At 40.9% G+C, this 556,699-nt stretch overlaps 14 protein-coding genes and 1 long non-coding RNA gene across 54 annotated transcripts; 10 read left to right on the forward strand and 5 right to left on the reverse strand.

Moving 5' to 3' along the window:
* Window positions 1–22,060: 22,060 nt before the first annotated feature.
* Window positions 22,061–25,175, forward strand: LOC135501825 (uncharacterized). Its single transcript, XR_010449647.1, has 3 exons — window positions 22,061–22,660; window positions 23,190–23,267; window positions 24,492–25,175. It is a non-coding gene; the product is annotated as an uncharacterized LOC135501825 (long non-coding RNA).
* An 8,922-nt stretch (window positions 25,176–34,097) lies between these two features.
* On the reverse strand, window positions 34,098–43,169 carry LOC135501544 (serine--tRNA ligase-like). Its single transcript, XM_064793691.1, has 11 exons — window positions 43,103–43,169; window positions 42,098–42,531; window positions 41,763–41,867; window positions 40,736–40,813; window positions 39,968–40,042; window positions 39,271–39,531; window positions 38,420–38,701; window positions 37,534–37,640; window positions 37,237–37,330; window positions 35,794–35,958; window positions 34,098–35,448 (listed from the first exon to the last, which is right to left on the reverse strand). The coding sequence occupies exons 2-11, from the start codon at window positions 42,437–42,439 to the stop codon at window positions 35,362–35,364; spliced, it is 1,596 nt and encodes a 531-aa protein (XP_064649761.1). The 5' UTR covers window positions 42,440–42,531; window positions 43,103–43,169; the 3' UTR covers window positions 34,098–35,361.
* Window positions 43,170–43,443: 274 nt separating this feature from the next.
* LOC135501778 (sec1 family domain-containing protein 2-like) lies at window positions 43,444–55,974 on the forward strand. Its single transcript, XM_064794082.1, has 11 exons — window positions 43,444–43,714; window positions 45,464–45,697; window positions 46,053–46,205; window positions 46,844–46,921; window positions 47,583–47,887; window positions 48,420–48,650; window positions 49,026–49,241; window positions 50,804–50,961; window positions 51,858–51,960; window positions 53,747–53,902; window positions 54,596–55,974. Exons 1-11 carry the CDS (start codon window positions 43,538–43,540, stop codon window positions 54,816–54,818), a joined length of 2,034 nt encoding a protein of 677 aa, XP_064650152.1. The 5' UTR covers window positions 43,444–43,537; the 3' UTR covers window positions 54,819–55,974.
* A 15,648-nt stretch (window positions 55,975–71,622) lies between these two features.
* Window positions 71,623–72,594, forward strand: LOC135500992 (uncharacterized). The gene has a single exon (XM_064792711.1). It carries the CDS (start codon window positions 71,623–71,625, stop codon window positions 72,592–72,594), a length of 972 nt encoding a protein of 323 aa, XP_064648781.1.
* A 2,288-nt stretch (window positions 72,595–74,882) lies between these two features.
* Window positions 74,883–423,509, forward strand: LOC135501822 (voltage-dependent calcium channel type A subunit alpha-1-like). Of its 32 annotated transcripts, none has more exons than XM_064794169.1 (49): window positions 74,883–74,911; window positions 206,921–207,191; window positions 262,397–262,588; window positions 281,452–281,557; window positions 282,162–282,301; window positions 287,441–287,538; window positions 291,517–291,669; window positions 292,932–293,152; window positions 297,355–297,458; window positions 297,973–298,088; window positions 302,941–303,000; window positions 303,874–303,978; window positions 311,883–311,958; window positions 312,319–312,446; window positions 312,978–313,090; window positions 313,652–313,761; window positions 313,972–314,176; window positions 314,309–314,429; window positions 314,755–314,855; window positions 321,104–321,175; window positions 323,616–323,737; window positions 327,995–328,104; window positions 329,427–329,547; window positions 330,138–330,327; window positions 330,446–330,552; window positions 336,778–336,792; window positions 339,074–339,188; window positions 341,938–342,098; window positions 345,970–346,110; window positions 347,495–347,696; window positions 348,052–348,216; window positions 354,704–354,829; window positions 360,854–360,937; window positions 371,708–371,827; window positions 372,079–372,144; window positions 372,553–372,798; window positions 373,254–373,381; window positions 373,730–373,826; window positions 374,233–374,443; window positions 374,983–375,092; window positions 387,426–387,497; window positions 390,048–390,074; window positions 393,765–393,883; window positions 399,863–399,926; window positions 400,563–400,601; window positions 401,503–401,556; window positions 403,664–403,786; window positions 409,326–409,599; window positions 414,411–423,509. In XM_064794169.1, the coding sequence occupies exons 2-49, from the start codon at window positions 206,956–206,958 to the stop codon at window positions 415,337–415,339; spliced, it is 6,795 nt and encodes a 2,264-aa protein (XP_064650239.1). In that variant the 5' UTR covers window positions 74,883–74,911; window positions 206,921–206,955; the 3' UTR covers window positions 415,340–423,509. The 32 variants fall into 32 exon arrangements, with proteins under 32 accessions (XP_064650239.1, XP_064650225.1, XP_064650255.1 ...); XM_064794155.1 differs by lacking the exons at window positions 74,883–74,911; window positions 287,441–287,538 and adding exons at window positions 167,368–167,944; window positions 286,184–286,281; XM_064794185.1 differs by lacking the exons at window positions 74,883–74,911; window positions 287,441–287,538; window positions 297,973–298,088 and adding exons at window positions 167,368–167,944; window positions 286,184–286,281; window positions 298,145–298,260.
* On the forward strand, window positions 100,017–105,391 carry LOC135500993 (histone H1, orphon-like). The gene is made up of 3 exons (XM_064792712.1): window positions 100,017–100,550; window positions 101,994–102,015; window positions 104,848–105,391. The coding sequence occupies exons 1-3, from the start codon at window positions 100,039–100,041 to the stop codon at window positions 105,385–105,387; spliced, it is 1,074 nt and encodes a 357-aa protein (XP_064648782.1). The 5' UTR covers window positions 100,017–100,038; the 3' UTR covers window positions 105,388–105,391.
* On the forward strand, window positions 109,356–109,866 carry LOC135500994 (histone H1-delta-like). Its single transcript, XM_064792713.1, has one exon. It carries the CDS (start codon window positions 109,356–109,358, stop codon window positions 109,854–109,856), a length of 501 nt encoding a protein of 166 aa, XP_064648783.1. The 3' UTR covers window positions 109,857–109,866.
* LOC135501633 (zinc metalloproteinase-disintegrin-like crotastatin) lies at window positions 200,963–203,221 on the forward strand. Its single transcript, XM_064793851.1, has one exon. It carries the CDS (start codon window positions 200,963–200,965, stop codon window positions 203,219–203,221), a length of 2,259 nt encoding a protein of 752 aa, XP_064649921.1.
* Window positions 423,510–425,444: 1,935 nt separating the features above from the next.
* LOC135501238 (histone-lysine N-methyltransferase EHMT2-like) lies at window positions 425,445–449,661 on the forward strand. 2 transcript variants are annotated; one of them, XM_064793233.1, is made up of 23 exons: window positions 425,445–425,480; window positions 426,960–427,051; window positions 427,364–428,584; window positions 428,839–428,884; window positions 429,099–429,877; window positions 431,930–432,055; window positions 432,903–433,046; window positions 433,460–433,659; window positions 434,350–434,465; window positions 434,732–434,884; window positions 435,932–436,038; window positions 436,424–436,546; window positions 437,095–437,301; window positions 437,650–437,765; window positions 438,253–438,291; window positions 439,330–439,393; window positions 440,348–440,454; window positions 442,396–442,540; window positions 442,968–443,161; window positions 444,045–444,131; window positions 444,857–444,935; window positions 445,138–445,313; window positions 445,502–449,661. In XM_064793233.1, the coding sequence occupies exons 2-23, from the start codon at window positions 427,046–427,048 to the stop codon at window positions 445,671–445,673; spliced, it is 4,407 nt and encodes a 1,468-aa protein (XP_064649303.1). In that variant the 5' UTR covers window positions 425,445–425,480; window positions 426,960–427,045; the 3' UTR covers window positions 445,674–449,661. The 2 variants fall into 2 exon arrangements, with proteins under 2 accessions (XP_064649303.1, XP_064649304.1); XM_064793234.1 differs by lacking the exon at window positions 425,445–425,480 and adding an exon at window positions 425,495–425,582.
* Window positions 449,662–465,932: 16,271 nt separating this feature from the next.
* LOC135501242 (kinesin-associated protein 3-like) lies at window positions 465,933–482,530 on the reverse strand. 2 transcript variants are annotated; one of them, XM_064793245.1, is made up of 18 exons: window positions 482,400–482,530; window positions 481,087–481,218; window positions 480,389–480,537; window positions 479,992–480,195; window positions 479,293–479,517; window positions 478,690–478,788; window positions 477,214–477,392; window positions 476,618–476,780; window positions 476,001–476,101; window positions 475,180–475,401; window positions 474,598–474,763; window positions 473,870–473,995; window positions 472,937–473,035; window positions 471,994–472,079; window positions 471,498–471,690; window positions 468,988–469,135; window positions 468,702–468,716; window positions 465,933–467,321 (listed from the first exon to the last, which is right to left on the reverse strand). In XM_064793245.1, the coding sequence occupies exons 1-18, from the start codon at window positions 482,432–482,434 to the stop codon at window positions 467,117–467,119; spliced, it is 2,547 nt and encodes an 848-aa protein (XP_064649315.1). In that variant the 5' UTR covers window positions 482,435–482,530; the 3' UTR covers window positions 465,933–467,116. The 2 variants fall into 2 exon arrangements, with proteins under 2 accessions (XP_064649315.1, XP_064649316.1); XM_064793246.1 differs by lacking the exon at window positions 468,702–468,716.
* Window positions 482,531–483,837: 1,307 nt separating this feature from the next.
* LOC135501211 (cubilin-like) lies at window positions 483,838–497,400 on the reverse strand. The gene is made up of 20 exons (XM_064793143.1): window positions 497,256–497,400; window positions 496,694–496,780; window positions 495,738–495,962; window positions 495,200–495,310; window positions 494,220–494,441; window positions 493,790–493,915; window positions 493,368–493,595; window positions 492,900–492,998; window positions 492,478–492,590; window positions 492,014–492,111; window positions 491,569–491,681; window positions 491,028–491,135; window positions 490,691–490,856; window positions 490,388–490,485; window positions 489,663–489,820; window positions 489,222–489,390; window positions 488,511–488,703; window positions 488,050–488,234; window positions 487,486–487,617; window positions 483,838–487,132 (listed from the first exon to the last, which is right to left on the reverse strand). The coding sequence occupies exons 1-20, from the start codon at window positions 497,275–497,277 to the stop codon at window positions 486,987–486,989; spliced, it is 2,799 nt and encodes a 932-aa protein (XP_064649213.1). The 5' UTR covers window positions 497,278–497,400; the 3' UTR covers window positions 483,838–486,986.
* Window positions 497,401–499,012: 1,612 nt separating this feature from the next.
* LOC135500952 (complement factor B-like) lies at window positions 499,013–516,278 on the reverse strand. Its single transcript, XM_064792668.1, has 17 exons — window positions 516,144–516,278; window positions 515,207–515,277; window positions 514,638–514,862; window positions 513,932–514,108; window positions 513,277–513,573; window positions 512,772–512,963; window positions 512,323–512,511; window positions 511,011–511,190; window positions 509,537–509,769; window positions 508,544–508,721; window positions 507,812–507,922; window positions 506,548–506,811; window positions 503,654–503,796; window positions 502,980–503,094; window positions 502,259–502,474; window positions 501,381–501,662; window positions 499,013–500,889 (listed from the first exon to the last, which is right to left on the reverse strand). The coding sequence occupies exons 2-17, from the start codon at window positions 515,265–515,267 to the stop codon at window positions 500,753–500,755; spliced, it is 3,000 nt and encodes a 999-aa protein (XP_064648738.1). The 5' UTR covers window positions 515,268–515,277; window positions 516,144–516,278; the 3' UTR covers window positions 499,013–500,752.
* Window positions 516,279–518,251: 1,973 nt separating this feature from the next.
* Window positions 518,252–526,154, reverse strand: LOC135501486 (ankyrin repeat domain-containing protein 45-like). Of its 3 annotated transcripts, none has more exons than XM_064793626.1 (6): window positions 525,754–526,154; window positions 525,327–525,494; window positions 524,928–525,022; window positions 524,035–524,173; window positions 523,002–523,041; window positions 518,252–519,333 (listed from the first exon to the last, which is right to left on the reverse strand). In XM_064793626.1, the coding sequence occupies exons 1-5, from the start codon at window positions 526,055–526,057 to the stop codon at window positions 523,010–523,012; spliced, it is 738 nt and encodes a 245-aa protein (XP_064649696.1). In that variant the 5' UTR covers window positions 526,058–526,154; the 3' UTR covers window positions 518,252–519,333; window positions 523,002–523,009. The 3 variants fall into 3 exon arrangements, with proteins under 3 accessions (XP_064649696.1, XP_064649699.1, XP_064649698.1); XM_064793628.1 differs by lacking the exon at window positions 518,252–519,333 and adding an exon at window positions 519,343–522,002; XM_064793629.1 differs by lacking the exon at window positions 523,002–523,041.
* Window positions 526,155–526,472: 318 nt separating this feature from the next.
* Window positions 526,473–538,017, forward strand: LOC135501189 (kelch-like protein diablo). Of its 3 annotated transcripts, none has more exons than XM_064793103.1 (9): window positions 526,473–526,550; window positions 529,323–529,973; window positions 530,545–530,703; window positions 531,057–531,267; window positions 532,466–532,649; window positions 533,035–533,178; window positions 533,607–533,740; window positions 534,899–535,107; window positions 535,704–538,017. In XM_064793103.1, the coding sequence occupies exons 2-9, from the start codon at window positions 529,404–529,406 to the stop codon at window positions 535,893–535,895; spliced, it is 1,803 nt and encodes a 600-aa protein (XP_064649173.1). In that variant the 5' UTR covers window positions 526,473–526,550; window positions 529,323–529,403; the 3' UTR covers window positions 535,896–538,017. The 3 variants fall into 3 exon arrangements, with proteins under 3 accessions (XP_064649173.1, XP_064649175.1, XP_064649174.1); XM_064793105.1 differs by lacking the exon at window positions 526,473–526,550 and adding an exon at window positions 528,999–529,111; XM_064793104.1 differs by lacking the exon at window positions 526,473–526,550 and adding an exon at window positions 529,078–529,196.
* Window positions 538,018–542,649: 4,632 nt separating this feature from the next.
* On the forward strand, window positions 542,650–556,443 carry LOC135500948 (endosomal/lysosomal proton channel TMEM175-like). Of its 3 annotated transcripts, none has more exons than XM_064792662.1 (19): window positions 542,650–542,825; window positions 543,215–543,253; window positions 543,592–543,686; window positions 544,410–544,461; window positions 544,872–544,907; window positions 545,519–545,602; window positions 546,819–546,983; window positions 547,816–547,894; window positions 548,189–548,296; window positions 548,999–549,053; window positions 549,697–549,844; window positions 550,129–550,173; window positions 550,730–550,792; window positions 550,952–551,055; window positions 553,007–553,093; window positions 553,552–553,612; window positions 554,127–554,186; window positions 554,427–554,547; window positions 555,319–556,443. In XM_064792662.1, the coding sequence occupies exons 1-19, from the start codon at window positions 542,718–542,720 to the stop codon at window positions 555,330–555,332; spliced, it is 1,524 nt and encodes a 507-aa protein (XP_064648732.1). In that variant the 5' UTR covers window positions 542,650–542,717; the 3' UTR covers window positions 555,333–556,443. The 3 variants fall into 3 exon arrangements, with proteins under 3 accessions (XP_064648732.1, XP_064648733.1, XP_064648735.1); XM_064792663.1 differs by having other exon boundaries at window positions 554,427–554,589; window positions 555,319–555,441; XM_064792665.1 differs by lacking the exon at window positions 554,427–554,547.
* Window positions 556,444–556,699: the final 256 nt, after the last annotated feature.

Raw genomic sequence — 556,699 nt, forward strand, 5'->3', positions numbered from 1 at the left:
TTCTTAACGTTTTTATTAGCCATATCACACCCATTTATGGTGATTTTTTTGATGAGTTATTTCTGATGGAAATGAACTTCCACTACGAGTATGTGAAATGCACATGCGACCTTAATGTTAATTGAATGGCTTACATTCTAGTTTTCCTTTTCCTGCAATGACGACATGTTACAGGAAAAAAAAATATAGGCAATTTGAGAACTTTTAATACCTACTTTTGGGCCTTTGAATCAATTGGGAACTCGGCAAAGAGTCGCAACATAATGTTCTGACTTCACATCTGGTTATGCATGCGCATTGATAAGTACAGTAGAACCATCTCCATTAAGGACACTATTTTTGGTCCCAAATGTCTGTTTTATTCATTCAATTTGATCTCTCTAATCAGGACGACTCTTTATCAAAGAATATGACAGTCCCAGGGAAGACCGTAGCCAAGGAATACATAATCATACGCATGCGTAACAAAATGCAAAATCTGAAATTTCATCAAAAACGACCGCAGTGCTGGGTCAATGTCCTCAATAGTGTATTCTTGCACCGTATGACAAAACGTATCAAGCAAAATCATCGCTACCTCGCTTATCAATAGTCAACTGAAGTTCCTAAAACTAACAGTGATACTGTTAAGACCAACACATGTAAATATTATGCAATAATTATTAATGCTTCGGATCACTGGGTACTTCTAGCGTGCGACCTCAAGTCCGTTTAGGGACCTAATCTTCCGTCAGTTGTTGCCTGCTGACTTCACAACTTTCTTCGGGTGATTAAGATGAACTCTGTTTTGTTGATCACAGGAGCACGTAGGTAATCCCTTGCGGCGTATCCCTCTACTGGCTAGTTGATTTCATTAGCGATTTCCAGCAACCTATAACGGATGACGACAGTTTTTAAAACACGCCATCAATCTCGTCATAGAGATATTGGAATCACCATTTTGTGCCGGCAGCTTGCCCGTCCTCTAAGCAACGACTGTCTTGATCCGAAGTAACTACTGTATGTAGGCGTACTCTCTAATGTTAAAGAAGCATACACTCTTTAAAACAAGGATTTGAGCTTTTCAAAAACCTTAGCGTTCAAATGGTTTTAAAGACAAAATTGCTCGATCTAACAGTGTTCAAGGACAACCAACGCTGCACGTTTCAGACCGAGGAAACGGGACTGTTCTGTTTTTTAGACTGTCATATATATTTACTGTTGTTGGTGAAGGTAACAATGAAATAGATCAATTTTGTAAGCTATTTTAGACGCACAGATTATTGGCCTGTGTTGTGCGCGTAGATTTCTAGGTTATAACATGACAGCAAACACTGTCAATATCTTCCGAGCCAATTTCTCTGCGCTTGGAATAGACGATTATTTGAGTTGATGAATGAACATTCCAGAAGACCGGCCTCCATCTTGTATATAATCAATTGGCCAATTACAGCTAACCTTATATAGGCCCCATGCTTTGGGTATAGCCAATCCTAGCTGTCGACGGCATCCTTCGTGTAGAGCGCTCATGGATACGCCTACGTCACCGCCCGAAGTACCAAGGCGGAGAGAAAAACCGTCTGCTCCTTACTTTAGAATGGACTTTGTGTGGATTTAATCAAAAAGAAGAAGAAATATAGATGAAAGGCCTAGCAGCTCAAGAGACTACTTCGTCTAGAAATGGGGAAATGGAACCTGACTAAACCGTATTAGGTCTACTTTAGACGTACCACTGTCCTGTATTCCAAACATATCTCATGATGTCCATATTCCCGACGCCATACATGTACCTCCATATTGATAATGAAAAAATCTTTTAAAAGGCTTCCAAATGTCTTTTATACGGCACACTCTCGTGACTATATTTCGCATCGATAGTGAAAGTAGTTACTGATATGAAACCGATTATTTTCAGTTTCAGTACTAGATCTGTACGAGTCATGTCGGGAATCCCCTCAATAAACTTTGTGGAAAAGTGCATGAAGGCACAGATGGAGTCCCATGGGAGCACATTCTCAGCACGTTCCAAGTATTTCAGTTGGTGCTACAGATTGCTGAAATGGAGCATATCCACGTACACCAACCACCAAGTCATATGGCACATCTGGAGCATATGGTTCGGCAGCTCTGAAACATATGCTCCAAAATGTGCTCTGGAGCGGTATCAGGACAATTGCCCCCTGACAATTGCCCCCTGACAATTAATACCCCCCTAGAAAATTGCCCACGTCTGTAAAATTGCTCCAAAGCCAAATCCTCCACCCCCCAAAAAAATCCCCCCCCGTAAAATCGACCCTCAGCAATATTGCCCTTAGAAAAATTTCATGAGATCGTCCTTGAATTAGAAAATTAGTTTCACTCGCTGTACACTTTTAGGAAATAACATAATTTGATGAACTGGATATAAATAGTACAAGTTCACCTTTTGTGGTATTACCAAAATAAATATCATGTCGTTGACCAAGAAACAACATGAGATTACAATCTTATTTTGGAGTGTTTCGCAGACCCCCGCCCCGTACCCATAATATACCGTTTAAAATAGGCTCACGTAAAGCTTTGTCGTCCAACACAATCCTGATATCAGATTTACAAGCATTTCAAAACTTGATTGAAGCCTAACCAGTAATGATGAGTGTGGAGGGCTATGATAATAATTGATCGATTTCGTATTATCGATTTGAAGTTCATTTGAATTTTTTTCTCCAATCGATTAATACTCAACCCGCTGCTATTCTGCACTACTAAGATGAATTTCGATTCAATAGAGAGACCATTTTGTACAAACTTGCGACATCTGATTGCACACTCATGCTAGGAGATATTGAGATGATTCATTTCGCAAGCTCTAACTGATACCTTTACAATAGCTGTATCAATAATCCCAGAGTTATGCATGCATTACAAGGAAGTACCTAATGCCAATTGATTGGGGGAATTGTCCGGGGGGATTTGTCTTAGAACCGTCTGGAGCTAATTTGAGAAGCCTGGTTCTGGCCTTTCACTTAGTTCCGTCCTTTGCATGTACATGTAGGTATGATAGTACCCCCGGATTTTTTAAAAATTTCTTTTGATTAGCGCTTTTTGCCTCAAATCCCTGTGATTCATACGAAATAAATGGAAAATGAAAATATTGATTTGAGACACATCTTAGTGGCTTCACGGCTACCATCTCCATCTCCAAAAGAAAAAAATTAGAAATTCTATCAACCAGTTAATGAGGTGTTAGACATTAAAAGATTTAACCAGTTCTAGTACTAATATGTAGATAGACTGTACATGATTGTGTTACATGTATTATACTGTGGCTTACTCGAATGATGTAGTTATTTCTGTCGGTTCAGATCCATGGCTAATCCAAATCAACAGCAGCAGCAGGTACGGCAGCAAGCTGAGGACCTCACTGAAGCGGTTCAGCCTGTGGATGACCTTATTTATCAGGTACAAGACACCTCGCTTTTTGGACTGATCCCACAAACGAGTAACAATCACCATATCCGCCAAAAGCGAGTCTGTTGTGAGCTCAATTAGCTCATAATAATAACGGGCTAATGCCAAATATGGCATGACTGTTGGATTGAAACAATGACGATTAAAATATTAGGACTTATATAGCGGAGCTATTTTTTATCCGACTTTCGTTGCATTTTTCTTGTCTTTCTTAACGTTTTTATTAGCCATATCACACTCATTTATGGTAATTTTTTTAATGAGTTATTTCTGATGGAAATGAACTTCCACTATGAGTATGTTTATTTAGGAAATGCGACCTCAATGTTAATTGAATGGCTTACATTCTAGTTTTCCTTTTCCTGCGATGACGACATGCTATAGGGAAATTAAGAAATATAGGCAATTTGAGAACTTTCATTACTTCTTTTGGGCCTTTGAATCAATTGGGAACTCGGCAAAGAGTCGCAACAAAATGTTCTGACTTCACATCTGGTTATGCATGCGCATTGATAAGTACAGTAGAACCATCTTCATTAAGGACACTATTTTTGGTCCCAAATGTCTGTTTTATTCATTCCATTTGATCTCTCTAATCAGGACGACTCTTTATTAAAGAATATGACAGTCCCAGGGAAGACCGTAGCCAAGGAATACATAATCATACGCATGCGTAACAAAATACAAAATCTGAAATTTCATCAAAAACGACCGCAGTGCTGGGTCAATGTCCTCAATAGTGTATTCTTGCACCGTATGACAAAACGTATCAAGCAAAATCATCGCTAACTCGCTTATCAATAGTCAACTGAAGTTCCTAAAACTAACAGTGATACCGTTAAGACCAACACATGTAAATATTATGCAATAATTGTTAATGCTTCGGATCACTGGGTACTTCTAGCATGCGACCTCAAGTCCGTTTAGGGACCAAATCTTCCGTCAGTTGTTGCCTGCTGCCTTTACAACCTTCTTCGGTTGATTAAGATGAAATCTGTTTTGTTGATCACAGGAGCACGTAGGTAATCCCTTGCGGTGTATCCCTCTACTGGCTAGTTGATTTCATTAGCGATTTCCAACAACCTATAACGGATGACGACAGTTTTTAAAACACGCCATCAATCTCGTCATAGAGATATTGGAATCACCATTTTGTGCCGGCTGCTTGCCCGTCCTCTAAGCAATGACTGTCTTGATACGAAGTAACTATGTAGGCGTACTCTCTAATGTTAAAGAAGCATACACTCTTTAAAACAAGGGTTTTTGAGCTTTTCAAAAACCTTAGGGTTTTTAGCCAACACAAATATGCACTCCGGTAGAGAGATTTCAGGAAAATTGCAGCTTCCAATTTTGATAAACTGCATTGTATAGAACTTGGGTAAACAGAAAAAATCATATGAAAAATCTTTACAGAAGCCATGACAAATCTACATAGAAATGCCTTTCAATTTTCCGTCAAAAAATCTTTCTATAGAAAATTTCCAATAGAGATTATTAACGAAAATCTTTCCCTCCTGTACTCTTTGATAAATTTTAACAAGCAAAAGCATTAACTGGTAAAACCCTTCGGAACATGTGACCTAAATTTCAGCGTTTTCATACCATTCATAGCTAGAGAGACCATGTATTCTCAATAGCGGGTAAAAGACAATAACGTGTCAAGCTATCTGCCAGCTGAGAGTATTCTTAAATAATGATGAACACCTAACACGGAAGACGCTACAGGAAGGTAATCAAAACATTATTCTATTCATTTTCTCATTGATGTAAAACTTTACGAAAAGTCGTCATACATGTAGTGGTCCATCAAATACATCGAGCACCCAAGTTCTGTCAAAATATTGTACACTGCTTGCGTGTGACGAAAACGAAAGACAAAAAATTTGACTAGAAATTCCAGTTTGTCAAATAGAGGAGATCTTTGTAAATCGAACAGCTATTTTTTTAATAACTTTCGTTTTCATGAATAATAATATTCGATGTCGCAAACTGAAATGAATTGCACCACTTGTTGATATATCCGCCATCTTAAGTTCCGCGATTTTAATATAAAACCAGAACTAGGAATAACAATCGACTGGGTTTCTTAAACGTTTTTATCAAGTTGACTGCTCGCATCATCCTGTATGGTGGTTCAGATTTATACAATTAAGGTAACTTTTCCTAGCTAATGCTTTTGACCGCTTTATGTCTAGGATTTTCGTACATCGGAAAGACACGGGACATTTTCTGCCAAAATACTTGTGGCATATGAAAGGTTTGTAAAATCCGAGGTAGTTTTTTTTCTGTAAGAAAACTCACTGATCCACATATTACTTTGCCCTGCGTTGGTTGGTCTTTCCCCTGGATGACACCAATTGTTACTGATATCAGAAATTCTACCTATCTACCGCAATAGCAAATAGCTCTGAACAAGAAGAAAACCCCAAAATCCAGGGGAACTTTGTGAGTATTTTGCTCGAATTGTGATTCACTTACAGTTAAAAGGAATTTATCACAGAATGAAGGCCATCCACCTGGAAGCTGCAACATGAGATTTTAAAATCAATACTCTTATGGCAAACCGTGTGTCAAATAATAAGGAAAACTTAGTTTTATTGAAGAAAACCTGGTTTCTTCTTTCAAAACTTAGTTTTGTGGAAGAAAACCACGTTTTATTCAGTGAAACTAGGTGTTTATGGAAAAAGCATAGGTTTATTATAAAAGCCACGTTTTCTTGATCAAAAACCAAAGTTTTTTTTCAAGAAAACTATGTTTTTAAAAATTAAACCTATGCTTCTTCAATAGCAGTATAATAGTAAAAAAGACTAGGTTATTACAGTAAAACCTGTTTTTTTTTCTTTCGGAACTTAGTTTCATGGAAGAAAATCATGTTTTTATCAATGAAACTAGGTTTTTTCTAAGTTTTGAAAGAAAACAATAAAACTAGGTTTTCTTAATTATTGGACACACGGCTTGCCATATACTCTCACCTTTTTGATGTTATATTATTATATTGGGAATGTTTTATATGAGTATGTTTGTTTCCGTCACGCCTTCATAAGGCGGTTTAGTGAATACATAATTTTTATTATTATCACCATTATTATTATTATCATCATTAAGAAACTGCATATACATGTATACAGAAGTGAGGCAGAAGCAGAGGTGTATTGTTCTCGGCGGCATCAATGGATACACCCTATACCGGTATACTGGTATGCCATCTTACTAATGTAATCCTTAAAGGGGGACTATAGGCAGGAGCTGGGGGTCAAATTGGTGGCCTCACCGAGAGGTCATGTGTCTCATATGCACAAGTTTTCATTTAGTTAAAAGCGTATCAGTAAAAAGCGTGAACAGTTTAGATATACAAATGTACTGTGAGATAGGAAAACCCGTAGCGGCGATATTGTGCAACTTAATTTTGCCTATCTGGCTGCTGCCTATAGACTCCCCTTAAAGAGGACAATAACACCCATTAAATGGGGAACGATTTGATAAATACCTATCACCACCAGTCTATCAAGCAAATGCAATGGATATAGGGTTCAATATAACCAACCCCTCCCCCCAACCCCAATTAAAAATAGTTCACCAAAGTTGTTGTGGGCAGTGAAATTTTAGCAAACTACATGTACGTTGAGCTTAGCTGAGCACAATGATCATGTTTTAAGAGTAAGACATTTCCTGTTTTAATGGAAAGACAAATCTGGGTTGTATCAAGCCAGGAGATTCTATTTTAACTAAAACAAAATTTTCTTGGTTGTAATAACAACTACCTGAAAGATTAGTCTTCTGAGGACAAAGAAACAACCAGTCGGGGATCTATTGGGGTCTGCCATCTCCAATCCCTGCACCTTTCTTCATAATCCCAAACTATAGTTCCATTAACGTAGAAGGCAATCCTGAGGAAATCAGGGATTCGTCAGACAGCAGCTTGGTTGGCAAGATAAAGTTATATACACGAAGTCGCAATGGGTCTCTCTCATCCCACAGTAGTCATTCTTGAAAGAGGAATATATTTTGTGCTGAATCTAACACCCAATACCCTTACAGTGCATTAGTCACCTGAAAATGGCCAATTTAATCCCCCCCCCACCCCCCCCCCCCCCCCCCCGCTCCTGCCTTCCACAATCCACCTTTACTGTTTACACAGTTTCAGCCATCCTGAACCTAATGGCATTAGACTCCCTTTAAACCCAGCCCGGGGTTTAAATCTTGATATAAGATGCAAAAACCTTGGTGGTCAAGATGTACAGGTCCAGAGAAGCAATAAACAATCAAAGATATTTGTGAAGGACTCTATTATTTGAGGTGTAATCTTTCACTTTACACAACCCATGCCCTATGAATACAATTTGCAGCTAATGTACGCCGCGGTCATCCCCATCTATTATTAGACTTCAGTGACGTTTTTACGACAAATCTCAAAACGAGACTGTACCACAGAATCGGGAGACCAATGATCAGCCAACAAGCGAATGCAACTCGTTCAAATGGTTCTAAAGACAAAATTGCTCGATATAACAGTGTTCAAGGACAACCAACACTGCACGTTTCAGACCGAGGAAACGGGACTGTTCTGTTTTTTAGACTGTCATATATATTTAATCAAAAAGAAGAAGAAATATAGATGAAAGGCCCAGCAGCTCAAGAGACAACTTCGTCTAGAAATGGGGAAATGGAACCTGACTAAACCGTATTAGGTCTACTTTAGACGTACCACTGTCCTGTATTCCAAACATATCTCATGATGTCCACATTCCCGACGCCATACATGTACCTCCATATTGATAATGAAAAAATCTTTTAAAAGGCAGGCTTCCAAATGTCTTTTATACTTGGCGTGACTATATTTCGCATCGATATTGAAAGTAGTTACTGATATGAAACCGATTATTATCAGTTTCAGTACTAGATCTGTACGAGTCATGTCGGGAATCCCCTAAATAAGCTTTGAGGAAAAGTGCATGAAAGCACAGATGGATGTTTGGTAAAACAGAATACTCATATTCAGGAAGGACTATAAATCATTGTAGATGTTTGGTTAAAAATTGCATGGTCTTCTGAATATAAGTAAAACAATTACTCAGAATTCAGGAATGACTCCAACATATTAGATGAAAAGTGCAGGACCACCTGAATATGAGTAAATCAGAATTACTCATATTCAGGAATGACTCCAACTTATTGGTTGAAGTCATGGAAGTAAAGGGCCTCCTGAATATGAGCAAAACAGAAAAAACACGTTTCTTTAAAGTGATGGATGTTTGGTAAAACAGAATACTCATATTCAGGAAGGACTATAAATCATTGTAGATGTTTGGTTAAAAAGTGCATGGCCTCCTGAATATGAATAAAACATAATTACTCATCTTCAGGAACGATTCCAACTTACTGGACAAACAGTGCAGGGCCTTCTGAATATGAGTAAACAAATTCTCATAATTCAGAAATTACTCCAACTTATTGGTTGAAAAGTAAAGGACCACCTGAATATGAGTAAAACAGAATCACTCATTTTCAGGACAATGAGGTCAAGATTATTGGTAAAAAAATGTCTGGCCTCCTGAAATAATAATGTGGTTTAGCTGAGAACCTTTACTTGGGATTTCGTAAATGATTATTGAAAATCATTGGACATTTTTTTATACTACGAAAATTGTGAATTTTGTACGTGATTGTTACAATTATATACGTGTACTCAGATTTGATGAATAAAATTATCATAGTGTTGATATAAAAAAATTTTTTTCCTTCAGTACAACTGCGATTTGCAGCCCTTGAACAGTTAACTTTGCAACTTTTGAAAAAAGAATACCTAATTCATTTTCATTCTTCGACCTTTCACCAGATGAGCTTTTATACACAGAGTATCGTGTCAAGAGCGTTAAATGATAATTGTGCATTAAAAGTGCATAATGTTCATCTGGTATTTCAGCATAATTTTTAGGATAAATGAATGCTTCGACTTTTACAGAATTATTTGATGAAATTTCTGTGAAAAAAAGCCAATAAAATCAAAGGAAAAAAAGATGTTTGGTTTATAGGACTTTAAAATATGATCGGTTTATATTAATCGGCTATAATAGATCCAAAAGATTATGTAAAAAAACAAGCATGCTGTTAGCAATGAAGAAAAACTGGTTAAAAATATGGTCAGAAAAGAAGAAGATACCTGAGCCAATTTTTTCCAAATAATGGCGAATCTTGTATTGCAGAGTTATTTTTTATCTGAGTTTCGTTGCATTTTTCTTATTTTTCTTAACGTTTTTATTAGCCATATCACACTCATTTATGGTGATTTTTTTTATGAGTTATTTCTGATGGAAATGAACTTCCACTACGAGTATGTTTAGGAAAAGCGACCTTAATGTTAATTGAATGGCTTACATTCTAGTTTTCCTTTTCCTGCGATGACGACATGCTACAGGGAAATAAAGAAATATAGGCAGTTTGAGAACTTTCAATACCTACCGTTGGGCCTTTGAATCGATTGGGAACTCGGCAAAGAGTCGCAACATTATGTTCTGACTTCACATCTGGTTATGCATGCGCATTGATAAGTACAGTAGAACCATCTCCATTAAGGACACTATTTTTGGTCCCAAATGTCTGTTTTATTCATTCAATTTGATCTCTCTAATAGGACGACTCTCTATTAAAGAATATGACAGTCCCAGGGAAGACCGTAGCCAAGAAATACATAATCATTAGCATGCGTAACGAAATGCAAAATCTGGAATTTCATCAAAAACGACCGCAGTGCTGGTTCAATATCCTAAAAAGTGTATTTTTGCACCGTATGACAAAACGTATCAAGCAAAATCATCGCTACCTTGCTTATTAATAGTCAACTGAAGTTCCTAAAACGAACAGTGATACCGTTAAGACCAACACATGTAAATATTATGCAATAATTGTTAATGCTTCGTATCACTGGGTACTTCTAGCGTGCGACCTCAAGTCCGTTTAGGGACCAAATCTTCCGTCAGTTGTTGCCTGCTGCCTTCACAACTTACTTCGAGTGATTAAGATGAACTCTGTTTTGTTGATCACACGAGCACGTAGGTAATCCCTTGCGGTGTATCCCTCTACTGACAAGTTGATTTCATTAGCGATTTCCAGTAACCTATAACGGATGACGACAGTTTTTAAAACACGCCATCAATCTCGTCATAGAGATATTGGAATCACCATTTTGTGCCGACTGCTTGCCGTCCTCTAAGGAACGACTGTCTTGATCCGAAGTAACTATGTAGGCGTACTCTCTAATGTTAAAGAAGCATACACTCTTTAAAACAAGGGTTTTTGAGCTTTTCAAAAACCTCAGGGTTTTTAGCCAACACGAATATGCACTCCGGTAGAGAGTTTTCAGGAAAATTGCAGCTTCCAATTTTGATAAACTACATTGTATAGAACTTGGGTGCACAGAAAAAATCATATGAAAAATCTTTACAGAAGCCATGACAAATCTACATAGAAATGCCTTTCAATTTTCCGTTAAAAAATCTTTCTATAGTAAATTTCCAATAGAGATTATTAACGAAAATCGTTCCCTCCTGTACTCTTTGATAAATTTTAACAAGCAAAAGCATTAACTGGTAAAACCCTTCGGAACATGTGACCTAAATTTCAGCGTTTTATATACCATTCAGAGCTAGAGAGACCATGTATTCTCAATAGCGGGTAAAAGAAAATAACGTGTCAAGCTATCGATCTGCCAGCTGAGAGTATTCTTAAATAATGAGGAAAACCAAACGCGGAAGCACCCAAAGACGCTACAGGAAGGTAATTAAAACATTATTCTATTCATTTTCTAATTAATGTAAAATTTCACCAAAAGTCGTCATACATGTAGTGGTCCATCAAATAAATGTCATCGAGCACCCAAGTTCTGTCAAAATATTGTACACTGCTTGCGTGTGACGAAAACGAAAGACAAAAATTTTGACTAGAAATTCCAGTTTGTCAAGTAGAGGAGATCTTTGTAAATCGAACAGCTATTTTTTTAATAACTTTCGTTTTCATGAATAATAATATTCGATGTCGTAAACTGAAATAAATTTCACCAGCTGTTGGTACATGTATATCCGCCATCTTAAGTCCGCCATTTTAATATAAAACCAGAAGTAGGAATAACAATCGACTGGGTTTCTTAAACGTTTTTATCAAGTAGCTGCTCGCATCATCCTGTATGGTGGTTCAGATTTATACAATTAAGGTAACTTTTCCTAGCTAATGCTTTTGACCGCTTTATGTCTAGGATTTTCGTACATCGGAAAGAAACGGGACATTTTCTGCCAAAAGACTTGTGGCATATGAAAGGTTTGTAAAATCCGAGGTAGTTTTTTTTCTGTAAGAAAACTTACTGATCCACATATTACTTTGCCCTGCGTTGGTTGGTCTTTCCCCTGGATGACACCAATTGTTACTGATATCAGAAATTCTACCTAACTACCGCAATAGCAAATAGCTCTGAACAAGAAGAAAACCCCAAAATCTAGGGGAACTTTGTGAGTATTTTGCTCTAATTGTGGAATCACTTGCAGTTAAAAGGAATTTATCACAGAATGAAGGCCATCCATCTGGAAGCTGCAACATAAGATTTTAAAATCAATACTCTTATGGCAAACCGTGTGTCAAATAATAAGGAAAACTTAGTTTTATTGAAGAAAACCTGGTTTCTTCTTTCAAAACTTAGTTTCATGGAAGAAAACCAAGTTTTATTCAGTGAAACTAGGTGTTTATGGAAAAAGCATAGGTTTATTATAAAAGCCACGTTTTCTTGATCAAAAACCAAAGTTTTTTTTCAAGAAAACTATGCTTTAAAAAATTAAACCTATGCTTCTTCAATAGCAGTATAATAGTAAAAAGACTAGGTTATTACAGTAAAACCTTTTTTTTTTCTTTCGGAACTTAGTTTCATGGAAGAAAACCATGTTTTTATCAATGAAACTAGGCTTTTTCTAAGTTTTGAAAGAAAACAATAAAACTAGGTTTCTTATTTATTGGACACACGGCTTGCCATATACTCTCCCCTTTTTGATATTATATTATTATATTGGGAATGTTTTATATGAGTATGTTTGTTTCCGTCACGCCTTCATAAGGCGGTTTAGTGAATACATAATTATTATTATTATCATCTTTATTATTATTATCATCATTAAGAAACTGCATATATACATAAGTGAGGCAGAAGCAGAGGTGTATTGTTCTCGGCGGCATCAATGGATACACCCTATACCGGTATACTGGTAGAGACAAGACCACTAATGAATATTCATAGGTTGGAGGGCCGAGGCCTATCAATTAGACGAGTGCATGTTTATAACTCTCAAGTACATATTTGGAGAGGTATTGAAAAAATATTTGCTGTGGCAAGTCTACAGATATAAAGAAATTATTTGATGAAAAAATTAACTTCGAATTTTGCTAATTGGGTAATAGGGGGCGTGTTTTGAGTTTTGTTCTGCCAGTTAGCTGAAAAGAGTGGAAATATCAAAGTCTGTCTAATTTGTCGATTATCAAAAAAATTCCGTGGTCAATCACCAGTTTATTTTTCATCATTTACTTGCCCGACTGTCCGAAATAACATAATCTAAATTTCAGATTCACAACCCCACGCATTATTTGATGCGTCGCGGTCAAACATTGACAATTTAACTGCTAAAAGGCTTAAAAAATCAATTGTGGTCTTGCCTCGGTATACCATCTTACTTATATAATCCTTAAAGGGGGACAAAAGGCAGGAGCTGGGGGGTCAAATTGGTGGCCTCACCGAGAGGTCATGTGTCTCATATGCAAAAGTTTTCATTTAGTTAAAAACATATCCAGTAAAAAGCGTGAACAGTTTAGATATACTGTGAGATAGGAAAACCCGTAGCGGCGATATTGTGCAACTTAATTTTGCCTATCTGGCTGCTGCCTATAGACTCCCCTTAAAGAGGACAATAACACCCATTAAATGGGGAACGATTTGATAAATACCTATCACCACCAGTCTATCAAGCAAATGACAATGGATATAGGGTTCAATATAACCCCCCCCCCCCCCCCCCCCAACCCCAATTAAAAATAGTTCACCAAAGTTGTTGTGGGCAGTGAAATTTTAGCAAACTACTTTGAGTGGTAATTCTTTTTAGAGGAATATATTTTGTGCTGAATCTAATAAAGACTTTGTGAGCTATAAATAGTAACTTCGCGGAATGCTATTGGTTTATGCAGGTTGTTTTTGGTTTTCCCGTTGGTCTTTCTGATTTGGTGTGGTCTTCAAGCCGTAGAAGGTGTCCCAGCAATCTCCGGGGTCTTGTCTTGATTAGATGGCTCCAGGGTCTCGTGTGGGTTCGCTCATATAGATCTTCATTTGTGATTTTGTCTAGCTTGGTTACTTTTAGGATTCTTCTGAGAAGGGTTCGTTGGACATCAATGAGAAACTGGACATTTTCTGCCAAAAGACTTGCGGCATATGAAAGGTTTGTGAAATCCGAACTGTAAGCTCGCCCCAGAAGAGAAGACAAGGTGAAAAGACTCGGTTATTACCGTAAAACCTGTTTTTTTTCCTTTCGGAACTTAGTTTCATGGAAGAAAACCATGTTTGTTTTCAAGCAAATGACAATGGATATAGGGTTCAATATAACCCACCTCCCAACCCATATTAAAAATAGTTCACCAAAGTTGTTGTGGGCAGTGAAATCTTAGCAAACTACTTTCAGCCTAGCTGAGCACAATGATCATGTTTTAAGAGTATGACATTTCCTGTTTTAATGGAAAGACAATTCTGGGTTGCATCAAGCCAGGAGATTCTATTTTAACTAAAACAAAATTACAATAAATTGGCCAATTACAGCTTACCTTAAATAGGCCACCTACCATGCTTTGGGTATAGCCAATCCTAGCTGTCGACGGCCTTCTTTGTGTAGAGCGCTACGCCTACGTCACCGCCCGAAGTACCAAGGCGGAGAGAAAAACCGTCTGCTCCTTACTTTAGAATGGACTTTGTGTGGATTTAATCAAAAAGAAGAAGAAATATAGATGAAAGGCCTAGCAGCTCAAGAGACAACTTCGTCTAGAAATGGGGAAATAGAACCTGACTAAACCGTATTAGGTCTACTTTAGACGTACCACTGTCCTGTATTCCAAACATATCTCATGATGTCCACATTCCCAACGCCATACATGTACCTCCATATTGATGATCAAAACCAACAAAATATATCAAAAAAAGAGGCGAACAAACTCCGAGCAAATATAAAGCTATCTTTTAAAAGGTAGGCTTCAAAATGTCTTTGATACGGCACGCTCGCGTGACTATATTTCGCATCGATAGTGAAAGTAGTTACTGATATGAAACCGATTATTTTCAGTTTCAGTACTAGATCTGTACGAGTCATGTCGGGAATCCCCTCCCATTAAATATGTACGCCTACAAAAGTCTGGAGCATATGGTTCGGCAGCTCTGAAACATATGCTCCAAAATGTGCTCTGGAGCGGTATCAGGACAATTGCCCCCTGACAATAAATACCCCCCTAGAAAATTGCCCCGCCTGTAAAATTGTCCCAAAGCCAAATCCCCCTCCCCCAAAAAAAATCCCCCCCGTAAAATCGACCTTCAGCAATATTCCCCTTAGAAAAATTTCATGAGATCGTCCTTGAATTAGAGAAAGGTCAGTTTCGCAACAATCATTTAAGGAATCTTTGAGTTTCCCTGAATCCATCATAAATTGTTTCTAGGTCCCTCGTAGTCATATGACTGGTCGAAAGCTCCTCTTAGATGGGTTTGCATAGGACTTGGCAGGAGGGGGAGTCTTGGGTGTGCAAACTGAGGAGAAAACACATTTGTAAAGAAAATGTGGGAAATTTCACTGGGGGGGGGGGGGGCAATTTGACAGGGGGCAATTGTAGGGGAGGAATTTATTTTCTGAGGAGGGGCAATTGATTGGGGGAAATTGTCAGGGGGGGGGATTTGTCTTAGAGCCGTCTGGAGCTAATTTGAGCAGCCTGATTCTGGCCTTTCACTTAGTTCCGTCCCTTGCTTGTAGTACCACTGGATTTCTTTTAATTTCTTTTGAGTAGCACTTTTTGCCTTAAATCCCTGCGATTCATACGAAATAAATGGAAAATGAAAATATTGATTGGAGACACATCTTAATGGCTTCACGGCTAACATTTACATCTCCGAAAGAAAAAATTTAGAAATTCTATCAACCAGTTAATGAGGTGTTAGACATTAAGAGATTTTAACCAGTTCTAGTATTTTGTAGATAGACTGTACATGAGTGTGTAACATGTATCATACTGTGGTTTACTAGAATAATGTAGTAATTCCTGTCGTTTCAGATCCATGGCTAATCCAAATCAACAGCAGCAGCAGCAGGTACCGCAGTATCTACTGCCTGTACAAGCTGAGGACCTCACTGAAGCGGTTCAGCCTGTGGATGACCTTATTTATCAGGTACAAGGCACCTCGCTCTTTGGACTGATCCCACCGACCCACATCAGTTTATCTGTCAGCCTCAAAGTTCTTGCGAAGAGCCTGAAAGTTAATAGTTCATTGAACGCAACGCCGGTTCATTCGGAAGTATCATTTTTGATTATCTCTTCATCCCCTATACCCAGCGCATTGTTACAAAATATTCCAATTCAATCGTATTTTAGCAAGTAGACTTTTGTTGCCTAATTAATCGCATAAATCTAACAGTAATTAACTTCGGTGTCGTTTCAGAGGGCTGTTGATCCTAACCCGCGACAGCAGCAAGTACATGTTCAGGGCAATCCATCTCAACCACAGTTGCCACAGCAGGTCAGCACTGAATCAGAGTCAGCAACATCAAACACCACAGCAGGTCGAGGACCTATATGAACTGGTTCAGGTTGTGCATGGATACGAGTAACAATCATCATATCCGCCAAAAGCGAGTCTGTTGTGAGCTCAATAGCATGCCGCGAAGTTACTATTTATAGCTCACAAGATCATTTGCATAAGATATTGATGACTTTTAGTCACGTGACAGGCGGACATCGACACTTATTTCTACGCATTTGAGCTTATTCCAAAGTAAATTATCTTTGACCCTGCATTGTTTTTAGCATGAATGATACCATTGAGTCAGAGAGAGAAATATTCAGAACAATTACGTAGTATTTCCAACACTCGGACATGTGCCAGATGAATCTAACTGCCCAAGTTAGAAAGCCTGAATCCATTACGAAACCGCATTTTGTCCGACATTGCCTGTAATTCAGCGATGGGGAAATAGAGGGCAGCAGCTGCAGTGACGTCATCTTCGCGGAATGTTATCAGCTCAAAATAAGAACGGGCCAAATATGGCATGACTGCTGGATTGAAACAGTGACGATTAAAATATCCAGGAATTGTGGAACTTCGAACGACCATGGACAGCTTTCTAAACTGTTATGTGGATTAGAGTTTTTCTTTTATTTGAAAGACGTTGGGTGGATACTGCGTCACTAACGTTTAAGTCCTCAGTTATTCTAATTAATGAAGTATAAGTCAAGTCAGGTTATCCTGCCACTGGTACCGTGTAAACCAGTTAAATCTGTCACAGGGTCGCACCATCGGCGACTAAACCGATACCCACTCCAGCTCGCCTTAAAGGATAGGTTGGTGGCTTGACACCCGGTTGAAACTAAAAACAACAGTCAGCAAAGGACGGATGAGCTGCCATCTAGCACACTACATTTTGGAGAGGAGTCCGGGGTGACTAGAATGCCTATAAGTGCGACGAGATGAATAGCATTCCGCGAAGTTACTATTTATAGCTCACAAGGTCATTTGCATAAGATATTGATAAAGTTTTAGTCACTTGACAGTCGGACATTGACACTTATTTCTACGCATTTGAGCTTATTTCAAAGTCAATTATCTTTGACCCTGCATTGTTTTTAGCATGAATGATACCATAGAGTCAGAGAGAGAAATATTCAGAACAATTATGTAGTATTTCCAACACTCGGACATGTGCCAGATTGAATCTAACTGCCCTAGTTAGAAAGCCTGAATCCATTACGAAACCGCATGTTTGTCACATTGCCTGTAATTCAGCGATGGGGAAATAGAGGGCAGCAGCTGCAGTGACGTCATCTTCGCGGAATGCTATTACCAATGAGCAGGAACTGTGGCAGAAGCAATAGACGTAAAGAATTTGCATGCAGCCAGAAACTCACCATCGACAACACAGTCAGTATTATTGTATATATGGTAAAATAGAACGCATGACCGGCGATAGGTTCCAGCCTAGGACACTTCAAACATGAGTCATGATGCTTCTAAGTCAGTTCTGAAAAAAAACGTAGTTTAAAGTGGCAAATTTGCAATAATTGTGATATTTGATATGAATTTTACATTTGGTGCTAACTTCGAAGTGGCCAAAGTACACATTCTATAATTTACATGCAATAATCGTGTTTGACATATATTTGATGATGCTTGCCTTAATGAACTCTCCTCATGCGATCCGTCCCTCGATTTCAGAACATCCCGTAATGTATGTTGCTCTGCTGTGATCGTGAGATCATTTGGTATATCTGTACGACCGTATTCCGTGGGAAATTGGATTTCCGATAAAAATTAGACCCGCCAGATCTTTTGTGACTTGTTAATTTGAGAGATGTTAGGAGGCTATTTTTCATTTCAAAATTATGTGGAGAAAAGATTCTGCAGTGTGTCACATGGCCCATAACCAAGATAACAGGCTTATTCATACGACAGGACACCATTTTTGTATTTTAAGAAGTATTACTGGGCAAATTTCCGTTTGTTATCAGAAATTTTTGTACGTGTAATTCATTAACATTTATTTAGATATACCAGGCACTATAGAGTGAGTTTAAGTCTTGGCAAGGTAACTTTGAGTAACACTGATGGTTGTGTTTACATACATGTATCAACTTTGACACAAGTATATACATTGCATGTACATTTATTACGAAGTTAAACTATGATCAGATATCGTAGTTGATTTATAGGAAAAGAGTTGTCTCCTAATTGTATTTGGTCAACATGTTAACTGGGTTAACATGTTAAGAGTTCCTACCATTACTGGTGTTCGCAATTTTTTATGTATTTCAAATATTATTAAGATTTACGATGGACATAATACTAGTGTCTGACCCGATTGGAAGGACTATTGTGCGGTTATATATAGAGGCCATGACTGTCGATAGCTCAAAATGGAATCACTAGGTTCCGGACATTTTTACCCAAGAGGTTCTCAAACTTCTACATCTGGTGCCAATTAAAACGGTGCATTTTTCATTAATTATTAGATTGAGAGATGTGCCACTGTTGTTGTTCTGTAGTCGCTGTTATTTTTTAATTCGTAACCGGAACGTACATAAACATAATAGCAATTATGGATTAACGACTGTTTAACTCGCCATTGGTTAGAAAGACTAGCACTTAATTATAATTTTGGATGTAGGGGCTTTTTGTAATAAACTCACTCTAATTCATCAACCATTGAACTTATCTGATTGCTTCTCCCTGAATTATGTTTTCAAAACAACCCCATACTGAATATTCCCGCAAACAAAATGTGCAATTGGGCTGATAAAAAATGTAGTATTTTAAAAATCAAAAAAGGACGTGCGCCCCAGGGAGGCCCAGAATCATTTTCCCTCACACAAAGGATACACAATAGAATTATGTTGTTCAAGGGAAAATAGTTCTGGTCCTCCCTGCATAGGTGATCAATTAAGAAAATAGGGAAAACATAAATTGCATAGTTTTTCCCTTTTACATCAATCAAAGTAGCTCAATTTAAAAAAACACACACTTATGGAGTTATTTTGAGTTGTTCATTGTTCATTGTTCTCTAATCTATGATTGATGAAAGGAATCATTCTGATTTCAACAGCTTTAAAAGTTAACAGCGATATTTTGTGACTTGTTTGTTGATGAGCAGAGATCTTTCAAGGAATTACCGGGTATGCATATCGCACATGTAACATATTAACATATTATTATATTATTATTTAACATGTAACATATTATTTGTCACGAATTGTGAATAATAATATACACTACATGTATTTGCAAAAAGAATGTAGTAAGATTTCTTTTCTTGATAAATCATCACTTTGTAAGGAAAAGGTATTTTGTTCTGTTTTGAGAAGATGCTTCAGACATGAAATCTGCCGGATGTGAATTAAATATGCAGCTCTCGAAAATACCTTGCTCATGGACGCAGGCGCCAAGGCGATAACATAGCACAATTAATTGCGATTCGTAAAAAAGCAGCACTGGTGTTTTAAAGTTTCAATTCAAATAGGCTTGATTATATCCAGAAAGAGATAGGGTTGGGCTTATTATCGTCTCCCCACACTCTATGCCTGAATTTGCTTGCAAAAAAAGACTAGCAAAATTGTTTGCCTAAACATGGCTTGCATTGGTCAAAACTCAGCGAGACGATCGCAATTCACAAATAGGAGACCTCATAATGAGTGATTGTAGAGTATTTGGTAACAATCCCTAGTTTAAGAAAGGGAATCTGAGAGGTATCACGAAGCAAAATATTCTATCAAGTCTCGTAACTGTGAATACAGAATTCTAGACTTGGCGTTACGAAATTCCTACTTACAAATTTAACTTTTTTAAATGGAAGAATTTGCGTCATGCCATAAAGGGACAGTCTGTGCCGTTTCACCCGGATATGCATGTACACCAGTATACGGACAGATACTCTCCTGATGGTGGTCAGCGGATTTTTCTATGTTTGTCATTGGAAAGATGTTTCAGCTTAATAGTTAAAGCGTCCTCAATGTTATCGTAACTATTCTTGACTTGATTGAAGAAGATGACATCGTGTCAAGTTAGCGTCATGATCCAACGCATGACTTCGAGATGACAATCGCGTACGATCGTGAAATGGCATATTTCATTGCACACATTTTTTCATTTGTGGGAGAAAAATGGCGACATATTTTATAACAAGAACGATGCGAAAATAAGCCACCTCTGCAAGGTGATGTCGGCATTGGCTTCCATAAGTTATCAGTTAAATGCTAGTGGCAGAAACAGTGACAAACTTGGTCATTTCAGGAAAATTACACCATACTTCTGTCATATTGTTTTTCTTCTTGATGATCCGTACCAAATCATGCATTCTGACTTTTGTTCAACATAAAAAAATTAGCACGGACAAGTGGATGATCCAGTGAGTTTCACTCGCTGTACACTTTTAGGAAATAAACATAATTTGATGAGCTGGATATAAATAGTACAAGTTCACCTTTTGTGGTATTACCAAAATAAATATCATGTCGTTGACCAAGAAACAACATGAGATTACAAACTTATTTTGGAGTGTTTCGCAGACCCCGCCCCGTACCCATAATAAACCGTTTAAAATAGGCTCACGTAAAGCTTTGTCGTCCAACACAATCCTGATATCAGATTTATAAGCATTTCAAAACTTGATTGAAGCCTAACCAGTAATGATGAGTGTGGAGGGCAATGATAATAATTGATCGATTTCGTATTATCGATTTGAAGTTCATTTGAATTTTTTTCTCCAATCGATTAATACTCAACCCACTGCTATTCTGCACTACTAAGATGAATTTCGATTCAATAGAGAGACCATTTTGTACAAACTTGCGACATCTGATTGCACACTCATGCTAGGAGATATTAAGGTAAAACATTTCGCAGGCTCTAATAGATACCTTTACAATAGCTGTATCAATAATCCCAGAGTAATGCATGCATGATGCCAATGCACGATGTTAACGCGCCTGCTAGAATAGACAGGTTTTGCAACCCCAAACGGTCGATGAAGTACGAACCACAAACTAAGGTAGGTCATGGCATTAAAGGAAACCTATCACGAAACGCTTATAAAAATGGGGAGTTTTGAACGGCCCGGCGAATACCTAAGGCGGGAACAAGCTTACATTGGTAAATCTTAGCAGTTTCGAGTTCCCATCAGGTAGTTGATTATGTAAGCTGGGCATCTGGGTAACATTGCATAACATTTACTAACCCCACTCAATGAACTGCATAAGAGGTAATCACCAATTGAGTTATTTTTACTACGTTCAGCTAGTCGAAATGAAGATTTTGTGCCACGACTGGATCTTTTTAAGTGCTGAACTCAGGAATTAACAAACACTCGTAAATCATGTAAATGTTTGTCTACTTAGTTGTATAAGGAATCGGAGACATTTTCAAAACACGATGCCGATAAAGTAAATGTCCATACTTCGTACTTCGTCATGTTGGTAGCTCTTCGTAAAGGTGGCGACACCTGATTCTATTTTGGCGTGAACGATAACCAATGGATCCCAACGTAAACTCTATGTGAGTTAGGTAGATGATTCGATTCGACATATCATACATACTGATTGAATAATATCAGCGACTGTGCCCGACCACAATCGAAGCACTGAGAACTGCACACACAATGACGCCTTAAAATGGAGTTACATAAGACAACTTTTTAGTATTTAATTTCTTATCAAGGTGGACACTGTTCTCTTCTGAGTGAGCTACTATAAAACACCACGGATTCATCACTGGGGAGTGAAGTTACTACCCATCAAATAATGAACTGGACTATTCAAATCGTATTTATAACGGGCCGCATATAACAGTCCACAGAAATAAACAAGCTTTGGACTCAGATTTGGATCCGACTTTTAGTCCGGAAGATGATTTTGTTGATTTGATAGAGTTTTTGTAAATTACTCATGTCAGGGGAGGGGGAGGTCACGCGCTATAATCAGTCCACGGAAAAATCTCATAAAAAGGCGTTTTGGCCTCGAGGAACGAAAATAAATCGTGGTTAACTTGACATCCCTTTGCAAACAAACGCATAGCAAGGCGATTATTATCCTCCGAATTGACTGAACGAAATAGCGGTTTCCCGTCGCGATCGCAGTGATACAGCAATGTTTCAAGTGTGGATTTAGCTGCGAACGAACGACTTCAACACTGTCTGCATTATATGACAGTATAAATTCGTCTCGAAAAAATAAAATTCGCGCAATTTCCCGTCGTTTAACCCGTCTATTTGCCTACGCCCCGAAACTGTTTCGATTGAGTCAGAAAGGGTAATATCACGAAGACGCGCACGGCGATGGTGTTGCAATCCTGCCTCTGGGATTCACTACTGAAAATGCCGCCAACAATATACCAAATTGGACCAGTTCGACCTTTCAGAGGTAAAAACATGCATCAAATGAGCCCCAAGACGACCAAAATTTAACTACATAAAATTTACAGGTGAGTAAGATCGTCATTCAAATTTGCCAAATCGTGCTAATTTAGCGCCGAACCCGGAAGTTGTGATCAGCAACAACGGAAAGTGTAAATTTTCTGTGGACGTGTCTTTTTGGCGGCTCAACCCTTTATAATAATAATTGAGGATTTTGATTGGTTAATCATCAGAAATTGACCGTCAGGTCTTGTTTTGACGATGCGTCCCAATTAGTACAACTATGCCACAAGCTGTTGAAAGATAGTGAAATATAGAAATAAATTCTATGGAGGAGCGTTGGGCAAATTGACACAAAGTCACTGAGACGGCAAATTTTGACACCGATGGACGACGGAGCTTGTCCGTTCAATTTATTGGTAAGGTCACATATACTATTACAATTAGGAGCGTTTGAGTCCTTACATCTTCGAATTTTCGTCTCTGTACCACAAGACGTCATTGTCATTGAGTGGCTTATTTCCGATATGTGCGGCGGCGCCGTCTGAGACGTCGACATGATCTGAGATTTTTCCCTCTTGATTTTTTTATATCCAGCCAATGATCGGAACGTTCTTGTGGGTTCGACGTCTACATGAGGAGACCTAACCATTATCTAGAGACATCGCCCCGATAGTATGCATTCATTTTCGTACACAAATTTCCAGTTTCGTAAATATGTTCAGAATATGAATTTTAGCATTGCCGTTGAGACATACATGTATGTACAAATACTATTTGTTCGAAGTTTCAGCAAATTCGTATGCATAATAACTGCACTACGACATTGTGTATAAACTTCAATTCTATTTTTGAATTACGAATGGCGTACCCCTTTCAATGAGGAAACACAGGACCAGATGATTGGGCGAAGATTCAGTTTGAAAGCTGCATTCGACCGGCCAAGAGACGTCTCTGTACATTTGGCCTAATTTACATTATGTTAAGTGGGAGATACATCTCTGTCGGCCTTCTTAAGCACGCACCTTCAGTATGATTAATGCATCATTATGCATCATGGTCTTTATCGCATTTCCTCCAAGCCCTGATCGAATATCCGGATACGAGTGTTAAACAATTATTGATTACTACATGTGTATCTTATTGAGTTTCGTGTAATGTAAATGTAAATGTGCAATCATTGCACGATTCTTAATTTAGTTCTGGACATAGAATCTGGGAAGAATTCTGTAACGAATGTACAGCACGTACATTTACACATCGGGATTTTTTATCACTAGTAGCAGGCTTTTTCCGACTTCTTAACGGTTTCTCTAACTTTTCCCTGATTTATCCGACAAAAGTCCGACATTGTCTGACTTTTTTCCTGAAAGGTCGGATTTCTAGAAACCTGTTAAAAAACTAGAGCTTCCCAAAATATGGCATTAAAGATCAAAGGCATATGCCGAATGAGGTTAATGAGGTGACCGACTAAGGGTCAATCTGAGGCTCACACCTCCTTAACCCCACTCAGCATAGGCCTTTGGTAGTTACTGTCCTATTTTGGGAAGCCCTGGCATTTTTCACAAGTTTTTTTAGAAATCCGATCTTTCAGGGAAATGTCGGACTTCTGTCGGGTAAATCAGGAAAAAAGTAAGAGAAACCGTTCTGAAGTCGGAAAAAGCCCCCTACTTGCGTATCTGGCTGGGAACTATTTTAACGACCTTTCGAACACCTGACAGCCAAATTACATGTATTGAACGTTTATGTATAGACTCGGGAACACTTGGTGAACTTAAGTGTATTATTCGGTGCCTACTTTAAATGAAATAATATCCTAGTGGTCTCCTAGCGAAAATGAACTAGTTCTATACGACTTGCAAATCTTTTGAAGTTGTTATTTTTTTATCTTGCTCAAAGGGAATTTTGAGAATGCTTATTATCCCAGTCTCGATAGAAGATCGATCTGGCGTTCAGGGAGCTGCTATAAAGCGCTCATTTGAACCCGACAATTAGAGTAACTAAGTAGGCACTCGACCGAGATTGGAACTCCCAACCGCTTAATCATTTTGCTGGTACTATACAATCATCATGGCTACCGTGGTTGCCTTTGAGTATTTCAAGAAGTTTGCAACTGACTGGGCAATTTTAGAACAAGACTTGGCCAATCAAAATGTCGTTTCACAACTGGCGTGTGCCATATTGTGCGTGCGACTGAAATGCTTAACGTTTGTAGACCTACGTGATGATGAATTACGTGTGTGTCAGCTGAGTAAAAAGAAGGGTTCGTGTATGGAAAAGGAGGAGGCCTTCAGAGAAGTAGGATCCAGGATGTATCAGAAGAAGGTAATTGTATGGCAGTGACTTCGCACTTATGCTATCATCAGGATAGCAACACCGGTCCAGTTTGGGTAAGATGAGACTATGTCACCATGGTGACGCAAAATAAACATATATTTTTGAATCGCCAATGGTTTGACGTTCGTTTCTCTCAAATACGTACTTATTCCTTTTTCCAAAAGGTATTTCTGAAACTCTCTTGCTTATTTCTTGTTTAAAACATGGATTACCTTTCACTCGATTTATGTCTATCGATTTGTGATATCATGCATACATATTATCACACTGTACATCCACAATGTATATCTTTTCTGAAATTGAATTCCAATCGTTCAAAATTATTGAAAAATTACCGTTTAAATATCCATCACTGCAAATGTCGGGATCTTACAATATTTTCAAATGCAGATTCGGACCCTCGCTTGCTCTTATTTCTCCTAATAAGACTGTGTCCTTGGTTACAGGCCGCTAGTCCGAAGGCCCGCTAGTCAATGCTAGTCCGAAAATGGAAAAAAGGAAGACCGCTTGTCCGACAGAGAACAGTTCCCCCGGTAATATAATTATTCCGAATGTTACATTACGGTCAGCCAGCTTTCTCACCATGAAATAATCATCAGTCATTAGTCTAAGAATAAAAAAATTCGATGTGCGTGATTTTTTAGGGCCAACCTAAAGCAGCAACTCTATTTCACAATTATTTGGCAACATTATAGGTATTTAGGAGTTTAACAAATATGAAGGGACATTTTCTTAATAACGGCGCTTTGTCAGTCTTGCGAAATATGTTATAGGTCACCCTGTAAGTTCATGACCGTTTTGGACAAGCGGGTCTACTTTACCATTTTGGATGAGCGGGTCTTTTCCCTGATTTCAGACTAGCCTATCAATTTATTCATCTAGACTAGCGGGTCTTTTCTCGGATTTCGGACTAGCGGGATTTTTTTTCAAAATGAATTTTATAGTGTACTTTTCGGCCCGGGGAGTCATCGGACTAGTGGGCCTTCGGACTAGGGGACAGTCACTGTGTCCTTTCGTACAACATGTTGGTGCTTCACAAGTCCCATTGAGCTTTCAAATACGGTGCACGCATCGGTTGGCCTTAGCAGCACCAACCAGATTTGTCGGGTGACGAGGCCCAAGCTTTTCAATAGTTCCATAACTGTGTTCTAGCAGTTGTGGACGAGACAACCATCACCCGCGCAAGTTTGGTATCAATTCCCAGAAAAAAAAGGTCATTAACTACAGCCACAGCCCTGTGCGCATGTTTTGATGACGTTGCAGTGTGGCTTCACATCGTAATGCGTTCAGTGCTTTCGCTGGGATGTGGCATGACGTCACGAATAAAGGAATACGAAATGATCATCTTTGTCACAAAGTTTGGGATGAAGTGTAATATAATCAAGAAGTAAAGAACATCGAAAAAAAAGTCAGTCGGCATGAGCAAGATCAAGAAAACCTACTTCTTATCTTCGTGGTCACAAGTCTCCGTGATTGAAGAAGTGTTCATATCATGTGTGTTTGACTGTTGTAGGCCTCTCGAAGAATGTCGCCCAGTGAACCTAATCGGGGAATCCTTTAGATCGGAACTTGTTGTGTATTTTCTGAATGGCAAAACGAGTGAGTACGCCCTGATATAATGGATTTGACAATTTCGATAAATGCTGTTGATAAATTAGTAACCCTAGTTGTTATTATTCCATCAGTCATGTCAGTACCTTTTGTCTCCAAAAGGATAGACAGATGCGATATAGAATTAACGAGAGAACACGTTTTCGGGAACCATTTATTGCACATAAAAAGGACCTTTACTATTTTGACATGCCAACAGCCAGAATTACGTTAATTAAATTGCCAATTGAGATCCCATTTTATCGCATAACAGTGCACCAATATAATGGTAGAGATTTCAATCTGGTGTATAAATCAAAGTTTGGAATTTCTAAGAGAATATATGGCTTCGCCACATGCTACTACAGGCAGTTTATCATTGCTTACACCAAAATCAAAAGACTTCGCTTGTATTTACTCTACGATATCACAAAGGGTACCTTCCCAGGAAAAATAGTCTTTCCGAGATCTGATCGGTGTTGCCATACAGCTAGGGCTAACCAAAACCTTCGTGTAGGATATCAAGAAAAAATTGTCGTATATTGTAAACTTCACGGCCGTTTTAGGGCGAACATTTACGACTCGGTCGAAGTAACCAAGACGGACAGGTTTAACTTAATTCTTTGCAAAGGAGTGCAAGTTCCTTTGCTGGTGTCACCTGAATTCATCAGCAGAGGGTGTGTCTACTTATTTGCTTCAGATAAATCTGATGATATTTCCGTTTACGGAAGTGAAAATCACTATCAACCAAAGAAACTAGTCATGAGGCATCGTGCTTATTTTGCCCCTGAGCAGAAACGTGGGTTAAGGTATAACCAAAAGGCTGATACGCTGTGCTTGATTGCTGGGCCCGGCCCTGTTGCAATTGGGCTGGAACGATTCTACAGTCCGAAGAATGGTCTTGTCAAGAAAGGTTCGGGTAAATTCGAATTCCGTGAATTTATTCCATCATTCCGTCCCTTTAACGATCAGGATGACATGCATTTCTTGTTCTATTCGGATGGATCACTGTTGAATCTGATACCAGCGCGAAAGAAAGCGGGTATAAGTCAACACATTATATCCGTTGTAAAATATAATACAGTGAACTTGTAGCAGTCTCGCTTCTGCACGAAGAATGCACAGCATAGTGTAAGGCACTCGATCCATTCCTGTTTGTTTGTCAAGCGTTTTTGTCAGTGGTCTGAGCATTTTCGAACCTACGTATCGGTTAAAATTGCTCTGGTCCTGCGTAGTCGCTGCGTAGTCTTCAGCCGCTGAAAAGCAAGCTAATGAACGTCTTCGAATCGTTGTTGTAGGTGAACTCCATTTTAAACTACCGAAAAAATCAGAGACTTGTTTTTATACCACCTATTGATGTCAATAAAAAGTATTTTAGGATAGAATTCCATCCTTCCCGTCCTCTGATATGGATCCAGTATACGGAAGAACCGGAGCCTGTGAACAGAATGCTGTTTTATACCTACAACGCAAAAGAAAATAACAAGACATGCCGGATTCTGTATAACTGTTCCTACTTTTATTCGGGTGGTTACGGAATGTCTCTTTTTATACAACCAACCTCAAGTTTTTTTATCTTCGTCCATGTGCATTTGATATTAAACAAAAGGATAAGAGACGTTAGGAAGGGTGTTATCAGTAAAACAAGGCTATATGACATATCGTCTGGAAATTATGTAGGACGCATAGTGCTTCCAAAACACGAGAAATGTGCTGATATATACTATAAATCGAGAAACCACGAGAAATTCGGCATTATTCCAAGATCTCCTATTAAAACTACTAATATGGACTTGTTTTCGTTCACTTGTAACACAGCAAGCTCAACAATGTCTTTGACGTTGTACAATTCCGTTAAGCAGAATTTAAGTGGATTATTGATATATACACTTGTGCACAACGGAACGATAACATTTGATGCAAATCGTTTCACCCATTACTACTTTGACTTCTACCGTGAATCTGATGCCTGTTACACATTTCAAGCCACTGGTGTGAATACTCTGATGTTGAATATCATACGCAATATACATCAATCGCTGTCAACAAGTCAACGCTATGAATTATCAGGCACACGTGATCCAAACGTAACATGTTTTCTTGTTGCCAACCTTAGATTAGGAATATGCCTCTCAAGGTGCAATCCATGTAAATATGGACATTTTGGGGGTTTCGAAATGAACTGTTTTGTAAAAAATACAATAGGTTTACTAGCTACAAACCCGGTGCAGGAAATACACGTTGGACTGAATACAGCTGACGATATTCAGTTTAAACATGGTAATTGTGCAATGGACAATAAAAAAAACTTGTTGCTAATACACGATCAAACATTTGGTCAGCCTGGTAAACATGTACATGTATATGACGTTCTAAATATATACAGTGAAATATAATGAGTGATCTCACGCATGTACACCCCAGGTTGTAGAAAGGGCCCCCTGGCGAGGAAATAATTCATTATACGGAAACAATTTACGGTTGCGTAAGAAAATTTTTAAAAACTCTGAAATAACTCATGCACTAGAGATGTCACAGACTGAGAAAAGTACCAAACTTCAACCGGAGTTTGAACCCGAAGCCATGATTATAAGTCAAGCAATCTACTGTCTGATCATAAAAGCTAAAAAGAGATTTCGTCTAGCCTGGACACTAGCTCAAAGGGCTCTCGGGATTGAACAGGTACTTCACTGGTGTAAGTAGGTCACGGCGAGTCATATCTCAAGGACCATTCACTGTGTGATTTTCGAATGTATGTCATCTGATCAAGCTTTCCATAGTGGTTGAGACATTTTTACATTTTGATCTTGACCTTAAATTCCAAGGTCACTGAGATCAACGCTTTAATATTGGTAACCATCTTCCTTTCATTGACTACTGGTGAGCACGTGGCCCGTGGCCATTTGATCTTGAAATTGTAGAGATGTCCGTGAACTATTGGTTCAGATCGGTCAATGTATTGATAAATCACTTACTTGGTATGTCGCTTAGCATGATCTTCAAATGATGCGATATGGTCTTGACATACTTGGGATTTCTATGGCTCGGAATGTTGGAGAACCACCGTAGAAGACATGGGGAAGATAGCACCCTTCCATAACGGATGCCAACGCAAGATCTGCAGGATATTCTGGCAAAGAAAGATCACCAACAAGGCTTTGAAACGAGAAGAGGCGGAGGAGATTCCGATGGCTAGGTCATTTGCTGAGAATGCAACCAGATTGCATATGTACCGAAGGTGGCTCTCAGATGGACCCCGCAAGGAAGATGGAAACGTGGACGGCCAAAGAGCACCTGGGACGCACGATGCCTGTCTTGGAACACAGCAATACGAGTGGCCAAGGACAAGGGAAGATGGCGAGAAATGGTGAAGGCCTTATGCCCCAGCACCAGGGACGAAGAGGACTAGGTAACTAAGTACATATCGAACATCAATTTAAATATGCTGATGTGGCAGAACATTCGGTCAGATCATCTAAGTACCATTGTGAGTGCTTTGATATCGATCGCAGAAAGCCCATACTTTTGATAGTTTGCTAAAGAACCTGAGTCAGTTACTTTGAGACTGTTCTTCATTGATTTCGATCATTATTCTTAAGTAATTTTCTAAGAAAAAAAATCGTTTGTTGAAGAATCTTCCTCCGATTTCCAACACTTTGGAGACGCAATAATTACAAGCTGTCAGAGTTTATGTATATATCCAGCTATACAGCATGCGTGTTTTCTGTGGGTTTTGTGGGGACTGATCTGGTATCTTCAAGCACATGTGATATACACCAGAGAAATCGATTCAGTCATCTGTGCTGGCGATCACGTAACGATGTAGTTACGACACTGCGCTGGAGTCCTTTTCCACAACTATGGGGAAGCAATAACCAGCTCCCCCTATCTCGCAATTAAATGAATTAAGGCCGAGCTCATACCAGTACACGGTCTATTGTCTTTCAACACAGTCCGATCGCGCCAAGACCCGAATAGCACGCTACGGGGACGTAGCTAGCGCTTTGATCTGGGGAGCACGCATCACATCTGCCCCACCCACTAGCTTCGCCCCTGCATTCCCATTGTTCTACTGTCTTATCAAGGGGTTACCTTAACAAATCTTGATAACGTCGACACCACGATGCAGCAACAACTTGACTTTCTAGTTTCACGGTTAGAACCCCCGCAGATGTTGCTTTCATGAGTTATTAATAGCGGGACTATAGGCAGGAGAAGAGGAGCTAATTTGGCCATCTTCAGGTGACTCATATACACAGTGAGGGCCCTGGGTCATATCAGATTCAGCACTAAATAATGTTCCTCGTACAATCAGTGAATCATTTCGACCCACTGGGTAGATGTCTCACGTACTGTGAGATGTGAGAGACACCTATTGGTGAATTTGTGGGACTTTATCTTGCCAGTCCAGCTGCTACCTATATTTGATAAACTCCTCATCCTCCTCGGAAATTTCCACGTGGAGCTGGCATTCTATGGAGCGATTGGGACATTTATCAACGAAAGTGGTGCTGAATACCTGCTAACAGAATCAGGAATACTGGCGGAAGGATCACTCATGGGGTTTATCCGTGGCAAGTTCTACAACCGATGTGTCCGTATCCATGACATTCTTGCTCTTGTCATGGAGAGGAAACTGTATGAGAGTTTCTTGTCGACCATCACCCCAGACAGGCGGGATGTCGTGAATCATCTACTTGCTGAAGTCCCTAACGATCTCAAAGTCCAGGAGCAGTTTTTTTGCTGCACACCCAGTCTTCAGTGAACACATGCAGCAGTATGAGCAGTTCTTCCAAAAGGTGATGAGTGGAGACCTTGGCCCAACGGCCCAGTACTGGAGCATGTACGTCTGCATGATAAACCGAGTGCATAGGAATCTGATGTGTGGAGTATAGGACAAATGATGTCGATATCTACATTGACACTCTGCCCGCCGTGATTGACATATTCTTTGCTCTTAATCGTCCGAACTACGCTCGTTGGGGGGGGGGGGGGGGGGGGGGGTTGTTCCTCAACAAGCTGGAGAAGGCAGCGCCACAGATTCGTATGGTACTTCAAGCAGGAGCGCTTTCCATCAGACGAACAGACAAGCACTTTTCAAGGTCAGCTGTTGACTTAACCCTCGAACAAACCGTGATTAGAGATGCGGCCTCCCCAATGCGAGGCATTGTTGGCTTTCACCAGTCCCGTAATGCAATCAGGAGATGGTGTATTACATCAACACAACGTGGGATGTCCGTGACAGAGTTGCGGAATATGACAGGACTGGAGACAGAGGAGCAGCCTGCAATGCAGCTAAGAGCTAGCCGGATTCAGAAAGACAGTCAGCACAGAGATGTCCTTTCGAAAGCAGTGACACCAGCATCTACATCAGCTTGCTTGTTGAACATTGCCGCAGGGAAGGCGGCATCTGAGAAAACACAGACATATCTCCTAGGTAGTCTTGATGCTGGTAATGAGCGACACATGAAGTTTCGAGAGGACAGTGCTGCAGACAAGGACAGGTTCCTGAGGCCAATCAAGAGAAGAAAGGTGGAGAATTTCGCACAGGAGAACTCAAAGAAGCAGCGAAAAGCTAAGGGAAAACCTGCTGCAGTTGAGAGCCAAAGAGATGCGTTTATCCGTATGCTCGTTGCAGTTTCAGAAAAGACGGAATTCAGCCTCAGGCATGTCATGACTTTTCCCATCACGAAATACCCACTGGCGATAGCACATTCCGATTGATCAGGGCTGAAGACGGAGAAGAGCAAGCTGCTGAATAAGCTCGAAGAACTTCAGGATGGCTTTGTTACAACGCCTTTACCAACAATCAGTGCAACCCTGATTGATGGTGGACTATTGATCCACTCCTTTCTGTCTGCCATTGGACGCATTGCATCCTATGCAACCCTGGCAGGTCACTTCTGGCATACGTCTGTGCAAATCGAGGGAATGAGATCCATGTTCTGTTTGATACTTACGTCACCCAGTCCCAAAAGGCAAGTGAGAGAAACCTACGTGGAGCTGATGATCGGCAAATCGTGATCAGCGGGCCAGAGCAATTACCCAGACAGAATTTTCAGAAACTTCTGCAAAATGGTATCTTCAAAGATGAGTTAGCAAAGTTCCTCCTCAAAGAGTGGCAAGAAGACAAGTATGGTCCAATTCTCCTCAAGAAGGCTCTAATTGTATCCTATGGCGGAAATTGTGTGCGGATCACCTTCAGTGAGGACGATCTGTTCAAAGATGATCATTGAACACCCAGCCAATCTCCAAGGAACCCATGAGGAAGCAGACACCCTCGTTGCATATCATGCATTCAGTATTCCTGGAAATGTTGTAGTCAGGGCATCTGACACAGATATCTTGGTGAGTCTCCTGGTAATGCTTGGAAGGTCCAAAACAAGTTCCAGACCAGTATCATGCGATCAAATAATCATGGACTGTGGTTCAGGGAATGCCCGTCGACACATCGATGCCCACGCACCATTGCTACAGCCTTGGAGACAAAGCAGAAGGGACTAGATATTTGAAGTTGCTTGGCAGCAAATTCGATAGCCCCCACGGGCCCACACAGTACACGTATGGAGGAGTGAAGTCTATTCCGTTTCGCGGATGATCTATTTCCGGACAAACACGCTCGCGCTTTCTCAAAATCACACGCTCAATAACATTTAAACAGCACCCTAACCTTTTCAGATGCGCAGGATGGATCATCGATAAGCATTTAAGGCTATTCCTTTATTTTATTCCTACATTCAACCGTCGTTCTTTGCTCAAAATACTCGACAGCTCGCCACTTCGGCAAAGAGATACCGCCACCATGATGCCAGAGGATATGACGTCACCATTACGGGGCGGAGCTTATGCTAATGTACGTGTGATTGACAGAATCGTGCCGGAGATTTTAAAGCAAATCTGAATATCGGCGCATAAAAACGCTTCAAAGTCATCAAAATGAATTTCGAAAAAATATTTGCCAGGTGCACTGGATCGAGTTTAGTTTGATGGGACAGGGGTGACAGTTTTTCAGTTGAAATAGCAGTTTTGCTGGACTACCTCCATAACTAAACCTGGGAAGAATGCAGAAGCCCAGTACCTTCTCCTGGTAATCTCAATATAGACCCCACATTTGTTGTATGTGGGGTCTATAATTAGCAGCTGCCCTCCCAGGTCTTCATGCTTTTACACGCAGTGATTTCACTGCTGCCTTCTACCGAACTCAAACTCTTGAAAATTCGGGAGAAAGATACCAACGGGAAATTCGTGAAGTTCTTCAACAGATTGTCATCGAAAGAGGCCCCAGACCAGACCATAGCCGAAGAATTCGTCTGTGCCTTGTACGGCCTGAAGGTCCTGAAGTTTGAATTTGCAGCACTTGCAGATGAATTTCGATCAGGCTGCATCCAACAGCGTGACCTACACAATTAAAATATCCACAATTGTTGTACTGATCTTGGCCACTTCAATGGTACTCAAACCAGTAAGTGTTTTGAAGAGATATCACTGCGAATTTGTAAATATACCATTATGGTGCTTCAATATCCACTTGGATGTGGTTGTTGGTCCTAAGCAAGAAAGAAAACCTTCCAACGGATTGTCTCTGTGCTCTCCATGCATCCTGTATATCTGTTTGATGACTCTGATATTTACCCGTTTCAGGAAAATCCGATGGCCAAGGTTAAGAAAGTCGATTGTGCACTACTGCCGCCGTGTGCCAAGACTGTTCGAAACAAACTGAGAAGAGCACATTTTATTGGAATCCTGTGGGGAAATGCTGATTCAGCAGAACCAGTAGATGGAGTGGATCCACTTAACTATGGTTGGAAGGACCATGATGGGAACTTTGTTCCTGACTGGTTCCCTGGATCTGCTGTGCCTGATGGACTGTTTGAGATTGACAGAGAATCACCTGATGAGGAGAATGTTGAGGATGATGTCGATGCTGCTGCCGAGTTCGATGATACAGATGGCTCTGGTTCTGAGTTTGAATGGAGTGACGACTCAGAGAGTGAAACGGACATATAAGCTTTGTTACATTGTAGATGTGTTATAATGAATAATGACTGGATGATTAATACTGACATACCTACGAGGACATATATATGCACTTTGCGTGATGTGCTAGGCACTAGTTTTTGATGAATGAGCAGCTTATTCATCAACATTTAAATTCATGTGGTACTGACTAGTAATTGATCAATTCCAATCCTACCAACACATTAACCGCAGGGGCCGAAGTTTGGGAGTGTCTGGCGGGCCCTTTGCAGCGGATGAATTGTCTGGCAAGGCCGATTCTAAACTCAGTTGCATGAACTTGTTCGAGTAAAATTTGTTTTGGGTGGTACCCCCAATGTTTGATCCAGCCAAATTTGGGGGGGGGGGCATTTTGGGGGTCTGGCGGGCTTTAGGCAGCAGATATTTTTTCTTGCGTTTGCCATTTTGTACTCTGTAGGATGTGCTCATTCAATAAAAATTAGTTTCGTATGGTACTTTCGATGTTTGACCTGGTCCAATTCTTCCACACCCACCGCAGGGGCCAAAGTTTGGGAGTGTCTGGTGGGCCCTTTGCAGCGGATAAATTGTCTGGCAGGGCTGATTCTGAACTCAGTGGGATGTACTTGTTCAAGTAAAAATTTGTTTTGGATGGTACCTCCAATGTTTGATCCAGCCAAATTTGGGGGGGCCTTTTCGGGGGTCTGGCGGGCCTAAAGCAGCAGAAGATTTGTCTGGCACAGTCAACATTGTGTTCCATGGGATGCCCCCATTAATCTGAGATATCATTATCGTGGTACCAAGCAATGTTTGAACCAGCCATTTTTTTGGGCATCTTCTGGGGTCCCCAGGTTCCACTGTACTGGTATCAAGAGTCAGCAAACGTAAATGTTCCGTGTGGTAAGGGTCCGATCCAATGTGACCTGAGAACATCTGGTATCACAACTTGTTCATTCTGAAACATAAAAACAAGAGTTATGATTATGGTTTGACTAGTTTGCGTCGAATTCACTGGTGGAGTGCCCAGTAGAACAGGGTTGACCAGAGGGATAGGATTGTCCGTAAGAAGTTCAATATTCAGTTTATGGTAAACCTGGAAATTTTCGCAGCTGTAGTTCATGGCCATGTGAATTTGCATTTTACAGTATTGACTCTGTATGCCACTGGTGCTTCTAATGGTTTTCCATTAGCCAGTCATGTACCCAAAGAAATTTTCCTTTTTAAATCTCATTCTACCCATTGACTCCCAATAAGGGAAAACCTCAATGAGGCCTTCACAATAACAAGACAGAATACTTGCTCGAGACGGTAAATTCTCCAGCAAAGCGGTGATGAACCGCGGCATGACGAGGGCACTTCCGTGAACAATGTGCTGATATTTGTGAGGGCTGCTGGTCATGTTCCGACTACACTGCATCATCAACCTTCGGCTAAAATAGTCATCACAACTCGAAATGCTCGCCAACTGAAACACAAAATCAATAAGTCTATTGACTCTTTCACTTCCTCACCCGGTAAAGACCGGGTTCGTACACTGTAAAACAAACGACTGGCCCGGAGTAATCCGTACTGCCAAATTTCCCCCAAATCATGAGAAAACCAGCCCTGTAAAAATTATCTCCTAACCATCCCCCACCAACTAATGGAAAATGCCTTAGATGCCGGGGGATGGATATTTGATGAGGGGAGAGTTTCTGAGGAATAGTTTACTGACTTTAGCTCTCAGCTTATCTGAGCCAGGTAACCCCCTGCTGAGTTGCCGGACCAAAAGCTGAGGTCAACATATGTTGTTACATAACCGACCTTGCTATCACATCCTGGTTGCCTTGAAGTCGACCAAATTACTTCTAATTTTGCCTCATCACAGTAATTAGTCATGATCACATGATGATGAACCTGGCCCGAGTATCACTGGTTACGCTGGCCATTAGGTAGATAAGGTAAATATGCCGATCATCACTGTGTGTTTTATCAGCGGGGTGCTTGAAGTTGGAGGGCGACTAAATATTTTACAGGGCTGGTTTCCTCATGTTCCGAAGTTAACACCGGTCCCTATAAGTTTTTGATTGGTTACACCTGAAAAGAACGATATTACAGCACTGCACTCAATTCAATGCAGACCTCGTCCCTAAGGCCCGTTAGCTATTTTACAATGAAACTTTTCCAAAGTCAAGTTGGGATTCAGGCTTCTCAGTCTATGCCGGGTGCAAGCCAGGGGTAGGGTACACTGCCAAAACCGTACCCCGACATATTTACAAGAATTCATATGGCTCGCTTATAGTCTATTTTTAGTATTATGTAAAGGGCGGTGTCACAATTACAGTGGAACCTCCCTTAGCAGACACCTCTCTATTAAGCACAACCTCTCTGTTAAGGACAATAGTTTTGGTTCCAAATTGGTTGTTGCCATTCAATTTCACCTCTCCAATCAGGACACCTCATAATGTGTAGGCCCTATTGGGGCCTGTGATACCGCATAGTGTCTTCTTGTGTTCCAGCCATAGCAAGGTGACAGCGACACAGGTCAGTGTCAGTGACAGCCACTGTCAATGACAGATTATTGTCATCTGACATCTAGGCCTATCTAACGTTGCACGGCATTATATCGTCACGTCAAGATGATTGTGCATAATACCGTCACTTTTCAATAGTAGTTCAGCGTCATGACATAACTGGCGATACAACACTGACGAGGCGAAACATTGTGCAACATTAGTCTGTTCAAAGAGAGGTTCTACTGTACCTTGATGAAGCTTTCTACACTCGGAACCCAGCACTCCACATCAATTCTTCTCGACTCGGAACCGTGAAGATTTTTAGCACCAACATTTAAGAATCTGAAAGATGAGTCAACTAGTACACAAAGCCATAATTATATAGGCCTTACAGCTTATGAAAATATGCATGTCCACATGATCATACAGTAGAAAGACACAAGTCAAGTCAAACTATCTACAGCTTGGCTTTCATAGTGCAAACTGCTGGAAGTGACTTGAATATCCCCGCTAAAAGTTTTTAATTTGTATTTCCTTAGATTTACCTCATATTCAAATTAAAGGGTCGATACATCTTCAACAACACATCTTGGTATAACGCAAACATTTCCTCCGCTTGACTTTTACTCTTGCAACTTGTAAACAGATGAAACTGAAGGTAAACATAACAAATTGTTTTCTTGAAAACATCTTAAAAATTGACAGGTGGGCGGACAGTTAACCGGGCCTTCAGCACTGGGAATGTTTTCCTGTTTGAGTATTTTTCACCCAAATTTACCAGGGTGAGGTTGAGTGGAAAGTTCTCCTACACTGTAAATGCTGTGATCACTAAATTAAGACTGTGAGTAGCCATGACAATAAACGCCAACCTCGCACCAGGTACGATGGTCTCTGATGTGAGGTTGTTGGGCAGATAAAGTATACATGTGAGTATACTCAGGAACCGATTTGACACATTTGAATGTGGGACATTAGCAGTCCATGCTGGTGAACTTTTAAACTTGGGAAAGTGACAATGGGGCTCAATTGAATTCAAAATTTCCAATTGCATAGGTGCAGACTGAATATAAATTTCAACATGGCACTTGTTTAGACAGCTATGCAAATATCATATACAGTGGAACCTCCCTTAGTGGACACCTCTCTATTAAGGACAACCTCTCTGTTAAGGAAACTAGTTCTGGTCCCAAATTGGCTGTTTTCATTCAATTCGACCTCTCTAATCAGGGCACCCCTCTATCAAGAAGAGCACTTGTCAGTCCCGAGGGTGTCCTTAATAGAGAGGTTCTACTGTACATCAAGTTTCAACAAAGTTGCATGCATAATAACTGCACTACGGCATTGTGTATAACTGCATTTCTATTTTCCTGGACCACCAGTAAACACGAGCAGGGTTCCCCTTTACTAATATTTTCCTCGTCACGTACGTACCTCAGTTGCCTGTGAGACGGCCAGTAGATTCTCGTCATCTCCATCCTCCTTCACCGGGCTGTAACTACGGCCTAGCGTGTAACATTTAATCGGGAGCGAAATCTCATTGACCATCATACGAACGAGGGATGCAACCATGCCATAATGTGATGAACCAGTCAGGAAGAGTGTGTTGCCCGACTTGTTACCGGAGGCCGGATCTGAACTGCGGTCCGTTTCCTCCTCCCTGGACTGAAGGCGGAACACTTTGTCTGGGTTAGTAACATCAACACCACAACCTTCCTGGAATAAGACCATTTTGTTGGTAAATATCATATCATATGCAGTGGAACCTAACTTGTTTGTGGCCAAATAAAACGTGGAATCAGGAATGTCCATGGGGTTGGAAAGAAAAAAGCATAAAATCGACCACTGCCAAAAATATATATATCAGGAGGTCTATCTGGTAATATTGAATAGCATGTAAATCATACTGATATAACACAAATAAAATAGCACGCTAAGATTGCATTGCTATTAGGTACCAATTTACAGTAACTCATTTCACAATCAACTTTTGAATGATTTCGCCATTTTCCTGGCTACTATAGATTCATGCACTTGATTGGGAACAACGTTTACGAAGACGTCGCGTCACGTCACATTACAGTAATGTGAAACCGTGAAAGAGTGACAATGCATCGTGACGTGACGACGGCCAACACTATGTAAACGTTGTTCCCAATCAAGTGAATGAATCTATAGTGTAGTGTCACCAAAACTCCCTGACATCACAAAAAAAAATTTTCTCCATTTTTGACTTACAAGATCAATGGAGTGTGTGCCTAGAAAATTGAGGACATCATACTCACCACGACGAATGCCTTGACGATGTCTGGACACACGACCCCCGAGATGCCTTCGCTCTCAAGACATCCTTGTGTATAGCGCGAGATGGCCTGCTCCAGAATAGCCAAGTCGCCCTTCATGTAATAAGCTGTCGGACCAATGGGGCTGAATTCTAACAAATCGCGTTCTTGTAGTCGTTTCAGAATTGAACCCTTTCTCGGCAATGGTACTGTAGGTTTGGGGGCTATTCTCGGATCGTCAAGAACCATATCTTCCGATAGTGGCTGCAAAAAATAATACCGGTACAATCTGAACTGCCGCTGCATTTACAGGGTAGTCCACAAAAACGTGAGCAATTATATGACTTGCCAAATTTTCTATTATGAGTATTGTAATTCTGCCAGGGGTGGGATAGCGATATACATTTCGACTGCAAAAAAGCATTTTCAAACTTTTTTTCCTCATATATTTATAACACAAGTACACGTTAAAGACATGACTGTTTGAAAAGTGTCATGTCGAGTGCATGTGAGCAGTAACTCTCTTGGCACTGCAGTAGAAGCTCTCTATTAAGGACAATCTCAGGACTGACAAGTGCTGTCCTTAATAGAGAGGTGTCCACTAAGGGAGGTTCTACCGTACAATCATGAGGCTTTGTACAAGACTAATTTATTCTAAACAAATTTCAAGGGCAAATTTCATGGTATCAGCCATACTCACAACAGCAGGATGGAGCTTGTTAGGTAGACTGAGACCTTTGAGAATGACTTCCTCCTCTATCTCCCAAAAGGGTTTCTGCAAAACATGAAATTTTTCACGTTAAGTTTCAAATTAACAAACAATTCTTCAAGAACATTCTGAAGATTTATTTGCTTCTAATAAGAGTAAGACACGCTTTCAAAGAATTGTAAATCTAAAAATGTAATGTACATGTGTAGCGATAGTTACTAACGCCATTGCCATTGGCATGCTATCCTAATTTCTAAAAGCAGATTTTAAAACAACTCGATGAAAGGACAAACTTATTTCAGGGCGGGCAACTTCCTTGACTAATGAGGTTGCCCTGCTGGCAACCAAATACATGTGTACTTCATAATTTTCCAAAAAGTACATTGGCAGGAGGGTAGCTCGCTTTTTTGTCTTGGGAGGGGGGGGCAGCAAAAGGTTCTTGGAGGGAGACAAAACGACACTGTCAGTAATTTTGGGGCAAAAATCATGGTCAAAAACATATTCTGGTCATTCCAAGAGGGAGGGGGGATTGGGCATTTGCCCCCTTCCCCCGCTAGCTACGCCCCCCCTTGGATTGGAGGAGTACCGCTTTGTGAAGAATGGCGACATGTTCCACGTTGCTGGCTGCCGAAAACTAGAGGCACTTGACCTGAAACCTTAAAATCAACTACTGCCATTGACTGCTGGCACTACCAGGGGTTTATATCCACGGAATAATCAGATGTACGCCGGTTAGTCAGGATTCGCAAGACCACTTACAGTTAATTGTCTCAGTTCCAGTTTCAGCTCTTTTCCTCTTTTTATAAGTCTTCCTTTCTCTTCGCTGAGTGATGAGCTCTGAAGGAAAAGATGGTACATGCAGACGAGAAATCATCACTGAACTTTGTGTTTTGTAGGTACAGTAGATAAGAACCTCTCTATTAAGGACACCCTCGGGACTGACAAGTGCTGTACTTAATAGAGACGCGTCTTATTTAGAGAGGTCGAATTGAATGGAAACGACCAATTTGGGACCAAAACTAGTGTCCTTAATAGAGAGGTTGTCCTTTATAGAGAGGTGTCCGTTAAGGGAGGTTCCACTGTATATGTAGAAGAGAGCTACACACCTCTAGGTGCAGAACAAATGCTGAAGGAGAAGAAAATGAGGTCCAGTATACATGCTTCCCGAAATTGGTGGCTTGCATTGGAACTAACTTTTTCCCCCTTGTCCGTCATCAAAGGCATTCAAGTGTGTTGGTCAACCATGACTATCTCCTTTGTCCCAACACCATAAGGCCTAGTTTCCCCTTATGACATCACTATTTCGGACACTAAGCGCCCCATTTCTGGAAAGGTGTATACTATAACATGCTGAGTGAGCTAATTTGATGTCGTCCAAGGTATTTTTAAATTGAAATAATCAAATCAGATGGTGGAGCAGATTGCCCAAATTCTTTGTTAATTATGTTCAAGAAGAAATGTCTCAGACAATAGGGAGGTTCAGATTTGGCTCGATTCCCACTCCGACACCGACTGACACTCAAGTCGGAGTCTGATTTCTGCTGCAAGATAAGGTGGCTGGGATATTTCGCGTCCAGGAGGTCTGTTCCCCTCTGCAATGACAAATGATACACTTTTTATTTAAATTTTCTCAACAGCTTGGTTGTGTCACGACTCGAAAATATGATTTTGAGTGTCAGTCGGAGTCGGAGTGGGAGTCGGGCCAAATCTGAACCTCCTTATTAGGTACTGTCAAACCCAGTAATCCAGAACTACGTGTAGTTATCAAGGCGTTAAGTTAGCTTACTTTTTGTCGGACGATGTCCCCCATCTGTCGTGAAACCTGTTTTCTCTCTTCCTGGACAGCTTCCACTTCTTTCTTTAATCTCTTGTAATGTTTATAATCCATTACCTGTTGTAAAACATCATAAAGTATCAATAAAAACAATGGAGCACAAAAAAACAAGAATAAAAGTTAAAACATAAAGAGAGTGAAGTAACGGTTGGCTAAGAAAACACATTTGAAAGAATCCTTGACTTTAACTTCCTGGGTGAAGACAGAGAAGCCTGTGAAAAGGGCCTTCTCAAAATGGCTGAAATGTATTTTCGCAGGTTGTCTATCATCACAGTAAAGACACTCACCCATTCATCAAGATTGAAGCGCACCATTCCTCGCCGCAACAAGTTATCCTGAAGCATATCAAGATTCTCCAGCCGACTGTCCAAGTCCAGGTCGAGCTCAACCATGGAGGTGTTGTGCTCATCAGCCGGACTGATGAACAATGCTGATAGTTCTCTGGATGAACTATAATGTCTATGAGACACATTTCGTGGGAAACATTCGAGGTTCCTTTCCTGAAGACGAGTCAATACATGACCGACTCCAATTTTGTTTTTTTTATATGAGCATCGTCTGATATTTCGTAACGTCTGATAAATGTTTCGACTCATTCGACAAAGGAGAGGATTCGTTGTGAAACACATGACCAAGTATTACAAAGATTCTTGGTGAAGCTCTTTGAAGATGTAGTTTCTTTTTGTAGACAATATCTTAAACGACATAGAGAGAAAGAATTCTGCAAGGTATCAAAAATAGAAGGTGCGTGTTAGAGCCAATAGAGGTCATGTCAGTTGAATAGTCACTGTTACACCCGGCGGAAGAAGTCACTGCTCGCCCAAAAAAACCCACCTAAATATAGGCAAACAAACAAAAGAGCATGTGGTGTGCAACCATGCGGTCTTTTGTATTCCTCCGACTGGTGTGACTGTAAGGGCCTTTATGCACAAACCGTAGGCCTATCAATCATCATTGACATTGTCATGTCATCCATCCAGGTCAGGACCGAAGATCCGAAGTGTCGTACATGGTCGTTATCAGGGCTTCTTCTCCAGCATTTGGTTAAATGGATGTGATATTCTTCAGGGAGTGAAAAGTGTACTAACAGCACGGCGATGACAATTGTCCGAAAATAGAACATACATGATACAACTGACATATCGGAACCGACACGTACTCATTTCAATTGTCGGACGCACGTTATCCAGCTGTTTTATTCAAATATTAACGTGAAGTGTGCACTAGAATGTACTAAAAGATCTGCACAACACCAATATAACAATATCAAGGGACACTGCATTAGCACTTACCACATTTTATCAAATAAAACCTGTTTTGTCGGGGTTAAAAAACATTTTTTGTTCGCCGGCTGCGAACTACGTCATCAATTTCGTGGTACTATATGAATTGAAATGTGTGGTCTTTGACGGAACGAAACATAACGCAACTTCCCAAAATGATAAAAATGACCTTTAAATCATACAAATGAACATAATTCTGAAACAACCTCTTTTTCCTTTTCATGTTGTCCTTTTCCATGTACTTTTTTGGCTTTTTTAACATCTCTTATCTCTGGTTACAGAGAGGAGTAGAGCGCGGCCTGAATGGAATTCATCAAACCCTGGTTTACATTTCGCGACAATAAAACATGGTGGACAACCTGGCAAAACATATTTTTTCACTCATAATTTTCTATTTTATACCTATTTTCTACTGAAAATAAGTTCAGATATTTTTCACACACAATGGCAGGGCAGATGAAGTCCATATGTGTGGATCCATGGCAGCTGATAGCCTCAAAAGTCACCCGTGCAGTGGTATTCATAGATAATGCAAGTGCTGAATGCTTACATTGGTCAGGTGGTGTGACCAGATTCTTCGAACAGGGTGCACTTGACATCAAGGAACTCTCATCTTTTGAAGTGAGTGATATCATGATTCCTAGATAGGCCAAACTTCCCTGAGTCAGTCATGGGGTCAGCATCTGTACGACTGTTTGTAGGAGGGGGCAGGGCCTACCATCATGACCGTGGCACGCCGTAGACACCGCCATTGTTCACTGTTGACTCTGACAGTCATGACTGATGGCAGTGACGGGATGTCAAAAATATCGTGGCTCGGTCCTTCTAATTAGTAAATACTGACACTAACTGACTTTCCCCAACATTTCCCAGTGATCAGTTTGTGTCTGCCAACAGCTGCTATTAAACCTTACTTTTCAGATCACCAATAATAATAGACCGTATGCGAAAATAAATTTCGGCCGATTTGAAAAGGCCCTTTTCACAGGCAGCGTAAGTTTACCATGACATAAAAGTCATGTTTTAAATCAAATCATCACATCAAGCATTCAAAATATCATGAACATTGAAAGGCATCGACAACTTCTAGTAAATTACTTGAATAAGCTTATATATTTTTACTTTTATGCCATGGTAAACAAATGTTGCCTGTGAAAAGGGTTTTAAAATGGCCGAAATTTATTTTCGGAGGGTGCCCATTCTTATGTATTTTCATGATCTTTATCAGTATGAAGTTTGATGTGATGCTAATTTCATCACGTTTGAATGATGTTCATGGTCCTACTTTTAGCTTTACAAAATTCTTACTTTCAAAATTACTTTAAAATTCAAATGTTATGAATTTTGCAGCAAACAATAACATCTTTAAAAAAAGAAAAGAAAATATTTATCTTCTGTTTGGTCATATAACATTTTATGTTTTTAGTTAAAATGGTTTGTCTGTTATGGTGGGTAATCAGCTGGTGATTAGGAATTTGTAAAATATATGACAATCGGTTATCAGGATACTCCTTTGATTGAATATCTAATTAAGATGACCAAAACACTCCTAAAATAACCCTTGCAAATAAAGGTAGGCGTTGGAATTAGATGTATAACTAAAGTAGAATTCGAGATATAGGTGAAAAAGTGTCTTTTTTGGCAGCCATTTTAAAATCAAAGATGGCTGCCGTTATAGGGTCACAAAAATTAGACAACATAGTTTTTTAACTTCAAAGGTCATTTCTGACAACTCCTGAAATTTTCAATCACTGTACCCGAAAGACACACTTAGAAGCGCCAAATTTCATTATCTTAGCAGCAATGCAGTGTCTATTTTTGCCCCAAAAATATGACATAACTTGGATATTTTGGATGAGAGCTGTCAGCTAGTGCAGTTTTAGAAGTTTTGGGAGTTGGTTGGTGTTGTATTTTCCTTTTTTAATTTGGCTGGTGGCCATCTTGGAAATCATATTTTGCCATTTTAAAACCTTTGGCTGTTGCTAGAGTGACAAAATGGTTGGTGTATCTGATAAGTCTTCATTTTATATCACCCCGGTTTTTCGATTTGACCATATCTTCACAGTCATAGGGCTCAAGCTCTTAAAATCAAATTTCACTAATAAGTAGCATGTCGTGTCATTACTTGTCCAAGAGTCTTTTTTCAATGGTAAATATGCGTGATATAGGCATATCAATATGTTAATAAAATTAAGGTTGAAAGAGACCTACGAGGACGAGGTGCTTTCCATGTTATGTACATTGTACCCATGTATTTCAGCTGAGCGCCAGACTCTTGGGCCTCTTGTTAATTTTATATGAGAGCCCGCCACTCCCTTCCCCCCTAAAATATTGTACATGTATCACTGTCATTGTGTCATCTTTTTTCAGTCGGGCGATCCAGCCCATAAAAAAGCTGTCTTCATCACAAGCTCACTTCTGTTTGACACAACAGCCAGCATCATTGAAGACGTCATAGGAGCCAGCGATTTCCAATATGTTATTGTCATCACCAACCAGAGCTCGCACCAACATCTCTACGCCAGAACGGGGTCCGTGGATGGTGATGATAAAGAGGTGTTCTTTCAGTTTGAGGAAAAGGTCCTTGAGTGGATGGGTAATATGGTAAGTTGACTTGTACCCTGTTTTTCCGCCTTAAAGGCCTACGCCGTTCGTTGAAATATTTGAATTTGTAATTGAATTTGAAAATGTCCAATTGCGAAAATACATACTAAATATAAATGTCAACATTGCCGTTGTGTAGCCCGATATACAAATACTATGAATACCAAGTTTAAACAAATTTGTATTCACAATAACTGCACTACAGCATTGTGTATTAGTGGATTTCTATTTAACCGGACAACAAGTAATTATGAACAGTGTACCCTTTAGCCAATAAAATGTGGTACTATGGCTAGAAAAGAACATTGTAACATTCATTTACTACTATGATAATACGATTTGTCTCCTGTTGCAGAATTTCACCAGCGAAGTACATCATGTACCATTCAGTGCAGCATGTGTCACACCAGACCTGTTTGTGCTGCCATCTTTCGGTCACGTGTTCCCATTCTTGCCAGGCGATAACAAGAGAATTGAATTTCAACTCAATAAGGGAAAGATTGCAAGTGTAAGAGGACATATCTTTCTTTTTTTTTCTTTTTTTTGGTGTTTTGGTGTCCGGACTGACTGTTTAAAACGTGGTGAACGAAAGAAGAAAAAAAGAAGAAGAAGAAAAGAGGACATATCTTGAAACAATTTCTCCAAAATAAAAAAATTTTCATTCCCTTCCCAATACTTCAAAGCCAATTTCGTACGGGCCATTCAATTCCCGTACCACGCCACAGTCGGTGTCAAAGTAGTTGATACATCATCAAGTCATACGTAAGTTCCTGAATGGAATCCCACTGCAGACCCTCTTGTCCATTTGTTTACCTCACCAACTGATCTGCTTCAGACTTTCCAAAGGAAAGGAAATGTGAAGGTACCTTACAGTATATTTCGCTTGCAGTAGTGACGGCCACGACTTCCCGTTGTTAAAGGGAACTTCGCACGGCCAAAGCTTTAGCCTACTTTTTAAATAGAAGGGCTAACGTTCCCCCATTTTGGGACATTTTGACTCTTGTAACTGTGTGAGGGACGTTTTTGCGAGGGACCATCAAAAGCAATTTTCTGATTTGATGAAAAATTTACTCCTTGATTTTTTCTTTCGAGACTGAGAGCTCTTTCAGACAGTCGGAGAACTATATGAATACGTCTCTTCTTCAGGGTGAAAGAAAGAAATTGGAAAGCTTGGCAGATGTCGAATTCAATCAGTTACCGGAGGCTGTACGAGTGCAATACATGGTGAGTTCAGTTTCGGTTTGCATTGGAGGAACACTGCGAACCTCGCCAAGCCGCACGTTTATCATAACACACATCATCCCTCCTGACTGCACCACAGCATCTGTTACTGCACTATCACTTGTAAATACTCAACCAAGCATCACCTACACAAAATTGATGACCCCATGCGCCGCTAAGCAAATTCTATAAGGCAAAGGTCCAATTTTCGACCATGTTGCCTTCGTTGATGATGATGATATGAACCGAGTCGCTTTCAAGGTTCATTCTTGTTCATTTCATCTTTTGTGATGAGAGAGTTGGGTATCATCCTAAGATTCACGCTGTCGTGTGGAGAGCACCAGTTAGTAGATCACACTCAAGATGTAAATTGCGGCCTCCGTGGACTAGTGCAGTTATTATTGTTTGTGTGGTGGCCAGCCAAACGTAAATGGGCCTAAAGTGTATACTGAGTCATCACAAGGTCGTCGTCACCGTGAAGGTCGTCGTCATCCGTTTGGACTCGTGTTCCATTAAGGTAATGCACTTCTAGCATGCTGCGCAAAGTGTATATATCCGACAAGGAAAGATCTGAGATATTTTCAAGTGTTCTTTGTAATAGCCATCAACGTGTTTCCCGATTTCTTGATTTCTGATTTTTCTAAATTTCCTTGTGCCTGACTAGGGAATCGTGAGCGCCTTGAATGACCTAATGAACCAGTTGAAAGTTTGCGACGACTGCTATGCTGTCGGACACACTAGTCGAATGCTGGCGACTGAGTTGGCGAACTATGCACCGGCCAGGGGGAGAAGGAAGGCCGCTACTGATAAGGCATCGATCTTATTCGTGGATAGAACTTTAGACTTGGCAGGACCGTGTAGTCATCTCGGCGAAAATGTTGTCGATAAAATACGTCATTTGCTGCCCGAACTTCCACACCATAAAAACGACGTGTGCGTGAATATGGTTAATCTGTGCTCAGTAATTAGGTGAGTGTATACCATCATTCTATTTTTAGCGCTGCTGACAAATCTAAAAATCTCTCTTAAAGGCCTACGCTGTTCGTTAAAAATTTTGATTTGTAATTGAATTTGAATACTGTCAATTGTGTAAATACATTCTAAATATAAATTTCAACATTGCCGTTGTGTGGACTGATATACAAATACTATGAATACCAAGTTTAAACAAATTTGTATTCATAATAACTGCACTACGACATTGTGTATTAGTGGATTTCTATTCAACTAGACCACAAGTAATTACGAACGGTGTACCCTTTTAAGTACCATGTGACCTATTTTCAGGTGAACATTTCATTGACCAATGTCTTTCAGCTGAGTGCAGGGCCTTTGGGCCTCTTGTTTATTTGCATACCTTAAATCACCTCTGTTCATGATTTCAGAGGAGTTAGCACTAACTTTTTGTCGTGAAATTTGGTGGGTTTCATAGCAAGTTCAGGCAGATCAGTGCACGTAGCATGTTTGAGGTATACGATAATTTTGCCTCCCGCTATTTCAGTGATGACAGTCAGCATGATGTCATAGTACCGGGTTGCCTGGCTCAAGTCGAAGCCAGCAAGTCTGCTGATCTCCTCAATCAGCTGGTCCATTGCAAGCAAAAGGAAGCTCTGATGGAAGTCAACAAACGGCTCGTTGAAGCCGCCATGAAGGAGAACCTCCCGCTGAAGATGTCCGGCAAACCAGGGCGGATCACTGCTGATCAGCTCGAGTCCCATGTAAAGCTTTTCAAGTAAGATTAGATTTGATATGTACTCGTAATGTCATCAAGAACATATAAATGTGACATGCTCCTCCCACCACAGAGAGCCTTTTTGCCCCCTAAGACCAAAAAGGTAGCTCGTTTTTTTAGGTATAACCAACCAAAATTTGACAGGCACTGTGGCGAATTATAGAACTTTGGCTTAATTTGGCAGTGGATTATTGCAGTCCAATAATATGCAGTGTATGACTCGGTAAATGCCGGGTACGACTGTCATAGTGCCAAACAGCATTTTTCAGAGGGAATGTTGATTTTTGAACCAACTCAGAGTTTCACCGGTACATCAACGTTGTTGCCTTATAATGATCTGTTTATGTTGCATGTACAATATGAGGCTCTTCACAGGGGAAACAGTACTGCCATCCAGAAACATAGCGGTTTGCTGCAGATTTCGAATTCCATCATCCAAATGCTTCGTCACAGCCAGTTCGCCCGTCACGATGCCATGATGAGTATCGAGAAGCTGCTTCTGCAGAACATTTGGGATGAGGACTGCCCGAGTGCAGCAAGTCAGATCAGCTTATTACTAGATAGGGAGTTGAAGAAGCCCAAACATGAAAGGTAAACACTTCTGTAATCTCCAGTGCAGCGAGTCAGATCAGCTTATTATTAGATAGGGAGTTGAAGAAGCCCAAACATGAAAGGTAAACACTTCTGTAATCGCCAGTGTGGTAAGTCAGATCAGCTTATTACTAGATAGGGAGTTAAAGAAGCCCAAACATGAAAGGTAAACACTTCTGTAATCTGCAGTGCAGTGAGTCAGATCAGCTTATTACTAGATAGGGAGTTAAAGAAACCAAAATATGAAAGGTAAACACTTCTGTAATCTCCAGTGCAGCGAGTCAGATCAGCTTATTACTAGTTAGGGAGTTAAAGAAACCAAAATATGAAAGGTAAACACTTCTGTAATCTCCAGTGCAGCGAGTCAGATCAGCTTATTACTAGATAGGGAGTTGAAGAAACCAAAATATGAAAGGTAAACACTTCTGTAATCTCCAGTGCAGCGAGTCAGATCAGCTTATTACTAGATAGGGAGTTAAAGAAACCAAAATATGAAAGGTAAACACTTCTGTAATCTCCAGTGCAGCGAGTCAGATCAGCTTATTACTAGATAGGGAGTTGAAGAAACCAAAATATGAAAGGTAAACACTTCTGTAATCTCCAGTGCAGCGAGTCAGATCAGCTTATTACTAGATAGGGAGTTGAAGAAACCAAAATATGAAAGGTAAACACTTCTGTAATCTCCAGTGCAGCGAGTCTGATCAGTTTATTACTGGATAGGAAGTTGAAGAAGCCCAAACATGAAAGGTAAACACTTCTGTAATCGCCAGTGTGGTAAGTCAGATCAGCTTATTACTAGATAGGGAGTTAAAGAAGCCCAAACATGAAAGGTAAACACTTCTGTAATCCCAGTGCAGCGAGTCAGATCAGCTTATTACTAGAAAGGGAGTTAAAGACACAAAAATATGAAAGGTAAACACTTCTGTAATCCCAGTGCAGCGAGTCAGATCAGCTTATTACTAGAAAGGGAGTTAAAGACACAAAAATATGAAAGGTAAACACTTCTGTAATCTCCAGTGCAGCGAGTCAGATCAGCTTATTACTAGAAAGGGAGTTAAAGAAGCCAAAATATGAAAGGTAAACACTTCTGTAATCTCAGTGCAGTGAGTCAGATCAGCTTATTACTAGAAAGGGAGTTAAAGAAGCCAAAATATGAAAGGTAAACACTTCTGTAATCTCGAGTTTGGTGAGTCAGATTAGCTTATCTTCAACTCTATATATCTAGATATGGAGATTTTAAATGGGTATGCTCTTCATTGTAAAGAAGTTCTAATTGCTTTTCAAGTTCTAATTGAAATTCTAGTACCTATGGGCTAACCTAAAAGGGGCTCTACACGCCGCTAGGTAGGCAAGATAAAGTTACACAAAGTCGCCAATAGGGGTCTCTCACAGTACGTCGAAACTCTTCAGGCTTAAACAAGGAATACATTTAGTGCTGAATCTTACCTGACCCAGTGCCCTTACTGTCTATAGTAGTCACCTGAAGATGGCCAATGTAACCCCCTCCCCCTCCTGCCTACATAGTCACCCTTTAGATATTATCTACTGACTCTTTAATTCAGAGAGGTGAGCATTGAGGAGGTGCTTCACCTGTTGGTGTTCTCGTATGGACTGGTGGAGGACGCGACTTACTCCACGAAGGAGGAGGACGAATTGAAGGAACTCCTGACCAACGCCGTCACTGCTGAGGAGGTGCTGCCAGATACACTTGAGACAATTTGTAAGTCTGTATTCTAGCCTTTCTTCTTCTGCTTCTTTGGCGTTCCCTCGGCACTTGGAGGTGATTTTCTCCAGGGAGTATTCCTCCCCCAAGGCAGGATGAGCGTACTTACATGAGCCAATTGGGTTTATTGGCCTAGTGAATCCAGATTCGGCGAGAAGTTGAGTCCACGCATGCTACTCCTGTTTCTCACTTGGTGGTGTCTTTAACAGTAACACCTTCAGCGCCGAACCACGTAGATCTACGTGGCCCAAATCACGTAGATCTACGTGGCCCAAAATACGTAGATCTACGTGGCCCAAATCCCCCCTCTTTGAGCCAGGAATTTTTCACCTTGAAATACCACGCCGGTTCATCCAGAAATACAATCCTGGGTTGTCCCCAGGATCGAACCCAGGCGCTGTTGCGTGGTAGTCGTTCAGTGTTATGTGTTACATGTGTTACATGTGTTAACAGTGTTACATCTAGGCTATGAAGCTCCCTCTAGCTTTTAAATTATTATTACGATAATCACATTTTTCGATCTAACCAAATCAATTCATCAGCTTGGTTTGATATAGTCCAAAGGCTCATTTTCAGAAATTAGCAAAGTTTGAAAATAAATGTTCTTCAAATTTTCATCTGTCAACTACAAGACTTCATCATGATGTGACTTGACTATTGCCGATTGTTTTAAAATGTTGCAGACAACGTTCAAAACAACGTTATGTTTAACTGAAATGTTAAGTCTTAACGTGAAAATTATAATGGGATTAACTGAAAGAGAATGAATTAACTGAAAGGATTAACTAATGCAGAAACAACAATATGACCGTTATGGATAATGTGACTTTTGTGCTTTTGAACAACCGGGCACTGGACTTTATTGGCTAAACAACTGTATTGTTCTGTTTCAGTTGCCGACCCAGGAAATCGAGACAATGTCATGGCAACTTGGGGCACCATCTTCTCAAGACTGCGGGCTCTTAGTCAAGTCAGGAAAGACCTCAAGAAATTCAGGTAGGCCTGGGTCTAGCTCGCCTCGGTTGTGGTAAGATTACACTACGAAAGTTAAAGTTAAAGTTTGGGTTTATGGTTTATGGACACCACACAAAAAATAAACCTTTGTTTGGCTTATTAGGCGTTTCCATTGGTCGTATCAGGGAACATGTCGACATTTATGAGGAGGCTTTTTCTGACCAGTTTCTCAAACTTTTTTCTGATTTATCTGAAACGAGGTGTAAGCCGAATACTCGGAGAGGCCCTAAGTGTGAATACTAATTAGCTCGCTCAATTAGGTCCACGCATTAACCCCACTCAACATAGGCCTTTGATCTTTAATGCCCTATTTCACGAAGCCCTAGTATTTTTCACAGGTTTTCTAGAAATCCGACCTTTGAGGAAAAACTCTGACTTCTGTCGGATAAATCAGAAAAAGTTTCAGAAACTGTTAAGAAGGCGAAAAAAGCCTCCTATTAGTGATGGAGACAATGAACACATATCTGCTGTTGAATTTATATCTTCATTCGAAGACGTCTCGACTATTACCAGGTTGAAGGCCATTGGAGACAACTCTACTAGCTCACAAGGCAACAGTCTATGTATTACTAGCTCACAAGGCAACAGTCTATGGATCACTAGCTCACAAGGCAACAGTCTATGTATTACTAGCTCACAAGGCACCAATATATGGATAACTAGCTCACAAGGCAACAGTCTATGGATTACTAGCTCACAAGGCAACAGTCTAATAAATTCACAGTCTATGGCTTACTAGCTCACAAGGCAACATTCTATAGACTAGCATATACCCATGGAGCGGGCAAAGTTGAAATGTAATATACATTAGTTAAATGGGCACGATGATTGAGCTACATTAAATTTCTAATGTTACTGAAGTTTTATTGAAGGTTAAACACGAAATTAACTGCATTTAGGGACTTATTGCTGCTATCTACATGCAACCCCCAATAGATTGATTGGAGTACGCTATTTTGCACAATGCATTGAGACCAGTGACAGCAGGTCCTGTTCCAAATAAGGCCCTCACATATTAGGCATATCACCTACCCACTCCCGTACCCAATGCCACTGTCGGACCAAAGCCAGGTGCATGGAGAGATGCAGAACGCAATTCAAACTGACAACATCAGTCAGTAAAGAATAAAACAAAGAGCAAGCGCTGGCCACTGTACATATTTTGTCCATCCTGGCATAACTGTTTATTGATACCCTGACTGCATGTTCCGGTAGGCCACTCTCCAGAATTTGCCTTATCACTCAGGTCAGTGTTTCTCGAATAGAACTAAAATAGAACAGGCTAATCATTAATCTCCCTGCTAATACCCTGCACCATGGACCAGGTTGTATAGCACTACATACGTGCTGAAAGCTAATACTGATGTGGCAGGGAGAATATGCATGAAGTTTGTGTATGCTTTTGAGACTGAGCGGAGCTCTCCAGTCGACGTGCTCTCTGAAAGTTGTTATTTATTCTAAAACCACGAAGATATTCGACGTATGACACCCTCAGTGACACTCTTACATATGATCCAGACCTACGAAGCCAAAGGTTGCAAGAATTCGACGCATTTCCAAAGCCCAATTTTGAAACAAAAATCGCCTCCTAAATAGCGGCCACAACGCGCATTATAGTATAGATTACTAGCTCACAAGGGAACAGTCTATTGATACACTGTCTGATGTAGATTCATTGTGGAAGTGTAGCCTTTCAACAGTAATAAATAAGGAAAAAGGAATTCATTCAAACAGGCTTCAACTGTGGCATGTCATCTGTTTTTTCCAGGCAAATTTACGACGCCGGAGGCGTGACGTCCCCGGCGTGTTACCGGCCCTTGTTACAACAGATAGTGGAGGAGATCTTTAACTCGAGCAAACCGGAGTTGGTGGATGTGGAGTACAAGTCGGGAAAACTGAAGGACTTACTCAAAACAGGCTTCGGGTGAGGACACTTTTTGACTCAATCTCTGTGTTTTTGATTTCAAGGGTGAGAGGCTGTTCTCTGGTAAGCAAAGAACCGACTGCCACCCTTGAAATGGCCATTCACTTCGTTTTGAAAGAGTTCGAATTTGTTTTAGAATTTCAAGTGCTAGGCAAAAGGGTGTGCCTATGGTCGACCATGGCTTTTGAACAGGGAGTAGACAGCAGGTTGGAGTAAGGCTCGGATCACACTCCATGCGTGCATTGAACAGCGATCTGACGAATAGGAGAAGTCTTGGACCGCGCTCCTTGCATGCATGGAGAGTGTCTTGAAAAATACAAGAAGGATTAGGACATGTGCCTAGTTTTTAGAGCACTTTCCTTAGCTTGTGACTGTATTGCATTTGATTTAGTAAAAGTAGCTCTTGCTGCTGTTTTCGGACTTGCCTATTTAGTTCCCATTTAAAAGGTTAATTTAGATTATACTCTTGAACAAAATGCGGAAGTTGTTAGTTTATCTTTGATTACACCTTGTGAAATTAGAACCACAGTACAACCTCCCTTGATCGACACCTCTCTATTAAGGACAACCTCTATTAAGGACACTTGTTCTGGTCCCAAGTGGGTTGTTTCCATTCAATTCGACCTCTCTAATCCGGACAAGAGGTTCTACTGTACTTCTGACCATTCAATTTGTCATCAATCTTTTTTTCAGTTACTTTATGAGCGTCAGCAAGCCGCGGCCAAACGACCACCCGCTTCTCATCGTCTTCATCGTTGGCGGAGTGACAAGTAACGAGGTCAAGCAGATACAAGAGACACTCGCGAAATATCAGTCAAACACCAAGATCGTGGTCGGGAGCACTTGTTTAGTCAAACCCAAGGACTTAGTAGATACGATATTCACAAGGGATCCACTTGAACCCGGACTAGTGTGAAAACTGAAAAATTAATGGCTTTGTTGGTTGTTACTATGTGATATTTAAAAGGTGAAGGGCAACATCATCATCATCATCATCATCATCATCATCATCATCATCATCATCATCATCATCATCATCATCATCATATAAGGTCGAAGGCCATGTACATGTAGGCAATGTAATGTTTGCCAAATCCCTTATTTTGAATTTAACCAGATTACATTTGTACAGACATGATGTAGTATGGAGTTGTCATTGTACAGATTTGCTTGTCCTCCAAATTCTGAAGCAATCAGGCCAACTTAAAAAAGTTCTGTCATCGATTATGTCTGATTCCGATAAATGACAATGAAGGATATAGCGTGTTGTGCGATGAAAACTGTGTCTGGATACACCCTGTTTCAGTGAATTGTTTACTGCAGTTCAAAGAGTTTTCAGAGTAATCGTGTTTGCAGAAGTCGCGGTTCTTCTGGAAGCCATTTTTGTACAATTAATGGCACAGTACCTCCAAACCCTCTTCATCTTTGAATGTGTTGGAAGGCAATATTTGACATAGCTTGCGAATTCCAGGCAGGCCTAAGGATACATCCTGTTTCAGTGAATTGTTTACTGCAGTTCAAAGAGTTTTCAGAGTAATCGGGTTTGGAGAAGTTGCGAAGTTGAGAAGTCAGTCTTCTGGAGGCCGTTTTTGTGCTATTAAATCAGTATCTCCAAACCCTCTTCATCTTTGAATGCATTGACCATTCGTGGGACCAGGGTTAACGGGTTGTATCTAGCATTTTGGTGGTTCTGAGAAAAACACCTTTGAAGATTCAAGACTCAATGGAAAGGCAGTTGTTTTGAGGAGTGTTTTTGTGTAGGTACACATCAACGGGTACAGCTACAAGTACGATTTAAACTTGTAATTAAAGGTAATTAAATGTGCATTAATTTAAGATAATAATATCAATTTTGACAAAAATGCAGATATACAACAAGTTAACCCTGAGCCCACGAATTGTCCCAAGGTCAAATGTACACATATCGAAATTATTACTGTCGTATTAGGAAGAAAGTATTGAGCTTTTTAGCAACTTTAGACCGGATGTCGAATAAGGCCAGTTTTCTTTGAGAATACCCTGTGACTATTAAGTTATTGTCAAATAAATACGTGTAACTGTTTAAATATCAATGATATTGTTTGACTGAAATATTGTCCAATGACGTCATTATTTTCATCTTGTTGTATATGACTGCGCAGGGCTTTGGTGAACACTGCTAAATATGGACAGTCCTCTGAAATCATGGATGCAATTTAGCGGGTACCTCGCCCCTCTGCGAATGTGGATGTCACCAATCGAAAACCTGCAGTTGGTCAAGCATTGACGTCATCTACAATGATGACTAGATGTAACCTCATAATGCCGCTATGGGGTAGCAACTACCCTATCTGATCGGTAGGGAATGGCCGAGTTTCAACCGACCAATAAGCTAGTGGTTAATCGCATCCACCTAGGGGCGTGGTAACATGCAAAATATTCCAGGTAGGAATGAGGATTTTCCCTGAAACCACCTAAGTCCGTGAGCCACAAGAAAATACATTGAACACCTTCAGCATAGGCCACTATAGTTTATGACGGGGTTGGGGTAACATGGATGTGACAAGTGTTCAGAAGGTGTGGAGGTAGGACTGACGGTAAGAACCGTCAGGACATGGGGTAACATGGATGTGACAAGTGTCCAGAAGGTGTGGAGGTAGGACTGACGGTTAGAACCGTCAGGACATGGGGGTAACATGGATGTGACAAGTGTTCAGAAGGGGCGGAGGTAGGACTGACGGTAAGAACCGTCAGGACATGGGGGTAACATGGATGTGACAAGTGTCCAGAAGGTGTGGAGGTAGGACTGACGGTTAGAACCGTCAGGACATGGGGTAACATGGATGTGACAAGTGTCCAGAAGGTGTGGAGGTAGGACTGACGGTTAGAACCGTCAGGACATGGGGTAACATGGATGTGACAAGTGTCCAGAAGGTGTGGAGGTAGGACTGACGGTTAGAACCGTCAGGACATGGGGTAACATGGATGTGACAAGTGTCCAGAAGGTGTGGAGGTAGGACTGACGGTAAGAACCGTCAGGACATGGGGGTAACATGGATGTGACAAGTGTTCAGAAGGTGTGGAGGTAGGACTGACGGTAAGAACTGTCAGGACATGGGGGTAACATGGATGTGACAAGTGTTCAGAAGGGGTGGAGGTAGGACTGACGGTAAGAACTGTCAGGACATGGGGGTAACATGGATGTGACAAGTGTTCAGAAGGGGTGGAGGTAGGACTGACGGTAAGAACTGTCAGGACATGGGGGTAACATGGATGTGACAAGCGTCCAGAAGGTGTGGAGGTAGGACTGACGGTAAGAACCGTCAGGACATGGGGGTAACATGGATGTGACAAGTGTTCAGAAGGTGTGGAGGTAGGACTGACGGTAAGAACCGTCAGGACATGGGGGTAACATGGATGTGACAAGTGTTCAGAAAGGTGTGGAGGTAGGACTGACAGAAAGAACCGTCAGGACATGGGGGTAACATGATTGTGACAAGTGTTCAGAAGGTGTGGATGTAGGACTGACGGTATTAAGAATGGTTGGGACATGGGGGTAACATGGATGTGACAAGTGTTCAGATGGGGTGGAGGTAGGACTGACGGTAAGAACCGTCAGGACATGGGGGTAACATCGATGTGACAAGCGTCCAGAAGGTGCATCCTGACTATATCGGACCATGTCACTCGATACATACTCTCTCAATGCGTAAGGAGGAGTTGTGTTGTAGGCCCTGTTTGCAAGAGGATGATCGGATTGATGCATTCTGAAAAGAACTTTGCAAAGTAACCAGTCCGTACATTCCGGATGCAGTGGACCGGCCTCGTTCCTCACCCCCATGAGGAGACCAAATAAGGATGACGTGATGGGCTGCTCAGGGAGTCTATCAGGGACAGTCAGAGGGGATGATGGAGGTTCAAACGTTGATATATCACGAAAATATTAAACTGACTGCATCAAAAATTGTATTTATATAGTGGATGAAGATTCCACTTGATACTTTTCATGTAAATGATACTTAAGAAGAGCTTTAGCTGCAAGAAGATCATTGCAAGATTGTAATGCAAACCACATGAGAGCTTCACTTAAATTTCTTGAAAGAGTAAGAAAGGTTCCTGAGTGCGACGTCTTCCATCTCGGTTTCTCGGCCTATTGGCTAAGATTCAGTTTGGACATTAAATATTATTATGGATATTAAATATATTATTAAATATTAAAGATGCATTTAGGGATTTAAATCCCACGGTAGATAGTTTCACTTTTTATAGAGGCCAAACTAGGTCCAGAATTGACCGTATTTATACGAATTTAAAGGTAGGTAAGGTAGATCATGTCCCACTGGTTTTTACAGACCATTACGGTGTGTTGGGTGCGGTAGAAAGTACAGGGAAGAAGAAAATGGGAAAGGGATTTTGGAAAATTAATAATAGCCTATTAGGGGAAGAGGGGACAGTAAGGGAGGTAACACAGTTTTGGAAGGGTTGGCAAAAAAGGAAGGGAAATTTTGGGTGTCCAATAGAGTGGTGGGAGAAGGGGAAACAAAAGTTACAGGGGATCTTCAAAAGGAATGGTAAGAGGGTGAACAGGGAGAGAGGGGAAGGTATTTTAGCTTTGGAGAGGGAGTTGGACTTTTTGGGGAAGGAGAGGGACAGAGGGGTGGACATTACAAGGCGGTGGGGGGAAGTAAGAGGGGAATTGAGCAAATTGGAAATGGCAGATTTGGAGGGGGCAAAAGTGAGGGCGGGGGCAAAATTCATAGAGGAGAGGGAAGCACCGACCACTGATTTTTTCAAGGTAGAAGTGAGGACAAAGACAGTTATTGATCAGTTAAAGGATGAAAATGGAAAGGTTTTAGAAGAACAAGATGAAATTTTAAAAGAGGTACAAAGGTTTTACGAGAATTTATATAGGAAAGGTGATACGGTAAAGGTGGCTAGGGACAGGTTCGCATCAAAAATCCATAAGAAACTAACTGGGGAACAACAAAATAAATTGGAGGGTTTGTTATCTACAGGGGAGGTTTTGAGGGAATTAAAAAATATGAAGGCGGGAAAATCACCGGGGATTGATGGGTTAGGAAAAGAGTTTTATTTGTATTACTGGGAGCTATTGGGGGACGATTTGGTAGAGACTATAAATAATGTATTTTTACGGGAAAAACTGGGGGGAACGATGAAAACGGCAGTGATATCTATTTTGTTCAAAAAAGGGGATCCGAGGGATATTAAAAATTATAGACCTGTAAGTTTGCTAACGGTAGATTATAAGATTATCACCAAAGTTTTAAAGTCGAGACTGTCGGGGGTCATGGGCGACCTAGTGCACCCTGATCAGGCATGCGGAGTCCCCAAAAGATCAATCAATGATCAACTGTTCAATATTCAAACCGTCATCGAACATGCGGCGGACTCCGGGGGTGCACTGGTGGCCGTTGACCTCCGAAAAGCCTTCGATTTAGTATCTCATGAATGGCTATTTCAATGTTTAGAGACCATGAGGTTTGGCCGAAATTTTATGAGATGGATGAGGGTGCTGTATGATGCGCCGGAGAGTAGGGTGCTGGTGAATGGATTCCTGTCAGGGACATTCAGGGTGGGCAGATCAGTTAGACAGGGCTGCAGTCTGTCCCCGCTGCTGTTTGTACTCTGCCAGGAGCCGCTCGCCTGCGCCGTGCGCTCCGACGAACGGGTGCGGGGCATTAAGCTGCCTAACGTAAAACAAGAGGTTAAAAACATTGCCTTTGCGGATGATGCCACGCACCCGATTGCAGCACCCTGTATACGAGCTCTATTCTCCATATACAATGATTTCGGCCAAGCCTCGGGGTCTGATATAAATATATCAAAGACAGAAATATTATTGTTAGGCGGTTTTTCGCACCAAAACATCCCAATAGAGTACAGGAAATATATAGTGAAAATTTCAAACATTTTGGGGATACCCTGGAACAAGGCAGGGCCTTGTGGGAAGACATATTGGAAGAAAATCATGGAAAAAGTGGGGAAAACAATAAAGTTATGGGAAAATAGACACCTGTCCTTTATAGGGAAAGTTTTGGTGATAAAAACCGTCCTCGTTTCTAAATTATGGTACGGAGCGAGAATTATGAAATTGCCAATGAAATATTGTACCGGGTTTGTGAAATTATTGTTTAAATTTTTATGGTCAAACAAAATGGAATTGATTAAAAGAAGCACTATGGTGCAGGCAATTGAAGATGGAGGGGTAGGGATGCCGCATGTAGCCAGTAAATGTCGGGCCCTGTTCATGGAAAGGTTAAAAAGACTATACCGCGTACAAGACGAGGGGGTCACACAGCCATGGATAGGGTACGGCATTTACAAAGCGGGCATAACACTGCGGCATCACTGCCCCGAAATTGCCAAAAATACTTATATGCACAGAGTTATTGGTAGACACGGTGTGTGGGAAGAGGTTTTATACCAGTGTAAAGCGGCAAAGTTGGGTATGGGTAGGTCACAATGGGTTAAAATCACAGCTGCTGCTTTATATGAGAAAATTATGAAAAATGGGGTTCAAATCCCACATACCGTGTGTACCAAAATGTATAATATCAACTGGAAAAAGATATGGAAAAACATATGGCACAACAAAATTTTATATAATAATGAGAAAGAACTATTTTATAAATTTGTACACAGAGCATTACCTGTAAAATCCTTGTTTAAATATTTGCCAAATATCCAGAAGAACTGTGCGAGGTGTAAAATGCAGACGGAATCCATGAAACATGCTTTTTATGATTGCGCTACGATACAGCCTGTTTTGAACTCGTTGTCAAATTTGTCAAGAATACAAGGATGGCCAGCGCCAACCTGGGAAAATATCACATGTCCGGTTTTTGCAAATAGCAAAGGGGTAGATAAAATAGTGGGGGTTTTGGGGATTTATATTCACACGATTTGGACAGGGAGAGCCAGTCTTTGGCAGGGGAAAAATCGAAATGAGCAAAACGAATTCGACAACAGAGTTCAAAACAGACTGTAAGGGGATTCCCCACAATGTGGGAATGGTATACGATTTTAAAAATTCACGTCGTTAGCGTATCGGCTTGCTAGCCTGTCGGGAACGTGCATGATTCGGACGCGGGAGGTCCCGGGTTCGAACCTGCCATATTCCACTGTTCAATTTCCTTCAAAAATATATTTTTTTCCCTCTTGTTTTCTTTTTCCTTCATTCTTTTTGCATTTTACATCTTGCATAGTTAGTTTTACATATATTGTAAATATATGTATATAGGGTATTAATTGAACGCACGCACAGAAATGTGAATTTTAAAACATAGTATAAAATTTTTTGGCGACTTAGATTAGCCCAGTTCCCAAGCAGGGGTCAGAATGAGACCAGATGGATGGTCTCGACCCCTTGCACTGGGCGCACATATGTATATACTTGCCATTGAGCACTATAGGCACATTGTTTTAAACATGAGTTATGAATTATGTTATTAATTTATGTTTTAAACCTTTATGTTTTATGTTATTATGTTATTATTTTATGTTAGTATGCCTTCAATTTACACTGGCACGTTTTATCCACATTGATTTAATCAGATAATTAAATGTTCCGTTTCTATTGGTGCTACAACAAAAATAATAAAATGTTAAATATCAAAATGCAATAAGTGGTGCCAATAGTTTTGAATATTCCGTACACGTATATACTTGGTGCTCACATGTTAATTAATTCTTCCATTGGTGCTAAAACAAAAAAAAGTAAACAGTTAAGATTATAAAGTGAAAATTAGTTTCAATGGACATTATTTGGAAGGCGTATATGTATGTATGTTTTGTAAATACTAAGTCTGGGTTCACAGAGAGCGTAAGGGGAGTGCTGTGAGGACGGCAACGGGCCGTTTCGGGGCCGGGGTCGGCGACACAAAGTATGACGTCGGTCTGGGCATCGGGACGGTTCGGGGGCGGCTTCGCAGTAGTCCCCCAATTCCATATGGAGTACTGTGGGATCGACGGGGCCGTCGCGACGCCGAGTGCTGTCTCGCCAATAGGGCTTTCAGCACGGGCGTCGGGACGGCACCGGACGGGCTCACAGTAAAATAATGAAAAATTTTAAACAAATAGATACATCTTTTGTAAAACCCCTGTATACAGTAATTGTAAATGAATAATTGTATATGCCCGTTTGGATACGTGAAATAAAAGATACCCACTGCGGGTTTATGCTGCAAAAAAAAAAAAAAAAAAAAAAGATTCATTTTGGACGAGATGGATGAGGGTGCTGTATGATGCGCCGGAGAGTAGGGTGCTGGTGAATGGATTCCTGTCAGGGACATTCAGGGTGGGCAGATCAGTTAGACAGGGCTGCAGTCTGTCCCCGCTGCTGTTTGTACTCTGCCAGGAGCCGCTCGCCTGCGCCGTGCGCTCCGACGAACGGGTGCGGGGCATTAAGCTGCCTAACGTAAAACAAGAGGTTAAAAACATTGCCTTTGCGGATGATGCCACGCACCCGATTGCAGCACCCTGTATACGAGCTCTATTCTCCATATACAATGATTTCGGCCAAGCCTCGGGGTCTGATATAAATATATCAAAGACAGAAATATTATTGTTAGGCGGTTTTTCGCACCAAAACATCCCTATAGAGTACAGGAAATATATAGTGAAAATTTCAAACATTTTGGGGATACCCTGGAACAAGGCAGGGCCTTGTGGGAAGACATATTGGAAGAAAATCATGGAAAAAGTGGGGAAAACAATAAAGTTATGGGAAAATAGACACCTGTCCTTTATAGGGAAAGTTTTGGTGATAAAAACCGTCCTCGTTTCTAAATTATGGTACGGAGCGAGAATTATGAAATTGCCAATGAAATATTGTACCGGGTTTGTGAAATTATTGTTTAAATTTTTATGGTCAAACAAAATGGAATTGATTAAAAGAAGCACTATGGTGCAGGCAATTGAAGATGGAGGGGTAGGGATGCCGCATGTAGCCAGTAAATGTCGGGCCCTGTTCATGGAAAGGTTAAAAAGACTCTACCACGTACAAGACGAGGGGGTCACACAGCCATGGATAGGGTACGGCATTTACAAAGCGGGCATAACACTGCGGCATCACTGCCCCGAAATTGCCAAAAATACTTATATGCACAGAGTTATTGGTAGACACGGTGTGTGGGAAGAGGTTTTATACCAGTGTAAAGCGGCAAAGTTGGGTATGGGTAGGTCACAATGGGTTAAAATCACAGCTGCTGCTTTATATGAGAAAATTATGAAAAATGGGGTTCAAATCCCACATACCGTGTGTACCAAAATGTATAATATCAACTGGAAAAAGATATGGAAAAACATATGGCACAACAAAATTTTATATAATAATGAGAAAGAACTATTTTATAAATTTGTACACAGAGCATTACCTGTAAAATCCTTGTTTAAATATTTGCCAAATATCCAGAAGAACTGTGCGAGGTGTAAAATGCAGACGGAATCCATGAAACATGCTTTTTATGATTGCGCTACGATACAGCCTGTTTTGAACTCGTTGTCAAATTTGTCAAGAATACAAGGATGGCCAGCGCCAACCTGGGAAAATATCACATGTCCGGTTTTTGCAAATAGCAAAGGGGTAGATAAAATAGTGGGGGTTTTGGGGATTTATATTCACACGATTTGGACAGGGAGAGCCAGTCTTTGGCAGGGGAAAAATCGAAATGAGCAAAACGAATTCGACAACAGAGTTCAAAACAGACTGTAAGGGGATTCCCCACAATGTGGGAATGGTATACGATTTTAAAAATTCACGTCGTTAGCGTATCGGCTTGCTAGCCTGTCGGGAACGTGCATGATTCGGACGCGGGAGGTCCCGGGTTCGAACCTGCCATATTCCACTGTTCAATTTCCTTCAAAAATATATTTTTTTCCCTCTTGTTTTCTTTTTCCTTCATTCTTTTTGCATTTTACATCTGGCATAGTTAGTTGTAAATATTGTAAATATATGTATATAGGGTATTAATTGAACGCACGCACAGAAATGTGAATTTTAAAACATAGTATAAAATTTTTTGGCGACTTAGATTAGCCCAGTTCCCAAGCAGGGGTCAGAATGAGACCAGATGGATGGTCTCGACCCCTTGCACTGGGCGCACATATGTATATACTTGCCATTGAGCACTATAGGCACATTGTTTTAAACATGAGTTATGAATTATGTTATTAATTTATGTTTTAAACCTTTATGTTTTATGTTATTATGTTATTATTTTATGTTAGTATGCCTTCAATTTAAACTGGCACGTTTTATCCACATTGATTTAATCAGATAATTAAATGTTCCGTTTCTATTGGTGCTACAACAAAAATAATAAAATGTTAAATATCAAAATGCAATAAGTGGTGCCAATAGTTTTGAATATTCCGTACACGTATATACTTGGTGCTCACATGTTAATTAATTCTTCCATTGGTGCTAAAACAAAAAAAGTAAACAGTTAAGATTATAAAGTGAAAATTAGTTTCAATGGACATTATTTGGAAGGCGTATATGTATGTATGTTTTGTAAATACTAAGTCTGGGTTCACAGAGAGCGTAAGGGGAGTACTGTGAGGACGGCAACGGGCCGTTTCGGTGCCGGGGTCGGCGACACAAAGTATGACGTCGGTCTGGGCATCGGGACGGTTCGGGGGCGGCTTCGCAGTAGTCCCCCAATTCCATATGGAGTACTGTGGGATCGACGGGGCCGTCGCGACGCCGAGTGCTGTCTCGCCAATAGGGCTTTCAGCACGGGCGTCGGGACGGCACCGGACGGGCTCACAGTAAAATAATGAAAAATTTTAAACAAATAGATACATCTTTTGTTAAACCCCTGTATACAGTAATTGTAAATGAATAATTGTATATGCCCGTTTGGATACGTGAAATAAAAGATACCCACTGCGGGTTTATGCTGCAAAAAAAAGATTCATTTTGGACATGTCTTGTCATCTCCGCTGTATTCTCGGCCTATTGGCTAAGACTCAGTCGGGGTGGATTTTTCAGAAGGCACCCAGGCCTGTCGATTATTGAAACATGTTCATAACAGTTGCTGTTATGTGAGGATGAAGACTGCAATTTTTTTTGTGGAAATGGCAAGGTATGAGGAACGTTTAATTTCAATACAGAATGGATCTTGACAGGTTAAGTCTAGTAAAGGCGCACCTCTTGGCGAGCCCATACTGCAGAATTTAATGAGTGTATCACGAGAATCACATCAACTAATTTGATATATCACCAATCGAGATCCGACTGCATGAGAATGTGTACCTTGATCTAGCGCAGCATCTCCACTATATGGATCCTCTGTATCTGATCTATTCAAGGAGATGAAGCTGCTATAAGATGATGGAAAACTGAGAATCTAACCCGAGGGGATAATGAAAGTCTGAAAGTATTTTCAAAAGTTTTTTCCGGTGGGTAAGGGTAAGGGTGGGGTGTCAGCTACTAACGTTCTAAAACGCCTCTGAAATGCTACCAAAAAGGATAATTTTTGGGGTTTTTTGATGATTTTTATAGAATAATAGACTAAGTATAGTATAATTTTGTTAAAAAGGAGTCTTTTTTGTGGATGTTAAAAAGAGTGTCGTGGATTCGCCTTGAAACTATGCCAAGATATCTTATCAGACCGCCCGGGGAAACACACCCACAAAAGACAAAAAGCAAAAGCTCTGTCTTCTGTACAGATCTGAAAAAGTATACCTCGGCCTTCTCGGCTGTCATAACCGATCAACCTAACACACGGCGCCTCGCTAACTTATTTATGTGGTCTTGTGTCCTTCTCGTGGTTTAGTTTCTCATCGAGTTTGTTTCTTTTAGCATCTTCATCTTCTTTGATATGTTACATAATGAAGTTTCATTCTATGAAAACATCTTCTATTACATCCAAAAATATAGTAGTGCATTTATCTTTATAAATAATTGATATATTCAATTTTATAGGAGTTTCAGTGCATGTATCATAAAGTTCTAGTGCATGCATTTCAATAAAAGTATTGATATTCGCTTTTATAGGAGTCTTTGATTAAATTTCCTGGTAGAGAGGAAAAGACTATCAAAATACCTCTTTCCAGCCTAGAATGCCTAAGTAACCGAGGGTATTCCGAAAGCACATCAGAAACAGGGCCAAAGCACACTTTGGCATTGATGAGAGGCAGAGAATATTCTGTGTTGATCCTTACGTTCTTCCTTCTTCAATCGGTTTTCAAAGCAGCTTCCTCGTGATCTGTCTGAAGCTTCATCCACTAAGAAACGGCTTATCATCAAAAGCTGATACGAGAAAAAATCACCAACAACACTGAAGATAATTTTTATGTTCTTTGATTTATTGTCGATAGCTTTTCTATCAACTCTTTTTGTATAATTAATTAACCAGTTATAACAAATGTTTAAAATATGTATACTGGAACCGTTACAAATGACATCAAAGACATTTCTTATGTAGCCCGGCCAAATCAATATTTCATTACACGGATTTTCTTTTACAGGCAATTAGTTGACACCCAAATGAAGGGCTACCTAAGCGTGTAGGTCGTCGCAAGTGTCCAGCCAAGTACCCACAAAGTTTGGTGAAACCAGACGGGATGTTTCCTTTGTGGCAGCAGAATTGTCTTACTTTGATGATGTACCCTCGTCCTCTGTACCAACGGGATCCAATGCTGCCTTATTTATAATAGCAGACAAAGAAACCAGTTGGCACAAACAGCTGGGTGATTTCAAGGAAGATGATTGGCAGTAGGAATAGAACTTCCAGTTGCAGTTTTGAGCTACCCCGGGCAGTGGAAGTAAATTTCTAAGTTTATCCCACAAGTATACTTCATTGGCAATTGACAATGCAATGCGTTACTAATCGAGTTACTGAGGTAGAGAATATTCTGTGTTGATCCTTACGATCTTCCTTCTTCAATTGGTTTTCAAAGCAGCTTCCTCGTGATCTGTCTGAAGCTTCATCCACTAAGAAACGGCTTATCATCAAAAGCTGATACGAGAAAAAATCACCAACAACACTAAAGATAATTTTCATGTTCTTTGATTTATTGTTGATAGTTTTTCTATCAACTCTTTTTGTATCATTAATTAACCAGTTATAACCAATGTTTAAAATATGTATACTGGAACCGTTACAAAGGACATCAAAGACATTTCTTATGTAGCCCGGCCAAATCAATATTTCATTACACGGATTTTCTTTTACAGGCAATTAGTTGACACCCAAATGAAGGGCTACCTAAGCATGTAGGTCGTCTCAAGTGTCCAGCCAAGTACCCACAAGTGGATGAAGTTTGGTGAAACCAGTCGGGATGTTTCCTTTGTGGCAGCAGAATTGTCTTACTTTGATGATGTACCCTCGTCCTCTGTACCAACGGGATCCAATGCTGATGTACCCTCGTCCTCTGTACCAACGGGATCCAATGCTGCCTTATTTATAATAGCAGACAAAGAAACCAGTTGGCACAAACAGCTGGGTGATCTCAAGGAAGATGATTGGCAGTAGGAATAGAACTTCCAGTTGCAGTTTTGAACTACCCCGGGCAGTGGAAGTAAATTTCTAAGTTTATCCCACAAGTATACTTCATTGGCAATTGACAATGCGTCACAAATCGAGTTAACTGTTGGTTCGGCATGATAGCGTCCAAAGGCAAACAATCAAAGTATTTGAAAATTCCCAAAGGCAGACAGTAAAAGTATATGAAAGTGTCCGAAGCAATACACAAAGAATTTAAAGTCGTTCGTAAGCAGCAACGTCCATGGCTTATCTTTATCAGGTTCCATCGGAATGTTTCGAAGTTACTCTCCAGGCATTGGTTTTTCAAAGTCGTTTATTCACGATACGATCGGATGCGAATTTCCAAGTGCGACATCGAGGATGGTCTCGGCCTGAAAAATGGAATGTTTGTTTCATATAAGCAGAGTTTCAGTTGGTTGAGATGTAAAAGCCTTCTCAGGCTCCCCACACTTTTATTTAAAAGAAAGATTTTTTTCTTCAGGATGGCAAAATTCATTACCAATGAGTCAATATTGATACTACTGTGGAACCTCCCTTTGCGGACACCTCTCTCTCTCTCTATTAAGAACACCTCTCTATTAAGGACAACCTCTCTATTAAGGACAACCTCTCTATCAAGGACACTAGATTTAGTCTCAAAGTGGCAGTTTCCATTCAACTTCACCTCTAATCAGGCCACCTCTCTATTAAGGACAGCACTTGTCAGTCCCGAGTGTGTCGGATCTTCTTGTTCCTGGAATGAAACAAACAGGGCGCCCTGTAAGCAAGATACATTATGTCCACATGCATGTACATGAAGCTTATCGTACATGACTCGATAGCTTCAATATTCAATGATTCAAAAACCTGCTTCAAATAAAATTTGCTTTGCTTTCTTCTTTTTCTTCTTCTTCTTCGGTGTTTAACCTGCCCAAAACTACAACTTCAGTCCTGTGGCTTGTTTTTTCAAGGTCATGCTGTGTTCCCGACAGTTTGCCTTGACACGTGCTTATTGCGAATCCGTTGACTTTAACTTGAATGACACAGATGACACACATGATATATATATTCTTTTACCGGCCGTCCACTTCCTCAGCAAAATAACGAACACGTATGGCACCAAATCTGCCACAAACTTAGGGATATCGAACTTTGTTGAGGCATCTATAATACAACAAGATGTCCCCTCTGGTTTCTGATATTAGGTCGGTTGAGATTGGTGACTTATCGAGGATCCCGATACGTATACGGATTGAAATGTACGCTAAATTCGTCCTCTTTCTCCAGAAATCTATTCGTTTACGTGATAAGTTGCTGGTCTCCACCTCCCTAGCCAAGGCCTATAAAGTGGCTATGGCACACTTATTGGCCTAAGATTATTTAACTAAGTACTGACAGGATCTGTCTTTCGTGATGGACCTATTTTACCACTTCGCTACATCGATCCGTCGTCAAAGCTGTTCGAAAAAAAGGTTTAAACTGCATCCATGTGTTTGCCCAATGTTGTTCAGCACACCAGGCATTTGATTTTAATCGACTACTGTTATTTGGGTGACGATTTGCCGTTGCAGTCACCCTGCTTCGACTCATCCTTTCTCAACAAATCAAGAATCCCGGCATCTCTGTGGAAGCAGGTCTACCAAGAGGGCGTTGCGCCACATTGAGTTCGACCGGCCTTGTGTTGTGACCCTCTTCGATTAAACCATGAAGCCCTGATATCTTGAGGAAGCAGGTCTACCGAGGGCGTTGCGCCGAGCCCACAGCCTTCAATGTCACATTGAGTTCGACCGGCCTAGCGTTGTGACTTTCGTCGATTGAACAATGATCGGAAGACCGACGCGTCCCATCATCAGCAGTTTAAGCCAGGCATTCGACGGGCTGCAAGATACGGCCTTGAAGTTGATCATCTGATTACCTGAAGGAAAACGGATAACATTTTACTTCGTGTGGACTGCCATTCCGTCACTGTAAATCTTTTCAATCAAAAAATAATCTAAAAAACAAAACCTACAATATATATCAGGTGCCCCCAAAAAATGGTGATTGTGATTATGTCCTCAGAAGACCAAAGTATACCCAAGGTGATTGTGACTTTGTCTTCAGAAGAGCGGTCAGCAAATCAACATTGGCAGCCATCTTTGACCTTCCCTCCAAAGTATCAAGGTCAATGTGATTTCTTTAATGGTAGACGACTGCAGACACAGTGTGTTCGATTAACATTCCAAGGAGATGTTTAGTTTAAATGTCCGCACTTTCAATACTTGGTAACATCTGTCTCCAACATTATATTTGTGGCCTACTGACTGTAGTCTGAAACCGCATTAAGAACAGAGTTCCTCGAAATCCATGTGTGGGATATTTTGCGAACATTTGATAGGCACATCAGATGCACATGCATATACCAACAAATCATTTTTGCAGCGAGGCTATTGAGTCACTGTATGTACCCCTTCGGCAGAAGGTGTAACGACTTCATGTCGCATGTTTCATTCCTGTGCAACAATAGCCGCAGGCGGCGGAGCGACCCATTTCAGATTCGGAAACACTGCATCGAAATTTAAATTCACATCTCGGGACAACCTGCGAAAGAGATGGAATGACAGTTGTTTTCCGTTACATGCTGACGGCCCACGGAATAGTTGTTACAAGTAGTGGTTGGACGGAGCAGCGGGGAAGGATTGCGTTGATACGTTGGATATAAGGAGTTGGTTTTCATGATCGTGTACCGCTGGTAAGTGCGCCTCCTTAATTTTCCACGATGACGACTGGGTCTGGTTTTAAGTTCTTGAACAGAGCTGGAAACAACGCCCCCTTATTATTCAAAGTGTCTGCACTCTGCAATGCATAGTAAATACTGCATTCATGGTCCCATACATGAAAGGGAGACACCACCATTTGAATATATGATGAGGTTATAGGGAACCAGCTATCAATTAGAGGAAGCATCGTCTGAGGTTTGATGGTACTAGCTCTCAAATAGGGGAAGCATCTTTTGAGGTTATAGGGAACCAGCTATCAATTAGAGGAAGCATCGTTTAAGGTTTGATGGAACTAGTCTCAATTAGAGGAAGCATCTTTTGAGGTTAAGGGGAACCTGCTATCAAATAGGGTAGCCATAGTTTGAGGTTTGATGGAACTAGCTCTCAATTAGGGGAAGCAACTTTTGAGGCTGGAGTAAACCAGCTATCGATGAGGGGAAGCATAGTTTTAGCTTTGGGTATTTTGTTTGGAATTGTATTGTGGAGCCTTTCTGAAGTAGACTGGAGACGATATGTCAGAAATCATGGAGAAAAGCATCATGCACCTATACCATGGAGAATTTTCAGGCGCAGCTCAATTTTGGGCGTGCAAGGTGACGACCACTTCAGGTCAACCCTTCAGGCCACTACTTACCATAGCCCGATGTTCAGGCGTTAACATCCACCCACCGAATAACTTAGACGTGATTTGACATTTGGGGTTCAACAAGTCCAGAGCATGAACATGGACAATTTTGTTTTCTTTAGCATAGGCTATTTTCCTATCATTTATAGGTACTATTTGCCCTTTTTTTCTTCTAATTGATCTGAGAACGATAACAAGTTACGCTGAGAGTTTCCCATCTTTGAAAAATATCCCCGTACGGCCACCTAGTATAGTGTTGTTATGTTTCATTTGAAGTGTCAACGCGCAGGAGTATAAGTTCATCAAGCTAACCAATCAGGCTGCAAGGAGTCCCATTTTGCTTGTTGTCGCCGAATCGGGCGACTTGGCTCGCGAAACTCCCCTATTTGACTACATATGCCATGGAGATACCGCATTGCGTAAAGATCGGGGAGTTTCCGGATATTCACTTGATCTAGCTGCGCCGACACGTGGCGGCACGTACAGCATTTGACACCTGAGGGAGGTTCTGCGTTGTTGAGGCCTGCATATACTTCTCAGGCGATAATACTCAGGTCATGTACAAGCCTACATGTGATAGTTCTTGAACATTTTGGTGCAATGAAGTAAATTCTGCTTTATATCTATTTCAGAATTTGTGGCCGAAGTCGGACGATGAAGATGCGAATGAGTGTACGGTATGCCAACTACCACTGTCCGAGACCGGCAACAGAACGCTCCGGAGACTTGAGAACATGTCTGCAATGCCTGGTGAGACATGTCCGCGCGGCCCTGGTGGGGTTCAGGCAAACCCCGCACAGCGACCTGCGCAGGCTTCAGCGGTTCGGCTTCATGGTTGTCAGCCTGACCCTCACATTTTTTTTCATGTTGCTGGTGTTACGCGCAGCGGAATGCCCCCGGGAGTTCCCTACGCTCAACGACACGGATGCCTCGGGCGGCTTCAACGCCATACCCTTTCGGATCCACCAGATGTACCGGGATGTGAACATCCCGAGTGTGTATCGGCCATTCGTGAAATCTTGGATGAAGAACCATCCAAAGTGGGAGTACTGGTTTTGGACGGATGAGAGTATCCGCGACCTTCTTCAAGATCATTATCCCCAGTTTCTCGACATGTATGATGGCTACTCAAACAACCTGTTGCGTTCGGACGCGGCGCGGTATTTTATCCTATATCACTTCGGGGGCGTGTACGCCGACATGGACATGGAAAGCTTTCGGCCCGTGGAGCCAATTCTGACCAAGCATAGCTGTTTTTTCAGCCGGGAGCCGACAGTCCAGAGCACCCTTCTTTACGACATGACAAGCGTCACCATGAACGCGTGGATGGCTTGTTCGAAGCGGCACAAATTCATGAAATACGTCATAAACAGTTTACCACAATATGACAAACACATCAAAACTATTTTCGAAACCATCTACATCACAGGTCCGCAAATGTTGCACAAGACCCTACTCAGCTACAACACAACTCAGAACTGTACCAAGGAAGAATCGAACTGCGCGGTCTACGTAGCACCGTATGAAATGTTTATGCCCGCCTGGGACGACGGACAAAAAGGACACTTCCACGAAATGTGTTCCATTAACCTTCAAAATCTTTCCCTTCAGCAACTATTAGCCTGTGTCTGGTTACGAAAGACTAACTTCTCTAACACTATACCTACGAATATTCCGTACATTTACGCAAACCATAAATTCCTTCATATAGGGTATGAAAATGGCCACTACAAAAACAAGAAAAAGCCCGTTCACATCAGCAAGCTGGTGTCTAATGCCATACGTTATGTCCGAAGACCAGCCAACTCTACCGAAGAGTACAGGATTTACTGGTGACATTAGCTATTCCAAATACGTTATCCCGGAATCGCATGGAACATTTAAAATTCTGCTGATGCTTAATTTTTAATGTGAGGAGAGCAAATTTTTGAATCCATGAGGATATCTAACCAGGTTAAGCAAATGGTAACGGATGCCAATCGACACTCGTCAATGCAAATGTGTTTTTTTTGGCTTTTTGCAACTATGAAGTGGCAGTTTGGAAAGGTAAAGCAGCCATTCGTGAAGTGGAACACAGGTGCATGAAGATACCTACATCATAGCGATCGACACACACTATACAGTCATCGTCAAGCGCCTGTGCCACATTCGGGACCGCATGATGTAATGGAAATATGTGATGGCAGAGAGAGAATTTCATTTGATCTGCTCATAGAGAATGACAGATGAGCTAGAAAGAATGCTTAAAGGCCAATCCGCCTCCCCCCTCCCAACTGCCCGAATGAAAAATGATTGTCAGTAAACTTTGGCTGAATACTTAAAAAGATCCAATTGGAATATGAATGTATGAAATTTTATATCTAAAAATGACAAACCAGCTGATATTCGTGATAAGAGTGGTTAATCCTTTATAAGAGATCGTAAACTTTGGCGTTCCAAAACCAACCTGGGCCACTGTAAAGGGGTCAAACTGGCTAGCACAGGTTTGCTTCTGAACTGAGAAAACATTGAATTGAAGGTGATTTTGTACAGCGGGGGAAGATATACCATTCTCTGCTGAAAACCGCATTCAATTATCTTATTCTATCTCTGTGATATTAAAAAAACCTGTGGACATTTCCTTTCTGGTAGGACTGTACACGTAAGTCTAATGCATTAGTAAGGTAACTCTGCTTAAAAATCATTTGCATTGGTACATTTTGAATACAATCATGAAATATCGAAAAGTGATGCATGTCATTTCTGGTTCGTTTTAAATGACATAAAAACACCCGGAACTGTCGAAATGCAAGTCTTGTCTTTGACTTAAAGGTGACCTGAAATGCTTTTATTAAAATTCTAACTTGGGGTATAAAACTATAGGGCATAACATAAGAAACACAAGTGTGAAAACCGCATAAAAATCAAACTACTCATCTTAAAGTTATAGCAGTTTGTAATTCAAACATTCTAGGTGGTGCAGGAAGAACAAATTAATGATGTACATTGTGCTGTACTGAAATAAAGTTTTGATAGTTTCATGCTTATATTTTAATTACCTTGTCACAGGTATGAGCTTTTAGGAACAGGTAAATGTGCAATTTTAAAATATAGGCATGAAACTCTAAAAAACTTTATTTCAGTACAGCACAATCTACATCATCAGTTTGTCCTTCCTGCACCACCTTTGAATTTTCTACCTGCCATAACCTGAAGATGGGTAGTTTGCTTTTCATGCGGTTTTCACCACTGTGCTTGTTATCTTATGCCCTATCATTTTTTCCCTAAGGTAAAGAGTGTTGCAGGTGACCTTTAATTGGCAAGATTTGTTCAGTAATGAAATAAATTGCTTTAAAACAAAACGTCAACTGCGTAATCTTATTATTTGCTTATCATAACAATGCCGATCAACGTAGACCTACGTTTAGGGATAACATCCCTCATTTCTAAGTTGATTGTTGAAAGCTCTGACTGTTTGAGATACACCAAGATTGTTGAAAGCCACAACTGCAGAATATAAGATTGTTGAAAGCGACGGCTATTAAAGATACAGCAGGATTATTGAAAGCCACGGCTGTTAAAGATATACCAAGGGTGTTGAAAGCAACGACTGTTAGAGACACACCAAGACAGTTGAAAGCCACGACTGTTAAAGACACACCAAGACTGTTGAAGGCCACGACTGCTAAAGATACACCAAGATTGTTGAAAGCAACGACTGCTAAAGACACACCAAGATTGTTGAAAGCAACGACTGCTAAAGACACACCAAGATTGTTGAAAGCAACGACTGTCCAGGATCAAGGATACTAAGTCTTATGAGAACCACCTCCGTTCGCGTCACGAAGCCTCTCCGCCTGCCTCCACCCATTGCCAGCGATCGCGCGCCACAAACGATACCAATGTGACGGACATAAAGGATAAATCACATAGGAACCGTGGATCATCTTTGTGATGAGTGGCACCACACGATGTCGGATCAAAACGAGGATCTAAGCGCATTTCAAGAGTTGGATTAGAAAACGATGCGGCGCTTCGAACAGGTTTATAACTTTTGGAGTACATTTTCAATTTTGTTTACTTTTTGTGACGGATATATTACGAAGGAGTATTCGATTTTTTGTGAGTTGGCGGCGAAGGGGGCTGGACGGAATTACTTTACAGATTGTTTAAGGTAGGATGTTATATTCTTTTTCAAAAAGATATCTTTGAAAAATGTCTCTCTTTTCGCCAATTGACAATAGCAAAATGCACAATCACGTCCACCAGAACTACTTCAACCTTGAGTTACTTCCACCTCGTTCCCTACTTTTCCTGAGCAGGAGATGCCTCCTAAATAAGGACCCCATTGGTGACATTGCCATCTCAATATCTATTGGTTTGACCAGAGTCTTTCAATAAATTTATTGAAAGACTCTGGTTTGCCTTTAATTTCACATAAAATAAGAAAGGTTTTGCTCTCTACTGTGAAGTTGCCGTTGCGGGAATGCGGTCGCCGATGCCATGGCTCCATTGCAGGTCGCAGCGACTTAAATCGCTCGTTTGCGCTGCGCTTAAATTGGCTCTCTTAGATGAAAGCGCTTCCAAATCTGCAACCTTTAAAGCACTGTCTACCCCTAGAACTAATGCCAGGCGCACACGCTGCAATTTTTATTACAATTAAAGCTCCTGCGACAAAAGTTGCCTAACAAAACTGCAGCCGGTGCGGTGCATCGCAGGTGCAATTCGATGCGCAACAACAATTGCAGGTCTCAAGCCTAGTCCGATATCTGCAACAAAAATTGCAGCCAACGAGATGTCAATTTATCTCATGCGACTAAAAGTGCAGCTGCCCGCGCACGCTGCCACTTTTGTTGCATATAGCTGCTACAAAAATAGCAAATATTTTGCAACAAAAATTGCAGCGTGTGTGCCACGTGGCCAGGCCTAAGAGAGAGGTAGACCCTGATCACGTCATTCAAACATTAGTTAGTTGCGTGGTAAAAGAAGCAGAAACAGACCGTGGGGGAGGTGATAAAAAACAGAAACAGCAAAATTGCTTTTTGTAACTCGTGGGATGATTGAACTTGTGATTCGCTAAAACCGTTATAAATATTCATCGATAGATGCAGCAGCGTCTGTGAGTAGCATCAACATCAGATACGCTGTCAGGCTTTAGGCATCGTGAGTGACCTTTAAAGTCGTAGTAGGCGTAGACGCTATCGTTTGTATCATTTCATTGAAACAGACGCCGTGCCTGAATTCATAACAAAAAAAATATTTCCCACACTATGATAATTGGAATAAAAAGCCAGCACATCCTTGGCGTGGTTGAGAACGTACACACACTTCCTTGGTGTGAAACGATAGATTTTATATAAAGCAGAGCGGGTAGCGAATTTATAATTCCCAAACTGAACTGACACTTAGAATAATTCTCGGCGTTTGATTGGCTGATCATGGTCACGTGGTGTAGCTTTAACTGCGCACACTTCTTCAGCAATCTGGAAGCATCCTTTGGCGTGGGTTCGAATCCGCCATTGGGATATTTTTTTCTTTTTCTTTTTTGCTTTCAGGGCATCTGCGAGCGGGTATCTGTTCTGGGGCTATATTGAAAGTAACCCAATTTGTCATTTCTGAGCAAAAAGTACTTCACTGACCTCTTCGGTTGCGCGAGACTAATCACTTTGTGATGCCACCTATATGTGACACTATAAAACTGAAAATTTGCAAATTAGGCCTACTAGTAGTCGTACAGGCGTAAAAAAAAACCCCACAAATAGGAACTCTCTCAAATACCAAGGAAACTGAGGGCACAGTGCTAGTTTTTACTTTCATGAATTTCCCGGTAGTTAGGTTAACGCAAAGGACTGATTGCGGCTGCGGGAGGAAATTTGACTATCGTAGCTGCAACACACAGTTTATCACTGTGTAATTTTTAATTTTTAATTTTTAATTTATTTGGCCAACATAATAATTAAAGTACATGTATGAGATTTTTAACAGTGGAAATAACGGCCAGGGACACAGCCAAGATCAACAATTAGATCGCTTACGGCTGTGCCCCTCCTGTGATTATTAGCATTAGCGAAAAATGAACAACTCAAAACAACCCCATATATATATGTGTGTTTTTTAAATCGCATGGTGCTCAGTTGCAATTGAACCACAGCCATTTGCAAGGGTTGCCATTAAAGGCACGGCGAATACGAACAAAATGATACCTCTCTCATCGTTATACGTGCAATAATAACTGAGCTACTGCGATTTTTGCGAAAGGACAAGACATTATGCAAATTTACATATTCTCTATAAATCACGTAGACGGCGGTGTTGACGGGCCCTCGGCCTTCTTTGATTTTTCAACAAATATTTGATTTTTTATCAACCTGATTAACATATTTTGTTTGCGGGGAATATTTAGTACGGATTTGTAATAAAATAATTCAGGCAGCAGCAATATAATAAAATAAGTTCGACGGTTAATGAATTAGAACTTGTTCAATTACAAAAAAATATATAAATATTCAATATTAGAACTAAGTGCTACTCTATAGCAAATAGCTAGTTAAACATTTTCTTCTTGCTATTGCTATTAGGATAAAGCAAATGTGAAGCAAAACTTTGAATAAGGCCAACAAGCTCACATAGAATCGGCTGCGTTTGGTAATTACCTTAACCTCAGGTTAAAAGGACGGGAATTAAAAGGCACGCCTTGGTTTCTCGAACGAACAACCCAAATATCGTTTCCAGATCTGGCCAATTTGCGCAGGAAGAACCTAATTATGGATTTGTCATGCACGTACCCCATTGAGGGGCACTGTATCTCACGAGCGTATGTCCACTGATTGCATTGTGTGATACGGATTGGGCAGAAACATTGTTCAGGGCAAAATATATTGCATGTTTTGCATGTTTAATATCCGATAGAATTGTTCCGGTATGGCTTTCGTCACGCGCACACGACGACGGACAAATTGGCGCGAAACTAATGTTTTCGTCATTTTTTCCGTCGTCTGCGCGTAGCTTTATCAAAATAACAGATCAATCTGTCTAGTGGGTTTTTTTTAAATCTCTCATTTGCGGGGCGCTTTATACACTGTGATGGATTTTATTAGATAATGTCGGTCGATCTTCAATCAATTTGTAACCACGTGCTCTCTGATATTAATATGACCTTTAGCGCGGTCTTGACAAAGAGAGTAAGAGGCGTCATATTGACTAGTAAACCTCAAAGGACCACTGACAATTATCACGTAAAGTTCTCTAATTAGCACATCGGTAATTAGGCAATCTGTTTCTATGGTACCCTAGCATGTGGCGGGGACTTTCGACTCAATTTCTACTAGCTACATGTATTAGCTACGAATTATGGCGTCGATATGTCAATAGATCCTCGAAAGATCAGGATGCAAAACTAGTTTCGTAGACACATGCACTTCAATTCATGTCAAGCGAATGGTTGGCAAACATGGAAATTATCCAATTTGCAGTATTATGTCGTGCGCGTTATCTTGTACTTGCACTTAGCCGCAGACATAGATGTACCTTGCACTTAAATATACTGGTAACGCGCAATTTTGAGATAACCAAATTTAACTTATTACTGCTTTCCTTGGGCGAGCGCTTACGATCGGTCAACCAGCAATAGTGAGCAAGCGCCCCGCGCTCCTCCATGCAATGATGCCCAGTCAATACGTCCGCAGCCCGAAACGTCACCGGGATAGCAAGAGTCAAGCGTCTCCGCTTCTGAATTAAAAAAAGATCGCTTCCGAGGTTCTACTCAGAGGGTTTCATCAGAGGCTTTCATTGAAAGACTCTGGTTTCATCAATAAAAAAAAGATGTTTCGGTCAAGACTGACGGAGATATCAGGTTCTATTGGGTTGAAATATTGATGTCTGTTGTATTTTACCATGTACTACCCTTCAATAACAACTATACCAGTCACAGTTTTCAAAGATTTCAGATTCATCACATTATTTTTATATCAGGTGGAATTTTAAATCAATTTATTTTGAAACTCCTCCATACTGTCAGAGCAAACTATATGTATATGACTGGAGTTGAAACTCCGTTTGCGAAAGGACGCCCAGGTTTATGTACATGTACATGTAAGACTAAAATTGTCGCCGTACCGTATGTATGTCAATCGAACAAAATCAATCACTATCACGAACCCTATTCCAATCAGAACCTTGGCAGTTTATTAGTTACCTGACGAGTAACCACAATGGACCAATTTTCGTCCTCCTGTATGGCCCTGATCCAATTGTACGTGTCAGGTGGTCGTTCCCATTCCAATAGACAAATTTCGCAACCATTACGAAGAGCTACACGTACGAACGACGAAATACGATCTATGTTCCATAAAGTTAACATGGTTAATGCACTTTTATTTATTTCCCAAATTCCTTGTTCCGAAATTCGAAACTGTATCAATACAGATTTACGAGTGACGCGTAAAATAATGCAGCACACGAGTTGATGACACGACAGACCTTCGGAGTTCCCGCGGAACCTGTCTATTGGTATAGTTACATGAACGCAAGCGACGAAACCTTTATTCATTCGTTCTTTGGTAATTCGCACCGACGATCCACCGCAGACGGGTGGCGAAATAGTCATTATAAAACCGTGATTATCATCTATTCCGGTCTTTCATCTCCGATCTTTGTTTGTTAAAATGTGATTTGGTTCGTTCGAAAGCTTCGTAGCAGCTTTCTTCCCTTCTTAAACATCAAATTCCCGTCAAAAGACTCCTACCTTTTTTGAGAAAGTTTCTCATCGCAAAGATACATGAAGCATTAACAGTCTGTGATAACTAAGATTCGAATCAATATAGAAAATCAATATCGAAATCATTATCACTGTAAAAATATCTTGACTTCAAAAGCACTGGGGAAATCAGGACTGTCATCATGTCTGTCTGCGTTTATACTCTTTGTGGTAAACGATTTGTGCTCATCCAGCGAAGGGGTAATGGTTCAATTCATCTTGGCACCAGTGGGTTTCAATATGCTCCGCCTCTCGATATTTTAAAAGATATTATCTCGATATTTTGTTATTGGCGTAAGAGTATCAAAAACCTGAATTTCAGGATGGGTTCAACTCGTCATCGCCCTCTGGCCCCATTGGCAGATTTCGCAACCCTTACGAAAAGCTACGACGGACGATGTACGAGGTAAATGAAATGTACTTTATTGACGACCCTTGTTTGAAAATTTCCCCGATTTCTAGGACCGTACGACGAAACATAGAAAATGATTTACGATTGTCGCGGAGATGGATCGGTGTATTCCTGTTTCGCCTATTCCTGTTCCGCCTATTCCTGTTTCGCCTATTCCTGTTTCGCCTAATTCCTGCTTCGCCTATTCAAATGTATTGCTAACCTCCCCACAGACGTAGGAATATGAACCGTCCCTTACTGACCGACCAAACCCGAGGAGAGCCACATATGTACGCATTGAAACAATACGTCAATGGAGAGAGGGACATAATGAGTTACGTTGATGCCATCAGTTACCTTGTCTGACATAATATCATGATATGTATTTTCCACCTTGTTTGACTTTATATGTGCTGGACCTACATGTATATTATGACATGGGTTTTACAGCTGATTTTGATCAAATAATTATGAGAATGTACAATATTATGTATTTTTATCAAAAACTCATGAATTCAGTTTTCATAAAATAAACGACTGCTTTACTCTACTTAATTTATTAGTTTTTACTGTGTGTCAGTATGGTCCTATGGTCCTATGGTCAAATAAGTCCCGGACTGTCCCCGCTTTCAAGGTGACTCTTTCAAAACGGTCATGGCATAACAAAGTTGATGGCATTTGATTAGTCAAATTGTCATCACATCGTTAACATCATCCAATTGTCCCCTCACATTTTCCCCATAAAATGGACATGAGGTTCCCCGTGGGAGAGTCGATTTATTGTAGGGGTACTGGAAAGTAGGCGAAACAGGAATAGGCGAAACAGGAATAGGCGAAACAGGAATTTTGTAGGCGAAACAGGAATAGGCGAAACAGGAATAGGCGAAACAGGCATAAACCGATGGATCAGCACAGGACTTAATTGGTGACACCATGGACTTTCGTACTTCACACCGCGTTGTTCGCACGGGTTGTGAAACTTGCCTAATTTAGATGTGGCGAAGATTTCTAAAGGAGGAGTCGTTTTGCACACTGGAGAGCCTTTTTCAAAACTGGAGGAGTTACGGTTTTTCTCCGAGCTGATTCATTCTAAGGTCATTCTGTGAATGCATGCGAATGATGGCGTATATCCATCTCTGTCATTCTATGCATGCGAACTAAGGACGTGTCGGTTCTGACCCGACCACATGTGGCCATGCAACAGTGGTCGTAACTGTGAGGTCGGCCCTGTCCCCGCCACTCCCCGGGCGGGGTCATGCAACAATGGCGTCTCTTTCTCGGCCACTGCTTGCGCTAATGCGCAAGTAGTTAGTGATACTGTGAATTCGGCTCTTTCTCAGCCACAACCTGCGGTCATGCAACAACAGAAGGCCTACTGTAAAGTCGGCTCTGTCCCGACCACATGTGTCCATGCACCAGTTGTGGTAAAACTGTGCAATCGGCTCTGTCCCAACTGACCACATGTGGCTATGCAACAGTCGGCACTGCCCCGGCCACTACCTGCACTCATGCACCAGTAGTCGTTATACTGTGAAGTAGGCTCTGTGCCGTCCCTCAAGTGACCAGAAATAATATTGAGTTAGGTCTTCACACACTGTTGCTATAAGACTTCGTTGTTGCAGATGTTCTGTGGAGGGGGATAATCGTCACCACTAGGTCATACAGGGTGCGAAGAAAAAGTTGGAAGATAGAGGAAATTTCGAATAAAATGTTACCTATGTGTTCAAAAGAAAAATGGAGACCATTAACGAAAAGTAGAAGCTTTCCAGTAGGCAATCTGGTTGGTAGCGTTTTTGCAAGCAATTCAGTATTGTAACAGGCATTCCGCATTCTGCCCATGAAAAGAAGTAATTACTGATCCAAGTCATTTTTGAGCTAATCCAGGACATGACTGGACTGGATCAACTGTAATTGTTATTCTGTTAGGAGGCTGGACGGGGTAGTGGGCGTTCAGAAATTATATTGGAGTTCCATTAGATTGTGATTTGTAAACAGACAAATACCATACAATTACATCATTCAGCAACTTATAAGCATTTTTAAATACATTACAAATGTACTTGTAGTCATGTTTATTTTTGACTTAAAATGTCGGGATTTTTTTACAAATATGGTGCAGTGAGTTATGTACAAAACACCCTTCTATCCTGCGCTGAGGGCCACTCCGATAAATTGGCGAAATTTTGCGTCGCTTTCGGAAATTTCCGAACATTTCCGTGAATCCGGAAATTTCCGAACATTTCCGTAAAGACCTGAACAGTCATCAAGTGCACCGTGTGCGCAGGATCTTTGTGAAGAGGTCAAAACGCTGGAAGTGCGTGAAGATGATTGTTATGGGTAAAAATCTGGTCCGCGATTGGATTGGCGGACACCTGCTCGGTAATGTAGAGAAGGGCGTATTGCCAACAAAAAGAGTAAACACCATATTTGCCACTGTCCTCTTTCTTGCTAAATACCATTTCCTCACCAAACCTTTTCTCTTCCGCAGACTGCTGCGTTTCTAGCGTAAATAACGCTTAATTGGCAAAGCGTCGTGTGTCATAACGGGGAGTAGCTTTGACCGATCCGATTACAGCGAGGTTACCAACCTGATTAATGTCGGGGGGGGGGGGGGGTTATGGAGGCAAGATATTTATTGTCTTCTCGCATGGAAATGACAATCAAAACAACACACGTCATCGCCAGGTTTCGGTTACCTCGAAACGATGCTGCCTCATTAATTTAACGGCATCAAATTAGTTCTGTTAAAATGATGAACGATGCCTGGTGCATCGAAAGAGTGCAAGGTGCAATGGACTTTCTCGTTACCGTACAACACCGTCGTTTCTGTTGTAACAATGAGGTAAAGGGTGCGAGACTAGAGCGGCTGTATTAAAGTAACCCGTTCGTTTAAAATTTGAAATTTGTAACTGAATTTGAAAAATTCCAATTGTGTAAGTACGGACTGAAAAAAAATTCAGCACTGCCAAGTTTCAGCAAATTCGTATGCATGATTACTGCACTGTGGCATTGTGTATAACTGCATTTCTATTTTCCTGGACCACCAGTAAATACGGACGGCGTAACCATTTAAAACAGCGACGGTCTGTTGCCCAAGTGGCTCGTTTTGCATTGGTGATGCTGTCGTTAAAACAGCAAGATAAACAAAATCTGGGGCGAAGCATAACGGGACGAAACCTTATGAAAATATGATAGGTACATTCTCTTATTTAAATGTGCTTTCCCGGCGCTGTAACCAAGGCAAACCCCGGTAGACCGCCAGCTTCGAACGACCTTTAATTCAGTAATTGGCTTTCTCGTCAAAATGTTCCACCTTCTAACATTGTTATGGCAGCTTATCACTGCACGCGCTGTCACCGTGATCAGTAATTGGCACGAGGTCACAGAATTAGGACAAGGAACGGTCTGCCGGCACGGCAGCTGGTGCGTGCAGTTGAAGATAGTAAAACTTTGTTTTACTATCTGATGTTCAGCGTAGGTTACCAGAACATTGTTTTCAAAAGTATCTGATCGCATCATCTTGGCCGGCTTCACCACCTCTTATGTCTGATGCCTAGAACTGACTCCCACCGTTGAAATTGGCGTCCACTACGTTTTGAAAGAGTTCTAATGGCTTTAGGAATTGGAAGTTCTAGCCAAAATGGTGCCTATGGTCAACCCTTCAAAACTACAATGCCATTGTCGACCTCCCTTGCAATAATAGAAACGGGACTCCCAGGTTCTTGATGGTGATTTCATGATATCAAACAAGTGCCGGGACAGAGACAATCTCGCCTCAACCCGAATAAGTAATTAGGGCAAGCAACAAGGGGATTCTTGGTCAATATTCAATTACTTGTCGGTCACTGGAGAACCATGAGTCAAGTGATTGACAATTGATTTCGTATTTTTACAGCCAATTATTAGAGAGAATATGCTGATGGTCCTGCGAGTGGTCTCGATATGTTCCTCAGGTCATTTATCTCGGGCAAGCTATTTTCAAAATCGCTTCAAATTTAATCCGTTTGAGCGTTAAGGATTTAACACGACTTGGCATTCCACGATAAAGGAATTACATTTCTGAAATAAGTCCGACTTTATATACTGTAATCCTTTCGCCTTGGAAGAGATTTCATGTTAAGTGATAAATAAAAAGGTCCTACAGGCTTGCGCACCGTCGTTTAAAGCTTTATATTGACTTAGCATACTGAGCTCAAACCAGCGACTGTACTGTCTAATTTCGTGGTTGGTGTTCTTAGCAAACTCGCAAAGATAGTGTGGTATCGTGCAACAGATTTGTGCTGGCAAACACCTACCAACTGACATCACACGTAAAATAATGGTTACGTGCGTCCCATGATACCACTAAAGAGTTAATAGTGATCTCAGCCCTACATGTCGGTATGCCTAACGGTCGGATTTCAAATTTGGCCGTTACAGGCAGCCATCTTGGAATGATCCAAGATAAGTTCATTCTTAAACGGCTTAAGCTTGACTGTAAGTTCGGGACTTTAAGAAATAAAGATCTTCCAGCTGTTGAAAATGATTTAATGGTTTTTCGGCCTACTCAAATACGCACCCCGTAGAGGTTTTTTAGCATAGTGAAAACCAGTTGAGGTTTTTCACAATCTCCAAAACCAATTGGGGGTTTTCATTCTACCAAAAAACCTCTACGCGGCGCCGAAAAACCTTTAATGTTTTTTTCAGAAGCTCAGAAAACGCCTGTATTTCTAAGTGTTGAAGATATAATAATATGTTACTCTTTATAAGTACATGTATCCCCACTTGGTACTATCATGGTATACCGCACACCACAGGAAACCATCACGAGATGTTTTTGTTTTCTGGCTCCCCACTCACGAAGTACTTGTCAACTCCGTAAGTAGACTTCAAACCCGAGTTGATATGGCTAGCTGAACCCAGAGGGGCTGGTGTATGCATATTGGAACGGGTGCGAGAGGATATCGACTGGGGAGTACTCGAGGCTCGCCCCGGGACTTCTTGGAATACAGAAGAGGTCACAGAATTAGGACAAGGAACGGTCTGCCGGCTCGGCAGCTGGTGCGGGCAGTTGAAGATAGCGAAACAAATAACCCGACACCCACTCCAACACTCGATTATTTGTACCTAGTTCAGTTACCCCGAAGGCCCTGGGCTGCCGGTCTTTGAGTATTTTGGAAGTGTCTATCACTAGAAAGGTTGAGATAACCAACGTTTTTCTAGACGTTTACCTTACTCTAGAGCGTTACGGAAACAGTGTCTATAGAACGTTTTCAACAGCCTAATTTTTGTCCGATGTTTGGGGTAACTCGCATGTGCAATTTTGCTGGGTGGAAGATTCAATAATGCTTCCACCTGGCGGAGTGAGCTACCGGGCATCCTTGTACGTGCGCGAGATATCCAAGCGACGACCGTCTCGTTGGAAAGATATGCACACAATGCACACATTATTTTTTCAGTGGATATTGACGAAGACCGAATGGCCTGGACACGGAGCACTAACTTGTTGGGGTTAGAGAAAGGGGAGTTCACCAAACGGATCGCAGACACATGTGGCGAATATCAACCGATCTGTGCTTTAGGTACCAGATGGTATGTTCTTTCTTAAAGGAAGTGTCGAGTGGCTCTCCAAGGAAATAAAATATAGGATGTGAGAGTGGGTTAGGGACACGGGGATGCGAGTTATATAAAGCAGCGGAATGGGTGGAGCTAAGTACCTCACTCTGTCTAACTTAAAGGGGTGCATCGTTCGTCCATGTATCTATTTACTGTTGGTTCAAATACATCTATTTCCTATTTCTAACGCCAGGCGACGCCAATGGTCAATCATAATGCTTGCACACATGCTCGCGCGTTATCAGGACAAGTGGTGTATGTATTAATTTTCCCGAGCCCTGCGAAGGGTATTTTTGCACCGGACTTGTCATTTTAGAATACTTCAAGGTTTCCATCATCGTAATTCTTCCCAGAACGGCAAGCTTTCTGTGGTGCTGGCACGGCAGTGGTGTTTGTCATTTTCATGGAAACGACCACCGAAGTAAACAAAGGGGGATAACCAGAATGCTGCACTTCTCAAGAATGATGCATTTTCCCGCAAACACGCTGTGAACTAACTATCTATATTTCCAATTTATATAAATGTATAAGTAATAGAAATGCACAGTAAACTCTGAATACAAACCGACAGCCAATACATTTCCTTTTATTCGCTTATTCCAATCGTTGCTATATTTACATCTATCACGACTAGTGTTTCGTGGGCGCCGTAAATGTCAGACGCGTCATGGAGGCTTTTTCCCGTGAACTCCTTTGTCGCGCACCTACACTACAACCGGTATTATGGCACCAGGAAAAGGCCATATGGATTTTCAGAAATCTGGAAAACAAGAATTTCTCAGGGACCACACGGAACTGACTCCGAAATGCAAGAAAATGACAAAGTGACAAATCAAATCCACCCCTGTCCTACTTGTGTGCATTCCCAATTGTTCACACCCTTCTGTGTTGCATACTTTTTACTATTCCGTCATCTTTTTCCTATCATGGCGTGTAGATTATGGTATCGATTTCAAAATCGCAACCATGCAAAAAAATGTTCTGTCAAGTTGGTGAGATCACGGTCACAGTGGTAGCACTAAAGTGGAAAAAAAAGAATGAACTGCAGACCAGAACTGTGGCATTCCTTGGGATTCCTAATTCCTTAAAATCTGTATATGGCATCATGAACAATCATACCTTTCCCCGAGGCCGCGGTGCCTTTTATCACGGTGCTTAATGTCATGGCAATTACGGTACGTAGGCCTGAGATGATAGTTATTGCGAGGTTTTTGTTCTACCAAGAAACTGGTGGAGAAATGCAATCTGAATATTGGTGTGTGGTTGCTATGTTGTCTTACCACAAATTCGGCTTATTCGACTTTAAAGAATGTAACTTGAATTTCTTTAAACATTTTTTCCCCATGTTGTTTCCTTTTTTGGTAAAGAACCGTAAGCATTATCGCCAGAATATTGCGTTATCATGTGGAATCAGATGACATTCACCACAAGAACAAACATGCACAGCATCTTCGCGTACAATATCACATTGGCTTTATTGTAACATTTACGCGGGGGGGGGGGGGGGGGGGGGCGTGGGCGGGCGCAACCAGCGTCTTAAAAAATCGTCATGTTGGTACATATTTACGTACACTGTATCACTTACATGTTATAACTTTCCTAATAGTACTATCAGCAATGCGTGCCAATTGAATGTGATCAAGTAATTGGTTGCGAGCTTATGATATCTACCCAACATGTCGAAAGGCCCTGGCGATTTAGCAGAAGTTGCGAAAACTGCGGATTCAGAGGAAACCGCGGATATTTGTCAAGCACTGGGAGAACAAATGGTCTATATCGGACCATTTCCACTTCGGCCGGTGTGGGGAGGAGACAAAATGTGGCTAATATTACAAATGTATAGTGTATTTAATAAATACACAGATATTCTATATCGGTATTCAACTGCTTTTGGGCTGTTTCCGCCCAGTTTCCATAGATTCCACAGTTTCCACAGATTCCGCTAAATCGCCTTTAATACAATAGCCATGTCAGAACATGTTGAACTTGTAGCGGATGTTCTCTGGGAGATAAACAAGCTCATACGTACATGTAATTGCGACCCGAGGAGTATAATACATTCTTTACTTTTACGTTTTTTTAGTTAAATTCGTGACATCAAAGGTAGATAACCGATATAATGTATACTCGGCGACATCTAGAGCTTCCTATGTAATTTCCTACACTCGCCCCAGGCTTACATTTTCTAAGTAAATACATGTATCTTCTTGTTATTCGTTTAACTGCGACGTCAGCAGCAATGAGGCTAGTCTGCCGCGTGACTCACAAATTGCATTTTGTGAGTCTGCCTCGGAATTGGCTCCAGGGGCGGTCCATTGCGTCATCCGAACTGGATCTCCTTATGGCGACAGGCCGAGGCCGGTCCAATGCGTCCGGAGTGTACACACTGGCCACCTATCGGAAGCTTACATGTAATGTTCAATTGTGTAAGTACATAATAACAATAAAATCGTTATGAATAAAATAGGCCACTGTTATGAAAAACTGACAGTTATCAATTTTGTCTCGTCGAATCCACAGCACTGAAAGCATTTGATTCCGAAGAAAGATCGTCCTACGACAAAATTCTGTCGTAGATGTCAATGGCCAATTTAGCGCCACCCCGTGGGACCTATTGGTATTAGGCTACGGTGAGGCTGCATTTTGGGCTTTGATTGGCATCATCAACACTTTTGAGACACCCTGTATTATACTCCAAAAGATAAACGCTCCCGCCTGGTTAAAATGTCGTTTTCATTGTCAATGCTATAAAATTGTGTTATCGCTGAATCTTTAGGTAGATTTAAAGTAGAAACGCTAATTTAAATCGATGTCTAAATTTACTCCAGGGATTCGAATAATATGCTCAAAATGCTAACGATAACAATATCAACCGATTACGACCACCGTTCTATAACATTGCTATGTTAACGCACTGGTTGCTGTCGGCGTTTGTTGTTCAGCCATTATCATAATGTTCAAGAAATCGTCCCGATAACGCTGAAGCTAACAGTAATTTATTTTAGTATTCTCTATAAAAAGTTTTTTATCATTGGCATAAGCGCGGGTCAGTGATCCACCGGCTTTCGGATGAGAGACTAGCGGAACCTTATTCGTTCGTGGTACTTCTGAGATGCGCAGTCGACCGGAAATCTCCAAAATTTTTGCTTTCGAAAATACCTGAACCAACCTCCAAGCCTCACCTTTGGTAACGGTTGCTTAGTGATAAGACTGACACCGTTTACTGAGCAAATGTTGCTCTACGGAGCAAATGTAGCTGGCCCATTCATTGGGAGACTGCACCTGAATGTCCAAAAAAGTTATAATTTCTCAAGTTCGCAAGTTTCTAAAGTTCAGGAGTTTTAATTCACTGGTGTGTCTACTATGGCCGACCGAGTACACCCTAGAGAATAAATTCGCCTGATGATTGCCGAGAATCTCATCAACTTCCAACCTACCGAGCAGCCTGCCCTGGATAATAGTGCGATAGGAGCCCTGGGAATATGGCTGCCTCACAAGAAAACCAGCGAAAATCCGCGCTCGTTGGTAAATTTTCTAAATTAGACTGCATCTTTTTCATTATATTTTATGCAAATCATGCTTGATTGTCTAGGGTGGAGTTACTGTACCGGGAGTGAAAACTACAGCGTTATGTAAACAGTAATGATATAAGCGTATAATCGCCCATATTTGGAGGAAAATTACTCAATTATCGAATCAAACAAGACACACTTCGACGCCGATTTAAACAACCTGAAAAACTGAGATGAAATACGCCACAGAATTTGTTGCCGAGTCTACCACAATTAATTATAAGAACAAACCAACTTTTCTGCCATAGTTTATCAAGAGATCATATGCACAAAGCTGGATGCCCGCTAATGCCAGGCTATCAAGACAGGCCGGGGTGTCGCACATAACTACTGATAACACCATGGAGCTGTCGCTTGTGCCTGGCTGATGTTGGCCTCTTTGAATTTTGGTTGGCTCGACCCCGGCGCCATTTTGGCCCGGTTTCGTCTCGCCTTTTTTTAACCATGAAAAACGCCACATTCAGTATATACAGAGTGGCCCAGAATTATTTTCCCATGCGCAATAGAATAATATTGTGTATCCATTGTCCGAGGGAAAATGATTATGGGCCACTCTGTAGATTAGAAAAAGAGGACCGCCGGCTACGAAAGTAGTGTGATGTACAATGTACATGCATGATGTCATGGAACATAGCAAAAACATAATTTTTGGACAAAGGCTATAAGGTAAGTAAAGGGCACAACAAATCCGGTGCAAGAGATAATACCGGGAGAATAATAAATCAAAACTTCCACCCAGAATACAGCAAAATCGTACACTGAACGGCAGGTGTCAAATTGCATTTTTAGATACACCCTAAAACAGTTAGAATTTGCGGACAAGCCGTGGACAGGGGCGTGTGTTGCAGGGGCGTTTCTGACAAATAATGCCGCTTCACGCCGGTTCCCTGCGCTTGTCTTGAGCATGTGTTCTCAACGGGCGTCTGTCAGATAACTTTTGAACTACTTACGGTTAACCGAGGAGGTAACATCGAACGTGTTGGACATGTCAGCATGCGCAGTCAAGCGGCGAAGGCCGGATGTGTTCCCGTGTACGTGTCGACAGTACCTTCCTCTGTTTGTAGCCTATTCTCAGAGATCTCTGACAGGATGAATTGAAAACAGATCTAGCCATAAAAATGGATATGCCTGAACATTATGGATGTTGTGGAACCAGTTAACAACAGTTTCGGTATTGCTATTGAGTTAAACTGGACCCGACTTTGATGTGAAAAGTTTAAACAAACTGCGACGAAACTTCCGATTGGAGACAAAATACGCCACGAAATTTGCAGCCGAATCCACGACAATAAGCAACAAACCAACTTTTCTGCCATAGTTGAAGAAGAGATCATCTTCGGGTAGTTGGACGCCAGCTATCCCTGCAAGCCGGTCAAGGCAGGCGGGGGTCTCGCAGAGTGTAAACAAAATGGCCACCGAAAGAACCATAGCGGTTGCTTGTATTTGGCTGCCCTCTGCCTCCTTGGATTTTTGTACGGCCGCCATCTTAGTTCTGGTACGACTCGCCTTTTTCAGCGCGAAGATTAGGGCGATATTCAACATGTAGATGAGGCAAAGAGGCCCAACAGCCACAAACAGGGTGTAATGAATGGTGTCATATGTTCTGTCCCACGGTGCAATTTGTAGGAAAGGTTCGACCAAATTCGTGCAAGGGCTGATGCCCGAGGAAAGGTAAAACGACCAGAACCGAGGAACGGAACAGGTCACTGAAGTGACAAAGATGACGATGACTACTTTACCTATATTTCTTTTGGTGCAATGAGCCCTTGCCCACAGTGGGAAGAGGACGTTCAAGAATCTTTCACACGCAATGAGGACGACCAGCCAATTTCTCGTCTGTAGAGCAACGAAGTAAAATGGCAGTGATACATAAAATATCATTGGGCCGATATCAAAATCCCAGACGCCGAATATCACTTCAGGCGTTATCAAATAAACAACGATGTGCCGGACGAAGAAATAAACAACACAATCGACGAGAAAGAAAATGTCATTTCCGGCGATTATGCGCAGTACGAATACAGCTGTAGAGGAACTGCGCAAGTCACGCATGCGTAGTACAATCAGGTTAAGGCTGTTGAGGGCGATACCGATGAAGGCAACGGGAGTTATTGCATACATGTACATGAAAAAGACATCAGCGTAAACTGCTTTGTACGCACAATCTCCTGTCGATCCGAGGGTAGTCTCGTTCTCGTTTTCATTTGCTTTGTTTTCGTTCTTGACTGCTATTGCCATTGTTGCCATTTCCATGTCGAATGAAGTCATCGAAACAGTAAATGAAACCGTGATGTCGGGTCGCGAAGTATTCACTGAAAAAAAATTTCTTGGGTCCGACAAGATGAGCGGAGAATCCTCCCGGAGAATATGTCGTCTCGGATCCGTCAATAAGCGGAGAAACAACCAGTATATACTCACGTTTGACGAGAACTCTTGGTCAGGAAAACAAAACCCATCACGCGCATCATGTTCGGATCATTGTAGCTAGACATATGTATCCAGTTGCAGATAATTTGGACGTATGATGACTAACATTAAAGGTTTTTCTACCGATGCGATCATCATTTTGAGAGCATAACCAATTTGCCTTAGGCATGCGTCGTGCTTGTATCACAGAGTAAGACACGGCACATGCATATCTCTGCATTGTAGTGCAGATCCGAATGGTGAACATATTGTTGTTTACGGCAGTACCGTCTTTAGAACGCCTGTACCAACCAGTAAAAAACAACATGCCCCTTTGTTATGCCAGTGTTGATTGATTGTCAGCGCAGCACTTTACATAACAGCTGCCATCAAAACTGTGGAACCAAGGTGTTTTAGGATACTGAGTTAAACTGGGCCTGACTTTGTCTTTGACTTGAAAAACATAAACAAACTGTGGCGAAACCTCCGATTCGAGACAAAATACGCCACAAAATTTGCAGCCGAATCCACGACGATAAGCAGCAAACCAACTTTTCTGCCATAGTTGAGAAAGAGATCATCTTCGGGCAGCTTGACGCCCGCTATCCCTGCAAGTCTGTCGAGGCAGGCGGGGGTCTCGCAGATTGTAAACAAAATGGCTACCGAGAACACCATTGTTGTTGCTTGCAATTGGCTACTCTCCGCTTGCCTATATTTTGATTCGCTGGTTCCTGCCGCCATTTTGGCTCGGTTTCGACTCGCCCTTTTCATTGCGACGATTAAAGCGATATTTAATACATAGATGGAAACTAAAGGCCCAACCGATACGAAGATTATGTAATGAATCGTGTCAAATGTTCTGTCCCATGGCGCAATGTGAATGAAGAGCTCAACCAATCCCGAGCAGGGGTTAATTGCTTCGGCAAAGTAAAATGACCAGAAGCGACTAACGTAACATACTATCGAAGTTCCGACAATACCCACGATAACTTTGCCAATATTTCTGTTTGTGCAACGAGCCCTTGCCCATAGTGGAAACGAAATATTCAAAAATCTTTCAAACGCAATTAGCGCGACCAACCAGTTTCTAGTCTGAAGAGTAATGAAGTAAAATGGTAGCGTTGCGTAGAACATTATAGGACCGATGTGCAAGTCTCGAAGAGCGAAGATTTCTTCAGGTTTTGTTAGATAAATCACCATGTGCCGGATGAAAAAATAAACAACACAAACTACGAGAAAGAAAACGTCATTTACAGCGATGATGCGCAGTACGAATACAGCTGTAGACGAACTGCGCATGTCACGCATGCTCAGTACAATCAGGTTGAGGCAGTTTAGAACAATACCGATGAAGGCTACGGGAGTTATGCCGAACATGTACAAATAAAACACATCGGCGTAAACAGCTTTGTACAAACATTTTCCCTCGGCTACTACCGGGGTAGTCTCGTTCACGTACTCTTTTGCCTCCATTTGATTTTCGCCATCGGCCATTATTGCTAGTGTTTGACCCTTTCGATTCCAAAGAAGGCATCAAGTTTATATGGAATCTTGAATTCCACGATTAGAATACATGTATTTCCGATCTGAAGAAGGGTGAATAAAATACAAATTGATAGTAGCCAAAACAATCATGACATGACGATAGTGTACCAGTCCTGTACAACTCAACTACGTTTATTACATAGTGTATCATCATTATGCAAAGATCCCCGTTTCGCGAGTTGTTGCCAATCCGGGAAGTTTCGCTCATCACACCCGCAGAATCGATTGGAGACAAGACCACCAATGAATATTCATAGGTTGGAGGGTCCAGGCCTATCAATTAGACGAGTGCATATTTTTAACTCTCAAGTGCATATTTGGAGAGGTATTGACAAAATATTTGCTGTGGCAAGTCTACAGATATAAAGAAATTATTTGATGAAAAAATTAATTTCGAATTTTGTTAATTTGGTAATAGGGGGCGTATTTTGAGATTTTTCTGCCAGTTGGCTGAAATGAGTGGAAATATCAATGTCTGTCCAATTTGTCGATTATCAAAAAATTTCCGTGGTCAACTACCAGTTTACTTTTCACCATTTACTTGCCCGACTGTCCGGAATATCATATCAAAATTTCAGATTTGATGCGTCGCGGTCAAACATTGACAATTGAACTGCTAAAAGGCTTAAAAAATCAATGGTGGTCTTGCCTCATTGTGCCCATCATGCATAAGCCATGTCAGCCATTGCTAGATTTACGAGCTACTATATGTAAATGTAGCAGTGTGTTTTCTAAAAAAAAGTTGGCGCAAAAAAGCGCATACCTGCTCATGTCCTTGTTCATGATTTCATCGACGAAGTCCCAACGTTCGCTAATCGATAAGATTTAGTGACACACCGAACTCATTTTATACCGTGTAAATTGCTGTACATGCTGTCACGCGTCGGCACAGCTAAATCTAGTGTACATTATTGCCGTAAAACTATCCAATCTATAGCAATGCGGATTCGTCATGGCATAGTCGAATCGTGGAGTTTCAAGGCCCTGTAATTAAGTCGCCAGAATTGGCGACAACTCCCCGAATTGGCCACGACGACTCGCAAAATGGGAATCATTGCCCGACTGGTCATATGTTGATTGCAAATGCAGTGATTTGACATTTGAAAATGAGTCGGGAAGTCTGCCATTGTTTACGCAACAGGTTCCTTTCCGAGGTTGGAAGCGGGTTAGTTTACACTGCCCGAAAAAAACCATGTCGTACGGTGCGATATTACACAGCAGTATGTATTATCCAGGTCTATTGAATTACATTCGCCCAGGTTTTTTGCTTTTTACGCCTTGAGTGGTTGCTTTTTTGCCAGTTTCATTTGTACATTTCAACACAAACTCGTGATATGAAAGAGTAAGCAGTACATATCATATTTCTTTCGTGTTGCTTTGTCATGTCGACTTATCACACTGCCGTAAAGTGTCATGTGCATTTTCGACATACGTTAACTTTCTAACTGAAGTTAAAACTTCGAGTTCAACTGAAGTTTGATGTTAATTTCAAAAAGTGTAAAAGAGGGAAGTACGTCAATTTGGCCACCCTAATATTGACTCTTTAAAAATTTGGAAACTTGGAGCCAACATGGTACACTTTTGCGGGAACTTTAACTTCATGTGAAATAAGCACCAGCATATCATGATAAGAGTATGTTTACCCTCCTCAAAGAGGTAAGCGGTCCCTTTTTGAATCAGTATAAGCGAATATATCAGTCAAGATGGAATAGACTTTCCGTTTTAAGGCGTCATTTCTTTGTATGTATGGTAAGTGCATTGATTAGATTGACATTCCCACTGCCCCCCCCCCTCTTTTCATTGTCAAGTCACGTCTCTCAAAGCCGATTGCCACCATGAATGGCAATTTCCACGGCTGTTGGAAGGTTTCGTACCAGATGATGACACCCGGCGATGATACACACATGAGATAAACCATGCGCCAATGTCAGCAAAGCAATCGCGCGATAATCTGGAATCGTACTTGCGCTTGGCGAAAACCTGCTTTGCAGGGAAGTTTCCTTCGTGAGATAGGATCATTTTTGACCCCGTCGATGAAAGAGTCGCCAGGGTATCCAGGACAATCGGGGATCTGTGTTGCTAACCAGTAAAATGAGAACCTGAACCCAGGCAGATCACACTACTGATAGTTGTGCCGCTGCATACGAATGCCTCACAACTTGGGCGTGATATTTGTTGGTTTTCATACTAAAATGGCTTTCAGCACGACCGTGGCAACTCAAAACCGGATAATTAAAAAACATCAACTCATGAAATGTTATAAACAAGGCACTAAAACGGGATGTAACCGTCGGCCTGCCAAAAATTCATAAGTCATGTCCAAAACTGCCTCGCACAAAATATACTACCGCATATCATTTTAGTGTGATACTACACGGCGGCTCATGGTGGAAAGTAGGCGTATCATCCTCCCCGCCAGGTGAATCCTACGCCCAAGTTTTCCCTTTAAGAAGAGAGGATAGATCTAGAGAGGATAGAGAGTATGATATTGACTCTTAACTTAAGTGGCATTCGAGTTAACTGTAGAGAAACATTTGTCGAACTTGGAGAGGGTGAGGGGGTTTGCTTGACTCCTAATTAAATACGTCATAAGTTTATTGTAGAAAAATATTGACATGTGGCTTCAGCTAAAAATAACAAAATTCCGCCATGATTGCCCAGTTCGCAGTGCCGCGATTTACACTGCCACAGATTCACAAGTCCTCCAGCATTTCGAACATTACCGGAGAGAATTTGTTTGATCCTCTTGCCAGTTGATAAATATTATGTATTTTCTGCGGGTACCTATCAATGATGATAACATTTCTATCACCCTGTATCGATCTATCGATCTTAGATGCTAGCTTACAGTTTACATATATCATTTACGTGGTTTGTTGCTCGTCAGCCTCGGGGAGGTAGACAAGGTCGTGACATACAGGGTGTCGAAGAAAAATTTAAACACTTGTGGGTTTTGATACTGCAGCAAGAAGATAGCTGTCGTACAGTTGACATAAAAATGTCAAGTTGCAGGTGTGAGTGAGTCAGTGCAAAGAAGATGTTATATGAGATAACGTATTGATAGTAATATCAAGAATTAACCTTTTGGACTGCTCGCCCCGCTATCACGGACCTGGCAGTAAACGAAAATAATGGTTTCGTCAGTGCGCACTTTGGGCACGGAAAGTTGGAAGACTCTGAATAGGCCTAGCAGGTGAGATGTTTGCATAATCAATCAGTATAATTAGACACCGTGTTCTCTTAATTACATGTATTTGGCAGAGCAGTGTGAACTTATGTCCGCAGTTCTCACAATTAAAGCCACGACGTTTGTTTACTGGCATCAATTAGTCATGCCAATTAGCTAATTAGTATTGAGCTGTTGTTCCCTTGTGAGCTTATTAAAAAAGAACAAAGCTGGTAATTATCGTTACGTGCTTATAAGCAACATGTGATAGCAAATTTGGCATATATTAAATAGCATCCAGTTTTATGATGACAATAAGGTCTTATAAGGTCTTATATAAAGCAATCTCGGATGTGCATTATGAAAAAGCACAGGAATTGATGACAAGACAGACCTTTTGCAGTTCGTACTTCGGCCTTTCGTAGGGTTACAAAACCTGCCTAATAAATGTATGCATGCGCACATCTACATCTACATGCATCAATCTTTTTGCATGCTTTAACCACATTGTCGATACATCCAAATGGCTTCGACCATTTTATCATTGCCATAAAAGCATCCGAGATTGGATTGGAGCTAGTGGTGAAAAACGATACGTAACGCATCTGATATTTTACATAAATGTCCGTTTAACTACATTTGCCTAGAGTGCACATCACCTCGCAGTCTATATTTCATACCTTCTCGTGCATACGATGATTTGAAGCCAGATGGATTTTGCCCATTAAACATGATTTTATTATGTTTTCACACTCTAATACAAAATTATAACAATGTTCGTTTCGGCCTCATCACTGTTTTGCATCGTTTGTGGTAATCAATGTCAAAACACGATTCGCCTGGCCGCCATTAAGATGACGTCACGAGGTGGACCGCTCTCTCGGCTCACTCTACCAAACTGGGTTACATTGCAGCAAACTAAACGATGTTTAGGAAATCGCCACTATAACGTCATTTTGTTCGAGCATTCCTGCTACGTACATTTGAGTATATCATACAGCCAATGCACGTACGTGCAAGGGACGCCAATACTGGCAGAGCTATGCTATGTCTGCCTTGGAGAATGGTCAGATTGAGAGAATCAACGGATTATAGTGGTAACTCGTGTGAAACCTGTCCATAAGCATCAAAAGCAAAAATACGTATTTATCTTTACTCTTGCTAAACGTATTTCATCCAGTATTCATATTTGGGAAAAACTTGTCGTATAGTGTGCATCCTATGAAATTATAGAACCACGCTTCATGGGCACATTGCGTTCGGTCACGTTGATACAGGGAAGGACTGGGGCTCGGTCTGCAGCCCACATCGGCCACATCATAATAAATATGGCGAATCGGCGATCACCTCTCACCTCCTTCTCAGGGCAGTAATATTTAAATACTACTACCCTGATATGTCTGTGTTACAAAATCCGCGCTGGGTGCAAAATACGCACTCATTTGGGTGTTCTAATTGGATAATGCATGTACAATGAAAAAAAAAATGCAAGTATGTACAATGACTTTTTTTTTAAATGCATGCGCACGTCACGTGATTTTATCCCCTTTCCTTTCTTTCCTGTTTCAATGTGGCCATTCTTTCTTAATAATGCAGGACAGAATATTTTCTATGATTGCCGCTGGCACCCTTGGCAAATCTGTACTCCGGGTATAAGGTCACCACGGTCAGAAGGCAGCCTGGGATGTCAATCAATAATGCTGGGGTATCGGATACGCTGCGTCTACCCTCGACCAAATCCAATTTCGCACTCCTTATCTCATATGCAATGCAAATGGGTTAATGCTAGGCTCCCGGACCATGTACTGACACTGACCGAGTCGAGAAGATCTTCATAAACAACTGGCTTGATATGCCACATTCAGGGGCGGATCCAGCGCAGCTGCGGTCGAAGCCCGAAAATGGTGAGGGCGAAGGCCGAACACGTGAGCGCCGCAGGCGCACACCCAAGGCGCGCGGTCGGGGGCCTCCCCCAGGAAAATGTTTAAACTCAGATGCTCTCAGACGCGTTTCCCAAGTGTCTGAGAGACGTTGTTACCCGTTAATTCACTGAAAAAAAAGTAACTCTTGTTTGGGCTTATAACGGCTTTCCCTTAAGTTATTTTTTCAGCGGTCCGCGAAAAAAGGGGGGGGGCGGGTCTGTTGGGCCCCCCTTGATCCGCCCCTGACAATAAAGGCCTACACTCTTCGCTTTCATCGAATTTTTTTGTGGTCCTAGTATCAAAGAAATAAACAGTGTCGTAGTGCAGTTATTATGCAGGAAAATTCGATGAAAATGGGTATTTACAAAATGGGTGCTTTACGATACTGGACAGTTTTCAAGAGTGGACATCACGAAAATATGGCCAACACCCATCCTGAGGAAATCAATTATCGCTTTTCCAGCATTGCACGCAAACATTAACCCCCGTTTTCTCAGGATGTCACCGTCAAGCATTTGAATTAATTGCCGATTTTGAAGACATGTAACATTTTCAAAAAATAATACATAGACACTATTGATATTGTTCGAAGGGAGATTGTGCTTACGTTCTAGGAGGTTCTCAGTTTAAAAAAAAATCTATATCGTTCTGTGCGACACAAAAGCTGCTGACAGTTGCATATTTGAGGAGGATATGGGAAGACCCTGGTGTCTGCTGTTACTGATTTGAATGCGGAAATATCGGTGGTAGGTGGAGAGTATTCACAGAGATTATAATTGTTAGAAATTTCAAGGTTGACTTTATTGTAAAACTTATCAGATATTCGAGACTTTGAAGGGCAAATTCACCCCCCCCCCCCACCATCCCCATTTCGGAATGACCTACATATATTTATTATTATTGTCAATATGGGAAGACCTAGGAAGCCAAGACGGACAGAGAAAATCAGTATGTCCCGCACTAGGCCAACAGGCAATGTGAACTCGAACATAGAACCATATTATGTTTGAAGAGAACAACACGCTCTTAACATTTATTGGTAAAACAATCTTGGACCAACTGTGAATTTGGAAAACAGAGAAGTAAAACCAACAATCACCCAGTTCTTGTTTAAAAAAAGAGGAAAACAAGAAATTTTATTTTGATGGTAAAAACAACTAAAATTTCGCTGTGAAACCATTGCAGAGTGGTAAACAACTTTCTATAAAATCGTTACTTTTACATGCAGGCCCAGGCGGCACAATGGGAAAAATTATCCAGCCAACCTCTCCACAGAACCATCTTGATTGTGTTGCTTTTTGACCTAGAGGCTTTCGGGATTAGTTGGGCCCTTTTTGACCCCCCCCCCCCTAAGTACCTTCTCCAATGACACTACAAAATGGTCCTGCCACCCGTTGAACCCACAGTCAGCCGGTTTGTTTATTGCCCAACAAAACGGTTCAAACATCTTTGAAAACGGTTTTCGTCTAAATAAAAAGTAACCAACACTAAATGTAAGAAATCTACTACAAGAATACATCAAGAAGTTCAGAAAAACATATCTACATTTGGCACAAAAAAGTGTTTTAGATGCGTGGTTCAGCGAAAGTTTTGTCATATTTCGCTGATTAGGTTAACTTTTAATTGAAATATTTTATTCTAGAGCACTTAAGTAGACTTTTTTTTTCATATTGTGGTAGTGGGTATATCCGGGAAAGCGTCGGTAAAAAAGTGTTGTATTTTAAGTGATAGGCTTCGAGTAAAAAAGGATTTTCTAAAGCTAGTATAGCACAAAATGGTAATCAAATGGCTGCGAGTTAAATGTTAACCCATATGGAACGATTACATAAGTACCTGTTTACTTTTACGTCGGCACTTGCGGCATAAGAATTGGCAATCGGCCTAACTTAATCATTCAACATTCAACATTTATACTGACTACGTAGCGACCTACAAATTCTTCCATCATCATGTCTGCACTAGTGAAGAAAGCTGCCACGTCAAAGAAGCCAGCCGAACATCCCAAGTACAGCGATATGATCGCCGCCGCCATCGACGCACTGAAGGAACGGAACGGATCATCAAGGCAAGCCATCGTAAAGTACATCGCAGCTAATTTCAAAGTTGGGGACTCCGCTGATGTCCATGTCAAGCTTGCCCTGAAAAGGGGCGTCGTAGCCGAACAGCTCGTCCAAGTAAAAGGCACCGGAGCCAGTGGAAGCTTCAAGTTGGCCAAGAAGCCGGAGGCGCCCAAGAAAACAGTTGCTAAGAAACCAGCCGCGAAGCCTGCCGCCAAGAAGCCAGTGAAGAAAACTCCCACCAAAGCCACGAAAAAGCCTGCTGCGAAGAAGGCGGCAACGAAGAAACCAGCTGCCAAGAAACCAGTTGCCAAGAAACCTGCCGCCAAGAAGACGCCGACCAAGAAACCGGCTGCCAAGAAACCGGCTGCCAAGAAACCAGCTGCAAAGAAAGTCGCGAAGAAGTAGGAAGATTTAGTGCGACTGCAATTAGGATCTGAAACCAACGGCCCTTAAAAGGGCCACCCCAAATATTTTAAAAGAGACCATTCGTCACAATTGCAAAGCTTGTTGAACTGCACTCGATGCGTCAAGTACCTACATGGGCCCGCATTCCCCCAAGACCCCTAATTAGGCCTAATGGCCTCCGAAGAGGGGTAAAAAAGTTTATGCCATAGAATCAATGCCAACATGAAAGTCATCCAAATGGCTTCGACCATTTTATCATTGCCACAAAAGCATCCGAGATTGGATTGGAGCTAGTGGTGAAAAACGATACGTAACGCATCTGATATTTTACATAAATGTCCGTTTTATAACTACATTTGCCTAGAGTGCACATCACCTCGAAGTCTATATTTCATACCTTCTCGTGCATACGATGATTTGAAGCGAGATGGGTTTTGCCCATTAAACATGATTTTATTTTGTTTTCACACTCTATTATAACAATGTTCGTTTCGGCCTCGTCACTGTTTTGCATCGTTTGTGGTAATCACTACCAAAACACGATTCGAGACAAGACCACTAATGAATATTCATAGGTTGGGGGGTCGAGGCCTATCAATTAGACGAGTGCATGTTTTTAACTCTCAAGTACATATTTGGAGAGGTATTGAAAAAATATTTGTTGTGGCAAGTCTGAAATTTAGATTATGTTATTCCGGACAGTCGGGCAAGTAAATGGTGAAAAATAAACTGGTGATTGACCACAGACATTTTTTGATAATCGACAAATTAGACAGACTTTGATATTTCCACTCTTTTCAGCCAACTGGCAAAAAAATCTCAAAACACGTCCCCTTTTACCCAATTAGCAAAATTCGAAATTAATTTTTTCATCAAATAATTTCTTTATATCTGTAGGATTCACAACACCACGCGTTGCGGTCAAACATTGACAATTTAACTGCTAAAAGGCTTAAAAAATCAATGGTGGTCTTGTCTCATTCGCCTGGTCGCCATTAAGATGACGTCACGAGGTGGACCGCTCTCTCGGCTCACTCTACCAAACTTGGTTACATTGCAGCAGGCTGGACGATGTTTAGGAAATCGCCACAATAACGTCATTTTGTTCGAGCATTCCTGCTACATACATTTGAGTATACCATACAGCCAATGCACGTACGTGCAAGGGACGTCAATACTGGTAGAGCTATGCTAGGATAGTATGTCTGCCTTTGAGAATGGTCGGATTGAGAGAATCAAAGGATTATGGCCGGGTCTATTTGGCAAGCCGCTCGCCGAACAGGCATCTTTTTTTGTCCTGTTTGGAGAGCCGCTTGCCAAACAGCACTAAAAAGCCACCCTGTTCGGCCAGCCGGGCTTGCCAAACAGGTAAAAAATCTACCCTGTTTTGCGAGCTGGAGACTTTACTTTAATATTAATGAGTTCGGCTCTCTATTCAGGACAAGAAAAAGTCGCTGTTTGGTAAGCCGGGCTTGCCAAGTAGTCACTTCCACGGATTATAGTGGCAACTCGTGTGAAACCTGTCCATAAGCATCAAAAGCAAAAATACGTATTTATCTATACTCTTGCTAAACGTATTTCATCCAGTATTCCTATTTGGGAAAAAACTTGTCGTATAGTGTGCATCCTATGAAATTATAGAACCACGCTTTCATGGGCACATTGCGTTCGGTCACGTCGAGACAGGGAAGGACTGGGGCTCCGTCTGCAGCCCACATCGGCCACATCATAATAAATATGGCGAATCGGCGATCACCTCTCACCTCCTTCTCAGGGCAGTAATATCTAAATACTACTACCCTGATACGTCTGTGTTACAAATCCGCGCTGGGTGCAAAAAACGCACTCATTTGGGTGTTCTAATTGGATAATGTATGTACAATGAAAAAAATAAAAAAATGCAAGTACAATGACATTTTTTTTAAATGCATGCGCACGTCACGTGATTTTAACCCTTTCCTTTCTTTCCTGTTTCAATGTGGCCATGCTTTCTTAATAATGCAGGACAAAATATTTTCCATGATTGCCGCTGGCACCCTTGGCAAATCTGTACTCCGGGTATAAGGTCACCACGGTCAGAAGGCAGCCTGGGATGTCAATCAATAATGTTGGGGTATCGGATACGCTGCGTCTACCCTCGACCAAATCCAATTTCGCACTCCTTATCTCATATGCAATGTAAATGGGTTAATGCGAGGCTCCCGGACCATGTACTGACACTGACCGAGTCGAGAAGATCTTCATAAATAACTGGCTTGATATGCCACATTAAAGGCCTACTTCTCTACACATTCATCAAATTTCTTTGTGGCTAAAGTATCAAAGAAATAAACAGTGTCGTAGTGCAGTTATTATGCAGGAAAATTCGATGAAAATGGGTATTTACAAAATAGGTGCTTTACGATACTGGACAGTTTTCAAGAGTGGACATCACGAAAATATGGCCAACACCCATCCTGAGGAAATCAATTATCGCTTTTCCAGCATTGCACGCAAACATTAACCCCCGTTTTCTCAGGATGTCACCGTCAAGCATTTGAATTAATTGCCGATTTTGAAGACATGTAACATTTTCAAAAAATAATACATAGACACTATTGATATTGTTCGAAGGGAGATTGTGCTTACGTTCTAGGAGGTTCTCAGTTTTAAAAAAAATCTATATCGTTCTGTGCGACACAAAAGCTGCTGACAGTTGCATATTTGAGGAGGATATGGGAAGACCCTGGTGTCTGCTGTTACTGATTTGAATTCGGAAATATCGGTGGTAGGTGGAGAGTATTCACAGAGATTATAATTGTTAGAAATTTCAAGGTTGACTTTATTGTAAAACTTATCAGATATTCGAGACTTTGAAGGGCAAATTCACCCCCCCCCCCCCCCCCCACCATCCCCATTTCAGAATGTCCTACATATATTTATTATTATTGTCAATATGGGAAGACCTAGGAAGCCAAGACGGACAGAGAAAATCAGTATGTCCCGCACTAGGCCAACAGGCAATGTGAACTCGAACATAGAACCATATTATGTTTGAAGAGAACAACACGCTCTTAACATTTATTGGTAAAACAAAAAAAAAGTAGAGCCCCATAGCCTAGTGGTTAACACTGCTGGCTACCACGCAATAGGGCCCGGGTTCGATCCCGGGGAGAACCCAGGATTGTATTTCTGGATGAACCGGCGTGGCTTTCAAGGAACTAAAATTCCTGGCTCTTCACAATACGTACATTAACGTATGAAATACTCGAGGGTCTGGGAAGGGTGAGACTAAAAGCCGTGGTCCCTTGTACCTGAGTGTCTATGCCAGGGCAAGTAAAAGATCCTACATAGGTGGACAGTAGCCTATAGTGGACTCCATACCTCCGGCAAAAATCCAATAGGGTTACGACGCCGGTAATGATATGATAAAACAATCTTGGACCAACTGTGAAATTGGAAAACAGAGAAGTAAAACCAACAATCACCCAGTTCTTGTTTAAAAAAAGAGGAAAACAAGAAATTTTATTTTGATGGTAAAAACAACTAAAATTTCGCTGTGAAACCATTGCAGAGTGGTAAACAACTTTCTATAAAATCGTTACTTTTACATGCAGGCCCAGGCGGCACAATGGGAAAAATTATCCAGCCAACCTCTCCACAGAACCATCTTGATTGTGTTGCTTTTTGACCTAGAGGCTTTCGGGATTAGTTGGGCCCTTTTTGACCCCCCCCCCCTAAGTACCTTCTCCAATGACACTACAAAATGGTCCTGCCACCCGTTGAACCCACAGTCAGCCGGTTTGTTTATTGCCCAACAAAACGGTTCAAACATCTTTGAAAACGGTTTTCGTCTAAATAAAAAGTAACCAACACTAAATGTAAGAAATCTACTACAAGAATACATGAAGAAGTTCAGAAAAACATATCTACATTTGGCACAAAAAAGTGCTTTAGATGCGTGGTTCAGCGAAAGTTTTGTCATATTTCGCTGATTAGGTTAACTTTTAATTGAAATATTTTATTCTAGAGCACTTAAGTAGACTTTCTTTTTTCATATTGTGGTAGTGGGTATATCCGGGAAAGCGTCGGTAAAAAAGTGTTGTATTTTAAGTGATAGGCTTCGAGTAAAAAAGGATTTTCTAAAGCTAGTATAGCACAAAATGGTAATCAAATGGCTGCGAGTTAAATGTTAACCCATATGGAACGATTACATAAGTACCTGTTTACTTTTACGTCGGCACTTGCGGCATAAGAATTGGCAATCGGCCTAATTTAATCATTCAACATTCAACATTTATACTGACTACGTAGCGACCTACAAATTCTTCCATCATCATGTCTGCACTAGTGAAGAAAGCTGCCACGTCAAAGAAGCCAGCCGAACATCCCAAGTACAGCGATATGATCGCCGCCGCCATCGACGCACTGAAGGAACGGAACGGATCATCAAGGCAAGCCATCGTAAAGTACATCGCAGCTAATTTCAAAGTTGGGGACTCCGCTGATGTCCATGTCAAGCTTGCCCTGAAAAGGGGCGTCGTAGCCGAACAGCTCGTCCAAGTAAAAGGCACCGGAGCCAGTGGAAGCTTCAAGTTGGCCAAGAAGCCGGAGGCGCCCAAGAAAACAGTTGCTAAGAAACCAGCCGCGAAGCCTGCCGCCAAGAAGCCAGTGAAGAAAACTCCCACCAAAGCCACGAAAAAGCCTGCTGCGAAGAAGGCGGCAACGAAGAAACCAGCTGCCAAGAAACCAGTTGCCAAGAAACCTGCCGCCAAGAAGACGCCGACCAAGAAACCGGCTGCCAAGAAACCGGCTGCCAAGAAACCAGCTGCAAAGAAAGTCGCGAAGAAGTAGGAAGATTTAGTGCGACTGCAATTAGGATCTGAAACCAACGGCCCTTAAAAGGGCCACCCCAAATATTTTAAAAGAGACCATTCGTCACAATTGCAAAGCTTGTTGAACTGCACTCGATGCGTCAAGTACCTACATGGGCCCGCATTCCCCCAAGACCCCTAATTAGGCCTAATGGCCTCCGAAGAGGGGTAAAAAAGTTTATGCCATAGAATCAATGCCAACATGAAGGTCATCCAAATGGCTTCGACCATTTTATCATTGCCACAAAAGCATCCGAGATTGGATTGGAGCTAGTGGTGAAAAACGATACGTAACGCATCTGATATTTTACATAAATGTCCGTTTAACTACATTTGCCTAGAGTGCACATCACCTCGAAGTCTATATTTCATACCTTCTCGTGCATACGATGATTTGAAGCGAGATGGGTTTTGCCCATTAAACATGATTTTATTATGTTTTCACACTCTAATACAAAATTATAACAATGTTCGTTTCGGCCTCGTCACTGTTTTGCATCGTTTGTGGTAATCACTACCAAAACACGATTCGAGACAAGACCACTAATGAATATTCATAGGTTGGGGGGTCGAGGCCTATCAATTAGACGAGTGCATGTTTTTAACTCTCAAGTACATATTTGGAGAGGTATTGAAAAAATATTTGTTGTGGCAAGTCTACAGATATAAAGAAATTATTTGATGAAAAAATTAATTTCGAATTTTGCTAATTGGGTAATAGGGGGCGTGTTTTGAGATTTTTCTGCCAGTTGGCTGAAAAGAGTGGAAATATCAAAGTCTGTCCAATTTGTCGATTATCAAAAAATGTCTGTGGTCAATCACCAGTTTATTTTTCAATATTTACTTGCCCGACTGTCCGGAATAACATAATCTAAATTTCAGATTCACAACACCACGCGTTGCGGTCAAACATTGACAATTTAACTGCTAAAAGGCTTAAAAAATCAATGGTGGTCTTGTCTCATTCGCCTGGTCGCCATTAAGATGACGTCACGAGGTGGACCGCTCTCTCGGCTCACTCTACCAAACTTGGTTACATTGCAGCAGGCTGGACGATGTTTAGGAAATCACCACAATAACGTCATTTTGTTCGAGCATTCCTGCTACATACATTTGAGTATACCATACAGCCAATGCACGTACGTGCAAGGGACGTCAATACTGGTAGAGCTATGCTAGGATAGTATGTCTGCCTTTGAGAATGGTCGGATTGAGAGAATCAACGGATTATGGCCGGGTCTATTTGGCAAGCCGCTCGCCGAACAGGGATCTTTTTTTGTCCTGTTTGGAGAGCCGCTTGCCAAACAGCACTAAAAAGCCACCCTGTTCGGCCAGCCGGGCTTGCCAAACAGGTAAAAAATCTACCCTGTTTTGCGAGCTGGAGACTTTACTTTAATATTAATGAGTTCGGCTCTCTATTCAGGACAAGAAAAAGTCGCTGTTTGGTAAGCCTGGCTTGCCAAGTAGTCACTTCCACGGATTATAGTGGCAACTCGTGTGAAACCTGTCCATAAGCATCAAAAGCAAAAATACGTATTTATCTATACTCTTGCTAAACGTATTTCATCCAGTATTCCTATTTGGGAAAAAACTTGTCGTATAGTGTGCATCCTATGAAATTATAGAACCACGCTTTCATGGGCACATTGCGTTCGGTCACGTCGAGACAGGGAAGGACTGGGGCTCGGTCTGCAGCCCACATCGGCCACATCATAATAAATATGGCGAATCGGCGATCACCTCTCACCTCCTTCTCAGGGCAGTAATATCTAAATACTACTACCCTGATACGTCTGTGTTACAAATCCGCGCTGGGTGCAAAAAACGCACTCATTTGGGTGTTCTAATTGGATAATGTATGTACAATGAAAAAAATAAAAAAATGCAAGTACAATGACATTTTTTTAAAATGCATACGCACGTCACGTGATTTTAACCCTTTCCTTTCTTTCCTGTTTCAATGTGGCCATACTTTCTTAATAATGCAGGACAAAATATTTTCCATGATTGCCGCTGGCACCCTTGGCAAATCTGTACTCCGGGTATAAGGTCACCACGGTCAGAAGGCAGCCTGGGATGTCAATCAATAATGTTGGGGTATCGGATACGCTGCGTCTACCCTCGACCAAATCCAATTTCGCACTCCTTATCTCATATGCAATGCAAATGGGTTAATGCGAGGCTCCCGGACCATGTACTGACACTGACCGAGTCGAGAAGATCTTCATAAATAACTGGCTTGATATGCCACATTAAAGGCCTACTTCTCTACACATTCATCAAATTTCTTTGTGGCTAAAGTATCAAAGAAATAAACAGTGTCGTAGTGCAGTTATTATGCAGGAAAATTCGATGAAAATGGGTATTTACAAAATGGGTGCTTTACGATACTGGGCAGTTTTCAAGAGTGGACATCACGAAATATGGCCTACAACCATCCTGAGGAAATCAGGGGTTAAATTATCGCCTTTCCAGCATTGCACACAAACATTAACCCCCGTTTCCTCAGGATGCCACCGTCAAGCATTTGAATTAATTGCCGATTTTGAAGACATGTAACATTTTCCAAAAATAATACATAGACACTATTCTTGATATTGTTCGAAGGGAGATTGTGCTTACGTTCTAGGAGGTTCTCAGTTAAAAACAAAATCTATATCGTACTGTCCGACACAAAAGCTACTGACGGTTGCAGATTTGAGGAGGATATGAGAGGGCCCTGGTGTCTGCTGTTACTGATTTGAATGCGGAAATATCGGTGGTAGGTGGAGAGTATTCACAGAGATTATGATTGTTTGAAACTTCAAGGTTGAACTAATTGTAAAACTTATCAGATATTCGAGACTTTGAAGGGCAAATTCACCCCCCCCCCCTCACCATCCCCATGTCAGAATGTCCTATTTATTATTATTGTCAATATGGGAAGACCTAGGAAGCCCAGACGGACAGAGAAAATCAGTATGTCCCGCACTAGGCCAACAGGCAATGTGAACTCGAACATAGAACCATATTATGTTTGAAGAGAACAACACGCTCTCAACATTTATTAGTAAAACAATCTTGGACCAACTGTGAAATTGGAAAACAGAGAAGTAAAACCAACAATCACCCAGTTCTTGTTTAAAAAAAGAGGAAAACAAGAAATGTTATTTTAATGGTAAAAACAACTAAAATTTCGCTGTGAAACCGTGGTAAACAACTTTCTATAAAATCGTTACTTTTACATGCAGGCCCAGGCGGCACAATGGGAAAAATTATCCAGCCAACCTCTCCACAGAACCATCTTGATTGTTTTCCTTTTTGACCGAGAGGCTTTCGGGATTAGTTTGGCCCTTTTTGACCCCCCCCTAAGTACCCTCTCCAATGACACTACAAAATGGTCCTGCCACCCGTTGAACCCACAGTCAGCCGGTTTGTTTATTGCCCAACAAAACGGTTCAAACATCTTTGAAAACAGTTTTCGTCTAAATAAAAAGTAACCAACACTAAATGTAAGAAATCTACTACAAGAATACATGAAGAAGTTCAGAAAAAAATATCTACATTTGGCACAAAAAAGTGCTTTAGATGCGTGGTTCAGCGAAAGTTTTGTCATATTTCGCTGATTAGGTTAACTTTTAATTGAAATATTTTATTCTAGAGCACTTAAGTAGACTTTCTTTTTTCATATTGTGGTAGTGGGTATATCCGGGAAAGCGTCGGTAAAAAAGTGTTGTATTTTAAGTGATAGGCTTCGAGTAAAAAAGGATTTTCTAAAGCTAGTATAGCACAAAATGGTAATCAAATGGCTGCGAGTTAAATGTTAACACATATGGAACGATTACATAAGTACCTGTTTACTTTTACGTCGGCACTTGCGGCATAAGAATTGGCAATCGGCCTAACTTAATCATTCAACATTCAACATTTATACTGACTACGTAGCGACCTACAAATTCTTCCATCATCATGTCTGCTCCAGTGAAGAAAGCTGCCACGTCAAAGAAGCCAGCCGAACATCCCAAGTACAGCGATATGATCGCCGCCGCCATCGACGCACTGAAGGAACGGAACGGATCATCAAGGCAAGCAATCGTTAAGTACATCGCAGCTAATTTCAGTGTTGGGGACTCCGCTGATGTCCATGTCAAGCTTGCCCTGAAAAGGGGCGTCGTAGCCGAACAGCTCGTCCAAGTAAAAGGCACCGGAGCCAGTGGAAGCTTCAAGTTGGCCAAGAAGCCGGAGGCGTCCAAGAAAACAGTTGCTAAGAAACCAGCCGCGAAGCCTGCCGCCAAGAAGCCAGTGAAGAAAACTCCCACCAAAGCCACGAAAAAGCCTGCTGCGAAGAAGGCGGCAACAAAGAAACCAGCTGCCAAGAAACCAGTTGCCAAGAAACCTGCCGCCAAGAAGACGCCGACCAAGAAACCGACTGCCAAGAAACCAGCTGCCAAGAAAGTCGCGAAGAAGTAGGAAGATTTAGTGCGACTACAATTAGGATCTGAAACCAACGGCCCTTAAAAGGGCCACCCCAAATATTTTAAAAGAGACCATTCGTCACAATTGCAAAGCTTGTTGAACTGCACTCTATGCAGGTCGAGTGGGGATCGGAAAAATTGCATCAAGTACCTACATGGGCCCGCATTCCCCCCGAGACCCCTAATTAGACCTAATGGCCTCCGAAGAGGGGTCAAAAAGTTTATGCCATAGAATCAATGCCAACATGAAGGTCAATGAGAGTACATGTCATAGTTTTCGGCCGCCGTGACCCCGCCCCGCCCCAGTGATTAATGATAAGGCCACACTTTTTTGATAAGTTGGACTACGAAACTTCAGATCCAAAGACCAAGATAGATATTTTCTTCAATCTCAGAACCGTGTGGGGCGGGAATAAAAATAAATAAATCATCAGCCTCTCCGGAAAATAACCCCCTGCAGATTCGTTATCCAACAAATGTGGCATATAGATATTTTCTATCTAAGCGCTACTCTTTGATGAAGATTAAACCACTGTATCTCTTTTATTGTATCTTTACGAACCGAATACTCTAATTTCGAGATCGATAATATCTTATTCTTGAGGGCGAATAGTTCTCTCAAAACAACCTTGAAGAATAGAATCGAATCAGCAAACAAAGATTCACCTCAAATGAAATCGATAATAAATTAATGGCACAGTTGGTGTCAGACGTAAGCCCTTCTCATAAATAAGTCAAGGTAGCCAAGATACACCTGTACAGGGTGTACCAAAACAAAGCCAACAAAATCGATACAGGTAGTTTATAAATAAATAAACCTCACAGTAGGGCACGAAAGTAAGTCATTCTCATACATAAGTGAAATGAGGCGAATGTAAAAGTCAAGCTGGCCAAGAGACACTTATACAGGTCGTACTAAACCCAAGCTAACATAATTGATTGTTTATAAATAAACGGCAATGTTGGGGACGGAAGTAATCCCTTCTAAGCACGCAAGAAACACTTATACGGGGTGTACCAAAACAAAGCTATCAAAATTGATCAAAATTAGTTGAATAGGTGAACTGCAAAGTTGGGGACATAAGTAATCCATTTGCGTATATAAGACAAGGTACACAATATACACTTATACAGAGTGTACCGAAACAAAGTTATCAAAATTGATAAATGAACGGTACAGTTGGAGAAAGAAGTAATCCATTCTCATCAGTCAAAATCGCCACGAGACACTTAAACAGGGCGTACTAAAACAAATGCATCATCATCAATAGTTTATAAGCTTACATGAAGGCTTAGTCAGGGGCGAGGATGTATCACAACAAGGCTACCAGAACCATTAGTTCATGCACACATCGTAGTTGGGGATATAAGTAATCTATTCCCATTTGTAACTCAAGGCAGCCACGATACACTTATACAGGGTGTTCGCGGAAACAAACCTATCAGAAACACTAATTTTCTCATGAACTGCTCAGTTGGAGACAAAAGTCATCGATTTTCATATGACACTTAGTCGAGGTAGCCAAGATACATCTATTCAAGCTACAACAAAACAACAAAGCTAATATATCACAATCAATAATTTGTACACAAACTGCACTGCATTCATTCTCAAACATAAGTCAACGTCGCCAAGAGTCGTGCTTCTCCTTACAGGGCAGGGCGTTCCAATACAAAGTTACACGAATCAATAATTCACACACGAACCGTGCTCAGCCGGGGATAGGGACTTATTTGGGGTGTACCGAGTTCTGCGCTGGCGCCGTAAAATCGACTTTGAGAATGTATCAACAACTTCATCAATAATGAACACATAAAAGACCGACAAAATTAACCTGTCAGGTCGGTTCCCGAAGTGACTTCTTTGCCAAACATCGATGATTTTCATATTCGACAGCGTGCACCCTTGTTTAATTACGACTTGCTCTTTCATGACACCGCTAAGACGGCCGGTTTTGACCCCCGAGGCCCGGCCCACATTGGGAATGAGCAGGCAGGACTACCGCGGGATAACAAACTCCGTCCGGCCTGATTTAAACGACAAAAAGATAGAAAAAAAGTTAACACTGTAAGTACATAATGTTATTCAACAAAAGTAACACCGGCCGATGATGAAGCTATTAGCGCGAATCGCAAATCAATAGTCACAAGTAATGGTACATGGGTGGTTACTGATAATGTTGGTGTACGTCGCCGCGGGCAAGGCATTCGCGTATTTACAACACCTCTGCCATTGTTATCAGTTTTCGATAGACAAATCCCGTTGCATGATATATCATGCAGAAGATATGAAAATCAAAACTCACCGATAACCGACGCCCAAGTCACTAGGCATGTTTCGCGACGGAGAACCAAGTAAAAAGTTGTGGCGGAATCAAGTCCTACGCGTAGTCGTTTACCCGGAAATCGACCGGCTTTTATCCGCCATTGACTTGCTATTTCAATATAAGTGTTGGGGAAAATCTGGTATAAAATTTAGATTTTTGATTTAATGATCACAAGTGAAGCAATAATCAAAGACAAATCAGATGTTATTCAGCGTTATTTAAACTTTCAGACAAACACAACATTGCGTTCTAATGTAATAAGTAGCGGGTTTGGCCCTTTTTATCATGAAAGATTGCACCTTCTGATTGCTCATTTAAACCCCTGATTGATTCATTCTGTGGAGATCGGGGTAATAACATGGTATCCCAAAAGTGCTTTGAACAGGGAAACAAATGGAAAGCGCTATAAAAAGAACTACATATCATTATCATTATTACTATAAAGCGTAGGACTGCTGTCGTCTGCCGATACCCGGCACACCTTATTGCACCTTATCGTTTTCCGCTGATCCGGTAAATCGAAAAAGTAATCCAATCGTCGTTTCGTGTTCAATTATTGTTCAACACTTATGCGCCAAGAAATGATTTTCATCAGCTGGTGGCCTGGGACAATCGAAGCCTTTAACCAATAGAATGTTACTCCTAATGCAGTACTCTGCGAGACATTATTATTTTCATCGCTGTTACCGGTAACGATGACAAGCACGTGATTCTGAAAGGAACGTAGTGAAGCGATTAATGGAAACGTGCCTACAGTGTTGGCTTGGTACACGAACAGGAACTCGCCATGGGAGATGACTGATGTTAGGACGGGCCGTGTACTTCGAAGTCGATAACCCTGAGCGACACCCTAATGTTTTAAAACAGTGCCGGTGTAGAGGTTTGGAATGTCCTAGGATAGACTGTCCGCGGAACAGCTGATTCTATTATAGTAGAGTCAATTTATGAAAAATAAGGCCTAACCTCAAAAAAATTGCAAGCAAACGTTTTATGGTTGTTTATTGTAGTATTGGGTCTTGTAAACAACATATCAAAAGTTTACAAAAATTTATGTCCGGGAAAGGGTCAAAAAATGACGTCAAAAACAAGATGGCCGCCAAATCATAAAAGTGGCTATATCTCACTTCATATTTGACATAGAGTGAAAATATTGGTGCCTAGGTATAGGTTTTAGGGGTCAAGGAATCCATTAAGCCTATTTATGAGGTTGTAGGAGAATTGCATAATGGGAAATCCAAGATGGCCGCCACGACGGCCCCAGATTATGTCTTTGGCCACAACTCAGTTCATACTAAACGAAACTGACAGTTGTGTGGTGTCTTTTCATAGGGTTTAGGGGTCAAGGAATCCATTAAGACTATTTATGAAGTTGTAGAAGAAGTGCATCATTGCAAATCGATGCTGACCGCAATACACCCAAGACTTAAAAATAGCTCAGTTTATGTTATTGGTCATCAAGCAACAAAACATGCATTTTCTCCACGTTGGAGTACGTATGCAACCTAGCCGCTAAGCAAAACATCCCACCAATCGTTACATTCGACCAGCCGCTCTTCTGGAAGGCATCGGAGATCGTAAATGAAGTACCAGACAATAGTCCGATTAGAAATGTTGTGTTGTTACTAGGCAGATTCCATACCTTCATGAATCTTCTGTGGGCAATAGGAACATTAATGGATGGGAGTGGGCTGAGACAGATCCTAGAAACAGTCTATGGAGAAAACGCGGTTGTGCATATCATGAGTGGTAAATCTGTACAACGTGCATTTCGTGGACATCTTCTTGTGGATCAATGCCCTACGCATCAGATAGTGGCTAAAATCATCAAGGACGAGCCTGGTTTTGAAAACGTCTTGAAAGAGCTTGAAACGCTCTACGCTCTTACGGAAACTGGTGAACGAGAGATGGAGTCGTTGCCGAAGTCGGATTGCATCGCAACAATCGCTGATCAGCTCAAATCGAAAGAATGTGAACTATCCAATGATTCAAAGACAAGTAAACTGTGGATAAACTATCAGAAAATGTTGGGAGTTGCACGCGAGCTCATTGAGGCTGATCGCACTGGGTCATGGGAGATGCACCTCCATGCCATCGCAGATTGTTTGCCAATATTTGCAGCAGCTGGACACCCTAACTATCTCAAGTCGGGTTAACTGTATCTACAGAAGATGAACAGCTTAGAAGCTGAAAACCCTACTGTTCATCAGAAGTTTATGAATGGCTTCCATGTCATACGCCGCAGCAACCAATACTGGGCTGGCCTAAGCTCTGATCTTGTTATAGAGCAGACGCTCATGCGTTCTCTTAAAAGCACAGGCGGGCTAACAAGAGGAAGTGGCTTCAGTGAACACCAAAGAACACTTTGGACCATGTCTCGCCCTGTAACCTCAGCCTACAACTATGCCATGCAAGAGTTCAGCTAGATGGTATACACAACAAGTGAACAGCACAAAGAGGCTACGCCTTCAAGGATGAACAGAGATAAAGCAGACGGAGAAAAGCTAATAGAAAAACTTGCAGACTTTTCTCCCTTTACAGGGGATGCCACCTTGCGCAACATTATAACAGGGATAAATGCTAATGAAGATGTGAACGTGCATGATCTTTTCACGGTTGGCAAAAGCGTAGTAAAAGCAATGGAAGGACAGTCTATATTTTCGTATTCGCACAAGAGAAATACTAGAGTGAAGACATTAGCTACTGCCCGGGCCATCAAAATAACTGGCGATCGAACCATCGACCCAGCTCTGTTGTTTCAGAGGTTCTTGGTTGTGTCACAGTCAGGAGAAGATCTTAGTCTAAGTGAGGTGATGGACTATGAACTCAGCCCTCATCCTCCATCGTTATTTGAAGCAAAGCACTGCTTGCGCTAACCAGACAAGGCACAACTGATGGAAGCTATAAGAAACCATGTCACTCCTAAATCCGAGGATGCCGTGCTCGATACAATCCCAGTCACTGATCACTACGTTTTAGACGGGGGCTCACTTTTGCATAGAACGAAATGGACCGAAGGGTCCACATACAGCTCGATCGCCGAGGCATATGCAAAGCTCACTGGTGATTTATACGGACATGCCACAGTTGTCTTTGATGGGTACAGCGGAGGGCCAGGAATTAAGGATAATACTCATCAGCGACGAGGTGCTAACAAGACTGCAAACAAGGTCGATATATCAGATGCTACCAAGTTCGTTGGAAAAAAGGAAGACCCCTCTCAAATGTGGAAAACAAACAGGCTATGATTGATCTAATCGCAAACTGTTTGCGACAGAAAGGCTGCAATGTCATTCAAGCTGAGGGAGATGCAGACGTGGACATTGTAAAAGCTGCAGTTTCGATGTCTAGGTACAAATCTACAACGCTCATTGGTGAAGATACCGACCTGTTGATTCTCCTCTTGTATCATGCGACAGTTGAGGACAGCCATGAGCTGTACTTCCCGTTCAGACAAAAGTGGTGATAAAACAAAACATGTGTACAACATCAGTGTTCTGAAACATATATTAGGTGATGACATATGCACTGATCTGCTGTTTTTGCACGCATTCACGGGTTGTGATACGACTTCAAGAATCTTTGGCATTGGAAAGAAATCCGTGTTCGAAAAGATTCTGAAGGGAGACACCGTGTAACGCTCATGTTCAAAGGTGTTTTGTTCCCCTGACAGAGACAAAAAAACTATCGAAGGTGCTGGCTCTAAAGCAATGATTTCATTGTTTAATGGGAATCAAAGCGAATCTCTAGCAGCCCTTAGGTACAGTTTGCTCTGTAAGAAAGTTTCAAGAGCCAAGGCATTTGTGACACCTGAACGACTTCCACCAACTGCTTCTGCCACCAGATTTCACTCACTTAGGGTGCATTACCAAGTGCTTGTCTGGATGGGCATGAGTGAGGACATGGTTCCAACTGACTGGGGATTCAAAGTCCAAGGGGATACACTCATTCCGATCATGATGGATAATGACCTTGCTCCCGAGGCTCTCCTCAAAATGATCCACTGCAACTGCTCCGCTACATGTAACACACTAAGGTGTACCTGCAAAAAGCATGGGCTTGAGTGCACGAATGCATGCGGATCTTGTCAGGAGGAGAACTGTGATAACATGACTCTGGACCCAATACAAGACGAAGAAGACGTTGATGAAGAACAATGAGATATAGAGGCTATTTCCACAGTGACTAAAAATAAAATATTACTATGTACATATAGTCGTTGCTAAATATAGTTCTTTAATATTCCCAACTTACGCACCATATCTGGTGGCCATCTTGGATTCCCTATTATGCACTTCTTCTACAACCTCATAAATAGTCTTAATGGATTCCTTGACCCCTAAAACCTATGAAAAGACACCACACAACTGTCAGTTTCGTTTAGTATGAATTGAGTTGTGGCCAAAGACATAATCTGGGGCCGTCGTGGCGGCCATCTTGGATTTCCCATTATGCAATTCTCCTACAACCTCATAAATAGGCTTAATGGATTCCTTGACCCCTAAAACCTATACCTAGACACCAATATTTTCACTCTATGTCAAATATGAAGTGAGATATAGCCACTTTTATGATTTGGCGGCCATCTTGTTTTTGACGTCACTTTTTGACCCTTTCCCGGACTTAAATTTTTGTAAACTTTTGATATGTTGTTCACAAGACCCAATACTACAATAAACAACCATAAAACGTTTGCTTGCAATTTTTTTGGGGTCAGGTGCTATATTGACTCTACTATTACGCGCTTTAACCTCGTATCTTTTGGTGGTCATGGCATCTATAGAACCAAATAAAATACTATAATCCGTCAGCATACAATAGCGCCGGACACCGTTTCCAGGCGGATATTTTCTACTTCTACACTTGTACGAGAAGTTTCGATGGTGGGTGGCTGATGTTAACACGGGCCGTGAATCATATACAAACATAGCATTATGACCATGAGAAAACCCGTGTAACGTTAAGGTAAAGTCACTGGAACACTTGTAGTCCGGGCACAATGATAGCCTACGTGTACATTATTGTGTACCGACAGCTTGTTTCTACACCGTGGAGGCTATAACTGTACCGGGGCTATCATCGTACCGCTCCACCTTAATTATCGAAAGGGCTAGCCGGCGTGGCCATTGATCAGTGCTAACATCCCCTCACGCCACTGGCGAGTCAACCGGTTACACTTAGTTACGCTAATTATTCCATTGGAGCACGACAGGGGCGGAGTGTTTGTATTTGTCCACGGTGTTATACTATAGACAGAAGCCCAGATCAATGGAATCTGAGATGGGGTCAGTTTGGCTTTGCCTAATCTGTTGATGCTCACAAAACAATCAATCGGTGGCATCTTTGATTTTTCCCGATATCGGTTTGGCCGCGGCGAAACGGACAACGAGATTGTCATCTGTTTGTACCAGTGGTGACCTCGCGGCCTTTGTGGCGAGATTTGGCTCAGGTCTTTGTCCGAAGTATCCTTAAAAACAGGATTAGGACGCCATCTTGGACGCCATCTTGAATAGAAGAACAAGCTTGTTTTTTTGTTACTGCGCAGCTTTCAATCTGAGCTGGTCGAATTTAATTTTGACAATTCTTCTCAGCGCGCGATCTTTGATTCGTAAGGAGACACAAAGGGAGAAGAAAAGTGTAAAATATGTTGGTTTTACATGGCAAACGGCTTCTAGCAGCGCTGTGACTTCTCTAAACAGTAAAAATAAGAAATCCTTATACGGCAATACGAGAAAACAGTGCATTGACGGAGTACACCCGTAGATCTAATGACGTTTGCCCGCTATGTCCTAATTTAAGTATAGTGTACCATCCAAATACTATTAAAATCATTATTTTATAATATCAGAGATCAGCAGAGGGTAACGGCGCATGTATATCGGCGCCTGTGGCAATCAGGGCCGAGTCGTCAGCCTGAACGTAAAACTCTTAATGAGATTAACTGAACAAATGACGTCTTAAAGGAACGTGCTTTTGAACAACTGGGCTTGGAGTATTTACCTACAACCGCATTAAACCCATACATACCCAAGTTGTTCCTTTCATATTCTTAACAGATGGTCCCAGAGACTGTAAAAAAAGACAACGAAACATCAGAGATTTTCATTAGCAGATCGATAATGCGATGGCCGAGTTTCACAGATTTAAAGTTCACCTAAATCGTGGAAACCATGCTGCAAATACTTCCACCAGGCACAGTAAATAGAGCATATGTAGCCAAATGCTGAACACGAAAATCGAAAAAAATCAAACTCTCGAAACTCACTGACAAATGTGGAAGGGTTTCTCGTTACTAATTTGAACGCTCTAAAATAAGTTATTTTCTTTTGTGATCCTTTTTACGGCTGTTTTTGAGATGAGTCTCAAGTTTTGATATTCTTTCGAAATAACATCAAGTTCCAGAATGATGTACTGCGTGGAGTATTTAACACAAAATGACGTGTTTGGATATTGGCTTCATTACTATTCAAAACACATGACTTTCAAGCTTTAGACGACTGAGCAATCATAGTTCGCCGCTCAACCTGTCCATCACGGTATCCACTGATGAGAATTGCACGAATCGACTAAGCACGACGCGAGAACGGAACCTGAGCCTTTGCCTAAGGTACTGTCGTCTTGGGATAATATTTCCCACCTTGTTTTATGGGACTGACAAATCTAGGTTCAATGAGACTATAAGGAAGAGATTGCCCAATTTTAGACTTAGACTGCCGAATTTAAGTTTCAGGTTGTTTTCAATGTTCAGGTGGTATAAAATTTACGGAATGAATGACTTTGACAAGTTGAAAACACACATCTAAAAAATATCAATTTCTGGCGAAAGCCTGCAAAGACAATGTATCATGAGAATGTACATCATTTTTGGAACACAATGTCTAAAAAAGAGAACGAATTTGGAAAAAACGAAGGTAAATAGTCACTGGTTATGCCCAATCTGTTTTACTACATAGGCTATCACATTCATATTCTTTTTAATGTTTCGCAAAATATTGTCAAAGTTTCCATAAAGTGCTTTTCCCCATCAAAACCCAACATTTCTTTAAAAGTCAAACAAATACTGGATTGAGAACGAAACTTACAGAACATTTCGAATAGCATCCGCCATTCCTCGTCAGCTGATCTACTGCTGTTGATGTTGTTGTTGTTGTTGTCGTTGTTCGTTGTTACAGAAGATAGTAACTGCATGAATTTAAATGCGTCATGGAGGTGGATTTTTAAAAACATATTTTTCGGAATAAATGAACCTTTTTATTGTTTATCAAATGAGTTAAAAACACCTCATTTACCGAGTGGTGTAATAACATAGCCAACCAAGTGGGCCTTACAACTCATGCTAAAGCCGAGATTTGCCTGCTACCTGGCGCCCCATTCATCCACCGGTAACATGATAATAGCTCTTTGTCAAGTCGCCAGGACGAAATGCAAATAACCACGAGGAATTCGATGATTACTCCTCGCCGCTTCGTTATCATAACAAAACGACATCAACTTCGACTTAGGAGACGGCCATTTTGAATTGGAGCGAAATTGGCTCCTTTCAATTTCGTTCATAGCGACCGGAAGTAGCGAAAATTGCACGAAGAATACTGCAGTGTTATTCCAAAGAGCAAGCAATTAGGCGCCAGTCAGTCTAAAAATGATAAAACATCAGTCGCCGCATGCACTCAGTCGTTCTTATACAAGGGAGTGACTACAAAATTGCCACATGATGTTGCAGACAAAAGAAACATTACCTGCATCCTCCGGATCAAAGAATCGACTTGATGGTGGCCCAACTGAGTCGGTCTATGGCACAAACAAAGCAGGCAAATTCAGTTGCATCGATATTTTTAATTGGCTGGAGCAAGGGAGACGCACCCGTCTTCGTGTTTTACTATCTTTCGCCTTAACCACCATGCGCCCGTATGCGTCATTTACCAAGTTCATCTCCCAATAACCGCCGACTTGGAATATCGTCAAAAGACGGCCTGGTAGCCAGTTTCCTACGGTTGACAATCAAAATCCTGGTCTGTAAGTGGTTCGGCTGTCAAGGCCGTAAGACGCCTCCACTGCGTTGGGTTTTGCGTTTTTCCCACTGTCCATATCGGGCAGTGCAACAGAAAACAACAACGGGAAAAAACGCGAAAGGAACCGCAAATCGGACAAGTCTGGGGAGGCCTTAAAGTTTCCATTCGGAAAATCTGCACAGAAAGCTTTGTTCCCATTTCTTGAGAGAATTCGGAAAATCTGCACAGAAAGCTTTGTTCCCATTTCTTGAGAGAATTTTGTGGTCGAAATATTCAGACCGTTAAAAAACAAACTTCGAAGAAATCCGCCGAAAAGTTTGCGCTCCAGAGCTCATGAAATCGCTAAGGACATAGCTAAAAGACTGGCCAAACCCGACTTGGCAGTAAAACAAAAAATATCAGCACCGGATCCCGCACCGGATCTACACCAACAGGTTTGTCTCTAATTACTGCACACAACTGCTAACATAATCTCCCTTTCTTTCGTTACAGGTAAGACGAACGAGATTCAGAAAAATTAGCAGAGTAATGGCCCCGGTAAGTTTTTCTTCGGGCACACGATGTGTTTAACTTCTTTGATTATGAGGGACGCTATCTTTGGAGATAATGATAGAGATTAGTCGCGTTGGTCAGGGATCGTATATTTTTCGTATGCCGTGATTTGTTTCAGTTGCATGATAGCTAGCTGTTTGTGCTAACAGAGTGCTGGTAACGCTATTTCAATGTTGAGATATATACATGTATTCGAATCAGCTGTATTTGTTAGTAACCGTTAAGCTACGCACACACGACGGACACTGAAAATGACAAAACATATTTTGAAAATATTAATCAAATCAAAAAAGTATCATGTGGAAGCGATAATATGAATGGAAAACAGTAATTTTGGCTAAATAGATCTCTCAGAATTTCAGAAAAATAAAACAGTTTAGAAATATCATTCGCTGCCCAATAAAACAACGGATAAGACGAAAGAGTTGAATCAATTCGCCTCCTATAAGTAACGCCGAGCGCGTCTCCTCGTTCATCATCAGCTGCCGGGGAGAGCCAATCCGTCCAATCTGCGGGGAACGTCCGGTTCCTGACGACCAGATATCCTCTCCTTCCCCCCGATTGCCACTCACGAGGCAAACACGTTTGGTGCCAGTCACAGGCGACAGCTGATTAGCAGATAAGCTGATATTTTGGCTGATTGTACTGCTGACAGCAGCGCAGGCCAGCCGTTTGTTGCGGCTTATATTTTCATGAGGGACTGCCTTTGGAAGGGATCTTGGACATTACTTAGTTTAATGCAAATTTTTATCTTTAACGTGTAAGCTCCCCGCAAGGGATCGACACATTTTCATTTTGATGTCCATCCATCCAAGTGTATAAAGTTTATGTTGTAAGTTATTTATCCTAATTTGTTACATGTATTTCAACAGATTCGGATAAGTAAGTTACAGCATCAAAATCAACAAAAGATCTGTGCTAGAATAATTTTGTTGGTTTTTACCATTGACCGTGACCTTGATAATAAAGTTGGCGTCGAGTGTTACTAACTTTTCTGATACATGCAGTTTGGTCAACTTATCTTTACACACCCATATTTAGACTTACCTGTGCCACCGACCAAGCCAATCGAGGTGTGTACCGGTTTAAAGAGACCGGCGAATCCTGGTCGTCATGGCGGGGTGGTCGCGTTACTGAGGTGGTCGTCGACCAGGGTTCCACTGCACTTGCACATCTCAGGATGCCGCACCATGCTAACTGCCTCTAGATTGCTCCAGACTCCATTTCAGTTCGCTATCACCGCTGCATCATTTAACAATGGATCAGCCGCAAATTAAGGCCCCCCAGGTGCGACACTTAGATATACGCAATATCTATAAAACATAGCCATATATGAATATTTATTTCCATTAATCTGCGCGAATGGCGTGAGCCTCGATCTTCTGTTGATTTGCTGGTAATCAGATTGGTGGAGGAGTAGACAGGTGACATTTGTTATCCTTTCCTCCGCTATGAAAAATGTTGCCCAGCATTAACGATCGCTGGTATGCCAAAGAACAGCATCATTAAGGGCATAATAACCAAGTTGTCGGCTGCACAGTCACTTTCACTCTATAGTAGGAGTTTCTACAATCAAATGGTACATAAAATGGAAAAATTCAAAGAAGGAAAGTTTCCCGCACGAAGATTTGTGCGACCTAAAATAAGGAATAACGCGTTTTTTTGCCCTATATACAATGTATTGTACAGAGAGAGTTGAAACAAAATTTCTTAAAAGTCCAACACCTTCAGAAAATAGTTTACTGATAAACAGAAAGACCAAGTTAACAAAGGTTGTCCATCCCTTCCGCGGCTTAGACCAGCCTACGCCCTCTTTCACACTCACAGCGGTTCGACTTTTATTATTTATTCTTGGCTACATGTACCTGTTTATTTCCGTTCGGGAGGTAAGTGTAATGTCGCCAAGTTTGGCACGATCGCCCGTAGCAATGACTGTTATATAGAAATATTATGCTTGTAGTAAGGATCACCAGAAAAATCTATGTTGTATAAACATGTAGCGACGATGCGCAAAAACGTGCAATTCGTTGCTATTGAGTAATACGCACGCCTGGAGGCCCGAATCACATTCTTGATTATCATGATTGTTTCTTGACAAGGTTCCACAAGGGAATATTACAGTGCTGTAGTGATTATCGCGGACGAAAAAAATACAATGGGGAGATGCGTTACAGGAAGTGTATTTCTGATGGTACAAATGTATAACATGGCGGAAAAATATATTCAGACTTGTAACAAAGTACTAAAGGTACTACTTAGGTACCTGGTTTAGAACTTGCCACCGATGAGTTAAGCATTTTCTGTTCCAAGATACTCGTAGTTGTCCCGACGCACGATCGCCACCTGCCTTGTCGCCCAACGGTCGTACTTATCTCCTGTGTTCCTTTATTAGTTAAGGTACTTCTACTTCTAAAATTTTTGAGGCAAAAACAAAAATGTTAGAAGCTAGGCAGATGATACTGTAGTTCTTTTCCCGTTACGTTAAAACGATTAGTCTCTAGTAATCGACTTTTAATGTTATAATTTTGCATATTTCATGTCCTAAATCGTTAGGTTAACACTCTTCCTTTGCAGGGTAAAAGCATAATGGAAAAAACATAAAGGCCTCACGAAGAATTACGTAGTTGAGGCATCGAATATTCGCTATAAAGATATTGATTTCTCCTCACGAATTGCGTAATTCTTCGTGAGACCTTCAGGTTAATTTCTTTATGGTAAATGTACATGTACATTGTTTTGTGTGTAACAAAAGGGTGTTGAACATACTAGGCGGGTTTCGCAAGTCTTACGCGTAGTTGCGCACGAGGACGTACGAAGTATTTTATCGACATTTTCTACTGAAGATTTTTACCGACTCCGCCTACCACTTAGTATTTAATAAAACATGATTTACGAGTGAGGCGTGAACGAAATAGCACATGCCTTGGTGACACCACAGACCTCTGTACTTTGTCGTTTGAAAGGTTGCGAAACCTGCCTATTGTCATTTAAGCGGGGAGAGAAGCGCGGATTTCTCGATGACTAGTATTCAGAAATGTTCTCAGATCGGTCGAACTAGAGTGTATATGAACTTCCTCCTGTGCTGGACAAAACAGCCAACTCACTTTACTTAATAAGTGGTGAGGGTCGAATGCCCCAGTTTATCGGAAATGTGTCAAAAATCCAATCATAATAGTACCTTCATTTCGAGGGATTTGTTAAAACGCCTGTTTTAGCAAACGAAAAACGACTGTCAATGCGGCTGTTGCCGATCACATCGCATAGGCACTCAGCCTCAGGTGTGGTGCTAGCTAATCCATTAGTACCCCGGGCATTCCTGGAAACAGTCTGGATTATGTGGCCTTGTAGTCTTCAATTTCAATTTAGAGGGAATACTTTGGATGTGAAATTAGATGCAGTAATGAACCAGGTGTTCTCGGCTGTGGTTATATTTTTGATTTCGCTTTTACCGTCATTTTAGCCATACCTTGAGTTTCGTTTTTCCTGGTTACAAATTCGAAGGACCATGTATCAAAAATAATTTAGAAAAACCCACCTGAGGCTGAAATAAAGTTTCATGCATTTGCGCTTGCCACATTCAGTAACCTTCGCGTGGGTCCTGATTTATGCTCGGAAGTGGTCGGGACAACTACACGGTTTGACGGAGGTTGCCGACATGTTGCAGGCGGATGGGTGTTTGCCAAAATCATTGATTGGCGGAAACGCACCACGTGATGTGATGCGATCCCAGCGGTTTGTTTACTGCTTCACTTAAAAGCACTCAATGTGAACATAAAACGTATCCCAAATTTTTCCAAGGTGTGATTTATGATATTATGATTTTATGGTATTTCAGATACACGTGTTCATGTACATATGTTTGAAAACAAGCTTGTGATAAGATGACATAATCTGTAAAATATCGGCACTATTTTGGTATCACAGAAATAGTTATGATCGTCGCACATGTCGAAGTGTTTACATTCGAAAGAGCCAATCAGTTTGCGGGTTATGGACAGATTTAAATGCAAAGTATGTCTTCTTCATACAACATAGATTGGGTGCTTTGATATATCCCTGTCAGAGTGGCATACCAGCGACATTAACTGCTTTCCACCGAAATAGTTTGAGATGTTGGGTGGCCCAAAAGAAATTGCCTTTTGGACGGACATAAATTTGATGTTAAATGGACACATTTCATGTATTTGCCAGCGAGAGTCAATGTATCCCATCCATATATTTGAGATGGCCCCTAGATCAGAGTGAAATGAACTACCTGAGCCACTTAACAGTGGTTGCTTAGCACAAGGTGCATGATACCAAGCGGGCTGCCTCATCACATCGCAATATGATTACTCCAATTTTCCCCGATCACTTCTCGCAGCTGTGCTTGCTCTAAATCCACGTCTCCCCCGACTGAAGCGGCTGAGAGTACGAGTCAGGATGGCGTTCGGATTAATCGGGTTATGTTTACATTACTATGAACAATAAAGGTCGACTACATCGAAAGTGAGGAAAGAGAGGAAAGAAGGGAAAGGGCTAAAATCATGGGATTTTTGGAACACATGATTTTTTCGCCTCTTAAAAGCATACGTGTATATGCAAGGGTATAGCATTATTCAGATGACTCTTGTTAAGAGGGTTGCTTGTTCGAGGATTTCCCATGTTCATTATGATGTCACATAATATATCAGCTGCAGACCGAGCCCCAGTCCTCTATATCGACGTGGCACCTAAGGACTTCGACTCGAGTATACTTTAGGGGCGCAAATCACGTAGCAGGAACAAGGCGCTCGCTAATTCGACTGGGGCCTTTCATGCCCAAATCGAGTTATAGGAACCAGACTCGTTTTCGGGGAACACGTATGTGGCGGAACTATTCTGAGAATATTGTTGTCGTATGCCAGCCTTATTGATAAAATCAGGTTAGAGAAAGAGGCGCGTTCATAGCTTTATGGTCTGGAGAAGGCTAAGCGCCTTGGATAATTATGTCTCCCCGGCTGATGATCTTACCAGTGAGAGGACCTTTTGTCAAGAAACGTACTGAGGTCTCCGTTGCGAACAAGTCGCAAAAAGCAGGTAATCGATACCGTGAAATACTAGTAATTACTTTACTTGTGCGGTAAAGTTATAAATTGGTGGCAATAAAAATAAATGATCTTAATAGTAACACTTTTGTTACTCTTATATCTAAATAAATTTTGTTGAAAAATATTTGTTGAGAAAAAAATGACAGCGACAAAAAAATAACACGAATAAAAAAAAGACCAATTCATTAATTAAAATAATGTCAGAATTTGAATGAGAAATCGCAGTTAACAACAAGGCGTTTCTGTAGCAAGCGCAATTTCGAGCACTATCGATCAAGAATGCTGCATGAGTGGCTGTTCCGAGTCATCCGAGATCGCACGAGAAGATGTTCTCATGTCTGAAAGCTCGAGACCGCAGGTGACTGTTTGCAATTGCAACAGCGCATGCGGACGCTTTACAACTTTAAAAAAAATTTACACCCCCTTTATACACCGACGCCCAAATACCTCCAACAAGGGACTCGGTTTTGCAAGTACGCATTCCTTGTGCGATTGAAGCAACATCGCGTTCAGTGGAAACCTAATAGCAAGAGACATTGACCGGAGGTATTCCGGTTACGCGCGGATAGTTGCTACAGTCGACATTCCAGGCTCCTTAGTTAATAATTCAGGCGTTTGCTCGATTCTCGACCTTATTGGCCTCGGTGACGAGAATACTAGGTGAGGTCACGTTTTCTTGTTCGCAATAACATCGGGGGCGTACTATAGGAATGACTTAAAGTCCGACCTTGGCGAGCACTTGGAAAGCGCGAACTGAAAAAAATTGGAAGCATGTCAAACACTTTTAAAAAAAAGTTCACTACATGAAACTAAACAGGAAAACGAGTATGATATCTCTTAAACAATAAAAAATGAGTTGTCCTTTAAACTCCAGAAAGTGGCCGGGGTAATTCAGATCCAAAAAGCGCTTTCAGATTCATACTTTGATTACTATATTATACAGTCTTGTACCTTTACGTGACCTTATCTATAATTGAGTACTTTGAAGGCACTACCGTCCTGATATGTTAGAGGCCATTAAACCAGGATGAGTCTTACCTCTTTGACATCAAATTGACTTGATTATTCACGCGGCGGCAGGAAAGACGATATCTTCCAAGACGACTGCGTGATTTTCCTTGCGGCCCTTCCGCATTTCACGAACAAATAAAATTATAATTGCCGCTTCGGGCTGAGGAACTCAATCATACTAATCAAGGTATTAATGAATCCTCTGTCATTGTCTTTCATCTGTTCAGTTAACCCTTGCCATCTCCTTCCCGTCCGTTGATCAACCATGCAGAGCCCATCGCCGGCTTCTGTTTAATTAAATGGGGGGTAATTTGCCCGCCCTGGTAACGTCACGAGGCCAGGTACAGAGAACCTTCGTGCAACGTCCTAGCCGAAGGACGAAACCATGTACACTGATGTAGAGTATGCGAAAGAGCTGTGATTCTTCCGAGAATTGAACCCACAGCCTCCCAATTCTGAGCCATTTACTCTAACTACTATGCCATACACAACCTCCCATATTCAGTTTCTATTTTTCAATTCTAAAACTCCATTGATGGATTATCTTATTTAGATAAGAAGCATTTACGTTTTTCATTTTTCAATACAAATCTGGATTCTGTTTTGGAACTCAACTGTTCGTGATTGACATACGGTTTCCCTCTACGACGATGATTGTGTCTAAAATAGTTTAACTAATCAAACGGAAAATGACTGTGATGAGAAGGGAAGCTGAGATTTCTGTTAAGGGCCCTCCGCCGTGACTAGAGTGGGGAATGAAGAGGCCTTGCCCGCGCCACACAGAAGTCGGCCAATTAGCCGAGTCGGGCATCTAGTAGGGGAAATGTAACGTACTCACATCAAAGCGATTGCTAAGTCAGGCGTAGTTTCAGTGCAATCTACACAATATAAGCACCACGAGACAGCTTGATTTCTGGTAGCCATGGTGATGGTGTATACAAGATGGCGACTGACGTGGGTTTATGCCTTTGATTTTTTGGTAGGTCGTGTGACAGGATGATTTCTCCGGCGGCCATTTTGTTGTGCATGCGTGTCAGGCAGCGATTGGGGTGTCAGGGTAACGTAAATGAAATGATGGATATATGATTGATGTTGCAAAATCATCGGCGCTTATCACCTCGGTGGCGGTTGATTGAGACCCATTTGTTCCCCTTCCTTTGATGACGGCGTCACACATTATGATTGGCTCAACTCTATCGCACAGGGTATACAAAGTTGAGCGTTCCGATTAGACAGAACGACCGGAAGTACCCTCACACACCCACTGCAACTAAAGCAACAAGGCCGTTTGTGCCATTTTTTCTAACTATTTGGCGGCTAACCAACCAGCTGTATCAGAAATACCATTCCACGGGGACCGAACCTTCAAACCTCCGTTCACGAGACGGACGCCTATGAATATTTAAGAAACATGAACATTCTGACAATGATTGACGAATGTCAGCCTCTTTCCCCAGGCAAGCAGTATTGCACACTTAATTCGTCACCTCTCGTGTTGTAAAATCTGTCAATCCCATTCCGTGCTATTGGGGACTGATGGCAAAAAACACTCGCGAGTCTCTAGCGCACGGGCTACAATCTAAAAGGACACATGTACATTATAATACACCGCTCTCCAAATCGTAATAGACAGGATTTGTAAGATCACTGTCTTCGACAAGGCTTTTTGAATGCCTATGGTAAAAAATGGTGACAGTTTGAGGTGGGAAAAAAACGATATGTTAGGAATATGTTATCCGAAATGAGAAACATTTCTGCAATTCTTTCTTTAAAGAAAGATATTTAGGCCACGTTTATTGTTCACGTGCATACCTCTGGAAATTTGAAATTAAAAAAACTGCAGCAGCGTGTGCGTGTGGCTGCAATTTTTGACGCATGAAGTACCCTGACGTTTACTTGGCCTCAATTTTCTGATCGGGCTTGATACCTGCAATTTTTGTTGCGCAACAAAAATTGAAGCCGCGGTACAACGCACACGCTGCAATTTCTGCAACCAAAATTGCAGTGTGGACATCAGGCAAAGTTGCCTTACTGGACCTTATACAAGCAAAGTGACTGTAGGAGGTGGACCGTTTTAGCAATATCACGGCGTATTGGGTTTTGGTTAGCAGTGCTCTGAGCTGTCACTTTGATAACAGACACCGAGATGGCCAGATTAACAAGGTTACAGCCTGACACTTGCTAGTAGATTATTGGGAGCCGAGGCGTGAAACACGCGAGTGTTTTACTTATAATATCAATCACTTCATATTGGGTTACGGTTGATAGTTTTTTTACGAGACGAGAGATGAAGAAGTGGACGTGTTTCCGCCTGGGAGAATAAACTGGCATATTTGCCAGTCAGTCACAGAGCCTTTTGCTTCTGCGTTTAATCCGTCGCAAACTTTCCCAGAACTTGTAACTAATTTTTATCAACTCATTGAAAAGATATCACCAAGACTTGCACAATGATTCCTTATTTTAGCTCTAAATGTATAGAGATATACAGACTATTTTGTCGAAAAGAAAAAATGCATTATTTCAATTCCCGTGCTATGGCGTGATAGTGATAATTCTTTGTCTTAGAGAGGTTTTCGAATTTCCTGAAAAAACTTATAATGGTTGAATTTTATCCGCCAGCTAGCGCGCGCGCATCAATGATTTCGTAGTTTATATGCAAAATTGACACTCAACAATTTCCTTCATTTGTGCAAACTTACTTATATCCACCACACCTCTCTCAATTTTCAATTAGATAGAAAATGTTGTTTATGTTGACGTTGATGAACTATTTTAACGATTTGAAATTAGAAATGGTTTTCATCTTCAACCTTTGATATTTGTGAATATTTATGGATCTTGATCCTATTGTTGGGCGAAAGGTTACTCAGTCGGTGTCTTGGTTACGTGGCGTGTCGATGAGGTAGGTTTTGCAAACCCTCTACGAACATCGAAATACGAACTACGAAGGCCTGCGTTGTCATCAAGGCGTGCGCTAATTTGTTAACGCGACATTCGTGAATCGTTTTCTATACTTACATTTAGTTGTCCGAGAAATCCATGAAATATTCAAACATGGTCGACGATGAAGCACACTTCGTAATTCGAAATTCGTAGCTATTCGTAATGTTTGCGAAAGCTGCCTATAGCCTCACTCGACAAAGACCCGACTCGCGCAACGCAACTTACGCAATAAATTTAATCCTATCCGATCGCGTATGGCCTTCTTATTGTTTGAAAAATAAAAGCTGAAGCTATTGAAATTTGCGAAATGTCAAATTAAAGCTCTCATTAGATTAATTCACAACAAACAGATAAAGTGAACTTTACCTTTCGCCAATTAGAATACCAACCAAGTTGTCGTCAATTTTGATAAGATCGCATTAAAAGGAATTTGGAATTCTCTTAGCTATAATTCGACCTGCGGCATTCTAATAGGAAATGAATTTCATCTTCAACCATAATCCCATTGCCTGGCAAAATGTCCTCTGTCTCCTGGATTATCCGTCGTGTCAGCTTTGCCACAGCCGACAAAGACCCGCCTCGCGCAAGTTACCCTATCTTCCTGTAACTTTCATCCCTTCATCTCGCGTCTGACCTTTCTAATAAGACGCTATTAAGAGCATGTAACAAGTACATGTCCTCTGAATCGATTAGAGTGACATCAAAGGCATAGAGGCTTTATGGCCTCTAGGTTACACTGGATGTGAATGAATGACTTCATTATGGTATTATATGTACAGTCTTGGCCTCGGGACATATGGGAGTGAGTTGAGCTTGAATCCGGGAAAGATAGCTTGGGTAATATCGGGGCATTTGCACGGGACTAAACCCAACCAGAACTAACTAGACCTGACAAGATCACAAGTGGCGTACTAAGTCTAAAAAATATGGGCGTGTACACGATGCAAAAAGTGGTCCAAAATTAGAGGGGTGCCACTTTTTAGCCAACATCGAACAAGACTAGACAAGACACGATCACATTTGCGCGCGTTTACACGAAATACTCATCTAGAGCGATCTGGATTGATTTAGATCGGGTTGGTTCCGTGTAAACAACCCGATATGTGTGATACGTTTTGTGTAGAAACCGCATCGGATTCATCATCGATACATTTGATAATAATCAAGTGATGAATACATTACAACTACGGAATTGAAATAGGCTGTCTCCCCCAAACACCAGTGGAGTAATATGTTGACCAAAATATCAAAATCAATGCAAGAATGTAATGATTGTAGTTTGACGAAGACTCTAATCAGTGAATACCTTTTCGGAGCCAAGACTATTTCGGCTACAGAACGCTGCCATATCGGGAGTACCTTTCATGATTGTACATGCAGTACAAAGGTAAAACGTTATTCGTAGGCGACAATATATATCAACGCCAGCTTCAGGACGCTGTCATGTCGGAAGTAATTTTTATAATTTACCAAGAATGAACATGATGACGGTGTTCGCCGTTCTTCTTTGGTGACACAGCTGGTGACACTGTGCATCAAGGCCAGCTTCAGGGCAGTGCCATGTCGAGAAGTAATCTTAATGATTTTATGACCCAGAATGTACATGCAGTAAGTAAGCTAAGATGTTATTCGTAGGCGACACTTTACATCAAGGCAAGTTTCAGGGTGATGACACGGTGGAAAAGTTGTGGTGGCCGTGCCATTCAGCCGGGATTCAAATAGTATTTTAAAGATTCGACCTTGTAATACGTGTTGTGCATCAATACAGGAACATGTGGTTCGCTCTGCAGTGAAAAAGGCGCCACGTTTGACAATTTGTATGAATGCCATCGCCGTTCCAACTCAGGTCACTCCAGGCCAAAGAGCCTATTTTGCAAAAGGTACGATACGAGCTGTACAAAGAAGAACCCCACCCACAAAGGTCGGCAAACTAAGATTTTCAGGGGCATGTCCAATGTATGGACCCTAACACATATGCACATCAGACGGCAATTGACTTTGCCGTTGCTGGCCTTTACGGGCTGGCATGCCGACAAGCCCAGGCAAGAACGGCACGCCGCAAACAACTTTCTTCGTGCAAAACATACCGGAGACAAAGCAGGCTGGACTTTGGCTCCTCCGTACGGTCCATTGCCTGCCCATGCCACAACGAGACAAGACAAAGTCTGGTGGCCGAGGATTAAAGCGGAGGCATGATTGCGACTGACGGATGTCACCTGAATACCAACGTCTCCAGCTGTACCGTCTAATCATCATATTGACGTTTCAATAAGCAGGAAGGCGATAGAGGAATTGTGCTGTTACAGGCTACAGATCAGAAACGATAATATTCATAATCAGTGTTTTTTTCTCAACCTAACTGGTCATCCAAGATATAAACATGGGTCTTAATTAACACTGTTATACAGTTCCGAAGCACCCCATCAGTATGCTCCTAAATATCTGCGAAGCACGGGTCGGCGTAAAAGTAGCAAAAAATCCCCCCTGGAAAAGTGTCCAGCCCTACAGTATTCTGTCGAATTATCTGTCATGAGTAGATGCGTGGTGAAGACTTAACGACTCCGTTAAGCAGCCAAAGTTTATCCATGGATTCATTAATGCGGTTGAAGTCTATTCTTGCAATTCGGTTTTACGCAAAGGTTTCAGGATGGTAATTAGCTCAAGAAGAACATGCGAGCGATTATTAATTAGTGTCATCAAAGGAATGATTATGTGAAATCCTTTTTTTCTCCGAAGATCTAATTAAACAGGGAGAACAAAATTTGTCGATTTATCGGTTGAATGTAAGTCCGATTTAAAATGACGAACGAAGACACGTGCTACTACATCAATCGAGTGGATCGAAGGAGCTCGCCTTTTCGTTTAGCCAAATTTCTAATTTGTCGGTGGGTGTGGAAACGCCGACAAGTAGAATCATATAACAGTTTTGTATAATGAAAAAAATTAATTGTTACTTATGAGGAATCTCTTATTTTAAAGGTCTTGATAATTAAAGAAAAAAAACTATCCATCATCTTCTTCTTCATCATCGTTCGGTCTGCACTTGGAGGTGATTTTCTCCAGGGGGTATTCCTCCTCAAAAGTGAGCTGAGCGTTTATGCGTGCCACTGCAGTTATGCTCCAATTGGGTTTATAGGCCCAGTGAAGGAACCTCGGTTTTATGTCTCATTCCAAGGACTGTGAAGAGCCAGGAATGTTAGGTTCTTGAAGGCCACGCCGGTTCATCCAGAAATACAATCCTGGTGTCTCCCCGGGATCGAACCGGGGCCCCTTGTGTGCGGTAGCAGGCAGTCTTAACCAACCAATATTGGGGAGTTTCATTATACACTGGTGTATATCTCGAAGGGCGAAATACAAACAAGTATAACTTCATGGAAAAAGGGAATGAAGTCGTGAACACAACTAAAGCGAGACCATATTCAGCCCCCCCCCCTTCGTCATCATGACATGCTTGTCATAACGCAAGAGACGCGCGCTCTATTATTCAGACCGATTAGTGAAGATGCGCAGATATTGATATTGATCTGAAAAACTATCCATGTAATAGCTACATGTAATCGATGATGCTTAGATAAATTACAGATGAGATGCGGGCGTCTTCCCCACCGATGCCTCTACTAAGCAACAATGACAAGTCGATTGAAATTGTTTCAATCATTAGATTGCGAGCATTATCTATAGTGCGGGATGGGAAAAAAAAGAAGTTTTTGTCGTCCTCAGATGTCACAATCTCACTCTGCCTCCCCGGGGTTTTCGCGCAAAAGAAGCATTTAGAACAATTTAAGTGGTCAGCCGAAAGTTTTCCTAAGTGAAAAGTGAAATAAATCTACTTTCCTGTGAGAAAAAAGCTCTATCTCAGGAAGAAATGGTTGCAGTTACAAGCGAAATTTTCACCATTGACTTTAAAGGAGACTTTTTTTTCTTTTCGAGCCGTAGGATGTATAGTTTCTGATAAACCGGCGTTTAAAGTTATATGACATAATCTACGTGATCAAATAAATATATTTAGAGGACCAACAGAGTTATCATTTTATCAGCATAACCAAGTTGTCGGCTGCCCAGTCACTTTCCACTCTACAATTAATAGTTTCTGTCAACAAATTGCACATAAAACGGAAAAATTCAAAATCTGGCCGAAATATCAAGGAATTCTGATTTTCATTCCGACTGGCCCATATACAGATCGGCCTACCTAGACGATTACTTGACGCAAGAACCCTCTCAGCGGAAAACGAGGGCAACTCAAGTGCCTCTCCATCGAGGACACTCTTGGGACTGGCAAGTGTTGTCATTAATACAGAGGTGTCCTGATTGGCGAGGTCACAATAATTCAATAACTGTATACATGTAGGATAGTCATTGAAACATTTGAAAATAATAGCCCCGCCACGAAAAGAAAATGATGCAAAACCATTTTGAAAAAGACAGCACTACCTCCTACGGATTACCAAAATCTGGTCCACTGCCCGCCGCGCGATATGTTAACAGTCCACGAGGGAGGCTGCTCAATATCACGGGGAGCAAAGTGGGCGAAAACTCATCCTGGATCAATCAGACAGGCTATTGATTCTCTTGTTATCAGTCGTGTCAGTTCAACTGTGGTGATAAGCATTGATCGCACTCAAGTGATGCTAAAAGATACATACTCACATGTTATGAAGTGGCCAATTTGGAGGATATATACAGCTGTGCAGTAAAGCGTTCGTGGGTTTGTATACTTGGGGAAATGATTGGGTTGGAAGCGACATTCGGGGATGAAATGGATTCAAGCAATATTGCTCGAAGAAAGAAATTTTACTGAAGGTTTTTGATGCTTTTCCATACTCTCAAATTGTTTTCGGAAGTGGCTTATTTTGAGGCATATCACTGTTCAGCAAAGCTTCAATGGATTGCATTCCCAGAGAGTGACATGTCCAGGCGTAAAGGTTCTCACCAGTATACTATCCCAAAATTTGATTGCCATTGATAACAGCGTTCGTTGTGCACTTGGAGGTGTTTTTGTCCTATGAGTATTCCTCCTCTGAGGCAGGATGAGCGTTTTGACGTGCCTTTACGGTTACATGTTGGCACCATGTGGGTTTATAAGCCTAGTCACTCCGTCTTGGCCAGAGGTATATGGTCTGCGCATGCATACATAAAGTAGAAATCCGACCTTTTGGGGTTTTTTTACAAGCTCAAAACCCCTTCGGGGTGCATATTTTTTGCTGGCTGATGACAACTCTAGGTTTTCAAAACCTCAAAAACGTGTAGAAAAAACCCACATAATAATGCGAATCATTCTTTCATGCGAATCACGTTTTTACTGGTAAAATGTTTTGAGGGCAAAATGCAACATGATTTAATTACAAATCCAGCAGACAGGCTCTTGTAACCTACTTATATTTTCCAAATAAATTTTTCTCGTCTTAATCACGGAAAAACCTGCATCTACTCGTGAGTGCTCTCCCACTACAAATTTATCTTTTTCTCGTCCTAGATTCAGGGCATTTCCTTATTGTTTCTGAACCGTTTTTGAATGTTGGCGTGCATACATTCATGTACATCAACTCGGACTGAGAGTAGTGATGCTGCTAACCGGTTGAACTGAACACTCGAGCGCGGTTCCTAGAAGGTCACGACCTCGTACTCGGAGTCGGAGACGGCGGCTGCCAATCCTGTCTGATACTAGGGATGCTGCGGTTGTCATCATTTCTCTCTCCGAGACGACCAAAATTCTGCTTAGATTCACAAAACGGAGCAAATTCCTCTCGTCTCCAAATTCAAACGCGCGCCCCCTGGCAGTAGAGTTCACGAAAGTTTCCTCCAATGGAACGAATAGGATCATTTCTTGGTTCATTTGGCACTGTGCAACACACCATTAAGAACAGATTCAACAAATTTACATCAGGAAATGTAGTTTATTAAGATTAGTTTATTTGCCGAGGGTGTACCAGGTCGAAGCAGTGGTGTCTGTTAGATCTAAAATTGAGGCAACAGTTTGATGAGCTAGAAGAAGTTTTGTTCTCAGCACTGTCAAGAACCATGCACGCTTACTGCTATCGCCAAAAACGTTGGGGTGATCTGTAATATGAAGACACTGCAAAATTCTTCATCTTCTTTTGATTAAAACAAATCATCTAGATTAGACGTGGAATTTTGATTTTTTTCTTCAGAATTCCAGACGCGAAACTGAACGCAATAACGTAGTAATCGTACAGTCTGTCACGAGCTGTGGATGACTCAAACATTATCAAGCGCTATATAAGAACATAATAACTTTCAATTTTTTTTCATTCTAACAGTCACTGGTCAGTGTGAAGTAAATATCCACGCGTCTGAATTGGGATGCAGAGTGTAGGTACACAATGTTTGTCCTTACTAGATTTAATCCGGATTATTTGTCGAGCTAGCATGGATTCTCATCGCATCAAGAGGCTTTTAACTCTAAGCTGACACGTGTAAAGAGCTGTTGGTTTGCAACAGCCATCAGTTTAATTGGATGCCGTTTGGTCGGAGGGGAATAAAATCAGGATCTTCATTGAAAGCCTCTCAGTCTAGGGCCGTAGCCTATGTAGGGGTGGTGTGGGGGTGGTGTGGGGGTGGTGTGGGGGTGGGGAGCAACTGCCAGACGTCTCAGACGAATGTGTTTTCCATGCAGATTTTGCCCTTTTTAATTAAAAAAAGTTTTTTTTAATGTTTACAATATGCAGTTCAGCCCTGAGCTCCTGCTCGGGATGTTAGCTCAACTGATATAAGTATAGACCCGGTGATATACTTCGACTTTAAGTGCTACATTAATGAGTTCATTTTCTAGTGCCTATATATACGGTATACTAAAAAAAAAATTCTTTTGCAACGAGCAGTTGAAGCACCCAATAAAAATAACACCAGACTTTCAGGGTTACAACTAGCAGCTGAGCTGAAGCAGAGTCTTGACTCTGGCTAAAGCAAATTTTTGAGCTCGACCAGTTAGGGAGGACCAACTGGTGACTGAGGCTGGAGTCAGACCCGCGACTTTATTTTTCGATCATAATGTTGACGCTCGATCTACAATTATGCTATTTCTGCCCTCATTCAATTAACACCGCCAATATGAATAAGGCTGAGGGCCACTTTGCAACCAAAGAACACATTATCGAATCCAGGTTGGTTAAATCCGATTCTCGTGGTCACTGTGTACACACCTTAGCCACTTGCGGCCAATCGTGCTACACTTATCGACCAGTTTAGCCGTCATGAATGATTACTGGCTTCTCCTGTCATCCTGATGAGTTGGTTAAGCTAAGAAGCGCTCGACCGTACGCCAGCTTTCAAATAACGCCGCTCGTAACAAACTGTCATGAGCAGATTACCATGAAGGATATTACGCAGGTTCCGCAACCCGAAGGAAGAGCTGCAAACGACAAAGAACGATATACTTTTTATCGGCGATTAAAAAAAATCAGCGATTTCTCCAGCTGTGTCTCGAAAATAATCAACGAGTGTCGTTTGAATGAATTAGCAAACGACTTGATGACACGACCGAGCTTCGTAGTTAGTACCTTGTTGCAAAACCTGCCTCTTGCCGGAAACTGCCTATTGTCGGTTCAGAGGAGGTGAGATGGGCTCGTGTTATTTCGTGACTATTTACCATATTATTAGAATCGGCCTCGTCTGGAGAGTTTCATAATCACAGCGAAGTTCTCATTTTCGAAACATCTTTCCTTGCCCATCAGACGGATTCAATGGTTCAATCGAAAAAGGATTGATGGTGATCATCATCATTATCATTATTGTTAGAGTCTAGACGCTGATGATTAAGCAAAGCAATTATTGTATCGCCGTCTAAGTAATATGAATTGTGTCACTACGTTATTTTGCTCCCTAATACCTCGCAGTAATTCAGACCTCGCCCAATACACGATATGTTTGTTTTAAACATCGCCCGCTCGCACCTAGGCCTAAATTCCCATTGTTCTAAGGGTCATCACGACAAATTTCCATAACACCGACCCCCACGAAACACATTTCATGGTAGTCAACAGGCCTAAACTGGCAAAGGCAAATAAAACGTAACGATACACATTTTGTTCCAGAAAGAATGTGATATTTGAACTTGGGTCATGTCTTATTTTCAAGATTGTATGATCAAAACATCGGTCCAAAATGAATGAAATGTTCAATATATGGTTCAAAATGCATTGACGGGAAATGAAACTACATTTAAAACGTGAAATTTTGGAGCGCATTACCATTGGAAAACCTAGTATAGAGCTGAATTTCATAAGCCCAATGTGGTTCCATAATCTTGAAAGCATTATTATATTGAACACCTAGTATAAAGCATAACTTTATAACAAACCCATTGTGGTTCCATAATCTTGAAAGCATTATTATATTGAACACCTAGTATAGAGCAGAACTTTATAACAAAGCCCAAATGTGGTTCCATAATCTTGAAAGCATTATCATATTGAACACATAGTATAGAGCAGAACTTTATAACCAACCCAATGTGATTCCATAATCTTGAAAGCATTATTATATTGAACACCTAGTATAGAGCAGAACTATACAACAAAGCCCAAATGTGGTTCCATCATCTTGAAAGCAATGTAGACACGTCAGATCCTGTAGAGAAACAGACGACATTGTTCCATTCTTATGACAAACCTATAACAAATATTTCCCTATATCTATAATTAAATACTATTGATTGTATTCCTCAGGGCACGATTCGTCAGCTACCTTGAACCACCGAGTGGAAAATGGTAAACCAAGGTATATAATGATAAAGCTGGGCCACTGAACGCAAGATGGATTTCTGACAAGTGTTATTGGTTGGCCTGTTCCACCCTATAATAGAAATGCACGATAGATACAATAGCCAGGTTTAGAACCATGAACGTGAACGACAGACGTCAATAGGACAGACGTCGGAGTGGTATGAAAATGGTGGATCAAGGTGTGCAATGATAGATTCATATTGAACCTCATGGTCTTACTCCCTTAAGTGTTGCCGACGTATATCTTGATAAGATGCAAAAACCTTTGAGGCCAAGACATGATATATTAGGCGCATAAAGTTGCAGTAGGCAGATGGCTTGTACTTTATTCGTTCAGCAGTAATTAGATTGTTCTTTTAGAACGCATGCACATTTGTTAACATTTGAACTAAAAATTTATTTCAAGATCGTAAATCGAAGGCATGCAACATGTCGGTTCCGAATCAAGCCAAATTAATAGACAATGCTACCGGAATAATCTGGTCACGAACACCCTCCCCACAGCGCCACACGCTCTGGACTACGCTCGGCCCCTCGCGCGAGCAAATTTACAACGTAGCGAATACTTCTCGAGGTTCAGAATGAGCGGGGGGATAATTTCCATGCAATAACTACAGCCAACTTAATTTCAATCATAAGCTGTCTCATTAACGATTCGTGCCTTTAACCCAAATCTAATGAAGTTGCAGGCAACGAAAAGGTAGTTTATTATGATTGGTTTAAAGCAAACCCTGGTCTTAATAATACTCTCTGTCAGCGGAATTAAGAGGTTAGTTTCCCATTAATAAATTCCGGCAATCTCATGACAGGTATGAATTCATGGGTAAGCAGTCTGACTCCCAATAGCTACGGCTCGTAAACCTTCCCTATCGAATTCAAATTATGATGCCCTACGTGTACACAGTGGAATAAGGTCGGAATTCATGAATGCAAAACTGACTATTCAGTCCACTGATCGTAAGATGGGGTCATTTTTTGGCCCAAAGTGGGGATGAATCAAATAACTGAGATTTTGGGAGTGGTCAACTTTAACAGCTGCTGCCGTACCAATGAAATCTGGGTTCGACCAAAAACGCATTATTAGTTTTTGATTCGAGTCGTCTTTTACGATGGTTATAGGCTTGCCAGGGCAGAATATCCCTTGGCAGATCGGAGTAATCCCCCCCCCGCCAACTTCGATTTTTCTTTTTTCTTCTCCACAAGTGTAGGAGAGACTGCGTGTTTGACAGTTCGACTGACTGATGTTCACGACACGTCCACACGTTTCTGACGCTGTCAACACTGCGGACGAAAAATCACTTCGCCTGATTAGAAGGACTTGTCAAGAAGAAGGAAAAATCTCTTACTACACTGTAGTCACTGCTCCTAATTGCCTGAATATCTCTGTTTTGTCCCCAGATATCTCAGTTTCGACCAGCGATTTAAGGCTTGGATTTCACAGCAAGGCTACACGTCCCCCTGAGTGGTAACTTTAGAAATTAGCCTAACAATGTGCCCAGCTATATCGACTTCAGCCAGCGATTTGTGGTTTTTATTCCAACCATGACAGTACCATGTAGGTTGCACACACCCTGTTTGGCATCTTTCCAAATTTTGCTAACAATCGGGTGAAAGGATACCAGCATAAAGCAATCACGTTTGCGGTTTAGATAGAGGTCCATGATTCGAATCCCGCACTTGGCATGAGACTCGAACTAGGCGTGTTTCTTTGTCTAACTCGCCTTCCACCACCGGAGAGCCGTAGATATAGGGTACTGCTGTAAAAAATATCGAGTGCTTCCGTTACTGGGTGCTCCTCTTATAATGTTGGTGCGCTGAAGGACAGATTGACACGTTATTCTCGGTTGAAATGTTTTTAACGTTTTTCAAAAGCTCAGAAAGCTTTCCTTCTTCGAGTGTACTGTCCATCTGAGCAAAATGGTAGGCCTACCGTAAGACTGCATATGGTGTATCACCTTAATTCGCCCTTGCCGGTTTATGCATATCAACTCCATGAAAGCCGTTTCGTGGGGATCGATGTTATCAAGAACGCCCTGGTAACAAATTGATAAAGCAATTGAACTGAGGGAATTTAGACCAATGCGCGAGCGGGCTTTGTTCAAAGACAATAGACCGCGTATTTGACCTAATTTCTTTCAATGTGAGGTAAGGGACCAAAGAACAGTATGTGCCAATAATGGTGTCCTTTAAATGTATCCTTACTGCTATCGTAAAACACTTTAACCTGATGTGGAATATTCCTGTAGCCTTGCTTTTCACGTGACGCTAAATGCCCTATCAACCGCGCGCACCAACACCACCGTCTTGTCATACACAATATTTCTTCCCGTTTATTGACAGAGCCTCTCGTTTTTTTCCTTGACTCAATAAATACCTGTAATTCGTCGGAACTAAATTAGGATAGCGCTATGGGTTTTTAGCCTGCGTTAATGCATCAAATTGATTTGCTAAGAGATGCATTCGATGCCGTAGTCGCTGAACGATCGAGCAACATTATCCGATGGTAGTATTGCATTTGACAGACGCTATGAGGATTGATCTTTTAACACTTTAGCCTATACAGGAACGACAGGGGGTTTAAAGGCCATGGGGTGTTGGATCAGCAGTTTATATTGAGTCATCGCGAAAATGTACAGGCCATGGTGATTTTCACCTGTGCACACAATGGTTATATAGGGCCCGGTTGTTTAAAACAAGTTCTCTCATAGACGCCCAGCGCTGACTTAACTCGGCGTTAAGTCTTAAGGGCTTACCAGAAGGAGACAACGCCAAGATGAGTAAATGAGAGTGTTATTAAATATTTCAACAGTTAAATATGTTGAACCCGCATGCGCGTTATGTGGTGGACGGGAAATATCATTCTGTCTTTTCGGAGACCATTGAAAAAAAAGTGCCTTCTTTGATAGTCATGATCATTTCGCTAAATACAGGTAGATATCGTCAGATTGGCTGTGTAACATGTCTTTCTAGAAGCCCGGTAAAGTGGCTTACCACGCAACTGTACTACGGCAAAAAATGCAAACTCCCCTCAGACGCAATGAAAGAAATTAGCGTGACACGAAATCGTCAACTTATTTTTTCTCCAATGCGACATGATGCGAACGGCATCAGCGATATGATGCGAGCCGCATCACGCTCGTTTCACAGAAATCTTATCCTAAACCATTTGATTATTTATGACACGCGACTTTTTTTCCGGCCGTACCGTCATTTGATTTTCCTTAACGGTTGCGGAAATGCGGGAAGAATATACCGGGCGGATTTATTTGCATGAGGTATGTTGATTTTTGTAATGAATCGTGAAAAAATTATCAAAGGTAATACTTCTATGCAGAAAGCCTCTGACGTAGGGTATTCTGTAATACGGCTTATATTTGAGACACTTGTAAACAAAGCGACCTGCCCAGGTTCACAAACAAGTTAGTACCTAGAGGGTTTTGAATGTTTGGATCGAGGGCTCGACACATTGGCAAGAATACCAATAACACTAAGCTTCATATTCCGACCTTTAGAAGTATAGATTTTGTATTTAACCGCGAGGCAACCGGTGAGTGACGGGAATGGAGCCCTAAGATTGCGTTGCTAGGGGTATACACCGCCCGTATTATCATGGCTGGTTACCCTCAAAAGGACCTTCCTGACTCTTTGCCTTGTGTGTAGGCTGATTTTCAGCTAGATTTCAACCCATTCTCAACGACTGCATATCAACTAGACTCTGTTGCTCAGTTTTTACCGCCCACGATCGAAGTGGTCAGATACAAAAATGGTACCCATGATACTGGTTTAACGAGTACGACACTATAACCACTCGAATACAGCATGGCAGATTTTGTTGCTAAGGTGTATTTACCGCCCGCCAGGTAACGTGACGCGCCGCCTCCCAAGAATCCTTGCTAATGCCCACGTGATTATTTTTGTCACGCGAGAAAAAGATGTTTGTCCGCAGAAATCACCAAAAAGAATTACAGCTACGTGGTTTGATTGAGGTCAGAACAATAGTGAGTACGGCCTTCACTCGGCAGTGTCTTCAGTACAATCATGTCAACAAACGATATCTCAGTTACGCACTGAGCACACAAAGAGCGTTTTCGCTATCCCGTTGTGTGGGACGTCATCATTGGTGTGCATTTGCAATCAACAAACTGATTTCGTGAATCAACCTCGAAAGCAATTACGCTAAATGCACAATTTTACGCTTTACGCAATAAATTGGTTAGAAACAATGCAAAGTGGATCGGCAAGCCGAGAGGGCAAGATGACAACGCGAAAAGCGGATTTCAAAACATGAAAACCCGGCTGTCACTACTGGATCCTCGCCGTGAATGCAAAACCTTTTTGTATCGTTCTGATAATGGGATTGGGAACGAGAAGCATTCTCCGTGGAGTGGTTCTCGGACGGGATAGCGTAAACTCACAAATTTCTGCGGCATCATGTCATAGAAGTTCTTAAAATCCTTTTTTTAAACCAAGCGTTCTGTTTTATGGCATTACTTAGACACAAAAAACGCATTGCTGTTGACGCCAACTAAAACAGGTTTGTTTTCACAGGGCTACCCAGTACAGAGTACCCCAAGAATTACATTCATATTATCGATATCTATCTATCTTTAAATATTAGGGAAACGTAACCTTATTAGTGGCGGCCACTTATAGACAAAGCAGTCGTCACACTAACCAGGCTGTTAACAAAATGTGCCCTGCACTTTTAATATTAAATAGTAAAAATAACTATCTTATAGATATTTTTACTACTCTGGTAGTTGCTATTGTACCGACTGTGAAATTGTTGTCTTAACTATATCAAAATAGTAATTCTTAACCATCTCAATGAAAGTATTTACTACCTTTTTAGTTAAAACAACTAATTAATAGTTAGTTTTTTACTAATTTCAAAGTTGGTGCATGAAAAGCAACTTCCAATTTAAGTTGTTTTTACTAATACATTTTAAAGTGTGGTGTGGTGTTTTCGGCTGCAGTGGCTGCAATTGACACGAGCACCACTGGAAATGGACAATTCATCCATTGTATGATACCTACTGCCATACACCTCAGCGGTTTCACTGGTTAGTATAATGATTCCTGCGTGTGCAGGAGTATCAACTGCATAAGGTTTTCTTTCTCACTAAGATCTTGGTCAGTACGGTTCACACGCCATTTACAAACAAGCATAAGAAAGTATCATGGCGTGACATAGGATTCCCGTAATTGATAATTCCTGGCAAAAAATCACGTCCAACAATTACCTCATCGTTTTTTTATAGTTTACTTCTCGTAGCCATGACAACATAAATGGTAAAGAAACCAAGTTATTATCACGGCGCAGCAATTCTCTGCCGAGTATCTGGAATGGCCAGATTGTTGAAACATCGGCTCAACACACAAAAAAAGGTAAATCAATCTGTAACCTAAATAAACTAGGGTCCAATTCTTGCTGGTGCGTTACAAACTTTTTTATACCTAAGATAAGGTTCCCCAATTATAGCCTAGTTGTTGATTGATAAGTACTGCCAGCTGTTATCTTGCCACTGCAGGGGCTACATGTATACTTGTTGTTGTACTGGATCTGTAATTGTATCGCTTTACCTTATAGACTTTATATCGGTATATGAACCCTTATCGTCTTTAATATCTGGACATGCTGGTATGGTCTTTACTCAAACCTGCACATTTTCAGAAATGGAGGAAAGGTGATACGACCAAAGGAATTAAGAAACGTCGTTCCGATCTAATCTGATTCGTGGCATGGCCACCAGGAGACCAAAATTGATAAACATGAGATATTAGCCTGAACTCGGTCGACTCATCACCAAAACATCATCATAGAGTACTCGTTTTTTGATTGGACATATTTTGACAGTGACCTACTTTTCAAAGTCACATGCGTCAAACTTTAAAATTGTCTTTAAAGATGGCTTGGATCATTGCGGAACCTGCTGACCATCTTAAGAATGTTGTTGACAAAGTTCTGGGTGAACATGACCTACTTTTCAGTTATACGTTGACCTTGTGCAGGTCATATCTCTGTGGTCACTTTAGAATTGTCAAATATAATTTATCTGAATAGACTGAAACTTTACTTAAACCACACTGACCTACTTTTCGAGCACTACGGAATTAAAAGCAGTTTACACATATGATTCATGTAGTATTAAAATTCTTTTCATCACAAATATCTGAGTTTATCTGCATCAACCTAACTATCTTTTTAGGTGATCAAAATATGTCGTTTCTTATTTCCCTTGAAATGACCCCCCATGTGACTCATATGGTGCATTGGGTCATTTTCTTTGATATAATGGACAGAGGGTCTGGTCCAGATCTTGGGAAAAAAATTCTGTCACATTGCACTTTGTGTGTGTTCCAAGTTTCGAGGTAGCGAAAATAAATGCAGCCTAGGGATAGAAACTAGTTACATGACCGCCTTTATGCACCAGAGTCTACGTTCTTCCGGCGTACCACATCTAGTTTTGTGGTGGTCATAAAAAAGGCTGCATATTGAGATTGAGTAATGAAATTTGCCCGATTCATAATTCGGTCAACAAATGTGTGCTTTACCGATGCTTTTAGCAATGTTGACAATACCGTTTGTCAATGTCTCAAACACGATACTTTGCCAAGTCACCATATACCAATGTGTATAACAGAATAGTCATCATCTACCAATGTCTTCAAGACAATACCTCGCTAAGTCACCGTTAGCAAATGTCTTCAGTCCAGTTCTTTGCTAAGACATCATCTACCAGCAATGTCTTCAACACAATACTTTTGCTTAGTTACCATTTATCAATATCCTCAAACAATTCTTTGTTAAGTCGCCATCTACCAATGTCTTCAACACAACACCATGCTCAGTCACCATCTATATACCAATGTCTACAACATAATATTTTGCTAAGTAAATATTTTTGCCAAGTGACCATTTTCCAAAGCCGTCATCACAATACTTTGCTAAGTCCTCATCTTTCAATGTCCCCAGCACAGATCACCTAAATATTGGCAGTCGAGCCCTCGGCCATCGCGAAATTGCTGCTATAGAATATTCTTCTTGATCTTGCCACCTAATTTGGTCACCGCGCCAGAATCTTTAATTCTGCCTTGCCCGGGGCAGGCCGAGATGAGCCGCTTCATTAGCTGTTATTGTCTCGCGTACGATCTTCTTACTGGTGGAGAGGAGGGACATGACGGCTGACTGGCATGGCTGAGGGTTTTCGCGTGACCGAGAGACGCGCGGAAAAGCTCTTTGGTTCGAATTATCAAAGTAGAAAATCAAGCTGCTAAATTTCGCCGAGCGTTAGGGTAGGGGTTGCCGGGAAGTGGGGACGAGAAACCCACGTGGTTGTGGGATGGCACGTATCATTTTAAAAACACCTTCAGCGAGGAAGGGTTCCTCACGACAGCAGGCGCCATCTGCTGCTTGAAGTCAAATCCTTTCCTGGACCCTGAGCATTTGGAAACCTGTGGAGTGCGAAGATTCAACAGGAAATACGCAGTATTTTTAGCAAGTTGAATATATCATTATTTGTCCGGTCGTGATACGTAGGAGCCCTATCTAAATACAGCAATGTCATCGTACTTAAGAAATTAGGCGATCAGGGTATGACTTCGAATGGAATCGCATGTTTATTGACAATCAACCAACGTTGTTTGTGTTTGACAAATCCGTTCCAGTTGGTGTAAGATTTGACTCAAAGTGCAGAAATATCCAACCGAAGTATCAGATAAAAGAGACATGAACTAATTGTACTTTAGATTTAATACTTCCGCAGACTACTTTTAATAGCGGGAGGAACTGGAGGCTGATCACTGACGGATATGCGATCTTTCTTAATAGTCTACGGTATTTTTATCACGTCATTCCAAAACAGAAAAGAAATGCAAAAAGGTATTACGAGCCAAAAATGGTAAAGAGGGCAAAAATAGCGTGGTTACCATGGCAGCGCGCCTAAAGAAGGAAGCGTGTTCTTTAAGATACAAGTTGGATTTCCGGCAAGTGGGCTCCTGGCGTAGTCACGATTAAAACAACAGGTAAATCGCCATTTACAAGAATACTATTTATCACGCTCATGATTTACTGATCGGGTGTACGACAATCTGGAAAAGGCGGGACCACAACTTGATATGATTTAACCTTCTGTCCACGCAAGCCTCATTTGCATGCTGACCATAACCCTTGCGCTGTTCTACATGCTCTACACATCCAGCCTCATTTGCATACTGACCACAGGTCTTGCCTCGTTCTACATGCTTTACACATCGAGCCTCATTTGCATACTGCCCACAAATCTTGCCTTGCTCTACATGCTTTACACATACATGTATATAGCATCATTTGCATACTGACCACATGTCTTGCCTCGTTCTACATGCTTAACACATCCAGCCTCATTTGCATACTGCCCACAAATCTTGCCTTGCTCTACATGCTTTACACATATATAGCATCATTTGTATGCTGACCACAGATCTTGCCTTGCTCTAAAAGCTTTCCACATACATTGCACAATGTCATTTTGCATGCTGACCAAAAATTGTCTCTCATACTACCTGCTATACACATCCAGCCTCATTTGCATGTTGACCACAGATCTTGCCTTGCTCTACATGCTTTACAACACATACCATCATTTGCATGCTGACATCTAAGCTTGCCTTCCTACATGCTTTACACACACAGCATCATTAGGTGCAGCTGGTTAACTTGGAAATTTGCAAATTTGCAAATAGCCTGATACGCAGCGTGAAACGCCGTTGTGGAAATATCCCTCAAGAGCACACCCTTGACTTCCTATACAAATGACGACTGGTCGCCGCATAATTGTTCAAATAGCACTGACGTACTACTTGCCCACCGTGAAGATGAATTCCTCGACAATTACAGATTTCGCTGATTGTTTGTCAAGAGAGTGTACAATGCCGGGAGCATCCCACAAATATCCTATTTGTTCCCGGTGACTTCGTTATTGCCATAATTTCTAAACATGATGAGACGCTGCCGCCTCAGATTGAAAAATAATCACATCCCTCGCTGTTCATTTGGCGATCAAAATGCCTGACGGGCGAGTCGTATTAAACCCGGTGGACACCGGGTTTGTAAACGAGTCTTCATTCATGAGCGATTGCCGTACTTGGCTGTTGAATATTCAGAAGAGGCCTCCTTGAGGATGAAGCTTACTTTGTTCTCTTAAAGCTACCCTCGAACTCCGGCCGAGCGCCGATTCCCACCATCCTACGGGGTGCCCCGCCTCGATCTCCTGGAATCAGTATGTACTTTAGTCTGTATTGTTCGAGTCAAGCAGTATGACAATCAATCTCGCCCCCAAGACGATCATCTAAGGTTGAGATCGGCGCAATTAAACACTTATTTCACTCAGGAACGAGGTCACTGGCAAGATCTTGCCACAACTGTAAAAGACCGAGACAGGGCGATCTCCCGGTGACCTCTGAACCAGGGATCGGCCAGCATCGGGCTGGGCTATCTTTGAGCTCGCGGTCATTACACTTCTTGTTCCGAGTCACTAATTGACCAATCAGCGGCGAGCTGACCGGGGAAGTACCAAAGATTACGCTAATGCGCAGTTTGCAGTAGCCTGCAGAAGGTGGCCGACGCTTCCCTTACATGCATTTGGAACACGATTGACTGACAGCCTTTATTTCACTACCCTGCACATGTTCCTTCATTTCGCTGCCCCACATCCCACGCAACCGGTCCGTTCACCCACCCACCTATAAAGAGACTTGGAAAGTGTTTCTTTATTTCACCATAGCCACCCATCTAAAAGGGTCCATTCATTACTCTGCACAGCAGGGTATAGCCTCCGATCTAAAGGTGTGCCTTCATTACACTACCCTGCTCGACTCATCTAGAAGTGTTCCGAAATTTCGCTCCCCTGCACAGCAGGTCCAGACCACTCATATCATCTAAAACTGTACCTCCACCTCAAACACAAGCGATTACTGAACACCGCATGCGCGCCCTTGGCGAGACAAAATGAATTAGAAATGATAAGGATAACACGATAAGCCCACGGCGAGTATTAAGATAGACGGCGTTCTTAAGGAACCGTGACATCAACGATTGATGAAGTGTCCATTGATAGGTTTATCACGGCCTGGGTGACGGAGCCGGACGGACTATTGATATTTGCAGATTTGGGCTTAGATGATAAAACCAGAGTCTTTCAAAAAATACTTATTTGAAAGACTCTGATAAAACCAAAGAAACCTCCGTCATGACTGATATTTCTAACACCATCCTGATGACAGCGATGAATATTGATCATTGACTGCTCCATGCTTAGTTGCTGTTGCCGAAGGTCAGGTAACGCCATTTCAAGTAAAACCAATCAATTCCGTCCCAGTTTTTCGTTTGATGCTGTTAGCGTGAATCACAGAGGATTGACAGTCGGGCATCAATGTTATGCCCGCGAATTAAAAAAGGGCCCTCTGAACCAGGGATCGGCCATACATACTTGTTATTTTAATTGTTAACAATGTTAATTAATTTCAATTTGTGGACATTTTAATTCTCAGGGGGCTGATGCAACATTGTCAAATGTTCGCTCTCTTAATAATTTCTGGTGCTCATATTTTACACTTTTAGAAATGCTGTATAAGATTTTGAACTTATAAAGAACTTTTGAAGATGTTCTTGGAAGTTTTTTAGGCCAACTCAAATATGCACCCTGAAGAGGTTTTTCAGCCGGACGAAAAAGCGTAAGAGATTTTTTAGAATCACAAAAATCATCAGCGGTTTTTCATTTCACTGAAAGAAAATCTATACGGGATGTATAATTACATACTTGTGTTGCCGAACAACCTTGAAAAATCATTTTTATTAGTGTATAGTGCAAGTCTTTATATCCATATCGATCCAATGACCACGACAGTTGTCAAGCAGATATATAGAAATGAGCATAATATATCCTTTTTGGATAACTCTTTTGAGCACGTCCTTTCAAAGACGTGGTTGGCTGCGTCCACCAATATGGAAAAGTACTTATTGAAGGAATTAATTATCTTTCCAATGCTGATGTCTCCCTGGTCGCAGCTGTCTCGAGAAGGACATCAAATATTGCAATATAAACAGAAACAAGATCGAGAACTCGATACTTTTATGAGATTAGGTCATTAACACTTAACGCAGCGATGTACAGGGTGCGCCAATAAAGACGCTCTCTCCGTGCAAACGAGAAATTATAATAATGAAATGGTTTTGTCTTTTCATTACCAACAGGGGTAAGAGTGGGTTCGTATGGACGACCTGTTATTGAAGGAACACGAAGCGGCTTTGCAGCATATAAAAATGTTTGTTTGATGAACAGTTGCAAATTAATCCATCTTTTTCCCGTGACCTCCAAGCTAAAAGAATTTGGACCTTGCCCAATTCACGGTTTATTGTCTTTAAACAAAGCCCACTTGCACTTAGGCCTAAATATCCATTGTTCTACAGTCTTATCAAAGGAACAAGAAGAGGCTTATTTTACCGACCCCAAGGAAACAGCTGCAAGGGTTGTCGATAAGCCTAAACCGACAAGCGCAAATCAATGTATAATCAGAGGCTACATCATTATACAATGTTCAGAAACTGTGCATTTCACCACGCAGGGATACATACCTCAATGATCTTCAATACTTGTAGCAGACAATAAACTATTTACCAGTCACTATCTTGAATGAACATTGGCGCTCCCACGCTCTCTTCGGTCCGTCGCCATGGGAACAGACGCAGAATACCCCCCTTTCGAATTATCGAGTTATAAATAACAAGCATTCAGGCCTAGCATTTTATAAATGTGCCGGAGATATCGACTCCCAAAGTCCCTTTAAATATTAATATATTGGAAAAACTAAGTGTATTTATTTCATACACCGAGTTCAGCAGACGATTGATACACAAACAAAGTGGTTGTTTAACAAGAATGAGAAATTCATCAAGGCCTACTTAGTACTGCGTGTGTTCGTCTTTCCACTCAATTGCCATAGCCCTAGAACTCGACCCCTTAAACAATATTCCAAAAATGATATCATGCTATACATATAAAACATGGCAAATATTACGATTACTGCAATATTTGCCACGCTTTGTCTTCTCCCAACCACGGCCTATGTGGAAATGGTCCGAGAAAAAAAGTGCAGACCATTTTTTATGCATGTTGGGGCTTTTCCTTAATGCTTGATAAATACCGGGGCTTAAGCAACACACATAAAGCTTGTTTAAGGTTAACTTTATAGTATTTTTAATGTCTACACAATGGCAGTGCTGAAATTACTACTCAGGACGCATTCACACAATGCGGAGATTTTCTAAGTCCAGTTCAATTTTCAAATTTTAAACAAGAACTGTACGGCTTTTACACCCGTTACTTGCTTCTCTCTCTTCAGGTAAGATGCGATATGTGAGTGATGGTTGACACGATGTCCGTTCCGTAGAGCAGGTATACGTATCAACTATCCTGGTCACTAAGCGGAGTGTTAAAGTTTATTTACTCTCATTGGTAGACAAAGTACATGATAAGTAGTTTTGGGGTGCTATCTCTCGAGGTGGCACGTTAGGGTTTCCCGTGGTCAATCCTTTAGAGAATAGAACTGATGTTGTTTCGACTGGCCGTATGTAGAAGTACCAGGGAATCCATAGGCAACACAACTTTCTTTAGAACTTGAATCTCCTTCAAAATGAGATAGTCAACCATAATATTTGTATATACACTTGTACTTGCAACATGAAACTATGTATAATCTAGTTCGCAGGCATGCAAATCGCTACTAATGATATATACTTTGACTGGTTTTAAATACTTTGACTGAAATTGTTATGTCTGTTCGTGCACAGTAAAAGCTTTGCAGTAGATTGAAATTGAAACACAAGCCAACCCGTGGTTGCTTTGATCTTGACGAGATATTGAAAGGGCATGCTATGTTCATCACCAGCCCGAACTGTTCGCGGACCGAATACTGTAAAAACCAACAAACTTAGCGCCTTTTTATATTTGCAATTCGCGAATATTTTAGAGATTTTTCTTTTCACGATTATTTTTTTGAAATTTCTTTCGATTTTCCCAATCAAAAACAGCTTTTTCAATTTTCTTATTCTCGCAAATCGAGGTTTTTCAGAATATCGGCGAAAGTAAAACGCCCCGCGAATGTTCAGCGGTTTACTTGGAGTCCCTCCCTTCCTACAGTGCGGCACCAAAGCAATCTGCATGATTGAAATGGGAGCTGTCCTCATCAAACACCGTCCCTGGCGACAAGCATTGTCTTCATTTCTAATTCATTGACTCAGGCGCGCGATTCAAGTTACACAATCTATAGCAAAGTTGTTTGATCAGAAAATTAATTCTGAGATTTAGTGTGCGTTCACGCGTTTTCGATTTTTCGCGGGAAAATGATCGCTATATGATTAGCATTGGTTTCAATTGCGGTTTGAATCGGATTATTTTTGTGATTGTTTATCCATGGGCGTTTGCTGTTATTTTTTCTTCCCGACAACTGGTGCATCGAAACCTCGTGCTCAAACCAGACGAATTGACAGTCCATCACTTTGATATGCACAGTCTGCATGAGGATTGTCGGAGTGGCGCAGTGAGAAACATCAGCGTCTGTCACCTCGGAGGGCCGCTTCGATTCCCGGGCGTTACCGGCGCACTCATGCGGCGACTTAGGCTCTCTTCGACAGCGCAGATTTCCTCCGGGTTCTCCGAAATCCCCCTACTTTCGTTACAACCGTCCAATATTGTTTATTGGGCTAATAGTCCTAGTTGGCGCTCTGCTCTCAACTCATTATTGCTTTTAAATGTACTTCATTTACAGGCAATTGTGCCGCAAATAACTTTTATCACGTACCGTGAGATGTCCGCACGTGATTGGGATCAGCCTTTACGGTAGAGAAAGAGATTGATCAGGCCACTTTCCCTCATTACATTTTAATAGATTTTTACAAGCATTCTTTCACTGTGAAGCATGTAATGTACATTCAGTATTATTCCCTACTTTATTTGTTGAAATCGTTCCTGACATCGATACAATAGCGTCTCCCCCCCCCCAAACGATTTTTACGAAAGTAAGTGAAAAGAGCGCACGGCATCCAAGTGCCAAGGTCAGTAAAAAAAGCGCTGTGGCATCATGATGATTCGCGAAATTAAAGAACTTCTCGATTCTTATTTTGAAATTTCTTTCGTTTTTTTTCCAGCTTAAGAATATTTCCTCTGTTTTGATCTTCACTAGCTGTATATCATGGAAAGACTGATACGTGGGGAACAATAAAAAAACGTGAAACCATGGGTTCTATAGGCGAGTTTATTTACAAAGCTTTCAAAGCGAATTTTACACTTGAAATTGAACATGAAGTGAGTCAACTATATTGTAGCACGATAAAAGCCCGCCTTCTTTCTGGAACACTCTGTATAATTAATCAAGTCTCGACCATAGCGCGCAGCACAATGAAAAAGGCCGAGTTGCCTCCGATTATTGCAAATAATTTAGATTGCATCGAGGCGCTCATATATGGCTTTGTGATGGTGGTCTGGCCCGCCCCTGGACGATGAGAAACCTGCAAACGGCTAGCAAACATGGGCTCAGGGGGGCTTCCAATTGGTTTGTGATGAGATAATGCCGCGGCTATCCGCCTCACGAAATAACCAAAATGGCTCTCTTGGGCAAAATTGCATGACAAATGGTCGCGATCAAAACACTACGCAGCAAAAAAGCCTTAAAACTCTTGATTCAAAATTAATAGTAATATGGCTCAATTCAGTGAGTGAAGTGATTTTTTTCTTTTAAATGGCCTTTAATGTCATGCTGCACTTGCGTTAATCTTACTCTCTCTCTCCTATTATTTTTTTTCTTCATTTTTTTTTCAGAAATTGCACATCTTCTCGATTAAATGTTAAATTGATGCAATTGATTTTCTGTCTCAAGTTTCCTGCTGACATTTGACTTTCGTTTTGCCCGCTTCCTTTATCTGTGACGCGGGAAGAAATTGCCTGTCATAGTGTCAAAAGAACTGAGAAAATTCAAAAGAAAAAAATATTCCCAGTTGATTAGCCTCGATCTTCATGCGCCGATTCGAACCATCCTACGGAGTGGCGGCTCGAGCGCTTGGAATCGCCCTTCAGTTTGTATTGTTGGCGTTCAGGTAGCCCATTAAAATAGGCTTCTAACCGCTACGCTGTCTTACGAGCCCATGAGCGGCCTCGAAAAAGCCCACGAATTCTATCTAGCCGTACGCAATTAAGCCTACTGCGCAGCTCCTTCAAAGACGGAGGCCCCGCGGATCCGTTTTATATTTACAAAAATTGAATACTAAAGTATAGGTGAAGCAATGCAACGTGATCGGTGATTCGAGCTGAGTATTTCTAAGTTTAAAAGTTTCCCAAGTGGTATTAAGTGCTTTGCGAAATAATTTACTGACAATCGGTCATGACCCGAAAAGGGGTAATGGTAAATAAGGTGTATCTGTATGCGATTTTGTCTTTCTCTTAGAGGGGTTTTAGAACCTCACTTAGTATTAATATATACGCTTTTCTTATCAGCCTAGCTAATTATTACTACTAAACTATCGTGCATGTATCTTGTGACAAAAATATATATCAGTCGGCGGCATGTATTGACAAGATTTCGATACATCTTTGATTTTCGTTAAAAGAACACGTCCACTTAGATTGGAGCTAATTTCTTTCTCTCGTAAAATATTCATCCGAATTTCGTGAAGTGCCTCCCGATCGTTCGCCATTAGGCAGAGAGCTTAATGGTTGGCTGACCCCGCTGATGATTCAAAGGGGCTGCGCGAGCGCATCCTATCATCATTAAGTTCTTTATAGTTTTAAAACATTTTTGAACTAGTGGTTTCAAACGTGTTATAGTTTTGGTACATTTAATTGGACACTGGATTGTATTAATTTGATTAATATTATAGCTCTCCTTCCCCTGACCTAGAAACTTCGATCCGCGGGTTTATACCGGCAGAGACCCGTTTGTAGCCTCTTAAAGGTAGAACAGACTATTGCTGAGACACTTGTCGATCAACCGCTATATAAATCAGTCGAAACAGTAAATTTCTCTATTTAAATGTAACATAGAAAATGGCCGGAATATAAACAGTAAATTTCTCTATTTCAATGTAACATAGAAAATGGCCGGAATATAAAACCGAATAGACGTTTAATTAATTGCGAAGAGCCAATCATGAATTGTTGTTTTTCTAGACAATCTAAAAATATTATCAAAAAACAAAATAAACTTTCACTGTAGTGTATCAATAAACGAATTTACGAACATTGGACCGTTGGATGATGAGTTCTTAAAATAGCATTAAAAATGAGTATAAAAGTACATTAGCTACCAGAGACCTATAACCTACTGTTGAAACAATGAACTAGATTTAATCGGCCGTTGTGGTGCCCTGAGGCGGGGGTTATAAAGAGAACACCGAGAATAGATAGATACCGAGTAAGTGCATGGGACAATAGTGAGGTTTCGCAACCACCCGGTTAGGCCCTTCGACGACGTTTATCTGTTGTTCAGGTAAACTCACACAATAGATAAACGTCGTCGTAGGGCCTAAACGGATGGTTGCGAAACCTCACTAATATCGGGTCGACCTACGCCTACAACTCATTCAACAGGCAACAGACGGATGTAGGCATTGATTGACCTCATGGTCTCGATACTTTCCATTTTTTCTCCACGTCATTCATAGTAATCTATGTTATTGGTCTTATATCCATGTCAGAGTAGTGGGTAATATTGACCCGATACTGTCTACTGTGGTTATTTATGGCCTATAGACATGATAGTGCTGTTTAGGCACGTATTGCTGAGATGTTTTCAAGTATACACTGCATCCATCGGTCACCAGGCACTATGTTAAGGGTTGACCATAGGCAAAACAAATTTGGCTAGTATTTAAAATCCTATAGCAATAAGAACGCCTAAAAAATCAAACGAATGCCAATTTCAAGGTAGGGAGTCAGTTCTATTGAAAACAAAGAACTGATTCCTATCCCTGAAATTTGCATTCACTTTGTTTATTCTAATTGGAAGTTCTAGCGAAAATGGTGGTGCTGATGGTCAGCCCTCAAACTTGTCTGATAGATATTGTCACGTCTTGTCCCCGTCGGTTTTCACTGAGTCACCCAGAGATGTCGGCGCTGAGTGGCCCGACATTACCCAGGCATAAATAGACATCCGACGCTTGTCACTGACCCCAAGAGTGAGGCGAAACCGATGTCGACTTCCTAAAAAGGGGACTAGTATACGCATAATTGGTAAATCTCAACCACTCTGAAAGAAAATTCCTAACCAGAGACGAAAACTGGAGGTACAACATAATGTTATCAAGAAACCGTCTGTTTCGCCGTTAATCACGTACAGTGGAACCCCGGTTGGCGACCACCCCGGTAACGCGACCACCCCGCTAACGCGACCACGATTCTCCGGTCCCGAATGGTTTCCTCTCTAATTACCATTAAGAGACCCCCGCTAAGACGACCACCCCGGTACCCCGACCGCGACCACTGGCTTGGCCGGTCCCAAACTGAAAATCAACCCCGCTAACCCGACCACCAGGCCTAATTGCCGTAATCGGTCGCGACCGCGGCATAGTAATTAGCACCTCGCTGCCAAGCTTTGTTGAGACGGGGACAATGGCCATGGGAATACATATGAAAACAAAAAATACAATGTGATTTTGCAGGTATGATCAATTGTTTAAGTGTAAATGAATAAATAAACTTTCCTTTTCTGACGTTTTCATGGTTTGTTTTCATCACTGGGCCAGTTCAGTACCAGACATGCGCACTCAGCAGCAGCAAAATCATGTGATTTGCGTGATTTGCATATGAACTTATAATAAACGGCGGGTAGTTTGAAGACCACACTTATGACAATAACAAGCTTGCGAGACGTTTGAATGTTTTATGATATGGAGAACTTGGTTGATTTACTACAGTATCATTTTATATTTCTTTAAATATTTTGACTGAAAATAGATTTGATTAAAACTGTAGCATTACTCAACTCATCATTCACGTGGAATCATACGACAAGTTTACTTCAATCGTCACAAACAGTCGAGTACATGGAGGATGATTCACCAAATTGCCCGCAAATGCGTCACGTCGTCATGCGTCATGTATTTCGTCTGGGGATTCCCAACCCCGCTAACACGACCACCCCGGTAACACGACCACTCCGACCACGGTCCCATGAGTGGTCGTGTTACCGGGGTTCCACTGTATAGTAGATGTGGCACTATAAATACTTCGATAATATTAATTGAGTGGAGCCGCCATATCAGTAGAGCGCTAGCATTACAATTTATCATTCACCTGACCCACATAAGCCTCGCCATAAGTCTAACAAATCCTCCCTTTAACAGTATTTTGCAGAAGTACATGACCGCATAGGTCTTTTGGCTGCATTTGTCAGAACCTGCTTCAGGTTGGAATTTTTTCAACGTCATGATTTTCAGTTTCAAGGGAATCAGACATCATAGCATTTACTAGAATAACTAACGACGATGTTGATATCTCTTCATCTCACCTAATCGCAAACGAATCAAGAACAAGAGGGACAAAGACATTCCTTTCGAACGAGATCCAACCACATTGAAGAGGGGCAGTCCCATTTACGTTAATTTGCTCTTGCCAGTTTAAGTCTATCTACCGCATGCAAGCTGTTTCGTGGGGGTCGATGTTCTCCAGATTTGGCCTAATAACACTTTGATAAGACGGTAGAACAATGAGAATTAATGCCTTGGTGCGAGCGGGCTTTGTTTGAAGGCAACAGACTATTCATTTGGCTAAGCCTGAATTCTTTCTTTTAGCAACGTAACGTAACGGGCGTTTCTCCACCGTACGATCCCTACGTGGAACCGGCTACCAGAAGATGTGCGAAAGCTAGAGAACACGGAGGCCTTCAAATCCAAGCTTGCCTCCCACACCAGCCTCTGGCGATGTCTATACACTCAAGAATAAAGGTTGTTGAGGTTCGGAAGGTTCTGAAAAATCTCTTAGGGTTTTTCAGCCAACAGAACTATGCACCCTCAAGGCTCTTCGGAGAATTCACAAACCCCTAAAAGTCTTCATGCTTGTGTAAAGCCTCAACGGGTTTTCGTTCCCCTGAAAAACTTCCATGGGGTTGATATTTGTGTTGCCTAAAACACTTTTAAAACGCTTTTTAAAAGCAAAAAAAACCAAGAGTGTAGTTTTTATTTCGCACCCAGACAACATTATTATCGTCTCGCACGCACACAACACCGTGTGATGAAGTACGCCCCAATAGGATCACAATCACTGTGAGGGAAGAAGAAGACGAAGGAGAAGAAGAAGAGGAAGCTAATCGAATTCCTTCGAGCCCAATGACCATGGCAGGGGAGAGGGTCAACTTTGAATATAACTTGGCACATTTGGATGTGCTTATATTATGAAACAAACAGAACCTGAAGTCAAGGTTACCGTTGTCAAAAACAGTACATAGCCATACATGACTTCGTCAAAAACAACAAGCAAAAATGAACACAAAAATGTACATGAAACGAAGTCTTACACTCGAACGATTCATATTTCTTTCCTATCTTTAAATCGTATACATCGCGTCCATAATGATACTGAGACGAGCAATTTCTTACCAATACTGAAAACGATGTAGATATGTACTTCTGAGTCCAACTGTACTAATAAATCAATCAAATAAAAATCAATCAGAGTCGGGGACACGTGACTCATAATTACCTGATTGAATGAGAATGCTGCGTGATTGATGGGCGAATTGAATGCTGGTTTCAGGAGCTAGTCTGCTTTTTATAATGAATGGATTTAAGGCTAATGTGAAGGAATTATTACGGCTTATCGCAGATACCTTCTCAATCTCTGCTTACATTTCAGCTGGGTGCAGACGCTAGCCTAAGTGTTTCTGGCAACGTGCTTTATTCGACGATTTAGGACAAAAAATCCTCGATTCCTTAAAGGCTTACAACCAAGTATAGAAGATGATTTAAGAATATCACGTCAATTAATCAAGCGCTTCGTAGTTCGTAGTTCGTACTTCGTCGTTCGTGGGGTTTGCGAAACCTGCCAATACAAAATCACGGTAATTTTCGCGATCGAACACTGTTCCACGCCCTCTGCGTACAAACCGCTGAACTATCCGTATCTCTGTTTGCATCTCGCTTCATCGCTCATCCGTGATCGGGTGAATGTATAACATGACCCGACTGAAGGTTCTACGTCATAGTCTTAACCTGTTAAGCGTGACAGATTGTATTTTAACGGTCCCAGTTTTTTAACGGTCCTTAAACCTTTAAGGCAACGATGCATTTTGACCGTCCTTAACTCTTTATACGGCATGGCAGCATTTCGACAGCTTCTGACCCTTTAAGGTGTGGTTGCATTTAGACGGATTTTAGCTCATACATTTAGACAGTCCTTAACCTTTTAAAACGCGTTTTCATTTTTACAGTACTTAACCCTTTAAAACCATGCTGCATTATAACTCCTTAACACTTTCAGGTCAAGTTGCATTTTGACTGTAATTAACCCTTTAAGGTCAAGTTGCATATCGACATTCCTTCACCCTTTAAGGTATGGCTGCACTGAAACAGTTCATAACCATTTAACCATGCTTACACTTCGAAAGTCTTAAATCCTCTAAGTCAGTGTTGCATTTAGACAGGTTTAACCCTTTGTGGTCTTATTGTATTTTAACATTTCTATACTCTTTAAGCTACTGTTGCGTTCAGACAATTCTTAACACTTTATGGTCCAACGTATTTAGAAAGTTCTTAACCGTTTTAAGACACTGTTGCATTCAGATAGTCCTTGACCCTCTGAGGCGAGGCTGCATGGAAACAGTTCGAAACATTTTACCGCATGGCTACACTTAGACAATCCTTAACCCTCCAAAGCCAAGTTGCATTTTAAGAGCCCTAACCCCTTTAAGGCATTGTCACAATTAGACAGTTCTTAATCCTTTAAAATTCTTAATCCGTTAATGCATGGTAAGTAAAAAAATTCTAACGTTAAAAGGATAAGTGGCATTATTAACAAACTATTGGCTGCCCAGTCACTTTCCACTCTACACTGGTAACTCCCACGAGTGTCACGTGTGTACTTTCTTAAATCAAGAACTGAAACAACATTTTTATTTAAGTCACTTTCAGAAGAAAAAAATTCTAGGCGAAGAAAAAAAAATTCATTGAGGGAATAATACATTAATTTCTTAAGACCAGGGCGAAACTGGCCATCAATCCTTAAGAGGAAAGGTAATGAAAGTGACTGATCTTATTTAAATGACATATCATATTTAAATGACCTATTTTATTTAAATGACCGATCTTAGTTATTATTCAAATGACGGCCTATTTTATTTATTTTTATTTATTTATTTATTTAATCGTACATAATAGTACATTCAACAGAGTGCAGTGCTGTATTGTGCAGTGAGAAAAATAAATAGATGGAAGAACATTTTAAAAACAAGTTAGAAACAGGCAGCAAATGCCACAACTAATTACCAGTGATACTCAATTGAACTTGTTTATACAGATATTATATTGGCCATCAACAAATTATTCAGTCTCAGGTGTCTGTAAAATTTAGTTTACACATAAAACATTTAATATATAGTATTAATCTCATCAAGATTGAAGAAATTGCGGTCTCTATTGTCTCTCGAACTTATCATATCTCTGATGACATTTGCCTTGTCTCTTAGAATGACTGTTGCATCATTTAAAAAAACAGTTTTATTTATAGAAATCTGTGTAACATCATATTTTGTGACACCCGCTTTTGCACACACGGTATTGATGTTGTTAGCGACCTGTTAATTACTACCCTTAAGGGCCAACTGACCGGCAATTCTTAGCAATGGGTTAGTGCTTATTGCTATCCCACCAATGAATTTTAAGAAGCGCGTATGGAGTTGCAGTTCTGGGGGTAGGTCTTCACAGATGAGTGGGAGCAGATTAGATTGTGTCAAATAGGACACAGTATATAATTTAAATTTTTATTTAAATGACCTATTTTATTAAAAAGGCCGATCTTATTTAAATGACCTATTTTATTTAAATGGGCGATCTTCTTTGAATGACCAATTTCATTTAAATGACCGAGCTTATTCAAATGTCCGATCTAAATATCCGCAATTGAGGTGCTCATCCGCAGTCTGGCCGCTTAAAGTTACATCCAGCGGCAAGACATGTTTAATGGTTGGTCTGCGCAGCCGGGCCCTCTGACCGGCAAGCCAGACCCAGTGAGCCGTGTCTGCCGCCCGAGATCTCGTTAATTGAAATAGAAAACGGGTGGGATGCCTGCAAAGCGTTCTGGTTTATTTCCAATCTCGGATCGATTGGACTCTGCATGCAAATCAATCAAATAAACTGCCCATGAATCGATAAACTTAATTGGCTGAAAAGCTGCCGTGGTTTTCTTTTGGCGCCTCGCTGTTCGCTTTGATAAGGCACTGTAAAACCGTCAAATATTCGCGAGCGCTTAATTAATTTCGCAGATTTTAAATTGGAGAGCAAAATGAAAAGGGTGACAATTTTAGTTCTGTCAGAATTTTTCACAAATCTTAGGAGGATCAACGCGAATTACTTCTGGGTTTGTGTGAAAGTAATTTAAAAGACTAGGCGGATTACTAGTATTCCTTCAATGTGCTTGTTCTTTTCCTATATTTCTAGTATTTCTCTTTGAAAGTGTTTGACCTTTTTCCTTTTTTATGAGATTTATCATTTTTAATTCCACACGTAATTACACGATCGAAACTGCAACTGTAAAAAAAAGATGACTGGTGCCCACAGCTTCGTAATAATGCCTTTGATAGCTCCGTTGGTCCTTTAAGAGTCTTCCAAAACGGCTGCATTAAAGTAACTCGCTGTGTAAACAATGGACACATGATTTGCAGGAGTTCAAACTGCCGGTTAAACACCTAGTGTAAATATGGCAAGAGGTTTTGTCACCAGAGGGAAATTAACGGGAAGAAGCCCATTCATCTCAGGTCTGGTCAGTCTTACAACATTATTTGATCAATTCATTTCAACAGATTCGTCTTGGTAGGCCACATTAAAGGAAGTCTCCAGCGAAACGCTTATAACAATGTGGAGTTTTGAACGGCCCCCAAAAAAACCTAAGGGGGGAATAACTTCGCATTCATATGATATATTTGAGCAGTTTGCTAGATTCTGCCTATAGGATGAACATGTGGACAATATGGCACACGCATAATAGGGTTCCGTTCGTATGACGCGTATGACTTGATGATGCTTTGCGACTGGCATAGTCTAAGGAAAGGCACTGGACATGTGATAAATTGCTCGGACGTAATTTGCCTTTAAAGAAAAGGGCTTCTACGTACGTTCATTATGCAAAATCTGCTGCAATCTTCATATATTACGAAGACATCAAATAAATCTGCGTAGTATGTTTTCGCGAAAATCTGCATGGGTATCTCTAACTTGTATTTTTGGATTCTACGATTCGCATAACAGATGAACTATTGCATTACGATATCTGTACGACCAAGAGTGAGTAAAGACTACTTTTATCCATTCTTCATCCTTTATGGAATAAATTTGGCGCGAGCGTACACTCGATACAGTAACACATTGGGCGAAGGAGCAGAGGGGAATTGTAATATTGACAGGCATTTAATCAATACCTTAATAAATCCTCGCGATGATATGATCAATCTCGTTTAATCAATAGTGAAGTTACTGGCTTTGCTTTTATCATCATGTCAATTCTACCTCATCCCTTATCTGAGGGTTTATGGTGCATTAAAGTGAGACGGTGCTTTAGCCGCTGCGCTGTGATAAATGGAGTGGGCTGTCGGAGTGGCGAAGTGGCGAAGTGAAAACATCACCTTTGAGGTCCCAGGTTCGATTCCCGGACGGTCCAGCTACAATCATGGGATAGAGAGGACAACTCTCTTCGACAGCGTAGGCTTCCTCCTGGGTCTCCGGTTTCCTCCTTCTTACATTACAATTACCTGATATTGTTTATAGAGCTAATAATGTCCTTGTTGTCGTTCAGTTCTCAACTCAATAATCTAAAACTAGGCGGCTGTTTTTTTTCGGGAAATATCAGAATATTATGACAACGCGATTGACCCACAACCTTTGGTAAATCCTGTTGCAAGAAGTCAAGGTCGACTGACCTATATGCGCCCGCACGAACTTATGATTGGCCATATTATACATGTATAATTAAGGGCTAAAACGCAGCAGGGACGAGCAATTTTTGTTGCTGCGACTTACAATAATATGACATTGAAAAAACACGATAACAACATCGAGACCTCAATGCTTTGCCCAGGTTTTGAACATCAGAGGCTTTGACTTGAAAGCAGACGATCAATCCTGACAGAAGAGATGAGATTTCACCTGTCACACTGTGCGGCGGTCTCCCCGCCAGACATGTCACACTTGACGGATATAAGCCGCCAGATTGAAGACTCTGCCTCCCTGCTGTCCCGAGAGCATTGCTACCGATTGAACAAAATAAAATATTGACGCTATTGTAGAGTTTGTTGATATTGCGGCGAATCGGAGAAAGCTACCGTCTGCGCCTTCATGTTTGGCACGTGACTTGACTCAGCAATCGACAATGGCGGACTTTGACAGGCAGGTCGAACATGCTCAACTCCTAACTTATGCTTGTCTGAGTGGCCATTTTTTATTCATGGACATGAACAAATGTCTGATTATGCGAATGAGTTGTAATAGGGAGGTTCCGCAAACGCTACCAATTATACTACGCATGACGAGCGACGGAACGCGGGTTACGCGAGTTTTCAGTCAAACGAATGGGCGTTACGCAATGCCATTTGGTAGGAGGGCGGCTCATATTCGGGTCGTTTACACGAGACCAAACCAATCTAGATCGATCCAGATCGGTCGAGATATGTCTGTCGTGTAAACACGCACGAATGTTATCTTTTCTGGTTCATTATGCACTCATACGACCTTATGAGACCTTACGTCAATCATGAAGAAAACAGAATATTGTGCCGCGCGAGGATCCGGATTTGCCACCGATTCATCACGTGGTGAGGGACGATGCTGTACAAAAGGCTACTGAGTCACCCTGAGTTGTTGCATTCCGGTCAAAACCCGGACGTTTCGCCAATAGCCAAAAGTCATGACAATAGTCAGATGTAGAAACAAATGTCTCTGACTCAATTTCAGTACCTATGATTCACCTTTGTCTGTACTTCTGCAGCTAAGGCATCACGATGATATGGAACTCAATTGATTTCTTCAACCCCAAACCGTTATTTGTAATTATCATTAGATTAAGAAAACAGAATGTTTTAATCTTTTACGCTACCCCCAAAATCCATTCATCCCTGGAATCGTATATCATGCTTTCTGCCACATCTCGTAGGTGATCACAACACCATAACCGTCGCCAATGGCAATAATGTCCGCCGTCAGCCTGTTGACGCACTGATGCCGCGGCAGTGGAAACGTCTCCTTCGTCCTTCTGATCGAAGCCATCTTCATTCATTACCCAATGACAGTGACCGCAGTCTTCACTCAACACGAACATGATACCAACGTTCCATTGATTTTTACGTTATGGGAGAAAATTGAAATTCTTCCCCGGCTAGGCCGCGTTTTGATTAATTTCGTCAACACCGAGCTGGTACTTAATTAGATTGAAGGGGAAGCACTTCATGGTATTTCCGATAGGGTTGTTGCGTTCTCATCATATCGTATAGCTCATGACTCAAGAATTTGCGGTAGCCGCGGCTCGGCTGCTCGGAGACCGAGCTGCAGTATGACCGAATTTTCCCCAAGAGTAGATTTACTGCGTCGCTTATGATATTCCGCGTTTCACCAGCGACACCTATAGCTAGGGCTAGATTTACCTGAAATAATGCGTCGCTTATGATATTCTGCGTTTCACCAGCGACACCTACACCTGGATCTAAATATACCTGATACAAATGTGTCGTTTATGAATAGTCCGCGATGTAAATCAGTAAATGATCTTTTCTATAATGTCTCTCATAATGAAACTCTTCATATATTTTACAATAACATGTCGAACACCGCCTAGAAGGTGATCTCCGATTTAAATTGTCATCAATCCTGGCACCATCTGCGGGCAAAATGGCATTATCTGTAGCCGGTGATGGAGCAAGAAGATGCCATCTGCCGCAGTGATGGCGCAAACTCCGTATCCTGGTTATGACCAGATGGCTTCTCCGTGATACATTGCTGATTAATTGGCTCAAAGTACCCACCGATTCGGATAAGAGACAGCCATCATTTCTGTCGTGGTGCTGGGGGACTGTTGTAAATTTACACATATAGCGGAAAGATTGCCTCGGTCTGCCAAACATTCGGGAAGAAATATTGAAAAATATGTTGAGTGATAATAGCCGACATTTGATTGGGTTTAAACAATGCAAGGAACCAGATCGCGCAATCTCATGAGCTATCATAGCCCGTGGACCAAATCCAAAAAACGGACTTAGTTTTTTTAATTCGTGACAATATTTTGGGGGCAGATCAAAAATGCTCTTATCGTGATAGGTAGGGTGCCTACCTCACAGAAAGCGATAGTTCTTGCAAAAACAGTTGCTCCTTTACCAGATATATTGACACTAGTAACAAAAAAAACACCTCTTCGGTGCTCTTAACTGTTAGAAACAACTTAGTTGTTCACTTGTCTCAAAGGTGGCAGGACTGAATAAAAAGATTTTGGCCACCAAGGTGGGAAGAGGTGAACTAAAACAACTGCCATTAGGCTTGGAAATTCTTTTCACAAGATAAACTGACTTTAATAATATCGAAGTCAGTATAGCTGGTTTACGTGCAAGTCTATTGTAGTTTTGTTGGAACTTGATAAAATGTGATGTTTTTTATTACCTAATTCATCATGATAATTAAAGAGAATTTTTATTTTGCCCCGAAAATGTTGTCAGGAAGGACGAATTTTGGATCAGACCCATTGAGTTCAAACAATGCGCCCCGCTCGCCAAGAAAAAAAACGAATTTTCAAATGCGAAGCTGGCCTCTTATAAGTCTACGGAGAGAATACTTGATCGAAAGCCAATTCGCCAATGTTGAATGACCCAACACGACCTAACATTCTATCTATCTATCTCTCAGCCACATTTATATAGCCCCCATATCAGTTCTATTGGGCCGCTCAAAGACGCTTCACAATGATTCAATGTTAATAATGCTCATGGAAGGGGTGGGCCTTAAGTAGTGTCTTAAATGCTATGATGGGGTTCGCATTTTGAATGTTACCAGGGAGGCCATTCCAGAGCGCTGTTGCGGCACTTAAGAGTGTACGCTTCCTGACGTCTGGCGTCTAAGATTACTCTATTGTCAAGCAAACACTTCTTAAAACACAGACGATCGCCTTGGCCCTTGGCGAAAGAATCAATAGCAATTATTAAAACAAATAAAACATCGCCATGGAATCTTATTTAGTTTTGCTATTAATGGTAATCTAAATGGGAAAATGCCTGGCTTTTCACATGAATTCAACTTTCCCCCAAGAGGCATGTTTTATTTCCAAGCAGTGGATACAGTATTTTGTGGTTGAACTTTGATGTAGACAAGTTCTCGCTGTGGATATACGGGGGATTTCTGACGGAATACCGCTAAACAGTTGGTATCTCAGACCCCAGCTTCTCTTATTATTACCGTGGCTTATACATGGCTGACGCCAATCTTTAGTCGGTCAACCGTTAGTGGTTCCAGTCCATGGAAATTGACAGTTGACAATGGTTTGTTCATTCAAGTCGGGATTTTTGCCGTGAAGTGAACAAGCTAAAGGTAAGAATGCTTTTCATTATGCTAAAATGAAATTAAAACGTTTAAACTCAATAACATTTTAAATCACGAACGGTTTAACATAACTTCGACACTACGACGACACTGGCAATGACTTTCGCGTCGTACTATCGGGGTGACGTAATGTCCGACCTCGGGTGCACTGTGGGCGGCGCGAAAGGTTTCGCTTCAGTGCTAAAAAATAACGAATATCGCGGTTTTCTGCTATCTCAGATTTAAAACAAAACTGGAAAAATGTCACACACTTTTTAGGAAAATTAGTTAACTAATGAACGAGGCGAAAACCGAATTCATTCCGATAATAATCCTTTTATTTCTTGTTAAAAAAAGGCCGGGTCTATTTGGCAAGCCGCTCGCCGAACAGGCATCTTTTTTTGTCCTGTTTGGAGAGCCGCTTGCCAAACAGCACTAAAAAGCCACCCTGTTCGGCCAGCCGGGCTTGCCAAACAGGTAAAAAATCTACCCTGTTTGGTAAGCCGGGCTTGCCAAATAGTCACTTCCTTAAAAAAATTCGATTATCATGATTATTGGCTTAATTAGTTAGTGTCGCGTAATTTCCTCCAGGAGGCCTAATTAATTGCCTTGAAACTAGTCACCCATTTACTTTTCTATTGCCTCTTTACACCCTGTCTTCCTGCCAGTAATCTGTACCAACACTCCCAATACTCAGCCGCACAAGCCGCGAGAAAAATCAACATTATAACAATCAAGACATTCCGTATATCGACAATGTCGACACGCGAGCGCCTAGTACATGATTAAGCCTAGACGGGCATTGTATTATACATTGTCATAAAGAAATCAATGCCAGTACAGCCATCTGATCAGCCGATATCATTTTATGGAGCGAGATGAAACCAACAGTTTATAGAACGGCACATAAACTGTCCTTGTGCGCTGCAAGGCTGTGCCTATTGATTTTATTGCGCAAACCAATCCATTGTTCGGACCGGATTCTGTTTTCTTCCCTCCATGGCAGGAGAGGAAGTCTGGAATATCGCGAGATTCTTACAAACACGCGACGTGAAACACAGCAAACGTGGACATTTAATCATTTCAAAATAGACATGATTGGCTGAACAAATTACTGGGTTCGACCGCCGTAACTTGGGTAACGCGCGACTTGCATTGTGGGGGTATGTGCGTCACTGAACATGGCTGCGAACTGGCTCCGCCGCCAACAACTTCGTCAATTGTGTTTGATGCGAACGGCGATGTCTCGGCAGCTGCGCGTTGATCGTCGGGGATTTCGCGATAATTTATAGTGGCGTTCTGTGCGTGTCATTGAGATAAGGTTATAGTCACTCCAATTTAATGGTTCCCTTCTTCAAAGTGGATTAGTAAAATATGAATATGTTGTTTGTGATGAGATTTATGATCAACACCGAATGAAATAGTTACTCTCTGGCTAAATATGTCACGCAGTAGGACTAGCCTCGATTTGTCGTGTCGGAAGATGGCAAACGATTTCTAAAATGGATTCGAAATTAGGATTTGGATTACTTAACAATATTCTGGATACTCATATTTCTTGGGAGAACTCGCAGTAAACGACAGGAGATATGTTGCCACCGGCTTATAGCTACGCGCCTGATAGAGGCGACTTCCACTCCCCCAGTAAGTCAACATTTAACGCTTCTTTTTAATTTTGTAATTTCACCTACATCTGACCTTTTGAAACAGAGAATACTTTTGTCTTTCTGTATATCATTCAGTATGTTGGCATCAACTTGCTAACGCCCTTGCGTAAGAAGTCGTAGTTCCATATTGTCTTTCATCTTTCCATATGTTCCCTCACTTTTTTTGACAACATGTGAAAAAGTCAGCGTTGCACAAAAGGTAATTCCTTTTCTCTAGCTTAGCCTAGTAATCCGTGCTCTCATTTCATAACAATTTGTTTTGGAACTGATACTCTTTCATACACCATATGTACTCCATGCAGTCTTGAAAAGAAATATAAGATAACTAAGCTTGATAAGCGTCAAGTAAAAACAATACATGTAGACGAAATATTAAACTGTAAAAATCCTACATGTAGAATAATGGACTCGATTTAACGAAATAGGAATACGGCCATGCAAACAGCTCTGTCTCCGTAGCTTGCAATCGAAAACCCATCTCGAAGATCCCGATCAGATTCTTATACATCTACACGTACATTCTCTTTAAGATTGTAAGATTCTTAGTTAAGATCTTAACTAACAATCTCACAAGAATCTTGTGAACATTGTACACGTACATGTACACGAAACAGGAGATTTTAACCAGAAATCTTTGGGATTTTCGACCAGGGAACGCATCAAGACATCCTACTGAAACAAGAAATGGCGATGCGAAAAACGAATGATACCAAAAGCCGCCATATTCTCGAAAATAATCGAACCTCCCAAAAAGCCGAACATGCCCAAAAAGGGCATGGTGTTACGAGTGTAATGGAACACTACAGTTTGAGAATGTGGCTTAAACACGTCAGTTTTCCTTTTTCTTTTCGTAATGGTTTGGGTCAACACTCTAGCTTTTGAAGAGAGACGGATTCAAGTTGAATTGATTAACACTTTAGTTTACATAAGAGTGTATTTAGACGGTAAAGGAGTAAACATTTCAGTGTCTAAAAGGTAACGGATTTCAGCACTTCAGTATAGAATGTAATGGATTCAACACTTCAGTATCTCGAGTGTAAATGAGTCAACACTTCCATATTTGGAAGGTAATGCATTCAACACGTCAGTCATTATAGTGTAAATGAGTCAACAATTCCGTATTAATGAATTAACGGATTCAACACTTCAGTGGGTCATGTCAACTCTTGGGGTTAAGAAAGTATACGGTGTTGGTGTAACACCACCACAAAGGTAACACCAACATTTGACCACCCTGCTTGGTGCTGGGTGACACCAGTGTTCAAAACCGAAATTCAGTGGCAGAGGTCACCTGACATGGGAGGTCCTTTGTGCAAAGTTTCCAGTTCATAGCCCTGGCGGTTAAGAAACGTGCCACTGTTTTTGAAACAGGATACAGACGACGAGGGACGACGACGACGCCGGACGCCGGACACTGCGGTGTTCTTTAGACACCGATCCCCTACGGTGAGCCAAAAACTGTGAACTGAGAAACGAGCCATGCCATGATTCGAACCATTGACACAAGATTATCGAAGATGTCATTCACTGCTGCTAGTTTTTATCACCAGTCTTATCCAATCTGCCGCTCAGTCGACAGGGTGTTTTTTTTTCTTTTGTAATCATGAGAAAACAAATTTCCATTAACCATCTTAATGAGATTGACTTTATCAAATTAACGATCATATTAGAAAGTATTTTTAGGAGCAGCAGACGTCGTTTTAGATAATGCGTCAGTGTTGATTGATTCGAGTTGAGCTTAGCCGATGTAGTTTATGTGGTCTTATGGCGATCAACAGATACTGTACACTGCCAATTTTACGCGATTCTTTATGTTTGCGCTTCGCGAAAATTTCGTTACAACTTTCCAATCTATATTTTGACGGATTACTTTAATGCACTCGTTTTTTCCGACTAAAAATATTGTAGCAAAATTGCAAGATGTCAAGTTGTTGAATATGATCTTATTTATTGAGAATATCATTTGGATTTTCGACCCGGGTAGATATAGGTGCACGACGTTTGAACCTAAATGACATAACGAGTCGTTTACCACCTCAACTCTAGTACATACATGTACTTTCGTCACATACGATATTGCGATATATCAGTTTTGGCTACCTTGACATTGACTTTCGTAGCTAGCAAAACTATAAATGAGCAAATATCACCCTATCATGTACCGCAGGCTATATCCCCCAAGAATAGATGTATGTCGGGGGAGTAAAATACAAAATGAAATAATCGTTATCAGCCTTCATTTGTTCTTTAAAACCAATTCGGAATAGCGCTGCGGCTTTCTTGTTTTGAAGATGACCTTTGTTATTGATGCTGCCATTTCGATTATTCTATATCTCTGAAATTGGTCGATTCCAGGCGTAAGGTTTCAAAGTGTGATAACAATGCCTAGAGTGTCAGGCAACGCTAAGCATGTATACACCAAGTTCGTATCGGGCGATTCCCTAAACAACACGGCTTTGAAGTTTGTAAGTTCACGATAACAGTCACTGTGTTGCTATTGTACAGCCACAGTTTCTAAAATTATCAAATTACAAGCATAGTTAGAACTTTTTTTAAACTCGACAGGAATCATCTAGTTTTCATATTTGATTTTTTAACAACACTTGTGAAAACAGACGCAGCCGGCTCTGATGGTCATTAATTTCTCACTGGCAGCTGCAGCAATCAGATTGAAACCCGTGCCGGCAATCCCCGCCAAGGAGGATGAAAGCCTAAACATTCCGGAACCAGAGTCTGTAGCTCACGTCCCCACCATTACCAACGCAACGTCACGCGGGCTACATCGGCAGTGAGCCGCAGGATGTTGTAACAAGACACTGATTTTCCCCGAGGGGTTTGGCCGCCATGAATTCAATCACTAGGAAAAATCATATTGTCGCTCCAGCTGAGCAGATTTAATCACTCTCGGGCTTCAAGCCTGATCGGCATGAGAAGTGACCAAGGAATTCACCAGTCATGGTAGCAGAAGATGAGCCGCGAAATGTCGTTGAAGACGAAGGGGATTCTGTGTGGAAGATTTCCCAATTCGCTCTAGAATTAGGACCGTGTAAACCGCATTAAAATGGCTGAGATTTACCAAGATGTTGACCGCTACTAAGTCATAGCGGTCAATAGAAGAGCCAGGATACTTTCATCTGAGGAAATGACTTGATGACTTCATCATGAAACGTCAAGGTAAAATGTTTCGGGAAAACGTCCTGAAGAGGCCATTGGTGGGCAATGGCATAACTGTAGACAATCGCCCGTAAATTTGTGAACGAATTGGAATTCCTAGTGTTACGCATCCCTCGTAGCAATTCCCGCGTTGTTTTTCAAGTGAAAATTTCGCTTTTCGGTCACAAAAAATTGAACTTTCGCATTATTTTACTCTAATATCACCCGTCACATGAATCACTGCATTTAATTGTTCTGTCCAATGAAGATATCAAAAAGAAATTCGCAGTTAATTGTGTTGATAAAAAGGGTGGCTCCAGTCTCCGAGCGAATAGATAGGTAGTAAGCTGGATTTCCTCGGTTTTTTACGCATGATAGTCCGCTAGATAATTTCGAATTAAGTGACTCCAAATTTAAAACTACCAATTCAAAATAAGTTCGAATTAGTGACATAATGATTCAACTTTAAAACTACTGATCCAAAATAATTTCGAATTAGTGGCCTCATGATTCAACTTTAAAACTACTGATGCAAAATAATTTCGAATTAGTGGCCTCATGATTCAACTTTAAAACTACTGATGCAAAATAATTTCGAATTAGTGGCCTCCCATGATTCAACTTTAAAACTAGCTACCAAATGCAAAATAAATTCGAATTACATGTAGTGATCTTTATGATGCAACTTCAAAGCTAACAATACTATTTTTATACCGTGTAAAAAAATTATATATAATTATTGATGTTGGATGAAATGTATCAATTTCAACACGACATCGGTCTTAAACTAGTAATAACCACAATGCGATTTCATGTAGTACACTGTGAGATAAACCTATTAAAGCGTCAGCTTTGATTTCCCCGCGATATGTTCAATAACACGCGGCTTTCAATTGTGCCATGTAACACGCCGTGTTTCTATATCAAACAGCGGCACGTAAAGGGTTTCTTCAGCAGGCAACTGAGGCGAGAATGTTGACTCCCTGGGTAAAATAATACACGGAGCGCCAGGCATGCCAGGCTCGATATGTAACGTCTTTGAAAGTCGTTTAACGGCATAAAGCAGGCCGTCTCCAAGGCGATGGCTTTGTCGCTGGGCAACGTAGGCCCAGGTTGTCAGGTGAACGGCTCAGCGCAAAGAGCTGCGAGCAGTTTGGTTTCCGCTGAATATGGGATTCATGTTTATAAGAAACATTGGTGAGATTAATACGGAGCTGTTCTTGTTAATGTACTAAGTACGCGGTGCATTGTACATGCTTTGGTTAACAGACACGTTTTACCAGCAGTTAATCAGCGGCAGGATTCATCTGGTACATACCTGCAGATATGCTGTTTGCAGCACTGTCTACCTTATCAGACATTCTATTCTTATAATCCCAACTCGGTTGACCACAGTGCACTACACAGTGCTTAAATTATCGATGAATGCCCGGTTTTTCAAAACAAATTTTGTCACTAACTTTGGCGTTAACTTAACATAGCGTTGTCTCCTTCCGTTGAGCCCTTAGACTTAACGCCAAGTTAAATTAACACTAGCGTTAGTGACAAAACTTGTTTTTAACAACCAGGCCCAGGCTCTATTTTTATATCCAACCTGGGGAAAACCAGGTGAATCTATGCAATACTATCCTTTTAAGCTCGGTGCTCAAAAGGATTACGGGGATAGGCCAGAAGAATACTGGCTCTATAACACTGCTGGTTATACCAACAAGGATGCGTTAAGTCGATTAGAGAGATTGCACGAATCATCATGACATCGCAAGAACACGTCCGCGACACATCAGCAGGACTAAGTGTTTTCACCAATGTTAAAAACACCAATTCTTACTGAGATAATACGGTAACACATCGTTTTTGTGTCAGTGTGTTTCGTCAAAAATGATGACCCTATGCAATCTCTATATTTCTTTATTGCGACCACGGACCTATACACAGATTTCCCCAATTCAAGTCCTCATCATGAAAATAGTCAGATATCAACTACGATATAGGCTATCATCCGACCCTACACTGTCCCGTCTGTCCCGGTCTGTCCTGAAAGTAGACCACAGATGAGCTGCTCAACCAGCGCTGCAGTCTGAGCATTTCTGACCAGTACACCTGGGTGCAGAGAGGTAAGTAAGGAAAAGAGACCTGCCTACAGTCTCTCGCCGACAGTGGGAATCAAACCAGGGATCTCTTGACCGCTAATCGAGAGTCCCAGCCACTACACCACAGAGGCTTCTAATCATGACCCATATATAACCCCTTGTTGGAAAAAAATCGCATTGCAATTTTGAATTACATACGTATTTTCAAATACATCAAGTGGTGAATATAAGCTAAAACACCTTGTCAGGTTTTAGTATTAAGTAATCAACGCATGTAAGCTAAAAGGCAATAATCTATTGCCAGACAGCAAATTAGTTTAAGGTTTAATAAGTAGATTATAGACAAACATGTAAAGCCGCCAGCTCCATGCTCTATTTTCTAATCCGGATGCGGCAGCCTCCAGGAAAAAGCAAATACATGATGTTACAGGCTCTCTTATAAGTTAGAGTAGCTACAGTGGCTACAGAGGTAGCTACAATGATTTACAGACTGAGGACAATGCAGTTTGGACACCCGTGAGGGAACTACTGCACCATATAGTCCGGTTCATGATATCGCAGTTTTAGTCCGCCGAGAACGGCGAAATCTCACTTTTCACTTTTTACGTCATCGGCTGCCGTGGTCAAAAAAGTGTTGAATTCTAGCCCTTATCCACTTTACCCTACATTTAGCTACTGCGCAAACGGATGACCCGGCTCTGCAAAGTAGTTGATTAATGGACAATAGACGCTGTTTGGTTAAGTAAGCACTGCTTATCGGTGCACTGCGATCAACTGAGGGGGCTTTATAAAAAGAAACGCTGCTAAAAGTGGTACAGCAGGTAAAGGCCGGGTAAAAAACTGCTTCTTACGAACTACCGTGTTAGGGCATATCCGCGTATCCCGCCAACCAGCCAACCACCCATGCACAGCGATTCGCTGACTCGGCGTATGCAGCAAAGAACATGTACAATGGCCCGCTTTTTTATGCTGTTTTCTTAACCTCTGCGCCATAAATCACGGGCACCTTGTCAAAGTGGATAAATCCATTCTACAGCATTACATTGCATATTCAGTATCGAGCCATTAATCATAGAAAATAGAGTGAATGACATCCCGCCTACATAATTGATTTCAGTGGATATCGCATGCACGTAGTATATCGCATCTCAGCTATATCACGTCGCGCCTTATATCGGCTCTTTTCTCAAAGTCACATCCATCTTGTAGGCCTATTTACAGGAGGGAAAATACATAGTTTAGTTTCGTTCACTGACATGACTTCGAGCTAATGATACGAGAATTGTAGCGGTTTCAGTTTTTTTACCATTTTGTTACTGAGCACTTAGTTCTTATCAGCAAGATTGCGCTGAAATGGTCCAGGATTTAATTTGCGCGAAGATTTATGGGATGAGGGGAGGGGGATATAGTCTGATGCAAAGGGAAGTGCATATGTGAGATCTATAGGCCTTACGATACGTAATGGGGCAGCCTATAGGCAAGTTTAGCAAGCCTTACGAAGAGCTAGCAACGATAATGTACCAAATAGGTAAATGCATTTCATGGAAGATTTCTTTTACGATTTTCCTAAATTCCTACTACAACTAACTTTACACAGGATGACTTAGGAGTGTCGAGTAAATGAATTAGCACATGACTTGATGACACCACGGGCCATCGTCGTTGGTAAGGATAGCGAAACCTGCCTCGTTTTGATTTGGCGGAACTCGCTACCAAAAGTCTCAGATGCCAGTGTGTACTACTTTCTTCAAAGAGTGTACCGCCACCGCGTTCAATCACGACACCCTATCACATGTCGTCTAGGGTTTCTCATCAATCAGGTATGCAAATCGCTGACAGACAATCAATCCGAGTAAAGGTTTTTGTGAAATATGTTCTCTGGTGCGACATGAATTCAAAATTCTTGATTAATTCGAAATTCATTATGTTGATTCGGAGTTGTAATCATTATGAGGGGGAGCTCATGTTGAAACGAAGCGCTAATCTGATGTTGAAGTTGGGAACGAATTCGATGTAGCTTTCTCATGTTCTATCGGGCCAGGTTTATTGCAGTTCATTCGTGAAAAGCACCGTCCGCAAACCAATCCTGCAACACCTTGATCATTAACACACTGACTAGGAAAATTATAGCAGCAGCGTTTAGATGTGAATGGCGATCTTTGAACACAAATTTTGTTGAGTTTAGACGCCGGAAAATATGTGACAGTACATGTATTTGAACCTAGATTTTGTAATATTATTCCTGTACTGTTTAAGGGCTCAACCAGGAGGACAACACTGAACACTAGGCAATTGTCCTCGGTCACCTTGATTGTCCCATCCATACTCTTACTGTGGGTTTGCTCAATTGATGTTTTAATAGGCCTCCCCCTCCTGGCACTAATTCAGCTTTATGTGGGCCGATATTTCTCACAGCTTGCGATTTTGAATCGTATCTTTCACAAAATATTTGAATGACGCCATATATCATATAAATGGTAATTTTGTGTTCAGTAGTCATGCAGTGCTCAGTGGCTGAAATAAATCATATACTCAAAGTACAAACTCCAGACATATAATGAAATTACCTTTAACTTTGGTAGGTGATAGCTTATAATATCACCTGGGCAGCACACCGATCCTGACCCTCGTGTTCTTATACTCTCTTAAGATCTAGCATATAAGTATAAAAGAATACTGAAAAGATCCAAAATTCAGACATATATATACGCATACATGTAATGATTTTCTACTCACCATTGAAAAGTAGTTTTCCACCAGGCATCAAATGTCCGCGCAGAGAAGCCTCCTTGACAGTTCAGCATAAGAAGATGAATTCAGCCCCTCTTTGAATTTGCTGCTGCTGCCTAAACTGTTCCCGAGATCGAAAATTGTCTTAAAGTAGAAAGTATATTTTTGGCACAACAAATTAATCACTTGTTTCGACACAACATACACCAGAACGGTTCCTTACGAATTTCTATGAAACGTATTGATACCCGTGCGCGAATTATACATTATCACCGGATTCGAGATAGAAATTAAGCCCTCGGCTTCACCATGCTCAGTATAAGATAAAACCATCTCGTGAACTAAAACCATAACGCTGGTCAAGGTATCGGTGCGGTACCTACTGCGCCAAGTTACGAAACAACAAATACATACATATAAGGACATTGACACTGTTCTTCTCATTGTTATTGGCGAGCGGTCGCCCCGGTTCAATTCTAGTGATTATGTCATAACTGCTGAACCGTATTACTGAGGCGTTCCCGCACCGATATATCTTCTTCTTTTCAGTACTAACCCCCTCGGTTTCCTTGAGCTAGACACCTCATCCAACATCGCTTCTCTGAACTATGGACATATCCCCTGCCATTTTAGGCTTTTTATGTCTTCGTGCAGTGCCGTCTTTTTGCGAATTGGACTTTGTTAGTTAAGCTATAAAGTTAACTTAAGCCGGAGTGGTGTTTCTAAATGTCTTTTTTGTAGCTGTCTCTCAGTCTATTGTTCCCCATCGTTATTTGGGGAAATACTGGAATAAGGATTGAGAGTTTCTGTGTGTGCCTGCAATCACTAAAGTCGTGTTTCGTATTTCATCACTCCATAACGGGAAACACAAGCACACGGGTGACATTAAAATCTGCATGGTACAAAGCTCCGTCAGTGTCCAACAGACTTTTACCTCTAACCGGAACACGCGGTGGCGCAGTGGTAGAGAGTCGGACTCATGATCCGGAGGTCGTGGGTTCGATTCCCGGCTTAATCGTCACTTTGTTTCTCTTACTGGTCGAGTTCAAGAATGAGCGCTTTGTAGCTGCTCCTTGAAACCCCAGATTGACTTCTGTGGAGACCGGGATGATGATAGTCCCAAAGCGCTTGAGAATACCCAGCTATTGAGTAATTTGAGCGCTATATAAGCGCCGACTATTATTATTATATATATTATAACACAATGGCCATGACACTATACTGAACCGAGTTTGTTTCAATTTTGATTTAAGGGCTCAGAACACACATTTCGGTATGTAAACAGTACTGGGGGCTATGTATTGTAATGATGGAGGAAACCAGAGGCCCCGGATGACACGCGTAGATTTTGTACTTCAGAATGAACAGAAGTGAAACCACGATAGTTTAAATCGGTACTTAATCAGACGGACGCGTGTTGAGCGATACGGGCGAGTTATGATAAGCGGATGACACACGTTAATGGGTTTTTCACGAAACCACTCCATAATAATATACATCTAATAGTTCATATCGAGCATAATTCAGTGGGAGATTGGTAATCTTGGAATCATGCGAAGGGCGTGTGTACCGCGCCTGTTCGGATATCAGTACACAGCTACGGCAACTCTCCCAGATAGATGGTGCCCAATAGGATATTTCATCTTATGCTATTTGAAGAACATTATCAAACTATAGAAAGCGAAAGTCTGATGGTTGAATTACTTTATTATTTGTTTGCATGTCAATAGAGCGCTTGAAAAATGTTGAAGAAATATGCACAGTTACGTTTTACCATGGCTAACTTTAGTAGAATGTGCAAGATATTTAAAAAAAGTTATCAAAAATGGAAAGGGGCGGGGGCGCAGCCGAACCAGGAAAGCCCCGATGGTGATGGTGATGGTGAAAACCGTTTGGATGACTGAAGGTATAACAAGCTTGTTAGAGATCAGTTGTTAGCACCTTAACATAGGTCCTACGCCTGTTCACATGGAAACTCGGCTGAAATGCAGCGAATATCGTGACCTAACACACACGCCACTACATCAGGACAGGGAAGAGGCGATATTTCCTTCCTGAAATCGCCTCCGTCAAACGAAGCCATGTACCTTTCGCGACAATCACCGCTTTGCAGATATTGTCCAATGACCTTGCCCTTTTCCGCTATTTGATGACGTCATATTCAATTACCAATAAAATTGGATTATCTCTAGTAACCATGCAGGTAAAGGGATCGATTTTCGCTAAATCTATTAATTTCAGTAATGGGGAAAGTAATCTTGTCTCAGTATGGCAAATTAGCCGGGATGCTGCATACCCAAGCCTAAACCACTCCATCAATAACGACTTCGAGTGGTGCAATCGGCGATACGCCGCCCACCATAAAAACAGCAAGCCTGTTGCCAGTGCTCAAGGCTGGATTAGATGGCACGATTATGTGCCCTTTGAACGTATTGTTAAAAACATGCTTACTCCAACTGGCGGCAATGAGGTCTTGTTTTCTCTGTAAAATGCATTGCGTCTCGTTTTGGCCGCAGTTGTTTTGATGTATATATTAACCATTATTATTTCCAATGCATCCAAAATCATGGGGTTCACGTCGAACGATCCTAAAGATGCTTGGGCAAATAAATATGCAATAAATCGAACAAATAATTGAAAAATTATAGATATTCGCCAAGGGTGCGTTTTTTATCAAGATTATGCGATAAATCAATGAACGTATCTATTTCACATAATAACGTATTTCAACGTGCATTAAAGGGACAACAACTTGGGCATGAGATATGTTCGGTTTTTCATACAAAAATGGCTTCCAGCAGGACCGTCGCTTCTCCAAACTGGATTATTGATTATTGTTTAATCATCGAACTGCAATAAACAACGCATTAGAAGATTTTAGAACGAGGTATAGCCATAGGCCTGTCGAAAATCACAAGCCGTGACTCATAACAATGGCAAAAATCATTATTATTAGAGATCAGCATCTGTGCGATACCAAAAGTGGTAAATGTCGTGATATCGTGTCACAGATGCATAGAAAATCGAACGTGCTGCTTTTTGGCCTCAGAGGCATTGTACCGTCTAAGTCTTTTACGACACAAAGCCACGAAACAAAACGATTTTCTATAAGACCAATGCATACTTGATAAGACGTAAGTTTAAGGGCCGTTCACAAGCGCAGATCGATGTGGTCTGATCTGGTCGGGCGGGGGTTTGGTCCCGTGTATACGACGTTGTATATTGCGAAGGATTATAGTGACCACTGCGACGTGATTGCGGACACCTCTCTATTAAGGACCCATTAAGTTTTGGACCCAAAGTGTTTGTTTCCATTCAGTATGACCTCTCTAATCAGGGTACCTCCCTATCAAGGATAGCACTTGTCAGTCCCGAGGGTGTCCTTAAAAGAGAGATTCTACTGTACCTCTCACTGACATTTTGGGCAGCACGAGTTTTTGAGATGATCCCTAAGAAAGTTTCGGCTCATTTAAGCCTCCAAGCCACTCTAATTAATACGCGGCATAAGGTAGTTAGCAGCAGATTAGAAACTTCAGTTAGATTGAAAGGAGTGTCGATTTGTGATATTTTACGGCCTGCCAGTGCAGAGGGGAGCAATTTCGGATTGCGAATGCGCAGTTAATGCAAATCTGCTCTCTCCCTGCTCCACGGCTAATTAAGGGCAACCATTTCTTCGCTAATTGATTTTTGTTCAGAACCTGATCGGGAAATTATAGCGACGACGCGAAGTGGTTTGTTCACGAGTGAGAGTTGCTTCGCTGTCGTCAGCTTTTATTCCTGTTTGCGAGACCTTTCCAAGAGACCAAACCCAGTCACTGTGTTTGAATTTTTATTGAGAAGAATTGGCCTTAAAGGGAAGCAATAGGCAACGGCCAAGTGGGTCAGATTAAGTTACACGAGGACGCCAATAGGTGCTCTACTGTCTTACAGACTGTACATCTGAACTACATGTATTCATTTTCACAACTAAATATTGTATTCACGTTCATTCTACATGTAAGATTCAATGTTGCACAGCCACCCAGGCAAATTGGACCAACCAGCCCCTGCCTATAGCCGCCATTCTAGGCCTGCAATTCTAATTCATGTATAGCACTGTTTACATAGACCCTCCTTTAGGGGTGTCCATGTCACTTCAATTCCTTTCCTGAACATTTTGTTCGAGGGTTCGTTTCCCATATTGGCATCTTACGCGGCATACTGCAAACCGGCGAATGCACTTCTGAACTAAACGTCAACGCAATCGCAAGCTTGAAATTATCCCTTCCCCACATAAAACTTGCTTTATCAATTGGAAATATCCGACCCTTTCTGCATTTTGCCTGAAGAAACTGCTTGCTCGGCGTACGCGAACCATTATAATGCTTCATCATATTGACGGAGTGCACGGAATAGGGTGGAACGTAAGTAAATCATGCGTAATGATCGCCATCAGAGTTGTTGTTTAGAGGGTTCGAAGCTCCAGCAAGCATTCATCATGCGAACAAGAATTGTATATAACAACAATTTGTGTCAAATTACGGATGTACATCTCTGGTGCCATCTCAACAGAAACCATTTCATTAACTTTATTCTGTTTCAACAAAGTCCGTTCGTTCTATTCCGTTCCATTAATTCGATGAGGCCCCATTTTAATGGCTTCTGGAATGCCCCGACCCGGCGATGTGATCTAAACATGCAGAGATTTCGTCCCGCGAGAGGCTTTAATCAGTTTTAAAGAGACAGTGAGAATTAGCGCTGAACATTCTTAAAAAGTCAATGGGGAAATGATGGTGATGCGGGAACGTCTTGAGAAGTTTTCGCAAAATAGTCGCGGGCGTTTTTGAGTAGGGGTTGAACTGAGGAGCACGCAAGACTAGTTGGTTGCTCGGTAGTTATTTACCAATCAGTTTGAGGTTACACTAGTTTAAATTTAGAAACACATGTCATGCCGATATATCGGGGTACACAAAAAACACGCGTATTGCAGATGATGACATGGACACTGCGACCTGTGGATTAGTAAATGTGGGTTTTGACAGATTTCGTAGGGGCACTTAAAACTGCGACGAGCGTGCTGGGGTTTTACATGTACCTTTGACTATGTCTTTCTTCATTAATTATTTCCAAAATGATACACTTTTGTCGGTTGTGCATTTGAGGTCTATGATACTTTTTCCTGTTTTTCTTTAGTTCACACTGTGTGTAATCCTTTTTGCTGTGTGAAGTAGTAGTTTTCATCGTGGTGTTTTTCCTAAATTCATTCATGATAGGTTTTTATATTTTGCATGGGAGCTTGTACATTGCTTATCTCGTGTCTGTTTGTTTCGTTTCAATTTCAAGTTATAGAGCAAATATAGTGATTCTGTTGGGCATTTTCAGTGATTTTCTATCATCTTCAAATACCACGATTGGTCCAATTAATGGACACTATTTCTCTTTCTTCGATTTTCGTTTTGTTCATTGGTTGCTAAGTGCAGCCATATACACGTCCAGTACTCCCCGCAGTCGACATGTGCTATCCTGGTCATATACATTTCATTCATAAATCTCCATCTCTTAGCGAAGTGTCACGCAACGGATATGCGAGCAGTAGCACGCATATAAACAATCTCTCAATAGTAATTGAAGGGACATGCGCGCATGACTATCTGATTTACATAAGGTGAACCTATCCATGTCATTCTGAAACCGAGGCTTTTTATTACATTTGTGATTGGCAAGGATTCATGCGGTGTTGATGGTATCATGTTAAGAATTTTTAGATAACTTGCGACACCTCATCAGCCTGACAAAGGTCAGGCCAATTGTTTCCATCAAAAACGTAATTTGGATGGTGGCACATTTCTGACGCGACTAAGAGAGAGTGCCTCTCAGAGTAGCGTACAACAAATTTTACTTCCAATGCCAAGAGGTCATCACTATGTGTCGCGGTGTAGTAGTCTTATGAATGCTCCCATTAAGGTATGGTACCATAGAGACCCTTACATTTTTATGTTGTAAAGAAAGTTTGGGCTTCGGGCAATATTAGACTTTGAGTTCGGCTGTCCGAAAATATTCAAATTAAATATTCATTAAAAAATGGTTCTATCCTATTTGAGAATGTTCCATTGAGTTCCTAAAAATGAAAATTATGAAAAAATACGCTTGATAGGAAAGACCGAAAGACTGAATTTCGTAATAAGCCCAAAATAGAAATCGTGAGTGACAATTTTGTTTAAAATTTTCGCGAATTGCAGGCTTGTCAATTTCAAAAGAAATATATGTATCCACTTACTCACACCCTATTCACGAGAAATGTGGTTACGTTTGCGTATACGTTATACCCTAGAGTAGGTCATCTATACGTATACGTTCCAGCATCTCAACCTCTTTATTTCTATTGAACAAATTATACATACCTGTATACACCACGTCAATTCAAAAGACGAGATACGCTGATGTATGCTGTATTGGCGACATATTTATGTAGTCTTTGATGTCTTCATGAAACGCGCGGATAATGAGACGCAAAGCTTCCCTTTGCGATGGTCTTTACAAAGATGTTTTTATTTAGCTGTACAATATGAGAGACATTTGATCAGACGGAGGAATCAGCACGATTATTGGTTACTCACCGCATACGGGGTACAACAGATGAGCGTGGCCACGGTGGGTCTTCATATGATTTTATCTGTCATGCTATTCCGAAAATAAATAGAGACTTTAGAAAATTGTACCTTCAGAGAGCCAAACACTTTTCTTAATGGCCAGCCCAAATTTTCCTCAGGACCAAGTTTTCCAGATAGTTAGTTCTTTATTTTAATAAATATCATCAATTTTTCTTTATTTAAATAAAGTAACAACTACATGTATCTGGAAAACTGGGTCATGAGGACCTCTGGTCAGTTGGCGAAATTCAGCCTTTTGATCCATCTTACCAAAAACATTTTTTCATAATTTTCATTTTCAGGAAATAAAATTCGGTGCACAGGCAAAATTAAGTCGAACAAATGATACTTGATATTTATTTACATGTAGCTCTGAACTCTCGAACATAAATGACATTAGTGCAAATCTGTCTGTTTCACATGCTGCGCTAGTACGTATGTGAACTCATTAACACACCATTTCCTTGTTAGCTTGATAAGCATGTTAAACTTTTTACTCCCAGACCTAAGGGAGATTACGTAAGATTACAACAGCAGACTTCCACAGCAATCAAGGTAATCAGGATTATAAGCAAAACTCAGACATGAACGGCATCGGAGACGAAATTGTTGCTGAAATAATGGGTCAGGTAAAAAATTTCAAGGATCTTTCAGCCGATATGGGATAATGCCTACACTTCACTATATCATGCCTACGCCAACTGACCATGGGTATTTTTGAACTCGAATAGCCATTTTCTGTCCGTTATTAATGGCACCACATAAAAAACCTGTACCCCGATATTGTCAGGTGTTCTGTTACTTGTGTTTTATTAATGATTCACTTACGATGTTCTGGCCATCACTGGATCGACAATGAAACCCGAGTCAATCTCCGATGGGACCCGGATTAATCTAACAATTACTCGAACGATACCATCTTAGCGCTAGTTAATGTCATTTCCTGAAACAAGTGCCTTGTCAATACTAGTCGGGTGTATTATTCGATCGTCAGGCTATACAGTACCAGATACATACAAATGTAGCTGCATCCAGTCCTACTCCCGTGTGTGGATGGAAGTCTCTCAAACTAAGATAGTCTCAAATTATTCGGATTTACCCGCGCTTGTACAGTATGCGCATTTCTCTTTCCCGGTGTAACATTTTCGGTTCTTTCCGACTCAGGGACTTCATCGTTTGGGAACGCTGAATGACAGTATCTCTCTTTGCCCTTGTTTGGAAAGTCATGGTCTCCCTCCAGCTGTCTATTGCACTGAAACACAAAAGCATCGGAACAACCAGAAACGTTACACCGGCCTCTAACGCAGGATGCGAAGGAGATTTCGTTAACGTTGGAGTTTTCTTTGGGAAGCACGGCATATTATTTTGGCTTCATGGTAGAGAATCTTTCTTTTAAAAAAAAAACGGGTGTCTCACCAGGAAATTGAAAAATGACAAATATTTGGTACCTTTGCTGAAATCTGCTTTAAAACAACGTACTTTTCGTTTTCATATCCAACAAAATATCATTGCTTGATATGGGTAATGTAAAAAAGTCGGTAAATCAATATGATTATCGTTAGGTTGAAATGAAACGGCTGCAAGTGGCATCATAAAAGACGATTTAAAAACGACATGATTACTGGTTTTCCATTTCGCCCGAAGACGCAAAAAAACCCAACAATACTCCTGCATTCAGTGCATGTGGATATACGCGTGCATTGCCGTGCTTGGGCAGTGGAGTAACGACCCAATGTCGTCGCGCCATGGCGTCGATGATAAGCGACACGCTATAATCAAATAGATCCTTTATCAGGTGACGATTTGTTCACACGTGATACGATGGAAGTCTTCCCTAGCAACTGAGGGATGGCTGTAAGGACTGATTCCGTGTCGTCATGTTTCAAATGCACTAGCTATAGAATGAGCGAGCACATAAGGAATACTATAGATACCATGCGTTACGAAATGCCTTGCCATTCTAAGAACGATTCTCTCTGACTAATGTATTCAAAAAACGGTGAGCGAGGTGACGAATTCATCACAATGGCATTTTTAGTTTATCAGTTGGTACTCTTCGTTCCTTAAGGACTCATGAGGGCTCCGGTCAGTAGCCTTCAACCTCTCCGGCAGAAAGTCAGTGAGAAGATGTTTCCTCTTGTCAGACCAAAATGCGTCATCTCCTTTTCTATAGTACCGTTTTGTCGTTTCGCTTATTTTCTAAATGCAAATGCTTGACGGCCACATTCATAACACTAAAAAGCAAACAGCAATAATATATTGACCCAACCCAAACCAATTTCTGTTATCAAGACAGACATGATTCTTTGTCATTGGAGGAGTGCGTTTACACTCACGTTATACACGTCCTAGACGTTCAGACACATGTTGGAGCTCTCAAGGTCTCTTATATGCCACCAATAGGAGGTTTCTTTACGGCAATTGCCATATCGATATTTGTAAACCACTCACAGACGCATTGTAGCTGCTATTCCTGACCATCATTTGCGTTATTGGGCGGTGCCTGCTTGAAACTGCAATCAAGGGGAACACGATGAGGCAAACACTAGGAGGCTGTATACTCAGGGTGTATGAGAGCCGGGGTTGGCCTCGGGCGGAATGGCTTAATGAAATCACCTTCTCCGTCTCCCTGCAATCTCTAGCAAATCGCCTCGTGGAGTTTCACCCGGTAAGATCGTTCGATGATAGCTGCGATGGAGGGGGAGGGGGGGGGGCTGGTGGGTTTACCGCTAACTAAAAACAGTGAGGGTCTTCCAGTACCGTGGCGTGTGTGATCTGTATGTAATTTCACTCTCTAAACACTTTTGGCGAGTTGTGCTGTAGAAGGAACACAGGACCCTAGACAAAACCTACGCCGACGTAGATAGCTGCCCGGCCTCTTGATCATCACACGACTCTTCCGTGACTGACCGGAATCGAACCCGGTGTAAGAAACTAAACTTAAGTCCTCAGAGGCGACGGACTGAGATGTTTCCAACCCGCCATCCCGACGTAATATCTTGTCTACTGCATGGCGACAGTTTCTCATCAAGTGCAAAAACCCTACGCTCCTGCGCATTTCAGACAGCGATACAAAATTGATAAACAAGTGAACAAAATAGCTGAGATTAGTCTTGTTTTGCTATGATTAGTACATCCCCAGACAATGATATGTCTGTTTGTGACGGGTTGAATGATTTAACGGAAAAAGGCTCAAAACAAGATTTTCGCCAGAAATGCGCTTGTTGGAACACATTCTTGGCATTTTATCTCATTGGAAGATATTGCTTTCAGGAAACAAGCACCCCCATTAAACGATAAAAATAGGGTCCTGTTTTGATGAAGATTAAAGGAATTTTTTCATCCGGTGACGCCAAAACTGATAGACACAATTTAAAAAATGACACGCCACCATTCGGTGCCAATTCCCGTCACACTTGTTGTGTGTGGGGCGGGCCATCGCCGGTCTACACGGAGTTGAACTTGAACCGGTTGCTGTGGTAACAAATGTCAAGACGCACTTGAACGATTTGCATAGGGCGAAAAAGTGCGCTAGGTCACGCACCTGAAATAAACAATTGAGCCGTTTTCCAGTGAAATCATTAGTCTACACGTCAACACTTTTTTCGGGACAAGCCCAGGCAGGAACGTTTTCACAGTTAGACAGACGTATCGTAGCTTGTTATACCAAATTTTCGCTGTACGTTGTGTAAGACAATTTCAGGGTTTGGAGGGTAAATGTAGGGGGTATATTTTTTGACAGCTTTTGATATGCGAATCGTCTTTTAGCCGGTGCGGTTGGGGGAATCTGACCCCCGAAATCACATTAAGTAAACCTATAGGGCTGAATTTTCATCATTTTTTTCATCAAACACTGCTCAATTTACAATTCAAGAAGAACTAGACTTTGAATGTAAAACTATATACAGGTATCAGCGAAACTACACATTGATTTCAAACTGAACCACTTACTATTTGATACAGGTGCGTGACGCTATACCTGATACAAAGCAGTGGCATTATTACACGTAACCGCAGACCGAGAGAAATTTTCAAAATATTCTGCAATTTTTTTTAAAGAGTTCCGGTTTTCTATAGTCGACAAAATGGAGTTAGTCTAACCCTGAGCACAGTATCAATCTGACAGCGTAGACTTTTCTGTGTCTCCTGGTAGTAATACCAAGTGGGTCCTCACTATATCAATGTTTGCACTTACACCACCGACAACACTTGTCGAGGAGCGTGTTCCAATAAAGAGGTGATGTGGTATTAAATATTAGCATCGGCGACTGCGCTCGACTGGGAGAGTGACGGCGTTGCTCTGGAGATGCCATAGTCATCCCCCGTAGCTCAAGCCGACCGTAAGCCTAAGACGCTTCCGACCATCTTGTGTCTTCTGACAAAGACGGCTTAAGCGCTGTGCAGGCGACATGTCGTGTATGTCGTTGTGATAACGTATACGCCACACTCTATATATTGTTGTTGATCTCTCTTGCAGATTAAAGGCAGCATCACTCCTTAGACTTTTCAACTTGAATCAAGATGGCGGACACATTTTTCCTCTCATATCAACCGGTCAGCGATGACATCATCTGTAGAACAATGCCATGAAATAGTAACAACTATCGCATGGCACGTGACCGTAAACAGCGCGACGTGATTGGTCCACATACTAATGAAGTATGATAATAATTATTATTGGTCAATTGAACCTCATGTTGAGGATAGCTGAGATGGTTGGTCGGGTATCAGAGATTGGCATTGCGGTGGTGACTGTCAACTAAAATGGCTAGTTTTGTCCTACATCTGTGACGTACTTATGGTGAACCAGAGACTTGCCTGACGATTTAGACATGTTTTTCTTGACCCGTAGTATATTCTGGAGCGTAGTTCTACCACCACCACCACCACCACCAAAAAATTAGGTGTATGCCATAAGCTTTGTAGTCTGCTAATTAACCGTTTAGAAAAATCTTTATTCCTTCTGTTTTTCCCGCGATGACATTCACGATCAGGACATGATAAGGAGAATTCATTGAGAGACCAGCGTTTACTGTAGCTTTACGACTTTTTTCAGCGTAACAGTCGTGATTCACGTGACAGATTACGTATTGTGAGTTATTCCGTTTGGTTCTGGTTCAGCGTAACACGAATGAATCGAGTCATGATACATGTATTACTATAGATTTGATGTCTAAAGCCTCTATGCAGCCAATGTTTACATGACCACATTTCCTTCTCAGAAACAAAAATGGAACCTACAGAACGAATTACAATGCGTAGTCTGTCATTCAAATCACCACTGACACTGATTTGTCGTACAACAAAATGCGGCAAGATTCCTCTGGAGACGAGCTCTTGCTACAATGCGAAGATTAGGATGGACAACGGTAATAAAGCCACGAGTTAGTCCTAAATGGCCAAGTCAATTGCCGTCATTATACAAGTATCACAAATATCAATAAACCACCATGAAGAGTCGACCGAGCAGCAAGTAACGTCAATGTTTTGCCGACAACACCGCAATATTTGTCACTAGTGGCTACGACGATAATTGAATCCTAGCCAGGCAAATTAGTAATTCTTTTGTGAACACAGCTACTGTAAACAGGAGCCCGCCGGAAAGCTCGTTAAGCCGATTTGTCGGTTGGACCAATTACCACAATCAATGACGTTGTTTCTCAAGTGTCTGGCGGTTGACTATTAAAGGACGGCATCGGCGAGTTCGTGACGCAATTTGCTGTACGTTACAGGCTGCCCAGCAAAGGTTACGATATGCGAGCTGTTGATTTTGACAATTTCAATAACTCATTTCCAGCACGCATCTCTTCAAAACTGGTCGTTTTCGAGAGGACAGATTTCCACAGAGATTCTATGACGGCCCATGGTATATTCTACGACGGGATTCCGTCATAGATAGCATATATTCTATACTGTGAGTTTCATCACAGTGCGTATTAAATCAACGAGAGTGACCGACCTCACTAATTCTGAAAAATGAAATTGTAGATTAGAATCTGGAAATCTGGAAATTGTAATAACAGATGAGTGATAATGATACAACATTACACTAAAAGCAGTTTTTGATAAAGTTTTTAGGAGACCCGTCATCAATTTTGTAACGGATTCTTTCCAAAAATATTTAATTAACTCATGGTAGAAACGACCGTGTCGCTCCAAAATAAATTATATGGTAAAACGATATATATATCCGTATATGGGCTATATCCACATGGGAAAGCCACGTCCGGCACATATCCGTATTGGTACAGTCGCCAACATACGAGGTAAGCCTGTCAAAATAATGAACAGCCTTCTTAGATTTAATCTGAACATCCTCCCCAAAGTGCTACAATCGATTGCTTTTGAATCCAGCAGGCGAATCAATCCGAGTAAAAAGCTTATGAAATGTTATCAAAATTGACGACTACTTTTGCCTTTTGTTGCCAATGTTCGCCCAGCAGTCTCGTCAAATGCCCCCAAAGGAAAACATGTGTCTGCCTGGCGATGATCGTCGAGATAGGCCATACTGGATTTAGTTTGTGTAGAGTGATTTTACAGTGGAAAATAGAGACGTTCAGACAATTAAATATGATTTAAACGTGCACTTTTTCGCCACTCATCATTTGCCACCAAAAGCAATAACGTGTCCAACGACTTTTACACGAAATAGAAGGAAATAGAGGATGTCGAAAGACTTTCCTTATACCTTTAATAATTTAAACCCGAGGACGACCTTTAAATGAAATATCAAACATTTGTAATGACATGAATTGGATGAAGACTTTTACTCGAACGATTGAAGTTTAATGACCTGAACCTGTAGCGACATTTACACAAACGATTATACCTAATATGACAAAATCTGAGGACGACTTTTACATGAAAGCTGAACCAAATGACCTAGATCTGACGACGACTGCAAAAGATACCACTTACTCTACAGTCTGAATAGTGTACTTCTCATCGAGCCACCATCCCACAGCAGCTGCGGTAATGCTTGGACAGCGCTGAAATTAATAATCCTGTGTTTGATGGGCGCACAATCAATCCACAACCCGACAGCTGTCAGGCTTAACAAATAAAGCTTTGTCCTCGCATGGACCTCATCGGCGAGGAATGGCTATTTCAATTTGTCTTATCTCCCATGTTATAATTTATGATGGATCGATTTCAAGTATATACCGTATATCATGAAACCGGCTGCATAGGATGTTGTGGAATAAGATTAAAAGTAGAGAGGTTCCGATTTTTATCCAAGGCGGGTTTTTTTCTCTGGTTGGTGTCACCAAGTCAATCTCGTTGTTCAGTATTATTGTTTGAAGGCGAGTTTTGTAGGTCAACGTATTAAAATCCTATGTTGGGTCATACTTCGAGAAACCTTCACTGTGTGATCTTGAAATGTTAGTACATGTGTATGTCATCGATTACTCTTAACAGCCAAACATTGTGCCCGAAGCGTTTTGACCTTGACCTGATTTTCAACTCTAAAATCTCACTGATATTGGCACGATGTTTTGAAATAATTTGGCCTAGACTCTTCAAATTTGATATGTTGACACCTTGTAGACATTTCTATATTTTGACCAATAGTGAGGTCAACGTGACCTACTTTCTGGTGTAGATTGGTCAAGGTCATTAAAGCACATAAGGGTCATATCTCAAGAAGGATTCACTGCGCGTTCTTTGAATGTATTCCATCGCTTAATTTGATCAAAGTTTGATCAAAGTTTGATGTTGTGGTTGAAACATTTCGACCTTGACCTAAATTCCAAGGTCAGAGATATCAAATTCTCGGCTGGCCACTTCATTTTGGTGTTCTGAAGGTAGTGCATCATTTGATACCTTAGCTTTTTGTCATGGATCAACTAAGATCGCCATGATATACCACTTAATACATAACTTCAAATATCAACCATACATACAATACACGTGCAATGGACGCCGATACTGGCAGCGAATATGATTGAATATCATGTCTACTTTGGGGGATGGGTTAACCCAGATAAAACATTAGTGTAATCCGCTGGAGTAGTTGACTGTACCACTGGGCGTGCGTTCATTTATGCGCCATTCCCGCTAATTCGTCTTAGCTTCTCCGCGTCCCGATAATAATTGCTGAAATAGTTGGAGCAGGAGATAACGACAAATTGCTCATTGTTGACATAAATCATGCTATCGAATGGATTTCGATTGCAGACCAATTTGCTCCGAGTACTGATCGGTAAGAGCCTGGTATTCACTTTAGCATGTGCGCTTACACGTGTTAGCGCCCCGTTCGGTAACCCATGAAGCTACACCTTCATGGTTTACCCACGTGACGTCGCAACTATGGCATGTTAGTAGCGCCTGTAAAAGCCACGGTGGTGATTCAAACATAAAGTGTTCGGGCGTTCCTAAACAACCACTGAGAAACGGAAACACTCAAAAAGGTTACAACGGTACTTGTTCATTCTCCCGAGTTTAGAGAAATAACTACAGGGTTAAGTGTCCTGCCCAGGGACACTGAATCAGTCCGCGGTGTCACCCGGGTAGAACTCACGACTTTCGGGTTATGATCCTGATGTCAAGGTTTAGAATATCCTAGGATAGAATGCGCGGCGAACAAAGGATTCTTTTTTTCAATATCCGAGGCATAGATGGTCGTGGCCTTGACAACACCATACATCATAAGCCGACAGAATACAATATGGCCGGCCGGACACTTTTTCCAAAGGGGCATTTTTGACTGCAACACCAGCACCCTAACCACAACTCAAACAGTTCTGATGCCATCAGAATAATACAATCATGACGTCCACCTATGACATCATTATGTATAGTCAGAACGACATCATTACATCAAGATGTCATTCTGACATCATCGGATTTCCTTCCGAATTGTCTTTCCACCTGATTACATGGTGCTTTGACCCAACAGTAAAGGCCGTGGCTAAGGCTAAGCGTAAGTGCACGGCTGTATAGTTATTAAGCCAGCTCTCGGGTTATTATTGAACTGTCGATGGGATCGATGCGAGGTGATCTACATAGAGTGGTATTGGTATCGCCAGGGTGATTGATTGAATATTAGTGTTCAAACGGAGTCACTATGGGCTCCGAGCAATTTCATTACGGTTCGATTACGAGCTGTTAGGCCGGCCTCCCTCTTGTCTCTGGCTAACAGGGTGGGTTCGATGTGTCTTGGTGGAGTATTGGCTGAAGAGCTTACTCTACCTTTTCCTGCGCGTACGCCATTACGTTTTTTTGCACTTGCCTGTTTTGGCCTACCGACACCCGTGAAATCTGTTTCAAGGGGGCCGAAGTTATCATGATTTGCTCTAATAACCCTTTGATAAGGCAGTAAAACAATGGGAATTTGGGCCTTTGTTCAAGCGGGGTTTTGTTTGACACAATTGGCCTTATATTTGGTTAGGCCAAATTCTTTTAAGCGCGAGGCAAGGGGGAAAAGGTATTGGATGCTTTTATGCAATTTTATCATCTTCAGAAAGTAAAATTAGTCGCTTGTCTGGCATATGCGTTCCGTACACTTGATCCTTTGCGAAGTATGGCCACTAATATTTCTTTTCTTGTGTATTTAATCTTCAAGCAAAAACCCAATGTTCTAACCCAGATCATATAAGAAACTAAAACGCCTTACAGTATATAGCGCTCAAACCTCCTCTTACATGTCTTATTCTCCAAGATAACCCAGGTTCGTACTATTTCATTACTCTGGCCATCGTTCGATCAACTGGCGGCCAATTTAGCCGGGGCCATCGGATATCGGTGATCAGCTCGCTCATCGCCGCGCCATTGAGAGTGCAGTCCGCTTTAGCCGAGATAAGTATACCATTGTATACCGTGATCAGTTCCTAAGATTCACCAACACAAGAAATAAAACCGGGTGCAAATTCCGTTTTTTGGGGCTTTCAAACTCTTTATCAGCAGTGTATACACAGCTGCATTTACGTAATTTTTTTCAGGAATGATGGCGTTGACTGTTGCCAAAAGTTAGACAGAGATGTTTTCCCAGTTTTGGAACTGGTAGGAGCAATATCACGTAATGATAGCAATACTGGTGATACTGATAGAGCTGCCTTTTTATCAGCCGCGAGCGCAAAAAACCGCGTCGTTTTCAAAACCATTGAATAGATTTTGATGTCAAGCATTAGTTCGTCAGCTGTAACGAACCACCAGAGGACTCTGGAACGACAAAGGCCTGTCAAAACGGAAAATCTGCGACGGTAAATTACGTTTTCATTAGTAGAGTCAGGCCATTTTATATATAGCGCTTAATCTGGCAACGGATTGCAAAATGAATTAAAAATGGAAATCATTTGATAAGAAGGCTGGTTTTCTTCCTGTTGCCTGTTCAATCATAACCAAGGATTATCGCCCGCGACACTAACCACACTCGGCCAATCATTTATATAATCGTCGTTATGTCCCTGGTGGAGAGTACTAGTAACCCGAGCCACGAAGCACCGCCCGCGGCCGCTGGACCCAAGTACTGACCAAACTGAGTTATCTGGCGGACGAGGCTTGGGGGCTTAGGGCCAGCCACGTTTGATTCACGTGGCGGTCACTACGGAAACACTGCCAATCATTCCTCATCAGCCGTCATTAGACAGATTGGTCCCTTCCGGCAAAATTCGGCCTATTCACACGCTGGAAGATCAGCCTCGTACCCAGTCATTGTGTGCCTCCGCCAATTCCTGACGCAAGATTGGAATGTAGCTTCGTTTTCAAGCGGCATGATGACCAGCCACCCAAATATCACGAGATCTCGCAAGGATGCGTGTTTTTTTACAAGGCTGATGCTGGATGGGCGAGTTGCGCACCGCTCCCATACGACTTCATAAATTCCGGCTGATGCGCACTCAACTTTCACTAAAAAAACAAAAATGTAAAAGCGGCTCAGCGATTTGAACTGAAAGCGTTCTTCCTTTCCATCATCAAAGGTATCAGAGACAGACGGCAATGCGTTGTCGTAGTTAAATCAGAGTGGGAGTCGTAATCCCAGCCTCTGAGCCAAAAACCTTTCACATTTAGTCGTTATCTGATCTCATTGAAACTGTGCAAAAAAAATTCATTTAATTAAAAATTCATACTAATTAGCCTGGCGTTAGTCGTTTGTCTTACCTGTAAAGCAGTTCTTACTGAGATCTCAACAGGGTTAGGTAATTGCACCGGTGAGTGTATTTTTAGAATCTTCTTAGGGACGAGATTGATGGACGTAGTCCTCTGAACCCAAACTGTACAAACTGGAGTACATACTGATTCCAGGCGTTCGAATCGGCGCATAGAGTTCTAGGCGCAACACTCAAGAGAATGGTTCGAATCGGCGCATAGAGTTTGAGGCACGTCACTCGAGAGAATGGTTCGAATCGGCGCCTAGAGTTTGAGGCGCGACACCCCAGAAAATAGTTCGAATTGGCGCATGGAGTTCCGAGGTTACATTCAGGACATTCCTATCTTCCGCAACTCGTTATGTTAAGTTAATTTAGTCTCCGATTGAATAATAGCGCTTTTACGTCATCTAAACGACATTGGCCAAACATTGCCGAAAGATATTGGGCAATTATTATTTTTTCCTCCGATCCAAACTGCGCGTTATCTCCTGCGGACGAGCGACAAGAACATCGCTTGCTTTTATTCAAATGCAAAACGACGCTGAAGATTCATTCCGTGTTGCTGGAGGTAGAGCAACGTAAACATTATGTCATCTCGGAAGACTTTAGAATACTTTTCAGTGTGGTGGACAGGTCACTTTGACCATCAGGGTGTAGCATTGCTCAACCGTAATTGTTGATGCCTATTATTTCCACATATGTTAAGTGAAGGGACAGAGTCGTTAGCGGTCTAACTGTTGATCTTGGCTGTGTCCCTGGCCGTTACTTACAGAACTGTTACCTTAACCTAAACCTACAGATTTATGGACCACCCGTCTATAAAAACATCACAAGCATCATACATTATCCCAGAGGTGGCCTAACTGTTCCTTGCGGCTCACCTGTGAACTTTCATTTCGTTTCGCCGTCGTTCCGGTTGTTATCCCCACCCTCCTGTGTAATGCCTTACTTCCGCTTTGATATATCTGGTAACCTAGCAGCCAGTTGCGTAGGATATGAAGGCAGAGATTGGAAAAGGGCAACGCATCACTCAAAGTTAACAGAGGATCTGTAATCATCATGTTGATCATTTCATCGCGTCAGAGAAATACTGAGCGAATATCATAAATAAAGATGCATCGTTCCAGTAATATTGGGCCTACGTATTTTTATCTATCGTGATGGGGTCTATCGCGCACTTGCATTCTCATCAGTACACTTAGAATTCATTTCGTCAGTGTAGAGATTGCTTAACATTATGTTTTGACCTTTTAAAGGCCTACGCCGTTCGTTAAAAATTTCTATTTGCAGTTGAGTTGGAAACTTTTCAATTGCATGAATACGTACTAAATATAAGTTTCAGCATTGCTATTGTGTAGACAGATGTTCAAATATTATGGATGCCAAGTTTGAGCAAATTCGTATGCAAAATAACTGCACTATGGCATAGTGTATACTAACTGCGCACATTTCTACATGTACTACTACCACTACTGCATGTAATGCCACATTACAAGGCAAATATCGTGTTTATTTCAAGTATAATTCCTCCAAGTTTCAAAGCAGATCAAGATTAAGATAAACAAAAGAAGGCCTACAATCTTTCAAACGGATTTCGAAGATGATGAGTTCATCATGCTTTCAATGATGATGAGTTCTTCATGCTGGTACAGCTGCTACCCATGTCGCGCGAGCAGCCTCCGCTCAATAGTTCCACTGGTTAGCATCAACTGACGTCGTTATCAATTGGATGAGCACGGCGTCCATTTGAGAACTCCCATCGGCAAGTTTTAAGATAATTGGCACTGAGTTGGAGCTGTAGTTAGCTGTATGGCTTCGTTGAGGTGTAGCCTGTTAAATTTCTCGTAAAAATGTGAAGGGGAATAATGCAAATGAAATATCTAGCACTCAGGGAAATGACCCTGCTGAGAAAATGAGGTGACGCCACTGTGACAGTGAGCACATCATAATTCCCTTGGCTTTGATCATAAATAATTATTTTCAGTTTTCAGAAAAAGGTGAAGAGAAGTGACACTGAAATTGGGAAGTAAGATCAAAGCTCATTGTTTCGTTATCAGTGTTTGCAAGTATTGTTCAAAACGGAGAACACGTCACGTAATACAAGATAGCCCAAAAAACCGAAAAAAACTACAGGCCTTCTTCAATACCCGCAGGCCAAAAGTCCCTTCCCTAGAAGATGGAGATTTTTTCTTACAGAAAAATGAGACCAGGATAATTCGAGGCGGTTCAGTAGCTCCAGTTTCACTTTTGAGAATCAAAGCAGAGGAATTCGAGCCGAAAGAACAACGGAATTATTTATACATGAATCCCAACTTTGCATTACAATCACATCACATTTTGTATTGTGTTTTGTACAAAAAGAGGCCCAGTTATATTTTCAACTGTATGTCAATCGCAGCTGTACCAATCAAAGCAATTTCGATCCAGCCAATGTGGAAACCAATTATCGGATGAAGCATTGGTTATACGGGGAGCATATCAAATCACGTCCGGGGAAACGTGGCTTGAAACCTCTGATGCCGCTCTGCTGTATTGGCAGTCGTCGTCTGAAGTAAACAGTTATCATTTACGTTATTTCGCAGTAACAGAATTCAGGCCTCCCCAATACACTATTGCCTTTTAACAAAACCCGTTCGCACCGAGACCTTAATTTCCATTGTTCTACTGTCTTATGAAAGGGTCATCAGGGCAGCTTTTGATAACATTGCCCTCCACGAAACCGCTTTCATGGGAGTCGCAATAAGCTTAAATCGGCAAGGGCAAGTAAATATGATGATGTCTATTTTGGCACGTACTTGAAAATTATCAAACAGCTTTATTTAGCGAGATGGTCTTCTTGAAATCAATTTTGAGGCCCAGCATTCTCTAGTTCGATCGATCGAACACCACTTCGGTGATTCGGGGCATGGCCGCACGAAGACCAAGGGCATGACGTCATGACCACAGGACAAATTGGTGTTTCCCACATGTTGTCATTCTCAATTTTCATGTTGAATGGCATTAAACGACCATATGATCTAGTCCTGCTCGGCTGGATCTCAGATCCGCGAAATATCTTCGCAAATGTTTTCGGCATGATTTTATCAGGTTCCGTCATCCCCACCCGTTCATTCCGTTCCATTCCGTACACTGGATGCGGCCGGGGCGAACTAGGGAAAGTTGTTACATCAGCCTATCTCATGCACGGGATATGACATCTTTGGCGAATTTGTTATACTCGCCAATGTACTCTTATTTCAACTAATCACATGACAACCTAGCAACCTTAACTAGCAACAGAATTGAAAAATAGATGCCGAAGTGTTTATTTCAATTATATAGATACGACCCATCACTTACACACGACAATTATGAAAAGGTTACGTAATGTCAAGTATTTATCATATATTGTACATAGCAATAACCAATCAGTTGGCATGTGGTCAAAGACATTGGTCTCACTAGTAATAACACATCCGTGATGCTAGATGTGACTTGTATCACTACCAGTTTGAGGAGCTATCTTGCTTTGTTGGAAACGTGATGGGTGAAGGAAGTAATCACAGTGGGTAATTAGAAGGTACGTCATTTAACACTTCCGGTATCGTGTCAACCTAGTGGAAACAGTTACCTATTTCGACGAATTTTTTCATCGTTAATAACTTCGTAACGTCGTGTGCGTCGCGACGAAATCGGCCGTTTTGACAGTATTTACTAGGGCCAATTTTTTTAAAAAGAACACACTTCTCGAACATCCTAAAGGCCTAGACCCTTCGTTAGAAATTTGAAATTTGTACAAGTTTATATCGAATTTGAAAATTTTAAATTGCGTAAATACGCCTGACCACGCAGACTTCAAACTCCACCCAGCCAGATACATACAGCGTACTTGGGAGCGCACACGCGGATCGCACTTCCATCAACACAACGACTCCTTCGGCTAAATCATTCAGACATCGAGTCCATCACTAAAGATAACAAATTGTTGTAGTAAGTGCGATATGTACGAGTTTTAAATCGATAGCGGTCTAGTTATCAGTGTGTATGGATGATCAATACAGATGTTGGCTTGTCGATGTGACCAAGGAAGTCATATCAACATTGAGGCTGATTTTCACGGCGGGGAGAGCGGGGGAAACAGCGCTGTCTGGTGTTTGGAGGACGAGCTATATGAGAGAGATTTTAATATGGTGTGTATCAGGAATTTCAGGAACTGTACATCAAGGACCGTGCCTTTTTGTCAGCAAATCGGGGAAATATATATATTGAATATGATATTCATTGATTAAACCTGAAGCGAATGCTCTTTGTTGAGAAAACTTTGTGGGTAGCATACGTTTACAAGGCCTTACCCAATACATGGTTTATTGTCTTTAAACAAAGCCGGCTCGCAAAATAAACCTTCATTCCCATTATTCTAGTCTCATCAAAAGGTCATCAGGACAAATTTCGATGACATCGACCCCCACGAAACCATTTCAGGGTGTTGATAATAGCCCCAAACCGGCAAGGGCAAATAAACGTAATAGGAGCTCAAATCAGGACAAAACCCAAGCCAGGGGCGAGGCTTGTGACGAAATTTTATCGACACCCGAGCAATATTTGATTAGACAAAACACTTCAAACTATACATTGAAATGCGACTTTGTGTGCCTTCCGGCTGCTTCTATACTTTGCACCAATCGAAGCGGTTATGACTGCCTAACCTTAACCGCTAAACCGTCAAAACGAGGCACACTGGGCGCACAGCGCATCATGCACTGTCATCCGTGTTTCATTGCAATTAATGTGTTTTACAATTAGCGTTATAGAGACGCCGTGTGCATGGCAACGGGCTTCATGAGATAGAAGCCACACCTTAATCATGAGACTGGAGTTCCTATACGTTATTATCAGCTTATGGTGCGCTCTTCTTCCCCACCTGTTCTCAGAAAGCGCAACACCCTTACCAACCCTTGGGAAACGGTTGCCATGGTTACGAATACACCGCTGCTACAAACATTATCCCTGTTTGTGACATTTTGCATCATATACATGTAGTATGAATTCTACATTAAAATCGTCCCTATCACCCTGATAAGATACCACGAGGCTAACATGATTTTTCAGCCAACCTAATGGTATCATTGAATGCATAGAATATCTCCTGCATTAGGTTTATTGCTGTTGTTAGTTTGGGCTGTTGAACCCCTTTAAAAAAACTGTTTTGAGGGGATCGATGTTATTAAGACTCGCCCTGATAACCGTTGATTAGACTGTAGAACAATGGGAACTTAGGCCGAGGTGCGAGTGGGCTTTGTTTAAAGAAAATAGACCGTGTAGCGGGCGAGGCTGTTGCCCCAAAAAAGTGTACAGTGCAATTTTTTGGATTCTCGTAAGGTCAAAAACTGCCGTGACGTAGAAGACCGTCACTATTCACGAGGGGGGGGGGGGGGTAGATAGATATTGTGTTGTTTTCCTACTCAGGTAAGAGACCATGTCATGCCTTATGTGGATATATTGTCCTCACTCAGTTATACTAAAAGTATGACTTGTGCAGTTTTAGTACTAAGCGCTATAGTTGCGGTTGTAAAAGCTGGGCTGCTGTTGAAACGCGTGAGACAGAGCTACAAGGGAAGTCGTCGAGATAATTGCAGTTGATAGAGCTTCTTCGTAGCATTTGACCTTTCTACTGCGGAACCTTTTAATGAATTTAATGCTGCGTGGGAGGCAGGCAAGTTATCAATGTCATCTTGGAGCTTCAGTCGATACGAGGGTACTCGAGCGCCTACCGTTATTGGCAAAGGAATTATACGAGGCCTATCACCTGGCCGGGTAGCTGAAAGGCTGAGTCGAGCGTCAAGGGATTTGATAGTACTGAGGATGTGTGCCGTCTCCGCTTTGCTCATTTACAGCGTAGTTTAAATCTGACGCCTATATCAGATGCAGTTTAAAAAATAATGTGAAGAGTTTCTTACGAAAAAAGTGTTTGCCCATATGTGAAGGCCTACACTTAAAGCGAAATATCCAGAGCTTATGATGGATATACAGTACTGTGCATTCTAAAATATCATGGTATCCCCAATCTTTATTTAAAAGCTTAAGTGCATAAGCCTATTTCTGAGTGCAGAGGGTTATTGAAACTTGACCAAAACCCTCCTGGGTTATGACAAATATCACTTACTGATTAGGAGGCATTTAAAAAACCAAAACCTTAGATTGACAAGCCCATCCTTCCGCTAAGGGTACAGCGGATCTGAGCCTATTTCAATTGGCTATTAAAACCTCAGCATCGGGTCGAAAGCCCTCTCGGGTCGAGCTTAAATTTCGTCAAAACACTCGCCACTGAAATTCTGTAGCTGACCGACAGCGAGAGCGGTCAAACCTTAAACAACTCCACCAGCGCCGAAGAGCCAAAACGACCGGACATTTACTTCTGAAGCCGACTGTAGATAAATCCTAGCCGCGGGTTGATATGATCTTGGCTTGTTGGCAAGGAGACCAACTCTTTCAATACAAACCATATCACTGCAAACTATCCATCCAAAGGCTTTCATGTTTGCCTTAATTTCCTGTGATTTTGCTTGGCGGCCTTTGTTGTATACAGGAGCATGACGGAAGGGAGTAGGGTGGGTATGTGGTACAGCTCAATCACTATGTACGTAATTGACGCAAAAACGCATACTGCAAATTACAAAACTTTTGCGGGGTTTTTAATTTCGCGAATTATATTGCACCTTTCATATCGCAAAAAAACATCATTGAATAGAGAACCTAGAATGAACTTCGTAGTAGACATAGAGGCCGTGAAAAATTATCTTCTCATGCATGTTATACATTGGGGCGAATCGCTAAAAGATAACTGAATGCGAATAGAAGTAGGTATAAGGTAACTTTGTAAGTTCAGTCACTTGGGCTGTGTAGTGCATGGGTTCAGGTAAAAGCGTCCCTATCTTTCCGGCCGTGACCCGATGTGGCGGAGTTGGTCATGACGCCCGTCTTTGCCCTATGTAGCTACCGGTGTTGCTCATTACTTCATTGGGAGATGCTTTTTTATAGTTGATAAGCAAATTCTGGTCTGGCTGTGTGGTCTGGTGCGAGGCCAAAGTCTATCTGGTCAGTCTAGACGTCACATCACGTTCCAGAGACGTCGCGTCAACAGTAGAGACCTGGACGTCGTCGAATCGAAGGCGACGTTTTGGAAGTTGAGACAGCTTCACGCTGAGAGGTGACACGATGAACTGACACACGCACAACATATTTCATCAGAGGTCATCGAAGATTACGGGTTGTACTGATTTTGACTGGTCTGCGGAGAACCGCTTGCGAACCAACAAACGCCAGGATGCTGATGTCAGATTTCTGTGCCGTAGTTTTGGCCCTTATCGTCCTCGCCGCAGCCAAGACTCAGAGTCAGACTGTCCGCAAGAATATTGCCGGCCATCCTGACTTGCAGTTTCTTCGGGACTTCAAGGTGGTTATACCAAAACGGATAGTCTCTACTGATGGCTACACCAGCATCCTTTCTACGAAGTCACGTGAAAGAACGCTGGAACACCATAGCAACCCCTCCTTCTCCATAGTTTACAACAGCAGAAATTTCGTCCTTGATTTACAACTTCATCGGACCCTTATATCCGGGAACTACATAGAGATTTACACGAGTGACAACGGTACTCTGAAGCAAGAAAAAATTCGTCCTGAAGCTTGCCACTATCATGGTTCCATCCGTGGATCACCGGACTCCGTGGTGGTGATGTCAACATGTGATGGTCTACGGGGCCACTTCTCAGATGAAGCGAGCATGTTTCACATTCAACCCCATCCAGAATTCGATACTGTTGAAACGTTCTACTACCCCCTTCATGTTGTCTATGAGGACCGCGATATCAAGAAAAAGGGGCCAAGACGATGTGGACATAACGCGACCATTCTCAGTCACCCCGACTCTTTTATGCAAGATTTCGCCGACTTCAAAATTAAGGTAAATAATCGATTAAGGCGGAACACAGGGACTATTCCTGAATACAACACAAATACCGCCACAAAGTACATAGAACTTTTTCTCGTTTTTGACCACAACACTTGGCAGGCGAACACAAACAGGGACGCGATCCGTGCCCGGGCCATTTCTATGGTCAACACAGTTGACTCCATTTACAAGCCAGCTAATGTCCGGGTCATTTTGACTGGAGTCCAAATCTGGGACACTGGTAACCCGGTCAACATAAGCGCAGAAGTCGAGCCAAGCCTTTTTAATTTCTGTTCGTGGAGAAAGGCAAACCTTATTGGCACAGTTCCTCACGATATAGCTCATTTAATTGTCGGGCTTGACTTCACTGGCAACACTGCCGGACTCGGAATCGTTGGCACAACATGTACCAACTCGGCCTGTGGGATCAACCAGGATTTTGGCGCTCCGACTCCCGCCGATGTGGCTTTCATTATTGCCCACGAGATGGGGCATAATCTGGGCATGCTACATGACGACGGACGTCAATGCGGAGCGTGCGACTGGGCTGGTGGATGCGTTATGGCGAGTGTTAAGCCATCAGACCCCCGTGCCTGGACACAGTGTAGCATTGATGACATGAACGAGCACTCCCATGTCTGTCTGTCCGACTACCCGACTACATTCTATGCGGACGCAATCTGCGGGAATGGTTACGTCGAGGCTGGGGAAGAGTGTGACTGCGGATCGGCGGCGGAATGTCCAACTGTTGATCCGTGTTGCCAAACAACCGGTTGTAAACTGAAGTCGAGTTCAGAATGTGGTGCGGGTGAGTGCTGTGAGAACTGTAAGTTCAAAACAAAAGGTACCTTGTGCAGGAATGCACACAATGAATGCGATATCAAGGACCTGTGCACTGGCAGCTCAAACGTGTGTCCCGCCGACGATTACCACATAGATGGGACAGAGTGCAACAGCAATCAATCTTACTGCCTGACGGGAGAGTGTGTCACTGGTGACGACCAATGCAAGTACTGGTTCGGCCCACTGGCCTCGGAGGGCGACCCGGGTTGTTTCAGCCTGGTGAATTCCTTCACAAACCAATATGGTCACTGTGGCGAGACCAGCTCTGGAGTCTACAAGAAATGCGCCCCCGAAGATTACAAATGTGGCAAATTGCAATGTAGTCACCCGTCACCTGATCCCGTTCTCCCTATCATCGGAACAAAAAAGGTTGGCACGTCGGTCCAATACGGCTCACTCAGCTGTAAGGCCGCCTCGGCCGAGTTTGGCGATGACGTCCGTGATGCTGGACTTGTTCGTGACGGCACCAAGTGCGGCGATGGTAAAATGTGCTACGCAGCCAAATGTAAGACTTTGGTATCACTCGCCTTCAACAAAACTTCGGCAAGCGGATCCACAAATGACTCTCCGACGACAACCAGATTTGTCGGAATTTCCACGGACTCAAATGGACTCACAACTGTAGGAATTTCCGGCGACACAACCTTCGGCGGTTCAAACCCTGACACAACAACAACGCCGATAAAGAACGCAGTCGCGGCAGCTAGTGCGTCTGCAACGGATCTCATGACTGTGGGCGTATCAGCAGCTATCGCCACTCAAATATCGATCTGGTCATTCTTCGTTTAGTCCTTCCTTCATTTGGTCGATTCGTATACCTATTGCTTTCTACCTGATCATACAACTTTCACTCGGAAAATTGCTAGCACTTCCTTGTTAGAGTGTTTACTGCAGCTACTACTAGTGATAAATGCAGTACCTCAAGTTCAGTATCAATTCATTAAGAAAAAGGAAAGCTCACCAGTTCAACCCTGATCGATGGCCTATTTCTTTTAGCAGCTGTGACATGTCGAAAATACTTTGGGTCATCCTTCGTTAAGTCTATCCTTCATTTGGTCGATCCGTACCTAGGTACTCATCTTATTCCGACATGTCCAACGGACCTTTCGGAACAGCTGAACTTGCAAGGAACTACTGTCGTCGTTCGTAGCTGTTGCGAAACCTGTTTAATTTTCGAGTACACAAACGAACTTGATACTCCGGGACACCCAGTCATCTACTAATGATTCTTGTAAGGCCTCGCCCGCTTTGAGACAACATTCCTAATCCAAATCACGACTTCAACGGGGATAAACCAAGCTGTTTTTCTCCAAGCCGGCGGCGACATCAAAGACTATTGTTTCAAAGGATTTTTTGTTTACCGTTGCTAAGGTCGGGATGCTTTCATGTTCAGTGCGCATTATCTGTTCTGATTGTTACTCCTTTGCTATCATCGTTTTCGTGGTTACAGGCGTCATATTGTATTCGCAGATCAAGGCATTAGCGGGCTTTCTTTTCCAGTTGACGTTGATCCTAACACGGACAAAATAATGTAGCATCGTAGCACATAGTGGGGCAGGCCAGCATGTGCACAATATTTGTCCATAGATAGGCCAGACGAGGGGCAGTTCTAGCCGACGAGGCACAATAGCGTTAGAGCCCACTTTATCCCTCGTCTCAGGGACCGGCTTTCATTTTGAAGCCCTAGTGCATGATGTGGTGAGAAAATGAAATGCTTGGCTGGTGACTGCACTCATTAGCATGCTTGGGGGAACAAATGATTGTATTATGCACTTTTAAATTTGAAGTATTGACAGTCATGGCCTCTATAGAACCATATACAGTGGAACCCCGGTAACACGACCTCCCAAGGGACTAAGCCGAAGTGGTCGTGTTACCGGGGTGGTCGCGTTAGTGAATTTAAGAATCATAAGTAGGTTTTCCCGCCAAAACATCGTCCTAGCAGATATGCTGTGTGTACATTGACATGCATTAATGACTACGCCACCGGGTGATTCGATAATTTGTGTGTATATCACGAATAAAAAATCATTTTCTTGAGTGTTTTGCGTTTAATTTACAACTTATGTAAATGAGTAAATAAACTGACGAGAGCTAATTAGACCAAACATTACATTAAAACTTGAGCATGCTAATTAGAGCAAGCATGTCATTCACACCATCGGCAGCTGCCCTTCTTGATGTCAAGCTTATATTCCCGCTAACATTGAGAGAGGTGATGTGAGAAGATGTTGAGAATTATTCCTGATGTCTTCCTGCTTTAACTTCAGCCAATTTGAACTGGTACTGATTAAATCATCTTTTTAAAAACGTATTTTATCAATATTACGACGTAGTAAGCATTCTTTACTTTGAGTATCGGTACTCTTACTAATCAACATAATTTATTTGTCCTAAAAACTACGTGTGCATGCCTCTTGACATCATTTAATACTAAATGATGAAAAACAAACCGTGAGTCGAAAAGAAAGTTTATTCTTCCTTTTTTTTTGCGCTTACATTTGATCAAACTCACTTACACATCATTTATTTTCATATGGATTCCCATGGTCATTGTGTTCGAGGTGCTAACTATCAACACGGATTTGCGAGAAGGTGCCAATTGATACGATGCGGTCATGGTTGATTACGGCAATTAGGCCTCATGGTCGCGTTAGCGGGGTTAATTTGCAGTTTGGGACCGACCAAGCTGGTGGTCGCGGTCTGGGTACCGGGGTGGTCGTGTTAGCGAGGGCCAGTTAATGAGAATTAGAGAGAAAACCATTCGGGACCGGAGAATTTTGGTCGTGTTCGCGGGGTGGTCGCGTTACTGAGGTGGTCGCCGACCGGGGTTCCACTGTATCATAATCCGTCAGGGTACAATCCGTCAGGGTACAGAACACCTTTCCAGGGGGAAATTTTCTACTTTTTCACCGGTCCATACAATTAGAGATTTTGCGGGTTGATCTATATATCGCTGGTGCCTCGTCTCATAACACTGATAGGCCTGCCCCTGGTCTCAGCGTTCAGTGTGGGGAAGTTCCTTTGTACCGACCAGCAATAAGTTACGTTCCTTTATCAGAATTGTGTATATACAACTACATGTATAACATGTATAATTCATTGATATCCTAAATACTTCGTGGAAAACGAATGGATTTATTTCGTTTCGTCGCGTTGCGTTGCGTTGATTTCATTTCGACATTCATTGGCAACAACTGGAGTGGATAGAGTTGTGGGTAAAGATAGTAATTAGAGATATTCTGTTTGTCAAAACAAACTTCTTTTTAAAATGATCAGTTGACTGAAGACATGATGTCAGAATGATAACAGTTAAATGATGTTGTCATTCTGACATCGGGTACTTGCGGCTTTATGGCATTGTCAGGCTTGAGATTGATGTCAGATGGACATCATCAGTTAACCCTGTATAAGGTTGAGCCTTTGCCAACCCTCCCCCCCCCCCCCCCCCCCCTGCACGTTTGTCGAGAACAAGAATGGGAACTCTTTCTGCGCACCCAGTTGCTTATGCTAGACACAGTCCAGCAAAAATTAGTTGATTGAAACGCCACAAACCACCTACACGGAGTAGATTAGTGGTGCCGCCTGGTGTCTAATGGCGTAAACTCTTAATCGTGGCTTGTGTTTCTTACACGTCACGTGACGCCTTAACCTTCTCAGTAGTCATCACTTGTCTCATTCTACAATACGCCATGATTACCGCGGCATTTCCCACCCACGTTGGTCACGTGATTCATGAGGGTAGAAAGAATAGACCCCAGTATTATCTACCTGTTGTAGGGAGTCTGCGCTTGGTTGCCTAGCAACCACACTACAATATGATACCAGTATTTAGTACATGGTGGTGAGAAATCCAAGGGCATCTTTAAACGTGTACACAATATTCATAATGAGGAGTCCTCCTCAAGTGTTGATCTTCATCATTCTACATCAGCCTTAGATATAAACATTATTTTGATAGGTATCGAACATTATCCCAAGAAAGACTATGTACCTAGCATTAACCCAAGGAGGGCTAGTATCTGGCATGAACCCAAACAGGGCTAAGTACCCAACATTCACCCAAGGAGGGCTTTTTATCGAGTATTATAGCCCATAGAGGACCAGGCATCCAGCAACAGCGCAGTTAAAGAGGGCCAGGGATCGAGCATTGACCCAAAGAGGATAATGTATCCAGTATTAGCCTAATGAGGTATCTTGCACGCGTATTAACCCATAGAGGACCTGGTATCCATCACTGACCCAAAGAGAAACAGGGATAAAGCACAAACCCAAAATAGGCTAAATATATAGCAATTTTACCCATAGAGAGCTGGGTATCCCGCCTTGACATCAAGAGGGCGAGGTATCCAATACTTTACACAAACGGGCCAGAGTTCCAGCATCAACCCAAAGTGGGGTGAGGACACCGAAGATCTTCGTACACCTTGTCGTAAAATGCTTTCAGTTTCATTTCGTGCTTACAGATGGGTCTTTTTATCTTTGCAGCGAGTGACCGCTTCAAATACGATCACGACCCGGCCATGATCGGGGCCGCAGGAAGTCGCCACCTTTCCACGAGGAGGCGCTCAAGCCTGGCCAGCTTACCCACAGTTCCCGTCTCCCTCTTCAGTAGCAAACATGGCCTCGGGGATATCAATGAGAGCGAAGAGGAGTCGAAGCCGCCGCCCATCCCGCGGCGGCGAGCGGTGGATATCTCGGATTACCGCACTTGCGCCCTCCTCCAGACAAGCCTCAAGACCGTCAAAACCTACCCCGAGTAAGTACTTTTACTTAATCCGGCCAGTTTGGTGTTACGGGAATCACTGTCCCTCGGAATTTCTGTCATAACATATTGTGACTCAAGGAATTTGTCACACCAGTTGTTCGATAACCTATTAAGATGCATGTCTTTTGAAGCGAATGGAACACGATTATAAAAATCATATCAAATCTAATGTTTTGTACCTGATCAGACACATTGTCCCGAGTACGACATTTCCTTTTGCGCCGTCTCTTGGTCTACAGTGTGCTTGCAGTGTAACCATACAACATATCCTGGGCCTCCTGCAAAAAACAGTGGCTCCCCGTTTTGTCTGGTTTTGTAGACGTCAGATAAATCTCGGTGTGCTCTCAGCCAAGAAGCTGGTACGGTGCCAATAAGGTGGTCACGCGACAACGATACGACCTAATTAAATGTTTGATGTTTTGCTGTATTTACACCATAGTTTACTTGGAAGAAGTATTGTTTTCTCTCGTTATCATTCTCTATACACGCGAATTATTGAACTTTTGGATGAAATCGATAAACCTTGTGAGAATTTTTTTTGTGCGCAGGACATAGATATGCAAATCTATTGACCTAGGATCAAGGACAGTGTAGTTCGTTTTTCAACATGGCCGCCACCTAGTGATCCGCCATCGTTTCGTAGTCTTGGAATCGCATACTTTGACAGGGATATATTTCCGGATTTTTTTATCAAAGAAGGTTTATATAGCCGTGTGACAGGGTGGGAGCCTCTTCGTGCATCACCGAAAAAGGTCGGAGATAAAAAGTGAACATTTTAGATGGCTTTGATTGGTAGATGCGGAGATTTTTAATTATCGGGCAATTAGCACGAATTTTGGTATGGTTCTATCGAGGCGATGACTGTCAATACATGTACCTTAGAGATTAAAAACGCTAAATAGAACCCCTCTTTCCCGGACATTCTATCCTTGGATAGACACATTTCAAACTTCACACCGGCCACGTCCCTCCCGTTAAAACTAAGACTAAGAAGGACTAAGTTTCGGGTAACAAATTAACTACCTTGGTAGCCTACATTTTATTGTCGATCGCCAGCAGCAGGACGTTAACCCCCCCCCCCCCCCCCCCCATCCCCTCCCGAAATCCCTTACCCCTTCCCCAAAAAAAGTGTCATTTACAGGTTAAAATCTTCTCGTAGTGGCTATTTACATGTTTTGTGTTGTACTGTGTACATGTGTATGCTCCCTTCTTCCATAGGGTAACCATAGCATGTTTTGACTGGTTACTCTATATAAGTTCTTCTTTTCAGATGCATTACAAGTCTAACCATCATCATTGACAAGAACTGTCATTGATTTACTAGCGCCAATTCCTTAGAGTTATCATAGATGGCGAACCAGTATACTAGGCTAGCGATGACTAGCAGCTACATGTAGCATAACTTTAGCGAATAACTAACCACTGCATAATAATTTATCCTTCGTTACCACAACGGCTTCTCGGGGATTCTGTATGAGTAACACACTAAGCTGAGCCATGGTTTCAATTACACTTTCCCACACGATTGACGCGGTGCTCACCAACACTTCCATCATGGCATATATCTTAAGTTAATTTTTCAGATGAAGAAGGGGTATCCAATACGTGTTTTTCTGTCCCTTAAGAATTCAGGCCTAGCGCAATACACGGTCTACCGTCTTTAAACACAGCCTGCTCGCACCCAGGCTTTAATTCGCATTATTTTACAGTCTTATCGAAGGGTTATCAGGGCAAATTATGATAACGTCGACCCCCACAAAACAGTTTCCATGGGGTTGATAGCATAAAACCGGCAAGAGCCGATAAATGTAATGTCAGCATCCCAATATAGGACAACGTCATGTACGTCGTTATTAAAACTTGATCGTGACGTGTTTGTCGGCACCCATGGTAATTTGCTACTAACAATCAAGATAGTTGAATTTAAAGATAGCTGGATACATAATTAGCCAGACTCTGGACATACTACATGGGTCATTAATCACCAATTTTTCATGCAACTAACGTTGCCTATATAAGAAAACGTCAGTTTATTTCAGAGGTCACATTTATCTGTCTAAATCAAGCGTAAATGATAATATGATAAGTATAAAGTGCATGGGTGAACCCGTCCGAGAGGCCAGCACGGATAAAGAAGATGTATTTTACAAGTGAAAAAAGAAGAAAAAAATTTTACCACCTATACAAGAGCGGGAAATTCAAACCAAGTTAAAACTAGGTCAACGCAGATTTTTGCTCAGTGTCGCCAACTGGTAGTATCAATCAAAACTATTCAAATTTTATATCAAACCGACTTCCTCAACTTTATTTTCAAATGGCGTCAGGGGCAATTCCTTGGCTGTTCTCTCTCATGACCCTCATGATGGAGGGACAGACGCCATTCTGAATAGCTTTTTTACCAGCTCTGCTGACTTTCGTAAGCTGAACTAAAAATCATTCCTCTCCATCTGAGCGCAACAGGGCCTCACCTGAACTGAATTCATCCTCGTCGGTTGAAATTAGACGAATTACGATGATGTTTGATTATGATTTTCATTACATCAGCGCGGCTAACATTTGCATTATATAGAAATATCCAATAGACGTTTAGCAGCGATGGTAATTACCTGATGAGAAAGGTTACTTGGGGTAGAAAAGTTGTTGGTTGAAGTCCTGTCTGATCGAGTGATAGCTATGTCGGCAATTTAAGGATGTCATAATTCTGAGGAAGGACACTGGTTCCGTCAGGATATTCTTAACAATAGGATCAATGAAATGGTTCAATTGCATTTTGAATGTTTTGGTGTGATATGCAGATAATTAGGATCAATGATATTCCGAGATGTCTTAATTTCGATAGTGCTGTTATTTGCTGTTTTTTTAGTGTCACGTTTTTTAACTTCGAGTTGCAATCCTCCAGTCATGCAGGAACTATCAGGCGTGGGACTCTGATCAGGTTTACTGACAGCTCTCTTCATATTATTACTTGAAAGAAACGATACGGGGTATCCCCAAGTTTAAGATCTGCAATATTTTAAGATGTGGTGATTTCGATTACTTATATATGCCGTGTATGGTTCGTTGGTGCTTGTGTTTTATTCTACTTCGCAACAAAACCTTGTAATTTTGACATTGTCAAAATCCTGTAGGACAACGTAGGAATTTCACTTACCTACACCCTGCTACTTCAAGTTGAGCTAACGTCGCCAACAAGATCCCTCCGCTTCCTCCTGGTCGGAACTTGTATCAGCAATCTCAGAGTTAGCAGGTTTGATCTGGTCTCAGTGTCCAGTTTCTCGGCCATTTTCATGTCATTAGCTGAAAGAAAGGATATTCCTCAATTCAGGATCTGTTTTATTTTGATATGCGCGGATTTTGATGATCATGTGCCGCTCTGGTGTGTTTTTCATTGCTCATGTCGAAATGAATCGAGTTCACGATAATCAGGGAAATATCGTTTGTGAAAACTTGATTTTTTAGGCCATTTTTAAAGCCAATGTTTGTAACTCAAGTGACGAAGTATTTGTGGTGGGTGTATCGATTTTGACAGTACATCTTATATATATCACCACTGGACGTTTTTTTTATTTGACCTACTTTTCAATGTCACAAAGGTCAAACTCAATGATTCCACTAAAAGTCCCACGTACATCGAGGTATCTTCACCATTTGATATTTGACTCGTCAATGTCAGTGTGACCTATTTTCAGGTGTAAGTAGGTCAAGGTCATTAAGATCCTAGGTAGGCCAAATATCAAGAAACTTTCAATCCGTGATCTTCAAATGTATTGCTTCGATTGTGCTAGATGTTTTTTTACTTTCACCTTATTTCCAAAGTCAAACTCTAAGATTTCTCAGAGAGGACCAAGGTTTGTTATCATTTTTCCAAGAATGTAGGCCTCATATCTTATAAATTCTGGCTAACTTACAATTTTCGCGATATGTGGAGGAAAATGGCGAATGGGCATTAACATCGTACAATGCAATAGGTTGAACTGACACGTATTTTGGCAAGAAAAGTACCATTTGATAAATTCAGGTACGAAATCGTTAAATAATTGTTTCCATCCGAACAGTTGCAATGTAATTATGCAATACTCCCGCAAAGATATCTTCACCATTTAACATCTACTGTACATACATGTTTGTTTCTTCTTCGTTAGTTAGCCAACACAGTATTTTGTAATTTCTCCCGCTAAGTTCTATCGTTGTCAGCTCAGCGTTATTTGTTTTCCCTGCAGGGTGATTCGGGTAATACCTACCAGGAATCCCCTGCCATGCCAGGTTTGCCTAGGGTACATCTGTCTGCCGGTATTTTGGGGGAGTGGTCAGCAAGTAGGCCCACTGCAAGTTCGTTGCCCGCGGCTCTTTGCTCATCTGCAAACCTAGGCATTCTAGATATGCCATTCCAACACATGGTGGAATGAATTTAGCAGCTCCATTAGATTCTGGCTTCGCAGTGTCAGAGCAGTCGGCCCGAGCGTAGGCACCGCCCATTATGGCACGGCAAACAACTATGTGATAGTAGATACCATATTCTATCAACACGTACAAAATCATCCGGAAAGTGACAACAAAGAAGTCATTCTCAACCAATCTGCGAATAAAAGTGGTTCGGGCCGCGAAACCAGCCTAATGGTAGATTCCTCCGAAAACATTAGCAAAGCGACGCGGATATACATTCTTTCCTTCGGGACTCAGCCAGCCCGATGCTAAAGTAGCGCAGTTTATCTCCGTTGACCTCGGGGGGTTTTTTATTAGATCGAATTTGACGCAATCAGGTGAAGCTTCAATGATTTCTAAACAGCCAAATACATTTCTGCTCGGTGCTATTGAACAGGGCTACACAGTGTTGCGCGACTGACCCCGCCACACGTCATGTGTAAGAGTGTCCACACACATTAATATTTAAGAACATTTAGATACTTAACAATTATATCGCTCAATCGACATATTTGCACAAGCTTGGCAGCAAATCAATACGGGATCAATGGCCTGAGTAACTACGGAAAAACTTCCGTAAGTTTCCCAACGTCCTCGCCCGTACCCACTACCGCCCTGCATCATCAAATATTAAAACTGCACCAATGGTTTTCGCAGTTTAGTCAACAATGATCAAGTATTTGTAAGCACCTACATCTATGGAGCCATGATGCATGCCTTGATCAGAATCTGGACATGGTTCAGGCCAAGTGAGCAAGTTGTAGTTCTCCCCACCGCGATAGATCCTTAATGAACGTGGCCCGATTGTGTGCGTATCGCGAAGACGATCACATTCAGAGCTCCACAACTTACCGCCTGCGCCATGTTGTGTTTTGCTGTTGTTTCTAACATTTTATTCTAAGATTTTATTCTTCAAATAGGCGTGCGGATTTTATCTTCTCGAAAGTGACTGATTTTGTTCCCTGTTCAAATAACTAATCGGATTTCTAATAGACAGTCTACTGTTCCCAAGTTCGTTTTTCTTCTCTATCTCCTATAATGACAGTGAGTGAAGGAACGGTTATATGTTGAGTTTGTTGGAATATTGTCTTTTTGTGTCATCAGTGGATTTTTAGATGATTGGCCCCGCCCTGCGGATATATCGTAGCATTGCTGTTGTATTCAAGTTGTTTTTGCTTTATTGAGGAACTTGCACCAACGCCGTTATAGAGTGATTTGAAGAGAGTTATGTGAACCCCTTTATATGTGTGGAATAAAATATCTAAGTACCTGTTGAAACGCGATCGCTTCATTTAGTGGATGTCTGGATTGCCAGTCGGCCAACTGACGACTTGCGCTTTGAAGCGACTACGCATTGTCTCAAAATTGGAATTATACGTCAAGTGTTCACGATGAAAACTTGTATCAGTGTGTAAATCCGGTGTGGTTGTTTTTGTGAGTAGAGCTATAGAAAACCTGTTTGGATAATATCGCTTTGAGGATTGATAGAAGGGAAAATGTCTGGATTAAAGCGACCAGGCTCGGGGCAGGAGCCCAAGATGGACTTCGCCAAGTTGGTCGAGATGATCAGGGCAAAGTAAGTATCAGAGGATTGAGGCAAACACTTTTTTGTCTATCTATTGGCGACGCTTTCCAGATTTAATTGGAATTTGGAATTTTCGTTTTTTATTTCGCCGGCGACAACACTTTTAAACACAACTTTCGTAGTAGTACCGTCAACTCATACGTGCTACGTTTTCGGATTTTAAAAGAAATCTGATTTGACGAAAGAGTACAACTCAGATAATTTTGAACTGTTCTTCTTCCTTTGTCGTGATGTAACAAAAATTGATATCTAATAACAGAAAAATATTTTGCAAAATCTTCAAATATAGGCCTGTTATCCCTTTAGGTATGTTGGGGAGAATTGTATGAGGTAATCAGGAACTGTGGCAGTTTTCACTAATTAAGTACTGCAAGGGTATAGCAGTAAACATGCAGAGAAAATCGCGATGAATATGTACAGCCGAGTACACAGGCAAAAATTTCCGTTAAAAATTCTATATACATGTAACTTTTGATAGATTCTGTATAGATATTTCATAGAAATGTTTGCCTGTGTGGAATCTCTTTATTAATGACACCCTTGAGGCTGAGAAATAATTTCTCTAATCGAGCTAACCTGATTACTGATGTTTGTTCCAACAGAATTAGTAATTTTGGACCAAAGGCAGAATCCTTGATAGAGAGAATGTCCTTAATAGAGAGGTGTCCACTAAGGGGGTTCCACTGTATATGAATATGCGAAATATTCTACGACTGCAACCGGCAAGTATGATTAGATATTGCTGCAGCTTCGATTAGGCGTTATCAGGGCCAAAGGTAGGCCTTTGATAATCTGGCTCCCGAGGTCTGGCCAGGCTTCGGGCTGTGCTAGGCACATTCAATGCTAACCCTCCTCGGATCAACCTTTACCTTTGCTATGCCACAAGCATAGATACAGAACGGACAACATGCAGGAAATTCAATATCTCAAATAACCCAATTTAGCTTTAGCTTTATACCGTAAGATATGGTGACATTGGCCTAAAGTCGGGTAAAATTGTCCCATACATGTGTTCTACCCTTCAGCTTGAATCCAACAGCAGTAAATATTTTATTTCAACCGAATCGTTGTACTAAAATATCTTAAAAGATACCCAGTAAGCTTAAGTAATAATTGTCTGGCATAAATAAAATTCTGGGAGGTGGGGACAACTTGAGAGTGCGCTGCAACTTGGTATTCACAAATGTACAGTACTTGTATATCAGTCTAAACAACGGGAATGTTGAAATTTATAATCAGTACGTATTTATGAAATTGGAAACTTTCAAATTCAATTATTGATTCAAAATATTTAACGAACAATTTCGGCCTTTAAAACTGATTTTAGAATTTTTCGCAATAAACTAGTTCCTTTGGAAGAGTAAGTTCTCGAGGCATGCTCATCCAGTCAACGTGCACGTTTGTGCGGCCAGAGAGCGATCTAACATATTATTCATTAAATACACCCTTTAAGCACACGACATAGCCAAAGCTTACTCAGAACAAAATGGCTCACTCATTGTTACAATATATTCGATAATACACCAATATTGATACTCATCAATATTTACTGCACCTATTACGTAATGCTGTCAATGTATTGATTGGTTGAGAGCTGACACGTGGTCATTACGTAAAACCGGATATGAACCTTTGCTTTGGACACAAGGTCAACAGTTTACACTCAACAGAATGGAAAATGTCTGATTAGAGTTGCCATCTTTCATTCTGTGGCATCTACCGTAGATTTATGGAACTTTAACCAATCTCAATTATCAGAACACTTTCAGTTGAGGTGCGCGTTCGACGCTGTGGTGTATTCTGCGACGCTCATGTTGCAGGGACTCGCTCACCGCAACCCAAAAATCCACCGACCATGCCCATACTGTTTATTGACGAAAAGCTTATTTGATATAAAAGGTAATCAGTAAAAACAACTGCTGGTAAACATGATGAATGAATTATTAATCAGCGTCTGCATTAAATCTGTGAAAACCCAACATGTAGGATATTACAAGGTGGAAATGTACAGAAAGTTCAGATGGCATGGCGGAACTTTCTCGCCTGGGTTCGCGCGGCCATGTTTTTTTTGTTTGAGTTTTTTTTCAATACGGGTTTTTAAAACCTAGGTCGTAATCAGATACCAGCTGCCGTATTGTGCAGGGTGTTGAAAGGCATTGCTAGTTTTAAAGTAGAATGACGACTTCATGAATCGTGTTTGGGTTTTTTTTAAATGAAATCTAGAAGCGCCATGATTTGTTGAAAAAAATGGATGCTTTTTACGCTTGATGACATGACTGAGTTATTTTCGAGGGCGATTTCGCCAAACTTCTACCGCTACCACATGTAATAGTTTCCACAGACTGCAAGAAACTGCATCCAAAAATTTTACTTTCTGATCGAAAACATCATTTCGAACTCGCAAGACTATGGTGTATACTTACCTCGTGCAGGTGGTCATTAACCAAGAGATAGACATCTCTGATGAGATCGCGTGCACTATGGTGACAATCATCAGGATATCCTCAAATGAGGCCGATGATCGTCAATACACGATGACAGGACTTAACACTTCCGCACCATCCGGCCATTAATCAGAGGCGATCATTTTAGTACCACCCACATAGGGTGTATCAGCCTGGCGAACTGGTCCTTTTTGGTGGCTCTTTGGTAGAGTGGTTCATATCATTAGTAACATAATGCAAATACAAATATTACGTATGACAGGCACTTGAGCGTGATTAGCTTCGTATATCAAATAGAAGATGTATGATTAGGGCCATTTAAATCTATTCCAATTCACCTATGACTTTGTTACAATGTTTTTAATCTTTTAATTAAGAATCGTTTAACCACAGAGGTTTTGATGAGACAACCATAACCATTCAAGTCAGTGTAAAATGTGTTGAATGCAGATTCTTCTTAGTTTATTCCTTAAATAGATCAAGTTTGAGGTGATTTAGGATTGATATCAATACCTCAATGTAGGTATTGGTTGTCTCATCAATTACCGCTCTGGTAGCGTAGTCAATTTTGGCCGAGCTGCACATGAACGTTATATGGATCACTTACTGAAGACATCTTCTGACTATCTTTATCACACGTATTAAAGGCTACAAATGATCCAACCTGAAGAAATCAGGGATTAATGTTCTCTTCTCCGGCCCTGCACACAAACCCTCGAGACATTCGCCCCCATTTGGTGAAATAGCCAGCGCAGAAGTAAGTGCGCCCATTCAGAGCGTCGCTTACATTTGAGTCTAGGAATTTCAAAAACGATATCCAAACTCGCATCTATTCTCCGACGCAGTGGATAGTAGCGATAGTAGTCCTACACTATGCTAGAATATTATCGTTGCTTTGGAGAATGACTCGTATTTGATCATGCCGACAACTATGAGCAGTGTCTCATTCGAGGTGCGCACTGCAACCTGGATTCTAAGAGTTCTCAGTGAAGTTTTCATTCAAACAATTCATAGAAGTATGCTACTAGAACCGAGGTTGATAGTTTAATCTCGGCGCTGACTTAAAGGTGGTGTATGTCTGTACTTCACCAAATGAGGGCGAATGTCTCAGGGGTTTGCGTGCAGGGTCGGAGAAGAGAACGCTGATTTCCTAAGGGTTGCAAATGATCCGAAATATGACCACATAATATGTGCAATGTAGGCCAAGCTGTATGCAAGCCACAGTGGTATGTACTACTTCGCAAATTCCTATTGTATCATGAGAAAACATCAAAACATCCCATTGGTTGTTTGTTCTTCATAACACCAGTAGCTTTCCACAGAATCCTATCCATACATATGATAAAGCATACTAAAGTTATCTAATATTTCCATGCCCTTAAATTTGCCCCAGGCTCTGATGTAGGGCCCCGTGGTGAGAGTTGCTGGCAAGGCCGGATTTGCCCATAGGCTCAAAAGCCTGATTTTACAAAAGTTTGCCCCGCGCCCACTCGGGTCAGGTCTACTATTGGCTGCGTTTATACTGTATCATACGGGATGCATCGAGACACTGATTAGTGTTAAGCTGTAGTGAATAACAATGGATATGTACGATGTGTATGTTGTGTATGATGCATACCAGGAAAAGAGGTATGTACTACTATGCACAGGCAATGGCAAATTTCAAACTCTCCACTCCTCTAAACGCTCGAGAATAACCAAAATAATATAAATAATAAAATTGTTTCCATGATATCTGTTATAACATTTCAAGCAAATATTCTTGCTATTACATTTGGTATCAGATCATTTTATTTGTAAAATATCAGCACTATTAATCACTAGTGGGAGGCTTTTTACGACTTATTAAGGGTTTCTCTAACTTTTTTCCTGATTAACCGACATTTCTCCGACATTGTTCGACTTTTCCCCGACTTTGTCCAAAAGGTCGGATTTCCATAAAACCTGTGAAAAAAACTAGGTCTTCCCAAGGTAGGTCATTAATGATCAAATGCCTCAATTGAATGGGGTTAATGGGGTGGGATGCAAATACCCAGAGTAACCCTAAGTGTGCATACTAATTAGCTCCTCTCCTTGGACCATTTGCATGTCACACATGCGTACATCTGGGTTGGGCCACTCCATGTTATAAGCAGAAATCATAAATGTATAAATTGCAAAAATAAGCCATTTCTGTATTTCATCTAGTATTACATACAAAGTCTCCCCTCCTTAAACATGCAGTGGCCCAAGCCAGATGCACTCATGTGTGGCATGAAAATGGTCCGAAGGGGAGGAACTAATTAGTATTCACACCTAGGATCACTCTGGGTGTTTGCATCACACCTCATTTACTCCATTTAACAAAGGCCTTTGATCTTTAATGGCCTACTTTGGGACGACCTAGTTTTTTTCACAGGTTTTATGGAAATCCGACCTTTTGGACGAAGTCGGGGAAAAGTCGGACAATGACGGATAAATCAGGAAAAAGTTAGAGAAACCGTAAATAAGTCGGAAAAAGCCTCCCACTGGTGTATGGCATCAGAGGCCGTACTGTTTAATGTCTACAAGTATTTTTCCGATTTTTAGGACCCCCCTCCTTGCGTACGCGAAAAAATCGTGAAGATGTACAAGAAAATGTACAGCGCACGCAAAGACCTTCCGAATTCTTGACCATGCGTTTGTAATATAGGATGACCCCTTGCTGAAAAGTACTGGATCTCACAAATGTTGCAATGTTATCGCTTGAGATTAACGATCCATTTAGATTGGTCAAATTAACATGGGTCGCGCGGTTAGATAAATGCAAACTATGTCTTCTTAAGCCTTCGTGCGAGAAGTGGGAATTTTCTCAAAGACGGACAATAAAGTTTTGTAGCAAATGGTACTTCCGTGAAGTCTGTATCGACACACGAAATAGTTCATGTTGTAAACATTCTACCACACTTCCATTGCAGCCAAAGAAAAGAAGGCAGAGCCGCCGAGTAAGCAGAGTGAATCACGCGTGGCATGCAACTTTTTGATTATATTTTCGAGTTAGTTTGTTTTGTTTGCAGACAGGGGTGGCACCTGTTACGCACAGCGGGCAGTTACTTGCTCCTTGTGCGTGTTTTGCATCTACTTACAATCCTCCAGTGATACGTCTGATACACCTGTTTGGGCAGTTGCACCTCTGCACCCCGCTTAATACGGTCCTATTAAGCGAGATGCAAGGGAGCAACTGCCCCATCAGACGTATCAAAAAACATATATTCCTGTAGATTTGGCCCCTTTTGGGAGAACAGGTGGTGATCTGCCGCCCACGGCCCGAGCACAACACCTACTGAAATTTGTCGGGAGATGAACTGGGATATCGTTGATGAACCTACCGGACGATTAACCTGGCAAGAGGCCTTTGCGATCACTTGAAATGTGACCATTCGGGAATTCGTACGTACCTCACTGAAAATAAGAATTTGAAATTAAGACTTTTAGTAATGACACTGTTACATCTACATATAGTGTATGGATGTGCTAGAAAACAACAGTCGTGGTTGCAAGTTTGGCATGGAGTGCACTTTTCTACAAATTACATTATTTCACATACTGCATGGTGTTTAGTTTGCTCTGGTTCTGGTTTGTTTGAGTTGCATTGAATGACATGCCACTAACACGTGTACGCAGTGTTTGTGTACTGCACACATGAGAGTTTTGCATGATAACATCACTTTATTCTTCACAATGACTTTGTTAACTAACAATAACTTTATGTGCGCAATCCCCCTCTTCAGAGCGGGAAATAATGGCCAAGTATTACCTTCGTCGGTTTTTCCAAGATTATTTTAATAACAGCTAGAGCTGGAATATCAGCTCATTACATTTATTTTGGAGAGGACAGACACAAACGGTTTTGCAAAGTCAATGTACACAAATATTTGGAGATCTATTTGCAGCCATTAGAAATCACCCCGCTCTCCCCTGCACACAGTACTTTCCAAGCTATAACGGACAGTTCCAAGATATATAACCATTCGCGTCCGTTATGATATTGCCCCATTCTCCCCATACACAAGATTTTTACGTTCCTTTACTGTATCAGAGATGGAGCGGCGGTACGTAGAATCCATCCAGCTTGATCGATTTCTTCCTGAGCCTTGAGTAAAGAGCCATTATTTCATGATGTGTTTGCCATTAGTATTGCTGTTAACAAGGCCCTTGGATTTCATAGGCGTCGGCGTTGGATTTTAGAAGAGATAAGTGGTTTGGGCAGAGGGAGGGGCGTTATCATACGCTTCCCGCGGTCATTACATTATTTTGCCCTTACCTCGCAACGGTATATTTTCTTAACAAAGCCCGCTCGCAACTCGGCCGAAATTACCTCGCAACGGTTTATTTTCTTAACAAAGCCTGCTCGTAACTCGGCCTAAATTACCTCGCAACGGTACATTTTCTTGACAAAGCCCGCTCGCAACCCGGCCGAAATTACCTCGCAACGGTACATTTTCTTAACAAAGCCCGCTCGCAACCCGGCCGAAATTACCTCACAACGGTACATTTTCTTAACAAAGCCCGCTCGCAACTCTGCCGAAATTCGCAATGTTCTACTGTCATCTATGTGCTGGCTTATCAGGGCGAATCTTGATAACATCGACCCCCCCCCCCCCCCACGAAACAGCTTTTATGAGATCGATAGGCCTAATAAAGTTAATGAAAATGTTTGTGACACTGGGGATTTTCACTCTCGAAAGGGATTCTCCCAATCATATAACGTTGCGTAAATTAAGTTGGCTGCTCCGTGAACCCCCCCCCCCCCCTCCTTCTTCTTCAGCGTTCCCTCTACAGCTGGATGTGTTATTCTTCTGGGAGTATTTCTCCTCCAAAGCGGGATGAGCGTTTTACGTGCCACTTCGTTAGGGTATTAATTGGTTTATTGACCTATAACTCCGTCTTCGGCCAAAAATTTCCCTTCAAATGATGAAAGCTTGATCAGAGACCCCCCTGTGCTAACAAGCCGAGAGACAACAATTTGACAGTCAATGTAAAGAAACCAATCAGATTCGTAGATTCACACTACTTAAGTTACGGTATTGCGAGATGGTACATACATCATGTGTACATTATATTACATGTGCGAGCTTTGTCATTGTACCACAAACGCCAGGTGAGACGTTTTTTGTTTAGGAAATTTTGTGAAATACATTATTACATTATATTATCAAATGTCATGGTAATTGTTGTTTCAATACTGTTATTCGTGAAAAGATAAACATCTCTCAATTCAAAAATTCTGCGAAAATGCCTGACGTGAAATGGAACTTTTGTGGATCGATGTGGTATTCCTGTTCTATGACGTCAACTCTGACGTCACAGGTTGACAGGAGGCGTTCAAGAGGAATGTCACATGATCTCAACCGATCGACTTGAATGGTGAATTCATACTTTTCTATTGGGCCTATCATCATTTCATTTTAACGACTGACTAATACGAAAATAGCTTAATATAATATCGTGGTGTTCTTATCTCAAAATCAGTTCAGCTGATAGCTGTTGTTGGCCATTGCTTTAGATGTTGACTTTTAGGTGTATAACAATAGAGACTAATCACTAAATAGAGACTAAAATAATATCAAGTTTATTGCCCGGACATGTACAGCCTCCAAGATTACTGTAGTGTTCCCTCAGTTAAGGCCCAGCTTTAGACAACATCGTGACAGAGCGATACTCGTTACATCAGCATTGTTGAGGGCGACCCTAACATTATACCGATAGTGTTGTGCAACATCACTATCTTTGGGTATATGTGATCTGGTCCATTCCAGAGTTCAACTCAATACCATCAGCCAGAACGATATGAAAAACACTACACATGTTCTGCAGAAAACTGCTTCAATATGTAATCAAGCCATGGAAACACCAATAGGAGACAGCGCTGAAACTCTCAGTTCTCGAGGCTCTTGAGCTCGGCCACAGGTGATCAAGAGTCGGCATAGAGTGGCCCCGAAAAGTCAGGGAACGGCAACCTATAATTGTTGACGACATAGCTATTCTCTGAACGAGATCGATATGTATTACTATCCAACTCGCCATCTATCAGCTTTGGAAATTATTTCGATATGTTGCCTGATTTTGTACATTTTATTGTGTCGCGACTACATAATGGAGAATCTGTCTTTAGTTTATCAACGACCGTCACTCTGATGGCTCATAATCGAATTCGTGTCGCAATAATTCTCAAAAGTTCATTTTACACCGGCTGTAGATCTACCTCGGTTTCAGCGTTGTTAGGTTACTGACTCGCCAATTATATGTACCAGTGGTGGAAGATAACACCGACCGAAAAGCACTTTTGAATCTCTCTGTTCAGGAAAGTTTGAGCACTGTTAAGTGGTGTCCAATAATTTAAAAAATTATTCACACTGCCCACGGCCTTATGAACAGCTGACAGCATTGCTCGTTCAGATTTCCAAACTACTCGGTTAAGTCCAAATGAAGTTACAGCTTGGCTGGGTTTTAAGTTATACTTATCCCCCGACCAAATAGTTAGTTAGGGCTGCCGGAGTGGCGCAGTAGTGGACTCACCAGCGCAGGTTTTATGGGACAGCCTGTAAGACGTGGCTGTCTCACCATCCCTCACCATATCCTGTATGTGCATTCTATATTAACAAACTTACGATCAATCTCCTTCAGTCGAAACGCACAGAAACAAGCAATGCATCAAGCCGGAATGTATATCGTGGCTGCCGAAATATTTCAATAAATGTTCCACATGTTTTATGACGGCTTGCATACCCCGCTTGTGTTTTCCGATAAAAGCTCGCTGTCACTCTTGAAGCACCTTGCTAGGATCGTCTGTTAGACTAAATGTTTTTTCATCGACAATTTTTTATAGGGGAGAATTTTCCGTGGAAAGATGGAATAACGGATTTAGTCCAACTTAATGTTGACCACGAAAATAATATAACTAAATAATTTTACCAAGACGTGTCTTTCCTTCAAAACAATGAAACAAGTCCAAAGGATAGCTTAGGTGATCAGCGGCATAGTGAGAGCAACGTGCTTATAACAAATAGGTCGTAGGTTCGACTCTGGACTAGCTGTTTCATCTTTGGACAAGGCACTAAACCCTATTTGCTTAGTAAATGGCTACCTCACTGGCATAAATGGTCTATCATAGATCGTGAGCGCCGATACGGGCAGCGGGCCGGAATACTTTCCATCGAGCTGCGCTGGTACCAGAATGTTCATGACATGGATAGGGTAATATTGTCAAAGCGGCCCTGAGCAGGAAAATGCTCTATAGTATCAAGTTATCATTGTCATCAGCAATATATTCAAAAACAAATCACTTTTTTTCAATCGTTCAATAAAGAATGAAACCCATGAAAGAAATTGTCCAAAGTTTTCGGGTCTATCACTGAAAATGATAACCACGAGGTGTGCGGATGAGACATACCGGTGACTTTAAATCTGAGAAGTACATGTAATCAGAATTGCTGCTTCGTCAAGAAAACAATTTTATTCAAGAGACACAAGTGTGCTGCTGTTATCATCGTTCGTGTGCAACAGTCCAAGCCGCGCCCATAAAGCATCTGTACAGAAGAGTCTTATTGACTTCATGATAAACCAACTCGACTAATTAATAAATTCCCAAAGGCGCCTGAATACGTATGTGCTACCCACTGGCTTATTGATCTTGGCCTACGGGGCCTCTTCTAGACTCCCGAGTGCCTCTCCCAAACAGTCAACTAGACATAATGCCAATACTTCTCCGTGTATTTACTCGTTATGAACAGTATGCATTCTGAATAGGTTTCAAATCTGCAACGGCTTCGTCGAGCAGGCTGCAGTTTAACATCACCCACGCCCATCTTTGAGGTATGAGTCTCTATAGGTTGCGCAACCCTCAAGGAGGAGTGTTTGAGCATGGGTCCGGCGAGCACTCGGGACGAGCAGTGTGTTCTTGTTTTCTCATCTCGGCCAGCAAGGTACCATTTACCCCTGGGTCAGTGGAGCAAAGCAAGTACACAGTAAAGTGCCTTGCTAAATACCCAAAGATGAAACAGGGGTGATCTCTCCGAGAGTCGAACTCACGACATCCTGATTTTAAGCCACGCGCTCAAACCACTAACCCACTAACTCCCCCACTTTGAACGCAGTCGACGCCCATTCCTAGCCCATTAAAATCTACTTGACCAATGGAAGTAAACATTAACTCACCTTTATAGGCCTTTTGATGAAATGAATGACTTCAGGGCGTAGACATCTTTCTGCGCGGCTCATTAGGACGCACGGCGTCAGTCAGGAACGGGACCGGAAATATTCAAATAAGAAGTAGTCGGTTATTCCAAGGCTATTGTGTATTTAAAGCGCAAAACCATAACTTCATAAATAAATTTCTAAAAGATGGAAGTCTTGGTCATCAGAAATCAAAAATATGATACATTTTGAAATACTGCGGATTTTGCGAATAACTAAGACCGGCTTGTGAACGATTATCCCGAAAAATATTTCCTTGTAAGACCAAAGGCCTGGCGGCCTGAATAGCTGGCGGCATTGAATGGCAAGTAATGAGATGAATGACAAGAGAATGGAACAAGTAGTATATGCATGTGTCAGAATGTAGGTTTATGGTAGATAGGGAGATGCGGACAGACTAGATGGAATCAAGCTTAGACAAACAGGGCCAAATTCATAAAGGCTGTTTAGCTTAAAACAGCGTTTAACTACTGAATAGACAGATTCAGGTCCTTCATGTAAATCTTCACAGAATATGAATAGGCCCTTAAACTAATTAGGTAGAAGTTACACACATCTAACCCATAAACGCCCTTTTTGGCCTCTTTCAATACCTTTAGTTTGATACCATCAACGCGACTGCCTTCCTCTAACGATGTTTAAATTGTTTAGTACGTCATAAAAGTAGATCAGGGCAAACCTACTCTTCAACACTTTTAGTTTGATATCAACCAGCGTAGCTAAAAAGCCGTAAGAAGCTTCGTAATCCGGTAAAACACTAAAAATTGTGGAAATTATTAAGGGTTTTTTATCGATAATTTTCCGGCTTCCTCTTACTTTACATTAAACATCGCCCGATATTTTCTCGAGCTGATTGTGTCCCTAGTTGACGCCCTGCTCTCATCTCAAGATTATGAAAAGAAAAAAAATTACATACACAGGAAGTAGAAAGGGACAAATGACAGTATTTTTCTGATGCAAAGAGTATATACAGGTCGTCCTCGTGAATACCGGTATCGGGTGCCATTTTGAAGAGGCCTCTTGGGGTGCAATATATTGCATGTATTATAATTGGCTAGTTATACTCCATGAACAATGTTATGCACAGATCGTCACAATCATTGGCTAAAGATATGTAAGCCACACCAGCGGGTATTTCGAATGTTTTGTTAGTCAATGTTCCAGGGCGATATGAGAAGCGGCGCTTTGCAGATTGTGCATGACAAGTCACAATAAAGGCGGGACCAGGGCCTACTTAGTACAACTGGTTCCCTTCGGTCATCCTCCGAAATGTATGGTCCTACTTTTATAGTACAGAAAGGATAGGCTACCGGTATTCACGAGGACATCCCGAACCTATTAAAATTCATGCGCCCTACTTTCGAGACGGCCGATGCTTTCCATCATCTGGCACTTTCCCTTGGCTACATCTGAAGTAATGTTGTTCATCTTGGCTAATTCAAACCGACACAAGTATCACTTATGATTTAATGATCTGTAGGATTTCATCAAGTTGTTAGATCGATGTACAGTGAAGGCAAGTTAGATCATACATGTACATGTTCTGCAACACTTTCTTGATAACGTCATAACGTGTAACGAAATGAAGTATTTTGAGTTAACAGATTGAGATCTTTTTTATGTATGGCCTACAGCCTTGGTCTAGTTTGATCAACGCCCGCCCGATACGTTTCATCTCCGAATTTATTTTGCCAGAGGCGGATAACAGTCATGTCGAGTGATTCATATAGTATAATTTTATTGCGTAGAGGAGAACCGGCTAATGAGTTTCGTTTTTAAATACCAAAAGCCATGTGTTTTTTTGTACAGAACTTGCGATTTGAAATTGAAAGTCCAATAACATAAACAGGCAATCAAGAATAGATGAAAATAATCTACTTACATGCAGCATTCTTAAGGTGCTGAAAATAATAGCAGTGTTTGTAAGTACATGAAGAGTGATATAAGAAACTGATACATACATAGTTTCATCGAACTAGCGTTGGTATTTACTATACTACGGCCATTTTATTTTTCTAGCTGGCCATATGCAAAATAATGTAGAAAACAAACAAACTTCCCCTTTAATTCCGGTACTCACAGAAAAAGACTTAGTTTTAATCAATGCTATTTCTTTTTTTTCATGAAATATAATTATAATGCATACACTGTATTTCGTTTTTCCTTATAATTGTCCTTATCATAAACCCTACCTGGGCAATTTTGCGCTTATAAAACCATAATTCTGGCAGCTTATCTGATACAGATGTCTTAAAAACACCGCACAACCAACTCACGTCCGGGCGTATGAATACCGAGTACGTGATACTTTTCCTCTCAGTGCCACAACATCCTGCAGTATTCTGACCTTACGTTTTCCTTTGTCCGCCGATGGATTATATGATTAAGTCTCTTATTCTAACCCCAATAAGTCCAATCTTCACATTATAGTATCAAGCAGAGTTTTTTTATGGTAGTTTGTTATCTCGGGGCCTCGTGTGTCAAGTTGATTTTCCTCGATTTTTACACTTATACACTTGTACTTTCTGACAGGAAAGTGAGGCATGTGATAAAAATAGGTTGAGATTATAATTGTCCTGCCGCACAGGTTTTTGTATTTCTGTCGACAGGAGATCCGAAATAGTGTGGGTATAATCCCATATTTTCGCCACATCTGTCGACTAACTGCATTGTCTCCCCGAGGTGACCTTTTAGTGGCCGAGATTGGCATTCACTTGCCGCATCTCACTAATATACGACAAGACGATAGATAAGGTCGCTTTTATCCGTAACGAAGAATCGAGACATGGCACTTCCACAAGCATTTTTAGGTTTGAGACAAGACCACAATTGATTTTTTAAGCCTTTTAGCAGTTAAATTGTCAATGTTTGACCGCGACGCATCAAATACTGCGTGGGGTTGTGAATCTGAAATTTTGATACGATATTCCGGACAGTCGGGCAAGTAAATGTTGAAAAGTAAACTGGTAGTTGACCACGGAAATTTTTTGATAATCGACAAATTAGACAGACATTGATATTTCCACTCTTTTCAGCCAACTGGCAGAAAAATCTCAAAACACGCCCCCTGTTACCAAATTAGCAAAATTCGAAATTAATTTTTTCATCAAATAATTTCTTTATATCTGTAGACTTGCCACAACAAATATTTTTTCAATACCTCTCCAAATATGTACTTGAGAGTTAAAAATATGCACTCGTCTAATTGATAGGCCTCGACCCTCCAACCTATGAATATTCATTAGTGGTCTTGTCTCGTTTGTCCTCGTTTACCACGCTTACCATACCGTACTTGTAAGCACTTGAAGCTGAAAAGGGAGAGAAAAAGAGACGAATCAGACACAAATCTACCAGAACGTCTTCTTTCGGTGACTGATATACATGTACATGTACATGTGAGTCCTAAATAAAGATCAATTTTAATTGAATTGATGTGCACATCAATTTTGTCAAGGAACTCTCGTGTAAATGTACATATAACTTAAAGAAAACGCAAGAGAAATGCCTATGAAGCAGTTCATCATTTTACTCTCAATCGTTCTTCATAATACCTATAATAATTAGCTACCATTACAATGTGCAACTTTTCCCTATCATAATAAAAAACATCTTAATTTGGCATCGAGATACCTGTTTCACAACAGAATAAGATCGATATGATCTATTCACTGGGTCCCAACGGGTCGAAGTTGTATGTTAGGGAGTTTTCGCAAAGCCCCCGAAACGTCCACGTAAACGCCTATCTCATTGTTCGTCTTCGTTATCAGGAGGTCAAACAATGATATGGGCGTTTACGTTGGCGTTTTATGAGCATTTGCGGAAAATCTCTATCAGGGAGTTTTCGTGCAGCCCCCAAAACGCCAAAGAAACGATAAAATCAGCAACAAACATTATTCGTAAAATTTAAGAAATCGGTACGTAGGCAGTCCTTGGCCCATCAACACAAACAAAACTCTTGATCGACGTAACCTACATTTGGCTGACTATGCCCCCTCCCTTAACAAAAGGGACGGGAACTGCACTGACCGTTTTTTCACCCGCAACCTCGATGTACAGCGTACCAAGACGTACAATGGTCTAGACCTGCATATGATATGTCCAGTTCTCTCTGACATATTGTACGTGGTCAACCTGGGAAGTTGTCACTGTATAGGACTGTAGAATACCAAATATATCATAGATTTATCTGATGAGGAGGCTCAAAAGTGAACTTGGAACACAATGACCAGTGAAATAGAGTCTGACATTTCAGATCGATATGGTAATGATGATAACATAGAACAATAGATTACATGAAATAACCAACAACAGTAGCAAAAATGATAAACTTCAACTAATTTGTCTATTGAGCGAGTAATTGGGCATAACGAGTGTGACAGCTTTTGACATAGTTTCTCCCAGCTGCAGTGCTGCGCGGGATATTGATGTGCTGAGCACTGAAGTACCACGAGGTGTGCCTGTGTATTGCCAGGCCGAGCCGATGCAAACGAGCGCGCATTCGTAGATCGGTGGCACGGTTAGCGCGGAACGATCTGTGCGCACAGTTACAAAAGTCTCAAAAACTTCACGGATACGGACACAAAGTTCACTTTTAAGTCGTTTGGGGATTCTTTATCAAATTTCTAACGGAATATATATCTAATTTGGATAAGTTTTGGAATCATTTTCTCGTGAAGTGTGTCATTTCATAAGATTCTCGCTATCGGACGCTAAGCATGGCGCACAATATTCGAATCAAATTTTACAGATGATGTATATAGTTTTATTGGATATATAGGAAATATTACTCGGTTCTGTAAATAGTTAAGAAACTATTCGTTTTCTTATCTTGTAACCACGTTTTGTTTGATGCTTTAAAAATACGATTTCCGTCACGCAATATACTAGCGGTGTGTGGATATCAAATTAAGTTTCTACCAGAGTCTTTCCGGAAACAACAGCCATGCCAAGTGAAGCGACAGCAACTCCGTTTTTCAAGAAAAATGCGTCGGCAGGGAAGACCGGCGTGGACAGGGCCTGGGAGATCTATTTTGCTGGGGAAAGGGACCGTATGGAAAACACACATCCCGCTTTCGCCAGGCAACCCTCCTACGGCAAGAATGACCCCGTGTCACCCGAATTCCAAGGCCAGAGGAATAATGGCGTGTCCAACGGGTAAATTTTGATTTTTTATATTTTGCTTAAACATTGAATAAACGTGATTACCTAATTGGTCGTGTCAGGCTTTTAACGCCTGTTTTACTCGCTATGGGTTGAAAAAGGAGATCGCGTGAAAACTGTCCGGTCCACCAAAGCCTTACATTCTCATTCTCGCCCCCGTCCCAGTTGAGTCTGCTGGGAGGACGCCTTGATTCATCAAGATTATAGAAAGTTAAATCTTTCAAACTTTTACTTGAAAGAAAACGTTTTAGGACTGACTACCATCCAACATACCCGATAGGAGTTAACTAATCCGGTTGGGTTAATTGTACACCAGTTGTAAACATAGGCCTCCTTATTCATATTTCAAGCACTGTGTCAATTTGTACGACCAATTTTACATCCATACTTATATCATAGTGTGGAACTTGTACAGCGGAATTACTATGCATATATATTATTCTATCTGTATTTTTATCGTCTTCTTTGTTGTTGTTTCTTAACAAAGTAAATTTGTATTCCTTAACTGTCGATGACTTAAATACAAATTTAGTCGTTCTATGCATTATAGTAAGCAGGTTTCGCAGTTAACCCCCTACGGACGACGAACTACGAAGTTCTGTCGTGTCAACATGTCCCGTACGGTGCTAAATCATTTACGCATCACTCGTAAATCATATTCTATACTGAGCTTTACGAGGACTTGTTAAAAAAAATCGTCCAGAAACAGGTAAATATTTCGTACCTCGTCGTTCGCACCTCTTTGAAGGGTCGCGAAACGTGCCTAGTGTTGTACGTTTTTCCTTGTTAAATATAAAGTTGTCTGGAACTCGTGCCTGACGATGTGGCTCAGACTGGGAGCGCAGCTCAGAAAATTTAATATATTTTTGACAATCATATTGATATTGTGTTTGGGACCAAGCGAAAACTTCTACCGCTGGTCTTGAACGTATCGAAATGATACCATACGTTTTATGTACGCCCTTGAACACATGCATTCTGAAGCCATTTTTCGTACATTACAAGCAACTAGTATCCGTATCATTGGTAAGATCAACCTCCCTTATACTATTCATATAAGCACAAGTAGTACATGTATATAAACTTTAGCGCTATTAAGCGAAAAATGTGCATTGTTTACAAAGGAGGTTTGGGCGTGTTCTGGGACCCACCCTAAAAAAGGTCGTTGAGAAGTCATGATCTCCGAACACTCGAGATTACATATGTTCAAATCAGTTCAAAACATTCACACGCAGCGCGTCATCATGGACTATGCACTGTGCAGGGACTGTGAGAGTAATTATCCGCCAGGCTTCGTACAGATACATAGTTCTGGCTCGAATTAATGGCCCTCGAAATAGGAACATGTGTTATAGGTCTGCCTTCTCTATGGAAATACATAATAAGAGTATTGATTTACAAGCAATTCTCATTTCTGTCAAAGCCCACGTTTGCTTTGCAACTAGATGCATGTATCAAAATTATTTTTCAATTTGGTAAAAATGATTTTTATTGTGTATCAAATTATATATCACCGGTGCATATCACCATTGCACAAAACAATGTAGGTCGTATGGCACTTTTTTCATTGTTTGCAGGTGTAGGGAATAGGCACTTGCATTGGTAAATGTTTTTCCTGCTTTCGTAAGACCTCGCGAATGCATTAAAATGTACATTGTACATATATAAGCACATTAGAAATTTACGACCATTTTATTTGGTATCCTTGTCATAAACGTCAAGCAAACGTTCATCGACTTTTAGTTAAGTTGTTAGGTATTATCTTCAATTTGAGTGTATCCAATAAAGATTTGTTGAGAAGAATGGACGAGCCTGACGAAGAAGTTGCTTTAAATTGACACTCGTAAAGTAATATGCAACCGGTGACATTGCGGCGGACTTTAGGCATATTATATACATTGCTTCCCCTGGAAAAAGAGCAATCCTGCTTGGAGATGCCTGCAGCGCTATTCGTGCAGCGCGTTTCGGCTGACTATTCCTGCGAGCGCAACGAAAATCGAAACTCTGAGTGCTCAGAGAACACTTGAAAATATACGATTGGTTTTCATTATGCATGACGACATGAGGCTCCGCTCTGTTTTAGTCGGGCGCTCAGCGTTCAAGCCGAGACATAAATGCAAATACATTTGCATTTACATTTTCCCGTTAGACCTGCAGCTACAATGTGAAAAACTAACATCCGAGTTTTATGATGAATATTGATCATGTTTACGGAAGTCTGCCGTGCTAACCACGGATGCAAGTTACACCTCTAAAAAATTATGGTTTCCCTCCCATGCACAGGCAATCCCATGAATACAGTATTCTAAACTCTAATTTTCCCGGATCTCAATCCGCTTCTTTAAAAACGCATGACCGCCGCAAGGCTAAGGTCAAAACGTAATGACGATCGGACAATTTGTGGTCTCATGCCCTTAAATCCCCCTGCAAACTTCGTCCGCGTTCTTACTCCTATGTTTTCCAGTCGTGTCCAGCGGTGGGCGACTAAACCCCATCCGTCATTCACAAACTCTCTCACGGTTCTGGGAAAAGAATCATCAATTTCTATACTATTAGTTCTCTCTGACTGCGGGCGTACACATTGTAATTAGGACATGCCAATTTTATTCCGATTGCAATTTCCTCTGATCGTCCCTTAATCACATATCGGACAACAGTGGTGTAAAAAAAGCATTTATTATAAACGAGAAAAAATCACATCAAAAAATGTATTTCTAATAGTTTTAAATTGAAGTTTTTGATCATAATGCATTTATACAGTCTAATATGTATCAAGAAAAGTATACTTTTTCAACCGACTTCATTCTTACCACTTACAAAACAGTCGAATGGAATTTTAGCAATGGAATAAAAAATTGTAATTGTTTTATCAGTTTGGCGCCGTATCTCGTACTTTACAGTGAAACAAGTTTCAAAAGCGACATTTTGCCCTCAAGTACGTAAGCCTACACACACAAGCTTTCCATTTCAATGTTGGGACCCAAGTTTTCCATACAATTTTCAAAATGTTTAGCCAAATTTGTTTCTAAAAAGCTTCCGATCTTCGGCTTCCAGTTCATCTTGCTTGATGAGATTATTTACTACATAATTATAATGTCATACCTTATTGATAAACATACTGTTCTGCCAGTATCAGAAAGAGATGTTAACTTTACCCAATTGGTCTGGTCCACACAGAAAAAATCCGACATACAAGTATGTACACCGATAAATTGAGATGTAGAATTTTTAAACAAAACCTATTTACTCTGTAACTGTTCAAACGTGGCTTGTGTGCATTAAGCAAATGCTCGCCGCACATGGTGACTGAGACCATTGGGTTAAGCGTCGGGTCACTGCCACTTAACACTGAGTTCATCGGTCCAAGGCCGCTTTGTCGAGGGTTGACCACAAGCTCCACCATTTTGACTGGAAATTTTAAAGCGATTAGATCACTTTCAAAACGAAGTGAATGCCGGTGTAACATCTGTGGTTGTTCCCCATGTTTCAGTGTTTCCAAACAATAGGCAGCTAGAGAGACCATGACTTTTCAATAGGGGGGATACACAGAAAAACTCATCATATATATTTTTGAGCGTTCCCAAACAATGAGGGGAAACACTCAAAAACAGAAACACTCAAAAACATTACACCGGCATGCAAACAGCCAACTAAAAATTATGATTTTTCTCTTTTAGATTTAGGGATTTTTAGGGATAATTGGGCTCAAATTTAGGACAATTTGAAGATTATAATTCCAATATATTCCGATGTTTCCATACTACAGGTACTTACGTAGATCTTATGCATAGCACTAACGGCTTCCCTCTTGAGAAACAATATACTAGATCCAGTTACGGTTTACCCTTTGAGATGAAAAGAAAGCACGTGAGATACCACATATGAAGCTGATATCCCTCCATACCAAAAGTTCACTTTTCAGACAACAGATGTAGTCTCTGCCATCTTGCCTCAACATGTGCCATGTGCCTCAACATCATCAGAGAGAGGATGCGATGCGGCGCGGATGTTACCGAAAGAAAAATTAGGATATTTTAGGAAAATTGGCAGAAAAGGCTGAAATTTTAGGGAAACTTTGGTGAGGCACAAAAAAATTAGGAATTTCAGGAATTTTAGGGCCGTTTGCATGCCTGTGAATGCCATTTTCAAGGGTAGGAGTCAGTTCTTAGTTTTCCAGAAGACAGACTCCCATTCACTTAATTTGGAAGGACTTCTAACTGCTATAGGATTTCACGATCCAGGTGGGAGTGCCCATGGGCCAACCGTTATAAATATACATGATGAAGGGACTATCCACGTGGTTGACACTGTAGTCTACAATAAGATCGCAATGAGATTTTACGGACTTTTTCCGTCTTGGATACTTTTCAAACTTCCACCTGGGGTATCAAAGGTGGAGATAAACAGTTAACCTTACATGTATCATTGCTGTTTGAGCAACGCAGTGATAGGTTCTCATAGTACATATGCCATGCATTTTTGATGGTACTAGGGACTAGAAGCTACCTAACCTGGATGAGTCATCACTTGAACCCCAGGCTCAAGAGTGTGGGGTACAAGCGATTCAGCAGGATTTCTGATTAAGTCTCAGAAGGAATGCAAATTGCACGCCCCACATGCATTTTGCGTGCATGCACCATCACGTTTTGTAGTATAACAAACCATTACAGTGTGTTTGGCCACTGTCATATATTGTCAATATGGGAATTAAGACAAATCTGATCAATATATCATATGCCTAGTTCATAGTCCTATACATAGTCATACATTCCCCAACAACACGATGAATATATAATGAGCATTTTTATTGGGTCAGCTGCCTGTTAATTTAATCAAATAATAAGCATGTGCATGTACGTACGATTTATGATAAACAAAAGTACATTTCAGGGGAACTAGGTCGTTATGATGACAATTTCTGTAACGCCCCCTTATTACAATTTGAAATTAGCAATAAAATTAGAAAGAGAATGTATATCAGGAGGCATTTTTGTAGATTTTACTATTTAGCGCTGGGGGCACGATGCAATACTGTATTATAAGCCCTTATAATTTGACCCAATCAGGTCAAACCATGATGAGCTTTGCATTTGATGAATGAATAATACACGTAGAGTTTGACGATTTCATGATCCTCATGGTTTTGTCATTGCCGTCATTCTGGGCTTCGATCGAAAAGTCTCGACTTCAAGGAGCATTAGTACTGCCCTCACATATCTCTGCCCACTCCTGGGGACAAGATTTTGAAAAGGGAATTGATATCATTCACCCTCGTTCCCAAATAAAAAATGGCCCCATTTTAGAAGTGTTTTCTGCATGGGCCACCCTGTATTTCAGAAATCTCAACGGTTGTCAAGGCGATGTTTATTTCTTTTTACCTGGCCCAAAAGAAAGTAAATGTATAATAAGCACGAACGGCGTTGGTCCTTTAGATAATGCTGGTTACGACTGGATTAGCCCAAGGTCAATTCAAACATGGCCGCCAAAAGGGAACGGCAAGCAATTAGACGGCGTTGGTGACTCATGCTGTGGATGGGTACTTCTTATAGTCATGTATATTGATCAATATAACATTCGTATTCACATGGCTCGGCTCCAAAACCTCCACCTCTGCACAAAATATATTCCCGGCCGGCAGTCCACCGAGAAACAATGATTAAAATGGTTGATGACTAACGGGAAGTTCCGATCACATTCCGAAGTATTGCTCAACGCATTCTAATCTGGCTGGCTTTGCTCGTCAAAAAGGAGCCACTGGCGGCACTGTGGTGTACTGACTCGGACTCGACACTTGCGGTCAGCAGATTCCTGGTTTGATCCCCACTGTCGGCTTGAGACTGTAGGCAGATCTCTTTGTCTAACTCGCCTCTCTCCACCCAAGTGTATAAATGAAATGGGTACCGGTCAGAAATGTTATAATAGAAGCGCTTATTGAGCAGCTCATCTGAGGCTTCTGCGCGAGGTATCAATGGTTTCAGGACAGACCCGGGTAAAGGTGCCGAGTCGGATGACAACCTATATCGCAGTTGATATCAGACTATAATAAACCCAAAACTTTAACTTTAACTTCGAAAACTATTTGCAGTGATTGCGGCTCCCACGGCCTCTAAGAATAATGGTGTTTGAGCTCTTGAGAAGTACGCACAAATACGCACCCCATAGAGCGGGTCTTCAGCGAAATGTAAAACCCTTGTAGTTTTTTTCAGAACCTCAATCATGAATTTCGTTTTTCCGAAAAACCTTTACGGCTGCATGCTTGTGTTGGCCAAAATACACGTATCTTCAGCAAAATTTCAAAGCTTAAAAGACATTTGTTTCCTTTAAGGTGCAGTGTTTACACTTCTGGTTGTATTGATCGATGCACGGCCACTACATGCTGTTCTCGCTGTGTACAATTGTTGGCAGTCGCTACCGCAACTCAATAAATACTGCATATTTTAAACTTAACTGTCAACTTCGCGTCACGAAACTTATTCGGTAAAGGTCCTTGACTATTCCCTATGAGTATGTGTTACATATACTGCAGGAGACCAGACGAACTTTTAGGGAGAAATGTTATTAACTAACCTCTCGTTTGCCAAGGAACCTCATCGCACAGCCGATTGACAACGCCACCCGCTCAAAAGTAAAACTTCACGTGTTCATCATGCGGTCAGATATTCCAGGGCATTAAAAATGAATTGTATTTCCTGTTCTATGTTGAAGACCAGCAGTAGTGAATTTGAATTTAATTTATTCGCTTGAATTTTGTCCGTTTCAACCCTTAAAGCCAATGGGGTTCTTGTTAAAGTTCAGAAAGAGTCTGTTCGCTATCTTCTGTGTTATCTCGCATAGGCAATAATAATGCCCACCCTCAATATGGTAATGTCCCGGCCGCATTAGTATGTGTACTTGCTACCCCTAGATAATAAATAACATAGTCAATGGACTCTTCCTCCTCTGATGCAACGAACACCCTAACGGCCACAGTGTAAACCACACAAGTGCCTGTGTATCGTTTTCTTCAAGTGAGCGTCACCAGTAGTTAAACGCACAGACTCGCTGTTAGCCTCAGCTGTGAGGAAGACAGCTTATTCCCTAGAGTCCCATACCTTATGCCATCATTACGCAATAATGAGAAAATGATTGCTGCTAATCTTCCCTCTCATTAAATAGGGCACCGACTTGTAAGCCGATTCGAGAGATAGAAAATGTGGTGTTGATGTTCCGATTGCCGGTGTGTCGTTTTTCGTTGTTCCCCATTTTTCAGTGTTTCCACAAAATAGACAGTTGGATAAAGCATTACTTTTCAATTGAGAACAAGAGTGGAAAAAAGTGTCAATATGTCTTCCAGGGTTCCGAAATAGTGAGAGGAACACTCAGAAACGGAAACACTCAAAAACGTTACACCGGTGTAAGATTGTTGAGGGTTTACGTTTAGTATGAGTGTATCCCTCATTGTCTTGAAAACGCATGGTCTTTCTGATGTCTATTTTGTGGGTACACTTAGATATGGGGGACTTTCAAAAACGTTACACCGGCTCACTGCTCGACCCATTGAGCTACTCTAAGGCTAGCCAGCCGTTTTTTCTGTAGTTGGCGATTAAAAGTGTCGGTTCGATCTCCCAACTGTTACTACTGTGCAATCATACTAGCTTTAAAGCCCGTGGTTCCCTGAAATATCGTTGAACAGTGGTATAGCACTACAAGGAGTATTAAACTGCCAAAAGCCTGTTTGAAATTTCTTTCATCTCATGTGTTGGCAAATATTTATACTCTTGACCTTTGAGTGGTTTTTTTTGGGGGGGGAGGAGGGGGTTATGACTTTTTTCTGTGAAAGTGTTAACATTGATTCTATAGTATGCACACCTCACGATATGAATTTCCAAATTATACATTGTTTTCGATGCTCTTGGCTTTTCCATCTCTAATATCTGAAATAAGCGGTGTTGCCCTTCCGACCTAATTCGAAATTAGTTTCGCATATTCCAATTACGGGTTAAATGTGAATACCACTGGTATATAACTTATTGTGTGTGTGTAATGATAATGATGGTGTACATATAAACACTCATGTTGGCTCATACTTACACGCAAATTATTTGTGCACATAGCAGCAATGTTTTATCCAAACAAAAACACTTGAAGTGAATCTAAAAAATACGCCTCTTGAATTCTATATAATCAACCTGCAAATGCAAATTTTCATAAGCCTCTTCGACAAGACGTCGATGATGGTGTGCAATTTAGTGGTACATCTCTGGTAACAGTATATGGGATCAATAAAAATATAAGCGAGCCCAGCTCATAACCTGAAGGTCGCGGGTTCGACTCCAGGTAGAACCACACAGTTGATTTAATGAGTACTTGGACAAGCTCTCGACCCCATGTAACATCTGCGGTTGCTCCCCATATATTCCTATCTTTTCATACAGTAGACAGCCAGAGATACCACATCTTCGAATACCAGAGTCAGTCGTATGCTCCGAGCACACGTTTCATAAGCTCGGTCATTAGTACCGAGCTTTGCATGACTTTTCACAGAAACACAGAAAAACGTGCCGATCTACACTGGCAGATGCTTCTATCAACCGAGGTTTCTTCGAGCGGCATCACCAAGGGGAATTTGATGTATTTGGTCGACTCACAACTCGATTTAAGATTATGTGTAAAACGTTTTTTCGTATTGATATTTTTCATCAATACCGGCAAAGACGTATACCGGGTATATTAAATCTAAAAACGTACGTCTAGCAGAGTCTTTTAAATAAGACTCTGCGTCTAGCATCTTCAAGTTGGAAACGACGATACACGTATATAGTAACTTAAGTAAACTTTGTGCGCCATGTTCAAGAAGTTCACTGAAATATTTTCATGAACCCTTTATTGACAGCAATAGCTTTTCATGATACATGCGTTTAGAATGTGTCTGGTATGTACTATCCCACATACATCTATATCATAATACTATAAGGCGGCTCGCTAAAGTGCCATTTGGGGGTCGTGTTTCGTCTCGAAATTTTGCACGTTTGCAGGTGATATGTTATCCTGATGCAACGTCATGTTTATTTTCGGAAATTTACTTCAGCGGAGCAGTAATGAGGGATTTTTAATCGGACACGGTCAATTCTCCTTATCACTCACGGAAGCCAAGCCATTGCTGTTCAGTTATGCAGGGGATTAATGAATCACCTGCACTCCCTGTGGGGTGACTAACACTACCTGTTGAACGGCTGGCTGTAGGGGGATGATTGGAACAGCCTGTACACGTGTTGACCTGCTGAACCAAGGTTAATGTTATTTTCAATCCACGATTGTAGGTCACCTGATCTTCGAGATTTCGCGGGAAAGAAATTGTAAACAAACGCATGTGTGCAGTTCAAATGTAAACAAAAATGTATTTTGATACTTTTGGTTGCTGGACTTGGGTTTTCCTGCAGTAAGGAGCTGGGGTCAAATTGATGGTCTATCGTATATTGGCAAGGAGGATACCGCGGTGACGTCACATCACGTGATCCCGACCCATATTAGTGATCGCTATGGCCAATCAGATTCAGTCTACTGACAGCACCAGTACTGAACACATCTCCACGTCTCACTGTCTGGTGCGCTTTTGTACACAAAAACACCAATAGACATGAAATATTGCAATACCTAGTATGGATTCTTCCTGTGTAAAATAAAATTTACAGAGCAGATTAACTTCCACGAATAAAAAAGACGTTTGGCGTGGCCAAAGTGCGGAAATAATGTCTCCGCTAAAATACACTACGAAATACACTAGGCAATGCACTACGCAATATACAGTAGAGATGCAGTTGAGTTTGTTATTGTTTTGACTTAGAAGCCCGCCCATATCATAATATATTCATGTATTCATGAAGTATGAACTCATTTCTGTCCCATACAACTCTAAGAACAGTCAATTTCTCCTAAAATCATCACCGAAACCGCGATATCCGCAGGAAGATTTCGTTCTGTTGTCCGAAAATGCATGATCTTACAGGGGCGCTAACTCGACAAATAGAGGGGATCTATGGGGATCTATGCGAGTTTTAGGTATTACAGGTCTCGAACTTGTAAAATCTGTAAACATGCCTCCAAATCCCATTATGATAATGAAGAGATTGCCCCATATCTGGGAGACTGTTTTGAAACCATCGCTAATTTTGGAAGATCGGTGCCGGCAATTTGGTTTAAAAAACCCTATTTTTCCCCATCAAAACAGCACTTTTCATTATTCAAATGATAGCTTATTGTCTGAAGACTTATTTCATAGCAGAAAAGTACTAATAACTCTGATTTGATGCGAAAAAATCTAACTTTTTTGATGACTTGATTTTCCCTTGGCCGTGGATCGAGTTTGTTTACAATATGCAGCGCCATCTTGGAAAAGCCGTGACGTCACCGCGGTATCCTCCTTGGTATATTGGTACTGTATTAGCCAGAGCTAGCCCTTGATTATGAAGGGATTTTCAAATTAAGGTTACAATGGTATGTTTATGTGCTCACCACAGCTTTCAAAACTTGATGTATCTGAAGAGGCACTCTGAACTTGGCATGGCCTTATCAAGGAGCTGCTCACGGTGCTGAACTTCTAGCTTGCCTGTCGACTAAGTGCCTTGCCCGAGATCATGCTACATGTAGGAGGAGCACGCATTTTAAAGTTTTAGTAGTGATAGTGCAATTGGTCCGAGCCATTTGGAGGCCGACATGTGAAGGCCTATCTGGGTTCTCCTTCATCTCCGTATAAAAAGGGGCATATTGCTGACTAAGGAACGAGGTATATTCACATTGCCTCATCATCTCATTCGGACCAACTGATATACTTTTATGTGCACGCATACAGCACGCCACAGGGTCCGAGTCTGTGGACAAATGGTTGGTTTAATTTGTCTCTTCGATATTGCTCCTTTGATATTGCATTATATTTTCATTGCAATTCAATCTATTCAAGGTATAGCCCATTTGAACCTGCCTGCGCCACGGGTACAATGCTAGTACGTATATACTAATGGTATACGTCTATGTTGCATGCACATCGAATCAATTAAAACCCAACAAGTGTTTGGCAAGCATCGCATACAAAGAAACGACAATTTCATTTGATTATTAAACTTCCTCAGCTTCAGAATAAGCAGTCGATGCTGCGCGATGCTGCGCGTAGATTCGTTGTTGCGGAATTTAACATAGGCATGCTGAGCGAGAAGGCTAGGTTTGCGGGATGGGCCAATTGCAATACCTATGTGTGATCTCTTTCTCTTTATGGTTGGGTACTGAACGGACTGATAACTAGAAATAGGTCTGTTGCCGACAATACAATTAGGCAAGTTCAAATGATCAATAAAACCGGTTAATTCCTTGTCTCCTGGAAGTCCAATTACCTACTTCGCTCAAGGACGGTGTATTAGTATTTTGGGGGAGATTCCTGGCTTGTCTCCTTGAGAGGAATAAGTCTATCGAATACGTACATTCGTGTGGTATACCTAATGATATGAATACTTTTTCACTTTAGGGCTTTAAAAATTGGTATTGAACATCCGTCCAAGTACTTATCCCGGTCTTCACAGAAAATGTCTGGGGTTTCAAGGAGAATTAACCAGAAGGTGCTCCTGGGTAGGGTTGATAAAATAGACAAGGAGTTAGCATCTGCCAAATGGGAACGTTCAGCCCACGACTTCCCCGGTTCATGACCAGTGCAAAAGTTTACATTACTCCCCCGGAAAGGATGTTTTATCCTATTGCCTGGTGATGGATTAAGGTGTTTATATGTCGAGACCAATACCGGACACCTCAGAGCTTCATAAAAGCACATATCTGATATCATTTGTCCCCAAGACGTGTCGTCTTACTGATAGATTTCACCACATTTGCTTAAAATTGAGGCTAGTTTGCAACCACAGGAAAAGTATTCTGTATACATTCGCAGATGGTATTGTGTATAGCAGTTACAACAGTCTGCTGTTTATGTGAATAATGAAAGCGAATTCCTGTATGTAATTCATTTAGACTGCTCCCCTCATAAACATCAATATAAGCAATTTTGCTGCGCCAACTGTGCTGCCATCGTATAGCTGCTGCTCGAATCAGTTGGAATATTGATCTCGAATCAATGGCCCGTCACCCATCGTAGAGTAGGAATGACTGGTTTTACCCCTTTACACTAAATATCATTACAAATGAAATTGCTCCAAAACATATTGAGCTAAGATGCAGATTTCGACACTGGCGGAAGCGGCGCCTTCCTGTGCATCAACATACATGTCTACAAACTGGTCATCGTGTGCCCAAGTAATAGGCAAACTTGGGTTTAAACTTGACAATTGTGTAATTCGTGCATTTATTCAAATATTTCTGTAATGCTTTCGATAGTTATCAGCAATCTCACACGGCCAGTCATTTAAATGTAAAGACCGTATTGCTCCATGATAAATTTGAGTTCATTTGTGCAGCAAAGAACTTGCGATAATGGTGGAGGTAAAACGCACATGAAATGAAATCCTCGAATGGGTGTGACACCTCCCCTTAATTTACGAATGAAGACGAATTGAGATGATTACTACTAAATCTATCCCACTGCTACAACTTCATCATTTGAAAACGTGCCCAAATTTGCGGTCGTCTAGTGGATGCCTTTTCTTCCATTATATGTCCAAATCTTGTCCATCTTGCTGTGAACAAAAAAACTGTGACAGGTTTTGGAGTGGAACGGTCTCCCCCAGTATTAGAAACTCTCTCCAAACATTGACACTTCCAAAAGTCGACTCAAGGCATGGCTGTCTCAGGCCCACTCTGGTGAGGTAGCGCCTTCATCAGGCTTTGTAAAGGCGCTTTATAAATACATGTATGTATAATTATGACCATTGTTATTATGATCATCAGCTGTAACATTTGGCATCACCGTTCACTCGATTCTCCGGGAGGAATCTTCTTGTTATAACTTAGCCATGTAGGCCTTTGTGATACAGAAAGCGTAGGTTGTCGGGCTTGGCGAGGATCATGCCTGATTATATTATTAAATCAATACGTGCCATTGTATGGCTATCAAGGACCTTGTTCAAATTGTATTGAAATATTTAATTGGATTGGTGCGTTTGGAGAGGTCTGTGATAGATGGCGAAGGTATCGGATATTTGTGGCTACTCTCCCTGCTCCGGGAACGATGGTTTCGAAGTATTGGGTGTGACGCCATTTTGTTTTTGCTGTTAATCTGACCGTCGATTCAGAGACAAATATTGCTAGACTGATCTTGACGATGGTCGATAAAGACTGCTACAGCATGAACACTAAAATACGGCAAAATGGTGGCGGCAAAACGTCCCCTGTTAGTTGGCCCAGGGGCGTAGTCATCGGGCGGGAGGGGGAGGCAGTCACCCCCCAGACCAGAATATGCCCCTGCTTCCATTCTAGATTTTCAAAACTGAAAAACACTGCTTTGTCTCGCTCACAATATGCGGTTTCCTGCCCCACTATTAGCCTTGAATAATCGACCCTGCCCAGTACTCACAGACAAATCACTTTCGATTATCGCAGATTACAGTCTTTCGATTGCTGGTGACAGCTCTCTACAGAAATAGCACAGGCAAATCGATAACTGATTTGTGACATGCTCCTGCATTCTGGCATCTGTATTTGAGCTGGTGACAGGTGATAACTGATCGTTAAGGTACTCCTACTTGCATCTGAATTTGGATTACCGTGAGCTGGTGACAAGGCCGAGCGATAACTGATCGCTGAGGTCCCCCTGCTGGCATCTGAATTTGGATCACCGTGAGCTGGTGACAAGCCGAACGATAACTGATCGCTGAGGTCCCCCTGCTGGCATCTGAATTTGGATCACCGTGAGCTGGTGACAAGCCGAGCGATAACTGATCGCTGAGGTCCCCCTGCTGGCATCTGAATTTGTATCACCGTGAGCTGGTGACAAGCCAAGCGATAACTGATCGCCGAGGTCCCCCTGCTGGCATCTGAATTTGGATCACCGTGAGCTGGTGACAGGTGATAACTGATCGCTGAGGTCCCCCTGCTGGCATCTGAATTTGGATCACCGTGAGCTGGTGACAAGCCGAGGTCCCCCTGCTGGCATCTGAATTTGGATCACCGTGAGCTGGTGACAGGTGATAACTGATCGCTGAGGTCCCCCTGCTGGCATCTGAATTTGGATCACCGTGAGATGGTGACAAGCCAAGCGATAACTGATCGCTGAGGTCCCCCTGCTGGCATCTGAATTTGGATCACCGTGAGCTGGTGACAAGCCAAGCGATAACTGATCGCTGAGGTCCCCCTGCTGGCATCTCAATTTGGATCACCGTGAGCTGGTGGCAGGCGACAACTGATCGTTGCGGTGCTAATGTTGGCATCTGTATTTGGATCACATTGAGCTGGTGACAATCTATAGCTGATCGTTGAGGTGCTGCTGGTGGGATCAGTTTTTAGATCACTTTAAGCTGGTGACAATCAGCCAATCGAAATATCAATGGTTTACCAACGATTTGCCCTAAATTATGTGAACAGCGCTGATAAAGGGGGCTAAGTGTAGCCCCGCTCTGCAGTACGTGCTCCTCGTCCCGACACCACCTTCACCAGCTACACGATCTCGTGCTAGGCAAGTGAGAGAACGTAGAAATACTAATTTCACTTAGCCGGATAACAGGCACTCGGAAACATTGTCCCACTCCGCTCCGCCCTCTATCAAGGGAAATTAGTGTGGTTCTTCTTGGCCCAGTCTGAACAAGTGAACGCTTAGATCGCGGAACAACACGATCGCAACAAGTCTAACGGTAAGGAAAAAATCACAAACCTCGGCCTTAAAATTTCCTGACTACTGTTCCAAGACTTCTTGAAGAACGCTTCGGTCCCATCCTTTTAATCGTTTGATCTAACTGGAAAGACAGAGTATCATTTTCAAAAAAATCAAACAGCAGTTATGTCGTCCTGACTATTAAGTAATGGTATCGGCGTTCTTAGTCAGCGTTTTATATCATTTAGGCAATAATCTCACAACTCGGTGGGCGTATATACAGCCCATGATTTTGTGTGGTCGCCGACATTTCCTAGAAATGGGACGGGAGTTGGAATGGACATAATCTACACTGTCAGCTGTCGGTATCAATTTTCGCTCCTGAAACCGGGCGTAGGATTACCCGGTGGTGAACATCAGTAATATTTACGTCAGTTCCTGTGCGTTCTCCCGGGCGGTTGTGGACGACCATCAAAATGTAATGTCACGGAGAGGACGTCTTTTTAGTCACACAGAGGGTGTGTTTCTTGTCCATATTATACATTACGTTTACTTATCTATATTATACATTACGTTTACTTGTCCCTGTCGGTTTGGCTCTATCGACACCCATTAAAGCTGTCACGTGAGGGTCGATGTTATCAAGATTTGCCTCGATAACCATTGGAGAGGACAGTTGATCGAGCAATGGGAATCAAGTCCTAGGCGTGAGCAGTCTTTTTTTCGGCAATAGACCGACCGTATATTGGGGTTTGGCCTGAATTATTTTTAACTGCGAGGTTATAGCGGAAAATAACTTATGTTCAAATATATATAGATCTCCATGTTTCAGACCAATAAGTGTATTGACATTAAAATCATTACAATTCACATTTTACGAGAAAAAAAATCCATCGATTATCTGATTTCCAAACCATAATCCGCATGTATGTGTAACAGTGTCAACTATGTTGCCGCGGGGTAGGTGGCTAATTAAGAATTTTAAATCAAACATTTACTTCGAATTCTAAATGTCAACAAATAGTCTAGATTTTTTTCATGGTCCCGGGGATGTGACGCCTACGTTAGCCTAAGGCTACGGGAATCAATCTCTCTTATTTCACGAAACAAAACCTTTTATCCCATTGTGATTAAAAATCTTCAAAATGTAGTATTGTTGGTTTAAGTGGAATCCTATCCATGGTCGATTTGATACAATGGATTAAAGTAACATACTTCTTTTTATCTTAGACGAATGATAATTATACTCTGCTGCTTTAACAGACGCCCGCGACGTACAATTATAAACAATGCATTGCCAAAATAAATCTATTTGTCTATATCTTGGGGAGTTTGAAATTACAAGTCGAACTGAATTTTTTACAGGCGTTAAATTTACATGAATTGTCCCAAAGGTTTTGACATTTCAAATCGGTTGTTTGAAATAACAAGTCGAATTGAATTTTTTACAGGCGTCGAATTTACATGAATTGTCCAAAAGGTTTTGACATTTCAATTGAAGTTGATGTTTCTGAATCTGATGCATGCTGACCTGCTGAGTGAGAGAGAAATCTAAACCTTGGACGCTAGTTTGATACAAGTAGTAACAACTGTTTCAACCACTTATGGCCAAGTGTGAGGGTTCCTTTGAACGCTTTTTCGGGTTGGCGCGGTGCATTTGTCGAGAGGCGGGCACATTTCGTTTCATCATCATCATCATGTCCCGCAGCTGTTAGGCCATTGGGGCGACGCTGCATGCATGACTACTTGGCACCATAGGGATCGGTCCTCTGCAAGGCGGATCAGGTCCTCTGTTCTACGTCCTGTCCAATCTTTTCGTTTAGCAGCTAGAAATTGCCAGTGTGAACGGAGCAATTAGGTAGGGCCCTATTGTGGACTGATCCAAGAGCTTTCCAAACCAGTGTTCTTTAATGACAACCGAGTTCAACCCGAAGGGATAGTGGCGACAACGGTCTGCAGCTGGGTGTTGAATATGGCACGACGCCAGCATGTTACCCCCCCCCCCCCCCCCCCCCCACATACACATCATGCAGACTACCCATGAACGTGTATGCTGCCAATTCCCATACACCAAGCTTCGCTTGGGCGCTAGTAGCATCGTCGATTGAATTGTCACAGTCATGTAGCCTAGCATGTACGCTAACAGCCAACAATCGATGGTAGAGGAAAATAGACAACTGGTTGCCATAGTAACGTGTACCCAGCTCCGTACGGCTCACCATCGAGACTTGACGACCATTCGCTATGATGAGAGTGATGCATTGTCTCTACACGCTACTGCCGCTAGCTCGGGGTAGGACAATAACAGTTTTACTAGATAACGCTTCAAATAGCTTTAGTATAAAAGGCAGCCACTGGTTGCTGCCCCATCTCGTTTTTGCCACTGTTCATAATGACCTTGACCCCTACGCTTGATCTGGAAGTAGCGATACTATGCCTCGCCGAAATATTCTCGGTGAACGCAAAGTTAGCCAAAATGAAGACGGGTCTTTCCTGAGATGACTGGCGATCGCAGGACAGCTACAGAATGGCCATTTATGTTATATTGATGACAGTGCCAGATATTGGCGAGGCCTGTTCTTCCATGAGATGAGCAGTTACACCTGTCATTTCATTTTAACATCAAGGTGTCGAGGACGATTGTCATTTTCTCCTGATTCGTATTTGCAGTATGTTTAGTTTTCTTGAATTTGGAAAATCCACTTGCCGAGTTTCCCTCGGCGACTGGGGTAGCTTTCTCGAGGGCGAGAAACGAAATCATTCACAGCCAAAATTTCGCTTGGTTGAACATCTTAGTGGTACCAAAATAAAAGCGATCAGAGTTCGTTTCATTTATCTCAAACTGGGTGTTATCTGCGCCTCGCTTCATAACATTCTGCATCAGGCAGAAATTTTCCTTGGGGAGGAAATTCGACGCGGTGATATTTCAATGTAACGTAATGAAGCGTCCGTTAGCATGGCTGTCGGGAAAGGTTTGGTTTATTTAAGGTTTCAAAGTGGTTAAGGTGGCGAATGTGGAAATCTGGCACCAGCAGGAGTCTGAATAGACTAGTCTCCTGTCTTTTCACTGAACTAGCATAACATGTAAAGGCCACCGCCCTCCGTCTGAACTTTGCAATTTAAAAATTGAATTCGAATTCATTTTTCATTACTTAAATTACAGATTGAATATACATGTACATGTACTTCAACTGCTGTTGTGTACAATGATGGAAACATACTCTAGAGGTCAATTTTACATCTCATAACTGTACAGCGGCGATTCCTTGTGCCACTAGTAAATATAGTGTACACGCTGAGCGTAAATGCATGCCTTTAAAAACTTCTAGCATGTAAGATCAATTTGAGAGGGTTTTTTAATGTTTGAAACCGGATCCTCAGATCACAAATTCAGTAAACAGAACTCAGCTTATCAGTCATATTATGTTAATTATGTTTTTTTTAAAATACACAGCATAAAAAAGCTATTTTTAAATTCAAAGTGTTAAGATAGACAGGTGAACCCATAACATCAACGTTTTATTCATAACAGCTGCATTAGATGATTTATATTTAATGTAGCTATGATTGCTGTACTCACTACATATGTAAGGCCCATTATTTCATGTGGGATAAATATTGAGTTTCCGACTCGTTACAATAGAAAATAGAGGTGCCACATCAGAAACTCCTCATGCAAATGAATCACAGAAAAATGAGCTATTATCAGTAAATTAGACCTTTCATCAAGGGAAGAATTTTTTTTTGTTAATTTGAATTACAACCGATTGGCACGGTATGTTTTTTCGCAGGGGAGGAAACGGCGAACGCGACCAAATGGGCCTTAAATCCTGCGCCGTCCGTTAAATATTTGACATTCGTAATTGAATTCAAAGTGTGTAAATAAGTTCATTGAATATAAATTTCAGCAATGCCATCGTGTAGACACTTTAAACACCAAGTTTCTGAAAATTCGCAGGCATAATACTAGTAACTGCAATACGACATTGTGCAGAACTGCATTTCTATTTTCTTGGATCACCAGTAATTACGAACGACGTACCCCTTTAACAATCTCGAAGCGGCGGGAGGGCGCACCTAGGCAACAAGATGATCCAATATTCCATGTTGGATATCTGCATCCTGCTCGACTCTTGGATAAGGAAAGTCCCACAGCTCAGCAATTTACAATTCACAGCGCAGTTTGTGTCGTCGCAATTCTATTACCGCTCTACAATTAGACCACAGTGCCATGATAATTATCATTAGTTGCCATAGCTACAACTGTCCCGAGTCTCTGTTTTAGCCATATAGCCGAAATTACCCCGACAATGGTTGCATGGTGAATTTCATAATAGTGATGTATGACTGTTGTTTTTTGTCTGTTTTATGTCGACATTTCTGGTTTCGCTCTCGGTTGCCGTGGGGATGTCTGCATAGAGTATACGCCCGGCTTGCCCGAGGAGTTTTGTCATTTGATTTCTCCAATGACATGAAAAGAGCTGTCATTTCGTTAATGTCTTCTTCACATATGCACATTGATTGATTCAAGGCTCAAATGTAGCATTCAGAATTATACATACCCTATGCAGTTCGGTTATTCGGAAGAAATGAACTTTACAACATTTTCATTGCTCTTGTTTTAATCTGCGATGAAAGTGTACTGTAGTTGGTATCATTTAACACGTTGGTAAATACATTCCCTGGATTTTTATAGAACCAGAAAGTCCAATTCTATCATAACCCGTAAACCCGCAGATGACAATCCAGAACTCAAATATACGCCAAACCATAAATGTGGCGGCTTGTATGATGTTTGGTATAGCTGTACCCCACAAATGCAATCTGCCATTCACTATTATGTTATGCTACCAGGCCCTGTCGTGAGCACGTCGACCGTGGGTAATTGGAGATGTCGCACTGACCGTATGGGACCAACAGCCTGTTACCGCAATCGACCACTGCTTTGCGACCTTTCAAAAAAGGGGTTCGTCTTGTACGTGCTTGCTGATCGCGGCTTTTTGCCAGCTCTAATCTGTGAACGAAGATGGCATGCACGAAACGTAAGCATGGCTTGTGGAGGCGTAGGACTGAGGAACTGGCGGGTTGAACTCGCAAGCATCCCCCTCCCCTCCCCCACACACTGAAAACATTTGCCTGTCCATTCCATTGTCAATTTCCCCATCATGTGAATTAACTTAAGTCTGGCCTACAGAAGTCGGATTCTTCAACGAAAGAAATCTTGAGAACAAAACCGCCCGAATATTGCCAGAAGTCCATGGCCGTTTGACTTACCTCCTTTTGTGGTTTACCGCGCAATTAAAAATGATTAATAACCCAATAAGACTAATTTGAATTCAAATAACGTGACTCGTTTGTGCGTCTTTTGATCTTGTCGATTTAATTGCAATTAAGCATATGTGGTCCTCTGATCATGATATCAGACCGTTTGATCATATCGCCCCCACCCCCGCCACGAGCAATCAACAATATGCTCTCGGCTAGCTTCCCTCTAAAACGCGATATCATTACGTTGCCAAGGAAACGAATCAAGTCCTTACGGACAGCTTAACCAGACTTGTGGATTTCACACTCTCCGAGTTAAAATGGATGTAAACATTGGGACAGCCGATTACGGGGGGGGGGGGGGGGACGATAGGTTACTGTTGTGTACATTATGTTTGGGACAGGTCTTGGGAGCACGGTTAGTTGACTGACGTTTACAACAGGTTATATTACTGTTGTGTACATTATGTTTGGGACAGATGCCTGCGGGTACGGTTGGTTGACTGACATTTACATCAGGTAACTGTTGTGAACATTATGTTTGGGACAGGTGCCTGCGGGTACGGTTGGTTGACTGACATTTACATCAGGTAACTGTTGTGAACACTATGTTTGGGACAGGTGCCGGGGAATGGATGTCTGAAGTATGTCTGCAGAAAATATATGTAGAGGGACAACCAAGCTATGGGACCGGTGGGTGATCTCAACGCTAATGCTGCTTGGAGGAAAAGCCATCAGTGGGGTATACAGTGTGCCAGTAATAATGGATCAACTGATGTTTACAGAGGGTTAGGGACAGTTGATTGGTACCATCGTGCAATAGTGACTCAGTTTGATTGACGGCAGATCAAAGAGAACCACGATTCTGGTCGGGCCGTTTAAAACTCCCCATTTTATACGTTTCCCTTAAAAACTCGTGCATGCCAGTTTAATTTCTGTTCAGCGAAACATATATGTTCAAGGCAATAAATACAATGCAATTAGAAATAAAACATAGTGAGACTGAAAGTGAGTGAGCAAAACGTGCCCCTAGGATATTATGTAGCCTTTGAAGCAGAGTACCTAGTATGCAGTATGTGAGAATGGGGACGAGTTTCGAAGCAACACTCATACAGTATTTGCTTTTCTACAAGGAGGTCGTCATGGTAACGGCCACAGTTTCCCAAATGGGCTCCGCTGGAGTCATTCAGAGAAGGCAACTCAATAAAAATAGCGAGCAGTCTGTTTCTGGTTTATTTACTGTCGTAACAATCATTTAAATCCTTTCGTGAAGGTTAAAAATTTAGCATTCCTGCATCGTTTAATACATATGCCCAACAATACACAACCCACGCCATTTCCCAAACCAGGCTGCAGGTTGCATATTGTGCACTTTTATGGGTAAACTATCAAATTTGGTGAGAGTGTAAATAACTCCAACTATCCAACTATTCATTACCCAACCATTACAAGCGGCTGGTATCCATACTCTTGATCATATACATCAACAGCCGATATTTTGGAGTCTGTTTAGGGTGATCGCTGTGCAAGCCTCAATAAAAAAATTTCCTCTACATTGCACGACAGTTGTTGTAGGTTTGATGAGGGGTTGGGGTTTCCTAACTTCTAACGAAAATCCATGCCAGTGGAGCCGATAAAACGATCCGTATCAGCTGCCCTACCGGCTGCTGGTTCTACCCTTGCTTGCTTTTGGCCGTTTCTTATGATTATAAAAGCCGAAAACCACAGAGCCCTCAGTAGTACGAGAGCTTGCTTTTCCCCTCAAGCGTACCATACTGAGATTCGTGGCCTTAACTCCTAGGTCAAGTACAAAAATATTCGAGAAGGGGATCGTTCACAGAGGATCACCAATCCGTCCAGGCGGAGTGTATCGCTATTTTCAAAGTGAGCATCACCAGTATCTTTCTCATTTTACGTAATAGCAGCAACCATTGATTCATGGCTCACTTGAGGTGAGGTAAATTTTTCACGGTGCTGAATCGATGGCATTATGTCCTTCAGCAACCCATAAATGCGGAGTGTATCGCTATCTTTAAAGTGAGCGTTACCACTATCTCTCTCCATCACGTTCTAGCAGCATGCATGATGCATCGCTTACCTCGGGAGACCAAGATTCACCCTCCTTAGATCAAGCGCAATATGTCCCGTACCATCCCGTTAACGCGGGGTGTAGCACCCTCTGCAAAGTGATTGGTATCTCTCTCATTTCACGTACCAGAAGCATTCATTGACGCTTCGCCTCCCACAGGAGATGAAAGACCTTGATTCTACCCTCCCAGGATCGATATAGCGTTCAATGTTTCCTCAATCGATCGACGCTGTCAATATATTCATCGAATCTGCGGATGCATGATAAGTACAGTTCGATCGCTGATGAAGGAGGGATTCGTTCACCCTCAAATTGAACTTTTTATCAACCATTTCCGCGAGATGATCGTTCTTGCTTGAAGATAAGGGCATGTGTTTAATGCATTTCCTCTAACTTGGCCTCGTTCGCGCCTCCTGGACCCGCGTGTAGTACATTTCCTTTAACTTAGCCTCTTGCACACCTCTTCGACATTTGTATAGTGCATTTCCTCTGACCTAGCCACTGCCAAGTCTCCTGGACATGTATATACATGCTTCCCGAAATTGGTGGCTTGCATTGGAACTAACTTTTCCCCCTTGTCCGTCATTAAAGGCATTCAAGTGTGTTGGTCAACGATGACTATCTCCTTTGTCCCTCCACCATAAGGCCTAGTTTCCCCTTATGACATCACTATTTCGGACACTCAGCGCCCTATTTCTGGAAAGGTGTATAGTACACTTCTTATAAACTGGACTCTTCCACGTCACTTGAGACTGAGTGTAGTACACTTCCTCTAACCTGGCATCTTTCACTCCTACTAATATACTCAACAGACCTAGCCTTCCATCCATTCCCGGCCTTGCCAAAGGAATCTGAAAGTATCTTCTCGAGGCGTATTCTCGGCTGAGCAATCTCTATCATAAGTTGCCAAGCCCTGATAGGCCGGCAGGCGTCCTCTCCATCCTCCCCTGTAAATCTTTTGAGATTAATTCTACATTTTTCGGAGCTATACCATGGCAAGTGATTAGGAGTCCATACCACAGTGCTCTAGTCAAAGGTATGAGCATTTCTCCACCCGCCAATCACCTCACCATCTTCCCCAATCGCTCCTTCTCCCGGATTCTGATGGGTAGTATCCGAAGTTGCTTGGTCATAAGTCGTCAGCGAATAGTTCTTCAGACACCTCAGCTCCGTCGCGTTGAAGGTCAATAGTCATCGCGAAAAAACATTCATTATTCATAGCACCTGAGTCAAACACGCACTACAGATAAAAGTGATGACATTACTTGGCAACCTTACACCATTTTCCCCGGCTCCTTTTGATTGAAGACCTTTAGTGCCACGATCGAGTAGGTGTAAGGCTCTTACACTAATCATACTTTAGAGACCTCCAATCCTGACTTACTAGTACTATGATATATCTACCCTTGCTATAAACGTTGACCCTAAAGCTGTAAGCAAAACGAGGTGAATGAACGCATCATCATTTCGCGCACTTATCAGCTCTTTAAAAGCCCTTCTCAAATAAAAAAATATATAATTTTGTTTCTTTGAGTTATACATGTACAACACGGTGCCACTGACGATAACATAACCGAATGTTGTATTATTCTTATAAGATTTAAAGTGACGTAAATGTTCATCTCTGTGTGCTCCCGGCTTTAATAGAATTGACCCCCCCCCCCCCCCCACAAGAAAAAAACAACAACAACAACAAAAAGAGTTCACTGCTGTGAACGAAACAGTTATGGCGAGATGAAATGAATGGACTCAATGAGAAAAGCGAAGATATGGTTTAACGGAAATGGCAAGGCGAAATAAACAGACAGCACTAATGAAATCTAATCTAATCAAATGATATGAAATCAAATGAAATTTAATAGTCAAAACACAATCTTGTGCATCGGGCAAGAACATTAAAATATGTGCATTATTATGAAAACATTGGAAAACAAATGCACAAAATATATGAAAAAGCGTAACAGCTAGAAGGTTGAAAACAGATGCGCAATAGCACTAGAGTGTTACAGATATGGCGATCGAACGAAATAAACAGACTGAGTTGGTGAGAGAGAACTGGATCTAGGTGTACTGAGGAGTGTAGATGAACTCGAAACCGATTGTGCCGAAATGTCAACCGTCAGAATCTGCAACATTATCGGAAAATGTGTCTAAGTAATTCGATCGCGGCGCATCGTTTATTTGTGAGGAATCTTTTGATGCTGATCTCACCACTTATTCCATGTGATTAGCTTGTTGTAGCGCATAATCAGGCGCATCAAATCACTGTTAACCATTCGTGTCTCTCGGAGCAGTTGCCTGGGAGCTTTTTTTAGTTCTTCTCTGTAGAGGCGTAGAGTGCAGTGTACAATTCGATATATAGTCACGGACTTATATGTCCTTGATAGTACCTCAAGCGCGAATCCATGAATCTGATAGGCTGATGCACATCACGTGAACGGGCAGCATTTCGCTAAGTTTACTTTGGCCAACCGAAATGCAATGTTACACATTGGCTGCCTTGGAGAATCTTATAAGAAATGTTACTTGTGCGGGCAAAGTTTAGGTTTAAGTTTTTTTCTTGGCCAAGCAATATGTTGTTTTGTTGAAGAGGTGGGTTAAAGAAGTTGTTTGCCAAAGCGAGTTTTTGAGTTCCTTGGCTAGTTTCGGTACGACATAAAAAATAGTGTCCTTGCAACATCCGCAAAGGGGCGCGCGTAGCACTCGCGTCTGTTGTTTAAAGGGACGCTCCTTCCCAGAACTGCTCCGATGAGGAGTTGAGTGTTCGTCGGGCGATATACCAGATGTCATGAGATGTATTAGATTCTCAAGCTTTCTACTGAACATTAAATAGAGGAAGAAGACGTAATTTTACCACACCCTCGAAAACCAGCACCACCCCTACCACCACCTGCGGTTTTGGCTTTAGTTGAGGTGACAAATAATTACATGGGTTTTTTCTGGCACACACTTTAGTAAGCGACACTTTTTTTTCACCCGCGTCGCATGTCACCTTCCAGTTCGCAACTAAACCTAGATGTTACCTCGATCATCAATAAAACAAGGCACAGACATACAAGTATCTATATTTAGAACATTCTAACTCCCACTTTGCCAGTCGATATTTCTCTCAGGTTTACCTGGCTTAATGAATATACCTGGAATAGTTGCCTTTCTTGATTTTAAATATATGAAAACTGCTCATTTCAATGCAGCTATTAGGATGTAAACAAATGCTTGTTTTCTGTGATGTATGATACATAGTCAATAAATCACACAGTGGCTTTTCGGCAGCTATACAATGTAAGGTAACATGATACAGTTATAGCCCCAGCAGCCATACAATGTTGAAAAGAGCTGGTGGTACACATCAATGCACACTGAGGTTATGGGGCTGACCTTACATACCTCCAAAAAATCATAAAGGCTATTTATCAATAAATTCATTAATTCTTGATACCAGTAGTCAAACGAAAATTTATGAGCGAGCTTGTGTTTTGGTAAAATGCATATTTTAAAAAACATGTGTTTTTAACGAGGAAAAAACAAGACCTCCAGAAAGGTTTTAGCAAACTGCTGCCATCCTTAATCCAAATCTGGAGTAGATTTCAGTGATCCATACCATAGACAGCTTGAGAGACCACGACCTTTCAACAGAAGGACAACGAGAGAGAGACGAGTCAGTCAGGTTTTTCAGCGTTTCCCAAACAATGAAGGGGAAAAATCCAGTAACACAGTCAACTGACTCATCCAATGACTTACACCAGTCACTTACAGAATACCATGCGCCAGAATAGTATTATTACAACATACTTAATCCACCGTTGCAACAATGCACCGCGATATTACTCAGGATCAGTAGCCAGGGTGACAAGACGCCGCTGGACAAGTCTAGTTGAAATGTCATCTGAAGATAACAGAATGAATATATATAAGCTATATCGTGGGCGTGCTGTTTTAAAATCTTGTATGTGACAAAGAACTAAATTGAACATCAAAACCAGGCAAAAAAGAAATGTACATGCTATATCGAGGGCGTACAGTTTCAAAACATTGTATGTGACAAAAGAACAGGATTGAACATCGAAACCGGTAGTACAGGCAAAAAAGATCCCCCAAGCCCACCCTGCACACCCATTTAAAGAGAATCCAGAACTGGCAGTTTCTGTAGTGACGGCTGTTGTGCATGCAGACATGAATTTATATATTTCTGAATTGCCATATTCTCTTCTCAGTGAACTCAATTATGCGTCGATTGATATTTTGACGCACATTGAATTTAAGTGATACTGAGATAATTGGTGTGTCATTATTGACTTTGTGAATAAGGCAACTGATAAAGGATTTACTAATTACTACTTAATTTTAAATTTTTCTCCTCTTTTTCCTAGTGTACGATTAACATGTCGTTCTGATTTTCAGATGGCCGAACAGTGTTGGTCATGTTTCACAATGGAGTACATCGACGTAGCCATGAAGCAATTCATGGTAATTTTGGCTCAAAGGCGTTCCCCTATCAGCTTCAAAGGTTTTATTTTGCATCCCCCATCCCCCTTCTCCTGAGCTACGCCTATGAAGGTGCTTCATTAACGCAGAGTAGCTGGAATTGTTGAATAACAACAAAACTAACGGCAATACTAGCAAGCGGTACGGTATTTTTTTTAAACACGTATTAAATTGCATTGTTCAGTACTGTTTGGTGTAATATTGTATTGTACTGCATGTCTCCATAGTTTGTTGACTCTTTTTCTACACTGGGAGTTCTTCTTAAAAAAAGCAAGAACACCCTATCCACTTTCTAAGCTGAATCATTCATAAGTTCCAGCACCCGATATAATATCAGATTCATTCATTAATGATGGTGCACGAAATGGCAGCCGGGAGGTCCTAGTCCTGTCCGGTGGAACCCATTATTGATGGATGCTCGGCTACTAAATTATCGCCATCACCACCTCCCTGTGATACTGACGCGTCAAATATGACACTCTGCTTCCCCGTCACACACTGCGTGACCAAACATGAAAATGCGCTGAAGAAATATTATCACGACAGGGTAGCGACTAAGACTTCGACAAGACGGTTGTTTTCATTTTCATCCAATCCAAAACGTTTATTTTCCCTTGTCAGGTCGTGCCTGTTAACCCCATGAAAACATTTTCGTGGGGATCTAGGTTATCAAGATTTGCCCCGATAACCCTTTCGTATAAGCAAAGATATACAGGTCGCCCTCGTGAATACCGGTATCGGGTGCCATGAAGAGGCCTCCTTGGGTGCCATATTGGCTAGTTATACTCCATGAACAGTGTTATTTAAATGTTACTGTGTGTACAGGTCGTCACAGTCATTGGCTGAAGATATGTAAGCCACGCCAACGGGTATTTCTAATGTTTTGTTAGTCAATGTTCCAGGGTGGTATGGGAAGCGGCGCTTTGCAAATTGGGCATGCCAAGTAACAATAAAGGCGGGACCAGGGCCTACTCGATCCGCCTGGTACCCTTTTGGGGACCTCCGAAATGTATGGTCCTACTTTTAGAGTAGGCCCTACAGAAAGGATAGGCTACCGGTATTCACGAGGACATCCCGTATAAGCTCGCCTTAAATATTTTTGGCACAGACAGAACGAAAGTCTCGAGAAATTCTGTATCGAAAATCCAGATTTCCTGGACTAGTTCCATTGGAGAAGGCTCGACCTTCTCAAAAGGTTCTTCACTGTTAAATAGCATGGTCCGGAGATATTTCTGTTCTACTTAATTATTATATCTTGATATTGCCAGATGAGGCGGGAGAGATCATCACACGGTTGGATGGTCAAGGCCTGATGACCTGGCATTTACCAACAATTGATTTACTTCTTATTTGATTGCAGGCTGTATTTTATGTGTAATTAAAGACACTGGGGTTATATTCGTGGCATTTCTCTCAAGTGCAGAATGTAAACATCAGATTTCGGGGGTTTTGTTAGATTTGATGATAATTTTATCAACCCGAGTCACAATGCCCTGAAAGGTACAGATTCGTCCCACCAATACATTGTGGGGATCGGACGTTTGGGACCGGAGAGGGGGCCTTGTACCCTCTTAGAAATTTTTGAGATTTTGAAGAAAGCATTTAATAAAAGTTTTCCGGCGCCTCAAGAGATTTTTCAGCTCTTGAAAAATCTTCCGAGGATTTTCAGCATCTCAAAACCTTCCTCTAAAAGATCCATATTTGTGCTGGCTGACAATGATTTAAAGGTTTTTCAAATGCTCAAAACCTTTATTTCTAAGAGCGTATATACCCCATCCCCACTTGAGCTCATAACCTTTGCTATATCTCCTCAACAACAACGACAATAAAGTGTTAATATATGGTTAATGGTAATTTGGTTGCGTTCCCCGTTTTTATTCATTACTACAGATCATCAAGCACTACCATAGAGCAACACTGCATCTCATGTATCATATACTGGTCCTCCATTATTGAACACCAGACATGCCAGAATATGGGTGAATGGATCGTTCCTAGTGGTATGGAGAGCATGGCAACGATTCGTTGCTTCCATTGCTACCCTGCACAGCTCGTTCTATACGGGTTGTGGTATACAGGGTCGCCCAAAACAACGACCGACCTCACGTCTGCCTCACAGAGACGCAAAGCACCAGAAACAGTGGTTGGGGAATCTTCTTAGAGGAAAACTGAGGCAACGATGTAGCGATTGGTCAACTAGTTTTTTCTCCCGGGCCAATTTGTGAAGCAAAGTCGGTAGTGTTTCAAACCGAAAGGAAGAAATGAATTGGAACAATTGCAAATTCACTACTAACTTGGCTTCACATTATTGGCTCTGGGCTTAAACATACTGAACCGAATTCAGATATCTTGGTTTTATTCTTCTTCCAGAAAGATTCCTTCGCCACCAATGAAGATGGTTTGGGTCTCAGGGTGGTGAAAGTCACAATACATCAGCAGTTTATTGATAGAATGGTTGGTGAATTGGGTTTTTTTTGCCTGTCTGCCTCTGCCATAAAATTAGAGGAGGCGTGGTATGGGGTCAATTTCAAAATATGGTCAACACCAGGCATAAAATTGCTCATTAAGCATTTGAATACTTATTTTAAAGAACATATTTCTATAAAGGGTATAAACTAGAAGTGTACATGTATGTAGAAGTTTGTTTATTTTAGCATCACCCCGAGACCAGCCAGAATAGCATTCCGCGAAGTTACTATTTATAGCTCACAAGGTCATTTGCATAAGATATTGATAACGTTTTAGTCACGTGACAGTCGGACATAGACACTTATTTCTACGCATTTGAGCTTATTTCAAAGTCAATTATCTTTGACCCTGCATTGTTTTTAGCATGAATGATACCATAGAGTCAGAGAGAGAAATATTCAGAACAATTATGTAGTATTTCCAACACTCGGACATGTGCCAGATTGAATCTAACTGCCCTAGTAAGAAAGCCTGAATCCATTACGAAACCGCATGTTTGTCCGACATTGCCTGTAATTCAGCGATGGGGAAATAGAGGGCAGCAGCTGCAGTGACGTCATCTTCGCGGGATGCTATTGGGTTATGAGACACTCCTTAAACCTAAACGCATGTATCTATTGCTAAGCCACTGGAAGGACAAATCAGTTAATCTCTAGGAGATGGTCATGGTGCAATGCTCTCTTGTGAATATCATCATGAACCAGCTCTTGAGAAAAACATTGTTTTATTAGAAATTGCATAAAACTCGCAATAGTAAAGATATTCTCAAAGAATGTAAAATGCACACCAGTGCAGTGTTTTTCCCGATGTTTCACTCACTGATGCAGATAGGGGTTATTTTTTTAATTTTTGGGCCTCATTAGTTACATCCCTTACATCCCTTTGTGATGCTATTAGTTTTTCCGGTTATTGTTTATGCGTAATTGCTGAATTGATTAAATGTAATTATTGACATATGTTGGGTCGCCTGCGGGCATCTGCGGGATTATGCAATCACAGTACCATGTTTTGTCAGTAAATGCCATCACACTCTCGTGGTTTTTCCTATTGGTGTTAAATTATCATATACTAGTATATTAACAGGATAGAAACACTAGCTTGACAGTCAGTGCGCCTATAGGCTAGCATAACTGTGAGTTTTCGATTGAAAAGAATTTTTCTCGGTAGATTCATATGCAGTACCAACTAGTAGTTCATATGTACAATCATTCAGATAGTACTTTACTTGTTGTTCTAAACTGTATGCCTTTTCCAAGAAATAGTTATTTCCTCGATATATGGATAAGAAATAACGTATATTAGCTCCCTGTCAGATAATAATTTACTTCCAAGAGTCCTGACTAAATACTTAGTCCTACATATCACTGACCATGTAATTGATCGTTTTCGGTCACATCACTCTAATACCACTGATTTAATTCTACGATTGTAATGAATAGCATTCCGCGATAATGACGTCACTGCAGCTGCTGCCCTCTATTTCCCCATCGCTGAATTACAGGCAATGTCAGACAAACATGCGGTTTCGTAATGGATTCAGGCTTTCTAACTAGGGCAGTTAGATTCAATCTGGCACATGTCCGAGTGTTGGAAATACTACATAATTGTTCTGAATATTTCTCTCTCTGACTCTATGGTATCATTCATGCTAAAAACAATGCAGGGTCATAGATAATTGACTTTGAAATAAGCTCAAATGCGTAGAAATAAGTGTCGATGTCCGACTGTCACGTGACTAAAACGTCATCAATATCTTATTCAAATGACCTTGTGAGCTATAAATAGTAACGTCGCGGAATGCTATTGATAGCAGTAGAGAGATTGTGTAGCTGCCACTCCATAGACCACCCCCACCCCCTCGCGAGCAACATTTTGGTGCATCCACCAGGTGACCATACGGCAATACCTTCCGATCTTCTTGACCTGACGTAACTCTGTCAAGGTCAATAATCATACCACTACAAATGTCCAAACGTTCACCAAAGGAGTGCATATTCAGATGATTATATGCAGCAGGATCCCTTATTCCCTCTAATAACCTTAATATACTCCAATCATCCCGAGGACCAGATGTAACTAATTACTTAATGACTGTTCCGTCAACAGGATAGGAACTAACAGGAAACCATCAAAAACATTTTCTTGCAATTTTCACAATTTTCACAGATGGCCCCTTATTTTCCATAAATTGACTGGTATAGAAGGTGACGGGCGCATTGCCCAACCAACCTTATAGCGTTGAGTCGAGGCCTGAATTGTGATACCGGTGTACTTTCCTAGATAATTAGCAAGAAAATACACCTCCCTTCAAGCGTTGTCCTCATCACACCACGCCATGTTACCACCAAATCCGTCGTGAGAGTACGCTCTAAAATTAATTAGTAAAAGATAACTATAAAAAATAACTATTTGATAGTAATTCTTTACTATTCTGGTAGTTCCCATTGCACCGTCTGCGAAATAGCTGTTTTAACTAACTACCTGAAATATTAATTCTTAACAATTTTGATGTTATTTGTATTACCTTTTTTAGCTAGAACCACTAATTTCACAGTTTGTGCAATAGAAAGTACCATTTTAAGAGTGCATACAGCTGTTTTAGATTGCTTTGTGCAAAATGTTTCAGCAATATTTATACGGATTGACCATAAATTGCGCCTTAACAACTTCATAGATTTGTCAAGGTCAAAAACTAAATTGTTACCAACAGACACCGATATATTACATGTACATGTCCTTTCTGATACAAAGCAACAGGTCTTGCGCTACCCTCTTTGGCCAGCTCCTCCCGACCACTGATTACCCTAATCAGCCACGATTACATGGTCGTAATAACAAGCATATTCCATGGATCAGTCGTAGCAGACCAGCATGGTTTTTGTGACCTCAAGAGAAAATTGCGGTCATACTTAATTCCCTCAACAGCTTCTTCATCTTAGCTTGTGAAGGTCATATATAAAGGAAATTGCTGAAAAGTGATAGTGTCACGTGGCCTTTTAAGACGAACCAGCAACTATCATCTCTGACCATGGAATAGAACGACATCCTGCCGTCAAAGAGTCGTGGTGGATTGTTTCATTACGGAATGCGACCATACGTAATCGCCTTACCCGCTTCACAGATTGTGAAGGTTAAACTCCTAATGGCTACAGATACACCAATGATGTTTACCTCCTTGTGGAGACTAATGACACCATTGGCTGGCATCAGCAGAAGAGGATACCCCAGACCTCCATTGATTGCTTCATTACTGGCATGCGACCATACGTTATCGCCTTACCCGCTTCTCATAGATTGACGAGGTCGCATTCCAAATAGCTACACTCAGAGAAATAAAGCTTTTTTTCTGCTTCTGAAAAACCTTTTGTGTTTTTCGCCCAACACAAAATATACACTCCGTAGAGGTTTTTCAACAAAGGGAAGAATTGCTTTGAGATTTTTTACAGTCACAAAAACCAATCGCGATTTCCTTTTCACCAAAAAAAACTATTTTTTGTCGGCAAAAAACCCTTAATTGTTCAGGAGCTCAAAAACTTTCATTTCCGAGGGTGTGTTGACACCACTGCATCACGTCAAAGACTAAAGAGAAGAGAATACCCCGGACCCCCATTGATCACCCCCCACCCCCGACCACTGATTAGCCTCATTAAACCACCAAGACATGATGGCAATAACCCACCCCGCCGACCAGTCATGGCAGATTGCTTCAAAACAATGATTCATCAGTATACGTGGTACGGTAGCTCACTCGATTCTCTAATGGAGTTGCAGCTGGTCGTATGAAAACAACCATTATTGGTTTTCACGACCATATATGCTCCAGCGTACATTCAGTGAGGAGACAGGAGGCTTGGTGTCGTTGCGAGTGCTACAGCGAATTATCTATAAAATCAACCTTAAACATCCATTTGACCTTTTCTATGGGCAGCCCGAATGCCACCAATGTGACGTCATTATTCTTAAATTTTTCATAACGAACGAAATAACATTATGTCGTCTGTTTCAGCGGCCGTTGCGAGTGCGCATGCGCGGCTGAGATGATGTTCAATCGTAGCAAGCTGTCGCATTAATAATACATGTGTGTTCGCATTATGAGTCGAACGCCAACACAGTAAAGGACTACACGCTATGGCTAGGATGTATTTGCTGCAGCGTTCCAAATTTCATATATGTGTGACTATTTCTCTTTACCTTTAAGAAGATGGATTCATCATATTTTAACTCTCGGAACACAACTTGGATGTTAACACTTTTATATACTGTAAACGCTTCTGTGGCACTCACCAGTTAAATTTTTTGTATAATCACGCTCTGATCCGTTCTCATCATGGATTCTATTCACAGAATGGCCAACTTCAGTGCGGACGGACAAACCGACAAAGACGGCATGACGGATACTACAATAAGGAACCAAGCCAAGAAAACAGCCACTATCAGTCTTCCAGGCCTAGGGGGGTCGACAGGGACAAGGTCCCTCTTCATCTTCAGTGAGGAGAACTTCGTAAGGAAATACGCCAAAGTCATCATAGAATGGGGATATCCTTTTTTGTCAAAGAAACCAAAAATCACCGCATTGTGTTTTCTTGGATTGTACCGGACTTAAGGTAATGTCTCTTTTTTGTTCTTGAATATATTCTCGCAATACTTAATATCGGACGTTAAATACTTACATCAACAGGTACCAGGTTTGATTCCAGCCTACTGTTCATCACTGATTTTAGTCATCATATTTCCATAACAAGCGCGTTATCTTAATTCCATAACCCTCGCTCACGATGGTACCATACATTGTTGAATGTCTCGATTTGAATACGCCCCATTACATGTAATTCGGCTGCACTAAAAAAACTTCGCCGTTGGTTAAAAAATTTGAAAATTTGACATTGAGAATTCAATATGTAAATACACAATGAATATAAATTCCAACATTTCTATTATTTAAACCGGATATAGATATACTGTACACGCACTCTCATTAAGGGTAAATTTTCATCTCGCTGCCAAATCCGGTTACTGTCCTTCAGCAATGTTTTTTTTCTGTTTACTTGTGGTACTGACAAAAACACTTTCAACGAACGTATGCCATTAAGACAGAAGATGTCTTTCCCCTGTGTTTATATCCAAACTGATAAAGCTATGGATGTTAAACTGTACACCTGACACGTGAATTTCAGTTTTGCGGGCGTGTCTCCGTGTAAATAGAGAGTTTAGATAAATGTACATGTACTTTAACATACATAAATCATTTCAGTCAGGATTCACTCACGTCATTATCATCAACGAAGATAGTTTAGTGAAATCACCTGTTTTCATTACAGTCAGCTGTTTTTCTTATCTTTGCCATCGTCTTTTTCCGATATTATAGGCAGGTTTAGCAATCCCTTCGAACGACGAACTACGAAGGCCTGTGATGTCTTCAAGTCCCGCGCTCATTACGCCACACCCGTAAATCCTCCTTGAAACTTAGTTGTAGAAGGAAAAAAATCAAAAAAATTGTTGATAAAGTATTCTTACATTCTTCGTACTTTGTCGTTCATAGCTCTTCGCAAGGGTCGAGAAATATGCAGTGAACAGACCTGCGTGAAACTCGCAAAATAGCACGATATATCCCCAGAAACGAGGTATCTAAAATGAAAATCTGGGAAGTTTTCTCAGTCATTTTCTTTTTTTTTGCAAACTCTGCCATTTTCTCGTGAAGTCGAACTACAAATTTTTTTTAAGGCAGTGGATATTTGACCGTGTCACGGTTTCTTTTTTTTTCGCATTTAGCCGGAACTTCCGTTTGACATGCGCAGTTCATGATTTTCGGAGTTCTATATTCTAGATTTCTACTGTTTCTGCCGGAAATGGCCATACGGCAATCGTACCCGAAATGTTATTTTGCCGGACGACGCACACTGGTCTTCTGCACAAGGGGTAACACCGCAAGTTCATAGAAAATGTTATCCACATTATTCACGCTGTTCTTGTTCGACGCTTTAATAGCGCATTCAACTACAGAAAGACTAATAAATTCGTCAACAACTGTGAGCGCGCGGCATCCTTCCATCATCATCACCAGATCAAAATTGCCGATTTCAAATAATTGTCCAAGTCTGAAAATCATGAACTGTGCATGTCGAAGGGAAGTTCCGGCAAAATAGCGAAATAAAATGTGAAACCGTGACACGGTCAAATATCCACTGCGTTTTTCGCATCCTCCGTATCTCACGAACGTGGATTCGCTGTTCCGTTACTTATAACGAATTACGCAGTGGACGATTCGATTCTCGATATCAAGTGTTTGCTATGTGACAAGGTGCGGTGGACTAGACTGGAAAAGGGGCAATTTTTTTCTGCTATGACGGAGGTGTCTCAATCCATCACCAAGAAACTGGGCATCACTTTTTTTATATGTGTCCAAGGTAATATCAACGCGGTAGCATTGGTCTCTGCCATCAAACTAAACAGAATCGACAAATAGAGACAGGCCATCTTGACCACTGTGAGGGGCTTTGACTTTGCTAGGTCCTTGCCCTGCAGATGGTGCATACCCCTGAGAATCAGGATGCATTAAAAGACTCCAACACGTCGCGGCATTTTTTCACAAGTTGACAGACTGTTGTATTTTGTGCACAGGCAAAAACTGTCGGGTAAAGTTTGCGCTCAAGATCGTAAATCGCTTCGGTCTATTACTTAAAAAAATATTTGTTGCATCCCTTTACTTATTTCATTAAGCTCGAACGCTAAATGCATTAGTTGTTAGTTGGCTAAAAGGGTTTGGATGATATGACTTATGCAGCGTGTTCTCGTCAATTATTCAAGTGCACAAGCCTACTGTGTATACGCATGCAAACAACATCGACGGCTTTGAGGGAATTATATTGCCTCTTTAACCACTGAATTCATGGCTTGTATATAAAACCCTGGAGTGGCAGCATCACATCTCTCGAGGGCATGCCTTAGGTTGGGCTCGGGCGTGGTAGAATTTCCTCTAAATGTCATTATCCATATTCTCGAGGTCATCTCACTTACTCACAGAAAATGCAAAATTTTGCAACAAACTCACAATCAGACGGCTCAAAAGTACTTCATTTGGTTATAAGTTTGATATTTTTAACAGCTCGAAATTTCGCTGACGGCAATCACACTGGCCTACATGTAGGTTCGACCATTTATCAAATCATCATTTTACTGGATGATGTTCAATGATAACATTACATGAATCTCACTGAGATACATACAGGTCGTATACTATACGATATAGAGTGCATTGCACGATACTACTGTATGAAAGCATTAACATCTGCATCCAGCGCATGCATACGTTTTCTACATTGTCACTCAAATCATCAGAAATAATTAGTTTTTCACAGCCGCCGTCCGTGGTAATAACCCTTAAATCATTTAGTTTTGCAATGTGGGCGTACACGTATATCAGATAAATGATGTACACACGATATTGCATGCAAGCATAAACAAATTTATTGTTGCATATCGCCTCCATACGACGCACTTATTATTTGAAATAATAGCTCTAAATAAGTACGGGTCAAATGACAGCCAATCATGAAGTTAGGTAACGTTCATGTCACCAGAAAACGAGCTTCTCTATCGAGATTGTCATGGTGTCACATGGAGGGTGCTGGTCATCCCAACTCTCATGCGTTTGCGTCACCACTATCGATCAAGTATTCTGCGGCCATATTGGGTCTGTTGCCTGGCCTTGCAATCGGACGTTAGCTTAAGTAAATGACATTATACATGTATCATGGACAAGATGGAAAAGATGGAAAACAGAAAACAAACAATATATTTGTTGACATATGTCACTTGTTTGAAAGTCAAGACACATACCTCTGCCTCCTTTGAAACATAGCCGACGAAATGGAGCTTTTCCCGGGGCTCTGAAATAATACCGTGCGTGAAATTAGTACGAAGGAAAGGATAGATAGGGAGAGCCTAGAGCTAGCAAAATCTGCAATGGTGAAAGAAGGTGAAGCTTTCGAGAACCTTATGTTGATGTCAAGGGGTAAACCGGTTCAACAAAACTATGACTTGATGCAACGGGTTGACCATATGCACCACCATTTCGGTTCGAACTTGAAATCCTAAAGCAGTCCGAATTCTGCAAAACGAGGTGAATGTTTAAACATGGGAGGCTGTTCTCTGAAATACAGAGAACAGACTCCCCTCCTTAAAATCGGCATTTACTTCGTCTTGAAATAGTTCTATTATTTTGCTCTTGGATTTCAGTTCCTAGTCAAAATGGTGGTACCTTATGGTTAACCCTTTTAAAGTCCGCACACCCGTTGTCGTAATATGGCAAGTCGATCTGTTTGATTATTTAAATTCATAGGTTTGTTTCTTGTAAATCATTTGGCAGAAACATCTTTTTAAAAACTGAATTGGTCAAACTTAGCGTACAAAGCCGACTCCTATATATCCTGTGGGGTACAGAAGATCTATTTAACTACGTATGGTTCAGCGGTCTCAGAGTCACAAAGCTCATGACAAATGCGATAAAATATTTACAGTAAGGGTCCCACAGTAATAACTATATTGCAATAAGCAATTATCGAGCAAGATTCAGCTTAGTCAGGCTAGCATGTAGTGGCGTAATGTCTCAATAACAGCAGTCAATATTGTATGTACTTCCTGGATTCGGGCATGGATATTCATGATTCATAGTATGCCTGGTACCATGCCAGTCTAGTACATTAGCGTAATGCATTTTTCACATGAATCGTCATTTTATAGGACAGAATATATTATGCTCCCAAGCTGACGTAGCAAAGGCCACATTCGCTCACACATTAATTTGAAAAAACTGATTTCAAAATTACCAACTGTAAATACGCACTGAATATGAATTTAACAATGCCGTAGACTAATAGAGATGCACAGTTTTAGGTCGAAGGAATTTGTGAGCAATGTTTATTGCTATTACCTACTTTAAATAAAAAAAACAAAGCAAACAACCGCCCTGCGTATACGGTGAAACATTTCAAGTAGTTGCGACAACCAGTTCATCCTCATGACCTTCTCATACAAAATGGCTAACAGGATACACAAAGCGTGCTAAGACGAGCCCGCCAGTCGTCGTGTCAGCACTGAAGACCCGAGTTCGTGTCACCATTTGCCTTGTAATAGAATCTCCGGATCAGGGCCTGGCATTTCTTATACAAGGTACCACTGTTTCGCTCCGACACTGCACAGTTCCGTGCATCATGTAATAAACTCCATTTTTCATGCTCGTTAAAACAGATCACCTACGAGCTGGCGTCAGACGGGCGTTTTCAAAAACGCAGTTGGATACGAAGCGTGGCATTTGCATCCAACTGCGTTTCTGAAAAGGTTCTGACATCTCTCCTGACGTCCGTCGCAGTTGACAACAAATGCAAAAATTCATTTTTAATCCGTGTTTTTGCTGGCTGTTTAGTGACGAGTACGTGCAAAAAAAAACTTTTTTAATCCTATTTTTTCTTGTGGACCATTGAGGACTAATCGGGGATTTTAAAAGCTTCCCCAAATAGATTCTATAGGGCCTCACATGTATCAAAAAGCAGTGGCACACCGTTAGGTTAACAAAGAGCAATGTAACGAAATCTTTGATAATAGCGTGAGTGACCACGCTGACAAAGATTTGATCCCTGGTTGTTGCTAAAGCAAAAGTTACAAAACAAAAACAAAAACCCCTACATATCGGTGAAGATGGCAAATGGAATGGTCTTCTATTTACCGAGGACAAGATCTTGACAAACCTACCACGTCACTAACGTCATATGATTTTATGAGACACCTTAAATTCGCTGCATGATAAATACCTTTTGTACACTTGATGGCCATGGCAAGAAGATATACGGGGAGGCAGTCTTCTGTCGGTGTCACACTGTCTCTGCCTTTACACCCGTCTCGGCATAAATCATAATCTGAAAGTGATAAGGACGGTATCTTATATCATTATACAATATGTAGAACGTAAACCCGAGGAAGACAGAAGATCCAATTAAGGAAAATGCCCACTGTGATCATCGATTTAGCCAGAATCGCTTTGATACTTATCGTCCCTTGCGACATTTAAGCTCGTGAACTGAAACTGAAGTCCCAATATTTGATTACCAGTGTGGACATTTCTAAAGAAACCAATATAGTTGATCTAAAATTCGTGACAAATAGACTAGTAAGAGAGTATCACCGAGGTTTTTCTGGTATCCTGTCTGACAATACGTCTGTGCCTATGCACTCCGACCATCCGACCCTTCATATACAATTAGAACCATTGGCTATTAACGATATATCAAACGATTTTTACTTTAGCCAAGGGCAAATGCAACTGGCTCCGGTTGCTGAAGGGTTCTTTGGAGCTTTGCATTTACATTAGTTATAGATTTTACAATATTCCCTTCAAATATAAACCACAGTCTTAAAAAATTGCATAATCATTTTGTGGATTGTTTTATCAACGTTTTAATCTTTCAGTTATAATACAATACAGTAATAATTTTAATTTCAATTTAGTTTGTATCAATACCATTTGGGTTTTTTAAGGTGAAAAGGCTGATGTTCAATGCAAAGTGTGATGCACAAAGGTATTGGCCGTCATACACAGTATTGCGCTCTGTATAAATATGCCCTACTTTACCGGTACAAACTCATCACCATAACCCAGTCGTTTACTTAATCACAGAGCAGCTGGAATGAAAATACACAAACTGGCCTCGAAATTATCAATCGCAACTAGGTCGAGAAGTCGATGATTGGTCAGCAATTTCATTACTGACCTACTTGGCGAGTTTTTCTGTCCTTTTTTAAAGCCCACTTCACCCATGTTCACCTTATATACACGATACTTAATGCGTACGTAATGTACTCTATTTTGGTTAGAACTCGAAATCCTTAGGCAATAGGAACCCCTCCAAAATGAAGTACATGTAAATGCCACTATCAAGGGTGGAAGTCAGTTCTCGGGGAAACAAAGAACAGACTCCCCCCCCTGAAATTGGCATTCACTTCTTTAGAAAAAAGTTCTTATTGGTTACTGATTTCAAGTTCTGGCCAAAGTGGTCGTGCCGGACTATGGTTAACCCTTACCATTGGTATTGGTAGATCCTTATACCCTGGTTGTACAGATGACATTTATCCTGCACATAAAACAGTGCCAAGTGGAGGCTGAACTAGTACCATTTGTTTGGTATACGGTAAAAAGGTACAGGAAAAAAGGTACGGAAATAAAGGTACAGGAAATAAAAGTACAGGAAATATAAGTACTGGAAATAAAGGTACCGGAAAAAAAGGTACCGGAAAAAAGGTACGCAAAATGGCATAAATAGGCAAAAAAGGTACACAAGTTTTTAAAAGAATATTATTCTCTTCAACTGGTTCAGACTCGGCCTATGTCTTAATCATTTGTTTGCCCACTTGTTGGGCCTATACCCCTCACTGAGGTAGAGTGAGCCTGGAAGCTACAGTCGGCCTGGCAGCGTTAGCTTGGCAGATGACAGCACAGTCGTGCCAGGCTAACTCTGCAATCATAACCCGGATTCCTCGCAATGATGGTTCATCCCGAGTTTGCAATGCATATCGACCCAAAGTGATTACCTCGACAACAATGCTTAAATCGATATGTTGCAATGCATGGCGTAGCTGTATGCAGCAGAATGGGGATTCCATGCAGTCAACAGGAGCAATGAAACCTAGCTGCTCCAGCTCTATGGTGTACCATTGAGTACACGTACATTATTGTCATTTCGAGAATATCAAAGTGTGCGATGCCACTTTGAAAATATCAAAGTGGGCGACTACGTCTATTTAGGTGTCATACTATTGAATTCTACTCGATATTACCAATCTGCTCCATTGGTTTCATGAATAATACATAATGTATATGCACTTAGCTGATGTGTTCACGCTAGATATATTATACTGATTGTAATATCATGGTTGACATACACATGCTGTTGGCACATCACCATTGGAAAAAGGGTTATGGCTGGATTATCTAAAGTTTTGGAGTTCGAATATACCTTCTGTTGATTACCGATTACCAAAAAGGCCCACCTAAACCATTATGAGAGTCAGTGTTTTGTGTAACTCCCACCTCAAGTTCGAAAAGGTTTGAAATATCGAACTGCGGAGTAGGCCTACAAGCTCCTGAACAGAAGAGATAGGCTGTAAAATTCGTGAGCTGTACAATCTAAGTCAGTCCGTTCGAATAGTTATTCTTCTCACACGTACGCTCCCTGCAACGTAGGGGTGTTCATGTTGTTGAGAACGTCGAGCCAGCCAACGTGTAGAAAATCTCACAGAGCTACATACATACATACAATGTATCATGCATATTGTATGATGGATATCAGGGCGGTTCAAATGGCGAGCTGATTTAGAAGGATTCTCATATCTTCCAACTAACTACACTCACATCATGTTACCTAGTTGCCTAATTGGTACGTAGCTTAATTTCAGTCATCACAAGGGTGTTTTCGAATCCTTTTTCGGTGATAATTTCTCAACCGTATCAAAACCAAATATTTCTTGGATGCGTTTTGTTTCGTTGGCAACGCGAGAAATAGCACAGATTCCAAGGCGGCCGATTGTTACCGAAGACACAAATTGTGATGCACATTTGCTACTACAGTCAGTCTGGTATCTCATGAGGGCTTGTTGTTGCATTTGCCATATGTATTGCCATTAAACACGCAACAACAAGGTTAATGTATATATAGTATGATTAGTGCATATATCACAACCGCATGGTTTCATATTAGAGTGCGAGGTCACTCTGTCGTGGATATACAAATGTATATACGCCAAGTAATGATGCCACGGTCGTTTTAATTGCAAGGTGTTGTCATCTGTGCACATGTCGCCAATGCATGTCAATGATAGTAGTGTATCTCATCAACTGGTAGTGAGTGTTGTAGACGGAATAGCCTTTGGAAACAATGAGATAAGCAAAAGTGAAAACACCCATAAATGATGCAGCAGGTGGGCACATGTTTGTACGTATTTATTAAATACACACATGTACATATAAGAGTGCTCGTATATGATATTTTCTATGAGGAGGCTGATTTTCATTACAAACATTGGTTGGAATTTTAAAGGGGGACTATAGGCAGGAGCAGAGGGGCTAATTTGACCATCTTCAGGTGACTAATATACACATAAGGGCCCTGGGTCATGCCAGATTCAGCACACAATATATTCCTCGTACAAGCGTGAATCACTTCAACCTACTGTTAGATATGAGAGACCCCTATTGGCGACTTCGTGTAACTTCATCTTGCCTGCCAAGCTGCTGCCTATATTGTCCCTTTAAGAGGGGTAGCAGTGAGAGCGTTCCTCCTAATGGCAACCCATTACAAAATCAGAATTTCAAGGGGGCAGGGCGAAGCCCAGCGGAGTGGGCTCAAATGCGAGAAAAGAGGGGTTCTCCTCCCTTTTATTGCAATGGTGCAGGGGACACTGATACAATTATGTATCTGAAAAAATTAACGATTTTTTTTACGAAGGATTTAGATTTCGTAGCCTAAAGCACAGTGAATTCATGATAATCGGCACAATCGTCATCATCGTCATCATCTTTCGTCATGACGGCCCATCTCTGCAGATTTTACCATATCATGTTCTTGGGTGTGGTTATTAAGCTCTGTCGTAATAAAATCTTGCGCGATATCAATTACATGGGAGTGGGTATCGATACTGATGCCAAATGTGCAATTTTAAAAAAGCCAGCTCTGAAAAAACCTATAACTTATTATTCGTCGGATATTTCCCATACATGTATTTTCTGTGCCTTTTGTGTCTTTTGTGCCTTTTGATGTGTCTATCTGGCTACAACTTTTGTGTCCGTCATGTCTGTGGTAATATAGGCATAGTGTTAAAGCTTCACTCCTTAAAAACACCACAAAACAATCATAAGCTCACGGCGTTTAATAGAGAATGCAATAAATTTAAATAATGAAATGTACAAGGAATGACGTGCCAACAACTTTTCAGATATCTCGTGTGCAAAAAAATAATGTGCAATTTAATAAGGTTGTTGCTTTTGGCTATGTATGCGAATTCCTGGTAACGGCCCCAGAAGCTGCTTGCACTCAATGATTGTATTTAGCACTAGCTTTACGCGTCCAGGGTATTAAGCTAACTATATTTAGCAAGCTAATCAATGGGACTTTTTATACAAAAGATATTTTTATATCGATTCGCTGTCGTGGTGTATCTATAATCAATGCGATATGCTTCAGCTGCAAGTGTGTGTGTGAATAATGTACCCGGTAGCATAATATACCGAGACAAATTTAATGGGCTAACCATTCCTGGTCTACGACTCTCTCTCTTTAGCATGAAAAGCAGAAAGGCGTAAATTGACATTGGGCCTACCCCGTTCCATCCCCTGTTAAAGAAATTACCCTTGGCTAGGGTACTGTAAGGTATTTGTAGGGTATTCTGGGGTAAACGTGGGAGTAATTTGGCCCGGCGAAATTACCCCCTCATTTACCTTAGAATACCCTACAAATACCTTACAGTACCTCAACCAAGTGTAATTTTTTTTAGTAGGGTCCTGGCAAAAGTTGTTTTCAATATACTCCGCCTCTTTTGTATACGACATGGGAGTAAAAAGCCAGATCTCAGGTAGACTCCGTCGTTCAAAAATTTGCGAGACGATTGCCACAGCATCGGGTCACCGACATGACTAAGACCATTTCACATTCTACTTGGCGCACCTTCTATATCGTTGCCTAAGATATTTAATTTTGTTAAGTCTGCTTGGTTGCCTGGTAATGGTCCGGTGTTGGTCATTCATCAGAGATAATGGGTCATCATCCTGGTATCTTCCAAGGTGATATTGAATCTGGTCATTTCACGAGGACCATTACAGTTACTTGTTGGTATCCAGCGACCGGAAGAAATTCCGAAAAAAAGAATGACCATACGTAAAGTTGCATTGGTTAGCCTCACACAGTTCTAATTTGCTCGAGTGAGAAGGAGCATGATATATCCTGAGTGTTAAAGAAGACGACAAACAGTGTAAACCCTCAGGAGGTGCACTATTCTACATGTACGGTATTCCGATAATCTTGCACCAAAAAGTGTGGCAGAGGTACTAAAGCATACTTTTGGTCTCTTCCGGTTTCAGGAGCAAATGGAACAAATCCTTTCACTGGGAGATTTAACCTGGGGTCATTTCATTCAAAAATTCGTCCCTGGTGCTGTTCGTGAGAAATATGCATCTAAACACCACACGATATATCTTGTTTCTGACAACTTTCCAATATATCTTGTAAATGATAAGTAGGTCTGATTTTTGTGGAATATTTTAGACTTCCCAATATGTCTTGTGATAGCTACAAGCTACTAATACTGGTTAATGTGAAGATAGAACGAGTTGAGTACCAAAACAACCAGGTTGCCATGGGTGGGATAGAAAGCTGGCTTTCTAAGTGGTGCTAGCACTGGACCGGCAATTCAAAATGCTATTGTTTGACTGTCAGTCGAATCGACTAGACGTTCCTGCATCATTTCAGTATATCTTATACATGAAAAAAAAACTAATCTAGGTGCAACATTTAGTAACACTCCAAAATATCTCGTTAATTATGAGGTAGTCCGATTTTTGTCATATATTGCTAGACCGCATTGGTCGCGGTGACAGTTCTCCATGCCTTTCGGTGCGACGAAAGCCGCGACATAAGTCCCTAACTTTAACTACTCGAAGCCTCTATTGTGTCGAACCAACAGCTTCTTTGAAATGCTGCCATTGAAGAGCATTATCTGTCGAATCGTTTGAGAAAAAGACAGGCTAGCTGCGGGCAAGCTTTATAAAGGAGGATTAGATCTTTAGTAATGTCTTCCTGTCGTGTTGATACAGAGACTCTTTTAAAAGATTCCCAACCCTTTGCTCTTTGCGTTGCCTGCTTGACATTTGCATTGTTCTCCTGTTTTAAGAGCTTTCCCACTGAATGACAAGGTGAGTTTCTTTGGTATTTTACGGCGCAAGTGTTGACAGCATTCTCGACTGCCTTGGCTTGGGCCCTGGCTGAAGTCGGTTGATGAACTGAGAAGTGTGCTGCTGTGAAGTTTCTCCTGACTATAACACACACGCCTTTTTTCGGCCAACACACAGATGCAATTCGTAGAGGTTTTTCAGTGAATTGAAAAACCTTTGGTTCTTCACAAAGTTTTGGTATTACCACAATGAGCTTTTTCATTTTACCGAAAAATGTTTATGGGGTGCATATTTGTGTTGCCCGAAAGGGTTTTCAGAAGTTCAAAAACCTATATTTCTAAGAGTGCATTAGCAATTTTGCACGATGCAATTTCAATTAATTCAATTCAATTCCAACTTATCATTATCTTATTATAAGCCCATGGCGCTCAGGTATTATACAAAGCCGACTATCTGAGTTAATATCTGAAGAAGAAAAATACACGTGACATGCACGTTTCACATTACGATTCGGATGCCTTGCGGATTAATACAAGACTCTCTCAGACGAACCATGTCGGTCCTGTATTTTTGCGATTTAGGACCAATCGCAACTCTACTGATTATAATTGCAAAAATCAAAGGCATTGTAAAACAACTAACTATGGAGGCGTGCTGATAATTTGCGTTGATCGAAGCGAAATGTAGGTGACAATGGGCGTTTTAAAATATCAATTTAAATGATCAAAGTTTGTGGTAATCTTACGATCAAGTGAGGAGATTTGGATACGCCTCCGCTATAACAGCTCAAGTGCTTGTTTGCATGTGTCATCGGTTTTAATGTGATATGAAGTGTGGGTGATGAAGCTCATTACAAAACAAGGCTACGGCAACGGATTGGAACTGATATGAGACTACTTTGAGGTGCGTTGGTGGTTGTTTTCACGTAGTTTGTGTCAAGCAAAGGGGTGTTTTCCGGCTTTTTGGGAGGGAACGTTCTTGCGAGATGCTAGTCTGAGGTGTCAGTTTAAGAAACTGAAAGTATGAGGCGTTTGTTGAACGTAGTAAAAATATCTCACGAAAGGGGTGCGGGTAAACTGTAGTCCAATTTAATTAGTTGAAATCCTTTAAAACAAACCACTTTCCGCGGTGCAAGACCTCACACAAGCGCAATTTAGGCAGATCAATTGTACCTCTCGAAACAAAAGAACACATCTACATTGAAAAGGCTTTGACCAATGCCTTTAGCTCCACTTTAAAGTAGGAGATAGTAATTCAATGTAATGAAAGTAAATATCCACAACAATTTAAAGTGTGATCTCTTCTATATGAACTTCTTTTTTCAATAATAATAGTGATGGATCTTGTTTCGAAAACCTGCATTAAAATTGCCTCTGGGCACGACGTTGGAGGATCTATTTAATGTATCACTACGCGTGTGCTGGGAGATGCGCATGTCTACAACATTGAAAAACGAGTAAGTGCGGATAACCTGCCTCAGGTCTGTCCTGACATCAACCCGGGGAAATCAACCGCGTGGCGGGCGGAGCTGAAGTCTCAATCGGCTGAGACGGGTGACCCGCACCTCCCCTTCAAGCATCTTCTTATCATGGTCACCAGTTGCAAGGTCATCCGCTTCATTACAGTACCGATTAGTGTCATATTGCGTCAAATTGGGCGTGCATCGTTGCGTGCAGCCACGATGGCGTTCCAAAGGCGTCCTCGCCCAATGAAACGTGGTGCTCTAAACTAATTAACTAAGACTGGTTGGATGGATGAATAATCCTGACATTGATGGCCTGCCTGGTCTCTCGGGGATCCGTTTGTTGTAGAGGCTGAGAAATTATACATGAGGTCGCCAGCAAAACAACCATTAGATTAAATGAGTTTTCATACATTAGAGTGATGCACTGTCGACTACACTAACATGACTAAAGGGTCCGTGTAAGTTTCGACTTGTTGAGGTGGTTGTATTTGATATACGGTACGTTGGCGTTAAATCATGATTAAATCATAGTCGTATGGTTCAGTGTTTATGAGTGAAGCTTCTGAAACCAGTACGGTCGATGTAACGTAAAACGCACTTACATGTGCGTCCAGCACGTATTCTACTATGAAATACACAGACTGGTGCATGTGTTTACTGAAAATCAGCATCAATTTCTTCCACGCCAGAACGCCATCTTTCACGAACGTTGGGTTAACGATAGCCGTCTTTGTCAAAATGCCAAGTCTTCGTATCTCATTATGTGCTGACTAATTCTTAAGAAATGTATCTCTGATGCTTCTCGACCAACGAAAATGTCTAGTAATAAGAAGCGACATATGTAGTGGGAATAAACTCGTTCTTCAGTATTGTCCGTTGTACATGAAAAACTTACTTTCGAAATACATGTACAATATATTCCTGGTGCAAGCGTGAACAGTTTCGAGATACGGTAAGATAGGACACCCTGAACCCCTTGGCGATTTCGTGTAACTTTATCCTGCCTACCTGGCTTCTGCCAAAAGACCCCATTTAATAACAGTCGTAGACATCCTTTCATGATAAGTATTGAACTTGCTCAAGTGAAAGATCTTGTTTTTTCTTCACCTGTTGCTCTGGATAGGCCAATCCCATCGCGAAAGATTACCCGAATGAAGTGACTAGCCCGGCCGATATGACTAAGGGTGTTCCAGGAACTCGGCAATGCTAAACAAAAATCAATGAATATCAGCAGCCAACACACAACGAGATACGGAGGCTCCAGGCGTGGGCGGATTTGGAATCGGGCAATTTGACAGCTTAGACCAAATCATGCTTAACTGCTGAACCGGTCAATGTCAGGTTCATCCGGGCTACTTTGGGTACATTTTAGCAACTCCGACACGTAATATCATTTCCGGTTGGTTGATTAAACTGGCGAAGTCTTGGGATTTGTGAGCTTGTGAATTTCCTGAACGATTCTGTCTAATGACTTTATGAGAGAAAGACCCGGACCCGGATCGACTTTGCTATTGCCAAGAAGACGGATGTTCCATTAATGTTCGAAAGCCATGATACTGTGCCTCTCTTCACCTGACCCCCAACTGAGCCGTGGTCAGTCATTCAGTCTATCGCCGCAATGAACCCCTTGACGACAGTTCGTGTTTGGTAGTGGTTAGCGTGCGCTCAGACCCCCGGATTTGTGATAACCACGATGCCTGAACCCTGAGGCAGTCATAGCGACGCCGAATGGTGGTAGAGCGAATACGCCCGTTCTCAAATCAGGTCCCAAGAACGTATCCACTCTTATATTGGAAAGGTCAGACATGTCAAACAGCCTACATCCGTTGCTGGATCTTCTTGTCTAAAAATCGTCGCCTTGCTCATGATTCTAAACGACGGATGACTAATGTGCTAATATTTGTAAGAGACAGCTACTTTCGTATAATAAAAGTCCGACTTGATTCAAAGGTGAAGTACTAAGTCACTTCAACAAACAATGTAGCTTGATATAGTAAAAATATAAAGCTAGATCATTTATAACTTTTTGCCATGATATTACAGACTACACTCCCACTTACATGCTCGCGTTTCTTATCTGTTCAATTCAAAACACTCCTTGTTTTTCAACAGCGTCTCTTTACTCTGATATCATAATGAGAACTTAATGCAAAATGATGAGATGGGGCAAATTACGAGGTTTTTTAGCGAAGAGAAAGGGGCATTTTCATTTCACCAAAAACCTCGACGGAGTGGATAATTGTGTTTACCGAACAAGCTTTGACGGGTTTTTCAGGAGCTAAAATAAGAAAAAGCTTCCTTGGGCGGTCGATAAGCCAAAATGAAACATTACGTCATTCATTTCTCCAAGTGACCTATAATATCATTGTGTTGACCGGGCTATACATACCGGTATATATCACTGGCCTCCCGGAATAGCCTCCACACATATTCTGGACACGTCGTTATCCTATGCACGTTCGCAACAAGCTTCTCTATTGACAAACCGCGGCTGGATAACGGTCGCTAGGCAACCGAGTCAATATCAAGATGGTAGCATTGCTAATTCTGGTCCATGTCCCCTGAATCTGCCTTTGATGAATCGCTAGGAGTCGTGGTTTTGTATATAATTCATGTTTAAGGGACCTCAATGAGTGATTCACTCATGATTGGCGATGCCTGTTAACCATTTGCTTGCAATCGATAATTAAAAAAGCACGGCATATATATCGGCCTACTTGCACAGCACTTTAACTCATTTGCATTCTTTTAAAAATCTATGCGGCCCTCGTGGAACCGTCCACCGAAAACAACAACGACGCACGTCGAATCATGTATGATTGACAACAATATCACTACGTCATATACCCCAGATACTCCTTTAATTCTGCAGAGAAAAGGCGAGAATTATTTACATGTAGGCAGCCGTCACCGGACACCAGGCCTGATTGTGACCAGGTGTACTTATATTCCCTCCCGAGTATGGATTTTATAGGTTAGAATCTCAGCACATTCCTTCCAGGTCCTCCAAAACAGTCCCACCAAAATTTCAATGCGGTTTCAGGATTTTTGTCAGATCGCTCACCATGGCAGGGTTGCGAATCCACGTGTATTATCGATCGGTTGGCCCAGGAAAATGTTAACGGATAACTGCAGGAGAAAACCGACGCACCCACATTCATGACGGATTACATCGAAAAATGATTCAAATTCTTATACGGATTATTGATTATTTTTGAACAGGTAATGACGGCCAGACGTGTTGCCATTTGGCGTAAGAAGAGGGGATCCCTGCTAATTGCTAAACATGTACCAAATAACAATGAAAATTCAAGGAATTATGCCGGTTGGATTTAACTGTGTGCCGATTTTTACCCTAGATATCACATTCTCAGCAGCCGAAAAGCTTTAATTTGTTAGTCATTGGCTCTGTAAACTATAATAATGTGCACTGTTTTTTCCCAAGGTATATTAGTTGCAGTGTCTTATTTTTCATCTTTCCTTCAGTGACGGATTCCTATAAATGGTCCCAATTTGGTACATAAGGTTTCAGATTTTGATCCGAGATCGAGAACGAGGAGTGATGGTTGACGACAAGGATGTGCAGCACATGCTACATCCGTGTTGACGTCAATCGAGTAGAATTGATTGTTTTGTATTATTGTTTCTTGCCGGCCAGACAATAAGGACACGCCGCTTCATTGCATTTCTGACAGCAGGCAGCGAGATATCCGTCGGTGAAATGCCACCACGTTTACTTTCTCGAAACAGAATCTGAAATAATAATTAATCGCCTCTCGATCACGGTTCCGTTCATGTTGGCAGGTTACCTTGCCAACACATCAACAAATCTCACCTTTTTTTTACTTTCTCCAGAGACCTGACGCTTTCGGGTCCGAGATGGATATCAATACAATGTGTCTTTCCCATCATGTCCCTTTTCTCGAAAAGTCTGGGCATAACGTGACTCAATGAAAACGTAACTTGGTCAAAAATTAGTCAATCATTGACCAATTTAAGGTTCTATTAAGGTTGGACAAATTGACCAACTTCTGTTTACAGTTCATGACGAAGATTCCGTGGATACCCATATCAGTATTGTCGCCGGGCAACATTTTGCGCGGTGTGGCGGTATACCTTCCCTGGAAGAGTGGCGTGTAAAGCTTGTCTGCATCATTTGGTCAAACTACATTACCAAAATAAAAAAGACTGGTGTCGTAGCAATTGAAGTAATTAAACAACGTAGTCGCAATCAAACCTTCATCAGAAACGTAAGTCTTTAGAAGCAATGGTTGTTTCGGTTTCATGTGGGTCCATGTTTTAATTTGCGAGAGTATTGTCGCAGGTTCCTCGAATCGTTGGTCAATGCTAGCCTTATTGATTAAAGAGAGTAAACAATCCAAATTGATCGTTTTCCATACACATTCATGATACAACACAGTACGCGCTGTGATGAAGGAGGCGGCGCGGTAGAATTGTAGTCTGATACCATTAGCACGACTACATTATCGCAATGTCAGATATATTAATGAGAGCTTTACCGGGCATTTATCCGAGCTATGCTATGTCCTTCTGTAAGATCACTTTAAAAATTGATCTTATATAGAAGGGTATGTCAGCAACACATCGTAGCAGAGCTTATTTGAAAGTCTTGCTTGGAAGAACATAATGGCAGAGTTTGGATGAGAACATTCTTCCCGCGTCAGAACCCAAAACACTGGTATGTCCCTCCATGCCATTGAGCCCAAGACCCGTCCAAATACGTTACCTTTGGGATGTCCGTCTTCATCTATCAACAACCAGTATTATTGTTACTTTTCTATCCAACGATTTCCTATATGGTCTTATAGTCTTATCATCCGTACCACAACGTTTTTTTTTGGATACATTTCTTTACACGGACATGTTTAAATGTTACATGTACTTGCTTTTTACGTATGGTATTCACAAAAGTGGGTCTTTTTGGAAGTCATAGGTTGAACCTTGGTGATTGCTATCGGTATCCTTATAACCAGTAACAGTCAGTTTAAGCCTCTTAATTAGCGTAAGATATATGGTCCATTGGGTCTCTAACATCTTGACACACAAGGCTGCGAGATCGTAAGGTCAAGAACTCATGCAGAGACTGCCAGTAATTGAGGTGGGCAAAGGACTTATTGGGGCAGGATGGTCTTCGGGATACCTGGAGGTCGTCTAGACGGTTGACAACTTTCTCCTTGTCCTCTTCCTTTTCCGTAATGCCACATTCAGGCCTACCGGACATCTTAATCGGATCCACTTTTACTACACTCAAGGCTGCTACTGATGGTGACTAGCTGGTCGTATTGATCCAGACCCAGTTGCCATGGAAACGTGAATTGCAGATATTTCAGTAGCAAAAGATGATAGTGTGAGCATATTCTACCAATCAAGTCTATACCGGTGGTAAATAAGTGGCTGTAGTCTGTTTCCTGGTCGGGAGGGGCAAATTCTCCCAAGGACGTTAAGAGCACTAGCGTAACTAGTTATTTGAAGATGCATGACACGTTGTGTTATCCGGATCTTATTTGTTCATAACAACCCAACTAGAAATAAAAATGTGAAGGTGCATACCCCCCGTACACCGAGACATTTAGATTCTCGGGGCAGTCCATTTCGTCTTTCCATCTTAAATCCACTTTGGTCACGTGGCGGTGCGCGCGGTTCCAGATTGGCCAACGTGCCCACCACGTGACCATAGCGTATCAAAGATGGTGGCAAGGACCCGGTTGTTCCAAACAGGATTTGTCACAAACGCTGGCGTTAACTTACTGATGGAGATAACGCCAATTTAAGTTAACGCCAGCGTTAGTGACGAATCTTATTTTGAACAACCATGGCCTATATCTATATCACAATATTGTTCACCTTGCTCATGTCATGTCATTATTAATGCATCATGTATTCATCATGACGTCTCACCATCATATCTGTCCCTTTGATGACATATTGTTTGTTTTCGTTAAATTTCAAATCCAAACGAAATTTTCCTTAATTCCTGATCACGCCGTTCGAGTACATGGTGCTCTTGACCATCATCGCCAATTGTATAGTACTAGCCATGGAAGAACATCTACCAAAGAAAGATAAAACAGTTCTAGCAGTCCAGCTAGTAAGTATAACAAGCAATGCAGTACTGGTCGAGAGATAACCATCCTCACGAAAGCGCAACATCTGTTTGGTGTGTTGCGCCGCGGGTCAGTCAGTGTTTACCGTTTCTTGAGCAGAATATCACTTCAAAACGAGAGAGGGTTTCTGATTGGTTGATAATGACAGGAAGTCTTCGAATTACTGTTTGAAAAGTGGTGAACATAGTAAAACGCTTTTTGCGTGAGTTTCTCTTGTTTAAGGACTCCGCATGTTACTTCTCACCAGTACTGCATCTTCTAAAAACATGTAATTTTTCTGAAATTTTGGTTCGGAGCCAAAAAAAGGATATCAAAATAGACATATTGAAATACGCCTCGTCATGTTAATACTGATACTAAATACTTGGCAAATCGAAATATAGCCTTCAAAATCAACTTCATAAGAACAAGTTTAACTTTCGAAGTTGTTACATTGCCGAGGCCAATGAAAGTATGATGTGATGCATATGGTTAGAGTATAGCGCATACACTTTAGGCCTTCTCAAAAATGGTCTTGTAGAGGCCTTTTTTGAATTGTTTCGCCCAAATTGTCATTCCACCCACTACATTGTGTCTTTTTTCTTTCAGGAAAGCGTCGAAGTGTACTTCCTAGGAATATTCTGTTTTGAAGCCTTGTTAAAAATCACTGCTTTAGGATTTATCCTCCATAAAGGATCATATCTCAGAAACGTTTGGAATATCATGGATTTTGTAGTAGTAGTTACGGGGTGAGTACAACAACCATAAGTCAAATTTATCATTATAGTCGGGTTGTTCATTTCAGCCACTCCTTACATGTATATTGCGCTACAGCATTAAAGAGAACTTGTCCAGGGCTGGGTTGTTCAAAACCTCGCAAGCTTTATAAAACAGAGTTATTAGTTTAACATGGGATTAATGGGATTAATGAAAACTGAAAGATATAATTTATTAAGGACACCCTCAGAACTGACAAGTACTGTCCCTTTTAGAGAGGTGTCCTGATTATAGAGGTACAAATTGAATTGAGACAACAAATTTGGGACCAAAACCAGTATCCGTAATAGAAAGGGTGTCATTATTATAGAGGTGTCCGCAAAGGGAGGTTTCACTGCGCTTATTAATGTAACCATTTGGGATAACGTGATGTTTGTGCTTTTGAACAACCGGGCCCTGCTGTGCACATCCTATCAATATTTTTGTGGCTTCTAAAAATGCTGCCGCGGAGGCCTAATTCATTTTCAGTCAGATTCCCTTTTTCGATAGGCTTCTATACACATTATATACATGTACAACATAAAATTTTATTAGACATTTATATAAAGAGGTTTCTATCGTTTTGTTAGCCTAGCAGAGGTTTTGAGCACGTAAGTCGCCAGCCACCCAAATTTGATTGAGGGTGGTTCTTCTGTAATCCGTTTACAATTTCATGACTTGGTCATTCTCTACTGCTTTTCTTATCAAAATGTTTGTCTTGCAAGTATTAATTAGCAGGACATTGTACGTACAGAAGCTGAGGAATAACGCAAGTCAGACCTACTGACGCCTGTCACTACAGTTACAGAGTTATACCTAGGGCGGTCTGGTATGCATTTGAAAATGTGCACAAACGTTCTACGTAACTTTGGGTGGACTAGCGCTCGCCTTAGCACCTTCATACAGGAATCCTTTACTATAAAGACTAGAGCAGTGCCGGCTGATTAGTAGGTTGACTTGTACTACTCCTTAAAATGATTACATCAAATTTTGGATTGGAAGAGTATGGCAGTATCTGAGGTCTCATTCAGGCTGTCCAAATGGTATGCCCATTTCTTGTGGGGCGAACATTTGACCATTTATTCTCAGCTGTATGAGAGATACGGGTGGGGAAATTTGTCAAGCAGTTGTTGGGCGGGGCCAAATTCAGAAACTCTCCACTAATTCTTCATTCTTATATACCCAATCTGTTGTTTTCATTGAAACTATTTGAACTAATTTTTGTTTTCTTTATAACAGATAATTACATTTTAAATTAACACTAATTATTTCATCCAATACAGGCTTCTTGGTTTTGTACACCCTATATTTGATCAGCCAAGTTTCCGATCCATTCGAGTATTGCGGCCGCTTAAATTGATCTCTGGTTTCGAGAGTAAGTGCCCGTGCGGCCCAGATTGTGTTCAGTAGTAGGGAGAGGTATAGCGGGGTCTTTGTGGCTCCCTTTAAACAACCCTATAGATATAGGTACCGTAACGTGTGGGTCTTGTGTCTGATAATAGGGAGAGGTAGGATTAGCTGGTCACATGGCTCTATGTTACAGCAACTTTTGTGATAGGGGTGTCCAGTCAGACACTGTCGAAATGGCCCATGGTCAAAGCGGACCCCGTTTTATACATTTTTCACTTCTGAGTTTCTTTGTGGATTTTCTTCAATAAATCAAAAGTTAAAGTTATAATAAACTGGAAATTGAATAATTTAGTGTTTTGCATGTACCTGCACTTTTAGGGTCGAAATGATGCAAATTCAAATGGGGACGAAAAAGAATTTCAGAGAATAAGACTTCCCCAAGGGAGTAAATTATTACTTTACTGGGTCAATCAATGTAAATGTGACTATATTTCAACTAAGAGGCTTAAAATTCAAATCAAGAACAACTGAAAAATTAAATCTTAGAAGTGAATTAAAAAATAAAAGTTGGGCCGTTTTTACTTGTGGCTATTTTGACTTGTAAGCATGATAGGCAACAAGTCAACCGCAGTGCATGGTACTATAGTCAGCTCGTTCTACTCTCCAAAACCCCGAAAGAATTCTTAAAAAACTGACCAGGCAGAATGGCAAATGTCTATCTTTTGTTTTAGGTTGATAGGATTCTTTTTACCTGATTTTGATCAGGCAGCTATCCGCTCGATTCGAGTGTTACGGCCACTCAAATTGATCTCAGGGTTCGAGAGTAAGTTTTGTAGAAAAGAGTACTGGGTGAAAGGGTTCTTATATTAGTAAAACAAGCCCACGCGCCTCCAAACGCATCCCAAATACCTTAGAAACCTCGCCTATCTTCCAATACCACCACCAGCTTATAATAGAATTATAGACTTGAATCACGAAATCGTAAAAACTTATAATTCTTGGGGGAGTATTTTGGGTAAGAGGTAGGCTTTGCAAATCAGCGGGCGCCTGGTGCCTCCCCAATTACTATTACGGGTACTACTACCACGGTCCATGTACCGGTAGGTCCAGTTTGGAAGGTGCAGCTTCCTTCAAAAGAATTCACTGGTGTGTAATGACAGTCTGTTATGAATAAATCCAACCTGCCAAATGGACGAATCGATCGAGGCGTTCATAAAATTTTTATATCGCTCTCATTTCTGAAATTTCTGTTGTGTATGAAATAAAAATCGAACAGAAGTTTTAGAAATGATCAAACGATATCAAAATTAATGGGAAAACCAGGCTATTGATTTTTCAAAATGAAATCCTATGATAATGCACTTTTATTCCAAACAAATTCTGTGGCCTATATTTCCTGGTTTAGCAGCTACGTGCTCATGCTAGGCAAAGTGGCCTGCGTGCATGAAGTGTGGGTCCCTTTTTTAAAATAGATTAAAACTACAGCCAAAGTGTATCATCAATGGGTAGAAAATAATTGCATCCAAAATGTTGTGATTATTTTGCAATTTGTTAAAATACGATCTACCTCTGAAAAAGTGAGTTGACAAATCATGGCGTAATATCTTATTCCAAACGTTTTGTCAATTGACCAAGTTTATAACTTTATCATAATTTCTTTATAACTTTGATCCAGATGTCATTTGCAGTTATTGTCTACGTCTACTTTTCTTCCTCACCTTTAAAATCTCGATGATTTATTGTTCAAGGTGAAGAATCCCGGTTTAGCGTAGGGCCTTTTTGACTTTGACCTGAACCCAGTGTTTTTAAAAACACTCTTGTTTGCAGCCACAACAGACAGTCTAGCCAAACACCCTGGCAATTTTGTAAACCCTGGATAGATGTGTGTGATATAAATGATGAGTATGGATGAAATACATGACTTAGCACATTTTCAATGAAAAATAGATAAAAAAGTGTGGTCATATGCAAATTGTGAAGACCACATTATGTACAAACTGTGAAGAAAGTTGTATCTACTTGGCTTGGATCTCGTTTTGGTGTACATTCCTACACAGTGATTATTATAAGTTGTCTCCTGGGTTATTAAGAGACTAGATTGAGAGAACAGACTTGCGGGCAACTGAACTCTGACGTTCTCAGCATACCATTTGTGGTGATGTTCTCATCATGATTAGTCAGTACGTCAAGTTCATTTGTGTTGCAACTGCTCGCCATCTTCTAACATGTCTTATTCTGAAGATACACGTACCTCAGTCACAAATGTCAACAAAGTCACCCGGGAGAATCACTTCCCCTGCTTGCCGAGAATCAGCCAGGTTATCGAACTTCCCGAGCTAGCCTGTCCTAGGAAAGAGAAAGTTTTCGATAATTTCAACTTGGCCAGTAAGAGAACTGATTCGGTGAAAGTCCCGTCACTTGCTTGTTTCCAGGGTGTTTTGCTGTGACTGTCGGCTTCTTCAGCCTATGCCCCAAAGGTGCCTCCTCTTATCAGGTTATTGTAACCCACTGTCTGTTCTTTCTAGATTGGTCTCCCAGTTCGGGCCACAGACTGGTAGCGAAGTCCGAACACTACGAGCCATTAGGGTTCTCAGGCCCCTAAAACTAGTGTCGGGCGTTCCAAGTATGTTTGCAAGAATGATATTTTTTTCTCGACTAACTGCATCGCTCACTGAGTTTTATACGAAACGGTTGCTGATGGTGATGCGTTTTGACTAACTGCTGTGCATTGGCTGCTTTGTTATGAGATTGCTGGTGATGGAAGGTGCCCTTAAAGGCTCGATTGCTCACTTGGTGGTGGACAGTGTGCCCTAACACTTGACCTTGAAGCTTGCTTGTTCCGACTTAAAATTATCTCGAGTACATTTCAGAGTATTATTTTTTTTTCATTTGCCAATGCAATCTTCTCCAAGTTATAGGATATTCAGTACTACTATACATGTAATTGTAAACTGCCGACTTGTGCTTGGGTTTAAATTTCCGAACCATCTCGGTTCACGAAAATTAAAACTGTCAAACATTTTTATGCTTGGATAAAGCTAGGGAAATGTTGTATTTTTCTAAACAATTTTTTTCAAATCTTGAAATTTGTTTTAAAAACACTTTTACGAATCGCGAAATTAAGAGGTTCGATAATTACATTTTTGCAGTGTTCAAATTAACAATGATAATGTACTTTAGTGAAGTAGTAATAATGTACTAAATGTTACTTATAACAAAATCTAGACAAACATGCATGGTTTTTTCGATTTTGTTATAATTTTTCATATGAAAGTGAACAATGCAAATGATGCAAATGTCCTTTAAGGCTGCAGTAAATAATTTTGTCACTGTCATTGTTAGAATCAGAGGTTACAAATCGCATTCCTTGTAGCCGGTGATGGTTTGATGCATGGCATTTTAACCCAGGTTGGGCTGGTAACGAATTTTGCTTTTTCAGGCTCGGGGTTTGAATCATGGTCCATGAGATTGAGAGCAAAGAATGAAATGAACACTAACCACTCTGTGCAAATAAAGGGATGAGCTATTGTTTTTATAAGTAAAGTTGCTTTGGAAGTTAATAAATGGGGCATGTCAACACCATATGAAGGAAAAAAACGAATGCTACAAATGTTGGTGGGGTGGGGGGGGGGATGATCTAAACATCACTGCCAAATCAGAGGGGAGGTGATGCATTGACCTCGTTCAGTTCATTTGTTGCTCACCAATTGTTTTTCATTGCATGCATGCTCGCCAGGTGGCGGAGGTTCCTTGCTTATGTGCCTTTTCCTATCCCTTTCTAGATTCATAACGTTATTTGCTGTGAATTCCCAGTTCGATCTGAGAACACTTCGAGCAGTAAGAGTGCTGAGACCTCTAAAACTTGTCTCAGGAATTCCAAGTACGTATGACCGGATGGCGACTTGAGACGGTGGACCGTTGCTCTGAGGTCTGCCCTGATTGTCGTGCTGTGTAACGAAGATGTTGTTGAAATGTGCACGCTCTTATTTTTAGTTCTAAACACCTGGGCACCATTTAAAAAAAGCTTTCAGCATCTCTTAGCGGCGCCAGTAAATCGGCCACAATATTTGAACTTGAACACACAGTTTATTATTCAGCATTGCTCAGAGTGATGAAACAAAACTAGATATGCATCAAACTGGATTCGCGTAAAAAATTGTAACTTTCATGTTATCAAGGGGAGGGGGGGGGGGGGGAATAGCGAGTATATCTAAGTGTCTCATACCTCAGTGTGTAAGTCCTACATGTAACCAGTTTTGATAAAAATGATGAATCAAACTTAAGTGGAAAAAGCCAACTTTCAAATTCTGACAACCATGGTCTCAGTGCACGTGAATGTATTCTGCATGTTGTGTGTGTCTCATCATAATTCATTTGGAGTTTTTTAACATAAATGAGGTGACGGATAACACTTTTTCGATACAAAAGATATTCGATAGTCTGTATCGAAAATCCATGCTGCACCGCCAATGCACTAAGTTGGTAGTGCATAATGCTTCAGGGATAAACATTGTGACTGGTTCTTTTTAGCTGCCTGTTCTCGTCTGTTACAAGCTTACCTTTCTTAAGGGTTGACCATAGGTACTGCCATTTCGGCAAAACCTAAAGCAATTAGAACTCTTCCCAAATGAATTGAATACTCATTTAAAACCCGGGATGATGTTCTCTGGAAAACAATGAACAGACTCCAGCCCTTGAAATGAGCATTCACTACCTTTTGAAGGAGTACTAATTGCGTTAGGATTTCACGTTCTAGCCAAAATGGCGGTACCTATGGTCAACCCTTAATTGATCACTGTTATTGTCCTTTTCATTATTGAGGGTTTTTTTAAATTCTTATCAGTCTGTACACATTTTTCTGATGCATAAATTTCCTCATGAGATCAAACAATCAGAATGTTAGTAATATTACTGAGCGGGAGCAGGGTCTACCGGTAATTGTAGTTGTGCATCGGAAAATTGAGTAATGGGGGGTACCACTAGCAGGCATTTGGCTGTTAGTGTTGTTGCTTGCACACTCCGACCTAGTGAGACGGTGCGTTCCGTCTTCGGTCTCGTTTCATTTTGTGTGTCTGTCGCCTTGTTTTGTCGCTATTATTCGACTGACAAGCCCAGACTGGCCGGTTTGAATACGCAGTTATCTCTGATAGACTGGTGGCCTACCAAAGCTAAGGAGGCAAGTCCCCAGGAAAGCTTTCTGAGTTAAATGATACAAAAAGATCAATTCATTTTTAGCTCACCTCTTAGCAGAGGTGAGCTTATCCCATACCGTGGCGTCCGTCGTCCGTCGTCGTCGTCGTCGTCGTCGTCGTCGTCGTCGTCGTCGTCGTCGTCGTCGTCGTCGTCGTCGTCGTCGTCGTCCGTCGTCCGTTAGCAGGGCACGTTTCGTAACTGTTAGAGCTATTGAGTTGAAACTTGGTACACATGTACCCTTATGTAATGACACCTTGGAGACCAAGTTTCGGTTCGATTCGTTTCATGGTTTGGCCACCAGGGGGCCAAACGTTAAAAGTGAAAATATGCAATATCTCCCTTAATAGTAGTCGGGAAATTTTGAAAAAAATATGGTAGGTACTTCTAGCAAAGGTGCATCATATATCCTCCGGGTTTTCGATTTGACCTCCTTTTCAAGGTCACAGAGGTCAAATGGTGTAAATTGGCCGTTAGGATGTAACGATGGCACGTTTCTAAACTGCAATGGCTATTGATACTAAATTTGGTACACATTTACCCCTTAGTCAGGTGATCTTAGGGACCGAAGTTTGGTCCAATATGAGTCACCACTTGACCACCAGGGGGCAAAATCCAAAAAGCTTAAAAATGTGATTATTCCTTAACTTCTTGCCCGATTGCCACCAATTTGATATCATGGGTACATCTAACCACCATACAGTATATGTCACACAAGTTTTTAATTTGACCTTCTTGTCAAGGTCACAGAGGTCAAATGGCGTAAATTCGCCGTCAGGCCGTAACTATGGCACGTTTCTTAACTGCAATGACTATTGATCACAAATTAAGTACACATGTACCCCTTGGTCAGGTGATCTCAGGTACCGAAGTTTGGTGCGATCTGATTTGCCGTTTGGCCTCCAGGGAGGGGGCCAAATCCTAAATTCTTCAAAATGCCATTATTCCTACTCCTAGTAATGACTTGCCCGATTGGCACCAATTTTATATCATAGGTACATCTAATTCTAACAACCATTCAATGTGTCACCCGGGTCTTCTTTGATTTGACCTACTTTTCAAGGTCACAGAGGTCGAATGTATTGTAAATTGGCCATTTTGGGGAAATTGTAATTGCTTGGACCTACATCAAACCTAACACTACATGACACAATACCATGCTCTTTATCCATCTTTCCTCCACATGAGGTGAGCACAATGGCCCTGGCCATTTCATTGAAGTTTTTTAGTAGTATGTAATGCAATCGCTTGTCTGACAGTTCACACTTTAAGCACAGCTTAACTGCCTCATGTAGCTACATGGGTCAATACCGTTCCTGCCGACATGTACGAGGACATAATTTCTCCACACTTTGCATCCACTATCGCTTTATGTACATCCACCTGTGTACATGGAGTGCAATGTACATAATACAACGAATATTGATCGCCGCTAGTGTTAGCCATTATGAATGACAATTTATACTACATGGAGAATGGACTTGTTTTATTATTAATAATCATACAGGCTGTTTGCTTTTATAGCCAGCAGAAATTTTCTATACATGCCGGCGTAAAATGATAACTGACCTGCACATACGAATTGGTCTAGGTTTCTGATACTATACATTTATATCTGAGCTGACAGCAGCTTCGCAAGCGCTGTGCACAAACCATAGGAAAAGGAAAGACCACTCAAACCTGAAATATCCGAAATTACAGCTAAATGTTCAGTATCGATGATAAAAAATGAATACTGAGTTGAGAGCTGAGTGTTAGCTAGGACATTATTAGCTCTATGGATAGCATATTGTCATGTAAGTAGGAAGAAACTGGTTAAGAGAGTCGTCCTCTCTGTCACATGAGCGTAACGGGACTGACTCTAACCCTGGACCTCAGAGGTAACAGGCGCTGGTGTTTCCACTCCGACAGCCGGTTAATGAAAACTTGCACTACTTGGTTGAATTTCCATGTGTCTGTTTTCACGAGGGGAATTCATGCATCAGAAGAATTGGCGTAAAAATAAACAAATTCTCTGGATCTTGTGACTTGCTCGACATTCAATGTTAAGAGTTTTTACTGGAAAGGTACTGCTTTTAAATGAAACAAAACCACTCTTTGAATATCATTCTTTCGATCTGTTGTCACGAATTTAAGTTATGTGAGCTCACGTGGATGTTTAAATTTAGTATGAGAATATTTTTCTTTACATGCTTGGATTATTTTCATTGCTGATATATGTTGTCTTAAAATATTTAAATTTTTCAATAAATCTCTTATTGTATATAATTGGGTCAAAGCCTGTGGTTGGATGCATTGATATAGAAAGAGATATACAGGCAGTAAAACACGGCCATTTATCCGGCCGAGCCTCTTGTTATGAGTGGTCTGGGGCAGAGTCTGCGATATCCCATGCACCAAGTATAGATACTGATAGCTTGAGTGTCAAGTCTAAGAATATTTTATGAGAATAAGCCAGTATTTTGAAATTTTAGAATTGGAAATAAAAGTTAAATTACTATATCAAAAGTCAAACCAGTGGACTGGTACATTAGTGTCATCATTATGCAGACCATGTATCATGCTTGCTTATATAACCTTGATTACCTCATTGAGCGCTTATAAGAAGAAGCTTATATAAACTATCATCATCTCAGATTTTCTTAACCTTTATTCCTCTCCATTGCAGGTCTTCAAGTGGTGTTGAAATCCATCTTAAAGGCCATGGCCCCCCTCTTACAGATTGGTCTGTTGGTGCTCTTTGCAATTGTGATTTTTGCCATCATAGGCTTAGAATTTTACAATGGAAATTTCCACAACACATGCTATAGAACAGAACCAAGTAAGTATGAGAGAGATTGAGCAGGTTCGTACTCATTCCCCTTCTGTGCGTTGGGGGAGTGCAGCGTCGTAGTGATTTGAGTGTCATACTCATGACCAAGGGGTCATGGACCCACGTCATGTCTGTTCCATGTTGGAGCTTGAAGATCACATCATATGCCCTCAGTGCTAGCTGCAGTATTCATCTGGCCTATAACCTTATACATCTTTATGAGCACTGAGCTTAAGGATATTATTGCATAGATTTACCTTGTTCCTCAGATTCCTTATAAGAATAGGCAATGCTTTTGCATTGTAAGCACTGCTTGCTGAATGAGATCAATTTGGTAAGGTTTATAAATAGAATGTCTGATCAGGGTGGCAGGTATAGGGTGATGCATCCTACCACTAATAAACTGCTGGTACTAGAAGCTGCTCCTTAAACACCCGACAGAGATGAATCTGGGATGTTGAAGTACTTTGGACATTGATCTGTCAATGAAAAAACCCCATAATAAGAAGTCGAAATTGTATTGATACGAATTATTAAGCTAACACACTGAAACTGCAATGGTTACAGTTGTATGGTTTCATTCAACATCATAATTTCCCCTTGGCTAGACAAATCGATTTTGCAAGCCTATCCGAGGAATGGGTAAGAATTGTTTGATCTGAAGCCCTATGATAAGCTTTAGGCTTGAACCCCGTAGAAAGCCGAATAATCATGAATTGTTCATCTTTGAACTTGAAAGCTGATTTTTTATAAAAAGAATCATTGATTTTGAACGGGCTGTTTTTGCCATGTATCTGGTGATCCTAAGTTCGGGAAATAAAGGCCAGGATTATCCTAGGAGTACAGAATGCCATCATGCATCAGACCTGGATAACAGAATAAAAAAGTTTCTCGCTTTTTGAAATGATGCTGTTGATTCAAATAGTCCATGCGCATTTATCTACCAACATGTTCAACAGGCGGAAGTTTCTCAACTGCATTTTGAAGTTCACATTGAAAGAATCTTTCAGTTGGTTTTCAGGAAATACTAAAAATTCTTAAAATGACTTTCTTGGTTCCCTCCAAATATATTAGAGCACGTGCTAAATTATTTTAATGATAATATTGCTAATACTGCATGTAGTTCTTCAATACTACTTCTTTTTCAAAGTGTTTGTGAGGTACCATTATGGAAAGCTTTGAAGCATGTCTCCAATTCAATATAAGTGTCCTTCAATGGCCCATCCTTGTTAATCATCACTTCCATTGCTTTGTTATCTTATCCTTTGCAGATGGTAGAAAAGTGCTCGATAAAATAGGCGAAAAAGATCCACGACCGTGCTCACCGAATGGTGCATCAGGGGCCTTTCTATGCGAGCCTCCTGTATCGAATTGCAGTGGGTTCTGGCTCGGTCCCAACTATGGCATCACAAGTTTTGATAATATTATCTATGCCAGTTTAACTGTATTTCAATGTATAACAATGGAGGGGTGGACTGATGTTTTATATTATGTAAGTAAACGTCGCCCGGTCCTTGTTGTAGTTCTTGCTGTGGGCACTGGGAGGCCCCAGGTTTGTCGAGGTCATCATCTGTGAAAAGCAACAACCTTGAACGTAAGGCTGTAAAAAAATTCAGAGCGTTGCCTGGAGAATGTTCTGAAACGAAATTATGACCAACAGAAATTTTTTTTTCTTGGCATCAAGAGTACTCAACAAAAAGTGCCTTCGTTTTCAGTTGGTCTGTCGAAAAAATATGAATGAGGTGAATACCGGGGTGTTGCCAAGCTGTCTGATCTCCGCCTGGGTCTGATGCCGACAGGATTGGTTTGGCTAACGTGCTCATGGAAAAGCTTGGGCTGCCAGCTTCCTGTTAATAGCTGGGCAGATCAGGCAGAGCCCACGTGGCAGCAGGTGGACGTTGGTATGATGTATACTGACTCAAAAATGAGGCTCAATGCCACATTTCAAAGAGTGGTGATCTCGTATGGATAAAAATGTCACGATATTGAAAATGTTGTTGCCAAACAGATGAAGACCTCCATAACATGTAGCCCTGGTGTTGGCAGTTTGAACTACTCTCCATGTTGTCCTAGTCTAGTAACCCATTCTTCCTCTTCATTTGCAGACGGGAGGCAGGTTCTTGATATGCAAGGGCAAAGTAGTATACGGCCGTGTTCCCTGTGGAATAATTCCGGCTCGTTCATATGCACGACCCCCGGGTCCTACTGCGGCCCTTACTGGGAGGGTCCTTCTTACGGCATTGTCAGTTTTGATAACATGATCTTTGCCATGTTGACCGTGTTCACTTGCATCACAATGGAGGGGTGGACTGACGTCATGTACTATGTGAGTAGCCAGATACAGTTCCTCAATCTGGTGAAAGGGTCTCGAATTCTTGCGTGCTATAATATTGTCAAACGATTTTTGCAAACATGTTTTTGTGGAGGGATTTTTCTCATTTTGCCAGTAAAATGCATGGACAAGCCTGCTGCAAATTGTTAATGAGATTTTCAGCAAAATGCAACATTTGCCTGTTTTTCACAATTTGTGAATTTGAAGCATTGTTTAACACAGGCTTGTCATGCTCTGAGCATATACTTTTCGGGCCTTGGATCTTCTGATTCTATTTTTGTGACTGCTTTATGACAGGGGTAGAGAAGTTACAAATTTGAAAAACGTTCTCATATTTCGAACACTTTAATGTCATCGTTGTCAAAAAGCTAGCTGTTTGGCATCTTCTGATGTGTTCTGCTAACACTTCTCGACATCATTCTTCGCGGTCTTCATTATGGTTCAGATTTGATTGATGAAGATATTGTAGTGAAGCTATCAAAACAATCCTGGAAAGTTTCCGCGAATTCCATAGTGGGATTTTGCTTTAATTAGCATTTGAAGATGCATGTATTACTTGCCGTAGCAGCTTTCATTTATGACTTCTCTGACATCATTATGTTCTAATAAGAAGTTTCTTCTAAAGTTGAGACATCTCCCCTACTGTATGAGGTCATAATTAACATTGGGAAATTGAGAGTCCCCTTTGCCATGTGCACTGAGAATATAACATACAGCTGTAATATATAGCTCGAAGAAGTGTACCCAGTTGGTAAGCCAAATAGGGTACAAACTACTTCTTGCCTAGATATAGGAATTTGGAATAAATTAGTGTCTTAATTAGGGATGACACTACTATAAACAAACTTTTTGTGTAGAAAATAACAAAGAATCAACCTCCCTCTCAAATTGCATGTGATTTCTCCTAAAAATGAAAAACAACCCGAAATTGTGTTGTTGTAGAAATCCCATTCCTAGTCGGTAGCTGTTTCGTCTTCACCATAGGTTAGAAATAGTAGACAGCACTAGTCCATGGTATACTCCTTTGAGCCCTTTGAATCAATACCACGGTCAACAGAAGTTGAAACAAAATTTACATATCTTGCATCCAGTAACACATGCATATTGATAAGGAACCAAGTAGTAATCAATGTATACTTATTCATGCGCATGCATTACCCTATGCGAAATATGAAAATTTTGTTCGATTTTCTTGTGACCGCGATACTTATTCAAAAGCCTTGAAGTTGCATTTAATCAGCAGTTGGTCACATTAATTAAGGGCTCCCAGTTGAGCTCCTCTCAAACCAATTATGACCTCGGTTTGGACTTGCTAGTGGTAAATTCAGCATGCCTTATGGTCTAGGGACTCGTTTGTAGGCACATAGCTCAATTCAAACACCCACGGCGCGGTTGTTCAAAAGCACAAAAGTCACGTTATCCCTAACGGTTACGTTTAGTAACCTTAAGGATGTTATCCCTTCAGTTAGACCCATCAAAATTTTCCCGTTAAGACTTAACGGCGCCGTTAAAACTAACGTGGTTTTGAACAACTCAGCCCTGGCCTCAGTTGCTCAATCAGCATTAGAGACAAATGTCAACGTTGTTGGCTCAATTTAGTGTTATCTTCTTCAGTAAATTTCATTTACTAAAGTAGCGTTAGTACTTAACACTAGCATTACTGCTAACGCCAGTTGAGTAACAGGGCCCAGTTTGAAAAGATGCTACAGTGTAGTGAGTAAAAAACAGTCTTATGATGATGAAAGAGATGTTATTTTTGCGGCCCTCTTTCACACTTTCACACAATTTTGCCAGGGGATCAGGGTTTATTTTAATGGTTTGTTTTCATGGCAATGGTACCTTATTTCCAAGAATAAATAAAGACTTAGACTTATAAAAATGTAACTATCTGAAATCTGGACAATTTTGAATGCTTTTTGATACAGTTTTGTGACCTTTCTGAAGTTTCAAATTCTTAGTCTTTATTAATTCTTACTATTACTTGGTGGTTGGTTGAAACTGTCCAGTTTATTGTGGCTTAGCCTTTACCACTTAGCAACGGGACGTTTCTAGATGGCGCCATTCATGGCAATGACGTAACATGATGCATTTTGTAAAACGTCTTTGCATCATATTGTCTCCGGACCATTATTTCTGTCCGATGGAACATGTATCATGACGCTTTGGACCAAAATTTCCGCCAATCGTGGGGAGATGCACAGAAGCGACTAAATCAATGGCGACTGATTTGCAACTACAACAAAGATCTGAGGCAGTTGTCAGCAACTTAGATTTTTCAGTGTGGTTGCTCCTTGGCCGCAGTCTGCCTTCTTTTCCTGAGTCACTTTGTTTACAGCTGGTGTAAGGGATAATCCATCGAATATGAACACACAAGTTTCCTCGGCAAATGTCTCCTACTTTTCATCCTTTCCTTTTGGCAAATTAGAGGTAACAACGCAGCTGTTGGTCATGTTAACGGGTGACGCAGGTCTCCCAATACGCTTGAGGCACCTGACCTTGACGTTCTTGTGTGTTTATACTTATTGGATATCCAACTTTTTCATGGGATGGCCTATTGCATTATCTCATTTGAGAGTCTATGTGGTGCCGGAAGGCGGCCTAAGTCCCTCCCTTCATAATCAAACGGTTGTAGATTGGAAACCTGTATCAGCCATTAATACTTGATGTGAAATTATACGTCCATTGTCATACTACTTGCAACAAGTGTATTTGACCTAAGTTTTTCCTGCTGGTTCCGGTGTAAAAGTAAAAAGTGCCCCCCCCCCCTGGAAAAAGTGTCCGGCCCTATTGTATTCTGCAATATGGTTCTATAGAGACCCTGACAGTCAATAGCTCAGAGATTGAAGCGCATAATAGAATCCTTTGTTCCCGGACATTTTTTCCTAGGACATCTTAAACTTCTACACCGGCACGTTGGGTATATGCAATTCACTTTATAACCATGGATGGTTCACTTCTAGTATTGGAGTTATAGCAAATCAAGTATCAACTACATCATAGCTGTAATCACTGTTTATTTAGTCATGGAGTATCAACTGCATCATAGCTGTAAAGACTGTTTATTTAGTCATGGAGTATCAACTGCATCAAAGCTGTAAACACTGTTTATTTAGTCATGGAGTATCAACTGCATCATAGCTGTAAACACTGTTTATTTAGTTATGGAGTATCAACTGCATCATAGCTGTAAACACTGTTTATTTAGTCATGGAGTATCAACTGCATCATAGCTGTAAACACTGTTTATTTACTCCGGGTGCACCCTGCATCCAAGTTTTAAAATGTGCGTGTACACGTATATAATTTGTATAACGTATACTTATTTGCTGCAACGTTTATACGTCTTTTTCTCTTCTTTTCAGACAAATGACGCAATGGGGAATAGTTTTAATTTTCTGTATTTTATACCACTTATAATCCTCGGATCGTTTTTTATGCTAAATCTAATTCTTGGAGTTCTCAGCGGGTAAGTGAAACTATATCTTAGAATATTTTTTTTAAATTGAGAGAACAACGAAATGTAGAAATTGAGCAAGCGTGCCAGTCCTTTGACGCTTAGTAGCTACCGCGAAGGATAATAATTCATCATTACTAAAATACTCCGATTGCAAGGCGTATGACAGGTGCTGGGTCCTGCTTCAAGGATTTATGATAGCTCGTGTTTTTGTGAATGAATTCAGCTGTGATTTGAGCCATGAGGTTTTCGATTTGAATTACTAAATACCTGTATGCATATGTATTTGACCCACCGCCAAATCGGGTAGTATTAACCCAATTGGAAATTGAATTACAAATTTCAATTTCTTAACAGACGGCAAAGACTCTCTAATGGAAGACTTTGAAACCGATCTGTGACATCATATTCAACACACGTTAACCTTGAAATCTTTAAAATGGACTATTTGAAAGTATCTTCTGTCTGATCAAACCGTTGCTTTACTCATTGTACCGTTTGCAATATATGTCACTGCGTCTTACAGAGAATTTGCCAAAGAAAGGGAGCGAGTTGAAAGCCGTAGAGCGTTCCTTAAACTGCGTAGAAAACAGCAAATAGACCGCGAGTTGAACGGGTATCTAGAATGGATTTGCAAAGCGGGTAAGTTATGGTCTCACTTTCTCCGTACACTAACCGCTCGACTTCGTTAATTGCAGAGAGTTTGCCAAAGAGAGAGAACGGGTAGAAAATAGACGAGCTTTTCTTAAATTGCGCAGACAACAGCAAATAGAACGGGAGTTAAACGGTTACCTAGAATGGATATGCAAAGCAGGTTTGTGGCGACAACAGTAGGACGTGGTCACAGTCTTTCCATACCTTGTCTCCTTAATGGCGTGGCTTGACAGTAGGGCAGTTTTGCAACCCCGTTTACACTATATCAGCTGCTTATATAATGCATACCTTACCCTCGCTTTGCACAACTTCCTGTGGACACCGAGGAGCACCACACTGTCCCCGACGGTAGATAGTACAGCACTAATGGTGCCGGGATCATTGAGATGACTAATGCTTTTTTGGAATATTTCCCGAACTGCATGTGTGATTTGAAGCTCCCTATCTGTAAATCCTGTTGTTGGATGTCATGTTCAAAGTGGTTCTTCTCATTTGCCAGTCTTGTTTTATTGGTTCCTCGACCATCCTTGGTCACGCGGGTACAAACTCTCCTTGATTTATCTCACCCACTGGTGCCTTTTTGGCTTTCATGAACTAGCCTAAAGTTGGCTTCTTAAAATAATTCCCGATTCTCAAGAAATTTACTAACTTAACCACAACCGTCCAAGGACCGGAAAAAAGTAGAATCGGGAATAAGATATAAGTAGCCAACATATACGAGGTCTTTTTTTTCAGTCACATGTCAGCTGTGTTGACCGGTTTTCTCACCACGAAGTCGAGACTTTTTAACCTACAACTGGAGGTGAAGCTTCAACGGTGATCTTTCAATAGATAGAAATAATGAATTATTTTTTTTGGAGAGGGGGGGATCTAACTGAACTGAGGCTGAAAAGGATGTTCTGTACAGCAAAAAACCCCATACATGGTTGTGATAGTTTTCTGTTATTGTTTTTAAATCGAAGTATGACAAATTTGCAATCACTTTGAACTGTTAGTTTTGGTACCATGTGACCTCTATTCCTTAGGCCTGTTGTTGCATGGATCCTCTGAGTGTTTCATGTTCTAGGGTAGAGATCTCTCCAGTCGACAGGATCCTTCGCTGCCTGTGTTTGTGAATTCATTATGTAGGTTCTGTGAAGGGCACGGTGGATGAGCGTCTGACTTGTGATCGGAAGGTTGTTGGTTTGAGGCTCAGTCAGTGTCACTCTAACTAACTAACAAGCTAACTTACTGACTTACTAACTAACTAACTAACTAACACCCATGACATACGGTCGTGTAGGGGCTAACCAACTACCTAAGACCAATGGGGCACAATGGCAGGCGGCAGCAGTGGTGCGTGCCCAAGAATATTGGTTTTCAGTTTTCAGGATAGGTTGAGGTGTTGTGAGGCCGGTTCCATCTCCAGGAATGAAATATTGCATAATATTGAAAAGTCCTCAGTTGCCTGGTAAACTTGCCGTATTGGGTACACTTGATATGCACTCTCGGTCAAAGAAGAGTGGACTCGATATTGTCACGTCTTTTCAAATCATTTTGGATGAGGTGAACCTAAAACAGGGGCCTGCGATATATTTACGGTGACACCTCTCTATAACGGACACCCTCTGGAATGGCAAGTTCTGTCCTTCATAGAGAGGTGTCCTGATTAGAGAGGTCAATTTGAAGGGAAACCACCAATGAAGGACCAAAACTAGTGTCCTTAACAGAGAGGTTGTCCGCTAAGAGATGTTCCACTGTGTGTAAATGACATAGTATTATTGAGAGGAAGCAACGGAAGGATTACCTCTGGAAGTTAAGAATGTCCCCTGAAGGCGGCAAAACTGCCAATCCAAAATACATTCCCTAATCTGATGTGTCAGTGAAACCAATTTGCTCTAAATGTGATATTTTTTAGCAGTGAAATAATATGCACAGTGTATTGACTCAGTCTGTGCAAATAGACTTTTCCAATGCAGTTTGTTTTGTCATGTGATATTGCAGGAATGATTGATTAATTCTGTAAAAACTTGGTATTGTGAAAGTCAACTGATCTATCATTTCATTTATCAGCTTTACCTTTGGAGTTGGTCCCAAATACATTTATTAACCGTATTACATATCAAATGGTGTGTTGAAAACGAAACCTCTCCACGTTTAGCTTGTTTGTGTTAATAGGTTGGCGATCGATTCCCAGTGCTATAAGGTGATTTGGAGGTAACTGACCCGAAATGTCCTTGTGTGCACTATAGATTGTGGATTATAGATAAGCTGAGAGGTGTCCTGATTACAGGGGTCAAAGTAGATAGAAACGACCAACTTGGGACCAAACACAGTGTTCTTAAATGAGAGGGTGTTCTTTGAATGGTAGAGAGGTGTCCGCTAATGGAGATTCTACTGAATATGTATCATATTAATTGGCTTGCCATATGTCTCGATACACAGTGTACCTGAAAACCTTATTCAATTGAAGTATTGAATACACAGATGTCACAGCTTATAACACCATTTTTGGATGTCCTTCAATGCATGAAAATCTATATATACCATAGTCTGAAAGAAAATGTTTTACTGCGTGTGTAACATGTGTCTAAAATAGTGCAATACATATGCTACCAAAAAGGTGAAATTCACATGGTTACGATGTTTTTGTGATGTGTCTTATACTGGTAAATGACTAATATGACTTACATTGTTGAGAGTGAAATGTTGTGACTGTTTTATTTTCGCAATTTTTAGACAAACACGAATTAAAACCCTACGAAATTTTAACCCTTAGAACTCAGTTTCGGCAAGAACAGGAAATTGCACCCGTTTTCTTTAGACATTTGAATAATGTTGATGCAAGTTATTTGTTCAGCAACTGTTACTAACCTAAAACATGTCAAAGCTTGTGGAAGTGTGAAACCACAACAATTCCCGTGTTGTTGTGTGATCACAACCACAACAATTCCCGTGTTGTTGTGTGATCAGAAACCACAACAATTTCCTGTTGTTGTGTGATCAGAAACCACAACAATTTCTTTTGATGTGTGATCAGAAATCTCAACAATTTTCTGTTGGTGTGTGATCGGACCCCGATGCCTGAAAGCTTTAACGTTTCAAACATTTTAAACCAATTCGTCAACCTCGAGCATCGCACAAGACTATCGGTAGTCCCTTTAATTGTCGATGCCATATAAAGATTTTCATGCAGTGTCGTTGATTCCGTTATCGCATGATATCTATAAAATGTTGCTGTATCTATTTTTTAGCATCAGACACTTAACATAAATGATGTCTATGTCTTCTCAATGACAAGTATTTGATATGTGTGGCATTTTTAAAAAACTGGAAGCTTTACAAACAAATTGATCATTGAATTGGATAAGTCATTGCTAAATGCATTGCTATAAGTCAAATTTGAGTCTGTTGAATAAAAGTCATTTATTGTTTGGATAACCAGTTTTAAGTATATTGGATATTTTTCATTAACATACGAGGTCCCTAGTAATTGTAATGAACATGAACTTACAAGATCTACATAAAGAACCGCTTTCTAATTTTCAAATGTAACCAAAAATATGTATCGATAACAACCAGTCCTGCACACTGAGGAACTCTAGATCTGGTCTTAAATATTCTATCTCTTTTGCTCAACAACCGCACAAAAATACACCAATTCTCATTTCCCAAAATTAAGTTAGATCATTGAGAAATATCGCATGCACTGCTTGTTCATCATCATTTAAACCTCGCCGTGTGCAAAGCATCTTAAAAGTATGGTGCCAATGGATGACTTTAAATCCGGAGCAGAGGTCAGAGCAACAGCAAATTTCCCTTTCGCAATGGAGGCAATATGATGTACTGTGTCTAAACGCTATTTAGCCGGCTGAAGGGTGCCTGCACAAAAGGCCTTTTAATGGGTCTACTACATGAAACATGTGAAACAGATGCACCAAAACCGGCTAAATAGTCTACACAGTATACCCAGTTTAACCAGTAGGGTATCGACATCTCAATAGGGAATGCATCAAAATGATGTCATAGCTCAAACAAAAGTGACATAACATCTCTCTCGTAACAATGCAATATCCGTAGTGACAGACAGTGTTCCGTAGCAGCCGCTGTAGTTTTGCCGATACCCTATTAATTAAGATGCGTGGATTTACTGTTGTTCTGCCTAACACCCTTGATTTAGTTGTCTGTCTGCGCTGGACTTTTAGCCTTCTCTGCAACTATGCGCCAGTCAGCGTGCTTCTCAACCCTGTCTAAGACAAAAGTCACAAGGCAAGCAAGGCCACCTGATTGATGCTAATTACTGGCCTAATTAATTAGTTGTTAATCATCATTAGGTGTTTTTACGTGGTAAGTACCTGTTGGATGATTGACTGATATCATACATGTAATGCATATGTACACATCAATATGATTCAGTTTTCAGGAAAAAATGCCCAGACCCTCGAAATAACCCTAATTGATCTTCGTTCCAGGTTTGCCCTAATTGGAATCAACCGGTGTTTTGAGTCTGCCATTGTGAACGATTTGGCTTGTTGCCAATTAATAGACCATTTTCTTATCAACATGTCGAAAAAGATATCAGGCAAACAACTTGGGTGTTTGTTCAATACAGCATCCCCATCCACCCTTTAAAAGATCATTTTCCGGGATTGAAATCTTTTTCGAAATGATTCCAGGGAAAAGCATCTCAAAGCGGGATTACAATACTGCTTACTTTTTTTCTTTAGGGATTATATAGGCGCTGTAAGACTATCTAACCAGGAGATTATCCCCTTGTGTCAGATTTGAAATCTTCACCAGTTGCTTTTTGCCGTACTCTGTCCTTACTGTTGGTGTGAAAATTGATCTGTTTGTTTTACAGAGGAAGTGATATTGAACGAGGAAAGAACAACAGACGAGGAAAAAATGAAAATCATAGAAGGTATGTGTATGGCGTGTTTTTGTCTAGTCTGGGGTTTATAAGCTGTTTTATATATATTTGTTTATTTCGTACATCAAATTGTACAGATTTACTGAACTGGTGCATTACAAAAACTTTGTTTGTGGTGCAACGTGAAATAATGCATTTACGTACAGGCCTAGTGGCCTACATAAGGAACTGATCATGGCACAATGTCCATCTCAGAGGTACATAAGAAATTTATAATTTCAGTCAATCCCCAATAATTAAACGTTCCATTCCCAAAGTCCCTCATCCTCAAAAGTTCCCTAATCTGTTCAGCAATCCTATTTTGTTACTAGGGCCTGGTTGTTCAAAACAACTTTTCACTAACGTTGACGTTAACTTAACATAGCGTTATCTCCTTGGGTTAAGCCATTAGACTTAACGCCACGTTATGTTAACGCCAGCGTTAGTGACAAAACTTCTTTTGAACAATCGAGCCCAGATGACACAATCACAGCCAACTTAAAAATGCTAAAAATGAATAACAATATATGTAGACTTACCTGACCAGATGAAGGGCTTGAGTACATGATTTACTGTGTCATTAATTATAAGAAGTGTCTTTTTGCTGATTGGTAAATGGTGATAAGGTTTCTTGGCTTATAAAGTTGTACGCCATTCGTTAAAAATGTAAAATCTATTATATCTGAATACCGTTGTAGAATAATATATTGGTAAATTTGTATCATTCTGACATGTCTTGTAACTGAACAGCTGCAATCTTAGCTTTCTTCCTATTTTTAATTCAGTTACAGACAGACACAATGTACACGAATGTTGTTGGCTTTTATATAAGTATTTTTTATAAGTATTTTTGCTGGCTAAACTTCATCCTTTCCTGTTTTTCAGCAAGAAGAAGAGTAGCGTCTAGGAAAATGAAACAAATAAAAGAAGGCAAGTCGGCGACAGAGGTCGAACTAGAGGAAAATGAGGAGACCCTATTTGCAGACATCAGTACGTAATAAGACCTTACTAATAGTATGCAGGGGACTGGCTAACAACACCATGGCTAATTCGAAAAACAGGCTATGATAATATTCTTTTCGTATAACCCAAGAAATGGGGTCTGAAAGTATAGATCGTGCTTGTTTATTCAAATGAAATGGTATGAAAGAATAGATTGTGCTTGTTTACTCAAATAAATGGGGTATGAAGGAATAGATCATGCTTAGCTTTACTCAAATGAAATGGGTATGAAGGAATAGATTGTGCTTGTTTACTCAAATAAATGGGGTATGAAAGTATAGATCATGCTGAGCTTTACTCAAATGAAATGGGTATGAAGGAATAGATTGTGCTTGTTTACTCAAATAAATGGGGTATGAAGTATAGATCATGCTTAGCTTTACTCAAATGAAATTGGGTATGAAAGAATAGAGCATGCTTGTATGCAGAAAAATGGACTCTCATAATATAGGTCATGCCTTTTTTGTAGAGAACATCTAGATCATGTTACTCTTCATAGAAATGGGCTTTGAAAATAGAGATCCTAGGCATTTTTTGGAAATGGGCTCTGATAAATCAGATCATGCTTGTGTTGTTTTTGCCAAATCTTTTTTTTTTTCTTGGCATTTGGGTTTCTACGACAACGTATGTCATTATTCCAAAGAAATGTTTTTCTTTTCCCGAGCCTAAAATGAGTGCTTGTGTGTTTTTGTCTTCGGTTGGGAGGTGTTTTTGGGTTGAACTGAAAGTACAAGTAGACGATTTAAAGATTAGACAAGTACAGTTTCTGTCCTTTCCTATAGATGAACTGAAAGTCAGAATCTGGGCCTGGTCGTTCAAAACGATATGTTAGGGGCCAGATGGACTTACTTTTAGATTTTTAAATGAGGATTAAATTATGAATATGGGCATGGGGATGCATGGGTTAATGTATTGGTACTAAAAGAATGAAATGTTGTTAGTGATCAGTGCTTAAAAAATTTGAAATAACTCAAACAACGTTTATTGAGTCTCTACAAAAAGTTACGAATGAAAATTCTTGCCCACAGATTTTGTTAATGCAAGATTAGTGGAAAGGGGTCCAACGCGAATGCTACCTTAAAGCTGCAGTGCTAGGTGCCAATATTCATGAGTTTTAGCCTTATCCAGTCCACCTGTGTTATGCAATATTCTTGCCAGATTCTAGCTGATACTTAAACGAGTTTGAAAGTTTTTTTCACTGAAAGACCGAAATAGGGTGCCAAGTTTTCGTGAGTCTACTAGTCGACGTTGTAACGTGTGGTGTTTGTGATATGGGTCGATTAGTCGCCGTGTAAACTTGTCATGTGAACGTGTACGTGTTGCCATCAATAGGATGGAGTGCAAGTTAGACGCGTGTGTAGCATGATCGTGGAGTCACTGTGTCACCAACTGTCGGGAAGTTCAGGAGCCCTAGACGATTTGCTGGGTAGTGAGAATGAGACTTGATGGTATCAGTTTGTGCGACTTTAGCCTCAAACAAGGAAGTAGTAGGTTCGGCTCTTTGACAGTCCCAGAGCCTTTTCTGGGTGTCCTCGAGCACGTCACATAGCATATCTATGTGCTACTCTCTGTGGGGTCAATTAATGGGGCTAGTGTCTTCTGTGAATTTTATATATGATACACTATTGCTGCCTGTTCGAATATACGTCTGATTTTTAAAATGCAATAGACCTGCTGTTTCCTGAAATTCACTGTTTCCACGTGTAAACGCACCTCTTCATCCAACCTGTTGTAAGACATCGCTCCGAGGCAGGTATTCTGTCCCGCGAGTGTCTTCTACCTCTCGAGGGATTCACTCTGTGCATGTATCGCACGAACCCAAAGGTGTTACAAACAATTTGAGGTCAGGCATAAAGGTCGAAGTTCGAGGGTCGAACAGGTAGATGTCTCCTCATTTCCATAGATAATTCGTTTTTGTGCAGTTTTCCGAATCTTGATCCTCATTTTCACGTCTTTACGAGTGTCAATTCATTGGACACTTAGTGTTAAGACAAGTCTTTTTCAGTTTTTCCTACTATAGAATTTTCTCTTGTCTAACATTTCCTTAGATAAAATTCTTGTTCATTAAAAACTCCTTCTAAAGTTTTAAACCTCTTTGTTGTCCAACTACTAACATTCAGTTTTCTACTGTGCGATAGTTTTTTACTTTATAGTGTTAGGCCTCTCAGTTTGTGAACTTAAGACGCAGGCACATGGCCTTAAATTGAGAGGTTGGTGTACACCCATTTCAACTGTTGGAAAAATTCATGCAGCGAATATATTAAGTGCCTGAATTGGTACAACTGCACCATCTGTGGAGAGAGTTGTACATCCGCTTTTTTCGTGGGCTTATGCAGGGATTTTTTTGAATGGACTGGGCCTTTAAGCTTCTGAGGTGCTTTACGTTTTTATGCTGGGCGTTGAATATCTATCATGCTCGGAGATTGCACTGTCAAGCTGCAGCTCTCTAATACACGTATTACTCCCGGGGGAAAGAGCTTGAATCATGAATAGCTTCGGGAATAATGTTAAGCACATTGAACAACTGAAACTGGTTGGATTTAGTGCATTTGAAGTCTCATTATTATCATTATAAAACCTAATGTCATTATTCTTATGGTGAGACACTGTTTTAAGTGTATTAAGTGACATGTTTGAATAAAACCATTAGAAGTGCATGCTCCCATCACAGCTCTCGCTGTTCCATCACGTAAAATGTTCTCCATTTAATATTTTTCAAAAATTCTACATTTCACTTCTTTAATTATTTGTCTGCTTAGATAGCTTTATGAATTCTATTTTAGAATATTCTCAAAAGTTTGGCTCAGCATATTCTTACTATGAGCGAATGGAAAGTGTTCAATGGCATTTAGTAACCCAAAGATCGTATGTATTGGTATCAGAGTGGCAGAAATAAAGGGTACATGTACTTTAACAGTTTACCTGACAGTTTCTCCCCTGGCAGAATACACTGCTCTTCTTCAGAGAAATAGTAGATCATTTATAAGTCAATATTTATGCTTAACTCTACTTGATTGGGTTTTGATGATATTTAATTTAATTGGCAGGTGATATTTAATTTAATTGGCAGGTGATATTTAATTTAATTGGCAGGTGATATTTTAATTTGATTGGCAGGTGATATTTAATTTGATTGGCAGGTGATATTTAATTTGATTGGCAGGTGATATTTAATTTCATTCTTTCCATTCATAGAAACACATCTAAGTAACACAGCCATATTTCTCTTTTCTAGAAATGAAGAAAGGTACACGGCATGTTTCCTTAACAATTGCTCAGTAGAATTTATTTACTTCGAAATTTTAATTTACTCACAAAACATTTCAATATTTTTAACTTGGTCACAACAGATAATTTAAGTTCTCAACTGTTTGGATTCAGTTGCAGTGTCTTAGTATAGAATGAAAGTCAATTCTGCTGTCGTGATGAAATTATAACTTTACACCGAAGAGTTCAATTTTTGTAACATTTTTCGGTGTTGAATTGATTATCCCGTATAACATCTGTCGTTGGATTTGCGTGCCGACCTATCCTGAAGTCTTCCAATATGGTTTTAGATCCTGATAATTTCTTAAGATGAAGAGTGAGGTATTCGATTCGAGTGTGAAGTCTGTCCTTTCTTGGATCGTTTGAATACTGGGTTGTTTCTCCGATTCACATCATTCATAAAGCCCCGCGCAATCAAGCGATTGGAATTGCAGTGACCTTAGGATTGTTGTCGGTCACTGATTCTTGTCACAGACACTTGCGATGAACGTTGCAGACGAGTGATTTTGGTTGCATGCAATCAAGATCGCATGTGGCAACAATCTAAACCACTCATTTTCGGAGTGCTTTAGTCTTCTCGGTAATAAATTTCTTCATCTAATTCGTTGACCAGTTTAAACGACTTCCAATATTTCAGCGGCTTGATCCCTTTAAAACCTTTTTTTACATATTTTTTTATGTTGAGTCAATTTCAAATAGTAATTATTTTGTTATCCAATATCCCATACTTTAATTTCTTACTGCTCGTAATTCAAACCATTAATAGCATTTAAACTTGTTACATTCAACCACAAAATTTAATTTCAATTTACTAATCCGTATTACAAATCTTCTAAAATTACTAAACTTTAATTTCGATCCTAGTTTTTCAACTCTGAAATAAAAAAAATCTTTATTATCTTAATAAAATTCATCAGTTCCGTGAAATTGATCACTAAAACCTACTTGTACAATAAAATGAATCCTTTTTCTTTAGCACTGCTCTGCATTTTTAGGGTGTTATTCTCCAGGGAGTATTCCTCTTCCAAGGTGGGATGAGCATGTTTACGTACCACTACGGTTAGGGGCAAATTGGGGTTCATTGGCCGAATGAGTCCACGTCTCTGGCCAGAGGTAGAGTGCACGCAAGCCATTCATGTTACTCACCTAAGTCGCAGTCACATTTCGAGGACTCTGAAAAGTCAGAATTTTAGTTCCTCAAAAACGCCGGTTAATCCAGACATACACCCCTGGGTTAGCCTGGGTTCTCCCCGGAATTAAACCCGGGCCTTATTGCATCGTGGCCAGAAGTGTTAATCACTAGGCTATAAAAATGAGGCTCCTAAAAAACCGACCCGAAACTTCAGTCTCACTGCAGATTCGTCCTCTTTTTTAGGCGGCAAAATGGCACAGTTGGAATTAGCGGAAGAGCTGGAGGGTACAATTTTAGCAACAATATCAATTATAGATTATTGAATTAATTAATATTTTCTCAAAGTTTTCTTTCTTCAGTTTCTGCTCTACTCATTTTTTAGGATTATCTTGAGTTGATACGAGGTTATTCTGTAATGGCCATGCATTCTATTGATAGAGAAGAAGGTTTCTTTTAAAATGTAGCCGCTCATCACACATAACCCTCCAGTCGTTTCTAAGCGGTCTTGTGTTGAGAAATCCAGATATCCACTTCTGAAATTTGGCCAGCCAGCTTGTGGCAGCAGTTTTCCTCTACTCGTACCTGCAAATCTGCTTCATCTACTTCTGATGAAATACACCCTGTTTGACTACGAGAAGACAACGGCAACTGAATTGCACTGTGCAAGCACAAATTACCCCAGTTTAAGGACACATTTATGTTCGCATTGGCACTACAGCATCAGGCAGTCTATGATTTGTAGATCCTTATGGCGTGTGTCAGAGATATTGTATTGAATTTGGAGTACTGTGCAGACGCTACTTAGCCGGTTGAAGGGCCCTGTACCAAAGGCGTTTAAACCAGCTAAATAGCGTCTGCACAGTACGAATCAACTTGTGACTGTGCTATTGGCCCTATTATTAGAATTAGATAGTAGATTGTTTTAGTTTAGTAGTTTATGTTGTTTTGTCTTGTAAAGCCAAACGCTGCTCTGACTGCATGCAATTTGTGTCAGTTTTGAGTACTGATGATCAGTTTCAGGATCAGATATATGCAGTTAACATGCTAACATCAAGTTAACATGCTAACATCAAGTTAACATGTTAACATCAAGTTAACATGCATATAGTGCAACATGGGCCCGGATGTCAGCGCTCAAATCATGATGTCACTTCACAGAGGAAGTCGTCTATGACATCACTAGCACATTTTGACTTCGCACAAACTTTTTTCCATTTGATTTTTGGCTTATAACTCAAATACAATATCTGTCGATTAAATATGATTGCAAAAATTTTGTTTTAATTGCGCTTGAACATAATTTCTAACAACCGGGCCCAGCATCTGTTCTGAACAGGCGTTCTAATTACATCAGCGATGTCCATGTTACAGACAGTCTTCAAAGCAAATCGGGCTTCAACATCTACTAAAATTTAACTTATTTATTTTAGTTAAATTTTTTAGTCTCAGTAATTTGATTTAATTTTTTTCTCTTAAATTATACCAATATGCAAGTCTAAATTTCATTTAAGTTTCATGACATTTTTTGTATTGAATATACCTTTATTTGAAGTTCACCATACATTTACATAGAGTTAATTCTTTTTCACGATCATTTAAATTTAATTGATTGATTATTTCAAGATGGATTCTTTAATTACTAACATTTTGATTCCATTGTAGTCACAGAAGTCTCCGTTTAGAAGCAACAGAATGTTGTTGTCATGAAGCTAATTTCCACTCATTCATTTGTTAGAAATTGAAACTGAAAACATTATAGGTTAACCTATGCTTATATAACTACAATGACAAGGCAGCAAGACAGTCTTCAGTGCTGGATAGAAAAATCCAACAGCACGCAAAACACTTCATTTCACAGTGCATTTCTGGCACTAATCCTAAAACGAAGAACAGATAACAAGCCTATAAAAAGGCTGGGCATTGATATCAATCAGGCACAAGCTTTGGCCCTGCTGACGTCGCCTACAAAGTGTTCATGTGGGTAAATGTCATGGTTGATACGTCACCCGACTTTAGACTCCGGTTATTGTTGCGCCGATGACAGTGTGCCATGTAAGTCGGTGACATCAATATGACATCAAAATGGTGTCTATCCCGTGATGACGTCATCTGCACAACCTCTGTAGAGCTATCATCCCATCAATGAACCCATGCAGTGTTAACCAACCGAGAACATTGAGCCATTGATAGATAACAAATGTCGTATGACCATTCTGTAATTGTACGAATGTTGCTTGAGGAACTTACCAGAATGCAGTGTTGTGCAACTGCTGTCAAAGCAAGGGATATCAGATTTGCTTCTGACGAGTACGGCCTACTCAAAACTAGTATTTTCATAAACAATATGATAACGGGCCTTAAGTCTCAAAAAATGGACTAAATTCTCATGGCGTGATTTGCGTGTCAGGTTCTAAATCATTTGTTGTCTTTGTTTTGTAGCAGCTGCATCTGGTGCTAATCTAGGTAAGCGCTGGCGCGAATATGAATCCGACCGATATTAATCAATCTGTGTCCTCACTGTTTATCCCTTACCCTTTGAATTCCCCGTCACAAGTCACAATTCTCATGAATAGTAACCAATGATTCCTGTCTGAGGTGATTACCCGCACAAAAACTGCAGTTGCGACGTTGTGCTGCTCAGATTTTTGTTGTTAACAGTGGGAAATAATCTGCCTGCAAATTTTGCAATATTTAGCGACATGTTTTATCCTGCAGTCAGCTGCAACTGCAATCTGTGGTATAATCATGTTGTGTCATGTAAGAACTACTAATGTCATCTAGTTAAGAACACACAGTTGGTAGGCCTACATGAAAAAGTGTTGGTGTAAGTACGTGATAACCTGACTTCCTAAGTGAAGTCATCATCATTGTAGTGAGAGTGACTGTGTATCATCAAGTATATAATTCGGTCCTCAACCAAACTGTCGGTCCGAATTGCATTCCCATAGCTGACTTCGGAGTTTTAGAAGCTGTGTAGTTGTAGATGCTGTGTGTGTCTGTGTGTCCTTGTGACTGTATCTTCTGAATGACATCCCCTATTGACCAGCTCCTTCAGTTTCCCTGCAAAGAAGAACGTGTGGAACGTGTGAAGGTGTTCTGTGTTTGTGTGTACTGTCATAATTTCTTAAATCTAATCGGTACTTGAGATCATAACTTTGTAAAACCAGGAATGTATTATCTCATTGAAATAGGAGTTGAACGCCGAAGAAGAAGAAGTGGAAGAAATTGAAATAGGAGAATGTCTTACAAGCGATTCCTTTGGAGCTTAATTTTGTTCTGTTCAGTTTTTTAACGGTCAATCAGGTCAGGTTCTGACCTGAAGAATGAAAAAGAGGATCAGGGTTTGACTACATCGAGGAAAAGGAGTTCTATATATGCAGTGCCTTGAATAAATCTTTGGGGAAAATTGGTTTTCAATTGAAACAGCGGTGGAGCTTTCTACTGCTCATTAGCTCATCGACAACATCTCCAACGTCTGCGTCTCACATTTCAGAAAATCCCTACATGGGTATGCAACAAAAGAAGAACCCAAAATGTGCATCATTTTGGAGAGCCGAGAAACGGTTCAGGTATGTACCGATAGCGTGCGTTGAAAGATGGTAATCAAAATGGTTCACCAGATCGCCCGAATTGGTCATAAAGCTTATGCTGCAGGGATCGATTTTACCAAGGGAAAGCCCTCAAAAATGGCCGTCGATTCTTCTCAAATCTTCTTTCACACTTTCCAATACCTAATTGTTTGTAAGTAATAGCAGTTGGTCCAAATGGTTCATTAGACTGTCCGAAATGAATATAAGGCCTTTGTTATCTTTCTGGACCAGGTGTTGCCCAATTCACACTTTATCTATTTCGGACCTCGTCTTCAACAAATCGTTCGAAATGGACACCCTATTATTATGCGTGGGAACAAAGATGTTCTTTTCTTTTAGATTCATGGTGCGACGAGCAGTGAAGAGTCAAGCGTTCTACTGGACTGTCATCGTGCTTGTCGCTCTCAACACGATATGCGTCGCCATTGAACACTACAATCAACCAGAATGGCTCACCATATTCCTGTGTAAGTTTTTCCATCGTACGATTCTCCTTCTTGGGTGCTTAACCTGTAAAGTTCATATCAAACTGCAACGAGTGTTTGAGCTGTAAATCTCTCCAGGCCACTGTGGCCAGCCTATCAACAGGCTCCCAGTCCCAGTTCGTTCCAACATGTCCAATCACTTACACTTACACTTGCACACTTACACACTTACACTGGGTCACTATAGGAGAGGTGCTAAGTCAAATATGGAGTATTGATACTTATTTTGACTGAATGATGTCAATGAAAAAAGTGCTTCTTAACAGCTGGATGTTGAAAAGGAAAATGCCTTGAGGCTCCACTTTGGATATTGATAGAAATAACTAGATACTCCACAATTTTGAAAACGTGACGGAAAAATATTCTAAAATCCAGTCAAAGGTAATGCCAAGTTGGTGTCCAACTTGTTTTGAACAATGGGACCCAATTCTATAGTCCCTTTTAAGCTGAAATATAGATAGTCGTATGTCACTGTACATAGTAAATCATGTCTATGAATGCTTCTCATTTCAGTCTATGCCGAGTTTGTATTCCTGGGACTGTTCATGGGTGAGATGCTTATCAAGATGTATGGGCTCGGCATACGTCACTACTTCCAATCTTCATTCAACATATTCGATTGCCTCGTAAGTACAGTATATGAAGCGATGCAATGTTAGACTTCGTTGCAAAACGCGGTATGCGCTGAAACCAATATTTTGAGTTGACCATACCATTGCGTTCGAGTTGATTTATTACAATTAGGAAAAATGTGGAAAAAATATGGAATGAATATAAGATCATGTTTTATGCATGCGTTGTCAGTTTTTAGCACAGATAACTTAATGGATATTCAATTTTACAATGAATGTAGTTTAACCAGGAACATGGAGCTAAAGGGGATGGTTGGATGCTATAGAATGAGGGAGCACGGTAGTTCCTTGGAAGAGCATCCAAATCTTGATCGGCAGGATGTTGGTTCGAGGCATATCCCGACCTCTTTGTATACTATGCCCGGAATAGCCAAGTGTAACGCAGTATGTGATCTCCTTAATTTCAGCAGAATGATTTTGAGATGAGGCTGGGGAATAGACGTACAGAGAATGGGAATGTTGTACACAATGCTTTATAAGAATCTGCATTTATCTATTTTGTTTATGATTAAAAAGGTGTTGAGGAATTGAGAGACAATCTCTGTCTGTTTTCAGGTCATTGGCGGCAGCATATTCGAAGTCATCTGGTCATCATTCAAAGAGGGTTCATTTGGTCTCAGTGTGCTTCGGGCTCTTCGACTGCTTAGGATATTCAAAGTTACCAGGTAAGGAGTGCTAGAAAACAGCTAGAGGAGTCTGTTTATGTAAGTTACGCAGTCCAAAGTGCACAAGTCTGGTTCTTTTAAGAGCATGCACCAGAGATCGTGCACGACCCAAGAAATAGTGCAGGTCACAATGTTTAGGCCTGCCTTATTAATTATAAACTCATTGTTATCTGGTTGTGTCCCTACTTAACAGTATGCGATCTCTTTCAGATACTGGGTGTCCTTGCGTAATCTGGTCGTGTCCCTACTTAACAGTATGCGGTCCATCATCTCCCTCTTGTTCCTGCTCTTCTTGTTCATCGTCATCTTCGCCCTGCTTGGGATGCAGCTCTTTGGAGGAGAGTGGAACTTCCCCGACGGCAGGCCCGCACAACACTTTGACACATTCAATATGGCCTTATTAACAGTGTTCCAGGTAAGTAAGGCCAAACGTAGTTTAGTGCTTGGGTTCTGGTTCGTGGAAATCGTGGGAAAGAGCCAAGAGTCAAATTAGAGCTCATCACATGCTCTCAACTCAATATTTCAAAACTGTTTTCTTTGTTTGCAGATCCTAACTGGTGAGGATTGGAACGTGGTGATGTATTATGGTATTCAATCGCGGGGAGGTGTTGACGGCAACGGAATGTGGTATTCCCTCTACTTCATCATCCTCGTGCTCTTCGGTAACTGTATCCTTTCTCAATAGCCTGCCATTTTGATCTCTCTGATGGCAATACTTGAGGGGGGGGGGGGGCTTGCTGTCATCATAATGTTGATTAAGTCTTTGGGAGAGTTCTTTGGGAGGACAGAGCGGATAACTTAGTCGGGATGAGGATGCAGGTGTGTGTAAAACTGATTTCTTTCTCTGAAAGAAAATTACATCAATTTCAGTTGCATGGGTGAGAAAAATATCGTTACCAAGTGCTGACAGTAAGTTCTTTCAGCTCGACCTGACTCAGGTTGTGATCTGCTGTTTTAAATTGTTTGAAAGGGTTTCCTTGACCATTCGACCAGACACCCTACTGAATGTCTTCTTGGCTATCGCTGTTGACAACTTGGCAAATGCCCAGGAACTTACTGCTGCTGAGGAGGAGGCAGAGGAGGAAGAAGAAAGGGTAGGTTTAAGTGCAAAGGAAATCACCTTAGCAACCAGTGATTGCTTTGGTGGTTGCTTAGCAGCAATGCAAATTGCCTAGCAACCTCCATAGCAACCACAAAAAGTGCATGCCAACCATCAGAGCAACTATGAAAATTGCTTAACAACTAACCGCAGCAAATTTCATAGTATGCAGTTAAAATAATCCTTATTTCAGGGTGATAATTGCAATTGCCTATCAGTGCTATAAGCAAGCAAAGCGCATGTCGCCTCTTGGGAATTTCACTCCCCGCCTGGGCTTTCCAGTCAGGTGTTCCGGCTGCAAATCTTTGCAAAGCTATAATTTGTTTTCACTCGTTCTTTTTTTTGTGTGATTCTCATTTCCTTTTCTCATTTCATGCTTTCTACTTCATTATCTGTCACTGTCACATATTTATGAAAGTCTTATCTTCTCTCTTCAAACAGTTTGACCAGGTTAGATTTGTATGATGAAAACTATATGTGCCCATACATTTTTTAATTTTGATCATTGAAATTCCTTTGAATGTCCCAGATTTTCCCAGTGTTTTGTTTTTGTGGAAAATACAGTGATGATCTGAAGATCAGATGACATTATCACTATGACAAAAACTAGTTGCCACCTCTATGATATTTAGTGATATAAAAAGACTTCGATCCTAAAGTTAAAACTTTTTCTCTCCAAGAACAAGAGTTGATAGCATAACCAAAGGTGAGAAAAAGAAAGCGAAAAGAAAAACGATTTTGCCGTTTCGTGATCAATTATGGGTGATCCGCTTTACTCTTGTACATTTCTGCTGTAAATATATATTAACAAGGCGTCTTACATTATTGCTCTGCAGCTAAAGGTATGGAAACCTTCGCTCATTGAGCTCGAATATAAATTAGTTGTAGAGTTATTGTAAATCTTGTGTATATATAGTAACTTGTACATCTTATGGTTCTTTTCAATTATAGGACAGTCAGTTCCAGCTGCCAAATTGTTGCTTTCAGTTCAAACTGCAGCATTAAGCAATGGCCATACTAGCGATGGTAACAATATGTTGCTATAGCTACTGTTGCTATGGGTTACTGTGTTGACATCCTAGCAACCAGGTGTAATCATTTTGATCACTAAGTAAAATAGTCTTCTAAATCATGGCCAGTATGGTTAGTAGCAGTTGTCGCCAAACTAGCCATGATAACGAAATGTTGCTATAGCTATTGTTGCTATAGGTTACCATGGTGACATCCTAGCAAACAGTTGGTCACTAGGCAACAAATTCCTCTTAACTTCTGAGACCGGTAGTTCAGCTTACACGTATATGTAACTTGAAAAGAACCCACTGAACTGTGAATGAAGTGTAGTCAATGAGTAGCACTGCAATTAGTACTAGTCAAATAGAACGTTGTGCGGTGTTGTCAAAACTGATGTCATGCATCAAGAAATGTTAATTTTTTTTAAATGGACGGGGCTTCCAGTTTCACTTAATACATGAGTTGAAAACGTAGTGAAGTCAAAATTGCATAGGCTTGGTATGTTCAATTTTGTATTACTGAATATAATTTTTTGCTAAAAAGACTTAAAAATCCTGACTTAAAAATTTGTCTGTAAGATTAAGAATAGCAGCAATAGGTGTTATTATCCAATTCAATTGTTTCGGCAAAAGTGCGATTTGCGGAACCTGGGATAGGAGATTTCTGACTAGACCACCCTATTGTTCTATGAGTTTGATCACCAATAATAATCAACGACAAACGACTAAACCTGCTTGGTTTGCCGAAGTGTAAACAATGTGATTTTCTAAAGTGCGAATGATATCAAACAAAATGAGATGAAATTGACTTGATATGAGCTTCATGTTGCCAAAGTTAGGCAAATCTATTGATATTCTTGGAGTTATTCAACATTTTGTGTCTGTAGATCAGCTTCATGTTGCCAAAGTTAGGCAAATCTATTGATATCATTGGAGGTATTCAACATTTTGTGTCTGTAGATCAGCTTCATGTTGCCAAAGTTAGGCAAATCTATTGATATCATTGGAGTTATTCAACATTTTTTGCCAAGGCACAGTTCGACAAGTTGGAGCCCGATTAGTTATCCTAGAGTAGATTTATCTCTGATGTTGTACAGAGTGTGATTTAGTATGTAGAAACTTCGATGACAATTGGATGGAGTTTTACAAGCATTGCATTTCCGTGTTGTTCATTGATGTTGCAACATTAGGTCTTGCCTGTGGATATAACTTAAACACATCACGTTTGAGCTACTAACAAATGTGTAGAAATGTCTTTTTAAAAAGAATATTATGTAGAATTCTGCTATTTCTAACCAATAGATGTTAGTGCTTAAACTTTATTATTTAGCCTAGTTGTTCTTTAACGTGTTTTCCTCAGCCATATCAGCGTCGTAACGATAGGTGTATTACTGATAAAATGGCTCAAAATTGTTTTTAGAATATTGTTTAAAAATATTAATTGACTGCAATGAATATTTCAAGTACGGTTCCTATTTTAGTTCAGTGTTTTAGAGTAGAGATATGCTAAACAATTGTTTTGATTTGATATAAACATGTATGGCTGTTGTTGTAGGAAAATAGTAAATTGACATGTAGAATTTAGATCAAAACAATTTCAAATTTCAACTGTGGATTTCTTCCTCCTGAAAATATTTCCAAACCGCATCTTCCTTTTCTTTGACCTTGACTTTATCTGTCTCTGACCTTCATCTAACATATCTAATAATCTTGACCTCTGACCCTTATCATAGAGCCATGCATCACCGGTCTTGACATAGCAGAAGCTAGCTGTTTGCATTGGCACCGAATCCTCTGTAATTAACGTAAGCCTGTCCTTTTCATCAAGACAGATTCTGAACATGTCTTCAGTCTTGTCAGTGAAGTGATAATATTTCACGGAGTTTCAAAAAAATACAAAAAGGTGGCCCTTGGACGTCTTAGTCGAGATGAGGTTTCTCATATGTTTTGATTCAAAGGTTGTGTATGGTCGTAGTTCACTAGTGCATGCATAATGATATTTTGGGAAGCTCCTAAATGCCTCACATTAGTTTAACCTTAACAAAACATATTCAGCTTTTAGAGTTAGTTTTCCACAACGTTAAATCCTTGAGCATGCTTGATGTCTTAAGTTGACGTTTTGTTGTACTAATTTCGTCTCAGGATGTGAATGGTGGGCACGTTGGTTCTGTCTAAAAAAGCCGAGGGTTTGGGAATCATGCCTATAAATGTCAGCTACCTTCTTCAAAACTGGCCGATGAAGAGCCATATCATATAGATGATGAACCAGCTTAAGTATATGGGTATATAAATGCTATGGGTCAGCGTGAATATCGGCATGATTCTCAACACCCTCCCATCACTTCAGCACTACACCCTGCCCTATAGGATCTGGTGTCTGCTTGTTACTGTCTCACCGCATTAACTGTGGACCACCCCTGCTTCAAAGAATGCATCGATGTTTTTTTGTTTACATCACCGTGTTGTATTGAATTGTTTTCAGCGTCGTCAAGAAGCTAAAGCGCAAGCCGAGGCAGAATTTGCCGACGAACAGGTGGTTAGAACGCCCTCTGTGGGCCAATTCATAATTCAGAATGACTATTGTGGTGGCCGTTATTCCTTTTGTTTACTGCCTACACCTATAATCACGTAAAACAAAATCGATCTTTGCAGGAAAGGCAATAATTGTCGATACCAGCTCGTGATAATTTGAGAATTTGAAGGATATAAAGTTGTGGGATATTCAAAGTCACCGATATTTTGGAATTAGGAATGAATTCCTTCCACACAAAAATTACTGCAAACGCCCAAATTTACGCACTGATTTATTATTGCGAGATTGCAAAGATTTTTAAAGGAATAGAATTTACACAATTTGAGGTCGTTTGCAACATCTGCGAACTAAAACCGCAACAGTTTACATGAACGATAGGCAGTTTGACTTTTTGAAAAATGGCCGGCATCTACTCTTGCTGTCACGCACGTTCCTCTGGTTTTCCATCTTTGCTCATCTTCCTCTGTGCGCTGAGAAACGTGTGGTGATAATTTCATGAACATAGTCGAAACATCTTCGTGCCGTTTTAAGCGCTGCGCAAACGAACGATATTAATCGCAGCTAACTTATCATTGCTCTGTGCGACAAAAGGATCTCTTGTCTGCAAGTGAAACTGGTAATCGCTGGGTTGGATGTTGACTGGCAAGTTGCTGAAACCAGCAATGAACATAGCAAACAAGCGATTTTCGTAGCTGGCAATTTAAATTGCTCGTTTGTGCGGCACTTTAGAGGGGGCACATTAGAGTTCCTCTTGGCTTGTGAACGATACAGAGGTTGTTCAGAATTGACCAATAGAACTTGTTTCGTCCAAAAGTCTCATGAAATTAAATTCACATGAAAGACAGAAAGTTGCCAAGAATTGCATAATACATGAATAGGGGTTTTAAGCTGTCCAATCCTCTACAGGGTGCCGAGAAAAGGGGAACAATAGAAGTTGATTGTTCACCTAGCTATCGTTATTTGGACACCTTTTCTGGGCCACCATGCCGCGGTATTGTGATAAAATCCGTTTGATATCTCTGCATCTTGGTTAGGATCCTTTTACGTATATGGATAGAATCGTAAACAAAACTCGCCCTCTTTTTACAGAGTTTTATCGGTATACGTATAAGTCGCTGTTCTCAACCTCCCTATTTTGGAGGAGGTTTAATACTTCAAGGTTTTGGGAAACACTTTCAATTGGTGAAGGAAAATTATTTTTGTTGTAACATCCTGCCTGTCATCCTTTATTTCCACTTTCATTTCTGACCCAGGCAAAAAGTTAATGTCTTGCCATGGGTTCTTTTCTTGAGTTTTACATGAATATCTTTATTATCAAAGTAATTACCATTGATTACATTCAATTTGCATGATAATTATTTAAGGTTTTTTCCATCAGTTGAAAACGTTTTTATGTCACAGAGAACTTCATAAGTGCATATTTGGTCAAACAAATGGGTTTTTTCTTCAATTTTCATGCTTAAGTTTTCATGTGATTTGCAAAGTTATTTTCATGTATTATTGTTTCTCGAAATTTGTCTTGCATTTAAAGAACTGAAGGGAGTTAGTTCCTTTACACTTTTGAAAGGAAAAGCTGTTTTTGACAGAAAAGTTGCTCTTTGGTCGGCTTATAAACTTGAAGAAAGTTCAGTTGTTAAAAGGTCAGCAAATGACCTTGTTCAATAGTCAGCAAATGACCTTGTTGAGAGTTCGATCAGCCAATGACCTTTCTGAAAGGTGAGCAAATGCCCTTTTTGAATAAACAGCAAATGACCTTGTTGAAAGGTTTATGTTTGGCAAATGACACTGTTCACTCATAGTCGGCAATTATTTTACAACTTTCATCCCAGGTCAACAAGTAACCTTGCATTGCCTGCTGTCAAGGTCAATAAATGACCTTGTGTTGGTCACAGGTCTGTGATAGAACGTTTTTTAAGTTAGTTTTTTTTTAAATCAGTCATAATTGACACAAATCAGACTCAGAGCAATTTCTCTGTTAAGGTTACCATCAATACATTACAGTTTGCTTGAAAATGTTGATTTTAGGCTACTAAAATACTACGTTATACATACATTTATTTTGATAGATTTTATTTTCCCTACTTTGAACGTTAAATGCACATAGTTTTGGACACGTTTTGGAAATTACCTCTAGGCATATAACTATCTATTAGATACAAGATATTTAGATGTGATGAAAATACTCGATCTGCACACAAAGTGAAAGTACATATATAAGGGGATCCCATGGTTGTTGTTAATTCGTCTACAATATGGATTTTGGAATCTTTAGCCCAGGCCTTGTGGTATACCTAGAACCAGTATTGTAGTCTGGCGACACATTTTAAGGATGGATGCAGAGTAGACCTATATGGTTGTCAAAGTATCACCTCACCACAATCAAACAGCCTGGGATGGCTAGAGTGACATGGATAGGGATAATACAATATTACATGTAGCATTTAGTTTGAAGTCGAGTTGAATGATGTGATGCAAAAATATTTCTTTCGAGCAGAAATAGACAAAGGTGTTTTTGGCTTTCGCTGATTTCCACGAAGCTTCTGTTGGTGGCAATTCTTAATTCACTGCTTAGCACGGTTTGATTTTGCGTGCACACGTTATTACTTTATACGGCTGCCGGTTGATTTCGATCACAACAGCGCATTTCACGTTTTATTTTGTGTGATTTGCTTGCCTCACTTTTACCTTGGTTGATTGTAGCGTATAGAGCGACTTCGGAGCATTACCATAAACCTCATACCTAGTGATTCGCCAACAGCGTATAACTCTCTGGTAAGACCTAGATTACAGGTTGAATGTGCCCAAGCTTGCCTATGGTGGTACCTTGTCCAAATTGGTCGTGTTTGTTCGTTGTTGCCGATAATGTTTAGGTGCCCATAGACCCCTTCGTCCTAGAAGCTGTGAGAATCATACACCTTGAAGACATAATTGATTCTTATCACATCAAATACTGGTCTAAAATCAACTTTTGCCTTAATATGGGATCCATTTAACAGCAATTATCTACATAATTGTCTGGAGAAAAGGCTGAAGAAGAAGATAGCGAAACCTTTGGTTGCTTGGCGACAACTTTTGTAAAAAAATCAGTGGACGGGAAAATGATATTAGTTGTGATCATAAGTTGTTTATTATGGCTAGCTGTCATTGCCTGAGTGACGAACGTATCTGCATACCCTTCTTATCGAAGAGGATTTGATATAGACTCCCCAAATCCTCCCTGCAATGCCTGTGATGCAATAGTGGACATAGTTGTACTTGTAGTTTAATGGAGAGTGAGTTCACATCATAGTTGCCGTATTGTTTGTTGTTTGCGCTCGGTTGATTGTGCTTGTCTCTATTTTCTGTTTCGTTAGCTTCTAGATTCAGTGTGCTTATGCCCTATTGGCCAATACGATTTGAGTTATTTCCATAGATATCCTCTCTTGCCGTTGGCAGCCCTATCTCGTGCCTATGGAGTGTGCATAATTGTGTGTACACATGCATCATGGCTGCAGAAATCACACACCCAGTCCATGATGGCGCTTTGGAAAAATATTGTGGCCATGTCGTTGATTAAGAAAGCAATGGACCTCGACTAGATACCCATGCGGCCTTTTATTCCGAAATGATTATAGGCCCAGATTGTTCTACTGTCTTGTCTGAAATACTTCTAAACGTCAATTTAATGGAGAATTTCTGATAAGAGAGTAGTATTGCAAAATGATTGCACAAAGGGGGTTTTCTTATGTTGAAAGATATGTTTCTAGGGTTGCATAAAGAGTGCAAAATATTTCTGGACAGAATTAACTAATCGCATAGCTGGAACTTCCTTAAAGAGACAACTTGGCAATGAGGTATGCTGGTTTTCCATGACACTAAAATGGCTTCCAGCACGACTGTTAATTCTCCAACAAACAGGATGTGAACAAAAATCAAACTACGATAAACAATGCACTAGAACGACATGTAACCGTAGGCCTGCCTGAAATACACTCGGCAACACTGGTGAAAATCATTATTAGTGATCACCATTTGTGTGTTACTACCTGTGGCGACGCATGGTGACAAGCAGGGGTATTAGCTTCCTGGATAGGTAAATACGATGCCAAAGTTGTCCCTTTAAGACAGCTGCGGAATACAGGTCGTTTGGACCCCACAGCACTCTTTCAAGATTCCAGTTGAATTGATATCATTGAGTAGTCTGCTAAGTTGGAAAGATATCGTAGTCAGTGTTTGGTTCGTTGTTGTCGACACGTTCTAATCCTTTGACATGTTTGAAATGATTAAATTGGTGCTAAATTTTGTGTTGTTAAACCTTGAAATGTAAGTTCAGTATAAAGAGATTAATATTTTGTAAGTTACCACCTCTGAATGTTTCGACCGTGTCAAATGATGAAGAGATTGTTTTCTGTTAGTTCCTGAAACGAGTTGGCAGTGAAAGACGTGTGGTCATCATTTAAGCAAAGGTCTCGGAACAGCGAGTTGTGCCAATTCGAGCGACAACCCTCTCAAAACTCCAGGTCGACTAAGCCATGGTGGTACAAGTACAACCAATTGGCGAGTGTCCTGACAAAATAGCTTGTTTTGGCAACAGTTTGCAATTCGGGGATCTTTGCTTGACTGGTGATACTCTAACTATATATTTACTGAAAAATTTGAATCTTTTGTGTCCTCATCATCCGAATGTTCATCCACATAACTTGTAGTGGGTGTAAACTTTAGATAATATATTCAATTGAAAGAGGTTTGATTTTTAAAAACTGGGGTAAAAAGTAAATCACGTTTAGAGTGTTTTTTCTATCACATTTATTGTGAATATGGGCCATATCTGGTTGCAGAATGGTGGATTCCACCAGACGTCACAATAGCCCTTGCAGTTCTTTTAATTTCTTTCAGTTTTGTCTATAGTGTTCAACTTTTAACAACATGTTATCAAGTATAGATTAATCCATACTTGATGTTATCAAAAAATAAAGTTATAACTTCTTGAAAAAACAAAATTCAGACCTCACAAATATGTACTCTGGGATAAAGAGTTCTGAAAACCACAGGTTTTGGTGAGAAACATGGGTGCACATAAACATAAGAAAGTCACTGTAAGCGCAAGAGAACTTATTGACAACATCTTATATGGTCTTGTTAAATTAGGTTTACTCAAAAATGGTGCCATTTCATCCATTTTTGATTCCGTTGACAAAGTCCAGTGTTTGGTAATGTTTTGTTGTCTTTCCAGCGCAAAGAAGAACATGCGGCGGAGATTGGTAGCGAGTTCACTGGCATCGACCCGCCCATGGTCAACATCTGCCCACCGTCCCCACAGAACAATGAGGACCCAAAGACAGGAAACTTCAACTTGTAAGTAGCCCTTCTCGCCTTTGTTTGTACTATAAATGTTCGAAGCCTTTGACAAGCCACTGAATTCGATTCCTGTAAGCTTGAAGGTGGCCTGTTTTGGGCAACAATTGCTGTTATGGTCAAAAGTAACAGAACTTTTTGTATGCGTTGATTTGTCATGAGTTGTATATGAAATATTTCACACATAGCTCTGTGGCACAATAACACTGTAGTGTCCTTAAACCTATATCTACTACGCCTATGAAACCTACCGTCCCTGCTGAAATATCAACTGGGATATGTATGAATTGAAAGGCACCACTGCCGAATTCATAGACTGTAATAGCGCACAAAGAAAGATATGTTACTTCTGACAAGCACAGTGTCTAGATCTTAACGTGATGGAAGTATGAATGTTTTATCAAAAAAGAATGACGTTACTCGAAGAGATAACAGCTCCCAAAGTTTTCAGATGTTGGCATGGAAGAAATCAGTTAAGGCTCAAACTCAACAAAGAATCCTGAAAACAAATTCAGTAGTTCAGTTGGACAGTTGTTGTTGTTGCACTGTGACAAATGCACAGCAGCCAAATGTACATAAAGACAAATTTACTTAGCAACAGTTGCTAGGTAATATTAGCAACAATTGCTAGGCAACACTAAATGCCGAAAAAAACTGTTTTAGTTTGCAACCGTTGCTAGGTTACACTATGAGTGCATAGGAAACGTTTTACTTAACTACCATTTCTCGGCAACACAACAGTTTTACTTGACAACCATTGCTAGGTAACATAAAGTGTGCATAGAAACAGTTTTACTTAGCAACCATTGCTGCGTTACACTCGTTGTGCATAGGAACAGTTTTTATTTACTTAAGTGGGATGAATGTGTCATGTCATTGTTACATTTTAACCTGAACTTGGCCTGTAATGAAGCATTTGACAAGATCTGCACTCTTCTGTTGGCCTTTTTCTCCCTCCCAAAACATACTCACAAATACTTACGATCTGGTGTTTAGTTTGCACCTGTTTATGGAGTATGCATGTTTTGGATTTAAACATGCTTTGAAATGACCTGGACTATATTTGACCGGGAATCAAGCTCCCTTTAGCAGTTTAGAACAAAATCTTGTTGCCAATCCACCAAAATGAAAATTGTGAAAATTCTATTTTGTTCAGAAATTTTCGTGAATTGTAAGAATAAGAAGGCACGACGAATGTGGTGTCTTAATTGCTGATTAAAAAATCGGAAATTTACGTGAATGGTAAAAATAAGAAGGCACGACGAACATGGTGTCTTAATTGCTGATCAAATCGGAAAATATTCGTGAATCATAAAAATAAGAAGGCACGACGAACATGGTGTCTTAATTGCTGATCAAATCCGAAATATTCGTGAATTGTAAAAATAAGAAGGCACGACGAACGTGGTGTCTTAATTGCTGATCAAATCAGAAATGTTCGTGAATTGTAAAAATAAGAAGGAACGACGAACATGGTGTCTTAATTGCTGATCATATCAGAAATTTTCGTGAATTGTAAAAATAAGAAGGAACGACGAACATGGTGTCTTAATTGCTGATCATATCAGAAATTTTCGTGAATCGTAAAAATCAGAAGGCACGACGAACGTGGTGTCTTAATTGGTGATAAAATCTTTCCAAACAATATGTGTTTCAACGTTTTGAATAAATTCCAAATTATTCTGTGAAAACACTATCTTATGGCCTATGTGGCTCTTCACTCATTTAAAAAGCTTGATTCTATGTCGGATGAGTGTCAAGGTCATGTGACTCTGCAGTAGCTGCTGCTGTTGCTGGCGCATGCGATTGTGTATATACTGTGTCCTTTAGTCGTTTACTTAATATAAACCTCTATTTCATTACAAAGAGACGAGGGGTAATGCTGTTCTCCATCAAATAATGGTTTCATTTTCTAAACTATGGTGTGGGGATAACATTTCTCAAACGTTTTATCAAACTGCATAATGCTTAAGACATAAACGAATAGACTATTGTAGTTCAAGAGAACCCTAGTCGAATCACTTGCGTCTTTTCCTAGCAATTTTCCTCTAAAAAATTACTTTACAATGTTCTTGCCATCTTTCTTTGATAATTACGCTTTATTACTTTTCACCCAAAAGCGACATTACAACTCCACTCCTGCAAAATTACTACCGTGAAACGTACAATGGGTATGTGAAACTACTATAAATTGGTCTGTCATAAGAATGCGTGAACTACATGAGTTTTTGACAAAAACTCCATCCTCTGTTTTTTTTGTTTTTTTAATCATTTGGGTCATTCAGGATTGAGGCTTGAATAATTTGTTTGTGAGTGTACCGCATGCCCTCGGATATGTGCATTGCGGACCGAAACCCTTCCACATTGATGGCGCTCACATGGATGGTTAGTGTGTTGGTACTTTAGAGTCGTTTAAATATTCCCTATCTTTGTTATATCCCAGTAAATTCTCGCCAACCACCTTCAGGTTAAAGGTGTCGGGGGTTCGCGTTAAAACAAGGATAAAATATGGCCATGGTGTCCAAACATGCATGTTTGCGTCCCCACTTCCCTTTTCATTGATCTCCTAACATGCCTAATAGTAAGATAGTAAGATAAACAACAAAAGAAGACCTTTGTTTGACAATTTTCTTTCTGAAAAAGTCATTCCGAGAAGCGAAAAAATCATCCATCCATAAGGGCACCATCCACATGGGCATGTATCCAGATGGGCGTGGCACAAGTGAGTGCATGGATTGTGCTGTTTGCTCTCTCCAGTCTCAGCTGCCCGAAGCAGTTTTGGCTGCGCTGACAAAAATTGGTGTAGGATCATTCGTTGTTAGATCGCACAGGCAACCACAATGCTAAGTTGGTCCCTGTTTATCCAGGTTTTCGATTTCTCCTCGTCAAAGCCTCAATCATGAACAACCCCATTTGACCTGGCTTATACAGCACTGTAGTGCATTGATGATTTTAACGCTGTCACTAATTTTGCCCCTGTGTTTATGTATACATATATCATCAAAATGTAAACACACGCTGTTTGATAAACTGTGTGTTCGAATTTCAGCACACCATTATGACCGAGTTACCTCGCTTGTGCACCATTTAATATTTGGCTTGTTTTTCAAGTTATGAATTCACGGCTTGATTTTGAATTCTGGCTCTTTTCGCATCTTGTGTGTCCCCTCCATCTGTTAATGCTGATATTTGAATGAGAATGTGATGCTTTTATGATATTTTGTTGACTTTACTTTAACACGAACAGTATTAGAAGAATTGCCGGCTTGTTTTGGTAAAAACGTGTTGTATCTTAGCCACAAACCAGCTGTGATTTTACTGGTTTTGCAGAAGTATATGAAATAAAGTAAAATTGGGTTAAATTGGAGATGTCTTACTTGGAAATAGCCTCTGTTTTGGCCACAAAAGGTTATGCGTCTTTAAATAAAAAGGGGGCTCTGTTTATCATCTGTTATTGGTACTTATCAAACTTTCTAAAAGACTTCCATCCTTGATAACATAAGGACAGCAGATCAAAAACTATTCTGGGGTTTTGTCATAGGTGTGTTAAAACTTAGACCACCATGTTTCATCATTGTTTTACAGATATTTACAGTGCCTCGCTAGCTTGAAGCGATACGTTTGAGAGGTGGCACTTAGCATGGTGAATTTCCAGGCAACAATTATCATGATCGTATATGTTTCCTGTATTTGTGTAGCTCTGGCTGCATTTTTCAAGCATTGCTGATGTGGAATGGGATGGCAAGCTAGGCATTCTTCAATAAAATAACTTCCTTAAATCGACAACAAATTTTAGTAATGGTGTACATTTAGCCTATCAAAGATAATAGGCTTGCTAAACGGTCTCCATTCAAATGTACCCTGCATGATAAGTGACTGTTAACTGCCAAATATTCGAGTAATGATCGCTGCTATGTGTGCTGCGATGTGTGATTTAAATCGCAGGGAGCAGCGTTCAAGTCACTCGATTGCAGGGCGTTTGACTAGTTGAGGCTACTGCTCCTTCAATTTTTTTGGCAGAGTCCAGAATTTCTTTCAGTTTTTCCAATGAAATAACAAATGTTTGCAAATTGAAATTATTCTCAAAGTCCAGGAAAATGACTGGGAATCGATTTGGAGTGTATTGCAGAACCTCTTGTCCCCTGCCATCCCATTCGAATGCTGCATCGCCTTCATTACATTATACACTTTTATTTTTGCTGCACCATTTTATGTTTCCCAGCTATACTCTTTCTAAGACGTCGTTTTCACTCACAGTATATCTTTCAGTGAGGTGCAGCCAGGCACTGGCTATGATAAACAGAACAACGTCAAAGACAACAGGGAGAAGTCCATGGCTATTGAAATGGACAAGACGAAAAGCAACGGTGAGGCCATACATGTTGCGAGAATGATTTCTCAAACGCTTTTTGCATGATGCTGTCAAATGAAGATTGTTTTTGTCGTTCACCTTTATAGTTTCAAAGCCTTTTTCTGTTCAGACCTTGTGGGCAGCTGCATGGCATAATTGAAAAGTAGGGTCACCCCAACTTGTCGAGTTGGCCTGTCCTCGGAAAGAGACGATGAACTACATGTACAACGTGAGAAGTAACAGCCGGGGACACAGCCAATATCAAAAGTTAGATCGGCTGCGGCTGTGCCCCGTTTCTCAACATTGTTTGAAAATTGCGTTCTTGGATTGTTCTGTTGAATAAAGTTGCGTGCATCTAGTAATGAGATTCTATAAGCGTAATTAGCATCATTCATAGAAGAAAATGAGCCATCAGTATGTTCTGTGGATGGCAAACAAATTGCAAAACATGAATGAACTGATTTTGTGTGTGCACTCCTAACCATTTCCAGTGATATCCAGTGGACTTACCTCTCTGAAAGTATAGTCAAATTACTTCAATCATCATTGGTGTCTGCTGGAATTAAGGCACTGGCCATCAGTGTGGCATCACTCATTTGCCACTGGCTACCACTGGAATACCTTTGGGCTGGTGTAAGCCCATATCCCTACCCTCCTGTCATTATATATGTTGATGTTGGTGGTGGTGATGGTAATATTGATAGCTATTGTGTAGCATTATTTCACATATTGGCTTTGTAAGAAAACTTTGTAGTAGCAATCGCACTCAGTGAATTCATGTTTCTTGAGCCACCTTGTCGTGGGTGTTTTGACAAGGTAAGTCATGTTTAAAATGTAATGTTTGTATAACTCCAAACCATTATCAGATAGCGAAAATCCAATTAGTGCATTTAATGCAATGCATGATAACTGGTTATAGGTGACCCCATATTGGGTCGAACCCGTTCAGTTGTGATCAGGCAACGAACACTGTCTGTTTAAGACCCGCAATAGAGTTCTATTCAGAAACTCGCTTTTGACTTGATGATACATCAATTGCTTTGTTACAGAAGGGCAAATGTTGCTCGTACAAAGTTTGCTTTAAGCAGTAACCCTTTAAGTTTGCTTTACATAGAATTACATAGAGTAGCATAGAGTTACATAGAGTTACATGGGCCACAAACAATAGCGAACAGTGGCTTCACAAAGGGTTCATCACAATGAAGCCATTGTTCACCAGTTTGTCCGAGTACCATATAGCTCTATGTAAACCCGGCCATATGGAGGCAGGCCAGGTTAAACAAAACAAATTACAGTTCAAGCACATTTTTCAAATATATGTTATTTTTTCTTTTGCAGAGAATGCCGATACGAACGCGGCTACAGGAGGAGATGGAGGTGGCGAACAGCAAGAGACATTTGGAGGTCCTAAACCCATGTTGCCTTATAGTTCAATGTTCATATTGAGTCCTACCAATCCGTAAGTTGACGTCAGTAGGGTGCCAGCAAAACTTCAACCACCGCTACGTGGCCGAAGTTCGTCAGTAGGGCGTTGCATTCTTTAGAGAGATGTGTAGTCATTTTAACTGAGTTTTGACGCATACTATACATGTAGTGACAGCGAGTTACAGTTATACTCATCTGGAGTTCTTTAATTTTCCAAATTGTCCGGAAAATACTACTTTCGCCAAAAAAATTTGAATATAGCATTATTGTGGTTAGACAGTAATTTCAAAGTCATAAGATCGGCAACTTCGGATTGCCTTAAATAGGCAATTAAGATTGCGATTTGAAAAGTTTGAAATTGGAGAGAATGACCATTGCCCCGCCAACCCCAAACTCATGACTGTCAACCACATCCTTAAAAAATGCCAAGAACTAGCAGCCCTGTGGGAGCAGAGTTCTGGCAATCCCGAACCAGTATCAAGGACCAGCTCTACGGTGACTATAGGGGAAATAGTGACAGACAACAGCATTTATTACCAGAACAGGACTGTCCACCTAAAATTGAGAATGTAGGAAACGAAGGAGGTGGAGAAGGACTTTAACTCTGCCCTCATCTTATTTCAGTGTCCGCCGCTTCTGCCATTTCGTTGTGAATCTACGCTACTTTGACCTATTCATCATGATCGTGATCTGTGCTAGTAGTATCGCGCTCGCGGCGGAAGACCCCGTCAGAGAGAATTCATACAGAAACGTCATCCTCAACTACTTCGATTACGTCTTCACTGGCGTCTTCACCGTTGAGATGTTGTTGAAGGTAAGGGTTGCATCCAGCCTCCCAGATTCGGTTGCGTTCAGATGTTACTCGTTTTGGCTAAAAACGAATGAATGATTGCTTTCAATCATTTAAAAGTCTACTTATCTTTTTTTTCCAGATTCTCGATCTTGGCGTGATATTTCATCCCGGGGCGTACTGCCGTGACCTGTGGAATATCCTTGATGCCGCCGTCGTCATCTGTGCGCTCGTGGCGTTCGCATTCAGGTAGGTGACGCCGCCATGTCCAGTCTTCTCGTACAGGTCCAATGCGCATATTCATCCAGTCATCACATTTGCTCACCGGTCAATGTCGAATAACCTTTTAATTTTTACGTGTTTTCGTTTATTTTCTTAACAGTAAAATGAACAATCAACCTGTGTCTGCCTTCTACCCATCATATCTGTCTATAACATTGGTTTGTGCGCATAATGTGGTGGCGCGCCAAATGAAGCCGGTGGGATGATGTACCTGCGTGTAGCCAGCAAGTGGTGTTGTTTCCATGCAAAACAACCATGCCCTTCTGTATCGACTGAATCCTTGTTGTGTATTTTTGCGCTATGCCTACGATCTTGTTTTGTCCTAAACCCGCGTGCTTGCATACGCTTGTACGAGTTTGCTTCTTCATTATCTAAACGACCCTGTCTTATTTCATCACATCTTTATTCCTCTTCAGTCCGCCTTTGCCTCTTCCTATTGATTTCTTGGAAACTTAGTCCATCTGAAAGATTGTTAAAATCCCTTTGTGTCTCCAAACCCTTGATTGCTGGATTTGTATTCTTTTTAGTCAAATTTTGATGACTGAAACCATCGCAATGATATGTAAGGAGCTGCTCCAAGTACCAATGAACTCTTTTACATAAAGAGATTTTGAATCATTGATGTAAAAACGTCTCTGAGGGGCCCCTCTTACGTTTTGGAGTCGCTGCGGATTACTAAGTGGCTCGGACCCTTGGCTGGCAGTCAAGAGGTCCCTGGTACGGCGTGAGACTTTAGGCAGGTCTCTTTGGCAAATGGGTACCGGTCAGAAATGTTCAAGTTGAAGCGCAGATGAGCAGCTCGTCTGAGTTCTACTGATATTTTCGACTCACTCCCCCTGAGATTTCAGGATAGACTGGGGTTTAAGTGTAAAGTCGGATGACACTCGACCTCTTCCGCAGTTGATATCAGACTAAAAACTTTGTGATATTTATTTCCGACTGGATCTGCGCTTGCCCCTGGCTTATGCGGAATGTCTTTATATCTTTCAAACCAATTTATTTGAGAACTTAAACCATATTTGAGATCTCAAACCATATTTATAGAAGTCAAACCATCTTTATCATGTTTATAGAAGTCAAACCATATTTGAGAAGTCAAACCACAGTACAGAACTCAAACCATATTACAGAACTCAAACCATATTAGAGACTCAAACCATATTAGAGACTCAAACCATATTACAGAACTCAAACCATATTACAGAACTCAAACCATATTAGAGAACCAATCTTTGAATTAAGAACTTTCAGATGGACTAGGTTTTCCTTTGTTTTTCATTTGACCTCTCTGTCTCATTGGCAATTTATTGTGTTCTATAGCTGTGCAGAATTTTTTGGGTAAGTCTTATATGGACTAAATGTACAAATTACCTGCTGGAGTTGCAACACTCTACTGCAGAGTAAAACTGTTCACTAAGTATTCTGTACATTTCACTCGGTGGATAGATAAAACGAGCTGCAGAACTGACTGAATGGTGTGTAGGTTGTTAGAGCAAAAATTAGCGGCTTTTTTAGAGTCAAATGAAAAATTAGTGTATGACTAATGGCAAAATATGTAAAATGTGTTAGTTTTAAAAAGGGCTTTTTGGGTGTACTTCGGGAAATAGTATTCCATCAGTTTGAAAACGTTTAGGGATTTGATATTTTACAATAAGAAGATTTTTATTATGTTAGCTAAAACAACATGGTTCGAAGAAACGCTGTTTTTCAAATATGATTAATAAACAACATGATTTGGTAGCTGATGTTATCAAGTAATATATTCTTGATATTATGTTATAGGTAGCTATTAACAATCTGAGAATGTTTGAAAAAGTTAGACCACATTTACTGTTCAATGTCACAAATGTAAAGTGTTGATTTAAACTGCTGCTTCCTGCAATTTAAATCGCATGCGATGAAAATCACTCGTTTGCGGTGGCCATTGCAGGTACCTGCAGTCGATATCAAAGACCTCTGCTACTACCCGCAGATGAGAGATATTTTAATCGCACAGAGCAGCGATTATAATCGCAGGTCGCAGCAATCAAACAATCACCCCCAATGATTACCGCAAATGAGATATTTTTATCACATGTCAGCATAATAGAAGGTTGCAGCGATAAAAATCACTTGTTTGCAGTGCTTATAAACTTGCCCTATATAATGAATGATTCTGCCTTTGGAGTGTTTAATATTTGGAGTAACTCACCCATTCTTGTTAAGAATATATATCGTTGTTGATACTTTGTACAGAAAACCAATTTGTCTACTTCGAAGGGTTCAATAACTTTTGTTTTAAATGCTTCTTAGATATTGAAAGCAGAAGCGTTTTGAAACGATTTTGAACAAAAGTTATTGGTCCTTTCAAAAGAACAAATTCTTTCACACCTCGTAATACATGTTGTCCTCTTGTCATCTAATATGTATCCACAAAATGGTCACCCAAACTCATATTCAAAAGGCTTGAAACCTCAATGCCACCAAAAACATAGAACAAACAACAAATCATTTTGGATAAGAATAAGAGACATCACCTCACCCTATCATTGCAATTGCAATAAAAAAAAGAGAATAAATAGCAGAGAAGAGAAAATATTCTTGAAAAGAGATTGAAATGATTATTCTGATAGAACCAATGCCACTCCGTTGCCTCAATTCTTTGCCAATTCTTCTGTTTAAAAGCTATCTGTGGTGTCATGTCCCAAAACGTGTTTCACTGACTTCTCATTTCATCGTACGTGTCAAATCCATGTGGCCACATTTTGCCAAAATAATTAACAATCGCTTCTAATTGTACTAATAGTAATTATCCATGTTTACTACATGTACTAACACATTGCATACACATGTTCCATGATCCATCTCCATACATCTCTTCAGTATGTACAGTCTTAGACAAAAGAGATCGAAAAGCGAACACTGTATGCCATATTTCTGTGTTGACGCATTTATGTACATTAGAAAATTAAGTCATTCATAAGTCATTCATTTACGAGGGAAATCACCTCTTCGATCATTTTGATAACTTTTTACACGGTCTTGCTAACACGGACCTGACCCCCGTTGTCATGGTCGTGGTACCAATAGCAAGTCTGCGGACTTCATCTTGACAGCCATTTTGGATGTCAATCCGTAACCGATGGTCACCACCTGGGGAAAAAGGACCTTTGACTTTGGTACACCAACTTGCCAGGACCGGTCTCGATTGTTGAACATGAACATGAACAATATCATTAATTCATGCTTTGAAATCTAATAGGGTATCCATCTTTCATGGTTTGCCACTGTGGCTTATCGAATAGTAAGTTATACTATAGTCACGGTCTCCAATTTGACACAAAACTGTCTCATTCTCACACGATTTCACTCATGCATTACTAATCACTTGTCGCAATGACAGCTGTTCAGGTACATTGTAGATAGAAGCGGTGATGGGTGTTTATATGGAGGTTTTCAACACAAAATGCACCATATCAAAAGTATAAGAATTTCTCATATTCACAACATTGCCCGTATAAATGACTCATTTGTCTTCCAAATTTCGGAGCATTTAGGCCAACAGTAAAACTTTTATGATCAAATGTTTAATATTTTCCAATGCATTTTTTGTTAAAATCAAAACCTTGAAGCCATTTCGCTCAAAATTGCAAAAACGGATATTTCGTTAGCGATGAAACACTTTAAGCAGTGCCCCTGCTCGTCTTCCTGAACAAATGCAGAAGTATAGTGAACATACTTCAGTAGTCTCGCATGAGCGAAATCGTGTACGAATGATCTAATTTTGACTTCGATTGAAGACCATGATTTGGGTTACAGGGTCACACAAAACACCCAAAAGATTGAGCTTTCCTTCTCTGCCGAGAATCATGGGTATTCACTCGAGGCCTCCTACTCACAGAGTTGTCCTATCCTGGGAAAGGTATTTGGGGGGCCAAACGGTGTATTGAGTTGTAAATTGAGGTCTTGTGCCGAGGACAGTACACTCTGTAGGGCCTGTACAAAATCAGTCGATACTGATGTCGCAATTGGCTGCTTTTCTACCGAACAGAGCCGTGTTGTCCTATATCCAATGCAAATCATGCTTAAGAACCTCATTGCCAGATATACACAACGTTGTCGAACACTAGGAATGCAGTTTTTGGAACATTATTGAAAAACTTCAACCTTGCCCAGTGTAGTCCAGGATAGGTCGGCTTAGTGAAGCGCAGCGTAAACAAGCAAGCTTAGTCGCAGCAGCAAAGCAATGACAACATGACATATGATTGCAATTAACTAGTCAGCCGCTGCATTCTATCCACAATTGTCATGTTGTCCTGGCTCAGCGGTCGTTGCACTTAAGGAGGCCTGCCTGATTCTCGGTGATTGGAGGGATGCACACAGGGGATGTATTCACTTGAGCTGGGCAGCAATGAATGAGTGGTGTTATAGAACGTGAACTCATTTCAGTCGGACGTTGCATGCCTTCATCAGAAGGAAATGCACCACTTCTTCTTGATCTACAGCAGTCGCACTGGATGTATTCACCAGAGAATGACCATGTGCATAATATCTTCTTTTATAAATACATGTATTCACAAACACAGTTAATATATCAGTGATTAAGCTAAAGTATTTTTTAGGTAGATTCGAATTGAATGCAATATTTGGTAAAGTATCTGTGATACGATACCTTGGACCATGGAACTCCATTATTTTAAGTGTTTTTGAGGCTTCTACGTGTGGTGAAAGATTAAGCTGTCCCTTCCAAGTCTCCTTTATTCCCCAACTCTCCTTTGAGGACCTTTGAATCAACACCACGATCGGCAAAAATCGGAGAAAAACATTCTCCAGATTCTTCGTCTGATTATGCCTGCTCATTGATAAGTTCCCAAGGTAATCAAGTCACAACAAAGGGATCCTTACATATTCATGCGCATGCAAAACCGGAGACAGAACCTGAAAATTTTGTCTGAACTTCTGCCGACCGCAGTGCTGATGCCAACTCCTCAAAAGAGTACTGAATGTTGCCACCAAGGTGTCCCCAATTTGTGCTGTTAACCCTTTCTACCAACAAATTACCCAATGGAATAGGCCTAGCGCTGCTCCCTGCATTTGTCTACCCCTTCCCGGATCTCACCACAGCAGGTGAATTCATACCACTCGGGCGGTGGATCCCGCCAAAGCTTACTGGTTTAGGTGAACCCTTTTGACATGTGATTTGTTATTCTTATTGACTGAAAATGTGAATCAATGAATGAAATTTACATTTATATACCGCAAAATCAGCAGTATTTGCTCTGATGTGGCCTGAAAAGATGGTTCAAACTGATTACTTGGAAATAGGTTTGCTTTAAAACCTATGACACGTCATCATGCATGAAGGTCAAGTGGTGTGGGACTGGGCTTGTCCTCATCATCGTATCCACCGTATCCGGACGATATCACACGGCAAAATGACTGATATTGTCGCAAGGCAAAATGTCCTTGTGATGAAAATCTTGGTTGCACATGCATGTTGAATGATCCACGAGCATGGTGAGAAATGACTGCGGAACTGCATTCATTTCAGCATAAGGACTTCTCAAGAAAGAGCCGTTGTCGTTGAATAGCTAAGGCCAGTCTGTATCGGTTGTTTTGAATCATCCTTAGAGCGGGCTGTTTATGAAATACACATGCAGAAAGGAATGATACACTGCTATGGGAGAATGCTGTGATGTCACCAATTGGTAGGAATGACCATATATACTGATAATCATTAAAAAACTTGCTTATCTAGATCTTAATGTTTTTTGAGAAACGAGCAGCTCAGTTGTTTTCCTCTGTTCGTAGCTGTTTGGTGCTCCTTCGATAATGTGTGTGTGCGACGAAGGGGGAAGGTTGGGGGCAGGCATTCAGCCAGAACAGATGCTGTGGCTTGGATTCGGTCAGCAGGCTAATCTTAGCTAAAACGGTCCCTGACAAACTCCAGAGGCTTGTGTTATTTTTCCGTCTCTCTGACACCGTTTCCTACGACATTGACCTCACCAAAGTTACTGCTAACAAAATGTTAGTTGTTCTATGTTTGATTCTGTTTAAACGGTCATATTTTCCTATATTTTGCTGTTATGTAGCAATAAAAAGTGAGTATGACCCATGTATATATAGTCCATGTAAGACTTAATTGCCACATCTAACGCTCAGTGGCGCCGTTTCATTTCCATTTTTTTATCAACTGATTTTTTGTTTCATTAGATTTATCGTCGTCAGGTAATTCACACGTTTATATGCTAATGACTTGGGAATGATTTCATATCAGATGAAAGCAAGGTTTCCCTGATTTCACCCGAGTACAAGAAAAGACCAATGTCATCAACTAAGGTCCACACCGCCTCCATTAGGACCAAGTGACTGCAGACCTTGATAAACCGAGGTGACAATCAGTTGCACTGACCTAACGCCTTCCCACAAAAACAAGATTTCTTTTACTTATTTCTATCGACTGGGAACATTCTCAAGTCATTACACTTTTGTTTCTTTGAAACTCGTGACCTTGTAACCACCAAAGCAATATCATATTAATTTGGGTGATTCTAGCTTGTTATTCCTGACCCTAAATAAATAGGGGTTTTGCCATCAAGCCTGCAATAAAATAATGATCCTGCCCAAGTGGTTGGTCTTTATAGGGTCAGTGCGAAAAACTTAAATTCACGTCAGTGCGAAAAACGTTAATTTACGTCAGATCGTGACGGCTTGCTGGCAGTGCCCATGGTTTCCTGCCTGTCTCTCCTTCGTTGGTATAGTTCTTCATTATGTCAGGTGACACTGCGCGCCACCCCTATACTTAACGAGAAGCCAAAGGAGGCTTTTTCTCGGAATGGATGAGAGTGGTTGCCTTTTTCCCTTTTCTACAGGAGGAAGGGAGTGAAAACTGAAACTCTCTGCACATAGAGCCCTGTGTCCGGGCCCAGCAGTGTGCCAACACAGCTCATGGAAGCCCTTATTATTTTGTTGATGGCACCCAACATGTCCAAATAAACTGTACAGTTTAGTCTGTTGCAGCAGACAAAATGAGGTGGATCTTGAAAATTTTCTAAACGTTCTCGCACTTTCCTCCTGGGAAAAACATAACCTTGTTCTGTAGGCTTTTTTAGTTTGGTGACCCCGGCTTAGGAAAGAAAAGTTAAATAGACAATTTTTTTAGCCATGTGGTTTTGGGTGCTTTATAATTTATTTGGGATTGGTTCGATTGGTTTTTAAGTGCAAAGTTACAAATAAATGACATTGCTAGATGATACCGGCGTCACTAATGAAGGAGACACAGTGATTGGGACTGTTAATGTGTGCAAACCAAGCTACTTTCAAAGGTAAGCGACGAGCTATGACAAAAATTACGGAAAAAACGTGTTTTTTGTCATTTAGCTTGTCGTTTTCAGGTGACAAAAATCAAAACACTTTGTTCAAGAACAATGTTTTGGTTTTGACACCTTGTATCGATTTTTTAATGTTTTTGAAATTTAGCTCGTTGTGTGTGCGGGAAGCAAACACATTGAAAGCATTTCCTTAACACATCAATGTCCGAAAGCGCTGCATGGCGAATCGTGCGTAGTCAATGGCTACCCCGAAGTTTTTGCCGTAACCGCAAAAATGTGCTTGCTTAGGGCGGGTAACCACCATCATTTTCTACAATCAAACCTAATACTTGAAAGGAAACAGCAGTAAACTCAATCCTATTTCATTTGAATTTTCAAGTTTTATTTATGCATCACACTTCTCTAATTTATTTTCATGCTCCTTTTATCAGTTCATCCGCTTTTAAATTATACACTTTGTATAAGGCATTAATATCCTTTTGATTTCAGGTGGTTGATACGACCATATACTTTTTGGGCTCATATGGCCCTCGCCAAAGCTTTTTGCCCACCCTTATAGAGATAGAATGAATTTTAAGAAGTGAGACAGTTACTCAGTGGCTCAAAGTATTTGAGCCGTTTCGAATCCAACAGCAATTTTATCATCAGGAGTGTACAATATGTTTAACTCAAAAAGGTTTGGGAAGAGGATTCGCTTGAAAAATACAGATAATGATTATTTGGAAAGAAAAATACTCCATGGCAAGTCCCATTAAGTTTTGAATATGCCTGAATTGTGTGGTAGCCGATCGAAGAAGACTAAAATAGCGAGTTCACTTTATTCCTCGACTGTCTATCCTGTCAATATAAAGGTTAAATTCGTCCACTCGTAAATTGTAGTGATGAAGTGTGGCACTTCGGTTAGTTTTTATGCCAACTTTACTTGACGTTTTTATGAAATCGTCGAAGTTTTTTCTCCCTCATTGTTGAAGAGAGAACCAGGGTGAAGATTGTTACGATCCATGGTAACGCTATTGCATGGGTACAATCAAAAACCTACTACTTCATTGCTTCTATGAAGTAATGGGTTTTTGCTACTCGTAATGGGTTTTTGCTATTAGTTGTTGTAGCAATGGGCACTCTTAACTCTTGATGACTCTTATGTGCGAAATGTTGATAAAAGATGGTTTTGTTTTCAGTGATAGTGAGAACAGCGGTGGAGGTGCCAGCAAAAACTTGAACACGATCAAGTCTCTCAGGGTACTTAGGGTATTACGACCCCTCAAAACTATCAACAGAGTGCCAAAACTCAAGGTAGGTTGGCTCTTCTGTTCTTTAGAATTTTTTAATCTAGTTTAAAATGTTGGATTTCATCAAATGGCCGACTTAACATTTGAAGTCTTTGGTCATTGGTTATCTTGAATCCGGATGATCTGAAATGATCGATGAATTCAAATAATTTGAAGAGAGACTATCAGGGATTGTCGTTAATAGTCGGGTACCGCGTTAAGAACCCGGCTACAGAGTTCAAGTCCAATTTAACCAAGCTACTTCTTTGTATTGATCCCTTAAGAAAATCAGTCGGACGACTTCAAGACAGGTTGCAACCCATTAAAGACAAATTGCAACTTCCAAGAAAATCACATAAAATAGGCATCTAGTTGTCTTAAAATATCACCAAAGGTTATTTGTGCGTACGGTATGTGTTGCATATGTTTACTGTCCATCAATGAGTTATTGTCAGATACCTGGCACTATTGATTATTTCTTTCTAAATACGTGTCGGTGTTCTGAAATTTCTTCTTAAAGTTTGACTGTCATGATATAGTATATTTCCTTTTTAAAGCAGCCTTGAAAAATGTTGAAAATTTTGTCCCGAGTTCAAAAAAAATCCCAACACGTGATCAATGAACTGGTGGCAACATCAGTAAGGCTGGGTTTACATAGGATTCACCAATGTAAACCCAGCCTTACTGATGTTGCCACACCAGTTCCTCACGTGTCACATGTCACGAACATGTTTTTTCACTGACTCAGGATGAAAACGTGACATTAGGACAAAACTTGACATGTGAACACCTCGTTGTAGCCCCCTCTTTGGGCTGACTAGTTCGTTTTAATGTCACACATATCGGACGAAAAGTAACACGACTGTCCATATCCACTCTTCGTAAACCAGGTGTGGCGGGGATAGTAGTCCTAGGGCTGATAGTCCGTGTAACAATAGCCCGCATTGCTAAATGTTTTGGTTAGGGTTAGCGGTACAATAGATCATGCTGCTTAATTGGTCAAATACAATGCTACCGGACTATGACTCCAGGGGGACTATATCCGCTGTCACACCGGCCTAATGGAGATGTACGATATACCGGTCAAAAAAGATTGGTTCCAAGCTACATATTTCACTTTTCAGGCAGCTGCGTTATTTCAGGTTCTCATGATAATTGCAAGGAATTATGTAGGAATTAGTCTAAATCGCATTCACAAATTCTAATTTAATTTCATTTATTCCAATTAAACAATATTCTGGGACTCTCAAGGGTCGCTGGATCCGGAGAACTAGCTTTTTTTCTCCGCAACGCTGAATGACCTCCCCATTGAGGTCCAACTGGCTAAGGGCCTAGAACCCTTCCAAAGCATGCAAAAGACTCATCTTATCAAATCTTACATGTAACTTTGTACAGTTTGTAATCTAAATTTCCAGCTATGGCATACAAGTATATGTACATACATTACTGACTTAGAAATATTAGAAATTTGAATACATCTTCGAAATTTCGAAATTGAATAATTGTTAAGCACAGCACTGGCACATGCTCAGTCTTTTTCCAAAACTGAAAATCACTGTTTCATAATGGTTATTGGGATGCCTTTGACCCATTGTGTGGTGACTGGGTTGGGGGGGATGGGGATGGGGGTGGGGGGGGGGGGGGGGGCTGAGTCTAAATCAACTAAACACGTGCAATCTCTACTTTCCCTTGCAGGCAGTGTTTCAATGTGTTGTTAACTCCGTCAAGAATGTGTTGAACATCATGATCGTATACACCCTATTCCAATTCATATTTGCTGTGATAGCAGTCCAATTGCTTAACGGAAAATTTTTCTGCTGCACGGATGCGTCCAAAAACAACGAGGAAGACTGCCAGTAAGTTGCGTGGCGCGCCACCGCGACCACCGCAAGTCAGTGTTGTCCTATGAGCAGTCTTTAGAGCTACCGTGCAGTGGCATGACCTTGGCAATCACACACGTCACCTTGACCTTCTGTGCCAGTGACCTTCAGATGATAAATTATTGCAAATAGCTAAGACATTTGAAAGCTTGGCATGTTTAATTGATGTTGGTTGCGAAATACAAAGATTCAGTAGTTTTCTGAAAAATTGCGCAATGAATGTTTTTGTGGAATTGGTATTATGTTGGTGTAAAAATCATGGAGGGTTTTGTGTGCTTGTGTGATGAAAAGGTCATGTGTATCTAGGTTGGATGAGTGAAAAAGGTGATGCCTGGTGTATATAGTAATATATGTCTGGAGCATATGCTACCATATGCTGATATCGTCCATTTGCTGGTATCGATGGGTGGTCCTTGGTTGCAGAAGTTGCCCTATTACTTTATCAACATCAACATTAGGTTAAGGGATGACCAAGGGCACCACCATTCTGGCTAGAACTTGAAATCCTTAAGCAATTAGAACTCAATGACATTCAAAGTGAAGTGAATGCCAAAAGTTCTAATTCCTTTAGGATCTAGTTCTAGCCAAAATGATGGTGCTTAATGGTCAACCCTTGATTGATAGATGAGGCACACTGGCCCTCTGGTAACTTATAACTATAAATGAATGATTAAAATCATGTTTTGCTGTCCTTGGAGCAACTTCTTCTTGGCTGGTCTATCATCATTGCCATAAAGACACCACCCTCCTATCGATCAAAGCAAAGCTAATAAGCAAATGAACTATAGTGCATATGGTATCGTCTGCCTGGTGCATATTATCATATATGCCTGGTGCATATAAAGTAATAGTCTACTAGTTATTTATGTTCTCTCCCGTTTTGTTTTGTTTCAGGCTGTGTTTCAGTGTCTCATACAGAGTGTCAGGAATGTCGTGAACATCCTCATAGTTTATATGCTCTTCCAGTTAATCTTTGCTGTAATTGCGGTGCAATTGTTTGAGGGGAAATTCTTCTTTTGTAACGACGCGGCGAAAGACGATAAGCCAACTTGTCAGTACGTATCGACTTGAAACGCCAACGCACGCCAGTTTTTATTTGGTGACGCGAGTTTCAATATTTTTATCTTCTAATCAATAGGTGGAGGTAGCGCAGGCCATTTCTTCACGTTTCACTCAACGACTAAATCAAGCACAATGTGTGATACACTTCTTTCAAATTTGAATCGCACGACAGCATTCTCTAGCTTGTGTGTGAAAAGTAAAAAAAAAACACATCGAGACGCACAACTGTTGCACTCCCGAACCAACTTTCTCTATATTTAAATGTTTTGAAGTTAAACTTTTGGCCAGATGATGTAGATGTTATGTTTTATCTGAAAAGTGAGGAGTAACTTCCAAATGGCTATCGTACATTCAAGAACTGTGTGAATTTTGATTGTCTTTATTAATTAGGGCTTTTACATTGTTTTATTTATTTAGTTGTCTTACATGTTACATGTGTGTTGCAACTGCCCAAATGTGTTTAAGACACACATTTTCATGTGTTGTAGCTTTTTTCGAAAGAATATCTAGAACTAAATGGTGCGTTTTGAGTTATTTAGCATTTGAAATGCAATAGATTTTGACCCCTAACTTTTTACCTGGCTGTAAATATTTATAGTTGACTTTGAGTGTACTAATTCCAAAAGTGAAATCCAAAATATTTGGCTGTTCAAAAATATCAGACTTTGTTTAAGACGCTTTATTTTTCTGATTAGATGGCATAATGTGTGCCTTGTTAAAAGAAGTTTCCTTTCTTTAAAAACTTTTACATTTTCTGTAGCTCACTCCAGACTTGAACCCATGAAGTTGGACGCCATTCCACTGTGCTTCCCGCGAATTGATTTATAAATAAAAAAATCACATATATGTAGGGTGCTTTTATAATGTTCAGCAATTTCAAAGCGCTTTACATTTGTTCATTTAGTTATCTTACCTCAACAAAGAACTTTGAGAAATAAATTGCTTTACAAATTTCTAAGATCTGGCCAATTGTTTAACTTCCCAAATATTGAACTGTTGACCCAAATGAACCATTACTTTCTGGTCAACGTTTGAACTTTCCATAATGCAGTACATCATACTGGCCTCGTATTTCGGAAGAAATAAACATTGGCAGATGACTTATATAAGTTGCATGACTAATGATGGTAGTAAAATTTTATAGCTATTACACCAATCACTGGCTAAGAACCAATTATTCAACTGTCTCTTTGCTGTGCATGAAATTCTTTTCCACGTTTATAACAAGACATTCTTGTCTTTTTTTCTCCGACTTAAAAAATACCAGTACTGTTAACCAGGTTTTTTCTCGCGGCAGCCTTGCACTTAATATAGGCTTTTTGTGGACTTGTCACAAATATCAAACAACTGAGCTATGCTTAATATGTTGTGGTTGTGGACAAATTTCACGCATTTTTTGTCTCTGCAAGTTCTCCATGTTCTGCGAAGCTAGATGGGTTGCACTCAGTCTGGACTGTTTTGAAATAAAGTGCACTCAGTCTTGACTGTTGTAAGATGACTTGCACCAAGTCTTGACTGTTCTGAGATGAGGTGCACCCAGTCGTGACTGTTCAAGATGAGCTGCACCCTCGCAAATGTTATGAGGAGTTGATCCAAGTCTCGACTGCATGTTTTAAGATAAGATGCACTCATGCTCGACTGTTTTGAGATGAGTGGCACTCAGTTTCGACTGTTGAGATGAGTTGCACTCAGTCTCGACTGTTTTAAAATGAGTTTCACTCGGTTTTGACTGTATAATATGAGTTGCACTCAGTCTTGACTGTTTTGAAACAAGTTGAACTCAGTTTCGACTGTTTTAAGATGAGTTGCACTCGGTCTTAAATGTTAAAGTCGAGTTGCATCAGTTGCAGATGTTCAACATTCAGTCTCGAAATTCAAAATGACCTTCTATAACGTGCTAAATGCTGAACAATGGTGGTTTTCCCTTGATATACAACTAAAATGAGTTAGCAAAGGAGCATATGAACCTTGAACCCCAAGTCTGACTTCCCTAGTCCTGTAGTCATCACTTACTGTCTTAGTTTGTGTTCTGTTTCGTTACGTTCTGTTCTGTTGGTGAGAGGAACTTTGTTTTGTCAGTATGTTTGCATTGTGTAGCATCACAAATCACCAGAAGGTTTTGTGATTTGGGCTGTTCGCCACCCCTTAATATAACCAGGCAAAAAGTATATTTTTCTTTTAGTTAATTTCATCCAAAGTTGGGATTTGGTTTTTAAAAATGTATGGGTCAATGTGTTGCATTCCACAAATTTGATGTGGAAAACTGATGAACGCTTGGAATCGAAGGGGCATGTCTTATAGATCAAGTAGGGAGGGGGGGATTTCAAAGGGTTTTTGGCTCAAAATAATGAAATATAAAACTTCAGTTAGGATTTATGTTCTGTTTTCAGGTATTGGGGGAAGTTATCTTCTGTTCTTTTGTTATATATACTTTCTGTTCTTCTCAATCACAACTTGTCTCGTCCATAGAATGAACATATGCTAGAAGTGATCTTTGTTAATTTCCGATAGAATCTCGCCTTTTAAACACATGGTGACACTGAACACTTAATTAGTGGATTTTGAAATAGTGCTGTAGCACAGTGTGCATGATTTTACAAAGAAGTGGCTCGCTACATCTAATTCCAGGTTTTACTTGATACGGTTAACCGCAAAGTTTTCGCAGGCGTCTTAAAATAGAACATTAGCAAACATATTTCTTTGGCCGTCGTTGGGTGTGAAAATGCCAAAAAGATTTACGTTGTCTGCCGAAATGAAAATTGTGAACTCAGAAAAACCTTTTAGAAATTCAAAATTAGATATGAGCAAAAACATTGCGATTTACCGTACATGCTATGGCGTTTTAGCCACAAATCCTGCCTGCGTTTACTTTTTCCATGCTTCAATTTGCCCTTTGTGAGTGTTTTTTATGGCTGTATTATATTATATCATGCCGTTGCCTGCTTCATTCCTCATGCCAGCTACTGCTGTCCAAAAGGCTTACTGCGTTCGTTCAAAAACTTGAAAATTGACCTCGAATTTGAAAATTTCTAATGGTGAAAAAAATATGCACTTGATATATAATTTCGACAATGCTGCTTTGTAAACATATATCCAGATACTTTAAATACCTAGTTTTGGCAGATTTGCATGTATAATCACTACACTACGCCATTGTGAATTTCTATTTTTCTGAGTCACCAGTAAATACAATGAACTTGAACGTCGTACCACTTTAACAGATGTGCTGGATCGTTTTATGCTGTCTCATCTTAATCTCTATGTGAATATAAATCTCCATGTCTTGTCTTGTGTTCGTCTTCTCTCTCAACACTAGTGATTGTTTACGCCGGTGTTTCATAAATTACTCTAAACCTGGATATCTGCGACCATTTTATTTCGCAGTTTTGACAAGCAACCTTTGCATGCTTTTAATTTAGGGCTTTGACAACCCCATAACTGTATTTTCAATTATTTTTTTTAAGTCGTTCTTTAATCTTAAAACTGAAGAGTGTATTTTTTCCGCGAGCATGATATTGTCTAAAGCAGTTCCGTTGAAATGTAAACAGTTGGTATTTTCTTAAAGTCCTTAATTGGTGTCACTTTTAAGACCTCCTGCCATATTCTCGGGCGTATTCCGACTGGCTATGATACCCTGGTACTTTATTTTCTCAATCGTTCATTTTCATTTTTTCTGTGTTTCATGCAATGAGTTGTCTGTCTATAAAGTGTATTAGGATGTGGCATGGCCATTCAATTCACTGTTATATTACTCTTGTTTCACCGATCTTAGACCAGATACAAGAAATCGTAAGTATTGTTAAATCGTATGGATCCTGAACAAGTTTTAAGACATTTCTTAATGTTCCACTTCTCTTCCACCAGGGGGCAGTATTTTGTGTATGAAGACGACAACACGATCACAGTGCAGGACCGGGTATGGAAAAAACATGACTTCAACTACGACAACGTGGCGCATGCGCTCCTCACGCTGTTCACCGTCACCACCGGCGAAGGGTGGCCACAGTAAGTTGGCGTGTATCCTTAAACGTGTAACAGTCTTCCAGGGCTGACGCTTATGGCAAGCCGTCTGTCTGATAATTAAGAAAACCAGGTTTTATTGAAAAAACCTGGCTTTCTTTTTAAAAAACTTAGTTTCTTGCAAGAAGCATAAGTTGATTAAAAAAACCTAGTTTTCTTTAAAAAAACCTAGTTTTTTAACAAGATAACTTGGTTTTTAAAATCAACCTATGCTTCATCCAAGAAAACCTAGTTTCATGGAACAAAACTATGTTTTGTGGAATAAAACAAGGTTATATGCATTTCTTTTTCAAAACCAAGTTTTTAATGAAAAAGACCAGGTTATTTTCAAAACCTAGTCTTTTTACCTCGTCCCGGAAGGAACAGTCGTACCAAAGGCCGCACAACCCGGGTAAACTAACGTGGATCGCCAATCTCGCCCCAAAGGAGCCATGCGAGTGCTGAGGTAAAAAGACTAGGTTGTTTCGAAACCAGGTTTTCTTCTTTCGAAACTAGGTTTTCTTCTTAAAAAAACAAGTTTCATGGAAAAAAAACATGTTTTCTTCAACGAAACTAGGTTTTTTTTGGAAGAAAACCAGGTTTTTATGAACAAAAATAGGTTGATTTGATTATTAGTCAAATGGCTGGATGAAAACATGTTTTTTTCTTTTTTCGAAACTTGGTTTTGAAGAGAAATCATGGAACCTACACTTTATCTAAAAAGAATAAGTTATTTTTAAAAAACCTAGTTTTATGGAAGAAAACCTAGTTTTCTTGTTGAAAACACACTTTTCGGGAAGAAAACCATGTTTTCTTCTTTAAAAACTTAGTTTCATTGAAAAAACATGGTTTTCTTCCATAAAACCAGGTTTTTTAAGAAGAAAACCAGGTTCTTTTCAAGAAAACTAGGTTTTATTAATTATTGGACGAACGGCTTGCCATCCACGCTATTTTGAAATGCACTTTTGTAAGTCAGGAGTTAACTGAAGCAATACAAGGCAAAAATGATAATGGTACCATCACAAAGTACTGATGGAGAGCTTTCCAACAAATGGCAATGTCATGGTTTTATAATAATTGTATACTGACTTGCTAACAGATGGCAACTGTGAAAATAGGGGAGCAGGAGATAGTGCTGGGCGGCACCTAATGCAGTTATAAACTTTGTGTGCAGTCATATCCTCATGGCTCTGTTGCAGGTCGCTGCAACTAAAATTGCTCGTGTGCGCAGCGCACCAGGGGCTGTCCAGTATTATCTGCTGCTTCTCCTTACAAATGGTATGCATTCAACTAAGCCAATTATGCTAGATGTTCTCGCGAAACTATTTGAGAGCGTTTCGCTTACCTTACTTAGGTGATTTAGTTGTAAGTGATCTCTTTTGTTTTGCAGAGTATTAAAGAATTCAATGGACGCGACAGACAAGGACCGTGGTCCATCGCCCAGCAACAGGATGGAGATGGCCCTGTTCTACGTCGTCTTCTTCATCGTGTTTCCATTCTTCTTCGTCAACATCTTCGTTGCCTTAATCATCATCACTTTCCAAGAACAAGGCGAGAATGAGCTTGTCGATCAGGACCTAGATAAAAATCAAGTAAGCAATTATTGAGTTGAAACCTTACAGACGACAACTACAATTTCTATTTGCTGACAGTTATTGCCATGGGTTCATATCTTCAGCAAGAGTAGGAATCAACAGAGCATCACAGCTTTTTCTTTTCATGTTTTTTATTTAAATCCTTCATGAATTTCTTGCCTGGAAAGGATGGCCCGAAAGGGTGGCCTCGAACTTGCCCTGCCCAGTGACATGTTGAATTAGTGAACTGGAATTGTCGCTTTCTGTCAAACAGTGTTCCTAATCAAGTGTATCTATAGTCGTCATGTTTGCCAAATTACATCAGGTCTCAAAATTGTCATTTGAGAACAATTTCGTTTGCTTATTTTTTCAGAAACAATGTATAGACTTTGCTATAAATGCTAGACCACTGTGTAGATACATGCCGAAGAACAAAGATGCCCTAAAGTATAGAATATGGCGGCTAGTGGTGTCGGCGCCGTTCGAGTATTTCATTATGACCATGATTGCTCTAAACACTCTCATTCTGATGATGAAGGTAAGAAAGTTCGTCAATTGGGCCAAAAAATTGGATTTTTTGTCTGATGCAGAATCGAATGTTTAAAGGCTTGGTCTGTTCGTGCAGTTTACTTTGTTGTGGCCCATTGATAAAAACAGAACTAAAATTGGTTGTAAATGGCTGTGAACTTAGTGAAATTTGGCATGTATTGTGGTTTCATATCCAATGTACAAAAGGGCATCGTTGAAGTTCCTGTTCTGTGTATATAAAAATGATTGGTCATATCAAATTATAAATGACCAGACCTGGCCTTTATCATCGTCACTGCCAAGATACGTTAAACTTTTTAGACTGGTACTACATCATGTATTGTCAGTTACTAATGCCAAAATTATACATTTGAAACCGGCTCTTTAACAATTTGGGGGGGGGATCATGATTACATCAGAGTTTACATATCAAATGAGTTTATCATGGATTGCAAAATCTTAGTTAACAAGCAGATTTTTGTTAAGAAGCTGAACTTTTATTACTACGCTGGTTCGACGTTTCTTAGACCAAGCTAAAGATATTCTCGTGCGGGCTGTACAAATATGTATTTAGCAGATTGTTTAACTCTGATAAGTAATGTATATCGTAATCTTGTATTTGTACTGCTTGTACCGAGGCCTGAAAACCTGCTCAGATTCTGGTAATTTTATGAACCATTTCGGGCACTAGAAAAACCAAAATATTATATTGGGCTTGTTGTTTTTTTACTAATATATAATATCCCAAACATAAGCTAAATTCTTTCCTAAACCGGAGCTGTTATTCAGATCTTATGCTAACTGCCTTTGGTACTGACTTGGCATCAAATATTTCTTCACTAATCTTTTGTCGTCGGAAGCTTCAGGGTATCTTATTGATAAAAAACGGCCTCAAAGTACATCATTTCTGCCAGAGATTATTCATGAACACTGTGGGTATTTGATAGTCGAAATGATAAGAGCCATTTCTGTACCAAGGACAAACTTGTGTCGGAATATTTACTCTCTAACATCTTTCAATTCAGCTCATTGACCTGACTGTGATAATGATTCTCAAATGTGTACAGAACCAACGCTGGAGGACAAAATATACATTAACATTTATGCGTATTGGATTCAGTTATTTCTAGTTCTTTAAATCTTTTACAGCTCCTTGCCAAATGTAAATTGACTCGAAACGTTACAAATAAGCGTTGGTTCTGTCGTACATTTCGGAGTTAGTGCCTCCCTTCACCATCCCTCCTTGTTATCAAAATCTTGCATTTCAGAGTGATTGCCACCCCCTCCCACCCCCTCCCCCATACCAGCAGTGAGGACTGCTGTCCATTCATATTTCTTGAGCTATCTTTTGAGCATAGTCATCTAGGTTTGAAAACAATAGCTGTGAAGAAAATCATTCTCACGTTGATTATCTGCGGCTCGTTTACGATTGCCTGCCCATTCTTCCTATTTCTGATCATCACTAGTTGAACCAGGGTCACAGAAGCATCATTCTCTGTTAGTCCAGAATTTACAAACTATTTGTAATCTGTATCAGATTCTTTTCTCCAGATTCTGTTTCCTCTTGGGCACAAGAAACTTAGAACTACCCAGTTTGACTAACACATGTGAAGTGACTTTATTCCTGGTATAAACCACGCAGGGCAGAGCCCAATACAACATTACATCATTTACTTAATAGTCAACACAATACACACGCCGGATTACATCAAGATTGCCTGGACCCAATACGTAGCATTTCCCTGTTTATTAACCTAAGATTCCACAAAATATACTCGAGGGGTTACCGAAAATAGAATATCTGCAAATTTAACCGTGCTGCTGACGAAAGCGGGACAATGGCATTCTCATCCTTTGGGTCATTCAAAAATAACTTATTGTGAAATTTTGCATAGTTATTGAATGTTACAGTCTAAATTTTCTGAGATTGAAATCAGGATAACTATGCTCTGAAGGTGAAAACGCCCACGGCAGCCCTCCCTGTGAGCTACAGACTCTTCGGCCCAGTATTGATGGTGCTGCTTATCACACTCTTATCTCATTCCATAAAAGAACCTGAAACTGAGTGTATTTTGACTTGGGCCTTCCTCAGGCCAGCTACTCGAGTCAACATATTGCACTCTTGCACCCTCATCAGGAATCATACACTTTAGAGTGATCTAACCCGAATATTCACAAAATTAAGAAGAAGACCGCAGGACAAACTGTCTGCCATTAGAGTGTGTCAATAGCACCATCAGTATGTCCCTTAGCAAGTCACCCTTGTTACCTGTCTAATTGATCCCAATGGTGTATTGATTAATGCTCGTGTTTATTTCAAAGTGGAATCCCAAATCTTCTGTCTTCTTGTTGCCAGTGACTAAAAAAGGCAACTACTCAATTCTAATACTGGCGTACAGATGGTATCAGTTGGAATATACTTGTTTCTTATCATATCTCCTCAAATTAAACAAGTTTGAATAATAGTGCCGGAGACAAATATATGTTTGCTTGAAATGTTCACAATTGTGAACAACTGAAACACAAATACATTTGAAAGCTTGCCATTGGCAGTTTGTGATTGTATCGTTCTTGTGTTGGCGGTTACACTGAAAGTAACGGTAACCGGAAAAACGCCGACCGACCGACCGACCGACCGACCGACTGACCTGCCAACCTACCGTCATATGCAGTATCCCTTTCGCTTCTCTATAGCACATGTATCTGTGTAGTGCCCAGCGCAATGGACATGATGGAGTCCGACGTGTCGGACAGCAGCAGGTCATGTGAAATGAAATTGTAAACAAGCGCACGTGCGCTGTTCAAATGACAACAAATGCATATTGCGCGTTGCAGTTCATGCATTGCATCGGTCGAGACACTCGAGTAGAAAAACTACAGTGCATAGATTAGGCCCAAATCATGTTTTTATATCCAACGACCATGTAGACAAAGCATATCTTTAGAGTATCGTTATCAGTTCCTTACCGCGTGGGCTCGTTTTCCCGGTATAATTGACTGGAGATGCTGCTGTCAGACACGTCGGACTCCATCACGTCAATTGCGCTGGGTACTACACAGATACATGTGCTATAGAAAGCGAAAGGGATACTGTATATGACGGTAGGTTCGCAGGTCAGTCGGTCAGTCGGTCGGTCGGTCGGTCGGTCACCGAAAGTAACTGTCATTTTATGGTTGGGTTAATATCAGCTTAAACATATGCGTTGGATAAAAGACATTTTGCCACATGCGATACCATCCGTTAGATTGAAAGGTTATTTGTTATTTTGCCGGAGTGGAAAAATGACTTGTTCTTCCAAAAAATCATCAAGTGTCAAAAAGTTATGAAATGTTCTAAATTCTTGTGAACTGAAGCATAATTTATTAACGCAAGTCTACCTCGTCCTTTGGCTCCTGAAAGCCACATTTGCTCCTATGCCTTTAGCTTCTGCTAAGTTAGTACATGTGGGTGACTACAATGACTAGGTGACCTTGTCAGTAGAATGTTGGTCATTACAGGCAATATGTGACCCAGTTAGTTGTAAGTGGGTCACTGCGAGAACTGGGCAACCGGTTATTATTAATACATGTATGTAGGTTACAACGGGAACTATGCGACCACGTTAGTAGTATGTAAGTCACAACGGGAACTATGCGACCCAGTTAGTAGTATGTAGGTCATAACGGGAACACATGGATTGCTAACGGGTTGCTGAACACAAATTCATTACAAGTCGTTTTTCCAATCTAACATTTTTTCTATCCTATTTTTTATTAGATTCAGATATTTTTTGCATGATCTGTTTCCAGTCAGAGCTTCTGATATTGGGCATTAAGTAAGATATTTTGTTCAAAAAAAAAAGGTCACAGCATTTCAGTTTTACTTTGCAGGATGCTCTGTTGACCAAGACCAGGCTATGCTAGGTCTGGCCATATTTTCTGTATCGGTGATAGCAGAATATATGATGATAGAAACAAAAAAGTTTCACCTAAAAAATTGGAAATTTAGAACCTACACCAATGCGTTGCCCCAATGTTCGACGCCCAAACTCTCATGGAAATGTTTTCTTTGACTTTTGTATTCCTAATGTATGCTTGTCTTTTCAGTGGAATACTGACCATCACCTGATGCAAACATAAACAAAATCAACCCACTGTACTGTAATAGTATATCCAGTACAGTAGTTATAAGTTATAATTTCCAATGGTTTCCCAAAAATATATGTTTGAAAGCCATTGTGCGTGTCATTTTGTCACCTGAGTTACCATGATACAGTTACTCGTATGGGTATACCCTTCTTTGGCCAGGCAGATACCTCAGGTTATGGTCATCTTCTTCTCATGATGTTGTATGCCCCCTCACCCCTCCCCCACACAATCTTGTATATATAACCTATGACCCTTACAACACTTCTTCATTCCAGCAGGTGTTTGTGTTCCAAATGTCAATTTTGTACAATTCTTGGCCATTCAATTGGGTTCTTCCCGGAATTAAAAAAATACTTTTGTTTCTGTTGGTATCACATACTAAATACATTTTTTTCCTCTAAAAATCAAATTCTTAGTCATTGGGCTCATATGGCCTACTTTTTCTGAAACCAGCCAACTAAAACCACTTTTAGGTAAAAGTTTTTGGAAATCAAAACATATTCAGTTGCCCTTTGCAGTGATGGAGGAACAATGGTTAACCCTGTCGTGACTCAGTTATGTGATGGCCACAGAAAATCCCGCTAACCTTTTCTCCTCCCCACAGTGTTGACAACTTGTCTCCCCCTCCCCCTCCCCCGCCCCCGCCCCCAAACAGAATCCCCCATTCAGAATTAGCATGTTAGATGCTGACCATCTCTAATGCAACATCATTATTAATTTCTTCTGTATTTTGTGTCGTTTTGTTTCACTCGCTGTAGTTCTTTAGCGCCAGCATCCTCTATATGGAAGTTCTGAAAAATCTGAATACGGCCTTCACTGTACTATTCACCATTGAGTGTATATTGAAGCTTTTGGCTTTCGGAATTAGGGTAAGGGTCCACTCCAAGGGGGATGTCGGGGCAGACTCAACAACATCAGGTATTGCTCTTACTTCTCGATATGTTGCCCTGCCCTGCTCTTCTTGGAATTTGCCATACACAAGTACAAGTTAGCATACCCAAGTACAATTAACACGATAAGCAGTGATTTACACAAGTGCAAAAAGCGCTGAGTTATAGGAGTGTGGTTGACTATAAGCATTGCTCAAGAGTGCAACTAGCTAGATTAGCAGTGGCAAACATAAGTGCAATTGACCAAAACGTGATCAAAATCTTGTAAGAGTTGGCAGGTTAGGGTGTGTTTTTGAGTACGAAGTGATCTTCTTGTCTTATGTGAGGTTGATCATGGTACAAACTAGATCAACAACTTCTAAAAATAATCTAAGAATTGAGCACGAATTTGGTGTTGTTCGGTCGATTCCCGGTGCCTTCCATTCCAGAGAATATGAAGGTTGTGGTATCTCCCTTAATCTATCCCATCATGCCCTCGGTAGAGTCGCCATTTTATTACTTTCATGCCCATATTTTTGTTTTTTCACCATTATTGTCTTGACTCGAGTTCAAAATGTTTCAGTTAGTCAACGGGCAGATCCTGATTGATATGAAGCATTTTGAAATTATTGCACTTCTTTTTTTGGACATAATTATTTGATGAGGATATAGCATGACAGTTATATACATAGCATGTCACTTAGAGAGATGACAAAATTGTTATAGTGCCGTTTATTATTTATGCAACAAATGATAAGATCTTGTTTATCCTGATTTTTTTGAAGACACAATGGCAACTTAGTATTTTATTAAGAATATACATCTGAATTTCTGTCAACATGCATTTGTATGACATACATGTACATTATGTCATATTGAAAAAGATAAATTCATGCGTATCCTCATCAAACAGCGCATGTTGTGATATTGCCAGGTAGCAAGATATTTCACCAGCTCTCGGCCATCTGATCAATGCACCAATTTGCAAGTGGTATCCAGATATAATGGATTATCAAACGACAGCTTGGATATTGGCAGGTTTCTTTGGAACTATTCAGTGGGAAAGATTTGGGCTTGATCTATCTGTATTGATGCACAATAAAGTTAGCGTAAATACAAACTTCGCATGTCAAAACACCAAAACAGCCAACAGTTGGTTGACATTGATGTTTAAAATAGAAATGATGCGGCTATTGAAAAGTAACTGTGATTATAGGACAAGTAGTTTGCTCTAACATACAGTGCTGGATGATGTTGCATATTGGCCACACTGCTGAGAAAAAGGGAGAAAATTTGTTTCGCATGTGTGAACGTGGTAAGGGACAATTTGATACAAAAGCCGATCATCAACATCTTCTCAAACTTCTGAACTTAACAATGTTAGTTTTGACTAATAACAGTTAAATCTTTCTGATCTGATATTGGTGAAAATCTCGCACCTGGCATTATCAACGTTTGCACCAGTGCTGATGACTGTTTTTTTCTCTCACGTTTCTACAGTACTACTCTCGGAACCCTTCAGATTCCTACGCTTTATACTGTGAAATACTAATGTACTTGAATACGGCATTCACTGTCATGTTCACCATCGAGTGTCTGCTAAAGATACTCGCATTCGGACCGAAGGTTTGATTCCACACATGTCACACTACTATCAGTTGCTCGATCCTGAGTGCTTAAGTGCAAGCATGGGAGACCGCGCCAATGTCATATGTCATTCTGCATAACCTGATAACGATGATAAAACACCCCTTGTGGACATCATTGCCTCCACCCAGTCCCTCGTTTAGGAAATATTAGGTGTTGGACTGTTTCTTGCTGGACAGAAAAAAGTTTCAACCTATGAACAAAAAAGTGAATTGGATTTATTGGACAAATTGCGCTGTGTGTGCTTGCCACACCTGTCAGACAACACTTTTAATGTTTTTATGGTTTGATGCATTAAATCATTAAGTTGTGGAGTTCTTTCAGCACAGTTTCAATATCTTTACTTGTTTTGGTATGCTACATCGAGTTTTGTCTGTTGATGTGAAGAGTAATGTTCATTGATTTTGAATAATGGAAGAACTAAATGTTTTATGGTTCTATATTGTAAAAAAGGCAGCCAACAGTTCCCGTAAAAATGCATTTGAATTACAATTTAATTGATGGTTACTCCATATCTGATAAACAAATTGGACAATCTCCTGTAGAACTCCACCATTAAGTAGATCTGCGGAAACTATAGAATTTTGCCAACTTCAGCACACACTCAAATTCCTCAGCTATTCCATCACTTTACTTTTGCCAACAGAAAAAAAATTGACCTTCCCCTCTTATCAAATGAACACTTAGTGTCACTTAAATGATAACCGGTCCACAAAGACCACCTTAGGGGAAATGTTTAGCAAGTGCCCTGGTGTTTGTTATTGTTTTCTCTTGAAGAGGATTAGCCTTGATTAGAGGAGCCTGTTTCAGTAACGAAAATGACGAGGGACATTCAAGTTTCTATGCTAACTTGTATATCTTGTTTTGTATAATCATATGACATTGGCACTTCCATCTTGGCTGTGATGCAGTCAATAATCATACATGGTCAGCTGTCGCATGTTCAGCTATATATCCACACAGGGTATATATAGCTGGTTTCTCGCATTCATCATGTGTTCAGAGAGGAGAATTTGCATAATTTATTCAGTTATTTGCATCATTGGCATAATTATTGCAAGTATTTGCATAATTAATGCTGCGTTCATAAGATATTGTAGCTCAATAAAAAAGGGTTAGCAAAATCTATCGTCCCATAGCAAATTTAGAATCTGGAAGAAAATCTCATTTGTGTACTTACTTGTAAAATTATGCTTCGGTAAGTCTAGCGTTTGAAAAAATATATATCTGACAGGTTGAGTTGAATCCAGTTTGTGATGCAAGATTCTGAGATAGAAGGAAATTATCTAGGAATCTCCTGGTAATCATGGCACAATTATGCAAATTTGCCATGATTATAATTATGCAAATTGTCGTGCCTGCTCTTCCCTCCGTTTTCTTACTGCATGCTCTGAGTTCTGTGGACTTGGGCCGGTTCATGTAAGCCATGTATGATCATGGTCTGTATACCATCAGTATGTAATTTGTCAGCAGTTATAACATTCACCAAATCTATACAGATGCAGATTGTGAGCTGTGCTGTAACTTTTATTATCACAGCAGGCAGTAAAAATGGTAATATTTCAGTGGCATGTCTACCAGACAAAGATGTTGTGAGGCCATCAGGAGAAATAACGTGTAGTCCCTTGACTTAATGATAGTTATGGTCAGAACAAATAAACAGATTGGTTTTCATACAGCATCAAGACAGCTTGACTGCATTACCAATCATTTTATGAGAAGTATTGAGTGCGGTCTGCTGACAAATTCCATTAACATTGCGCTAAATGTTGAACATATTGTGACTGTCTGAAAGAAAAGCTTGTCCATAACATTATCATCTTGTGGGTAAAATCATATTCGATTTGGATACATGTATGAATAATCAAACAAGTTCATGGTTCATGCAGCAAAGGTCTGTTCGGAGGCCACAGTGGAGTAAAGATGAAAAAGTAGTTTATTAGCAATCTTTTGAACAAGTTGTTCAGATTAAGTGATGTTCAGTCATTGCAAATAGATGCTTACTTCATGGTCCTGCCTGGGGATGAAAAAGTAAATTTGGGAGCGACATGTCACAATATGTGTAGAAGGCTAGTAGCTTTTTCATACAATCATTGCATGAGGAACTGCATAGTCTTCAAAAGTACATTTGGAGACAGCATTCGTGATCCGAATTTCAAAATGGCCGTAAAGAAACCAACGTGAATAGTCCTTCTGCGCAATTATGGCATCTAAATCCTGCCGTATGCTGTTGATAAATCAGTATAAAAAATAAGACACATTTACAGTGAATGCAAAAACCAATTGGAATATCTACTCAATGCACATGGGATAAAAGAAGGATTTCTTGTTTAATAGTCTTACGTATTTGTCTAATATTATTAGTGTCAAATGTTGTTAGTGTCATTGATAGCAGTCGAGGCTACCTCTGCTTTTATGTTAGAAGTGTTGAGTTCTATTCAGGTTGAACAGAATCGCTGCACTACTGGTCCTGTTAACATTGCTTCGTATTCAACTTGGATCCAAATTATTCAACTTGGATAGTGAGACCAAGTGGAACTAATGAACTAATCAAGGCAGCCAAATCTGATATTGGACAGATGTATATTTTGAGGGTTGTTTCTACAATTTACAAATAGAAACGTAGAAGCAAATGTATGATATACTTGTGAAAATATCAACATTGTTTCCTTCTTCTAAAAATTTTTGTAAGCTCCTTGCTTGGTTAACAAGATAATGGTACACTGGTCATATAATTTCCATATATTTCAAAAGCGATCCATACTCAATTCTATTAAAGAAAATTAAATTTACTATATCCTTAAAACTTTGTTTCTTAAATCATCAATCAACAAGTTGAGTTGTTTCCGAAAAGCAGATTTTATCCCATGTGTATTGAGTGATATTGCAATTTTTCTATCATATAACTGCTTGTGAGTCTTTTCGTTAAGCTTTTAGTTTTCAAATATGACAACATATGGGCACTAAGGATTTAGCACCATACCTGAATGCACCACATACATGTTCCCATTGATTTATAGTATAATTGATTTGTTACTTTAGTTAATCAGTAAATTTGTGGATGAGGCCATTTTAGAGTTGATACTAAAAACCAGGTGGGGGTGTACATTAGGTGGTATTTTTGCCAGTTTATCTGAATTATAATGCACAAAATGTTAGTAAAATTAGATTGTTTTCTCAATCATGCCTAAAAACTTCCCAGATGGATTATGTTCTAACTAAACATTGTGATTTTCGAAGAAATATGCACCTGATTCATTGAGTTGTGAACCTACTTTGGAAATATTCATAGAATTGTGCCATGAATATTCAACCAGCCATTCAAGATGTGTTCCAACGTAATAAGTTTTGTGCGATTAGGACTTATTTGAATCTGTTAAGTAACTGCTTTCTTCTCTGCATTCTTGCAACTCTCTGGAAGGTACTTTATCTTAAGGGGCATTTCTCAACAACAATAAGTGTCTTTACGTTATGTGGAACTGATTTACTTATTGTTACTTATCAATTATACTAGAAATTATAATCAATATCTAATCAATTCAAAACGTTTTTTTCTACAATTAAAATTCAATTGTAAAAAATGTTTGTTAATTGATTGGGCCTGTTGCAATTGCACATCAACACTCAGCCATTTTGAAATTGTATGTGTGCAGCGTATCTTGAAAGAAACATTGTAAGACAAGTTTGAAATAGATCAGTTTAAAATACAAGTTTGAATTTAGAAAATTTGAGGGAAACTTTATTGACCAGAGTTTCAATTTTTGACCTTTTATACAAATGTGTGGTCTGTTTTGAAGAATTTTATGTCTCCTTGTCTTACAATATTTCTGTTTTTGCCTTTAATCATATCGTTTCTGATGATGTCACACCCATACTTGGCATGACATTGAGGCAGGTCTCTTTGTCAAACTTGCCTTTCTCCACCCAGGAATATGAATAGATACCAGTCAGCTCATCTGAGTTCTACTGAAATATTTCAGGATAGATCGTGGTTAAAGTGAGATGTCAGATGACACCTCTACTACAGTTGATATCGGACTATAAGCCAAAACTTTATCTTTATCGTATGAGAGGGTATTCTGGAGAAACAAGATGCTACCCAGATGGTTGTTTTATCATTTAAACAACCTTTTATCGACCTGTTTCGTCAGTTATTCTGTACTTTAAAGGTTTGGACATCAGTCACTGTATGTTTAAGGCAAAACCCTTGACACGTACAATAGGTATGGAGTGAGCAGTGCTCTATACTGCTTGGCTGTTGTGAGTCCTTTATCATTGATTTAATGTTGCCAAGCTGTGCAAGGATGATTCGTATTTGATAGTTTGGCCTGGTGCATTACTATCATACCAGAATCATCTTGAGTATAAGATATCATTCATGAATCAATATCGTATCATAGTCAGTTATAACTATCATTCATGCTATAATATCATCAGTAATCACAATGATATGAAGAGTAATCTTGGTAATATTATAGTTAGGTGATAGTATCATCCTTTAATGCCTGAAAATTTGAAATTATTCTTCGGCATTGATGTAACTTTTATCTACAATATAGTTCATATTATAGATTATGATAATATTTGTGGATAAGTATATTTGATCAGATATTATTGTGGACTTTATATCTCATCAGATATTATTACAAACTATGATATAATATTGAATGATTTTGCAATGATACATTTCACTCAGCAAACATTGGCAACATATGCCTTATTCTTCCATTGAAATCATCCAAGGATAAAAGTGTTCCAGTGAGAAGTAACAAGTTAGACGATTCAGGAAGAGTTTTTATCGCTATCTTTGCGGGGTAGTTTTATTTCACCTATCGGTTAAAAATGAGTCAACATAAATCTATAATCTCATTTAATTCAAAATTGCTTAGACTGACATATTGCCCCAAATCAATAAGAGCTGGTTTGGAAATTGGTCACAAACTGATAGATGGCAATTATATCCGCCTCAGTTGGCTGGAGACCAACAACCTAAAACCAACTCGTTGAGAATTTTAACCATTTTCTGTGAGGGGTAGTATAATTCTAGCAAAGTATATGAACTTTGTTTGAATATGAGTAACCTAAATTTGTAGTCTCAATAAAATTTGGGCAAACGTATTGTATATTGTCCCATATCTATTAGAATGGTTATGGAAATGGGTCTAAAATGTTTAGATGCACCTTAAATCTGCCTCAGTTGCCCGAGGCCAAAAACCTGCCGAACTCTTTGAAAATCTTCCAATTCTGGTATAACGAAGAAAATTGCTGTTCTGGAATTGTTAATAACTTGTTAACCCACTTCAACCTGTTTTCCTTACTGTCGCCGACTCTGCCCAGTAGACTGCTAGTGGTGCATGTCTATTATGACCAGTATAGCTTTAGTCTAGTCAAATGTGGCTATCTGTGTAGTATGATAGTGTCATTTTCATTGGAATTCCTATCTTGTTCAATGGAAGAATAAAATAGTATGGTATTGGTTTTGAGGAAATAAATCCTGTTCACAAACTGAAAATGAAATTACCCCATAATCTTAAATGCTATTTACTAGATTACCGAGTACATGTACTCTATGAATAATATTAAATATAAAATTAGATTACTAGTATTCCATTACTCTTATTATGAATAATCAAAACCCACAAATCATTATATTATTGGATGACCTACATTTTTGAATGATCAGATTAAAATAATAGAAGAGGAAATAGTCTCTTTAACATGTTGATAGCATTTAGATGTAGATTTATAGTTGATAGTGTAATGTGAACTTCACTGATTATGATGTAACCAGAGACATAATGTTCTTCTTTTAGAAGTTCCTAAATTAGTTAGTTAGTTATGTAAAATTCCACAAATGGGTGTCGGTGCTGGTTGCACACAGTTCTCCCTACCAAAAACCAGAACCAATACCAAACCATATTGTTAATATGATGACCACCCAAGGGTGCCATACCAAAGAACATCACACTAATTTATCAATCTTTTTATTTCCCCCCAAAAAAGAACTATTTTAGAGACCCGTGGAACATCTTCGACTTTATTACTGTGATTGGTAGTATCACTGATGTGTTGGTCACAGAACTTCAGGTAAGTGGTCCAGTTTCTTCTGATTGGGTTTTTCTGATGGCACCATGACTGTCTAGCTGAGTCACAATGGGGTTAATCAGCGGTCTTGTTGAGAAGTGACTGTGTGTGGTAGTTACTCGGATTATGTATTTATCTAAAGTATTTATAATTTCCCCTGACAATATCTGACTGGCTACTGAGGCCAACAGAATCTGCTGCAGAGATGTCTGGAGCATTTGTTGCGAGTAGTATGTAGGTGACTTCAGGGATAAGTTGACCTACTTTCAAGACACGTCAACATCTTTCCTAAATATGTCAGTGTTTGTTTACATTTCAGCTAAATGCTGCTCTAGAATTCATCCATGGATGTTTTGATAAACAGTTGTTGTTTATATTAACCACCAATCTGGCATTTTGCGCTTAAACTGGTCTCTGAATGTCACAATGTTGCCATACAGGTGTAATTTTTTGATTGTTACCTGAAGATATATAACACTCTGTAACTACCTACACATCACTTCTTTAATAGTCCACAATGAACAATGTGCCGCTGCACTTACTAGGCATTTCAAATATCATTGAGTGAGTTTTATTTCTTATATCTACGAAGGTCCAACAGTCTTAATGTTATCTCTGTGACCAGAACTTAGAAGGAAATGTAAAGCACTTTTTGAAATGCCTAGTACGATACAAATGTTTTGTCCTTGCTGTCAAAATCGCTGTTGTCCTGACCGCGGATAAAGCATGCAGTAGGCAATGTTAGCTAGCGAGCCCCCAGTGGGGGGTGTTTCTATTAAAGAATACTAGAAATAGATGGTACAGAGGTGTTGCTGGTTACTTAATGGTTGATTGCTCACTTTATTGTTAATATTAAACATGTTGTCACTTAAGTACCCTGACTGTCTAAGTATTTTCTCTGAAAATTGTGTTAAAGATCACTTTGTGATTGCTTGAAACAACTAATGAGAGCAATTACGTGCATGTGTCATACTGCATATGACAGCGCGTTCACTCCTTTTTAAAGTTTCAAAGTTTTTTGTGTCTGAAGATTTGAATGAAATCCTCTCTAATTATAATTCGATCAAAATACTTAAAGCATGTCTACTTATTTCACAAAAAAGTATTTAATGGACGTTTGTCTGTCATTTGCAAATATATGTGAATCTTTTTAGAATGTTATGATGGTTCTTGTGGAGGAAATTACACATCGTAGGAAGACCCCTGTACATGAAAAGAAAATATAGAAGTTGTGATCCTAGACTTCGTATCTTAGCTCGCATCTGTACAGTGAAAAGATATCTCTGTGCAGTGAAAATGATGCAGATAGGTCCCATTTGATACATCCAATGAATTATACAGGTGCTGCTATCTAAGAGATTGTTTCTGAGGAAGGCCTGTTAAATTCGTTGAATGAACCATGCAGAAATGATATAATCTCTGTGTGTGATATTTTCTTTCTTGTCAAAATAACAATAAGCGTATGAATATCCTTATCCAGTGCAATACCCCTGTACCTATCTATCCTTCATCCCGCTCTACTTTTCTGATCAGAGAAAAATCTGAATGTCTCTAACTGTTGTCATGATGACTCTCTGACTGCCTCTATAAGATGTGTTCATTTCGAGGTATCGCTAAGTGCATATTTAAATGAGGATTTGTAAGCATACCTTTTCCCTAGTCTTTCTTTAACCTTTTATCGAACTTCCATGTTTTATTTTTAGATCATTTTGATTTTATTCTCAGCCAGTTACACATTTAAGCATGAGTTCTGATGAACGTTTATCAAACTTTGGGATGTGTGTGAACCACTATATCAATTGCTGTCTGTGTCAATTTGGTGCTAAGTTACTCACAGTTAACTTGAAGTCTATACATAAAGTTCTGCGCTTAGACGGAAAACATCTAAACTGTTAGGAACACTCCAAAATCAGCCAACGTTGTGATTCCTCTCTTCTATATCTAGTAGTCTGAACGACTTTTCTTGTCATTTTCTTGGACAGGTTTTGTTGAACAAGAAGCCTCTACTATCATTCTTAATGTAAATTGGCTTGGAAACTGCATATCGTGTGACTTTTTTGAAAATGACTGTGCTGGGAAAGGCACAATTAATCTGCTTGTGCTTCATTCTCTATTTAGATTCAAAGTAGATCCTTTAATTGCTTCAGAAACTTAATTTCAAGTGACTTATGTACCACTTGTAATTCTCTAAGCTGTATGAATTTCTGGTCTGAATTTCTGGTTTATACTGACAGCTAAATTGATGGACAGAACGTCATATTGGCTCACATACTACCCTCTACCTTTCTTGTAAAGTAGGGAATTACTTTGGTTAATGCGTTATGAATTATGCCTTCTCGATTCTGCTGCAAAATAACGTATTTGCTTTTTGATGATATTACATCTCTTTGCTCTTGATTGCGGTTTTCTTTAACCCCATTGAACCCTGTGCCCTATGTCGCAAAATGCAACAAAGATTCACCTTCTGTTGTCACAGCCTATTGGCAAGACCATTCATTGGAGTGGTCTCAATAAGTCATACCATGTGTGTCTTATTTAACATAATTGAGGTAAAATACTAGTATATCATGCATAAAGTTTTTGTCAAAATAAACCCAGATTCATCTGTCTCAATCGCATGTCTGATGGCTCATTTCGATAAATAGATTTGACTCAAAACAACTAGAATGACATCAAATCGAGTGATATTAACGAGTGCCTGCCCTTGGGGTTCAGGGGGTTAAATTCAAGCAAAAGATAAAATGCAGAATTTGTTTATGCCTCACCATGACTACCGATGTCAGTATCAGTGAAGCCAGTTGTGGCCATAACATGCCAACAACTTGGATTTGTACAAAGAACCAAACAAATTAACATTTATTTGAATGCTATTCTTATGACAGTTGTCACATGTCATTGAGCATATAACTTGTGGCATTGAGAATGCATATTAATGAATTAAGTTAATTTTGCAGAAAGTCTAAAGTAATGTTAGCGAGAGGGTCTCCCTTTTTTGACTCCTTTCTCTTTATGGTGTATGTGCATCATGGGAAGCTCATAATGGCTGAAGATGACTGAAGCATGGCCTGTGGGTTATGGTTAAGGTTCTAAACTATGCAATCAGAATATGAAGGACTTCAAAGAGCTTAGTTTTTCCTCTTGGTGGTGATGCATTTCGGGCATCCTAAAGCCTCATATTTCTGTTGACTGAGCACGGTAAAATGATTAATACTTCTGGGTTGGGTTTCACTTTAGCAAGAGATCTATTTTTACTGTGAATGTGATAGCTACTATGGCCTCACAGTCAGGGGTGATAATATTAGGCGACTGTGTATGGGAAGACTTAGACTTTAAAACTGCTCTTCTGTAAGAACTTACACGTTTTCAGAGATTTGTTTTCATTGGTTTTGAAGTGAAAATCAGTGTTTTCCTAGTGTTTTCGGAACAATGTTCTCTGACATCTTAATTAAATTGGTCTATTTCTTAATGGTCATTCCAGCTTATGACAGACACCATCACTTCAACAACATCAAATACTGATATTGCGAAACTTGAAATTAAGAAATTGTTCGTGAAAATTGTTCTCCTTGTTAAAATTGTGTTTTTTTCCAAGGTTGAGATTAGACTTTCCCTCACTTGTAGAGCATGGTTCGCTTGCTGGTTTGCTCCCTCATCCTCCTGTAGGGACCCTTCTCTCTCTATCCACCAATCTACAACAGAGTTGCACATAGACTATTGCAGCACAGTTTGAGTGAGAGTGTTTTCACCTTGGGTGAGATCTGCAGTTACATCAAAACACATCTTATGTTAATCGAAAGAATTCCTAATGATCTGTTGTAACACATTGGTTTTAGCTGTATGAAAGGAGGTTGCAGTCAACCTTTCCCCTAGTTATTTCCATGGGGGTTTTACTTCATGGATGATATCGATTTGAGAAAATGAATATCGCAAAAATGAATCATTTTCTTTGAAAAACTGGACGAAATTTTGAAGTCCGACCAAAAAAATGCGAAATTTTAAATTTTTGAAAGAATCATTGCCAATTACAAAATTAAATAGGTGCGAAAATATTGAGGTTTACAGCGGCGAAGTATTGTTTTTTGATGTGTTTTGATGATCAACTGTGGATCTCCTCAGGTTTGTATCTGGTCTTCCACATGTGAATGGCTACCATGCTTATGCACCTAGAATTTGAATGGTCTCCTAGAGCCTTGTCTGAAGTTGTGCGTGCTTGATCCCGATGGCGAGGACGGTACTTGAACAACTCTTGGGCTGTTCATATTTTGTCGAGAGAATAGTTTTAGTTGTAATCTAGTTAGATGTCGCAACCTTAATGTTCTTTCTCCTTTGTCATTCCTACCTTTTTCCTTTGTGCTTAGAAATCTAAAACTGACTAGCAATGAGAACAAAAGTGGTTAATCTTATAGCGACAAGTCTTTTGTAAGGGTCCCACGAGGATGTTTTCTGTTAAATTCTCTTGCTACATTTTGGGGACACCTTTATCTAGTTCTCACTCCCAAACGCTTCTGAGAACATTGGTTTCTAGAAATGAAGAGTGAACTGAGTCACCTTTTATGGCACATACATACCAATTAAACATTTTCCACAGACACCAAATATATTAACCTTGTGCTATCAAAAAGCCCCTATACCTAACTACACTACTTATACTGATCTGAACCGTGGCTGTTCACAAACTGCTGCTCGCAAAATGTGTCAGGCCTATTGAACTTGTTGGATGGGTCAATCTCTCCTTGGAAGATATAGAAACACTGAATCACCACTGACTGCATGAGCCTGTCTACCTGGAATGGCATGCATGCTACTAATTTGCACGTGATTTTAAAAATCCTCTGCCTTGTAAAAGCGACTTATGTTGATGAAAGTTTAGTGTGTTGCTTGTTTTCAGAAATGCAAAACAAAAACTTGACTTGATGATGTCAGCCAGAGATAGAAAAATCCCTTCTTCTCGGATCAGATTGTGAACCTCTCTAATGGCAGCCCACCATCTCATGAATCCAGATGCAGCATTCAATTCTCTGTTTAGTAATCAGTGATCAATTACAGTTATTTCCTATCACAGCTGCATTACAATTAAGCATATCCCACAGCTGCTGACCTATGTTAGCTCTTTGATTGTATATAAACTAATGTACAAAGAGTTAATGATATCTAAGAATCATCCATTTGGACAGTCTTTTATTATCCTCTCAAAGATAGAGCAGAGGAACTAAGGCTCAGCATTGCCAAGACAATGGCTTTGAACTGAGTTTATTACATTAATTGGACTTTGAAATAGCAACACAGAAGCTCTCCAAAGAAAAGTTAAAAGCTTTCATCTCATATGCCAAACTTACAGGGTTGGTTTGAAATGCACCATTTTTATTTCCTATACCCTACGCTTCTCGCTTTTCGTTTTTTCTCATTTTGTATGAATTCAAGTTTTTAATCTTTTGAGTGATTTTGATGATTAGTGCATTGGTGATGAATGGTCGGTGTTGATATCAAATCATTTCTATAGTTTAGTTAGTCTTTCAAACCCGACAGACTCTCCAACAAAAATGATTCAGTCCATGTCAGTAGTCTTGACTGACATGGTTGGATCATTTAATATGGCTGTCTTGTTTGACTTTACGACAAATCTAGACTCTTGTAAACCAGCATGTTTTGACACAGTGCTAACTAGTTGGCTAAGCAAATAACTTGATAATAATTCGTTATCATTCGCTGAAAAAAACAAGGCCAAGCTGGGCATGGCTACTGGTGAAATTAACCATCCTGACCTGTACAAGACGATAATTCAATGTACGCTACTAAGTTGTTGGCCTTCGATGTTAGACTCTACAGACCATTCTGTTTAATGGTAGAAACTGAAATAATGACAGCAGTTTTGTTATGATGACAGCCTTATGCTTATCATCTGCAATAAGACATGGCAAAACTAGGTAGCATTGCTGTAAAAACCATGTGTGTAACTTCAAGTAGCCAAGTGGAATATCAGTATGAAATATATCCAAATGTATGGATACCTTAAAGTATGATTTGCCAACTCCGACCGTCAATCACCGGTGCCCGCCATGTCGTTGCTCGTAACCATAACAATTATAGTTCCCAGGTGCTGGACCCGTTGTTTAGCCGGTTTTGCTATGAAATGACACCATTGATAATTAACTGGGGCAACACCATTGTCCTCTAGAACGTTAAATCCTGTGTCCCTCGCTGTCTTTTGGTGGAGGTTCTTCTGTTCTATCTTTATCCTGCTTCTTTCAGTCTCGAACGACAGAATTCCCCCGCCTAGGCTATAGTCATGATAAACACACTATTAAGCACGCCCAATTTCTTTCCACCTCGTTTGACGAGGTCCGTGATTAATATGGTGGTGGGGCTTTTAGCATGCATGATTCACGTACTGGGTATTTCAATGTTCTAGCCCTGCAAGGATTGGTCCCATTGAAAAAAATACATTTGTTTCATCTTTTAAAAAAACTGTTTATCCAAAGAATTTGGTCAAGGTCACCTTCATCTAGTGAAGTCATGTTATGGGTATCAATATGATACTAATGTTGAAACGCTTAATGTCATATTTTAAGCAATTACATAGATTTTGAAATGGGTGCCTCTCCTCTGCAGGGTCTAACATGGTTAATGTTAATTGTCCCTTCCTTTTGAGTGAAACGTACGAGTGTTGGATGTACTGAGCGTGTGTTTGCTTGATGTATGGATGCGCTGATGAATGATTGTCATGTTTGCTGGCGCTCTTCAGGATTCGGACATGCAATTCTTCAGGCTTCAGTGCTCTCTATCATTCACATTAGCTAATGATCATACTCGTATCACCGCATCTCATTGTAAAGTTGCTCATTTCTCACTCACTTTACTTCTTTCAAGAATCCATTTGGTGAATCATCCTACATATATTTCAAGTTACATTGTTTTGCAGAATTCTTTTTTTCTCTGATTCTAAAGAAAAATATCCTGTGCGAAAGCACAGGCCACTGAATCGAGGGTCTGTAACAGGTTAAACATTGTGAAATGTCCATGAATGGTTAAAGAAGCAGGAACCGAAAGTTAAGAAACGTGAGAATTTTCATCACTTCTCACAGTTTGCCCATATACATCAATACACTTCACGATGTGCAAGGGCAAACTTGTGAAGTCGAAGTTTCTAACCTTTTTGCCTCTTGATGACCTCTTTGGATTTTTCAGTTACTCTCTGCCTTAACCCTGATTTAACTCCTGACACACTTGATACCGTGGCCTGTGGTGAAAACTTAAAACCAACTGAACACAGAGGAATATGAAAATGATTAATCAATTAACCAGTTCCTAGTCCCTCCCTCAGCATGCACGAAAATCTATGAAGATTTAAGTCATAATAAGATCTTCAAGAACAAAACATTTCTTTCTGAATATTTAGTAATATTTATAGATCTACCGGTACCTTATAGATGGATATCTTGTTTACAAAATGACCTCACGCGGAAATTTTCGTCATTCGCATCCAAAAACTATAACGCCCCTCAAAAGTGAGTGGCGTGACATACTCCAGACACTGTGTCCAAATGATTCCATGTTATAGTGTGACCAATGCTGCCAGTGTCTATCACGCACTGCAACCCTGTATGCTTACCATTGCCTCACCTCCCTTGCCCAACAGGCACCCTCACGCATTCCCCACACTCATTCTGACGTCCCTGACACCCAACCAATTCCTCAAAAGCGCTGCTAAGCTTCTAAAATAGGGAAATGTTTAGTTGAAAATTATGATATTATTACGATTCTTTCTGTTTAATCTTGATATCAATATCTGATACTGCCACAAATTCAAATTGAGAAAAAAAATCTTTAAGAGAGTACCAAACAAGGTGCCCCTTTATTTCCTTTGCCTCTCTCAGTATCAATGCATGCATGAATGTAGCCGAATTGCTGCACGACTCATTACTATGGAATTCCACAACATGAGTTTCAGAATAGAACGCTACCTAATCACAAGCTCAGCAGACCGAATCTATCTTACTGTGTTTTCCTCTGCGCAACAGCAAATAAGAAGGTTTCTTGGGCAGTGAAAATGTACAAGTAGGCTAAAAAATTGTTGTGCAATATTCACTTTAAGAGAAATGTTGATAGTCTACGATCAAGCTTTTCAAAATGCCATGCCAAGAATGCTGTAGTTTTTTGTAGGTGTCCGATATCTTGGTCACCTTATGTATGTGCAGTGTACCTTTTGCGTAATCAGTCATTCGTCATTGAGATAAAACTATGATATTTCTTGTGTTAATGCATGAAAACTCACCAATACAGTAGTCATCCAGCAGATGCAGACAGAGATGGGACTTGTTCATGGAGTCAGTTCAAGGAGTCGCGTTTGAAGCTTGCTCACCATACAAAATACAAATTGCTTCATTAATTTGGGGCTGTAGCAAAAATATAACGCCAAATTGATTCCATTGTTCAGCTTTGTCTCTGAAAGGTTGCTGCAAACAGGTGTCACTGTTTTTCAAAGCTTTTCATCTGTCATTTCCATTACGTTCTTGAATGCCATAATCATCAGTATCTTCTCCGCATCTTGTCAAGTAGTTCAACTAGCCCGAACTGGTGCTGTAAAATCAATGCTTCTCATACATTAGACTTGTATTTCATGAGATACATTACACTTGTATTCAATAAGATACTTTACACTTGTATTTCATAAGATGCATTACACTTGTATTTTAAAAAATACATAATACTCGTATTTCATAAAATAGATTTCACTTTGTATTTTGTTTTTTTGAAAAGTTAATTGCAGCTGTACATGTATATCTGTTATCAAAAAAATGTGTTGTTGTCTTTCATGTTGAAAATGTTTTTGGTTCTGTCAACTGAATATAACCATCAGAAAACTACCCTTCTCACTTTTATTGTTCAACAGAAAGTGTTAAAAGTGAACACTAATAGGGTTTTACAGCACCGGTGTTACACAATCGTGAAAACAAAAGATGCATTTCTCTTGGTCATTTAAAGAATGTTCGTCTCTACCAATAACTAGTTATTCTGAATTACGTTGTTTCAACATCTATTTAAAAACACCTGAAATTAAGTTTGACTTGGATAAATTTGTTAATTTTCTATCAAAAAAAGAATATATTTGATCAAATTGAGTATCACAGAATCCTACCTTCTATGTCTCTCCGTGAAATTTTCAATTGTTTTTGAGCGATACTGTTGTGATATTGCAGTTGAATTACTTGACCATACAGCCTGCCCCAGAATATGCTTTAACCTTATATCCAGGAGTTGTATGTCCACGTTTGGTATTGTCAGTGATGGACAAAGTGCCCTGGAGCAAAGGAACCAGGTAGCTGTGCGTAATATTCTGGGGCGGGTTGAAGCTTACTCATTATATACATGTATTGAATTGTGTCTCAGTCAGCAAAATATTCATTGTGCACTATGTCTGGCCTCTCCGTGGATCAACTCAGTGTGTCCTTCCGTTCTCTTCAATGGTACAAAGTCTGTCACCGTTTAGCTATTGTTGATATCATATAGTTGATGTATTCAATTCCCAGGCAATGCAGTGACATCTCAGTATATCTGTATCACCAAACATGTGTGTATAAATGTGACCAAGATAAAATTGTTGTGAGCAGAAAACGTCTATATGTTTTGTACTCGAGTTAAGGATGCAATTGTATCTAGAGTGACACTGACTGGCCTAAGCTGATATTACGAGCTATTGTTTTAGAAGAAAAAAAAACTCTGTCTTCGTATCATTTTCTATTCCCGAAAGTCTCACTTTTGTGCGACAAATTTTGTGATCTTCACATGTGATTGAAGTTTCTAAATTGTCTTTCGATGGTTTTTTTTTTGTCCAACGCTTTTAACCGCATGTTGGCCACCATTATTGATGTATAAATCAACCTAAATTTCTGTCATCAAAATGTTGATCTTTGGAAAATGTCCTTCTCGCTCGACTTTTTGTTTTGAATGGTGCATATATGTTTTAAATCTCCGATGTTTAGGCATGAAGGAAAAATGCGCGATTCATCAAACATTGGTTCGGGACGGAAAAGTGCCATATCGATTAAGTGTTGCTGATAACATACATGTATGTGCTGTTCTGTCATATAATTTTTTTCTTTCTTGAGAACAGGTTTCCGTGAGGCGGAGTTTTGATCCAGCAACTGAATATTTTGTAACCGGCCACAATTTGATATATGTCACCCTGCAAGGACCGCAAGGGAACTCCTATCAGAAAAAAACCGTTTCCCTTTGTTGTAAACTTTCACTTGAAAATTGTTGACATCTGTGACAAAATTGATTATGGTAATCTACAAATTGGTTAGACTCTGATAGTGATTTTCATTGCTCATGTGTGGCATTTCTATCCCTCAATCCTTGCAGGGTTCGGTGAAACACCATACTAACGCTGATCACCAAGATTCATTTCCAGCATTATCCTCATACAAGCTTTCATTCTAATTTCGGCATCTTCTGGGTTTTTCTCTAAAAGCGTGAATCTTGCATATTACAAATCACTCTATTCACTTAACAAAACTTCACATTATATTCTTAAAAGAAACGAACAGCTACTCCATTTAACGCTAGAGACAAGAGTGTCGACCATGTGATCAATTTTCCCCACAAAAAACAAGTGCTAGTCGTTTATAGAATTCTCACACATTGGATTTCCACTTGAAAATTTTCCGACTGATCACATGCAATTCTGCCTCAGTTTACAATTATCCGTGTCATCTCATGGTAAAGTCGGCTAGACAGACCTCTCTCACCCCCTGATATGTTTCTGTTTGTTAGCAGTCCAACTTTATCAGCCTCGGATTTCTGCGACTTTTCCGTGCTGCCCGTCTGATCAAGCTCCTACGCCAGGGCTACACCATCCGTATCCTCCTGTGGACATTCGTTCAGTCTTTCAAGGTAAGATACAGTCGACTGCAGGATGCCCGCATCTTTGTCCTAGAAAACATTCATGCCCCCATGAACTCAAATAGACTCCCATCTTTCAGTCAAGCCCCGCAATAAATCCATGTGAGCAACCAGGGGTGGGACTGAGATTGTTGTACTTGCTGGAGGGGGCCAATCGAAAATTTGGCGTACCAGGATGTTCTACACATGTGATATAGAGAGTGGAATCGCATTGTCTAATGTTATTATCAACTTCATTTCAGGCGTTGCCATATGTCTGCCTCCTCATCTTGATGTTGTTCTTCATCGCGGCAATCATCGGCATGCAAGTAAGTAGTGCAAAAAAAACACATATTGGGTGTTTCAAAATTATGACATCTCCACTTCAGACCGAAATGTTAAATCAATCCCAAGCGTTTCTTGAGGAGAAATGCGACAAAACAGTGGTTGGGGAAGACATCCTCAAGGTGACACTGCAGTTTGATACAGGTACTGTATGGGGTTCACCAGGCGGACACTGATGTCGAGGAAAGTTGTGGAACGCAGCAAGACCTAATTAGAACGACTTCATCTCCACCACGGGACTGAAGATATAGTTCAAGTAGGCTGAGCGCAGAAGAAGAAGGTATCACCGGTAAACCATACTTTTGATAGAATTTAGAACACCATATTGTGGTAAATTCGGACATCAGTTCAGTTATTACCAAGGAATTGATGTGGTCACTTTGATATTACAGGTATTTGGGAACATTCAGCTTTCTCCCGATAGCGACATCAACCGGCACAATAACTTCCAAACGTTTACTCAGGCGCTAATGCTGCTCTTCCGTTGTGCCACCGGTGAAAGCTGGCAACTCATCATGCTCTCGTGTACGACGGGCAAGATCTGTGAGATCGGATCGAACGACGCGGGAAAGCCAAAGTGTGGCACAGACATAGCATACCTTTACTTCGTTTCGTTCATTTTCCTTTGCTCATTCTTGGTAAGTGCCTTAACTCTAGAACAGGAAAATCTCGCATGCAGGAAATATTTGCGGCTCGCGAAGAGGTTTACTCAAGAAAATATTGTGCTGCGAAAAATATTTTTGATTCTCTAAACAGAAAAAGGAAATTACTGTAAAACAATAACACCTCTGCCTCTACTCAATCTACTGTTTAATAGAATCCTAACAACTTAGAAAGAAATAATTTTGTTTGTGTCCATCTTTACATCACCAAGCATTTGTTTCTCATTATTCTTAAGTGTGTTCGTGTTTTCATAATAGATATAATTTTTTGTTGCTTTTAATTTTTTTTATTTAATCAAACGTATGTCATTACATGGGACTTTTGCTGGGAACATACTGGCAAATTACACCACCATGCTCCTTTACAATTAATTGACCTATAATATTTTTTTGTTACTTGTTTTTCATGCTGTTTTATCAACTTGTTTCAGATGTTGAATCTGTTTGTTGCTGTCATCATGGATAACTTTGATTATCTCACGCGTGACTCCTCCATCTTGGGTCCTCACCACCTCGACGAGTACGGTCGTGTCTGGGCCGAATACGACCCGAGTGCATCGTAAGTTTGTTGTTGCGATATTGCAGGTCGTTTAATTCTCTCCTCGCAGTTTGTGATTTTTCAAGAAATTGTATAACAGATGGCCCTTCAGGTCATTGGATTTTGGAGTTGGCTTTACCAATACTAGTAAGATTTAATGTCTTTCCCTGGTTTTCTGGCAAAGATGGTTTTACAAGTGAACAAGAGGACAAAATGTCAAATCAGCATCCATTTGTCGTGTAGATTCTGAATTGTTGGGAAAATTTCTGTATTGCACATTCTGCGACAGAGGTCAACATCTGAGTTGTGTGTTCTTTGAGTATATAAGTCAATCCCTATGAAATCTTAACTGATTTATTCTCTCTCCAGGGGTAGGATCCACTACAACGATATGTATGAAATGTTGCGTAATATGGAGCCGCCCGTAGGCTTTGGCAAAAAGTGTCCTTATAGGCTAGCATATAGGGTAGGTGAACTAGTTTATTCTAGCATACGTATACAAAGGTAAGTGAACTAGTTTTTCGCCAAGAATCAATGAATGAAAAAAAATCTCTGCCAAAGCTGCGGTATTGGTATACTCTTAACCTTGAAATTTTGGCAAGCGTTTAATTTTCACGAATGCATTGTTGAACGAAAACTTGAACTAATTGATAAACGGCTTGCACCGTAGACAGGACATACGGCACTCGGCTGTTAGTAACCAGTTGAGCGGTACTTCGGAACGAATGTGTGAAAGGCGGTGATCGACCCATGCAACACGGCTGATTGTCATCAAAGGGCAGTCAAGTGCGATAGGTACTCGACCAGGGGGTCGAGACTTTATTTGATCGCTTCAATCATCCTAATCGTTCATTCTCAATCTCGTTTTACAGAAATTGATCCGTATGAACATGCCGGTTGCTGAAGATAACACTGTTCACTTCACCACAACACTGTTTGCCTTAATCAGAGAATCGCTGCAGATCAAAATGGGGCCAGCAGAGGAGATGAATCGCAAAGACGACGAGTTGAAAGACGTCACGCGGCGATTGTGGCCCATCCAGGCCAAGAAAATGGCTCATTTGTTAATGCCTCCAGATGATGGTATACAAATATCTTAATATCTTAACCCCAATAAAGATCCCTTACTTGTCCCACCCTTACTTGCAGTTCTGACAGAAACCCTTGAAAAGATGCCATATTTATTGCCTACCAAGAGCATTGATTGTGCAATATTTTAGTCAATCTTTAAAAGCGGAAATAATTTCAAGCTCTTTTGTGCTGAACAAAAAGCATTTTGATGAAATCAAGCTGGTGACTTTTAGAAAAGATGCAGCTCAAACCTTAAATGGCAAACTGAAGTCAACTTTGGGACCAACGTTGGATTTTTGTTTAACGTTATGTCAGATGTTTGTTATACGTTATGTCAAATTTTTCTTTGACGATATCTTAAATGTTTGTTTAATATTATCGCAGATATTTATTCAGCGTTGTGTCATCTGATATCAATTTTGGGACCAACTTTGGATGTTAGTTTAACATTGTAACAGATGTTTGTTTACGTCATGTCAGATGTTTGTTTATAGACACTATCTCAGACATTTCTTTAACAATTTCTTATTGTCGTGCTTGTTTCCTTTCAGAATTAGCATTGCAGAAAATGACTGTTGGCAAAATCTATGCAGGACTACTAATTGTGGAGAACTGGAAAGCATTCAAAGCCAGCCAATCAAAAATGAACCACACAAAGGCTGTAAGTACCAGTTGAACATCGACGATTTCGGGAATCAACATTTTCATTTCGATAATTTGAACGTCAGACTTTGAGGCAGATAGTTTGTTGAACAGAAAGCTACAGTCCTTATTTTGCAAGTGTTGCACACGATAGAGAATAGTTTCAACGAAACTTTGAATTTTTGGAATTTTCGGATTGCAACTATATATCACGAGAATTAGGTACTTCAGTGGTTTCCGGTATGGTATCCATTTTTAACAGCATTACATAATCCAGTTTTTCAACAACTTTTTGTCGCATAGTCTAGAAGAAATGTAAGAACATTTTAGCTCTTCTGTTCAGTAGTGGTAATTTTTCAATGAATTATAAACAGAATGAAATTGTGACAGGTTCTGTTTTGAACATCATGTACGATCGAAGATTGGTGATTTTACAACTAATTTTCATTTCAATGATTTGTGCATTTTGTAGATTATATGCAAATGTTTTTATGAAGTCTGTAAATCTGCATCAAAATGTAAATACAGTTTATGCAGTTTCATATCATCGAGTGATTCGATATGTTTCGTCATCTTTACCTTACTAACCCTCGTATTCTTCATCACAATCATTGCACTTGTGGCTCACAAGTACACGTCACTGATACCTCCATTCGTCCAGCTTCCGATGCATCTCCCAGGGTGACACTCTCTCCATCAACATCCCATGTGCTTTATTCCAACCATAATTCGTGATGCAGTCAGTCGACCTAAGAATTGTTTTAAATTGACGAAGTTTTAGCACTTTGGAATGGAATATAGTTTAAGGAATTGACATTGAACTGTGTATACGTATCGGCGGCCTCACCAAGCACCACAAGGGTGGAGCCAAAATGAAGCACCTTACCGAGATTAGGGAAAAAAACATCCCCACCCTCGTAGTTTTTTGTAAAACAACCAATGGTGAGATAATAACTTCCATTCTAAAGTACGTCGATACTAAAATTGAAACGTGATTTTGCCTGCCTTTTTGACGTCTCCCATATTCTGTACCAACCCAAGTTGTTAGAGTTGTGACACCAACAGCGCCGCGCCCAGAGCGAGGCTCAATAGATTTTTTTTAAATCCTGCACATTGTAACCAAGGTTTTTAGAGCAGGAAAGTGACCTTGAGCTGCACATGTGGTGTTATCTCCCGAGACGAGTGACGCCCTGGTCACACTCACATACTCTCATTTCATCATCCCAAACCCTCATGTACACCTTAAAATCGCAGAACAAGTTATTTTCAAATCAACTGAACAGGCATCTAAAGGTATTTAAACACTTATAACATCTTATGAAGTAATGCTTTTATTGCCTCTCGTTTCATTTCACATTGATAACAAATCATGCTTGCACATATCAACATTGACATTGTATTCACATCTGTTATGTCTTAGCTGCAAACAGATTTAAGAAGATTTTGAAAGCAGGAAGATTAATCATTGAAGATAATGCTTTAATATCACTCATCCTACTTTTTGTCCCCTTTTAATAGTGTCTTTGTAGAGCAAATGTGTCCTGAAAAACTCCATCTTAATGCGCCTGAACCCTTCTTGTAGTGAGTGGTGATCGTAATCATGTCCCTCCCTAAGTCCTGAGGTCCTAATTGTAGTGGGTCCCACCTGAGTCGTCTTGTCCAATTGGTCAGTGGTCGTTTTATGTTGTATCCGTGGTGAGACCTTCACACTGACTTTCCAAGTAAATTCGAAACAAGATAAGACTGACCTGTGGTCAATTAAGTCAGTGCTGAAGATAAGTGGGTGCTCATGTTACCATCCAAAAATTATGTCAGCGCTAATAGTACCATCAAAAGTTAAGTTAGAGCTAATGATACCATGATAAAGTGAAGTAACTGCTAATGTTACCACCAGAAAGTTAAGTCAATACAAATGGTACCATTAGAATGTTAAGTCAGTGCTAATGGTACCATCAGAAAGTAAAGTCAGTTTTAATGGTACCATAAAATGAGGTGGCTAATAAATGCATTGGGGGAGGTGTATGATGATGCGTTGTGAAGCAAGTTCTTTAAGTTATAAGAATTCACTTTATATATGAATGCAAATGCAGTCTTGTGGAAAGAATTATTAACCCTGGAGTTAATACATTACATTAGTCAGAAAGCAGAGTCTCATCTTAATCAAAAGACATCATGCAAGAATACAATGATCTTATCAATATTTTTCGATAGACTTAAGTAAAATCTTAGACGTACTCACTTCGTCAGTTTCAGTATCAGTTACAATTTACACTGACAAATATCAGTTTACGTAGACATGAAATTACACACATACTTCTCCACAGTTTCAACAACACACAAAAAAAGCGTGCGAAATTCTCTGAATGAAGTTATGATGTCGCCATCTCGGTATTGTGTATTTCATGTAGGGGCGCGCTCGGAACGAGTTTATGGAATGGCTTCAGTTGAGATCGACGGATGGTGGTATCGAGGAGAAACTCGAACTCGATACCCGTTCTGTTGATCTTGACGAGGGGGCTGCCTCCGGGCATCAGAGTCCACAGGTAGGCATTACCACGCATGTCGTGAAGCATGAACTGTTGCAAGTACCAAATGTTGAAGAGTTGAACAGTTATTTTGATTTCAACCCGTTGAACAATTTTCCTTATACGTTGAAGGTGTGGTTTTTATTATTGATCTTTTTTCGCACATTGTTCCAGGCGTGGTTGCTGTGAGAGATGGACTTTTTGGCGCACACACACGTTTGCCGTGTTGAATATTCAGTTTGTTCTCATTCAGACCAGTGTGTTTTGAGTTTGAAAATTACGTTGACAGACTCGGTGCATTTATCTTATCAGAGATGTCAGGAACCTGTGATCCCTATGTCCTCTCCCTACCCTTCCTTCTCCTTGTGTAACTCTTTTAGATCAACCTAATCCAATCAACATATATCTCTATTAAGGACACCCCCGGGATTGACAAGTGCTGTCCTTATTAGAGAGGCGTCCTGATTAGAAAGGTCAAATTGAGTGGAAACAATGAATTGGGGACCAGAACTGGTGTCCTTATTAAAGATGGTGTCCTTAATAGGTAGGCGTCTGCTAAGAAAGGTGCCGCTGTACCTCCTAATACTTGTGACTAGAAGGGAAATTGATCTTTAGTGAAGGTATCATGAAATGGAAAGTTGTCCTCATTACCCCTCATTACATTCTTAAAGGAATGCGTTTCCTGGATAAGGATTATGAGAGGTGGATGTATATGCTATATCTCTGCACTTTTGGCAGTCCCCTCTAATGGTCCTTCTCCAGTGAAGTTCGTAGCGATAGTTGTTAGCAACTGGCTAAAAAGATTTAATGCTTATCTGAAAATCCCCTTGAATCATGGGGTGCACAAGGCAGGCTGGTTGGCGCAGACTCATGGATGCCTTATGCTCTCTATGAGTTCATGACGATGATGAAAAGTTCCTTTGTACAGGGGGTCTCAGGGTCATCCCTAGCCCTGTGCCTACCTTTTTCCAACTGCATGTATCTGTAAACATTAAAGCCTTGTCCCTTGGGCAGTCCTTCTGCATGTGATAGGATAAATGCACCGTTCAAACCCCAGGGAGGAACCTCCAAGTTAACCCCAGTGATATGTTCAATCTTCATTTTTCACCAGGCGATTGCATTTTTGAGATAAAGATGGAAGAAAATTGATGTTTTCCTCCCTGCTTTAACTCCCTCTTCATTGTCATCCCTCTGTTTGTGTCCGGGAAAATGAAGATTTGAAGATGTCCACTCTTGACGTGCATTGGTCTTGAATGAGATGAGCCTATTGACTCTTTAAACTTGACGCTGTGTTGAGAAAGTTAAAAATGTGTATTGTTGCCCGAGGATACTATCAGGTTTACTAATTCGGCCAACCAACAGGTAATAAGGCTGCAGCTGGAGTTGTTGCGTTGATGGTAACCTGACCCAATAAGTCAGACATTGACAGCAAACGACCTAACTCGAATGAAAACATAAAACAGTGTCATACAGTGACCCTACAAGCAAGAAATTGCTTTAACTGCGGTAAACGAATGACCAAACTGTAGAGTATATACAATAACCGGTAGCAGTGTAGTTTATTTACTGACCCTACAAGCAAGGCTGCCGTTGATTCAACCGCGGTGAACAAATCACCAAACTAGAGTGAAAACAATCGGCAGCTGTTGTACAAGCAAGACAATATAACCACTTTGAACGAAGGACCAAATTATAAGGTGAATACAATTAACAGGAGAGTAGTTGATAAACTGACCCTACAAGCGAGACGTTGATATAACCATAGTGAACAAATGACCAAACTAGAATGAATACAATATGCAATGTAGTTCATGACCAAGCGAGACGTTGATATAACCACAGTGAACAAATGACCAAACTAGAATGAATACAATATGCAATGTAGTTCATGACCAAGCGAGACGTTGATATAACCAGAGTGAACAAATGACCAAACTAGAATGAATACAATATGCAATGTAGTTCATGACCAAGCGAGACGTTGATATAACCATAGTGAACAAATGACCAAATTAGAATGAATACAATAAGCAATGTAGTTCATGACCAAGCAAGACGTTGATATAATCATAGTGAACAAATTACCGAGCTAGAATGAATACCATAAGCAATGTAATTCATGACCAAGCAAGACATTAATATAACCATAGTGAACAAATGACCAAACTAGAATGAATACCATAAGCAATGTAGTTCATGACCAAGCGAGACGTTGATATAATCATAGTGAACAAATTACCGAGCTAGAATGAATACCATAAGCAATGTAATTCATGACCAAGCAAGACATTAATATAACCATAGTGAACAAATGACCAAACTAGAATGAATACCATAAGCAATGTAGTTCATGACCAAGCAAGACATTAATATAACCATAGTGAACAAATGACCAAACTAGAATGAATCCCATAAGCAATGTAGTTCATGACCAAGCGAGACATTGATATAACCATAGTGAACAAATGACCAAACTAGAATGAATACCATAAGCAATGTAGTTCATGACCAAGCAAGACATTGATATAACCATAGTGAACAAATGACCAAACTATAGAGTGAATAACCAGCCCATGGTATCATTTGGATGGTATTATTAGTAATGATGGTAACCAAACAAAGTGATGATACCATCGTGACCACACTGACAAAACTGTTTTACTTTTGCGTTGGAATCGCTGTTACCGTTGTTGTCTCCTGTGCATGCTGATCTGCTTAAAGGGTCAATAGGTGTCGCCAACAAGTTCTGGAACGGATGTGCAGTAGAAAATCAATAATAAACAATCTCGGATCAGTCGTAGGAGTTTCCCATTATCACGATAAGTTAAGTGGAGGAAGCAGCTTGATTTTTTTCTCGGTGTTCATGTCAACATGTCAACCCCAATGTCTGCTTGGAATGCAATTGATGGTGCCATTTACTTAAAGCTAGCATTAGTCAGATGGTAAGGTCAGCTGTCTTGGGCAAGCCCGCTGGTTAATTCCTTCTTGACGGCAACGATCCTGAATCACAGAGACTTAAAAGCATTGGCCAGGATGATTTGTGTAAGAAAACTGTATTAGTGAAATACACTTGAAGAATGGAGAATGACGTTCATAGTGTAAATATTGTCTTCGTCTGTGCCTCCAAAGGTTTTGCAACTGCATGTCATCAGCCTTTTGCTAAACTTTGAATTTTTGTCCAGAATTTGGATAAGCTGGTAATATGATATTGCAATATATGTAGTTTGAGTTTTATTTACCGATAACTTAACTCAATCATACAAAACATCGACGAAGATACATTTCTACAGCTAAGCCGCTAAGTTCATAATGAGCCCTTGTCAAGTGATATTCTGTGCACTGGGTATGAAGGTCCCCGGCCTTCTTCTGATCTTTTGCTGAATGATGCAGAAGTGTAGCAGCTCATTGGCCAACCGGCATCATCAAAATGTGGTGGAGCAATTAAATGAAAAAATGCTCTTTCTACCTGGTACTAGCCGTGGAGCTTTAGCGCTATTGTTCCTTTGGCAGATCCTTCTAGAAAACATCAATTTGAAACTCGTTTGCTTGTATCGAATGACAGATTCGGATGTTGAAATGGCAAGGCGGGCTCAGTCGATTGACAGTAGTCTTTCTCATCACTAATGCTAGCTTTCTCTCCAATGGCTTTGCATTGACTACACAAACAGACACAAAATACAGCCAACTTTACACCATTGTTTGATTATCCTGATTATGATTATTACAGTAGGCCTATTAGGACATTCAATTTGGTGTCCTTCAAAATCTGTTGAGATTTCGGCGCTTCGAGAAGTGCTTGCTGGGAAGTGCAGTTCATACTTCGCTCTTAAAACAATTATAATACCCAGTAGGTTGGTCTGTTTAATCATTCTAGTGGCCAAATGTTAGAAGTGTTAGTGACCAGAAACTGATAACAGAAGGTGTTTAAGTAGTCATGAATACAAACAGACAGTGTTTACTAACAGCTAGTACATGTCGCAATAGGCTATCTATGGTTTTAGTTCATTGTTTATGGAAATTCGATGTTATATCTTCTTACATTGCAAAGACTTGATTTGTCCGCTAGCAAAATTGGTATTTTGGTCCTTGGTACTATGATTTTAGATCCCATTTTGATGGCTTCGACTCCGCCCATTGTCTGGGGAAGAATTGTTGTCACACGTGGTATTTACTTTGCTTTACCTTGGTTTGAAATGATCATGAGATCATCGTTTCAATTGATAAAATTAGGCCTTTGATTTAGACGCAAGCTTAACCACGAGTTGTATACTTCCTAAACCAGTTACTGTCAAGAGGTCTATGAAAATGTTTTGCATTCATTCCTAAGAATCTCGTAATTTAAAAGAAAATTGTTCAAGAGAGCATTTGGGACTTGTGTATCGGTCATGCTGAAGGACTATGCAGTTGATGTAGTATACATGGCATGTACATGTATCTACTGTCCTCTCGAACTTAAGTTTTATTTCAATCTGAACAAAATGCACGTAGAAGCTATAATTCAGTTAATCGTTTTCACGTGACTTGGCAGTCAGCATTCAGCAAGTCAACTTTTTAAGTTCAGAGACTTTGGATTAGGTATTTGAAAATTAAGTTGACGAATCTATGCAATGTGTTTTCATTATGAAAATGATGATGGTACTTGATTTGGGCGGCACTTTTCTCCATGTGAATTTCCGTTTGATCAACCCCCACCCCCCCCCCCCCCCCTGAAAAAAGCAGGTGGGGTCCCAGTTATTGATTTGATTTTCAACAGTTTCATTATGGCTTTCTAAAAGTACATTATGCTTTGATGCAAAGTGTGTCCATGATCTATGGGGTACCTATCACATCATTTTCATGCTGTAAATATTTGATGTATTCATGACATGACCGCAAATTGATGCCATATGAGACCATTTACTGTTGCAGTGCACAATTGGTAGTGTTGCAATGTATTCTTGCAATGCATAATGTGCATCTTTGCAATGCATATAAAATGTATTGTTGCTGTTGTAATGCATATAATATGTATTGTTGAAATGCATCTTAATATGTATTGTTGCAATACATATAATATGTATTGTTGCAATGCATATAATATGTATTGTTGCAATGCATATTAATATACATGTACATTGATGCAATGCATATGATATGCATTGAAACAATGTATTATAATGATGCATCAGTAAAATGGAAGAATATGAATCAGTGCAGTGTGTAATCATGCATTGATGCAATACAATGCATGGTTACGAAGATGAATACGTAACATAGTGATGCAGATATGCAACATTTCTGCAAATCTCGATATGATACGCACCGGAACAACATAAATATGTCAAATGCATGTTTCCAATACCAAATCAATTAAATCCTTTCATTGATTTCAATATTTATGTTGAATGGCTGTGTGGGCCTAAACTGAGATTAATCGTACGATTTCAATGTAATTGTTTCCTCAGTGTCGACCTCCTATCATATCTTGCGGTGGAGCTACGTGTCCTTATCGCACTCTAAACCTTTACAATGCACATAAGTTTCCATGGAAACAAAGGACTTGCATGTGTTCCATTCCTCATTCGATGGTTTAAACGAGTGTTATTGCAATTTTGAGGTGTTTCAGTGTAAAACACATGTTCAGATGTGGAATGATTTGGTTGAACCTGATTTTGATTTCGCACAAGGGTGCAACTGTTGTTCTACATGTCGTGTTTAAAGACCATAAGAGGTCAGTAGGATTCCAAGTGTTGCTGTAAAAAGCATGAGAAATTTGATATCAGAAGAATCATGCGATATCAGACAAAGGAATTTTCATTTTCTCTAAATCACCTTTCTGAATCTGTTCTTCTTGATATCAGAACCTTGATAAATTTATACAGGGTGTTAATCAATAGTTGGATAATAGAAAATCTGAAAAACGATATTTGAATTTATTCAATCCAGCTGTTAAAACAGCATTTCGATGTGGGCTGCCTTGATCATATCTAGATTCCATTTCACAAGCTCTGGTGTAGTAACTGTTAAAGAGGGGAATGGTCTTTTTGGGATGCCAAATTAGAACAAAAAACAACGAAGATTGTCAGTTAGAAACTCTTATATTTTAGCAGGATTTGAAAAAATAAGAGACTGGTAAAATTGCCAAAATCTTCTTTTCTAATCTGCTGACCAGTTTTTGAATTTGACTTCTTCTTCAAATTCTATTGGCATTTTCTATCATCTAATTAAACACCCTGTATAAAAGACTCAGTCAAACGTAGAGTGTTTCTGATGCAAAATAGGTATATGTTCAAATGATCAGACTATGATGCTGCACTTCTTAGTACTGAATAATGCATCTACTATCTGCTATCTACTAAAATGATTCATTCTAGTTGTAGATGATAATATATCATTACAAATTGATGGAAACATTATTTGATGTTTCCTTTTTGTAATGGTAAAATCATATGTTAGAGTCTCCTGTCAAATAAGGTTATTTTTAATTCGGTTGTTTATTAAAAAAGCTCGTGAATTTCAATGATAAGTTTAGTTTAATATCATTCTTGTCTAATTCTATCAACATGTTTCATAAGTCCATGATTCACTCAAAGTGGTGTTTGTGTCTACTACTCACTCCCTTCAGTGTCATTGAACTCGTCCACATTTTGAGCTTCACAGAAAGGATGGATGAGTCCATTGCACAGTTGAAGGGGTTCTCATCATACACATTAACATCTCACACTATATTGCATGATCCTGTCTGATCAGTGGCCTCCTCTTCATGTCCTTCTTTCGCCTCTTATGTTCGCAACTACACGGCAACTGTCACCCTAACCCGTTTCGACGAATTGTTTAAAAAGTTTCGGGTCGGTCACCCAGCACTTCAACTCAGAATTCTGATGACCGTGACCCTTTGAACCTTGAACCATGTGACAGCAATTTCTGGCCTACTCTTCTCCTCAGGGCGACAGTAGTGCAAGGTCTTCCAGTTCAAAATTGGGCATCCCCCAGAACTAATTTTATAACCTGCAGTGTAGGCTGTGGTGTATTATCAAGTGTTAGCTCAACTGTCAATGTGTAATATCAGGAAAGGTTTTTTGATGACACCAGAAAGATTTTTACTCAAACTCTAGGAAAGTGTGTTAAGTCAGATTATTTATTCTCAGGGTGCAATGTTTGATTTACTTTATTTTCACCAATCGAAGACCACTGAACATGCTATGTGGCATCACAAAAATATGTGCATAGCAGGACTTTGGTTGAATATTTTGAAATGGTCTTAGATAAGTGAATTTAGAGTGTAATATAATGACCGTCTTGTATCAGGGTTTTGCCTTTAGAACTGGCAATTTAACTTCTCCTTCAGACGAAACAAATTCAATTCTGATGCCAACTTTTGTGTGCCTCATTTTTTGTGCACAAGCCTACGTGACAGTTGCCGTTTTCCAACCGTTTGATTCGATCGACGTTCACCTCATTTTTGCCGATTTATTGTGTTTTTCAGGACAAAAAAGAAGAGGTTAGTGTTAGAACTATTGTCATGCCACCTCTTGTCACCCAGTGTAACTAATCATTGTAGTGGCCAGAACGTGAATGCTACCATGTATATTTTCATAAATGCATGTGGCGGGCACTGCAACTTCTTCCGTGTGGCCATTGTCGTCAATTTCAAATTTTATCACTTTTTCCCACTTTTTCTTGCACTGCATTAAATTTATCTTCACCATCGTGATTTCCGAGTTACAATTTTGATTATGTCACAATTGATACTGTTTTACGATATTCCAAATAGACCAGTAAAAGCTTTTTAACCTTATGCAGTTTTTTTCTCATCGTTAATACGGGTCTTGCAACTTTCATTCAAGACTCAACAAGAGCACTCAAAGTGACGAAAAATTGCATTTTCGACCCAATAAACTACTTGCACGAGAATTATCAAGTGTTGGATGAAGTCATGGGTGACGTCAGACAAGTCACAGTCTCTGACGTCACCCATGACATCATGCAACACTCGATTGGTCAGATGTTGGAGGTTCTTTGGACACAAAAAAAATGATTTTTTGGCATTAAGATCAGAGCGCTGTCATCAGGTCTTGAATGAAAGTGGTAAATACCATTTTAGATTTCCTTCATGCTCATTAAAGTTACTTATTTTAATCATTTTTTTATGAATAATAATGATATCATTTTCGGTTAGTATTGGCTGAAGCTGTACGGCTAAGATAACTCTGATATTTGGCTCCATTATGGGTGGACGACTGGATACAAATTGTTTTAAAGTATTTCAACGTTATAAGAATACTGTAAACTACTTTATTATTTTAGCCAAACATTTTTGTACTTTCTCTGTACACTTCTGTTTGAAAGACTTCCATAAATAGATGGATTTTCCAATGACAAATCAACCTGGCCAGTAGTTCTTCCTGTTAGTTACAAGTGAGTTGGGGAAAGTAGACGTGCAGTTAATCATACGCAATGCCGTTGTACAGATATCGTGCATGCAAATTTGCTGAAACTTGATATTTTTTTAACTTGGTATTGTGCCTACACAATGGCCGTGTTGAAATTTATATTCTGTACGTATATTCCCTCAATTGGAAATTTTCAAACTCAATTACAAATTCTACAAATTTTCTCAAACGGCATAGACCTTTAATGTTTGCATTCTGACACCCCCTTTTGGGCTCATAAAAAAATTAAGAAGTTTATAGTATTCACGTCAAGAATGTGACTTGTCCAGTGGTCACTCTATACCCACGCTTTGGTGCAACCAACCCACCCACCACCCACAAACTCACAATGACATACCTTGGTGTAATATCTGTAAGGGGGATGCTGTTAGTGTTCCCGTTGTCAGTCCATAGCAAATAGAACGACAGGCCGTGATTGCATTCCTCGCCACAGATCCTGCACAGAATCACCTTCATCACATTGCATCACCATATTTGCACCATAGATGAGTAGTCTTAGATGCCGACCCAGCCATTTGTGCACTGAGTGACCCCTGATGACGTCAGCGTACCTGAGCGTGCACTATGACGTGACAGGGGTCACTCAGTGCACAGATGGCTGGGTGGGCATCTAAGACTACTAGATGCATCCCTGTATGCATTATTCTCTAACAGCCAGAAATAGGGATATGTCTGACCTTGAGACACATACGATTTAGTTGAGAGATCTCATATACATGTATAACTTTATCTCAGGTTGAGATATGTGAGTGATTTTTAACCGTAATTCTTCAAATTTCAGCTTTTCCCAATCACATTACCTTCATTATGACATGTATTCAGTCAGCTCGGTGTTTTACTAAAATCATGTTATTGCGTGTGTAGTTTTGCCCAATCACTGATGAATCACATCGCAAAGTATCGCCTCAGGTACACTGTGATCATGGTGTTCAGCTGTACATTTCACACTTCATGTTGTGCAAAATGTAAAGATGAAATGCACAATGCAGCAAAGAAAGTGATCAGCCTAAAAACCGATATACTTGTTTACCAAAACAAATTTAGGAATCCTGAGTTGTGATTGGTCAAAATATTGTCATGTGGCAACTGATACTAACTTGATTGGTCAAACTGTCATCATGTGACTATCTGTCACCAACTTAGATTCGTTAACTGTTGTCAAGTGACCACCGAACACTTAACTTGGTTGGTTAACTGTCGTCATTTGGCTACCTGACAGTAGCATGTAATAACACTAACTTGTAGAAAATATCATAATTTTGATATACTCTGACTGGCTGGTCACTTTCACATACAGTATGAAGAGAGTACTTGGTAAATTTCTTCTACCGTGTACAGGGTGACTGATAATCACTCCTGCATCATTTTGACCCTGTTCGACCTTGCCACTTGCAGAATAACTTAGACGTTATGAAAATGAACGCGTCACCAGACCACTCTGACGATTCGCCCACTGATCAAAAACGGGTAATTTACATCTCGATTTAACTGCATGGTCTGCTCACTGTTGCGACAGTCAGAAATCTTTTCACTTCGAAGGTGACGGGGCCTTTCTTGCATGAAGTTCATTTCACGAGATTTGTTGGAATCAGGTGTGTAGTAAAGTCACTGTAAACCCCAATTTTTTTCTGTCAACCTACTATTTGATGACATTAAATATCAAATCCACCAAATTAATTCAACTATTCCCAAACAACGGTTGAAATACCACATTAATGGGAAAGATGTGACTTGAAATTGCTAAATACTAGTAGTTAAATTGTCATAAAATTGTTGTGGTTTACAGCGCTATTTACATATTTCTGACAAATCCAGTGAAATTGACTTGACGTCAAAAACAAAGCCTGAATCTGTTGTCTAGGTAACTAAAATAGTTTCTGCTTGTCCAAAGAACATATGGTCAACAATAGATATTAAAATGAAGGAAATAAGAAGGTACATTTTCATCGTTGGTGAAAATGTAAATGAAGGCTTAAATGTTGATCGTGCGAAATTAACTTCAAAGAATTCGGTTAATGCAAATGATAACTAAAAGCATGTCATATTCAACTGGTTCACTTTAAATGTATATGCTTTTATTCGAGGGTGTCTTTTCTTGCTCAGGCTGGCCATGGATTTACTGGTGTTCTAGTTAAATATCTGGTTATGGCTTCTCATTTGGAAGAAAAAAGTTATATATTGAATATCACAAAGTCATTTATTTCAACCATGAGTGAAAATGGTAAATCAAACAAAAGGATTTGAAAGCAGTTAACCTAAGTGTAACAAATTAGTCGTGGTTACTTTTGTTGTTTCGTGGAACATTGGTATGAACTAATAATTGACGAGAGTAGACTTTATCAATCATAAATACACCTTTTAAAACCTACAGTTCTGGTCAAAAAACATTTTTATTATATGTATTCATGCAACACAGTCTACAATCTACATGCCAGGTCGGATGTATTTCAGATGCAACTCTGCTTTGCACGGTACAGCCATGAAACACACTGTTGAACATAAGAACATAGTGTTTCAGGAATGTATTGTGCAAAATGATATGTTTATTCTGACCAGTACTGTAGCCAATATACTCAAGTTTCACCGATCTCAGACAATTTCTGAATAATCAGATCACTATTGTTTTAGATATAACTCACATGGTCGTTTGGTGCCATTCGACATATAATGTTTAATTGGGATTGACAGTGGTTGGTAAACACTCAGCTAGCGGTCATGACATCATGTCTTTGGCTTTGGTAAAGGTTTAGTAGTAAGTAATGAAACTGTCTTATGTCGGTGAAAGTAGAGTATCATCCTACGAGCTGTCGATGACTGCATTTATCTCTCTCTTTCGGTAGGTTTAGATCGCAACTACTTTTCTGAATCGACTTGATCTAATTGTGAATGGTAGTGCTTTGCCATCTAACCCTTTCAATACATTTTCTGATTCTTTGGATTAAAAGATGTCAAAAATGGCTGCAGCAGTTCGAAGAATTCAATGATTTTCATTGACTCCTGAAATAGCTTTGAGATAACAGAGATATCACACAAACCCAAAACTCAAATTAAGGGTTGACCATAGGCACCGCCATTTTGGCTAGATCTAGAGACCCAAAAAGCATTTAGAACTCTTTCCAAACGAACTGAATGCAAAATTGAAGGGTGGGAGTCTGTTCTTTGTTTTCCGGAGAACAGCCTCCCAGGTTTTAAATGAGCATTCACTACCTTTTGAATGAGTTCTAATTGCTTTAGGATGTCAAGTTCTAGCCAAAATGGTGGTATCTATGCTCAACCCTTAAGCACTGTCTTAGCGCACTTGATCAACTTGCTTAGCTCTATACCTCGCACTGTTGATGAAGTTGTCTGTTTTACATTTATATTGTAACATTCTTCGTAATCGTCATCGTTGTGGGATGAGGAGGGGTGTGAAAGAAACCGCATCAAAAACTTCTCTGGGCGACTTTTACACATCTGCGTCCCCAAGTGCGTTGAGGTATTTATGGGTCTCTATAGAGCCATATTTTAATCCATCACAAGACAATAGGGTTGGACACTCTTTCCAGGGGGGGGGGGCATTTAATACATGTACTGGTTCATTACGATAAGTGCGTGTACTGTGTGATGTTTTTCCTTTGGTTGTTGATAAGTTGAATTACGGGGCATCCACCACTGTGATTGCCTTCATTAGAGTGGTTCTTTTGGGAAGAGTTCACATGCTAAAGCCAATCTGAAAAAAGCCAATCCGAAAAGAAAGATAATAACGCCAAAAAGTACCGTGACCATATCTAAGATCTGAATGTTAGACCCATGGTAGATCCTGTGGTAATTCTTGCGATAAGCATAAATTTTTGGGCAAAAACCATTGCAGTTATAATATGGTAGTCGAATTGAGTTTTAAGCAGCAGGGCTCAAGCGTATTTTGCAGCTTTTGCCTTTCGCTTCTGAAATCATTTATGCATTTATAGAGGGCTGGTCAATTTGAGTAAAAACAGGCATTCAGCGAAGTTGACTTATCATCTGAAATTTTGTTTTTAGGAGGAGGAATGGGGAATAGATCTCGAGGTAATTTCAAGACTGCATCCAGCATGACATCGCCTGAGTCTGATAACTATCCATAGACGGTCACCTTAACTTTGACCTGATCTTCATATGCATTGTATTACTGCCTTGCACATTATGTGCACAGGTGTTATTGCATTGCATATCATGTGCATTGGTATATCTGCCTTGCACAGCATGTGCACAGGTATCATTGCCTTGCATATCATGTGCATGGGTATAACTGCCTTGCACATCATGTGATGGGTTTTACTTCCTTGCACATCATGTGATGGGTATGACAGCCTTGCACATTATGTGCTTGAGTATAACTGCCTGGCACATCATGTTCATGTGTTGCTGTCTTCACATCACATGCATGGGATATTGGTATGGCGTGCATATGCGTATGTGCAACAAACGGATGTACGAATTTGTGCCGGGTATGACTGTCTTTCATTTAAGGGTGAAGGAAATCTACCCCTGTTGAGTCAATACCTTGAAGCACGTATGCAGTGTACGCATGCACAGCATTGCGTCAATGCATTGAAAAGAAGGTCAAAGCTAAGTTGACATGGATGGAGCAAAGCTGTGTTGGGTAGTGCAGAATCCACGATACAGTTATTTAGTGTGTGTTGTGGGTAGAAGCCGCGATCAATTCTTGCATGAGTGACAGTGAAAACTGGGCCACATCACAGCAGCTGGGAAAATGCGTTGCAACTTTCAAAAATCTGTTCTTGTTTTCTGAGGTTTTAAGTTATGATGTTGTTTCCGAATTGCTGTGAGATAGCCTGAGTATTAGATGTATGAGAGTTGGGCTGCTGCAAACGATAAGACCCTAGGCGCCACCTTGTGCTCAGAAACGTACTATTGGGACCAGGATCTGACGTCATCAAGTGACAATAAGCATAAAGCCGGCTTAACATCATGACACACCAGTAATCTTGAGTGCTGGCTCCTTAGATGTCAGGTTCGTTTGTTCAAAATTTGAAATTCATGATTGAATTTGTGATAACTGAATTAGGTAAAATTTAATTTTCGACAATGCTGTTATATACACAGATATGAAAGCAGTGTGCTTGCCAAGTTTCATCTTGCTGGCGTGTATATACTTACCTGCAATTATGGTCGAGTTTATTTCTGTGTGTCAGCGTGACACAAGGAAAGATTGTACACTAACGAATCTGACTCTAATAAGAACCCACGTTTCAACCCATGTGGTGGCGCTGCTTGTTTTCTAAGGGTTGACTGGGCATCCGTCTGCACCACGTTTTGAAATGATACAAAGCAAAACCGGTGTTTGTCAGGGTAGAATTAGTGCGACTGCCAGCCAACACGAGAAATTTGTACATATTACGTTTCTAGGATGATATGCCAAATTCTGATCAGAATGAAGCAGGTTCTATATTCCTCAATATTGGTGTGCTTTTAGGAACTCATGTTAGCTGAGTTTGATATTTACTGTGACATTGCTCTTGGAATACTAGTACTGATGTGTTTGGCTGGGTTTACATAAAGTGTTTACATAGAGTTCACGTTGTCACTTGTTATGTGTCACTTGATAGATAAACAGGTCATTTCCAAAGAGCCGGCTATATAGGATTCAATTTTCGCCCCCATGTCATTTCATGTCATGTTTTCAAGCCTAAGTCGGTTGATGAGCAAACTCGTTATTTGTGACACGTAAACCATGACAATTGATAAAGTGCATCATATGTAAACCTGGCCTTAGGCTGTAGTTATATAGACTTCACGTTGTCACTTGTCATGTCGCACTTGTCACGAATTATCTGACTCAGGCTTGAAAACACAACGTGAGATGAAAAGTGACACAGTGACACAGTGAAGTGTATGTAACCAGTCTTTGGAAATGACTTGTTCGTTCATCGTGTCACGCATGAAAAGTGAGCAGTGACATGTTACATGTGAAAACGTGAAAACGCGAAGTCTCGCGGCCTAAGTGGTTAAAGTGTGAGGGTTGCATGAGTGAAACAGGGAATTGGTTGATTGCAGTTTGAATATCCGTTTACTGAGCATGTCAAGTTTGCTCGTAATTCCCATATGAAATTGTTTCTTTTTCACAAAACGGAGTAGTTTTATTTCAAAGGTGTACATTCCAAGATGCAATATTTTATAATTATAGAATTCTGGAATTCTGGAATTCTGTCACATTCTCATATCACACAGTGACATGACATAGCTTCATTCATGGGCATCTTGAAACATCGTGACCCACCTCTAATTACAGTGTAGAATGTTATTAGCCTGATGTGCAGTTCTGCACAAACAAAAAAGGCCGCGTTCTATGAATGTTAGTCAACCTTAGTTGACAAACCAGCCGAACATGAATGGATGCTTTCTGACAGAATTCCATGATACCTGAACTGGAGAATATATCGTCACTTGTCGTATACTTTCTAAATGTGTAGCCGTATCGATATTAGTCGAAAGTAGTGGGGTACATGTGCAAATTAGCATGTACAACTTTCAACTTGACCTATGGCAAGCGAAGTGTTGCTTTATTCGATCTTAAATTTTTTATGTTCAATAGTTTTTTTTATGTTCAATCCTTTTTTTCTATTTTTTTCTATGCAATTCTTTACCAAAATATGTGCGATATTATTTTTTTGTGTGCGATAATGAAATTATGGTCCACAATTACCCAGAATGCAATTTCTTGCATATAAAAAAATTATTCGCAAATACAATTTTGTCACCCAAACTAAATGCATAATAAATTATTATTGCATGAAAATAAAAATATGGAACATATAAAAATATTATTGCATATATAAAAATATCATTGCACATATAAAAGTATTATTGCATATATAAAAATATTATTGCGTATATAAATTGATTTTGGAATAAAGCAACACTTCGCCTGCCATATTGACCTGATACGGACATTCTTAACAGTCAAATTATCTTTCTATAGTCACTTTTCTCTGCTTACAGTCATATTTGTGTCTCGTTGATGAATACGATTTCTTGCTAGGTCTAAAACTTTCAGCATTTTGCATGATTTTTCTTTCCATGGTGCATGTGCTTTCCGACTGCCCCTTGCACAATTGGCATAAAAGCGTCGGGTGGTTGACGATTTAAAAACTTTCTCTTCCAGACGTCCTCTTCGTATCTAACATCAGCGAAATATGATCATGAAAAACATTCGTCATTCTGTTTGCTGAAAGTTAGAATCCAAGTCTTACATTATCACAATAACAACGCCACCCCCTCGAAATGTCTCTTGCATTATCTTAAATGAAATTATATCAACTGCAATCCTGATATGGGCCAGCAGCTGGTTCCAAAGAAAGGGTCCACTCGCAGAAATGACTTGCTACAACAACTCTGAAAAAAAATGGTATAACGAATTGCGTTTTACAGTCTTTTAGATTACTTACAGATCAGGTTGTTGTAAGAATGAAGACAAAAAACCATTCGCCACTTTCCCCAAGCAGCAATTTGCGACTTCCTGACAGGTGTTGGCCAATCAGAAGAGAGCTCTCATGCTTGTTCGGCACAGACAGCAATTTTCGGTTTTGTTTGGTCAAAACCTGTCAGCTGACAGGAAGTCGTACATGGTTTCTGCTTGAGGAAAGTGGTGAAAAAGGAGTATAACAAAATGGGATTCGACACCTACAGAAAATCCTCTCTTGGCCCCCAACTGCTTGACTCGCATGTCGATTTCACTGTGCTGTCTTCCTATTGCAGCGTCCTCCGTCTCTCTTCCGCCGGATAATGGGAGTGATGCGCACGTCGACCACGCGCTCGAGTCAGAGTCTCGACTCCGAGCATTCCGACACGGAGACCAACCCAGACGGTAGTCACAAGTAAGGCGGGACCTGTCAATCAAATATTAACCACACCCTTGTTTATGTTAATGAGCATTTTATTTCAGTTGCAATGCTAGCTGAGAGACGTGGTGGGCCAAGAAGTGCTCTTGATTCACTCGGTCACATTTGAACGAAGGTCGAGATATGCCGACCACGAAAATTGCTATGAATATATAGAATATTCTGGCAATGCCGCCGAACCTGTGAATATCTTCTGAGAAACCCCTTGGGAGTTGTAAAAAAGCTAACCACGTGCAGGTTTGGGTTCTTCAAGCCCTCTTGTTTGTCAAAATGCATTGTTGAACAATATCGATGAAACAAACGCGTTGCCAAGTTTCGAGTGGATCAATATCACTTCTTGAGCCCGTCCGTCGGATCACCTCACACCCGAACGCGCACAATATTTGTCCGTATCTGACTTTGGTATACTTGGCTTTTTCCATGCTCTACAGAACCGGTGAGTACACGATCCAGTTGCAAAGTTTTGGGTTTTCTCCTCCGATATGCATTCTATGCATAATACTCTTCTATTACAATTCCATTAGAATTCTCAATTTTCGAAATTGAAACTCCTATTTTGGTGCATCCTTTGAAATTTCTGTTTCTCCTGATTGTGAGATTTTCTCATTTTCTACTAGAATGTGGGTTAAATTGGCACCTGTTGGCTCTGGTTTCACAATCACATGGTCTGGTGTGAGCACGACTCGTTTCGATTATTGAGGTAGCATCACTTCGTGAGTCTCCACAAGTGAATTGTATTGCACTCCACAACGTTCTGCAAAATAACATTATATTTGGAAATTTGGGGGGCAAAACTAAATACAGACTGTTAAGAATTTGTCCTGCTGATCACAAAGTCATGCACCATACACTGCACAGGTTAACATGAATGCTGAACGCAAACCGGCCTCTTGACAAAAGGGTATGGTTGAAAGTTTTTCCGGTCAGCATGCAAATTAAGCTATGAGGCCTGATTCCACAAGAGGGATTTTGTTAAACCACAGCATTTGCCGCCGGAGTTAATTTTGCATTGAAAACTTCGCAGCTGCGGCAAACTGTAATGGTTTACAGCTGTTGTGGAATTAGGCCTTTATAGAGCATGGTGAACTATGCATTCAGCAGGCACGTTGAGGTCAAGTAAAACAAATTATAAACTTAATAGTCTTAACAATTTTTTTTTGGTCAATTTGAGGACCACATCGTCATCAGATGAATTACAATCCATTGCTTCAGATATGATGACCTATGTTTAAGAAGGGGAAGATTTGATTTATTTAACATCTACAATTGTCTCTACAAATAAATGTACATGTAGTAAATATGTGGTGTATTAAGTGAACCTGTTAGAGGTTCTAGAACGCTTATACCTAGTCAGTAATGGCTGCTGGTTGCTAGGATACTTGGACCTAGTTGCTATGACTCCCTGTACCCGGTTTCTAGGCAACACAGCTTTTTTTCTGCCACTCTTTGACCTGGGCATGTAGTCCAAGTTCCTTTAGGCTTTCAACAAGATTGATCAGGCAATGAATGTTGCCATGGGTAATGTCTGGTTGCTAAGGTTACGTATCTAGTTGCTAAGACAATTGTATTATAGTCAGTGTGTTAGCTGTATGAAGTTTGAGGCTAATGATGAAATTTTGCACCAGTTGCCATTACACACATATCTGGTGACGAAGCAACCTCCATTTTGTTGCTATGGTAACTAGTTTCTGGGGTAAACATTTTAGTTAAGATAATAACAAGACGTGCTCGAAGCTGACCAACATTTCTATAGCAATACAACTTTAGCCACCATGTTGCTGTGATAATTGGTTTCTAGGGTAACTATCTATAGTTGTTCAGGTAAAAAAAAATTGGGGTTTTCATACTTACCTGGGTGTTGAAACTTAATCTATTCTTCAACATCTGCCTTACTGCATGAGATTTAATTTCAAGCATGGGGGTTCATATATAGTTTACATAACTTTGATTAATTTTTTTAAATTGTGTACTTATTTTTAACTGTGGTACTAGAAACTATAGCTATGGTAGTTTAAGAGATTGTTGTAGAGACTAAAACGTTCAAACATATGAAGAAGGAAAAAATCATTTGTGAGAAAAATTGGGTAGACTTTTCCTGAAAACTGGACTGTTCGGAGCTTTTAGAGCCAAGTTTGCCATTGTCCGACCTACTAAGTGAAGTCCAGTATAAATTGTGTGGCTGTTGGTTGACAACCTAATCTTTAACAAGATGGCATTAGAATTAACAGAGCAAACAATATTATCATGAATTTTGAAATAGTTGAATACGGAAATTCTATGAATATTTATCTGGCTTTCCTTCCTCTAGTTTCCTCAGTCAAATATCTCCTGTGACTCGTGCATGGTTTTGGTTTTTCTTCCTGACTAATTTCACTTTATGGTTTTAACTTTCAAGAACAACAAGGACATTGACCTAAAGAACTGTACTAAATCACTCCCTACCTGCTATTGCTTAATCATCTTTGTTTATAATTTCCAATCATGAGAGAATGTCCATGTTGCAGTGTATCAAACACCACAGTGTTCCCCACATAAAGTGCAACAAACTACCAGTGTTCCTTATGAGCATATTGGGGTTCGTCGATGAGAAGTTGATGCAATTAACACTTCGTGAATACATGGAGTAACTTGTTGATTGTTTCTTCCTAATTACTCATCTATCAGAGGGAACACTGAAAATGAGAAACACTGTGATATTGCACAGCTCTTAGTTGATAGTAATTAAATGAACACTGACATCATCACTCGGATTCTTGGAGGAATAAACTCTCCAAATGGTTGTTGGACAAAAGTACAGTTGTTGTTAATAAATTTTGGTGCACTTATTTGTGCGTTTTGCAGTATTGCAAAGTACTATTTTTAATCTGATACGTGTTGCCCTTGTTGTCCTGGAGTGAGTTGAAAAGTTCACATTGGGCGAATGATTGAGGAAACTCGTGGTGTTGGGATAATACTCTGTACCACCATTTTAACTGGACTTTACTGCGAAACAAAATGTTCTTTTCTTGAAGATTCTTTGGACATTTTCCTCAACAAAATGTCCATGCGCACAAGAATTAATAAGGACTAGTCTTTTTTTAATTCTTGATACGCACTATTGAAAGAGAGGCTAAGTGCACATATTTGATTCTCGTTGCCAAAATGATTCCGCTTATATTAAGTTCACTTCATTCAACTAAAATGCCACAACTAATAATTTGGGGCTGTAGAAATTTATATATCTTCTAATAAACTAAAAAAAACGTTGAAGAAAGATAAATACGTTTAGGCTATTATGGATTTTCAACACTCTACACACGATGTATGGCACAAAGTGCTTTCATGTAAGTTACCACTCGCACTGTCATGTCAACATCCTCATTAATTAGAAACAAATTGTGCACTTAGGCCACTCGGCACTTCGCAAGCTTCACTGATGATGAGCTTCACAATGACACCAACGACCTTGTTCTTACGGCTAGATGAAAAGCTTATTGTTGTGACTATACTGTAATACCACCAAATTTTATTTTTTGCGGATTTAACGACTGACCTAGATTCGCGATATCGACTCGCAGATCGCTAAGACCTGTGATGACCACTCTGCATACGAGCGACTTTTGCCACAAGCGATTTAAATTACTTGTCTGTTGGGCGCTTAAGAGCATGTCCACAGCCATTCACTGAAGCTTGCACCATGTGCCTTTTCTGTTACACCTCTTGACCATTTTAGTTCCACGCGATCAATACGCACTAGCTGTGCTTTCGATATCTTTAACCTTACTTTGCAGCCCTTGCATACGTAGCTTCTTCCAAAAGTTTAGAAAACCCAATTACTGGAGCGTTACAGAAATGATCCCAGACTCTTTGAAACTTGTTGATCTTTGCCGAAAAGAAATTGCTGTTCTTCTTCTTCCTGATGGAAGAACAAGACCTTTGACTCTCTGACTGACAGCATTCAGTTCTCGTTATCAAGAAGTGGCAAATGCCAACGTTCATGAGTTTATATTTTGAGTTGAGGCAATCATAAATGTTCCCACGGCATTACCTGATCAAAATATTCTAAAAGAATTACCAATAAATACAAACTATGTTCATTGGTCGGTTTGTGAAAACATCTCTTACCTATGTCGTGTTATGTGAGTGTATTAGATGGTCTTAGCTCAAAATATGAAAATGTCGGGTTTCACCAGTTTGAGAAAACGATGACGATGAACAAAATATCCTCTCTCATTGTTGGGTTTTCTGGCTCTTTGAAGGCTCAGTTGTCTTTTTCAACCTTGCGATAGTTTTAGATTAAGAAATAATTACTTGAAAAGTGAAAACATCTTCAAATTTAAAGTTTTCAATCAGATTCTTATTTCCGTTCCCGCTTTAATATCTTTCGAAAAGTTGTATTCAAATTGCGTAAATTTCAGATGATAAAAGTGAAAATTTGCAAAATATTTGAAAATGGTTGAAAAAGAAAATGACATTTTCTGACCAGTGATTCAGATTTCTTGCATCTTATGTTTGTAAAATTGGAAACCTGGCCCTTTGTGATAAACTAAATGAAGCCACAACTGCTGAACATGCCAAGCCAATTCCTGCACAAATTTGCAGTATACAATGACCAGCAACTGTGGCTTCCAGCTAATGACAATCGGCCACTATCCCATATTGCCTATAACCTCTATTATTTCGGAATGTCAACTTATCCTTGTAGCCGATCATTTTGCACCAGAATTATTTGCACCTTTTGGGTCCTCCTTTCTGAGCTGATCTAGATGTTGTAACGCCCTCACATTGTCATCCTAGCTACTATCATTCGACACAATTTATACTATGTGTGTAGTTGCCACATCGACGACGGCGCCAAAATATTGAAAAGTGCCGCCACCAATTGGTAGATTTGGGTCGATGACGGAGCCACCGCCGAGAAGTACCTCTTCTGTGAATTTAGAAGGTCACGTGATCACGAAACAACCTGATTGATTTCTGATATTTTCCCTTAATACATGCTTTGAAGAAAATGTGCAACACATGCTTCTTAACATCATTTTTTATTCGCTTCCTACAAAGCACGCTTCAATATTTATTACTTTACAGCGTCACTACGTTTCAGTTCTAACGCATTCTCATTAGCCACATTGCTTGATATGAAATGCATTTAAAAATCTTTGGTTAAAAATGATATCGTAACATTGTGAATAGAATATTTTTTCAGCTCTGACATTATTTTTGCCGCAAGACATAGATTTACTAAATTCCAATACAGCCTCGTTTTGGCTCATATCTTGTTCGTTCCGTGACGTTTTTCTGTTTTTTTATTCTATAAAGACAAAGATGACCTCAATAAATATATTGAAGATTTGTTGAGACGATTTTGGCATATTATTTCATACATATAAATTATGTTGTGCTTTTCTTTATAATCAGTTTGAATAGAGTTTTAGGGGCTTACGCTCTAAATAAATGATAAATTTAAGTTACTTATGCTTATTGAAGACTCAGAATGAAACAAGTATGGAAAAATCCAGTTGCCTTGACTGGGTTTCAAAACCAAAGATCTTTGGATTGACAATCTGCTACTGTACCCACTGAGTTATGGAGGTTACCTGTTTTTCTGCACTGTGTGACAGGTAAAACCTCAGCTGACTCCAGTAATGGTACACACTGAGCAGAAAAACAGGGAACTTGGATAGCTCTCAGGTAGCGTGGGACAACAGCAATCCAAAGACCTAGTCAAGCAGCTTTGAATTTGTAAACAGAATAAACAGATACCGTCCAAATCAGAATTGTCAATTGTGGCTCGGACTGTACTTTATGGGAGGGCACCATGAGTCATCACAAACAACATCACAGCTCCGAGGAAATCCCAAACAGGTGCACGATAAACACTCTTTACGAATCTGGTGTGATCATTTAAACAAGGATGAGTTTTTGTTCCAGCAGCACCGAAAAACATGGTGAGAAAACGTGGACGCGTTCTTTCAGCTTCCTGAGGCGTGGCAGTAGTAAGAAGAAGAAGGACCACACGGGAGAGAATCTTAGTGCACAGGTAGGTGGCAAAAATTATGAAAATTTGAACCATGGCTAATTTATTCAATTTTACCGATGGTCAATTTAATTTTAGCATGGCAAATCTAATTTTACCTTGGTTAATCTAATTTACCATGGTAAATTTAATTTCCCATGTAATAATTCTACTATGGTAAATCTTGTTTTGGCATTGTAAATCCAGAGTCTAATTTGTTTGCCATGGTAGGTGGTATATCAAATCTGAAATCTGAATGTAATCATGATTTTTAATCTCATTTCAACATTACCTTGCTAAAAATTAGAATTTTTGGTATATTATTACAAAGGCAAATAGATTCATTCGCAATGTTAAAATTTCAGTCATGGCATAAACGAGATCTTTATTCAACAAACTAAATGGTATACGTGTGCCTTCTCCTCTTGATGTAGGTTGATGACTCTCTTGGGGAGCTCACGTTATCAGCCCATATTTATTCTTCATTTTTAAGTTAATCGCGATGGCATCATTACTTGGTAAGCTTCGAGTGCATATGGAGCATGTGTTAATAATAGTAACGATGCCATGGTATTTTGAGCTAAAACTCGAATATATGACAAGAAGACTGGTGTGTGTATCTATGTGTCGAAATCCTGATGATATTTTGCTCTTCTGCAGTTGTTTAGTAAGATATGGGACGAACTGGGCAAACAGAAGGTATATTTATCATGCAGTTGTTGTCCAAACCCATGCAGGTTATGGGTATAATTCTTCAACATGTGATGTCCTTTAAGTTGTTTTCCCTAAAAACGATGCCTGTAGCAGTGGTCTTCAATTGAAGTCACCCTTGTTCCCTGGGCAAGCAATCCTTTTATCGCTAACCCTGGGTAAGGTTTCCCTAACAGTAATTAGGATTTGTGTGGCTTGAAGGGTTTTACGATAGTCCCCATCCCATACCCTGGCTTATCAACATAAGTATGAACTTTGATGATCAGCGGTGCTTTGTTGGATGATTTTTTATGTTAATACCAATTGCAATGAAGGAACCAGTGTGCTTAAAATACTGACGTCCTCCGCGAGCTAATTGCATTGAAGCAACCATTGTGCTTAAAATATACATTGTATACGACCTCCGCGAGCTACTTGCATTGAAGCAACCAGTGTGCTTGACATACTGACGTTCTCCACGAGCTAACTACATTAAAGCAATCAGTGTGCTTAAAATACTGACGTCCTCCGCGAGCTTTGCACCAGTCCTGAAGAACACCTTGATAAGGGTCAGCCATCATTGACCACAAGTTATGCTTTCTCCTCTTAGCCTTCAGCCCTTGAGGAAAGAATGTGTTTTTTTTCTGACGTTGCTAACACAATACAATTGTAAAAGGTATACTAGACATTCAGAGTATTGCTACCTTTTGATATCAATGAGGCCGAGTTACCTGCAAAGATGGTACAAAACTGTCACTAATTTGTAAGCAATAAATGTGGCGGAACTTATGTCGTGCATATCTGTTCCATATTTGGTCCAGTTGCCACAATTCTGATTCAACATGTTCAAATCACGACTTCAAGTCCTTGATCGCGGCTCTATTCCTTTTTGTTTTACCTTCTTATTCAGCCCGGCAAAGATAATAGTGGCTACAGCAATGATGCCTTTGTGAATAATGACGAGGTATTATTATTGTTCTCCAGGGCGCCTGACATTTCTACCTTCGTTTCATTATCCCAGAAATACCCCACATCAAGCATATCTGATAACGATGTATTTGTGACCTTAATTCATGCTTTCTATTTTTTATTTCAAATAAAAGTATTGATATTTTGAGAGAAAAAAATTGCTTAAGAGACCCTTTTTGCTGGATAACCGGAACTGTAACGGCTGTTTTTCGCAATTAAATTTGCCAAAACAGCCTTGTATTGAAAAGAAAACGGAAATAAATTCTTTATCCGTCCAAATAAATTTCCTGCAAATTTTCTTTTTGGAAATCTTCGCAAAAGGAACAAATTCAAGAGGCACGAAATTTTGCAAATGTTGGAATAAGGGATAATTGTTTATTAAAGTGTGTGATAAATTTTACTGAATTATCTTTTTCTCCAGCAAAATGCAGTTCGGTAACACGTTTTCCCGATGGAGGAATAAACTAAATGTAAAATACAGTGGAACAAATTTTCCGTAAAAGCAACTCTGTGACATCACACATTCTCCAACGGGCACATCCTCCTACGTTTTGTATAGACATAGAGCGGGGTGTGCGGGCATCTCTGAGACATGTCACGTCAATGGTAGAACACAGGCTTGTCCAAAAGGTGTCGGAATTTAGATAAAATATTTTGCTTCACACTTAGAAATAAAGGTTTTTGAGCTTCTGGAAAATCATTAAAGCTTTTTCGCCAACACAAATATGCACCCTGGAGAAGTTTTTTGCTAAAATGAAAAACCCGAACGGTTTTTGATCATGAGATGGTGAAAAACTTCTGAAGGTTTTTCTCACCGCTGAAAAACCTCAACCCGGGGTGCATATTTGTGTTGGCCAAAAAAACATTTAAGTTTCTCAAAAGCTGAAGAAATCAATTATTTCTAAGACTGTTGGACCAGGGGATTGCTTGAGCTTTGAGTTTAATTGGTGTGTATAACATTGATGTTATTAAAACGGTGATGGCCATTAATAGTTTAACATTTTGTCTAAGTCAAGGTTATGGTCGGTTTTGTGTATTAAGCCCTGGCATTAATATCTGCTTCAGCGGCTAGATTAAGAATATATAGATTCCGGTGCGGAATTCAAGGTTCGGTTGTAGTCATTCTTTCTATCAATCACTTTGAAAGTATTTCCCTGTCCGAACACTGATGTCAGGGGACCATCAGTGTAAATATCAAAAGTGTGGGGACACAACAACAATCTGTTGATATGGCACTGGTATGAGAGCACTGGTAATTGAACATTTCTCAGAATCTAAATTTTTTTATGATTCTTGTAAATTTCTCAATAGGAACCTAACATATTTATTTACACTAATCTGGATCTTACTGAAAAACTTATTTTATTTTTGTGTTAGAATCGTGCAAGAACAATATCGGAAAAAATATTATTGACATTTTTCTTACAAGATCAGTCATGCCTTTTCCTAAGGTAATGTCCTGGCAAAATCTTGCTATAGAAAAACCGAACTTTTATTTTTCTTGCATATCTCTTGAAGGAGGTTATTGTTTTGCTGCATAATTACCAAGAATGGATAAAGATGAGTCTTCATTAATTCTTGATATTGATAAAAATTTGTCTTTATTTATTCTTGATATTACAAAGAGTAGTGGGCCTATTAGGCTATCAGAAGTAGTATCAGAGAGGTTCTGGGACTTTTGTTTCATAGTTGGTTGTTTCTTTCATATTTTCATTACAATTTTAACTGGGCTCTGTACTGGATGGAATGATAATGACAATAGGTAATACTTTGCATCGTTGTCGTCCGTTGATAGCGGAGCGCATTTCGTAATCGCTAGGGCTAGGTGGCTGAAATTTTGCGTGATGGTAGCTTTAGGCGATATACCCTGGCAAAAATTGTTTTTGCAATTTGACCTACTTTCTGATCTCCAGGTGGCCACCTTGAAAATCTGCAATCACACACCTGTCCCCCAGTTATTCGATTCTCTGTACTACTACAAAATGTCTGCAAATAATTTTAACATTCCATCAAGTACACGTTCCTTAAACTCCTCACCTTTTCTTTCAACACCAATAAACTCTCTTCATTCATTTCACTGACCCTTCTCATGTCTCTTCCAGGGTATTGAAATGAAGGATGTACGTCGTACGTCGACCGATAGTAGAGTGAGTATTGAGCATGCGCTCCTGGGATTTGCTGCCAACCAACTCTCCGCCTCTCTCCCTAAGCTTGATGTTAATGAGGTATGGGTAACTTGGTGTCACTAGTATTGAATACGGCTGCCGACTTTCGAGATTGTTCTCTCTTGCTATTGACTTAAAAATGATTTGTCGTTAAACAATGAATGGATGGGCCTATTTTTAAATTGTGAAACAAATTTTACCGAGGATGACATGAGAGGTAGGCTCAGAGACAAGGAGAAGGATTAAATTAACACCGTTCCCATTTTTTAGCCGAAGTCATAAAGGTTTAGACCTTCCAATTGACTTCATCAAAATTGACATTAAAGATTAAATCAATTTTACACTTATCCTGAAAGATGCGTTGGCCTGATTGGTGAAAGATGTTACTACTGTTCGAATTTGGCCTATGATACTCGGAGGGGACCCCAACTTGTCAGTTCTTGCTTGTTTACTTCAGACATAACAGTTGCGAAGTCACTGAAAATGTTGTATCTTGTCAGAACTAAGTCAGCAGCCCTGTTCTCTGCTAAGAGAGCCTTTGAAGACTGAGGTAGCATAAAAATATAAACCAGTAATTTCTCTGTTATGGCTTCATCAGATCGTTATCAGCATGATGTGTTTCCTTGACCTTGTTGCTGTCAAATGATGGTCAATCCTTGCCCCCTCACCTGACAGATAGATTGGATTGCCTCCTCTGCAAGTTCGATGATAAAAAATCGCAATTCGCAGACGATATTGAGTCAAGTGGGTTAGATAAGTGACTTATAGGCTGCCTCAGTTTTTTAAGTCTTTTCATACCAGTTTGTTGGAACTTGATCTTTTCAATGTGGTGAAATTGTTCAACCTTACATGGGCCTTTGCTGCAGAAAAAAAACATGAATACATTGAGTGTGGTCGTGAGGGACAATGTCATGACTGTAATGAAGACTTGGAAAGCATTTTGCTCATCGAAGACTGATTTGTGTATGCTGAGCACACAGCTCTACATGTATGCCAGTGTAGAGCAAGATCACATAATGTGCAGTCAGCATGCAGATCAGGCCTGTCGAGAGGATGATTGACAGCATCATGCTTCAATACCTAATTTGCATGCTGACCATGAAACTCATCATAGCAGCTTTATTTGCATGCTGATATTAAAGGCTTATCATGCTTATTATGTTGTTCATAATCGGTGCATTATAGCTACACATGCGAGGCTTACATAATAGCAAGAATTGATAAAGTCTTTATAAATTCTTGATAATAGGCTGCACACCTTGCCTATCTATACAACAGATTTGGCAAGATAGTTCTACCATCAGCATGTAAGTTTGCTAAAGACAATGAGTTTTGTTGCCATCAAGCAAATCAGATATTTTTTACGAAAGTATTAACTAAAACTAGGTAATGCAGTATGATGATCAGAAGATGATTTGGGATAAACTGAGAGCACTGACTAAGCAGAACACTATCCGATGCAACATCTTGGCTATTGTCATGAATCCAGTTCACCAATGTTTACCCTACCTTAATATCAGCTTCAGCTTTAATATCGAAATTATTTGAACGATGAATAACACTATGCACCCTTTACTTGCATGGTTGTGTCACCACGGTCACAGACAGCATAGTACTATCAGCCACTTTTAGAAAAGAATGGACATCTTTTCACACTACTATGAGATGTGTATGTGACAGGAAGTTTAAGCTTGACTTTGAATCTTTCATCAGAATAACTGGTCAGTCCTCTGCGAGAGACTTTCTGCGGACCCATGGATATCCTCGACTATCAAAAGTCTGGCTGTGTCTTAAAGCATGGTTAGTTTCATGGAAAGCTAATCGAGTTTTATGGAAAACTAACCAAGTTTATGGAAAATTAACCAAGTTTCATGGAAAATTAACCAAGTTTCATGGAAAGCTAATCGAATTTTATTTGGAAACTAACCAAGTTTTATGGCGAAACTATAACCAAGTTTCATGGAAAACTGATCGAGTTTTATGGAACACTAACCAAGTTTCATGGGAAACTAACAAAGTTTTATGAAAGACTAACCAGAATTTATGGAAAACTATCAACTAAGTCTGCTTATGAAAAATGGTGAAGTTACATGAAATGTCACTGGAAAAAATAGTTTTGGTGCAAGCACCCGCATGATGTTATGGAAGAGATAGCACCACTTTGTCTGGGACTTGCTTTGATAGCACAAACACATTAGCGTGTAGCTAATTTCACATGTAGCACAAACATGCCTCTCCTTTCTCACGGTAGCACTTCTATTTCGTTAAAGCTAGGCTGTGGTGGCACTCTTATTTACATCATATTTCTTACACAGTGGCACCTATGTTCTTAACATTTTCTTACTGCCTGGCAAGAGGGCTCACTATCTTTCACTTCTGTTGTGCTTGATCTAGAATAATATCAAGAATTCTCATGAAATATTATTCTCTTCTGACTGTCATTCCTACTCAGTTTCTTTCAAATTCTTTTAACTTTCTTGGGCGGGAGAAATTTGGCAGGTTCTGCATGGATCCACTATATTTTCTCTTGAAACTGTTATTATTTTGAATTATAATCACGGTTTAGGGCCCGGTTGTTTAAAATTATTAAGCCACTGAGCTATTTGTTTGCATCTATTCGGCAGGGCTGTATTAAGCAGGTTTTGGGCAGGGGGGGGCTATTATTTTTCATGCACGATGAAAAAAGTTGAATACAGCCTAGAGGGGCTTTACTGAAAAACATAACATCAGGTTGATACTAAGTTTGATAACAGTGACTTACGAGGTCTTGAACAACCGGGTCCTGGCGCATTTGAAAATGAAATCATGTTTGATTAATGTCGATACCATCCATTTTCAATTTTAAACTTCGTTCAACGTTAAACATAATGTTTCAGCCCTCTGTGTTCTAAGAGAAGTCAAATTACATGGTATGCAAATCAGATACTTTTATGCTCTCATTGGGCAATTTAATTGCATTTGTGGTGCAGAGAAAAGTTGTGCCATCTCAAAACATGTGTCTTGATTATTTAGCAGATCCTCGTAGGTTGGAGGTGCACTTACTTCACATCACGAGTCAGAAATCATAAGTCCGAAAAATGTGTGTGAACCAAAAGCAAGGCTCTGGCATTGCTACAGCTTAGCTGGCAAGGTGACATTTGTGTGGTTGCAGACTTGGAATGATGCTTGTCAAACATACACCACCAGGACTGATCTAAAAGATCTCAAAACGATCACTGCTGCAAGGCACCAAACCCTACTTCTTGCTCTCGATCCACCCAGGTGTAAGTGGGTTCCTAGCAGGCAAAGATTGCAAAATATGAATGTTTCTGAGTGCTGAGTAACTGTAGCTCGGATCTTTGATGCTCCCAGATTTTGGAGTTTGAATCACGAATGTACAGGCCAATAGCTAGGGGTATACAATCATGTGAAGAGCTTCGAGTAACTGAAACCAGCTGGATTAGGCGCTGTATAAGTCTCATGATTATTATGGGTTTTGAGATGACCACAAACACATACCCCAGTGTTTCAGAAGCCTTCCATTTCAGACGTATCAGATGCCCCACAATGCTTGCCACAAACTGATATCTTCTTACATTTCTATTCAGAAATTTTGTCCCATAATGTGATATTGATGGTAATGATAGAGACTGGAATGTTTTTTTTGCATGACTTAACTGTTCTCTTTTCTTGCAAAGCCTTCATATATTTAGTAGTGACATTGAGTGAGGCCCAGTAATCGAATTTATGAATGGCAGCAGTACCCTTCTAAATCAGTTGTCAAATACCTTGAAGCTTTTTTGGTGCGATTTTTAGCTTAGATTGATCAGGTGTTGCCAAAGACCTTGAAGTCTTTATCATGCAATTCCAGCTGAGATTTATTATGGGTTCATGTCGTAATAGCTGAAAACTTAAGAATTATGTGTCAAAATCTAAAAACGGTACAACCTTTGAAAGTCATCGCACAGATTGAGACTTTTTCAAGGATTTGGAATACTAAAATCTTTTGAGGGGTTCCTGGAAGTTTCTGTCAGAAGTCACAAAGTTGCACACCTTTCTATAAGTCTAACTTGGAGGGATCTGCAAGTGACCATCGCATGAGCAGTAGATTTTGTGTACAATTTTAGGTTCAGCTGCTGCATAAAAACATGTCACCTCCCTTACTTAACCGATTGCTACTACCCATTCAGTGTCACCAATGATTAATTTATACTTTTCCATAATGGCAGTGCAAATGAAAAGAGAACAGTTTATATGATATTTTCCTTGTATGATAGACATTACAACCAAGATGGGAATGGGCTTATCTAAACTTCGATGTCTGCAATTCTGTGGAGCATGGTGGCACTGTTGTGTCCTGCTCACAAACCAAAAACTGAGAGCTCAAATCCTGGGTTTGTCGCTGGCCAGGATAAAATCACTTAAAGATTGACTAATTATCTTTGATATGAAGAATTTATGTCCTTACTTCTCCAATCATGTTGAACCATCCCCATCTTCATCAGTCATGTAAATAATACTCCTTTCCTATAATCACTGAATAGCATTTCTTCAGGGTTAAATGGCTTAAGTAGTATAAGTTGTACTTGAGGACACGATTGACCTACTTTCAAGGTTTGACTCAAATCATTCCTTCACTTTCAAGGTCAAGGCCTTGGATCTCAAGGTCAACATCACTCTGATAACTAGGGCAATGCTAAATAGGTCAATCGTAGACTGCAGTCACCCATATACTACTGGCTTATAGCCATAACATGTGGTGCATGGGAGAACAACCCATGCATGCCCCCCTGACATTCTTATCAGTGTACATACTCCCATTCAGTTCCTGGTTTAAACACTTGAGCATGTCTTGCCAAGTTGATGTTAGAGATTACAACCAAGAAATTTCCAACCTTACTGCGACATCAGAAACTGTCATTCATGTGTCAATACACATCAAGCATGTCAAGTTAAGAAACAGCTATCACGTGGCACAGTGAAATTGTACATCATTTGTATATAGCAACACACTAAAGCGTCCCGCCAACAAGCGATTTTTATCGCTGTGACAACTATCACTGCAATGATCATTAAAAAGATTGTTTGTCCTAGTGTAAAACCTACAATCGGTTGATTTGACCTCGCCTTATACATTTTTTATTTGATGCAGGTCACAGCAATCAAGGATTTTTATTGCATGCGATCATGGTTGCACGTCGCATCAACAAAAATTGCTCATTTGCTCGGCGCTTAAGGTCATACCGCTGTTAATATATGTCATGGTGTTGAAAAGCATCACTACGAGTAGGTATATGAACCCTATGCTAATACTACCGATGATCAGAATCTCAGAATAGGTTTAACTTGAAACTCTGAATAAATAGTATCGAAAGCTCATCAGTTAGTGCTCCTATTTAACCAGTGTTTCAGGTTAAAATTTATTCGGATTTTTCAAAATTATTTTGACATTCCTAATTCCCAGATCTCCGTAGGACTACAAAAGATCAGTTTCTTCCCTATCTGACCTAACACGGCTCGGTTAATGTCGTGCACTTCCGTGTGACCCTTCGTCTTCCAATCTATCCGGGGATGGGCTCATCATTATTCATAACCTTGACCTGGCTTCTCTCACTTTCAGGACATGTTTCAAACGGGATTGCGGCCGGACGCCTCTCTTGGTCAACATCAGCGCATGGGTCAGGAATATGCAAACAATTCCTCTCTACCTTCCTTCCCTCGTATGCCTCACACCCCCACCACCCCTCGCACTCCAACCACACCCACCTTCAACCGCGGGCCCCGTTCCCCCTCCCCTAGACGCCAGGAGATAGGTTTTTCCGCCGCTGTTACAAACTTATGCGACCAGGCACATGAGATAGCCGATCGAGACAGATTCCGAGATAGTTACAGACGTAAGAAAGGTATCCGTTGTGTGCCTGTAATCGTGTACCGTCCGTCGCCTCAGACTAACCTTTGAGAGCACCGGCGACGTGTTGTGAAATTCAGTTTCATTTGACTGAAGTATGCAGTGTAAAACTCAGTACAAAGGCTTGTCAAGTCGTGGTCTGTGAAGATGAACCTAAAAGAAACTGCTGACTACGTCTAAGTGATGCATCTTTGGGTCCTTCTGATTATTGGTTTTGAGAATACGATCATGACTGGAAGGCCGACATTGACCATTTGAAACTGTGGCGTTTAAAATTGTAATGATTTCTTCCAAGATGTGTTACTGGTGGCACACGCAATGCACTAGGTTATACATGTAACAAACTAATATGAATGAACATGTTGGGGTATACTCAGAATATCGCAAACTGCCCTATCCCGAATTAAGAATGCCGAAAGGAGCACAAACCTAGAATGGTTGTCGTTGACACCCGACGTGCATGAGTGTAGTTCACGTAACAGAGCACCATCATTGGTAGTCGACTAATAATTGAATAGCAGTATGACATATGTCATTTATAAAAATGATTTTGTGTTGGCTTCAACATTTGCTCTTCAAGGAGTTTCAGCCTGTGAAAGTAGCTGTGGTGATATTCTGGTTAAAAGATCTGGCTCACAATCGAAGATTGATTTTTATCCAATATATATTGCTTCAAATGGATTTCCATCCATGCGAGATGCAAGAGAAGTGAGAATGATGATACCAACACAAAATGTCTGTGAATGATCACAAATTTCATCTGCACCAAATGTAGAACTAGAAAGAAAATGCTGTCGATATTGTCCAGTTGTCCTCGCATGGAACAAGTGCATCATGAAAATATTTTCTGGAATGTATAGCGATCAGCTTTGATTTTAGATCATCAGGGGAACCACTATCAAACCAGTCCCCCACCCCTTTCTATAAGGATTGCCCACCCCAGTTGTAACAGATTCAATTCGCTGCCCACCTCTTCAATGCCCAACACATCTACTCTGCCTCAATTATACTCTATCAACGCTATAAGGCTGTACTTCATGGACTATCCTACGTGGACTACTCAACAGCCACACTGAGTTAAATCTAATGACAGATCCATCACTTGCATACTATCCTAGTCATTGTCGAAAGAACTTCTGCCAACTGCAACTTTACAGGCAGCTTTTCTTCAGTGTGAACTGTCGTTGCATACAAAACTAGCTAAATCCTATCGGTGTGAATCGCTGTCTCAATTCTCTACAAAATGCTGTTCTTGTCAATGTTTCTGTTTAATGTGAATAAAGGTCTCTGCCTGTGCCAAACCTAAGCATACAGTTCAACTGGAGGAGTTCTAGTATACGACTGTATAAGAGCTAGTCACTAATCCAGTCATCAAATATACCCAGAAGTTCCCTGCCCAAAGGATGTGAGCATGAAAAAATCTCCTTGAACATTTTTTAATATATGATGCAGTCCATCAGAAAGTAAATATCCGGGTCGTTTTATTCAGCCCTTCCCAACATAATGCAGAAACCTGCAAGTTTTCTTCAATGTGTCATTTTCCGGTCGAGTTTTTCTCCTTTTGCGAACCTCGTGTCTTCCTGTGCTCCCGGCATCTAAAATCATTGCATGATTGTTTTACGCCCAGGTGTTCCATCATGTCTTTCGCGTTATGAACGTTTCATGAGTGCATTGTCAAACGTGGGTGGTAGTGCGAAGCAGAGTTCGATCGTGGCAGAGGCTGCATGTGTGTTGTGATAGTCAGCTGGCCCGAGTAATGCCGTCACAGTGACCAGTCACCCAAGGTGGACCTCCATACGAGCCTCAGTCACTTAGCTTAAGTGTTAACCGACCTAAAGTGTCTGTTATTCATTCGTGTTTTCCACTGCATACCGATGACTGTTATCTTCTCGATGTCGTAATTTTTCCATCTTTGCGTGTTTCGATTTTGACGCAGAACTTTTCATGTGCTAGTGCCTGTTTGTCTTTCTATGTCGTTTTCTTGTCTACACTTGTTATCCAGTACACTTGCATAAAAATCTCTCACCATCTGTCAGTACATTTGATGAAGGCAGGCAGGGTAACTCAAACATTTGGAAACGGCATAGCGGAAATCATGCGGCCAGAACTTCGGCACCCAGAAATTGGCAAACTTTGTTTTTGGTGACATTACATCCAGCCTACTGTGACTGAATATTCCGCTTGTATCCACACACTCTGGGTGAAAGAATCAGTGCATTCTTCAGCAATGAATATAGAGTTAAGAAATGTTGTGTTCATCAGGGAGGTGAGCATCAAATGAATGGAGGACAGGCTGCAACGCCTTTTCTAAATTCTATTTGAAGATAACAGTACACATTGGTTCACTCATTGTTGTCGTAAACTTGGGCACTGAAAATCGTTGAACCTTCCACTTTGAAACGGCTGATTAAATGCCTTGGTACTTGTCCACTGCCAACTCAAATGTTACATGGAATTAATTTCGCACAGATTTATACATATTAATTGCTTTCTCTTTTTTAACAGATACATGTTGTTATTCCACATTACACTTTCAGTTCCTCATGTGTAACGCACTTAGTTTCAGAACTATTTATTTTCATTTTCAACTATTGAAAAAGCGGGTACACGAATATTTTTGGCCGTACCATTATTGACGCTAATTTCTGTGGTTCTTTCAGAGAAAGAGAGGTGGAATGACCCAGGACTTAGTTTAAATAATTGAAAAAGGTGTCGTTTACATTCGCATTTAGTAATGCTCATCAAGGAATGGTGGAAAGGATATTTTGGTGTGTGGGATTTTTGGTTTTGGCTATTTAAATTAACCGCATCCTGTTAAGAAATGCAGCGGGTCCTGTTTGCGTCTCCTCCCAGATCTATTAATACGACTAGTTCTTGTGTATTTCCTTGGGAAAATGGTACTTCCGTTACTTATCAATACATAGATCCTGAAGAGAAATGTTAAGATGACATGAATATGTTATACCGGTCCTGAAAAGCATGCTCCAAATGAATGATATATGCAGATAAAACCTTTGAGCTTTCAAGAGCGGAAAAGAAATTGTACTGCAGATGTATGATACACTGATAAAACATTTGACATTTTATGAGCGGAAAAGAAATCGTACTGCAGATGTATGATACACAGATAAAACATTTGACATTTCATGAGCGAAAAAGAAATCGTACTGCAGATGTATGATACACTGATAAAACATTTGACATTTCATGAGCGGAAAAGAAACGTATTGCATAAAATGTGACCAGGACTACGTAGTTCTCATCCCTTGTTCGTCACTTGCGATATTGTGGGTGTCCGCCAGTGATAGACCTTTTTTTGCTTTCATTATTTAAACTTTCCCTGTGGTTATAGTACATGTGCAATGAAATCTAAATATTTAGGAGTTTCATTAGGTAGTTCTGGGTAGGGTTATTGGGATTGATAAAATATGTTTTCTTACTATTTTTTTTAAGTTTTCTTTTTATGCACATTTTTTGATTTGATATGATCATTATTTCTTTTCTGCACAGTTGCTGTACACTTTGCTATAAGAATGAATGACTTATTTTCAAATTTCGCACTTAAAGGGGTACGTCGCTCGTAATTACTGGTACGTGGTCTAGGAAAATAGAAATGCAGTTATAAGTAATGCTATCGTGCAGGTTCCATACGAATTTGCTGAAACTTGGTTGTGATAGTATTTGTATATCTGTCTACACGATGGCAATGCTGATATTTATATTTAGAACGTATGTAACCAAATGGAAGTTTTCGAATTCAATTACAAATTTCAAATTTTCAACGAACGGCGTGCGCCTTTAAACCTGATCACCTTGAGAGCAAAGGCGTAGCTAGCTTTCTTGTTTTGGAGGAGGACAATGTCCTGAGATTGAAGGAATAACCGATGCATTGGTCATTATCATTTTACATATTACTGCCATGGAAGATTTCAGACCTGCCTGTTACTTTTAATGTATATCGACCATTCATTATTTCCTTCACTCTTGGAGCATCAATATTAATGTACGAACATGTTTTGGACAAGACGGCCAGTATGTGTGTAGAAGTTTGGATATCATATTCAATACTTGTCAGTGAGACATTGTTTTGGTGTATAGCTCTTGCAGAGAGGGAGATGTTCTGATTACCACTGGTGCTATCGAACACCCAGTTGATACATCGACTGCTTTCATTGTATCAAGAATGCATAAAGACTAGACTTCATCAGTCTTGTTGTTCTATATTTATTTGTGACCGAGCAGGGGTTTATTCTCTGTGCAGACCTTGTTCGAAGCATGGACACATCAATTGCATGTTTGTTTGGCATGGTCGTTAATGGGCATTTAAGTAGCATGAGATCATCTGTAAACCAAGAAACGAAGCAATGGCTACTTTCCTTCAAATGCCGAATGGTCACAACGGATTCGTTCTTTGGTTTAAGGGTCGTGCTGTTTTATAATGTTGAATTCACAAAGCATGTGCAGATTTGATTAATGTTAAAATAACTGATTTTGGTAACAAAAGGATCAGTCACGTCACGGAAATATTGTCTCTAACTGGTCACTTGCACCTGCATGATGTAGGAGGCATACTAGTATAATGATAGAAAGTAGCTTCCAATCATTGCTTAAACTCGAGTATTAAAAAAGCTGCAGCGACCATTTTGAAGGCTGCATGGTGTTTGAACCTCATCGATGATGGAGATTTTCATATCGATTGCCAAGTAACTTGATTGTTTAATAAACTGTATCGAGTGGTGTTGACGTACAGTGTACTTTGATTTCATGCCTCTAAATGATTGTGTATTTCCGTTGCAGGGCATGATGACAACTTGAACATTCCGACTTCACCAAGGCTCTCCCGGGGACGGAGTCGTAGTCGCACGCGTCCGCCACTGCAGCAACAACGACAAGTGATTGGCTCACCGAATCCTAGCCCAATTCCGAGTCGAAGTGGTAGTCGTGAGCCACTGTACAGGGCGACGTCTCTCGAGACAAGGTCACGGAGCCCATCTCCACATCCTACTCCCACCCCGACACCATTACACGAGTACTACGGCACTGCTAATCTAACGGATCGATCGCGCAGTCCAAGTCCGTCATCTTCACCTCCCAAGCGACCGGGTCGTAGGCTACCACCGACCCCAAATAAACCTACCACGTTGAACTTACCTCCCAAAAAGGATGATAACATGCCGCATGTTATACCATCACCAACGATACCCCAGTCGCATCGGAGTCCAGACAGTATAAACTTTCCAAAATTGAGTGCTTCACCCACGCATGTTCCTAAGCTGGCAATGCCAACTCCTCCTAGGAAATCACACTCACTTTCACCTTGTGCCAGGCCGTGTCCGTTAAGCCCCACCGAAAAGAACAATTTGAATTTGTTGAATAATCAAAGTGCATCAGGACACGGCGTTGTGCCAAGAACTAGTTCTCGGGAGTTCAACCGCCCCGATCATAGGATAGATGAGGATAGATTAAATAGGGACCGCTTCGGAGTGCAAATTCTAAACAATGGTCAGCGGGACATTCGCGATCCTAGGTTTGTTGGTGATAATCGTTGTGACTTTGATCAACCGACTGCGGTCGGACGTGCACGGCAACCTTCTTCCAATTTGCCAAACGGATTTAAACCGGGTCAGCGTGGTGTGGACCCGCGCGGGATGGTTGTCGATCCGCATAGCCGCGTGTCGATGCCGCGGGTTCAGACGCCAGACACTGACGAAGAAGATTGGTGTTAGTGTATTACGAACATAGTTTATTCAAATTCAAATTTTCTCATCATCTTGTGCATCTTCTCATCGTTAATCCAAGAACTAGAGCTCAAAGTGGTCTCGGCGTCGTCGTCTTTTCATGAGATAGTGGAGAATGGTCTTCATTGGCGCATTCATCCAGAATATCTTCGCCGGGTTACCAGTTACTTCATTTTTTTATTCTTGAGAATATAGTGCAGTGTTTTCAATGGAACTATCTGATTCACGCAGACCGGGTAGTGTTGTGTATTTCACTTATGAACAAAGGCAGTGCCAGTTACGAAGAAAGCTACGGGCGGAGTAGTGTATCACTGAACTCATTCATTTTTCATGGGTCCTTGTAAGGACAGTCATTTCAAATATTATTCTACCTTTTTGGAGAAATTTGTCATTTTATCAAAATTGTTTTATTTAGCATATGACTGACCACAATTTGCTTCAATCTGTGCTTTGATATTTTCATAAATTCCTTCAAAAAAATATTCAGTTCAAAATGAATTGTTCAGAATATGATGAGAAGACATTGTTGATCTTGTTTAAATCATCTTCTTGGACCCAGTGATGAATGAGTCGCCTTGGTTTCAAATCAAATCGTTGCTCGGCAGCAGGTTAATTTATTTCGGGCAATCCTTAGTTTTGTCTCTTTTTCTGATGTTACCCAAAACTCTTAAACGTTTCGATGGCTTTTCAAACATATGAACTATCAGCGCCCAAATTTACTGAGAATCTTCACATAATCTTGTGTCTTCAAGGCAGGCTTTCCATCTTGCCGAGCCACCTGTCCTGGATAATGCACGGTAAAGGTGCAGGGATTTTGTGCATCAGAAGAAAAGCAGCTAAACTATACGCTCGTAGGTTAATTTACTGAGATAACCTGTGTCAATGAGGTTACTTGGACAAAACGACATCATATGCAGTAAATGATATGGTGAGGTTAAAACACTTCTGAAAGCAATGCAGGGGACGGACTGAAGGAAAACAGCTCTGATATTATGAAATTTTGTCGATAAAAATACTGACAGCGAGACTGAATTTAGATAGAATAGATCCAACCTCTGTGTACTTCCAATCTTCGTGTATTTTCGATTTGATTTGAAACCAGGAAATAGTTTTGAAATCCTAGATGTTACTGCTCATTAGCATTTAGATCATAAGAGTTTTCACGCAATTGTATAAATGAAGCAGGATGTTTTATTCGATTTTATACTTAAAAAGTAAACCTATAGTATTTTTCTTTTCAATCTAAGTGTTGACACTCCACGACCTTTGAACTACTGGTAGATGGCGTTCATTGGTCGAATCACATTTTTGAAATACGGCTCCACTTTGGTACGCGCTTCGTGTACCATTGAGTAGGCATGGCAGTGTTTTGTGAAAGTCCGCCTTCAGTTTGCAGTTTGATGATATTAAGCTTTTTCGGGCAAAAATTCGTTTTGAAATTTGTTTTTACTTGTAGTATAAGACAATTGTTTTATAAAGATCTACTTGAAGTCCTATTTTAAAATTCAAGATTAGATTTCACTTTACTAGTTATCAAAGGTAGAGCGTTACAATTCTGGCCCCAGTGCAATTATATATAGCCCCTACAGTGTTGAAAATAGCCCACAATACGCAATAATGCACACATAGGCTATAATTGTACCATGGCTATAACTGTACCACCTTGCTTTATAAATAAGAGACAAAAAATTGTCAATTGTGAATATTTTAAGAAAAGGTGCCCTTCCCAGCAAAGATATACTAATACCTTTAAAATTGTATTTGACTTTGGAATTAACACTGTGAGACCTACAGATTATAATCAGCTTTATATTACGGTACGCAAAAAAATATCTTGATGTAAATTTCTGCTCAATTTCTGTTCCCTGTTGCCATGATAAAACGAATTTTCTCGATTCTCAATTGACCTTTGTGTTTAACCAAATGTGATGCTTTGATGTGTTTATAGATGAATATCAGAGAAAGTTGTCCCATAATGTGTGGTAACGTCATTTGGATCAAAAATGCATTTTCTGGCATTAAGTGAACGCATCTATTTATTTTAATAAATTGATGCGTTTAAAAACATTGCACTCCATGAAGCCTTTAGTTGTCGGACGCATAAGAAGATTTTAGAGATGATTGGATTGCTAATGATGTGATAGTCGCTTTGTCACAGGTTAATTGGCACTAGATTTGAATAAGCGGCACCCATGTTGTGTTCCAGTTCAATCAAATTGGTCGTCTGGTCTGATAAGCGACCATAAAAAGAGTTCACCTCACGGGTAATGCGTGTTTAAAGATTTTTGGACGAGGTCATTCCCCTCAACATAATATAATTGTGTGGGCGTAGTCTGAAATTGACTCCGTGAAACCCTTTGCAGAGGGGTATAAAAGTCTATTTCAGCATCATCTTTACTTCGGCACTGTGAAAAAGCTTATAAAACCAACTAAGGTTGATGCAGTTTAATGTCTTTTGTTGCCAGAGGCCTTTTGAGAAGTAAATGCATGTAAATAATGAGCCGGGTTTTATCAAGAATTGATAAAGAGTAGTCTTAATTAATTCTTGGTATCATCAAGAATTAACGAAGAGTAGTCTTTGTTAATTCTTGGTATCATCAAGAATTAACGAAGAGTAGTCTTTGTTAATTCTTGGTATCATCAAGAATTAACGAAGAGTAGTCTTTGTTAATTCTTGGTATCATCAAGAATTAACGAAGAGTAGTCTTTGTTATTTCTTGGTATCATCAAGAATTAACGAAGAGTAGTCTTTGTTAATTCTTGGTATCATCAAGAATTAACGAAGAGTAGTCTTTGTTAATTCTTGGTATCATCAAGAATTAACGAAGAGTAGTCTTTGTTAATTCTTGGTGTCATCAAGAATTAACGAAGAGTAGTCTTTGTTATTTCTTGGTATCATGCAGTGGGTGGCGGCTTTCTACCTTCACATCAATCAAAAACTCCACCTTTCTCGCAATACGACAGATAACCGGTATATAAATTTATGATTACTTAATTAATAATCTTTCAATATACCAGACTTGATGCATTTTTATTGTAAATACTTAGTTATGGACATTATGTTTCTAGGGTTGAAGGAGGTAGGAATTCAAGCAGAAGGTTGTATGTGGTTCTAACCCAAAACTGTACAGTATTTCTGTCATCGATAGTTTAAAAATCCGCGGAATTTCGAGCCGATCGAGGACGACGTCTTAATGTGGCGCGAGTTTTAAGTTGCAAAAGTGATATATATTGGGGTGTTGCCTGGGGATATGTCTGTGATTTTCGTGCTATGATATTAACCTTTACACCCCGACTTTCTGAAGTGGGCTGTTCTGATGCATTAACTTGAAGAGTCCGTACATGGAAATGGGGGTATAAAGGTTAATGGTGGAGTGTTTCTGGGAAGGCCCGTTGATATAAGCTATAACGATCTTTTCATCGTGTCTGTATGGCTGATCGTGGTTTCATTAGAAGATGGACGCACTGGCTACCAGTTGCGCCATCTACACTGGAACTCTGAAACAATCATTATAGTGGCGGCCTTGCTTTAGACACTCCTCCCTTTAAGTTGGGCACGAGTGTAGAAAAAGTGATCGGGATGAAATTTGTGATGTATGGCAACAAATCTGGAAATAATTATCGACCGATTCTATCTCAACATATAAGCCATCTTGGAAGTATTTGAACAAAGTAAAGTGCATAATGATAATTATATTTTGTTTTGAGATAGTTGAACAGCGGTGGTGGGCACTTTATCAGACTGTTGCATATTCTAATAATGATATGCATCCCGTTGGGCCACGTGAAAGTTAAAGATTGTTTCTTATCCGAACTGTTCTCAAATTCGGGTTGGGGGCCCTTTTATTTCAAAGATAGATACAGCCATACTTCAACCTAAGGACAGATGCCCTCCACCAAGCATTAGAAAGAAAGATTTCCACTAATAAATCATGACCAAAAACAAAATTTAAAGTATTTTCGGGTGGTTGTCAAAATCCTTGCAGTTGGGAACAAGAAACAAGTTTTAGTTTTGCCTGGCCTAATGTTTGTATCATCTAATAGTTACTTCTTTTGTTATTAATTATACGAATTGTTTGTCACCCAAAAGTGACCATAGTCACCGTTGTTAAGTAACTTAAAAAGAACATATTAACTTTCTACAGATTTGTTGTAAGGTTTCTGTGAGAACTTGTAGCCTGTGTCTTCTACGGGTATTAGCTATTTTGTACTGGCTACATTCCACATATTTCAAAACACCAATATGTCTGATTAACCCTTTAGGGATAATTGCATCATAGTCAGTCTGCTTGTCAGATTTGAGAGAATTTCCAACTAGATTTCATTTGATCAAAGATCAGAATGTTCTAGCATGATTGGTAAACCATTGAAGAAATGTATACTGCCAACGCCCTTATTTTTGCAAGCCGAATATTTTCACGATTTTTGTGAGAGGGGATACAATCGCAAACTTTAGACATGCGGATATGTCCAACGTGATGGCTTTATGATTGGAAAACGTGTCCATTCGTAGAACTAAATGACAGCAAAATCTAAAAAGAATGTTTTTGAGAACATTTTGGGTCTAAAATATTAAGGGGTTTACAGTGTATGGTTAATTGTTATGATTTTAAAATCAATTCTAGATATCACTGACATCATGATGACTTACTGTGCCAACCCATTCATCCCAAAAGGGTTAGTTAATACTATATTCATATTATCTATATTTCTGCTTATGCTAAAGAGTATCTAAAATTAGAATTATACCGGGTTACCACATATTATGGGATACGTTTTCATTTCCTAATGAAATGGCATATGTATATATATATAATGTATATAGTCTCCGCCCTGATGTGTAAAAAGCGCGATTCAAAGGGATAGTTCTCCATGTTGATGTTTGTTTGAGTCTAGTAAATAACTATTTGTTAAAATGTTTGCATTTATGTAAATAGTTAAGCATTTATCACTGTTCTTGTACTAGTCATTTTCCTGCTGCCTGTGGTCGTTCACCAATTTTGCCAATAGTCGGCGCCACTGGGCGCTTCAGATGCTTCATGTAACAGGGTTTGTGGCCGTATAGCCAATGGACCAAAGAGTCTGCTACGTGTGGTCAAATATCAATAGTTAATAACTTGATCATTGTATCATCATTCTTTTTTATTTTATTGATCCAAATAACTGAAATCTCTTGTCAAGGCTTGGATTCGATATGAGTTTGACCAATCAAAATAGTATTAGGTAGACTCGCGACCTGCTATTAAAGGTGGAACTGAGTTTACTTGGGTATGCATTGCAATCAGCCAAGCCCTGGGTATGTGTTACAATCGGCTAATGATTTCGGGTGTTCAGTTCAGACAAATAAACACCAAGTCATATTCTTGGCAAATGTGTGTTCCTAACAAATTGATATTGAAGACCAATCTCATCCTCTCAAAAGAAGTTTCATCTGAACTGCATGTTCTTAAATTTCTAATAAAGTATTTGACCTTCAAGCTTTCCTTCGGTCACGGAAAATATGTTGTGCAATTCTGGTACAGCTCCAGAACACGGAAGTATGTCCCAGCACTCAAAAGCCTTTAAAAATCTGCCACCTGCAGTCTCTTGTTTCCGAATGTCAGATCAACAATTTTGCCTTTTGCTTTAATGTCGAGACAAGACAGTAAATATCAACGTTTGCCCATTATGATATTATAATATGTTAAAACACCTTCAGCACCGAACCATGTAGATCTATGTGGCCAAAATCCCCCCTCATTGAGCTGGTTATCGAAGTCTCGTGGACTTTCCCGAAGAACTACGCCATCGCCACCTTCAGGGCGAGGTAGGAACTGAAAAGACCAAGCTGTTCTGACTCTGGGAAATTTTGGGCGGGGGTCGGGGTGTTGGAAAAGGGGGTCATTTTGGTCATTTTTGGTTATTTTTCAACAAAATAAATAGTAAAGGAGTGTAGCTAACATAACACTATTGATTCAAGAAGACACTGTCTTGGAGAAGTTACTGCAAAAGACCTTATGCAGCTATCTCTTATACTTTTTTTCTGTTGGTCTGAAGACACCCAGAAAAAAACACAGGCGCTGAAGGTGTTAAACACCGGCAGTGTTTAACAGCACCTGGGGGTGAAACACCGGCGCTGAAGGTATTAAAAATTCATGCTTTGTGAATTCAGCCAAAGAAATTATGCGGTCTTTGTTTCTGCACAAAATTACTATAAGCTTTTGGCCGATGTTTATCTCTTGATAATATATGCTTCAACAAGGCTTAAGTCTGTCCTACGACTTGAAATCTTAAATAAAAGATTACTTTGTTTATTTTGTCTGAAAGAAAATGACTGGAGGGTGGGATATCACTTCTTTAGAAGCTTCATGAGCTCAATAAGGCATGGCATGAATGCTGTCCCAATTCCCTCCCGTGTCAAGACGTGTGTTATCTTTTATTTTGTAAATGTTATTGTTTAAACCTTTTCTGTGATATCGTTTTTGACCTATCGCTCAGCTGCTTCATACGAAAGCATGTCATAGGCCAACGCCTCTCCTGAAATTCCTGATTGATGTTGATCTTACTGGTTAAAATCCAGTGGGTGTCGTTTCGTTTGTCCTACTAAAGCCAGTCACTAGATCTGTGCCCCGACATACTAAAAAAATCATGTTTTTTCGCAATTTATTAGTTCTGAATTGATTGATTAATTGATTGATTGATTGATTGATTGAAATGTAAACTGGAGGCTTGTTCAAGTTTTGACGCGGCAAGCCTAGTTCATCTAGTCGCATAATGAATCTAGTTCCTTATGTTTATACAGTTAGATCTAGTGTAAATGAATGGATCTATTCCCTTATCCTCATCTGACCAGTATATATTCAACCCGCTAAATATTCTCGTTCGTGAAAATAGCTCATTATGTTTCGACTTGAAAAACTGTTGTGAGAAGCCACTCTCTCTCAGCCAACACCCTGACGTCGCATAGATTGGGTATATATATGGATAGACGTGACGCACAAGGCGTCAAACCGTTTTTCAACTTGATGAAGTGTGACCTACTGAAACCCACAGAAACCTTCTAGATCAATTTCAAATCAGATCATCCAGTTGCGATGGAGTGGTTCATGACAATTGTAATGGAATAGTTCTTGACGCTTGAAATGGACCAGTTCAATAATGTTGTAATGGAATAGTTCATGACAGTTGTAATGGAATAGTTCATGACGGTTGTAATGGACCAGTTTATTACAGCTGTAATGGAATAGTTCATTACAGTTGTAATGGAATAGTTCATTACGGTTGTAATACAGTATTTCATGACAGTTGTAATGGAATATTTCATGATAGTTGTAATGAAATAATTCATTACAGTTCTAACGGAATAGTTCATGACAGTTGTAATGGAATAATTCATTACAGTTCTAACGGAATAGTTCATGACAATTGTAATGAAATAGTTCATGACAGTTGTAATGAAATAGTTCATTACAGTTCCAACGGAATAGCTCATGACAATTGTAATGTTCATGTATGTATATAAGTCATCACAATTGTAATGAAACACTTTATAAATTGCAATGGCTATAGTTCATCACAATTGTAATGGATGCCATTTATTAATTGTTAGATGTATGAATACAGAATCATAGAATTTCTTCATGTAATTACAGCTGCATAGAATTTCTTCATGTAATTACAGCTGTAATGTTAATTGCAGCTATGACGGGTATCTTCCTTTAGAAGTAATGAAAATTGCATTACAATATCACAGGACGGGAGTCTTATTTCATTCACCTTGTAATCTGATACATAGTCCAGTTCATGTACATGTACCTGTTGCTGTATGTCCCCAGTTTGGATAGGAGTTTTCAAGGGGCAGGCTATCTGCCTTTTCTCCAATGAATATGTCAGTGTATTATTATTGTATGGAGATGTGTAGGTCACCGAGGGGGGTTGTATGCCCACTGGTGAACCAACTTGATCTGCATGCCAAGTATAGAACTTTTCAGTTGCAATCTGTCTGTAGAATCATGGCATAGATATTTTGAAACTATCTCTAAATTATATTTCAAATATCATTGGAGTATGAATTCATATACACAGCCATTTTTGTACAGAATTTCTTCAATTACTTTTTCAAAACCGTGTAAACTTGACTTTTCTTCTTCAATGAAATAAATGCACAAAAATGTTTTCACATGAGACTCTTGCTTTTTTCTTGTTCGGACGTGCGTGACTGCTTATGAGAGTTAGGAGTCATTATCTGCAGGATACTTTGATCTCCTTATCAGCAAAGTACCCTTACCCATAATTCACCCCTCATCACCAATATGGTAGCAGTTTTCTGATACATGTACATGCAGGCATACAAAAATATGTCTTTGTGACGAAGTCTTTAAATCCCAAAGTGTTAAACGTTTTGCCTATCATCCCCAAAACATTGAATAGGGAGAGACATAGGTGACGTATTTGACAGCTTTGGAGGTGTTTATATACATTTGACACCGTTTTTATCATCCGTATCCAGTCAAACTACTTCAGTATGTGGAATTAATTCTTGGAATGCCAACTCATGTCACCATGTCACGCCCAATGAGTGATGACGCTATGAGCATGGCCTCTTGTCTTGCTAGACAATATCACAACCCTCAGGGTTTCCACTGTAGGAGTTGGAAGCATCGTCTCTGTTTTGGAGGACAATATCACAACCCTCAGAGTTTCCACCATAGGAGATAATAGCATCGCCTCTGTCTTGGGAGACAATGTCACAACCCTCGGTGTTTCCACCATAGGGGAAAGTAGCATCGCCTCTATCTTGGAAGACAAGGTCACAACTATCAGTATTTCCAGCATAGGAAATAATTGTACCGTATCACCTCATCTTGAAGATAATCATCTTGAGTAACGTGACACTGTCGCCGGACAAGGTGGATCGGCCTCTTCCTTCTCCTTTTGCAACCCAAACGAACTCCGAAGGTCTGTCCAGTCACCACGTCCGGAGTTTTACTCGGCGTAAAGCATGTTGTTTATAATAGTTTTAGGATGAATCGGAGAAATCTTGAAGAAAGGTCGGGGATAACAGAGTACATCTTATAATGGTTCGTAGCTATTCGTAAGGGTTGTGAAACCTGCCTTATATCAGCCCTTTCAAATAAACGCGTGACCCTAGAGAGCTCTGCCCCAAAGCGCATTTTTCGACCAACGGGTGCTGGCTTTTATGTTGAAACCATACGTTCTTTAGTTGCCTGACTCTTTATTTGAAAGTCGACTCTGACATGGACTCCCAGGAGATGCTTGGTTATTGTCCGAGGAAAACTGTAAGGGCTTGAAGGGTAGATATCATGGGTAAAGATTGGTTAAAAGATTTACACATGTCACGATAGGCTATGTATTTCCAACAGTCACATCAGAAAATGGATGGACACACTAGTTTTGGGCCCAAATTGGTTGTTTCTTGATATCTGAAGAGCGCATGCGTATAAATTTCTTTGGTGAATCTCTGCTCACTCAAACAAATTGATGTTGCAGCGCCATCTCCGCTCTGAGCCTTCAAGTGTATGTCAGAATTGTTAAGGAGAGTCTGATGCTTAGACCAGAGTCTTTCAAATAAAATAATTTATTTGAAAGACTCTGTTCAGACCTTCTGTGTATCTATTTCTTAACGTCTAAGGCAAGGCCAAGGGTTGACTAAAGGATGGGTGTGGTCCGAATGGTTGACATGAAATAGAGATATGATAGTTCGCCAAAATATTCAATTTCTTTGAATGGCAAGTAAATAATAGGCATTTTTTTCTTTTCTTTGCAAAATTTGAAAGAAATTCCTGGATTATTTGATTGTGAAAATGCACCTGAACCATAGTTTGCTAATGGCTTTTGACAATCAAGGCAAGATGGCGTCAGTGTGACGTCACAAGAAGGGAGGATGTCAAATGAACGGAAAAGCCTTATCAATTTCACCCCCATATACCCTGTTAGGCCTAGCCCAATAAGACGTCATTGCCATTTTAGGCGTGGTCATACCCTGGGAGCCACCACGTGGTAAGCAGTGATCAGCCAATGCATAGTAAAACCAATAAAAACATGAATGAACGAAAAGCGCGGGAAAGAATTTTGCCGTCCACGCATGCGCATCGTCTTAATTGATTATCGGCACGGAAGCTTTGGCCAGGTACGTGGTCAAAAGTGGCCAAATTTACAGCTTCTGTGACCAGGATCACTTAAAAACAAAACATGATCACGCGAAGAACGCTTTTATTAACAAAGTGCTTTGGTATGCAGGATTATTACGCTCTAGTTTTCGCGAGAGCGTTGTTTTTCAGTGGTGATTTATTTGGGACATCGTGTTTTCCCCCATTGTTCCGAGAAGTTTGTCTCCCGAGCACTGTATTTGGCTGTGTACATTGGCCGGCGAAAACGGCAAAATAAAACGAATGGTTTTCTCGATTTCTCGAATATAATATTGGTTTAGGTCATATTTAGTTAATTCTCGTCTTGGTTATTCATTGTGCTTTAGTTGTGTTTGCATGCCTGCTTTGATGTGTGAGTTTGGCTGTCAGAAAGTTGAGTTTTGTTGTGACTTTCTGTTGTGTGAGTGTAAATAGTGTAGGCCCTAGTGCTAACGTTGCGCGATGTTATATCGCCACTAAATTGTGCGTTGTATCACCATTTACGTCAATTAAAAGGTGGCGATACAACGCAGTCTCTGCTCATGATGTAGCGATAAAATATCGCACTATGTTAGGGCTAGCCCTAGTCGAGGACAGACCGTTGTGTCCGCGACAGTCCTCAAATTATATAGGGACCGTCCCTCAAATTAACCACCACCAGTGTGCAGTTCTTTGGTTGTCACAGGCTGGGGGTTGTCAATATCTTTAGTTTCTATCCACATGACCTGAGCACTGCGTGGTATGGTTTGCTATTCGGTCCCGGATATGCTGATGGTAAAGTTTGCGCATACTCTGTTAGCATAACAGAGCGCAAACCCCATCATCATATATCTGGGACCGAAGCATAAGGGGGACTATACTATAGTAGGCTGGAGCAGCGGGGTTAAATTGGCCATCTGTGGGTGACTATATATGCACAGCAGGTTGGTTTCAGCACTACCATTGTACAAGCCTGAATAGTTTTGACGTAGGCCTACTGTGAGATGGGAGAGACCCCCATTAGCAACATTGTGTAACTTTATCCTGCCAACCTAGCTGCTGCTTATAGTGTCCCTTTAAGCGCATATTAATTCCACAGGCAACAGAATGGGAGTTGACAATGGCAAGCAGCGCAGTCTGGCGGTGGGCCAAATCCTAATTCCGAAATGCTTTCATTCATGACAACATTTTGGGGGCAATTTTAAAAATGGTAAAAATGCCCTAAGCATAAATTAGGTGACAACATGACATACGAGTATAAAGTGCCCTCAAAAATAGTTGCAGGTTAACAGGATGTGACATTTAATCAGGAGAATCCCATGCTAAGAAAGCACTGTTATTTCAGTTCAACATTTTACTCCTTGCTGGCCGAAACCTGCTTCCTTCTGTCCTTCCCACCTTCGGGTCAGCTCATGTGAACAAATGTATATTGTTCGGAACAATGTACCCTCGGTCTGACGCATTTGCTCATTCAGTTATTCAGTTATTTCATCTCTTTTTAGATTTCGTCATGATGATGGTGTGGTAGAGCATCTGGGGCATAGTCATCTTCAACTCGTTTAAACTGTCTTACACAACCTTCTAAATAATGGAGGTAAGTCTAATATTTCATCAGAGTCTTTTTTAGAGTATTTTCTGCACTTTGAAATGTTTAACTGGGTCAGCCTTGAAGGTGAGAACCAGATCCATGTACAGTAGAAACTCTCTACTAAGGACACCTTTGGGACTGACAAATGCTGTCCTCAAAACAGATGTGTCCTGATTAGAGAGGTGAAATTGAAACAACCAATTTTGTGTCCAAAACTAGTGTCGTCATTAGAGAGGGTGTCCTGATTAGAGAGGTGTCAGCTAGAGAGGTTCCACTGTACATGTACCATTTGATTTACAATGTGTTTGCCCGTTGCAGGTGGAACTGGAGGACTGTGCCAGGGGGAAGAGCATGTGTGCCGATGATGATGCTGTCTGTGAGAAGATGGCGCATGTCGGGAAAAAGGTAGCAGCAACCGTGAACGGTCTCCCAGAAAATGATGCCACTAATGTGGATTCGGCATCAGGTGAATCTGGACCAGTTGATGCGTGTCTGAATGGCATTGACGGCCCAGCGGCTGATGAGGCAAATGAAAGTGAAGCTGGTACTGCTCAAGAAAATTTGAATGCGGCATCTTCTAGTTGTAGCAGTAAGCCTGGTAAAAGTCCCACAAATAGTCCCAAGACTGCTGTGCTGGCTAAACAAGTTGAGAAAAATGGAAAAAGTGACTCTGAGTTTTCGGAACATGTGGCCAAGAACAGCGGACTGGCGAGTGTAGGGGATGATTCTTTGGTAACCGACAAACCTTCTCCAATGGATTGTGATACAAACTGTGGCAGTGGAGGCGTCGCTGAAGAGGGTGACAACGTCAAGGGCGATGATACTGATAGAAAATGCCTCGAGACCCTGCTGACTAAAAATGTGAAATATTCTCAAGGCCATATCGTAGAGAATGAAGACGGCACTAACGAAAGCGTCAAGTCACAGAAGACCACTCAGAGAGCTAAGAAGTCTGCAGGGCCATCCAAACCATCATCCCGTGGCTTTGTCAAAAAGTTCCCTGGGACAGACATTATGACCATCAATTTAGCCCCCATTGCCAATGTGAAATTAAAACTGCCCAACGTCGATGATGCGGCGAGTGTGAAACGAACGGGTGCAACCGACAAGGTGGCCAATAGCGAGCCGATACTTCCTAATTCGTCAAAAGATGACACTGCCAGTAGTGATCGTGAGGATGAGAAAGCAGCTGAGACTGAGAGCGTTAATTCTAGCTCAAAGGTTAAAAAATGTGGTGCTAAACTTTATACGATCACGGGTAAACGACGAAAGGTGTCGCCGTTGAAACGCAAACGCCGACGGAAAACCGGGACCTACAAACTTCCTCAGATCCATAGTAAAAAGGAATATAAACGAAAGCTCGGGACGGCGCTCGGTAGAGAGGCGAATAACAATTCCAAGGTGAAGCGTGACGATGGCGATGATGTTGTTATTACCGTGATGGAGAGTGATACCGACACGTTGCTAGACGAATCGCTGGAGGACGCTGCTTGTGATGATGTGGCGACGCCTCAACGCGTGTCACAGGTTGGCCGTCAGGTGAGTTGCTGGGTAGTCCGTTTCGCCGAGAAAAAAATGGCACTGCACGCCAAAAAAGCCAAAATATGGCTGTGAAAAACTGTTAGTATTTCACTTGGCATGGTTTGTTCTTGGTCATGCTCCTGGCAAGGTACATGTAAGTGCTTTTTTAGATACTTTGGACGTTATGGATTTCGTTCTGACTGCTGCGTCTTCTCTGTGAAAACTGAAATCAGTTTGTCGTCTCTGCTAATGTTGTCCTTGTGACATTCCAGGAGCAGGAGCTGAAGAGGGTTCGCGTTGCCAGTCCAATTCTACAAGGTATGTGAATCTACTATTGTTTGTGTCTTTGAAACTCATGTTTTAAAGTCTAGAGTGGCATTTTAAGATACTGAGAAGCAGATTTAAGCGTTTTCAGGTGCAAAAATAGCTTCAGGAGGGGTCTTTTTCTTTTTTTTAAACAAGAAAAAAACATTTTTTTTAAAATAGTCCTGGCAGAAACCCTGACTGTGAAATATATATCTCTCAATTTCAGATCCTGACTGTGGTCCCTCGTTAGCCAAGAGAGCAAGAATCGACCGGATGAGGATGACTCCTAGTCCTACACCAATTCCACTGCCTCGTTCCAAAAACAAAATGGTGTACACACTGCAGCGAGCCGGGGACGGTCAGGCGTCGCCAAAAATTATCAATGTCGTCTCGCAAGCGAACACTCCTTGCAGCATTGGCGAACCGGTGAAATGTGTACCGTCATCTTCTCTCTCCGTTGCGTCACTGCCGTCAGAAAAATTTTCAGCCGCCGTGGTGGGCCAGAACAATGTCGTTTATAATTCAAACAATGCGGTGCTGCAGAATGTTGTCCTTGTGCCCATTTCGCCGTCGCCTAAACCACAACAGGTGTCGTTACTAGGCAAAGGACTGATTACCGGCACCAACTCGACTACGGGGATGGTGACGTTATTACGGAGTCCAGGAATGCCCAATTTGAGTGCCCGTAAAACGTCACCGATGATTTTAAACGTGGGCAGTGATAAGCCTTACGTTCTGACGCCAATGCCACGCCCGCCCTCCCTGACGCCGCAGAAGAGCTACTCCTGCGCGCCGCAGAGGGCGTACAAAATGATCTCCACTTCATCGCCGCTTCATGTCACCTCACAGTCTCAGCTGAAGAGAGCCATCAATGCCGCCCGGCCTCCACCTCCGCTCAGGAAGATGTGTATGCCCACGGAGTCTAGTCCAACTCCGGTGCCCAGTGGCGTGGTCACTCCACCAAGGAGTCCTTGTACGGTGGTGGGGGCCGCTACTCCGTCAGATGTAAGTAGGTTTTCTATCAACCAAAACCTTGGCATTCATAGGAATCTTTTCTCTGCATTCCTTTTGTTTCCAGTTGCCTTTGAAAGTGCATGATAAAAAATTCTATTTGGGAACCGTACACCTAGTTAACCGACGGTTGACTTGTTGCGGGTTTTGTGGAGAGGTTTGGTGAAAATCTTCACGAATATTGTGTACCAACTTTGGTATGATCCAGGTGGAAATGGTAGATATTTTGTACTTACCAGCATTCCTTCCAAAGGTGTACACTCATCATGCTTCCCATCGGTTATTAAACCTACTTGTACATTCTTTCCAAAGGTAGTTGGATTTACTCTGAGGACACCTTTCCCTACGAAACTTTTACTCTGAGGACACCTTTCCCTATGATATTTTCACTCTGAGGACACCTTTCCCTACGATACTTTCACTCTGAGGACACCTTTCCCTACGATATTTTCACCCTGAGGACACCTTTCCCTACGATACTTTCACTCTGAGGACACCTTTCCCAACGATACTTTCACTCTGAGGACACCTTTCCCTACGTTACTTTCACTCTGAGGACACCTTTCCCCACGATTCTTTCACTCTGAGGGCGCCTTTCCCTACGGTACTTTCAATCTGAGGACACCTTTCCCCATGATACTTTCACTCTGAGGACGCCTTTCCCAACGATACTTTCACTCCGAGGACACCTTTCCCCACGATACTTTCACTCTGAGGACACCTTTCCCTACGATACTTTCACTCTGAGGACACCTTTCCCCATGATACTTTCACTCTGAGGACACCTTTCCCCACGATACTTTCACTCTGAGGACACCTTTCCCCACGATACTTTCACTCAGAGGACACCTTTCCCCACGATACTTTCACTCTGAGGACACCTTTCCCCACGATACTTTCTCTCTGAGGACACCTTTCCCCATGATACTTTCACTCAGAGGACACCTTTCCCCACGATACTTTCACTCCGAGGACACCTTTCCCCACGATACTTTCACTCTGAGGACACCTTTCCCCACGATACTTTCTCTCTGAGGACACCTTTCCCCACGATACTTTCACTCTGAGGACACCTTTCCCCACGATACTTTCACTCAGAGGACACCTTTCCCCACGATACTTTCTCTCTGAGGACACCTTTCCCCACGATACTTTCACTCAGAGGACACCTTTCCCCACGATACTTTCACTCTGAGGACACCTTTCCCCACGATACTTTCTCTCTGAGGACACCTTTCCCCACGATACTTTCACTCTGAGGACATCTTTCCCCACGATACTTTCACTCTGAGGGTGCCTTTCCCTACGTTACTTTCACTCTGAGGACACCTTTCCCCACGATTCTTTCACTCTGAGGGCGCCTTTCCCTACGATACTTTCACTCTGAGGGCGCCTTTCCCCACGATACTTTCACTCTGAGGACACCTTTCCCCACGATACTTTCTCTCTGAAGACACCTTTCCCCACGATACTTTCTCTCTGAGGACACCTTTCCCCACGATACTTTCACTCTGAGGACACCTTTCCCCACGATACTTTCACTCTGAGGACACCTTTCCCCACGATACTTTCACTCTGAGGACACCTTTCCCCATGATACTATCACTCTGAGGACACCTTTCCCCACGATACTTTCACTCTGAGGACACCTTTCCCCACGATACTTTCACTCTGAGGACACCTTTCCCCATGATACTATCACTCTGAGGACACCTTTCCCCATGATACTATCACTCTGAGGACACCTTTCCCTATGATACTATCACTCTGAGGACACCTTTCCCCACGATACTTTCACTCTGAGGACACCTTTCCCTACGATACTTTCTCTCTGAGGACACCTTTCCCCATGATACTTTCACTCTGATGACACCTTTCCCCACGATACTTTCACTCTGAGGACACCTTTCCCCACGATACTTTCACTCGGAGGGTGCCTTTCCCTACGATACTTTGAGTTTATCACCGATGTTCTTGCCATAAATAAGGCTCGCTCCTGTCATTTTCTGTGCAATTTCTAGTGACGCTGTCTGTTTGATTTCGCAGAAAAAGCCAGATGTTCCCCTGGAGATGGACCTGATTCCGCTGTGCGCGTGTAAAGTAAACGGTGCGTCGTTTGCCAATCTGGGACAGGTGACTTACTGCCAAGCTTTAGATTCGACAGACGGAAAGGTGAGTTTCGTCATTCTTCTTCCTCTTCAGCGTTCAAACTGGACTTCGCCTGCTCTGAGGTGTTTGCCAGACAGCACCACCTAGGATCGGCAACACGTACTATCTCTACAATAGGTTTTTACGGTCAATGACGCCAGACAATGCCTCTCGAGCAATTGCCGGGTGTCTTTTGCCGTGAAGATCTATTGTAAAGATGGTTTGTTCTGCCGACCCTAGTAGGTACTGGCGTATCTGGCAAAGGGCCTATTCTCCTGGTAGTATTCCCCTCCATCCAAGGTGGAATACGTTATTTTATGTACCACCTCAGTTTATAGGTGAATATTGAATTTTTATGCCTGGTGACTCCCTTTTTGAGTCCATCACAAGCTACTCATCTTTCCCACTAAATAGTATCATTTGCTTGCCCTGGTATAGACACTACAGGTTTGCCCCCAAAAAAACTTCTTTGCCCTCTCCTGGGGACCAGAGTTCGAAAAGGGAATTAACATCACTCAACCTTGCTCCCAGATAAAAATTGGCCCCATTTGAGAAGTTTTTCTGGGACACCCTGTAGATACAAGACACCTTGGTTTTACGTCTCATTCAAAGGACTAAGCAATTGAGTATCTTGCCCAAGGACACTACGACGAAACAGTGGTAATCCTTCAGCGAGTCAAGCTGGCGACCTCCTGATAATGAGCCCTTAGCTCCAACCACTGTGCCACTAGTTCCCAGGAAAGGTGACAAAATGGTGCTAATTCAATTGACATATACTTCACAGTGTCAGTCACACCTTTACAGAAAAGTAGCGTGAGTGGAATTTTGTGCAGGGCACACATTGACTCGTGCCATTTTTCACATTTTGCAGATTCTTGGCTGTTGTAATAAGGTGACAAATGCTCAATTGGTGCGACCTGCAGTGAAAATTCCCTTTATGGCCTGCTGTGAGGTGCATCGCAAAAGACTAAGGATGCACCAGTGTTGTCCAGGATGTGGACACTTTTGTACTCAGGTGAGCGGCTGCTACGATCGGTATCTCGGGCTCAATATCGTAATTTTAAAAAGAAACATTTCGTGATTTATCAACACTTTCAAAAGCGCACTAAACATACTCCTTTTGTCTGCAGTATGTATCGCATACATCAAAAACACTGCTGTGCTGGGTTGTTCAAACCATGTTAGCTATAAGAGGGTGCACTGTTCGTAATTACTTGTGGTCCAGTTAAATAGAAATCCATTAATACACCATGCCGTAGTGCAGTTATTGTGAATACAAATTTGTTTAAACTTGGTATTCATAGTATTTGTATATCAGTCTACACAACGGCAATGCTGAAATGGATTTGAATGTGATCAAACTACGTCATTTCCGATCGGGGATTGTAAATCTTAACCTAAAACCAAAAAAACGACTTCTTTTTTCAGGGCAAATTTTATCAATGTAAAAAGGAAGGCGGAAATATAATTCATCACTTCCATAAACAATGTCAAGTGTTCAAGGACGGGAAGTTTTATTGTCCCCACTGCGGGGAGGATTCCGAGCAGTTCGAGGTGTCGCTGCAGTTGAACGAACCAAGATCTGTGTCCTCCTTCTTCGCCAAGCCAGAGGATGCTGCAAAAGCAGGGTAAGGAGGAGCCTCATAGCCTAGTGGTTAACACTGCTGGCTACCAAGCCAATGGGCCCGGGTTCTATCCCGGGGAGGAACCACGATTGTATTTCTGGATGAACCGGCGTGGCTTTCAAGGAACTAAAATTCCTGGCTCTCCACAACACGTGCAATGTATGAAATACTCTAGGGTCTGTCCGATGAGACTTGAAGCTGTGGTCCCTTGTACCTGAGTGTCTAGGCCAAGGCTAGTAAAAGATCCCACATAGGTGGACAGTAGCCTATAGTGGACTCCATACCTCCGGCAAAAGGGTTACGACGCCGGTAATGATATGATATGATATGAAGACAACATTGTCCATGTAGCAATTATGCCTAGTTCATCTCGGAATCAGATTTAACAGCGTGTTGTCCTTGAGTTGTGAGGGGTGATGATGGCATGCAGTTCCTGTGTAGAGTGTGATTCAATCCAAACATCTACCCCTCGTGACAACATTTCTGGGGCAAAATAAAAATGCTCCTATCTTGATGAATCTTGTCACAACATCACATATAAAGTTCCACACAAATATTTGCACCTTAACCGGATAAACTGACTTTTATCACAAGAATATCCAATGCCAAGAGCATTTTAGTTGAGGTCGGGTAAGAAATGGTTCACATGTTATGTAAGAATTCGACAGATTTCTTTTGTTTTGTGTATTGCAGAAAAGCAAAGGCTCGGATGGCCATGTTGAAACGTCACGCAAATAAAGAAGAGAAGGAGAAGGAGAAATCGGAATACACCTTCAAAATCGAATCAACGGAGAAGGTGCTTTCTGCCGGTAGGTTTTTTAAAGGCCTACGCCGTTCCGTAGGTATTTGAAATTTGAAAGTTTCAAATTGTGTTTTGATACACACCTGATATCGATTTCAACACTGCCGTCGTGTTGGCAGGTGAGTACCGAGTTCCAGCTAATTCGTTAGCATAATAACGCAGATTATGATTATGATAATGACGATGCAATTATACCTGTTAAATGAGCACTCGATGCAAAACATGTCCAGAATTGGAAATACTAAAACTCGTTCTCATTCCTTGATCTTTCAGATGGCCTGGCATTTGGACCCACTCGGCTACAACTCGAGTCCATGCTGACGTTATTGGAGGCGGATTTCCGACCGAAGAAACTTCGCTTCGTTCCGAAGAATCTGTATCCATATTCAAGGATGGGAGATTTAGAAAAGGTCCTCTATATGCTCGGTAGGTATGCTCAAAGTTACAGGGGGAATGACAGACTTTATAAACGTGTGCTTCAGGCCTGCTCCCTATAGAATGGAGAGAGATACTGGCCCAAGGACGCCACCCTGACCACAAAAAGCCCTTGGGCTCTGTGGCTTCAGGTCTGCTCCCTGAAGAATAGAGAGGAATACTGGCCCAAGGACGCCACCCTGACCACAAAGCTCTGGTGCTCTGTGGCTTCAAGCCTGCTCCCTGAAGAATAGAGAGGAATACTGGCCCAAGGACGCCACCCTGACCACAAAAAGCTCTTGGGCTCTGTGGCTTCAGGCCTGCTCCCTGAAGAATAGAGAGGAATACTGGCCCAAGGATGCCACCCTGACCACAAAAAGCTCTTGGGCTCTGTGGCTTCAGGCCTGCTCCCTGAAGAATAAAGAGAATTACTGGCCCAAGGATGCCACCCTGACCACAAAAAGCTCTTGGGCTCTGTGGCTTCAGACCTGCTCCCTATAGAATGGAGAGGAATACTGGCCCAAGGACGCCACCCTGACCACAAAAAGCTCTTGGGCTTTGTGGCTTCAGGCCTGCTCCCTGAAGAATAGAGAGAATTACTGACCCAAGGATGCCATCCTGACCACAAAAAGCTCTTGGGCTCTGTGGCTTCAGACCTGCTCCCTGAAGAATAGAGAGAATTACTGGCCCAAGGATGCCACCCTGACCACAAAAAGCTCTTGGGCTCTGTGGCTTCAGACCTGCTCCCTGAAGAATAGAGAGGAATACTGGCCCAAGGACGCCACCCTGACCACAAAAAGCTCTTGGGCTCTGTGGCTTCAGGCCTGCTCCCTGAAGAATAGAGAGGAATACTGGCCCAAGGATGCCACCCTGACCACAAAAAGCCCTTGGGCTCTGTGGCTTCAGGTCTGCTCCCTGAAGAATAGAGAGGAATACTGGCCCAAGGACGCCACCCAGACCGCAAAGCTCTGGTGCTCCGTGTCGGAACTCTCTAGGACAAAAACATAGCCTGATGCAACTCGTCACCTGGCAGTAATATTGATCAATTTTGTCTTTCAGCCGAAGGTTTTGATCCTAATTGCAAGTATGAAGAGCACGGGAATCAGGTAGCCCTCCATGCTGCTGCAGCGAGTGGTTACGTGGCAGTCGCTCACTGCCTTATTCAGGTAAGAGTGAGAAGAAAAAAAATGTCACAAAGTAGGGCTGGCCCAAAATGATTGTCTGTTTGCTGTAACCTGATCGACCCTGCTGTAATTCGGCCGACTCTAAAAGTTTTTATGGCCTTCGAACACCTCGACTTTTTATATGACGTAACAAATCTGCGACCTAGCGACCCAAGAGTTGCAGAATGCCAGCCCAAATTGTTTTATGACCAATAATCCATCGTAAACTGATCGCCTACCTACCGACTGGTGTGTTGAAAAGTGCCGGTCGGGTTTATACTGCAAACAGACAGATAATTTGGGCAAGCCTAGGCTAAAAAAAATTGCAAAGTGTCAACGTGCGATTGTGTTTCTTTTGTTTCTATGCCTTGTTTCCTTTGTGCTCTAGGCTGGCGGTGATTCTAATGCGCAGGATAATGAACTCATCACCCCGCTCATGAAGGCAGCTGAGAAAAACCATATGGAAGTTGTCGATATCCTCATCAAAGCTGGTGCAGTTGTCGATTCAAGGGTACGTATTGAAGAAATTGCCTTTTCAGTTTTCGGCATTTTTCGACACCAAAAATTAAGAAAATATGTACATGTACATAACTTCAAATTTGTACCAATCCCAATGGCCTAGTCGTTAAGGTGTTCGTCTTGTGAACAGAACTTTGAAGGTTCAAGGCCCACATGTAGGTCATTCCGATGTGGCCAGCTCGTTCCCATGCAGCCAGTTGGTAAGCCGCTAGCTACATGTAGTTGAATATAGGGTACGAACTGCCGTCTCGCTAGGCGCCTGGCATTGGAGATGGGAGTTTGGAAATAAAGTGTCTTATAAACCAACTCTGGCAGGCACTTTGAATAGGGTTGACTCTAAAAATGAACAAACTTTACTTTTACTACAGGTCTAGCAGTTTAGAATTGCAACCGTTTTGAAAAAAATGTCAGACGTTGCAATGTTGTTAAGACTCACAGGTATTGTACACCAGAATATTGTAGCCAGATTCTTAGCCTAGGTCACTCACCATTGTCTTTGATGCGATTTGCCTCTGATGATATTTTTTTCGTCGGTAACAGGCAGACGACGGTATGACCTGCATCCACATCGCCGCGAGAGAAGGTCACATGGACATTGTCAAGTATCTCCTTGATACGGAGAAGATCAGCATCAACGTATTGGACGACGGAGGCTGGACACCGTTGATATGGGCCGCCGAATATCGTCGCATCAATATCGTCAAGTATTTATTGCACAAGGGGGCCGATGTGAATATCAAAGATAATGTAAGTTGTGCTCACATTTGGCGCCGGTAGACAGAGTTTAGGCCGCATCCATAGGATGATCGTTTCTGAACTTGTGGCGATGTTTCCATCGTCGGCATAGCATCATGTGTCACATGAAGATGTGCTCCGACCCGGGGTCGAAACCCACGACTCCAATTCCAAAGGTGACAGATTCTGATGTTCATCTCAAACATTGAAGCCGTTGTCATGGAAACGCTGCTGTACAGTTAGAAGATTCTGTTGCTTTTGTCCTTTCATGCAGATTAGTCCTACATGCACGATGACAAAGTCACGCACGAAAGGTCATTATAGGATCACTTTGATGAATGTCATGTTCCTTTTTCACAGGAGGAGAATATTGCCTTGCATTGGGCGGCATTCTCTGGCAGTGCGGACATTGCCGAGATCTTCCTTCATGCTGGTTGCGACTTGGAAAGTGCTAACGAACACGGTGACCGGCCATTGTGAGTAAAACCATGAGGTTTCCCATTTTTCAGGAGAAGATTTGCTTGACACAAGAATCATGGGTTAATAAACAAAAGAACCTCGTTATTAAGGATGCCCTCAGGACTGACAAGTTCTGTCATTGATAGAGAGGTGTCCTTATTAGGGAGGTAAAATTAAAGGGAAATGACCAATTCGGTATCAAAATTAGTGTCCTTGAGAGAGAGGGTGTCCTTAATAGAGAGGTGTCCGCTAAGGGAAGTTCCACTGACTGCTACATAACATTGGCGAGTCTGCCTGATAGAACATTTAGAACTGATCAGTTTTTTCCAAGGTCCTGTTGGGGATAAACAAAATAAAAGCGTTTTGTATTGGGCACTTGGCAGTGACCAATGTTGTGCCAATCCATGGGCCTTATGCGTAGGGTTATAAAACATGGGCCAAGCGACAACTTTATCCAAATCAAATAACTTGAAATGCTACAATGGGTCTCTGTTTTTGTTTCAGGCATATAGCGTCCCGACAGGATCACTATGAATGTGTCGTGTAAGTATCTGCTAGTTATAGACCCCACATACAACAAATGTGGGGTCTATATTGAGATTACTAGGAGAAGGTACTTAGGCTTCTGCATTCTTCCCAGGTTATATTATGGAGGTAGTCCAGCAAAACTGCTATTTCAACGTAAAAACTGTCACCCCTGTCCCATCAAACTAAACTCGATCTAGTGCACCTGGCAAAGATTTTTTCGAAATTCGGATAATTTTGATGACTTTGAAGCGTTTTTATGCGCCGATTTTCTGATTTGCTTTCAAATCTCCGACGCGATTCTGTCAATCACACGTACATTAGCATAAGCTCCGCCCCGTAATGGTGACGTCATATCCTCATGCATCATGGCGGGGTATCTCTTTGTCGAAGTGGCGAGCTGTCGAGTATTTTGAGCAAAGAACGACAGTTGAATGTAGGAATAAAATAAAGGAATAGCCTTAAATGCTTATCGATGATCCATCCTGCCCATCTGAAAAGGTTAGGGTGCTGTTTAAATGTTACTGAGCGTGTGATTTTGAGAAAGCGCGAGCGTGTTTGTCCGGAAATAGATCATCCGTGAAACGGAATAGACTTCACTCCTCCATACGTGTACTGTGTGGGCCCGTGGGGGCTATCAAATTTGCTGACAAGCAAATTTCAAATTTCTAGTCTGAAATTTGTAATTGCTAATTAGCGGGACGTTTCGGCACGAATAGGGCTACCAAAGTCGAAGAATTTATCAAAAATACTTTATTTGCTACCATCAATGATTTGAAAATCCAATGCTTTGAAAATCCAGTTTAGTATTACTATGACTAGTAGTGAGTGCTGGTAGTCTCTCCGACTCACCACCTTTTGGTGGGTAAGGTATCCAGGTCCCATCCCAGATGGTCATGCCTGCCAGTAAGTCTAATATTCGGAAACAATTGTGACACTGATGTTTCGTAAATTGATCAACCTGGTTCAACCTCGGGCCTCTCCTGGGCTAAGACCATACGTCTGCGTATTTTGGGCGGTTTTAGTGTTGTGGTAATATACGACGGTGTCTTTCAGTTTGTTTCTCGCAAGGGGTGCGGACGTGGAAGGAAAGAATAACGAGAACGATCCACCTATAGCAGTAAGTATCGACAGCATGACCTCAAAATTGTGGTCCGTCGCAGCAAAACCAGGTGCATGTCGCACGAAAGATGCGCCTAAATGATGCCAGGAGATAATAGAAGAAATTGATGTCCTCAGATTTCCTCAATAGTCAGACGATAATGAAATGAACAACCTGTCCCATCTCGGAGCGACCTGCGCCTGTTTTGGCTGTGGCGGGTCACAATTAACTTATCTTACACCAAGGGTTTGTGTCAGATGAGTTGTTATGCCATATATCACATGAACATGTAAAACCATGTCAAAATGATGTTGTAAGCTAGCATGCTTTCTAACAACCAGGTCCTGGTTGTTTGAAAGCATGTTAACACCTAACATTATGTTGACACTTTCTTTATAAACATCAATGAAGACGTAAAACCATGTCAAAATGATGTTATAAGCTAACATGCTTTCTAACAACCAGGCCCTGGTGGTTTGAAAGCATGTTTAACACCTAACATTATGTTGACGTGTTCTTTATGAACATCAATGAAGATGTAAAACCATGTCAAAATGATGTTATAAGCTAACATGCTTTCTAACAACCAGGCCCTGGTGGTTTGAAAGCATGTTAACACCTAACATTATGTTGACATGTTCTTTATAAACATCAATGAAGACGTAAAACCATGTCAACATGATGTTGTAAGCTAACATGCTTTCTAACAACCAGGCCCTGGTTGTTTGAAAGCATGTTAACACCTAACATTATGTTGACATGTTCTTTATAAACATCAATGAAGACGTAAAACCATGTCAACATGATGTAACGAGACATCAAGCTTTCCAACATCCTGACCCCAAGTTTTACTCATGCCTCCCGAAGAGTACTTTACTGGACCGGTCTTGCCTCGAAGCTAGTTGAATATCCAAAGTGATAAAACAGTATTCCAATTTGTCATGTGTTATATTTTTGATTTGTCTCTTCCAGTGCTGTACGGATCAAAACAGCCCGACGTGGATGGCCCTCAAGGTGAACCGTCAGCTTCGAAGCTTTGCCGAAAAAAGACTAGAGAGGCCGGAAAAACTAATCCACCGGTGAGTACATTTTGATTAAATAACAAGTTTCCATCATCGATGATACCAAAAAAATATATAAGGCGAGCAAAAGATGAATTTCTCTGATGTTGCCTAAATTTATCGGCTTGCTTATGGTACCAGTGTGTCCTGTTGAAGCAAACGGATTTATATTACTCTACGATACGCCCCGTCTTCCTCATCTTTGGTGCAAACATTATGAAAAATTGGCAGCATCCTTTGAGGAGGTTCTTATTTGACGAAAAAAAACGCTGTGATGAGAAGACTATGTGAATAATCTGTTGTGATGTTGGAGGGATAATGGTAGATATGAATAAAGACGAGCAGTTTTGTACAGAAAGGCCTAGTGTAAATGTACATGGAGATTTAGGTAAAAGCATTTGCTAGTCTTTATTCATATCACCCATTGGCTCTGGCAAGAGTAATCATCTTGTGCGATCTGGTGACTCTGATCAGCCAGTCGTGCAGTTTTCTTATTTCATCGCACATCGCGGCGATAATAACAGCAGGTCGCGACGACAACAATCAGTCTGCAATCTAGGCCATATCATATCCTTATCTGCTAAAACTCAGCCTCGTTGCTAAAACTCAGCCTCGTTTTGGTACCAATGCATGATAGTGCATTGGTACTGCAATGTACTACCTGTCTGATAGAGAGTAGCCAAATGATTATGTGCCACTAAAGTGTCCCCTGTGACCATACAGTTACCCACATCTGTTTCAATCTTGCTGATATTGGAGAATAGGTTACTCACTGACTGTTTATGATATTTATCCTCGAACATATTATCCTATTTAGCTCCAGTAGACAGATTAATAATCCTAAATAATCCTGAAGGGTGTGGCTGCCCTTTTTGGGCGTGTTCTGGGAGGCTTAAAGAGCCTTGAGGGTGAAAAATCCACTAGGCCTCTCTCTTGATATCTTGACTAATGGTATGCAAAATGTTGATTTCATATCTCAACTGGTCTCTGCTATATTATTGGTTATAGTCATGAGGGGAGGGTTCTAAAATGCCAATCAACAGAAAAAAGCTGTCGTCTTAGCGTAGTCTCAGCCAATTAGCTCAGTATCTATGCACATTTTGGCACATAATGATGCCTTCTTTCAGATGCAAGCGGTCTGATGGCTTGAAATTAAAATAGTTCTGAGAAATCTTGAAATAAACAGTGGCTTGATAGATGGGGTCAAACATGCTGAGAGACACATGTTGGGTGCCATGTTCTGTGAGGCTTAGAGTTCAAGACAGTTGATGTATGATAGCCATGGGTGCATAATGTCCTAAGGTACCAAAATATAGTCATCTTAAACTGAAATATACCACACATGATGTAAAATCAGTACTTTGTTGGTGCTCATTTTGCAAATCAGAGTTAAAAATCCAGGACATGACCTACTTCCTTGATGCACATTCTGTATACCCTGCACGAGTATGCATGTGTCAGTTAGGCGTTGGTGTAGTGGTTGCTATGGCTAGGGCATTTTCACCATTAGTTAAGTTAGTTCATTGTAGAGTTTGAAGTAACTAGTACATATACCTAATTAATAATATATCCCAAATGTCCACTTATATTAGTTAGCATAGCCCCATAGGTTTATAATATTCATGAATTTTTTTATCTTTCACCCATGGGTGGATGGAGCCCATGTGGTCAGCATGAGTTAGTTGTCCAACAGACAACATGCTTGGGGTTGTTTCTTTCGGATTGCTATCCAGTCATCACGGATGCCTCTCTATCCCGGAATGGCTGTATTGAGCGTGTCCTAATTAGAGTCTGGCCTGCTTGTAAGCAGATATGCCACTCAGCGTAAACCAAACCGAGGCCATCAGATTACGCGGGAACTGATATCAATTACATATTCCTGGTCTGGATCGTAGACTGAATCGCATGTTTGCGCAGCACTATAACTGATGCTTTACAACGAGAAATGTCTTCCTTCAGTGATCTGTCCTTTGGTAAAGAGAAGAACCCCATTCCTTGTGTGAACGGCTGTGACGATGAACAGATTCCCAAAGACTATCTCTACGTCATGGAAAACATTGAGACTAGTCCCATGAACATCAACAGGTGTATCACGAGTTTGCAGGTGAGTGTGCGATATATTGTTTTGTCATCGCTCGCTGGAAATATTCGATTTGGAGGTTTGACATCCCCTGTTGAATAGAAAACTACTTCACAGGGCAGTTTGCTTTTGCATGTGTCTCATTAAATAGCGACTAATTCACTAATCGACAAAAGTAAAACGCGTAAAAAATGTTTTTTGCTTGGAAAAAAAATTTTCTTGTAAATATAGGTAAATAAATAGACGCAAAAATTACTGTTTATAGTACTGCTTGCGTGCCAAAGGGAAGGGGGCTTCTCTGTCCCTTCTGTATGCATGAGGCCACTTCATCTGATTAAACTAGCCTCATGCCAATCATTCATAGCACTTAGACGAGAAGCAAAAAAATCCTCCTCCATCCATGCACTTCACACTTATCGATAACAGTAATCCTGCAATATTTCTTTCCCAGAGCTGTGCGTGTGAAGACGATTGCTCGTCCCACGTCTGTGTGTGCAGCCGCAACAGCGTGCGCTGCTGGTACGACAAGGAGGGTCACCTGATCAAGGACTTCAACCAGATGGAGCCGCCGTTATTGTTCGAATGCAACCACAACTGCCGTTGTTGGACCACGTGTAACAATCGCGTCGTACAGAATGGCATCACGTGAGTCGCGTTCGAAATTCTTCTTTCGTGTTGGCAGTGATACGCGCATTATGGAGCAGTAATACAGTTTATAGACATTGACTTGAGACTGTTTGACCATCGACCAAAAGGCCATGTGACTTTGACATTGACGCTGTGTTATTATTTCAAATCAATTGTGCATGTTGCATGTCGTATTTATAGACCCCACATACAACAAATGTGGGGTCTATATTGAGATTACTAGGAGAAGGTACTGGGCTTCTGCATTCTTCCCAGGTTATATTATGGAGGTAGTCCAGCAAAACTGCTATTTCAACTGAAAAACTGTCACCCCTGTCCCATCAAACTAAACTCGATCTAGTGCACCTGGCAAAGATTATTTCGAAATTTGGATAATTTTGATGACTTTGAAGCGTTTTTATGCGCCGATTTTCTGATTTGCTTTCAAATCTCCGGCACGATTCTGTCAATCACACGGACATTAGCATAAGCTCCGCCCCGTAATGGTGACGTCATATCCTCATGCATCATGGCGGCGGTATCTCTTTGCCGAAGTGGCGAGCTGTCGAGTATTTTGAGCAAAGAACGACGGTTGAATGTAGGAATAAAATAAAGGAATAGCCTTAAATGCTTATCGATGATCCATCCTGCCCATCTGAAAAGGTTAGGGTGCTGTTTAAATGTTATTGAGCATGTGATTTTGAGAAAGCGCGAGTGTTAGTCCGGAAATAGATCATCCGCGATACGGAATAGACTTCACTCCTCCATACGTGTACTGTGTGGGCCCGTGGGGGCTATCAAATTTGCTGACAATCAAATTTCAAATTTCTAGTTTCAAATGAATTGTGCATGTTGTATGTCGTATTTTCAAAATTTCATTTTTCAAAATTCTATTTTTCAGGTGTCGATTACAGCTGTTTCGAACGAGGGGCCGAGGTTGGGGTGTGCGGACCCTGCTGGACATTCCTCAAGGCACATTCCTTTGCGAGTAAGTAGTGACGTGTCCACGTTGTGTCCTTTGACTTTTCACGAACCAGGCATCACTGGTAACAAAAAAGTCTTCCACCATCTATTGTGGGAATGTAACATAACCAAAACTCTCTGGCCAACCCTTTGTCAACAACTGAACATTCCACCTTTTAACTTTACAGAACTAATACTTGGAAATCCAAAGGAACCGCCTGCAATAGAACATATTAAACTCATAACAAAGGAATATATATACAAAACAAAATTAAACAATAGCCTACCAAACTTTCAGCATCTCAAACAAATAATTAAACTCAAAATTAATATTGAAAGATGCCACAAAAAAAGAACAGATTCTGAAAAAAAATGGGGAAATATTCCAAACACTATATATGTCTAGGGAAAGACTAAGTACTTGCACTTCTGCACACTGCACACTGCACCATATAGGAAAAAAACATTGTAAACTGAATGTATGAAACTATGTGAAAGATTGTACTTTTGAAAGTTTGCAATAAAAAATTATAAATTACAAAAAAAAAAAAAGTCTTCCAAGTTGACTTTGAAAATCTTTGGTGAGAGACAGAAATTTGGATAACGTCGACTTGTCAGTTTTAAAGATTTCGGTAATCTGCCTAACCATAGTTTCTCCATCAGACCCTCAGAAGACTTGAGTTGCCTCGAACGCTATGAGCAACAACAAAATTGAGAAAGCGAAACTTAAATTCAATTGTCACCTTCCAGATACATCGGAGAGATCATATCCGACTCGGAGGCTGATCGTAGGGAAGATGATTCGTACCTGTTTGACCTCGACAACAAGGTGGGTGATTTTTACTGTGGGATATATTTAGTGCAGCGTCTGACATGACCAAGGGCCCTTACTGTGTATACTAGTCACTTGAAGATGGCCAAATTATCCCCTCTCCTCCTGCCTATAGTCCCCCTTTAAGGCTGTAAATCAAGATAAGACGGGTTCTTGTGAAAAGATTAGTATAATACCGATATTTGTATGTTTTTTCCAGGATGGTGAGACATATTGTATAGATGCCAGAAAGTATGGCAATGTGGCCCGCTTCATTAACCATCTGTGTGAGCCGAATATCGTCCCTGTCAAAGTATTCATCGACCACCAGGATCTGCGTTTTCCGCGGATCTGCTTCTTCTCGTCGCGTGAGATCAAGGCAGGAGAGGAATTGGGGTAAGTCTCTGTGTGGTATTGAAACTCGGGTGTGGACCTGTTCTCTCCACTGCTGGAGGGATCGATCACTGCTGCTGGGGGGATTGATCACTGCTGCTGGAGGGATTGTTCGCTACTGCTGGGGCGATTGACTTCAAACTCCTCACAGCTGTTTCCCCAGGTCACCTCATGCTTCCCTTTCGTTACAGTTTCGACTACGGCGAGAAGTTCTGGATCATCAAATGGAAACAGTTCACGTGCGCGTGTGGCTCGGCGAGATGTAAATATTCGCGGGAGGTCATCCAGAAAACGCTAGCGGAATATCATGCGAGGATGGAAGAAGAACTAGCACTAGAGCAACAGATTCTGGCGCTGTCTTAAGATTAACTTCGTTTAGGAATTTGAACCTGTTAACCGCGTCATTTTTTTTGTTAACCGCGTCATATTGCGTAAGTAATTAGATTACACGTCCACATCCTCATCTAACGGCCACTTTGTCTTGCATGCTGTAGCCCTGATTCAGCTCAAAAACTGGTGCCAGTGGTGTTCCATAGTGTTCTGAAACTAAACGACACTGTGCTGACGATCTAAGGGGATTCCCCATTGAGTTTTGGAGTGTTGCCCCGGCTCAGGTGAGTCATGAACATAGGACGCCATATAACGTCTTACGCAATGCACGGCCTTTAGGCCAGGACGTCATATGGCGTCTTACGCAGTTGACAGGTTAAACTTATTTTAGAACAGTGAGAACCTTGACCCTTTAAACCCAGTAGTCCCGAATCTTGTGTTGGCTGAGAGGACATATGTCGCTTTATAAACAATATTGGGCGATTTGATGTGTCTGTAGCTTGATGTGGTGGACTAACTGGGGATTGAACCCATCACCTTATTGAGTATCCTGGCATGCATGTTGACACCTTTGCAGTGTATCCAATTTCTCTGTGCTCAAACACCTGTCTTTTACCTGTTAGTGTATCACTGTGACCACATCTGTGTTTCCCACATCTGTGTTTCCAACATCTGTGTTTCCAACATCTGCATTTCCAAACATCTGCATTTCCAACATCTGCATGTCCTACATCTGCGTTTCCAACATCTGTGTTTCCAACATCTATGTTCCCAACATCTGTGTAAAAAGACAATCCGCGCAGGCCAGTTACAGAACCGAATTCATCAAAATGGCAAGCACAGATCATCAAATCGGCGCTGCAAGTCAGTTCTGATAGTGCCTGAGAACGGGAACTTGGTATAGAGAAAATCACCGGAAACTTTGGGTTCAACGGGTCAAGTTGCATGTAATGTTATCGTCATAAGTTTATTTTAGAATTGTAAAACATTCCAAACGTTGTTTCTCAAAGAAACTTACCGATTGGCAAGCCAGGATAGGTCGGCACAGATCGATGTGCCCTAGTTCATGAAATGTTAAGTGTGCATGTGATTTCTACGATGGATGTATTTGTGATAACACAATGACCAAGTTGCTTTCCTCCATTTCGGCCAGTGTTTTGCTATGGCTGCTGTATAAGGTGATCGTCTGCAATGAATTTAACAATGCGAAGATTGTTGCCTTGATATCGCCAATTCGTTTTGCTGAATTTCGACTCGATCTTCAGTGCAGGGCCCATTTAAACGTTGGTGATTCCTGTCGCGGGTTAGTGGGATTACCACCGCAAACAAGAGATTTTTGTTGCAAGCGATCATGATCGTGGGTTGCGGCAACGAATATTGCCAGTTTGCCGGGCGTTTATTGCTTGTTACAAATGTATAGTTTCCATGTTGGGGAAGTGGTTAGGCATGATTTGTACATAGCTTCATTTATATTTCGTTAAAATTTGAATATACCGGTATAATGTACATGAGGACTTGGTAAATTTCTGTTTTTATCGACACTATTCAGACTGTTATCAGTAACTTTAATAGCATTTTCGTGTCAAATGAACAAGTTTTTATTTGTTGGTCAGAGTCAGTTTTATTTCCTGGAATGAAATAAGAGGATTACATGTAGGTTTGGTCATGAAATTACGGGAGTATTTTTAAAGTGTACATTTGTAAATTTGATTTTAAACCCTGTCAAGTTTCTTGGTGTTTGGCCGGTGTGTATACTGGTATTGAAATAATGAATTACTGTGAGATTTTTTGATCAAGTCGGGTTTTTTTAAGTGATTTCAAACAAATATGATAGATAAACAATGTGTTTGTCAATTTGCTGACTATACATGTACATGTATGTTGCTGATTTCAATGCAATCTGATCATGGTTGTTATGAAAATTGAAAGTGCGTTTCAGGCCCGCCTGAGATTCACGCAATTCAAGTATGGATGTTCGAATTAGAAGCAATTTGCTAATTTTGAGAAAAAGGGGACATTTTAATGAAAATCAATGAAGAAAATACTACTTGGGCGACATCATTTGAAATAGGTGTTGATTTTCATATGAGCTAGACTGTACATGTGATGTCCGTCTTGATGGAACAGTGGTACTCGTTTGCATTTTATATAAATCTGGATTTGTCTGTCTGTACATAGCTTTCTTTTTTAATCGGTGTATATTTTATTCCAGACTGGTTTTGTGGCCGGTAATAGCCGTTGGAGTCTGGTGCCTTGTGAGGAAGCGGTCCATTATAACCTTTACACCCCCACTTTCTGAAGTGGACCGTTCTAATGCATTAACTTGAAGAGTCTATGCTGGGAAATGGGGTGTAACGGTTGTACTCTCTAGTGGGTGCCACCTTTTTTCTGCAGATGGGGGGGGTGTGGGAGTATGATGCAGTATTTCATCTTCACGAGCATTTTAAACCCTTTCCCTACCACACCCGGTATTTACTGGGTACACTGCATACCATTGGCCAGCAGTAATCTGTACAGCCAAATTATCCCCTAGTTTTATCATTCACCGCAGTCCCTATAGGTCTTTGCTTGGTTACACCTGAAAAATGAGATGCCGGCACTGCACCGGATTCCCTAAGATTGGGTAATGCTGGCTACTTTACAATGAAAAATCTTTATAAGCCAAGTTGGGTTTGAGGGCAGCCGGTCCGAATCGGTTTCCGGCCAGGGGTAGCATTCACTGCCAAAACCCTAGACAGAATAATAATAATAATAATAATAAATACCAGATATTATAGTGCCTTAAAGCATGCTCCAAGGCACTTTACAATGGAGTTAGAAGCAAATATTTGGATTTATAACGGAAGCGGAAGAGTTAGGCCTACGCCATCGGGTAAAAAAAATCAAATTTTTTAATGGAGTTTGGAATTTTCAAACTGTAAATAGATGAATTTTAACAATGCCTTTGTGTGTGGACAGATACCCCAGTGTTATGAATGCCAAGTTTCAGCAAATTTGTATGCATAGTAGCTGCACTGTGGCATTGTGTATAACTGCATTTCTATTTTCCTGGACCACCAGTAAATAGGAACGGTATGGTATCCCTTTGAAGAAACTTTGGGATGGTCCCTAAGATGATTCGGCCGGAATTTTTTAATTTGCATTGGGAGATGAGATGTCTTAGTTAATTTGTCTCTGCATCCTAAAGTGCAAATAATTTCTCCTGCTATTTTGACTGCATGTTAAAGAAATAAGCTAATGAGATGTACAGTGGAACCCCTCTTAGCGGACACCTCTCTATTAAGGACAACCTCTCTATTAAGGACACCAGTTTTGGTCCCAAATTGTTTGTTTCCATTCAATTTGACATCTCTAATCAGGACACCTCTCTAGTAAGGACACCACTTGTCGGTCCCGAGGGTGTCCTTAATAGAGAGGTTTGATTGTATGAGATTATTTTGGGCATTTTGTCGTTTGGTCAGTCTTGTGAAATAATTTTACAAACCCATAAAAAAATGTTTGATCTGGTGAAAGAATGGTATCATTGATGGCCCTAGAATTTAAAAAAATGTGTGACCCCCTTTCTTGCCCTTCCTTGTTGCTCGTAATCCAACATGAAAATGGTGCTGAAAGATTCCCTGCTGTTTCTCAGAGAACTTTGGCCATCTTCAGGTGATTCAAATACAAAGTAAGGGCCCTGGGTCATGTCAGATTCAGCACTGAATATATTCCTCGTACAAGTGTGAATCATTTCGATGTACTGTGAGATGTGAGAGACCCCTGTTGGCGGCTTTGTGTTACTTTATCTTGCCTGCCTAGCTGCGGCCTATGTTGTCCCTTTAAGAAGTGGTGTCGTCAGTACCCCTCCGTCTTCAACCAAATGTACTGGCCAATCAAAATTCATTTACTTCAGCCATATGGTCGGTTCATTTTAGTGTGGATCAGTTGCATTGATGGACACTTGAATTGAATGTGGCCAGGTGTTTTTATACATTCACTGTGTACAATGTATATAGATAATGTAGTGCACTTTTGCATTTGAATAAAGAAAAGTTATCCAAAATTGTATTTCCATTGTGTGTTGTCCAGTTTGGAAGAGGGTCAATGTGGCAAAGTTATCGATCATCGGATAAAACTGTGTTGCATCAGGAGATGACTGGAACTTGTCCTTGCAACCATCATGAGGTAGCAAGAGGTTGTGACCAAAGCTTGTTCTGACAACCGTCCTCAGATCGATATGTCTTTCGTCCGGAACTGCTTCTGACACAATCATCAGGTAGATGTGTCTTATATCAGGTTGTGACTAGAACTGCTTCTGCAACCGTCATCAGTTAGATGTGTCTTTCATCAGGTTGTGACCAGAAGTGCTTCTGCAACTGTCGTCAGATAGATGTGTCTTTCATCTGGTTGTGACCAGAAATGCTTCTGCAACCGTCGTCAGATAGATGTGTCTTTCGTCTGGTTGTGACTAGAACTGCTTCTGCAACCGTCATCAGTTAGATGTGTCTTTCATCAGGTTGTGACCAGAAGTGCTTCTGCAACTGTCGTCAGATAGATGTGTCTTTCGTCTGGTTGTGACCAGAACTGCTTCTGCAACCGTCATCAGTTAGATGTGTCTTTCATCAGGTTGTGACCAGAAGTGCTTCTGCAACCGTCGTCAGATAGATGTGTCTTTCGTCTGGTTGTGACTAGAACTGCTTCTGCAACCGTCATCAGTTAGATGTGTCTTTCATCAGGTTGTGACCAGAAGTGCTTCTGCAACTGTCGTCAGATAGATGTGTCTTTCGTCTGGTTGTGACCAGAACTGCTTCTGCAACCGTTATCAGTTAGATGTGTCTTTCATCAGGTTGTGACCAGAAGTGCTTCTGCAACTGTCGTCAGATAGATGTGTCTTTCGTCTGGTTGTGACCAGAACTGCTTCTGCAACCGTCATCAGTTAGATGTGTCTTTCATCAGGTTGTGACCAGAAGTGCTTCTGCAACTGTCGTCAGATAGATGTGTCTTTCGTCTGGTTGTGACCAGAACTGCTTCTGCAACCGTCATCAGTTAGATGTGTCTTTCATCAGGTTGTGACCAGAAGTGCTTCTGCAACTGTCGTCTGATAGATGTGTCTTTCGTCTGGACGCGACAAGAACTGTTTCTGACAATCGTTGTCAGATAGTTGTGTCTTTCAATAGGTGACTGGAACTGGTCCTTAATGGAGGCACAACTTTATTTCATAAAACTTTGTTTTTTCACTCCTGGAAGCCTCAGAACGATTAGCTGATCATATTAAGGGCCATTTAAAGACGCCCTCTTAATTGCGACCATCGCCTTCAAGATATATGTCTTACTTAAGGTATAGAGCCAAAATAACAGACACGGGAATGACCGAATAGGGCCATAAAACAAGGCTTTCGAAATCCTGCCTAATGCACGATATGAGGCACACCCGCATACCATGGCTGCCGAACGAAATCGATGCGAGTTTGTGGTTATTTATACCCGCATTGCGACAAGTTGTTCCAACAATAAGAAGAAGGGTTAAAGGATGTGACGTTGGGAAATAAAACGGCAACGAAGACACGAGGAGATTTTTGGAGAAATATTTCAAAATAGTTCAATAAAGTGTGCATATATTCTGGTAAGTTATCAAAGTGCCACATGTTGATAGAGCGCGGCGCAGACTACATCTCGCGTCACGGTGCCGCGTGATCAAAGTATTCTGAGACGGTGTTCTGACATGCTTTTTCCTCCCCTTTTTCGAGGATCTAAAGGGTGTTCCATCCATAGAAAGACGCATCGGTGTCGTTTTATTAGTCAATCAGCAATGAGACTTAAAGAAAGTTCTCGTTTGCACTGATAACTGTCCAGTACAGTGGAGAGGTGGTGACACCGGATGTGTTACCCTTTTACAACTAACTCGGTGAAAAAAGGTGACGCTGTTACAACCACACTGAAACATGGGCGGTGTGACTCTCACAACCAGTCAAGCTGTTGTCCCTTTGTGACAGAATATGTTGCGACTATCATAACCAGTAAGAGCACAGTGTGACTGTCACAACCACATGATTGAACATGGGGTCATAGTCACAATCAGTCAACACAGTTGAATCTGACCAGCAGGCTGTCTTGCTACAGGACTGACCGGCCTGTCCTCGCCATGGAGGTGACGCTTTGCTCAGTACACTGACCGATACTGGTATTGTATTCTGATGTATAATGGTGTTTGGTTCATGAGCCAATAGCGCAGAGATTTAAGCGCAAAATAGAATCCTTTGTTCTCCGGACATTCTATCCGAGGACATTTTAAACGTCTACACCGGCCGTTGCACATCTTGTGGAAGGTAGACCATGCGTGATTCTTCTAAACAAGGAAGGAGGGTCTGGTGTCTTCCGCCCAATTCCCTACTTCCAAGCCCGGGCATCCTTGTCTTCTTCAAAGGTCTTTGTGTTGCACTCCCGAGGCCGTGCGATTTCGTCATTCTACATATTGTATTCATACTGACTCCGTGGGGAGGGGAGGGGGCCGAAGCAGGTACCATTGCGTCCGGAGTTTAGACCTTCAGCAGTGTATATAGGAAAGGCAGTTTAATATGGTGTCTATGTTTTCTTTCCTCCTTTTTTCCTCAAGTCACACGCTACGGATGTTCATCGTATGGGAACACTGATAAATAGGAACATGAAAGTCATTACACCGACTTGTGTCAGTTTCGCAAACCACTTCACGTTCGTCTGAGTACCGTGATAAGAGAAACAGACCAAGGATGGAGTGAATGGGGACAAATAGTTTCATAAAGCTGGTCCACAAAGAAGGTCTGGCGGACCATTTGTTAGTGCAGGCCTATTTCTCGTAACCTTTTCTTTCGCTTTAGAGGTACCGCCTATATTACATAACATGATTACGACTTCGTCAAAGAATGACGTGTCTCGCAATCCCACCGGAGAGGCAAGATCCACGTGGCCGTCTCTGCCATCTTGAAAACGTGTCTGTGAAATTGTTCACCAAAATCTCAATTTACTTGACGAAAATTCATAGTTCAACAGAAACAACATCATAGAATCGATGGTAAGTATTCAGACCATATCAATGTGCAGGTTATTCGTCTAAACTTGTTGTAATTGCCGAGATATTTGCGATTTTTGTTCGTCCTGTACAGTTGGCCGCTTGACCAGTATTGGAAGTCCCTTTGAGTCTCATTATTTCAACTGCGATGCGGACACAGCACCATGGAGGTTGCCATCCCTTGGTCGGCGCAGGCCCTACCCTTGCAAGACCACCAGCTACACTATATTATCTGTTTTGACAGGACGTGTCTTTTACGCCAGCCCCCCCCCCCCCCCCCACGAGATGCTGTCTGGTGTAGTTTGCAAGAAGTATATACATCAATTACCATGATAGTGCAAATAAATGCTTTATCTACATATAATTTTTTTCATTTGCAGAGCTTCTGCGTCCTGATGCCCCCTATACAGAGACTGCCGCTTCTCATTTCAACTACGAAAATAACTGTAAGTGTACACGAGTTGGATTGTGCTCGTTCGATCCAAACAGCATGGACCATTGAGTTACAGGGCTTCTGATTGGCCAACGTATACCTGACCGGAAGTCACACATTTCTTGCTTGAGGAAAATGGCGAATCCATCCAATGTTGATATTATATTGAAGGTAGAAATACAAATACTCCACGTGCACACATGTCAATGTGACTTTGTTTAGGCAAAGACGATTGGAAAGATTGGATCATGAAAAGTTAAGGTTCAGGGGACATGTTCGAGTTTGCAGTGTTGCTTGTGAAAATAAATATCGGCCATTTTGAAAATGCCCTTTTCACAGGAAACTGGAGTTTACCATGACATCAAAGTAACAACATACACACTTATTCAAGCAATTTACTTGAAGTTGTCCTGTCTTCTAATGTTCATGATATCTTGAATAATTTTGGTGATCATTTGATTTTAAAACACGACTTTTATGTCTGGTAAACTCCAGTTTGTTTTGGGAAATCGCAATGCATTTTTCTTCCAGACACCTTGGGACCATGTTGTCAATGACTTGGTTTCCAAAAGATTGCTTTAGGATTCAAGTTGCTATTGATATCATTCATAGCGGTGGTTCTGTATTTGATATAATTGATAATACCCATCACCCCACCACGAAATGTGTTGTGCACAAAAGCATGGCTCACCCGGTGACGAAATATAGTGCGACAATCGAAGAAAATTCTCCCTTTGTCTCTGAGTAACTCTTTTTGACCAATAAGCCATGATGAGATTCGATTTTGTCGATCGTGTGTGGCGTAAGCGTATACATTTGCCACATCTCTAATCTGTACTGAATTTTACTTATGATATTTTTTATATTCTAACATTATCTCTCTTTGTATCTTTTTAGGACGCCAAAGAACTTGTTCACGTGCTCTATCCAGCCCATTCTTCGCAGCTCTTCTCCATACGATAGTGGCTCGATTTCAGTTCTTCAGTTAATCTGTGACTTCATTTAATCCTTATCTCAATTTTGAACTGTATTCATTTAATCTGTATGATCTTTCGAACTAATTAATAAAAGTTATTAATTCTTATACAAGCTTCTTTTTATTGTCCGCAAAGTTACGATGGGAGCGCACGATAAGTCCTCAGCTTTCTGATATGTTTTTCTTGATCTTTTTAATTGAATTGAAAAGATTTTCCTCCTCCAGTGTTTTAGGATGAAACTTCTTCCGTGGCATCCTCAATTGTTTTGAAAACAGAAACCTGAAAAGTTTTCTAAGTCTAAAATCAATTTGTTTCCTTGGCATAGTTTCCATTCTGTCTGCGAAATCCTCAAAAATACGTTAAGTACAAAATCGCTGTGTCATTCTTTTTTCTGTGATTTTTTCTCAAAAATACGCTAAGTACAAAATCGCTGTGTCATTCTTTTTTCTGTGATTTTTTCTCAAAAATACGCTAAGTACAAAATCGCTGTGTCATCCTTTTTTCCTTTAAAAATTCTTGAAAAATACGCTAAGTCCACAAAACTCGAAAAAAAAATCGTGCGTGACCTCCCCTCGTAACTTTTTTCCTCTGCAAAGTTACGGAGCGAGGTCACGCTCGAGTTTTTTTTTGACGTTTTTTGAGATAGCCTATATTCTGAGGGTCCCCCTTTTTTTGGAAAAAATCCGTTGATCCGAGGTTGTCCTTGTCCTTTAGAAGGCTGAAGAAGTCATTATGACTTGTTATTCATTGCAAAGTTCGATAGTTATTGCATTCAATGTTTATTTCATGTTCAATTGATACATTTGAATTCAAAGTTTCTATTATGTGCGATTCAATTGAAGATTACGAGTGATGTTTTCACATACTTTGGAAGACTTTGTGTGCAATTCATGTTATTATGCCCAAGTACAGTGCAGAGAATATTTTATATGTTGGACAGAAGTGTTTATGTGTGATGTTACAACCGTTGAATCGCTGAAGGGATAAAAAAGGAACTTTGAAACAACCTATCAAAGCAGTTTCAAAGACCTTTTTCACCCTTTGCCAACAATTCAACGGAGGCAACGTCAACATAGATAATTCTGCATCACATATAAATATCTCACACTATACACATGGCAAAATATCATGAGTTGTACAGCAAGTCTACCAAAGATATGTGATAACATTACCACAATCTTTGTATCGCAAATAATAAAAGCCTTGAAAACAAAAGTATTAATTATTGAACATGAAAATAAACACTGAATGGTAATAACTATTGAATTTTGCAACGAATAACAAGCCATATATCGAGGGTCTTGAGGTGTGCCAGAAGTACAACAAAACTTGAGATACTGAAATCTTGGAGGATCTGAGACATGTCGTCCAAAACACTCTTGTTATTGATAAATTCGATATGATACCATTTCTATGGTTTCACTCGACGTCAAGCTTTTTGCAGCATTTTATGTATTTTGACAAGTGGTAGATTTCAGTTTTGTAGTACTTGTGACAAACCTGTAAGGTCTATCACCACATAAGCGCTTCACGTGGCATATATCACACACAGTCTTTGTCATTTCACCTTGAGCGTTGCCAACGGAGAATTAAAGACTCTGTGGAATATTTACCGCGTAAAATGCTTATGTGGAGGTAAGCCTTTTAGCCGATGACAGACTAGAGCGTAAAACGACGTGCTCCTGCACTCTTGACGCGCACGTGTGTCACCAACTTTCATGCAGAAAGATACAAGTGCACTTTTACCGAAAACATTCTTATGACGGGGTGGGGGCAGGGATAGTTCATCTGGTGGCAAATTGGGCAATATTGAGTTTTTACAGTAATCTTCAACTGCAAACCTCAATTTCTCAAAACTCGGTAAAGTGCACTTTCCTGCATAAGACCCTCGATTTGACTACTTCAGCTTTATTGATTGCCTTTGCTATCTTCATAGAACGAAGTGAAGGCAACACGTCAAAGTGAAGGAACCAAATAGAAGACGAAATTACAAACATAACATTTTATTACTACTCTTTCTAGGCAATCGTATAACATATACATAAATGTTTACGTTTCACAGATACATAGTGAGGCGAAACGCTGTAAAATCACATACATAAGACCATTTTTCATATATTTCACCAAAATCTCCCAATCAAAATGGTAGAAAGGCATTTTTAAGCTTTAGTTTTTCTAATGTGGTCTACAGTAGACCCCGCCCCTCCCCATGAATCAGCAATACCGAACACCCGGTATCCGGTACTGAAAAATTGATAATAACTTTCGATAAGATGGTCTTATAGAAGTGAGATTAAAGTATTTCTTACATAGTTTGAATCAGTTCAATCCATCTAAATATAATTCAGTACAATGTATTGCTGTGTAATAGGCCTACGTCTCATTCAATTTAATCTACAAATTGTGTGTTGTTGCAGAAGAAATGGACACACCTTATTTGACAAAGGATCTCGTAACCTGCCTATTCAACCAATTCACCATTATTCTTCAATGAGCCGTCTGGCCTAAACTTCAGCGACTCGCTCTTTCGCAGCCCTCCTCAGAGTGTGGCTTGGTGGAGTAGTGGTTAGAGCGTGTGGCTTACCAGCCAGAGGTCTTGGGTTCGAATCCCGTCAGCCTCTAGCAGTTTTTTCACTTTTTTAATACGAAAAGCTTTAAACTTTTAACAGCAAAACAGGTATTATTGCGAAAGATACCAGAAGCCAAGAAACTATGCCTTTTTAAAGGATTTTTTTCTTACAGCAATTGAGGAAAAAAGCTTCATGAAAAGGTATCAGTAAAAGTATGACAAATTAAACATTTTTCCAATAATTTCACCCCCCCCCCCCCCCCCCAATAAACCTCAATATAAGTTTAACTCTCTCCATGTTCTTGTCAGGTGTCATGTATTGGAAAATAGGTAGGTTTCGCATTCACGTTTACGTTTCCAAAACGCCTGTGTGACGCACATACATGTTTGGCAGTTTTCTGCACTGAGGCTTTTGCGCGCCCTTCGCAACATTGTGAAATCGGTTCCTTTTACCCAGAAGAGCTAAAATTCGTTACGATTTTAAAATTTCAAAACGTAAACGTAGATTTATATCTTAGGGATGCGAAACCTCACTTGTATCTAGTTGCACTTGTCATGTTTCTGCTCTGCCATGTATTTTTAAGCTTAACAACTTTTTCTGTTCGAATAAAATCTTGTCTTGTGTAAAAGCAACGCTTAAATGCCTGTCGCGTCGTATTAACTTGTAAAATAATTTGTAATCATTTGTGGCAGAACCGTTGACAAGTGTAACCAGTGTTTGGCTTGCAGTTTTACAAAGAGTAGGTCTTGCCTGAAGAACTGATCAAATGTTGTTCAGCTGTGAGCGAAGATTCCATCACGATTTTCCTCTTCCTTCGAGATGGCGGTTGTCTTCGTTGACACGTGGTGTGTATGCGGTTCAATCTGAAAATATAAGATAAAAGAATTTTTGAAAATTTTGCTAATAGACCTCACAAAATCAATCGAAATCGTGCCAGTATGGTAGTTGTGGACCAACAACAACAAGGAGATGATCCACAGGTACAAGCAGTCACCGGGACTAAAACGACCTGAAAAGAGTGAAAAGTAATATTGGCTGACCAATGCTTCTGTGGGAGTGGAAGGGGACAAATAAAATGTTGCAGACACTTATGGAGCAGGAAGAGGCTAAGTTACCCTCACCTCTAGGTAGGATTATTCATAAACTCTCCACAGATGGCAACTGAGTAACAAGAAGGGGACACTTATTGAGGGGGAGGAGGTTAAGTTACCCTCACCTCTAGGTAGGATTATTCATAAACTCTCCACATGTGTCAACTGAGTAACAAGAAGGGGATTCTCATGGATTGGGAGGAGGTTAAGTCTTGGAGATAACGATTCTCACAAGAGGTTGACTCGATATACTGTATCCTTTGAGATGGAGATTCTCACAAGGGAATGATATACTGTAGGCCTTGTAGATAAATATTCTCACAATGGCATTATATACTGTAAGTCTTGGAAATGAAGATTCTACAGACAAGGGGCTGATATACATACTGTAAGCCTTTGAGATTAAGATTCTCACAAGGGAATAATATAATGCATGCCTTGTAGAAAAAGATTCTCACAAGGAGCTGATGTACTGTAACCTTGGAGATGAAGATTCTCACAAAGGACTGATATACTGTAAGCTTGGAGATAAATATTTTGACAAGGGGCTGATATACTTGTAAGTCTTGGAGATAAAGATTCTCTCAAGGGGCTAACTCGATATACTGTAGCCTTTGAGATGGAGATTCTCACATGGGACTGTTATACTGTAACCTTGGAGATGTAGGTACTCACAAGGGACTGATATACTGTAAGCCTTGGAGATAAAGATTCTTCACAAGGAGGTGATAGACTATAAGGCTTGGAGGTGAAGATTCTCACGGGGGACTAATATACTGTAACCCACTGAGATGAAGATACTAACAAAGGGACTGATATCCTATGAACCTCTGAGATGAAGATTCTCACAAGGTACTAATATATTGCAGGCCTTGTAGATAAAGATTCCCACAAGGGACTGATATAATTTAATTCTTGGAGATGAAGATTCTCACAGGTGACTGACATACTCTAACCAATTGAGATGAGATACTAACAAAGGGACTAATATCTTCTGAACCTTTGAGATTAAGATTCTCACAAGGGAATAATATACTGTAGGCCTTGTAGATAAAGATTCTCACAATGGAATTATATACTGTAAGCCTTGGAGATGAAGATTCTGCAGACAAGGGACTGATATACATACTGTAAGCCTTTGAGATTAAGATTCTCACAAGAGAATAATATAATGCATGCCTTGTAGAAAAAGATTCTCACAAGGGGCTGATGTACTGTAACCTTGAAAATGAAGATTCTCACAAGGGACTGATATACTGTAAGCTTGGAGATAAATAGTTTGACAAGGGGGTGATATACTTGTAAGTCTTGGAGATAAAGATTCTCACAAGGGGCTAACTCGATAATTATACTGTAGCCTTTGAGATGGAGATTCTCACATGGGACTGATATACTGTAATCTTGGAGATGTAGTTTCTCACAAGGGAATTATATACTGTAGCCTTGGAGATAAAGATTCTTCACAAGGGGGTGATAGACTATAAGGCTTGGAGGTGAAGATTCTCATGGGGGACTAATATACTGTAACCCACTGAGATGAAGATACTAACAAAGGGACTGATATCCTGTGAACCTCTGAGATGAAGATTCTCACAAGGTACTAATATATTGCAGGCCTTGTAGATAAAGATTCCCACAAGGGACTGATATAATTTAATTCTTGGAGATGAAGATTCTCACAGGTGACTGACATACTCTAACCAATTAAGATGAAGATACTAACAAAGGGACTAATATCTTCTGAACCTTTGAGATGAAGATTCTCAGTAGGATGTTTCATAAACTCTCCACATGTGTCAACTGAGTAACAAGAAGGGGACTCTTATGGAGGGGAGGAGGTTAAGTTACCCTCACCTCTAGGTAGGATTATTCATAAACTCTCCACATATGTCAACTGAGTAACAAGAAGGGGATTCTTATGGATTGGGAGGAGGTTAAGTCTTGGAGATAAAGATTCTCACAAGAGGCTGACTCGATATACTGTAGCCTTTGAGATGGAGATTCTCACAAGGGAATAATATACTGTAGGCCTTGTAGATAAATATTCTCACAATGGCATTATATACTGTAAGCCTTGGAGATGAAGATTCTACAGACAAGGGACTGATATACATACTGTAAGCCTTTGAGATTAAGATTCTCACAAGGGAATAATATAATGCATGCCTTGTAGAAAAAGATTCTCACAAGGAGCTGATGTACTGTAACCTTGGAGATGAAGATTCTCACAAAGGACTGATATACTGTAAGCTTGGAGATAAATATTTTGACAAGGGGCTGATATACTTGTAAGTCTTGGAGATAAAGATTCTCTCAAGGGGCTAACTCGATATACTGTAGCCTTTGAGATGGAGATTCTCACATGGGACTGTTATACTGTAACCTTGGAGATGTAGGTACTCACAAGGGACTGATATACTGTAAGCCTTGGAGATAAAGATTCTTCACAAGGGGGTGATAGACTATAAGGCTTGGAGGTGAAGATTCTCACGGGGGACTAATATACTGTAACCCACTGAGATGAAGATACTAACAAAGGGACTGATATCCTATGAACCTCTGAGATGAAGATTCTTACAAGGTACTAATATATTGCAGGCCTTGTAGATAAAGATTCCCACAAGGGACTGATATAATGTAATTCTTGGAGATGAAGATTCTCACAGGTGACTAACATACTGTAACCAATTGAGATGAAGATACTAACAAAGGGACTAATATACTGTAGGCCTTGTAGATAAAGATTCTCACAAGGGAATTATATGCTGTAGCCTTGGAGATAAAGATTCCTCACAAGGGGGTGATAGACTATAAGGCTTGGAGGTGAAGATTCTCACAGGTGACTAATATATTGTAACCCACTGAGATGAAATTACTAACCTTTGAGATGAAGATTCTCACAAGGGACTAATATAATGCAGGAAGTAGATAAAGATTCCCACAAGGGACTGATATAATTCTTGGAGATGAAGATTCTCACAGGTGACTGACATACCGCAACCCATTGAGATGAAGATACTCACAAGGGACTAATATCTTGTGAACCTTTGAGATTAAGATTCTCACAAGAGAATAATATACTGTAGGCCTTGTAGATAAAGATTCTCACAATGGAATTATATACTGTAAGCCTTGGAGATGAAGATTCTCACAAGGGAATTATATACTTGAAGATTCTCACAAGGGGCTGATGTAAAGTAAGTCTTGCTTGGAGATAAAGTGACTGATATACACTGTAAGCCTTGGAGATGAAGATGCTCTCATGGGACCGATATACTGTCAATCTTGGAGATGTAGTTACTCACAAGGGACTGATATACTGTAGGCCTTGGAGATATAGATTCTCACAAGGGAATTATATACTGTAGCCTTGGAGATAAAGATTCTTCACAAGGGGGTGATAGACTATAAGGTTTGGAGATGAAGATTCTCACAGGGGACTCATATACAGTGAGCCTAGGAGATTAAAGATTCTACCAAGGAGGGACGGATGTACTGCAGGGGCGGATTCATCTTCAGTACAGTGTGAAAATGACAACTCTGACAAAGGACGGATACAATACAAGCCTTGGGAACGAGGATTCTTATCCCCTTATTGTTATTGGTACATGAATATGTAGACCTACCTAAAATTACAATATACAAGTGAGGTTTGCAAAAATACCCATGGCTGTTTTGAAAATCATCAAAATATTTACGTATTCCACAGGCAACAGGAGGTATAGTGACACAAAGATCAGCTTCATATCAATTTACCATTACATGTATATCAAAATCTTTCAAAATGTCTTGGAAAGTGGGAGACACAAACCACGTCAAGTAGATTGTTTGAATAAATTTAAGAATTGTTACTTCTAAACACCTCAACAAAAGTAAGTCCCCCTCTAAACAATTGATTATTATTTCTAAAGTATCCACGACAATGCGATGAAAATTGCAGGACATCACCATACCATAATTAGGCACAATGACTGAAAAGGACAGGGGCATACCTATTGTTATGCATGAATGATCTTCAATTGAATGAAAAAACTGCCATTTCAAAAATAACATTCGTGGCATCTTTCAGTGAGTATCAAACAACAACTGATTACGTGGCCCACACTGCCAATCAGTTTCAGCCTTGGTGGTTCAGTTCTGTTATTTTTGAAACGGCGCGTTTTTCATTCAATTGAAGATCATTCATGCGTAACAATAGGTAGGCCCTTGTCCTTTTCACCCGTTATGCCTATTGCTGGTATGATGATGTCCTGCAATTACTTTTGTTGAGGTGTTTATTTCATGGTAAACGGAAATGGTGATAATAGGGACTTCTTCAAACAGTCTATAAATACCTTAACACCGAAGATTCTCGGGACAAATGTAATATTGTAATTTACAACATGTTAAAAGATACAGGTGTTAGTAGGGTGGCCTATCAGTGAGACGCACATTGTAGTGAAGGTCATGGCCGATCACTGGAGGACCATAATCTCTTATTCGTCACCATACAAAAGGGACGACATACATTTTCACCCGGGGACAATTAAAAATGCAACACCGGTGTAAAGGTTTGAAATGTCCTAGGATATAATGTCCGTGGAACGAAGAATTATATTATGTGCTTTAATCTCGGAGCCAATGACGGTCACGACCTCTTTAGAACCAGGTACTATAATCAGTATAATGTATAGGGCCGGACTCTTTTCCAGGGGGACATTTCCTACTGCTACACCGGTGTTGCATTTTCCAAATGGAGGTTCAGTCAAAGGGAGATTAATAGGTTACTCACCACTCAGTATTGTGCCCGCTGCTTTGAATCGCTGCTTTGAATCGTTTCCCAGGTTTTGGGGAGGAAGGACGCCCATCCCCGATCATCATTGGCGTTTGACCGATTCCATTGAGGAGTACAAACATCCCATTCATTATCGGCCTAATCGTCAAAAGAGGAAGCGTGCGAAAACTGAAAGTGAAAATGACACACTCGTAAGATATCAGGGATGTTGACCCGGAGGGGACTGCGATGACGTCAGCAAATTTTCCGATGATGCAAGGAATCACGTGACATGAGGTCACCACGCTACCTCCTCTTGCATTGATCACCGTACTACGGCACACATTGTGGGAGCGTTTGAGGCATGGTTATTTTAAAAAGTGGTATCGCCGACCATGAGGTAAAGCGGTCACAGTGCAGCAAAATATCACTCTCCCGGTCTTCGGGCCTTTCTCTTTTGTACCGTCACAATGTAAACACCTAATTTCTTTACATTGGCAGTATTTCTGCTTACCGTATACACAGTCCTTGTCTTGGACTTTCTTCCCCGTCGTCTGGACGAAATCAACATCAAGGATGCCATCAGTGTAAAAAAGCATGAGCGGACATTCCGTAGGCCTACACCATGTACCAATAGGATGGTTGCTGAACTCTCGGACATCATGGACCTGACTGAAATGATGAAAATCAAAATTCTGTTATGGATTTCAGTCTCCTAGTCATAGTCTCTATAGAACCATACAATAATCGGTCAGAAAACAACAATGCAGGACACTTTTTCAAGGGGGACATTTTCTACTTCTACACCGACCGCGTGTTTTTAGGTTGGTTTTGGCTCTGAGCGACCACCTCCGACAGGTGCGATGCCAACCGTTGTTTGGAGTCTTTGACCCGGATGAGAGCTTCACGATGAGCATTTTGCTTCTAATTAAATTTAGAAGATATGTGAAGAAGGTGATTCTGCAGAAAAGCAAGTCCATTTTGCTCTCTTCGGCTGGGCATGAGTGTATTGGTACCGGGCCACCAACAGCCATTGTGGGCCATTGGATTCACATATATATATATACATTTTTAGCGAATATTTCTTTGTCAAGAGAAGATAGGACGGAGTTTTCAGATTACTCCATAAAACATGATATTTAGTTTTTAGAACATACCTGAATAAAGTGTTTTTTTCGGTCGAAATCGAAAATTTCGCTCCACGTTTGTAAAATCATGGCCGCTTTCCTTGATGGAGTATTCCTTGGTGCCACGCTGGCGGCCGACGTCATCAGGTCATGTGACCCTGACCATGACCGGCCATTGGTTGATTGATTGATGGAATGACAAGGCCTTTTGGGTAATAATACTTCATGATTAGAGACCCGCATTGGATTCGATTTCATTTCACTTCACCGTATTGTGTTTTTATTTTGTACAAAATAACATTATTCTGCTGGCGAATCAGTTTCATTTCTGCTGGCGAATCAGTTTCATCAATTTCTGCGTGGGGATTGGTTTGCCAATTGAGTGTGGGAAAACACGTGACACGATGAACTGCCGGTGTATAAGTAGAAAATGTTCCCTTGGAAAGAGTGTCCGGCCATATTGTATCCTAGCGGATTATAGTATATGGTCATATCGAGGCAATGACCGTCAATAGCTCAGAGATTAAAGCGCGTGATACAATTCTTTGTTCCCCAGACATTCTATCCTGAGATTTAAACTCAGACAGGCAGCTAGCCCTACTGGGCTTGTCACTGTTGCCAAGGCGAAGCCGCTCAAGTAGTTGCACCAGTAAAGTTCTCCCACAACGCCCCGTTTGGTGGACGGTGATCACTTCCTTGTCATCCGGGCCCCCTATCGTGTGCGCGATCCGATGAAATGAGGAGATGGGCATTCGAATCAGCCGGGTGGCAAAGTCGTATTGATGGATGAACATCAACGGATATTTGGCGCAGCGATCCTGGCGGTACTTCTTAGTACTCCATCGATACCAGTCACGTGACGGGCGGACCCTGAAGCCGCGTGGAATTCCCGAAGTGGCTTCAGTAATCCCATCCTGAGATTCAGGTATTTGGTAGTCCTACCTGGGATACTGGGTCCAAGCATATCGAAATGATTTTAAAGGCCAAGTTGGGTTGGACATGGTTTTCACTACAAAAACGGCTTCCAGCAGGACCGACACTTCTCCAGACAGGATCAATGAAAATCGTTAAACTGCTAGACAATGGGGTGTTCTGGCTGGTCTTACCGTCAGTCCTACCTCCACCCCTTCTGAACACTTGTCACATCCATGTTACCCCCATGTCTTGGCAGTTCTTACCGTCAGTCCTACCTCCACCCCTTCTGAACACTTGTCACATCCATGTTACCCCATGTCCTGACAGTTCTTACCGTCAGTCCTACCACCACACCTTCTAGACACGTCACTCCATCATGTTACCCCATGTCCCGACTGTTCTTAATACCGTCAGTCCTACATCCACACCTTTCTGAACACTTGTCACAATCATGTTACCCCATGTCCTGACGGTTCTTACTGTCAATCCTACCTCCACACCTTCTGGACACTTGTCACATCCATGTTACCCCCATGTCCTGACGGTTCTTACCGTCAGTCCTACCTCCACACCTTCTGAACACTTGTCACATCCATGTTACCCCCATGTCCCGACTGTTCTTACCGTCAGTCCTACCTCCACACCTTCTGGACACTTGTCACATCCATGTTACCCCCATGTCCTGACGGTTCTTACCGTCAGTCCTACCTCCACACCTTCTGGACACTTGTCACATCCATCATGTTAGCCCATGTCCCGACTGTTCTTGATGCCGTCAGTCCTACATCCACACCTTTCTGAACACTTGTCACAATCATGTTACCCCCATGTCCTGACGGTTCTTACTGTCAGTCCTACCTCCGCACCTTCTGAACACTTGTCACATCCATGTGAATCTTTGCTATCTCTGCCACCAGGGTTCGATCCCCAGGTTAAAAGGTCTTTGTTATTCGTGTTCACTATACTTTCTCATGCCTCGGGGACTGGGTCGAGTTTTGCTCAACCCCAATAGGTTGTTTCAGGGAAAATCCCGCTTGGAATATTTTGCAAGTTACTGGTTACCAAGTCCCACAGTGGATGCGATTTGCCACCAGCTCATTGGTCAGTTTAAACTGGGCTGTTCCCTACCCACCAAATAGGGACGTATATGTTACCCTTTTGGGGCATTATAACGTAATGACAGGCCATCATTTTTGATAACGTCAATGCTCGACCATATGCTTGGTTTCAATTGGGGACGTCCCCATTTGCGGGGGAAGGGATCCCAGGTTATTTGCATGATTTCAGAGGAGTGTCAACATCTAAAACCACTCACCAACCCTCCACGCACACATACCAAGATGAAAAAAATTTCAACATCGTCAGCGGATAATATTTCAGTCAAACAAAATTGTAGGTTTTTGATAGCCACACATATTTATTCATCAATAAATTAATAGTCACAGGGTATTCTCAGAGAAATCCGGCCTTATTTGATATCCGGTCTAATAGTTATACAAAAGCCCAATACTTCCTTCCTCATACGACAGTAATAATTTAAATTCAGATTTGACATTGATATATACATTTGAACTCGAGACAATTGTCATTTCATTCGAAGATGAAGAGGGTTTGGAAGTACTGGGCCTTCACCAAACATCACTATCTTTTTACATAAAACTCAATAAATAATATAAAAGGGCTGAAAATAAAAATAAATGTGATTCACGTTTTGTAACCTAATAATAATCATAAACATACAGGGCATTTTTCATTTCTTCAAATGTGCCTTGACAATATTTCCCCTCTGAAATTTTTCAGGGCAACTCAAAGAACACCTCATTAGAGAGCTTACTTGATCCTTTACGACAGGTACCCCATCATACTCCCAGGTAGCGAGAAGCGACATACAGGGTTTAAAGTGACTTGCTCAAGGACAATGAATCAGCTTGCGGTTGCTAAGTTCAGCCTCATGAAACTCTCCCAGAACAGCAGAGTCGTGAGTTGTGGTTCAACGGATCCCTGCCAACTGTGGCACCCCAGGAAATGACAGAGCTGGTCTACTTGCTAAAGATGGAAGTCAACAACATCAGGAAGAATCCAGTAACTCCTACTAATGACACTCCTGAAATAGGCCCAAAAATACCCCTTGCAAAAGAGAAGAGGGGTCCTCAGAAGCAACCCTTTCCTAGACATTGACAGAAGGGAGGCGACCACCATCGTTCATCTTAGGACCGGCCACTGCAGACTTAAAGCACAATGACGATGAATATGAACATGAGTCCAGCAGTCCAAGGCACCAGATCACACACCAGAGCACGTGCTGGCCACATGACCATACGGTACATCAATTGTGACAAAGCTCTGGGCATCCAGGGAGGAACGTGAGATGACAGCCAGGTATATTACAGAGACATAGGCCCGGTTCTTTAGGTGTAACTGGTTCTCCCTTTTTTCCAGATGCGACATGCGAAGCCTTAAACCAGAGCTGGTCACATTTATAAACATTCAGATTGTTTGGACATGTTCTCGATCTATTTGTTCCGAGACTTATAAGACGAACTCAATAACGACAGTTGCTTCGACGAATTTAGAAAAAAGTCGTTTTTATCTCGGTCCATACTCGTAGCCATAAGCGTCCAACATATCGTTCTCCATACTGTTTCCGTTTTGATACCCGGCGACGGGGCGCCCGTAATCGTCAACATACTGGTCGTATCCTTGTAACGGGCGGCCGTACTCATCCATTTGCTGTCCGTCCATTACGAATCCAACCTGGGACTCAGGTCGCTGGTACGGGTCATAGTCATAACTGGAAATAATAAATGGAAACATTTGTTATCGCGACTGGAAAAATTAGAAGACAACTTATGTTCACGAGCTGCCTGAACAAGAGCCAACTCATTAATCAGTCAATAGATGGATGTCTTTGTTTACAAAATGACGGCATTCTGACGTCACGCAAATATTTTTCGTCGCTCACATCCGGGAACCTAACCCCACTCAGTAGAGGGCGACATGACGTAACCATTTCAACATCCGACGAGTGTCCTGAGGTGTCCTTAATAGAGAGATTCTACTGTATAAATCTGACAACAAACCCTACAGTGAAGATAACACAAAACAATTCATCTGATTGAGAGGAGTTCTCAACAGGACACAGAATAAATTGATTAATATAAGGCACAGTAGAGAAAGGCGTGCTTCTACTGCGAGATGGCAGTGAAAAGTGATGTGGTAATTTAAATATAGCGAATGTTCTAACATAGAGAATACAATGAACCTGGTATACCTTCAACACCTTCACAGCCGGTGTTTCAACCCCCAACAACCCCCCTTCAGATCCCCAGAGAAAAAAGTATAAGAGATCACTGCATTTGGTCTTTTGCAGTAGCTTCTCAAAGTCGAAGACAAGGTTTTCCTCTTTGATATGATATTCAACGGTTTTGCCTTTTCAGTTCCCAACCACCCCAACCCCCCAACCCCCAAACCCCCACCCCCAGATTGAAAGGAGAGGATTTCACCAAGAAGATATGAATATTTCTTTGACAGGAAATATAAAGCAGGGTAAGAGCCAGCATAGGTCAACAGCAGCAAAGCATGATGTTAAATATGGCTGGCTACTTATAATTTTCATATATTATATATATACATATCATCAAGAATTTATAAAGACTTCATTATTCTTGATATTATCAAGTATATATATAGAGATTTTTAATCCATACTGATATTATATACAGTCTTGAAATTAACTTTGAGCATAAAAGGCCAAACACGAAAATACACTGTACATGAATAGCGGAACCTCTCTTATGCGATATCTCTCTATTAAGGACAGCAATTCTCCCAAGGGTGTCCTCAATAGAGAGGTCCTACTGTACAGGTAAACTGACAGATTATTTTCGTTTTTGATCAATCTGTTAAAAGATTTCCTGCCCCAGCCATTTAAGAAGAAATTTTGTGCCACGACGGAGTCCCATAACTGACAAAAACCAGCTAATTAAAAGGTACACCAAAATTGAAATTTCTGAAACCACGAAATAAGATGGCTCCAAATATTTGGTGGTTTACAGTAGCCAAGGAGTGGGACTTTGTGTAAGGTCTTCTAGATATCAATTATAAGATAGTTGATAGATTTGACTTGCTCCAGACTAACATCTACATAGTAACGTGACCCCGATGGACTCACCCTTTTTTCTCCGGCCTGAAATCCAACAAAATAACAAATAGGATCAAAAGTTGCATTACTATACTACAGGGTGGCCCTGAATTATTTTTCCTTGCACAATAGAATTCTTCTGTGTATTTATTGTGCCGTTCTCTGGAAAACAAAGAACAGATTCCCGCCCTTGAAATTGGCATTCAATTTGTTTTGAAAAAGTTCTAATTGCTTTAGGATTTCAAGGTCTAGTCGAAATGGCAGTGCCTATGGTCAACCCTTAACGGGCGCTGGTATCATCAGAATCTTTACTTACCTGTCGGCAAAGTTGACTTTTCTCTGTCGTCCGTCTTCGTATCCGCCCATCATGTAGTCTTGGTTACCATTGTAAACACCTCTGGCGTCAACGAAGTCCGGCCCGCCGTCCATCACATAACCGTCGTAGGGCATGCTGTCGTAACCATCTTGAAGTGGAGGAGATAGTTATAAATTTTGGCTTAGGTTTAAGGGGTACACCATTCGTAATTTTTGGTGGTCCAGGAGAATAGAGAATGCAGTTGTATACACAATACAGTAGTGCAGTAACCATGCATACAAATTTACTGAAACTTGATATTCATAGTATTTGTATATCTTCATACACAACAGCAATTCTGAAATTGATATTTTATCAGTACATATCTATACAAGGAATATTTTTCAGTTAACAATAATCGAACAGAAACAAGTTTCTAACTACATGTTTTCTGAAAGGCCAGAACAAGTTTTTCACTGTTAGTTGCACTATACATGTACACGCATGTACATTCTTCCAGGACTCTTATGCCATTTAGGTGCAAGGCAGACAAGAAATATTTATTGCAGCGATGCATGATAAATATTGCTGCAATGAGCAATAAAAAAATCTTTTGTCTGCTGGCAAAATCAACCATTGCTGGGTTGACTGATTGTCACAGGCACTTGAAACAAACATGCAATTTTTATTGCATGACTTTTTATTGCATGATTAAGCAACTCTGAACCCTTCAAATAAACAAATGAACAGCAATTCAAGCAAAACCTGAAATAACAAGTCGTCAACAAATAACTGCAATCAACAGCGAGAATTTAGGGCTGAGCAAAAAGTCAATAAACAGGATTTCACCTTACACCCCCACTTTTCCTGATTGGACCTGTCTAATGCATTCAACTGGAGGAGTCTATACAGGGAAATGGGGGTGAAAATGTTAAATCTCGACAGCCAACCTGCGTTGTTGTTAAACTGTTCATCAGTAAGACGGGCGTCGTTAAACTGGTCGATGGAAAACTCTTCGTCCGACAGGAATTCGTCGTTGGTCATGACCACAAAGCTACCGCTGTAGTCGTCTGGTATATCTACATGTTCTAAATCAGGGTAGAGAGACGCATGAAGCAGTAAGGTAAACTGATACAATTATAGCCCAGTACAATTATAGACCATTACAGCGTTTTGAGAAAACAACTGGTAGGGTTGTGCAGACAGAGGCTATAGTTGGGACGAGTTTTAAAAAATATGAAATGGCCAGGGCCATTGTGCTCACCTCATGTGGAGGAAAGATGGATAAAGAGCATGGTCTTGTGTCATGTAGTGTTAGGTTTGATGTAGGTCCAAGCAATTACAATTTCCCCCAAATGGCCAATTTACAGTACATTCGACCTCTGTGACCTTGAAAAGTAGGTCAAATCAAAGAAGACCCGGGTGACACATTGAATGGTTGTTAGAATTAGATGTACCTATGATATAAAATTGGTGCCAATCGGGCAAGTCATTACTAGGAATAATGGCATTTTGAAGAATTTAGGATTTGGCCCCCTCCCTGGAGCCAAACGGCAAATCAGATCGCACCAAACTTCGGTACCTGAGATCACCTGACCAAGGGGTACATGTGTACTTAATTTGTGATCAATAGTCATTGCAGTTAAGAAACGTGCCATTGTTACGGCCTGACGGCGAATTTACGCCATTTGACCTCTGTGACCTTGACAAGAAGGTCAAATTAAAAACCTGTGTGACATATACTGTATGGTGGTTAGATGTACCCATGATATCAAATTGGTGGCAATCGGGCAAGAAGTTAAGGAATAATCACATTTTTAAGGTTTTTGGATTTTGCCCCCTGGTGGTCAAGTGGTGAATCATATTGGACCAAACTTCGGTCCCTGAGATCAGCTGACTAAGGGGTAAATGTGTACCAAATTTGGTATCAATAGTCATTGCAGTTTAGAAACGTGCCATCGTTACATCCTAACGGCCAATTTACACCATTTGACCTCTGTGACCTTGAAAAGGAGGTCAAATCAAAAACCCGGAGGATATATGATGCACCTTTGCTAGAAGTACCTACCATATTTTTTTCAAAATTTCCCGACTACTATTGAGGGAGATATTGCATATTTTCACTTTTAACGTTTGGCCCCCTGGTGGCCAAACCATGAAACGAATCGGACCGAAACTTGGTCTCCCAGGTGTCATTACATAAGGGTACATGTGTACCAAGTTTCAACTCAATAGCTCTAACAGTTACGAAACGTGCCCTGCTAACGGACGACGGACGACGACGACGACGACGACGACGACGACGACGACGACGACGACGACGACGACGACGACGGACGACGGACGCCACGGTATGGGATAAGCTCACCTCTGCTAAGAGGTGAGCTAACAACCTGATATCTTTGTCTCGATACATCTTCACCACACCTCGGTGTCCTTCATAAAATGGGTCTCACTAATGTCAAATTTGTACCACAGGGGCTGGGGAACGGGGACATTAGTTGGATATGAAAACGACATCGGCCACTTACCAGGTGCACCGTAAAATAAGTCGGGCCGATCCAAGATGTCCGCATCCTGTATATACGACCCGATGCCCTCGTCCCCATACATGTACGCCTCATTATCTTCCATCTGCCGCGTCTCGACCATCTCTAACCACTGAGAGTTGTGCCAGCGGAACTTCTCCAATTGGATCTTCTTGGCCCATTCCTTGTCATATTCCTGCGAGATGGAGAAAAATATGTCAGTTCTCACATGTACTGGAACCTCTCTATTACGGACACCCCTGTGACTGACAAGTGCTGCCCTTTATAGAGAGGTGTCCTGATTAGAGAGGTCAATTTGAGTGGAAACAACCAATTTGGGACCAAACCTAGTGTCCTTAATAGAGAGGTTGTCCATAATAGAGAGGTGTCCTGATTAGAGAGGTCGAATTGAATGGAAACAACCAATTTTGGACAAAAACTAGTGTCCTTAATAGAGAGGTGTCAGCTAACGGAGGTTCCACTATATTTTGATACCCACCGCTATGATGTCCAGCGTGTCGTCGCAAACCTTCCTGATCTCTCGATTCTTGTCGTGCATGAGGTCGATCAGGTAGGCGGGCGCCTCTGTTCAGCATGGTTAAGGAATAAATGGACACAACAAACAGCTCGGCTTGCTCAAAGTGCGGTCATTTGCCCTTGACCTTTTTGCTGAGGAAAGTGGCACGGGTCAAGTTACGAATTACGGTATGAACAAATGCAATAGACTGTATACACCTTTCCAGAAATGGGGCGCTGAGTGTCCGAAATAGTGATGTCATAAGGGAAAACTAGGCCTTATGGTGGAGGGACAAAGGAGATAGTCATGGTTGACCAACACACTTGAATGCCTTTAATGCCGGACAAGGGGGAAAAAGTTAGTTCCTATGCAAGCCACCAATTTCGGGAAGCATGTATACCTTGGGCTGGCTCATCTCATTGCTTGATCATCTGCAGTGTGATCTAAGGCAGGTCAAGTACATGTCTTATTGGCTAGTCATCTCTTTAATTTTTTACCAACTTTGCCCTGCCTCGCAATTTGCGAAAGCAATGAAACCAGTCCAAAGTTGCAGGGGCAAACTCACCAAGCCAGATGGTTAATTGACTACCCCGTACGCTTTGAAGTGAAATTACGGGGGGAGGGGAGGGGAGGACATAAAACGAACAACCATTTTTGGAGTGAGGATATGACACTAATTAACCAAGGGCTTGAAATGAAATGGAAAAGGGGCCCACCACACATAACCACAAATTTTTCATTGATTCGATCAAAAGTGGTGAAGAAGTCAACAGGTATGTGACACTACATATTCTTCTGGTCGACAGAAACTTGACGGGCAGAAAAATGGTCGCTTAAAATTCAACACTGAATTAGTGGTGACCCCTTAGTAAGGGGGGGGGGTAGAGGGTCGACATTGACAACTGCTTTATCTTCCTAAGGATACGTGTTTCTTTGATGATGACCTCCCGCGTCGACTCGTGGAAGATCATCTGATAGAAGACATACACGATCTGGCAGACGACCTCGTCATCTTCCTGTTTGGCTGAAAAATAAATAAACAGACAGAAAGATAAGCGCTATTTTTAGAATATTTCGGGATTTTTGTGACTCGGCACGGAGCTATTCTTAGAATATTTCAGGATTTCTGTGACTCAACAACTCAATGAGATTCTGTGTGACTCGCGAGGTAACATTACTTACCATTTAACAACTCAATGAGATTCTGTGTGACTCGCGAGGTAACATTACTTACCATTTAACAACTCAGTGAGATTCTGTGTGACTCGCGAGGTAACATTACTTACCATTTAACAACTCAATGAGGTTCTGTGTGACTCGCGAGGTAACATTACTTACCATTTAACAACTCAATGAGATTCTGTGTGACTCGCGAGGTAACATTACTTACCATTTAACAACTCAATGAGATTCTGTATGACTCGCGAGGTAACATTATTTACGATTTAACAACTCAATGAGATACTGTGTGACTCGCGAGGTAACATTTCTTACCATTTAACAACTCAATGAGATTCTGTATGACTCGCGAGGTAACAGTACTTACCATTTAACAACTCAATGAGATTCTGTATGACTTGCGAGGTAACATTACTTACCATTTAACAACTCAGTGAGATTCTGTGTGACTCGCGAGGTAACATTACTTACCATTTAACAACTCAATGAGATTCTGTATGACTCGCGAGGTAACATTACTTACCATTTAACAACTCAATGAGATTCTGTGTGACTCGCGAGGTAACATTACTTACCATTTAACAACTCAATGAGATTCTGTATGACTCGCGAGGTAACATTACTTACCATTTAACAACTCAATGAGATTCTGTATGACTCGCGAGGTAACATTACTTACCATTTAACAACTCAATGAGATTCTGTATGACTCCTGATTCGGCCAGCATCTTGGCACATTCGTCATCATTGCACACGGTTCCCACCAACATTATCACCTCAAGCATCATATCATCTTCAACAGCTCCTGTAACACACAACACATTTGAAATAATTATGAGACGTTAAATTATATAGCGCTAAATCCAACGGGTTTCAGTCACTCAAAGTGCTTCATATTCTTACCCCAAGCTATTGGCCTGTGCATTCAAAGCATACATATATCATATCATCTTACCGGTGCCGTAACCCTATTGGGTTTTGCCGGAGGTATGGAGTCCACTCAAGGCCACTGTCAACCTATCTAGGATCTTTTACTAGCCCTGGCCTAGACACTCAGGAACAAGGGACCACAGCTTTTAGTCCCATCTGACCGACCCTCATTAATTTATTTCATTTTGAGCCTCAATATTGTTGTGAAGAGCCAGGAATTTGAGCTCCTTGAAAGCCATGCCGGTTCATCCAGAAATACAATCCTGGGTTGTCCCCGGGATCAAACCCAGGCCCTATTCATTGCCTGGTAGCAAGCAGTGTTAACCACTAGGCTATGGGGCTCCTAAGGAGTTACAGTCTCCATGAATAGCATGCTGGTCCACTGCACGCAACCGCCCAGACAAGACTGGTACCCATTCATATTCATTCGCTCTTGCTTTTTTGTAACAAGACGAACGTTTCCCTAACTACACATACCTGGTTCGAGTTTGCGTTTGATCCACTGGACCATGTTGTACTCCTTCAAGAGGAGAGCCCAGTCGATGTCGCTGAACGTCAGGTTGGCCAAGATGCCCACCGACTCGATCACAAACTCTTCGTCCTCCACTGCCGTTATGTACTGCGGCAGGTCCGATATGTAGTCCTAAAATGGAACGACCAGGATATATCTTCCTTTCAAAATAAAAGTGCCTCCAGCAAATTAAAAAAAATCACTCCCATGTGACGTATCCTTGATATAGGACATAGGGGCGTTTATATAGCGCTAAATCGAACGGGTTTCAGTCACTCAAAGTGCTTCATATTCCCTTTCCAATCAAACTTACAGTGGAACCTCCCTTAGCGGACACCTCTCTATTAAGGACAACCTCTCCATTAAGGACACTAGGTTTGGTCCCAAATTGGCTGTTTCCATTCAATTTGGCCTCTCTAATCAGGACACCTCTCTATTAAGGACAGCACTTGTCAGTCCTGAGGGTGTCCTTAATAGAGAGGTTCTACTGTAAATTGATAGGGATACATAATACTGTAGCAGTACGTTGGAAGTTGCTAATATCTTACCAGGAATAGTAATTTCGTTGGTCCGTCATGCTGCGACAAATTTCGTATCATCTTCATCAGAAGTGCGTCCCGAAACTTGACGGCTCGTTTGATCAACATTTTGAGACCCTGTCCCTCGCAAATAATCTGCGCATTCCTCTTGTTTGCCGCCAGATTGATACAAAGCGAGACCAGCTCCAACTCGACTTTCTCCTCGGGACTTTCTAACACCATTTTCATCACCTGAAGAAGAAAAAAAATGTAACAAGTTGAAACCTCTCTCCATTTAGTACATACGTAAATTTTTCAAATTTTTCAGATCTGTCTTGAATTTTTCGAGTTAAATTCAGCCAGAACTGGTGATCTTGCACATTTTGATTTGTACTTACGATAAGTATACAATCCATGTAGGTGAACATGGATTTACACTTGCTGCCACACTGATGTGGTATAATCTACACATTTTTATTTGTACTTACGATAGGTATACAATCCGTGTAGGTGAACATGGACTTACACGTGTCGTCCATACTGATGTGGTATAATCTACACATTTTTATTTGTACTTACGATAGGTATACAATCCGTGTAGGTGAACATGGATTTACACTTGTCGTCCATACTGATGTGGTATAATCTACACATTTTTATTTGTACCTACAATAGGTATACAATCGTAGAGGTGAACATGGATTAACACTTGTCGTCCATACTGATGTGGTATAATCAACACATTTTTATTTGTACCTACAATAGGTATACAATCGTGGAGGTGAACATGGATTAACACTATTGTGGCCATACTGATGTGGTATAATCTACACATTTTTATTTGTACTTACGATAGGTATACAATCCGTGTAGGTGAACATGGATTTACACTTGTCGTCCATACTGATGTGATACAAGATACACAGGACTATAAGCGTGTGGTTTTCATTTGCTGAAAAACAGGTAGAAAAATCATGAATAGCGGAACAGTTTTTCAAAGATTTTCATCAGACAAATACATGTACTTCCCCAGACAATTTTCTCTGGATCATTCCTTGAACAGTAATTACTTGACCACAGACTGTGCTATACCAATTGAGCTGGAATCAAGCAGTGGAACATGTCTGCAACTCGATTTCTGTGTGTTCTTAGTTTTAGACTGTTGTCTTCAAAAACTAGACTCATGTTCTTGTCCAAGCTACAGCTGAATCAGTGTGGAATAGACAAAATCAAAGTTGACAAGCTCAGACACCATCTGTATGTAATGGTGGCATCATTCCTACTAGTCCAGGCTGGAGGGAAATTCCCTTTAGCTCAGTTGGTGGAGTTATGGCCAGAGGTCTGAGGCCGAATCCCCAGCTGGACCTTGGTGCCTTTCCTCTGTTACATGGGCACACTCGTCCCTGCTTTGGAATCACTTTCGCCCAGAAAGTGACCCAATTATATCCTGAAAATCATCTCTACTTACGTAAAAGGTTGACAAGTTTGGGCAACATGCCAATTTTGATCATTTTCCCGCGCAACTCCTTGTCGAATGACAGATTCAGCAAGAGACGGAGCGTGATGTTTAACAGATCTTCGTGGTCGCACGGTATCAGCCGAGACAACTTCTCAATGATTCCCTTCTCTGCCTGCAAGAACAGGATGGATAAGTGACGGGGGAATGGTTCTTTTGGGGGTGCTAAGATAGGCCAAATGGCTGAAATTCTCAGGGGAAGACACCCATATTTTTGAGGGATTCCATTGAGGCCTTTCCGTGATAGCCATTGGAGAGTTGACAACGGAGGTGTCGTCTTTACTGTGTTTGTGTATTTTGTTTATCCCGAGGGGAACTAACCAAATTAACGATTAGGCGACGATATCGCCCAGCCTGTGTGTTCTATGTAGTATCGTCTGAATCTTAAGGCAGAGAACGGGAGTCGGTAGTTCATGAGAGTTGGACTGGGCGTTGGCTCAAAGAAGGATCATCTCAGATCAGGCAAGTGCATGCGCTCCAAGAAACGTTAAAAAACTGGCACCTTTTGGCAATCAAGTCCCTCATTTTAACGCCCGCCTCATGCTTACCATATCATTTTTATTTTCCACAAATATACTGAGCTTCTTCAAGAACGAAACGACCAGAATGAGAAGTTCAAAGTTTTCGCGATCGAGCGTCCGGACGAGAAGTCCCACGATATTCTTGTTCCTCATCTTCAGTTCGACCTTGAGATCTTCAGCCAAATTCAGTAGTAAGTAGTATGACACTGGAAAGGATGAAAAAATTAACTATTTCTCTGCCAATAACGTTTTAAAACGTTATTGAAAATAGGTCGCTAAATTGCCAATAACGTTTCAAAACGTTATCTCAGTGTTTCCATCTACTCATCAAAAAATAAACCAAACTATTGATTCTACGTTGATTTAAACCTCCCGCCATGTCTTCGGAAGTGTTCTCGGAAGCATTCGGTTCAACCTCGTCCCCAGGAAGTGGGTATTTCGAGTCAGGTGAATTGGTGAAGATAGACCAATTTGAGATCAATTTGCGTGATCAGCCTGATTCTGATGGTGATAATGACCAGGCGGTTGGGGGTATAATGATAAAAGTAGTAGTGACAATGACTCAGGTGATGGTGTGCAGGGGGCGCAGACTGCTGCAGGTGGGAATCAAGCTGCACGTGTCCGAGGGCGCCAAAGAGGGCCCCAGCTCCTGCTACAAAAAAGTGGTAAAAATGGCAAAAATGCTGGCAAGATGGGGGAATAACTTTAAGATAGGGCTGGCAGTGAAAGAGTTAATAATGTAAGTTCTATAATCAAATAAATAAAGTGCGATGTGGAAGTGATAATATGGATAAAAATAAAAATGTTGACTATATGAGGGATTTCTCATACACATGAGCTTTAGCGCTTTCAGCATCATCAGAATGCAAGTTCTTTTATAGCGCTTTATAAATTTCAAAATTCTAAAAGCACTAGACGCTCATTCCCTGATCTATCCTCCAACCTTTCAAGAGAACTCAGATGAGCTGCTCAATCAGTGCTCCAAGAAGGAGCCTCATAGCCCAGAGGGTCAACACTTCTGGCTACCGTGTAATAGGACCTGGGTTTGATCACAGGGATAACCCAGGATCGCCTTTCGAATGAACCGGCGTAGCTTTCAAGGAGCTAAAATTCCTGGCTCTTTACAGTCCTTCTTCGAATGAGATGTAAAACCGAGGTGACTTTTATCTACCTGGTGTCTATGCCAGGGCAGGTTAAAGACCCCACCAAGTGAGAAACATGAGTAGCTTGCGTGGACTCTACCTCTGGTCAACGATGGCGTCATAAGGCCAGTTACCCCAATTGCTGCCTGATGCAGAGGCACTCGCACGCATCCCGCCTTGGAGGAGGAATACTCCCTGGAGGTTAACACCTCCAAGTGCAGAACGAACGCTGAAGAAGTGCTACAGAAAGGTTTTGGTGTCACGACAAAGACCCCCTTGCCTCAGGTCCGATTCCTAAAACCACAAACAGCCCCAAAATGCAACAGCACACAGAAAAAACGGAAGGAGAAAAAACACCTACCCCGCAGTAGCTGTTCCTGTTTCCGCACCAGCACGCTCATCTTCTTGGCATTTTTTTCATAGTCTTTACGTAGCGTGTTGTTGTTTTTCTCCACGTCAGGTACGCAACATTAAGGAAATCGACACAACGCTCATGCTATCGCTAGTTTAGGTGGCGAGAATGGGGCAAAAGGCAGTCACAAGCACACCCTGTGGATTCAGAACCTTATTACCAGATGAACACGACGTCATTTCGTTGGAAGACTCCAACAACACTGATGTTCCAACATTATCGAACAGGCCAGCGCGGCAAGTTGGAGCGCCTGCCTGATTCTCGGCAAGCTGGGGAACAGATTCTTCACGGTGGTACATGTAAAGTTAATACAGTGGAACCTCCCTTAGCGGACACCTGTCTATGAAGGACAACCTCTCTGTTAAAGTTTTGGTCCCAAAGTTAAGAGATTCCATTCAAATTGACCTCTCTCATCGGGACACCTCTCGATTTAGGGCAACACTTGTCAGTCCCGAGGGTGTCCTTAATAGAGAGGTTCTACTGTACTTCATAAATAAAGACCAGAGTATCAGAAATGTATGTAAATTTTCACATCTCAACAAAAAAGGATATAAGCTCTCTTCTTCTTCATCAGCTCCTCTTGCCAGAGTTCGTATTTTTTGAGTTCATGCTCCAGTATCGTCATGCTGAGCGCGCCAATCTTGAAGTGCGAGATGACGCCGTGGAACTGCGAGAAACTCGAGAAACAGAAAAAGACGTAAATGATATTCGTGGCGAGTTCCGTGCTCTTCTTCCAGTCCTCGCGGAGAACTCGCGCCAATGCGCCAACGACTGTTTCTGGAAGGAATGTGAAAAATTACATTTTAAGATATCCTGGCTTTTTCTAATATTGTCAAGAAAGAAAATGAATCAATTAGACAGGGATCAGCCAAGTTAGGCCATGTGTTTAATTTTTCCAGTTCATGAGCAAGCCGCTTACATGTATGAGAACAGAGCAACCATTTTCGTAACACGTCATGCAACGTCCCATCAATCATGGGCAACGTGCATAACACGTCATACCCTTGTATAATTTGAATTCATCAGCAATGGGCTGCGGCCTCTCTAAACATGCTTTACAAACTGGGGAAACATGAGTTCAACATTAGTTTAATCCAACACAAGTCACAATAAATGGCTACGCTTTTGAATATACTACGAGCTCTTTGATAAATGTCACCACAAATCAGCATTGCTATCTTCTGCTCAACACCAGTAAGTTCAGGCTGAAAAATAAGCGAAAAGGTCGACATCTTAACAGATCCAACCTACCATTTTGAAATAATTCCTCCAAGTTATCAGGGTTTCTCGCCAGCTGTAGAATTAGCGCTGTTCCTCGCAGCTTCTCTGCGACATCTTCATACAGCAGCTCAAGGTAGTCGTCGATATCGTTGATGTTCGCTTGTTCGTCGATTTCTGTCCCTTCGAACGGCGGCGGGTCGTTTGGTTTTTCTGAGAGGTGACCTTTCTTGGTTTCTAGAGAAGATAGAATGAGTGCCGAGGTCGAAACAAATATCTTTTAACAAACCACTGAAATACACGACAAAACAACAAAATCATGGAGGTATGCCAGAAATGCAGTTACATCAAGAAGAGATTTTCCTCAATTAGCGATTCGAAGACATACAAGAGCCCACAGATTGAACCGGAAACATTTTCCAATGCTCACCTTTAACTGCATCCTTACGGTTTTGCAAGTAATAAAGCAGCTGCTCAACTTCAGGCAGCTTGCTTGGGTGAATCAGTTTACAGCGATCGATGATCTCGCGGGCAAGGCCAGCAATGTCTGTATTGTTCGTCAGACTCTTCACTCGGATGCTAAAAGTATATACAGTATATGATTATAACCTTTCATATCCTACATGTTCTATACAATGCACTCGGATGCTGAAAGTAATGATTATAACCTATCACATTCTACATCTTCTATACAATGCAGCACTCGGATGCTGAAAGTAATGATCATAAGCTATCACATTCTACATCTTCTATACAATGCAGCATTCGAAAGATGAAAGTAATGATCATAACCTATCACATTCTTCATTTCAGTAAGTTTTTGCCAGGACATAGGGCAGATCCTAGGCCGGAGGTGTACCCTAAGATTTGACAAAATTCTTTGTAACTGAACTTGAATTTTGCAGGGATGCCAATGAGCTTAGGCAAATAGTTTTTCCCTGTACAAGTATTGTCCTTAGATCAACACTCACTTGCACAAAAATGTCTCCAAAATGCTTATTTTTTGTGCAATTTTGAAAATGTTAGGATCAATGGAGAGTTCAGACAGAGGTCTTTCCATTCCAGCTATCTGATTTAGCATTTAGTAAGGGGAAAAAGTCTGATATCCGGCTTTGGGCCCTAACTTACATCTTCTGACACTCCTTCCTCTCACCCAACATGGGGTCACCCATCTCCCCCAGGATTGTCGCCTCCAGTTCATAGTTGACAATTAACGCTTTCTCGGTAGGATGTGCATCAATGCTTCCTCCCTTCACTTTTCTGAAACATCAAAAGAGACATTAGTATATTTAATGTGCATTTATTTGCATCCAAGTGAGAGAACGGGTCAGTTAGTACATCAGGCATCATGACAACAGCCTCCTAACCGTTGCCAAGAAGAAAAAGCCGAGGTGGTTAGGCCAGGTCACGAGAGCCAAGGGAACACTCAGGCCTCTCAATTGCATGTTCCCCACGCCGGTAAACGTCGTATTGAAAGAGCAAAACGCCCAAATTAGACCCTTTAAAAATCCGCCCAAAATAGGCCCCTGCGCCCAAATACACTCAGCGTAACAGACACTGGACTGTACATATACAATAAAGTGTTATAAAATGAAAAAATCATGCCAAAAGTTGAAAATAAAGCAGGATTTTTTATCATTCCGAACTTGATCGGCCGACGAACTTACTGTTCACGGGCATGTTTACAATGGTTCCTGGTAGAGATTTCCTGGAAAACACATCCTTGCGCAAGTCAGACATCATTCCATCACAGTTAGTCATGAATCCAAGAAGCCTGATGTGCGTAAGACTAGCATGCCGACCTTCCAAACAGAAGAGGCATCGCCGCGCTATTATAGCGCGGTATAAAAAGCGCCCAAAATAGGGTGAAAAAATACAGGGTGTATTGATCTCCGTGCAATTGAAAGGCCTGACACTAGCAAATACCATCTTGAAGGGCACAGTGGAGGGTAGCCGTCGACGCGGCCGTCCATAGCCATAGGAGAATTTGGATGGAAAACGTGATGCACTGGATGACTGAAAGAAAGACCAGTGACTTGATCTGCCTCACCGAGGACAGAACCGTATGGTGTCGCATCTATAATTACTGTATTACAGTATAACGCATCTGTAATTACCTCAGTTACCAGCTCTTCACCGATTATGTCTATGACTAATATTTGCTGCTACACGTACCCTCCCTTGCCTTGCCGAGTGGCTTTGTATTTGCCGTGCTGATTTGGGTCAGAGAACTTACTCTTATGAGCCACAAAACCAATAAGTTTACGCCATGAGAGGATTCAAGGTATGCATACAGGGTTAATTGTGGAAAAATAGCCATCCGATAACTGTACCCATGCAAATCTCTACATAAAAATGTACTTCGAAGGTTCTATTCCCAGACACTACCCATTACGCCAAGTCCAGGTTCGACACTGGCCACAGTTTTACATAAAATGTACCTTTTCAAGAACCTAGCTTCCTCTGTTGACATCATGTCGCAGTTCTACAACGGAAAATCGACCAGACAGCGAGTTATTTGGAAATCTTCAGAGAAATGTCAAATTATTTTCATTCGGCAGCCATCTTGCATATTGGAATTTGATAACCAGCTGGACGAGTGTATGGCAATAACCAGCTAGCGGAGTTATACAGGGTGTGTAAAAAATTCTATTTTTTAATACTTTTGGAGTTGAATGACTACGAAATTCACCTCTTTCCAAAAAAAGAGGCATTAAACTTCTACTAAGCCATTGAAACACCGCAGGCTCTCGATATACTTTGAAGCAGGTAACCCTGTCCCTGAAATAAATGAAAAAGGGCTGCAGCCATGGGTATATGATTTTCAAGCCAATTTTGAGTCTGCCTTTGTTGACAACAGCCTCACGTCTCAGTTTTCAGGGAATGTAATGTTTGCCACAGAGGCTGAACCCATTATACGTGGTCAAGTTCGGTCTCTCAAACTGTTGAAGATTCTGTGCAGTCATGGTCCCTTTAATTTTCAGAAATCCCCGCAAGGTGCTGCCACCTTTCCTTCAATTAATGTAGTTCTGCGCTCCCCCAATAGACGGTGCGATTTCATTATGGAATAACTCAAGGGAATAACTCGTCTGCTAAGTTTTCCCGATTATTTTCGTCATGTTCGTCGTTTGGCCTTTTGGTCATCGACTTTTTACACTCCAATGTCGAGATAACATGCCATCCTCGATATCATGTTGCTGAAACGCCGGAAAATGTTATCTTACGAACAATTAGGCCTACTACATACTCTAGTCTAGGGGTGTAAAAAGTAACGAAGTAAAACCTGAAAATGACAGATAATTATGGACGGCATGAGCCATGATTGACAGTGGACACACCAACCTGTCAAGTCGATCCACACGTCGCCTCTTTTATCTGCTGGCATGCTGGGCATGCTGGGCATGCTGGTATGCTTACAGTCACAGTGAAACCTCTCATCAATGACACCGTGGAAACTGACAACGTCAAATGCTCTCCTTAATTGAGAGGTGTCCTGATTACGGAGGTCAAATTTGATAGTAATTACCGATCGTGGACGACCAGCTGCAGTGTCCTAAACAGAGAGGGTAGTCCTTAGAGAGGTGTCTGCTATGGGAGGTTCCGAAGTTCACGTTATAAGTTGTTATGGACTTGTTTTCACTAAATCAATGTCTCTTTTCAGAGTCTTCCAAAAGCTGCCAGTGTTCACCTCTAGAAGCCTCAACGCCTCAAGTCCTTAGCCTATATTTAGGACGTCATCCAAGAGACTGGAGTGGACATCTTCAATAGCATGTCCTGCACCTGCCTCTCCACTCCATAACTCTCACAGAAGAAGGGTGGCACAAACTCTTAGTTCGTCGAGATTGCACCCTTATTAATCAATGAAGCCAACAATGTCAATTAAGATCGATAATATGTTTATTGTGCAAGGCACTCTTATATACATTAAAGCTAATGGATGCATATTCAAAATGTACGAGCTACAAATGAATTTAAATTGAAGAATAAATGAAAGTATATTTCACCACCAAGTCATCTGAACTTGACAACTACATGTATAGTAAACCTTCATTTTTCAGTATGATTTGCATAAATTTATGCCAGGAGAATCAATGTGTTTATAATAAGGGCATGCATACTCTAGTTTCACTGGTCTAAGACCGCTTCATTGATTAATTCCGAAAAAACAAAGGCAAAACCAGTATATGACGTCTTGACCATCAGACTAATTGGTGTAGCAACAAATTGTCTCCCCAAATTGAACATGTTGAATGGTATTGACGACCATATGCATAATATCTAAAATTGCAAAACCAGCCTTTGATTGGTGAGTCCAGAGTATCTGCTATGGTACAATGAATTGAATGTGTATTTCATACAGGAAGCAGAAACTTTGATTTGATGAATCAATTACAATTTGTTACATACATGTACAAGATTAAAATAAAGACTATTCTACACAGATTGTATTCACAGAATCTATGACGGGGAATCATCATAGATTCTATGACAGAGAATTTCCATGAATTTCTTGGAAACAACACTAGGTGAGGTCACAGCCAGTGTTAGGATCACACCAACGCCTGATCCTAACACCTAACACCCAAGATCACACCAGTTGTGACCTATCGACAGGATCAAGTGTGATCCTCTAGATAACACTTGATCTTGGTGTAATCCTAGGTCACAGCCCGTGTTGGACTTTAGGATCACACCAGGTGTCACACCGTAAACCCAGCTTGGTGTTGAAGATCAGGAATTGCCTGTACATTTTACATTAAACCTCTTAGGGACAAGTGAGAGCCAGAGGTCACAACTTCAGATCAGTGGTGGCCATCTTTGCCTATGTTGTCATTCACACACTCAAGATGTTTTTCATCTCAAATGTTCAATTTGTGGCGAATATGCAACAAGAAAGAGGTCCAAGACATGAACGATCGGCAGCAGTAAGTGTTACCCTGCCAGTCGATAGTTGACAAATCTAGTTGGTGAGACACTCAGCACCTCAACACCAACACCATGTCTGACACCTAACACGGAACACCCAACACCTGACACCAAACTGACCCCAGGATTAGAGGGGTCGGATTAGGTGTAACCCCTAACACTGACACCCAACACTGGGTGTAACATTGGCTGTGAGCTCACCTACTGTCGTATCTACCATGTGCCCGTCCTAGAATCTGCCCAAACAGGCAAAATATCGCTTCTAAAGATTATTATTATTTGTCCCATTTTAAAAATTCCAAGGACAAAGTTCCACAGAGAGCTAAGTTATGGAATGGCCAATATGCTGTCAAATTATGAGGCAAAAAACAGAAATCCTCCAAAAATCTGAAAATATCTCGTCCCTGTAGAATGAAAGAGGAAAGGCACAATGTGAACTACTTCCTAGAAATAATTAAACCAATACAAATCAGCACATAACATGCATAATGCTAATATTGCTCAGGTAAAAAAATACCGGTAGTGACATTTTATTTTACTGATATGAGATTCATGATTTACATGTCAGCTTCAAACTACACCCAATTGATACCTGATCAATTAAAAAAATTCAATGGGTTCTTTCCTTAAATGATTTGATAGATATTTTTGGTTTGATATATTCAAATGATAAATCACCGAAGTGTTTTAGAATTTCCTGCCCTTTCAGTTTCACGGAAAAGGTGAACACATGTCTTTTACAATGTTATTGCACTTTGCAGTGCACTATTGCACCAAAACTTTATGGCACATGAAAATGAAAAGTTTCAACCGAAGTTTACAAGTGTCTCATTGGAATGAATAACAACTGCTGCTACAAAACACCGATAGCAATATAGAATGATAAAACCTTCCTCAGGAAATCTGATGAAACATCTCCAATCAAATTTACTTTTACCACACAGATCATACTCTTCTAATATATTATATGAACTTGTAAAACTAAATAATTCTTGAATGATGAAATAAAGTCAAACAGGCAGCAGCAATTAAATCAACACTTTTATATATAATTAATAGTTAAAAGCATAGTTCAAAGCATAAACCTACTGAAAAACTTGTTGAACAATATTAGCTGTTCATTCCGATTCATCCCTTGCCCAGGGACAAAACATTCCAAAACTCAATACACGTTCCAAGGACAATTCTCATCCAAACAACCTTCACACCCCCATTTCCCCGCGCAGACTCTTCCAGTTAATGCATTAGACCAGTCCACTTCAGAAAGTGGGGGTGTAGAGGTTAAGCAAAGCATAAACAACAAATTGAACACACAAACAATGATCTAAACTTCCAAACGTAAAATGAGATTATTCAGAATGAGAAGCTTATGCAGTGGCCAAGTTTAAGCCAGGACACACCCACCCACCCAACCTTAGAAATTCACCCTCTTTTGAAGACTGCTATTGCTTGGAGCCTTGAATTAGACCCGATAGCAAATAGTTTTGAAAAACACCCAACAGTTCCAACTTTTCGTCAGCACAAACAAGTCTTAATAATGATGTATCATACATTGGAATGTTATTAGTCAAATCCCCCCCCCCCCCCCCCCGGACCTAGAACCAGAAATCTGCCACACCATAACAAACCTTGAATTGAAATTCATTGAATAGCACTGGTGGGATGAGTACTTGTTTTGTGTTGTTAGCAGTTAAGTAATCATCTTCCTACACCTGCAGATCTGCTTTGAGCAGGTCTGTCAACCTGAACAGACATTCTATTTATAAAATCAATTCAGTTGATTTCAATGCATCAAGCAGTTCTTACATCATCCAATGTACTTATTTTTTTTCAATTTCAGAAAAGTTCAAATTTTTTTGGTTTCGATTTCGGATCTGTGACCCGTTCCAGCAAAACCAGCCGCATGTCGCTCTGAGCTCGGCAGGTTGAGACAGACTGTTCATTTCACTATTGTCTCCCTTTTGTGAAATCTGACGACATTAATTTCTTCTATTATCTCCTGGTGTCATCTAGGCTCATCTTATGTGCAACATGCGACTGGTTTTGCTAGAGCGGGTCACATCTACACTACATCACAGAGCCTCATCAATCGCTGTCTTTTTTTACGTTGGAACGGGAGCCATCAAATCACGGAGTTCACGATAATTTGGATGCCGGGCTCGTTTGTAGATGCAAGGTCCAACTACAGCAATCAATGCTCCAACAGCAAGGGCTGCAATAATGGCCAAGGCGAATCCCCATGTTGGAACTGGAAAAGAAGATACACATATTTTGAGAATGTTGACCTTATAAAGTGCTATATATTTTCTACCGCCATCAAAGTCCGGGCCGCATTAAACTTCTAGACATCACCAAAAGATGCAGTTTTTGTTTAAGATTTGGTCCAAAAAGTGGCATTCTGTGGTCGCCTAAAGAGTTCTTGTCAAAAACTGACAGTAGGGAGCACTGCAGAGTGGAGTAGGGGAGGACTCCTGAACAAGATGTTCTTTCGTTCTTTTGGCAAGAAGGGTTCGATGGTAGTATTATTTGCAGGGAGAAGACACTTGTTGTCAGGCAGGGGAGCTTGAATCGTTAACCAAGTCATTGGGCAATTCAACCTACCTCCGACATACTTGTCAGTAATCTTGGTACAGTCCTTCTCATCGCTCATATCACCACACTGATCGATACCGTCGCAGCGCCAAGCGGGGAGAAGACACTTGCCATTAGCACACTGGTTTTCCTTGGTACATTCTGAAGGAGAACTCGTATCAGTCTCGGGGAGAAAATTCAAATAGCCAGGTGCTGAAATCTTCGGATAAGATTACTGAAAACCTCTCGACCTGGCATGTCTATGAATTGCAGTGACCTGGGAATATGATTGCTGCAATATGCAACAAAAAGATCCCTCATCTGCAGGTTTGATATTCATTGCGGGTTGGTGAGATGACAACCGCTGCAGGTTGGCGCAATTAAAATCGCTCATTTGTGCGACACTTCAAAGAGGTAACACCAGACGGGACAAACCATTTTCCAGACAGGGGAGTTCCAAGTGGTGCATGTAATGCAATGCATGAGGTCGAGTTATGGATGACCCCCCCCATTGGGTCATACCCATTCATTCGTGGCCAGACCACGAGCAAACCAGAATCCAGATCCAGTTGCATATGATAATACTGCACTCACCATGGACCTGTACCGCCATCTTGAAAGCAAATCCTCTGTGTTTCTCGCTATTTGGATTGAAGACATATCGCACAATCATCTTATTGGAGGCCGAAATCATCGACGTCTTGCCCTGTGGGTTACTCATGTTGATTGGACGAACTTCAGACAGGGAACTCCCACCGTCATACAGGTAAACGTAATTGCTGAAAAATGAACAAAGTATGTTGAACACGACATTGTGTGACCCTCATTACAGATCTTTGTCAAGACCCATCCATAAAAATAATGAATGGCTGTGTCAAACTGGATGCGGCTCACTCGGCAAGCTAGCACGGAATGGTACGGAGCGTGATATTGTTTCTGTTGGTCACTGCCTATTGTTACTTTTATGCCATGGTAAACAGGTTGCCTGTGAAAAGGGCTTTTCAAAATGGCCGACATCTATTCTCGCAGGTAGTCAACACTTAAAATTTACTTACTCAGAGTTGTTATTCAAGCCCGCAAAGCTGTACGTATATGAGATGACGTTGACGGATCCTTTAGCCTTCCCAAGGCTCTTGGTCTTGATCAGCCAAACACATGTTGTCTTATTTTTCATCACCTGGGGATACCTCGGGGTCTGAAGGTTGTCGCCCTTGGTTCCGTCCTTCAAGTCAATGATGGAGCCACAATCTAATACGGAGAAAGCATCATCATGTTTATTTACCAACAGTCTGTGGCGGCACTGGGTACCACAGGAGTCAAAACCCACATCGTACAAATTTGTGCTGGCAGGAGCTGGGAACAATTACTTCTTCTGGTACTGATCCTACACAGCCGAAGGTCTCGATCCACCAATCTATGAAGAGGATTTATCATCAACGATTCTACCATCATATCCTACCAGCCTATGCCCCTGTTAAATAGAGTGGAATCTCCCTTAGCGGACACCACTGCTAATGACAACCTCTCTATTAAAGACACTAGTTTTGTTCCCAAATTGGTTGTTTCCATTCAATCTGATGTCTCTGGTCAGGATACCTCTCTATTACCTTTTCCATTAAGGACACTAGTTTTGGTCCCACATTGGTTGTTTCCATTCAATTTGACCACTCTAATCAGGACACCTCTCTATTAAGGACAGTATTTGTCAGTTCAAGGGTGTCCTTAATAGAGAGGTAACTGTAGCTTAAAGCATAAAGATGACAAACCTGTGATTTCGTAGGTCAGGTTGAACCCTTTTCCGACCTTAATACCCGACTTGAAAACTGGGGCGGCAAACTGCACGTTAATTGAACGCGTGTTTAGGATGATGTCATCGTGCAACTGACTGCCGTTTAGCGTCAGATACGGTTTAGACCCGGAACCATTGGAAAAGATCTGAAAATAATCGTCTAAAAGTTATTTGAAGCTGAAAAATATGACCTTGATTTCAGGAACTTTTGGACATTTTTGCATGAAATTCCAGGATTTTTTGAGAAATGGACCACGCCTCTATTCTAAACTATAGTATCCCTCGTCCGCTGGTAAAATTGGTAATAGCGGAGTTTGATATTGACTCGCAGGTCGCTGCTATCTGCGATGACCACCACTAACAAGCAATTATCACAGCATGCAATTCAAATCGCAGCTTAACACACAAGAAAACTGACCTTCAAAGAGTGCGACTGGAGAAGAGTGACAGTATCAAAACTGAGATGCAGCAGCTCGCCGGTGGGTACAGTGATGTTCTTCTGGCAGTACCCGTTGATGGGATACGACAAGGGGTAGTTGGGACTGGTGATTACGCCAGGTGTCGGCTGGGCACACACTGAAATCAAAATGACGAGAAGAGTATGTACTAAACGCGCCGCTAACCCATCCAATTCATGACCGCACTTAACATCCTGAGCTGGGGCCAACGGGCCAGCCATAAATGAAATCCTCCATGGCCGGTGGGTAAAGCTGTGCCATATAACTGGGGGTACAATACAGAGTATAAAAGATACCTAAACAAGAAGGACAGATGTGATAAAAAGTCTTGAATGGATCGAGCTCCAATGGAGTAACTGCTCACATTTGCTTGACATACCACCAAACAGTCGTGTCTTCAACCTACTGTTGAAAATTGCCACACTGTCTGATGCCATAATTCAGACGTCCAAGTCATTCCACAACTTTGAGGCAACATGGACTGAGCGGAATATAGGATGACAACCTACAGTCCAAATCACAATTGACATCCCTTTAATCGTGTCGATGGTGCAGCACTTACACACTACCCAGCGCGTAGGTTGCACATTATGCGTGCAACCTCCACCAAACAAGGAGCCATAAGCGTGTCAATTGTGACATGGACTGTAGATACAAAGAAAAACTAATACTACCAAAAACTCACCATTGTCAGAAGCAGTGTACATCATCTTGAAGATGGTTTTGTCCTTTACACCGAGTTGTCTTGATGCGACATTCTTTGAAACCCTTGCAAACTGCAGTCTGTAAGGAGAGGAATAACATGTTTAAATAGATTTTTTTAGGACGTAATGATGGCTTTGAATGGACCAAGAAAACTCGGCCATGTCAACCAAGAGTCAAACCCAACGGGCATCATCCCTCTTCCACTGCCGCGCTACTGGCTACACTAAACTGCTGTCCGATCAGGCTTAGCTTTCCACTCAATATTTTTCAAGACAAAACTGACCTGAATCCTTTGCCAGCCGACACTCGAATATTCTGCGACGTCGCGTCAAACAACGCGGACCTGTTGTATTTGAACAACGGCATGTCCTGCGCGGACAAACCATTGAACACTGTCAACGTGTCGTTCTGGCCAAACTTCATACTTCCCAATGAGATAATAAAGGAATCTGTAAACGAACACACAGAAATGTTGTAAATACTGTAAGTTGGAAAAATTGGTGGGTGGTTTTTTGCAATTGCCTTCCTTTTACCCCAAAACTTTATATCTAACATTGCATTACTTGTTTGGTAGTGACTCTTAGTATATCAATGTCTTTGGCCTCAATCCTGTCACCTACCTGCCGAGTTGAGTTCTGGCTGCTTCGAGAGAACAACCATAGACCTGTTGACCATAGATGACATCACAGAGACTGAACCATCTTGTCCTTGCAAATTGAGGTAGGAACCTAAACAAAAAACAAATTAATCTGAGTATACCATGAAGCTTTATCGATTTTTCTTCTTCCTCTTTTTTTTCATCTAGGGATTTGATTTACTTAAAGGGACTCTATAGCCAGTAATTAGGTAGGCAAGATAAAGTTACACAAACTTGCCAACAGGGGTCTCTCCCATCTCACAGTACGTCGAAACTATTCACACTTGTACGAGGAAAATATTTAGTGTTGAATCAAACGTGACCCAGTGCCATTACTGTGCATATTGATGATCAGAAGACGGCTAATGTAACCCCCCTTCTCTTGCCCATACTCCCGCTCTAAAGTCCACACTAGCACTACTATAAACCAGGCCTAAACGAGATGAGCCATGTTGAGGTTTTGAACTCTGTATGCAGCGTTGGCGACTTGGACAGAAGGAAAGAGTAGCTTTGGTCATCATCACCTTTGGCGACTGCCCGATACGTTCCGCGGAAATACTGGCTGCCATTAAACCCACGGGCCACCACGAACATCTTATTACTATCACTGAAGGCGGTGTAAAAGGGTGCATTGGTCCTGGAAATATATTTAGTACAACAGACATATTGTTAATTAATAGTAATGTTTGTTGACAAAGGAATCTATTCGATTGAAAAGTTTGGAAATCATAAATATTTGACACGTATAACAAAAACCATTGAAGTCATGACCGAATATTATATATTAGAGGATATTTTTAGTGTAAATGTTTTGCTAGACGTGAACAACCGAAAATGTGCAACACCGTCTTGACACCCAATCTTGGGGATTTGATGGGCGTAGAAGGAGGGATACCGATGCACTTTGCCAATTGATCAGCAAAATAACTGCAGGTGTCAAAAGTTGTTTTCGAATTGGCCTGTGCTCACCTGAATGAAGCAACCACAGCTCCGGCCGGAGTCTCGCCGCTGTAACACGTTATTGACGACATGGGGAACATCTTAGCATTGTTGATTTTCAGCAGGACCTACAAAACATCGAAGTTAAACACCGTCACCATCAATTTGGTTTCATGGCCAAGATTTGGGCCTTCGCATTGGGAATGGGAATAAAACAACTTCAGAATCTGAGGGAGATCCGGTCGGTGATGCCAGTTCTGTCTCATCAGTTTTCAACATTACAGGACTCGGCCATAGGGGTGAAATTCCTCTGTACCTTTATACACAGAATTTCTCAATCGGTGGATTAACACCGTTTGACTTGGGGGCCCATCGGTCAAAAGGACCGTCGACCAAAATGGTAGTGGGCCGAAATGTCCTGGGCCGTAATCGTAATGGGCGGAAATAACCGTATACTGATTTGACTGGTAAGAACTGATAAAAGGGGACATTACCTGCATGTGTTCAGGAGCTCGAATCCAGTATTTCTCGACTGTGTTGTTGTAAGGAGAGGCAGGAAGCCCCCAACCAATCGTCCCAGTTGGCTTGTAAAAACTACCACCATATCCTAGATGAAGAAAAATAAACATCAAAAGATGGTTTTGAATCAGGAATATCTGTCCATTTGTTGAAATTAATGAATGTGCAGCCTCAGAAGAATATTGTTATGGAGAGTATATGATGAGGAGATGAAAGTCACAGTTTCCTAAAATAAAATGAAATGTTTCTGGGACTTTGGCCTCACATGGGGCAACAAAAGACTGGACTAGTGAATGAATGAATGCTCCTGCATGTAACTATTGCATTGAGTATTTATAATCTTGTTTAACCGTCAGGTGAAGGACCGAGACTCATCAGAGAAGAACCAGTCCCTTACCCTGCAGTGTGATATTGAGCACAAAGCCTGTGCCGCTCTGAGACTCATCAGAGAAGAACCGTATCCACATGCCATTACGGCTGCTGCCAGCAAGAGGCCCTGAAATAAACACCAGATTTTACATGTATTATAAAGACTCTCTTAAATAAAAGATTTTCCCATGCTAAATCTGTGTTGGTTCAAGTGAGTGTTTTCTTGAATGCTGCTACAGTTGGGTCCCAATTCGGGTTACTGGCAAAATGGCTCGGTCTGATCTTCAGTAAAGCCTTCATTAAAAGCTTCTCATGTTAAATTCAATGGAGGGGTCGTTTGCTTGTCACAAGCACCGGGTACAAGTCACAACGAATCACTTGTTTTATAACGAATTTTAAAGAAAAAGACAATCAAAATAAAAAGTGACTTGCCCAAGATCACAGGAGACAGGCTGTCAGGCAATCAAATGCATAACACCACGGTAATTTAACTTACTTGGTGCTCCACTTCTGTATGTGACCAAATTCTGCCCGGACCTTGACGCATGATCGTTGACCGCCACATAGTCGAACCCATCCCCGAGGCTCAGTTTGGTCATGTTGGCGAGGAGTGTTGTCCCATTAGGTCCCAGGACGATCCAGCGACAATCGAGGCCGCTCTTATAGGCAAGGGGATAGCCAGGGCTCCGTAACACGATAGGTGCCATAACTTTACCACTACACTCTGTATTAAAGAGAAAGAGGGCCCGTTGTAACACATCATGACAAGAGAAATAAATTGATGTCATTCGATGACATTATGAAAAGGCCCAGTCCAGGCAGTTCGAGGCAATGGCGGCCAATTCAAACAGGGACGGAACGACGTCAACAATAAATAGAGTTCCCGTCCTGCGCAAGGAGAATGCAAACAGTACCAACCTGCATCAACGAGGGCAGCACTGGCTTGGATATTCTGCCGTTTCTTCGGAGACAAACTGAACATCATCTCGACGATAACGGACGTCCCGTTAGCGATGGAGTCGGTGACGGAACTAGCATTCGAAGCTGAAAAAGAGAATTAGAATATGTTCATGGACGTTCATCTGTGTTGGAAATACTTGTCCAGAGTGTGTTAAACTTTTGGTCAAAATACATGTATTGCAAGTAGGCCAGTAGCTTCTACCTGTGTGCAATACACCTTTAAAACCTTCAACCTGTGTATGGTGCTTTTTTTTAAATATTCAACCTGTGTAACTATCAAGCTAGTAGCTTCTACCTGTGTACAATGCACCTTTAAAACATTCTACATGTGTACAGTGCACCTTTAAAACCTTCAACCTGTGTACAGTGCACATTTAAAACCTTCTACCTGTGTAACTATCCAGCATTTTTGCAGTTTTCTTATCGTTCCCATCATAGACGATGACGGTCCCCTTCACAAGGTCAAACTGGGTGAACGACAATGTCAAAACTCTAGCAGCATTCTTCGTCACATCAATATGATAATTGCAGATGATGTAGCCTTTTCCTGTCGGTAGATAAACTGGCGACATGACGACCTGTCCAGGGTTGGTCAACTTGATCGTACAGGCTGAAATGGCGACAAAATAGTTTCAACAAGGGAATAACGCGGACACAGAAAAGAGCTAAAATACGGCAAATATTTCAAGCTGATGAATGACGCTGCTTACTGACAGCAAAAGTTCAAAACTCCCACAAAATATTTTTGAATATGCCATTTTTCAAAATTTCCCCCAATTCACCCCTTTTCAGATTGAGTGCACCAAGCGTTTGAGTGGCCGAACTTTGCTGAGCAGTGGCGTCAGATATTTTTGAAAACGACGTCACATCACAGTTGCCGTGGAATAACATCATTGTCAACAGTGTCAGACCACATAACTCTGCAGAGAATGACCAGCTATGGGCTCAGACACTGTCAAAAACGATGTCATGTCACAGTTACCATGGAATGCTGTCACATTCAAAAATGTCTGACCCCATACCTTAGTGATGTTTAACCAGTAATGTGATAAGACAATGTTGAAAATGACGTCATGTAACACTTTTCATTGAAAGACGTTGTTGTCAATCAGCATCCGACTCCATAACTCTGCAAAGTTTGACCAATCCACAGCTTGATGCACTGATATGGAAAGCATTGATTTGGGGTATATAAAATACCAAACCAATTTTCAAGACTAAATGCAAAGACTTAAAAGAACTTGCGATCTAATCGGCAGCAAAATGTACTTTTAAAACTGTTGTACGAGCCAGAGGCCTGATAGATTTGAAAAAATAAATTGAAATAGTATCCTTGCTAGCCGCCGCTTTATAATCAGCACAGCTCACCTTTAATGGAAAAGTTAAGACTGACACGCCTCATTCCATTTTTTGATTTTTCTGGGCCGGACTTCAACACCATTGTGGTGTTCTTGGAGAAAGTAACAACAACAAATGGATCTGAAAAGTAATTTGGAGGAGTTCTTAAATCAAATAATCTTTAAAAAACTTCAACAATAGGATTATGATACGTCACACACTTAGTAAAACATGTACCACTATGTGAAGCATGTGTTTTCTGACCAAAACCAAGCAACACCCAGCCAATAGGAGAGATCGCTGTTTAGGCGTCGGCTTGCGCCGGCCCACCGAACGGCTGACTTGTCAGTGAGACCAGGGAGTGCCTGGATGGGACGAGAACAATGGAAAAGAAAGACAATGGCGGTTTTTTTGGTATTAGAATAGTTTGATCTTTGTTCGTAGATTTGTGCCAAATTTGTAACTTTATATCGTTCGATTCGAGAATCAATGTTATTCTGTTGGGAGATTATATCGTGTAGACCAATCCGTGAGAGGCCAACCCAATTGATCCCAACATCCAACCTACCCAATCTTCCAGTAAAATTCCCGACCAGCTCGTCGAGTGTTTCGTTCTTGTAGACGAAGAGGACGTCACCTGGCAGAAGGCTGAACTCATTGAACATGAAATAGACATGGTCGTCCTTGGTCACCAGAAACTGCCAGACGCACGTCTCGTTGGCAGGCATATTGGCTGGAGACATTGCTTTACCCTCTGGACCTTTCAAGGTCAAATTACAATTGACCTCATTGCCTGAAACAGAAAGGAGGCAGGAGGAATTGAAGTAAATATTTCCATAAACGTCTTGGCACCAAAGACATTTGTCAGCCATGTTGGCGAAAATTACGCCATACCATGTAAAATTTAAGAAAACCGCATGGAGTCGCCGACAGTCGGGCAAGAATGACATACCTCAACATAGCATACAATTTTGTGACGTCACACAATGTAAATGGTGGCTCACTGTGGTTACAGTGCAGCTATATGAACTTACTCTTTGACTAATTCAAGAACCAATAGCAATATCTCCGAGTCTCTCTCTATCTCTCTCAAAATGGTCCCAATAATAAATCCACAAGAACTAAGTCACCACAGAGAGTATGCCATGTCATGATGAAATCATTAAATGCAAAGCTGGAGGCCTGTCAATTTATTAACCAGAACCAGAACCCTCAGCAGACACTTCTGTCAGCAGGACATCCTCCCCATTAGAGACACTGCTTTTTGCTCCGGAAATGGGTAGTTTCCATTGAATTTGACCTCTATAAGACTAATCGCTAAGGAATAAGTTCAGTAGAACCTCTCTTAGCGGACACCTCTCTATTAAGGACAACCTCTCTTAAGGACACTAGTTTTGGTCCTAAATTGGTTGTTTCCATTCAATTTGACCTGTCATAAGGACACCTCTCTATTAAGGACAGCACTTGTCAGTCCCATGGGTGTCCTTAATAGAGATGTTCTACTGTAAGAAAACCTTCACTTACTTCCCAGGCCAAGGACACGTCCAGTTGACTGCTCAGTCATAGCTGCTATCATGACAATCAGCAGCAACAGCCGGAGCCTTGCCATACCTGAAAAAAATTATTTTTGAAGATTTTATACATGTAGACACTCTTAACCCTAAGGATCAGTTCGCAGGCTCAGCTCTGGCTGGCAGTTGACGAGTTTAATTTCACTTTCACACAAGTACATGCACCGATCTTGGAGGAACTATACTTGACAAGTATAATTCCTCCAAGCACCGACTGAGTGATGCCACACTCCGGATGCAGTGGACCGGCCTCATTCCTCGGTATGACGCAAGCCCTTCGATGACGCAATGGGCTGCCCAGGGAGTCTATAACTGATGAAGCCAATGAAGGATCTGGATGGAGGGGTCAGAGTGAGGCCAGGGTCAGGGGAATGTCATTGCCAGGGCCAGGGCCCGAGGGGGATGACTCGAGTCGACGAGAGACAGACACTACACTACACTACAGTTGCGTTAACAACAGTCACAGTGTCACAGAGTTTTAGTCAGTGTGCATATATGCTAGCTCTTTTGTGTACCTGGTGAAAATGACATCGTCATGACCTGCAGTATGTTTTCACCAACAAGACCACCAGTATTGATAGTTTGTGTCGGCGATATTCGATCAGATTGACGACAATTCAATCACAAAATCTTGCCTGTACATTGATGCACTACATGCACAACGCGATGCACAGTGCTTGTTTTCTTTCGAACTTGATGATAAACTTACAATTAAAATCCAGAATAGCCGTGGCTGTCCCCTGAAGACATTTTCGGAGGACCAAACCAAATTTCCTCTCGTCCTTGGGAGTAACCAGACTGGTTACTCTAAGCTTGTCCATATCCGGTCTCCCACAAGCAAATTCTTCCTTCATGTCCTTTGTTCCTAGGCTCCTGCCGTAGCCTCAGCCTCAAACAGACAAGGTCAAGCACCTTTATTGGAGAAGAAGACGAGTGTCGGAGCGGGGGGGGGGGGGGGGGCAACCAGATCCTCATTTTGGATTCACTGTGTCATCCTTTCTGTGCCCCATGTCACGTGCCCCTCTCCCACAATTACTCACATAGTATAGTATGCGCCCTCATTATTTTTCGTCTCCTCATCCCCCTTATACCCCTCCGCCATGCACTTTTTCTTGAGAGGGAGTTCATCGGCAAGGGGCGGATCCAACAGTCCAAGGGGGGGCCAACCCGCCCTCCCCCCCTATTTTCTGCCAACTTGAAAAGAGAGGTTTTTCTAGTTAGAGAAGTGCTTAAAAACGGTGCTCTGTGGTGTTCTTGCTGCACATTAAGCTCAGCGGCTCCTCCTTTCTCATGATCCTGGAACCGCCCTGTGGGCTGATCGGGGTGGTGGAACATCCATCTCTGGCAAGCCGTTTCTTCATTCAATTCAGTCAAACAAACCAGTTTACAAAAAAGATTCTTTCCAAAAAGAATGTGGTTTAATTATTTCAAACAAACTGAGATTATGTCAGGTTTCATTATCTCATATACAGAGTGGCTCAATAAAAATGTTACACTTGCAAAATGGTTGATATCTTTTATTTTTTGGCATTTACCCTCAACATATATATGTTCTTGAAGAGCAAGCAGAATCATAATCCTTCCATGGTTGACTGCACAGGACAGATTTTATGGACTCATGTGAAATCTCACTTGCGCCAACTTCTCAGTGGTTAAACAGGACAAAGAGGAAGCATCCCAACATTTAATTTCATTCACAGTTAAACACAAATAGGAAAATTACAAATTGAATCTGTTAAATGTCAATCTTCAACTGTGAATAAAATTTATAATGTTAAAGATTGCTTATCCTCTTTATCAACTACCTATCCTCTCTGTCCTTTGCCCTGTTCAACCACTGAGAAGTTGGCACAAGTTAAATTTCACACGAGTCAATAAATCTGTCCTGTGCAGTCAACCATGGAAGGATTAGGAATCTGCTGGCGTCTAATTAATCAAAAGAGCTTGCTCTTATGTATGTTTGAGGTAGATGCCAAAATTATAATAGATATTAACCATTTTGTAAGTGTAACATTTTTATTGAGCCACTCTGTAAAAGAAACTCTGTAACTTTTTGGACAGATAACCGAGTTTATTTGCAAAAATAAAATCTTGGGCAGCAATTTTTTATTTTGGCAAACAAACGAACTATAGATTTGTTTTAGTCAGTTTGGGAAAAAAACTGTGTTTCTTCAGAAACAACCAGGCTTGAACTCACGAACTGATTTTGAAACTGTCATGAGTCTCAGGATGCACCTTTCTACAATACCAAATGATTCCAAACAACACACAATAACAACCCATTTTTATTTTATCTATATATTTTTCAATTATATTCAATGCAACTATGGCTAGCAGATATAATTCATTTTGATTGTAAAATAGTCTGAAATCTGTAATCCAAATGTGTCACTGTCGCATTGCTGCTGACAAACATCTTTTGTTTGGAACTGCTCACAGTCACGTAGACTTTTTGTGACTGTTCTTGCAGTTAAATATCTAGTGTCTTTTACTTTGGTCAACATTTTCTTCTCTTCTTTTTCATCTTGCCTCGGCTAAAAAATATATGTATATAGCAAATTGTACAGCCAGGGCTGCAAAGGTCCTCAAGGGAACCTTAGCAAAATAGCTTAAAGCTCAAGTAATCATTGATACTTTTACTTCAGGGTAATAAGCTTGAGTCAAATTCTTGAAGCAATCACTGGAAGTAAAATGCAATCAAGCAACTGCTTTTTCTTTCAGGTTGATAAAACGTTTCCAATCGGTTTAATGAAATGTTTCCAATGATGACTTGTGAAATTGCCAATAGCCTGTAATTGGTGAAATAGTTTTCAGATACCAGTATCTGAAGCCTGGTGCAAATTCTCAGGGCAGACAACGAGTCGATAGAGTCAAAGTCTAGAGTAATTCATTTATGTAAATAAAACCCTGGTATGTTTTTTTGGTCGATAATGAAATACAATACAACATCTTTGATTTGACTTCATCACCTTCATAGGGCAGCAGGCCTCAATGGGGTAATGCCGCCGTTCGTAAAAAAATTGTATTCGAATTTGAAAAGTTTCAATTGTGTAAATACGAGCTGAATATGAACTTCAACAAGGCCGCTGTATAGACCGATTTACAAATACAACTCATACAAAGTTTCAGCAAATTTGCATGCACAATAACTGCACTACAGCATTGTGTATAACTGCATTTCTATTTTCGTGGACCACCAGTAATTACGGACGGTGTACCCCTACGATTATGGATAGAACTTGAAATCAAGAAACAATTAGAACTCTATCAAAACAAAGTGAATGCTACATTCAAGGGTGGGATGAGTCATTTATTTTTCATTTTCAAGAGAACAGAGACTCCCGCCCTTGAAATTGGCGTTCACTTCATATTGCTTTAAGAGGATTTCAAGTCCTAGCCAAAATGATCGTGCCTTTCGTTAACTCTTAATGCTTCTTCAAAGGCCCTTTTACATGTGAAAAGCTGATTTAAAAATGAAGGATATTTTACTGAGGCAAAACGACTTTGGGATTTATAAGCCTTCGCTACAAATCAGCAATTTTTTTTTTGGGGGGTCCCACGCAGCACTTGATTCAACATCTGACCAAACAGACAAATAAATCAATTGAGAAACTTCTCCTGTATCTGTTGTAACAATATAAATGCAGGAGGATATATCTGACCCATCAGCTTTAAGCCTGAGATTCTAGAGTATAAAATCTAATATTTTCTGATGTTAGACAATAATGGTAAGACCCAGTCCTTAAAGCGCCCAGCAAACTCTCAATTCAAAATGCTGCTACACCTGCAATTTAAATCACATGTGACGATAATCGCTTGTTTGCCGTGGTCATTGCCGTACCCACAACTAAAATTGGAAATCGCAGTGACCTGCAGCTGTGCAATATCAAACCGAGCGATTATTAGTTTTACCCGCAGAAGAGAGATAATTTTGTTGCACACAGCAGCAATTTTAATTGCAGGTCACAGCGATATAAATTGCTTATTTCCGCGGTGAGTAAAAGTAAGGTTCTTAGTTGCTTTGATCTGCGAATTCAGTCGCTTTTTTAATGGTGTCCTTGATCCAGTCTTGATAGTGACGGACGTCTGTGTATCGGGCGTAAGGTTTCTTGTTGCCGAAGGCACAGCCATGTCCATACGACACAATCCCTGAAAATGTGACAATCATAGAGTTAGTCAACGTCCTATTGAACCCTTTCACTACTGAATTTATATGAAAATCACCAATTTTTATCGGTATTATTAACCTCATAAAGTAATAGTTTGGTGTGAATTTTGACCCCCTCAATACTGGTATGTCGCGCATCTGAGGTCACAAACTGATTTGGATGCAGTCACAACTTGCGTTCAATTTGACATTCAAGATTATACCTGGGAAAGACTCGCCAATGCTTGAAGTATGAAAAAGACTTTATAAAAAGCCCAGTAATAATAATAGTTACAAATAAAAGCTCAAGTTGGCTGATTCCTGGGTGGAGAGAAGCAAGTAGGATTAAGTGCATTGCCCAAGGACACAAAGATGAAACAGTGCTGATCCGTCCCAGTATTGAACGTACGACCTCCTGGTTATAAGCCTGGTGCTCTAAGCACCCTGCCACTGATCCCCCACTAATAATGATAGCCCACACTTAACACCTCACCTATTTGATACCAGCGTCTCTCCCCTGCGGCATTCCTGGCGGTGTGCACCATCAACGGCCCACCACTGTCACCAACGCACGAATCCTCCATGGCAGATGATCCGGCGCATACAACAATCTCCTCATCTGGGGGTTCACAATTTGGGGAACCTTTCTGCTTCAAGCCCAGTTCTACCTGACGAAGATCATCCGACTTAAGCTTAGGTCTTTCACCGAGGTTAACAGTGCGGTTTTCATGAAATCCCCATCCAGCTACGACACCTTTCACAGTTCCATTGTAAACTGATACAAAAAGGATAAGATGAGATGTCAGGAAACTACAGGCTATACTCAGTACAAAAAGGACAAGGTGGGATGTCAGGAAACTACAGGCTATACTCAGTACAAAAAGGACAAGGTGGGATGTCAGGAAACTACAGGCTATACTCAGTACAAAAAGGATAAGATGAGATGTCAGGAAACTACAGGCTATACTCAGTACAAAAAGGACAAGGTGGGATGTCAGGAAACTACAGGCTATACTCAGTACAAAAAGGATAAGATGAGATGTCAGGAAACTACAGGCTATACTCAGTACAAAAAGGACAAGGTGGGATGTCAGGCAAACCAAAAGTAGAACAGGGAGTTTTTGACAGAGCAAATTGAGAGTTCATCGATGAAATCAACAACGACATGTGCAGATGTGCACTTCTTTGCACAAACCTATTCTTAGAAAAGACACCGCTAAATCTAGGGGCAACTCGTAGTAAATCGAGCTGCAGTGGACACAACTTGGACATGAGGAGCACGGTTGACCGTGCGGGCATGAAGGGTGAAACTCCCCGATGTTGCGACAACACGCAAACCAAGCATCCTTTGCCCGACTGGTAAATACTTACGTGCATTGTGTTCAGCGCTATTGTTCGCCAGGCAAATCGTCCTCGTTTTGTCGCTGAGTCTGGCCGAGACCTTCAGCCGGAGTAGAGCAATATCATTCGCAAAGTTGGCAGTTATAGGTTTGAGTTTGTTTTCATCTACTGGGAAACCCCTGTGAATGTGCATCGACTTCACTTCAATCGCATCATTGTCCTGTTCCAGCTTCCATTGATTTGAACCTGAATAGTTAAACAAGAAATGAGCAGACGTAAAATGTTTCGTGAGCATTTTAGACAACTTATCTGTTTTTTCTTGGTCACGACATCCACCGCTCTCAGCATGCCTACAATATTTGCTTCCTTTGACAGTCGTTTCCATGAAAATGGCACACACCACTGCCGTGCCGGCACCAGAGAAACTTGTCGCTTTTGGCAAATTGGCAATAAGGAAACAATATAATTTATCGTAGAATTCTCACGAGATAAACCCAGTGCACACATAGCCAAAATTAACATAAAGTGATGGAGAAAACATTTGCACACTAATAACGTGCGAGCATGCAAGCATAGCATGCATTATGACTGACTATTGGCATCACCTGCTGTTTAGAACAGTTAGTCCAAGAGTAAATATATGTAAACAAGGGGGTACCACTTTTACTTTGTTAAGGCCAAAAGCACCATAAACTCGAACCTGTCGAGTTACAGAGCTGTTTAGGCGATAGTCCAGCTGACTCTTGCTTACCAAGTTTAACACGTATTCTGCCCAGGTTCTGTTCATAGAGTTCTCCTTGGAAGCAATGTGCTGCCGTGAGGATCCATTCGCTGTTGATGAGGGTACCACCACAACTGTGCTTGAACTGAAAGAGTCAGATAATAAGAGCGACACTGCTCTTCAATACTCTAACCCCATTTTCCAGTGAAGTAATAGTAGTGTGATGAGGGGTCCTACTGTCAACTGGTGATGGGTTGATCCGAGTATCCAAATCCAGTTGGCATGAGAGGATTTTCAACGCCCTGAAAGCTTGAGACAGAACGTCTCTGTCTGTAATTTTGGTTGAATTTTAAAGGAATTTTTGGGAATTTTAAAGGAATTTTTGATTTTCCATGGTCTTCTCTGCCGGATCAACTCACCTAGGGAATATGATAAATTTGATGCCACAACTGTTTCTTCGTTTTGGTAAATCGTGAATAAGTGAAATCCACCAAAGTCTGAACTAGCAAAATACAGTGGTACCACCTTTGTATAGGGGACACCTCTCTATCAAGAACACTCTCTCTACTAAGGACACTTGTTTTTGGTCACAAAATGGGTTGTTTCCATTCCATTTGACCTCTTTCATCAGGACACCTCTCAATTAAGGACACCAATTGTCAGTCCCAAAGGTGGCCTTAAAAGAGAGTTTCCACCATACTTACAGCGTTGATACCAACTTCATTTTTTGCCTTCACTGAAATGCTGGCCATCCAGGGCCAAGCATGCTCGGTTGCGACGTCACCGCCAATGATGTTGGCCGTCGAGACACCCGTCTCTACACCAGCTATGCCGCATTCAGAATAGTCTGAAAAAGGCGGACATGATGGATAAGAGGGGGAAGGGGGGTACTTGTTAAATGAAATGGCCAGGGCCATTGTGCTCACCTCATGTGGAGGAAAGATGGATAAAGAGCATGGTATTGTGTCATGTATTGTTAGGTTTGATGTAGGTCCAAGCAATTACAATTTCCCCAAAATGGCCAATTTACAGTACATTCGACCTCTGTGACCTTGAAAAGTAGGTCAAATCAAAGAAGACCCGGGTGACACATTGAATGGTTGTTAGAATTAGATGTACCTATGATATAAAATTGGTGCCAATCGGGCAAGTCATTACTAGGAATAATGGCATTTTGAAGAATTTAGGATTTGGCCCCCTCCCTGGAGGCCAAACGGCAAATCAGATCGCACCAAACTTCGGTACCTGAGATCACCTGACCAAGGGGAACATGTGTACTTAATTTGTGATCAATAGTCATTGCAGTTAAGAAACGTGCCAAAGTTACGGCCTGACGGCCAATGTACGCCATTTGACCTCTGTGACCTTGACAAGAAGGTCAAATTAAAAACACGTGTGACATATACTGTATGGTGGTTAGGTGTACCCATGATATCAAATTGGTGGCAATCGGGCATGAAGTTAAGGAATAATCACATTTTTAAGGTTTTTGGATTTTGCCCCCTGGTGGTCAAGTGGTGAATCATATTGGACCAAACTTCGGTCCCTGAGATTACCTGACTTAGGGGTAAATGTGTACCAAATTTTGGATCAATAGTCATTGCAGTTTAGAAACGTGCCATCGTTACATCCTAACGGCCAATTTACACCATTTGACCTCTGTGACCTGGAAAAGGAGGTCAAATCAAAAACCCGGAGGATATATGATGCACCTTTGCTAGAAGTACCTACCATATTTTTTTCAAAATTTCCTGACAACTATTAAGGGAGATATTGCATATTTTCACTTTTAACGTTTGGCCCCCTGGTGGCCAAACCATGAAACGAATCGGACCGAAACTTGGCCTCCAAGGTGTCATTACATAAGGGTACATGTGTACCAAGTTTCAACTCAATAGCTCTAACAGTTACGAAACGTGCCCTGCTACCGGACGACGGACGACAACGACGACGGACGCCACGGTATGGGATAAGCTCACCTCTGCTAAGAGGTGAGCTAAAAAGGTCACATCCTGAATCCCAACAGGCAATTTTGGCAAATCCCGACACAAATTTCAATTTCCCCTCCCTCACTTACCCGAATCCCGCTAAAACATGGTTGTTCATCCCAAACTAACTCAGTGTCCCGAAAAAAAGTCTATTCCCCTCGGATAACCTTGATACGATCTTTGCAGATACTGTGTGACATGCACACATTTTACTGCTGGGCTGTTGACATATGTAAGAACTTTAAAAGTTATTGAAGGGGGGAATCGGAAGTTACCTATCCCGACGTCCTGTTGTAATGAAGACCATTTTCCGGTTTGGGCGAATCCCGCTTAAAATGCACTTGCGGGCAGTCGTGACTTATCAAAATATATGCACGGACATCGGAACTTCCCTCAGCTAACACCTCTCTGTTAAGGACACCCTCTCTATTACGGATAGCAATTGTCAATCCCAAGGGCAAGGGTGTCCCTAATAGAGAGGTTCTGTTGTGATCTTCTTTTTTTCCGCAAAAAAATATACCTTTCTGCTAAAATAATGAAATTTAGCCACCAAATATCAATCACTCAATCAAAATGAGGGTATTTATACTGCACAGATCAGTGGCAAATAATCTTTTGGTCATCCCGGTTAGGTTGTTGAAACGAAATTTCCGATACCCGTTGCAAATCCTGTTTCCTGTACCCCGATTTTTCGGACAAAATTTCACTCCATCCCAACTCCCAACAGTCAATTGTTGTATAGTAATTGTAAAACCTTTCTTATGAGTAGCACTGTAATGTGTAATTCTTGGAATTAAGTGTGCGGGATTATTGGAATTGGGTTCAGATAAGATACTGGTGGATAATCGTGGAAAATTCCCACGGTCTACTTATAATTCTCCATTCTCTCCAGCGTGATCAATTACGTGATCAATTACGTCAGCATTGATGCGGCTCCTCCTTTGATGGAGACGCATCAGCGTTGCCCCCTGATTGGTGCAGACAAAGCTGCACGTGGATATAAAACAGCGTGTACGCACGCTCTCGGCAGGCAGTCATTACAGTTATTCCAGTCTCCCGAGTCTTTTCAGTCACGTGCACGAATCGTCATCCCGACGAACTACTTTATCAACTATGACTTTGGCGTGTTAAATCTTGTGAAACAGTTTTAGAATAAAGGATCCGGACGTTAGAAGGCAAATTCAGGACTTCTTACTTTTGTAACCTGTGAAAATATAACACAATTACCAGAACTTCGACAGCACGGCCCCTTAAAGGGAACTGGAACCGCCGAGCGATTTATTCAACTTTTCGACTTTCACCGCCCGAGAAAGTCGAACTTCCAACTTCATATTCGAGTTCAGATTTGTAGCTCCGCCCCCAGTGCCCGAGCATGCGCAGTTCAATTTGTTATCATTGAGAATCATGCGAGAATCACGTGAGTCATGCGATCTTTCATTCATGAGTTTTCGTAGTAAATTCCAGAGTAGTGACGTCACTCAATGATTGACAGCTAGGCGCCATGTTTCATTCATGCCTCGTTCTGATCACCCGATACGCGGGAAATGAAAACGAGGTCATACGAACTGGCTCGGCGGTTCCAGTTCGCTTTAAGAAGGTTTCTTTCTCACCTATGCTCCTTTCAACTATCTTCTGCACCAGAATATCGAATGCTGGGAAATTCTTTAACCGAAAGAAGTGCGGGTCGCTGCCGTTTTGGTTAAACTTCTCTTCGGACGAGATCGCTCGCAGCTTTTTCTGGTTATCCACATTTCTTTTTGCATCGCCTTCCAAACCGATCTTCACGCAAAAAATCTCCATCGGTGGGTCTCCATTCGTCGGTTCTTTCAGTAACATGGCTTCAGGTTCTGGGCTTCCTCCCACGTTATCTTCCCCTGGAAAGAAAGGAGGCCCACATTTTATTACCTTTGACCTATTTACACCCTTCAAGTAGGTCATGTTGACCAAAATCTTTGTCAATATGCAGAATTACCAAATAGGTGTCTACATATAAAATGTTAGAGTGTCTACATGTACCTCAAATGTGACCCGCCATGACAAAACAGGTCGCATGTCGCTCTGAGCTTGACAGGTTGAGACAGACTGGTTGTTCATTTCACCATTGTCTGCCTTTTGTAAAATCGGAGCATATCAATTTCTTCTATTATGTCCTGGTGTCATTTTAGGCTCATCTTCTGTGCGACATGCGACTCATTTTGTCGTGGTGGGTCACAAATAGTAAAGAAATATGCCACCTTTGGTCAAATTTGCTGGAAGGGGCGACATCTTGCATTTAAAAAAGCTATTTTTAAACCAGGCTACCGCATGTTACGGCATAGTTTGTCAATGCCTATATTGTCCCTTTGAAGGCCTACACCGTTCATTGTAAATTTTGAATTGTAATTGAATATGAACATTTTCAATTGTGTAAATACATACTTGATATAAATTTCAGCATTGCTGGAAGACAAAGTAATTACGAACGGTGTACCCCTTTAAGGCCGAGGTGTGAGCTGGCTTTGACAATAGAGAGTGTATGATTAAAGCCAGGCCTGAATTCTTTTAACTGCGAGGTTGAGGAGGAAAAAAATAACACAATGAAACTTATCAAAGGAATTATCTGCGATGTTCCTGGAGGTTCCTCGGTTGAAGTGCCATACTCTTGGTGGTCGTTCCTTTGCGGTAGCTGCTTCAAAACTGTGGAACCAGCTGCCCGCAAAAGCTCCGTTACATTGATTCCCTCCAGCCTTTCAAGTCCCTCCTAAAGGCCCATCTTCTTGCAGTTGCCTTTGGGGGAAAAAGCGCTCCAGAATACCAACGCGCTGAGTAATTTGGAGCCCTTTACAAATGCCAACATTGATTGACTGATTATAATCCACTTGCAGATTAACTTACCATCAGAGAGTAGGAACAAATACTGCTTGGCTCCCAGCCTAGAATCAAGGCTCATGGGTAACATCACAGTCCGCACAAACTTAAGCGCTCCTCTGATATTAGTGCTGCCCTCTGTGGAAAAAAAGTTGAGGTATCTGCCGACAAAACTGGAGAGGCTTGTTTTGATAACAGAACCACCGCAAAAAAACACAATGGGTGATATGAATAAAGGCTAGCAAATGCTTTTACTTCAATTTTGTACAGAAAGGCCAAGTGTAAATGTACATGGAGTTTTAGATAAAAGCATTTACTACTCTTTATTCATATCACCCAATGCCTTACATGTAGGGAGGCAAATCAAAGCCAGTGGAATTTATACTGAACTGGAGCATCCTGAGGAAATCAGGGATTAAAGTTCGCTTCTCCGGCCGGGCACACAAACCCCTGAGACATTTGCCCTCATTTGGTGGTGAAATAGCGAGCGCAGAAGTAAGTGCGCCCAATCAGAGCGTCGCTTTCATTTGAGTCTAGGAATTTCAAAACGATATTCAGCGGTTATGGTACAGGCAACCATAACTGCTTGGTGCAAAATGTGGAAGCATTTCAAAAGCATTTAAAACCACATTATTTCATATTCAATTTGAGATGTTTTAAAATAGAAATTGACACCTCACTGTCAGTATTGGGACCAGGAGATAGTTGAACTTTGGGTAAAACATTTTGAGAAATAAATCTTTTCTGCCAGATACATACCGCTCCACGTGAGGTTGTCCAAAAGTTGGAGCACTTGTTCCTGTGGCAGCTTCTGACTTGCGTGAAAGCCATTGTTCCCAGAGCTTTTTGGATCATTTTGACCGAACTTTATAGAGATATCGTCGGCAAACGTTGTCACACCCACCCTGGCTCCGTTCGGTTTACTTGTGACACCTACCTACAAGGATAGAATGGATTCTGTCAGGTATCATCCTGAGATTCAGGTTTTTGACAGTCCTACCTCGTATACAAAACCGCCTGAGAAAAAGCAATAAAATCCACTGCAAAGAGTGGCTGTTCCAACTACTTGACACACCCGTTCAAGTGTTGTATACATGTAATTGCATAAAACGGATTTCAAGTTCAATAAAGTTTACAACTTTCTCACGCAACGTTTGATGGAGACGCTCTGATTTGGCGCTCTTTTTCGACCACTACAATACATTTGAAGGGTATGGATTTCACCAGAGGTTAAGAAGATCGAGAGGCAGAGGACATTGAAAACCACCATTGCCAGGATGGTGCAGGTATACGTCCATTGGCTAATCATCCAGCCACACAATTAATCCTGCCATTTGTGGCAGTCCATAAGGATATCCAATTCAGACGATGCAGTGGACTACCTCAGGAGTCTAGTCGGGTAATGTTGTGCAATATTATATTGCCACGTCCTGAGAAGATTGTGCTTTATATCGCAAAGTTTTAATGGGAATTAACGTCATGACGTTAATGGCGATATAACGCAGAAGTGGCAGAAATGTTCCAAAAATCCAAGATGGCATCCACCTTAAAGGGGGACTATAGGCAGTGGCAGAGGGCCTACTTTGGCCATCTTCAGGCGACTAATATACACCGTACAGCACTAAATGTATTTCGCGTACAAGCGTGAATCATTTCGACGTACTGTGAGATGTGAGAGACCCCTATTGGCGACTTGGTGTCACTTCATATTGCCTGCCTAGCTGCGGCCTATGCTGTCCCTTTAAAACATACCTTTTTCACCAGTGCCTTGACAAAGTTGACTGCTTTTTTGAAGTGTTTCAACGTGATACTCGCAGATGAATCGATAAGGAAATAGATGTCGAGTCCTGTAACGGAGTGGACGTCAAGATAGCGCCCCCTATCACCAACGCTGTTTTCAATTTCGCTTGTCTTGTTCTCGAGTTTATTGAAGAGACGTGTGAACTTCTTGGCAAGCTCTGACGGGTTGTCGTAGCTAAATGGGACTGAAATTTGAAGGATAACAATAAATTGACAGGACCCCCGAAAATTTGTCTTTGGAAAAACTCTTTGCACTTTTTAATTTAGCAAATTCCGTTAATAAATGCTAGAAGCCCAAAAGACACCTCAAAAATCGGCTTTTCAAATTTAAAAAGACAGAATTCTGTTTTTATAACGCCTGAATTCCGTTTTTTGAAAAGGTGGATTTTCTGGTTTTAGGGGGCCCTAATAACTGAAAAGGAGGCAAGACTGATACCCAGTGCGGTGGTGAATAAGTACCCTGTACCGGGGCAGAACACTCTAGGGCAGTTGACTTCATTACCGAAAACGGGCAGACTGCCTAAAAGCATGCATCGCAAAAATTCCAAAGTAAGAGAAGAAAAAAGATAACCACAAGTTGGACAGAAGGCTGTACGTGCCAGGACAATATCACTATCGATCGTATAGGGAGGCCAAAAACATGCCAACAGGCAACCTGGCAATACAAAGTGGTACATATCGTCATCATTAGCATACATAAGCCCCACCTCCGGGCCATATTTAGATCACCTCTGTATGTAATATCAGCCAATCATTGCACGCTTGTATCAACCCCATGTTCTTTACATTTCTGTGACAATAAATCAGAGTTGGTTTACAAGTCGCGCTGCAAACATGTCTTCTGTTGGCCCGACCGTCCTAGTAGTGACCCATCAATGGTACTCTCCCATGATACCTTCAAGTCCCGACACATGTAGACTACAAATACTGTATTGTCCGATAGACATCCTCAATATGTGGGCCATGTGGTTTTTCCACAGGGTGGAGTGACGCGTCTTGTGCAGTAGCTTAGTGTATAGATGCTTTATCTTCCTCGCTTTCAGCTTCTGCCGCTGGCTAGCCTTTGGGCGAAAAGAGGAGCAGAAGTGCGTAAGTCTCCTTCTGCCAGTACATAGCCTCTCCGCTATCAAGACTCTTGCAGTACCTCTTCGTGGTGGCCCATAGAAACTGGACACCTTGCGGCTCCAGGTTGAATCAGGGATCTTGGAGGAGGCTGGGCCCCCAGAGGTGAAGTGCGCAGGCCCACTGGCATGTGGATACGCCCTGGCGCTCACCAACCCACCCCCAGCTATGGGTCAAATAGTTTTGCCGAAGACGGATGCACTGGGCCAGGATTCCTGGCGCATAACCGCAGTGCAACGCAATTTACACCAAGGTGAACGAAAGAAGAAGAAGAAAATCCTCAATATTGGAGCTCGATACTAACCTTGGCATTTCGGCTGTCGACTTGGCAACCAGCCTTCGGTCGTGCATCTGATGCTTTCCGGGCCAATTAGGCGGTTGCTACCATGGCACTTGTAGGTCACGACTTGGTTCAGGCGATAACTGTCACGACCGATTTTTCTCCCACCGAACGGTATGACGGGAGCCTGGCACTTTCCACTCCCTGTCAACAGAAAGACTAAGTCCAAATACCCTGGAACCTCCCTTAGCGGACACCACTCTATCATGGACAACCTGTCTATTAAGGACACTAGTTTTGGTCCCAAATTGATACTTTCCATTCAATTTGACCTCTCCAATCAGGACACCTCTCTATTAAGGACAGCATTTGTCAGTCCTGAGGGTGTCCTTAATAGAGAGGTTCTACTGTACTGTAAATGTCTTTATTTTCTGTGGCCCTATGTTCGTGAAAGTATTTTATAATGATAAAACCATTAAAGGGAACTGAAACCGCCAAGCCAGTTCGTATGACCTCGTTTTCATTTCCCGCGTATCGGGTGATCAGAACGAGGCATGAATGAAACATGGCGCCTAGCTGTCAATCATTGAGTGACGTCACTACTATGCAATTTACTCATGAATGAAAGATCGCATGACTCACGTGATTCTCACATGATTCTCAATAATAACAAATTGAACTGCGCATGCTCGGGCACTGGGGGCGGAGCTACAAATCTGAACTCGAATAAGAAGTTGGAAGTTTGACTTTCTCGGGCGGTGAAAGTCGAAAAGTTGAATAAATCGCTCGGCGGTTCCAGTTCCCTTTAAAATGAATATATTCGCATCCAAAACGTTTGCGAGTGTACCCCTTCTTGCCAGAAAATAAAGGGGTTACAATGCAAGTACAGTAGAACATCTCTATTATGGACACCCTCAGAACTGACTAGTGCTGTCCTTAATGAATAGGTGTCCTGATAAGAGAGGTCAAATTGATTGGAAACGACCACTTTGGGACCAGAACTAGTGTCCCTCATAGCGATGTTGTCCTTGATACCGAGGTGTCCGCTAAGGGAGGTTACCCTGTACATGTTAGAAGAAAGAAGTTAATTTCTCACGAGAATATCTGGTGCACAAAACAAACGGATTAAGGTATTACAGTGGAACCTCCCATAGCGGACACCTCTCTATTAAGGACAACCTCTCTATTAAGGACACTAGTTTTGGTCCCAAATTGGTTGTTTCAATTCAATTTGACCTCTCTAATCAATACACCTCTCTATTAAGGACAGCACTTGTCAGTCCCATGGGTGTCCTTAATAGAGAGGTTCTACTGTATAGTAAATTTTGTAACTTACCAAGGTTTACCTTGTGGCATGTGGGTGTTGTCCCGGACCAATCAGCATACTGTCCGCAGGTCATGCTGGACGACCCCTGTAGCGTGTAACCACGGTTGCAACTGATGTGGATAGTGTCGCCCTCTTTATTGAGTCGGGCATTATCAATGTAGCCATGCTCTGGTGCCTCTGGTTTCGGGCAGCGAATTTCTGAAGAAAACGGAAAAAATTATGAAATGGCCCAAGGCCACTGGACTCACCTCTGAGAACATGTTTGCCATCCGTGACCCGTCAAAGTGTGTTCAATTACCAAATAAATCGAGGCCAATATTCCAGAGAAGGCAGCCAGATGGCAGCACTGCAGAGTCGCTGGTCAAGAAATACTGAACAACATTTCATTTTGATGACTTTACTTGACGCTTGCAGAGTAGGGCACTGTTTTTAGGATGACCTGACCAGTCAGCACTCACGGATGCATTGTGGGTCATTTCCTGTCCATCCTCCGACCTTCATGCTGCACTTCCTGTGACTCGGACCAACCAGAATATATTCCTGGCTGCAGGAGTAGGAGATGACTCTGCCACCGTTGTACTGAGAACTCTGGGGCCCTTGGAAGTCGATGACAGCGTTTCGAATCGGAGAAGGGGGGTCACACGTGAACGCTGAAATGAACACAAGAAAAGATTTGACATGACAAAAGTGACTGGAAAGACTGTCACATGCATATTTTCGTGAAAATTAGGGGTTCACGAAGATAAGGCCAGGTTCGGAAATTCCCTTCAATTCGTTTCCAATAAGACACCGACTGTCAAAGGCGGGCCTGGTTGTAGGCGAGGGTAGACACCTACACTTGTAGGCAGGATCAAAGGCCTGTGGTTGTAGGCCTGGGTAGGGACCTACAATTAAAGGCCTGTGGTTGGAGGCCAAGATAGAGACCGACAATCACAGGCCAGTGTTGGAGAAAGAAATTCATACCGTGGCAATCTGGGAAAGGCATGTTCCATCGCCCATTTCCCATACACTTGATCTTGCGCGGTGCGTAATCATAAATAACGAACACCGACCCCACATCAGCATAGGCATCATCAGCATTGGCATCATCAGAAGAGTCGTCATAATTGGCATAGTCGTTCTCCTTCTCTTCTATCCTCTCAAAGTAGTGGTCCGCGTCACATTTGTAACTGATGACGTCATTGGGCATGAAGGTTCGGCCCGATCTTCTGGACCGCACAATACCATTGGGTTTTTGTGGACTCTGGCAGACTGGACCTCCTAGATGGATGGATGAAAATACTTCAAGGAAGGATAAAGCGCAGTGGAGCGCGTTTGCACAAAGGTCAAGCGCCTGACTTTTATTATGAGGTTCAGGGTTGGATACCCACCGGTGCCACTTTGTAACGCTCAACTGGCCGGAAATATCCTTGTGTGCGCTAGATTGTGGCTATACAAGGAAACCACCCCTAGCGGATACCTCTCTATTATGGACACCCTCTCTATTAACGACCCTGCATTTGGTCTAATATTGGTCATTTCAATTAAATTTGACCTCTGTAATCAGGACACCTCTCAATTAAGGACATTTGCCAGTTTCAGGTGTTTTCTTAATAGAGAGGTTGCACTTTCTACTTACTTGTGCACTGTGGAGCGGAACCGTTCCATCGACCTTCGGAACATTGCAGAATCTCGGCACCCGCGAGCGTATAACCTTGGTCGCAGGTGAAGGTCACAGTGTCACGGTCATCGCAACAATGGCCGGCCATTTGTCCGTTCCTAGGGCTTGTTGGGTTGGCATGGCATTTTGATTTCACTGCAGCAAAGGAGGGTTATGAGATGGTAAAAAAGAGGCTTAGTTTAACAGTAGACATCTATCTAACAGGATGTCTGGCAGTAGACATCAATCTAACAAAACGATTAACCGTAGGCATCTTTAATCTAACAGTAGACATATGTCTATCAAGATGTCTAACAGTAGGCATCTATTTTACAAGATGTCTAACAGTACATAAGACATCTATCCAACAAGAAGACTAATGGTAGACATCTCTCTGACAAGATGACTAACAGTAGGGATCTATCTAACAGTGTGACTAACTGTACATTAGACATCTCTCTGACAAGATGACTAACAGTAGGAATCTATCTAACAGTGTGACTAACTGTACATTAGACATCTCTCTGACAAGATGACTAACGGTAGGAATCTATCTAACAGTGTGACTAACTGTACATTAGACATCTCTCTGACAAGATGACTAAGATGACCAACAGCAGACACCTATCTAACAGGACTTCCAACAGTTAACACCTGTCTTAAAGGACGTCTAATAGGTACTCACATAAACACTGCGGGCGCCGAGGGAGTCCTCTTGGCATTGGCCATGCGCCTATTATGCATACTCGTATAAAACTATCAACACCTAATCTTCGTTTCCCCGGCCCCGCCAGGAAGTAACCATGTTCGCACTCGTACACTGCTTGTATCCTTTGGGTGACACTGCCTGGGAGGACCCGAATAAGGCCATGAGGACCTAGTGAGGGTGGGTTATTGCAGGATCCAACAGCTTAAAGAGAAGAAAGAAATAATCGAAAATGTTTTTGAAAATGACACTTTGCCTTATGACACACGACTTGCAATGACACAACTTTGGCACACGAATCGTTTTTAAAGGGACAACTTGGGGTATGATTGACCTTGCCAGGGGGATAGTGTGTCAACTTGACACTATGCACCGCCACTGGTAGTATCACACTGATGCCGATTTCTGATAGTTTTTGCCAGTAGTTGCGAGGCAGTTTTTAACATGGCTCAATTGTGAACTTCAGTGCCCTCCTAAATAGGCCTAGCGTGAGCACTAAAAGTGTTAATATTACTCATTCTTATCAAAAAACTTGATCAACTACTCACCCAAATGTGACTGTAAGATGTAGGCCAGCGACAAAAGGCCCAGATAAGCAACCCTGGACATCTTGTCTTTGCTGAAATGTCGAAGTGGGAAAACCAATCAAGGTCCGCTATTCTTAATATGTATCAGATTATGTTACATCAGTGACATTGTCCTTATCCAGGACATCCTGAATATGAATCTGCATATGCTACAGGGTGGTCCAAAAATATTCACCACGAGAAAGATCTGTTTCGCGAATCAAAAGCTGGTTTTCGGACTAGCGGCCTAGCTGTAACCACCACAATGGCTCCATACGGCTCCCACACTACGACCTAGGAAAAGTCAGACCTCAAGGAAATCAACAGCTTCAGCCAATCAGGAGGAGGATTACACTGTGGCAGGTGCGGGAGGTCTAGTATGTAATTGTTGAAACGAGTCAAATAAAACAAGCCAAACTAAACGATTATTCTAAACATGAAACTAAAGATCACGTTCGGATGTATTATAAGGATTGCAAGCGTTTAGGTTAATATTTGCATGAAGTGATAAAGCACTTTTATTCACTCAGGCCCACTTAATTTTTGCTCGTTTAAGTTTAAACAAGCCAAAATAAACGAGTAAATGAAACGGTCCATCAGGTGCACCATGCACAACTTAAAACGAACCAAATCGAATCAGGGACTATGTGAATGATATCATATTTTATGCCATAAACATTACTTGATCGAATCCTGCAATGAATACCACATGTTAACTTGATTTTTCAGTTCAGATTTTTCATGAAATGGGGGGGGGGGGGCATTGTATAAACTGAGAAGAATTTCTGGAGGATGGGACGAGGGCATTTTCCCGGCCTATAAGAATCTGGAGAGGACAATAATGAACTACATGTATAAGCAAAATGAGAATTACATGTAAGCCAAGTGAAATAGGCAAATAAATAAACAAAATACTTACCCTCCAACAGTTTTCCGCAGTGAAATTACAGACGTACACCCACTACAAACTTTCCACAAGTTCTTATCAGCCGTTCAAAGAATGAGGGAGTAATTCCCAAACTAGGATGTGACATCTGATATCGAAAATCAAAAACCGACAATCTAATTTCACCAAAGCAAGTATCAATACATGCACAGATTATCTATAGTAATGAGTCTAAGTTTCTCAGTCTAGTTAGGATGAATCAGATTTAAATCACTCCGGCAATAAATCAACTACAATCTTTGTTCTACAGAAAGAGGAAGTCTTATTGAATGGGGTCAGTCATATCCTGCTCTTAATTTGATTAAACAGACTTTAGAAAGAAAAGTTCACTAACGTCATACAAATTGATGTCAAGTATGCTCATGTATTTTTTACTTGTTTATCCGTCAGTCTGTTTTTTATCAAGCACTAGAGATAAGTAAAACTGACTAAGTGATGAATAATAAGAAGCATTAGGCCTATAGCCGGTTGTGTTGATTATAAATCTCGGTTTTTACATTAGCTCATGCAATATTATGCCAATAATCAGTCCAGTAATTAGGCAACAACCATTTCAGAAGTAGCAGAGATAAAGACACCAGAAGCAGCTCAGAGACAGGCAGTTGCAACCAGTTTTGAAATGAAATGAAATAAAATGAAATTGTCATTTATATAGCGCCCGTATCACTGGAACAATGTTCACAGGCGCTCATAAGCTTGCACAAACAAATATGTTTTTAAGTCTCTGCGGAAAGTATTGACGTCCTGTGCAGCTCTCAGGGTGGACGGTAGTGAGTTCCACACCTGAGGCGCAAGAATGGAAAAGGATCGTCCTCCGAAAGTTTTTAGTCTGTATTTGTTTTCCTTTAGAAGGTCCATAGATCCAGAGCGAAGGGAGCGAGGGGGTGTGTAATGTTCGAGGAGATCGTTGAGGTAATTGGGTGCCAAATGATGGTATACTTTATAAGTGAGAAGAATTAACTTGAACTGAATGCGCTCGCGCACAGGCAGCCAGTGTAGCTCGGCAAGAACTGGAGTGAGTTTTGCATGCAAGAACCAGTGAAAAGTCTCAACTCCAAATTAAGGACAGACGGGCCCTTCGAGAATGACCAGGGGGAATAGTAAACCAATTATGCAACAATAGACCTGGGAAAACAGTAGCAATCCAACAGCAGGGATTATGCCATATGCCCTGTGACAACCCTTAAAACAACAGCGCAGAAGTCAAATGCCTTGCAACAATCATTACAGTAACAGCAGGGATAACAAATGATGTTGACGTGGCAATTTGGTGTCCACTGCGCCTGCATGACCGCAACTGAATGAAGAGATCATTCAGGGACTGTCTGACAGCTGTGACTGTTGACCCGACGTCATGACATCATGATGACGTCATGGCATCCTTGTGACGTCATCAGTGACATCGTAGCTTGAGCCTGCATGCTCTGTTGCTCATGGCAACAAGAGACGACCAAAATGAAGGATTTTGGGTACTGGGCACCGTGCACTGATGGTATGAAGCAACCATGTGTGCCTGACAGGTCATGAAGGTGCAGGAAATGCGGTTTCGTCAAGAGAGACTCATCAGATGCGTGTGGCGACAAAGAAATACGGTTGGATATACAGAGGTATCCTGATAGCGGGACCGCAAGTAACAGCAGGGAAAATGTCAATTGCCCTGCAACAACCTCTTCAGCAAGAGCACAGACACCAAGTGTGCTCAGCAAAACCACTTGAGCAATTGCTGGGACAATGCCAAATGCACTGCAGCTACCAGTTGAGAGATGATGATCACACCACTGGCAGTGGTAAGCCAGGAAACCAGCCAAGGGGGTCACATACACCCCCCCCCCCCGCCCAATACTATGATCAGTATGGTGTGATGTACAGTGGAACCTCTCTTAGCGGACACCTCTCTACTAAGGACACCCTCCCTAATAAGGACACTGGTTTTGGGCCCAAACCTGGCATTTTCATTCGAATTGACCTCTGTAATCAGGACACCTCTCTAATAAGAACAGCATATGTCAGTCCCAAGGGTGTCCTTAATAGAGAGGTTCTACTGTATATGATTGAATAGAAAAATAACATCAACTGACAAATCGATGTAAAACAGACTTTTTTTATTTTACAAAATATGATACAATTAAACAATTGGACGGAAATATGAGGAAGTCGCCTCCTTTTCTTAAATATCAACATGAAATTTTTTTTTGATAACAGAGAGTTTTAATAAACATATTAGGCCACATGTATTTTATTTCTTGGTGTACGGGAAGAGCTTTAAAAAATGTATGGTCGGGTGGTCGAAATAAAATTTAAAATAAAAATAACCCAAATAGCTATGTATGATCGGAAGAAATAAAATCAAGCAAATACTGCTGGAATCAAAGTTCACTTTTTTTCAGAACAAGGCGCAATGTCTTAGTCGGGGCTATTTCCCTCATCTAGATGGCTGATAAGTTGTGAAAGTGCACAAACATTGGTTATCACACTGCTCTATACAGTGGATTTTATTTTATTTCTCATTATTTTATCTAATTATGATGGGTCGGGCGGAAAATAGAATAAAAAATCGATGATTTTCAGATTTTATTTTTTTTCCAAAATCCCAAAAAAGCAAGTCGGTCAGTCCCGTAAACCAAGAAATAAAAAACACGTGGCCTTATAAGTCAGCATATTTCATCTAAAGAACTTTCGACACGTTTTCCTTGCCCTCCTAGAAACAGCTGCTATTTTGAATACTGGTATTAAGTGTATTGTAGACCCTTAATTTTTGCAGCCCTAAATTTAAATAAAAATTTATTCAAGAGGGACTGTTCATTAAAGAGCCATGCAAACAAGCGATTTTGTCATCGCAACCTTCCATGTACAATGAAAGAATTTCTTGTCTGCAGGTTCAGTGATTGCTGGCTATGATATATATCATAGCAATTTTGGTTGCACGGGAACATGTCACAGTCGCAGCAACAACAATCGCTCATTTGCATTGTGCACAAGAGAGTTCAAAATCACAGACAATGTGCCTCATGCCTGAATCTATCCCATCCGATTGTAATTGATGATTTCCCATTAATGGCTGGCTGGTGAGCTGTCCTTCAGAGGTACGCAGAACATGCTGTTGCTGACTCTTCTAGTTCAAGTTTGGCGGCGACATACTACTTTTTTTCCGGCTTTTCTGGGGCTTGAAGAGCAAAAGGAAAACGGACATGTTAAAATTCTGATAGAAATGACTTAATATAGGCAGGATTTGCAAAGTCATATTTCAGGTTAACTATTACGATTTGATGTCATCACGACGTCAAAATTGGTGCATGCACAGGACATTGTAGTGCATGACGTCAACCTCCGACGTGATACTTTCTCCATGCTCAATGCCTTTGATTTGTCTCTTGGGTCTGGCCAGTGCTGAAATGCACATACGTCCATCATTTCCATTGAAATTCTTACACAAGGTACGCCATACGTTTTTACCACCACCCTGGTTATTAAAAAAATGTGAAGGGATGGATAAATACAATAGTGAGTTCTGGCAAATCGAGAATAAACACTTCCTATTATACCTATTGACCTGCTGATGTCAATGACCAAGGGTAGACAACAGGTACTACACCACTTTGGCTCGACTTTTAAATTCTGAAATAGCATTCCGCGAAGATGACGTCACTGCAGCTGCTGCCCTCTATTTCCCCATCGCTGAATTGCAGGCAATGTCGGACAAACATGCGGTTTCGTAATGGATTCAGGCTTTCTAACTAGGGCAGTTAGATTCAATCTGGCACATGTCCGAGTGTTGGAAATACTACATAATTGTTCTGAATATTTCTCTCTCTGACTCTATGGTATCATTCATGCTAAAAACAATGCAGGGTCAAAGATAATTGACTTCGAAATAAGCTCAAATGCGTAGAAATAAGTGTCGATGTCCGACTGTCACGTGACTAAAACGTCATCAATATCTTATTCAAATGAACTTGTGAGCTATAAATAGTAACGTCGCGGAATGCTATTCAATTAGAACTCCTTCAAAAATGATGAGAAAGCCAACTTGAAGGGTGGGAGTCCATTCTCTGGAAAACAACCAACTGACTCCCACCCTCGAAATTGGCATGCACTACGTTTGGAAAGAGTTTCTATTTGCTACAGGATTTCGAGTGGTGTTCGAAATGGTGGTGCCTATGGTCATATACAGACCAGTATGACTATTGTATCATATGAAGTCAATATGAATACATTAGCGACTGGTGGTGTAGCTGAGCAATCACGAGTAGGCTGGGGTGGTGACGACATTTTGTGTATCGTCGCTTAAGGTGCGTAACGCCCCCTAATAGCTAGTCTCCACAGCACCAACAGCCGATGGCGCGGGCTCCTGCAGAAACCCCCGAACAGGACCAAAATTGAAATAGTGTCTTGTAAACCATAAATGACTGGCCATTATTGTACCAATGGATGACACTTATAAATATACAATAATAATAATACAGGAGCGACTTTATTTTTAATTGCCAAAACTCACTTATGAAATTAAGGAGAAACTTTAGCACTCAAACAACAGCAACTCAGTATCATCAATGAAAGGCTCGCACTTTTTGACAATGTCATCACCCTGTGGATTCTCAGCAACAACCTCTCCAAGAAACTACACCTCTCCGAGTCACAGTCAACCACCTCGCCGAGGAAATCTAGATTCAGATCACAGCACTCACCTCTCAAATGGAAAACAACACTCCAAGAAACTACACCTCGCCGAGGAAATCTAGATTCACATCACAGCACTCTCCTCTCAAATGGAAAACAACACTCCAAGAAACTACACTTCTCCGAGTCACAGTCAACCACCTCGCCGAGGAAATCTAGATTCACATTACAGCACTCTCCTCTCAAATGGAAAACAACACTCCAAGAAACTACACCTCTCCGAGGCACAGTCAACCACCTCGCCGAGGAAATCTAGATTCACATCACAGCACTCTCCTCTCAAATGGAAAACAACACTCCAAGAAACTACACTTCTCCTAGTCACAGTCAACCACCTCGCCGAGGAAATCTAGATTCACATCACAGCACTCTCCTCTCAAATGGAAAACAACACTCCAAGAAAATACACTTCTCCGAGTCACAGTCAACCACCTCGCCGAGGAAATCTAGATTCACATCACAGCACTCTCCTCTCAAATGGAAAACAACACTCCAAGAAAATACACTTCTCCGAGTCACAGTCAACCACCTCGCCGAGGAAATCTAGATTCACATCACAGCACTCTCCTCTCAAATGGAAAACAACACTCCAACTACACCTCTCCGAGTCACAGTCAACCACCTCGCCGAGGAAATCTAGATTCACATCACAGCACTCTCCTCTCAAATGGAAAACAACACTCCAAGAAACCACAACGACTTTTAGTACATTTTCACACTTCTCAACTGTACACTTTTACACTTTTACACTTCTCAACTGTACACTTTTACATTTTCACACTTCTCAACTGTACACTTTTACATTTTCACACTTCTCAACTGTACACTTTTACATTTTCACACTTCTCAACTGTACACTTTTACATTTTTACACTTCTCAACTGTACACTTTTAGAAAATAACTGATGATACAGACAACTCTTGAATGAAATCCTGGATAGTGATTGAAATCATTCAAAAACGGGAATTGTGACACGACCAATCTTGGGGAGAGGTGAGGAAAATAAGGGTATCTTCCCTGACATCAGGGAATACCACTTCGGTTGCAGGTCAATAAGTACAAATCATATCACTCTTGATTGACACGATACGAGACGGGCAATGCGCCCAGATTCTCGTGCGTCGTAAGTAATTGTATGCTACTTACAACCTCTCCTGAAGTCGGGAAGAAAAGATATGGGTTATAATACCACATTAAATAGACAATAGAGAGGTTTAGATGTTGATCCAAAAACGAGAACAAAATGATATATTTTCTTTGATCGGCGTCATTAAGCCGAATTGATTGTTTTGAATCATATCATTCATATCATATCATTACCGGTGCCGTAGTCCTATTTGGATTTGTGCCAGAGGTATGGAGTCCCTTAGGCAGACCAGATATAAAGACACTTTTTTATTACATTTCTGACAACAGGCAAACCTGAATTGCGATATCTGTCAAAATCAGATCAAAATCTGAACCTCTCAAATTGAGATATGCACAACAAGACAAAAGAAGGAATCTTCAGTACTGTAACCCACCAAAATTTCATGCCGCTTTTTTTGTGATTCACGAAAATAAACAACATTTTTAGTTTTCTGACTTTGAGTTTTCGGTCAAAAAAATTATGGAGCATTTGGTAGGACGATGTACCTTGCTCAATCAGGGTTAGTAGTCACATTGGAATTAAGCCCTGATGCTACTCTCGTAAATGAAAGGAATCAGAAGGAGATAATGTTAAGTTGGGCTAATGCTGCAGTTTGTCCTTGCATCAGTTGAGCACCTAGGCTCCGTTCATGCATTACATCAAGAATTGATATGACTAGTCTTTACCATGGTGTAACTGAGAAAACATTTTTCCTAAGGGCGAATTGACCAAATATAAGGTATTAGAAATCTATGTGCGTGCATCTTAAATCTCAATTGAATTTGCCAACAAACAGTGCGGTTGTGTGTAAAATCTTGGCTTTGGCGTGTAAAGCTGTCGTCAAATGTGTCAAGTAACGCCAAATAACGTTTCAAGCTGTGCCAGTCTGCTGCACTGAATCGATGAAATACTCTATCTAAAATTGAGTTTTGCTAGGGTAAAAGCTTGGTTTGATTAGCCTACTAGAGATCGAAAGCCCTGCAGAACCACCCAAGGAGCTTTATGGGATTCCTATTGTACCAACCTCAGCAGTTATTTCTTATGCGAGGGCGCTGGTATGACAACTGAAAGCAAAATCATTCAGAAATGCTATCATGCAATTCTCATCAAAAGCGCATGTGAAAATCAGCTGCACAGACAAAAATCAGTGAATGCCACTGTCGCTGAAAGGGTGGATGTCGTCCTGGGTGCCGACAAATGGTACCGAGGTTCGAGATCAACTGGACAATAAGCACCCTGGGTGCCTGTTACACTAGACAAACAGCACCCAGCTTCTTTTTGCCTGGCTTACGGATCTTAGGGACGAGGACGTTTCTTGCAATCTCGTTTTATCTCGCGCCGTGGTACTTGCGGCATTAGCAGTGCGCGAAATAAAAAGAAGATAAACAGAAAAAAAAGCGTTTAGGCCTATAGGTCTTTGAAAGCACATTTCGGATGATTTATTCAGAAAAGGTATGTAGGAGGGATAGATTCAGAGAATGAAAAAAGAGATGAAAAAAAAGGTTTTTAGAGCGCGGTTGGAAACAGGGACGGTCGCCATCTTGCAAAATGATGGTTATCGTGACACGTGACCTCCGTGAGCGTGGGGCCAACCTCGGTTGTAGGTATAGAAAAAGTGTAGAAGAAGCTGGGTTGTCTAGTGTAATGGCACCCAGGGTGCTTATTGTCCAGTCGATCTCGAACCTGGGTACCATTTGTCGGCACCCAGGACGACATCCACCCTTTCAGCGTCACTGTCCTTTCATGCCTACTGAACTGATTTCTTCAAAGTCTTATTTTGGGACCCGGGAGGAATTACATTTCAGTAACCATGGTAACAAATCAATTGTACCTATTTGTATCTATTCATGTACACTGACATAGTGCATTGATTCGGACGTTTTCTCCTCTGCCTCTGTACTGCCTATTTCTGGATGAATTTTGATGAGATCTCCAGGTTATTTATCTTTCATGTACATCTTTCAATGTGCCAAGTTTTATTTTTGAATATCCATTTTTTTAATATCTTTTTTTTAAATCAGACTAGACTTGAAACAACCTGAAAAAAAAATACTTACGTGGTTCGGTCAGCTTGATCCAAACTGGAGCAAGTACCTCATCGAGCTCTTGTCTCTGAAGAATGAAGTCTTGTGTTGTGGCGTCGGTCGTCACGTCGACCCAGTCCTGTTTCTCATTGCACGCCGTCAGGCTGACGTTCTAAAAGAGAAAAAATAAGCCCCGTCATCTTTAACCTGGACCCAAGAGGGCTTGGGGGTAAATGTCACTCACGGTCAGTGGTGCGAGTGCCAGGCTCATAATCAGGAAGTTGTTGCTTTGACTCGTATCACTGCTGTTTGAACTTAGTGTCCTCTAGCAGACACTCAACTCTAGAAAGTAGTATGCTTTGTCCTTCAAATAAGATGTAAAACCAAGGCTCATCGTACCTGGTGTCTTTGCCAGAGCAGGCAAAAGAACATGTGACCCACCACAGCAAAATGAGTCAAATATCGCTTCGAACTTGACATGTTGAGACGGACTGGTTGTTCATTTCACTATTGTCTGCCTTTTGTGAAATCCGAGTGTATCAATTTCTTCTATTATATCCTTATATTCCTTCTGCGCGACATGCGACCCATTTTGCTGTGGTGGGTCACATATCAAGTGAAAAGCTCCGAGTGGACTCAAAGTCTACTCGAGGACAAAGTCATAAGGCCCAAAAGTCCCCCAAAAGTCCAATGAGTGCCTCATCAAAGTCGCACGCATAAACGATGTTCATCCCGCCTTGGAGGAGGAATACACCCCGGAGAAAATCACCTCCGAGTGCAAAGAAAACGCTGAAGAAGACAAAGAAGATGAGGAAGAGGTGCTTGGGGCATATCGAACAGGCAGGCGCACCAGCAAACATCATCCATAGCCAAGCTAGATTCTCCTCACCCGATTCATTCTGTGGACACCCTGAATGATGAATTACCTTGTCATCTTTAGTCAATCTTCCCTGAACTTTCTCGGGGTCCGCCACAGTTTCACGAAGGTTCTTGATAGCATCCAAAAGTGCAACCTTGGCCTCTGAAAAGATAAACAGAAATTGAAATAGTCACAACCATCATAATATTGTCATGATTTTTTGCAATTTGGGAGGCAAATGGAAAATTTTAAACTCTAATGCACTAAATAAGTTTTAGAAACTAGCAACTTATCTCAAACCAAAAAGGTCACCAACATTTCTTTGTTGAGGAACAAGATATCAGGTAAATGTGTATCACTGCAGGGTTTCCTTCATGTTTCTCTCTCTTCATATATAGAGCGCCCTTCCCTCCTGCAAGAAAATTGAGCACAATAAATCTCTGAGCACACCAAATCTCCACGTTACCTGCCCAGTCCAAATAGTCCACACATTCAGTTTGGTTGTACCGCAGCGCCACCTCTCTGGCACGCTCACCACTAGCCGTCTTCAGCTGCAGATCGATCCCAGCCTCCACTAATGGTTTGAGTGCCTCTATCTTTCCCCAAGCTGCTGCTCTGTGGAGGGCAGTATAACCTGTGGGGAAGAGAAGAGTGTACGATGGGCAATGAAATCTTTTCAAACATGCTAAAGTTTTTAATTGTAGGAACTGGAAGAGGCGCTGTGTTGTTGTCAACTGCAAATCATGCATGATCTGCGGAGGTGCGCAACGCAGTATTTTCTTGAAGGAGATATGAGTTAGAGGTCATGTCAGTTATGCGCAAATAGTACTATCTTCATATTCTGGACCAAAGTTCCATGACACCGACAGTTTCATATGACAACAATGCCGTACCTTTGCATGAAACAACATTGACATCTACGCCCCTTTCAATAAGTTGTTTAACGTAATCGGTCCTCCCGAGCATCGCTGCTACATCAAGCGGTGTTTTACCATCATCTTTCTCCGACCTAACATGAATCTGATCCTGAATGACCTCATTGTAGGGGTCTTCAGCATCTTCAAATGCTTTGACGATTCGTGAGGCATCGCCTTTGTAAGCATATTTTATGGCAATGTTCACAGCAGTGGGGTCAGCAGGGGCCTCTACTTGTTCTCCATCAGTAGGGGCTTCATCTGGCACAGTATCGTTTGCCATATTTATGTAGGAATGTAGGTAATTTGACAAATAATGTGTGATAATTTCAAAGCTTAGCAACTCTGTCTTCCATTCTGGGGAAATCCCCGAATCCAACAACAACTTTACGTCATTTCTTCCTAGCTTTGTTTGTGAACGCTAATCTGATTGGCTGACATCGACAAGCGCCTGCTAGAGGGATTTCCCACCCATTTTGATACAATTACAAGTTTATAAGGACTAAACTATCCAGAAACGCAGAATACAGCCGTTTTGTAGACATAGTGATGTAGTTTGCACTTATTTCAAGTCTCATTTTAGCTTCCGAGGTGAATTTAGAACTTTCAATTAGTTAGAACAATTTCCGTTAGATGTCCCTTATATATTTTTGACCAATGAAAAAACGTTTTAGACGTTTTTGGAAGTTCGTGTACATGATGTACACAGTGTATGACAATTCGTGGAAGGACAGAGTTATTTTGGCTTATTTGATTTGGACTATTAAAATTACCTGGTATGACCGTTCTTCAAATGTTGTGTGTATTTTAAAGACTTTTGTGCTACAATTTCACTCTATCTGCCCTGATAAATGCTGAACAAGTCGTTTTTTGTTGCATAAAAAGATCCCCAAAACAGCAAAAATGAACCTATTCTTCACCTGAGTTTCATGCAATGCATTTAATTAGGCTCTGCATGTCATGAGATGTAGGTAGACTCCTATATCAGTATATGTGTTCCGCGCATTTTACCGATCTGCGCTATCTTAAGATTGCGCTGCGCATTCTTAGGATCCTATAATTGCGCGGCAATCTCGAGATCGCGCAAGGGAGTTGGGGGGTCTTGCGAGCCAATGAACGAATGATGAATGACTGTCCTGCAAATAATATAACTGACTTATTGTGTTCTCTCCGAGAATTTGCAACATCAGACTGCATAAATTATGATGAAATATATGAACTATGGGTTGCCATTCCAACAATAATCTTCCGCACGGATCATGGGCTTGAATTTTGTGAAAAGTCCCATCAACTTCTGCAATGTTAAAAGAAAACGAGGACGGGAAACTTGGTGTGAAAGAAAATGGTGTCCCCTACGTACTACTGTCACGAGACACTAGTCTCCCTTGTCCCACAACAACAGGTAAAACTATAGTAGTAGAATTCGTTCTATTGTTCAATGATTGTTCAGGGATTGTTAGATTTATGGTAAGGGCCGGTGTAACATCTGTGGTTGTTCCCCATGTTTCAGTGTTTCCAAACAATAGGCAGCTAGAGAGACCATGACTTTTCAATAGGAGGGATACACAGAAAAACTCGTCAATCTATTTTTGAGCGTTCCCAAACAATGAGGGGAAACACTCAAAAACAGAAACACTCAAAAACATTACACCGGGGTAAGGGGCCGTTCATAATCATCAATGTGAATAAAGGACACTTAGTGCGAAAGAAAATGTTGTCCCCTACGTTATTCATTAGACTATAATCCCACCTTTGGTGACAAAGAAAATGTCGTCCCTTGTGGAGAGTAAGTCATATCATATTCGTCAAAAAGTGTCATAGTGAGATCTGTTCACATTATCAAAGGCATGGCCGCATTAATTACCATTGCTAATTAGGCTTCTGAGATGATGGTCAGTAAATATTGGTCAAAGTGTCATAGTGAGATCTGTTCACATTATTAAAGGCATGGCCGCCTTAGCGGCTTCTGAGATGATGGTCAGTATAAAATATTGGTCAAAGTGTCGTAGTGAGATCTGTTCACATTATTAAAGGCATGGCCGCCTTAGCGGCTTCTGAGATGATGGTCAGTATAAAATATTGGTCAAAGTGTCATAGTGAGATCTGTTCACATTATCAAAGGCATGGCCGCATTAATTACCACTGCTAATTAGGCTTCTGAGATGATGGTCAGTAAATATTGGTCAAAGTGTCATAGTGAGATCTGTTCACATATTAAAGGCATGGCCGCCTTAGCGGCTTCTGAGATGATGGTCAGTATAAAATATTGGTCAAAGTGTCGTAGTGAGATCTGTTCACATTATTAAAGGCATGGCCGCCTTAGCGGCTTCTGAGATGATGGTCAGTATAAAATATTGGTCAAAGTGTCGTAGTGAGATCTGTTCACATTATCAAAGACATGGCTGCATTAATTACCTACCACTGCTAATTAGGCTTCTGAGATGATGATATGTTCATATTTGACTTGACACAAGCCAATTTTAGCACTTACTAATTATCATGATTAATATTCATTGATAATTTTTGGTGAAATGATCACTATGACAGAACGCTAATTTACATATAATTACCAATTACCAATTATCAATTATCATTAATTGGTGAATAAACTATGTTCCATGACAATATTGTGCGACTGTAAGTGTAAATATCATAAACATTGTATTGTGTAATCATATATATCAAGGAAATGTAAATACTATTGGGATGTTATTATAAATAAAATAATTATAAACGTATAATAAAATCTTAGTTATTAGATGTATCTCTTTATTCATTAAGTAAATCCGGATGCAAGATTACAACCAAATGTACTTGATCAATCATTAATTTTCAAAAGCATTGCTCTCAGGTTGGATGTCCATCAGCAAGCTGTGTTAGGGGATAACCTGAAATATAAAACAGTATTTATAATGAGAAGATAACATAAAACCTTACATGTAGGCCTAAGTGTCTCCCTTCTCAAACGAATGCCTGAGCATGGAGGTATCTTAATAATACCTCCATGGCCTGCAGTTATCTTAATAATACCTCCATGGCCTGAGGTACAAAATACAAATTAACCACTCGACAGTCAACTTTGGCCGGTATTAAATTAATTTACTTTCAGCATCCCATAGACAGTCACATGACAGTAATGTGACTGTTGGTGTAGCAAAAAATTAGGTGAAAAATAAAGCTACCAATGGCAATGCAAAGCTGAACATGTAAAAGTATCATCATCTCTAAAATGCGCAATCGGCAAAAAGCGCACGCTCACCCTTGCGCGATCTCGAGATTGCCGCGCAATTAACCGATCCTAAGAATGCGCAGCGCAATCTTAAGATGGCGCTAATCGGTAATTAGCGCGGAACATATGCAGTCTTATTTCGTCATCCTGATTGTCCTTCCTCGATGGAGGAGGCCAGTCCACTGCATTCGGAGTGAGTGTACATGTAGTAGGGAGTAGACCAGGTTCGGTTGAAAAGATAAAGAAAGTGTGTGCACATTTTATGTTTTGTTTTCTATTGTACTTCTAGTATAAGTATGCCTTTCTTTTTACACTTCAGTACTGGAAGTCTCAAAAACCATTTGATATTGGATGAAATGAATCAATTCTGAGAGCAGAACTCGTATCATAGACGGTCACGATGGAGCCGCCGTTAACACCGATGGATCAGCCATCCCCCTGCTCTCCAAACCGTAACCCTCATTCTCCATCAGAGCACACGCCATGTGTCCCAAACCGACTATCCCACAAGTCGGACAAACATCCGCGTCTGATGCTCGACGCCATAAACATTTTACGAAAACATCGAGAACTCTGTGATGTCGTTCTCATAGTTGGACTCAAGAAAATCTTCGCCCACCGAGTCATTTTGTCGGCATGTAGTCCTTATTTCCATGCCATGTTCACGGGTGAGTTGGCAGAGAGTCGACAGACGGAGGTCACAATTCGGGATATTGACGAAGCTGCGATGGAGCTATTGATAGACTTCTGTTACACGTCGCATATCGTCGTGGAGGAGTCTAACGTACAGACTTTACTTCCAGCGGCGTGTTTATTACAGTTGGCCGAAATTCAAGACGTGTGTTGTGAATTCTTAAAGAGACAGTTGGACCCGTCAAATTGTTTGGGGATCCGAGCGTTTGCAGATACCCATGCCTGCAGGGACCTGTTGAGGCTAGCGGACAAATTCACACAGCACAATTTTCAAGATGTAAGTCATGTCAATGTCATCAAGAATTAGTAAACACTAGTCTTTATTCATTTTTGATGTCGTTTGAGTTTTTGATAGGTCGTCTGGTGCAATTTTAAAATTCTCACACTGCATCGTATGATGAGCAACTTGACCTACTGGTAACGTAGACAGTCGACGGGCTCACCTGTGGCCTTTGGCAATATGCTCAAATATATGTTCACTTTTGTGGTATTACCTTCTTTCTGGCCTTGACAGTGTACATGTAGGCAGTTATCTTGAAAATTCATAATTGCGATTTTGAACTGAAGCTAGTGGTTGTACATGTACATGTACTAATCAATAGTAATCATATAGGCCTTTTCGAAGAAGTCGAATCAGAGCCCCAACAAGTCAATTGCGCACACGTCAGAAGGCCTAAGCCTACGTCGGACAATCCCCTAAGCCATTGTGACCATTTCTTCTAGGTGCAACGCATGACTGGTCAGTGCCCAAACAAACTTCTTTGAAAAGGTTGATTCATCTCTCATTCTCAATAAGTGAGCACATGGCCCCTGGCCATTTCATTATGACATTTGTTTTTTTGTTTCAGGTAATGGAGAGTGAAGAATTTCAGCTTCTTCCCGTCAATCAGCTGGTCGATATTATATCCAGCGATGAGCTGAATGTCAGGAATGAGGAGCAAGTGTTCAATGCGTGCATGGGCTGGGTCAAGTACAACATGTTGGAACGGCGGCTGCATTTGCCCACGGTAAGCTCAGTTGTTCAGTGGAACCTCCCTTAGCGGACACCTCTCTATTAGGGACACCCTCTCTATTAAGGACACTAGATTTGGTCCCAAATTGGTTGTTTCCATTCAATTTGACCTCTCTAATCAGAGCACCTCTCTATTAAGGACAGCACTGTGTTAATTTCATGTTACATTTTTAGGTGCTTTGAGAGATTTAGCTGCCCTTGCTGAGCCCAAGTTTTCCGTATTATTATCTCGTAATATTTTAAGGTGTTTCAACATTTCCCATATTAATTCCATATATTTTCAGTTGCTTCAACACTTTCAGTTGCCCTTCATGAGCCTCCTGTGTTAATTCCTTGTTATATTTTTAGGTGCTTCAACATGTGCGGTTGCCCTTGATGAGCCCCAAGTTTCTAGTTGGCGTAGTTGGATCTGAACTGTTGGTCAAAACGGACGAATCGTGCCGAGATTTAGTGGACGAAGCCAAAAATTATCTTCTGCTTCCCCAAGAGCGACCGCTGATGCAAGGACCAAGGACCCGGCCACGCAAACCGATACGCTGTGGAGAAGTACTGTTTGCAGGTCAGTTGGAAGTTTCTCTGTCATATTCATTTCGTTGGGTTCCAGAGAGGTTTTAGTTGTAAAGTAGTAATTATCATCATAATCATCATCATCATTCTGCACTCGAAGGACTATGTCAAGTTTGACCAATTTCCAGTAAATTATCGAATTATTATAATATGAATCCAGAGCGTGGGTAGTCACTGCTTATGTTCAGAAGTAGTTTAGAAGTAACCAGTAACTGAGTGTTCATATATATACAGTTCCAATTATACACCCTAAGTCTATAGTAACTATGAGAGCATTGTCTAAATGTACATGTATGATTCATTCTCCAGTCCATCTTTTTTTCAAAGTCGCTTATGAGTGAATAAAATGTCTTTCCATTCACAGTTTACATGTAATCTTCCCTTAAATGTTTTATAAGTTTTTGTATTGACAGTCACAATGAGTGTTCTTGTCTGAGGCTGTCACGGGTGGCCTTGTTTGTGATCTTTGGCAATGCATATAACTAGTATTGCCGAGAAAAATTCAATTCATGATTGATGTTGTCATTTGTGGTTTCGAAAGCATGAGTTTTGAGAACCCAGGGTTTATACCTGTGTAAGAAACAAATTGACTCTCTGCTAAAGCTGTACGTAGGTTATAGGCCTATACTGTGCACGTCACCCTTGAGGAGACACGTGGCATGGCATGCTGTACACGTTACTCACAATAAGAAGGTGAAATCTTCTTCTGTATTATTGACATCAGATAGACAGTCGTTTTCTGGTGACGGATGCTGTCATCTGTCGTAATTCATCCTGGTCACCGTAAGGTTGTTCGGGCGGCTAGTTCTGGCCATTTTGTCAGGATGTGGTTGACGGTCATTCGCTCGGTGGTGCAGGGGCAAAGGTCATTCTCTCCAATTCTATCACCAAACTCTGCAGTGGCCGGTTCAGAGGCGGAGAATTGACGTTAATTTGCCCTTGCCAGTATAGGCCTAGGGACCCCCATGAAGACATTTGATGGGGGTTATTGTTATCAAGATTTGTCATGATAACTGTTTGATAAAACTGTAGAACAATGGAAATTTAGGCCTTATGTAGGTGTGAGTGGGCTTTGTTTAAGGACCATAGGCCATGTATTGGGCTAGGCCTGAATTCTTTTAACTGCGAGGTAAGGGATGAAATAAATGATGTCATGAAAGGGTTAAATTATGATTTCTTTGTGTTTGTAGTTGGAGGCTGGTGTAGTGGAGATGCAATATCGAGCGTTGAGAGGTTCGACCCCCAGACAAACGAGTGGCGCATGGTTGCACCCATGAGTAAACGGCGCTGTGGTGTGGGCGTGGCGGTCCTTAACGACCTCTTGTACGCTGTCGGAGGCCATGATGGACAGTCTTATCTGAACAGTATTGAGAGGTAATGATAATGATACTGATAATAGCAGTAGTCGGTAGTGAGTTCTTATCTTGTTTACAAATGTAGCGCTTTTCACTGTGCTGTCTACTGTCTCAATTGCTCTACAATCGCACACATTGTTACCCAGCGGAATCAGAAACCAAGGGCAGCCACAATCTAGCGCACGCAAGGACATCCAACTCAGTAGCAAGTTACAAAGTGGCACTGTCCGGATAGCGAATCCGAGACCTCACGATCACAGGATTGACACTCAAACGTTGTGCCAACGCGCACCCTATATTGTACCAAGACATGAACAACGATATATCGTCATCACCCATACCAACACCAATGGAGGGCAGAGAGGCCACCAGTTTTAGACTAATGAAATTGCCTCCGTTTTCAGGTACGACCCTCAGACAAATCAGTGGAGTAGCGATGTTGCCCCGACCAGCTCTTGCAGGACCAGTGTGGGCGTCGCCGTGCTTGACAACTTCATGTATGCTGTTGGAGGTCAGGATGGCGTCTCTTGTCTCAATTTCGTCGAAAAGTAAGATTTTGGATTGAATGTGCCAGACCACAAAGGCCGTAGCCATTCGTTAAATATCTTAAATTTGTATTTGAGTCGGTTGTCCCATTATATGTTGGCCAGATTGTGAGGTTAAAGTGTGCATTACAAGGTTGAGAATTTTACCAATTTGATAAATGAATGTACAGATGAACATATAGTGGAAAAGGCAGTCTCCCTGAGCAGACACCTCTCTAGTAAGGACACCCTGGGTCTCTTATAAGGATGCCTCTCTAATAATGACACCCCCTCTGACAAGGACACTGGTTTTAGGCCCTAAATTGGTTGTTGCCATTCAATTTGAGATCTAATCAGGACACCTCTCCATTACGGACAGTACTTATCAGTGCGTAGGGTGTCCTTTGAATAGAGGTAAATGGTATATAGCTTTATGTCTTTATAATTGCCAGGTATGACCCTCAGACGAATCGCTGGGCTAAAGTAGCGTCAATGAGTACGAGACGACTGGGTGTTGGTGTGGCAGTGCTGCAGGGATTCCTGTACGCAGTCGGGGGAAGTGACGGCACGTCGCCCCTCAATACAGGTACAGTGGAACCTCGCTTAGCGGCCACCTCTCTATTAAGGACAACCTCTCTATTAAGGACACTAGTTTTGGTTCCAAATTGGTTGTTGCCATTCAATTTGACCTCTCTAATCAGGACACCTCTCTATTAAGGACATTGCTTTTCAATCCCGATGGTGTCCTTAATAGAGAGGTTCTACTGTACTTGTAAAAGTAGAGAAATAATCATCTGAATCATGAAATATTTGAGCTCGAGTTAAATGATATGTAACGGGGGTAGATATTTTAAAGCTTTTTGACCAAGAAGCTAAAAACTGCTCTTTCAGGTTTCAGGTGATTTCAGAACTGATTCACAGGAGTCAGGAGCCATTCAGGTGGCACCAAGTCTGTGTAAGGCTTAACTAAGTCCGCCCAATGATTGAACCCACCCCACCTAATTACTATACAGAGTTACGTTCGTAGTGGGAGTGAAACGCTATCGATTCGTGTGCCTATCACGCGCCCGTAGTAGTCTCAGATGGTTCATTCATGTCTATTTTGGGGCGAGTAATGCCTTGACCTTAGTGGCTGATTTCCTGAACACACGAAGTGTGTAGGAGCCACGCTTGTGCATGTATGTAGATGCATTCATGGTGAATGGCGTACGAACTTCTGCGCTGACAAGGTCGGTATCTCAGAAGTACTGTGATGTTAGCTGCATGTATTGTACATGTACTAATGTACAGTAGAACCTCCCTTAGCGGACACCTCTCTAATAAGGACAACCTCTCTATTAAGGACACTAGTTTTGGTCCCAAATTGGTTGTTTCCATTCAATTTGACCTCTCTAATCAGGACACCTCTCTATTAAGGACAGCACTTGTCAGTCCCGAGGGTGTCCTCAATAGAGAGGTTCTACTGTATATGATTTGATGAAAAGGTTCTGTAGGTCCTGATGATTGCGCTATGAATTAAGTGTGTTATCACGTCAAAGAGGAATAGGCCTAGTAATGACCTGGCGCTAATTCTAGCGCCCAACTTAGGCCTTATTTTAGGTAACCAGGCGCTAATAAAGGTTTGCTTGGGCCTCATTTCACATCAACATATTTATCATTAACCATCAGGAATAAGTGGCATAATACTTTCTAAGTAATCGCCAACTCTTTTGAAACTGATTCCTCTAAATCTCTGCCTTTTCAGTTGAGCGTTATGACCCACGCACCAACCGGTGGACGTCGGTGGCCCCTATGGGAACACGTAGGAAACACCTCGGCGTCGCTGTCTACAATAATATGATTTATGCCGTCGGGGGCCGAGACGATGCGACAGAGCTGAGCAGCGCAGAGCGGTATAATCCACCCACGAACACGTGGCAACCGGTAGTGGCTATGACATCTAGGCGGAGTGGGGTGAGTGCGCTCGGAAGATTTTGAAGCAGTTATAATTATATACTCCTTGAGTTACCCGGGCTAAAGGCATTCAATACCTCGTCAAAGAAGATTCCAAGCGTTTGCTAGGCCTGCGCGATCTATGTTTAGTCTGATTCACAAACAGAAACCAGTAATGTTGCACTCATGAATGTCTCGGCGATTATTCGATACCGCCGTTATCAAGATCCTTAAGACGCAAACGGCCAACCACGCTTTTAGGCGCAAATTTTAAATTTCAGATTTCAAATCTTTCAAATTTTAAATTTCGCGCTGACGATCGTAGCTCAATAGGCAGCGGCTTCAATGGAATCGGTCTTATTCCAATACATTGTAAACAATCTTCTACAGTCTTTTTCATAGTGATGGGGCTATTGATGGAGTGCCTCGTGGAGACAGTTCCTCTGGGGATGAAGACATGCACCCCCCTTCTGAGAAATCCTGGGAAATTCTGCATGTAGGAACTCCATTGTCAGTTGTTTGGCGCTCGTGAATATTTTATGCTGCAAAAACTTTGTGTTCTACAGCAGGTTGTCTACGGTGTGCATCATCCGATTGTAATCCTTTCTTTTCCACAGGTTGGCCTCGCTGTCGTCAATGGACAGCTCATGGCGATAGGAGGTTTCGACGGCACAACGTATCTCAAGACAATCGAGGTGTATGACCCGGAGCAGAACTGTTGGAAGCTCTACGGCGGCATGAATTACAGGCGGTTGGGAGGTGGGGTCGGGGTGGTCCGGATGCCGCAGCACGAGACACACCTTTGGTAGCAGTTAAAGTACCTGATGGGGTAAGGGCTGGTCTCAAAGTTGATCGAAGCTGAGTTATACAAGGCATTTTAATCCACTTGTTTCTGTCCTATGGAAAGGAAATGTTGCGAGCAATTTTACCAAGGGACAGTTCGAAGTTTGGGTGCAACCTTATGATAATGTGTGCAAAAACTGTCTAGATAAAGGAATTATTCGACGAATATTATTCGCCAACCTGAGGATGGGCAAGATAAGTTGGGCGAATTGTGTTCTCCAGCCACATGGAAAAGGTTAACCCATTTGTTGGCCCAACAAAAAAAGGATGTCCTTCTCAGCTTCAGTCAAGTTTAAGAGGACCCCTCAGGCAATACCAAATCTTCTTTTCTGTTCATCAGAATTAGCCCTATTGCCAAGTTTGTAAGATATTAAGTAGCACAACTATTTTATTTTGATGTTTGAAGGGAAAAAAAGTTCAATGGCAAACACAAACAGCCATTTTGAGGGGAAAAATTGTTGTAATGTAAAGTACAGTGGTACAATTATAGGCTTTACTGCGTTGAAAAGTGTTGGTTGTACACATCAATGCACACGAGTTATAATTGTATCAGGGCTATCATTGTACCTCCTAACCATACTAGAAACTCTACAGTCCAAATTGAAAAGTGCAGATTGGCTAATGTCTTCAGAACAATTGCATGAACTTGCCGAGTTGAAAATTCTGTTAAACTTGGAATTTAGTTGGTGTGACCTTGATTATAGAGGATACCCCATCATAAGGACAACTCTTGTCATGCTGGCTGTAGCAGTAGGCGCTAGAACTCCTACAGTCTCATGTCACTCCAATAATGTTCATGGAGTTTAATAATGTCACAGTTGTGCTTAATTCACAAAGAGATTTTGAAGAGTAGATAGGGCATGAAAATAAATAGTACTCTTTCAATGTGATAGGTGGCAAAGTTTCAGAGATGAGGTGAAGTTTTGTTATATAAGTGAGATAGCTTCGTAGCCTAGTGGTTAACACTGCTGGCTGCCACGCAATAGGGCCCGGGAGAACCCAGGATTGTATTCCTGGATGAACCGGCATTGCTTTTCGAGGAATTAAAATTCCTAGCTCTTCACAGTCCTTTGAATGAGACTTAAAACAGAGGTTCCTTGTATCTGGTGTCTATGCGAGGGCAGGTTACAGACCCCACCAAGTGAGAAACAGGAGTTGCTGCGTGGCCTAAACCTCTCGCCGAAGTCGGATTCACTGGGCCAATAAATTCAATTGGTGCATAACCGTAGTGTCGCGCATAAATGCTCATCCTGCCTTGGAGGAGGAATACTCCCTGGAGGAAATCACCTCCAAGTGCCGAGCGAACGCTGAAGAAGTTAAATAAGTAGATAGTCCAAGACCAGATAATATTGTAGTGACCTTGGTGAATGAATGGGTGATATGAATAAAGACTAGCAAATGCTTTTACTTCAATTTTGTACTGAAAGGCCTAGTGTATATGTACATGAAGTTTTAGATAAAAGCATTTGCTAGTCTTTATTCATATCACCCAGTGTCTCCCATCCCGTGGACATCCAAGTTCAGCTGATGATAAACTCATTGGCATCATCGGCAGAATAACGCAATAGAATATTAAAGGATATCGCATGGCACGATATCGCAAATGGTGTGACGTGATTTGTCCACATACTAATGAAGTATATATATGGGGTGTGCCAAAACCCTAAGGTTACTCTGTAAAAATTTTCGATCTTCTTCTTCTCGTTCACTAGACAGTCAACTTCGATCTGATGATCAACTCCGCGCTTCTCTGGAGCTGTTCTTTGTCTTTGTACAGCTGGTTTTGTAGGCAAGTACCTCTGGAACCTCCCTAAGCGGACACCTCTCTATTAAGGACAGTAGTTTTGGTCCCAAATTGGTTATTTACATTCAAGTTGACCTCTCGAATCAGGCCACCTCTCTATTAAGGACAGCATTTGTTGGCCCCAAGTGTATCCTTAGTAGAGAGGTTCTACTGTACATCATTTTTGTCACCAAGGGGAACAACTAGCTTCGTCATCTGATGTATAATCTAATTTATATCGTGTACAGTTATGATAAATATAATGGTACGGTACTTGTACATAATAAATAGCTCAATATCATGAATTATGTGTGTTATTTTTTGGATGGGTTTTGTTTGTTTAACCCTTGACCCTAAAGGAATCGACAATGTTTCATTTGTTCTGTCATCACATCTCCCGTAAGGACAGCTTGGTTGTGACAGTCTATTCTGTCATATCGTCTCCCGTATGGACTAAGTTGTGACATGGTCTGTCCTACAACATCATCTCCAAAAAAATAAGACTGCCTGGCAGTGGCTGTGACATTGTCTGTTCTTTCATATAATCTCTTGCATGTATATATGTATGTATACACGTATTGACCACAACGAATGACTTTTTTGTCTTTTGAGACCTTGAATACTAAATGATATTAGAAGTAATGACAATACACCTTCTTTACATGCATGATTGAAGTTATAGATTTATAATCTTGTTTGATTAGTCTGTCTGTACAGAGATAGTCTGCATTACTAAGCTGCATCCAAGCGGATATCTTGACAGTAGATTAGGCTGTAAGTCCACAGGTGGTGAAGAGAGTTTTGAAGGGACAACTTTGGCATAAGATAAGGTGGTCAAGGGGATAATACCTCTGCACGCCACCATGCGCAGCCACTTGTAGTATCACATGTTCAACAAAGGTGAAATCTTAAGTACATGTATGTGCAATAAATGCATGTAAGCTGTGTGCGTTGTTTAGATATTTTGACAGAAAATATTCCAACACAAAAATCATTGAAATGAGAAATTATCATTGGCCGACTCGTAGGCCCGTTTGTTCTTGACCAGGTGAAGTCGCCACTTGGATCGTGTGACCAGTAACACAAACCATCTTCATAATCACACTTATATCTATCAACTGAAACAAAGAAAAGTATGAAAAAAATCTTATCGAAACAATGCGGCCATTTCTTCCTCATTAATTTAGATATGCATGTATATGTACTATTGTCATATCATTCAGACGCTGGTTGATACAAACTGCATGGTTGTGACATACATGGTCTATTTTGTCTTCCATATGGAATGCTTGGTTGTGACATAATCTGTTCTTTCAAGTCTTCTCCCAGAACCATATGGATTGCTTGGTTGTGTTATTTGCAAATATGAATAAAGCAGCAAATGCTTTTACTTCAATTTTGTACAGAAGGCCTAGTGTAAATGTACATGGAGTTTTAGATAAAAGCATTTGCTAGTCTTTATTCATATCACTCACTGTTTCTTTTATTATGGCCCGCTTGGTTGTGACGATGTCTGCTCTATCATAAATGGTCTCCCATGGACTAATGGTATTAGGTTATCATAACTGACGCAAGAATTCATGAAAATTGGTTATAATGGAACTATTTATTAATACAATATAAAATATAGACACATATGTACAGACAATCATTTCAATGAAAATGCCAACAAAAGGAAATTATTTCCCGTTATGCAAGATTCCAGCCAAACATTCTATTTTAAACTGACTTATTGAGAGCAACTGCCCCACCAAGCATGGTCAGCTCTACCGGGCGTGATTTTTTTCCAAGGTTCTCTGGTTTCCCTAAGCAATGCCTGGTGTTTTATCCGGGCTCTTCCCCCTGCCTTTCTTCACAAGTGGCCAATGCATTTCACTTTAAAGCAGGATGCTACACCCTGCCTGTTTGGGCTGTGGCTTTTCTGCCCTGGCTTTCACGTGTCTAACTGCAAAACTATCAAAGCTGATACCGTTCCATTTAAATTTCATGAGTGAGAACCGGTACTCATTGCATCTGTATTGCAACTGATCAAAGGATAAAATATAAGATATCTGCACCTGCCGCACATATGAATCACTTTTTTTCAACCACCATGCAACAGAGGACTTAAAAATAAAAACATGCTTTTAAAAGTGGAACTGCTCATAGCAGTTCTTCATTACTTGCCTAAAATGGAATAAACACAACAAGCTCAATGATAGCCATTTTGTATAAAAGAGGGCAATATGTACATTACATGTATATCCTACAAGTACATATAGAAATACTTCGAAGTGGTTGTTTCCATTCAATTTGACCTCTCTGATCAGGACACCTCTCTATTAAGGACAGCATATGTCAGTCCCAAGGGTGTCCTTAATGGGGAGGTTTCACTGTAGTTTGGGAACGTGGTCTAATTTTACAAGGTGGTTGAAATATTCCCTGTTATTTGGTCTTGTAATACATGTACATACAATGCGTACATTCAAGCATTGTAGTTCTCTAGCACACTTGGGGTCACAAACAGCCCAGGTTGGCAATGTAACCAACAGTCTCCAGTGATATACATGTAGTAAAGACAACCACAGTCTACAACTTAATCTGGCCCACCTTGTTCACAGTCTATAGTTTCCCTTTAAAACTGTCAACCATCTACAATTGCTGGGTGCAAAATAACATAAACGGTCTTCAGCGTGTTTTGTCCGTCCCTAAAATCCGATGCCGTCTGCTCTGCCTCGTATTCTTCGAGCCAGATAAATATCCCGTGGCATAAGTGTCACCCGTTTTGCATGCAAAGCACAGAGATTTGCGTCCTCGAAAAGATGAACCAAGTAGGCCTCTGCAGCCTCCTGTAAGGCTAGGATAGCCATCGATTGCCACATCAACGGACCAGTGGAGTAGAACTCCATCGCAACTTCTCTGACCTGAAACAAACATTGCAAGGTTTTACAGAGAAATAAGTACATGTATTGGCAGGAAAAAATAACACATTGGAAAGGTAAGGAATAACAGTTTCCCATGTTAATCAAAGGTTGCAGCTTTTTTTGTTATTCTTCAATGTAACCTTCACCGTCGGCGAGTTCAAAAGAAGATTAAAAACCAAACTATTTGAACAGTGTTTTTGATAAGCGCAGCTGAGCAATTTTTCTAATTGGATTTTGCGCTATATAAATGCTATTTGTATATGTATATGTATGTAACCTATCGGATGGCCTAGTGGTTATGATGTCCGCCTTGTGAACAGAACGTCGGAAGGTTCGAGGCCCGCTGGTAATGTCTTTTCGATGTGGCCAGTGGGTTAGCCGCCAGCTAGTTAAATATTGGGAACAAACTGCCATCTCGCCAGGCGTCTGGCATCAGAGTTAGGAGTTTGGAAGTAACGAGTGTCCTACATATAAGCTAAAGCTGGCAGGCCCTTTCATATGGGATGACACTGTACTAAACAAAGATATATCGGTACTGTCATAGAAATCTTGTGGTCAAAAAGTGAAATTAAAAAAAAGGTGAGGCAGAAACTACCTCTGATACTGCCAGCTGACCACTATGGTTACTGGGCACAGATCTGTTGCTTGAACTTATTCATTTCAGTGATGACAGCAAGACTTTCTGTCAAGTTCAAATGAAGCCCAGACTGGAAAGATTCCTTTGATTGAACACTTTATAAACTGAAAATGATACACACCACTCTTGAAAACGGCAACTTTCGAATTAAAAGGTCTGTGCTCTTCTGATAATGCCGGATTTCTGCAAGTGCTCGAACTCCAGGGCGAAATCTTCTTTTCCCTGAAAGAAGAACATAAATGTACTGTATATGAAAAATGTTTCATTTTGCCAGGATTTAAGAGGGCAGGGTATTTTCGCCTTTTGATGAAAAAAGGCAGGGACCAGTTTTGGATGGCCTATAGGCATAAGGATGAAAAATTGTGCAACGAAGTCCGATTTGGAAATTTGCTTTGACTGTTAAGAGAACAAAGAGTTTAAGAAGCCAAATGTGTCTTAAGAAGACTTTTAAACCCTCACTTGTGGGTCAGAACATCAGGGATGTAACATCGTCTTCACCAGCAGTCGACACTGTACTGCAGCAAGTTTTAAAAATACACAACTGCAAAGTAGGAATAGGATGCTACTGGGTCCTATGTCAAATCCTGATGTGTTTCAAATGAGAGACATATTCAGAGATTATTCATTTGCCAACACCCACTGCAACACCAGTTTGTCCAGTAGGATGTGACATTGTCTTCCGTTTTCACCTACTTTTGCCAAAATCTGCAACAAGCTTTGGTGCAGATCTTCTTCTTTCACTATGGCTATTGTTGTTAGGATCTTGATGTGAGGGCCCGGCCCTTCCCCTCCCAGCACTTGGGGGCGGCCTGGGAGGTACACTTCCACTCTTCTGTCTAACCCTGTCCCTCGAAGACGACGACGGCGTTCCTCGACGATTTGGGGAACGACTTTGTGCAGAAGTTCTGCTGGTGTTTGGCTTTGTAAGTTGCATCGCCGGCCGAACCATCTTTATTGCATAAAAAACCTTATCTTTGCGAATGCTATAATGTTTATTCTTGCTAATGATCAAATATTTGAATGTGATTTCATCTCAAAAGATGAGTTGGAGGCAAATAGTAAGAGAAATCGTTTGTGGACAAATTCATAAATCCCAGTTTTTTCATATACGCATGCGCAGACTTGTACGCCCTCTGTCGGTAAATTCTGTAACCCAAGACACCTCGTTAACAGTGTTCTTGTGGGACTTTTACTTGCTAAATATCTTTGGTTTATTAATGTTTATGAGAGTTTAAACATGATATCAAATGTGTTCAATAATTAACAATGTTCGCACAGTCCAAATAGTGTGACAAAAAGTATGTACTACAACTAAATAAAAAGATAAAATATACAACTTTTTATTATTGGAATCCAGGTTGGGGGTTTCCAACTTTTGGTACTTCGTTGCAGTTGCTGCCCACAAAATAAAATCCCAATTTTAATTTTTTCATTTCCTGGGGAAATAGTGTCAATTTATTCAAAAATGGCAAGCATGGCGGGCTTAGGAGAGCTTAGTACAGGTGCCCTAGCCTCTTGTGGTCGAGTTGAAGCATATTCTGATGCCATTTTTTCCATTGTTGCCACTATAATGGTAAGAAAAAGATGCATACCCTGTAGTAGGCCTGGCTCAGTGGCTGTAGTGTAGAAGGCCTACCTAGTAGCATGGTGACTCGCCTGTACTGTATATAGGCAAGCTGGATGACAAATCATGCAATGTCCAGTCCAGCAGCCCCAGGCATGCATGTGACACTGACATGACAGAATGTCGGATCAGATGACATTATGACAGACATTGACAGATGTCTGAAATGACAGGGCGGCCCAGAAAAAGTGTTTTTCACAATCACACACTTGGAGTTTGCTGTGCCCATGGCCATGAGTTGTCAAGTGCTGGTGAATTGAAGTTTAAGTAGGACATGAGGTGCTGCTATGCAAGTCATCGGCAGCAAAATGGCTAAAAGTACCCAATTCTTTTTTCAGATATTGCCGATCGCTCACAGTGAAATTGAAGAAGATGCGGTTAGTTTTTCAGAATCTTATTTCTTGTTTCTTCAATTATGATGGCTCTCAGTGTGTGTGTCGTGCAACAACCACAAGTGAGTGTAATGTTAGTGTTGTCGCGTCAGATGATGCGTGGGAAAGGAAGGGAATGCAGGGAGACTACCGATAAAGTAACAGCCCTTCTGACGGCCGATCAGGGGGGAGTTATCGGCGGTGAAGGATGGATATACGCACAACGACGGTGGATTGGCACGTGTGAACCTGGCAACTTACTACCTGATTCAGTGTGATGTGATATAGCAAGACTAATTCTATTCATGCGCAAGTTTTTTCATCGTTGATTTTCTCTTTTTCAGGATCTCCGTGAATCATTAGTGAACATGATTCCAAAGTTGTTTGTCTACTTCGTTTCCTTCCTTCTCATCTGCTCGCTCTGGGCATCACATTGTTGGTAAGTCTACTTGTTCATTGTTGTCACCGGCTTCTGGGGTTCACCCTGGAGAATCAATACCCCTGATTGCCAAGAATCAGACAGGCCTTCCAGTTTGCTGAGCTGGTCTGTCCTGGGAAAGGAAAAGTCTATCCAATAATCTAGTGTTTATTCAAGATAACATACAGTAGAACCACACTTTTAAGGACACCCTCGGGACTGACAAGTGCTGCCCTTCATAGAGAGGTGTCCTGGTTATAGAGGTCAAATTGAATGATATTCTGGCCTAAAGACACGAAGGTCGAAGAAAAGCTGTGGGGAACACAGCCGGACCTTCGGGCGACAAGCCGCTTCATCTCCGCCACAGGACTGAGGTTATAGTTTTACTTAGGCAGGTTGAACACTGAAAAAGAAGAATGATAACAACCGAATTGGGACCAAAACTAGTGTCCTTAGTAGAGAGGTGTTCGCTAAGGGAGGTTCCACTGTACTTACTGCGTCGGGGACGATTGCCGGTAATGTTCTTGTTGTTGTTTTGACGTCAGACGAGGATTTGCTCTGGTGTCAACACTGGGTCCATAAGAGTTCGGAGCCCGCACCTCATCCCCATCTTCATTTGAGTTGAGACCTGTCTGCCCTCTACACGTAGAAGTACCCTTGGACCAGCTTCCCTGTTGCCTTCTCTATGGTTGAGGTGTCTCCACTAAAGTCTGTGGATAAACAACTGGTTAAGTTTTTCTTCAGGTTATTTGAGACGATAGAAAAAACAGATGAAGTTATTCTCATGCTGAATCTGGTAAGTTTCGATAAATGTATCCCCCATAAATTGACTTAAAGGCGTAGTACTTTAATTGAACCAGCAAGTTACCCATCATCGATGTGTGTTTTTTGTTCGTCTATGCTCACTGGCGTCGTTAGGGATCGACATCCTGCATTAACGCGGTGATGTCATGATGTCATTTACGCGGTAGCCAATCGTGATCAGTTGTTAGGTGACGTCATAGACAATCACAGACAGGAAAATCTTGCCTCTAATTTAGTAGTATGGATGTGTACCTTATCAATTGATGTAGAATTATGACCTATTCTATGTATTGATTGAGCAAAAAGAGAACCCAGTGCACATGCATAAATGTATCAACAGTGGTCAAAATGGGTGCACACTGGGCATGTGAAACTCTACATTGTCATTTGGTTTCTTTCCAGGGCCTAATGATGGTAGTCACATTTCTTCCGTATACAGTAAGTGATGTTTGTGTTTCAAATCTCACAATTATAGAGGAAATCAGAGAGGAAATATTTTCTACATGGTGGTCGTATTTCTTCCTTATACAGTAACTGATGTTGGTGCTTCAAATCTCAACATTTATAGAGTAAATGCTTGCTTTTGGTCAACATTTTTACACGATTGGGGCATGGAAATCTGAGGTAATGAAGACCAATTCAAGCAGGGGTGGAATGACATCTTCCAATGATTCTAGTTCAGAACAAGCTCAGAGAATGGTGCTGATGCTGTTTGAATCTGGTGCACGGCAGGCACCATTTACATCACGTGACATCACAAGATGATTAATTATATCTTGCCGACATCTGTTGTGGCGGGGTGTGGCATTCACAAAGGCAAAAAAAAGATGACATGAATGATGTCTTCCTTGGGACGTCATTTTCACCAACATGACCAACATCAGTTTTTGGCGCCAAGCCCAGTCCCCTCCCCCCACTCGGCAAATATAAGAGGGCCAGTTCCCTGTTCGATTCCTTGGATTTGACTCTTGATTTTGATCTCTGCCTACTTGGGACTGAGTCCTGTAGACGTCAGAGGCTAAAACATCTGCACTGGCTTTCTTTTTCAGTTCACGCTGCTCGGTGACTTCGCTCAGGACCCACTGGCAATTATACTCTTCTGTTGTGCTGTGGTTTTAGTACAACTATTACAGGTAAGGTTGCGCCCTGCCGCTAAAAAATGTTTCCTGAAGAAAGGCCATTGTGATCAGGCTTAACCCTATAACACCTGGAGGCGCCCTATGCCGCCCGCCGCCGATCCCCCTGGGGGCGCCCTATGACGCCCGCACACCCATATTCAAATTTCGCGCACTTAGCTACCGATCTCCTTCAGAGCGACGCCTATTATTAATCTATGAAAATTAAGCTTTCAAATGCCCGGATGAACAATGGTGGTTGCTGTAGAAGTTTTTGAGATATTTGACGATTAAGTTTTTGTTTCTCTTCAAGCCAGTAAATTCAGGTTGGACATTTGAATTGCTGAAATGGATCGTTTGTTTGATTCCGATTTGGTTGTACCCTATCTAATAGGGAATTTCATCTTCTTTAAAATAAAGGGGACTTGTAATACATTATTTGGAAGTCCACCTATGTCATTTTGTAAAAAACTGGACCCATCGCAAAAAATGTGATTTCCAGGTAAAATCAGGTCGGGGCCTAGTGGAATAAGCACTTGCGTTGGCAATGGCTCTAGGTGTTATAGGGTTAACACAACGCACAGGTGTACAAATTGGGCAAAATACTCTGGTCACGTGGACCTACCAACCTCACCGTTAAACCTCGTACCGAAACTGCCATATTTCAGAGCATTCCTCAAACAAAGTTCAATACGGTGAGCGCAATGGCCGCTGGCTGTTGTGTTATTCATTTACGATAAGGCCAGAGTCCTCTATTAAAACATGTGTACATTACGTGTACATTGTTGTGCATAAGTTTTGGTAAAAAAAGTACTCATTGGACCAATCAATCTGCACAAAATTTTATATGTGTCAAGAAGAACCCTTTGCCAATAGCGTAATAAAGTTTAAATACATTCCAATACTGATTGCCTGAGAAAAAGAGATTTCTGTACACCATATCCATCAAAACGTCACTGGCGCATTGATATGGCCCTGTCAAAGTACAAGTTCTAAACTGACCAGTGAGACCACATTTTCTTAAATATATTATCAAAAAGCATATTTCTGTGATGGCCTGACTGTAGATTAAGAGTCAACCACAGATTGAGAATTAATTCCACTTTGGTCCATCCCAGCCATGTATTTCCACAACTTGACATTTTGATAAGCTCTATGTGACTGTGCCACACTTCCGGTCGTGGATGAATACATGTCTCTGCCCATAAGCTGATATGGATTTGTTTTCTTTCAGGTCTTCTTCATCTTTTATGCCTTCAGAACTCCAAATATTCTTCACGTCGAGGTCCGAATAAGTGAAGACAAAACACGACGACGAAATGTCATGTATTTCACGGCTGTTGTACCGATGGTCCTTTGCTTGTTGGCGATGATTCTTGCCAGTTTCAGCCCCTTGGCGGTAAGAGTATATTCTTTGATGAACTTTCAACCTTTTCAATTGTCGTCCATTTCACCAGAAAATGGCCATCAGATCTTTAGTGATTTCTCACAGAAAACACAACAAGTACTACTCTCATGTGAAAGGATGAGCGTTTATAAAAGCAAATGAAATGGACTATGATTTTCTGTTTTAGAGTTATCAAGTAAAGTCACAGGCAGACATGGCAGAGAGAAGTTCCTCTGGGAAATAATTGAGGGCAGTGCACTTTGCACATGCCTTAAATTGAAAAGTGTAGCGAAATCTTTCGTCTGGGGAACTCCAGCGACTCTTCAAGTGATGCAAAAAGGAAAATTCCAGTTTTTGTGAGCTTTCTGAGTCTGTTCCAGGGTCAGGGTCAGGTCAGGCAGCATACCATACGGGTTGCCTGCAGGTTGTACGGTTATCACTGATAGCTTTTGAACCAGTTCACCAGATCAGGCTCAGGTCAGGCAGGAACAGGTGATACCAGACCACAGGCCGGTTTGCCTACAGGCTTTGCTGCCTGCCTCTGGTGTCCTGTAAACCAGTACCACCTGGGGCGGTGGGAGTCTGGCCTCCTTGGCGCTGGTAGGCAACCAGTCTAGGAGACGGGAAACTCTGATATAAAACTCGGGCAGTAAATGGCCTTAAGTTAAAAATCCACTGAAGTCAGCAGGGCCCAGCCCCTGTGGCTTGGCTAAAAATCTGGACCCCACGCATGTACAACATGTCAAACGCATAGAAGAATGAGTCTGTTCTCCAAGCCTGGTGATATCTTTTGTGCATTTCTTCGAATTTTGAGCTGATTTTTCCTATGTCACTTCCCATGCAGGCTGATTTATGTCTCTTGGTTCTCGCGTTCTCAACTCTAATCAAGAAGGGGATACTCATGATCTACAGACGGCAACGAGGTGAGCATAAAAGGGGAATAAAAATAATGATAACATCAAGTTCTCATACAGAACTTTTCCATGCTTCCCTGCTCAAAACGCTTTCGGGATATCATGTCATTACCTCGGTCTCCACAGAAATCAATCGGGGGGGGGGGGGGGGGGGGTTCAAGCGGCAACCAGAAGGCTCTCGGCCCGGAGAGGAGAGGTGTCCGTTAAGGGAAGTTCCACTGTAATTTGACCTTGGTAATCAGGACACCTCCCACCTCAAGGACAGCGTTCTATTTATTAGAGAGGTTTTCCTTGATATTTCAGCTCATTTCATGCGAGAGAACAGTGAAGAGAACCCTGTCCCAATGAGCGCTATCCGCCCAAGCTTCCGAGTCTTGTTAGAGGACAGTATTCCAAAGGAGAGAATCATAGGTACGGTAGAACCTCTCTATTAAGGACACCCTCGGGACTGACAAGAGCTGTCCTTAATAGAGAGGTGTCCTGATTAGAGAGGTCAAATTGAACAGAAACAACCAAGTTGGGACTGAAACTACTGTCCTTAACAGAGAGGTTGTCCTTAATAGAGAGGTGTCCGCTAAGAGGGGTTCCACTGTATGTTGACAAATTAAATGACAAAAGACCGACACAGTTTATTCCAATTTTGAAATTGGATTTGAAAATTTCCAATTGCGAAGATACTCAATTCAATAATGCTGTTGTATAGAGTGAAATACAAGTGCTATGAATTCCAACTTTCAGTAATACAGTAGAACTTCTCTATCAAGAACACCCTCCGGACGGACAAGTGCTGTCCCTAATATGGAGGTGTCCTGATTAGAGAGGTCAAATGGAATGGAAACTACAAATTTGGGAACAAAACTAATGTTCTTAATCGAGAGGGTGTCCTTGATCGAGAGGTGTCCGCTAAGAGCGGTTCTACTGAAGTTAGCGATCCAATGCAATACATCACCTTTTGTTGATGAAATTGACATGGGCTCGAAATCTTTTGTGTATTGAACTGCTAATTACTGCCGCCTAATAAAGAATCTGTGTCCAGGCAGGCTGAAAGCAGAGGAAGAAGGTGTGTCCAAAAGCTTTTTATGTTGGGTTCTAATTCCATTTTTTCTTTTGCAGCATTCAGCGATGGTGTTTTTGCTATAGTAGCAACTCTAATCATTCTGGATATCAGGTGAGATTTGTCTACGACGTGTATGAACTTTTTAGAGTCCCACTTTTACCTGTCCCACTGCCCTGTTACTGAAAAAAAATTGTGTATGCTGGTATTGAGGTCTGAAGACAAATGTCTTCTCAGGATCCCCAGGTTTCGCCTTCAGACATATGGTGGCAGGAGCTTCACAGTCCAAGCATGCAGGCTGTGGAATAGCCTCAGTCCTGATCTGCAGAATGCAGTTAGTGAGCAAATCTTCAGACGGGGTCTTAAAACGCACCTTTTTCGAACTTATTTTGGACCGCATTAGACCAATTCTAAATTGGATTTTGCGGGTATAAATGTAAATTTTATTATTATTATTATATTATTTCATTTGAAAGCTCCCAACACTCTATATACAGTCCAAGTCACAAATGACATCCATCCTGCCTCATGTCATCGACGCGCTACATACACACGCTGAGTTGCGTGAATGACGCACTTATCTCTTGATTTTACGCGAGAGTTACGCTAGACCTTGCGCTGAGTAGCGCGTCAATGACTCGCCAAGGACGCAAATTTAGGGATGACAATTGTGATTAGTACTGTGTATCAAATGCTAAAGAAGCAAAATTTTTATTCAAAACTTTTCCACTAATTCATCTTAAACGCTTTTTTCCAGTGAAGGGAGCCTTCCAAGTCCAGATGACGTCGTGAAGTTTGGCAGTCTCGCCCTGGCGCTGGCGCAACACGACCAGATATTCCTCGCGTACGGTGCCACGTTTGTGACGGTCGGGATGCTGTGGTTCGTTCATCACTCGCTACTAGAGGTGGGTATCGTCGATTCGTCGACGCAGTGTCATGCGTTATGTCAGACTTCGAATAAATAAAAATGGGCAACAGCTTTGATAATGTTGACAAGATACTAATGCTGTATTGTCACATGACTTTCGACCATCTTATCAAAGGAGAGCTGCTTGTTTATCATAGTCTATGTCGCGTTTATTCAGAGTCTGTCTTTACTGTTGGGGATGACGTGACTTATGTGCTTCTGAACTACTGGGCCCAGAGTGCAATGAAACATCAGTAAATTTTCTTCATGTTTTAATTTCAGCACATAACAGATATGAACAAGTTGATGGGTTTCTTCAATACGTTGGTAAGTTCACTTTATTGGCTACTTGACATCTAGTACTTGCCGGACTGAGACCTCTTTCACACTTGCAACTTGACATTTCTATGTCAACTTTGCTACTACATCCCTCCAGGCATTACGGTCGTGAGCCGCCTGTGTCAACACCTCTCCTACAACTCTAGCCAGGGTGCTTTCTGCATCCAAGGAGTATAATTGGAATAGCTAGTTCTTGCCAAGCCAACATGTGACTATCCATATTCTAAATTGCATTATTCCACTAAATTCGCTATTTACTGAATCTTACCAATTGTCAAGTGGTGTTTCACCAATTGACAGAAATGTTTTTGATTTCATTGTTGAAATCAACATGGACATAGGCAGGTGTATGCTTTTTTGTGCAAACTAATTTCTAGAAATGACACGGATTATAGCGAGACTGTGGTCAGGATCCCAGAAAAGGAGGCAGTCGTATCAGTGGGTGTCCAGACAAAATTTAGCTTGCTTTTGCGACAGCTCACCATTTCGGGATCCTTGCTACGACTGGTCAGTTGCCTAATCACATGTTTACCTTTTCTTCCAGTGTCTTGGGTGTATCGGGCTGTCACCGCTTGGATTCAAACTGACCAGTTTATTTGAACTCCATGTAAGTATGAAGCAAGGGGCTCAATCCACTGATGAGCCTCATAGCGTAAAGTTTAACACCGCTGGCTACTGCAAAAAAGTGTGTCCAGTCTTGAGTGCATACCGATTAGTGGTAGGAGAAAAATATTCGAAATGTTATCTTTGTCTCATCTCTTTGCAGGAACATTACTACAATGAGATGGTAGCCATGCACTTGTCCTGCGCAATCATCTTTCTGGCTGGGATACTGCAGTGTGCCATATGGGTCACTGGTCTATGCACTCCGTGAGTATAGTGATACTGCAGTGTGCCACATGGGTCAATGGTCTATGCACTCTGTGAGTATAGTGATACTGCAGTGTGCCACATGGGTCACTGGTCTATGCACTCCATGAGTATAGGGATACTGCAGTGTGCCATATGGGTCTCTGGTCTATGCACTCTGTGAGTATACTGATGCTGCAGTGTGCCACAAGGAGGATACCGCGGTGACGTCACGGCTTTTCCAAGATGGCGCTGCATATTGTAAACAAACTCGATCCACGGCCAAGGGAAAATCAAGTCATCAAAAAAGTTAGATTTTTCGCATCAAATCAGAGTTATTAGTACTTTTCTGCTATGAAATAAGTCTTCAGACAATAAGCTATCATTTGAATAATGAAAAGTGCTGTTTTGATGGGGAAAAATAGGTTTTTTTAAACCAAATAGCCGGGCACCGATCTTCCAAAATTAGCGATGGTTTCAAAACGGTCTCCCATATATGGGGCAATCTCTTCATTATCATAATGGGATTTGGAGTCATGTTTACAGATTTTACAAGTTCGAGACCTGTAATACCTAAAACTCGCATAGATCCCCATAGATCCCCTCTATTTGTCGAGTTAGCGCCCCTGTAAGATCATGCATTTTCGGACACTAGAACGAAATCTTCCTGCGGATATCGCGGTTTCGGTGATGATTTAAGGAGAAATTGACTGTTCTTAGAGTTGTATGGGACAGAAATGAGTTCATACTTCATGAATACATGAATATATCATGATATGGGCGGGCTTCTAAGTCAAAACAATAACAAACTCAACTGCATCTCTACTGTATATTGCGTAGTGCATTGCCTAGTGTATTTCGTAGTGTATTTTAGCGGAGACATTATTTCCGCACTTTGGCCACGCCAAACGTCTTTTTTATTCGTGGAAGTTAATCTGCTCTGTAAATTTTATTTTACACAGGAAGAATCCATAATTTCATGTCTATTGGTGTTTTTGTGTACAGTGGCGCACCAGACAGTGAGATGTGGAGATGTGTTCAGTGCTGGTGCTGTCAGTAGACTGAATCTGAGTGGCCATAGCGATCACTAATATGGGTCGGGATCACGTGATGTGACGTCACCGAGGTATCCTCCTTGAGTGTGCCACATGGGTCACTGGTCTATGCACTCCGTGAGTATAGGGATACTGCAGTGTGCCACATGGGTCACTGGTCTATGCACTCTGTGAGTATAGGGATACTGCAGTGTGTCACATGGGTCACTGGTCTATGCACTCTGTGAGTATAGGGATACTGCAGTGTGCCATATGGGTCACTGGTCTATGCACTCCGTGAGTATAGGGATACTGCAGTGTGTCACATGGGTCACTGGTCTATGCACTCCATGAGTATAGGGATACTGCAGTGTGTCACATGGGTCACTGGTCTATGCACTCCATGAGTATAGGGATACTGCAGTGTGTCACATGGGTCACTGGTCTATGCACTCCATGAGTATACTGATGCTGCAGTGTGCCACATGGGTCACTGGTCTATGCACTCCGTGAGAATAGGGATACTGCAGTGCTACATGGGTCACTGGTCTATGCACTCCATGAGTATACTGATGCTGCGTTGTGCCACATGGGTCACTGGTCTATGCACTCCATGAGTATGCTGATGCTGCGTTGTGCCACATGGGTCACTGGTCTATGCACTCCATGAGTATGCTGATGCTGCGTTGTGCCACATGGGTCACTGGTCTATGCACTCTGTGAGTATAGGGATACTGCAGTGTGCCACATGGGTCACTGGGTCTATGCACTCCATGAGTATACTGATGCTGCGTTGTGCCACATGGGTCACTGGTCTATGCACCAGTTTGGCTTTTTCCTCTAAATTATCATGGCCCGACAAAATGAATTGTGAAGTACAGTGGTTTGATCAACCGATTGACACCATCCTGTCACATGCTATTTTGCTCTTTTCGCAGGCAAAGACATGTGACCACGGATGGGAATTTTGGTGGGAAGTCCCATGCCTATCTCACTGCTAAACTGATGCTATACCCTGTGATGAGGTTTGTATCAAACATTAGCTTCTTGTTGATTTTGGTTATTCAAGCTATTCAATTTGATGGTGTTGTTAATAAACGCCATGCTGTATTCAATTCATTGCCCAACTGTATTCAATTCAGTTGTATAATTGTTTATCAAAGCCCTATTGTATTTATTTGTTTATCAAAGCCCCATTGTATTTAATGTTTATCAAAGCCCCATTGTATTTATTTGTTTATCAAAGCCCCATTGTATTCAATGTTTATCAAAGCTCCATTGTATTTATTTGTTTATCAAAGCCCCATTGTATTTATTTGTTTATCAAAGCCCCATTGTATTTAATGCAGATGTATTGTTTGAGAAATAATGTATATCATTCAAATATGTCATTGTATTTTCATGAAAGCCCCTGCACGATATGGAAAGATACACATTACCACCAGCAAAAGGGTTGATTTCAAGTTTCTTGTGTCGATTTCAGTTTGTTTGTCTACTTCTTGAGTTTTGCGTCATTCGGGTTGACGTTACAGGCCCTAAATGGAGTAAGTACCTAGACTGATCACTTACTATAAGCATATCTCACTAGAAGATTCTGGCTACAGTCTCGTACACTCACATTGGTGCATTATTCAGTAACCTTTTGACGGTACAGGACGATTCAAAAAAATTGACCCATACAAAACGGCTTGTTGTACAGAACATGTACATGTTTTGGCCCTCCTTATTGAAGTGTTTGACCTCTTTACGTAATTTGGTGTGATATAAAAGCAACACTACCAATAGCATAGGTTTTGAAAATATCAATGTATCGAGATACAATTTGTTTAAAATGTTTATACTCTACAACGGTATTTCATTTTGTGACAATTTTGGGGTAAAACCAGACGGGCAAAACCATTTGCCAGACAGGGGAGTCCAAGTAGTGCATGTAGTGCAATGCATTAGTACTACATGTACAGGCGACCCCCTGTTGGGCAGTACCCATTCACCTGTTCCCTGGGAATGGATTTTAACTGTAAAATCTTTGTACTGAATTTGTGTTTCTCTACCCCTCAGATGCAGATCGGTGCACCCTTGGTCTTTCTTGTCGTCTACCTTGGCTTTAGAAAAATTCCAGTAAGTTTATATAACATTTGGTACCGGCGTAACTACAGGCGTCGCTACATGGCGCTCGGTTATGCATGGTTGTGTTAAGTGGTGAAAACAAAACGATGAGTTCTTGCAAAATTTTGACAGTCATCCTGTGCTGAAGACGCTCATTGGAGATTCTTCTTCTAATGAGATGTAAAACAAAGGATGCTTTAACCTGGTATCTATGCTAGGGCAATTTAAAAAAAGTTTTTTTAACACCTTCAGCGCCAAACCTCAAGGGCAAACCACGGAGATCTGCATGGCCCAAATCTCCCCTCTTTGAGCTGGTTATCGGAGTCGCATGGACTTCATGAAAGAACTACGCCATCGCCATCTTCAGGGCAAGGTAGGAACTGAAGAACTACGCCATCGCCATCTTCAGGGCAAGGTAGGAACTGAAGACCTTTTCTTGTCTTTTCAGTTCCTACCTTGCCCTGAAGATGGCGATGGCGTAGTTCTTTCATGAAGTCCATGCGACTCCGATAACCAGCTCAAAGGGGAGGGGGATTTGGGCCGCGTAGATTTACGTGATTCGGAGCAGAAGGTGTTAAGTGTCAAGCAACAAAATTGGTATTTACGCAAAAATCCTAATGAAACGCTGATTGGTTCGATGCATGTAAATCCAAAGCGAGGGAAAACACAGATCAGTCATCAATATACAGTAGAACCTCCCTTAGCGAACACCTCTCTATTAAGGACATCCTCTCTATTAAGGACCCACGTTTTGGTCCCAAATTGGGTGTTTCAATTCAATTTGACCTCTCTAATCAGGACACCTCTCTATTGAGGACAGCACTTATCAGTCCGAAGGGTGTCCGTAATAGAGAGGTTCTACTGTACCTTAATTTAAAGGGACACTGCTCAGTTGGCTGCGATCCTGTTGGTTGATTGGTAGCTGTTAGGTAGGCAAGATAAAGTTAGACGAAGTCACCAATAGGGGTCTCTCCCATCTCATAGTACGTCGAAATTATTCCCGCTCGTACGAGGAATGTATTTAGTTCTGAATCAAACATGTCCCAGTGTCCATACTGTGTATATTAGTCACCTGAATATGGCCAATCCGAACCCGCTGCTCCTGCCTATAGTCCCCCTTTAATATAACTCGGTCTCTTTCCAGAAATATTTCAATAGAGGGCCCTACCAGCTGCATGTGAATGAACTCTACGCACATCAACAGGAAGACGAGACGAACAACACGGCTCCGGGGCTTCCAGTTTACATAGGGGACTAGAGGTGGCGCTCTGAAGCCAGTTGTTGGATTCCAACTCTTCCAGTCGTTTCTGCTGTGATTTCGATCAAATCGTTTGTGTTTATCATTTACAGCTGTCGTCAGATGTTAGTGTGAAAGTCTTCAGTAGAGATCCCTCTCAATGTGTGTCAGCTTTTGGTCATGTTTATGTGTGTGTAAAATATTTGTCGGCAGGGCCTTTCTGAAAATACCTTTCGTCACAATGCAAACTTGCAATTTAAATTGCGGCATCCTATGATTATAATCACTGCTCGTCTTGGGGTGAAATCTGTATTCACTGAGTTTAGTAATAGTATGGACGACCTGCAGTCACCAATTTTCATCGCAGGTACCACCGCAAACAAGCAACTATTGACATATGCAATTTATATTGCAGGATGAGGTAAGGGGAGTAAAAATAACTGGGTTTACTGTTAATTGATAAGTTTATTCACTTTGCAATGGATGCTCATTAAAGGAGATTTTTTTTAATTTTGTAAAATTTATGTTGCAGCGGGTCACAATATTATGATACTACTTAACTGTGGAGAGAAAGGGAGACACGCTGTAAGGTCTTGTCACATTACATGTACAGTAGAACCTCTCTATTAAGGACACCCTCATGACCGACTAGTACTGAACTTGATAGAGAAGTGTCCTGATTAGAGAGGCGAATTTGAATGGAAACAACCAATTTTTGACCAAAACTAGTGACCTTAATAGAGAGGGTGTATGTTCTTGTGAGAGGGGTGTCTGCTAAGGGTGGTCTTTTGGATAAGTTTTAAGGCCCAGTACTTACAAGTATATACAATGTAAATATTTGGTATCATTCCGAAAACTTTTTTTCCGGGTTAAACATTTCTAGGTTTCCTTGGAGTGTCATTGTAGGCTGGGCAAAATTGCTATAGTCCCCCTTTAAGCCTTTAGATCCAACAGCTGAATATATGTTGAAATTTCATGCAGTGTAATCTGCAGGTGCTAAATCGTGCTTCAAATATAACTATATAGACTGTATCCAATGCCATGGTGTCGTTTGTGAGAAAGTATGATACTCTCGATTCACGAAAGCCTGCTACCACCAAAAAGTAACAAGCTTTTGAGAGAAAGGGCATGAATATTTGACCAAAACAGCTGACAGTTCCAGCCGGTGCTGTTTGAATAAGACCTATTGCAACTGATTTCAAGGGGGAGGAGTCCAACGGAAGGGTCCAGTTGGGGAGCCAGTTAGGGTGAGTGATGAGAAATATCCCTTATTGCAAAGAAATCCTTG

Source organism: Lineus longissimus, chromosome 17 (assembly GCF_910592395.1).
Source record: "Lineus longissimus chromosome 17, tnLinLong1.2, whole genome shotgun sequence".
Classification (NCBI taxonomy): Eukaryota; Metazoa; Nemertea; class Pilidiophora; order Heteronemertea; family Lineidae; genus Lineus; species Lineus longissimus.

What these genes read in the sequence shown, in the direction of transcription:
- LOC135501544 (XM_064793691.1), bottom strand. Translation starts at nt 42,439, where the DNA reads ATGTGTTTCACAACGAATCCTCTCCTTTGTCGAATGAGTCGAAACATT. An exon ending in GGGACATCGTCCGACAAAAA is followed by an intron (nt 40,814 to 41,762) that starts GTAAGCTAACTT and finishes CTTTTCCTTCAG; the next exon opens with AGCTCATCACTCAGCGAAGA. An exon ending in CCCTTTAATTTGAATATGAG is followed by an intron (nt 37,331 to 37,533) that starts GTAAATCTAAGG and finishes CTCATCTTTCAG; the next exon opens with ATTCTTAAATGTTGGTGCTA.
- LOC135501778 (XM_064794082.1), top strand. Translation starts at nt 43,538, where the DNA reads ATGGCAGGGCAGATGAAGTCCATATGTGTGGATCCATGGCAGCTGATA. An exon ending in AGGAACTCTCATCTTTTGAA is followed by an intron (nt 43,715 to 45,463) that starts GTGAGTGATATC and finishes ATCTTTTTTCAG; the next exon opens with TCGGGCGATCCAGCCCATAA. An exon ending in AGATACACTTGAGACAATTT is followed by an intron (nt 50,962 to 51,857) that starts GTAAGTCTGTAT and finishes GTTCTGTTTCAG; the next exon opens with TTGCCGACCCAGGAAATCGA.
- LOC135500992 (XM_064792711.1), top strand. Translation starts at nt 71,623, where the DNA reads ATGTTGCTGGTGTTACGCGCAGCGGAATGCCCCCGGGAGTTCCCTACG.
- LOC135500993 (XM_064792712.1), top strand. Translation starts at nt 100,039, where the DNA reads ATGTCTGCACTAGTGAAGAAAGCTGCCACGTCAAAGAAGCCAGCCGAA. An exon ending in GCAAAGAAAGTCGCGAAGAA is followed by an intron (nt 100,551 to 101,993) that starts GTAGGAAGATTT and finishes CTCTCTATTCAG; the next exon opens with GACAAGAAAAAGTCGCTGTT. An exon ending in CAAGAAAAAGTCGCTGTTTG is followed by an intron (nt 102,016 to 104,847) that starts GTAAGCCGGGCT and finishes CTGACTACGTAG; the next exon opens with CGACCTACAAATTCTTCCAT.
- LOC135500994 (XM_064792713.1), top strand. Translation starts at nt 109,356, where the DNA reads ATGTCTGCTCCAGTGAAGAAAGCTGCCACGTCAAAGAAGCCAGCCGAA.
- LOC135501822 (XM_064794155.1), top strand. Translation starts at nt 167,890, where the DNA reads ATGTTGCCACCGGCTTATAGCTACGCGCCTGATAGAGGCGACTTCCAC. An exon ending in GACCCTATTTGCAGACATCA is followed by an intron (nt 303,979 to 311,882) that starts GTACGTAATAAG and finishes CTCACATTTCAG; the next exon opens with AAAATCCCTACATGGGTATG. An exon ending in ATATTGAGTCCTACCAATCC is followed by an intron (nt 329,548 to 330,137) that starts GTAAGTTGACGT and finishes ATCTTATTTCAG; the next exon opens with TGTCCGCCGCTTCTGCCATT.
- LOC135501633 (XM_064793851.1), top strand. Translation starts at nt 200,963, where the DNA reads ATGCTGATGTCAGATTTCTGTGCCGTAGTTTTGGCCCTTATCGTCCTC.
- LOC135501238 (XM_064793233.1), top strand. An exon ending in GGAGAAGGTGCTTTCTGCCG is followed by an intron (nt 434,466 to 434,731) that starts GTAGGTTTTTTA and finishes TTGATCTTTCAG; the next exon opens with ATGGCCTGGCATTTGGACCC. An exon ending in CAAGGCACATTCCTTTGCGA is followed by an intron (nt 444,132 to 444,856) that starts GTAAGTAGTGAC and finishes GTCACCTTCCAG; the next exon opens with ATACATCGGAGAGATCATAT.
- LOC135501242 (XM_064793245.1), bottom strand. Translation starts at nt 482,434, where the DNA reads ATGATGTCAACAGAGGAAGCTAGGTTCTTGAAAAG. An exon ending in TGGAAAATAAAAATGATATG is followed by an intron (nt 476,781 to 477,213) that starts GTAAGCATGAGG and finishes CTGTTCTTGCAG; the next exon opens with GCAGAGAAGGGAATCATTGA. An exon ending in ACACGCTGGACATCATAGCG is followed by an intron (nt 471,691 to 471,993) that starts GTGGGTATCAAA and finishes TCCATCTCGCAG; the next exon opens with GAATATGACAAGGAATGGGC.
- LOC135501211 (XM_064793143.1), bottom strand. Translation starts at nt 497,277, where the DNA reads ATGACGATGTCATTTTCACCAG. An exon ending in GACGATGTCATTTTCACCAG is followed by an intron (nt 496,781 to 497,255) that starts GTACACAAAAGA and finishes AATTTTTTTCAG; the next exon opens with GTATGGCAAGGCTCCGGCTG. An exon ending in AATGCTGGATAGTTACACAG is followed by an intron (nt 493,916 to 494,219) that starts GTAGAAGGTTTT and finishes TCTCTTTTTCAG; the next exon opens with CTTCGAATGCTAGTTCCGTC.
- LOC135500952 (XM_064792668.1), bottom strand. Translation starts at nt 515,267, where the DNA reads ATGTCCAGGGTTGCTTATCTGGGCCTTTTGTCGCTGGCCTACATCTTA. An exon ending in TCGGCGCCCGCAGTGTTTAT is followed by an intron (nt 514,109 to 514,637) that starts GTGAGTACCTAT and finishes CCTTTGCTGCAG; the next exon opens with TGAAATCAAAATGCCATGCC. An exon ending in AAATGACCCACAATGCATCC is followed by an intron (nt 512,512 to 512,771) that starts GTGAGTGCTGAC and finishes CGTTTTCTTCAG; the next exon opens with AAATTCGCTGCCCGAAACCA.
- LOC135501486 (XM_064793626.1), bottom strand. Translation starts at nt 526,057, where the DNA reads ATGGCAAACGATACTGTGCCAGATGAAGCCCCTACTGATGGAGAACAA. An exon ending in CAATGTTGTTTCATGCAAAG is followed by an intron (nt 525,495 to 525,753) that starts GTACGGCATTGT and finishes TCTTCCCCACAG; the next exon opens with GTTATACTGCCCTCCACAGA. An exon ending in GATTGACTAAAGATGACAAG is followed by an intron (nt 524,174 to 524,927) that starts GTAATTCATCAT and finishes TTTCTCTTTTAG; the next exon opens with AACGTCAGCCTGACGGCGTG.
- LOC135501189 (XM_064793103.1), top strand. Translation starts at nt 529,404, where the DNA reads ATGGAGCCGCCGTTAACACCGATGGATCAGCCATCCCCCTGCTCTCCA. An exon ending in TGGAGAAGTACTGTTTGCAG is followed by an intron (nt 531,268 to 532,465) that starts GTCAGTTGGAAG and finishes TTGTGTTTGTAG; the next exon opens with TTGGAGGCTGGTGTAGTGGA. An exon ending in TATCTGAACAGTATTGAGAG is followed by an intron (nt 532,650 to 533,034) that starts GTAATGATAATG and finishes CTCCGTTTTCAG; the next exon opens with GTACGACCCTCAGACAAATC.
- LOC135500948 (XM_064792662.1), top strand. Translation starts at nt 542,718, where the DNA reads ATGGCAAGCATGGCGGGCTTAGGAGAGCTTAGTACAGGTGCCCTAGCC. An exon ending in GTGAAATTGAAGAAGATGCG is followed by an intron (nt 543,254 to 543,591) that starts GTTAGTTTTTCA and finishes TCTCTTTTTCAG; the next exon opens with GATCTCCGTGAATCATTAGT. An exon ending in CGTTACAGGCCCTAAATGGA is followed by an intron (nt 553,613 to 554,126) that starts GTAAGTACCTAG and finishes TCTACCCCTCAG; the next exon opens with ATGCAGATCGGTGCACCCTT.